The sequence below is a fragment of the Hypanus sabinus genome, chromosome 6, assembly GCF_030144855.1.
Source record: "Hypanus sabinus isolate sHypSab1 chromosome 6, sHypSab1.hap1, whole genome shotgun sequence".
NCBI classification, from domain to species: Eukaryota; Metazoa; Chordata; class Chondrichthyes; order Myliobatiformes; family Dasyatidae; genus Hypanus; species Hypanus sabinus.
This window is the reverse complement of record NC_082711.1, coordinates 168,667,820-169,244,535: the sequence shown is the minus strand read 5'-3', so window position 1 is coordinate 169,244,535 and position 576,716 is coordinate 168,667,820. Positions and strand designations below refer to the sequence as shown.

Sequence of the window (576,716 nt, the reverse complement as noted above, 5' to 3'; positions counted from 1 at the left end):
ATATTAGATAATTAATAATAATAATAATTATTATTTGTATTTTTGTATTTGCACAGTTTGTCTTCTTTGGCACATTGGTTATTTGTCAATCTTGGTTTGTGCGTAGTTCTTCATTGATTTCACTGTACTTCTTTGTATCTACTGTGAATGCCCACAAGAAAATGAATCTCAAGGTATGGTGTCATATACTTTGATAATAAATTTACTTTGAACTGTGGAATTAGTCATTTACTGGAAGTATCAGTAAAAACAGAATGCAGTCCAAAATTTATATTCGTAATTTGAGCCCAATTTTAACAAAATCTGCTAGTGGAAGTGGGAAGGGATTGCATCAAGCATCATTACTAGTTCAATTTATATTTAAAGTCAAAGGACAATTTTTATTCTGAGAGCTAGTGTTAGATAAATAGAAATTTGCTTCAACTACTTAGCTGGAAGGTCAAAGCCAATGAATTCAGCCTCTGCTGCAAACTCTTTTCCACCCCCCCCCCCCAATCCCGTTCTCAACTCCTAAAAACATCTGGAACTGAATTAAACAGTTCACAAGCTCTGTTTCATAATTAAAATTCTCCAGGCATCCTCTATACTCTCCCATGTGCAAATCACATCCTTCCTATAAACACAGTGACCAGAACTGCATACAGCACTCTAGCTGTGGCCCAATTACTGTTTAATGCAGTTCCTGGATATACAAAACAGAAAATACTGGAAATACTCAGTAGGTCATACAGCAATGATAAAGAGAAAATGCCACTAGCACAGAGACAGAGAGAACAAGAAGGAAGATCTAACATAGGCAGAGATCAATAAGAAAAATGGTGGTAAAAGCCACAGAATATCTAAAGGCTTGTCTTGGGGAGACCGACCTATGAAATGCATGTATGACCTGAACTTATCAAAAGAGATAAAAACATACTTCTCTTTCCACATACACTCAGTAGTGGCCACTTTATTCGGTACACCTACTCACTAATACAATATCTAATCACTTAGTCGTGTAGTAGCAACTTATTGCATAAAAGTACGTAGACCTGGTTGAGGTTCAGTTGTTGTTCAGTCTAAACATCAGAATAGTGAAGAAATGTGACTTTGACCAGTTGTCTGCATTAAATTCCATCTGCCATTTTTCAGCACATTTCCCCAGCTGGTCCAGATTACTTTGCAAGCTTTGATAGGCTTCCTTGCTGTCCACTACTGAATCTTGGTGTCATCCCTCAAACATACAAATATTTTAGCACAGATGGCATTGTCAGACAGACAGACATACTTTATTGATCCCAAGGGAAATTGGGTTTCGTTACAGCTGCACCAACCAAGAATAGTGTAGAAATATAGCAATATAAAACCATAAATAATTTAATAATAATGTTAATCATGCCAAGTGGAAATAAGTCCAGGACCAGCCTATTGGCTCAGGGTGTCTGACACTCCGAGGGAGGAGCTGTAAAATTTGATGGCCACAGGCAGGAATGACTTCCTATGACGCTCACTGTTACATCTCGGTGGAATGAGTCTCTGGCTGAATGTACTCCTGCGCCTGACCAGTACATTATGGAGTGGATGTGAGTCTTTGTCCAAGATGGCATGCAACTTAGACAGCATCCACTTTTCAGACACAACCGTCAGAGAGTCCAGTTCCACCCCAATATCACTGGCCTTATGAATGAGTTCGTTGATTCTGTTGGTGTTTGCTACCCTCAGCCTGCTGCCCCAGCACACAACAGCAAACATGACAGCACTGGCCACCACAGCCTCGTAGAACATCTTCAGCATCATCCGGCAGATGTTAAAGGACCTCAGTCTCCTCAGGAAATAGAGACGGCTCTGACCATTCCAGTAGACAGCCTCAGTGTTCTTTGACCAGTCCAGTTTATTGTCAATTCGTATCCCCGGTATTTGTAATCCTCCACCATGTCCACACTGACCCCTGAATATTGTCCTGAATATACAAAGTTTGCTATTGTGCTGCTTATATAAGTAATCACTATCTAGCTCTTATTAGTCACAGAGCAGGTTGGAGAATGACAAATAATGAAATGAATGAACAAAATATCAGATTAAATTGTGGTTTATCCTGGATAAAAGCCAAACTAAAATGAATAATACTTGGAAGAAGATAAGCAGGTGGACTTATTTAGCTTTTAACACCCAAGTAAAATTTAATTTGAATGTTGTGATTAAGGTAGTCCAATTAGTAATTTATTGCTGCAGAAGCAGTGATTGGATGCAGGTATCAAAGCCACTGGAGTTGGGTTGAACTCCTAGAACTGTTCCTCATTAACATTATTTACCTCTGCTCCATCTTGAAGCTTCTCATGAGGCTGGCCATTTTTCTCAAAAAATTTAAAAACTCACATTGATAGTGATGTTTGCAAAACAGATTTACCATATATCCAAGACTTTCATGACCTTAGGGTTGGAAGTCATGCTCTGAAGTCAGACATGGGTGTAGGAAACACAACTTGCACAGAGGAAACTCCCACAAACTGACATGGAATTGCAACCAGATACAACATGGTAGTGTAGCAGTTAGCATAACATTATTGCAGCATCAGTGAACACCAGTTGGATTTCAATTCCCACTGCTGTCTGTAAGGAGTTTGTATATTCTCCCCGTGACCATCTGGGTTTCCTCAAGGTGCTCAGGTTTCCTCTCACATTCCAAAGACAAACAGTCAGGGTTAGTGAGTTGTAGGCATGTTAAGTTGATGCTGGAAGTGTGGTGACACTACAGCCTTCTCAGCCCAACCTTGCTGATTTGATTTGATGCAAATGACACATTTCATTGCATTTTTTGATGTATATGTGACAAATATCTTATTAGATAATCAGATTTGCTCTCGGTGACAAATAGAAAGGAGATCTTCCTTGCTCTCTTTCAGAGACACAACCTGCTTTTCACCTAAGAAGTTAAGTTGATAACTATTTCAAAGATTATTTTACTGATCATAGAAATAAAGTTCTAAAGTTTCAAAATGATCCTATGTGTTGAAAGTAGACCTGGCAAGGGGATGGAAATACAAGCAGAAAGACAGAGGAAATCATTGCAGAGACCAAAGCAAAAGTTAGAAAATAGTCAGAGTGTAATACAGAAAAGTTAAATGCACAGGACACAAAGGTTACTAGACTCTATAAGGTCAATGAATGCAAGGGAACTTTATCTGAATGTCTCTCTGTAGTGTATGAAACAAGGTCAGTGGCAGAGATCAGTACAGAGGGGTATGATTTAGTGGCCTGCACTGAAATGTGGTTTCAGGGTGGAGATGATTGGGAATTAAATATCCAAGGGTATCAGGTAATACAGAAGGATAGGCAGGAAGATAAGGGAGATGGAGTAGCTCTCTTAACTAGGATGAGATCAGGGCGACGCTGAGAGATGATCCAAGGAATAGAATGCTGAGTCCATCTGGATAGAGATTAGGAATAGTAAAGGGGTAAAACTCACTTGTGAGAGTTGTCTATTGGCTGCTAAATAGTAACGTTACATTGGCACAGACAATAAACAAACAAATATCTGATGCATGTAAGAATGGAACAGCAGTTGTCATGGGGACTTGAACTTGTACATGGATTGGGCAATCAAGTTGGATGAAGCACTCTCGAGGAGGATTTCATATAATATATCCTTGATAGCTTTCTTGAACAGCATGTTAGTGAACCTATAAAGGACTTCATCTTGTGCAATTAGACAAGCAAAATACTGCTCTTGTAGTTAGGTACCCTCTTGGAAAAAGTGATCACAGTATGACTGACTTTCTCATTCAAATAGGGGTCGCAATAGTTCAATCTGAAGCCAGTGTATTATGCCTGGTTCGTTCCAGTGTTCACTCTCTGGAAGACAAAATGAATTGTCTTTGCATATGGCTGATCCAATGCAAGATGAGGAACTGCTATGTGCTTGTTCTTGCAGGAACATGGCTCCAGGGCAACATCCCATGCACCAGATATCTTCAAGCCATTCCATTCAGTGACATGTGCTCATATTATTTTGTGACTGTATGTGCTGTATCATAAATATATGTGCTGTGTACAGTGTATGACTGATGTATTGTGTTTTGCACCTGAGCCAAGGAGGAACAGTGTTTCCTTCAGTTGTATACCTGTGTATGGTTGAATGACAATTAATTTTGAACTTGAACTTGAGCCAACATAGATTACAATGGGATGAGGAAGGAGCTTGCTAACATAGACTGGGAAGATAGGCTGTATATTGAGTTGGTTGAGGAACAGTGGAAAATTTTCAGGAATTTTTTCAGTGTTCAGAAAGTATATTCCAGTTAAAAGCAAAGATGAGGTGAGCCAGCTTTGGGTAACTAAGGAAATAAAAGAAAGCAACAAATTAAAATCTCATGCATGCAAAGTTGCAAGTCTAGTGGGGAACATGAACATTGGAAAAATTTAAAAAGTAGCAAAGGGTTAGGGTTAGGCTAAGGGAAGATAGATTCTGAAAGTAAACTAGCATTAAAAAAGATAGTAAAAGATTTTATACATATAAAGCAGAAAAGGGTCATTAAAATGAGCATAGGTCCCCTGGAAAATGAAAAGGGGAGTTGATATTGGATAAGGTGGAATTACTGAGGCTTTGAATAACTATTTTGTGTTGGTCTTCAGAGTGGAGAGCACATCTAACATGTCAGAGACATATTTAGATGTGATGGGAGGAGAGGACCGTGATACAATTGTCACAGAAGAGGAAGAAATGAGCAAACTAGTGGGACTAAAAGCAGACAAGTCCCCTGGCCTTGATAGGAGTGAAAAAATGGCAGAAGTTACAGCAGATTTGTTTGAGATAATTTGCAAAACTTCTCTGGACTCTGGGAAGGTCCCAGCAGCTTGGGGGACAGTGAATGCCATTCCTCTGTTTAAAAAAGGGTGTAGGCAAAAGGCGGATAACTATAGGCCAGTTAACTTAACATCTGTAGTCAGGAAAATGCTTGAAGCTATAATTAAGAAAGAAATAATGAGGCATCTGGAAAGAAGTGTTTCAATCAGGCAGACACAGCATTGTTTCACAAAGGGCAGGTCCTGTTTGACAAACATGCTGAAGAAAATGGGTGGATGTTGTATACTTGGATTTCCAGAAGGTGTTTGATAAGGGTTCTGAATAAAATACTTATCCATAAGGATGCCTGGAGTAGGGTTATATTAGTATGGATAAAGGATTGATAATGAATTGATAACAGAGGGATTGATAACAGAGGGCAGAGAGTTGGGATAAATGTATGTTTCTCTGATTGGCAGTCATGTAGAGTGGAGTGCTGCAGGGGTCAGTGCTGGGCCTGCAACTGATTACGGTATACACTCAGTGGCCACTTTATGAGGTAAACCTGTACATTGCTTGATAAAGCAAGTCAAAGCATAAAATTGTGCAGACATGATCAACAGGTTCAGTTGTTGTTTAGACCAAACATCAGAATGGGGAAGAAATGTGATTTAAGTGACTTTGGGCCTTAAATGAATGTTATTGCCAGACAGGTGGTTTGCGTAGCTCAGAAACTGCTGATCTCTTGGGATTTTCATGCACAAAAATCTTTAGACTTGACAAGAGAATGGTGCAAAAAAATACCAAAGCAAAATAAATCCAGTGCATGGCAGTTCTGTGGGCAAAAATACCTTGTTAATGAGAGAGGTCAGCAGAGAATAACCAGATTGGTTCAAACTGACAGGAAGTCAACAGTAACTCAAGCATGCGTTACAACAGTAGTGTGCAGAAGAGCATCTCTGAATACACAACACTTCAAACCCTGAAGTGGATGGGCTACAGTAACAGAAGACTACGAACATATGCTCAGTGGCCACTTTATTAGATACAGAAGGTACCTCATAAAGTGACCACTGAGTGTATATTAATGATTTGGAAAAGAGGACCGAGTGTATTTAAGTTTACAGTTGCCGCTAAAAAGTTGGTTTGCAGGTGTAATAGGTTATCAAGAAGGCAAATGGAATCTTCATTGCTAGAATGATTGAATGTAAGAGCAGGAAAGTTATGGTGCAACACACTCAAAATGCTGAAGAAACTCAGTAGGTCAGGCAACAACTACGAAAATGGATAAATAATTGGTGGGTGAGAAAGGTAAAGGATTGGAGAAGAAAGCATCTGATAGGATGAGAGTGGACCAAAGGGAAAAGGAAAAAATGAGGGCTTTATCTGTTACCAGGTACTGGTGAGGCTGCACTTGGACTACTGCATGCAAGTCTGGTCTCCAGACTCCAGAATACAGAGCAGTATAACACTGTATTGACACTTTGACCAAAGATGCTGTGCAGACCTTTTAACCTACTCCAAGAGCAATTTAACTGTTCCCTCCCACATAACTCTCCTTTTTTCTTTCATCCATGTGACTATCTAATACTCCCTTAGATGTCTCTAATGCACCTGCCTCTACCACCAACCTGGCAGTGCATTACATGTACCCACCACTCCATGTAAAAAAAACCTATACTTTCCTCCAACCACCTTACAGTTATTCTTCCTTATATTAACCATTTTCACCCTGGGAAAAAGGAACTGTCTGTCCACTCTATCAATGCCTCATCATCTTATACACCTCTGTCTAGTCACCTTTCATGCTTTCTAACTTTTTCTTTCCAGTAGAGTAACTTCCTACTGGAAGTTTTTCTAAGTTCTGATAATTTTATCCTCTCCCCTTTCTCTTTTCCAATTACCCATTCTGACCCCACTTTTACCCCTTCTCTTCTCCTTACTTGCCCATTATCTTCTAGTGTCCCTCTTCCAACCCTTTCTCCCTTTGTCCACTCTCTTCTCCTATCAGATACTTTCCTCTTTGTCCCTTTACCTTTCCCACCTATCACTTCCCAGATTCTCGCTTCATTGCCCCCCCACCACCTCTTTCAGCCACCCACTTTCATCTCATCTGGTTTCACTGATCAACTGTCAGCTTGTACTCCTTCCCTCCACCTTCTCATTCTGGATTATTTTCCTTTCCTTTCCATTTCTAATGAAGGTCTCTGCCAGAAAGATTGATTGTTTATTCCCCTCCATAGTTGCAGCCTGACCTACTGAGTTCCTCCAGCAGTTTGTGTGTTGTTCTTAGTGATCATTGGTGCTTTTTCAGGCACCACTCTTGTAGATGCCCTCGACAGTAAGGAATGTTGTGGCTTTGATGGAGTTGGCCCAATCTACAACCCACTGGAGTCCATACCAGCCTGTAATGCCACCAGTCAGAAAGCTCTCCACTGTACATCGATAGCAATTTGCAAGTCTTTGTTAAAGACTCCACAAACTCCTAATGAAGTGGAGCATCAGTGTATTAGGCCCTGGATAGATCCTCTGAGATGTTGAGGAATTTAAAGCTGCTCACATTTCCACCACAGACACCTCAATGAGGACTGGTGCGCACTCTCCAATCTTCCCCTCTTTGTCCACAATCAATTCCTTGGTCTTGCAGATGTTGGTTGTGAGGTTGTTGTTACGGCACTACTCAAACCAGCTGATCTACCTAACTCATGTACATCTCCTCATCGCCATCTAAAATACTACCAACAACAGTGGGGTCATCCGAAAATTTATAGTTGACATTTGAGCTGTGCTTAGCCATATAGTCATTAGTGTAGAGAAAGAAGAGCTGTGGGAATAAGCACACATCCTTGAAATGCGCCTGTTCTGATTGTTAGTGAGGAAGAAATGTTAATATCGATCCTCACACTGGTGTCCTATTGAGGAATTTGAGGATCCAGTTGCAGAGGCCTAGGTTTAGAATCTTGGTGATTAATACTGATGGGATCATAGTACTGAACATTGATCTGTAATCAATAAATAGCAGCCTGACATATGTTTTGCTGTTGTCTAGGTGCTCCAATTCAGAGTGGAGAGCTGGTGAGATTGCATCCACCATAGAACTGTTGCAGTAGTAGATGAACTGCACGAGTCAAGGTCCTTGCTCAGTCTAGCCATAATCAATGTCTTGAAATACTTCATTACAATAAAGTGAGTACTACTGGCAATAGTTGTTCAGGAAGCTCACCTTGCTCTTTTTGGGTACTAGTATAATTGCTGTCCTTTGAATCAGGTGGGAAGTTCAGACTACAGCAACGGGAGGCTGAAGATGTCCATGAACACTCCAGCCAAGTATACCGTCAGGGTTTAATGTCTTGACTGAGTTCATCTTCTCAAATGATGTTCTGACATTGGCCTCTGAGACAGATCACAGGGACACCAGATACTGTAGGGATTTGCACAGGTATACTGTGATTCCCCTTTCCAAAGAATGTAAAACAGGTGTTGAGTTCATTGGAGAGTGAACCCTAACTACCATTTCCATCTTGATTAAATTTATTATGTCAGCCGGGTTGGAAGAGTAAAAGTTTAAGTATTAACAGTAATAAAATTAAAATATTATTCACAAAATGTGTTATGGTGAACAGAAATGGTTTTCACTGTGTAATATTTCTTTAGAAAAATATTCTTAAATTTTAAAAGTGTCATTCTGCATGTGGTGGATTACCAGATTCAAATATAAACTTCCAGTTGCAGGCAGCAGCATCAGGTTTTAAAAGCAGTTTAATTATTTTAATGCAGAAATAAACACATTAAAGGCACTAGGTAAACTCAAATTGTTGTTTCTGAATCTATCTTTTCAAATATCTAGCAGAGGCTCATATCAGTGAAACTTTGTCCAAGGATTTCAAAGGTGTTCTTTCCCTATTGAGAGTTCTCAAATATATGCAGCTGAAGGGCTAACAATTACCTTCAAATACTTTCATAGCTTGCTACCAAAGTCCCTTTGAAGTGACAATTCTTCCTGCCTGGCAGAGCGGAGGATGTCACAAAAGTCTGTGAAAAAAAGGAACTTGCAGATGAAAGGAACTAAACATTTTTACAACTAAAACAACAGAAGGAAGGATAATAAATGGAAAATATTCAAATTTTTATAATAGAAACAAAGAGTCACTGCAATAGATCTGTGATGCATTGTAACCACGGAATTATTGTTGAAATGTAAATGCAGTCTTTATTTCAAAATCCAGTACAATCTAATGTAGCACTGAAATATTCAATTTCAAAATTAATCCATGTTTGTTCTAAGATCTGTTAGGTTAGTGTTAAATGAACACCTAGCTCAAAACCTTTTAATGTTTTGGCCAGAACTTCAAGTCAAACAATATTTTGTGTATATCAACTAAAATTATATGTTATCAAAAACCATGAGTATTTTAAGATTATCTGATGCAAGACAAATCTCATACATACACAGTTCAAATTGGCCTGTTAGTTAACTGAGAAAATGTATTTAACTATTTATCTACCAGGAAGCCCTTGCTGATTAGATCATTTGAGGCCGTCTCTAATGTACAGTTTGAACATTACAGAGAAAGAAACAAACAACCTGGAATCCATCAACCATGACAATTCATTTATATCACAGAGAATACAATCTTTCCTGATCCTAAATCAGGTCATCTCCCTAATTAAAGTCAGTAGCTGAAGGAGATAAATCATCTTCTTTTTAAAGTGGTGGTTGATTAGTAAGGGTGTCAAAGGTTACAGGGAGAAGGCAGGAGAATGGGGTTGAGAATGATAATAAATCAACCATAATGGAATGGCAGAGCAGACTTGATGGACCGAATATTCAAAATCTACTCCTATGTTTTACGATCTTCAGCCATGGCATTTTATGTAACCTTTTCCTTACCTTCATTCTTCCATTCCCTAGATAGATATAGGATTATTAATCCCAAACAAGAGATTATATTACCAACCATTAATAGGAAATAACACTGGATATCAAAGATTTTGCTTCCTGAATCATTTTGGGTGTATCTTATGGATTTTGGGCTGCTGATCATGAAAATCACCATGAAATTTCCCTATCATGCACCATTTTTTTTTCAAATCGCCTATATCTATTATTTTGATTCACAATTCAAGACAGAATAACTGATGCCAAGATTAAGGAAGGCGTTTTTGTTGGTCCACATATCAAACAGGTCATCAATGTTTAGGCAATTCAAAGAACCTCCAGTGAGACCAGAGAAAAATCACATGGAAGGCAAGCAAGGATGTTGTTGAAAATTTTCTTGGCAACTACAAAACTACGTGCAGTTGGTTGGCAACATGTTTCAAGCATACAAAACCATGAAGTGCAATATGTCACTAAAGATTCATTTTCTGCATTCCCATTTAGACTTCTTCCTTGCCAATCTTGGCACTGTCATTGATGAACATGGTGAAAGGTTTCACCAGGACACTGAGGTCATGGAGAAACTGTATCAGGGTAATCGGAATCCATAAACGTTGGCTGATTATTGTTGGGCACTTAAGCAATAAGTTTAAGACACTGAGTACAAATGAAGATGATCAATAAAACATTCTTAACTTAGTTGGCTATTGAAAAGCATCAGCACCATAATACAATTAAAAGCATTATATTCAATAATAATTAATTTATTGTTTCTCTATGTGATACAAGTAGTCTGAAATTATATTTGGGTTCAGTTTCAAGCGGTCTATCATAAACAAAACAAAAATTCTGAGGAAGCAACATTTCCAAACAAATTTATGTCTAGCATAATTTGCCCAAGAGCCAGGACCACTTGTTCACCTTGAAAGTGCATTCATGTTCATGGAAACATGCTGTAAACTAGATTGGTACAAAATGTCATTAAAATTTGTACACAAGCTATGAAGGGAACCTCAGTATTTTTTCGGAAATGTCTAATCTGGCAGTCTTAGCTCAATGACAATATTAATTTATCCATTTATTTATTATCAATATGCGGGTTGAACACTTTTAGAGTTGCACCAGTCATGATCTTGTGCAAGACCTTGATGTTTAAAAGCTTATTTGAGGTGGTCCAATGACTTTAACTTAATTAAACTAAGCCATTTGAGGCTGTAAACCCAATCATCTATCAGGTGGAAGATACAAGAAAAACTCCAATAGTATCTAATAGGTGCAATGAATTACAGTGGACTAAATTTCACCAGCTGTTATATCCAACACAGCAGGATACAATAATTACTGTATGTAACTGAAGACCATTCTGCTGACTTATTAGAAGAGAGTATCATAGAATAATTTCCTGATTATAAATGCCTTGGTATTTTCAGAACTGAAGTATTCAGCCTCTCTCAGATTAACATTTGTTGAACATGGTGGGCATGTTGGCGCTGGAAGTATGGCAATACTTGTGGGCTGCCCCCATCATACTCTTAGATTGTATTATTTATTAACAGCCACCACTTACTCTTGCCCACAATGCACCAGAATATGTGCATCTCAGATCAGCCTCTACAGCCACCTGAGGATCTACCAAAAGACAACCCCTTATGGGAACATCAAATTTGACTCAAGTGATTGCACTTCTACTTGAACACAAACGATGCATTTCACTGTATGTGTCGATGTACACATGATAATTAACTGAAGCCGAATATGGACACTTAAGTTCTTAGCACTTATATCGTATCCTGAATAAAACTTTGAGGATGTCCATCAGGTAACAGTAAAAGTGCATTGTCATTGCAATAAAAGAAAATCTTCATTTACCATAACATGATATTTGCATATTTTAAGATGCTGCATCTAATTAAAACTTCAAAGCAAAAACACAATATATTTCTCTCCAATATTTTTATAGAAATGACTCTGTAATAATATTCCCAACCTCTCTAATGTCATGGACCAATACCTTTAAGCAAGGGATCAGTGGACTCCAGGTTGGGAACCCCTACTCTATAGACTGTTATGTGTAAACATCACAGGAGAACAGCAATTTCTGAGATACTCAAACCACCCTTCTTGTACCATGGTCAAAGTCCATTTCTTCGCAATTTTAACATTTGGTCTGAACAACAACTGAACCTTTGGACTGAGTCTATATGCTTTTATGCACTGAGTTGCTGCCACACGATTGGCTGGTTAGAAATTTGCATTAACAAGCAGGTGGACAGGTGTGCTTAATAAAGTGACCACCGAGTGTAGATCATTGCATCACATTATTTTAGTTGTATTAGTTTTCTTTTCAGACTCTGAAGATGGGCTCCAACAATAGAGTAGGCCATGATGACCAGATATTCATTTAAATATAATTCTGTTTCACTCCATCACACAGTTGGAGAGAAATGATAACAGATGATTAATCCAAGATTAAAAGGCTATATTCAGGCCCAATAACAGACTGGAATAACAAAGACCCCTGCTCTTCTCTGCATTCTACGCTGAACACTAAACTTGATTTAAGTTCCCCTTACAGAAAGCACTGACGAGGGGAAATAAAATGAGGTAAGTATATAGAGAACCATCTCAGTGATCATTCCTTGGGATCAAAGATCTTGTGCAAGTGGATTAAATTGGGGCATTTGTCAGGGAAAATATATGGACAGATTAGCCTTTTGGGAATAGTACGATTCAAAGTAACCTGGCATGAAAAGAAGAGGAAACACGAGGAAATCTGCAGATGCTGGAAATTCAAACAACAACACACACAAAATGCTGGTAGAACACAGCAGGCTAGGCAGCATCTATAGGGAGAAGTGCTGTCAACGTTTCGGGCCGAGACCCTTCGTCAGGACTAACCGAAAGGAAAGATAGTAAGAGATTTGAATGTAGTGGGGGGAGGGGGAAATGCGAAATGATAGGAGAAGACCGTGGGGGGTGGGATGAAGCTAAGAGCTGGAAAGGTGATTGGCGAAAGTGATACAGAGCTGGAGAAGGGAGAGGATCATGGGACGGGAGGCCTCAGGAGAAAGAAAGGGGGGGGGGAAGCACCAGAGGGAGATGGAGAACAGGCAAACAACTAAATATGTCAGGGATGGGGTAAGAAGGGGAGGAGAGGCATTAACGGAAGTTAGAGAAGTCAATGTTCATGCCATCAGGTTGGAGGCTACCCAGCCGGTATATAAGGTGTTATTCCTCCAACCTGAGTTTGGATTCATTTTAACAATAGAGGAGGGCATGGATAGACATATCAGAATGGGAATGGGACGTGTAATTAAAATGTGTGGCCACTGGGAGATCCTGCTTTTTCTGGCGGACCAAGCGTAGGTGTTCCGCGAAACGGTCTCCTAGTCTGCGTCGGGTCTCACCAATATATAAAAGGCCACACCGGGAGCACTGGACGCAGTATACCACACCAGCCAACTCACAGGTGAAGTGTCGCCTCACCTGGAAGAACTGTCTGGGGCCCTGAATGGTGGTGAGGGAGGAAGTGTAAGGGCAGGTGTAGCACTTGTTCCATTTTACAAGGATAAAAACCAGGAGGGAGATCGGTGGGAAGGGATGGGGGGGACGAGTGGACAAGGGAGTCGCGTAGGGAGCGATCCCTGTGAAAAGCAGAAAGAAGGAAGGGAGGGAAAAATGTGTTTGGTAGTGGGATCCCGTTGGAGGTGGCAGAAGTTATGGAGAATTATATGTTGGACCTGGAGGCTGGTGGGGTGGTAGGTAAGGACAAGGGGAACCCTATCCCAAGTGGGGTGGCAGGTGGATGGGATGAGGGCAGATGTGTGGGAAATGGGAGAGATGCGTTTGAGAGCAGAGTTGACGGTGGACGAAGGGAAACCCCTTTGTTTAAAAAAGAGCAGATGCGGCAGAGACGGAGGAATTGTGAAAAGGGGATAACCTTTTTGCAAGAGACAGGGTGGGAAGAGGAATAGTCCAGGTAGCTGTGAGAGTCTGTAGGTTTATAGTAGATATCAGTAGATAGGCCGTCTCCAGAGATGGAGACTGAAAGATCAAGAAAGGGGAGGGAGGTGTCAGAAATGGACCAGGTAAATTTGAGGACAGGGTGAAAGTTGGAGGCAAAGTTAATGAAGTCAAAGAAGAGAATAAAAAGAAGAGGATTCACACTGTTGCTTCCCACACTTCTGGATTCCAGACCTCAAGAGTGCTGGCAGGGAAAGGGTGTCTTCCCAAAGAAAGAAGATTAAATTGATTGATACTGTATGGAGCACATCTTGTTTCCAAAGTGAATGACATGCTCCATTTAGCTTATTTGGCTAAGATCAGAATGTAGGCTGGTGGCGAGACTTTGCTGGACTTTGGGGTGAGAGCTCCCGAGTTTGAATCCAGCTAGCTCCCTTGCACGCTTTCCATCTGTGCTGGATTGAGCGTTGAGCTGGCAACTTGACCTTGTAAAAAAAACCTGGAGAGGGATAGGCTCTGCCACGTTTCAGATGCCCAAATCACGCCGTACGATGAGCAATCACCAAAAAGATCGGTGCAAAGCTTGTCATGATGGCTCCCCAATGACTCCACCAGGAGTTACGTGCGCGCGCACACGCACACTCACACCCTGTAGGCTGTCAGCTTACAACTCTAACAGGGTGCCACAGTAGAGTAGTGGCTAGCACAGTGCAATTACACCTTGGGGCATCGGAGCTCAGAGTTCATTTCTGATGTCCTCTGTAAAAGGTTTGTACGCCATTCCCATGGGTTTCCTCCAGGTGCTCCAATTTCCTCCCACAATCCAAAGATGTACCAGGTAGTAGGTTAAATTGTCATTGTAAGCTGTCCTGTGATTACTCTAGTGTTAAATAGCTGGGTTGCTGATCAGTGCAGCTTGTTGGGCCTGTTCTGTACTGTATCAATAAATAAATAACTGAATACTGCAAGAAACTGGGACAGAATAGCAGAAAAGCATACTTAGCTGACATTGTGAATGCATTTAACCTGCAGTAAATCAATGCAATGGATTTCAAAAAGCAAAATGCTAACTCTATTCACATCCTCAAATTGCAGTCTTACTCATTCTGTCTTGCTATACTTATATATGAAACAACTTGATTTGAAACTATCCCTAAGTTATATAGTATAGTCGAGATAACGTACTTTATAACGATTGTGTACCTCTAGGTACATGACATGATGAACCTAGAGTTCAGGGTCCCGTCATCAGATCCAATCAATTGGAAGTTGGAAGTTGATGCCCAATGACCAAAGCCCGACATCTGCAAGTCCACTGGAGAAGTTGGAAGACTGATGTCTGCGAGTCCATGAAACCACTGAAGGATGGAAATCCAGATGCAGCCTGTCCTAGGGTTGAGGGAGTGAGGGAGAAGTTGGTTGGATGGAGGGGAGAAGGAAGGAAAGGGACTTGTTCTACAAGCATCTTCCTCCTTACTTTCCAGTACTGAAGAAGGGCCTCAGCCCAGAAAGTCGACTGTTTACTCTTTCCTATAGCTGCTGCCAAACCTGCTGAGTTCCTCCAGCATTTTGTGTGTTGCTTTGGATTTCCAGTATATGCAGACTTCCTTGTGTTTGTTGTGTTGCCTTTGCTGAGCACTATGCCCATGCTATGTTGGAGCCAAAATGTGTGGTGGCATTTGCTGGCTACCCCAGCACATCTTTAAGTTGTGTTAATTGTTAACACAAGCAACACATTTCACAGTATGTTTCAATGTACTTGTAATAAGTAAACTAATCTGAATCTGAGATAGTTCACTAAGTTATCATTCACCATAATGATGTTTTCTTCCAATGCATCTCTATTCCACGTAGATTAGACAGACTGTCTAAAATTTCTTCCAACTAAAGGAATTCTGCAAAAGTAGTCATAATCATTTGTTCTGCTTTTTAAAAAGCTGAATAATATTTAAACTGATAATAAATTTAAAAATTACTACTTTAACAAATATTAATTTCAAAACATTAAGTATCTGTTTAATAACTATAAGGTATAAGGAGAAGGGGCAAAGGCAGGTTACAGTTGCTTTGGGTAGATGGGGCTCATCAGCCATGGTTGGCAGCTGATCTCAGAGAAGAAAATCCCTGAACTCAAACCTCTGCTGCTTTGTGGCTATACCCACTCACAGAGCAGGCTTCGGGAGTAAACCACGAGGAAAAATCCAAAGCTGCAATGTTGAATTTAACGCTGACTGGCAACTCCTGCAACACTGCTGGTGCCAAACTGTATTGGTCTCTGCCAGTACTTTGGATTCATCAGCTGCATGCAGAGGGGGAGCCTGCTGCAATGGGCAACAGATTGCTCTCCATGTCGTACTGCCCTGGCTCGTGTATCAACTGATGAACGTAGACATCCATGGTTGACACCGACCATGGCCTCTGATGAGGTTGCCTTCTGGAAAAACCAGAGAACTCACCTAAGAAAACCACCTTGAAAAATGCACCATGGTTCCATTTATTTGAATAACTTGAGTAATTACCAATGGATTTGCTGCAAGTTAAACATCAATAGCTATATCTATTCAATGGCCTGATTTACTTCGATAAAGGGTTGCATGCCGAACTAATACTTATTTCTATGTTGACTTGCTGACTTGCAAAATAACAGATTTCTTGCAAATTTAATATGTAGCCTGTCTCATTACTGTGTTGATTATTTTCTAATGCCAACTTTCTATCATGAAATTATAGGTGCCATATCTTCCAAACTGTCTTTTTTTGCACGCGCCTTCACTAGATGACAAAGCAATTTTATTTGTTCCCCCCCACCCCATTTTACCTTTACACTAAAACTTACGAACATAGCAAGCCATTAACCATTTTTGAAGCAGGAGAAAATGAAAGTGGAAGATCAGTGGCTTTATTTACAGCCACACCCCCTCTCACACTCTGAGCACACAGCACAATCGGATCCACACAATCCTCTGTGAAATTAGTATGCACATTACTCTTAAGTGCCACCTTTCAAACCTCTCAAATTTAGCAGATGTTTCATGCAAACATTTTGTTGTCAGGTTTCTGTGCGATGTGTAAATAGTTCTTAGTCTTAGTGCTTCCCCCAATGCTTAGAATGAAGATACAAATCTTTTCTGTTTTACAATCCCATGCTGTGGTAAAATACTATATTGGAAACGTAATAAATGCCTGACCACAACGTGTACCATCTAAAAGGCTTAAAATTAAAATGTAGCTCATACACAATCATGTTCCAACAGGGTGTGTAGGGGATTCCACCCCCAACACACAGATTTACTGTGGACAAACTAATTATTCGGAATAAATTGACCGGATAGACTGGCAGAAAAGGTTTGGACAACTGATACCTTTCTATAATCTATAAGGTAACATTTCCCTCTGTTAACATGGCAATTTAACATTCCATTAATGCACAAGAGTTTAGGTAGATGCTGCAAATCCAGAGTGACAAACATTAAATACTGGGGGAACTCAGCAGGTCAGGCATCTGTGGAAGGGAATTAAGAACCAACATTTTGGGCTGATACCCTTCACCAGGACTGAAAAGGAAGGGTGAAGAAGCCAGAAAACGTGGAGGGGGGGGGGAAAGGAGTACGTTGGCAGGTGATAAGTGAAACCAGATGAGAAGGTAGGTTTGGGGGGGGGGGGGGATGGGAGAGGTGATGCCTGCAAGAAAATAAATCTCAGCGTAGCATATGGTGACATATACGTACTTTGATAATATATTGAATTTGAACTTTGACTAAACTGTTAGTGAAATAATCTGTTTGGTGGATGAAGGAAAGAAAGAAATTAAAGAAAAGAGAGAAAGAATCGTAAAAAATTGCAAGATACAGAGCTCTAGGAAATGTTAAGCAGGTCAGACTATGCTAAAGGAAAGAGAAAAACTAAGCCAATATTACAGATGGATGGCCTACAACAAACTTTTCACTTCCAACATGAAACAAAGCTGTTGAGTTCCAGAAGACTATACTATCTCCAGACAGAACATGAGGTGCCATTCTTCAATGGATCTTGTTCTAGCAGTACAGCAAGCTAAAGACAGGTGTGGAGGGAAATGGGATGGAAAATTACAACGGGAATCAACAGGAGATGCATGGTCACCCCTTAAGGCCAAACATGGTGATGCTCTGAAAGCAGTCACTCATTCTACCTTCGGCTTCTCCACTATAGAGGTGATAACATTGCGAGGCACCAAAGGCAGTCAGCTGGATTAGAAGAAGAGAGAGTGGTGAATCTGTGGAATTCTCTGCCACAGGAAACAGTTGAGGCCAGTTCATCGGCTATATTTAAGAGGGTGTTAGATATGGCCCTTGTGGCTAAAGGGATCAGGGGGTATGGAGAGAGAGCAGGTACAGGGTTCTGAGTTGGATGATCAGCCATGAGTAGGGCTGAATGGCCTACTCCTGCACCTATTTTCTGTTTCTATGTTTCTAAATGCAAGTGAATTGCTGCTTCAGCTTTAAGCACTGCTTGATTTCATGCACAGTGGGAAGAGAGTGATCAAAAAGAAAATATGTTGCATCTTGTGCAGTAAAATAGGAAAATAATAGAACGAACAAAAGGTTGGAGATGGAAGCATGCACCAGGGAGATACAAATGGAAATGACCCCTTTGGAATGCTAAGAGGGGAAGACATTTAGTGGTGGAATGTTACTGAATACCCCTAAATATGCTGTATACCAGAGCTAATATTCACAATGAACAAAGACTGAGCACAGCTGGAGGATGAAGGGTCTCAGGCTAAAACATCAACTGTTTAATCCTCTCCATAGATGCTGCCTGACCTGCTGAGTTTCTCCAGCATTGTGTGTGTGTGTTACTCAGAATTTCTAGCACCTGTTGGATCCCTTGTGTTTACAATATCAGAACACCATTAGCTTACAACTCCAAATAAAAAGGGAAACAAAGGTTCATATGAATTGCAAGCTGGAATAAAAACATAGAAACATAGAAAATAGGTGCAGGAGTAGGCCATTCGGCCCTTCGAGCCTGCACCGCCATTCAGTATGATCATGGCTGATCATCCAACTCAGAACTCTGTACCTGCTTTCTCTCCATATCCCCTGATCCCTTTAGCCACAAGGGCCATATCTAACTTCCTCTTAAATATAGCCAGTGAACCAGCCTCAACTGTTTCCTATGGCAGAGAATTCCACAGATTCACCACTCTCTGTGTGAAGAAGATTTTCCTCATCTCAGTCCTAAAAGGCTTCCCCTTTATCCTTAAACTGTGACCCCTCATTCTGGACTTCCCCAACATCGGAAACAATCTTCCTGCATCTAGCCTGTCCAATCCCTTTAGAATTTTTTACATTTCAATAAGATCCCCTCCTCAATCTTCTGAATTCCAGTGAGTATAAGCAGAGTCGATCCAGTCTTTCTTCATATGAAAGTCCTGCCATCCCAGGAATCAAGTTTAGTTTAGCAAGCCAGCTTCACCATCTAAGAAAGTCAAACCAAATCTGATTGCATCTTGAGTCCCATCTACTCACAGAAACCTTTTACTCTTGCTTAAGAAATACTATCTACTCTTGCTACTAATGAATGCATTGTGTTTTGAAGAAGAAACTTCTATTAACAGCCCACTCCACACCTCATCACTACCACTACTTTATCATTTCCTGTCCTACCATATGTACAGACACTCCCATACCTAGCGTCACTTTATGGACCTAGAAATAACCTATGTATACAAGCTAACTTATGTACTTATATTTATCTTTAGCTTACTGTGATTTTTGATCTGCATCAGATCTGGAGTAACAATTATTTTGTTTTCATTTGCACTCATAACATTAAACAATCTTGAAATCTTCTGACGTGGAAAATGTAATTAATTTCACCTGACTTAAATGAGTGACTCTTTACTTTTACATATTTCTTAATGCAGGAGTTCTAAATTTATGATAATTTATTAGATTTTTAAGTTGAAAATAAAGTACTTTAGGAATTATTGAAAACAATGGATCACTTTTTAAATGCTCAGCAACCCACCCAACGCAAGCCAGCAGAAGATAAATGGGAGATTCCGCAGATGCTGGAAATCTTGATGAACACACATCGAATGCTGAAAGAACTCAGCAAGTCAACCCGCATCTATTGAGGAGAATAAACAGTCGTCATTTTGGGCCAAATGTCAACTGTTTATTCCCCTTAGATGCTGCCTGATTTGCTGAGTTCCTCCTGCGTTTTGTGTGTGTGTGTTGCTCAGACCAGCAGAAGGTGATTTTCCATTTGTACTTGATGTACTTTGTGGAAAAATGTCTTCATGAAACAGTGTTTGCAAAATTTGCTTTTGTGGAAGGTGAGGAACTAGAACATTGTGCTCCATTTTAATTATGACCTAATTAGATCCTGACATTGGATAAGCTTAAGTGTTTTATATCATTGCATTGTATATTTTCATAAAAATAAACCCAAAGACTTCCCAAACATTTGTTGTGCATGTTGCCTCGATGGGCTTACAGTTAATAACAGTACCATACCAGTTATCATTTATTATGAATGCAAGGCATCCTTTACAGAATGATCATATTTCCCTGCATTCAAACCAGGCCACATAGTCATCCACTTAGTATTTTCCTGAAATATCCAAATGTAAGAAACAAAAAGAAAATAATAATACACCACTTAAGTACTGACCTATCTTTCATTGGACGTGACAGCAAGATAAACTGAATACTGTCACCTCTGAAAAAGTGATTAATAGATTATCATTTACACCATGAAAAATGAGTTTAAATTCTAGGAAGCATTAACTGCAATTCTTTTCACTGGTTTCCATAAATGTGCAGTAGTTGTAGGATCCCTGGAATCGAGTCTCTTGTATGATTGAATTTTGGCCTTATTCTCATCTTCAATGTAATCTAGAAATTCTTTCTGAATTTTGTCTCACCACCTGTAACATCTACTAATTTAAAAAAATGTTTCAAAAGCAAATATTGGACAATTTAAAATATAAATGTTGCATTAAATTCCTACATAATGCTATTACAAATGTTATCATTTTGATAACTTTTCTGGGTACATTTGACACAAATGCAATTCAGATAATCTAGTTTATCTTTTTTTTCTCAGCAGCAATTATTGATAAATCTGCTTCAAACGTCTTCAGCAAGTGCGTATTTTTAAAAAAAAATGTATGTCACTTGGTTCCATATGGAAAACTACATGAATTGTAACCAATATTTTAGCATTTTGATGGAGAAACAAATTAATTACTCTAACAACATTCAGTCATTTGGGTCTTTGCCATCTCCCAAGAAAGCCACACTATCAGCTCTATACTTTTCTTTTTATTTACTCCATAGCCCCGCAAATTATTCTCCCTCACACCGCTGTCAACTCCCCATTGGTTCTTTTTGCCACTTACCTGCACTAAGCAGTGATTCGCAGAATCCAGTTAAGCTAACAGCGGGGTCTTTAGGAGTAGGGGAGAGAGGAAGGCATCCAGTGGAAGTGGACATAATCGTAAGGAGAATGAGCAAACTCAGGACAAACACGAGAAAATGCTGGAAATCCAAAGCAACACACACAAAATGCTGGAGGAACTCAGCAGCTCAGGCAGCATCTATGGAAAAGAGTAGACAGTCGACATTTCGGGCCAAGACCCTGCTTCAGGACTGATAGGGAAGGGGGAGATACCTGAATTAAAAGGTAGGCAGAGGGAAAGCAGCTAGCTGAGGGGTGATACATGAAGCTGGGAGGACAGAAAAGGTCAAGGGCTGGAGAAGAAAGAATCTGATATGAGAGGAGAGTGGACAATAGGAGAAAGGGGGTAGTAATAGGCAGGTGAGAAGAAGTAAAAGGTCAGAGTGGGAAATAGAGACGGGGGGAGGTACATTTTGTTCACTGGAAGGAGCCATCCAAGTAGCACTGATGAGACTAGGACCCAGGAGTTGTAAGGTTGCAACATCAACTGTTACTCACCACTGTGCTATCCTGACCATGAAATTTAAATAAGCAATTGGATGATAAAAACAGTATTTTCTTTATGTTGACAAATAAAACGGTATTTGTGATGCTGACATCTTGCATCAAGGCATGCTGAACATTATAAAGCATTTTGCTGTCCATCTGTATGGTGACCCAGTTTTGCCAGGCAGTGTCTGGTACACTGACAGCTGCAATAGACAGCTGACCTGGAAATGAAGTGATTGAAACACCCAGATTAGGTAACAGGTTTCTTTGTCAGATATAAATGGAGACACCAAGAATACAGGTTCCTATTTAAATCCTGAAAATATAGCATTGTTATCTTATATAAGAAGCAGGAGAAGGAGTAGGCCATCTGGCCCATCGAGACTGCTCCGCCACTCAATACGCTCACAGTAAGAGATTTAGAAAACATTCAAACTGTTGTAAAAAAAGAAACATTGATGGAAATACTAAAGAGGTCAGGCAGCACCAGTGAAGAGAGAAACAGATTTAACTTTCAGGTCGATGACATTTCAAAACGACTAGGAGAAGTTGCGGGGAGAGAACAGGATCGGGAAGTAACAGGGAGAAAAACAATTCCACTGTCGCATATGCAACCCTCAGGTTCAGCCAGCATACGTTTGTCTTGGGGAAGACAGCCTCTTGCCCGGCCAAACTGATAAATCTCCTTTGTGTGGATGCTGTGTGATGTGTTGCCCAATTATAAATCCATACCGCAAAATATTAGACAGTACAATTAAACGACTGAGTTTTATACTTCTTAATCTGACTATAGTGTTAGTAAATAAAGTAAAAAGAAAAAGGGCCCATTTTAATGAAACAGCCTAATGTGCATGTTGGAGCTCACGGTTCCGTCCATTCATTCCCCATCGACCTCCTCCGAGTGTCGTTGACTCCTGGACCCTCGTTCCAAGCCCACTCCGTCCTGCAGTCCACCAACTCTCTCCACTTGTGTCTTTTCTCTTCATCTCTCACCGACAAAAGACCAAGAGTACCTTCTCTCAGACCCACAAGAAAGAAACAACACACCTCTCATTGGATGGCACACATTCCAAAGCCCCCATTATCTCTAGTCATAACCCAAACACTGCTACTACAGAGAACCCATAACATTAGCAATGAAGCATTACAGACAGGTCATTGAATTAGCAGTGAAACCTTACAGGGCATTACACGTATATACAAGTTTATGGCAAAATATCATCTTAAATAGTAAACTTCCAAAATGAAATGATACAAATATAACCCACCTCACAGGAGCTATTAGTGGATGTAGATCAAATAAAATATGATCCAGCTATGATACGTAGCCATCTATGAACCCCTAAGAGCCAAAGAAGCACAAGCCAATAGAATTTAAGGGTCAACTGAAGGCATAGCCAATCAGGACTGAGGCAAACGGATGGTGGGGCTATATAAAAGCAAGCACTCCCAGAAACACCAACAGCTACACACTGAGGATGTCTCCTTGACTGGTGATGAAACATCTGCAAGCTAATTGCCAAGCTTGGCAAACACCACAAGATCAAGCCTCAACCCGAGCTACTAATATTCACCACCATACCAAATAAAACATATTTTAAGTACTTAGCTAATGTTATATTGAACATAGTCATGAAATAAACAATGGAGTGATTTGTGTATTCCACAGCCTCCTTGATGAAATGTTGACTCTTTGGAATCTCTGTCCCATGACCAAACTGGAAAAGAAACCTTGGGGATGGTATTAGAATCTGAAGAGCATGCACTGAGATTGTACAAGAGCCCAGTGAGTACGTAAACTGCTCACCTACCAACACCATCAGCCACCACTTGCCCCTTCCTGGGTACCCTTCTCAGGATGCGCAAATAGTCTGTAGCAGAAATAAGGAGTCCTTGATGCCATCCAAGAAGAAATCTGTACATGAGTTCACATATTTATGTATGTTATGTTGCTGTACTAGAGTATGGTTGTCCTCTTGGATCTCCTTGCTGTTGAACTAAGCACCTTCCAAACCACAACTTATACCAGCTAGAAGGACAAAGGCAGGAAAAGCACAGAAGTACCTCCAGCTGCAAGCTAGTCTCCAAGCCTTGCATCATCCTGACAAGGAAATATATTGTTGTTCCTTCATCAAAATAGTGGAAAAATCTCCACAACAGCATTGCAAGTATACCTACACCTCAGGGACCGCAGTGACTAAGAAGGCAGCTCACCACTATCTTCTCAAGGCCAAATCGGAGCTGGGCAGTTAGATGTAGGTTCAGTCTATGAAGTCCATATCCCTTCAATGAATATTTAAGAAAAATTTATCAAGGGCACACAGAAGCCAGTGTGCAGCATCCATTCACCTTTAAAAGAAATTGCATGCCTATCCTAAGAATGGCAATGCGAGAAATGAAAACTGGCATTGCCTAAGACGTATCAAGCATAAAAGGAACGTTTAATATAGAATCTGCACAGAAAGCCAGCCTTCAGTTCTGTAAGCAAGTTGCTAACAGATTTGGTAATGAAGTGACCTAAATATAACACATTCTCAAGTGAGCAATTAATAGCTTATTTTATATATGTAAAATAATGCACTAGTATTGTCATTGTCAAGCAAGCTTATCTGAACATTAGAGTGGTTGATGAATTAGTTTTTTTTTGTTTTTAAGAACTATATTATTGCTGTTATGGAACATAGAAGCAAGTCCACCTCCAAAGTTGATTCATTATTTCCCATAAAACATATTTCAGCACGATGCTAACGTTACCATTGAACACTGAGCCAAATGTAATCCATCCCAAAGGAAGGATTAATAGATCACTTCATATGCAACATATAAAATGCGCTTTAAGTACAGTACATATTTAAAACTTTATTTTTAAATCCCATAGGCAAGAAGACACTTTCAAGCCTTAGGCTAACTTACACTCATTCCTTGTGATTCCTTCAATTTACCAGTTGGGGTCCCATCTTAACAAGAGTTGTCTTCTCTCAGGCATTCTGGGCTTCATGGGAGAGCATCCAGGTCACGTGCCCTTTGTGCCCGCTCAACCTAACCTTAAAAGAAAAAAAAACTCAAGCGAACGCCCGCCCTTGCAGCACGCTTGGATACCTGGACGTCCAGGGAGCGTGCACCTCTATTGGGCGGATGGTTCATCAATCAGGTCCAAGGTCAGCCAATAAGAGCTGAGGATGCGGCTTAAGGGCGGGATGGTGGCTGCGCTTCCGACCACCGTGTTAGGATGCGCGCGGTCCGGCAGCCGAGCGGGAGGGGAGGGAGCAATCGGCGGGGGTGGGACTGCCGGCCGCTCGAAGGTTCCGTGTTTAGTTTCACTGCTGTTGCTAGTTTGGGGGGCGGGTGGGTGGGGGGGTTTAAAGGGGGGAAAAGAATCCGCTTCCTTTATGGATGTTGGATTTAAAAACTTTCCTACGTCCACCTCATGTATGAGGTGAAAGTGCTCCGTAATTTTATCCTTTGAGAGGAGTCGGATTAAAGGGGTTTCCCGAGGAAGAGCCGCGAGGAGAGGAGGAGGGGAGGTGGAATTTGCTGGAAAATGGTCTAGAGGAGGAAGCGGCGGGTCGGCACGGAGCGAGGGCAGTGCGGCCGAGGCGGGGCCGGGGCCGGGGAGGGCGCGAGCCGGGCGCGCGCCGCGTCCGTTGGTCATGGCGCTGTGCGGCACCAGCACGGCGGTGGCGGCGGCGGCGGGCCAGCAGCGCCAGAGCGTCGCCAAGCTGATGGCTTATAACGGCGCCGGGGCCGCCCACCACCATCATCACCACCATCACCACCACCATCACAACAACCACCACCACCATCACCACAACAACCAGCAGCAGCAGCCGCCGCCGCCTCCTCAGTCGCATTCCCACCACCATCTACATCCCGGAGCCGCCGGTGGTGTTGCCGGCGGCGCCGGTGGAGGAGGAGGCGGCATCGGTACAGCGGTACACCCGGTCCAGCATCATCACCACCCGGCCTCCGGCGCCGCCGCCGCCTCGTCGTCGTCGTCCTCTTCTTCCTCGTCGGCTGCCGCCGCCGCTGCTGCTGCTGCCGCGGCGGCGGCGGCGGCAGCCGCGATGCTGAACCCGGCTCAAGCGCCGTATTTCCCGTCCCCGGCGCCCGCCGCCGCCGCCGCCACGGTGCAAATTCACGCCGCCGCCGCCGCCGCCAAGGCACATCAGCTGGACATCGAGCCCGACAGACCCATCGGATATGGAGCCTTCGGAGTAGTCTGGTAGGTACGAGGCGAGAGTTGGCATGATCTGTTGCTAAGAGTTTGCACAGCAGGTCGTTTTTGGATATTCCACCAGCGCTGTAAAATTTCGCAGGTGCTCTGTACCAATTCTGTTTTATGTGTTTTGCATCTCCAGCTGGTATTTGTTAACTTTGTATGCTATGCTCTTTTGACACTGAACTTGATAGTTTTAGATAATTTATATTGCATTAGGTGAGTTCGAATGGTGTAATTGGCATGGTAGCGAGGGTCATAGTTTCAAAGTGCTTTGCTGAATATATTGAAAATTTAAACGGACTGGGGTCTAGTTATTTTGACGCTATAACCTATTAAAGTCTAGAGTTCATTGATAAATAAAATGTTGGATTCTTCTATTCGAAGTTTAAAGCTTTGCAAGAGGTCTTGATTTCCAAATAATTTTTTTTTGCTTTTTCTTGTTCAGCTAAAGCAAAAGTGACCCACATTAATATGCTTTAAGTTGCATATTACTGCTGGCTCTTGCTAGTTGCAGAAATCTTTCTACAGTAATGGAAGTTGCAAAAGATACTGGATTAATATTGTTACCTTCTATCTTGAAGCATGTAGCAATGCATAACATTGAGCTACGAGAAATTGATTTCGGAATTTTTTGGTTGTCATACGTTACGCAATATTTTGTGGGCAGTGTGAGACACGATACTTTGTTGGTTTAAATGGACTTTTTAGTGCACTCAATGCAGAGAGCTGTTGGAAGAAATACCTACGCGCGTTTATGTGTTGGAAAGAAAAAAATAATCGACATTTCTGACTGGTTTCAGTTCTTGAATGGAGGTGAAATTACTTGAGGCCTGTGAATTTGTGACTTTCCATAAAGTAAATGATGCATGTTTGTTTTCATTGGTGTATCTCAGCTGGTCACATGAATTCGGTTTCCAAAGAGTTAGCGCTGTTGTAGTAATCTCAGAAAATATTGTGGTTTCATAATCGAGACGGTGTTGCAGGGCGTTAGCAAATTTGAGGTGTGACATTTAGTCTTGAAATACAAAGTAATTGATAACTGAAAAGCAAAGAAACTAGTTTTAAATGAGTAATCCTGAGTCAAGTTGCATATCTGGTGTATATTAGGAATTTCGGATTCCTGCAGACGATGTACTCGTTTTGTTTGTCACTTTATACTTTGAACTTTTTTTATTTTTAAACATAGCAGAGTAATTTTGGTGTAAGAGTAACCACATATTATTGATGGGCAATTATTTGTTTATTAGAAATCTTGTATTTGAGACAGTGGCAATGTTCAGCCAATGAACTGAATTGTTTTTTTTAGCTCAGTCCAGTTTTTAACTTGTAATTGGGTAATCAATGTAAAAGTTTGATTAGCATAACATCATCACTATTGCCCTTTGCCCTTAATCCTTTCAATTTCACTGGTGAAAATATGCAATTGAATAAAGTCTGTTAAATTATAAAATGAGCACTGAAGAGGAATTACAATAAGGGTAGTACTGAGGTTGAAAATTATTTTAAGAATAGCCATTGAATGCTTCACTAATGATACTGAATTGCATTTTTTTTATTTTGAACGATCTGCAGCTATAGTGCTGCAGTTGGAAGTTGTGGCTTTTTTCAATAGGTGAAATTTTGCTCTTGTAAATGCAGTGGATACTGGTTAAATGGTACACATTGGGACCAATACTTGGCCCAATTAGGTGGGTGTCCTAATAACCAAAACTTCATAGAAGTTGTCAAATGTTAAAAGACAAGTGACAGTTTAACAGTAATGTGAAATATGAATTTTTAATGAAATCAGAACAAATTAGTACACTATCAATATCTATAATACCTATATTGGTTCCTAATAGTTATTGATGGAAGATACTGCGTTCTTTGAACCGTATAAGGACAACCAGTGCAATTAGTGTACTTATTGGAGTGACTGGATGCAATGTTATCAGCAATTGCATCCTACAAAATATCATTTTCATTGTAGGATTTAATGTGACTGTAAATACCTTCACGTTCTTCATAGTTGCTAACTAGTGAAATTACAAAATGCTGAAATTACAAACACCAGCATTTTGTGTGTGTGGCTTGAATTTCCAGCATCTGTAGGTTTCCTCGTGTTTGTGTAAACTAGTGAAATTATTTCATTTTCACTTCTGGCCAATTCTGGCATCTGAAAATATGAATGCATGAAACCGAAGTGAGTGCAGTTCAGCCATTCTGAATTGTCTTGCTACTTATTTCTTGGCCACTATCAGTGACAAAAAGTGCTTTTTATACACAAGCAACTGGCATTATTTAAAAACTTTTTGTTCTAAGCATGGTGTAGTCTGTAATGGCCACTCAAGTGCATGTGTCTGACACTAGTTTAAAAACTGTATGCCAATGATACCTGTCCTAATCAAGTAGCCTGGTATCCCAAACTAGTGAAGGGAATTATAACTATTCTCTGGATTTTTGTTCTTTAAGAGTTCTCCCAAATAAGCAGCTGCCCCAATTAATTGATGGCCCAATTAACAGTAATCCACTATTTGCTGAGTTCAAACTCTTTATGATATAATTGCAGCCTTTTTAGTAAAATCAGTGTTGTACTATTTTTCTGTATCTCAATGGATAAAGTTCTCCAATATATCAGCACTTTTATCAGTGATATTTGAAAGCAGCATTTGTGTATTTAATGGAACAGTTTACTTTTTTTAAATCCTTGCATTGTTAACTCTTGCTTTCTTGATATACAAGCTTGTGATCTGGGATGCATGGGGATGGGGTCTGGTCTCCACATTAATTTTGACTGTGGCAAGTTAAAAGCTACAAATTTCAAGCACGGCTAAAATTTTGGTTTAAAAAAAATGCATCTCATGCTACCTTAAATCTGTTTGTACAATTAAACAAAGTTCATGGACTTCCAGCAATTGTGAAGTTCCATTCATTCATGTCTTCAGGGAAGAAATTCAGTGTTACAGTTCTACTTGCAAATTGTTCATTTGAGATGTAGTATAGCACACTGTTACAAAGTTTTTGTAGCCAAGAATTGCATATTCTCATTATTCCTATGAAACAGGTTTTATAACAGCCTGTGTACCTTTTTAGTGATAGACTTGTGACCCCTCAGATCATATAATCAGTGAGAATAATCCTTTGTTATTCCACAGTGGGCATTCAGTCAATCATCTCTTCCCCCCCCTCCCCCCCCCCCCCCCCCCAAGGTTCACTTAGCACTTTCCTGCATAACTGGCAACAAATTCTTGTTGGCAATGTGTTTGTGAATTGAGTGAATTTTGTTTTTTTTCTCAAACGCGCTTGGGTTCAATCTATGAATGTGGCCTGAAACCTTGTAAAATTCAATCAGTCATTGGTATTTAAACCTGATCATTGTTTGCTCTTTGCAAATCTTTTATAGCTGCTTTTCATTTTATTAGCCTCCATTCATAAAAATTCCCTTATTATTTTCCATATTCCAGAAGGGGCAACTTTAGGTTTCAGTATTAGAAGATTTGCCTATGGATTCCATTCCAAGACCTTGACAAATGATATAGACTTGTACTGTGAAGTACTATATTGGTGATTTTAAAATGCGTTAAACTGTCCCCTCCGAGAGTCAATGTATTAAGCAATCATTTACATTGAAGAGAAGTCCATCCAAATTTATTGTTCAGCCTACATCATCAGATTAATGAATTTAGTTGCAGCTCTTGAGATGCAAGATGGCTTTTCGCTTAAACTCCTAGCTTGTGTAAGGGTTTCATTCCTGATCACTCCGTTATAAAACTTTTCTCTGATGCCTTCATTGGTCAGAGTTGACCATAGATGTCATGTTTTAGCTGTCTAGATACTGCAAGCGAGGGCAGTTGCCCATGTAGTAAGCTTCCCCCTCTCCACGCACTGATTGAACCCAAAAGGATGGGAGAAACCAGTACAATTTGACACCAGCAGCTTCGCAGGAGTTGCTAGTCAACTTCGATTCCAGATCCAGATTTTTCTTTTGGAGTTTACTCATGAAGCCTTCCCCATGAGTGGGTTTAGCTGCAGGGCAGCAGAGGTTTGATATCAGTTTTCCTTTTAGATGAACTGCCAACTATGGCTGATGAGCCCTATCTGTTTTAAGGCACCAGTAACTCACCTTTGCTCCTTCTGTCAGTGAAGCTATTCTGCTGGGCTTAATAACTGAGCCATGCCAAGCACTTGGTTGTCAAGGTCTTGGTTGTCAGAAGCTATCTGAGGTGCACGCCATTGTGAGCATTTAATAGATAGTGGGAGTTTGTCCCCATTACCACCCCCTGGCTATTACAACCTTAGAAAAACTTCATTGGTCCTCTAAATGAATAAGATTGACTCTGGGTCTTTCAATCTACCTTGTTATGGCCTTGCACCTTATTGGCTACCTGCACTGCACTTTCTCTAACTGTAACACTTATATAGACAATAGTAGTAGGTGAAGGAGTAGGCCATTCAGCTCTTCTAGCCAGCACCGCCATTCACTGTGATCATGGCTGATCATATGCAATCAGTACCCTGTTCCTGCCCTCTTCCCATATCCCTTGACCCCGCTTTCTATAAGAGCACTAACTCTCTTGATTGCATCCAGAGACTTGGCCTCCACTGCTTTCTGGGGCAGAGCATTCCACATATCCACCACTCTCTGGGTGAAAAAGTTTTTCCGCATCTCTGTTCTAAATGGCCTACCCCTTATTCTTAAACTGTGGCTTCTAGTTCTGGAGTCACCCATCAGTGGGAACATGCTTCCTGCCTCCAGCGTGTCCAATCCCTTAATAATCTTATGTTTCAATCAATAATTTCTCATCCTTCTAAATTCCAGTGTATACAAGCCCAGTCGCTCCAATCTTTCAACATATGATGGTCCTTGATTTTGCATTATTATTTTCAGTGCCCTGTTGTAATGAAATCTGTAAAGATGGCATGCAAAATAGTTCACGGTTCCTTGTGACAGTAGTAAACCAATTTACCAATGGTTCTCCATAAGTTAAAGGTTTCTATAAAAGTCATATCTTTTTAATTCTTTCATTTCATCTGATGTGATATATACCCTGACCATCTATTGGGGAATAACATGAAACGTCTATTATTAACTTGACCAATGCTTTAAAATTGGGAGAATTTGGATGAGGATGAGTTGGGTCAGTTGTAATCCAGAGAGTTCCTGTGATCTTAGATGTAATTGTTGACCACATTTTTCTTTGGAATTTTTCAAGGATGAGTAATTTATAATATGTTAATTCTTAGCTGAAGTGCCCATCTGTATATTTTACAATGCCATTGTTATTTTCTAAGTTATAATTTGTTGCAAATTTCTGTGGAAAACAATCGGCTGCATTTTTCCATTCAGATTTGCTTTGATCTGATCCTTGTGTCTTGAGGGAGTACCAAGAATTATAAACATTTTTTGCATTTCTTGATTAAATGTTTCTAAAAATCTCATCTGTGCAAGCAATATTTATTTCATTCTACACTGTAGATTGTAGCACTTTAACCACAGATGACTGACCTATATTTTCAGGTTTTTTTTATAAGGTTAATTTGCTTTGTGGCTTAACTTTCCATTACAAATTTATGAAGGTTTTAGTTTAAAATAATTTCTTCCCTTCTATGTAATGTCCTAAACTTGGGATCTAAAGTTGTTTCTTTCAAATGATTTTAGGAATTTAAAGTGTTGCAGACTATTGTCAAAAATACTTTCCACTGTCAGCTGTTCACTTTTGCTGGTGTAAATTGCTTACTAAACTATCAGTTAAGTGACTGTTTAGAAGAAAAGTAAACAAACCTTACATTAAGCGTACTTAAGGCAGTAGTGTTATGTTTAATGTTTTGAAGAATTTCAAATTGAATTAAGGGTATAGAGGACATCTTTGTGTATAACAGACAGACATACTTTATTGATCCCGAGGGAAATTGGGTTTCATTACAGCCGCACCAAGAATGGTGAAGAAATATAGCAATATAAAACCATAAATAATTAAATAATAATAAGTTAATCATGCCAAGTGGAATTAAGTCCAGGACCAGCCTATTGGCTCAGGGTGTCTGACACTCTGAGGGAGGAGTTGTAAAGTTTGATGGCCACAGGCAGGAATGACTTCCTATGACGCTCAGTGTTACATCTCAGTGGAATGAGTCTCTGGCTGAATGTAGTCCTGTGCCTAACCAGTACATTATGGAGTGGATGGGAGACATTGTCCCAGGTGGCATGCAACTTGGACAGCATCCCCTTTTCAGACACCACCGTCAGAGAGTCCAGTTCCACTCCCACAACATCACTGGCCTTACGAATGAGTTTGTTGATTCTGTTGGTGTTTGCTACCTTCAGCCTGCTGCCCCAGCACACAACAGCAAACATGATAGCACTGGCCACCACAGCCTGGTAGAACATCCTCAGCATCATCCGGCAGATGTTAAAGGACCTCAGTCTCCTCAGGAAATAGAGATAGCTCTGCCCCTTGTAGACAGCCTCAGTGTTCTCTGACCAGTCCTGTTATTGTCAGTTCATATCCCCAGGTATTTGTAATCCTCCACCATGTCCACACTTACCCCTTGGATGGAAACGGGTCACCGGTACCTTAGCCCTCCTCAGGTCCACCACCAGCTCCTTAGTCTTTTTCACATTAAGCTGCAGATGATTCTGCTCACACCATGTGACAAAGTATAATCAAAATTCTTTCCAATTTTATAATTGACTTTATAGAATAGCTAACATTTTAAAACATTGTACTATTAAATTTTGATGACTGCATACAAGAGTAAATCTGCAGATGCTAGAAATCGAAGTAATACGCACAAATTGCTGGAGGAGCTCTGCAGGCCAGGTAGCATCTATGAAAAAGAATAAATGGTCGAGGTTTTAGACATTTCATCAGGGCTGGAAAAAAAGTTGACTACATGATATTTTTAGTGACTTAAGGACTTGTTCAGAACTTAATTGAACATCTCGGTGCTGCAGAGGGTTGGTTTCAACAGGAGCAAAATGATGCATTTTAGGAGAAGGCTCAGTGATATGGTAGTTGAGGTCATATTCACAATTTTTAAGGTGGAGGAGTGTTGGTTTTGATACATTTGCTTATTAGTCCTTATCACTTTTGATATTTAAAATCTCTAGGACACAGATGAAATATTTCTTTTCCCAGAGGAATCTGGAATTCTGTCTGAGAAAGTACCTCATTAAATCATTTATCACATGTTTTTACATAACAGGGGAATTGAAGATTATTTTGGGGGGGGGGTAGAACTGACTCTGTGGCCAGGTCAGCAATGATCTTACTGAGTGGCAGAGCAGTTTCAATAGGCTGCTCTGATTTTTTGTTTTTAGTGGATTTGGGGATGAGTGTAAAAGATAGTTTTGGAAAACTCCACTTCTCTGGTTTGATATTTGGCTGACTTTGTTTTCCCAGTCTAGAAGGATGTCAATGCCATCATGATTGTGAATTTTCTCAACATTGTGCTAGGGATGAAAAGCTCGTGTGAGATGGAGAAGTTGAGTTTGTTCTCTTCTGGAACAAGTATTTGAAGGGGAGAACTGAAAGCTGTTATCATTTTTAATCAAAATTAATGCTGCCTGTGCCATGTGCCAGTGAGGGTTAGATTAGGATGATTTATTGGATGAGTGGTTAAGGAACTGCTACAGTTTTGGGTTTCTGGATCATTGGGAAAGGTTTGACCTGTACAAAAAGGACTGGTTAAACCTGAACTCGATGGGGACCAATATTTTTGCAGGTAAGTTTGCTAGCTTTTGGGGAAGGTTTAAACTAATTTGGGCGGGGGTGATGGGAACAAGTGATGGGGCAGTTGGAGCAGAAATATAGTGTAGTGAGACTAGGGAAGGATGGACAGAAATTGTAATCAGTGTGATGCATTGAAGTGCAACGAGGCAAAATTGAGAGGGTGATGAATACAGAACTAAAGGTCTTGTATTTGAATACGTGCAGTACATGCAATAAGATGGATCTTGTAGTGCAAGTGGACATTGGCAGCTATGTTGTGGACATCATTGAGTTGTAACTGAAAGAAAAGCATAGTTGGGGGCTTAACATTGTAGTATACACATTGTATTGAAAGGACACACAGGTAGGCAGAGGGGAGGGCTCTAATTTCCCTCTAATTTTTTTTTATAGCTTTGCAGACCATCCTCTAATTTTTTTTTACAGCTTTGCAGACCACCCATTGTCCTGAGCAGGAAGTTTTTTACACAGCCTGAAAGCTGCAAAACTGCACAGCACTTTTGTAATATGCATACTATGAATATTTATAATAAATTTAAAAATCACCTTTTGATGTTATTAATTGGAAGAGTATAATGAAACATTACAACAAAGGAAAATCTTTCATGTTTTGTAGACTTTTCTCTCCTGCCTTAATTACAAACACTCTGTAAACACCATCCAGATTAATATTGCATCTGCATCTTGCTCTTTGTTTGGATGATCTAATGTTCCATTTATTGTCTGTTTCTAGATTACATTTGATTGAATTCGTAAGACTGAATCCATATTTGCAGTGAGCCCTAGAAGCCTGAAGTTCCAATGATGTAAACAAGATTGACAGTCCAAGTTCTTTGTTTCTAAGCACGTAGTTCAATGTATCAGTGAATGTTCTAATTGAACCAGTTTTGACAATTTGTAATCACAGTATTGCTGTGATATTTGAGGCAATACTTTCATCAAAGTTCATAACTGAGTTTTTTAGTCATTTTTTTCCAAATTCCGAATTGGTTGTATTTGCAATAGCAACAGGGTCAAAAGAAGGTGCAACAGCATCTACTGGTATATTTCATTAGGAATTTGAGGATATTTGCTATGTTATCAAAGATGCTCACAACTTTCTGCCGATGTGCTGATTGCATCAACATCTGGTATGGAGGTGGGACTACTGCATAGTATCAAAATAAGCTGTAGAGATTTGAAAACTTAGTCATCTCTGTCATGGGCACTTGCCTCTGTAGTATCCAGCACATCTTCCAGGATGCCTCAAAAAGGTGGCATCCATCATTAAGGACCCTCCTCCCATCACCTAGGTTATGTCGTCTTTTTGTTGATGATATCAGGCAGGAGTTACAGAAGCCTGAAGGCACTCGGTCAACAATTCAGGGACAGCTTCTTCCCAGCTGCCATTGGATTTCTGAAAGGGCATTGAACCCATAAGTGCTACCTCACTACTTTTTATTTCTATTTTTTGCACTACTTATTTCATTTAATTGATGTATACTTAACTGTAATTTTATTGCTGCTGCAAAGATAGATTTCATGACATATGCTGGTGCTATTAAACTTGATTCTGAAAAGCTTGTTGTTCTTTTTACTCATTGTCAGTAAATCTATAATCCAAGTGATTAGATATTAAAAATATATAGAAGAAAATTCCAGCTGTGCAACAGAAAAGGCTGTGAGCACAGAAGCATTTCAGTTACTGTGCATCCATGTACCTGTTTGGCTTCGAGGAAACAGTGGGGTGCTTTTTATATTAAATAAAAATTGAAATCAATCCTTAGAGGTGGCATAGGAGCAGAAGACGTAGAATCCTTGTGAGTAGAGTTAAGAAACTGCAAGGGTAGAAAGACCCTGATGAGAATAGTATACTGGCCTCCAAATAATAGCCAGGATATGGGATACAAATCACAATGGGAGATAGAAGAGAAGTGTTATAGTAGTCGTGGGGGAATTCAATATGCAGGTAGATTAGGGAAAATGAGGTCATAACACTGGTACTCGATCCTCCAGCAGTGGCGGGATCTCCCTGTGGCCCCACACTTCAATTCCACAGACCACTCCCACTCCGACATGATGGTAGAGGAGGCCATGGACACACAAGATGAGGCAACACGCAGGTCAATGGAGCAATACCTTATCTCCCGCCTAGGTAGCCTCCTTCCTGCTGGCATGAACATCCAACTCACTGACCTCTGTTGATATCCCTGCCCCCCACCCTTGCCCCCATCCCTATCTATTAGTTTAGTCTGATTCTTTCTTTCCCCCCCTCACTATAATCTCTCTCCCCAGCCCTACCTTTCTTTCTCTTTTATTTCCCATAATTCTCCACCTTCCCCTTAGCCCATTTCCCTCCAGCCTATCACTTCCCAGCTCTCTACTTTATCCCACCCCCCCCCCCCCCCATCCCCTCCTCGGCCATCCCATGTTACTTCACTCCTGATGAAGGATTTCGGCCTGAAATGTCGTTATTACCTCCTCCCATAGCTGCTGTCTGGCCTGCTGAGTTGTGCCAGCATTTTGTGTTTTTTATTTATTTCCAGCATCTGCAGATTCATTCGTGTTCCAAAATGAGGTTGTTGCTGGTTTCTAAGAGGAAGTTGTAGAATGCCTATGAGATGGCTTTTTAGAGCAGCTTGTGGTTGAGTCCACTAGAAAAAAGGCAATTCTGTATTGGGTTTTGTGTAGTAAAACAAATTTGATCATCATAAGGTAAGGGAGCCCTTTGGAAGCAGTGATCATCTGATAGAGATTACCTTGCACTTTGAGAGGGAGAAGATAAGTCAGATGTATTAGTAATACAGTGGAGTAAAGGGAATTACAGAGGCATGAGAGGGGAGCTGGCCAAAGTAGATTGGAAGCAGACACAATCAGGGCTGATGGCAGAACAACAATAGCTTGAGTTTCTTGGAGCAATTCAGAAGATGCAGGATTCTAAAGGGAGGATAAGCAACTGTGGCTGACAAAGGAAGTCAGAGACAGCACTGTAGGAGGGTGTATATTTAAAAACCCAAAAAATTAATGGGAAATTGGGATTGGGAAGATTTAGATTTTAAAAAAGTAGGCAGCTAAAAGAACCAAGAGAGAAGCTGAAATATGAAGGAAGCTAGACAATGTAAAAGATGCTGAAAGCTTTATTCAAGTATGAGGTGAGAGTGGCTATCAGACCACTCAAATGATGCTGGAGTGGAAGTATTGGGGGGACAAAGAAATGGAGGAGGAACTTTTAAGTATTTTGCATCAGTCTTCACTGTGGATGATGTAGAATGCCAGAAATTCAAGTGTGCCGGGGTAGAAGTGAGTGTTGTTGCTGTTACTAAGGAGAAAATACTTGGAAAGCTAAAAAGGCCGAAGAGAGATGAATCCCCTGGATTAGATGGACTACACCCCTGTGTTCTGAAAGAACTTAAAGTTGTTGAGACATTAATTATTCTTGAAAGATTATTAGTAGATTTTGGAATGGTTCCAGTGGACTAGAAAATGGCAATTGTTATTCCACTGCTTAAGAAGCAAGGCAAGCAGAAGAAAGGAAATTATAGGCCAGTTAGCCTGACTTCAGTGATTGGGAAACTTTTGGAGTCTATTATTGAGGATGAGTTTGCGGGTTACGTGGCCAAAGTTAGTATAGTTTCCTTAAGGAGAAATCTTGTCTGACAAATCTGTTAGAATTCTTTGAGGAAATAATAGGCACGATAGACAAAGGGGAGACATTGGATGTTGTTTACTTGAATTTTCAACAGGCCTTGGACAAGATGCTGTATATGAGGCTGCTTACAAGAAGAGAACCTTGTATTCCTGGTTTTACAGGGAAGATACTAACATGGATAGAAGATTGGCTGACTGGCAGGAGGCAAAGAGTCTGAATGAAAAGGGCCTTTTCTTGGCAGCTGCTTGTGACTAGTGGTGTTGCATAGGGTCGGTATTTAGACCACCTGTCATATTATCTCAAAATTTGGATGAGGAAATTGATGGTTTTGTTGCCAAGTTTGTGGATGATACAAAGATAAGTGGAAGGGCAGGTAGTATTGAGGAAAACAAGGAGTTAGCAGAAGGCTGCAGATGGAATACAGTGTAGGGAAATGTATGGTCGTGTACTTTGGTAGATGGAATAAAGCTGTAGACTATTTTCTAAACGGGGGACGGGGAAATTCAGAAATCAGGTGCAAAGGGACTGGAGTCCTTGTATAGGAATCCCTAAAGTTAATTTGCAGGTTGAGTCAGGAAAGTAAATGCAATGTTAGTATTCATTTTGGGAGGACTAGAATATAAGAGCAAGGATGTAATATGGAGGCTTTACAAGGGTTTGGTCAGACCATACCTAAGAGTATTGTGAGCAATTTTGTCCCTCTAAGAATAGATGTGCTTACATTGGAGCTTGTCCAGAGGAAGTTAACGAGAATGATTCCAGATATGAAAGTGCTAATTTATGAGAAGCATTTGACTTTGGGCCTGTACTTGTTGGAGTTTAGAAGAATGAGAGGGTGCTAATTGAAACCTATCAAATATTGAAAAGATGTAGGGAAGGGGTTTCCTAGAATGGTGAGTCTAGGTCCAGAGGACACATCCTCAGACTAGATGATTGGCTGACTGGCAGGAGGCAAAGAGTCTGAATAAAAAGGACCTTTTCTTGGCGGCTGCTTGTGACTAGTGGTGTTGCATAGGATTGGTTTTTAGACCACTTCTCACATTATCCATTTAGAAAACAGATGAGAAGGAATCTCTTTAGCCCCCATAGAGTAGTGAATCTGGATCTCATTGCTGCAGGTGGCTTTGGAGGCCAAGTCATTGAGTATATTTAAAGCAGAGATTAATAGGTTCTTGATTAGTCAGGGCATCAAAGGTTATGGGGAGAGGACAGGAGAATGGGGTTGTGAGGGATAAATCAGCCATGATGGAATGGTGGAGCAAACTTGATGGGCCAAATGGCCTAATTCTACTTCAGTGTCTTATGATCTTGTCTAATGACAGAGACCTTTATGCAGGAATAAGCATCTGAAGTTGTTAACCAACAAAAGTCATGTGAACATAGCTGTCAGAATTAAATGTAAAAGGAAATATTTGTCGCACTGATGGGAAGAATATGGGTCAAGTGGCCTCTTGTGCTGCAAGAATAACTTATTAGTGTTTTCATTCACTAGGCTAATTGACTGAAAGTATTAGTTAATTTTTTTTGTTAACCTTGATTTTGCTTGTTTTAAACCATTAACTTGCCTCTTAATTTGAACTATATGGTTGTGCTTTAATAAATTTATTGGTCTATCCTGAATGTTGTATCATAATTTTCATGTTGCTTCTCATTTAAAATCTTTTCCTGGTGAAATTGATAAAGCATACAGGCCCATTGCATTAAAATCCTCTCTTGTTGTCTAGTATATACCAACACTTGACTACAGAAGCTACAATTGGATTTTAAAGTGGCATCTATAATATACTAGTGTTCTTAAGAAATGTCTTTATTTTTATTTTTTATGGTTAAACTAAAATGTGGAATCCTATAAATCAAGTATGCTTTCAGCTTACCAATGAAAATAGATTTGGATAGTCTCAAAGTAAAATACAAATTCAAAGTAAATTTTATTATCAAAGTATATATGTCAAACTACAATGAGGTTAATTTTCTTCACGGAATCACAGTAGAACAAAAGTACAATGGAATAAATGAAAAACTACAAAGACTGACATTGTGCAAATCCAAAAAGAAACAAATGATACTAAGTATTGTAAATAAACAAAACTAAGAACAAAGTTGTTGAGTCCTTGAAAGTTAATCCAAAGGTTGCGTTTAATGATCATTTTGGTGTTGGGGTGAGTGAAGATGTTCATGCTGGTTCAGGAGCTGATGGTTGAAGGGTAGAAACTATTCCTGAACCTGGTGGTGTTGGACCTAAGACTTTTGTACTACCTCTCTGATGGTAGCAGTGGGAGGAAAGCATAGGCTGGATGGTGGGAGTGTGTTCAATGCTGAGGAGAGCTTTCCTTGTGATGAACTGGCCTGTATTCACCTCATGTCTGAAGTTTAAAATCCACAGATGCCACCTAAACTAAGTATTATCAGGCTCCTACCATAGCATTTTTTTAAAGTCAGCTATTTCTTGAGTTTGCTATCAGAAGCCTTAGAACCATGGTGCTGAGAATCTTTAGAAATAAATGTGTGTGGTCCATTTCTATGGGTGTGCTTTATGATTGTGCTCATAGTTGTGGGAAGTGTATGAACTTTTGAGTTGGTAGATGGGTACTTATGGAGTTGAGTATGGAATCATGCAGATTAGTTTGAATGGAAGGGTAAGAGGAATTTTTGCAGCTCCATCTACTGTTTTATATGGCTTGATATTTCATTCATAGTTTTGCCCATTCTATTTGTAGTTTTGAGTCTTTATTTTGTAGCGTCATATAGTTAATAGAGATATGCACAAAGCACAATGCAATTCATGTTGCATGAGTTTTATTGAAGGTCTAGCAGGCTCTATTTTTGGAATGCAATATTACAGACAAGGGCAGTAATTCTAGCATGAGTATTTGATTCTTTCTGATTGATGATGCTAGTGAGCAACTTTCTGAATGGCAGTCCTTGGGATGAAAGTATTCCTTCTATACTCTTAGATGGTTCTTAAGAATATGGAAACAAAACAACAAGAAATAGAATCTGTAGTGAGCCATCTTGTCTTTCTAGCCTTTTTTACTATTTATTGAAGTCATTGCTTATCTTGTAACTCCATGACATTTCCTGCTCTTTCCCTGTATTTGATTCTTATGGTATCAAGAAATCTATCAAGTTTTGTTTTGAAGGATCTGTTTATTTTGGGCCTATTTATTTTGTTTATTATTTTTCTCTCTTCCTCTTCCTGCTTTGTTCTCCTTCTTGATTCCCTTTAAGATTCTCATCGCCAGTTCTAAAGTAACACGAGCAAAGCTTCTCTGGTTCTGCTGTGCAGATGTTCTCCCTACTCTATCTTGTTTGCCCTCTTTTTACCTTACTATTTTACAGTACAGTAATTTATTTATATATTGCACTGTACTGCTGCTATAAAGTAACAAACTTTGTATCGTGTTAGTGATAATAAGCACGATTTAGATTATACAAATTTGTCTTGATGCCTCAAATCTAGAACTGTTTTGTACATTATCCCACCAACTACACATTTGCTTTGAACTCCTATTTTTGTATTTGTTAACGCATGGCACTGGCAGTAATTCTGTGATTACTATGTTTTGATTTCCTGCTTTTTAATGTTTTCTAGCCCCTCATCAGCATGCTGGCCCACATCTGTTATTTGTCATTGGTGCAAGTACTAGGGCTATCTTTGGACAAAACTGGTGAATACTCGAGTGAATGCTAATGTGTTGCGGCAGTAGGCTCTATCTCAAATTGATTAAATTTATTGTGCAGTTTGGCAGGATCTTGAATTTGGTTTGTTTTGAAATTAGGGAGAATTTTGATTGATGGGCAATAATTTAAAATAAGTTGTATAGGAATTCTTAAAAGGTTAATTCTCTATCCTGGAATTAATAAAGGCTAGATGTTTTTAAAGGGATGGCACATTTTCAGAATCTGAGTGGATTTTAAATTCTTTTTCCCTCTATATTGTAAACATGAGTACTTTAAAATGAAACTTAAAGTAAAGCAAACTCATTAAACCCAACTATAACTTAACAAATGTGGCTTACCATCTTATATTTTTAAAACAACCTCTGTCTCAAAACTTTGCTCAAGAAACATTGTTGCATCTCTGAATCTGTAACAGGTCAGGCTTGGTACAGAATCTAAGAGCTTGTCTCTTCTTGCTCAGTTTAATCTATTTGCCTCCAACCAGTCCAATCTCCACTACTTGTCCAAATGGAGAGTAACATCCTGGCAGTTTGGTTTTCTTCTTTATAAGAAGTTCCCAAGCATCTGATCTGAGACATGTTGTGAAACATTGTTTTGTGGCATTAGCATGGTATAAGACAAATTACTGTTGATTTACAAAAAGCGCATAAGAGGAATACAGGCAGTCCCCGGGTTACGAACGAGTTCCATTCCTGAGTCCATCTTTAAGTTGGATTTGTACGTAAGTTGGAACAAGTACATCCAGTATTATTTGGCGTCAGTTAGTCAAACGTTAGTCTTAGTATACAGTATATATTTTACCTTTCTATCATATAAAACACTTAAGAAACATATGTATTCCAATAATTAAACCACTGCGTTGCTTAGTAATAATTGTAGCTTTCATCGGGGAAGGGCCTTTCACGTGCTCCATTATTTTCACTTTATCCTTTAAAATTGTTACGATTGTTGACCGATTGTAGCCTAACGCTTTTCCATTGACCGATGGTGTTTCACCTCTTTTCAAATGCTTTATTATTTCCACTTTATTTTCAATTGCTTCCCGTTAGTGGAACAGAAACACTGCTGGTGGCAGGTCCTGAGCTCTGCCAGCTCCTGAGGTCTGCTGGGTCCTAAGGACCACTGCACTGAGACAGGTTAAATGGGACAAGTGGGGGCTGTGCTGGGTTTGGGTATTTGATCCTCCACAATATTCTGCGTGGGAATTTAAACTGGAGGTGACAGTGTTTTTTACAATGTCGAGTTGTGAGCTCGACATCAACCCGGCACAGGAGCAGTCTGTCACTGGATCAAACTCGGGAACCTCCGTTCCGGCGCTGATCTCACTGCGCCACCAGCCGACTGGAACGGTGGGGGGGGGGGGGATCAGGGTGAATCTTGCTAAGAAAAATTTAAGCCAAATACAAAGCTACACACTCAACTCAGTGCAAACGGCAATGACTTAAAATGGTGGACGGCATTCTCTCTCCTTCCTCGGTTCGTAAGTACGAGTTGTCCTTAAGTGGGATGTTCGTAACTCGGGGACTACCTGTAGTGAAATAGTGTTCATGGACTTTCTAGAATTTTAGTAGTGGTGGGGAAGAAGCTGTTCCTAAAACGTTGCGTGTGGATCTTTAGCTCCGGTACAATACTGCTTATTGGTAGTAATGAGAAAACAGCATGCTGCAGATGGTTAAAGTCTTTAATGATGAGAGTTGCCTCTTGAAGATGTCTTTGGTGGAGAGGATTGTGCCCATGATGGAGCTGGCTGAGTCTACAAACCTCTGCAGCCTCTTTCAATCCTACACATTGGAGTCTCCATACCAGGCTGTGATGCAATCAGTCAGAATGCTCTCCACTGTACATCTGTAGAAATGTGCTGGCTTTGTAATTGTGTCAATGCATTGAGCCCAGGATAAGTCTTCTGACATATTGAAGCCCAGGAACTAGAAACAGCACCCTTTCCTCTCTGGACCTCTCCAATAAGGACTGGTGTGTCTGTGGGATTTCTTTTTCAGATACTGAAGTTCTTATAGAAGTTACCAGTTATCTGCAAATCTTCAAGTTGTTCATTCCTTTGTCTTGTTTACAGTGATTTTTGAACTCTAAGGCAAATTTTGGTATAGAAATTCTGGTATTTTTTTTCTAAGTTTTTCAAATGGCAAATGACTCACAAGCATTGAAGTTCTACTTGCGTTTTTCTAAAATGGTGACTGAAAATCTGGATATGTTAAATGTCTAGTTTTTTTAAAATAGCACACTGCATCTTGGAATATTCTGTATGAAACTGGTATGCTTCAATTTTGCTTGACTTGCAAGCTATTTCTCAATTACTCTGTATAACTGTAAAATCTGGAAGAAATGAAAGAATGTTTAAATTTTTCTAAAGTGAAGAATTTTATTAAAATTTTTTGATACCTAGGTATATTAAAATATCTGTGCTCTGTGACCCCTTGGTTCTGGACCTTAACACAGCTGTAGTCTAAACCAAAGACCTGAATTTAGTGAGGTGAGTGACTTCCCTTGATATTAAGACAGTACTTCAAAGTGACCTGTTAAAACTGAAGTCAAAAGGAATCCTACCTTCATAGCTGAAGTCATACTTTACATAAAAGAAGACGGTTGATTTTCAGGAATCAACTATCTCAGGCCTTGGATATCGCTGCAGGAATTCCTTAGGACATTGTTCTTTGCCCAACCATCTTCATCTGCTTCAGAGGCTTTCCATCTTGTCAGAAATGGGAATGTGATCGATAGTGGAAAAACTCCATGCACTAATACGTGAAAGTTGAGAAAGTAATATTTGACATTGACAATCAATAGCCTTACCATTCAGTCCAAACCTGTACATTCACCATTGACCAGAAACTCAACTGGACCACTCACATGGCTACAAAAGCAATTGTGAATATCATCGAGTACTCTCCACTTAACATAGATGAATGTAGCTGCAACAATTAGAGGCACTCTGCTGTCGGTACAAAGTGGCCTGCTTGGCTGGCACACCATCAACCATCCATTAGTAAGGTGCAGTGACTGTGGCATATTCCATCTATAAAATGCACTGCAGTTGTTCATCCAATCTAGTTTAAAAGCACCCTCAAAGTCACAGATTTAGATTAAGGCAGCAATTATACAACCAACTAGAGGGTTTCTTTCATGTACTATTCTGATTTGGGAATATATTTCCAGTTCTTTTGTGTGAGGTTTTAAAATCTGAAACTTTAAATTCAGCAGTATTGTGGAAGTACCTCTAAAGGCACTATAGAAGTTTAAGGCTGCTCCCTGCTGCCACCTCTGCCAGTTGGCAATGCAGCTAAAATATCAGGACTGGTTCTAGGTTGGCAGGTTTGCTTTGAGAGAAGGAGTTAGCAGTGTTTTCTGGTCAGGAAGTTTAAAAGTGCCACACATGTAAAGTCATAGAAGCCTTGACAGACTGGACTCTTTTCCTGGCTGAGCAGGCTAGAACAAGAGATCACAATCTTAGTGAAGCCATTTAACACACTGAAATGAAGTGAAAGAGACTTTTGGAATTCTGTACCCTAAAGAGCAGTGGATGCTTAAGTCATTCAGTATTTTATCCAGAAATTAATTTATCTCTAAAGGAAAAAGGGGAAGATCAGCCATAGACGCCAGTCCTAAACTACAGACGACTAGTTTACAGAGACATAATTAAAGGCACTTCTGTGCCACAGTACTCTTATGAGCAAGTTTAGGAGCCCTGGCCCACTGCCAAATTTTTTTTTGTCCATGCTCCAGCCTCCAGTTCTTGATCCTGGTCACATGCCTGTCATTGTTCCTGGCTGACTGATCAGATGCTTGCCCACCCCACCCTGTGTTTTGTGGTTCTGGCTACCCAGCTGCTCAATCTTCCCAGCACACTAGTTCTGTTAAAGGAAGACATGAAACAGCTACAGTAGATTGGAAAGTAAACTCGCTATGAACTGCTTAAAATTTTGTGAAATACTGCTCAAAAATCTAAGGTGGCAGTCAATTTTTTTTCTTTATTCTCAACATGGACTGGAACTTGTCTATAAATTGGCTGTATGAAACTAATCTTTGCACTGCTTTTCAGGATAGCCGTAGTATTGATTTTCCTTGGCTGGGAAGGTTCGGATCAAAAGATAGCAATTTTAAATATCGGTTGGCTGTTCAGAGCAGAGATAAGAGAGAATTTTTTCACCCAGTGATCCAAACTATATGACCTTGAGATTTGTTTGCTTACTGGTGGCCACAAAGCAAGAAACCTGAAAGAACCCAATTAAAGAAAAAAAGATAAAAGTAAAAACTAGCACCTGATGTTTAAGAGAAAGGGCAAAAAAAAACACATCGTGCAAACAATTGAAGTGAACAACGGACATTCCGAACCAAATTGAGTTCTCGGATCCGAAGCCCAGAATGGGCCCAAAGCTTCATTTATTAGTTCATCATAATAGCGGTTGTGGAACGCAGCAGCTGGGGCAGTCATTGTAGCCTTAGTGTCATGGAGAGAGGAGTTACCATCACAGATAGCAAAATTGGCTCTCACCTTGCATCCTGACATCCTGTCTTTTCAGTCTATCTGGGCCGGCATATAAACTTATCAAGCAATGGAACAGTGAAGGGCTCTGGTGCCCTGGAAAGAGGAGTGAATATTGTGGAGAGCAAGTGAAATTGACTCTCACCTCTTCTGGTCTGGTCTGGCAAATTGTATAAACAGTGGATTCCACTTCACACTAGGACCCAGCTATTGCGAAGAGCTTGGGGCTTAGACCATGCTGCCTAGTTGCTCTGAGCCCCGATTTTGCTGTCCAGCCTGAAGCTCTTCAAGTCGGCTTGGTGCCCAGAGTGATCCAACCTCACACCCAAGCCAGTTGTACAGGCATTGTAACTCCTCTACCCCCAGCCCCAGTGTCTCCTTTCAGTGCCCAGAGCAATCCAACTTTGCATTTGTGCCAGTTGTATAGGCATTAGAATTCCTCAGTCTTGCCTCCTCCTCTCCAAGTGGCTTATTCCATCTGCATTGATGCTGCAACACACCATCCCAGCTCCTCCCCTGAATTTGTCTTGCCACCACTCTCCCCCTCACTGTTTGTGGCAATAATTTAATCTCAGAAAAGGTATTTTAATGACGTTTTTAGTTGAATTTCTTGCCTTCTAACTACTAGTGAGCTGTCACATGCATTCAGTAGCATCTTCTTACCTAGAAGTGGAGGGAGGTTTTGGAATTCTTTATGTAGATGGTTCATGCAGTGAAAGCTCATTTGCCATTACAAACACAAGAAATCAAATGCAACAAGTACGGTGCTGGAGGAACTCATCCGGTCAGGTAGAATAATTGGAAATGAATAAACAGTCATCATTTTGGGCCGAGACCCTTCTGCAGGACTGTGAAAGGAAAGGGGAGGATGCTGGAGTGAGAAGGTAGGGGGAAGGGAAGGAGGACAGCTGAGTGATAGATGAAACCAGGTGGGTGGGAAAGGTAAAGAGCTAGAGAGGAAGGGATCTGATAGAGGAGAGTTTCCCATGGGAGAAAGGAAAGGAGGGGTGGCATTCGGGGAGGTGAGGAGAGTTAAGAGGCCAGAGAGGAATAGAAGAAGGGGGAGGGATTTTTTTTTAAACCAGAAGGAGAAATCAAAGTTCATGCCATCAGGTTGGAGGCTACCCAGATGGAATATGAGCTGTTTCTCCTCCACCCCTGAGTGGCTTCATCATGGCTGGAGGAGGCCATGGACTGGCATGTCAGAATGGCAATACAATAAAAATGGTCTCTGGGATTTTGGTGGATGGAGCTGAGCGATCCCCCAAATTATGATGGGTCTCATCAATATAGAGGAGGCTGCATCAGGAACATTGAATCCAGTAGAAGACCCCCCAACAGATTTGCAGTTGAAATGTTATCTCACCTGGAAGGACTGTTTGGAAGTGAGAAGGGTGAATGGGCAGGTGTCGCACTTTGGTCGCTTGCAGAGGTAAGTGCCAGCTGGGAAATTAGTGGTGAGAAATGAGGGAATCACTGAGAAAATGATCTCTGCAGTAAGGGGAGAATGGGCAGAAGTAAAGATGCGTTTGGTAGTAGGACCCCTTTGGAGATAACGGAAGTTACTAAGAATGATGTGTTGGATGATAAGAGGCTCATGGGGTGGTAGATTACAAGAGGAACTCTGTCCCTGTTAAGGGTGCGGGAAGATGGGGTGAGTGCAGATGTTCAGGAAATGGAGGAGATGGGATGAGGGCAACATCAATGGCGGAGGAAGGGAAACCCTGTTCTTGAAGGAGGACATTTTATCTCCAGAAATTGAGACAAAGATCGGTGTCAGGTATGACTGAATTTAAGGGTAGGGTGGAAGTTGGAGGCAACATTGATACTTACGAACTCAGCAAGGGTGCATGAATCAGCACCAATGCAGAAATCAACATAACAAGAAAGAGTTGGGGAGTATTATGACGGAAGGCTTGGAAAGTGGACTGTTCTATGGAGCCAATGAAAAGGCAGGCATAGTTGGGAACTATGCGGTGCCTCGAGTCTGGAGGAAGTGGGAGGAGTCAAAGGAGAACTTGTTGAGGGTGAGGACCAGTTCTGTCAGGCAGGAAGGTGATGGTGGAGGGAAGCTGGTTGGTTCTTTTGAGGAAGAACTGGAGAGCTTTAATGTCTTAATGTATTATTATATATTTGTGTTGGCGTGTGGCCAAGTGGTTAAGGCGTTCATCTAGTTATCTAAAGGTCGCTAGTTCGAGCCTTGGCTGAGGCTGTGTGTGTGTATTTGAGCAAGGCACTCAACCACACATTGCTGTGCGACTACACCAGTGCCAAGCTGTATGGGTCCTAATGCCCTTCCCTTGGACAACATTGGTGGCGTGGAGAGGGGAGACTTGCAGCTTGGGCAACTGCCGGTATTCCATTTTTTAAAAAAAACCCTTGCCCAGGCTTGCACCCTGGAAACTTTCCATGGTCTATCGAGACTAACGGAGGCCTAGCTACCTATTATTTATCTTTCATTTGCTATGTTTATGATGACTTTTCTGATGTTGAAGGAATCAGAATATGGAATTATTGCAGGAAAACAGCTCTGAAGTAAATTAACATTGACAGAGCAATTAAGCTGATTGGCCCACTCAATTGTTACATTCTTTTGTACTTAATTAAAGTTAAAGTTGGTAATTAAATTCAACTAATCACTTTTGTAATTTTCATAGATGTCTGCTTGACTCAACATTAATCTCATTGTCACAAGATTTATGTTTATACATCACTGCAATGCTGATAATTGTACTCTGTTGTTAGAGAATATTTTGTGTGCAAATTATCTGCTGTGGTCATCAAATTTTAAAAACTTAACTGGTTTAGATACTGTCAGGATTCCTGAGAGTGGTGATGGATGGACTCATGTTTTCCTTGTATAAGATCTGACTGAGATTTAAATTAGAACTGCAGGTGATGATAAACATGTCTTTATTTCTTTCCAAGATAATGGAGGGATTTAATTTGGTGACTTCCTCGTAAGTACCACTAAATATTGTGTGGAATGCATGGATGGTTCTCATCCACTTGTGTTCTAATTGTTTTTGCTGTGAAATTTTAAACACGCTTTTGAGTGCAGTTTCTCCCATAAACTGGATTTAGATCTGAACATTTTGAATATTTATCCGGAATTTAAGTAACTTTCAGTGGAGTTTGAAACTATTGAATCCCAAGAGAACAGACTATTTGCTGTTTATATGCAATACACTATGATGTTTTTTGCACTTTGAGTCTACATGTGAGCCTATGGACTTGAGTTATTTACACATTTGGAATGGGTATTACACTTTAGAAGTATTACTTTTTGAAGCATAACCAATGTGATTTGGACATTTTAAAAATTGTGTTATTAGAACTTTTCAAAGCATGTTGGATATTCTTATCTGCTTATCCTCAGCAGTTACCCTTTAGCAACTGTCTCCAGCTTCAGCCAGCCCTTCCCCTTTGGTCTGCCTCCATCTATTACCCAGAATATTGGAGTGTGGCTAATGTCGTATTATTCAAGAAGGATAGCATAAACAGCCCAGTGAGCTTGGCTTCAGTTGTAGGGAAATTACTGGAGGGAATTCTGAGGGACAAAATCTACTATCACTTGCATTGTTAAGGCCTGATCAGAATAGTCTGCATGGTTTATGCTTGAGAGGCCATGTCAAATGAATTTTTTTGGTTTTTTTTGAAGAGGTAACTAAGGGAATAGATGAAGGTAGGACAGTGGATTTTGTCTATAATGGACTTCAGTAAAGCCTTTGACAAGGCCTTGTATGGCAGGCTGATCTACAAGAGTAGGTTTCATGGAGTCAGGGGCAGCTGAGAAGGTGGATTCAGAATTGGCTCAGTCATGGGAAACTGATGTTTGAAGGTTGATTCTCTGAATAGAGGCCTATGACTAGTAGAGTGCCCCAGGGGTCACTGTTGGAATCTCTGTTCATTATTTACATAACTGATTTGGATGTGGATGTACATAGTACATTGAGCAAACTTGCTGACACTACATTAGGGGGTCGTTGGAGTGAAGCAGGTTACAATGAATGGCAAAGAAATCTTAAATCAGTTAGGGTGGTGGCTGAGGAATGGCAAATGGATTTCAAGATAAGTGTGAGTGTTGCTTTTCAGATTCAGGTTCAGATTTATTTATCACATCTACTGGAAACATACAGTAAAATAGAATCATTTGTGTTAACTGCCAAGATAACTTAAAAGATGTATTGCGGCAACCTACAAACGTCGACACAATTCTGGTGCTGGATAACATGCCCACAACGCTCGGTCGAACAACACACAACACAACAAGCAACAAAACAACAACAGCAAAACAAGTTTCTTTCCCACTTACATATGCAGATGGTTTTCCAACCTCTGTGGACTTGCAAATTACAGGACTCTACCTTCCCCAGCGGATTTAAGATTTAGAGATCCAGGGTTTCAGCTGTTGGGCCTTGATTTCTGGACTTCTGATCAACCCTATGGTATTGACCCCAAGACTAGGATCCCTGAGCTCCAGCCTTCAAACTTTGGATCAGTGATGATGGGTCCCTGATCTCCAGGTCTTGAATTCGTCCCATTTCTAGGGGTTCACTGGCTCTCATGCCTCCTCTTGATTGGACATTTGATCCCAGGAACCACTGACCCCTGGAAGCTCGGTGGGCCACCACCCCTCGTCCTCACTTGCCCTTGTCCACAGCACTTATCAGCCTGCCATCCACAGATGTTCTTTGACACATGCCCATGTTGTTGAATGTAGAGCAGAGACCTAAACTTTGAATGTCCTTCACCACATGTCTGTCACTGGCCTTTGAATGAAGAACGGACCTCTAACTCTTCCATATCCCTGTTGCTAAATGTTCATTTGAACCCAGTCTTCCCTGTGTCCCCAAACCAAATCTACAAACTTAAAATAACTAAATCTCAGCTACAGACTCAGTGGAGACCGGAAGCCTTCTTGTTTTAGTATTTAAACTGGGCTAGGACCTGAACAGAGAATAGCAGAACACTGAGTGTGGTGAAACAGAGGGACCTAGGAGTAGAGCATAGTTTGCTGAAAGTGGCTGCACAAGTAGACAGTGAAGAAAGATATGTTTAAAGCATTCTGCTGCACTGGCAGTTATTTACATATTCTTGAATTGGGAGCACTAGAACAAACTGCTCAATGGTATCTTGGTTCGTGCTGCTCTTCTATGTTTAACTTCAGTACTACAAACTATGTCTATCTAATTTCTTGTCTCTACTAATCACTTAACTATTTGTAATTATTTGTTCCACATTATACCCATCTGATTTATTGGTGACAATCTTTTTTATATTCCTTAGTTTTGGGCATGCAATAAGAATCCCAATAATCCTATAATTTGTTATCTGAATCTTAGCAAGCATAAGACATTTTGTTTAGCAGTAATAATTTTAGGTTAATAGTCCTTTTGTCACCTAATGCACAGCCCCTTTATTTGAAATGACTTGAATTAGAAAAACAGATCTGTCAAAATTGTCCTATGGAATCTGAACATGTTAGTTTTTGCTTTATCAACTTATAACTTAGTTGGCAGAAGTCTTGCTTTTGAGACTGAAACTTGTGGCTCTCAGTCCCACTGAGTGCCATAAATTAGGATAACTGCTGATGTGGTCAGTGGACTAGGCTTTCAAATTAGATGCTATACTGAGACTTTCTGCTTTGAAGCTGCAAGTAACACTTAATGCTAGTAGAAATCTTAGTCTATGACTAAGATTTATCTCTCATTCTGTGGAATCTTGCATTGCAGAAATTGGATGTCATGTTGCTAGCATTACAGCCAGTGCAGTAATCAGCTGCAAAGTGTTTAAAGCTTGTGAAATGTTGTATATAAATACCATGTTATTTTCAGTTGCTAGGATAGGTTAAATCAGTTTATATTTTTAATCATAGCCAACTGATCAGCAAGAATATAGTTCCTATGAGTTTAAAAGCAAATTTGTAATTTCATCTTTATCATATAGCTGAGAAGAAAGGTAAGGTACTGTTGGATTCTGTTAGTATGTCAACAAATTGGGCAACTTTTCAGATGCAAAATTGCAAAGAAAGTCATAGATAAAGATGGCAAGAATAGAAAACCCTGAAAGAGGGTTATTGAAAGATCAGTCAGGAAAAAGAAATTCATTAAGTACATTTAATGTTAGAGAAATGTATACAATATACATCCTGAAATACTTTTTCTTCACAAACATCCATGGAAACAGAGGAGTGCCCCAAAGAATGAATGACAGTTAAATGTTAGAACCCCATAGCTCCCCCCATGTATAAGCAGCAGCAAAGTGACGAACGCCCCTCCCCTACCAGCAAAAAAGCATCTGCACCCTCCTTCGAGCACTCAAGCATGCAGCAAAGCATCAATAAAGACACAGACATGCAGTATCCCAAAGACTACCAGTTCACCCGGTATTCAATTCACCACAGGCTCTCTCTTCCTAATAAGGGAAAAAGAGGTGTCCCCATTTTATTGCAAGAGAGGAGACATAACAAAACAACTCGCCAATTTATGGTGTTAAGTCTGTTGCGTCATTTTTTCCGAGCTCTATGCCCAAAGATCTCGCTGCTTTCAATCTTCCGTGTACTTCCACGACACACCAGGCAGCGGCACCAACCTCAAATCCACCCACCTCTAGAGCCATAAAAATCCAGCATCCTAAAAGTGCTTGTCTTCCAGGCCACGTCCTTGGCATATTGAAAAGCGGTGGTTGTAAGGCCCTGAGAGCAGGTCTGATTTCCGCAAAGAACCAAAGTCAGTGTGTAATTCCAGAACCCCGAAGAGGAAAATGAGATATTAAAGATACCAATAGAGCTGTTTCTGAAGATGTATGCAAGTTGGGAGTTGCCGTTAGGTGCCATCATTCTAAGCTCCGTCCTTTGCCCTTTTTATAACAGTTGTAGGCAACCACAGTTGTAGGAAGAATCCTAAATTATTCTGTACAAGAGGAAGACTGGGTTCCATTTTGGGACCAAAGGGGTAATTTTGTGTGTTGAACCAGAATATGTAGGTGAGGGCCTAAAACTTCTAAGCAAGGAAAAGGACTTGAAGGACAATGAGAACATGGAGAGGATATTCAGTTGTTTGGAAGATGTAGGTATAAAGAAAGTGGAGGTGTTAGATGATTTGGAGCAATAGGGATAGCTAAATTTCCAGAGCTCTGAGATCCATTTCAGAATGCCTTGCAAAACAAGGGAAGAGATTGTGAGGAGCTTGATGGTGATTTTTGCATCTTCATTAACCAGAAGTGAGTTACTAGAAGACTGAAGTAAACTAATGTTCTTTTAAGAAAGGCAGTAGAGATAAAGCCAAGGATGTCAGGCCACTGGGCCAATTGTAAGTTTATTATTGAAGAAAATTCAAAGGGACAGGTGTTAGATTTGTTCATTTGGAAAGAAGAGTCTGGTTAGGGATGGTCAACATGGATTTGAAGGTAAACTGTTTTTCTAATTTGCTTGAGGTGGAGATTGATAATGGCACGGTGGTAGATGTCTGCATGAACTTCAATGTCCCATATTGTAGGCTAGTTTATATGGGATCCAAGGTGAGTGGACTAGCTGGATTTGGCTTTGTGATAGAAGGCAGTGGATATTAGTGGAAGGATAATGTGATTGGAACTTTGAGACTAGTGGTATACGACAGAAATCTGTGTTGGGCCCTTTGTGGCTTGTAATTATATTAATAACTTGGATATAGAAGTAGGCAATATAGAATATTTACAATGACATGCAAGTTAGTGGTCTGTATAGTGAAGATGATTATCTAAGGTGATAATGTTGGGGAGCCTTGTCTCAATTTTTTAAAAATCTATTCATGACTGGATGTGGCATCACTAAAGTATTTTAATGTGAACTATTTAATTTAGAGTTGATTAGCTCTGCAGATAGCATGTTGAATTTTAGTATAATTAGTCCTATGATGTATAGTCCTTTAATTACACCTGCTGTCGCTACTCCGTTACTCAGTCAAATGGTCATTCCCTGACATGGCAGAAAATACCTCTGTTCACAATGACTATAGTCACTTCTACCATGTTATGGATAGATCCATTTGCAAAAACAGGTTGGTCAATTTTGACAGCCATGCCCATCAGGACATGACCACCATAGTCGGGGACAGTGTGACCGAACAATTCTATAGTATTAAGTCTGCTATCCAGTGTACTTCATTCCTCCATGTTGATCACCACTGAACACATTATCAGCTGAGAAAAGGAAGAATTGGAAGTTTTATACTTTATTTTATCTGATGCCATGAGGCCCAGAAAAATATTGATTGACCAAAATTGCTCTTTATTGTACACAAAGGAATGATTTTGTCAGCATTGCTAGGTTATTATTGAACTAGTCTTTAGGACAGCTCTTTAAATAATAGGATTATGTGAAGATTAGCTTTATTCATCACATGTACATTGAAACGTACAGTGTACAACCAACACACTCCAAGAATGTGCTGGGGACAGAGCGCAAGTGACGCGATGCTTCTACCAATACAGCATACCCACAACTTAGTAACTAACCCAGGGGTGGGCAAACTTTTTGACTTGTGGGCCACAAAGGGTTCTAAAATTTGACAGGGGGACCGGACCAGGAGCAGATGGACGGAGTGTTTTGGTAATACACCTCATAAGAGAAAATAAAATATCATGGGATATGTAGAAAACATGTGCTTTAATTTCAATTGAAAATGAACAAATGCATTACAACAAAATATCTGTCTTTGAAGTCCCATGGTATTTAGCTATTTATTGAAATGACTTTTAAAACACTGAAAATTAAATGAATAAAATACAGCTTTTTTTAATAGTAACAGTTATTATTTTAAAGCACTGAAAATTCTGTTATCCTTCAAGATATTATCATCATCACTCTCCTCCTGACTGTCTTTATTTCAAAAATGGTAGGAGATGCAGGTCTTCTTGTCCTGCTCCTTCTTATTCAATTGTCCCCTGTGCCAAAACTCAACAACGACCAGCACAAGGACAGAACAATGACAGCGCGCCAGTATGCGGAGTGCGTTATTTGATCTGGAGCGCATTTTTTATTTTGAGAACGTACGTGCACCTGCGCACTACTCGTGTCCATCACTTAACAGAAATGACATGTAACATGTAAGGCTTATTGAAAAAAATATTTTCAAATGCATTTTTTACATAACACAACGAAGAAACTTATTTTTAATTTCAGTGGGAACAGTGTTGTTGGTCTCCCTTTTTAGCCAGCGCATCAAAGTCTGGATTTAGTTTTGTTGTGGCGATTCTCAGGATGGATCTGAGGTGTTGGTCAGTTAACTTGGATCTGTGGCTGGCTTTGTTGATGTTCATGACGCTGAACGCCTGTTCACACAAATAGGTCGAGCCGAACAAAGTGTAAAGCGCAAATGTGGAGTAATACGCTGCACCTCAACAAAGGTCAATGCATATAGGGTGCGTCATCTATTGGGAAAACGCCAGAATTGCTGGGAAAAAACGTTAACAAGGTTTATTAATATAATTTCATCAAGTTCTGCGGGCCGGATTAAAAAGCTTAACGGGCCGCATATGGCCATGCCTGAACTAACCCATATGTCTTTGGAATGTGAGAGGAAACCAGAGAACCTGGAAGAAATTCACGTGATCACCAGAGAATGTACAGACTCCTTAAAGCAGTGGGAATTGAACCCTGATTGCTGGCGCTGTAAAGCAGTTGAGCTAACTGTTATGCTACCTTGCTGAACTGTGAAGAGGGCTTGCATGTCTGGTACTGAAGATACAAAGTTTGGTTTTAGAAGTTTACTGTGATTTGTGCCTTCCAGTTAACTCAAGTATATTATGTAGGACATGTCTCAAACCAGATAAAGAAAAGCAGATGTTCTTAAAGGACCAGAGTAGCTTTAAATAACAACAATTGTAACAGTAAATATTTTTAATTGTTAAATTTCTTGGTTGTAATAAAGCTCTTTATATTATTAGTCTATATCCAATTGCATTGTAGTTGGTCTAAATGTTTTGGAATATATTTCACATATTTCACTAATCTATGCAAAGTCAGCTTTTCACAATTTAGGTTTGTCTTCAAATTTGGTGATTTGGATTGTCATATTGGATGTTGCATTTTCAATTTGATCAGTTTCACACTTACAAATTAGATAAAATTGAAATGTTAGTGGGTGGGGGAATTACTTGGTTCATTTCCGTTAAGCACATAAGCATTACTCTTGAAATTGCCCTTGTGAGAAATCCTACTTAATTACAAATGGTGTCAGGTTGCCATATGGTTATTCTCTTGATCCTATTTGAAAAGGTTCAACTTTGTATGGATGAAGTTATTCCATATGAATGACACAAGCTAATGTTTATTAAGTGCTTAAAAATGAAAAGAATTTTTTAAGTCAGTGGTATTTTAAGCCAAAAGATAATTGTTCTAAAACATTAAGCAAATTTTAATACGACTGAAATTAATTCGTTTGCAGTGATTGTCAACAAATAATATTGCACACAATACTGAAGCACAAGTCTTTTATTCTAGGGCAAATTATCTGAAATTCTAACCATCTGAAAGTAAGGTCTTGACCTTCAAATGCATTCCTATCAATGTCAGTTGAAACTGCTCTTTTGAATATAGGAAATTTGTTCCATAACTTTTTTATTTGAGTGCAGCATGGAGTACGCTCTTCAAGCCATGCTGCTCAGCAATTTAATCCTAGCCTAATCATGGCACAATTTGCAATGACTGAATAACCAACCAACCAACTGGTACATCTTTGGACTATGGGAGGAAACCAGAGCACCTGACAGAATCCACAAGGTCACGTGGAAAACACACAAACTCCTTATAAGCAGCAGCAGGAATTGAACCTGGGTCACCTGTACTGTAAAGTGTTGTGCTAAACTCTATGCTACCATGCCATTCCAAATTTAGTTAAAATTTTGTTTACCACTGCATGCAAAACAAAACTACTCAGTAACAAATATGTTTTTTAGATATGCAGTGAAACCTATGTTCATCCAAATGCTTTAGACATGTAAAATCCATTGAGCAAATAGTGGCATGCAAAAGTTTGGGCACCCCTGGTCAAAATTTCTGTTACTGTGAATAGCTAAGCGAGTAAAAGATGACCTAATTTCCAAAAGGCATGAAGTTAAAGACACATTTCTTTCATATTTTAAGCTAGATTACTTTTTATTTCCATCTTTTACAGTTTTAAAATAACAAAAAAGGAAAAGGGCCCGAAGCAAAGGTTTGGGCACCCTGCATGGTCAGTACTTAGTAACACCCCCTTTGGCAAGTATCACAGCTTGTAAATGCTTTCTGTAGCCAGCTAAGAGTCTTTCAATTCTTTTCTGGGGGATCTTTGACCATTCTTCCTTGCAAAAGGCTTCTAGGTCTGTGAGATTCTTGTGCCGTCTTGCATGCACTGCTCTTTTGAGGTCTTTCCACAGATTTTCGATGATGTTTAGGTTGGGGGACTGTGAGGGCCATGGCAAAACCTTCAGCTTGTACCTCCTGAAGTGGATTTTGTGGTGTGTTTAGGATCATTATCCTGTTGTAGAAGCCATCCTCTTTTCATCTTCAGCTGTTTTATAGACAGTGTGACATTTGCTTCCAGAATTTGCTGGTATTTAATTGAATTCATTCTTCCCTCTACCAGTGAAATGTTCCCCGTGCCAGCGACTGCAACACAAGCCCAAAGCATGATCGATCCACCCCCGTGCTTAGCAGTTGGAGAGATGTTCTGTTCATGAAATTCTGCACTTTTTTCTCTCCAAACATACCTTTGCTCATTGCGGCCAAAAAGTTCTATTTTAACTTCATCTGTCCACAGGATTTGTTTCCAAAATGCATCAAGCTTGTTTAGATGTTCTTTGCAAACTTCTGATGCTGAATTTTGTGCTGAGGATGTAGGAAAGGTTTTCTTCATGAAGGTCATATTTGTGCAGGTGTCGCTGCACAGTAGAACAATGCAACACCACTCGAGAGTCTGCTAAATCTTCCTGAAGGTCTTTTGCAGTCAAATGGGGGTTTTGATTTGCCTTTCTAGCAATCCTACCAGCAGTTCTCTTGGAAAGTTTTCTTGGTTTTCCAGACCTCAACTTGACCTCTGCCATTTCTTAATTACATTAAAAACTGAGGAAACGGCTACCTGAAAACACTTTGCTATCTTCTTGTAGCCTTCTCCTGCTTTGTGGGCATCATTTATTTTAATTTTCAGAGTGCTAGGCAGCTGTTTAGCTGCTGATTGTTGGGACAAGGTTTGAGGGGCCGGGGTATTTATAAAGCTTTGAAATTTGCATCACCTGGCCTTTGCTAACGATGATGGTGAACAAGCCATAGCCCTAACAACCTAATTAAGGTCTGAGACCTTGGTAAAAGTTATCTTAGAGCTCAAATCTCTTGGCTTGCCCAAACTTTTGTATGGGGCTCCTTTCCTTTTTTACACTCTAACATTGTACAAAACAAAAATAATACACTAATCTTGCTTAAAATGTTGAAAAGAATGTTTCATCTTTAACTTTATGACATTTGGAGATCAGTTCATCTTCTACTCACTTAACTATTCACAGTAACAGAAATTTTGACCGGGGTGCCCAAACTTTTGCATACCGCTTTATATTGTGTGGTATTCTACAGTGAGTATCAAATGAAGCTGAATTATAACCATCTTTGACTAGAAATATCAAATATTCATTTCAGTTTCTGCCTGAAGAACCCCATCATTTTCATATTTCCTTATGATTAATAAGACATTCACAGAGCAATCCTATGTTTTCTCAAGCCAGTCTTCAGCCAATTCTGTTTACTGTCATATTAAAAACAGCCAAACTAAATGCAACACACACAAAATGCTGGTGGAATGCAGCAGGCCAGGCAGCATCTAAGACCATGTCAGAGAGTGGATGTTCTTTGACTGTAGTCTTTCCATAATTTGCATGGCATGCGTCAAGAGTAAGATGAAATGCACTACCCAAATGACCATATTAGACTTCGAACACGTAAGAGGTTTTTCTCTCATTCTCGCCTTCATGTTCTAGTTCTCTCAGTGAATGCTAACATTGCATTTACCATCCATACTCTGACTTGACTTGCATGTTTACCTTGAGGGAATAGTCCACATCATTATTCCTTTTGGCCAAGTTTTTGCCCATTTCCCCCAATCTTAAGTCCTTCTGCAGACACCTTGCTTGCTCAAAGCTACTTGCTCTTCATTTACCTTTGTATCGCCCCCAAACTTGGCCATAAAGCCATCAATTCCTTCATCTGAATCATTATCATTCAATGTGAAAAGAAGCGGTCCCAACACCAACCCCGTGGTATTCTATTAGCCACTGGCGGCCAACCAGTAAAGGCTTCTTCTTTGCCTCAATCTTCTGTCCATGCTGGTATCTTTCCTGTTATACCATGGGCTCTTATCTTGTTAAGCAGCCTCATGTGCAGCACCTTGTCAAGTGCCTTCCACTGACTTTTTTTTGCCGGTTATTTCCTTAAAAGAACTGCAACATATGTGTCAGGCAAGATTTCCCTAAAGGAAAACATGCTGACTTTGGCCTATTTTAACATGTGCCTCCAAGTAGCCTGAAATGTCATTTTTAGTAATAGACTCCAATATCTTTCCAGCCATGGAAGTCAAACTAACTGGCCTGTAATGTCAGTTGCCATTTTTTTAAGTCCTCTAGAACCATTCCAGAGACTAGTGATTCTTGAAAGATCTTTACTTATAGCACCACACTCTCTTCAGCCACCTCTTTCAGAACCCTGGCATGTAGTCCATCTGGTCCAGAAGACTTAACTGCCTTCAGACAGTTCAGCCTCCCAAGCACCTTCTTAGTAATAGCAATGGAACTCACTTCTGCCGCCTGACACTTGCATTTCTGGCATTCTGATAGTGTCTTGCACAGTGAAGACTGATGCAGAATACTTATTAAGTTCGTCTTCCGTTTCTTTGTCCCAATTACTAACTTTCCAGCTGTCTGATATCTACTCTCACCTGTTTTACTCTTTATATATCTGAAGAACAAAAAACTTCTTGTATCCTCTTTTATATTCAGATTCAGATTCAGTTTATTGTCATTTATAAACCACAAATACAATGCATTTAAAAAATGAGACAATGTTCTCCGGAATGATATCACAAAAAAACACAAAACAGACCACACAAGAAAAATCACATAACATTTGGTAATCCCCAATCCAGAGTCCGGAGAGGCTGCTGCATATTGATATCGCGCTACCGTCTTAGCACATTCCCTGGAAAGGAACTACAAATCCATCAGACAAACCTAAAGCTACAAGACCTACACAAAACCACATAGTTATAGTTAACATATAGTTTCAACAGTGCAGGCAATACCATAATTGATAAAAGACTAATGGACAAAGACCACATAATTATAACACATAGTTTCAACAGTGCAAAGCAATACCGTAATCTGATAAAAAGCAGTCCATGGCACTGTTTAAAAGGAAGTCTCAAAGTCCCGACAATCCATCATCTCACGCAGACGGTAGAAGGAAGAAAAACTCTTCCTGCCATGAACCTCCAGCGCCGCAGCTTGCCGATACGGTACTTTGGGAGCTCCGACCACAGCCAACTCCGAGTCCGTCCGAAAACTTCAAGCCTCCGACACCGAGCACCATCTCTGCCGAGCGCTTCAACCCCAGCCTATTTAGCCTATTTTAACATGTGCCTCCAAGTAGCTGAAGAGAGTGTGGTGCTATAAGTAAAGATCTTTCAAGAATCACTAGTCTCTGGAATCGTTCTTGAGGACTTAAAAAAAAATGGCTTCGATTCCTCATTAGAAGAATGAGGGGAGATTTGATAGAGGTATATAAAATTATAATGGTTACAGATAGAGTGAATGCAAGCAGGCTTTTTCCATTGAGGCTAGGGGAGAAAAAAAACCAGAGGACATGGGTAAAGGGTGAAGGGGGAAAAGTTTAGAAGGTACATTGGGGGGGGGGCTTCTTCACACACTGGTGGGAGTGCCGATGGGCCAGAAGGCCTGTTTCTGTGCTTTAATGTTCAAAGGTTCTATATTGTTGACTAGGTTACCTTCACATTTAATATTTTCTTTAAGGCTTTTTTGGTTGCCTTCTGTTGATTTTTAAAAGCTCCCCAATCCTATACCTTCCCACAAATTTTGCTATATTACGTGCCTTCTTGTTTGCTTTGACTTTCCCTGTCAGCCCTTGTTACCTCATCCTCCCTTTAGAATACTTTATCTTTGGGACCTATCTTTACTGCACCTTCTGAATTTCCCCCATTAAAAAAAACTGCTTCTGCTGTTCCGCCATCATCCTTGCCAGTGTCCACTTCCAACCTACTCCCCTCTCATGCCTCTGTAATTCCCTTTGCTCTGCTGTAATACTGATAATACATTTAATTTTTACCTTCTCAAGCTGCAGGGTGAATTCTGTCATGTTGAAATCATTGTCTCCTAAGCTTCCTAATCAAATCTGGATGATAACATAACATCCAATCTAGAAATGCCATTCCCCTAGTGCACTCAACCACGCACTGCTATAAGAAGCCATCTTTTAGGCATTCTTCAGACTCCCTCTCTTGGGATTCAGCACCAACAGGATTTTCCCCACCCTACCTGCATATTGAAATTCCCTATGATTATCACAACATTGCCCTTTTCACAAACCTTTTCTATCACCTATTGCAATATGTAGACCACATCCTGGCTACTGTTCGGAGGCCTGTATATAACCCTAGTCAGGGTCTTTTTACCTTTGTAGTTTCTTAACTCTACTCACAAGAATTCTACATCTTTTGATCTATGTTACCTCTTTCCAGGGATTTGATTTCATTTTTTACCAATAGAGCCATCCCACCCCATCTGCCTGCTTGCTGTCCTTTCAATACAACATGTGTCCATGAATGTTAAGCTCACAATTATGATCTTTCAGCTACAACTTGGATGCCCACAACATGATACTTACCAGTTTCTAATTGTGCTAGAAGATCTTGTACTGTATACTGCATATATTCAAATTTAATGCCTTCAGTTCTGTGTTCATCACCCTTTTTGAATTTTGCTCCCTGTTACGCTTTAAATTATCCCACTGACTGCAATTTTTCCCTATTATTTGCCTGTCCTTCCTCACAGCCTCACTACATACTACATCTAGTTGTACACAAACTGCCTGGTTCCCATTGCCCCTTCCAAACAGTTTAAACCCTCCCCCACAGCTTTAGCAAACATGCTTGCAAGGATATTGGTCCCCCTTGGGTTTAGGTGTAACTTGTCCATTTTATTCAGGTCATGCCCTCCCCAGAAGAGATCCCAATGATCCAGAAATCAAAACCATTGTGTCTTCTCCACCATTCCATCATGATTGAGTTATTAACTCTTCAACTATATTCTCCTGCCTTCTCCCCATAACCTTTTGACACCCTGACTAATCAAGAAGCTAACAACATTCCCTTTAAGTATACCAAGCGACTAGGTGTCCACAACCATCTGTGGCAGTGAATTGCACAGATTCACTACTCTGTGGCTAAAGAAATTACTAATGGGCATCCCTGTATTCTAAGGCTGTGCCCTCTGGTTCTGGACTCCCACAGTACAGGAAACATCCTCTCCACATCCACTCTATGTAGGCCTTTCAATATTCAATAGTTTCAATGAGATCCCCCCCCCCCCCCCCCATATCTTCAGCGAGTACAATTACAGATGGAACCTACTGGTGAGTCCTGTACTTTATTCTTGATGGCAGCAGTAAGAGGAGAGAGTGGCTTGGATGCTGTTATCCTGCGACAGTCACTGTACCCTCTAAGCAGTTTGGGTGCATGATGCACAATAACAGAAATGCTCCCGCGCACTTAGCCTTTGTTGCCAGGCAGCTGGTATTTTTATATAATGTTACAAAAGACCATGCTTTAAAGACAATCCTGCTCAGAGCAATGGTTGGTCTATGAAGCTGTATTTAAAAAGAGAAAAAAATTAATTAGAGGGAATGTTGGTGATAGCGCTTGATCCTTTTGGATATGCTCAATGGTGGGGAGGGCTTTACCTATGATGGACTGGGCTTTTTGTAGGCTTTTCCATACAAGTCCATACCAGGTAGTGATGCAACTAGTCAATATCCACTCCGCTGTGCATCTATAGAAGTTTGTCAAAAATTTTAAATGACGTGCCGAATCTCCACAAACTTCTAAGAAAGTAGAGGTGCTTTTGTGCTTTCTTTGTAATGACACTTAAGCTGCTGGACCATGATAGATCTACTGAAATGATAACACCAAGGAATTGATGACTGCCTCCATCTCTGATTCTCCCATTGAGGACTAGCTCACGGATCTCCTGTTTCCTCCTATAGTCACTTAAACAGCTCCTTGTTCTTACATTGAAAGGTAGCTGTTGTGGCACCATTCAGCCAGATTTTCAATCTCCCTCCTATACGTTGATTTGGACTGTGGAGAATTTGATAGTATGTGATCTGGTTTGGATACAACCACATTGGGTGTTCCACATTGTAGTTACCAAGTTGCATTTGGTCATTTGCTTGGAGTGAAGACCGAAGAGTGTAAAATTAAATTACTGCTTCATTTAGTAGAGCAAGGGCAGGTGTTGCATTTCATGCATTGGAAGGTCCAATAGAAAGAGGTGTATTTGTGGAGCTGGAGAAGTAAACTTGTGCTATGAAGAGAATCTGGTATACTAAAAAGTGAGGGGAGCTGTAGTCGTGCAACTGTCTCATAGTTTAAGGTTCAATTCTGATCTTCAATGAGAATATTGACCTCATTGAATATTGGAATTCCCCCAAGGATTTTAATTTCCTCCAGTATTCCAAAGGTGTACTGATTGTGTTAGTGGTTACTGTGAACTGCCTTTGTGTAGGCGGTGGCAGGGGAATCAGGTGTTAGTGGGCAATTGAGATCAGGTTATCGGGACATTGGGAATGGAGTAGCACTGAGCTGCCAGAGATTTGATGGCTGCTTATTTTAAGGAAATAATATTAGCAATATTAAAAACACAACATCAGTAAGACCAAAGAATTGATTGTGGACTTAAGAATGAGTAAGATGAGGGAATACACACCAGTCCTCATAGAGGGATTAGAAGTGGAAAGAGTGAACAATTTCAAGTTCCTGGGTGTCAACATCTTTGAGGACCTATCCTGGACCCAACATATTGATACAGTTACAAACAAGGCACAACAGTGGCTGCTGTATCTGAACAGTCAATAATTGGTTAACAATTGGTAGCACACAATAACGAACTAAAAGTGAAAACTACAGGATCAATGGACTTGGACTTTTGAAGGGTATCACAAAATCAAACTTCCAAGTGGAAAATATGGCTATTATGGAATTACAATAAATTTTAAAAATTTGCACCCCCTCCACATATACAAGGAAAAGATGGTAGATTTCCATGACATGCACAAAAATGAGAACACAAGTAATATTACCAAATTAATGTAGGCAAGAGGATTAGGTAAATTTTTGACTGAGATTTTCCAGTTTTAAATCATATTAGCTACTTGTCTGTGCCTACCAACATTCTTTTAGTACTTGTCAAATCAGCAGCTACTACACATGCAGACAACTTATTTCAAGGGTCATGACTGTAAAGATCATGATAAATCCCATTCTCTTTTTAAAGTATGTTACACAACCTCAATTTAATGAAAAGTTTACACTTTGTTGATAAAGATAAAATTAATTCAAGTTGAAAGCCATGGTTAAGTCAATCAATGATATTGATTTATTATTGTCCTGTGTACCAAGAAATTGTGAAAATTTTTAGACTATTTTAAATGCTCCCAAAGTAATCTATGAATCTTTATATAGCTTTCACATAGCCCAATTTTCATTATATGAACAGCACAAAATTGTACAGTGGTTTTAATGAAGCCTGAGGTTCAATAGATAGAATCATAAAATCAGAAAATTAGAAGTGTATGGAGCATGATGCCCATCTAAACCAATCTATTTTTTCCCACATTAGGCCCACATACCTCCCTTTTCCTCTCCCAAGTATCCACTCAAATACCTTTTAAATTTTGTAATTGCATCTACCTCCACAATTTCCTCTGGCAGCTCATTCTGAACATTCATCACTTTTTGGAGATTGTTTATTTCTCTCCTTCCAATTTCTCTCAAATTCTGTTGGCTTTTCAAAGTTGTCATTACCCTATACTACATATGCAACCTCCCCTTCCTCCTTAAGTCCATTAGCTCCCTAAACTTACACCAGAGCAGGAATACCCTGCAGTTTCCACTTTAGTGAGAGTTCAGAATCAAATCAAGTCACTTTTTATTGTCATTTCGACCATAACTGCTGGTACAGTACATAGTAAAAACGAGACGTTTTTTCAGGACCGTGATGTTACATGACACAGTACAAAAACTAGACTGAGCTACGTAAAAAAAAAACACAGAAAAAAACTACACTAGACTACAGACCTACCCAGGACTGCATAAAGTGCACAAAACAGTGCAGGCATTACAATAAATAATAAACAGACAATAGAGCAGTAAGGTGTCAGTCCAGGTTCTGGGTATTGAGGAGTCTGATAGCTTGGGGAAAGAAACTGTTACATAGTCTGGCCATGAGAGCCTGACTGCTTCGGTGTCTTTTCCCAGACGGCAAATAAGTCTCTTTCCAGACGAGAGAAGAGTTTGTATGAGGGGTGCGTGGGGTCCTTCATAATGCTGTTTGCTTTGCAGATGCAACGTGTAGTGTAAATGTCCATAATGGCGGGAAGAGAGACCGCAATGATCTTCTCAGCTGAGCTCACTATCCACTGCAGGGCCTTGTGATCCGAGATGGTGCAATTCCCGAACCAGGCAGTGATGCAGCTCAGGATGCTCTCAATACAACCCCTGTAGGATGTGATGAGGATGGGGGGTGGGAGATGGACTCTCCTCAGCCTTCGCAGAAAGTAGAGACACTGCTGGGCTTTCTTTGCTATGGAGCTGGTGTTGAGGGACCAGGTGAGATTCTCCACCAGGTGGACACCAAGACATTTGGTCCTCTTAACGATCTCTACTGAGGAGCCGTTGATGTTTAGCAGGGAGTGGTTACTCCGTGCCCTCCTGGTCAACAACCATCTCTTTTGTTTTGTTCACCTTCAGAGACAGGTTGTTGGCTCTGCACCAGTCCATTAGCCGTTGCACCTCCTCTCTGTAAGCTGACTCATCGTTCTTGCTGATGAAACCCACCATAGTTGTGTCATCGGCAAACTTGATGATGTGGTTCAAACTGTGTGTTGCAGCACAGTCATAGGTCAGCAGAGTGAACAGCAGTGGACTGAGCACACTGCCCTGGGGGGCACCCGTGCTCAGTGTGATGGTGTTGGAGATGCTGCTCCCGATCCAGACTGACTGAGGTCTCCCAGTCAGAAGTCTCGGATGCAGTTGCAGAGGGAGGTGTTCAGACCCAGTAGGCTCAGCTTTCCAATCCGTTTCTGGGGGATGATTGTGTTGAATGCTGAACGGAAGTCTATGAAAAGCATTTGAACATATGTGTCTTTTTTGTCCAGGTGGGTTAGGGCCAGGAGAAGGGTGATGGCAAAGGCATCGTCTGATGAGCGGTTGGGACGGTACGCAAACTGCAGGGGGTCCAGTGAGGGAGGCAGCAGGGTCTTGATGTGCCTCATGACTGAGCCTCTCGAAACACTTCATGATGGTGGATGTGAGTGCAACGGGACAGTAGTCATTTAGGCATGACACTGAAGATTTCTTCGGCGCGGGGACTAATGGTGGCAGCCTTGAAGCAGGTTGGAACGGTGGCGCAGCTCAGGGAGATGTTGAAGATGTCAGTGAGAACATCTGCTAGATGGTCTGCACATTCTCTGAGCACTCTACCAAGAATGTTGTCTGGTCCAGCAGCCTTCCGTGGGTTGATCAGGTTTATTAAAAAGTTAAATTAAATAAATAGTGCAAAAAATGTAGTGAGATAGTATTCATGGGTTCAGTGTCCATTCAGAAATCTGATGGCAGAGGGGGAAAAGCCATTCCTGAATTGTTGAATATGTACCTTCAGGTTCCTGTACTCTATCCTGATGGTAACAATAAGAGAGCATGTCCTGTGTGATGGGGGTCCTTAAAGATGGATGCTGCCTTTCAGAGGCACTGCTCCTTGAAGATGTCCTGGATGCTAAGGAAGCTAGTGTTTATGATGGAGGTAATTTTACAACTCTTTGCAGCTTATTTTGACCCTTTGCTGTCCCCTGCCCTCCACACCAGACAGTGATGTAGCCAGTTAGAATGCTTTCCATGGTACATCTGTAGAAATCTGTCTTTGATGACTTGCCAAATCTCCTCAAACTCCTGAGGAAATATACTTATGTACAGTATACATGATGCTTGCATTTCAAAGTTCAAAATAAATACATCACTGTATAAAACCTTGAGATTAATTTCCTTCTGGTCGTACTCAGTAAATCCGTAGAATAATAACCATAACAGAATCCATGAAAGACTGCACCAACTTAGGCATTCAACCAGTGTGCAAAAGACAACAAACTGCAAATAGAAAAAGAAAGAAATAGTAATAAATAGATATCAAGAACATGAGATGAAGACTCCTTGAATGTGAGTCCATAGGTTGGGGAACATCTCAATGATGGGGCAAGTGAAGTTATCCCTGGTTCAAGAGCCTGATGGTTGAGGATAATTACTGTTTCTGAATCTGGTGGGTGTGAGTCTTGAGGCTCCTGTACTACCACCTTGATGGCAGCAGCCATCAGCTTATGGTTTTATAGTTTGCAGGCAAATGATAAATGATTGACCCCAAAACTACCCTCAAGAATCTTGAAAAGCAACAATACAAAATATTGGAGGAACTCAGCAGGCCAGGCATCATCCATGGAGGTAAATGAGCAGTCACCATCTCAACCTGAGACCATTCGTCAATCTGAAATGTCAACTGTTCATTTCCCTCCATGGACGCTCCCTCACCCATTGAGTTCCTCTACCATTTATTGTGTGTTGCTTAACATTTCCAGCATCTGTAGAATCTGTCTCCAGAATCTGAAAGTCAAAATTCCCATTTCCTCATTAGAAAACTGCTCCCCAACCATAATCAAGATCTGCCCATCAACAACAGTGATATAATTAAGCAATCCTATTGAAGACTGTGGCAAGCCAATGTTGATAATTCCAACATTGTTAAGAAAACTAGCATCTTGTACTGCTTCTGTAACAGAGTAATTCTTATTGATTTTAATGATGAATATGGGTTGCAAGTATTGCTAGCTCAGTATCTGTTTTGAAAATTAAACTCAAAGCTCATTTGCTGTTTTTATTGGGCTTCATGTATTAGTGGATGTCATTGCTTAAGTATCAATAGAACTGATTATTGTCAATGCTATCCAGTGGTAGCTTTTGTTTTTAAGAGTCGATAGTGTCTGATTATTTGAGTTTGTACGTAAAAGTGTACTTTCAAGATCTCGTTTGTATTTAGCATTTATGGGAGCATTTTTTTTAATGTGTAGATGTGCATAAGTTGCTATTTATAACCTTGGTAAGGCGCTATTGTGAAGTTGTTCTTTTTGCCAGGAAAAATAAAAATTGTGTAAAACAGAAAATTCCAAACCTCTTGAGATGCTGAGGAATATATAAGTCCAAATGTGTGTGAAATACCTAGTATACAGATATAACAAGTAATTAGAAAAACAATGTTACAGTTTATTGCTGGAGAATAAAATATAAATGTAGGGAAGTTGTGCTTCATTTATATCGGGCCATGAGATGACATTTGTACTTACAGCCAGGATGTTTTACGAAACTGAAACTGATACCTGGACTATGGAAGTTGTGAAGAAAGATTGGATAACTAGGGCTTACAGAGTTTAGTGGTATGAAAGCAAAGACTATGTTTACTGCTGGTCTTGATAGGGTAGATGAGGTGTTTCGTTTTGTGGACATCCTTGAACTTGGTCACTAAGTTGGTCGCAAAGATACAGGTTTGCCCACCTGGACACAGATAAGGCCAAATTATCCATAGAACATACTTCCACAAGGGCAGAGGAAACAGTCCTTTAAATTTTAATGTACAGTTAGATGGTGAATAGTTTCAGGGATAAGTAGGTAAGAATGTGGAGTTAAGGTTACAGTCCTCAGCCATGAGCTCATGAGAGGGCAGTGAAGTGTCCTTCCATTATGTGTGTGCTTCTCTCTTTGAATTTGTGCACTGTTAAGTTCATGCCATTCATGGCAAAAACAAACTTAAGAGTAGCTGAATTGAGGTCAGAGTGGTCATAGTGTTGCTGAACTGATTAGAGTTTTGTTGTTTCTGTGTTATGAGAACATATTCATAAAATATGGTTAGAAAATGGGAAAATGGAAACACTTAGGGGAAAAGTGTGCTGTACATTTAAGCGTATCTGTCAAACTGAAATGAAATTTTCCTTTTGTATTCCAATCCCTGTCTGCCCCCATGTGGCCTACAAGGCTATTTGAGGTGATTTAAGGGTCAAGGGTATTGCTCAGTCTAGTGTCATAGTCTTGTTTTGAGTTTGCTAAATTTCTTTTGAGTAACATGGTAGGTTTTTTAATCTGAGTTTGAGGACGAGCCTGAAAGCTTATGAAGTAAGTTAGCCACAATGCTGCATCACATTTTGTAGGAAAGTATGAAATAATATTTTGTATATCTGAATAAAATGTTCAGTAAATTATTTTGTGAGGTTTGGGGAAGGAAGACTGTTGGCCAGAACAGCAGAAGGTTCATTTGGCCCTCTGTGGACCAATCAAGCAAATTGTTTTACTTGATTAACATACCCAAAAGTCTGCATATCAGTTTATGTTGCGTCCTTTTGATATGCAGTGGTCATAAATATAAACTTTTGGGGGATAGTTTGGTGCCTCTCAGCTATTTGTGCTTTCTAACATTGGACCTTCTGAAATCCTAGATCTAAATTGACTTTACCTGATGAGTTCCTCTGTATCATTGACTCCTCACATCATAGCCGCAGAAGCATGTTTGTGGAATGTTTTGTTTTGTAAATTAGGAACAAAGTTAAATGTCATTTAATACCGTGTGACTTGCTCAGACATCCTCTAACAAGCAAAATCTATCATTTTCAAACCAAAATGTGTTATGGTGAAAACTAGTTTCTTTTGGAACTGACAGCTAGTTAGAATAGTATTGTTTACCTCAAAGGTAATATTTAATTGATTGTATCTCATACATGCCTGTGTTAATTATTTGGTCATACACGGTACTGCATCTTGTAAAGCCACTCTGGCCTTTGATATCTCTCATTCAACAGAATTAAAAGGCATTTTTGCCTCATTTCTGCAAATCTTTTTTTAAAAAAAGTTAACAGTAAACGTAATGGTTTTTCTCCTAACTTCTGCTCAAACTCTTTCCCACAGCATTCACTTAAATGTACCGCCCTGTAACCAGGCTGACTTGGATAGTTCACATTTTTTACTCAAACAACTAGATTTTGGCAGAAAATTCATTGGTGTGCAATTTTTGCAGCCATTTTGCAATAAATGCAATTGGGGCAATGAAGCTTGCACAGGCTTGGTTAAATGTGGAAATAAAAACTTTTACTCAATAGAAGGCTTCTAATGTAATCACAATCTGGTAATGAACTGACTAGAATTTATACACAAATCTTGCTGTTAAAATTAAGACATTGTACAAAATAACTTGAGTTTATGGCCAAATAAATTAATTATTGTCATTGAAAATTGAACCTTGGATTTTGATTGTGTTAGGTATTTAATCTTATGATCTGTTTAAAAATTTCTTGCTAAACTTATTTCACCTCCAACCTTTATCTTGTATCTTCTAATCTTTTTGGATTTCAAATGAGGAAGTGTTGGCTGCTTTGAGGCGAATTAGGGTGGCTAAATCTTCTCCAGGGCCTGATGAGGTATACCCTTGGACTTGGCGGGATGCTAGTGCACAAATTGAAGGAGCCTTAGCAGAGATATTTAAAACAGGGATAAGAATTTTCTATGCTGAAGTTACCAGAGGATGTAGTGGAGGCAGATACTGTTACTTTGGTTAAAGGTACTTGAATTGGCAGTTGGATACCAGTTCATTTTTTCCCCCTTGGAAAGTGCAAGGAGCATGGATGGATCATTCCTATTTATTTAACAGACAGTACTAAAATTAACGACACCAGGTTTAGAGCAAGGTTGAGTGGTGAGGGGCAGTGTGGATTTTGAGGCTTCACTGAGGGTTAGTAGGTCTTAAACTGCTTTAATGGGCAGCAGATACAGAACCCCACATTTAAGTGCTTGGACACATACTTGAGTTGGTAGAGTGAGTTATTTTGACCTAGAGCCTATTAGTGTAGTGTGTCCAATGCAGGAAGATAGAATTAAGTTAGTAATTTTTTTTCGCTCATTGGGATGAAAGTAACAGGTTTTCTAGTGTAAAATTTTCTCATTGTGAATTACATTAGCTGTTACAGCAACAAAAGCAAACTGTTATCTACACAGTCCTGAAGTATATGTACAGCTTGTGCTTCAATGAATACAGTATACTGATAATTAGCAATTAACCTATATGAATTTAATACTTTAACCATTTATGCATCAGTTACTTTTTTATAGAGCCAAACTGATGTCCCTATAATGCTAAAGCTGCTTTGAATAGTTTTCAAAGCAAATGCTCTAAGCATAAGACATTTAGAAGATGCCATTTGTATGTGCTTAGTAACATTAATATGTAAGTTATTGTGCTCAAGCCAAAGCACTTGTATTTACATTGCTAAAACTGTCTCCTTATCCATGGTAAAGACAGTAATTTTAATAACATAAGCACAGATATCCAATTCTAGAAATTCATTCTACAAGGTAAATCTGGTGAGTTCAGAGGTTCACCAACTGCAACATTAGAAAAACTGCACTATCAACAAATTGTTGTAATATACACTGTGAGTGAGTCTTCTGTAGTGATTTCTACTTTGTAAGTGGTGACTGAATAAAACCTATTGATAAGTAGCTTTCATTTTAGAGATGGACTTTTTTGTGTCCGTTGTTGCACTAGTGCAGTGAAATGACTCAGAAGATTGTAATTCTTTGTCATTAACCTATCAGAATTGTCAATAGGCCTAGGCCTAGAATTCTCCTCTTCAAAAATTGCCACATTGGTCTGTCTTATGAATGAAAATTTCACTCCAATATTCTGCTACACTGGTAGAGTTTGTTCACTCCTATAAGTCAGTTGGTGGTGTATAAGGGGAAGTGGGGGGGGGGGGGGGGGGGAGGTAATTCAGGAGGGAGAGGCTGATGTCACAGCCTGAGTTGAGTGAGTTGATTAAATGCTCGGAAAACACAATTCACGCTCCTCATGAGTCTACCATCCTCCCTTCCGTGCAATACAGTGCTCACCAATTATCAACGGACTCCACTTGATGCAATACAACGCTCACCTCTTATCAACGGACTCCGCTTGATGCAATACAACGCTCACCTCTTATCAACGGACTCCGCTTGATGCAATACAACGCACACCTCTTATCAACGGACTCCGCTTGATGCAATACAACGCTCACCTCTTATCAACGGACCCCGCTTGATGCAATACAACGCTCACCTCTTATCAACAGACTCCGCTTGATGCAATACAACACACACCTCTTATCAATGGACTCCGCTTGATGTAATACAACGCTCACCTCTTATCAACGGACCCCGCTTGATGCAATACAACGCTCACCTCTTATCAACGGACCCCGCTTGATGCAATACAACGCTCACCTCTTATCAACGGACCCCGCTTGATGCAATACAACGCTTACCTCTTATCAACGGACTCCGCTTGATGCAATACAACGCTCACCTCTTATCAACGGACTCCGCTTGATGCAATACAATGCTCACCAATTATCAACAGACATCCTTCCATGCATTACAGTGCTCACCAATTATCAATGGGCTCCCCTCTGCAATACAGTGCTCCCCAATTATCAATGGCTTCCCCCCTGTGCAATACTGCTCTCACCAATTATCAATGACCTTCCCTATCTCGGGTCAAAAAATGAGAATGGACTCAAAACAAATAAACATGTCCTCTTGCATACTGCCGTACTAGTCTGAGAGAGCTCTAATGAGATTGCCTATGGGGAATTTACAAGAATGATGTTTTTTTAAATTACGATTTTCCATGGAACCCCTAGCGACCTTGCACAGAACGCTGGTTGAGAAACCCTGTTCTAGAGTTGGGCTTTCATAACCTGGGCTTGAAACACGGTGCAAAATTTGCATTTTGAATTAAAAGAAGTACAGGGTGGAACATTGCATTAAAAAGCTACTTACCTCATCAAATATTTACCTAATGCAAGATTAATCCAAAATGTTATATTTTAATACAGAGACTTATCTGCTGTCCATCTGCCCATTCAGCCACTGTTGATATTTTCTCCAAGTCTCTTACTGTCCCTCAGTTTGTTATTACTCCAGGTTAGAACACAGAACATTACAGTACAATTCAGGAACAAGTCCTTTAGCCCACAATGTTTCCCTAAGGAAACTAATCTCTTACTGCCACGATGTCCATGTACCTACATTGCATTGCACATGAATGTGCCTATCTAAGAGCTTCTTTAATGCCTTTGTTGTATTTGCTTCTACTACTACTCCTGGTGTGCATTCAGGCAGTGTGTGTGTTTAAGTTGCTCCACGCATCTCCTTTGAACTTGCCCTCTTCATTTTAAATGCACACGCTGTAGTATTACTACATAGGTTTTCTCTGGAGTAGCAAACGCTGAGGGGAGACTTGATAGAAGTTTTAAGATTATGAGAGGTATAGATGGACAGTTGGCTATTCATCTGTGCCTCTCAATCTTAAACTATCAGACTCTTAACATTCCAGAGAAAATAACCCATGTTGTAAAATTAGATTCGCTTTATTTGACATGTTCATTGAAATATACTGTGATTTGTTTGTATACTGTGATTGTGCTGAGCAGCCAGCAAGTGTTGCCATGCTTCCAATGCCAACAAAGCTTGCCCAAATTCATAACCTAACTTGCACATCTTTGGAATGTGGGTGGAAACTGGAGCACCTTGAGGAAATCCACACAGTCACAGGGAGAATATATAAACTCCTTGAAGTTGGTGCTGGCAATTGAAACCTGATCAGTGGGCTAACTTCAGTTGTACAGTTGGGCTGCCCCAGTTGTACTCAATGCCACTCCAGAAAAAGCAACCCAACATGAACTCAATGCCTTGATTAATCGAGATCAGCATGCCGTACCTTTTCAACCTGTGTAGTCCCCTTTAGTGAGCTATGGGCTTGGTCCCCAAGATCCCTCTGTGCAGCAATACTGTTATGGTTCTTGTCATTAATAGCATATTGTCCCTTTCCAAATGGCCAAGTTGCCATTGATCTCATTCATCTCAGTCTTCTAGATGAGTATACCAAGAGGCCTAAAGAGATTTTATCAGACGCCTTGCTAAAATCCATATAGGCAACATCATCAGCTCTATTTTCCATCAATCACCTTTGTCATCTCAAAACTCAACTGAATTAGTGCCATGTTACTTACCATGCACAGTTATGCTAACTGTCCCTAATTAGGCAGTGATTTATGAACATTTGGAAAGCACTATCCCTAAGAATCTCACCTATCGCTTCCCAATTACTGACCATGAGACTCGTTGATCTGTAGTTTCTAGGGTTATCCCATTGCCTTTCTTAAATAATAGAATAACATTGGCTACTCACCAAACCTCTGGGACCTTGCATGTGGTTCAAAAGTCCATGAAGATCTTAGAGAGACTAGTGATGCGATTGTTGGGGTCTTGACTAAGTACCCTGGAGTATATACCATTTGACCATGGGGACTCGTCCATTTTAATGTTCTTTGAGACGCAATACTATCTCTTAAAGCCTTAGCAAATTAGCATTCTCAAAACTCTTCTTAATGTTCACCACATCCTTGATAATTTTTTTAAATGCAATCTTTGAGTTAGTTGATGTCTTTTACCTAGTTCAAGTTTAATTGTCATTCAATCATACACATGAACACAGCCAAATAAAACAGCATTCCTCTGGGACCATGGTGCAAAACACAGAACCAACAGTCAGACATAGCACATATAATTATGATAGTGTAGCGGTGTGCTACACGCAGCGCTGAAATAACGACACGGAGTTGGTGAGCTGCAGTTGCAAAAAGAGGTTTATTCAAACTTCGCGGCCTTGCTTTAAAGCCTTCCTGATCCTGCCCGGGGAGGGCGGGAATACTGTAGAGGGCACGTATTCACAGTCCCGTCCCGTGCGCGGGCTTTTCCCCTTGCTGGTGAAGCAGGCTTGGCGCCCTCTTTGGGACCGGCCTCAGTGCGGGCGTGCGCCACTTTGTGAGCCGGTTCGAGTGCGCTGGGAAGTGGGTCGCCACAATAGCAGAAAAAAAGTCACACAAATAATTTTAATAATATAGCCCAAATCCCTGAGTGTCATAGTTCATGGAGGTTGTCCATGGAGCCACTTATCTGTGAGAACAAGCCTGTAGCAGTTCCTCATATTATGCATTGCAGCTGCAGAGAGCCCAATCCTTGTTTTCTACTGAGTGAACTCTGGAGGCAGAGTCTTTTTACTCAGTGGTTGCAAAAGGCAAGCCTGAGGCATGAATAAGGCCAGGTCCATGCCACAGCTGAGGCCAAGCAGCTTCTCTGCCATGGGTCTCTCCAGCAAACCAGTGTAAGGCAGTCAGCCTGTTGCTGCCTTCCCTGGTAGCTGAAACAATGTGCAACAAGTCTAGCTCTGCCTCTATCCAGCAGTTTGATAGTGGGTAAACCTACCATGCTTGATGTTCTTGATAACCAGCAGTGTCTTGCAATCATGAAAAAGACATAAAGGACGAACAGTCGCCCTTTTGGTTGGAGCCAGCGGGGTTGCTGCGTCTGAGCCGCCCACCATCTTCTGGGAGACATATTTCTAAAAATGGTTATCAAAATGACCAAAACCAAGGACACCAAAACAGCAATTATGTACTAATTTAGACAGGCTCAACTTAATGAACTGGACTGTTTCCATTGCTTTGGTTAGTGTCCCAATTAAATCTGTAAGATGCTTGCTTATCTGTAAGCCAACTTAATGTTCAAAGTTCAAAGTAAAATTTATTATCAGAGTACATACGTGTCACCACATACAACCCTGACATTATTTTTCCTGTGGACATACTCAGGAAATCTATAAGAATAGTAACTGTAAACAGGATCAATGATAGAGCAAGAGCACAGAAAACAAATTGTTGAAATGCAACTATAAATAAATTGCAATAAATAACAAGAGCATGAAATAACAAAGAATACTTAATGCAACTGCACTTCTGAGATGGTAGGTGATAGATCTTTTATGATTGCCTTTTAACAGCGTAACAGGACGATAGAAACCTCAAGGAATATGAGAAGGAGAGAAACAAAGGAAGAACGAAGTTACAAAGCAGTAACTTGATAGAAATGCAGGCAAGCGGCAAATAAGACTAGTATGGAAATGACCAAGGTGATGAACTAAAGGAACAGTATCTAAATCACTGAAGTATTTGCAACAAGATAGTTGAATTAATGATACAAATCGAAATGGGTGTTATTTTAATTCCATTACTGAGCAGGAATGCAGGATGACTAAAAATAAGAGTTGAATGTTAGAGGGTTTTGAACTATTTTAAAAGATGTGTCGGGTTAGTGTTCCTAAGGGATAGCTGTACAGTGGTGAGAAGTGATTTCAGCAAATAGTGAAGTACAGTATTAGAATCATTTGAGGTGGAGTTGAGACTCAAAGAGCAGGAAAATGACGTTAGTGATGGCATAAATTAGGAAATTAAGGACCATGTCACTGGAGGCTGCCATTTGGCTCACCAGATTCATGCCAGCTCCAAAGTGTTGTCCCACTGATTTCATTCTTCCTATGGTTCTGCACTTTATTTTATTGTATGCTATTTACTCCTGTTTTAGATTTGTTTCTCCATTTACAACTTCAAGCAACAGGTATCATTAATCAGACTTGTAGGATGTGGAAGAAAGCTGGAGCACCTGGCAGAATCTCATTACCTCTGGAGAATGCAGCATATTCTGGACAAAATAATGGGAATAAAGTAGAGAAATTTGTGGAATGTATGCTTTCTAGATTGATGTGTTGAGGGGCCAACTGGTGAAAAGACTAATTTAGATGCTTTTCCTGGAAGCCGGCCTATTTTGGCTTGCAGAGACCGCACTAAGCACACATATCCCATTATTTTCCTTTTGCATTCCTGTCATCACTACAGCCAAATTCTGCTGCTATCTTTATCATTTGGGGAGATTTACCATTCACCTAACAACTATCACGTCTTTAGTACGTAGAGAGAAGCCAGAGTGCCTGAGGAAAACCTATTCAGTCACATGGAGAAAGTACAAACTCACTAATTCCGGCACATGGTTGAAACCCAGGTTTCTGGAGCAGAGGTGGCAGTGCTAATTGCTGATCTACCCAGTATTGATTTTTGTAGTGAAAATGATCGATTGAGCTTCTAAGAGGGCCTAGAGGAAAGTGTGGCTTTTAATGGGATAAAACTTCACATTGAAAAACATCTCTAATTACAGTGTGGAGCTGGAGTCTTGAATCAAAGTAAACAGGAGAATTAGCTTAGCTGTGATTTTGGGGAAAGTCGTTGTACAAGGAGAGACAAGCATTTTAAGAAATCAGGCATGCAGGGAAAATATATACCATTTAAGGTACAAAAACCCAATAGGATAAGTGGAGTGCAGAAGCAAACATGATTTTAAAACCAAGGAGACATTATAGCAATAACCCTGAGGTTGCGTATTTTGAAACTAGACAAAGGAAGAAGAAAGGTAATAAATAAGCTGGCAAGAAATATGAGAACCAATCAGAAGAACTTAAAGTATGGGGAGATCAAAGGAAAAGACTGAGGGAAAACATCCCGTTTTACAAGCAAATTGGTTAATTTATAATGGGGAATGAGGCAGGGGAATTAATTTTGTCTGTGAAAGAATTGAGGTTTTGTCTGAAAGAGGAAGTCAAAGAAATTTCGTATTGAGATGCCGGAGAAGTTAAGGTACTAGTTATGGGTTCGTGGACTGTTCAAAACTATGATGGAGGGGAAGAAATCATTCCTGAATTGTTGAGTGTGCTTCATCAGACTTCTGTGCATTCTCTCCAAAGGTAATAGTGTGGAGAGGGCATGTCCTAGGTGGTGAGGTAGTGATGGACGCTGCCTTATTGAGGTCTACCTTTTGAAAGTGTCAGTGGTGGGGAGGATTTTACCTGTGATGGAGCTAGTGGAGACTATAGACCCCTCTGCAGTGTCCAAGCTGTGGTAAAACCAGTTACACTGTAAATTTGCAATTGGACCTAAACAAGCTGACATAGTGGAGAAGACAATGGCAGGTACAATATAACATCAAAAGTTGTGAAATCATCTATTTTGCACGGAATAGAAACGCATTTTTCTAAATGGTGCAGAATTGGGACCAATATCTTCTTGCATATTGGCTTTTAGTGGGTTGCAGCTATAGAAAGTGGAGATAGCAAATTTTATCAGCCTCTTATAAGAGGACTTGAAAACAAGAGTAATGATTTCCTGCACTCTTATATGCAGGTCCTTGGTAAGACAGCACATGGAGTAGTATTATTAATAGTTTCATCTCCTTATCTTAAAAAAATGGACATGCATGCAGAAGGAATGCCATGAAGATTCATTATATTGATCCTAGGAATCGCAGATTTATTGTGAAAGAAGGATTAAATAATCTGTACCTGTATTCTGTGGTCTGAATAGAAGAAATTTTCATTGAAATTTACATAATTCTCAGGGCATGAGGGACTTGAAGCAAATATATTTCCCCTCAGTGAGGAGTTGCAGCAGTGGTAAATCTCAGAATAAGAAATAGTTCACTTAGAACAGATGAGAAACTTATACACTCATTGGTACCCTGGTAGGCTGTAGTCATTCAGTCATACAATCATAGTCTTCATTCAGAACAGGTTGATAGAAAGAAAGTAAGAGTGTGTGCTACGTTTGGATGATCTGCCATGGAGCATGCTCAGTGGACTAATTTGCCTACTCCTGTTCCAAGCTTCTGTTTCTGATTTTCTAATGGCTTTGCATATCCCTTTTACATTGCTTGAGTACAATGCTACTTATTTGATCTGGTATCAAAGTCACCAGCATTCTAGATTTAAGTTTCTCTTATACAAGAGAATACTTTATGAACTTCAGGTGCCTAAGTAGCATTTTATTGGTACAGCTTAATTTGCCAAATAATATTTAGCAGTTGTCTGCCTGAAGGATTTGCCTCTTAAAGAGTTCATAAGCCATGTGGCAAGTCATTCCAGTGTAGATAACAACTGTATTATCAGCAAAAGCTTGGAATTCATTAGGCAGTATAGATAACCAACTTGTCACCACAGTGGAAGAGCTCAATGCATTGAGCCTTTGAAGACCAAGAACAAAGAAAATAAAAGCATTCCTGTGCCTCTACACATTCGAGCAGTTTCTGACATCAACTGCCATATCACTTTTTTACAAAGCATTAAAGCAATTGCAAGTCAAGGTGTATTTATTTTGAATATAAAATCCTGGTTATATTTCATCTACACAAAAAATTGAGTGCAAATTAGTGAAAATTCCTTTTTAATCATTATTTGGATTAATTATAATGCATTTAAGTTCAATTTGAAAATTTAATTTGCCTTTGTAAAATCTTCATTTTCAAAACATGTTTCCATATTGTAGATCAAAATTGCACTGTTCATCTGGATGTAGCCATTCTTATAATGAAAATTATTTCAAATACAATGGAAAGTACCCAATGTAAATGGCTATCTACATTGTAGAGGAGGTAGGCAATGTATATTTAATCGATTGTATCTCAGACCTGAGTTTATTCAAATATACATCTTTTGTATGAAAAAATATTTTGTGGAAGTGCATGTTCTTTAAGACAACCAACATTAACCTGATGACTATTAAATTGATTACATCAAATCAAATGGGGAGAAAAAAATTACTTCAGACATTTGTCTTGGTATCTGAATTGATTCTGTAATTATTTGTTATACATAGTGTTTTGTGGTTTGGTTATAAGAAATGTTAATTAGTAGATTTAATGGAATGTAATGTTTGCAGAGCTGTTCTTATGGAAAGAGCCAAAGTATTACAAAATCTGATTGTTTGAGTTTTAAATTACAATTCATCTAATCCGAAAGTGATCTTACAGATGCGATGTTGTGTTCCAATGTAGTTTGTATTTTTTCTTGTAAGTTTGAAGAGTACTGATCCCTGTCAGATTCTCAATTGCATCCAGATATGTATAAACCCCATTTCCAGAAAAGTTAGGATATTTTCCAAAATACAATAAAAACAAAACTCTGTGATGTTAATTCACGTGAACCTTTATTTAACTGACAAAAGTACAAAGAAAAGATTTTCTATAGTTTTACTGACCAACTTAATTGTATTTTGTAAATATACACTAATTTAGAATTTGATGGCTGCAACACACTCAACAGAAGTTGGGACAGAGTTAAAATGAGATTGAAAAGTGCACAGAATATTTAAGTGTACAATGTCCTGTGTATGTTACTCAAAATGGCCTCTTTGGTTTGTTACAAGTAGGAATGCTTCTTTGTCGGATAAGTGTTTCTCTCGCCGTTGTTTCACTTTAGAATGGCTGATATGGTAATTGTATTCATTTGTTAATCAATGGGGAACGTTATTGTGTCTTGTGATGCTGGGAACTTGGGGGAGGGATTTTCGCGGGTTTTTAGAGGCCGAGGAAGACGCCGAGGAAGGTGGACGTGTGCTGGACTGCTCGTAAGACCACTGGGGTGGTCCCAGGTGCGACGGCCGGATGGGTCAATTGGTTCATTGATTGAACTCCAACGAGTGCACTAAACAGACTGAACTTTGATAAGTTGGTGCCTTTTGTTTTTTCCTAGTGTGTGTGTATATATATATATATATATATTGTATTGCCTACTACTCTTTTAATTTTAGTAAACTCTTTAAAGTGTATTTCATAACGGTATTTGTTGTGGGTTTGATACTGTTGGCGGGCGCGAGGCATAAAACTCGATTCTCACAGCACCTGCGTGTATGGGAGGTGGGTTGGTGAGTGGCTGGATTTCCCTTTTTCCCCTAGACATATACCAGCCTGTTGGGTAAGTGTTACACAAGTAACACTGGCTTGGAAGACTCCTCATTAAGCAGGCTAATTTGGTAGCAGGTGAGGTATCATGACTGGGTATAAAAGTAGTGTCCATCAAAGGCTCAGTCTTTGCAAGCAAGGATGGGTCGTGGCTCACCCCTTTGTGCCAAAATTTGTGAGAGAATTGTTAGTCAGTTCAAAAGGAACATTTCCCAACGCAAGATTGCAGAGAATTTAGGTCTTTCAACATCTACAGTACATAATATTGTGAAAAGATTCAGAGAATTCAGAGACATCTCAGTGCATAAAGGGCAAGGTCGGAAACCACTGTTGAATGCACGTGATCTTCGAGCCCTCAGGCGGCACTGCCTAAGACACTGTCATGCTACTGTGACAATTATAGCCACCTGGGCTCGGGAGTACTTCGGAAAACCATTGTCACTTAACACAGTCCGTCGCTGCATCCAGAAATGCAACTTGAAACTGTATTACGCAAGGAGGAAGCCATACATCAACTCTATGCAGAAACGCCGGGGAGTTCTCTGGGCCCGAGCTCGTCTCAGATGGACCGAAAGACTATGGAACCGTGTGCTGTGGTCAGTCAGATGAGTCCACATTTCAGCTAGTTTTCGGAAAAAACGGGCATCAAGTTCTCCGTGCCAAAAATGAAAACGACCATCCTGATTGTTATTAGCGAAAGGTGCAAAAGCCAGCATCTGTGATGGTATGGGGGTGCATCAGTGCCCACGGCATGGGTGAGATGCATGTATGTGAAGGTACCATTGACTCTGAGGTGTCTATTAGGATTTTAGAGAGACATATGTTGCCATCTCTTCCCGGGACGTCCGTGCTTATTTCAGCAGGACAATGCCAGACCACATTCTACACGGGCTACAACAGCGTGGCTTTGTAGACACAGAGTGCATGTGCTTGACTGGCCTGCTGCCAGTCCAGATCTATCTCCTATTGAAAATGTATGGCGCATCATGAAGAGGAGAATCAGACAACGGAGACCACGGACTGTTGAGCAGCTGAAGTCTTATATCAAGCAAGAATGGACAAAATTTCCAATTGCAAATCTACTACAATTAGTATCCTCAGTTCCAAAACGATTAAACAGTGTTATTAAAAGGAAAGGTGATGTAACACAATGGTAAACATGCCTCTGTCCCAACTTTTGTTGAGTGTGTTGCAGCCATCAAATTCTAAATTAGTGTATATTTACAAAATACAATTAAGTTGGTCAGTAAAACTATAGAAAATCTTTTCTTTGTACTTTTGTCAGTTAAATAAAGGTTCACGTGAATTAACATAGCACAGATTTTTGTTTTTATTGCATTTTGGAAACTATCCCAACTTTTCTGGAAATGGGGTTTTTAAATTGATATTGGAAGTAAGATGTTTTAATGGCCATATGCAATTTAAAATATTAGTTTTGATGGCTTTACAAATGCTATTAATCTTGTATATGTTATAAATATAATCAATGCAAGATTGTTATCACTATTGAGTTTTCAGATGAGATTGTGTTTTGTAAACAAAACAAATTATTGCAACGTTAATGAACTCATGCTGCAGTATTTTGATTAAAGTGGATAATCAGACTGGATGGATACTGGAGTGAACTTAATGCACCAAAAATATAAAACATTTTGTATATGGGAGTTTGAACATTGATAGTTTTAAAAACTGCTCAGTGCCTATTACTATACGTGAAGCCTAATGGGCAAAATGTAAGTCAGCAGTGCCTATATTGGACCATATTATTGCTTCTACATGGCCAGTGCACTGATGATTGTCAAGTTGATTTTATGGATTAGTTGCAATCTTTAATGAAAGTGCTAGAAAGCATGGACCATTTTCAAAATCATATGATATCTAGCTCCTACCACTTAAATTAGCTTTGGAGAGTAAGGTAGCATTATAGGGGATTGTGATTACTAAATATTGCTGCATGAATAATAAATTTGATACTATCAAGATCTACTTGCATATTTTTTTGGATAATTTAGCATTTCACCATGATTCAGTTGACACTTCAGTTCTTACACATTTTTTTGTTGCTACAACTAGCCAGTTCTAAACCTGTACTTAGGGGAGGGAGTGTGGGAAGATGGAAAAATGGTGATTAAGGTAAAATGTATTTGTAGTTTAAAATCATGCTTATTGAACAGCTCCACAATTATGTTCCTTCAATCATTTATATCTCAAAGGAAGATAAAAGTATATTTGAATAACTTTCAGATATTAAAAGTTGCAGTTGTCATAACCATCATTAGTTTTTGCTCCAGATTTCATCACAATTTATTCTCAAGTTGCCATGGTATGATTTTAAATTGTATTTATACCAATAGTTTTGAATACTAGCTGCTGATCTGAAAATGTAACTACTTCAATTTGAATTGTTGCATGAAGGAAATGAGTATACCTGCCTTATTGGGTCTGCTCCTGTGTTCAGTGTTTCAGATATCAATTTATCATCAAACTGATTCAGTCTTCCCCAACTAGAAGCCCTGGATGAACCATAAAATCTGCAATCTCCTGAGGGTCAGATCAGAGGTATTTAAATTTCATGACCAAGAAAGTTACAAGAGGTCCAGGTGCAATTTCCAGAAAGGACATCTCATGGGCAAAGTGGCAATTCTGGACTAAACTTGAATCATCATAGGGTGCTTGACAGTTGTGGCAGGGTTTGAGTGCTATCACCTCTGACAAAGTTAAATCAGGCAATATAGGTGACAGAGCTTTGCTTCCAGATGAGCTCAATGTCTTCTATGCTCACCTTGACTGTCAAAACATGAAGGACCCATCACAAACTCCCACAGCCCCCCCAATGATCCTGTGATTTCAATCTCTGAGGTAGACATGTGATCAGCCTTCAAGAGGGTGAACCAACGAAAACCATCTGGCCCCTCAACCATCAGCTACTGAACCAGAGGGGATAATTTCACTTGCCCCATCGTTGAAATGTTCCTACAACCTATGAACTCACTTTCAAGGACTTGTCACCTCATGTTCTTAAATTGCTTATTTATTTTGTATGTATATTTGCCCTTTGTCTTTTGCATACTGGTTGAACATCCAAGTTGGTGCAGTCTTTCAACTATTCTGTTATGGTTATTCTATTATGAATTTATTGATTATGTCTGCAAGAAAATAAATCTCAGGGTGTATATGGTGATGTGTACTTTGATAATAAATTTCTCTTTGGGCACTCTTCCCCCACCACCTCTTCATCTGTTAATGCTTCTCATCACCTTCCTTACGGATTCTAGCATGGTACCTTTCTGTCTCTATTTAACTCCATCTGTCTTTTTTTAAATCTTGTTTGCTTCCACCTATCATCCACCCAGTCCCTCCCTTTCATACTCCTGGCTTCTTATGTCCATCACCCCTCAACCCCATCTCATGCTCCTATCACCTACTAGCCCTGTCCACACCTTCCCCCTTCCCCCTTTATTCTAGCTCCCTTTCTTTTCTACCTAGTCCTGATGCAGGGTCTTGACCTGAAACACTTGCAATCTTTTCCTCCCACAGATGTTGTTTAATCTGAAAAATCTCTCCAATAGTTTGTTTTTTGCTGCAGGTGGTTAAAAATTTTGATTTTTTTTCATATATCAAAATAAAGACAGAGTCATTTTGTTGTTTTTTAAAAGAAGCCAGGATTTGATAGGACTTCTAATCAAAAGGCATTAAGATTAAAAATCCAAGATGAGACCATACTTTTTAAACAGATAATTCTCGATTGCAGCAAATACAGCCTGAATGGTTTAATATCAGCATTGAGTGCAGTTTAAAAGACAGCTCACTGATACCACCACCTCTTAGCCTTTTCCACAAGTTTTCACAAGTTTTATCAAATACTTTCATCAAAATCTTGGTCACCGTTGGCAACAAGCTTAAATAGACCATCTAGAGCCACAATAAATGAATACTGTCTCACATAAGTTCAAAGCTCAAAGTAAATTTATTTTCGAAGCACATATATATCACTATATATAAACCTGAGAATTTTCTTGCAGGCATACTCAATAAATCTATAGAATAATAATCATAACAGAATCAATGAAAGACCACCCAAATTGGGTGTTAAACCAGAGTGCAGAAGATACCAAACTTTGCAAATACAAAAAGAGAGAAGTAATAATAATAATAATAATGAATAAATAAGCAATAAATATCAAGATCATGAGTCCTTGAAAGTGATGGGGTAAGTGAAGTTAACTCCTTTGGTTCAAAAGGCTGATGGTTGAGGTGTAATAATTGTTCCTGAACCTGGTGATGTTAGTTCTGAGGCTCTTGTACCTTCTTGATAGCAGTAGCGAGAAGAACATGGCCTGGGTCCCTGATGATTGGTGCTGCTTTCCTGCAACAGTGTTTCATGTAGATGTGCTCATTGGTGGCCAGGGCCTTGGCTGAGGCGGACTGGGTTAAATCCACTACCTTTTGTGGGATTTTCCATTAAAGGGCATTAGTCATTAGTGATGCAGCAGTCAATATACTCTCCACTAAACATCTATAGAAATTTGTCAAAATTTTAAAATGTCATGCTGAATCTGCAAACCACTAAGGAAGTAGAGGCCCCTCTGTACTTTCTTCATAATTACACTTGCATTCTGGGCCCAAGACAGGACCTCCAAAATAATGACACTCAGGAATTTAAAGTTGCTGATCCTCCATTGAGGACTGGCTCATGGACCTCTGGCTTCCTCCTCCTGAAGTCAATAATCAGCTCCTTGGTCGAAGTCATCACAATCTTTGATTTGGCCGACAACAGTGGTGTCATCAGTGAATTTGAATATGGCATTGAAGCTATGCTTAGCCACACAATCATAAGCGTAAAGTGAGTAGAGTATAGGGCCTTGTGCACTATGCTGATGGTGATTGTGGAGGAGATGTTGCACTAAGGTATTGAGAAAAAGATTTATTGATTAATTTTGAGAGGATGATGGTGTTGAATGCTGAGCTGTAGTTGATAAAGAGCATCCTGATGCATGCATCTGTTGTCCAGATTTTCCAAGAGCCAGTACTACAAAACAACACTATTGGGAAATGTGGGAATATGTACAACTCAGTTTGGGTTCAGCTCCAAAAATTAAAACAATTCAACAAATTTACATCAGAATTATCATTCATCACCAGGATTGATAGGTATACCAGCCATCACAATGGATCTAGCATCAATGTTGATTCAAATCAATATGTTTGCACTGTTGCCCACATCTGAGAACAAACTGAAATACTTTGAAACTTTGTATTAGGCTTATTGAAACTTTAGGCTGGAAATTATTAACCTTTGGTATTGATCTTCAGATGAAGTTTCCATAAAATACTTTGAAGTTGCAATAAAGCATAAATAGACATTAAGGCAATGAAATTGGAGTAAAAAAATTTATTGTCACATCAGATCAGCTACGTTACCAATCCCACACCTGAGTGCAAAAACTATTTATTCTTCAGAAGTGCATTACACTTTGTACTGAAACCTACTGGATGAGAGATCTCTTATCACTCCAACAAAATGAAAGCAAATTCAATGGGTATTTTCATAGATGCATCTTTTTGTACATAACCTGTGAATCCTATTGCTCTACCACCTAAGTACAGAGAGTTGAGTTGCAGGAACAGTTTGTAGGATGAAGCTTGGTGGGTTGAAGCATTTATGCATGGCAACATGTGAGCAAGAGATTTCGGTACAGTACCTGATTTGAAAAATCATTGACGAACAGAAGTTGACCAGAAAGAGGGTGGTTTCCTTCAACTATAAAATGATAATGTTAGAGTTATGGGTTCAAGATAACTACCTTTGCTTGCACAAAGTATTAGATGCCATAATTTGGATGCAATTTTTGTCCATACAAAGAGATATCATCTCTATCAAAGACAACAAACTGCAAATATAAAAAGAATAAGTAATAAATATTGAGAACATGAGATGACGAGTCCTTGTAGGAATATTTCAATGAAAAGGCAAGTGAAGTTATCCCCAAACACGAGGAAATCTGCAGATGCTGGAAATTCAAACAACACACACAAAATGCTGGTGGAACACAGCAGGCCAGGCAGCATCTACAAGGAGAAGCACTATCGACGTTTCGGGCCAAGACCCTTCACCAGGACTAACTGAAAAGAGAGATACTAAGAGATTTGAAAGTAGTGGGGGAGGGGGAAATGTGAAATGATAGGAGAAGACCAGAGGGGGTGGGATGAAACTAAGAGCTGGAAAGGTGATTGGCGAAAGTGATACAGAGCTGGAGAATGGAAAGGATCATGGGACGGGAGGCCTCAGGAGAAAGGGGGGGGGGGAGCACCAGAGGGAGTTGGAGAACAGGCAGGGTGATGGGCAGAGAGAGAGAAAAAAAACAAACAATTATGTCAGGGATGGGGTAAGAAGGGGAGGAGGGGCATTAACGGAAGTTAGAGAAGTCAATGTTCATGCCATCAGGTTGGAGGCTACCCAGCTACATAAGATGTTGTTCCTCCAACCTGAGTGTGGATTCATCTTGATAGAGGAGGCCATGGATAGACATATCAGAATGGGAATGGGACGTGGAATTAAAATGTGTGGCCACTGGGATATCCTGCTTTCAAGATTCAAAAACTTTATTGTCATTCTAACTGTACATCAGCTCTGCAGGGCAGAATGAGACAGCGTTTCCCAGGAGCAGTGCAATCATAGCATAACAAACGCAACACTAAATAATAAACATAACAAATAGTAAAACACAACAGCCACATGTCAGTTAAAAACAAGTTATAAGTGTCCAAAGCAGAGTCAGGTAGAGTAGCTATTTAGCAGTCTGGCTGCCTGTGGGAGGAAGCTGTTTAGTAGCCTTGTGGTTTTTTTTTTGAGAGTAAGAACTAATTCCGCTAGACGGAGGAGAGTGGTAATAGAGGTGAATTGGTTAGGTCTGGAATCCAAAAAGAAGTGAAGAGCTTTGAGACTGTCCGGGTGGAGGATGGAGGTATATAGGGATTGGACGTCCGTGGTGAAAATAAGGTGGTGGGGGCCAGGGAACTTAAAATCATTGAAAAAATTCAAAGCGTGAGAAGTGTCTGAACATAGGTGGGAAGAGATTGAATGGTGGGGGCAGTGTCAAGGTATGCAGAAATGTGTTTGGTGGGGCAGGAGCAAGCTGAGACAATAGGTCTACCTGGACAGGCAGGTTTGCGGATCTTGGGTAGGAGCTAGAAATGGGAAGTGCGGGGTGTGGAAACTATGAGGTTGGTGGCAGTGGATGGGAGATCCCCAGAGCTGATAAGGTTGGTGATGGTATAGGAGACAATGGCCTGGTGCTCCTTTGTGGGGTCATGATCAAGGGGTAAATAAGAGGAGGTATCAGAGAGTTGTCGCTGTGCCTCGGTCAGGTAGAGGTCAGTACGCCAGACAACAACAGCTTCCCTCTTATCAGCAGGTTTTATAGTGAGGTTGGGATTGGTGCAGAGGGAGCGGAGAGCAGAGCATTCAGAAGGAGTGAGGTTGGAATTGGAACAGGGTGTGGTGAAGTCGAGATGGTTGATGTCCCATTGGCAATTAGCAATAAAGAGATCCAGAGCAGGGCCTCCACGAAGAGGAGGAGGGTTGAAGATGGGAGAAGGGGTCATCGGTGGGGGTAGGAGAGTCCTTGCCAAAGAAATAAGCTCGGAGAAGGAGCCAGCGGAAGAAGAGTTCAGTGTCATAGCGTACGCGGAACTCGCTGAGGTGTGGGCGAAGGGGGATAAAGCTGAGGCCCTTACTGAGGACAGAGCGCTCTGCCTCGGAGAGTTGAAGGTCGGAGGGAATGGTGAAGACCCAGCACGGAAGAGAGATGGGATCAGAGGGGGGGAGGGAAGTTATCTCCTCTGGTTCAATAGCTGATGGTTGAGAAGCCGGATACTTTTTGTGGGTTCACCCTCCTGAAAGCTGATCACCTATCTGCCTCAGAGATTGAAATCACAGAATTTGAGAATCTGGCATTATGCAGAACTAGCCTACAAATGATCCATTTCATTCCCAATGAAGTGTGTTAGCATTGGTATTCAAAGTTTATGAAGTTCACTTTTGATCTGCTTGTCTCTTTCTCAGTCTGGTGCTAACTGGTGCAACCAAATTGTCTTGCAATTTTGGTGTTCCAGAGCTTTCACATTTTCATGTAGTAGTATGGAGTTGATGAGCACCTTTGTAAAAAAAAATGACAACATGCCCCACCCCCACCCCTTCTGGGATGTTGAACCATGGCTTCCATTTTACACATAGCGAGAGTCCACATACCTCTGACACATTAATCATCCAGTTGTAGAAAATAAATGCTTGGAGTATCATGTCCATCTGAAGAGCTGTAATATAATTAAGTCTAAAACAGGGGTTCCCAACCCGGGGTCCACAAACCCCTTATTTAATGGTATTGGTCTATGGCATAAAAAAGGTTGGGAACTTCGGTTCTAAAAGGATGGTACTTCTGATGATGGAGGTCATTTTAATAATGTACTGAGGTATTTTGGAGTGGAGTTTCACCCCTTGTTCTGACTTGGATGCAAAAACTCCCAAGTTTCTGTCATTTACCTTGAGTTATTGGAGTTGGATTCTTTCTGTTCATTGATGGATTGCTTGCCAAGTAGTATTCATCTGTGTTGTTGCAGTCTTCATCTAAGTGACTATGGTAAGATGAGTGCAACCTTAAAGCCAAGTAGGTAGTAAATTTTGTTTGCAATATTGAAGTTGGAGTAAAATAGTACTACTAGGACTAAGCATGGGCGATGGTTTTGTAAGTTATTTTAGTTGAACTAAAAACAACAGTTATTGCTAATATTGTGATGTGATTCATAAATGATCATTTGTATTTTCAGAAAGCCTTTATTGTTATATTTTTCCAACATAGGTCAGTGACGGATCCTAGAGATGGAAAAAGAGTCGCACTCAAAAAGATGCCCAACGTCTTCCAGAATCTAGTTTCCTGCAAGAGGGTCTTCCGTGAGTTGAAGATGCTCTGCTTCTTCAAGCATGATAATGTAAGTAAATTGAAATACAGAATGGGAAAAGAATAAAGACTATCGTGCAAACAATTTACTGATTAAATATAATAAAAGCAGTCAGTAGCAAGAGTCTTGAATGCCCATTCTCCCTTCCTAATAACTTCCTGGTATTTATTTGTTACCTAAGACTGTGTACTGTGAATTCTACAAGTGGCTGAAACACATATACACATAAATGCAGTATGGATGCATTTTGAAGGATGCTGGATAGTGGAAGTGTGTGTGTGAGATATAGATATTAAATAAGTAAATAATTAATACTGAAAGCTTGAGTTGTAAAGTCATTGAAATTGGCTCCATAGGTTGTGTATCTACACAACCTCAGAGTTGTGTACAACTACAACAGAGTTGTGAATGAAGTTAACCACATGGTTCAGGAGCCTGATGGTTGAAGGATTTTAACTGTTCCTGAACCTGGTAGTGAGGGACCTAGGGATCCTGTACCACCTTCCTGATGGCAGCAGGGAGAAGAGAGCATGGCCTGTATTGTGGGGGCTCCTTGATGATGGATGCTGCTTTCTTGTGACAGTGCTCCTTTGTAGATGTGCTCAGTGGGCTTTGCCTGTGATGGACTGGGCTATATCCACTGCTTATTGTTGGCTATTCCATTCTTGGCCTTTGAAGTTTTCATATTAGGCTGTGATATAACCAGTTAGGATACTTTCCACTGTGCATCTATAGAAGTTTGTCATAGTTTTAGATGACATGCAAAACCTGAAAAGACTCCTAAGAAAGTAAAGGTGCTGTTGTATCTTTGTAATGACATTTGTGTGTGTTGGTACCAGAACAGATAATCTGTTATGATAATACCAAGGAATTTATAGTAATGAGGTGCTCAGTGCTATTAAAACAATTGGATTTTTACCATGGACTAATGTCCTAGAGTATTACAGCAAATAGGTCATTTGGCCCATCTAACCCATACCTAGCTGTAATCTGCCTAGTCCCATCTACTTGGACCATAGCCCTCCTATCCATGTGCTTATCCAAACTTCTCAAATGGTGAAAACTAAACCCCATCTACCACTTCTGCTGGCAGCTCATTCCACACTCACACCACCCTTTGAGTTTAGAAGTTCCCCACCTGGTTCCCCTTAAATATTTTTCATCTTTCACTCTGAACCTCTAGTCTCTATCAACCTCAGTAGAAATGGCCTGCTTGCATTTATCCTATCTATACCCTTATAGTTTTGTATGTCTCAGTCAAGTCTCCCCTTATTCTCCTACGCTCCAGGAAATAATGTCCTAACCTTTTCAACCTTTCCGTATAATTCAGATCTTCAGGACCTGGCAACATCCTTGTAAATTTTCTTTGCACTCTTTCAATCTAATTGATATCATTCCTCTAGGTAGGTGACCAGAACTGCACACAGTACTTCAAATTAGGTCTCACCGACATCTTGAGCAAATTCAACATAACATCCCAACTCCTGTACTTAATACATTGTTTTATGAAGGTCAATATGCTAAATGCTCTATGTGACCCTATTTACATGTGATGTCCCTTTCAAGGAATTATGGATCTGTAGAGGGCAAGGCTTTAGCTCATTCGGGCTTTGGCAAGTTAAGTGGATAAGTGGACTTGTTTTTTCCTTGCATTTCTTGAGGAATAGAGAGCATGTCTGTAGGGTTAGTGCTTTGCTGTGGGTGTCGGATGTGGGAGTCCTGGGAATCTTCCTGTCTCCCAGATGGCCACATCTGTGCCAGCTGCACCGAGATGCAGCTCCTGAGAGAGCGAATTAGGGATATGGAGCTGCGTCTTGATGACCTACAGCTTATTAGGGAGAGTGAACAGGAGATAGAGAGTAGATACGAGGAGTTACTCACCCGGACGCTGCAGGAGTTAAACAAGTGGATGATGGTCAGGGAAGGGAAGGGAAGAGCTCAGATAGTAGAGAGCAACCTTATAGTCATCCCCCTCAATCATTATCTCATTTGGATGCTGTTGAGGGCAGAGACCTGACAGAAGGTGACCATGGCGATCGGGTCTCTGGCACTGAGTCTGGTTCTGTGGTGCAAAAGGAGAGAAGAAGATAATGAATGCGGTAGACATAGGGGATTCCATAGTGAGGAAAACAGATAGGAAGTTCTGTCAGCCTGATGGCGATATCCACATGATGTTGCCTCCCAGGTGCCAGGTTATAGGATGTCTCAGATCGGGTGTAGAGTATTCTGAAGGGAGAGGGTGAACAGCCAGAAGTCTTGCTACATACACATGAGTACCAATGACATTGGTAGAAAAGGGTCCTGAGGTCCTGAAGAGAGAATTCAGGTAGTTGGCTAGGAAGCAGCTGAAAAGCAGCACCTCCAGTGTAGTAATCTCAGGATTGCTGCCTGTACCACATGCTAACGAGTGCCAGAATAGCATGATAAGGCATATTAATGTGTGGCTGAGAGAGTGGTGTAGGGGGCAGGGCTTTAGGTTCCTGGATCGTTGGGGCCTCGTCTAGGGGAGGTATGACCTTAACAAAAAGGACAGGTTACACCTGAGCCCAAAGGAGTCCAATATTCTAGCAGGCAGATTTAATAGAGCTGTTAGGGAGGATTTAGACTAATTTGGCAGAGGGATGGGAACCGGAGTGATAGGTGCAAACAGAAATAAATCAAAGATAGCATACAACAGAGATGATAGAAAGAACAGGCAGGAGGTGAACCATAATCACAGCCAGTGGGATGATCTACAGGGCATAGAGGCATGGTGCAGTTAAACAGAAAGCAACAAATATTGGACTGAAGGTGTTATATTTGAATGCACGCAGCATAAGAAATAAAATGGATGATCTTGACATTCAACTACAGATTGGCAAGTATGACGTTGTGTCCATCTCTGAAACTTGGCTAAAGGATGGCTGCCATTGGGAGCTAAATGTCCAAGGGTATGCGGTGTATCAGAAAGATAGGTTAGTAGGTGGTGGGGGGGGGGGGGTTGTGGTCCTATGAATAAGAAATAATATTAAATCATTAGAAAGGGATGACATAGGATCAGAAGGTGTAGAGTTTCTATGGTTCAGTTAAGAAATGGCAAGGGTAAAAGGACCCTAATGGCAGTTGTATACAAGCCTTCAAACAGCAGCTGGGATGTGGATTACAAATTACAGCAGGGGCTATAAAAGGCATATCAGAAGGACAATGTCATGATCATCATTGGGGATTTTAACATGAAAGTGGATTGGGAAAACTAGGCCAGTACTGGACTTTAAAAAAGAGAATTTGTAGAATGTCTAAAGAATGGCTTTTTAGAACAGCTTGTTGTTGAGCCCATTGGGGGATCGGCTGTGCTAGATTGGGTGTTGTGCAATGATCCAGAGGTGATAAGAGACCCGAAGGTAAAGGAACCCGTAGGAACAGTGATCACAATATGATCAAGTTCACTTTGAAATTTGGGAAGGAGAAACTAAATTCCAATGTGTCAGTATTTCAGTGGAATAAAGGAAATTACAATGGCATGAGAGGGGAACTGGCCAAAGTTGACTGGAAAGGGACACTAGCAGGAAGGACAGCAGAGCAGCGATGGCCGGAGTTCCTGCAAAAAAAAGAGGGAAGTGCAAGACAGATATATTCCAAATAAGAAATTTTCAAACAGAAGAGAGATACTGCTGTGGCTGACAAGTGGAGTCAGAGCCAAAGTAAAAGCAAAAGGAACCCAAAACTAGTGGGAGGATTGGGAAGCTTTTAAAACCTTGCAGAAGGAAACTAAGAAGGTCATTAGGAAGGAAAAGATAAATTATGAAAGGAAGCTGGCAACCAATATCAAAGAAGATACTAAAAGATTTTTTTAAGTATATAAAGGGTAAAAGAGTTGAGGGTAGATATAGGACCAATACAAAATGACGCTAGAGATATTGTAATGAGAGACACAGAGATGGCAGAGGAACTGAGTGTGTATTTTGCAACAGTCTTCACAGTGGAAGACATCTGCAGTATACCAGACATTCAAGAGTGTCTGGGAAGTGAGGTAGGTGCAATGAAAAGTATGACTGAGAAGGTTCCCTAGGAAGCTTAATGGTCTGAGGGTGGATAAATCTCCTGGACCTGATGGAATGCACCCTCGGGTTCTGAAGAAAGTAGCTGGAGAGATTGCAGAGGCTTTAACAATCTTTCAAGAATCAATAGGTTCTGGCATTGTACTGGATGACTGGAAAACTTAAATATTACTCCACTATTTAAGGAGGGTGGGAGGCAGCAAAAAGGAAACTATAGACCTGTTAGCCTGATATCTGTGGTTGGGAAGTTGCTGGAATCAATTGTTAGGGATGAGATTACGGAGTACCTGGAGGCACATTACAAGAGCCAAAGCCAGCATGGTTTCCTGAAAGAAAAATCCTGCCTGACTAACCTACTGCAATTTTTTTGAGGAAATTACAAGCAGGGTAGACAAAGGAGTTGCAGTAGATGTGGTGTACTTGAATTTTCAGAAGGCCTTTGACAAAGTGCCACACAAGAGGCTGCTTAGCAAGACAAGAGCCCATGGATTACAGGGAAGTTACTAGCATGGGTGGATCATTGGCTGATCAGCAGAAAACAGTGGGAATAAAGGGATCCTATTCTGGCTGGCTGCCAGTTACCAGTGGAGTTCCACAGGGGTCAGTGTTGGGACTGCTTCTTTTTACGATGTATGTCAATGATTTGGACTATGGGATTAATGGATTTGTGACTAAATTTGGCGATGATACAAAGATAGGTGGAGGAGCAGGTAGTATTGAGGAAACAGAGAACCTGCAGAGAGACTTAGATAATTTAGGGAAATGGGCAAAAAAGTGGCAAATGAAATACAATGTTGGAAAGTGTCATGCACTTTGGTAGAAGAAATAAACGGGCAGACTATTATTTAGATGGGGAGAGAATTTAAAATGCAGAAATGCAAAGGGACTTGGGAGTCCTTGTGCAGGATACCCTAAAGGTTAACCTCCAGGTTGAGTCGGTAGTGCAGAAGGCGAATGCAATGTTGGCATTCATTTCTAGAAGTATAGAATATAAGAGCAGGGATGTGATGTTAAGGCTTTATAAGGCACTCGTGAGGCCACACTTGGAGTATTGTGTGCAGTTTTGGGCTCCTTATTTTAGAAAAGATATACTGACATCATCAGAGAAGATTCACAGGAATGATCCCAGGAATGAAAGGGTTACCGTATGAGGAACATCTGGCAGCTCTTGGGCTTTATTCCCTAGATTTCAGGAGATTGAGAGGGGATCTCACAGAAACATAGAAAGTTGAAAGGCCTGTACAGATTAGATATGGCAAAGTTATTTCCCATGGTAGGAGAGTCTAGGACAAGAGGGCATGACTTCAGGATTGAAGGACATCCATTTAAAACAGAGATGCTGAGAAATTAGTCAGAGGGTGGTAAATCTGTGGAATTTGTTGCCATGAGTAGTTGTGGAGGAGAAGTCATTGGGTGCATTTAAGTTCATGATTAGCCAGGGCATCAAAGGGTATCGGGAGAAGGCAGGGGAGTGGGAATGATAGGAAGAATTGGATCAGCCCACGAATGAATGGCGGAGCAAATTTGATGGGCTGAATGGTCTGCTTCTGCTCCTATATCTAATGGTCTTATGGTATCCTGGATCCCTCTGTTCAAATGCACTGGCAATGCCCTACCATTTATTAAGTCCTACCCTGGTTTGGCATTCCAAAGTGCATTAATGCAAATGCCCTTTTCAAGTAAATAGCCTTTGAGCTGTTTAATTATATTTGAAAATATGTTAGCAGTGCCAGACTAAATGCTGCTGTTGAAATATTGTTAAATTGGGGTGTTGGTCATTTTCTAGTTGGTTATTTTGGTTTTGTCCTTTTGGAAAAATAGATAACCATTGACTTTGAGAATGGATTAGGTGTCAGTTAATACCAATACAGATGTGAATTAAATCAATTTCATACATTAACTCAGTCTGTTACTTTCTCCCCCGATTCACAATTTGCTGTTTCTGCTAGTATTTACATGATCATTTACCTAGTGTGTGATGGATATTTGTTGTCCAGAGCCAGGGGGCTGTTTTTGCCAAGCTCAGCTTTTGAAACAGATTAGGAAAAAGTTAAACTTCTGACCAATATTCTTTGTTTAACTTGATGTAAACATGGGTCAATCTTCAGCTTCTAATGTAACTGGGAAGCAATAATCAGCCTGCAGTTAATAGGATAGCTTTGCAACGAATAGTGCAAACAGCACGAGATTAACTGTTAAATGGGGCATGAATCAAACTCGACCACACTAGCTAAGTTATTTAGTTCAAGGAAGCTTCCAGACCAGATTGATATTATTGCTTAGTACATCAAATAGCTGATTTATTAATAGGTAAGAGGTTTGTGTGTTCGGAGTCAGCTTCACAGCATCAATTGTGGATATCAGTGCCCAGAAACTTGTAGACCACCTATGTGAAAAGGTATCTGAAGGAATATCAATGTGAAGTCACCCAAGTGGCAGAAAAACAGTATAAATGTAAAATAAAAAACAATCTGGCTATTAGGAATGGTTAAGAACATCAAGAAGTGTGACAGAATGACAGGGTGAAATAGAGTAAGTTGGAAATCTTGAGTTTTAAATGTTTTAAGAATTTTCTTGAAATTTAGACATCACTTAAAATGAACTATGTTTAAGTTACTTTGTTAGTTGGAAACATTTCCTCTTTGGTAGGAATGGGCATCCCACCACTTATATAATGGGTATCGACAGCTAAACTTATCATGGAGGATAAACAGGGAAGTGAACTAGTCTTTGAAAGGTAGGTAGCTACAGTATAACCTCCCTTTATTGACGGTACCTATAGCTATCTATATCAGATAGGGCTGAAGATCTTTGTTTAAGTTTAGAAATTTGTGGTCAGCAAACTATGTACCATCGCAAGTGTACGTACAGTTTTTGATTAATTTTTGAATGTTTAAACTCTTTTGATCTACCTACTTTGTGAGCTTGTTTTTTTTGAGGTGATAGTTTCTCATTTTTCTTATAGGACTGGAAAACGAAACTTGAATGTCTTGGTGTAGGATTTGAACTTTTATTTAGAAATAAGAGATTAGCAGTTCATTAGTAGCAGCTGTCAGTGTATCCCACAAACCTACCTGACATATAGTGCAGTAGATGGGGACATAACATTACACAGAACTACTTAATCCATAATCTTATTTATTGCTTTCCAATGCACTGGAGCCTCTACATACATCAAGAAAAAACGTTCTGGTATTAGCAGTGAGTGACAGTAGTTTGCATGCTTGGGTCATTGTGAATGTTAAACAATGCTACTGTAAGTAAGGTCCACGAAGCTAGAATGAAGTAGTCTATTAAGCAGGTATTTTTGAATGTACAAACATTCTTCCTGAATTTTTAATAAAATGACTTTGATTATTTAGGGTACATGTCCATGAAAATGCGTTGCACCAAAATACCAGTAAATTGCCTCAAATGGAAGAAGGGGAGACCTGATGGAAATTTATAGAACTGAGGTGCAGAAAGAGTAAACGGCCAGTATCTTGGGGTTGAAATGATTAATACTAGAAGCCTTGCATTTAAGATGGTTGGGGGGGAAGGCTTGGTGTTCAAAGGCGATGTGTATAGCATGTTTATTTTTTACACATGGTTGGTGCCTGGAATGTGCTGTTGAGTTGATAGTGGAGACAGATTTGATAGCAGTAAATAAAATCGTGGTGGGCTCAAATGCAGAGGTTGCTTTGAAGCCAGCCTCAGGTGTTATTGTCTCTTTTAAATATCTTTTTTATGATTGCAAGACACTTGCTCGACATTAAGTACTTAAAGTACTGTAGGTCTACTCTATCAGCGAGTTGCACATTAACAGAGCAGCTGGACTTATAACCATATAACAATTACAGCACAGAAACAGGCCATCTCGGCCCTTCTAGTCCGTGCCGAACGCTTATTCTCATCTAGTCCCACCTACCTGCACTCAGCCCATAACCCTGCATTCCTTTCCTGTCCATATACCTATCCAATGTTTTTATATATGACAAAATCGAACCTGCCTCTACCATTTCTACTGGAAGCTTGTTCCACTCAGCTACCACTCTCTGAGTAAAGAAGTTACCCCTCGTGTTACCCCTAAACTTCTGCCCTTTAACTCTCAACTCATGACCTCTTGTTTGAATCTCCCTTACTCTCAATGGAAAAAGCCTATCCACGTCAACTCTATCTATCCCCCTCATAATTTTAAATATCTCTATTAAGTCCCCCCTCAACCTTCTACACTCCAAAGAATAAAGACCGAACTTGTTCAACCTTTCCCTGTAACTTAGGTGCTGAAACCCAGGTAACATTCTAGTAAATTTCCTCTGTACTCTCTATTTTGTTGACATCTTTCCTATAATTCAGTAACCAGAACTGTACACAATACTCCAAATCTGGCCTCACCAATGCCTTGTACAATTCAGCTCATCTTTCACCAAGCAAACACTGGAGGTTGGCCCTCAATTCAGCATGGACTTGGTGCGGACTGTGCTGCTGCCTGCTACAGAAAGGGGTTGAAGCCAGTGTACAAAGGCAGCATGCAGTCTAACAATGAGTGATTATCTTGAAGATTTTTCTTGTGATCACAAAACCCTGTTGGACATTGGTAATGTAGAATTCTGCACTGGCTTATTGGTGAGACCAGTGGGGAAGCTGCGTGATCTCTGTAGCACGGACCTGGCCTCATGCTGCAATGTCACCAGTTGCAGCCGCCCAGAAGATGTGGCACCAGAGGAGGTGTTACGCGGCATCCATGCTGAATTGAGGGCCAACCTCCAGTGTTTGCTTGGTGAAAGATGAGCTGAATTGCATTCGTCTGCAAATTGCTGCGGGCTTGTTACTGCTTGCATCATCCATGGACTCAGGGACTTATCCTGTATTTTTTTTAATGTGACTATATGTTTACTGATATCTTGTATGTCTTTTATATGCTTTGTGCAGTGAATGACAGTTGGAATTGCCTATTGCACCTTGGCCCCAGAGTATCATGTGAAGAGAGAAGGGATTAGGTGTTATAGCTTAATTAGTTCTGCACAACAACCTGGACCAAAGGGAATGTTCCTGTGCTATTCAGTTATTTTGATGTATGTTCAAATGCATTTCACCCAGCTTTGATTTACCAAAGTTTATGATAAAATGCTTTCCAGTAATAAAATTTTGTGTACATTGAGGATCACGTGGAAATCTGACAAAGTAGCTGAAGTTTCTTAAATATTGAGAAATGTAGCATTTTCTATTCATTTTGGTAGTCATTTGGCTTCAAGCAATAGCATGCACCTACATTTTTTTAAGTAATATCAAATTAATATAATTTACAATTACAATTAGGTGTAAGGAAAATAATTTCATTAAACTGAAAAGTAAACTTGAATTTTAGTGAAATACATAAACCATCAAATCTCATATCTCAGTGTTATCCAATGTCCACTAGTCTTGTGCATGTATTGGTTGCATAGTGATTTGGTGCTTCTCTGATGTATCTTTGTTCTTAGGGTATTGTTGAGTTCACACCCAGCCATTAATGTTTTTATTTGATTTCCATTTAGAGCACATCAAATAGTTTTATCAAAACTGTTGTGGGATCACTTTAATTTTTGGTAGGATGCAAGTTCCACTAGTATTCATAGAAGCTTCCAGAATAATTTGAAGCAGGTGTATAATTTACTTTGGAAATATCGTCTTGTCTATTTGGAAGTTTGCCACTATTTTTGCCACAATTACAGGAGCAAGTGTTTTGGATATGCAGTAAGTCGTCAATGACTAGCTCTTGTGTTTTGCCGACGTTGAGGGAAAAGGTTAAGTTTTGGTACCAAGCCGCTAGATCCTCTAACTCTTGCCTATGCTTATTTGGAAATTCTGCCCACTACAGTGACGACATCTGCAAACTTGTTTGGAGTTAGAGCAGAATCTGGCCGCATAGTCTGGAGTGTTTTGTCTGATCGCTTAGAGACTATGGAAGCATCAACAGTGGTGAAGTAAAATTATGGGACCAAATCTCTGTTCCCAGATGAGAAATAGGATTCCAAGCAATAAACCTTGCTGTGTACAAGAGGAATAATGGTGACGAGAAAAAAAGCATAGAGTATTCTCTTACTATAATTGATTTGACAGTTTTGGCAGATTTGATCCTTCATAGATTCATAACAGCACTGAAGTGTACTTGTTCTACAACAAAGGTTAAAGGTCATAGTTAAGTTTGTCATGTGTACAAGTGCAGTGATTAACTTGTTGTGGCAGCATTTTATGACTGAATTATATACTTGAATTATTGATACTTACATTTCTCTAATTCAGTATGAAAACTTGAATATTTAAAGAGATTTTTGGCAAACTGACTAAATGCCAAATCCTATCTGACCAGTCTGGAGGTCATTACTCTGCCCAGGGGTTGAACATGTGGATGAAGATTTTACTAAGTATTATGCCATTGTACTCTGATGTATGAACATAAACTAAACTGGTTTTATATTATGTTTCGGTTTTGATAGTGAAGCTTGAAGAGTTCAAGCTGTTTTGACATTAATGAGTATTCTGCCTTATTTCAAGGATTATAAACCATAAACCACTAAATTTGATGCAACTAAAGGTCATTTAAAGCTGTTTTTGGCTTTTAATCAGACCTGTGTAATGTAATATGAACACTAATTCTCTATTCTGTTCTGTTTCAGGTGCTCTCTGCACTTGATATACTCCAACCTCCACACATTGACTACTTTGAAGAAATGTATCCTGCCAGACAAGTGTAATAATAATTCTGTAACTATAAATGTCTTATGGATTCTTTGTAGAAAATCTAGTTAACGTTTTGTTAGATTTTTTTTGAGTCATGATGCGGAGAAAATGCACATCCATTAACCATGATGATGTTGCCACATTTCTATAAACAGCTTTAAAATGATCTGCCATACTGACAAAACAAGCAAGCATCTAATCACATTTGTCAGAAATATGCAATGAAATAGTTAAATTCAGCAGAATAAAACAGTGCTACCCAAACTTTGATCTTTAGAGTAAATTGTAGTGACATGGTAAAAAGCATTTAATAGTGGAGAAAATAAGGTGGATTATGTTCACATATCATCTAGTTTGTCATGGAAGTTACAACGTTATTACATTTTAAACTGTTAAAGCTCCTGAAAGAGCCTGTACTTAAGAGTGATACAGAGATGTTCATTCAGGCCGAAGTCCTACCTGTGCTTTGTGATGACCAAAAATGTATGAAATATGTGTCCATTATTATTAATCTTAACTACTATCTACAATTAAACACTGATATCAATGTTGTTATTTAACGCAAGTTAAAATTGACATAAACTAGGAGAAATTCAGGAAGATTAAGTTAGAATGTGAGTGTCAATGGCAAAAGAAATAACGGGTCTGAAAATACACAACTTTTAATTGGTTAACATTCTTGTCAGTCTTGAATGTCATTCAAAGCTAGATGATTTTTTTTCTCTCTGTAACCAAATAAAATGCATTTAATTGAATTTAGTGAATACTTCAGTAAGCCTGGCAAGGGTCTGTCTCTAATTGGATTATTCAGCAAAGTTGAGAAAATTTCTTCACCTAGAGGGCAGTGAATCTCATGTTCTTCTTTGCCAAGGGTGGCATGTATGGAGAGTATAACTCGCCATTGCTTAAACTAAAGGATACTGAGTTCATGCAGGAAATCTACAGAGGCAAAAATCAGCCATATCTTGTTGAATAACAGCAGGGCAAACAGCCCCTTCTAGTGCCTACTTAAGTGCCTGTCTGAATGTCTCTTAACCACCCCTGGCAGCAAATTCTAGATATCAGCCATTGTTTTATTTTTTTGAAGAAAAAAAAGTCAATTCTTTCCACGTTCTTTTTGCTTAAACCTATCCCCTTTTGTTTTTGATACCCCTACTGTCTATGTGGATGATGAACAGCTCAGCCACTCAGATTCCTTTGTTCCAAAGAAAACTAACCCAATGCAAACTCTCCCTATAACACAAGTCCTCCAAGCCAGACTTTTAAGACTTGAGAATAGGCATCAACTCATTCAAATCTATATACAGTAATTTTCATACAAGCAAGGGTCCCAAAGCCAATCCCTGCACTAATACCACCCATCACAGCACTTCCAATCTGCAAAGTATCCTTCTGCCTCTTTCCTTTGCCAATCACCAAGCCAGTTTGGGATCCAATTAGTCAGCTCTACTTGGATCTAATGTGCCCTGGATCAACCTGCCATGCAGAACTTTTCCACAAATCTTACTCTATCTATGACTTATTAAAGTCCATATCAGCATCATCTACTGCGCTGCCTTTTAATTTTAATTAACTGATTTTTTTTTTAAAAAAGCTAAAATTTTCCATGCACAAAGCTGAGCTGACTATCTCTTACACGCTTACCAGAGTCCCTGCTTCTCATTTTAGGATTTTGTCTCAAAATTTCCTTTGCACAAATGTAAGGCTATTGTTATGTAGTTACTTGCTTATCCTGCTCTTGAGTAAATGCTACTCTCAATTCTTCTGGTGCTCCATGTGTGCCTAAATGAAATACAAACAATCTGTCAGGGTTCTAGCTAACTCCTGCCTTGCTTTTCATAGAAAATTGAGATTGATTTCATCCAGGCCAGGGTATTTATAAACCATTGTACATACGTTATGTCTAATACCTCATCCTTGATGATGTCTTACAGATTATCCATAAACCCTTCATTGAACCAGATGTCTTCTATTTTGAATTTGAGGCATTTAGTGGCAGTCACTTAAAGAACCAAAATGTGCATCAAAAGGGTGTTTTGTGCCCCACGGATGTTTAATTTGAAATCAGCTAGTATCTGATATTTCCAGTGCTGGAAATCCTCTGTTGCAGTTGGGTTTTTATTTTCCTGAAATTCTTCTATTCCTTATCACTCCTTCCACATTTGTGCAAGGTGTTATTATTTCTGTGCTCAATTCATTTCCACTTTCAGTTTCAAGAATAATGCACAAGTGTTCCAATTAACTAAATATTTCTTGTGATATTCCTAAAATTTATTTGATGGAACTAAAGCAAATTCTTATTTTTTGCAGGTAGTAAGTGTGAATTTTCAACTGCAATTCAGATCAGGAATGTATGAAAATATACCCTATTGGCTACCAAGCTTTCAAAATTACTTGCGGACTGAGTCATATGAAAACTTTTTCTACAAATATGGCATTCAAGTACAGTAAATAGTCCAAGATTAAGTTCTACATTATTATAGAAATATTCAAAAGGTAGTTGAGAAATGTCTGAAATGGACAGAACATTTATGTTTTGGAACAGGAGTGTCTTTAGTATTAAGACTGTGCTCATGATGTGCTTTCCCTAGGAAATTCTATATTAAACAGCTACATAGGTTGTATTTGTGATGGCCACAGGGTGCTTGATACTTATTCAAATTTCATATGCCAGTGTAAATAATGTGGTAAAGTTACCTCAGATTTGTTAAATTACTTAAGCAGTTTTAGCAGAATAAAAGCAATATCTTAAAAACAAGTACATTTATAAATTTCTGAAATTCTAGATGAATAATATTTGGAAAAGAAATGTATCAGACCTCTATGATAATAGACTTCTAGTTAAAATTTTCATAACCTTCAAATGTTTCTATTGCTTAACTGCATTTACAGTTAGTTAAATATTGATGAATTGATGGTCTGATGAGGTTACTTAAATGGGCGGAACATGCGGGTCTTGGTATTCCACCAGTTGAATTGATACTGCTGGAAATTATAAATTTGTAAGAGAGTTTCTCAAATGCAATGCCCAGTAGTTAAGTAAATCTTTTAATTGTACTTGCCCTTGAAAACTAGATGTTAAAAGCTTGATAAATTATTAGAAGATAACATTATTTGAATCTATAAATTTGGTGTGATGGAGGAGAGTTGTTCTTAATCCTTGCAAGCTTTTAAATGCATTTTAACTCTAGGTTGGAGGAATCGCTACTTTTGTCTTCCCTCCTTTGTTCTTTCCATATCTTGCATCTGACCTTTTAACAAGAGGCAGCTCTGTGCCTCTAGCAATGTCAGGTACTGTATGTAGTGCAGCACTGCTCCTTGGTTTTATTCCCCAACATAGTAGTGAGGTCATTCAAAAGAAGCTTAATTTGATGTCAAAGCTGATGGCAAGCAAAAACTGCATTTATATTCAAATAGAATTAAAAACGGATCAAATTTTATTTATAAAATTAATGTGATTAAATTAGCTTAAAGGCTGAGGAAGTTATTTTTATAGGAATTATTACAGGATAGTGTAGACAGTTGTCATAGGTTACAGTGGGATATTAACAAGATGCAGAGCATGTTGAGAAGTGGCAGAAAGGGTTCAATCCAAAGAAGTGTGAAATGATAAAGTGAAGTGAAAGGTTGAACTTGAAGGCAGAATACAAGGTTAATGGCAGAATTCTTATCAGTGTAGAGGAACAGAGAGATCTTGGGGTCCACATTCATAGATTCCTCAAAGTTGCTATGCAAGTTGATAAAGGATAATTAAGAAGGAGTATGGTGTGTTAACTTTTAGTCAGTAGGTTGAGTTTAAAGATGGCAAGGTAATGTTACAAACAAGAGAAAATCTGCAGATTCTGGAAATCCAGGCAACACATACGAAATGCTGGAGGAACACAACAGGCCAGGCAGCATCAATGAAAAAGAGTATAGTCAATGTTTTGGGCTGAAACCCTTCGGCAGGACTGGAGAAAAGAAGATGGATGAGTAGATTTAAAAGGTGGGAGGGGGGATAAACACAAGGTGACGTGGTAATGTTACAGCTCTTTTTTTTTAAGTACTCTGGTTAGACCACATTTGGACAATTGTGTTCAGTTCTGGACACCTCATGATAGGAAGAATGTGGAAGCTTGCAAGAGGGTGCAGAGGAGATTTACCAGACTGCTACTGGATTAAGGAGCATGTGTTAAGAGAAAAGATTTAGCGCACTAGGGTTTTTCTGTTTGGAGCGAGGGAAATTGAGAGGTGATTTGTTGGAGGTATACGAGATGATCAGAAGCTTGGAGTACGCATCCAACTCCTTTTCCCAGTGCAAAAATAGTTAATACAAGAGGACAAAATTTTAAGGTGACTGGAAGAAAATGGAGGTGTCAGGGATGTTTTGTTTACACAGTAGTAAGTGCATGGAACATTGCTAGGGGTGGTAGTAAGCAATACATTAAAGAAATTTAAGAGACTATTAGACCTAAATTTTTTCTTTCATCCATGTGTCTATCTACCTATGTAGGAGGAAAGAGTTAGATTGCTCTTGGAGTAGGTAAAAAGGTCAGCACAGCATTGTGGGCCAAAGGGCCAGTACTGTGCTGTACTGTTCTATGTAAGTTCACGATCTTAACCTGCATATCTTGTCATCAGATTATTTCTGCTCCCACTATTCAGTCATAATGCACAATGTTGATATTTGTAACAATTCTGATTTATTTTGCTGTCTTCCATGCTTGCTATCAAAGGCCTCCTTTAAAAATATATTTCTTTCACAATAGCTTTGGTATTTCTATGTTCCCTTTCTTTTGCCTTACCTTGTAAATTTGGCAGTTCTTTACTCTTGGTGTTATCTACATTTTCAGTTACTTATGAAACAAAATTAAGTTACTGATCTAAACAAAGAAATTCTACATATGTCTTGGTTCATAGAACAGTACAACACAGGAACAGGCCCTTTGACCCATGATGTCTGTGACAATACGCTGAATTAAACTGTTTCTTCTGCCTTTATATGATCCATATCCCTCCATTTCCTTTATATTATTGTGTATCTAACAGCCTCTTTAATGACATTGTATCTGCTTTCACTACTCTTGGCAGCCCATTCCAGGCACCTCTTTGGTACAGTCCCTTAAAGATACATTCTCTCGTCTTTAATATAATGTCATCTAGTATTTGACATTTCTGTCCTGTGAAACATTCTTTCTACCCTATTTTTGCCTCTATTTTATAATTTTTAAAATTGTACTCAGGTCTTCCCTCTGCCTCTGACACTACAGGAATTATCCTAAATTTATCTGCTTGTAGCTCGCACCCACTAGTTCAAGTTGCATGCCTTCACATCCTTCCTGTCTGTAATGGAGTGAATTGAGTGGTTCATTCTCTCAATCTCAGAGATTTCACGAAGTTTGCTTTGAATTACTGCGTTTGTTTAAAAAATAAGATTACTACTAAGGTCATACAAAAGGCAGCTCTGACTGTGCAGCTTTTGAAGATTTGAGTAAATGCTTTAGAATAAATATATTTCCTTGTTAACAGTGGCTCATTGCTTGTTTTAAATGAGAACTTTAACAGTAATGGTATTATCTTCATAGAGAGTTACAGCACAAACAAGCCCTTCGACCCAAAAACGATTGAAACTGCCTATTCTCAACAACCTGCACTGGGACCGTAGCCCTCCATATCCCTACTGTCCTGTACCTATCCGGACTTCTCTTAAACGTTGAAAGCAAGCTCACATGGATCACTTGTCCTTGCAGCTCATTTGGCACTCTCACTAAGCTGAGCGAAGAAGTTCCCCTCATGTTCTCCTTAATCTTCTCACCTTTCACCCTTAAGCCATGTCCTCTGGTTGTAGTCCCACCCAACCTCAGTGGAAAAAGCCTACTTGCATTTATCCTATCCATACACCTCATAAATTTGTATATCACTATCAACTCTCTCAATATTCTATGTTCTAAAGAGTACAGTCCTAACCTATTCAAACTTGGGTCCTCCAGACCCAGCAAAATCCTTTTAAAGTTTCTCTGCACAATTTCAACTATGTTTACGTCTTTCCTGTAGGTAGGTGACCAACAGTGCACACAGTACTCCAAATTAGGCCTCACCAGCGTCTTATACAACTTCAACATGACATCTCGTCTTCTGTACTCAATACATTGATTTATGAAGGCTAACATGCCAAAAGATTTTTTTATGGCCCTGTCTACCTGTGACATCACTTTCAATAAATTAGGATCCCATTGTTCTACCAGACTCCCCAGTGCCCTACCCTGGTTGGTCTGACCAAAGTGCAAAATCTCGCACTTGTCTGCATTTATAATGCCATTATTTATTTGCCAGTTCAGTGATGACCAAAAGAGGATTTTGTTGCTCAAACAACCCTCTCAAATGAGAACTATTGGATACCCAAGTACTTGATATTTATATTTGTAAAGTCTAGTTATATAACATAATAATCTGCCTGATCAATTTTAATTTGATATCCAATTATTAAATCAGCAAAACTGGAGTTAATTACTTAATACTTTTGATACTTTTTCTGTTCGTGAAGACTTCCAGTGTTTTTTCCACTGGTTGAGATTCTGAGTTGTGGATCACTTTTCTAGAGCAAAAAAAAGGAAGTATTTGTGATGTGAAATATTCATTGATGTTAGATTTTTAAGCTTTATGCTTATGTTTCTGAAATGCAATTACTCTATTTCCAAAATAATGTAGGAAGAAATTTTCTCTCTTGGTTTGGAGTATTGAAAGCTATTGAAGCTGGAACTAGATGTTTTTGTTAAACTACAGAAGCATTTAGAACAAAAAGAATGGCACCTTATCAGACACCATCTGTTCAAGCTTGGTGAATGAAAATACAGGGATATTGGAAGCGTAGGTAAACAGTGGCTCTATTCCAAACTCCAACCCCTCAAATAGATTATCTCGAGACAGATATGCTGTTCAAATTAATGGCACCTTTGAGCTCACGTTAGTTTTGTTAATATGTAGCGGTTTTGTATTTGAATCAAGAGCAGTGCAGATCTGAATCTGAGGTGTCTTTCAATTCTTACTTAAGTAGTCTTTGTTGTTGAAACAGTTAGTTGAGTCATTAGGGATTACAAATTTCTGGGGTTTGCAGTGTTTAATTCGACATCTAATTGAAATGAGTGACTCCAAAGAAATCTAGATGAATGATATGGAGCCAATTGAAATAGAGCCCAATTTCATATCAGTATAGCCTGGAAGGATTCCTACTTGTTCAAACATGCAACATGCTGCAAATGTACATGAGGGATTACATTTATAGAACAGATGTGAACATGTGAAAGTGGACTGCTATACATAATGCTAGCCTCTTAATCAAATTAATTCAGAATTCTATAGTTGCCTATTTCTATTTATTATGGTTAACAATTTTGTTTGAAAGATGAAAAGTATGCTTATTTCTTAATGAAAAATGGGCTAGGCTAAACATATTAATCCTTCAGAACTATAGTTATGACATTACTGATGCTGCTCTTCAAATCTAATGGTCTGCTTTAACATGCTAGATAATTTGTTTCTTGAATATGTATTTTTTTTATTTAATAGGGTGAAAATCTGCAGCAGACGTGGGTAGCTGCCCATTCACAGTGTAACAGGGTTGACCTGTATGTTTACTTTGACTTATCTCTACAATGTAGCTTACGTATGGAAAATACGACAGTGGTAATCTTAAAGGATCTTTGCTCATCCATATCTTGGATTTATAGTATTTCCAGTCATGTTCTTTTATTTAAACCGGTTTTGTTTAAATTTTAATGTTCAAGACTGATTCTGTCTGAAACTTCTGTTGATATACAGGCAAATCAAATCTATTACATTTTATTAACCCAAGAGATTCTGCTGGATATCCATGGAATTCTGTCTGTGGCCTCCTCTACCGTCCTCCCGATGTGGCCATTTATACATTGGGGAGACCCGCTGCAAACTGGGAGAACGTTTCGCCGAACACTGGCGCTCAGTCCTCCAGCAGTGGCGGGATCTCCCTGTGGCCACACACTTCAATTCCACAGACCACTCCCACTCCGATATGTCTGTCCATGGCCTCCTCTACCATCAAGATGAGGCCACAGGCAGGTTGATGGAGCAACACCTTATCTCCTGCCTAGGTAGCCTCCTACCTGCCGGCATGAACATTCAACTCACAGACCTCCATTGATACCCCTACCCCCCCTTACCCCATCCCTATCTATAATTTTAGTCTGGTTCTCTTTCTCTCTTTTCCCCCCTCACTATAATCTCCCCCCAGCCCTACCTTTCTTTCTCTTTTCCGTAATTCTCCACCTTTCCTCTAGCCCATTTCCCTTCAGCCTATCACTTCCCAGCTCTCTACTTCATCCCTCCCCCCACTTCTTATACCCACCTCGACCATCCCATGTTACTTCACTCCTGATGAAGGGTTTCAGGCCGAAACGTCGTCACTACCTTCTCCCATGGTCTGGCCTGCTGAGTTCTGCCAGCATTTTGTGTTATTATTTATTTCCAGCATCTGCAGATTCACTCATGTTGCCAACACATACAAAATGCTGGAGGCAGGTCATGCAGCCTCTATGAAAATAAAGAAATAGTCAATGTTTGGGCCAAGTCTCTTCATCAGGACTGAAAAGGAGGGGGAAAGATCCAGAATGAAAAGGGGGGGAAGGGGGGTAGGAGGACAAGCTAGAAAATGATAGGTGAAGCCAGGTGGATTGGAAAAATGAAGGGTTGGAAAAGAGGGAATCTAATATAGTGGATCACGGGAGAAAGGGAAGGAGGGTGAGGAGAAGAGACCATAAGAAATAACAGCAGAAATAGGCCATTCATCATGGTTGATCCACTTTCTCAGCCCCACTCTCCTGTCTTCTCCCTATATCCCTCCATGCCCTGACTAATCAACCTCCTACCTTAAACATATCCAATGACTTGGCCTCCAGAGCTACCTGTGGCAACAAATTCCACAGATTCACTACTCTGGCTAAAGAAGTTCCTCCTTCTCTCTGTTCTAAAAGGATTCACCTTTATTCTGAGGCTGTGTACTCTGGTCTTAGATTCCCTCACCAAAGGAAACGTCCTCTGCACATCCACTGTATCAGCGCCTTTCAACATTCAATAGGTTTCAATGCCACCCCTCCTTCTGAATCCCAGTGAGTAGAGGCCCAGAGCCATCAAGCTCCTTGGATGTTCAATCCTGGAATCGTTTCTGTACACTTGCTTTGAATCCTCTCCAACATTAGCATGTCCTTCCTTAGATAAGAGGCCCAAAACTGCTCATAATATTCCCCAAGTGAGGCCTCACCAGTGCTTTATATCCTTGCTTTTATATTCTAGACCTCTGGAAATGAATATTATCATTGCATTTGCCTTCCTCAACACCGACTCAACCTGCAAGTTAACCTCGGAAATTCTGCACGAGGACTCCCAAATCCCTTTGTACCTCTTTTTTTTTGCTATTTTCTCTCCATTTAGAAAATAGTCTACGTTTTTATTTCTTCTACGAAAATGCATGACTGTACACTCCCTATCACTGCCACTTCTTTGCCCATTCACCCAAGTCCTTCTCTCCTACTTCCTCAAAACTACCACCTATCTTTATATCATCTGCAGACTTTCCAACAAAGCCATGAATTCCATTATCCAGATCATTGACATGTAACATCAAAAGAATCAGTCCCAACACAGACATCTGTGGAATACCACTAGTCACCGGCAGCCAGTCAGGAAGGCTCCCTTTATTCCCATTCTTTGCTTCCACCAATCAGCCATTGCTTTATCCATGCTAGAATCTTTCCTGTATTACCGTGGGCTCATAGCTTGTCAAGCAGCCTTATGTGTGGCACCTAGTCAAAGGCCTTCTAAAAACTCAAGTGCACAACTCCTTTGTCTGTCCAGCTTGTTATTTCTTGAAAGAATGCCAACAGATTCATCAGGCAAAATTTTCCCTTGAGAAAACCATGCTGACTATGATCCATTTTATCATGTGCCTCCATACACCCTGAGACCTCATCCTTAACGATCAACTCCAACTTCTTCCCAACTACTGAGGTCAGACTAACTTGCATACAGTTTGTTTTGCCTCTCTCCCTCATGGAAGAGTGGAATGACATTTGCAACTTTCCATTCTTTTGTAACCATGCCAGAATCACTTGATTCTTGAAAAATCATTACTACTGCCTCCACAATCTCTTCAGGCAGTCTCTTTCAGAACCCTGGGGTGTATACCATCTCGTCCAGGTGAATTATCTACCTTCAGATCTTAGTTTCCCAAGAACTTTCTCCCTAGTAATGCAATATCACACACCTCTGTCCCCGACACTCTCGAACTTCTGGCATTTGTTGGTATCTTCCACAGTGAAGACTGATGCAAAATATTATTCAGCTTGTCTGTCATTTCCTTGTCCCCCATTGCTTCCTCTCCAATGTTATTTTCCAGCAGCCTGATATCTACTCTCAGCTCTCTTTTACACTTTTTATATCTGAAGAAACTTTTTGTATGCTCTTTAACATTATTGGCTAGCTTGCCTTCATATTCCATCCTTTGCTTCCTAAAACTTTTTACTTGCCTTCTGTTTTTTTTTTAAAAGCTTCCCAATCCTTAATTTTCCACTAATACTTGCTCTATTATATGCCCTCTCTTTAGGGCCAAGTAGGGAATGAAAGGGGAGGGGAGAAAAAGAAGGAAAAAATACCAACATGAGAAATAGATGTTCATGGAGGCAACCTAGAATGGAATAGGAGGTGTTGCTCCTCCACCTTGAGTGTGGCCTCATTGTGACAGAAGAGGAAGCCTTTTACCGACATATCGTAACAGGAATGGGGATAGGAATTAAAATGGTTGGCCACCGGAAAATTCTGCTTTTGGCAGGTGGAGCAGAGGAGCATTTTAGTTTGTATTAATGCTTGTTGCTAAACATTGTTTCCTATTTTTCCTTTTCATTTGGTCTTTCCATTTGATGTTGCATCCTGAAACCTGCTTTGGCACCAGTTGAAGTGCAATTTTTTTCCACCCCATGCACATTTGATCTCCTTTGTTACTGTTTTAGCTGTTCATCTTTGATTCTGTTAAGCTCAGCAGGTTTGAAAGGATGACTTTCCTGTAGGTAAAATTTTGACTATTTAATTTTAATATCTGAATAAATGGACATACACTGAGATATCCATCAAATCATAAGTTTCAATTAAGAAGAATTTTGATGCAAGTGATTTACATTGAGATTTCTAATGTTTCCAAGCAAAATGTTAATGTATTTTAGTTGTAATGAATGGGATGTTTCTTCAATAGTGTTTGAGAAGTCTCAGTAGTGGGCAATGACTTATAACACATTGATAAATTGAAGTCTAGTTTAACTAATGACAAACTTACTCTTTGCTAATATACACTTGCACATCTGGCATAGGCCTCTGGATAGGAAACAGGAAAAACCTTGTTCAGTTTTATAGTTCTCCCACTTTTAAATTCAAAGCCAATTATACAGTCTCTTCAGTAGCTGGAGCTTGCCAGAAATTGGGAAATCTTGAATTTTTGTATGTTGATTAACAGAATAGGTGATGCATTTACACTTATTAAACTATTTGGGAATTTTTACTGTCTGCACTAGATGTTAGGCAGGATTCAGGCTAAAATAATACAGATTATAAAAAGGGCCAATAGTTTAACCTGTTTGGTTTTCCTGTATGTAATTGACTTAATATTTCCCGAAATATTTGTCAATTCTAGTTAATTTGATTTAAAATTTGCATGTTTAGAGGCAGCAGCATCAAAATGAAAGCAAATGAAGATTGAAATAGCAGATCATAGGTAGAATACTTCATAAGTTGATAAAAAGTCCTGAGGTGATCATTGCAAATGTACAAGTTTCCCTTTTTACAGCCCATATACATTCTCACTTAGTCTGTTGAACAACTAATAGCATGAACCAAAGCGTCTTAATGCTAATGTTGTGTCTTTAAATTCTAGGAACTAATTTGCAGCAATTAGTTTTTTCCTTGACTTTTTATTCCTTTAGCTATGTTGTCACAGAGCTAATGCAAAGCGACCTACACAAGATCATTGTGTCTCCACAACCATTGAGTTCTGATCATGTCAAAGTTTTTCTCTACCAGATTTTGAGAGGTGAGTATGTTTACTGATGAATCCACATTTAGTCCAAACATTAAAGAATATTTTTTATCCAGGTAATAATTTTTGCAGAAATATAGATTTCATTTAATTAGTAATCATCCCTCAGATTGTTTCTAGGCCCTTTGTCATTAAAATATTGATGGAATATATCCTCATTGAATGTTATCTTTGCTCCAAAGGAACCAAATTCTCTTTCTCAAATGTTTTCATTCCTAGAGCCATTTTGAATAATCCGTTCTATATCCTCTAAGACTGTTGCATCCTTAAAATATTGTTCTATAATTAAGTGTATGGAGAGTTGTGGTCTGGACAGTATTACACAGGCTCAGCATCCCTGGTTTTATCCCTGATTCACTTTGTGAATCTCAGGATCCCACGTGTTTTACTAACTATTCTCACAATATATATTAATGCAGTCTATCCTGCCTAGTCTTGCATTTCCTTTGGAACTTTGTCATTTGATCTACATTTTCTCTATTTCTGCCAGTCTGTGTGGCTTCATTTTATCTGTATTGAATTTGTTTGCCACTTGTCTGCCCATCCTCCTAGCCTGTTATCTTACAATACTTGTTTCTGCTAATAGACATTAGATTTTCTGGATCAAGACCAATGGCAATTATGAAGCCTGTGCTTGAACAGAGGTAATAGTGTGCATGTGCATATACATACACATAAAAAACCATGGGTGAAATATGTTCAACAGATTGCCTAGCATGTTATTTTGCTTTTTGAATGAGTATAATATTTATAAATTTCCAGTTTTCTATCCCCTCCACAGGTTGATTCTTAATCACTTGAAGGCTCTTCACATGTCTGTCGATGTTTTTTTCCTGCAGTCTATCTCCTTCCACGAGAATACTCATTCTTTGTTTAGTTAAGAATACATCAAGACCGCCTCCTTCAAGTGATTACCTACATTCACTTACATTGTACAGCAGATTAACCTCAGACTCTTTCTGAACTTGCCTGCTGGCCTAGAATCTGCCCTTATTATCTTGAAAGTCTAAAATGAATTGCATTTGTTCCATATTAAAAGAACACATTCAAAGCTATCGATCTCTAAATTTTTTATACATTGAATTAGCGAAGTTCAGATGTTCCAATCATGTAATCATTTTTAAATGCTTGTTGTAAACACAGGAATTGTAAGTAATTCCTGTAATTCAGGTTTACAATGATAATATAGGGCAAGTATCAATCATTTATCTATTTGCATTTATATTGCATTTCAGTTTGTACAAGTTATTAGAACAGGTTATACAGGCTGTGCTTCCTAGAAATTCATTCTTTGTGATTTTGAGATGGCCTTTAATATTGAATAAGCTTTTATAAAACATTGATATAAACTAGTGAGGCAGAGGGATAGGGACAGCAGGTTGGAGCTCTGACTTGTGTAGAAAATCAAACGGGCAAGTCAAATGAGAAAATCAGACACGTAGGGGATGCATGAGAGGCAGGGAGGCTTCAAATGCATTTACTTAATGTGTAGATGTTTCCGGCATGCAGAAAGGAAGGGATGATGATCAAGGAGAGCATTACAGCACTCCTCAGAGGATATCCTGGAGGGATTGGCCAATGAGGCTATCTGAAAAGAACTGCAGAATAATAAAGGGATACTATCACTTTAATGGCTTTGTAATCTAGGTCACTGAACAGTTAGCAAGAATGGGAAGAACAGATCTGAAGGCAAGTTGCAGGAAGTTTTGAAAGCACTAGGGTTGTAGCAGTGGGGAAGTTTAACTTTTCCAAGATTGACTATGATTGCCATAGTGTTAGGAGCTTAGATGGGCTGGAATTTGTAAATTCAAGCTGTATTTTGAACCAGAGTACAGAGTTCCCTTGTTGGGAGAGCCTTAAGGAGTGAGGATGGGCAATTGATTGAAGAACAGTGACCATAGTTCAGTTGCTCTGGGTTTCCAGCATCTGTAGTCATGGTAAATCAGGTCAGTACTCAAGACAGAGCCTTGAAATGAAGGAAAGTTAATTTCAAAAGTGTATTGACAGGTTTTTGACAGAAGTAGATTGAGAACAGCTGTTAGAATGGTCAATATTTGATGAGCAGGAGGCATTTAAAAGCAAGATTGACAAGAATTTAGAGTCGGCATGCCTGTTTAAGGGTAAGAAGCAAAGATGGTAAGATTAAGGAACTTTGCCGAGTGAAGGATATTGACGGTTTGAATAGATAGTTAAGAGAATTTTGATCTGCTTTCAGTTGAAAATAAGATTGGTGTTTAAAATGAATATAGTGAGACCAGGCCACTCTGTCTGAGCTAACATCATTAAAACTGTTTGTCCATTGTTTGTCACTGGCATTGAATGGGGCATTCTTATGTGCATTCAGTGGTCCCTCTCAACACAATGAGCAAATACTTAAAACAGAAAATGCTGACAACACTTTTACAGGAGAAAGATAATATTTAAAAATAAACGTTTCATGTCAGTGTCCTTTCACCTGAACTTAATTTGTTGTGAACACTTTTAGGGTGTCCAGAGGACATGAGTGTGTATAAATGTAGTTTTTGTATCCAACCACAATATTAGCACCTGGAAATTGCTGTGGTATTTCAACAAAGGGAAAAGGAAGTAGCATATGATGCATTTGTATATATTTGAGCAGACAGATCATAAAGAATAAGAAACTGAAGTATAGGTTAGTTTAAAATGCATGAGTAATTTGACCTTTTCAGAAATATGTACTTAAATCTCTAACTTTTCAATTTGTACATGAAGGAGCAGCAACTGAGTAAAGTTAAATTCCATTATGGAGCTTTCAGATAAAACATTTTCTGATATTTCATTGTGATAGAGATGAAAATTAGCTGTTGTAAATTGCAATTTGTTTCCATCTTTTGGAAATTAAAAGTGCATTCTGTGCAATTTGAGAAGAGCAAACTTTGATCTGAGGACTTAAGATGCTTGAAACAGCATGTTCAGAGCCACCTAAGAAACTGCTAGAATGTGATGCAGTACTATTACAGGCACAACACAGATATCAATGAAGAAATAGTGTACAATCTTACGTACATTCACTTAATTATTTAATGTCAATTTTAGGTCTGAAGTATCTGCATTCAGCTGGTATATTACACCGGGACATTAAACCAGGAAATCTTCTTGTGAACAGCAACTGTGTCCTCAAGGTTGGTTTGCATATTTTTACGCAAATATAATGTAAATTAGTTGTGGGTCATTTTACTGAATCAAGATTTTTGCCCAGCCAGTTCCCTAGATGTACCTCACTGATCTTACTGTCACTTAGCATTCAGAAGCAAGATGTAGATCTGTGGCAGTGCATTGATGAGAGGCATTGAGTCAAAACCATTGATAGATGATGAAGGTGGCCAAGATTTTATTGCTTATGAACGCAAGCACTCATTTTAATAAACAAGGGATCCTTAAAATGAAGTGAAATTTAAAAAAATATTAACAACTTAAAAGAAAATGAACAAATCAAAGTATATTGAAGTAACTACCTTGTAAATATTTGGCCTATAATATTCAATAAAATCAATTGGTTCTTGAATCCTGTGCTATATCTAATATAATGAAGTGTCTATGAAGTTTTCTGTCCTTACTGTTTTTCTAGTTTCCTTCTATTGGTTTTTAAAAGCTTCCTAATCTTCTAGATTTCCATTCATTTTTGCTATATTGTATGCCGTCTTTTGCTTTTATGCTGTTTTTGACTTACCTTATCAGTTACGGTTGCCTCATCCTCCATTTAGAATGCTGTTATGAACCAATTCTTCTTTTGGGAAGTGTTTTTTACTCCCACAAACTTAAGATATTGCTGCTCTATTCTCTTCCCTGCTTGATTATCCTTCCGATCAACTTTGCTCAGCTCCTTGTGTCTGTTGTTACTTTTACTCAACAGTTTTTACATACCATGCTTCCACCACTGTTTTACACACAGCTATTGAACGTGATCTTCTAGTATATGATAAGTGTGAAGATTGCAAGATGAAAATTAAATTTTTGTAATGCAAAATAGTAAACTCGTTTGGAAGGAATGATATATTTAGGATCAAAATCTTCTCAAGCTTCCATTTGGGTATAGGTATCAATTATAACCGACATTTCGATGACAGTGTCTATCATCTTCAGGCATCATCCATTAAGATGGCAGAGTTTGTCATTGCAACGCCAGTTATAGTCGATACCTGACCCGCTGGAAGCCCGAGAAGAGTTCATTTGTCATATACATTGGGAAAGCACTAGATCCTTTTTTTAATTTAGTAGTTAAACAGCTGATTGATTATAAGCATCTTTTTTGCTTTGAACTAGAGTTATGATGCTGCAGCACAAGTTTCAATAAATGTCAACCAAGGCATTAAATCTCATTTTGAACTATGAAGGATAAGTTGTTTTGATGTACACAGCATTGGTCAGACCTTAGCTTGACATTGTGTGCAGTTCTGCTTGTCTGTTTTATTAAGGAGTTGCCCCTTGAGGGTAGGTACTCCAGTGAGCAACAAAAATATTCTAGATTCTTGAAACTTCGGTAGAAGAAAATTGATGAATGATGTGTTTCATTTACTAAGAAAAGAACAGATTGAGATTATCAAAGTGAAAGCCAGTTTGAAAAGTCAACAGTTTTCCAAGTAAGCATTTCATTTTGCTGAACTAATCAAGTGCTTAAGATTTGACATTCAAAGAGTTAAGATCAGGAACTGACAGTAATATACAAAGCCAATTATAAGGAAATATTGGATGTATTTCAGAAAAGGAGAAAGATTGAAGAAAGTAGTCTGTTAGCAAGATTTTCCCTAGTCTGAAAGTTGTTTTTGCATTGATTTAGTCATTTATATTGCTAGCCAGTGGCTGACAGTTTTGAGGTTCTGTAGTTCTATTTCTCTTAACATCAAACTGTTTGGATTTTTGTTCTCTATTCTTCTAACTATGCATGGTTAATTACATTAAGAATGCTTTGATGTAGAAAGCATGTTTTTGTTGTCACTATTTGAATGAAATTATTTACTGTTCAACTAAAGTGATATCACCAAGTCTCCTTGCACTGCACAGTACTATTGTGGTACCTTGGTTTAATAGAAGAAAATCAAATACTGTTGTGTCATCATATTTGTCATTTCTGGCTGGTATTCCAAATGCTTCAGTTTTTCTATCTCATATTTGAAGATCAAAATAACTTGCTTGGTAAAGAATGGGAAACCAAGCCAAATGAGCTAAATTTCATTGTAAGAAAAATTTCCCAATTGTTTTCTTAATCCTAAAGGTGGACACAATTCCCATTCTAATCCAAGCAAATAATTTTGATTTTCAAATCTGTGATGGGGAAGTTTTGCAGTATTTGGAACATCTATCCCAATTTAAGGTTTCTGAAGAATGAACCCAAGCACATGGGTCTCCAAGACAAAGAATCTTAATCCATCCTAGTTTGATGCTGGCTTCTGTGACATCTCAAGTTTGCACTTCAAATGATTTATATTGATCAGGAGCAGGAAGCTTAGAATTTCCATCTGACTAAGTACAAAAAACTGCTTAGCTGTTTCAAGGTCAGATAGTTTAGCACAGTGAGAAACAATCTGGAAGAACTCATCGGTCAGTGCAAGTTTTTGACCTGCAACATCAATAGTTCTTTATCCTCCACAGATGCTGCTCAACTTGAGTTCCTCCAAGAAATTGTTTGTTGCACCAGTTTCCAACATCTGCAATTTCTTGTCTGCTGCTGTTGAATTGTGATCTCTTAGTTGTGCAGTTCTTCAGCTGATCCAGTGAAATGAACCGTTGGCAATTTGTGCCTCCTGAACATTTGCCTGTTCTTCATTGTGAATGAAAGACTTAAGTATTTTGTTCAAGTGTTGATACATTAATTGAATAATTTTCTTATAGCTGTAGACTTTCAACTAGATGTCATTTTTTTAATAATCTAATATAATGGCATTATTGAGTTAATTTTATTGCTTAGCAAATTCCTTGAATCAGAAACATTTCTATTTTATTGTACCACCTAACCTTAAAATGCAAAATCCCTTTAAGTTCAGTTGCTTTCATAAAATGTTCTTTTAAATTTGATAATTGCCATTTTTTATTTTAGTTTTTTTTTAACTTAATATAATGTTATAGCTTTGGCATTTATTGCTAGAATTCTTAAACATTTTGTTTTCTTGCAGATCTGTGACTTTGGCCTTGCCAGAGTAGAAGAACTTGATGAGTCTCGTCATATGACCCAGGAAGTTGTCACTCAGTATTACCGAGCGCCAGAGATCCTGATGGGCAGTCGCCATTACACTAATGCCATTGATATCTGGTCTGTAGGATGCATCTTTGCAGAACTCTTAGGTCGTAGAATCTTATTTCAGGCTCAAAGTCCCATTCAACAGGTAATTCAACTGACTGAAATAAGTTTTTAATATCCTTTTATTTTTTTAAAGGCATGAAATTCCATATGTATTGACTGAGATGTTCCACTATTTTAAAAACCCATTTTAAGACAGTCACAGCAAAATGTGAAATGTCCATGTGTTAGTAATTATAACTAGACAACGGGGTGACCCGTTGGGGCACCCTTTGAGAGAAAGGTAGTGCGGTCTAATATGACCAGAATAATCATTAAATTTTCAAGAATGCTGTTGGTATTGCTTTGCTTTGGAAATTGAAGATGAAAAACTCAGTTTATTAAAGGAGACGCGTAGCAAGGCAAATACACAGACACAGTCCCTTTCCGCTGGTGGGGGTGGGTGGTGTTGACGGGTTATCATGTGATACATTTGGAGATGTTGAGCATTTCCCAGTTTTAACTTTTGAAAAAATTGTTCAGTTTTTCCACGTTTCGTCTCTAGCTCTGACTGCAATCTGCTTTTCAATCATGGACCCATTTCTATCCTGCAGCTCCAGCACCAATTTTTTAAAGTGGTGCCCCCTCAGATTTTTTTTGTTTATCATAGTCTGCTTGAAGCTGAACACAAATATAATTTTAGACTACTTGCATCACATAGGAATTAACTTTCATTGAATATAATGAGTTTAATTGCACAGCGGTGCTGGTGCTGACACCTTGTAATAGTTCAACTAAGCTAAAAATGCTTTGTTGATCATTTTCGTTTGTACTCAGTGTGCCAGTTTTTTTAATCTATCAATAATTAGCCAGCATCAATGGATTCCAGCTGCCCTGATACTGTTTCTACATGATTGAATGTCCCATTGAAACCTTTCACTGTACTCAGATATGAAGCAGTAACACCAAAGTCTCCAAGATGCTGATTATTCTCGATGATGTGGTTGGCGCTCTCCTAAATGGACGTGACCGCTGTCCTTTGATTGCAGCAAGGGTTTTTATGGATGTCTCGAAGCACATCATTGAAATAAGATTTACTTATCTCTTATTTGATGGGTGGTAGTTAGATCTGTCCCAATCCTGCACATGCTGATGGTGAAGGTGATTAGCAGAATCTGACCACTCGAAAATAGAGCTGTCCTGCCCTTTTGCTCCGGTTGGTGAAGCTGCTAAGGCTGGCCATGATGGTAGATTGGCTCTCGGGTGAAAGCAGGACTGTTGATTTTGGCAAATGAGCAATTTTATACGAATATATAACCCTGAACTTTGCCTGCATTCTGTAAGTTAGCGCATTTTAAGTCGATTTAGCCAAAAAAAGTACCACTGTAATGCACCGTTTGCGCTAATTGGAGGTCACAGACAGACAAAGCATGAGACTTTTAGTAGTATATAGATAATTTTATGTAGTACCTTTCATACATTGAGATGAGGGCGCAATGTGCTTTATATATTGTAGATTGCAAAGGTAAATCAATAGTCGTAAAAAGAGACAATAAAATATAAGTAAAAACAATCGTTATATAGGATAAAATGTAATCTAGTGTGCCAAATTATATAAATAGAACCAATATCTGCAGGCATTAGGTAATCCTATAAATAGGTCAAATTTTTAAAAGTTGGTTTTTAGAAGTGTTTTGAAACATTCCATGGGACTAATACAGCTGTAGCAGGTTTCATTAGGTTTATGTGTAAGGAACTGATTATGATTCATTCCAATAGGAATTTTGATCCAAACCTTTACTTGTAAAGAACCTCTTGGTTTAAAACAAAACTCTTTCAAAGATAGATGGGCAAGTGAGAAGAAATGAAAATGCAAATCTAAAATATTTAATTTTCAAAAAAAATAATTGAAAACAGTACAAAGATCTCTTCAGTAAATTTGTAAATCTTGTTCAGCCTCAAGCTTATTCCAGGACTCAGTCTTAACTGTATAGCCCTGTTTGTGGGTCTTGGTAACATCTCTTAATATCATTACAAAAAAACTCATTTTCTATTTTAAATATTTCAATTGACTCAGAATCCCATTGTCTATGAGTATATGGTTTTTCTTCACTTTCCATTTTCCCCCCCATGTCCCAAAGAAATGCAAGTTAGTCAGTTAACTGACCACTAAAGTGTCCCTAGTGTGCTATTAGCTCACTACTTCAGTTTATGATCACAATGCTACATTACATTCATCTGAAAGTACTCGCATATTGATGTACCTACTGCTTTTGTCTAGGAGTGGCTTGGGCAAGTAACCCCAGCACATTTTGTTGAAGGCAGGTGAGATGGAGAAGGGAGTATGTTGGCTGTAGGCTAGGATGCATATTAAGAAGGTTCTATTGTCCTGGATGATGTTAAGGTATTGTCTTGGAGTTGTACTCATCTAGTCAAGCAGGACTATTTCATCTTGCACCTAACTTGTGCCTTGTAGATAATAGGAAGGCTTTGGTTTGTAAGGAGGTGATTTGCTCATTACATACGATAGGCCTATTACCGTAAATTCCGGACTATAAGCGGCTACTTTTTTCACACGCTTTGAACACTGCGGCCTATACTACGGTGCGGCTAATGCATGTTTTTTTTTCATGCCGCCAAAAACATTTTGCCTCGTAACAGTAGACCAATAAAATTGATGAGTAGTTCACAGAGGTCCAATGAAATTGTACGATAAATCAAGCGCACTTTCACAATTAAATTATTGTAAATCAGTCATTTGTACTCACCCTCATCAACATGGAAAACACTCGAAGAAAAGCATATGATGCAGCTTTTAAGTTAAAGGCGATCAATCTGGCGGTTGAAGAAGGAAATCGAGCTGCTGCACATAATCTTGGCATAAATGAATCGATGGTGAGACGGTGGAGACGCCAGCGTGAAGAACTGAGTCAATGCAAAAAGACGACAAAAGCTTTCAGAGGTAATCATAGCAGATGGCCCGAACTTGAAAACTTTCTTGAAGACTGGGTTAACACACAGAGAGCAGGCGGCCGCGGTGTTTCCACCGTGCAGATCAGACTGAAGGCTAAAGCAATCGCCACCAAAATGAAAATCGAAGATTTTAGAGGTGGGCCATCGTGGTGTTTTAGATTTATGAGACGAATAGGCCTGTCCGTCAGGGTACGCACAACACTGTGTCAGCAGCTCCCTCCCGACCACGAGGAACAACTTGCTAACTTCCGCACATTCACTCAAACAAAGATAGCGGAGAATTCCATCGAGCCAGATGATATCATAAATATGGATGAAGTACCTTTGACGTTTGACCTGCCTCTCACTCGGACTGTTAATAAAAAAGGTGACTCGTCCATCACACTGAAAACAAGTGGCCATGAGAGAACGCATTTTACTTGTGTTCTGAGCTGCACAGCATCCGGACTAAAGCTTCCACTGATGGTGATTTTTTAAGCGGCTGACAATGAAAGTTCAGTAAAAGCTGCTATCAAGAGTACAAACTCAATTCCAGCTGTGATTCCTGGGGGCACCACGAAGTATTTGCAGCCACTGGACATCAGCGTGAACCGGGCATTTAAAGTGGCGCTGCGCGTTGAGTGGGAGGCTTGGATGACGAGCGGTGAGAAATCCTTTACCAAAACAGGACGCATGCGAAGAGCATCTTTAACTCAAGTCTGCCAGCGGATCCTAAATGCATGGAGCGGTGTCACAACTTCCACCATCACCAGCGGGTTTCGAAAGGCTGGACTGCTGCGTGATTAAGAGGATCGCATGCGCTCAAGTGAGAGCGACAACGAAGAGACTGAAGTGAGTGACGAGATCCTTAGGTTTTATTCAATTTGGACACTGAAGGACTTTGATGGTTTTAGTGCGCAGGAGGAAGATGAAGAAGGCGATCAATAACTTTTCCTGGTAGGCTGCAATATATATATTTTTTTTACCAGTCGTTAGGAGATATTGGAATGTTGTTCGTGCACTGTTCAGTAAAAAAGTATACGCAACGTAATTTGTGTGTTACCGATACGTATGTATATTTAAAAGTAGCTGTGTTACAGGCACTGTTCGAAAAAAAGCATTTGCAATATATATTTGTTTATGTTACTATACGGATTTAATTAAAAGTTAAAAAATCCTCACGTGTAATATCTTTCTGTGTAAATATCTCATATTACATCGTGGGACACCTGCAGCTTAAAATCCGGTGCGGCTTGTACAAGTATAAAATTGATTTTCTTTCTAAAATTAGAGCGTGCGGCTTTTAATCAGGTGCGCTCTGTAGTCTGGAATCTACGGTATCTTTGTGGATGGTCTAGTTGTACCTAGTGACGTTGCTCAACCTCAATCAAGAATGATGTTGGTAGGAGATTCAGTGATGATAAACATCAAAGATAGTTATCTCTTGGAGATGCTGATTGTCTAGATTTGTGTTGCAAATGTTAGCTTGCCTCAAATAACCTCATACCTGAATGTTGTTCAGATGTAAATTCTTTTCTGATCCAAATCAAATCAAATCAAGCTTAATTATCATTCAAACCATACATAGGTACAGCTGAATGAGACAGCATCCCACAGGGGCCATGGTGCAAAACATTCAAAATAGCAAGCAAACATTCAAAAATAGTACATAATTCTAAACAGGGAGCAAAGAAGCATATTCACTTGGGGGTGGGGGGGGGGGGGGAGGTGGATGTGTATATGATCCAAGATCCTGAGTGACGATGTCCAGCAGTCGATGACATTGAAGTTTTATAGTGAGTGACCTTGCTGCTTCCAGTTGTTATAAAGTACTGATTCCTCAGGTGAGGGAAGATGATAGTCAATGATATATGTCCTACTCTTATTAGTACTCCAAATTGTATGACTTGCGCTTAACAGGATTAAATTCCATCTGCTATTGCTTTGCCCATTTTATCAACTCATCCTGTATCCTCAGGCTATTATCCTCACTATCAATACTAAATTTGGTATCATGTATTTCAAGCCTCCTACATTCTAAATAAATTTTAATTGTTTATGTATAATACAAGTACTAAGGGTTCTTGTGCCTATCTGTGGTGCACCATCATCAAGGTTTTCAATCACTGAAACAACCCTTGGCAGTAGTCTTCTGTCTCATATTGTTAACAAGCCAACTTTGGATCCAGTGTGCCAATTTGCCTTGGATCCTTTGGGCTGCAACCTTTGTACCATTTTCCCATGTGGTCCCACTGAAGTCCACACAAACATCAATACATTTTGTTACTACTTCAAAAAAGAAAACCTAGCAAAGTCGATCTGACTCACCTATGATATAACATCCCACCTGTGGCAAGCAAAGATTTTAAAAATTTCAGCTCTCCAGCAACCTCTTCCTGTGTTTCTTATAGTAGCTTGGAATCCATCTCACTAGGCATGAGGAATATATCCACTTCTGTGCCTGCTAAGACCTAGAGCCTTTTTAATGTTCTAAGGTTTCACCACCCCTTTCCCTGAATTCTCCAACTATAACAGGAATGACACTGTAGTATAACAGTTAGTGTAATTGTGCTATTACAGTGCCAGCAACAGGGGTTCAATTCCTGGCGCTGTCTGTAATGAGTTTGTACATTCTCCCCATGATTACATAGGTTTACTCTGGGTGCTGCGGTTTCCTCCCACATTCTAATGACATACAGGTTAATAGGTTAATTTGTCACATGGATGTAATTGGGTGGCATGGGCTCATTGGTCCAGAAGGGCCTTTTTCTGTGCTATATAGCTAAATAAAATTAGAACAGTCACTTTTCTCCAAGGTCCGTACAGATGCAAAGTGTTCATTTAAGATCTCCAAACACAGAATGCTCCTTGAGTACCCAATGTCCCCAACTCTTTATCTGGTTATCCTTTGCCCTTAAAGAAAATACAAAATATGCAAGTACCCTTCTACACTTTATATTTTCCAAAGGTTTTTCACTGTTTTCAGTTTTCTACATCTGCCATACATTTGCTTTTTATCCAGCCATTGATTCCATGACATCCAATGTTCCTTGGACTTGCTGAACCTGCCTTTCAACATGTTGCTTCTGATATCTCATTATTTCACTTTTAAATGACCCCCACTAGTTGCATGCATTTTGCTACTCCTAATCCATTTTTGCTAGGTCTTGATTTACATTATTTTAATGACACCCTCCTTCAAATATCAGGATACTGTAGCAGTGTGCTACATGCAGCGCTAAAATTACGACACGGAGTCGGTAACTGCAGTCGAAGGAAAAAACTTTATTCGAAATCCTCAGCCTCACTTTTAAGCCTCCCTCAACCTGCCCCCCGTGGCGCAGAGGCTCCAAAGCTCTGTGCTCACAAACCCCCGTAGGCTATCTAATTGTGAGCCGGTTCGGATGTGCCAGGAAATGGGTCGCCACAATACTGTATTAATTTTCCATATTGTGTTTTTTGTAATTACCCTAAAACATTCATGGTCACTGTGTCCAAAATGTTCTCCCACTGACACATGAACCACTTGCCAGGCTACATTCCCTGAGGGCAAGTCTAGTCTTGCCCCTTTTCTATAAGAACTACTGGCTCAAAAACTCATGTATGCACTTTAAAAATTTCCATCCCCTCTAAGCCTTTCAAATGAAGGCACTCCCTGGAATGGGGGGGGGGGGGCAGGGGTGAAGTTGAAATCCTTTACTACTGTAATGTTAATCTCATATCCTAATTTTAGCCTTCTCTTCCTCCCATGTGTCTTGTAGCTCACATGTGGATCTTTTCCAATTCAAGAAAAGCTGTCCTGCTTGTTCAAGTTCTGCCTTCCTAAGAAATAATACTGCTAACCCAGAATTCTAAAGACCTCCACATTCACCCAGATGTACCATGTTGCCTTCAAGTGGTGCTTGCACTCTGAAACATGGCTAAAGGCAGAGCAGAAATATCTGTTCTATTTAGTAAGATATTTTCTTACTGATGCTTGATTTTATTCTGTGTGACATTCTGGAGTTGATGTTCAGGACTCCCAAGGCTACTCTTCCCTACCAGCATTCCACTCTACTGTCACTTCTGGTTTCTCATTCCTACTTTGGGTCAAAGACATTATCCAGAGATTGTGAGGAAGTCTTAAACATTGTTCCACCACCATAACCGAATTATTTGCCAAATCAGCCAATTTTAGTTTTTGCTTAATATTTATTAAGTGCTGCTTGAGGGCAGAATTAAATTTTTTTGTTTTTACACATCCAGTTTTAGAAAAATTAAGGCAGTGATGTATAAAATGACACTGGATTTGTAGGTTGCCTTAATTTTTTGTTGGAAAAAGGGGAAATTAAATTAATTGTAAGTCATTAACATTTATAATATCAAGGCTAACTGAGGATGCAATGGTTTAAATATTTAAATTAGGATTTCTGCAAAAAAAGTCATGTAAGATCTAGATATATCTAAAATTACAGTGTTCATAAAAAGTATTCACCCCCTTGGAAGTTTTCATGTTTTTTACAACATTGAATCGGTGGATTTAATTTGTATTTTTTGACACTGATCTACAGAAAAGACTCATGTCAAAGTGAAAACAAATTGGTCTAAATTTACCACAATTATTAAACACAATAATTGATTGCATAATAACTCATCCCCTTCAAATCAGTATTCAGTAGCTTTGAGTCTGTGTGGATCAGTCTCTGTCAGCTTTATACATTGGTACACTGCAAGTTTTCTCCATTCTTCTTTACAAAATTGCTCAAGCTCTGTCAGATTGCATGGGGATCATGAGTGAACAAACCTTTTCAAGTCCAGCCTCAAATTCTCAAGTCAGGTCTCAACTCTGACTTGGCCACTTCAGAGCACTAACTTTGTTGTTTTTTAAGCCATTCCAATGTAGCTTTGGCTTTATGCTTGGGGTCATTGTCTTGCTGGAAAACAAATATTCTCCCAAGTTCCGGTTCTCTTGCAGACCGCATCAGGTTCTCCTCCAGGATTTCCCTGTATTTTGCTGCATTCATATTACCCTCTACTTTCACAAGCCTTCCAGGGCCTGCTGCATCTCAACAGCATGATGCAGCCACCACCATGCTTCACAGTAAATAGCGTTTAGTCTGATGGCCAAAAAGCTCAATTTTGGTTTCATCAGACCATTGAACCTTTTTCCAATTGACTTCAGAGTCTCCCACATGCCTTCTGGCAAATTCTAGCTGATATTTCATGAGAGTTCTTTTCAAAAGTGGCTTTCTCTTTGTCACTCTCCCATAAAGCACCTGGGCAACAGTTGTTGTATGTGTAGTCTCTCCCATCTCAGTCACCGAAGCTTGTAACTGCTCTAGAGTTTCTAGAGCATAGGTTTCTTGGTGGCCTCCTTCACTAGTCCCTTTCTTGCATGGTCACTCGGGCTTTGAGAACAGCCTGCCCTAGGCAGATTTACAACTGGTCCATATTCTTTTCATTTCTTGATGATTAACTTAACTATACTCTAAAGGATATTCATTGACTTGGAAATTTTCTTGTATCCATCTCCTGACTTGTGCTTTTCAATATCCTTTCCAAAGAGTTACTTGGAATGTTCTTTTGTCTTTATGGTGTAGTTTTTGCAGGATATTGACCCACCAGCAGTTGGACCTTCCAGATACAGGTATACTTTTACTACAATCATTGAAACACCTTGACTGCACACAGACTATTTCCATTTAACTAATCATGTGACTTTTAAAACATTTGGCTGCACCAGTGATGATTTGGTGCATCGGTTTAAAGGGGGTTGAATATTTATGCAATCAATTATTTTGTTTTATGACGTTTTCACTTTGACATGAAAACGTCTTTTCTGTTGATCAGTGTCAAAAAAGCCAAATTAAATCCACTGTGATTCAATGTTGTAAAACAATAAACAAGAAAACCTCTGAGGGGGTTGAATACTTTTTTTATAGGCACAGTATTAATGAAATTTGGTAGTAGTTTAAAGAATGTTTTTACCATTGAATAATGTGCTCGTATAAAATAATATCTGTAACAAGGCAAATATTTATATATATAGTATATATATATATATGTAGTATTTTATGTACCTATCCAATTATTTTGTATTGTACCAGAGTTAAGTATTTGCTGTAACCATCTGGCATGGGTGATTGGACTAAATTTATTTAGGAAAAAAATATACAAAACCATAGTAGATCAATTTGTAATCTGATTTTTTTTCAACAGCTGAAAATAAATCACGCTCCTTGGTTCATCTTCTGGATTTTGTACCATGGATCAAAATACAATTCAGTCCTTTTTCCAAAAGCTCTCCATTCTGTATGTTCTCTTTTTTAATAATGAGAATACGTTTCAGGACCCTGTTTGAAGGAAGTAAACCTTTGATAGCAATAAGATCACTGATATGCAAGAAGTAACGTTCTTGGTTTTGATTGCAAATTCATAAAGCTCATTTAAAATCATTGCGATTTTTAAATAAAAATGCCATGGTTATGGAAGTAATTTGATTTTTCATAGTTTAGATATTGCCTATAACTCTGATTCGGCTTGAGTGCAAATGAATTGGTTTCTGCTCACTCAAAATTTTAAAGTGAATTGCTGCATTAAAAATTCACTTTGTTCTATGGAATTGATGTGTGATTTTTGTCATAACAATGGAAAATTTTCAAATTGTTTGATTAACCTAAACAATGAATTATTTATCTAATGGCAGTTGGACTTAATCACAGATCTGTTGGGAACTCCATCATTAGAAGCCATGCGAACAGCTTGTGAGGGTGCCAAGGCTCACATACTCAGGGGTCCTCATAAACAGGTAAGATTTGGCCATAGATTTTCTAACAAGTATTTGCCTGTAACGGCATTTTCTGCTCAAAAGAGTAATCAAGATGTTTGAGTTGAATATGTAAACAATTTTTTGGTGTTATGCAAAATTATATTTCTGTAAAGGATCATACTTTTGAAACCTGTTGAAATGTCTGTTTATAACTACAATATTACTTTAAAATATCAATTTTCTCCTTTATTCCCACCTGTACATATGAATTCCTAAATCATTAATAGTTCCTGCAGGACCTCATTCAAGAAGTCAAATTATTTGGGAGTGAAGATGCGCCAATAGGTTATTTAACAATTAAGGTAAATGTCCAGTGCAGATTTTGTATTTGTCAGGACCACTATCGAATTATTGCACTCTACAATGGAGTAATAAAATGGAAACAGGAGACTGCAGATATTGGAATTTGGAACAAAAAACAAACTGGAGAAAATCAGTGGGTCAGGCAGGAACTGTGGAGGCAGAGAGATGGTTAACATTTAGGGTCAAGACCCTGCGACCTGAAATATCATCCCTTTGCCTCCACAGATGCTGCCTGACCTGCTGAATTCCTCCAGAAATTTGTTCTTTGCTCATTACACTTTACCTTGCCCATAGATGTTCTATGGGGGTTTCAGCCTAGAAGTTGTGGTAAGTACAAAGTCAAAACAGTACTATTCCCTTTAATCCAGATCAGTGGTATTATTAAAAACAGGAAGCAAAAGGTTTCTTGAGGAAACCTTACTATGGAAACATGTGAATCAGTGAGTATGAATAGTCATTTACTCCATGTTCAATGCAAAAAGCAAAATAAGGAATAAAAACAAGTTGTTTTGAAGAAATGAGCTTCTACATTTGTGTTGTTTTTTGGCACCAGAAACAGTTTGATAGTAATCTAAGCCTAAATACTTTAAAAAGGAATTATGCACTTGAATGAAGAAGTCTTAACTGTTTCTGTTGTGTTTAATGGCTATCTGGTGAATAAATTTATGCATTTTATTGCCAAGTTTCTCGATGACCTATTTTAGCTCAGCTTCTAAAACAACAGGAAATCTGGGGCAGCAATTTTCTAACTTTTGTATTTAGCTGTGCGTACTTGGATTCTAAAAAATTGCTGTCCAGTTTACCTAAGCCAGATCATTATCTTTATTGCAAAATCTAGACCATTGCAGCAAAGTTTGCCTTTGTTCAATAATATACATACTTGCACAGTGTCACTGAAACGAAATCTATTTGAAATTTTCTAGGAGCTAAAAAGCAAGCAAATTTCAGATGATATAAATATACAAAAATACAATAGGCTTCAAGGCATTAGTCAGACCATACTTGGAGTATTGTAGTAGTTTTGGGCCCTAATCTAAGAAAAGATGCACTGACATTGGTGAGGTTCCAGAGAATGTTCACAAGAGTCATCCAGGGAATGAAAGGATTAATTGATAAGTGTTTAATGGCTCTGGGCCATTACTCATTGGAGTTCAGAAGAATGGGAGTAGGGGGAATCTCATTAAAACCTATTGAATGTTGAAAGACCTAGACAGTGGACAACATGTCACTCTATGGCCTCCTTTACTGTCACGATGAGGCCACACTCGGGCTGGGGGAGCAACACCTTGTATTCCGTCTGAGTAGCCTCCAACCCGATGGCATAAACATTGATTTCTCAAACTTTCAGTAAAGCTGCCCCCTCACCATTTTCCATTCCCATTTCCCTCTCACCTTATCATCTTTCTTACCTATCACCTCCCTCTGGCTCTCCTCCCCTTTTTCTTTCTTCCATGACTTTCTGTCCTCTCCTATCAGATACCCCCTTCTCCAACCCTGTATCTATTTCACCAATCAACTTTACAGCTCTTTACTTCACCCTTCCTGCCCCCTCCTAGTTTTATCTATCACCTTTTGTTCCCCCACCCCCAACCTCTTACTCTGACTCCTCATCTTTTTTTCTGCAGTCTGATGAAGGGTATTGGCCCAAAATGTTAACTACTCTTTTCCAAAGATACTGCCTGACCTGCTGAGTTGCTCCAGCATTTTGAGCGTGTTGGCTGAATTTCCAGCACCTGCAGATTTTCTCTTGTTTGTGAGTGGATGTGGAGAAAATGTTTCCTATAGTGGGGGGAGTGTAGGACCAGAGGTCACAGCCTTGGAATGCAAGGACACCCCTGCTTTAGAACCGATGAGAAACCTCTTTAACAGGTAGTGAATATGCAGAATTCATTGCCACAGACAGCTATGGAGGCTAAGTCACTGGGTAAATTTAAAGTGGAAGTTTATAGATTTTTGATTAGTTAGGCAACAAAGGTTACAGGGAGAAAGCAGGAGAATGTGGTTGAGAGGGATTATAAATAATCCATACTGGAATGGTGCAGCTGACTCGATTGGTCAGTTGGCCTAATTCTGCTCCTATGCCTTATGCTCTTAAATCAACTTTGCTAATAAACTTGAATTAAGGACATTATTCATTCTGAAGGGAATTTCAGTTGTTTTTCAAATGACTGGTGAATGCTTTGTTTGATTTTATTAATTCATGTCTTGCAACAATTGTCAATTATCTGCCATTTTCTGAAAAGTTTTCAGGGCAACAAATTAGAGAATTAAGCATGGGAAGTTGTATTTAATGTGGATCATGTTTATTTGAATATTGTTCTTTGGAAAGACTTTAAATGCATCTTTTAAGACCATTGTTTCTTTGTTTTATCTCCTTAAAATTGGTTAATCATTTCCTTAACCTTCTCAAAAACCTTTATTGATCATGACTAGAAAGAGAGCAATGATCAAATGAAGCCCATAGTTGCCTAATATTTTGCAGCTCCCAATTTATCATGTTTCATAGTGCCATTGAAGGTCACTAGACTGACTTTTATGTATTTGTATATGTCATCGTGCTTTAGAAAAGCACTCCATATTCTAGACATTGTAATGGATATTGGGATATCTAAAAATAGACGAAAGCAGTATATAAATGAATGAGCAAGTTGGACATGTCTCCATTAGTTTATTATGTATAATGATGTATTAAAATGTGCAGGGTTGTTTCTCAAAAGTGGTATAACAAAAAAACACTAATACAGGATTCTCCAGAGGGAAGATGAGAGACTGCAAATGCTAGAATGTGGGATAATAGCAAGTTGCTGGAGGAACGCAATGAGTTAGGCAGTCTGTGGAGGGAAATGGATTTCCTTCCATCGATGCTGCCTGATTTGCTGGGTTCGTTCAGCAGCTCTTGTGTGCTTTTCTGGATCTCCAAAGAACACTGGAGATATCATCATTTACATTTGAAGTGTTATAGGCAGTACTCTTTCCAAAGTGTATTTGGACTTTATATATGCCTTCTCTGCAAAGGTTTAAAATATCTGCATAGCTATTTGCTAATCTGAAGCTTGGTGAAACATTGTTCCTGAAGGGACATAGAAAATCATTGATTTTTGGCTGCTGTGTTCTGTACCTTTAAGTGCCTGAGCAACTTTAAAGTTACTACATATAGAGATATTTTTATTCAGCTACTTAACAAATTAATTCTGCCCGCCAGCACATTTCTCAGCACTTGGTTGCATATTTATTGTGAGGCATACTATTGTCTGCACGTAAGGACAATTGCAAAGAGGTGGTATGAATTGTTTTTTTACAAATTCATCTCAACTAATTTCAAAGTTACCAATTTCATTGAACGTCAAAGATTTTATTACAAGTGCTTCAAAAATGACGTAACTGCTTTCTAAAATTTATCAAGTGGCTCAAGAAATTGGCATTTAATCAGTAAAGAATTAAATTTAATATTCATTAGTGTCCATTTTTATTTTGGGTTTTAATTGTAGTAGCTATGAGAAATAAAGTGAAGCTTGTAACTTTTAGCCTCATTTAAGAAATGACTTCATTTAGAGCTTCTGATGACAACATTATGATTGTTATGACTTAATGTTTGAAACTTGCCCCTCCTGTCAAAGGCTTGTGACTTTTTCAATAGTTTTAATGAATAGGACCAAATGAAAATAATAAAGAAACAAAGTTGTAGGAAAATATAAGAAAATGAACTTAAATATTTTGCTTAATTGACTGTTGCACCTTCACATCGGTAGTTTTCATGGATTCATCAACTGTTCAGGAATCTGATGGTGGGGGAAGAAGCTGTTCATAAAACATTGAGTATGGGTCTTCAAGCGCCTATATCTCTTCTCTGATGGTAGTTATATGAAGAGGATATGTCCCGTATGATAAGAGTCTCTAATGATGGATGCTGTGTCCTTGAGGCACCATCTCTTTATGTCCTTGATGATGGGGAGAGTTGTGCCCATGGTGGAACTTGCTGAGTCAACAACCCTGTGTATCCTCTTGTGAAATTGTGCATTGAAGCTTCGTACTAGACTATGATACACTTTCCACTGTACACCTTTAGAAATTTGTTGATCTTTAACACACCAAATGGGGTGACATACTTTTTTTTTGTGATTGCATTAATGTGTTGAGCCCAGGATAGATTATCCGAGATGTTGATGCCCAAGAACTTGGAACTGCTCATCCTTTACACTGCTGACCCCTCAATCAGGACTGTTGTCTGCTCTCTTAACTTCCCTTTCCTGAAGTTCCAACAATCCCTTGGTTTTATTGACGTTGAGTATGAGGTCGTTGTTGCGACACCACTCAATTAGCCAATTAATTCACTCCTGTATGTCTCCTCATCATCTTTTGCCAACAATTGAGCTATACCTAGCCACAGTTATGAATGTTAAGAGAGAAGAGCAGTGGTGCTGAGATAGTGGTATCCTTGAGGTGCACCTTGAGGTGATTGACAGTAAGGAGGAAATGTTTTTATTGATCCACACTAACTGTGGTCTCAAACTAGATTTGTATGTAGTGGGAACCAGATTGGCAGGGTAGCATGAGTGGCTGTGGGGAAAGTAGATGTTAAAGATTACAAGCAAAGGTTGAGCTTGGCGGGACTAATGTTCTGAGTTGGGCCAATTTCAATTCGAGGAATATTGTACATAACACAGATGAACTTAGATAATGGATCAGCATGGAATTATAGTTTTGTAGCCATTAGTGACACCTGGTTGCAGGAGGAGCAGTACCGGCAGTTTATTTTAGACGATAGAGGGCAGGGGTGGTATTACTCAATGAAAATCTCATAGCCGGACATGCTAGAGGGCTCATCTACCACGGCAATTTGGATGGAGTTGAAGAATGAGAAAGTGATAACCACATTATTGGGATTATATTATAGAGCGATAGCAAACAGTTGCAGGAAATAGGCTGTGATAATAAATGATTTTAATTTTCTACATATTGAATGCTATACTGGTAAAGGGCTGTGTAGGATAGAGTTTGTTAAGTGTGTTCAAGAATGTTTCCTTAATTAATATGCAGAAGTCCCAACAAGAGTGTGATACTTCAAGAGCTGGATGAACTCAGCAGGTCAGGCAGCATCCGTTGAAATGAACGGTCAACATTTCGGGCCAAGACCCTGCGTCAGGACTGAAGAAGGAGGGGGGATAGGGGCCCTATAAAGAAGGTGGGGGGAGGGTGGAAGGTGCCAGGTGAAAAACCAATCAGAGAAAAGATGAAGGGGTGGGGGAGGAGATAGGCAGGAGAGGTGAAGACGGAATGGAAGGGGAAAGCCCTATGGGTAATAGAAAGCAGAATCATGAGAGAGGTGATAGGTAGCTAGAAGAGGAGGCAGAGAGAAAGTGGGATGGTGGAAGGCAGCGGGAGGGACAAAGGATAAGAGGCTGATCCAGGAGGTTGAGTCACTCGGCATGCAGGTTGAAGTAGTTGGATTCAATGTTGGCTTGACTAGAGAAGCCAGAGAGTGGAGTAGGCAGGCTTCACACATTCAGCACCCAATGCATAAAATAATTATATATCTGATGTGCCAGCAAGCAAATGCAATTGTCTGTTTCATTTCTGTTAGATTCTGCAAATATAGGAACATAGAAAGAAGAATGGAACAAATTTTTGAAGTTATACAATTGAATGTTTATTCCTCAGATTGAGAACAACGTTGCAGCTTTGTACTTTCCGTGTACCTCAATTTGAATACCTCGGGTGGAACATTAGCTGATCAGCAGAAAACAGTGGGAATAAAGGGATCCTATTCTGGCTGACTGCCAGTTATCAGTGGAGCTCCACAGGGGTCGGTGTTGGGACTGCTGTTTTTTACGATGTATGTCAGTGATTTGGACTATGGGATTAATGGACTTGTGACTAAAATAGCCGATGATACAAAGATAGGTGGAAGAGCGAGTAGTGTTGAGGAAACAGAGAGCCTGCAGAGAGACTTTGATAGTTTAGAGGAATGGGCAAAGAAGTGACAAATGAAATACAATGTTGTAAAGTGTATAGTCATGCACTTTGTTGGAAGAAATAAATGGGCAGACTATTATTTAGATGGGGAGAGAATTCAAATGCAGAGATGCAAAGGGACTTAGGAGTCTTTGTGCAGGATACCCTAAAGTTAACTTTTGGGCTGAGTCGGTGGTGAAGAAGGCAAATGCAATGTTGGCATTCATTTCTAGAGGTATAGAATGTGAGAGCACGGATGTGATGTTGAGGCTTTATAAGGCACTCATGAGACCACATTTGGAGTATTGTGTGTATGAGAAACATCTGGCAGCTCTTAGGTTGTATTCCCTGGAGTTCAGGAAAATGAGAGGGGATCTCATAGAAACATAGCATGTTAAAAGGCCTGTACAGATTTGATATGGCAAAGTTATTTCCCATGGTAGGGAACTCTAGGACAAGAGGGCACGTCTTTAGGATTGAAGGACATCCATTTAGAACAGAGATGCGGAGAAATTACTTTAGTCAGAGGGTGGTAAATCTGTGAAATTTGTTGCCACAAGTGGCTGTGGATGACAAGTCATTGGGTGCATTTAAGGCAGAGATAGATAGGTTTTTGATTAGCCAGGACATCAAAGGGTATGGGGAGAAGGCAGGGGAGTGGGGATGACTGGAAGAATTGGATCAGCCCATGATTGAATGGTGGAGCAGGCTCGATGAGCAGAATGACCTACTTATGCTCCTACATCTTATGGTCTTATGAATATTTGTAGTTAAGTGATGTCAACACCCAAGTCCCATTACTTAGCTCCACTAAAATGCAGGATGCAAGTTTAATAAGGTTGCTGTGCTCTGAAGTATGATGGTGTTTCTGAGTTGAATTTGGAAACATGCTCTCAGGAAAATATTTAAGTATCTATGAATTTTAATATTTAACACGTAATTAAAACTACTTAATATGGTACATTTCTGAGAAATTTGGATACATTCATGGATGGGAGGCATCAAGAGGATTATGGTCTGGTTGCAGATTGATGGGACTAGGCAGAATAATAATTTGGCATGGACTAGATGGGCTAAAGTGCCTGTTTCTGTGCTGCAGTGTTCTATGACTATGATACTAAATACTTCAATAACGTAAATGTACTGCGATGTTGTAATATTTTTGAACTGTAGCAAACACATAACATTCTGATCCAGAAATAGCTTTCCTTACATTGTATTGAGTTAGGTGGTGTGTAATCTACTGTTACATAGCCATTGAGTTTAAAAGTTGTTCAGTGTCCTGGTACGATTTTATCTATTTACAGCAGAATCCTCATCTTTGTTTTGGCTGTATTTCCACCTAAGCTGGCAAACTTTTGTTCACCAGATCAAGTTCTAGTTTGTTTTTCTCCAGTCTTAGTGCTTCAGTCTTAATGACCTCTGAAACTGATAAGTACTGGCTAATGCCATTTACTCATTATCCAAAGATTATCATGGGCTTTTAATGGCATGTCAAAAAAATTAGCTATATTTATGCAGGTAGGTTTCAGTAAGTAACACTGGAAAATCTTAGTTGTGCTGAATCACTTATCCTATTTTTTTATGGGGCTATCCTTTTATAAGAAATAGCAGATTTTGTGTTAAAACTCATTTGGTAATTTTTTAACAATACATCTCCACTCAGTGTAATTTTCCAGCATTATCTTGCAAACTATTTTAACATTTAGTTCTGAACTTTAATTGGTGTTGTCATACTCTACTGCTGGTTGGGCTCACCATGAAGTTTCAGGACTTCATTTAACTTAACTATTTGAACTTATCCAGGAATAATTTGATTTTCCAGATTACAAACTGATAAAAGTGTTTTATTATATTTCACACTGTGGCTGATATGATATCGATGGTTAGAAAAATCTTGGTGAGGTAATTTTGGACATGTAGTTACGGAAAGCCATTCTTGGATTCTTAAAAATCAGTGCTGTTAGACATTCTTTATGGTCAGGGGTTCGTAACCCGAATCCATGAACCCTTTGCTTAATGATACTGGTTCATGGCATTAAAAAAATTGGGAACACTTATTTGCAGTGAGTACTCAGGATGTGCATGGCACAACTGGCAGATGTGCTTACAGACATTTTTAAGCTCTCCCTCTCCCAGTGTAGAGTGCTCCCCTGCTTCAAAACATCTACCATTGTCCCTGTACCTAAAAAAAAACCAAGGTAACATGTCTGAACGACTGGCATCCTGTTGAACTCTCCTCAATAATAAGCAAATGCTTTGAGAGGCTGGTCAAGGACTACATCTGCAGCGTGATGCCACCCACACTGGACCCCCTACAATTCGCCTACCGACACATCTGATCAACAGACAATGCAATAGCCACAGCTCTACACACTGTCTTTACACATCTGGAGAAGAGGGATGCTAATGTGAGAATGCTGTTCTTGGACTACAGTTCAGCATTCAGCATCGTAATTCCCTCCAGGCTCAACAACAAGCTCAGAGACCTCGGCCTTCACCTTGCCTTGCGTAGCTGGATCCTGGACTTCCTGTCAGATTGCCGGCAGGTGGTAAGAATGAGATCCCTCACCTCTGCCCTTCTGCCCCTCAGCACAGGAGCCCCTCAGGGCTAGGTACTAAGCCCCTTCCTTCACTCTTTGTATACCCATGACTGTGTTCCCACCCACAGCTCCAATCTGCTAACTAAATTTACTGATGACACTACACTGATTGGCCTAATCTCAAATAATAATGAGGCAATCTACAGAGAGGAAGTCATCACCCTGACACAGTGGAGCCAAGAAAACAACCTCTTTTTCAACGTCGCAAAAACAAAGGAACCGGTTGTGGACTACAGGAGGAATGGAGACAGGCTAACCCCTATTGACATCAATGGATCTGCGTGAACAGCTTTAAGTTCCTTGGCATAAACATCACCAAGGATCTCACAACCGGCTGTGTGGTGAAAAAGGCACAGTAGTGCCTCTTTCACCTCAGATAGCTGAAATGTGGTGTGGCCCACCCGACCCGATTCTAAGAACTTTTTATAGGGGCATCACAGCCTGGTGTGGGAACTGTTCTTCCCTCAATCGCGGGGCTCTGCAGAGAATGGTGCGGACAGCCCAGCGCATCTCTAGATGTGAACTTCCCACTATTCAGAACATTTACAAAGACAGGTGTGTAGAAGGGGCCAGATGGATCATTGGAGACCCCAACCACAAACTGTTCCAGCTGCTACCATCCGGGAAATGATACCGCAGCATAAAAGCCAGGACCAACAGGCTCCAGGACAGTTTCTTCCACCAGGCCGTCAGACTGATTAATTCATGCTGGCGCAACTGTGTTTTTATGTTATATTGACTATCCTGTTGTACATTATATTTATTATAAATTACTATGATTGCACATTGCACATTTAGACGGAGACGTAACGTAAAGATCTTTACTCAAGTGTTTGAAAGATGTAAGCAATAAAGTCAATTCCTTTCAATTCAGTGTGACATTTTATTATTTTATTGTTATTTAGTACGCAGTAAGCAGGAAATTTTATTTAAATAATTTAAAATTATGAAATGTTAAGCCTGTGGAGCAATTTTGTAGAAAATCAAGGTGGACTTGGCAAATGAAAGGGATTGAAATTGCACATCCTGGCCTTCAGAAATGAATTGACAAGGTTCACTCCCAAGAATTAGTAACAAAATTAAAGTCTAATGCTGAAGTGCTAGTTTAGATTGAAAATTACATTATTTAATTTGTAGAATTGGTACTTTACTCATTATTGGTTTGAAAGTAGATTGCACCATTGTTGATTGTTTTAACTGTAAAACTGTAGATAGTGTTCTCTGTAAGACAGTGTAAATTTTCTATATTTGCTGCTAACCTTGAATAAAAGTTGTGACATAAATTACACTGTATTTAATGTTTTGGCTGCAAAGTGTAGAGTGGTTTCACTTTTCTGCAGTGCATTGGCCATTTTTATGAAGGTCATCATGTAACCTCTGCACAAGTCTATTATATTTTAGTAAAATTAGTACTTCCAGGTCAGTGATTTAATTTTGATGCTCTTTGGAGAATCTGCTTTTGTGCCAACAATATTGATGTGCACATAATGGGGCAGTTCTCCTCCTTGGTGCCAGACCTTAAGCTAGTGATGGTAGTGTTGCGCTGTGTCAGTGAACTCCATATAAAGTGCTTCCTATGGGGCAGTAAACTTCCTAACTCTGAAGCTGGCAAATCTTTGCAGAGCCTAGCAGTTTCAGCTGCTTTATGGAAATCAAATGAAAGAAATGTTTACCAAGAAAACTGACTTTATATGTATGTAACTATTTTTAAATGTGTACGTGTTTTTAATTTTAAATTTTGTTTTTAGAGTTCCCAATTGTCTTTGAATGCTTGAGTAGCAAACTATATTTACAAACATTAAATTTCAGAGATTGCTTTGATAGCCAGTAGAGCTGGAAGTAGTGCCTCACTGGTTGTAAGACCCTTCTGAGAGTGCTGCCATCTCATACTAGGGTAGATCACACCCTTTGTAAGGCCAGTTGGAAGAAGCAAAATGGTCTTAAAAACTGGCAGCCATTGATGTTCTCAGATCAGTCTCAACATACCACCGCTGTTATATGAGAATAATAGTTAGGATTTATTTACAAGGAATATTCAGGTATTAGCATATATAGACAAAACTTGCTGGAGAGTATTTATTTAGTTTTTGGTAGTTTCAAATGTTCATTTGTAATCATGGGAGAAGAAAAGATGAAAACAAGATTCTAGAAGATGCTGGAAATCCAGAGTACATACAGAAAATGCTGGAGGAACTCAGCAAATCAAGCAGCCTCTATGGAAATGAATGAACAGTTAATGTTTTACCAGTCCTGATTTAAGATGTTTGTTTTGTAGTGATAGTCCATTATGTACAACACTTCTGTTAATTTTTAAATTTTACTGCGATTAACTATAGAGAAATGCTTGTGCATATCTGATAGTCTGGCATTGTCAAGTATAAGGTTACATTCTTCATTGTACTGGATAGAAGCAAGCTGTGTGATTATATATTGCTTTTGAGATTTCAATTTTGTCTCAGCTATGCAAAATCATGTTTGATTTAGTAATGAGTGTTCTTGCAGCCACTATCTAAATTCATCGAAGCCTTAGAGCATCACTAATATAAAAGGAAGAACAGCACAACTTCAAATCAATATTGTACAAGGTCTGGAAGCTACAAATTAGGTTTTGGATTTCTTTTGATCTTTAAAATCTTTACCCAGCAGTGATGGGAAATGTATGTATATGAGGAAAAAAGATGATCTAATGTGTTGAATCTGTAATATCTTGAGGCACACTTGATAAGTCTAAAGCAATGCATTAAACAGTTGTGTAGTGTCAGCCTAATGTTTCAATAGAAATACTAAAGTTGCAGCAAAGAATGAGAATATGAACAAGGAGATAGCATCTTAAATTTCAGATGAACTGGATGTTTGTTTCTGAAATATCTATCTTGCTTATGATTTTCTAATAAAATATAGAAAATGCATGAACTAATTAGAACAGAACTACTCTGAATCATAAGCTTGTTAACAACTTGCTACAAAGAGACGTAACTACTCGTAACTCAGTACCACACACACCCAGCCCCTGTAATGGTTTGAGCCTTATCTGCATTTGCATTCAAAGTCACTGCAAGTGATTGCCTCAGTGTATTCAATATTCAAAAGTAATCTGGCATTTCCTTTTTCATTTGAAAATCCAATGTCATGTGGAATAAGGTTATTTTAGATATATAATCAAATTTCGTAAGATCACGATGCATCTTGAACCACGACATCACAAGACACTGATTATAGAATGGGATTGTGATTATGTTGCATCTCTATAATGCACAGGAGATTCTGCAGATGTTGAAAATCCAAATTGAAAATGCACAAAATACCAGAGAAATTCAGTAGGTCAGGTGGCATCTATGGAGAGGAATAAAGAACCCACATTTTGGGCCACGAGCCTTCATCTCTAAAATTTCATTATTTAACAATTGCACAGATCTTAATTCTTGAAGTTGGAATTTAAGTTTGTTCAATAAATCCATCTTAATTGCTTGTACCTTAAATTGGACCTTGTAGATTCAGCTGTAGTCTAGGCTTTCACTGTTCATGGGGAGGAACTTTTAAAACTAAGAACCTTTCTGCATATTTTAATGATGCGTGAGTGTTTAAAGATGCTTTATTTCTGTTTAAGAAATTTATTATAAAAGATACAGGTTCTCAACCGTTTGTAATCCAAAAGTGAATTTGGCATGATTTACCCAAAACTAACAAGATCAGAGGACTTGGTTATATTCTCAGGTCTTTGTAGTTGATTGCATGTATTGTTTTCCAAGCCCCTGGCAGCAGCAAATCTGTATTCATTTTAAATTTGCTTTTATTTGTATTTGTAGTGCAATCAGCAGTCCCGGACTCAGCAAATTTTGCTATTAAACACTGAATGAAAGGAGACACAAGGTTGCAATTACTGGAGCCTAGAGCAAAAAAAAACTGTTGGAGGAGAGGAGCTGAGCAGGTTGAGCAGCAACTATGGAGCAAAGATGGTCAACATTTTGGATCTTGGGACTGTTAGCAGGATAGTGTAGAGTGGAAATGGCTTGTATATATGGGTGAAAGTAAAGGGTGTGTGGGGACTGGTAGGTGCTGAATAGAACCGGATGAGACGGGAGATGATAGGCAAATAATACTGGAAAGAGGAGGGGTGGAGTTGGGAGATGGCCAGTGGGATCATTGAGATGAACTTTTCGCAATTCCTTTGCCTCCACCGCATCTGCTCTCAGGATGAGACTTTTCATTCCAGGACACAGGAGATGTCTTTCTTTTTTAAAGAAAGGGGCTTCCCTTCCTCCACCATCAACTGCTCTTAAACACATCTCTCCCATTTCAAGCACATCTGCTCTCACTCCTTCCTCCCGCCACCCCACTAGGGATAGGATTCCCCTTGTCCTCACCTACCACCCTACCAGCCTCCGGGTCCAACATATAATTCTCCATAACTTCCACCACCTCCAACGGGATCCCACCACCAAGCATATCTTCCCCCCCTCCCAGCTTTCCGCAGGGACCACTCCCTACACGACTCCCTTGTCCATTTGTTCCCCCCCCCCCCCAATCCCTTCCCACTAATCTCTCTCCCGGTACTTATCCTTGTAAGCGGAACAAGTGCTATACCTGCCCTTACACTTCCTCCCTCACCACCATTCAGGGCCCCAAACAGTCCTTCCAGGTGAGGCAACACTTCACCTGTGAGTTGACTGGTGTGGAATACTGCGTCCAGTGCTCCCGGTGCAGCCTTCTATATATTGGTGAGACCTAACGCAGACTGGGAGACCGTTTCGCTGAACACCTACGCTCGGTCCGCCAGAGAAAGCAGGATCTCCCAGTGGCCACACATTTTAATTCCACGTCCCATTCCCATTCTGATAGATGGCTTCCTCTACTGTCAAGATGAAGCCTCACTCAGGTTGGAGGAAAAACACCTCATGTCATCAGGTAGCCTCCAACCTGATGGCATGATCATTGATTTCTCTAACTTCTGTTAATGCCCCTCCTCCCCTTCTTACCCTATCCCTTATTTATTTATTATTCCAACCCCCCCCCCCCCCGGCTTTTTTTCTCTCTCTGTCCCTCTCACAATCACTCCTTGCCTGCTCTCCAACTTCCTGTGGTGCTCCCCTCCCCCTTTCTTTCTCCCTAAGCTTCCCATCCCTTGATCCTCTCCCTTCTCCAGCTCTGTATCCCTTTTGCCAATCAACTTACCAGCTCTCAGCTTCACCCCACCCCCTCCCGTCTTCTCCTATTATTTCGGATCTCCCTCTCCCACTTTCAAATTTCTTACCATCTCTTCTTTCAGTTAGTCCTGACGAAGGGTCTTGGCCCGAAACGTCGACTGTACTTCTTCCAATAGATGCTGCATTCCACCAGTATTTTCTGTGCATTGCTTGAATTTCCAGCATCTGCAGATCTCGTATTTGTGTTATTTGTGGTGATGTTAATTTGTTTTGCACCTTGGTCTGGAGAAATATTGTTTGGTGGTATATACGTGTATATGGTTGAATGACAATGAACTTGAATTTGATTGTGAAGAGATAAATTTCCATTCGCAGCTTTTATTGCTAGCTTTTTCCAATTGTTAATAAAACTTGTGAAAGATCTGAGCACTTAATTGATTGTAGGGTAGAGTAACCAGTGAATACTTATTTGTCACATGTACATCGAACCATACAGAGAAATGTGTCTTTTGCTTCAATGACCAACACAGTCTGAGGATATGCTGGGGGCAGCCCACGAGTGTCATCGTGCTTCCGGATCCAGTGTAGCATGCCCAGAACCTGTAGATCTTTGAAATGTGGGAGGACCCCAGAGGAAACCCTTGCAGTCATGGAAGAATGTGTAAACTCCTTACAGACAGTGGCAGAATTGACCCTGTGAAGGGTTGCACTGACCTCTACACTACCATGTAGAGCTGCTGCCTCAAAGCTTGAATGACTCCAATTTTATCTTGACCCTGTGGGGTTTGATAATGCCTGTGGGGCATTGGCCCTGTGGGGTTTGGATGTTTTCCTATGTTCTTTATATGGCTTTCCTCCAGGAGTTCAATGTTTCCTATCATCCAAAAGACAGGCAAATCGGTAGGTTAATTTTTGTTCCTGGTGCATCAGGCAGCCTTTGATAAAATGAGGAGAATAAAACAACTTTAGTGTAGGATTGGTATAAGTGAGTGCTTGACAATGCAGAAACATGGTGAGACAAAGGGTCTGTCTGTTTCCTTACTGTGTGACTGCATAATTCTGGGACTTTGTATAGATAATTAATGTTTTGATACAAATTACAAAACATTTTATGGACTATATTTTGCAAGTCATCTTTTTCTCTGAGAAACTTGTCATTTCAGAATTCCTGCATTGCACATCTTCTAATATCACTTCATTATACCATTCTGTTTATTAAGACTCTAAAAAACGGCAGTATCCTTGCTTGTGGAAATGAAAATAACAACTGCCCTCATATGACCTTTGACAAACCCAATCTTTTGTCAACCAGTTATCATACATTTTGAACATAGAGGGAAATGATACTTTTGTATAGCTTATTATTCTGCAGAGGTGATTTTAGAATATGGTGGTGAGGCTTTCAAATATTTTGGCATATATATTAACTCAGACTGCTGAAGGAACAAGTTTGATACTCTGGCCTTTTACTGTTTGGTTCCTACACAACCAATAATTTGCTGATTTAAACATTTGTAAGATTGAAGATTTTATCTTCCATCTTATTAGTAAGGTGATTTATTCTGGTTATGTGAATGCTATTTAAGCTAATTTTAGTTTTAGATTTAAAATTACTAATTTGCATTTTCTGCAACAAAACTACTAATGCTGTTAAAAACGTATGTATTCTATAAAAAATTAAAATACTGGTGTTGTACAAATCACACCCAACATTTTTTGACAAGAGTTCTTATATATGTGTCTAAGTTACGATGTGCTGACATAAGGAAATCCCTCTTTATGTAAATTCTCTCATATGTTTTTAAAACATTTTTCTAGATAGTAACGTTTTGTGGCATTTGTTAACAACTGGATACAGTATCTATTCTATTAATTTAATTATAGGTAGTGTTAGGGTGAATATTCAATGAAATAAAAGAATTATAGCAAGTATGCAGAGCAATACAATATGGATAGCTTAGAAAATAAATACTTCTGACTTGTGGAGAAGCTGGCTTACACACAGTTCTCAGGAACAAACCTTGGGTAAGCAGGGAACTGCCTTGTACTTGTCATGTTTGACATAACAGGTTGACAATGCTGTAGCGTTGTACATGAGTCGGAACTAATACAGTTTTATAGTACTGTAGTATTGGTATTGTTCTAATATGTTGAGTATTTCATTTAAATGCATAATTTGTTACACATTTAAATGGTAGTTTGTCTTTTTCATACCTTTTTTTAATTGGCTACTTGGGCCAGCTGCTTAATTGGGTCAAAATGTACTGCTCCAATGTGCCCTAATTAACCAGAACCAGTATCTGCTGTACAGTATTACCAAGTACAATATTCCTTACATAGTCTTCCAGCAATCTGCTAGGTACTTACAAAAGCCTTTGCTTGTAATAATACTACTACATGAGTTGAAATGTCTTTTTATCCTATTTTCTCCCCCCCCCCCACCCCGTGCCAAATTGTCCATTGATCTAATTCCTAAAATCCTGTTCAATCTCATGCTTTCGCTTCAGTTTTATTACACTTCACTATATCGCCATGTCTTCTTCACGCCTTCAGGCAAGTCAATAATGTTTGATCTGCAGCATCATTCTCAGCCACTGAAGGAAGTGTAGTGCACTTTGGCCAATCCAAAATATGCTGTTCACTGCTTTTGCTTAAACAGTTATGGAATAATATCCTTATATGTATTAACAGCATTAAAAGTTATGTGCCAGCACTTTTCCTACTACCTACACTAAACCTATTTAAGCTTGTCATATAGTTTGAAGCCCTCATTTGGTTGGGGTCGACTGTGGATGTTGCACCCCAGCTGTCTGTTTGTCAGTTGATACGCAAGCCAGGACTGTATGATATAGATAACAAGATGTTACCCATGCAGCAGGTTCTCCCTCTCCATGCAGTTGATGAATCCAAAGAAACAGCAGAAACTAATAAAGGCTTGGCACCAACAGTGTTGCAGGAGTTGCCAATTAGTGTTGAACTCAAAGTAGGACTGCCTTGGTGATGCCAGCTGTGAATTTTTCCTTTGAGTTTACTCCCAAAGCCTTCCCCATGTGTAGGTATAGCCACAGGGCAGCGGAAGTTTGAGATCAGAGTTTTTATTCTAGATGAGTTGCCAAACACGGCTGATGAGCCCCATCTACCCGGATGTTATATAGTAATTGTTATATACACTCAGTGGCCACATTATTAAGACAAGAGTGGAGCTCGGTTGGTCTTCTGCTGCTGTAGCCCATCTAGTTCAAACTTCAACATGTGCATTCAGAAATATTTTTCTGCACACCAACGTTAACCACTGCATGGTTATTTGAGTTACTGATGCCTTCCTGTCAGCTTGAGTCTGGCCATTCTGCTCTGACCTCTCTCATTAACAAGGCATTTTCACCCACAAAATCGCCACTGACTGGATGCATTTAGTTTTTCACATTATTCTCTATGCACTAGACTTGAGACTGTTGTGTGTGTGTGATCTCCTGGGATTCTGTTTCTGAGAAACTCAAACCCTTCCTTCTGGCACCAATGATCATTCTACGGTTAAAGTCACCTTCAATCACATTTCTTTGCCATTCTGATGTTTGGTCTGAACAACAACTGAACCTCTTGACAATATCTACGTGCTTTTATGTGTTCAGTTGTTGCTACATGATTGGTTGACTAGATATTTACATTAACAGGGGGGTATATCTAATTGGCATCTGAGTTTATCTCATTACAATGCCTCCTGGTAAGGGTGGTTTCAGTATTATGAGTTAACATAGGAATATTTAATTGATATATAAAAGCAAGTATGTCTATACATTTATAATTTTAGTGAAATCACGTGCATTTTTCAATTCAGTTATTCCCAGTCCATTTATAGTGCCTGGTATTAGCTGTGTTGTTGCTGGTTATAGTTTTTTTTTAACACTTGAACATAAATACATTTATTCCCCAATACAAGCTCTGATTTAATTCACAATTTTATATCCACTCACTGCATAAATGTTGCATACAAAGGGAAATCATTTGACACAAGTCAAGTCTATGTAGAGTAAGACAAGGTAATTTAAGACCGTAGGACATAGGAGCAGAATTAGGACATTCAGCACACAGAGTCTGCTGCGCCATTCCATCATGGCTGATCCTGGATCCCACTCAACTCCATACACCTGCCTTTCTGTTCTAAAAGGTCGCCCCTCAATTTTGAGGCTGTTCTCTCTAGTTCTGGATACCCCCAGCGTAGGAAACATCATCTCGACATCCACCCATCTAGTTCTTTCAACATTTGGTCGGTTTCAATGAGGTTCCCCCCCCCCCGCCCCCTTGCATCCAACTTAATTCCAAAGCCTAAAGCTGCCAAGCGCTCCTCATATATTAACCCCTTCATTCCTGGTGTCATCCCCATACGCCTCCTCTGGACTCTCTCCAATGATGATATATCCTAAGATGTGAGAAACTAATGAAAATACTCTGTGGGGCCTGACTAGGGCCTTATAAAGGCTCAGTATTACCTCCTTGCTTTTATATTCTATTCCCCTTGAAATAAATGCCAATATTGTATTTGCTGCCTTTACCACAGACCTGTAAATTAACCTTCTGGGAGTTTAATTGGAACAGGAGGCTGTTGCCAAACAGTTTCTACCAAGCGTCAGTCATGTGCACATGTGTGGCCATTAGGCGCTACATTGTGCTTGGAGCAAAAGGTTTTTAAATAGCGTCGTTTGTGTGTTTCTATTCTAAAGCTGCCAAGCACTCCTCATATGTTGGTGAGAAATGAGCAATAAGACAATAACCACTGCCATTTCAGGCATTCAGGCTTGGAGATGCCAGAAACAGCTGGTAGAGAAAATGAAACTATTTCAAAACATCAACAAGTTAGGGATTATTAAAAAAAATTTGAAGGCATTGACAATCATCTTGAATGTTACAATGAAAATGAAGATTTGGAGGATAAAATTTAGAAAAGCATTTTATGAAAGCAGTCCATTATCTGCTCTAGGTATTGGCAGTGATTTTATTCATTTACAGTCAAACAAAAGAACACTGCAGCATACATGTGCTGGATGAATTCCTCTGCTGAAAACCATTAGGAACATATGCAGAGTTTTATTGTACTGTTGTGTTCTAATTTGTTCTGTATTTCATTTAATACATAACCTGTTGCTCAGTTTTTTCGTATACCTTTAACTGATTCCATGAAACTTCAGCTAATTAGGTCAGCCGCTTTATTGTGCCAAATTGTCCTGTTCTCAATGTGTCCAATCATCCACAATCCTCTGTATTTTTAAAAAGTAACAACTTTGTGGGGATATGTTTGACATAGAAACTGCAGTGGTTCTGGAAAAAAGATTGCCAGTTCACTTGAGTTGGGTAATGTCTTGGCCTGTGGTTTCCACATTGGTTTATGTCCCACCCAATTCCCAATCTAATTACTTGAACTGGTTTTGGAAAAAAATACTGTTGTATTAGAAATGTAATAGTTAGCTTGTTTTGTGCAACTCCTTCAATTTATTGGAAAAATTATATTTAAGAAGAATTATATTTGCAATTTGTATAAAAACTGGAGTGTTCAATATACTTCTAAATAAAACATATTTAGATTTTCACTTTATGTACTGAAATCATTAAATTCTCTGGCTTTGTAGATAAATGTGGACTAATAAGTTCTCTTTTACGATAAGAGCCATTAGTGTTGTTCGTTTGCTGTTGGTGGGAGATAAAATACTCATAAGAGTGGGGAACTTTTAAGGTTGATAAGCCATTTGTTGTTCCAGTGGCAGTTGGCAATCTGTATTTATGACATGTGTTATATGGAGTTAACCTATTTGACTGTGAGAGCCCTCAAACAGTTTAAGATGAAGGATGTCTGGTTAACCAAGATTTTAAAGCTACCTTCCAGAGATCTTTTACATTTTGTGCTACAGTACTTGAGTTAAATAAGGCTTGCAAAAGGGGAGAGAACATTTTCATGTAAATTCAAAACTTGAAATTTAAGAGTTTTGTTTAACATTTATCCTGTGGCTTTAGTCCTTGTTACTGTTATATTAAAATACAGTATGTGAAAAGGCATGAGCAAAGTACCAAAGGGATCAAGAAAGAAAAGTAACGCACAAGATACTATTTGCATCTAAATCTCACACTCGGGGTAATAGAATTGAGTCAATTTACAAAGCTGAAGTTTAAGCAACACCAGTATTTTCTGATGTAGTTCCATTTCTCAAAAACAAAAGCCTAGGATTGGCTTTTTGCTCATTGCATAGTGTATTAAATCATATTGGTTCTAATTTCTGGTGTAATATGTTAGCTGATCTCATTTGTGCTGCGTCATTTGATGCTACATTTGGTTTCAGTGACCCTGAGTAGAGAAGAGAAAATTGAAGCGAGCTTCTGAAACCCAATCTCTATCCACTGATTGTGGGTGATATCTGAGATGTTAAGTAAGGAAAAGGAGTTTTCCAGTCCTAATGAAGGGTCTCAGCCCAAATCATCAACTGTTTACTCATTGTTGTAGATGTTGTCTTAGCTGCTCAGTTCTTCCAGCATTTTGTGTATATTATCGAGTAAGGAAAAGATTGTTTTTTGGCTTTCATAATCCACAGTAAAAACTCAGTATAGACTCAGATGAATATCCATCACCTAGGATCCCCACCATCCAGACCATGCTCTCTCCTCACTACTGCCATCAGGAAGAAGGTATGGAAGGTTTAGGAACAGTTGTTAGCATTCAACCATTAGCCTCTTGAACCAGAGGAGATAACTTCATTCTCCCCAACACAACTGTTCCCTCAACCTATGGACTCATTTTCAATGACTCTTTATCTCATTTTCTTGATATTTATTGTTTAATTATATTTTTTTCTCTCTGTATTTATACGTTAGTTGTTAGTCCATCTTGTATGTGTTTTATTCATTGCTTATATTGTGTTCCTTTGTATTTACTGTGAATACCTGAAAAGAAGAATCTCGGGGACTTGGGGGTAAAGGTACGGTGACATATATGTAATTAGATAATAAATTAACTTTGAACTTTCAATGATTATCTAAATGCTGGCCAGTTCCTGTCCCTCAGCTAAATGGTCAGAGTAAACCATTTTTAGAGACAAAAGAGAGGTCCAGATTATACAGATCCAAGTATTTAGAATATGATTCAATTAATAAAGTGCTCTTTTTAGTTATTTTAGAAATTTCTGAACTGTTTCTAATAAAACAGCATGTTTATACTGTTTCATTTAAGTAAAGAGAAAGAAGAGCAATTAAACAAAGGGGAACTAGAAGAAATGATTTGTTTGTACCTGCAAAACTTGATAACTATTTATGTACAAATTTGTATTCTTTGGAAGTTCTCTAGAAAATTGTAGTATTCAACCAAGAAATTATTAATTGTGGCATCCTGACAAAGTACCAAAGAACTGTGCTGATCTACTGGCTGAAGTGTTTACTGAGCTTTAACCTCTCACTTTGGCAGTGTGAGGTACCCATCTGCTTCAATTATACCAGTGCCTAAGTAGAATGTGGTTAACTGCCTCAATGACTATCGTGCAGTAGCACTTACATCCACAGTGATGAAGTGTTTTGAGAGGTTGGTGATGAAATATATCAACTCCTGTCTGAGAAGTGACTTGGATCTACTCTAATTTGCCTACCAGCATAACAAGTACATAGCATATGCTATCTCATTGGCTCTTCACTCAATCCTGTAGCTTTAGGACAGCAAAGGTACAAATATCAGAATGCTTTTTATTGAATGCAACTCGGCATTCAATACTATCATCCCCTTTAAACTAATCAATAAATGTCAAGACATTGGCATCAGTACCTTGTACGATTAGGTCCTTGATTTCCACACTTGCAGAGGGCAACAACACCTTCTCCACAATCTCCATCAGCACAGGTGCACCAGAAGGCTGTGTGTGCTTAGCCCCCTGCTCTACTTGCTTTACACTCATGTCTGTGTGGCTAAGCATAGCACCAATGCCATATTCAAGTTTGCTGACGACGCCATTGTTGTAGGCCGAATGAAATGTGGGGACAAATCACACATAAGAGGGAAATCAAAAATCTGGCTGAGTGGTGCCACAACAACTTGTCACTCATGTCAGCAAGATTAAGGAGCTGATTATTGACGTCAGGAGGAGGAAGCCAGAGGACCAGGAGCCAGTCCTCATGGGAGGATCAGAGGTAGAGAGGGTCAGCAACTTTAAATTCCTCAGTGTTGTCATTTAGGAATACCTGTCCTGGATCTAGCATTTATGTGCACTTATGAAGAAGGCATGGTGGTACCTCTACTTTAGGAGTTTACAAAGATTCGGAGAGACATTTAAAACTTTGACGTGGTTTTATTGATGTGTGGTGGAGGGTATATTGACTGGCTGCATCACAACCTGGTATAGGAACACCAATACCCTTGAATGGAAAATCCCCCAAAAAGTGGATATGGCCTCATCTATCATGGATAATGTTCTCCTCACTGTTGAGCATATCTACATGTTGTTACAGGAAAGTAGCTTCCATCATCAGAGACCCCCACTACCCATGTCATACCCTCTTCTCACAGTTGCCATCAGGAATAAGGTACAGGAACCTCAGGACTCACACCAGCAGGTTCAGGAATAGTTAATACCAGTCAACTATCAGGCTCTTGAACCAGTGGGACAACCTCACTCAACTTCATGTGCCCCATCACTGAAATGTTCCCACAATCTATGGACTAATTTCAAGGACTCTTCATCGCACATTCTCGATATTTATTGCTTATTTATTATTCTTTCCTTTTGTATTTGCGCATTTTGTTGTCTTTTCCACACTGGTTGAATAACCAGTTGGTGCAGTCTTTCATTGATTTTGTTAAAGTTATTATTCTGTTATGGATTTGAGGATGCCCACAAGGAATTGAATCTCAGGCTTTTATGATCATGTATGTGTACTTTGATAATAAATTTACTTCGAACTTTGAACACATACATTCCACTGAACTGACATTTTGGAGCCCTTGGCTAATCGTTCTGAGACGTGACATCACATTTTTCTCTAAACCTTGTGATGCAATCTTTCTCAAAGCCAGATTCTTGAACATATCCTGTCCGTTTTGGGTAATACCTCCCTTGGAAGCAGAGCACAATGTACTGATGTGTGGTAGGCTTTACTGTACAATACCACTGACCAAGTCCTAAATATTCCTAAGAATGGAAAATTTTGGCTGTACTTGGATTTGATTAGTCTTTGGAACATGAGGGGAAATGAGAGGTTGATAACATTTTCTTTCAGCCAGATGGATGGTAATCCCTTCAGTAGTGCGGAATACACTGCTGGGAATAGTGATAAAGGCAAATCCCCATCACATTTACAAAGTAGATGGGAACTAGAAATGTGGTGACCTATAAAGCTACTGTATATACCTAGAGCTTAAAAAGGGAAGGGATTGGATAGCTTCTGTTTGAAAGATACATACAGACAAATGGACTGAATGATCTCCTGATATGAAGGTGCTGTACATGGAAAGAAAATGCCATCCCACTGAAGCTACCCCACACTGTAAATGTGTATAACAAGCCACAACTAACTGAGCAGATCAAAGGTTTAGAACATATTCAGTGCCCAGTGAGAGAGAGAAAGAGGAGCTCATTTTCCATTAAGGGCAAAGCACATAAATATCTTGTAGACAAGCAGGTTCAGTGCTGTGTATATTCACCCCGTCCTTTATCAATGCCTTTTCATTGTTCACAGAGCTCATTTTGAACGGTGGGTTACTTCCCAGTTGCCTGAATGTATGAATCCTTGATTACCCCTGATAACTTAGCAGACAATATAACTTGCTTGTGCTTTTTTTTAAAAACTTAAGCATTCACTCCATTGGCACTAAAAATACAATTACTATCCATAAAATTCTAAGGGTTCCTAGATGGTACCACCTGAGCCTGTAATCTGCACCACCCAACAGTTACAAATGCAATCAGCACGTAGGAACATCACCACCAATGCTTTCTCCTTGGACATCTTCCTGACTTGGAAAAATATTATCATTCCTTTCGGCCACTGGAAATCCCAAAATCCTTGTGTTTCACCACACTACACGCAACGATTCATGTACTATTTCCCCAGAACCCTCTCAAAGTGAGGAAGAAATAAATTGCATTCCTCAACCTTAGTCACATTCTAGGAGCAAAATATGGGATCATTAATGCACAATGTCATTTTGTTATCTGTCACGTGTCTAGTAACTGATATCTTAACAGATACAGGAAAAAAATTGCTAAATGTAATCTGTAAACAGCCAGTAGATAAACCTTATTTAAATTCTCATTTTGTTTGGAATTTTAAAATCACCCCATATATGTACTTACAGTAGCATTAAGATCAAACAGTTTGATTGTAAATGGATAAAAGCTATGAATGTACAGTTGTAGTTATGGTTCAACAATCCGTGTTTGCTATCAATACATCTTGCAGCTGTCGGGTACTTCAAGCATGTACAAGGGCAATATCTAAAATTTTCTGTTGATTTCCCACTCCCCCACTGAGATAGCTGTTTTACCACCTTTTCTAATTGAGTCAATAAAGTGATAACTTCATGTATATATAAACTATTCTTGCAGTAGAAGGCCTTCATTTTCTTTGCAAACACGAGGAAATCTGCAGATGCTGGAAATTCAAACAACACACACAGAATGCTGGTGGAACACAGCAGGCCAGGCAGCATCTATAGGAGAAGTACTGTTGACGTTTCGGGCCGAGACCCTTTGTCAGTACTTCTCTTATAGATGCTGCCTGGCCTGCTGTGTTCCACCAGCATTTTGTGTGTGTTGTTCCTTTATTTTCTTCGTTTATTTTTTGCATGAGGTGTACCTGTTTCTATCAAATTATATTAATTTAACAACCTCACTGATCCTAAATAAAAATGTTTTCAAGAATATGGCTTGTTATTTACTCAATTACTTAAATTGTACTTAAAGTAAAAAAAAGTGGTATATTGAATTCTTCCATAGTCCTGTGCATGTTCTGATCTTTACGGTTAGTAAAATCTATTTAAAATTAAATGAAAATAGTGCTTTTTACTTTCTGGTGTACCTTCTAGTGAGAATTCTAATGTCATTGGCCTTTTGGTTTGTATTGCTGTTGGTCAGCATTAGAGGTCCCTTTGAATTGAGTTCTGATAGAAGCTGAGATAGAGCTAGGAAGTATCTCTGTGTAGGATTGCTGGATTCCTGAGATGGTGACAAGCATCATTGGCTTGCAGTTGACCAGAGAATTGGGGCAAAAATGCAACGGCTCATACTATTCTAAGTGAAGCAGTTTTCATGATTGGGAAATGTATGCATTATAAGTATCTTTAGGGAACATTTTGTGTGATGTTATATTGGGCAAGAAACTAGAAATGCTTAAGTCTACTGTTTTCTCTGCATCCAATCAGCCCAGCAGCCAGGGAATGACTTGGTACCAAGTGAAAGGGGGGGGTGGGAAGATATAGAAGTATTATGCTGATTAGGAGAACCATACTGGAATGAATATATTTGATAATTTACTATATTTCAGAATTCATTGAATGGTTATTGTAGGTAATTATTGAGCCAATGGATCTCTGCAACTCTTTGTAGAGCAATCCAATACATTTCCTTCCTACTTTTTACAATGCTGAGTCCCCAGAGAAAAAAAATCTACTTTATGTAAGTTTTCTTTGCAGCTGTTCCCTTGTCAGCCTTTAATCTCTGGATCTTTTATAAATCACTGTCCCTTGACCTTGAGCTACCTGCAAATGGAAATAGTTTCTCTCTATTCACACTGTCTCAATCAATCATCTTGGGCAATTTTCATACCTGCTTTAGCACTGTGGTGGTACATGTTCCTAAATTGTAACTGGCTTTGAGAATAATCTAATAATTGACAGATTTTTTTTAAAGCCCAGAGTACATCCAGCCGCTAATGTAAGGGGGATAAATAGCAAATAGGGGATACGTTCAGGAATTTGCAGGATGCATTGTTGCCTAAAATGTGCTATGTTGAAAGTACAGGTTGTCCCCGAGTTACGAACCGAGGAAGTAGAATGCCATTTTAAGTCAATGATGTTGGTATTGTGTTGAGTGTTTAACTTTGTATTTGGCTTGAGTTGTTCTTAGTAAGATTCACCCTGACCCCGCCACACCCCCCCCCCCCCCCCCCCCCCCGGTTCCAGTCGGCAGGTGGTGCAGTGAGATCAGCGCTGGGCTGGAGAACGGAGGTTTCCGAGTTCGATCCAGTGACAGATCGCTGGGTTGATGTCAATCCAGTGACTCCCGTACCATCTGTGCCGGGTTGATGTCGAGCTCACAGCTCAACATCGTAAAAAACACTGCCACCTCCAGTTTAAATTCCCATGCAGAATATTGTGGAGGATCAAATACCCAAACCCAGCACAGCCCCCACTTGTCCCATTTAGCCTGTCTCAGTGAGGAGGTCCTTAGGGCTCAGCAGACCTCGGGAGCCGGTGGAGCTCGGGACCCATCGCCTGCAGTGTTTCTGTTCCATTGATGGGAAGCAATCACAATTGAAAATAAAGTGGAAATAATAAAGCGTTTGTAAAGAAGTGAAATACCACTGGTCATTAGGCTACAATCGATCAACGATCGGAACAATTTTAAAGGATAACGGATAATGTGAGAATAATGGAGCATGTGAAAGCTACGATTATTACTAAGCAACACAGTGGTTTAATTATTGGAATACATATGTTTCTTAAGTGTTTTATATACATAGAAAGGGAAAATATATTCTATATACTAAAACAAACGTTTGACTAACTGACGCTAAATAATACCAGATGTACTTGTTCCGACTTACATACAAATCCAACTCAAAGACGGACTCAGGAACGGAACTCGTGCGTAACCCAGGGACTGCCTGTAGTATTGTAGGTTAGTTGAAAAAATAGAGATGCTTTACCTTTTCAAAGTACATTTATTATCAAAGTATGCATGCATTATACAACGTTGAGATTCATCTCCTGACAGGCAGCCATGAAGCAAAAAAACCCAAAAGTACACAGTTTAAAAAAAACTGTTGAACACCCAGTATGCAGAGAAATGAAAAAACGAATCACGCAAACAATAAATGCAAGCAATGGTGCTCTGAACTGAAGTGCACAGACTCTTAGTTCAGCACAGAGCAGTGAGATGAAATGAACTGACCCGTTCCTCACCCTTGGGCGTCGACGCCCTAACATTTTCAATCTGGCCAGGTGCCTAAATCATCGTCCAAACATCGGGTTCAGTCATTTCAACCCATTACTATTTCTGCAGCAAACTAACATTGTTAGACAAGCAGATTCAGGATCAGTAAGAAGCTAAGGTCAGATATATCAGTGTTACAGTGGCACAAAGAGAAGAGCTGGCCTAAGTTAATTGGAAGGAGACACTAGCAAGGATGACAACAGAATAACAATGGCTGGAACTTCCTGGGGGCAATTCAGAAAGCACAGGATAGATAATCCCAAAAATGAAATAGTATTCTAAAGGGAGGATGATACAACCAGGGCTGACAAGTGAAATAGAGGTAGTAATGGGGGACAAAGAAATGGTAGGTAAACTTAAATATTTTGCGTCAGTCATCACTGTAGAAGACACTATCAGAATGCCAGAACTGTGAGAGTGTCAGGGCAGAAGTAAGTGTCATTACTGTTACTAAGGAGAAGGTGCTTGGGAAGCTGAAAAGTCTGAAGGTAGATGAGGACTACACCCCATGGTTCTGAGAGGGGTAGCTGAAGAGATAGTGGAGGCATTAATAATGATCTTTCAAGAATCACTAGGTGTGGAATTGTTCTGGAGGACTGGAAAGTTGCTAATGTCACTCCACTCTTAAAGAAGGGAAGGAGGAAGAAGAAAGGAAATTACAGGTCTGTTAGCCTGACTTCAGTAGTTGGGAAGGTGTTGGAGTCCATTATTAAGGATGAGGTTTCAGGGTACTTGGAAGCTCATGACGCAGTAGGCCAAAGTCAGCATGGTTTCCATAAGGGGAAATCTAATCTGACAAATCTCTTGAAATCCTTTGAGAAAATAGCAGACAGGTTAAACGAAGGACAGTCAGTGGATGTTGTTCACCTAGATTTTTAGAAGGCCTTTGCACACGTAAGACTGCTTAACAAGATACGGTATTACAGAAAAGATTCTAGCATGAATAGTAGATTGGCTGCTTGACAGGAGGGAAAGCGTGGGAATAAAGGAGGCCTTTTCTGGCTGACAGCCAGTAACTAGTGGTGTTCCACAGTGGGTAGTGTAGGGGTAGGGACTGCTTTTTTTCATGTTATATGTTCATGATTTGGATGACAGGATTGACAGCTTTGTGGCTAAATTTGAAGACAATACAAAGATAAGTGAAGGTCCAAGTAGTGTTGAAGAAGCAAGGAGTCTGCAGAAAGACTTAGATAAGCTGGCAGAATCAGCAAAGAAGTGGCAGGTGGAATATAGTGTAATGAAGTGTAGGGTCATGCACTTTGGTAGAAGGAAGAAAGACATACAGTATACTGTTTTCTAAGTGAGGAGAACATTCAGAAATCAGAGGTGTAAAGGGATTTTGGAATCCTAGTACAGGATTCCCTGAAGGTTAGTTTGCAGGTTAGGTCAGTGTAAGGAAGGCAAATACAATGTTAACATTCAGCCGTCTTGAAATGAATGCAAGAGTAAGAATGTAATGCTGAGGCTTTATAAATCACTGGTCAAACTGCACTTGGAATATTGTGAGCAATTTTGGGTTCTTTTCAAAGAAAAGATGGAGCGGAGGTTCATGAGAATGATTCTGCGAATGTAAGGATTAATGTATGAGGGGCGTTTAGTGGCTCTGGGCCTGTATTTGCTGGAGTTTAGGAGAATGGTGGGGCGGAAAGTTTCATTGAAATGTATCGAATATTGAAAGGTCGAGATAGACTGGACGTGAAGAGGATGTTTCCTCTAGTGGGGAGTCTAGGACCATAGGGCACTGCCTCAGAATAAATGGACATCTATTAGAGTGGGGATGAGGAAAAATTTCTTTAGCCAGAGGGTAGGGAATCTATGGTATTCATCGCCACAGTCAGCTTCAGATGTCAAGTCATTGGGTATATCTGAAGCAGAGGTTGATAGGTTCTTGATTAGTCATGGTGTCAAAGGTTACGAGGAGAATAGTGTTGGGGGATAATAAATAAGCCATGATGAAATGGCGAAGCAAACTCAATGGGCTGAGTGGCCTGAATCTGTTCCTTATGAGGAATGTGCTTTATGAGGATTACTGTTTTTGATTGCCTCATTCCTAGTCAGCCACTAATTACTCCATATTAGAATGAGCAAGAAAGTCACAATTGCCTATATCAGTTTGCACTAGTGTACGCTTATAGCTACATATATTACTTGTGCATTTATAAAATCACTTTGTGGAATAATTAACCTAATATTGACAGGTAGAGCAATCTAGTTGTGCTTTTGAAGCTGGGCAAATTCTACTTGTGACTGCTTATTTGCAAGTTTATTTTAAATTTACACTGTTGTCATCAAATGTAACGAAAGCATGGTATTTGTAAATGTCACATACTGAATAATAACTTTAAATTAGATAGTCTTGCCTTTAAATAGTTTAGTTTAAACAATGGCAAGACATGAATTTAAATTTTTGTGATTTTATCAAATTAAATAGAAAAGTATTAAATGCTGGAAATATTCAAATATTCAACAAGAAACAATTAAAACCCTAAGGTTAATGACATTTCATCAGTTTTAATGAGAGGCTGTTGACCTATAGCACTGGCCCTGTTTCTATTTCTAGTTACCATTTAACCTGATGAGTATTTCCAGTTTATGACGTATTTCATACTTCAGACATCTAAAGCATTTTGCCCTTGTAGATTTTACAAATCATTCTCTGCAGTTAAGTGTGAATAAACATGCTGCTTTTCTGTTTCACAATTTCAGATTGGTTTGAGATGAAGAAGTTTGTTTGTTTGACTTTGGTATGAAACCAAGAACTGGCTAAACTCCAGAAGTTCCCAGTGCTTAAATCTGATCTAGTTGGCTTCTGAAATCAGATTGAATTGTAAATTTGACTTTGACTTGTTTCTTTTATCAGAAATTAAGGTTCAGTGTTCCAGCCAACATGAGGGAAACACTTCAGATTAGTGAACTTTCATAGTAAACCATACCCTAATTAATTATGCACTTTAATCCCAAAAGTAAAAATTGATTTAGATAGAGTTTGCCATTTACAAAACTGCATAAGTTATTCTGAGAATCATTGAAATAGTGTTTAACACAGAAGCCTAAATTGAAAATGCCTTGTTAAAGTTACTGTTCCTGTAATTTGTTTTTATCACAACTTGTCTGTTTTGTTTACTCAAACATTAGAAGTGACGTCTCACATCCTGTTGCAAATCACTGAAGTCTTCAAAGCCTTTCTTCCCTCTCTTCACAGCCATCACTTCCTGTCCTTTATACGCTATCCAGCCAGGCTACCCATGAAGCTGTCCACCTCCTCTGCAGGATGTTAGTCTTTGATCCTGTAAGTATGCGCACTTATTTTCCAGTATGAGAATCGCTTCTCCATTACCTTGCACCACTGGTAATGCTAACAGGAAAACATCCAAAATAAATGTTGAATAGTGCTCAAGTTACTGAGCATTGGAATTGTTCCGAAAATGTATGCAATCTTTAATTGAAATGGATAAGAATAAGTTAGAAAATTCAAGTAGATGTGGTATCATTTTCATGCTATTTCAGTAATTTTGTTATAATATATCAATTAATGTTTGATACTATTTAAACCTATAGTAAAGTTGTTTGATAAGGACATCATGGATGAACTAAAAAGTTCTATAGATTTAACCTGAAAATTTATCATTTGATTTGTTTTGAAGAGTAGAATAATGTCAAATAATGGGGAAAAAGTAGCTTTTTTGTTGTTAAAAGTTTCTGTTCCTTTTACACTGCAGTCAAAAAGAATCTCTGCAAAGGATGCCCTGGCACATCCATATTTGGATGAAGGACGGCTTAGATACCACACTTGTATGTGCAAGTGCTGTTATACCACCTCTACGGGGCGTGTTTACACCAATGATTTTGAGCCCATCACCAATCCCAAATTTGATGACAGCTTCGAAAAAAATTTGACATCTGTTCGGCAGGTTAAAGGTTAGTACAGTTTTGAATACGGTTCCCTGTAGTTGCAACATTTTGTACCAAGACTATGAATGAATTTTTTCATAATTTTATGTGTAAAAGATACGAATAACAAGTTATGCATCTTTATTACCTTATATAGCTGCTGGCATTCATTTACCACCTACAGTCACCCAATGCAAATGCAGGATCCTATTTTGCTGCCATAGAATTGTCCCAGTATCCAGCAACAACGCATCAGTCCACATGGACACTGAAGTAGCACTGACCAAAAACTCACAGGAAAGCTAAGGGTTTTTAAAACTTCCAGAACACACAGTATATTCTATTAAAAAAAAATCAGGAAAGCAGAAAAAAACATCTGAAATCACAGTTAATTACAAAAACAGTTTAAGAGACATAAAAACCTGTACACACTCTCTCTGCATCACCCCCCGCACCCTCAGTGCAATCCCCATCAAAATCATTAGCAAAAAATGCAAGAACCAGTTCCCTGGAGTAAGTAGTGAGGAATTTTGGCAAGATTGAGTTCCACAGCTGTACTCCAACTATTGCCAAGTAAGTTCAGTACCACTCTGAACACTACAAATGCCGACGTCCTTAACTTGGTTGCATTTAAACTCATGGCATTTGCCAGCAAAACCTGAACCAAAGCATCATGTTTGGGAGTAGAAATTGGCTATTTCTACTTCAATCCCAAGAATTCTTAACCATGAATGCTAATTGTCAGGTTGTTAGAAGATTAGTGAAGCAAAGGTATGTCTGGTATTGAAATTGTAAAGCAACAGAGGGATCTGGATGGTCAAGCAGCATACAGGTACTTTTTTGCCTAATGTACAGATTATGATTAGAGAAGTCACATTATAACTTTTTAAAAGATAAGGTCATAAACATTCTTCAGATATTGGAAATCCAGAGTAACACACAATACTGGAGGAACTCAGCAGGCCAGGCAGCATCTATGAAGAGGAATAAACAGTCGTTGTTTCTATGAAGAGGAATAAACAGTCGTTGTTTCAAACCAAGATCTTTATCAGGACTGGAATGGAAGGGAGGAGAAGCCAGGTTAAGAAGCCGGTGAAGTGAGGTTCTTCTGGCTTAGGTTAGAGTAAAGCTGAGCAAAAAAGATCCATCTGGAGTGGTGGCAGGTCTTGAACTTGCAGTTTGAAAAGTTGGTGGAAGTAGAATTGCTGCTTATAAAGTGGATGAATTCCCATAATGTGAAAGAAAAGACTTAAAGCAAAGAGCTAGAAAAAGTGATTAATGGGATAGATCAAATCAAGCCAGCTAAGAATTGTCACCTGTGTTCCCTCCCACCAGCACATACATGAGCTTTGAGCAGAGAATGGATCTCTCTGATTTTCTGCATCCAAGAGTTGAGAGTGATGCATAACAAGGCCACAGTTACAGGTAGGCCTCAGACAGTGTACTTTTGAGGACACATGTCTAGAATTCCCTGACAGGCTTTCACAGAATGCAAAACTATGGCTCGAACTATGTCTCCTCTTAAAACCCTTATTTATTCTGTTACGTACCCCGTAATTGGGTCACTTACCAGCAAAGATAGAGAGGTCCGTTGAAGTCTGATGGTACTATTCTTAACGGTATTTATTGATAAAAATACACAAAAATAATATCAATGCAAACATACATATAATATACATCATCAATACTAAATCTAAAAGCGCGGGTATAATAATAATCAATAAGAAATAGCTCTATCGTTGTCCAGGGGATAATGTATTGTCTGATGGAAATATAAAAGTCACTTTAGTTCATTCAAGCTGCAGCTTTTGGTTGGAGAGAGAGACGGATTAAAACTTGCCCATTCCTTTTATGATGTCAATCCTTCGAGAGTCGTTGGGGCTGATTTCTCCTTTAGCTAAGCCACCTTCCGTGGTAGGGCCTCAATCCCGGGGCAACGGGAAAGGACACACGTGGGCCCTCCACTGGCTATCGCTATTAAACGCCGTCACGGAACTTCTAGCGTTTCTCCTGGTGCGTCTGAGGGGCTGTTCCCCAGACCCTCTTTTATCCTGACCCACAGGGTCTCAGATGTCAATCAGGGTGGAATGATGCCATCCCCCCAACCAGCCCACATTGCCTGAGGGCTTCCATGGAGTACAGTATTCAATACACAATTCCGTCTCCAAGAGACAATGGCCGTTTCCCATGGCTTTGTATCGCTGGGGCCAGGACATTCCAAACGTCTCTCTCTCATTTCCTGGGTCTCCTGCCCTGACTTAATAGCGATCTTGCAATTCTCAAAAAGGAGGGGGGGGGCACAGGCGTAACAATTCTTTTTGTCTAGTGTTTACATGGCTCCAGCATTTAGAGAACTAAAAATTATTAAAGTTAATATGAATTAGAAGTGTTTTCATCAGTAACAGTAGACAACAGAAACATTAAACTGAAGCCCCGTTCTGTGGGCTGAAATATCAGTCCTATCCAGGTTTAATATAGGTGCAGAGAGGCTAATTCTTCAGGATAATGGGAAATTACACCCGGGATACATGGATCACTGCATTGGAGTGAAGTGACAGATCCAATGGCACCCGTCACAAAGTCGTAGATAGGCTGTGGACAGCGTAAATTTTGGATTTGCTTGCATGGCAATGGTCAAATCTTTCAGACATTCTGGCCCTATTGAGAATTGATTCTCGTATATTGGGGCCCCGGTAATTTCAGTGGGGATTGCAGTGCTGTTGAGAAGGAGGGCAAAAGATTTTACATCCCTTTTTATCCAACTTCCACCTAAAGTGTGTTTGTTTTTGATGTACAAGTGCCTAGACATAATAATTGTGAACCATAATTGTTAAAGGAAATGATTCACTATAGTGGTGTAAATGCAGGAAAATGGGATTACTATGAAGAGTTATTTTGGTTGGTGTGAACGAGCTGGGCTAAAAGAGTCTTGATGTACTCTCAAACATGAAGGCAGACATTTGAACATTGGGAAGAACAAAATCATTCCTTTTGATCACCAGAATTCTGCTTCTTTGCTAACTCTTTATTTCCCTTAAACCACTTATGAAGTTCAAATCAATCATTACAAATTTTTATCATCTCAGACTTTCAAATTGACCATCCAAAACATCATCAAAATTGTTTTTCTACATCTGCAACACTTCCCATTTCTTTCCCAAGTTTAGTTTTTCCATCCCCAATATTATTTAATTTTAAGCACTTCTGAAATGCTTCATTGTCTTTGCCTGCCTCTCATTCCTACATGCACATGCTCCATATTTTTACTACCAATATTGTACCACCTATTCATATCTAATTTTGTAGGTCTGGTTCAGAGCTCTACTAACACACAAGTTTAAAATAATCGTTTTCATCAAATCACTGGCTTTGCAGTAGCCTCTATATCTTCATCATTCTTCATTTGAAAGCTTCTTGAACTCTTTGACTCTGGCATGTTTCTCCTATTTTAGTATTGGTGGTAGTCATTATCTATCACCTCAGTGCTGAAAAAGATTCTCCTCATTTATCTACATCTCTGTTTCCTTTAAAAAAAATCTTTGGAACCAAGCTGTCATTGTGTTTAATTTCTTCTTTAGTGGCTGCACATGTTCATTTACCATTTTCTCCACATTTAATAAAACATTGGACATTCTTTATATTAAGACACTTCATACGTGAATGAATGACTGAGAAGATCACGTTCATAATCCTTTATCCTCATACTAAAATTCCACTGTTAATCAAGATTTAAGATTGCAGGATTTTGCGAGATGTATTGACCATTCTTTCACATCCTCAACTGGTTTCCTCCTGGCCAGCAGAAGTTCCACAAGTGGGAAATTGTAAAAAAAACTGGTAAATCAATTTGACAATGACTGGAAGGCAGGAAGTTGTATTGTTATAATTAAATACCATTCATTTCCTATTCTACAGAGCTCATTCATCAATTCATTTTGGAACAGCAGAAAGGAAATCGGGTTCCATTATGTATCAATCCACAGTCTGCTGCATTTAAAAGCTTTATCAGGTATTTTATTGTAGACACTTTGTCCAAGTATTTTTGAATTTGCAGTGCTTAAAGTGTTCCAGACTTTTGTGTAGAAAAGTTGTGGAAGGGCAGTAACTTCTGAACAAATTAAGAACGGTATTAAATTCTATTTAATTTTCAGATACTTTTTAAAAAATCTTTTCTGCATAATGTATTTATTTAAATACCACAACACGTGAAATTAAATGATTAAAAGATCATTGGCTTTTAGAAAGTAACATTTTAGAAAGAACATTATAATTTTCTATAGACATCTTCGAATAGATTTGTCAGACAAACCCAAAACTATATATGTCACTCCTGATGATAAAAGTTATGGAGACTTCTGTTGGAAAATCTGTTGTTTAATTTACTTTTTTTAGGATGCTAAATTATTCTATATAGAAGATGATTTTTAATTTTCTGTCATAAAATTATGAATGTGAAAATAGAATAGGAAATGCATTTTAAATATAATTCAGTCCATTTCAGCCATTAAAGTTCTAGCTATGTATCTAGGCATATTTCTTTATGGGAGAAAATATTAATTCTAATGCTGATAAATGGTTTTATGTATAATTCTCTGATACCTTTCCTATGTTCAATAGTTATACCAAAGGATGGCATTATATTCGAGCTCTAGCTCTTTTCCTATCCCATATACATCACTCTGCAAACATGAAGCCAGTTGCACGGCTACAAATTTCTACCTGAGGTCAGCACCATCCAGGGATTGAATTTGGCTATTTTTGACCAGTTTTGAAACACAGAAAACCTACAGCACAATACAAGCCCTTCGGCCCACAATGCTGTGCCGAACATGTCCTTACCTTAGTAATCACCTAGGGTTACCCATAGCCCTCTATTTTTCTAAACTCCATGTACCTGTCCAGAAGTCTCTTAAAAGACCCTATTGTATCCGCCATACTGCTGTTTATATTATTCCATATGAGAAGCAAATAAACTTGGAGTTCTTGATTTTGCTAGGAAATTATATATTTTGAAATGTACTTCTGACATTAAGTACTTAGAAGGTTAACGCCCAATATTGTAGTAGATTTGAAGTATTTGTTTTACAAAGTGCAGAATATATTGAAATGATTACCTAAACCATAAAATTAACATATAGTAAGGGCATTTATTTATAATGATACATATGTGCTTTCTTCTGAAATGACATGATTCATAAGGCCTAAAGACAAGTTTCAGCAAAATTGTTGATGTTTCAATTATATTTTGATAACTTTTGTAGTTTTTAACCAGAATGTTACACCCACAATCCTTTATACTCTACAAATATTTTATTATGTAAGATAACAGCAATACACCCAAAGTGTGATCACTGACAAATGCTTGTTAATTATTTAGAATTTTTGTTATTTGAAAGAGATTTGATATTTTGGATTTTTAAAAAATTGATTTTCCCACTTTTTTTTCCTTTAACAGCTCCACAGTAGCTCAGCCCTCTGAGATGCCCCCATCTCCACTGGTATGGGAGTAAGTGGAAGAAACTACTGATGACAAATATTTTAGGTTCTCACTGGAGTCTAAAACTTGCAGTACCATTTATGTCGGGACAAGTGTGTAATTTTACTTATAAAATTTTTTTAAAAATAAATAAACCACTGATAATTGTAAAGAATATACTTTTAGGAATATGCTGGACTTGTATTTTTTAGGGATAAAATTGGTGGTTGTGCTTTGAAATAAAGCAGCTTTAGCAGGAGCTGCACAGTTTGTATGTATTTATGGAACCTTGTGCAGTCTTCGCTTTTTGGCTCGGGGGGAGTGGGGGGTGGTTAAATAAAAGCTGCACTAATTGAACTAGTTGTCTTGACATTGAAGTGGGATGAGGAGCAGGCATGTACAGGATCTCTTAAGGAATCAACGCTGTCCCATCTATTCCTGAAGACACTTTTTACCAAGGCTGGCTGCGAATGCAAAGTCTATGCTGACCTATCATGAAGTCACGTCAGTTGATCAATTCTATAACTTCTCTTCAGAGCTGGCAGTGGTTTGCTGTTGTTGTAATACATTGTGATTAGAAAGATGGAGTGAGTGTGGGTTTATCACTAGCAGAAGTAACTTATGTTCCCCAATCCCTTAATTATATTTAACCAATTTTTAGAAACATTTTGTTTTATTTCTGCAGTTAAACCTTGAGCATGCATCATCCCACATCACTTGTGTATATAAATCCAGTGTTGGGTAGATTTTAAAAGTCTTGACAATACTGTATAGAGGAATTAGCTTGCACATTTTAGGTCTGTGAAATATTCTGTAAAAGTTATTTTCTGCACTGGACAGTGTAACAGGAAAAGCAGCAGCACATAGGCGATTATGTTAATTGTGTCGTGTCTTTAGGCAGAATTGTGGGAGTGTTGATCTGAAACGTCACAGTAGTGCAGAGTTTAAATATCCTTTCTGACAAATCCTTACCTACTGGAACACTGAAATATCCTGTGTATATGTATATATGAACAGAAATTGAAGGCTCTACCTCCAGGAGTGTACAACTTGGTTTGTTTACCTCCACGTTTTTTTAAAAACAATTCAGCGTGGGGATTTAAAACTTGAATGTCCCTTCCAGCTTTTATATTTAAGAAAAAAAAGTTTTTCACACATACGAAGGAACCTTTATGGATTGTCTTAAATACGCAATTGTGTTCAAAGCTGAGAATATGACCCCAGGATCGGTCATGAATACTTGACTGTTAAATAACTGTAGTTCATATCTGTATTTAGCATTGGACTCTTGCTGCGAGTGACCCAGAGCAAAGGTGTACACAGATTTCAAAATAGGTCCCTAATGTTTTATTTCTTTTGAACTTTTAACTTAAATTGCTTGCTGTGGCAGAATCTGTGCTGGAAATTGCATCTATTTACAATTAGGAACAATGAGGGGATTTTATGAATTATATAAAAAAAGGTATTAAAGCCCCCAAAGCTTTAACAATAAACTAAGGCTTATATTGAATTCTGTTTTCAGTAAACAGGGGCAAAAAAAAATACTGAGAGCCTGCTGAGAAACCGGTTTCAAGACTTCTCCTGAAGTTCATCATCCTATGTGACACACTTGCCGGTCACTTTGTACAATGTAGATTTGAAGTACAGTGGTGGAAATTCATTAAATGTGATATTGAAAACAAAAATCTGTGGTATTAGTCAGTTTGTGCTACTGTATATTTAAACACAAGTCCTCAGTTATAATATCCCTTTATGATTGTAATATGCCATTAATTCTCACACATGCATCTTTGAGTAAAAATTTCCCTTCAGTTTGGTTGCTTTTTGTATTGAAGTGCTTAAACTTTTTTTTGTAGTTTTATTCAAATACACAGGTCTTTAATGTGTCCTTTCTGTAAACATATTTTAAAACCACTTCTGCACCTTTAGAGGGGAAAACGCTAACAAACAAAGATGCTGAATTTTCTTCCTCAAATTGAGGAGGATTTTGTTTTGGATTACAACCATTTAATCATAAAAATCAACATATGGATAACTCCATAACAGACACAAGCTACCTATTCACTGACTAAAATGTTTTCATTATGTTTGTTTTTGTATAGAATACTGTATTTAGGATTGATCCATTACCAAAGACTTGTCTTGAACCTCTACTTGAATATCTACTAATAGTGAAATAAAAGATTTTTACAAAGAAATTAAATGACCTTGATGTTAAGCCATAAGTGAAGTAGTTTGCATTTGCTAAAAACTGAAAAGACTGGAAATGGCAGTCTTTTCAGGCAGCATCTCAGAAGCAAGAAACAGCATCAACAATTTGAATCATTGACCTCTCATTAGATCTTGCAAAATGTAGTTCACTTTGCTTCAAATTGAAGTTCCACTAAATGCAGAAATTGATGTGCGTCTGCAATAGTGTAAACTATTGTTTTTATACTTATTGCTTTCAGTATTTTAAATGGTTAATAATAGATACTGAAATGTTCAAAGTTACCATGGGCAACTTGCTGACTGCATCCAGAAGCATTTTAACCATCACTGGAATTGAAATTCCACAATTAGTGAGTACACTGGTGCTGCAGCAGTTATAATACTAGATTAGTTGCTAAAAATCTGGACTGATATTCTAGAGAAGTTAAAATCCTACCATGGCAGATGTAGAATTACTAAACAATGTTCAGTAACTTGGGTATCAAACAGCCGGATTGTTGTGAAAACCCCACCTGGTTCCCTGTGTAGCTCCCATTTCCCTAGTAATGTAATTGATACTTAAATGCTGAAGTTTGTGGCTTGGTAAAGCAGTTAATGACACCCTAGTCGATCCATTAAAGTAGAGAATAATATTAGGAGTATACCAGGTCGAGCATGGTCAAGACGATCTTATCACCTTCCACCCTCCCTCAGCTGATGATAACATTTGGAAGATAATTTGAAGTTAGCATAGACATGTAATTTTGTGTGGGTGGGAGTCTTCAATGTTCATCACCAAGACTGGTTTGATAGCACCAACACTGGCATGGTTTTATGAAATATCCATTTCCTTATTACTGATACAATATTGTTCCCTATAGTGTGCCTCTGTCTGATTTATTATTTCTATAATTTAATAACTCAAGTTGGGGACAGAGTAGTAATTTGGTGTTTAAATTACTGGAATAATGACCCAGACTTGTGCTTTCAAATTAAACCGTGGCAACTTGGACATTTAAATTCACAAAATAAATCTGCAATAGAAACGCTGGCCATAAACCAGTAAAATCATTTGGTTTATGATCTTTGGGGCAGAGTCTCGATGCCAAGTCTGAACCCAGTCAGTTTCACTCGCATGGTGGGTTTCGATTGAGCTGGGTATACATTCTGATGGGACAATGAAGTTTGGATTTAATCAGAATGTGCTGTACCAGCCTAACTTGGTAACATATCCCATCAGTACAATGCTTACTATCTCCCCTCTAAAGATAATACTATTTAATTATTTTTTAAAACTGATTAATACCAGGCTTGATTGCTGTGGCAGAGGTAACTGCAGAAAAATCAGAACTTACATCCAGGTCAAGTTGGATCACGTTATAAACACAATCTGCAGATGCTGGAATCTTGAGCCACACACACACAATGCTGGAGGAACTCAGGAAGTCAGGCAGCGTCAATAGAAAGGAATATAGAAGACCCTTACTTAGAAGCTGCCTGACTTGCTGAGCTCCTCCAACATTTTGTGTACGTTGAAACACTTTGCAGTCAGGTTTTAATTGCAGCCCAAATATACTTCAATTTTTGTACAGAAAATCTGCTATCCATCTATGAAATCTCAAACCACGGTGGTTAACTTTGAACTGCTTTCTGAAAAGGCCAGGTAAGCCATTTTTGGGCATTTGGGGATAGGAAGTAAATGTTGGTCTTGCTTCTGGCACCCACCTCCTAAGGATTAAGTTTTTTTAAAGAAATTGGCTACATTATTTGCAAACTTAATTTCTATTTGTTGGTAATGAAGTAGAAAAATAATAGTTTACCTCCTGGTGTTTGTTAATATTATACTTGATCTATAGTTCTATATTCATATAATCAATCTCTGTTGGGATCCAGTTCACTTGAACTACTTTCATTCTTGATCATTTTCTCCAATTAACATAATTCATATATTTAGAACCTAATGATGATCTTACAGTCAGTTTGGAAACCCTGATCCTATTTATAGAATCCAACTACATTTTGTTTCAAAAGAAGAGTGAATGCTCTGCCACAAAGCTTTCCTAAAAGTTTCCTGTCTTTTAAAACGGAGGAACATTTCCTTTTTCTCTAACCATCACTGACTGATATTTTGCATGCTCATGAGAATATGCAAACCAAGAATAGTTTAATATATTTCTGCAGTTTGTTTTTTTATCAGCAGGAAATTGTTTGGATGAGTTGAGAATGTGCCATTAAAAGGAAACAAATTAACATTTGTTGACCCTAATTAGCACTAGGTACAGTGTAAAGTAATATATTACCCTTCCTGCCCTCTTAGTGTTTTGTAATTCCCTGAGCAAATCCTCAAGTTATTGCCACTGAAATAAATTTGAAGAAAAAAATCCTAATTATTTAGCTCTGGTTTGAAAGATCAATTATTCCAGCAAAGAGCTGACATGCAAATAGTGAACAATCATTCTAAAAAAAAAACTTGGATGAACTCAGTGGGCCAAGTAGTATCTGTGGAAGCAAAGGGAAGGTTATCTTTTTTGCTTGGGACCTTCTATGCTGCCTGATCTACCGAATCCTCAAGAATTTTTTTGCTTCTGATTCTTACATCTGCAGTCTCTTGTACCTCCACCCTGAATAATCACTTGTGAACATGCTAACACTCAAAAAGAACTACCTTGGATAATGAAAGTTATTTATGTAATTTATTACACCATGGATGGTCCCAGGCCAAGCTGTGAAAGGAGGAGAGTAGGGCATGGGGCGAGCAGTCCTGTTAAAGAAATACCAACAAAAGCTCCAAAGACCTAATCCCTGGAAGAAGAAGGATTTTTGAAGATGGGCTATACCTGGGAGCAACTTGAAAAACTGGCCCAGGAAGGAGGACACTTGACGAGCTGCTGTCAGTAGGGGTGCTGGTTTAAACTAAAAGTAATTAAAGAAATTTGTAGTTAACAGTAAAATACTAATGACTACATCTGTTTGTAACCAATAACTCCATTTAAGGCATATTGCCAATGGAGCCAAATGGATCAGAAGATGCCTAGCTTTGTTCTGGAGTCTCAGCTGACTTCCCTGGTATAAGATGATGCAGCTAATGAAATTTATCAATGAAACAGGCAATGGAGAATTAGAATTGCTGTATGATTTTCCTAACTTCAAGCCTTTTGAGTTGTTCCGAACATTTTATTTACATTCAGTCCATCTGCAGATCATAGACCTGGATGATGATTAAGAATCTGAGAAGTTATCTGATTTGGAATGCCCTTTATCTTACCAGTTAGGCAGAATGTAGATGAAAACTGATTTATGGAGATTAGGGCCATTTAAATTGCAAACCAGTGTTTCAGCAAAATTATTTGAAACATTATTTCAAATGTTAACTTGGAAGTGTGCTGTCATGGCATTTGAATTCATTCTGTATTTAACCTCAAAATTCTGTACTATAACTAGAACCTTACACTGTGTGCCGTTGTAATAATGATGGATAAATGAATGCAGTTAAGTGTATCTTGGGTTTTCCTAAGACATAACCTTTGGCATGCACTTAAACCTTATTCTGCCATCCCATACTTGTACCTGCTCCTCCCTCACATGCACAACCTCATCAACATTTAATGGTGTTGATTACTAACCTATAAGATGTATTTAAATGTTTTTTTCAATGGAGGCTGGGTATTCAATGTGAAGAAATGTCCTGGGATTTAAGGGGGCAGTGAAGTACTTGACAATATCAATATGGAGAGAATGTTTCTTGTGGGAAAATTTTTAACCTATGGGCACTGTTTAAAAATGAAGAGTTGTCCAAGATTATAATTTCCATAGATTGATTGTCTTTGGGCCTCTCTTCATCAAAGCATTAGAAGCAGAGTTTTTAAATATTTTTAAGGCAGAGGTGGGTACTTGTTAAGCAAGGAGCGAATAGTCACTTTGGGTATTGGGAATGTGGAGTTGAAGTTACAACTACATAGAGTTCTGGTCACCTGGATGCTGCCTAGTTTAGAGGGCATGTGCTATCACAAGAGGCTGGATAAACTTGGGTTGTTTTCTCTGGTGCATCAGAGGCTGAGGGGAGATTTGGTAGAGGTTTACAAGATTATGAAAGGCATAGATAGTGGACAGAGAGTATCTTATTTCCCAGGGTTGAAATATCTAATACCAGAGGGTAGAGGGCATTGAGTGTAAGATGGGATAGAATCAAGGGGATGTGATGGGTAAGCTTCTTACTCAGTGGTGGATGCCTGGACTGCGCTGCCTGGTCTGGTGGTAGAGGCAAATACATTAGAGGCTTTTAAGAGATGTTTGGATAGGCACTTGGATGTAAGGAAGATGGAGGGATATGGACATGGTGTAGATAAGAGTGATTAGTGTTTGAGTGTTTTTATTTGCTTTTCAGCTGTTTCAGACCAACGTGGACCGAATGTCCTGTTCTGACGCTGTACTCTTCAATGTTCTATGTTGTACGTATATCAGCCACAATCTCATTTAGTTGCAGAAGAGAGGACGAGTTGCCTACTGTTAACTTGTAAATGTGTCATGGGTAATCCATTCAAATTACAGTTGATCTATGCCTCCGCTTATAGACATTAGGTGCAGAAGTAGACCATTCAGCCCTTCGAGCCTGCACTGCCATTCTGAGATCATGGCTGATCATCTACTATCAATACCTGGTTCCTGCCTTGTCCCCATATCCCTTGATTCCCCTATCCATAAGATACCTATCTAGCTCCTTCTTGAAAGCATCCAGAGAATTAGCCTCCACTGCCTTCCGAGGCAGTGCATTCCAGACCCCCACAACTCTCTGGAAAAAGAAGTTTTTCCTTAACTCTGTCCTAAATGACCTACCCCTTATTCTCAAACCATGCCCTCTGGTACTGGACTCTCTCAGCATCTGGAACATATTTCCTGCCTCTATCTTGACCAATCCCTTAATAATCTTATATGTTGCAATCAGATCCCCTCTCAATCTCCTTAATTGCAGCATGTACAAGCCCAGTCTCTCTAACCTCTCTGCATAAGACAGTCTGGACATCCCAGTTTATCTATCTTCAGCCCATATCTTTGAAGAACCGTTGTCCAAGGTCTTGCCCCAGAATAGTATTTGGAAGAATATAATTCCAAAATCTTGTTACCTTTATCTAAAAGTATATTTTATATAAAACTGTATTGTAAACTACCTGTGTACCTTATCTGGCAGCAGTTCTATTATACTTCTCTTAACATGTTATGTTAAAGATTTGACATTATAAACTGAAGAAAATACAAACCAAGTTTAACCAACCCTTTTCATTCTTAGTAAATTTTATCCTGAAGTCAGGTGGGTAAAGAATCAAACTTATGACTTGAAAGCTATTTTTATTTTCGCTTTGAAGGAAACAAACTCAGAAATTAAAATGTATAGCCCTTGATTCTATTAATATCTAAAGATTAAGCTGACTTTAATATACCCAGTGACAGGGCATCCACAATCCTCGGGCTTGAGAATTTCAAAGATTTACTTCTGAATAATGAAATGTCAACTTGCTTCTATTCAAAGTGGCTGATCCTTTGTCTTGAGGTTATGATTCTTGATCCAGACTTACCAACTTTACTAAATAATTTTTCAGCAACTATCTTGCAAGCCCTTCTCAGCTTCTTGTAAATTTTAATGAAATCACCCTTCATCTAGAGTAAGTATAGCACTCATAAGAAAATCCTTTTTAAATTACACAGCCTCACAGCATAGAATGAAGCCATTTGGCCAATCCCACTGAAGAATTTGTCATCTTTCCTCATAGCATTGTAGATTTTGTTTCAAGTACCAAACCAATTCTGATTTTAAAAAATCTTTGCATTGTCTCACCGGTTCTTTTGCTAAATGCATTAATTCTATCTCTAGTTTTAGAGACCATAGACCCGATTATCTTATTTATGCCCTGTTATCTTTGAAAACGTTTGTAAGTAAACCTCTGGTCTTTTCAAAATTATATTATTTTTCTTTCCAAAATTCATCTCTACACTTTGTGTTCTGCATTCTGCCAGATGTCCATTTCACAAGTCTGCTCCCGAATTTGTCCTCAGATAACCAAGACTCAACTGAAATCTACATAAACGAATGCCGGTTATGATTTTTTTGTGTTGTTCTGTGCTGAGTACAACTGAAAATGTTAAAGCTAATTGAACCCCTGGCTGTTTTGAGTGCTCAGCTTGCATATAGTGCTGACTGAACTATTAGCTAATGCTTGGATTGGGTTATTTTTGCATTCGCGCTCTAAGTTTATCATTATTTAATGGATCATTTAGAAACCAAAAGAATTTTTGTGACTTTAGAACATTCCCAAGTAGAATTTATGGCACAAAAAAAAAGCATTCACCCAATGTTTTCAATTGTTAAGAGGTTACTTTGAATATTTCCACTTAATAGGTACGTGTACCATTAAGAACAAGCACAATTAGATGCTCAAAAATGGTGCGGTTTTCATATGTAAAAGGTTTATTTTTGATGGCCCGTTGGACCTTATGTTCTTGGATCAGATAGTCTTTGGGTGAGAGGAAATAAAGGCTCCCGAATTCTACTGTAAATATACGATTTGTTATTCACACCTCTGCTTTTTCTGTAACCTCATTTGTGTTTTATAATTGTACTCACCTGAAATCTGCTCTGCGATCCTCGTTCTTAATACGCAGCACTTTTATTTAGACAAACAGTAATGGCTTTGTGCACAGAATATTCCCGGAAAGAGCAAGTGAGATAAGCAACCAGCTATTGTGCGTGTCAAGTTCCTGCTCTCCTAATGGAGACAGGATCAGAGTCTGATTAAACTCCCACGGGGGACGGAACGTCCTCTGTTTTAGCGTTCTACACAGCACTATTCATTCAAATCCTAAAGTAGTATATCATTTAAATTCCCTACATTGAATTTCCAAATTGATGTTCCCGTGTTACTGTGAGGGAAGAAAGCGGAGAACTTTAGTACGTTCTCCATTAACCAACTAAATCGTGTTAATGGTGCCTCAAATCTGCTGACTCGGCCTTAAACCGGTTTATGTAATTTACGAAGGGATTAGAGAAACTCTTGTCTTTATCGTGAGTAGACATAATAACGAAGCCATTCAGCCCATTGAGTCTACCCCAACGTGGAGTTATTTAGTCAGACTCTTTCCCTTATTCAAAACTCGCAAAGAACCTCTCCTTCGATGTTTAATTTCCTGGAACACAACCCCTCTTCTCCCCGCTCCCGTATCAGTATGCCCAATGCATCTATTTACCCCATCTAATCCTAGATGTAGTCCTTTGTCACATTTCCACCTCCATTGCCCCAAGGGACAACAGCTCAGCTTCTGCATTTTTGGTCTCCCTCATCGCTGGAACCACAAGGGAGGTCCAAATGAAACGGAGACAGTTAGCTTTAGGGCAATGAAGGCTGAGATTTGATGGCGGTATTCCGTGTCGCCATGTGGGCAAGTATCTCGCCAAAACATGAAGTGGCTCTGCTGTGCATTCCTTGAATGCTGCACAAGTGAAGTCGAAGCCAAACTATGTTTAACGAATCAAATGCCGATGAGCTACACTTACTACCACAGAACGAAAGGAATCTGTCAAAACCCAAGATGCGAGCAATCTTGTCACAACGCAGATACCAGCTTGATCAGGTAACGGAATATCAATGGTATATCTTATCTAATTCTAGTGAAAAATGATGACATACCTTGTGACCTAATCAACTGCTGTTGAAATCAATGTCCTTTCCCACATTAATTTGTATATCTTTGCTGTGATTACATCCCGAAAGCAAAATACTTAACATTATTTAAATAATTGGTTGAAATCTGGGTTAACGTACAATGAAGGGCCTCGATCCGAAACGTCCACTATTTATTTTTTACCATACATGCTGCCTGACCTGCCGAGTTCCTCCTGCATTTTGTATGTGTGTGTCTGGATTTCCCGCATCCGCAGAGCTTTTTGTGCTTAACACAGAATGGTCGCATGATGGATCAAATAGAAATCAATCAAGTTGTTAAAGCCAATCTGATGAAATAGAAATAAGCAAATGACTGAGAATTTATGTGGAGCAGCGATGTGCGTATTGAGAGAGATGGGATTGGTGGCAGTGCTCGTATCAGTGGATCCTATTTTTATATATGTTAATCCGGGTTTTATGTCAAGTTGAAGAGACCCATTTCGAATCACTGCTCGAGTCGGTTTGTTGAACCCCCTCCCCCCCCCCCCCCCCCCCCGATGGCCTCCAGTGGAAATGTTCAGCTCTGCGTTTCAAAGAAGAAACGAGTGAGACAAAAAAAACCGAGTTTCTTCCGACTTTCTGAACTTGATCCTTGAGACAGGAGTTTCGAAGCGAGTTGAAAAGAAATTTACTGGGTTGTTTGTGTTTGAACCACAGTTGGTTTTCGGCAGGAACGTGCAAACTAGCTTCCTTTCCCCGACATGGCGAAATTCAGTGCCATCTTGCTGACCACAGAAATTATCCTCTTCCTGCACCTCACGACACTAGATATAATAGGGAAGTTCACTGATACTGGGTGAAGAGTTTGATTAACCACTTGCTCATACATTTTACTTCCTCCAAAAAGAATATCGGAAATAATCAGTTATTAATTAGACAGAAATCAGGGATATTAATATTAATTTATAATGTTCAGACAGCATCTATGAGAAACGGTATTGATATTCCGGGTTCGGAAACGTTTTGCATGAAAGCGGGTCGTTTTTAAAATTTGATTCATAAAACTGATCATATTTCATAAATGTCAAAGTTAACTAGCAGTTCAACTGGTTGTGAAACGATTATCTTAATGTCTTGGATCCGTTTAATGATCTATGTTACAGCTTTCAGGAAATAAAAGGAATGGGCGGGCAAATGATTCATTCAATATGCCAAATGAGCTGGAGCAATATTGATACTGGAACACATCATACACCCCCATAGCTCATTAATCAACAGGGTCCACATAAATCCGGAAGCGCCTTTATTAATAGTGAAGCCCCGTTAAGCTCGCAGAACAGGCTAGGTTCGATTTTCACACTTGTAGATTATTAGTCCTTCGATATGATAGGACAAAACGCTGACTTGCCGAGTTCCTCCAGCATGTGCGTGTTACTGAATAAAATGTTTGTCTCTCAAGCTGGTTCTTTTTAATGCGCTGTTTTTGTTTAATAAACCGTACTGGTGTCCCGTTACAAGGCCGGCTGATTTCTTTAAACAGCCATATACTCTGCGCTATAGCTTGGTTTGCACCTGTAATTGCAGGTTTGGATCATAAGGATGAAGGAGCACTTCATTATGTCTGGAGACAGGCTGCTTGCGAGAGAGGAGCTAGCGCTGTCAAAACGGCTAATGAGGCTTGTTAGCACAGGCTTTGGGAGACAAGGCACCAGCACTGCTCCGTGTATTATGAGTGCCCTCTGCTGGAAGACTTGAAATAAGTTTTGGACAACACACAGAAAACAGAACCGGAATCAGATTCGGGTTTATTATCACCGGCATGTGACGTGAAATTTGATAACTTACCAGCAGCAGTTCAATGCAATACATAATATAGAAGAGAAAAATAATAATAAATAAGTAAATCGATTACATTATGAATAGATTAAAAACATCCAAAAAAACAGAAATACTGTATATTTAAAAAGTGAGGTAGTGTTCAATGTCCATTTAGGAAGAAGGAAAGAAGCTGTTCCCGAATTGCTGCGTGTGTGCCTTCAGGCTTCTGTACCTCCTACCTGATGGTAACAGTGAGAAAAGGGCATGCCCTGGGTGCTGGAGGTCCTTAATAATGGACACTGCCTTTCTGAGACACTGCTGTCTGAAGATGACCTGGGTGCTTTGTAGGCTAGTACCCAACATGGAGCTGACTAGGTTTACAACCCTCTGCAGCTTCTTTCGGTCCTGTGCAGAAGCCCCTCCATACCGGACAGTGATGCAGCCTGTCAGAATGCTCTCCATGGTACAACTATAGAAGTTTCTGAATGCATTTGTTGACATACCCAATCTCTTCAAACTCCTAATTAAGTATAACGGCTGTCTTGCCTTCTTTATAACTACATCAATAATGTTGGGACCAGGTTAGATCCTCAGAGATCTTGACACTGAGGAACTTGAAGCTGCTCACTCTCTCCACTTATGTTCCCTCTATGAGGATTGGTATGTGTTCCTTCGTCTTACCCTTCCTGAAGTCCACAATCAGCTCTTTCGTCTTACTGACATTCAGTGCCAGGTTGTTTGCTGAGGCACCACTCAACTAGTTGACATATCTCACTCCTGTATGCCCTCTCGTCACCACCTGAGATTCTACCAACAATGGTTGTGGCATCAGCAAATTTGTAGATGGTATTTGAGCTATGCCTAGCCACACAGTCATGTGTATACAGAGAGTAGAACAGTGGGCTAAGCACACACCCCAGAGGTGTGCCAGTGTTGATTGTCAGCAAGGAGGAGATGCTATCACCAATCTGCACAGATTGTGGTCTTCCAATTAGGAAGTCAAGGATCCAATTGCAGAGGGAGGTTCAGAGGCCCAGGTTCTGCAATTTCTCAATCAGAATTGTGGGAATGATGGTATTAAATGCTGAGTTATAAATGATGAAAAGCATCCTGACATAGGTGTTTGTGTTGTCCAGGTGCTCTAAAGCCATGTGGAGAGCCATTGAGATTGCATCTGCCGTCGACCTGTTGTGGCGATGGCCAGATTGCAGTGGGTCCCTGTCTTTGCTGAGGCAGGAGTTCAGTCTAGTCATGACCAACCTCTCAAAGCATTTCATCACTGTCGATGTGAGTGCTACCAGGCGATAGTCATAAAGGAAGCTCACTTTATTCTTCTTAGGCACTGGTATAATTGTTGCTATTTTGAAGCAAGTGGGGCCTTCTGCCCATGGCAGTGAGTTGAATATGTCCTTGAAACATTGAAGGAACTCGGCAGGTCAGACAGCATCAATAAATATTACCCCCCCCCCCCCCCCCATAGGTGTTGCCTGACCTGCTAAGGCCCTCCAGAATTCGGTGTGTGTTGCTCAAGACTTCCAGTATCTGCAGAACCTCTTGGTCTATGTATGATCTGCCAGACAATCTGGTAAACTGCCCAGATATTCACAACAAGTAGGGCAATTCCAGCAGGTTGATTACCATTCTACTCTCAATGAATAAGCAATGGAAACTGTCAGCAACAGTGGTACCACAAAGAGACTCCTTCCTACCACGTTACAGAACACAGAATATTACAACACAGTACAGGCCCTTACGTCAACCTTTAAACCTACTCCACGATCAATCTAACCCTCCGTTTTTGTTTTATCCACATGCCTATCCAAGAATTTCTTAAATAAGCCTGATGTATCTGCCTCTACCACCACTCCTAGTAGGGCGTTCCAATCACTCAGCTCTCTGTGTGCAGGGACCTACCTCTGACATCCCCCATATACTTCAATCACCTTAAAGGAATGCCCTGAGAAAAAGTCTTGGACTATTCCACTCAAATGCCTCTTGTCATCTTATACAACTCCGTCAACCATTACCTACCAACTGACAGCTAGTTTGGGTTTCATCAAACTTTCTCTAAACAATGAACCGAGGGGCTAATCTCCAGAATTGAGGTGAGAGTGACTAATATTTTACTGAGTGTGACAACAGGTAGCCCTGGTCTCTAGTGGAAAAGATCTTTCTGGTTGGAGTCATACCTCACACAAGGATCATTGTTATGGTTGGCAAGGGTCAATCAACCCAGACCCAACGTATCACAGTAGGAGTTGCTCAGGAACATACCCCAGGACCAACCATCTTCCCCTCCTTCATTTGTAGCTTTTAGTCATACAGTCAGCAGTGGGACATTGAAAATATTCACTTCTGCAATTCCTCAGTGAATGAACCAGCCCGTAACAGTATGTAGTGAGACTGGACGACTTCCAGGACTGGGCCAAGTTAAATGCACACCACTAAGGATCCATGTTAAACATCTTCAGCAAGAGAGTGCCTAACCACCTACATTTGACATTAAATGTCATTGCTTCAGCTGCATATCCCACTGTCAACACCATTGACCAGAAATTCAAATGGCCACTCCCTGAACCCCAAAATCTTTCCACCATCTACAAGGCAGGAGCATGCTGGAATACAAGTGACTCACTTCCTGAACCCCAAAGCCTTTCCGCCATCTTACAAGGCCCAAGTCAGGAGCATGATGGAATACAAGTGACTCACTTCCTGAACCCCAAAGCCTTTCCGCCATCTTACAAGTCAGGAGCATGATGGAATAACCTCTGTCTGCACGAGTAAGCGCAGTTTGCTCAGCTCATCAGTTCAGCATCATTCAAGACCAAGCAAATGACTTGATTTGCACGCGGTGGCTACAGTGCGCACCATCTGCAAAATGTTGTGTGGTTACTCGCCCGGTGACCTTCCAAAACCACAAGGTCTACCAACAAGAAACAAAAGGTTGGTAGGTACCTGACCCTGCATGGCCCTCCCTCCAATGCTGTTACTTGCCCGATCACCTCCCAACCTCACAATGGCTACCAACAAGGTTGGCAAGTACATGACCTTGCATGGTCCCCTCTAATGTTGCACACTAACCCACCAGGAATACTGCTGTGCTTCAAGAAGGTGGGTAACTTAGAGATTGGAGGTAAATGCTGGCTTTGCCAGTGATGTAGAATGTTTGTAGAACATTAAACTATAACATTACCTTCGTTTTCTCCTTTTGCCATTTCCCAACTGGTTGGCCCACTGATTTTCCTGCACCATACTGCATTCTTCCTTACCATCAATCTCTTAAATACGTAATATATTCAAATAAATATCATTAAAACAGTAGTCACAATAGCCTCAACATATGTCTATATATGAACAAGAATTGTTGTAGTAAGGCCTCAGATAGTCTACCATTTGTTATCCACATTCTTACACTCAAAAATTGATAGTGCAATGAGAAAAGTAGCCCAGATTCAATGTTTTTGTTCTAGGCACACTCACCCAACTCAAAGGCAAAGACGCTTCTTCAGTGAATTGAAGCAAGTTTTGCTTGTCTTGCAGGGAGTGAACACTGGAGGGCAGCACCAACATATCTATACAGAATAATCAATTAGAAGATTCTTACATATAATCAGAACCTGTGAAATTTGTTGCCATGAACAGCCGTGGATGACAAGTCATTGGGTGCATTTAAGGCAGAGATAGATAGGTTCTTGATTAGTCAGGGCATCAAAGGGTATGGGAGAAGGCAGGGGAGTGGGGATGACTGGAAGAATTGGATCAGCCCATGATTGAATGGCGGAACAGGCTTAATGGGCCGAATGGCCTACTTCTGCTCCTATATCTTATGGTCTTATAGATCAGGTTTAATTTCACTGGAATATGTTGTGAGCAGTACATTGCAATACATAATAATAAAAACTGATTTACAATAAATAAATATAGGGTGTGTGTGTGTTAAATTGAATAAGTAGTGCAAAAATAATAGTGAGGTAGTGTTTATGGGTTCAATGTCCATTCAGACATCTGATGACAGAGGGTAAGAAACTTTTCCTGATTTGTTGAGTGTGTGCCTTCAGGCTCCTGTACCTCCCCTCTGATGGTAGCATTGAGAAGAGGGCATGTCCTGGCTGACGGGAATACTTAATGATGGATGCCACCTTTCTGAGGCATCACTCATTGAAGATGACCTGGATGCTGGGGAGGATAATGCCCATGATGGAGCTGAGTGAGTTTACATCTTTCTGCAGCAGATTTCAATCCTGTGTAGTGCCCCCCCCACCCCATACCAGACTAATAAACTAGATAACTAATCCAATTGCCTGTATTTAGGACTACCTGCTAATTAAATTATACATTGCTCTTGAGTTGTGTCTGTAATCAACTGTACTTTGTAGCTTTAGATATTAAAACCAAGCGCTCAACTATATATATTTAATTGTCCTTAAAATGATTAGTTATGGAACCAGATACTGGAGTTTTATAAACTAAAGAGATCAGAGTTGAGAACTTGTGTACAGTGTGCATCATTAACATTCCTTAAGTTGTAAGGGTGATTCATCCAGTCTCTTCAATAGGAAACCTTAAGCGTACCTCTGAGTCTTTACTGACAACATTGCATTGGCCATTGAGCCCTGGGCAGAATTCAGCACGCATCCATGCTCATGGAAATTAGTTGATTGCACAACAAACAAATGCAATTTAATCAGAGCCTGTTTTCTAAAGGTTTTTATGCCTAGTGCTCACAGTACTCCAGATGTAGTCCGACCATTGCTTTATAAAGTCTATTACATCTTGCTTTTGTATTCTAGTTGTGGTAAACTATGTGTACCTGTCTGGACATGCCCCTCTGCTGACTGCTTCTATGGCTCCTCCCACAGACCCCTGTATAAAGGCTATTGGAGGCACTGCTCCTCCCTCAGTCTCCGAGATGCCATGTTCCCTTTTGTTGCTAATAAAAGCCTATCGTTCCCCTCCCGTCTCCGAGAGTTATTGATGGTGCATCACTAGTCCTCTAAAGTTAAATGCTAACATGGCATCTGCCTTCCTTAACCTTTAGGGAATCCTACATCATTATCATTATGTGCCGTGCTGTATGCCTTATGACCATGATTGTTCGGGGCAAATTTTTCTACAGAAATGGTTTGCCATTGCTCTCTTCTGGGCAGTGTCTTTAGAAGATGGGTAACCCCAGCCATCATCAATATTCTTCAGGGATACCTAGTGTCAGTAGTCACTGTTACATACCCCGTAACTAGGTCACTTACCAGCAAAGATAGAGAGGTCCGTTGAAGTCTGATGGTACTATTTTTAAAAGTCTTTATTTATAAAGGGGCACAAAAATAAGATTAATACAAACATTCAGATAATATACGTCGTCACTACTCAATCTAAAAGCGCGGGTCTAATAACAACCATCAATAAGAAACAGCTCGATTGTTTGTCTAGGGGATAATATATTGTCCGATGGAAATATAAAAGTCACTCAGTTCCTGCAGACTTCAGCCTTTGGGGACCGCTAGGTTTTCACTTGTTGGAGAGAGAGATTTGTGAGAAAAGAAACTTGCCCGGGTCTTTTATGAAGCAAATCCATTGAATCGGGGAAAGTTGGTTCCCCGTTGTTAGTTCAAGAACTAACCGGCTCCCAAGCAAGGGGAACCAAACGCACATGGCTTCCTTCAAATGGCTTCCCGCTACTACGGGATCGTTAGCGTTTCTTCTGGTGCGTTTGAAGGGGTTGTTCCCCCAGACCCTCTTTTATACCTCCTCACGGGGTCTCAGATGTCAATCAGGTTGGGATGATGCAATCTCTCTCTCAACCAGCCCACTTTGCCCGAGGGCTTGCACGTAGCATAGTCCCCAATCCACAAACGTTATCTCCAGGAGACAATGGTCAATGTCGCGTTAATTTGCATCACCGGGGAACGAGGCATCCGGCACGTCTCTCTCCCATTTCCTGGGTCTACTGACTCCCCCCCCAACTAGTGCTCTTGCGATTCTCACAAAGGAGGGGGCTGCGGACATAACATCACATAACAAAGACTTGTGATATGTACCAGCTGCTCATACTGTTAGGGTGTATTTTGGGGTTATGGTATATAGCAAATATTAATTTCAATAGCAGCCAGTCTTCAGACCTGAGTGTGGATTGTAGATTGAATCTAAAGTGCAGCTCTGAACAATGATATAACAATGAACAATAAATGAACAATGATACATTTTGGATAAATTTAAGACTTTTATTGGAACAAATTACTGGAGTACAACTCCCACATAGTCCAGTATTATTTTTATTAGGAGACATTGAAGGGACAATACTGAAACTTAAATTGAACAAGTATCACAAAAAATTTATAAAAATTGCATTGGCAGTAGCCAAAAAAGTTATCGCAGTTAGTTGGAAATCTGATTTATATTTAACTATGGATCGTTGGAATAATGAAATACATAGTTGTATTCCATTTGAAAAAATTACGTATAATTTAAGAAATGAATATGATATATTTTTGAAAATTTGGCTCCCATACTTACAAAAGATAGGATTAAATACATAGGTCCTTTGAAGATAAAATTATAGTAATTGGGGAAAGTAAAAAATAAAAATAAAAATTATTTTGAACTCCATGGAGCATGTGGGGATCCTCCGATATCCTGGCAATCTTTTTTCTTCTCTTTAGATAAGGGTTAAGGGGGGGGGAGGGTTAAGGGGAGGGGGGAGGGTTAGTATTATCTTTCTTACTATTTTACTATTACATTTATTCTTTGTAATTTCTAAAATTTAATAAATAAATTTAAAAAAATAGAATGTAGGTGTGAATATATGTTACCTTTGATCTTTAGCATATAAAAATGTCATGTAATATTAGGTCAGGCAGGCCTCTCCTTCCAAAAACGTCTCAAGTGTGATGCCCACGGTTTGTTTTGCTGAATAACGTCTATGTCCGCTAGCATCTTTGCCTCTCCAGTGACTTTGTTCAGTCAAAAACCATGGGAGCAGGTGGTGGTCATATTGTTGTGACTGTGAACAAAAGCCTCTGGAGAGGCACTGACGCTAGTGGATTACAGAAGCATTTATTCAGCAAAGGCGAGGGGGTTAATCAGGTGCTACACCTTTCCCAAGGGTGACCTGCAGGCTCGCGAAGGAAAGGAGCGCCTTACACCTCCTTTGGTAGAGCCACCCAAATCCGAGACTCCCAGATCCCTTTGCACTTCAGATTTTTGTATTCGATTCTGAGACTGGTTCTACCTGCAGTGGGTGCTGCAAGCGTGGAAGAAAGTAGGTAAAGGACAGAAAGGTGTGGAAAAATCACAGCGATGTTCTGTTTGAATAGAACACAGAACTGTACAGCATCAGGAACAGGCACCGCACCCCACAACATCTCTGCCAGTTTAAACTACAAATCTGCCTGCACATGATCTGCATCTCTGCGTTGCCTCCCGGTTCGTTCACCTGTCGACATACCTCTTAATCACTCTCTTATCAAAGAATGGCTCTCTGAAGAGAGGTCGAGCTCAGAAAGAGCAGTCTATACAGATTATAGACGGGGGGGGGGCGGGGGTAAGGTTTGCAGTCTTGGGATAGAGAAATGAGCGCAGAGACGGCAGAAGAAAGGGACAACGTCAGATCAGGGCTCAGATGGGGTTAGGGCAATTCGGAGTGATCAATGCTGAACTTGACAGTGAAGCCCAGATATCCGGCAATGGGGGGCCTTGTGAGTGGAAGGACAGACAGATCCCGACGTGCGGCGAAGATCTGGTGAAACGTTCCCTGAGGACGAGGGTAACAACATGTATTGATCCGGTATTAGTTGGTCCGTCCGCAGTGAGGGAGCTGCCGGCTCCGCCTCCGCCTCCGCCTCCGCCTCCGCTCCGCTGCCAATCGCCACCCAGCCGCGGTCCCACCCCCGACCACGCCATGGCTTCCCCCGGGCGGCTGCTCGAGTGCATCTTCTGCTTCTACTTCGTCACTCACATCCCCATCACCCTGGCCATCGACCTGCAGGCCCTGTTACCCCGCTGGATGTTCCCGGCTGCGGTGAGTCTCTGACACCGGCCTTCGGGCACGTCCCCTGCTCCAAGTACCGCTCGCTCCGGGATCGGGTCCCCTCATTCCTCGGACCGCTTTCCCTAAGCCGGCTTTCATCGGAAAGGTTTATTCCAGTTTCCATGACAGGATTCTTGGACCGGTTTCAATGGAGGAGAGGTTTTCATTGGACAGATTTCAGTGGGAGTGTTTTCATTGGACCAGTATCTTTGGGTGGGTTTTCATTGGACAGATTTCAATGGGAGTGTTTTCATTGGACCAGTATCTTTGGGTGGGTTTTCATTGGACAGATTTCAATGGGAGGGTTTTCATTGGACCAGAGTCTGTGGGAGGGATTTCATTGGACAGATTTCAGTGGGAGTGTTTTCATTGGACCAGTATCTTTGGGTGGGTTTTCATTGGACAGATTTCAATGGGAGGGTTTTCATTGGACCAGTATCTTTGGGAGGGTTTTCATTGGACAGATTTCAGTGGCAAGATTTTCATTGGACCGGTGTCTGTGGGAGGGTTTTCATTGGACCAGTATCTTTGGGAGGGTTTTCATTGGACAGATTTCAGTGGCAAGGTTTTCATTGGACCGGTGTCTGTGGGAGGGTTTTTATTGGACCAGTATCTTTGGGAGGGTTTTCATTGGACCGGTGTCTGTGGGAGGGTTTTTATTGGACCAGTGTCTGTGGGAGGGTTTTCATTGGACCAGAGTCTGTGGGAGGGATTTCATTGGACCAGTGTCTGTGGGAGGAATTTCATTGGACCAGAGTCAGTGGGAGGGTTTTCATTGGACCAGAGTCAGTGGGAGGGTTTTCATTGGACCGGAGTCAGTCGGAGGGTTTTCATTGGACCGGAGTCAGTGGGAAGGTTTTCATTGTCAGGTCGAGTCAAGTCACTTTTATTGTCATTCGCCCATAACTGCTGGTACAGTACACAGTAAAAACGAGATATTGTTCTTCAGGACCATGGTGTTTCATGACACAGTACAAAAACTAGGCTAAACTACGTGTCTGTGGGAGGGATTTCATTGGACCGGTTCAGTACACACAATGTGCTGGAAGAGCTCAGCAGGGGGATGGGAGTAAACAGTTGATGTTTTGGGCCGAGATCCTTCACCGGTTTCTTTGGAAGGGTTCTTGTTGGGCATACACACAAAATGTTGGAGAAATTCAGTTGGCCAGGCAGCATCTATGGAAAGATATGATCAGATGACATTTCCAGAAAATGTCCCCTATCCAAGATCCACAGACCTAACTGCCTCAGTAGGCCCATTGTTTCTATTGCTCCTGTCCCACTGAAATGTCAGGATGCATCGATTCCAGTTTGTCCCGTTTGGTTCACCTACATCCATGACACTTCAAAGACTCTCCGTTCCCTGGGCCTAACCTCCTTATTTTTACCTTGAACATCCAGGTCCCTGTACAATTGCAACCCCTATCAAAATGGCCTTAAAGGCCTCTGATCTTTTCTTGACACCAGACCTAATCAGTTCCCTCAACTCCGCACTCCTCTGTCTGGTAGAAATGGTCCTCAACCTTAACAACTTCTCTTTTGCCCCTCCCAGCTTCTAACAGAAGAGTCCTGATGAAGTCTGAGACATCATCTGTTGATTTCCCTCTATACATGTTGCTTGAACTACTGAGTTCCTCCAGTATTTTGTGTGGCTAGTATTAGTTGAATCTGTTGTATCAGAGTTTTCATTAGATTTGTTTCTGAGAGCCAGCTGCCTTTGGACTGGCTCTCGAGTTCATGGACCCCAACCCCCCGGTCTTTGGAGCCTGCTGTCCTGAGTATCAAACCATAAGACATAGGAGCAGATTAGGTGATTCCACCCAATTGTGTTTATTCCACCTTTCCATCACGGCTGGTTTATTATCTCTCTCAACCCTCATGTCTATGTTTTCACCCTGTGATGTTTGTTGCCCTTACTAATCAAGAACTTGTCAACCTCTGCTTTAAATATACCCAATCACTTGGCCTCCACAGCCGTCTGTGGCAATGAATTCCACAGATCTCCATCCAGGCTCTATTTTCCTGTCCCCCCCACCCCCCCACACCCATGGTCTCCAAGGAAGCCCCAAAGTGCACATTGAACAGTAAGGAAACCCAACTCAAAGCCAGGTAACTTCATTACCAACATTTTACAGTGGGTAAATAATTCACCCTGGTGGAATTCTGATGGCCTAGTGATACTATCATTAAAGTCCGGTGAATAAACAAACTGATTAGCGTATGGGAATCTGGAAGTATGACGCTGTTGTCCCATCTGCTTGTAATGTATTCATGTTCCGCTGGCCTGTAGCAGTAATGATTGTTGAACTTTGGTTTGTTTACGCTAAATATTGACCCAGTCACACTTTGGAAAAACTTTTTGAGGCTGAAGAAACTTCTACAAATTTGGAATTTTTTGAAAAAACATTACATTTCTTTCCTCAGTTGCAAGACTTAATAAAGTGGTATGCAACTCAGTTCAGAGACCCAATGATAATGGATCCGCCGACATGGTTCAATACATTCATTCTTTGTGAAGCTTTGCTACAGTTGCCTTTCTTTCCTGTTGCAGCTTACGCTTTCTACAAAGGTCAGTACAGTATATACTTCTGTTTGTGCAATTCTCTTGAATTTTCATAGCCTACAGACTCACTTTCAAGGACTCTACGAATTCATGTTCTCAGTATTATTTATTTACAGTACATATATCATTTTAATTTGCACAGTTTGTCTCCTTTTGAACATTGGTTGTTTATTGCTCTTTGTTTATGTATAAATTTTCATAAATGTGATTATATTTCTGTACTTTTCTCATGAATACCTACAAGAAAATGAATCTGAAAGTAAAGTGACATGTATGACCTTTGATAATAAATTTACTTTGTAACTCATAAACAGGATATCGGTTAGAATAATATCAATTTAGATTATCATCATAAACAGCCACAATTTTTGCAGTAGTAAGATTGTTTTATTTTATATCAACTGAAAACATTGAACAATAAACCACTTTGGGTACCTTTATAGTTTGGGTACTATTGTAATATGTTTCTTTGTCTTTTGTTATTATATTCCCAGTGCATTTCCCTAGTTATAGAAAGAAACAATTAGAAAGAAAACCATTCATCTCTCTGTTCATTTCTTTAATATTTAATTTGTTGATTTTTTAAAATTTCCAAATTAATTGTACTTGGCTTGTCTTTGTTATTAACTATGGTAAAAACTCTGCATTAAATAAAAACTTCTTAAACACTTCCTTTGCTTTGCTAGCACTAATGAATTCTATGCTTATCTTACTCAGTCAAGCTTCGCTGTTTGCTGATTCAGAAGTTTTCATTATTTTGAGCACATTTATTTCCTGTTTGCTTGATTTTAACTCTCTCGTCATAATTAATTTCTCTCATTCTCAGAATCCTATATATGTGATTTCATTGCACTTCTCCACTGTAGTGTTTCTAAAGCCCCCATTTGAATGTAATGTCCAAAATTGGACACATTTCATCAGTGAAAATCTCTTTAAAGTCAGAGTCAGAATCAGGGTTAATATCACCAGTATATGTCATGAAATTTGTTTTCTCTACAGCAGCAGTACACAATTATAGGAAGAAACATGAATTACAGTAAGATTGTGTGTGTGTGTGTATAAAATTAAGTAAGTAGTGCAAAAGTAGAAATTTAGAAAGTAATGAGTTAGTGTTCATGGGTTCAATGTCCGTTCAGAAATCGGATGGCGGAGGGGGAAGCTGTTCCTGAATCGCTGAGTGTGTGCCTTCAGGCTTCTGTACCTCCTTCCCAATGGTAACGATGTGAAGAGGGCAGGACCTCATTGTCCTCATTGTAGGGGTTAACAATCTTCTATGCTTTTAATCCTGGGGCTACACATGATAGAGGAAACTTCAGTTTACAATCACACCAGCATTCTTTTGTTCAGTTAAAATGGGAGAGACATATGTTCTTCTTCCACTCTGCAATGCTGTTATTCAGCGAGAGAATTTCATTAAACCTACATCTTCAATGCTTGTTTCTGATGGGTTGCAATGACATGTGGAATTTGTATTTGGTACAACCTTACAACATACACATTCCGGGGACTTTGAATTAGCTTTGCATTCAACAAATGTGTCAACCATTTTGAATAAATGGTTTACTTGAATATAGCACAATCTCCAATATCGTGGTGTAATTGAAATTCAGATATTTTGTTCCAAGCAGTTCAAAGTTTTTTTTTAATCAGAGTGCATATACGTCACCATATACCACCCTGAGATTCATTTTTTTCTGCAGGCATGCTCATCAAATCTATAGGATAGTAACTGTAACAGGATCAATGAAAGCTCAACCAGAGGACAAATTGTGCCAATGCAATTATAAATAAATAATGAGAATATGAAATAACTAGATAACGAGTCCTTGAAGTGGGATCATTGGTTATGGGAACATCTCAATGGATAGGCAAGTGAGTGAAGTTATCCCCTCTGATCCAAGAGCCTGATGGTTGAGGTGTAGCGATTGCTCCTGAACCTGATGGTGTGCGTCCTGAGGCTCTTGAGGCGAGGAGTTCCCCAGCTCGTCTCTGATGCTGCACAGTTTCGTGACGTTGACACATCACCACAGAATTTAAATTTTACTGTCCTTATCTCTAAAAACTTTGAACACTTCTCCTTGATTTTCTCCTGACCACCTGACAACTGTCGTCGATGAAGTATCTCAATCCCTCACTGCGCAAGAACGTGAGGAAATAGGAACAAGGGAAGGTCACTGGTCCATCACAGGCAAAGCCCTCCCCACTATTGAGGTCATTTACACGGAGCACTGCCGCATGAAAGCAGCATTCATCAACAAAGACCCCTTCCATCAAGGCCTTACCTTCTTCTTACTACTACCATCAGGCAGGAGGTACAGAAGCCTTAGGTCCTACAGCACCAGGTTCATAAATAGTTATTACCCTACAACCATCAGGCTGCTGATCCAGCATGGGTAACTTCATCGGGCACTACTCTGAAATGATTTTACGACCTACAGACTCACTTTCAAGGACTCTTTACGTGTCGTGTCCCCAGTGTCTTTTATTTGCAATTTGCCTTCTTTTGCATGTTGATTGTTTATCAGTCGTCGTCTGTTTGTGCATCTTTTTTTCTGTAAATTCTATTGCCTTTCGTTTTTCCTGTAAATGCCTGCAAGAAAATGAATCTCAAGGTAGTGTATGGTGACATAACAGAAAAATGAAGGGCGATGTAAGGGGGCAGAGTTAGATAGATCTTATAGTAGGTTAAAAGGTCGGCACAACATCATGGGCCAAAGGGCCTGTACTGAGCTGTAATGCTCTATATACACACTGGTAATAAATTTACTTTGAACTTTGAACCCTTCCCCCGCTGCCCCCATTAATCCCCACCCACCCCACTATTCAATATGATCTATGCTAACCTCAACCCCTTATTTGTGCGAGTTCCCTGTAGCCCTCAATTCCTTTCAGATATTTAGCTCTACCTTAAATATAATGAACTGGCCTCCACCACCCTCTGTGCAATGAAACCTCCTCGTACTTCGTTTTTAAGTAACAAGCCCCTTACCATGCAGCTTACCCTAGCCCGTGACTGTCCCAATACTGAAAACATTTCAACATCTATCCCGTCAGGTTACCTGCGATCGCCAGTCGGGGCTCAATTTCCATCCGCTGCCTGTAAGGAGTTTGTAAATTCTCCCCATGATCGGGAGGATTTCCCCTGGTTTCCACCTGCATTTCAAAGACGTACGGGTTAGGGATAATAAGTTCTGACCATGCTACGTTGGTGTTGTATTGTGTGCAGTTTTGGTCTCCAAATTTGAGGAAGGACATTCTTGCTATTGAGGGAGTGCAGCGTAGGTTCACAAGGTCAATTCCCGGAATGGCGGGACTGTCAAATGTTGAAAGATTGGAGCGACTGGGCTTGTATACACTGGAATTTAGAAGGGTGAGAGGGGATCTGATTGAAACATATAAGATTATTAAGGGATTGGACACGCTGGAGGCAGGAAGCATGTTCCCGCTGATGGGTGAGTCCAGAACTAGAAGCCACAGTTTAAGAATAAGGGGTAGGCCATTTAGAACAGAGATGCGGAAAAATTTTTTTACCCAGAGAGTGGTGGATATGTGGAATGCTCTGCCTCAGAAGGCAATGGAGGCCAAGTCTCTGGATGCATTCAAGAGAGAGTTAGATAGAGCTCTTATAGATAGCGGGGTCAAGGGATATGGGGAGAGGGCAGGAACGGGGTACTGATTGTGTATGATCAGCCATGATCACAGTGAATGGCGGTGCTGGCTAGAAGGGCCGAATGGCCTACTCCTGCACCTACTGTCTAATGTCTATTGTTGGAAGCATGGCGTGAGCTGCCTCCAGCACAACCGTTTGACTGTAAAGATCGTTGAACCAAATGAACACATTTCACTGTATGTGTGACGAATAAAGCTAATCTCTTTACTAAGTTTCATGAGATCGCTCCTTATTCTTCTAAGCTCAAGGAACACAGTCCAAAACTGGCCAGCCCCTCTTAATAACTGCGAATAGCTCAGTTGGTAACACTAGAGCCTCTTAACCTCAGGGTCGCGGTTTTGAGCCGCGTGTTGGGCGAAGGATCTCTGGGGCCGCATGGTAATGTCGTAGCTAGCGTAACACTATTACAACACCAGCAGCGCAGGTTCATTTCCCACCGCCGTCTGTACGGAGTTTGTACATTCTGTCTCTAGTCACGTGGGTTTCCGCCGGGCACTCTGGTTTCCTCCCACGTTCCAAAGACGTACAGGTTAGTGGGTTAATTGGTTACACGTGTGCAATTGCCCGATGTGCGCTCATTGGGCTGGAAGGACCTGTTACTGTTCTGTATCTCTAAACAAATTAAAATGAATGCATTGATAGGACAGTTAGAGGAAACTTTAGGCCAGTTAGCCTAACCTCAGTGGTTGGGGAAGAGTTGGAGTCTATTATTAAGGATTAGGTTTCGGGGTACTTGGAGATTAATGATAAAATAAGTCAATGGTTTCTGTAAAGGGAAATCTTGCCTGACAAATCTGTTAGAATTTTTCAAGGAAGTAACCAGCAGGGTGGACAAAGGAGAGGCAGTGGATGTCATTTACTTGGGTTTTCAGAAGGCATTTGGTAAGGTGAGGCTGTTTAACGAGGTAAAATCCTATGGTGTTACAGGAAAGATACTGGCATGGATAGAGGAGTGGCTGACGGGCAGGAGGCAGCGAGTGGGAATAAAGGGGGCCTTTTCTGGTTGGCTGCCAGTGAGTAGTGGTGTTCCTCAGGGGACATATTGGGACCACTACTTTTCACAGCGTTTGTCCGTGATTTAGATAGTGGAATTGATGGCAATGTGGCAAATTTTGCAAATGATATGAAGATAGGTGGAGGGTTAGGTAGTTCTGAGGAAGCAATACAATTGCAGCATGACTTAGACAAATTGGAAGAATGGGTGAAAACAGTGTTGGGAAATGTATGGTAATATATTTTGGTAAAAGGAACAAGTGTGCACTATTATCTTAATGGGAAGAAGATTCAAAGTGCAAATGGACTTAGGAGACATCATGCAAGACTCCCAGAGGGTTAATTTACAGGTTGAGCCTGTGGTGAAGAAGGCAAATGCAATGTTGACATTTCTTTCAAGGGGAATAGAATATAAAAACAATGAGATAATGCTGAGGTTTTACAAGGTACTTTATCGGACTGGGAGTATCGTCAACAGTTTTGGGCCCCTTATCTCCGAAAGGATGTGTTGTCAGTGTGAGAGTCCAGAGGAGGTTAACGAGGATGATTCTGGGGAAAGAAGGGGTTAACATATGAGGAGTGTTTGGCAGCTTTGGGCCTGTACTCACCGGAATTTAGAAGAATGTGTGGGAATCTCATTGAAGCCTACTATAATGTATAGTAGTAGAATTAGGCCATTTGGCCCATCAAGTCTGCTCTGCCATTTCATCGTGGCTGATCCAATTTTCCTCTTAGCTCCAATCTGCTGCCTTCTCCCTGTATCCCTTCATGCCCTGACCAATCGAGGATCTATCAGACTCTGCTTTATAAAGACTTGGCCACCACAGAAGCCTATGACAAAGAATTCCACAGATTCACCACGCTCTAGCTAAAGAAATTCCTCCTCACCTCTGTTCTAAAAGAACACCCCTCTATTCTGAGGCAGTGTCCTCAAGTCTTAGACTCCCCAACCATAGGAAGCATCCTCCCCACATCCACTATATCAGGGCCTTTCACCATTCAATTGGTTTCAATTAGATTACCCCTCATTCTTCAGAATTCTAGTATATTATATCAAATTCTGTGAAAATGACCTGTATTCTTAAGGAACTGCACTATATATTTAATAATCTTGTAATTATTTCTGCAAAATATTGTTAATGTTAAATTGTCTTTTATTCCATGATAACTTTAAAATCAACCATCCTCTCTTTCTTGATTATATTTTGAACACCTCAGCAGTACATGCTCAAACGTTTCTTGGCGGTTGCAGTACTCTCACCTCCCATTATTGTGTTTTTCACCGATGTACCGTTTAACCCTCTGTTTACTCATCGTCTCCTCCGACAAGGTTTTGATGTACTTGTGCGCCATTCATTTATTTCTTCACGGTTTTGGCAATGGTCGGCATGGTTTTCCTGAGACCACTCCTGTTCCGCCCAGGCTTGGCGGGTTTGTCCTCAGAGGCTTCAGGATCAGCACCTGTGCAGAAATTCCAGCGTGAGGGCCGCCTACCCGGCAGCAAGTGGGAGGTTTTAGCGCAGTCTGTCGGTGGCTTTCCGTTCACTTCCAGGCGGCAGGGCATACAGCTGCAAATTGTTAGCTGATAATTGATTGGTTAAATAGTCAACTGGCAGCAGCCAATAAAAAGAAGTTAGGGTCATGCGGAGTGGCAATTGTTGGAGTGGTCACTGTTAGAGTGGGGGAAGCTAAGGTTTTTGAGGTTCAGCAGTATTACGAACCCCTTAACTGGTTCACTTACCAGCAAAGATAGAGAGGTCTGTTGAAGTCTGATGGCACTATTTTTAACGGTATTTATTGATAAAGAGACACAAAAATAAGATCAATGCAAACATACAGGTAATATACAGCATCAATACTAAATCTAAAAGCGCGGGTATAATAATAATCAATAAGAAATAGCTCTATCATTGTCTAGGGGATAATGTATTGTCCGATGGAAATATAAAAGTCACTGTTAGTTCGTTCAAGCTGCAGCGTTTTGGGTTTGAGGGAAAGTCGGGTTAAACTTGCCCAGTTCTTTTATGATGCCAATCCTTCGAGTCGTGGGGAGTTGGTTTCCCCGTTGTTAGCTAAAAGCTGTTTTTCCGTGGTAAAAGCCACCGGTTCCGGGGCAAATGGAACCAAACGCACGTGGCCTCCTCCCACTGGCTTCCGCTATTACGGGATTGCTAGCGTTTCTTCTGGTGCATCTGAGGGGCTGTTCTCTCTTTTATCCTGACTCACAGGGTCTCAGATGTCAATCAGGTTGAGATGATGCAATCCCTCCCTCAACCAGCCCACTTTGCCTGAGGGCTTCCACGTCGCACAGGATTGCAATACCCAAGTTCGTCTTCAAGAGACAATGGCCGTGTCCCGTAGCTTTATATCGCCGGGGAGAACAAGACATTCTGCACATCTCTCTCTCATTTCCTGGGTCTCCTGACCCAAATCAATAGTGATCTTGCGATTCTCACAAAGGAGGGGGCTACCCTGCACCCTTCGGCCCCTCGGAGCTGTGGTACATTCATAACAGCAGGAAGAAGTAATTCCTGGTAATTCATTCTTTATCATTCTTTCATATTGCACAGTTAAAATTCAAAAGGTTCAAAGTACATTTATTATCAAAGTATGTATGCAGTGTACAACCCTGAGATTCATCTTCCCACAGAGCATGCCTTATGAGAATAGGTTGAGTGAACTCGGCCTTTTCTCCTTGGAGCAACAGAGGATGAGAGGTGACCTGATAGAGGTGTACAAGATGATGAGAGGCATCGATCATGTGGATAGTCAGAGGCTTTTTCCCAGGGCTGAAATGGTTGCCAGAAGAGGACACAGGTTTAAGGTGCTGGGGAGTAGGTACAGAGGAGATGTCAGGGGTAAGTGTTTTACGCAGAGAGTGGTGAGTGCGTGGAATGGGCTGCCGGCAACGGTGGTGGAGGCGGATACAATAGGGTCTTTTAAGAGACTTTTGGATAGGTACATGGAGCTTAGTAAAATAGAGGGCTATAGGTAAGCCTAGTAATTTCTAAGATAGGGACATGTTCGGCACAACTGTGTGGGCCGAAGGGCCTGTATTGTGCTGTAGGTTTTCTACGTTTCTATCAAACACTCAAAATGTCAAACAAAAATATCAAACACTCAAAAGTTCAAAAAAAGAGAACAAATTGCGCCATCGGCAGTTAGAAGCTAGGTCAAAACAATATTGTTGGCCAATGAGTTTGTACTGTGCTGTACTGTCCTGTTCCAGAGCCTACCATGCCTTTATTCTGCCATGCCGAATGACACCTTGTACAATAGGATGGGCCTTTGACCTGACTACCTCTCTCATCTGTAACTGTAACACGTCGTTCTGCATTCTGGTATTGCTTTTCTCTTTGTACTCCCTCAACGCACTGATGTAATGAAACGGTCCGTAGGCTTGGCGTGAAAAGCAAAGTTGTTCACAATCCTAAACTGATTTAGCAAACCCTCTGTTGTAATGAGCAAACAAAATGATTCACTCAGAAGCAAATCTCTGCAGATGGGTTGGAGGTACCCATTTTTACTTACAGTATTTAGAGACATGGCATAGAGCAGACCGTTGAGCTGCAATGCCCAGCAACCCATCTATTTGACCTCAGCCTAATCACAGGACGATTTACAATGGCTAGTCACAAACAGGACGAAGTCTGCAGATGCTGGAAATCCAAAGCAACTCACACAACACTGGAGCAACTCAGCAGGCCAGGCCGTGTCTCAGGCCCCTCCTCAGGACTGAGACGGAAGGGGGAAGGTCCAGAACAAAAAGGTGAGGGGAGGGGAAAGGGGCTAGTTGGAAGGTGATAGACAAAACCAGGTGGGAGGGAAAGGTCAAGGGCTAGAGAGGAAGGAACCTGATAGCACAGGAGAGTGGACAATAGGAGAAGTGGAAGGAGGAGGGGAATCAGGGAGGTGAGAAGGAAAAGGTCAGAGAGAGTGATAGAGGAAAGGGGGTGGGGGGGGAATTTGTTTTACTGAAAGTAGAAATCTATATTCATGCGTCAGGCTGGTGTCTACCCAGATGGAATATAAGATAAAAACACAAAATGCTGGCAGAACTCAGCAGGCCAGACAGCATCTATGGGAGGAGGTAGTGACGACGTTTCGGGCCGAAACCCTTCATCAGGAAACGTCGTCACTACCTCCTCCCATAGATGCTGTCTGGCCTGCTGAGTTCTGCCAGCAATTTGTGTTTTTATTTATTTCCAGCATCTGCAGATTCACTCGTGTTGCCTTGGAATATAAGATGTTGTTCCTCAATCCCAAGGGTGGCCTCATCATGGAGCTTGTGGAGGCTATGGACTGACATGTCGGATCAGGAATGGGATTAGGAATTTAAATGTTTGGCCAGCGGGAAATCCTGCTTAAGGCGGAGGCGCTTGACGCAGCGGTCCTCCAACTTACGACGGGTCTCACCAATGTAGAGGAGGCCGCATCGGGAGCACCGGACACAAAAGACGACCCCAGCAGATTGGCAGGTGAAGTGTTGCCTCGCCTGGAAGGACCGGTTGGGGCCTTGAATGGAGGTGAGGGAGGAGGTGTAGGGGCAGAGTGTAGTATTTAGGCCTCTTGCAAGGATAAGTACCTGGAGGGATGAACGGACAAGGGAATTGCAGAGGGACAGATCCCTGTGGAAAGTGGAGGCGGGGGGCGGTAAAGATATGCTTGGTGGTAAAATTGCATTGGAGATGGCAGACGTTGCAGAGTCTGAAGGGGTGGTAGGTAAGGGCAAGAAGAGCTCTATCACTATTGAGGTGGCAGGAAGATGGGGTGAGTGTGGATGTATGGGAAATGGAGGCGATGTGGCTGAGGACAGCGGCAATAGTTGAGGGAGGGAAACTCTATTCTTTAAAGAAGGAGGACACCTCTGTGTCCTGGAATAGAAAGCCACATCCTGGGAACTGATGCAGCGGGGGCAAAGAAACTGAGGTAAAAAACAGCATTTCTACAGGAGATAGGGTGGGAAGAGGTATAGTCAAGGTACCTCTGGGAATCAGTAGGTTTACAAAAGATGTCAGTTGACACTTTGTCTCCACAATGTTGAAAGGACCTAGATAGGGGGGATGTGGAGAGGATGTTTCCTATGGTGGGGGTGTCCAGAACTAGAGAGCACAGCCTCAAAATTGAGGGGCGACCTTTTAGAACAGGAATCTTTTTAGCCAAAGAGTGGTGAATTTGTGAAATGCTTTGTCACAGACTGCGTTGGAGGCCAAGTCCATGCCTATATTTAAAGCGGAAGTGGATTGATCCCTGACTGGTCAGGGCATCAGGAGATATGGCGAGAGGACAGGTGTACAGGGTTAGTGGGATCTGGGATCAGCCATGATGAAATGATGGAGACGATTTGACAGAATGGATGAACGGTCTAATTCCGTTCCTATGACTTATGCTCTTATAGACAAGCCTCTCATCCCAAGTACTTGTAAGTCATTCCAGATCCAGATCTAGGATAACTATACCCTTTCGTTTTGGGAATCGTTATGATGATGGCCTGAGTTGGGAATCCTGTGATTTTTTTATTGATTACTGTACTGTAAGTAATTGGTAAAGAAAATACGACAGACACCAACTCTTAATGGAAAGGATGAAAGCAGAGGCTTTTCTGAAGGAACTGCTGATCAGAGCCGGGCTTCAGATATCTGGCTATCTCCTTGTCTGAAGCTGATAGCTCAGAGGTGACTAGGAGGGAGGGGTAGAGAAGATACATAGGACTGAGCCACTAATCTTGAGCTTTATATCTGGTACATTAATTTGCTTGTCGGTTTGTTTGTTTATTTATTTAGTGATGTAGTGCAGAACAGGCCCTTCCAGTCCAACAAGCCTCACTGCCCAGCAACCTATCTGTTTAGCACAGGACAATTTACAATGACTAATTAACCCACTAATCCTAACTGTTTGTCTTTGGAATGTGGACAGAAACTGGAGCACTCCAGTGGAGCAAGCCACATAGTTCACAGGGTACAAGCTCCTTACAGACAGCTCCAGAATTGAACGCCCCAAGGCGTAATAGTGCTACACTAACCATACATTACCGTGGCGTTCGTTATAACAGTTGAACCATTTGACAGATCTGTGGCAGGAAATCGAAAGGTTCTTAAGATATTGTGTTTAAACCTTAAGAAAAAAGTCATCACAACTGTTACCTTTAACCCTCTATGTGTATGTTTTACATTTAACAGTATAATACTTTGTAATCTGAAGCAAACTCTAATCACAGGGAACTGAGGGTACAGTTTATTCTTGATCACTGGGTATTGCTCTTGATAAGTTTATCGGCTTTCAGCCTCAGTGGTATATCTTTCATGCCATTTACAAATATTTTGGGAAGAAGGTAGCTCTGCTGTGCAAAATATGGGAACTGTTAAAGACAGAAATATTGTCATTCCCTTTGCTTTTTCCTCATACTGTGAATGTTACTGTAAGGAATACAGATGGGGTATTTAATTTGGAGAATCAGCACAGTAACAGGCTTTTCAGATCTAATCAGCCCACGCCCATGTGATCAAATAACCTACTAACTTGTACATCCCTAGAAACCCACGTAGTCATGGGGAGATCGTCCAAACTCTTTAGAGACAGTGGCGGAATTGAACCCGAGTCGCTGGTGCTGTAATAGTGTTACACTGACTTCTACGCTGCTGTGCCACGCAATATTGGTTTTACCAGTCATACCAAACTTAATAAAATAATTCCCTGTTTAAAAGTTGGTGAGTTGAAGTCCCATTCCAAAGCCTGAGTTTGAATATGACTGACAGTCCAGTGCAGTACTGAGGGAGTGCTGCACTGCCAGAGGTATCGTTCATTTATTAAACTATGGCCTTATCACTGTCCTGGTTGTTACATTTGCCCAGAGCAAGAACAACAACGGAGCAGTAGGATTTAACATTTGTACTGAGCCATGTTAGCCACTGTGCACCCTGGGTAATTTGCAGAGCGGGAGCTACACACCAAGCTTGCCGAGACAGAAAATATGCACACTGGAAAGCCCATCACCAAAAGAGAGAGTGCCTCCCACGCGATCACATGATCCCACAGGCTCACATGATCAATCTGCACGCTTGCCATATCCTCCCAATCAATCCAATGCGGTTCACTTCTGCCTTAATGTTTCCTGTGGCTTTCTTTCAAAGAAAGTCAGGGCAATTAATCTCAGTCTTCTCACCAATATTCATCTCTAGCAACCTTTGCAAAAAGAAAGATAATTCCATGGCTGTTTGTGTGGACTTGCTGTGCACAAATCTGCTGCTGTGATCCCTACATAACATTATAAACATTTCAGTATCTCTGAAGTACACTGAAATCTCAAGTGGTCATGAGAGGTGAGATAGATGCACCTGTTATAAGGGATGGCTTGGTGTAATTTCCTTTAGCGCTGCACTTTCTTACAGTTAGCTCTGAAGTGTATATAAAGTAAATTTACATGTTCTCCAGTTTCCTCCCACAGTGCAAAGACATACTGGCTGGTAGGTTAATTGGTCATTGTAAATGATCTCGTAATTAGGTTAGGGTAAAATTGGGGTATTGCTGGGTGGCGCATCTCAGAAGGGCCTAGTCCACACTGTATCTCAGTAAATAAATAAATCGGAAATAAATTCAGCGTGTGTGTCATCGTGGGCATACAAATACATCACAAACTCTATGGCAGCCTCAAACATTAAACCCTATCATCTTAAAAAATCAAAGTTCAAAGTGAATTTGTTATTAAAGTACATACATATCATGATATACTACTCCGAGATTCATTTTGAGAACATTCACAGTAGGTGCAGTGAAATACAATAGAATCAACGAAAAAGTACACACAAAGACAGACTAACAACCAATGTGCAAAAGAAGACCAAAATGTGGAAATGTAAAAGAAACAAAAAATGAATAAGTAATCAACAGTATTGAGAATTTAAAAAATCTTGGTTGAAGGACAACTGAGATGTAATAAATAATATTGAGAACTAATAAGTAACCTCAATTAAAGGACAACTGATGCAGAACCTCTTCATTATAGTGTGATTTTTCTTTTATCATTTGAAGTTGATGTCTAGAATAACTTTTAAGTACACACCACAGAGAGACAGAATTTATAAAATAATGCTTTCTATATTCTCTTTATTTACAGGAAGTTGTCCGTGGATAAGAACACCAGCCATTGTGTACTCCACACATGTGGCTACAACAGTCATTTCAATCCTTGGTCATATTCTGTTTAACGATTTCTCAAAATCAATGTTTCCAGGACCAAATACTCTGTCAGAGCGTTTATCGCTCTTAGCTATATATAGTCCCTATTTACTAATCCCGGTTATGATTCTGCTAACTATGCTTTACAGCCAACGGTATAATTCCTTCAATGGAAAGAAGAGGCAATAACAGTTTCCACTACCATTCAGAGAATCATTTTCCATTTTCCCAGTGAAATTTGGGCCATCACTACTTTATAATTTTACTTAATTACAACACAAAGTCTTCGAGCAATTTTACAATAGAATTATATGTTAGAGTGGATTAGGATATTCATAAAAAGAAACTTCTTTTGTGAGATAGCACTTTCAGGTAAAGTTATCAGCCTAAGGGTCACAACAGTAGGCTTGTAAATAAGGTGCAGATGTATGGGAAGTCTAAAATAAAAGTAGGAAATCCTAGAGATGCCCTGCAACCCAGACAACATCTGTGAAAAGAGAAACAGTTAATGTTTCAGAGTTCAGAGTAAGTGTATTATCAAAGTATATATATATATATATATATATATATATATATATGAAAGAACACACCAACAGAGCGGACAACCAATTTGCAAAAGGCAACGAACAGTGCTAATATGAAAAGAAAAAAAAAATGAAATAAGAACGTGATAAAGACTCCTTGAAAATGAGTCTATAGGTTGTGGGAACAGTTCAGTGATGGGGTGAGTGAAGTTATCCCCTCTAGTTCAAGAGCCTGATGATTGAAGGACAATACCTCTTCCTGAACCTGGTGGTGTGCCTTCTGAGGCTCCTGTAACTTCTCCCTGATGGCAGCAATTTGGACTCCCTTCATCAGAACTGGGAAAGAGAGAAATCAAAACGGTGATTCTAAGATACAAGAAAGAGGGCTGGAAGGGATGGACAGGACAACAAAAATAACTGATAAAGTGAAGTCAGATCAAAAAGGGGAGGTACAGGCTGATGATACTTTTTGCCTGGGTTTCTGTCACTGGTGGGACAGTAATATCTGCACGGCAGATCATGCTGTAACAACTGATAGAGAAAATCAAACTATTTCTGCTGTATTTTATACATTTGTGATATTGACTGAGTTTTTCTTTCTTTACTAATGTGACCTGAAGATGTTGGGCAGATCTACAGCCTCATATTCACAACACATACCACAAGGGCTAATCACCTAGATACCCCTTCAACCATTTGACGGTGTCTACCCCAGATATCTCCTTTGTCCGGGCCCTCTTGTCTGTCACAGTCGCATGGTGATTACCACATTGTTTTTACAGTGCCAGCACCAGCACTCACGAATTGAGGTTCAATTCCCACTGCCATCGGTAAGCAGTTTCTACCTTCTCCTTCTGGCCAGGGTCCTTCCACATTCCAGAGCTGCACAGTTACGGTTAGCAAGCTGTAGGTTTGCTATGCTGGTGCCGCAAGTGCGGCAACACTTGTGGGCTTACTCCAACAGGATCTTAGCTGAATTGATGCAAACAGTGCATTTCACTGTATGTCTTAATATACATGTGTGGTGAACTATGTGCCTGTCTGGACACTCCCCCTGCTGACTGCTCCTGTGGCTCCTCCCACAGGCCCCTGTATAAAGGCGATCTGCGGCCTGACGCTCGGCCTCAGTCTCCAAGACATTGCATGATGGACACTCACTCCTGGTTCCTTCTTCCAGTCAATAAAAGCCGATATCTCGCCTTACGTCTCAGTGTGAGTTATTGATGGTGCATCAACATGTGACAAATGAAGCTAATCATTATCGTTAATCTGTTGTCTTCTTTGCAGCATTCTTTAATCTCATTTTTCCAGTTGTGTCAAAGATCCTTCCTTGAAAGTGCAACTGTTTCTCTTCCCACAGGTGATGAGTCTTTCCAGACTTCTCTGTTTATAAAATAACGAGAGCAGTGTTCTGCTTTGCACTCTTTTTCCGTAACGACCTTCAGCAATGTAAGAAAATAGTCTTGCCTACAATGGGGTCAAACGCAAAGCCAGTGGACTTTTGCCCAATCCAGTTTCTTTTCCGTTCCCCTCCTGAACCACCACCAACCACTCAATCCCTTCCTCTTGCCCTTTTATTTCCAAGCAGGGAATAACGTACAAAGTTTGACCCTCATCAGCTGAGCAAGTGGTCTATCAATGGCAATCGGCCTCGGGGTCCACATCCACAGACAAATTAATGGCAACATCAGTTCAAAGGTATCAGGCTGAAGAAAGTAATAATCTATGATCTTCTAATTTCAAGTTCAGTTAATTGTCATTCAGCCATGCACACGTATACCGCCAAACGAAACAGCATTCCTCCAGACCAAGGTGCACAACACAGTACATGTAACTCACAAACAATATCACCACAAATTAATTAATAAATAATAACGTGTATATACAACTTAACAAGAAAAGTGTAACGCTGCTGGCACTTCACGTATGATGAGACCTGGGTGTTGACAGGGTGTTCAGGAGTCTTACAGCTTGGGAAGAAGCTGTTTCGTACCCTAACAGTTCTTGCCCTAATGCTATGGCAACTCCTCCCTGGTGGTAGGGAATCAAAGAGACAGCTGGCTGGATGGGAAGGAATCATTGTCAATGCTAAGGGCCCTGTTTATGCAGCATTCCTGGTAAATATCTCTAACAGGTGGAAGACAGAACCTGATGATCCTCCCTGTGGTCCTCACAATCCTTTGCATTGGCTTGCAGTCAGACAGCGATGTAGGTGGTCCTGTAAAACTTCATTAAATGAGTCAGCAGAAGCCTCACTCATCTCATTCTTCTCAGGAAGTGGAGCCGCTGCTGTGTTTTCTTGATCAATATTTATCAATGAGCTAATAGTCCACAGTCCCACTTTGGAAAGTCGGAACAACTATCCAAATGTCTAAATCCTATAGATCAAACGGAACATAGTAACACGTTCAGCAACGTTGATTTAAGGGATGTTTTCCCAAATGTTCATGTCAGGGACGCTGGTCAGACCATTTCTGTAAGTCTACGGGTCTTTGTAGCTATCCTCAATTCCTGTGCCAAGTATCGCAGAATTGTAAGTTCATTCTTGTAAAGGGAGGCATTCAAACTCTGACCTAAATTGCTCTTTAGAATGTTGACTGTTCACCTATAACATCTGATTTCCTGCATGGATTCTCTTTTCCGTTTGATTTTAATTGCATGCAGTTATGTTAAGATCAAAATGTTACTGTAACAAGACAATAGAACAATGAGTATTCTTTATTTATGTATGCTTTCACTCAGTGGCCATTTTATTAGATACACCTTTATACCTACTCGTTCATGCAAATATCTAATCAGCCAATCATATGGCAGCTGCCAGATGCATAAAAGCATGCAAACGTGGTCAAGAGGTTCAGTTGTTGTTCAGACCAACCATCAGAATCGGAAGAAATGTGATCTAAATGACTTTGACCGTGGAATGGTTGATGGGGCCACACATGGTGGTTTGAGTATCTCAAAAACTGCTGATCTCCTGCAATTTTCTCACACAACAGTTCCTAGAGTTTACAGAGAATGGCACAAAAAACAAAAACTCCAGTTCTGCAGGCAAAATCGCCTTGTTAATGAGAGGTCAGAGGAGAATGACCAGACGGGTCAAGCTCACATGAAGGTGACAGTAACTAAAATAACTGCACATTACAACATGGGCATGTAGAAGAGCACCTCTGAATGCACAACATGTCAAACATAGAAGTGGATGAGCTACAGCAGCAGAAGACCATGAATGTACTTTTAGTGGCCACTGAATGTATACACAAACTAAGTAGCTTGTTGAATAAAAAACACAAACATGAGAAAAGACCAGTTAGTCCTGATGAAAGGTCTCGGCCCGAAACGTCAACTGTACTTCTTCTTATGGATGCTGCCTGGCCTGCTGCGTTCCACCAGCGTTTTGTGTGTGTAGCTTGTTGAATAAGTTTATTTTGCATTGTTACAAATCATTTTGGTAGATGCACTTTCAGTAAACTGTGTTTTCCTTTCCTTTTATTAATTGAGAAAATATTTTGTATTTAATTCTAGAATGATGCTTTTTTTCACTGTTGTGACAAGTTCCTATGTAATAATGTTCATTAAACCAATAAATGATAAAATAAATGTAAAATCTGATTGCAAAATTTAAACTGCTTGAGGAACCCGACAGGTCAGGGAGCATCTGCGGAGGCACAGGAAAGGTTGATGTTTTGGGTTTAGACCCTGCATCAGGACAGAGAATGTTGAGGGGAAATAGCCAGTGTCAGGCACTGAGAGGGAGAGCTGAAGCAAGGTAGGACCAGGGGGATTAGGGAGGGTGACAAGCAGATGGATTCAGGTGTGTGAGAGGGGAAAGGGATAGAGTGTGAGACAGTGGCCAATGGATGATAGGTGGAGACAATATGAGGAGAGGGAAAACAGGGTACGAACAGCTTTGTGGACCAAAGGGCCTGTATTGAGCTGTATGTTTTTATGTAACATTGACCTTTTCAGTTCCAAGCATCCGATTTCATGTTCCTTCCTCCTACCCAAGTTGTTGACTCCAGCTTTTATCAAATACCTCCCCACCTCCAGCTTTCCTTACCCAGTTTCCTTCACCTCACCCATTTCCACCTGCCTATCTGTATAACATGTCTCTTATCCCTTCCACAACTGGTTCCATCTGCCCATCATCTCCCACTTAGCAGATTGCAGCATCTGCCTCTGTCCACTTCCTTCCCTCCCCCATCTGTCACTCCCTCCCCCTTATCTAATACCACCTACCACCCTCACCATTTCTTTTGCCTTATCTGTGTTGACATATCACTACCAGCCACTCTCCTACTCCCCCCTCCCCATCCCTGTACTGTCTCCATCTCCATTCCTCTGCCTCCTCTTCTCATCAACCAACCCCTCCTCACAGCTCTTTTTTCTGGCTACCTCCTCTCCAGTTTCATTTGGGATGAAGAGTCCCATCCCTCTGCTTTCATAGATGCTGCCTGACCTGTTGAGTTCCTTCATGTTTTTTTTAAGCTCCAGCTTTCGACTTCTTCAGTATCTTGTGTCTCTAATTGCACACTTTAGGTTGTTAGGTTAAGGAAATACACTTTTATTTAGGAATTTTAAAAAAATCATTTCACATATAAAGCCAAAATAATTGTTATTTCCAGCAGATTAAGTAACCAAGATCATATGATTAAAAGATACTCCTGTTATTTATTTATGGGAAGGAAGCAACACAGTCAATGATCGCCTTTATATTATACCCTTAATTACTGTGAAATGGATCTGTTTTTGAAATTTTGCATTTGTTATAATGATGCTATAGTGTTACTTTGGGAATTATACAGCTGTTTTTGATCTAGCAAATATTAGGGTGGGTTACTCTATGGTCAAGAATCCTGGGGTGTAATCAAAATAAGAATAATGGAATAGAAGGCTACTTTGGGAAGTGGAAACATACTGAAGCACTTGGAAGAGAATTGTTTCAACTCCCAGTTCAAATAGATCAGACTGAAGGAAAATTTATCACACAACTGGAACCTGGCATTTTCCTGCTTCGGTTTCTTATATTCATACATCTAAAAATGTATGAATATAAGAAACTGAAGTAGGAAGATGGAGGTTGAGCAAGCAAGCTGCAAAATGTAGGTCTATTCCGTGAAATCCTAAAAGCCCCAACAAGGCACTGTTCCTTAGGCTCATGTTGAAACAGTGGAAAAGGCAACAGCTAGAAAGGTCGGAGTGAGTGGAGAATTAATGTGGCAGGAAACTGAAAGCTCAGGGTCATCCCAGCTGAATTAACAGAATTGCTCTGCAACACAATCACCCAGTGTGTTTGGTTTCTCCAGTACACAGTAACCACATTGTGAATGCCAAATGCAGTACAAAAAGAAAGTGAACTGCTCCTCCTTCTGCATGGGGCAGCACGGCAGTGTAGCTGTTAGCACAACACTTTACAGCACCAGCTGTAAGATCAGGGTTTAATTCCTTCCACTGTCTGTAAAGAGCTTGTATTTTCTCTCCCTGACCACGAGGGTTTTCTCCAAATGCTCCAGTTTCTGCCCACAATTCGGTTAGGATTAGTGAGTTGTGGCCATGCTCTGTGGTGCCATGAGCGTGCTGTCACTTACGAGCTGCCCAACACAATCCTTGCTGATTAGATTTGATGCAAATAACATATTTTACTGTTTCAATGTACACATGACAAATACAGCTAACCTTTACCTCTGGGTCCTGGACAGTTAGACTGCAGTCAGATGTGGGCCAATCTGGGCAAAGACAACAGAATTCCTTTCCCGAAGACGATCAGAGAAGCAGATGTTACTTTATAAATGAAAACGGGTAATGCTATGGATATTAATGCTGCAGGTTTTAAAAGAAATCCAGATTCAAGGTCACATTACTAATTTGAACAGGAAGTTGTCGGTTCAAGTTGATGTGTGTGTTGTTTTCTCTTTCCGTGTTTACAGTAACGAGATGCAGAACAAGCCATTATTTTGATTGGTATCCACTGCAAATACGCTCTTTAGTAATGCTTACTGCATCAAAGTCAGAAACAGTTTTGATGGGTAAACCACAGACTGAAACATTATACATTATTTATTAATAGTCGTAAAGAACAGCTAATAAATAAGATCATACACATTGCAAGAATGATTTATTAGCTATAACATAAAATATACAAAGTATTTACATAATACTAGCTTGCCGAAATTGTATCTGATAAAGTGTATTTCAACATTGCAGTAAAAATTGCTGATACAGTCCAAATGACTACATATAAATCTGCATTATAGAAATATATGCTTTATATTCACTGAAATAGCAATTCAAAAATGCACTGTGAGTAAAGTCACTGTGTTGATGGAATGGCATAATGGAATAATCACTGAAATCTCTGCATTGTTGTGACAAATATACTTCTCACTTTAGAGTCTCTCCTTGTGTCATTTCTGAAGAATAAATTGGTCAATGAACTCATTCTGTTCAGCTTCTACCTTTGACAGGGCATCATATTCAATCCGATATCTACAAAAAAAAACATGTCCTCTGTTACACATTTTACCCAGAAGATAAAAGTAACAATAGTTTATGTGTAACACACTTGCTTATAGATTGTTCAGGGGAAAAAACATGTCACAATGTCTATTTGAAAGTTGATTCCACACATGTAAAATGGTCTTGCACAGAACAATGCTCATGACAGCTTGAGGAAATAAAGTAAAAAAACCTGACAATATGGACGATTTTCCCTAAAGTCTCTTATCCAGTATACTTATAGATGATTGGAGCATCGTTAAATATTACTACAATCTTAAACATGCATGATATTTCTTGCTGAATTGTATAGCCAGCATCCAGAATGACCCTAGAAACTGGCCAACTTGTTTCATTCAATCACAAATAAACAGTAATGAAATCATGGAACAAGTTGCTTCTCAAAAATAAAAAGGAACCAAGAGAATTGCTCAATTAAGCTACCTTGTAATATTTGTCCTGAAGTGGTTTTCATTCAACTAAACTCCACAATCACATGCATTACTACTGCACCCCTTATTATTTACAGTGAAATTTAATGTTCCTATGCTAAAATTCCTCTATTAGGAACCTCTTCCTATTTCTACATTTATGTTAAATGCTGCAGCCTTTCAAGAACTTTCTCTTCTTCCTCTTAACTAATAACTTTTTATCTACCAACTAGAACTCTGGTTCACAAATTCTCTTTTTTTTTCCAAAATATATGCTTTACTGAAACAGCAATTTCAAAATGCTGATGGAATCGCATTGCAGTTTTAGAAAAGCATTTTCATTGAAGTAGTTGATCACCCATCCTATTGCCTGTGTCATTTTGTAATTAACATTCCTGTAAATCACTTTTAAAGGCACTATATAGAGTATTTGGGTGGCAGGGTGGAGATACATCTCTACCAAAGGAGGTGTAAGGTGTATTTCCCTCCATTAATCTGCAGGTCACCCTTGGATACGATGTACCAACTACTTAACTCCTTGATCAGGGTCATGTAAAGTCATGGAAACATGTGGTGGATGAGCAGCTGGTGTACATCTTGGCTTCGCGACCACTGACGCCAGGCAGACAAATTGCTGGAGTCACCTGTCTTGTAAAGACACTGTCTGAAGGCAGCAATGGCAAACCACATCTGTAGAAAAATTTGCCCAGAGCATGCCCACGGAAAGACCATAGTCGCCCACGTTATATGACATGGCACATAACGAACAAACAACATAGACTGAAACACCAATTGAAGAAAATAACTTTATTTTCACTGAAAATAACTAGTATCTTATTTTTTCAGATTTATAAAGAGTAAAAGAGAGGTAAGAATGGATATCAGACTACTGGAAAATGACACTGGAGAGATTGTAATGGGGTACAAAGAAATGGTGGACAAGCTTAATAAGTATTTTGTGTCAGTCTTCACTGTGGAAGACACTAGTAGAATGCCAGAAACTCAAAAGTGTCAGAGGACAAAAGTGAGTGTAGTTGCTATTACTAAGGAGAAGGTTCTTGGGAAGCTGAAAGCTGAAGAGATAGTGGAGGCATTTAGTAATGATCGTTCAAGAATCACTAGATTCTGGAATAGTTCCAGAGGACTGGAAAATTGTAAATGTCACTCCACTCTTTCAGAAGGGAGGGTTGGAAAGATGTTGGACTCTATTATTAAAGGTGTGATTTCAGGGTACTTGGAGGCACTTGATAAAATAGGCCAAAGTCAGCACAGTTTCCTTAAAGGAAATCTGCTGAAATTCTTTTGAGGAACTAGCAGGTAGGATAAAGGAGAGTCAGTGGATGTTGCTTACTTGGATTTTCAGAAGGCCTTTGACAAAGTGCCACACATGAGGCTACTTAACACGGTAAGAGCCCATGGTGCTACAGGAAAGATACTAGCATAGAAAGAAAATAGGCTATCTGTCACGAGACAGAGTGGGAATAAAGGGAGCCTAACCTGGTTGGCTGCAGTGATTAGCAGTGTTCCATGGGCATCGGTGTTGGGACAGCTTCTTATCACATTATACATCAATGACGACTTTGTGGCCATACTTGCAGATGATCAAAGATAGGTGGAGGGGAAGGTAGTGTTGAGGAAGCAGGGAGTGTGCAGAAGGATTTAGATTGTGAGAATGGGCAAATAAGTGGCTGATGGAACTTAATGTGGGGTAGGGTATGGTCATGCACTTTGGTATAAGGAATAAAGGTATAGACTATTTTCTAAACAGGGAAAAAAAAATAAATCATCAGAGGTGCAAAGGGACTTGGGAGTCCTTGTGCAGGAAACTGTGAGCAGTTTTGGGATCTTTACCCAACAGGTGTGCTACTTATTTAAATGGATTCAGAGGAGGTTCCTGAAAATGATTCCAGGAATGAAAGGGTTAACATATGAAGAGCATTTGATGGCTCTGCACCTGTACTCACTTGAATTTAGAAGAATGAAAGGGGATCTCATTGAAACTTATTGAATATTGAAAGGCCAAGATAGAGTGGATGTGAAGAAGGTGTTTCCTATAGCGGGGGAGTCTACTACCAGAGGGCTCAGCCTCAGAATAGAGATAAGGAGGAATTGTTTTAACCAAAGGGTAGTGAATCTGTGGGATTCATTGCCACAGGCCACTGTGGAGACCAACTCATTGACTATATTTAAGGTGGAGGTTGACAGGTTCCTGATTAGTCAGGGCATCAAAGGTTATGGGGAAAGGCAGGAGAAAGGGGTGAGAGGGAGAATACATCAGCTATGGTGGATGGTGGAGCAAATTCGATGGACCAAATGGCCTAATTCAATTCCGATGTCTTATGGTCAAAAAGTTGGGGTCTAGTTTGCCTCTTTAAAAGAGGATTATAAAAACTGGGATTCTTACCCATTCTCTTTTCCTCATTTGCCTATCGCCTCCCTCTGCCCATCAAAGTTCCCTTTCTCCCACAGTCCACTCTCTTCTATCAGATTCCTCCTTCTTCAGTCCTTTACATTTTCCACCTATCACCTCCCAGCTTCTCACTTCATCTCCCCCGCCCCATCCACCTTCCCCCCACTCCCACCCCTCACCTGGTCTCACCTATCACCTTCTAGTTTGTACTCCTTCCCCTCCTCCACCACTTTATTCTGGTCTCCACCTCCTTCCTTTCCAGTCCTGACGAAGGGTCTCAGCCCAAAACGTCGGCTCTTTATTCCTTTCTCTAGATGCTGGCTGAACTGCCAAGTTCCTCTAGAATTTTGTGTCCATTATGAAAACTGGAATCGTTAACATCAAAATGACAATCAGCTCTAAATTCAAAAAGCCAAGAGAATCAACGCAGTTCACTACAACCCTTCACAGCCAGTCAGACTGAAGGAAATAAGAAACAAAAGCTCTGTGGAAGTTACAACCCGACCTGCTTTTGGCACTTTTCAGCAAATGACTTGTCTGAGCAACTGAAAGTGTGTCTCTGAACTCTACAGATATCATTAAAACAGATTGCTTTAAAAAAAATGACTGGTTCAGGAATACAGAATGCTCCTGTGGTCTGTAGCTCATCTTTCATGCTGTTTCTGATTGAGTTATGACACAATGAAGGCTTTTAGTTTAATTCCTTATTTCCTTAGATGACAGCACAATGACAAAATGAAAGATTAATCATAATTATTGCTGGTATGTGATCTGAGTACAAATCGCAGAAAGATATTTACATTTAACTCTTGGCAGTGTGGAGGATCAGAGGGATCTTGGGTTCGAGTCCATAGGACACTCAAAGCAGCTGCGCAGGTTGACTCTGTAGTTAAGAAAGCATACAGTGCATTGGCCTTCATCAATCGTGGAAATGAATTTAGGAGCCGAGAGGTAATGCTGCAGCTATACAGGACCCTGGTCAGACCCTACTTGGCGAGTACTGTGCTCAGTTCTGGTCGCTTCACTATAGGAAGGATGTGGAAACCATAGAAAGGGTGCAGAGGGGATTTACAAGGATGTTGCCTGGACTGGGGAGCATGCCTTATGAGAATAGGTTGAGTGAATTCTGTCTTTTTTCCTTGGAGCGACGTAGGATGACAGGTGTATAAGATGATGAGAGGCATTAATCATGTAGATAGTCAGAGGCTTTTTCCCAGGGCTGAAATGGCTAGCATGAGAGGGCACAGTTTTAAGGTGCTTGGAAGTAGGTACTGAGGAGATGTCAGGGGTGAGTTTCTTACGCAGAGAGTGGTGAGTGTGTGGAAAGGGCTGCTGGCGATGGTGGTAGAGGTGGATAAGGTATTTTAAGAGACTCCTGGACAGGTACATGGAACTCAGAAAAAGAGAGGGCTATGGGTAACCCTAGGTAATTTCTAAGGTAAGGACATGTTTGGCACAGCTTTGTGGGTTGAAGGGCCTGTAATGTGCTGTAGTTTTTCTATGTTTTTAACAGCATCAGGGCAATGACTAGATGTAAGACACTGCAATATCAGTCAATTCTTTTTTAGTAAAATGTAAAATGTTAACAAACCTTTCAAGTTGCATTTTCTTTTCAGCTATTAGAGCTTGGAGTTGCTGCTGTTGTGCTTCCCTTTGCTTAGCAACTGATTTCAGAAGGTTTCTGGCCCCTATGGCCTGTTGACAGCAACAAAGTTAATCAACCACTAATTTTTACAAACATACAAATTAAGAACATAAGTTGATGCAGGACACCCCACTCCCTAAGCCTTCCCTCACTATCTACGATCATGGTTGATCAGCAGCACCACCTTCTCAACTACCCAAGATAACTTGCTTATCATCTGTCTACCTCAGGATCATAGAATTAAATCCCCTCTCATGCTTGTAAACTACAGTAATTCTTAGCTGGTCCACAATTTTCTCGCGGCAACTCACCTATTCCGGGTATCAGCCTAGGCAATCTCCTTTGAATTGCCTATAATGCATTCACATCCTTTCTTAAATGAGATTTATGTTATACATTGTACTCAACATGGCTTCACCTATGCCCTGTATAAGTGAAATATAGAGTCCCTATTTTCATATTCACTTTCTGTAGAGTGGAGCAACATCATTGATCGATTTCCTAATTACTTGCTGTGTCTGCAACCTAGCCTTTTGTGAATCATTCACATCCAGATCCCTCTGGCCCTCAAACCTGCAATTTCATTATTTAGATAAAATCCCTTTGTATTTCACTTGACAAAATTTTGATTTCACCTTTTCCCTACATTTTACTTGAATTGTCAGAGTTCTTGCCCAAGCATCTACATCCCAATGCAGCCTCCTTATGTCCTTATCACAACTTTCCCATCCTTCAGTCATTGGCAAATCCTCTTCCTCACCACTTCACAATAAGCAATGTTTTTATTCTCCAGCCAATGTGGCTGGCTCAACCTAGAAGTGTATGGATTGACATGATCTTACTTATTAAGAACTATACACCTTGATGTAACAGTTACAACTTCTATCAAAGAGAAAACTACTCTGCAATCCACAAAGCACCACTTATTGCAAACTCCATCAGACTCTATTTGCTGAATGCATCAAACGCAAGCTCGCACATTGTAATGCTGGATTTAATTACCATATGATGACTTCCCTGCTGGCAGACCATTTTTAGTTTCATAAGGAAGAAACTTTAACAAGCTGACTTAGTAAAAGAATTAATAATGCCATATTTTTTCTTCCCATTGTCAAAAACATACAAATAAAATTACTTAGGAACATTACCTTCATCTTTTCGTTCTCAGCTTCCTTTGCAAGTTGATCAACAATCTCAATTAACCCACCGACAATCTTTTGGAACTGGGCTATTTCTGAAAAAAATTAAAAGATTTGATGCAAAATTACACATCATAAGTTGCATGCACTTTCCAGTTACGTTGCAGTCTACTTGCCCATGCTGGAATTGTTTCCACTAATCAGTTCTATTTCCAGACCACAGTACAAAACTTCCCTTAACAAAATCATCAAAAAGAATTTCACGACACTGTAATAAACATAATCCATCACCTCATTGTTTTCAGCTTGGTTGCAGTCTTTTACGTGACTGACCACAAATCTTCCTGGAATGCATCTGGATATCACATTTGACTGGTTTCGTCATTATACATCCAATTATAGCCAAAGAAGGACAAATTTATATCTATTTGTGCCCATATATTACTTTTGCTGATTCTGAAGAATGGACAACATGCTACAGCCCACTGGCAGCTTGCCAGAGTCCAATGACTTTTAAAAGATCATTTCTAATGCCACCACAATCTCTAACACTACTTCTTTCAGAACCCTGGGGTGTAGTTCCTCTGGTCCAGGTGACTTATGTACCTTTAGGTCTTTCAGCTTTTTGAGCACCCTCTCTCTTGTAACAGTAACTGCACTCACTTCTCTTCCTTCACACACTACAACATCAGGCATACTGCTGGTGTCTTCCCTGTGATTATGGTCCACTAATAATTTATCGTGATTTGGTTTTATATGTAGTGTTTTAATCAAATTCTTAAATTGGAATCAAAGACGGTAATAATCTAATCTGAGACGACCATCTAATAATACCATGCTATAATCCAAATTCTTGTGTACTTTAAAATCCACAAGAAACTTACATAAAATGTCGTATAATTTTATGCAATTCATTATGCAGCCTTTTCATCAGTACTTCAAAATTAAGAGGCTAAGTGATTGGGATTTAAAAAAAATTGTACTGTTAATGATACCTTGGTACTGAATCCTTGATGTTAAGTTACAGCAGGAGAAAAATAATTACCATTTCTTAAGAGTGACATCTCAAAAAAATTTTAATTCGGTTTCTGAAAGATCTTGGAGCCTCTCTTCCTGATTAATGTAGGCTTGCAATTTATTTTCAAACCACAGACAAAAAGTTAATTTTTCACCTTATAGAGATATGTAGAGAGATCCTTTTAGGGACAAGTCTAACACCTGCTGAGAAGTTATAAAGGTTTACGTTGTGGTTGTCTAGACGCCACCCCATATGATCAAACCACATCCTTCCTATATTGTACTACTGTTATTGAAGCAAGTGAAGTACAAAGGATGTGGTTGATTCTCAATCTGAGTTTGTGCAGTTAATCTCAAAAGTTAACTTTTAAATACTGAAAACCCAAATTTCATTAGGAATTCATACAATGTTTACTTCTAATACAGTGAAAATATTTGTGGAGCAAGTAGCATTTTTACTGAACCTGAATTATTACTGATTTTGGAAGTCACAAAGGTTTTAGAGATATACATTTCTAAATCTATCAGATCCCCTGCACTCCTTTTATTAAAAATCTGCTGTTTACAGTGAGTTTAAATGGAATGATCATAATCCACAGTGTTATTCCCAAATTTCTTTTTTTCATTATTTCAATTACAATCGTGAACTCTGTCTCCTCTTGCTCAATTGATTTAATTCACAATAGTATTTTAGAAGGTGTAAAAATAAGTCTCTCCAAACCTAGTCAAATTCCATTTTGTATGGAACTTTGTCACCTTGATTGATCATTAAAATAGCAGAAGGCTGCATTTGAAAGTTTGTCAAGGTGAGGCAGTCAGCGCTGGGTAAACTTTATAAATGAGCACCACGGTAGTGTCAAGGTAAGTGCAATGCTATTACAGCTCGAGGCATTGGAGTACCATTCCAGCCCCTCTGGAAGCAAGTTTGTACATTCCTTCCCATCTGCGGGATTTCCTTCGATGCTCTGGTTTCCTCCCAGTCCTCAGACGTACCGGTTGTAGGTTAATTGTAAAAAATTGTCCTTGATTAGGCTACGGTTAGTTAGGTTGCTGGGAGGCGTGGCTCGGTGGGCCAGAAGGGCCTGTTCCACACTGTATCTCTAAGTAAAAAGAAAAATAAATAGTGGGAAGCAGCCGATTAACTTCCTTGGAGAGGGTGGATCAGAGGAAAAGGTGTAAAAGTGTCATTAACCCTACTATTCTACAATTTACAGAAGCTCAAACTCACTGAAAATGTCACCTACATGTTATTCCATACAGCAGTCCAAACACTTCAATAACTTTCTCCAAGTCTCAGTTAACAATGTTTTAAAACTTCTTAACCGCAGACATTTCTTCAAAACCCCTATGTTGTGGATGAAAGGGTAGAATATATGAGCTTAGTCCCAAAGTGAACCTTTTTTCGTAATTAATGACTATTTAGGAACTCTAGATTCTTCTGCGATTAGCTTATTTCAACTTCTTCACTATAACCAACAGCTATGTACTCAGCCACATGGGCCTCTAATTATCACACCTCTTGCAACCTTTCATAAAACCTACCTGTATGACCAGGCTTTTATTAACCCATATTACCTCATCCTTGGCTCAGCGCCATACTTTACCTGTGCATGACTCTGAGAAATATGACAAGATTACCACAGTAAAAATTCCATCATACATACTACGTAATTGAAATAGCAAAAGATAAGAGGAGGCTCACAGAAAGGAGCTGGAGCTGGCGAGCCAGGCAGCATCCATGAAGGGAAATGGTTAGTCAGCTCTTCATCGGGACTATTGTGAGATGCTGCCTGGCTTGCTGAGTTCTTCCAGCACCTTTGTGTGTTGCTCCATATTTTCAGCATCTCCAGTCTAGTGAGTCTCCAAAAGATAATAAGGTAGTATTTCTCGATGAGAATTCTCTGAGAATCTTCATAGTGCTGCTTTTTGAGGAGGGTATCTCTCTCTCTGCTACAATCCTCATACAACACTGAAGTTAGCCAAAGGAGTGAGGAGTCCGTATTTCTGATCTAAAGGACTTCTACAGATGGATGTAACTCTGTTCTGACAGTGAATGATGAAATTGGCTACACTTTCTCTCAAGTATGAACCAAGAGAAAATTAAATTAGGCTTCATTTACTGGCATTCTGATCTTTGGCATTTTCTATCCCAGGCCTTACAAGCTACTTTTAAACTGTATTCAAGACTAAAATAAGAGATTTTGGGATAAGCCAGGAAAGCATAAAAATTCAGCACACAAAAATAGAAACTAAGCATAGTAACCTAGTCTGGTTTCAACTCCAAAAAGCTACAGCGTTCTTTCTGTACTCTGCTAAAAGAATTTCCTCCAGTTGCATGCTTTTTTATTGTCAAAAGCATCTCATGTTGTTCAACAACACACACAAAATGCTGGTGGAACACAGCAGGCCAGGCAGCGTCTATAGGGAGAAACGTCGACAGCGCTTCTCCTTACAGATGCTGCCTGGCCTGCTGTGTTCCACCAGCATTTTGTGTGTGTTGTTGTTTGAATTTCCAGCATCTGCAGATTTCCTTTTGTTTGCTCATGTTGTTCAAGGTCAGATGTACCTCGCCATCTACTATTCAAGCAGTTGCAGTCCAGGCATCTGAACCAACATCCCCAACAGCAGGGCAAGCCAAGCCTACCTCATTGATTCCATCATGGCTATTGGATTTATTGAGTAATGCCCACAAGAAAACACATTTCAGTACTGTATATGGTGACGTATATGTACTTCGATAATAAACTTTGAAGTGCTGTGCTACCAGAGGCACCTCCTTCAGAATGAGGTATTGAACTGATGTGTCTTATCCAAGTAATGCCACCTTGTTGTGGAGAGGTTTGTGAGTTCCTGAGAGCAATACCGTCTGGAGTTTAGCCACCTGGCACTTGGCTCCTTGTAGAATCACCCACAGCATCAGCGAGGAGGTTCCAGACAAAACTCAATCCAACCAAGACTTCAATGGCAGAGCTGGTGGAAGACAACGTCACATCACAACAGCAGTGAAGGGTCCCCAGTCGTCTTGTATTCTTTTCTTTTTTTTTTCTTTTTTTACATGGGATGGTGGAGAGGGGATAAGAAGTGGGGGAAGGGATGAAGTAGAGAGCTGGGAAGTGATAGGCTGGAGGGAAATGGGCTAGGGGGAAGGTGGAGAATAAAAGAGAAAGAAATGTAGGGCTGGGGGGAGATTATAGTGAGGGGGGAAGAAGAGAGAGAAAGAGAACCAGACCAAAACAATAGATAGGGATGGGGGTAAGGGGGCAGGGGCATCGGAGTCTCGGAGTGGGAGTGATCCGTGGAACCGAAGCGTGTGGCCACAGGGAGATCCCGCCACTGCTGGAGGACTGAGCGCCGGTGTTCGGCGAAACGGTCTCCGAGTCTGCGGCGGGTCTCCCCAATGTATAAATGGCCATTTATACACTTCCACACACTTCAACTCCACAGACCATCCCCACTCTGACATGTCTGTCCATTGCCTCCTCTAGCGTCAAGATGAGGCCACACGCAGGTCGATGGAGCAATACCTTATCTCCCGTCTAGGTAGCCTCCTACCTGCTGGCATGAACATCCAACTCACAGACCTCTGTTGATACCCCTGCCCGCCCACCCCCATCCCTATCTACCACCTCAGTCTGGCTCTCTTTCTCTCTCCCCTTTCCCCCCCTCACTACAATCTCCCTTGTATTCTATGCCACTGGACCCTGACCCCGATCTGTCAAGGTGGCTGCCCATACATCAGCCTCCCCATGTTTAACAAAGTCACACACAGCCGTTCTCCATTAAGTGAATCCACACTACCAAACAGGATCCTGGATCAGCCTCTCCAGCCATCTGCGGACCAACCTTAGAACATCATACCCGATTAGAATGATCGCACTATTACTAAGCTCCATTGGGGTATAAAGGATGGAGCCCACAAGAAGCCAGAGTCTGGAGGAAAATAAAACATGCTGCAGGAGGAACTCAACGGATCTGTACTGGGAATTGACCAATCGACCTTTCATCTGGACTGGCAGACCTGAAATGACAGTTACTCATATTCCTCTACAGATGCTGCCTGACATCCTAGTTCCCCCAGCACCTCAGTTACCGACAGGGCACAAGAGATCCTACATAAGTAGTTACAAGAATGACAAGATAGTCAATACCAATATTTATCTTTCAACCAAAGAGTGCTGATAAGGCCCCTACAGAGCTACTCCCTCCTTCCTCACTGATCCAACAACACCTTTGGGATAACAATAGGTGCAGGAGTGGGCCATTCAGCCCTTCAAGCCAGCACCGCCATTCAATGTGATCACGGCTGATAATCCACACTCAGTAACCCGTTCCTGCCTTCTCCACTATCCTGATTCTACTATCTTTAAGATAGGAACTATCCTGAGGTAGTTCCACAAAGTTGTACACCTCTCCCCTTTAAAGCGGTCACCCGTCTTCCATATGGTGACCAGTGATGGCCCGCTCTTCCCCAGTACCTACTTTCCACAAAGTCCCGGCACTCTTCCTTCAGCTCTACCGTGCTTTGGGCCACCTCCGGGTCCAGGACCCTCAGTTTGTTAAGCTCGTCAAAGTGCAGCCCAGCCTCGCCCAGCGCTTCCATCGCCCCCCGGTGTGTAACCGTGCCACCAGCCTCCGGCGACCGCTGCCACGGCGACGACGGACCTCGATCCGGGTGACGTCACCCGCCGCGCATGCGCAACCCCGTCCATTGTGTTCGCGTCACGGCAGGCACGTTCTCTGCTCCAACACTTTACTCCCAGAGTGCTTTCCAACAGCTCGTTATAAAACATTATTTTAGTTAAATAAAATCCTTTTCATTGCACATTATTTCCTCACGGAGGGTAATTTTTTTCTCAGGAAATCCCCCCCTCCCGGTAAGGTAAATAACTGGACGCCCCTGAGGGGAATTGCACGCATGCGCGACTTGGCGGCAAAGGGCGGGAGGAGGCGCGGCACGCAGGCGCAGTGACGGCGGCTGGAAAGGTCGTTCCGGTGCGGTGGCCCATGACCATGGCGGCGCCGTCGGAGGGGGCCGGAGCTCCCAGCGGGAGGTGAAGGAGTTGGTGAGTGGGGCAGCGCCGACCGCAGGCTCGGTCCCGCTCCAGGTATGGGGGGGCTTGGACCTGTTGGGGATGATTCAGCAAGGTGGATGGGCTGATTAGTGCAAGTTTTCGAAGCAAATACTTGAGGGGTGGAACGCTTCACTCACGCATGTTGCTTCGCAGGCAGGCTAACCTTCCTGTGGCGGCTTTAACATCTCTCCCAGGGTCTTATATTCAGGTTCTGACATGTGCTTCACATTTTGTGTACAGTGAAATCCCAGAAACGACGGTTTGCCAATCGCCAGTTGATGTTTTTTTTCCACTTTGGGCTTAGGGATAAGTAGTAGATCTTCACACTCTTCAAAATATTAACTTCTACCTGTGAATAAAGACTAGTTCTCAGATGAAGAGAAACTTGCTTTAATTGCTCAGGGCAGCACCAGTGTCACTTTTGTGCTCGAGTTCACATTGTGCCTTTAAACAACACACAGATGCTGGAGGGGCTCAGCAAATCTGGCAGCATCTATGGAGGGAAATTAATAGTCGATGTTTATCCTGATGTTGCTTGAGATTTCCAGCCCTGCAGAATTCCTTCTGCACTAAAAACAGCTTTTTGACTTTGCAGGAGAACAACAGGCTGAGCTGTAGCTGATGCTTAAAGCAAATGATTTATTGAGTATCTGAAGCAATAGTACAGATGCATTTAAGGGGAGACTGGATATATAGAATGGAAAAGTGTGTGATGAGTTATGTTGATGGATTTGAATGTAGAATAGACTACAGGGTGACCATAGATTGGTTGGATTGAATGGACAATTACTGGATGTCTAATGTATTTTCAATCCATTGCAGCCAGAAATTACTCTAGAACAGTTGAAAGGGATTAATGTATTATTTTCAAGTGGACATTACTTATTAAATGCAGGATGAACCTGAATACCTCAAAGTTGGATGAATCAACAGGCCAATACTGTATTACATTCTCCAAGAAAGGACCTAATTATTGTACAGTTAGAGATAGACTTGGCTAACTGATAGACTATAAGGAGGAATGGTTCTGAACTCATAGACCTTGGATTGCAAGTGTTTCTGCTTCATCACTAACAAAAAAAATCTTGATTTTTTAAAATATTATTGGCTCTGCAGGATGTCTTTAATCTCCAAGGTTGTTGAAATTTAACTACTGTTTTGCATCGACTAACTAGCAGAGATCATAGAGTTGAGATAAATTTGTTATTTTAGTTTTGGCCATCAGAAGCTAGTGGGAATGCCATAAAGGTCAGTAATTGGGCCCTTGGCTCCCAGTGGAGCATAAACCATTGATGAACTTGCCTCGCCATCGTCCTCCGAAGTCAAGTGGTATGTTTTGACGTCATCAATGCTTCTGCAATCCATTGCATCCACTGTACAGGGGATTGGCCAATACAGTTTCTCCAGAGCCCTGTTGGCCGACCTGGCCTGTTTCCACTTCTCATGACAGGGATGTAGGGTTGGACTTTGAGAGGCAAAGATCAGTACAGGGGTTTCAATCTGTATTAAAGACTTGGATGCATGGTACACTTAGCTGATGGAGCTGTAGCCTCACAGCACCAGAGATGCACAGTCAATCCAAATCTCGGGTGCCATATATTCTTCATGCGAAGATTTTCTTCTGGACTTCCTCTTATATCCCAACAAAGTGTGGATTGATATGTTAACTGGACATCTTAAATTTCCCCTGATATTAGGTGAGTAGTAGAACCTGATGTGGGTGTTAATGAGAACAAAAACGTAATGTCTAATTATAAATGGATGATGGGTGGTCAGCACGGACTTGGTGGTCCAAAAGGCCTGCTTCCTTCTGTATGACTTAATGAAGAGACTAAGTATACTGCAGGCGTGTTTTCTGATTTTAAAAAGTTATGTAGTGAAAATAAATTGTTAGCAAGTTTTGATGATCATGGCCAGAGACAAGGATCTGATTGATTATCACAGTTACACCAAGTAATTGGGAAGGCTGGTGGAATGTTGGACTTTATTGTAAGGATATAAAATGTGTAATGGTTAAGTTTTAATATAACTGTACAAGGCAGTGGTGGGACCACACCTGGAGAGCTATGTATTGCTTTGGTCTCTTTTGATGTATAGCCATTTAAAAAAAAAATCTCACTATGGTTATTCCTGGGATCAAGTTTAAAACATGAAGAGAGGTTGAGCAGATTGGGACTATAGTCATTTGAACTTATGAAAGTGACATCTAATTAAGGCACGCAAGATTCTGAGAAGGTTTGACGGAGTGGGCATTAAGTTGTTTCCCCTGGTGGGGTTGTCTCCAACTGGATGGCATTGATTCAGACAGGGAGTTACTTACTCACTTAAGGAGATGAGCAATTTCTTGGACTATTTGGAGTGGAGATTCTCAGACACTTGAACTACAGTGCACCTGACCAGTAGAGGGAAAGTGCTTTTGAAAAAGGGTTAAGATCAACCATTAACTTGAATATTGCTGCAAGCTTGAGGAGCAGATTGCTTCTTACTTTAGGTATAGGATGACCAAACTCTAAACTCTACTGTTAGAATTGTCATCTACCAAATGAGAGATTAAACTGGGCTCTACTAATCTCTAATACAAAAGTTCCATTGTTACTGATTTGACTCATCTACACCCATCCCATTTCAATCATTCCTTATTATATGGGTAACATAATACTGTTTCTTCTGTGAGGTATTTAGTAATTTTAGTGCAGCTGGCACAAACTTTTGGCAGATAGTATTTGAAGTGGTGATATTTGCATGCAAGTTGTCAAGTTTTGGGTTGATGTTTGGGAAATCTAACATGTCTATCAAAATGAAAATTCTGAAGGTTTGCCAAGTGTTACAAAATGGACAATTCATTTTATGGGTGGATTAATGTTTAAAGGCCTGAGGGGATAATGTTTTGCTGAATGCGTAAGCTAAGAATGTAAAGTATCTGATTCAATGTGATTCAGATCCAGTGTGATCCTTTAGTATGATGTTTGGATTATCTTGTTTTCAAAATCATTTATTGTCACTGATAATACGACATGAAATGTTTTGCAACACAGTACAGTGCAAAGACAAATCTATAAATTACAAAGTTCAAAAAGTTTGCTCTCTTTTTGTCCTCAAGATTCATTCCAAGTATCAATAAATTCAACTTGTATGGTGTTAATGTGCCAGGATGCTTCACAGGTTTGTAGTCAGACAGAAAGTAACATACAATGTGTGGGTGATGCAGGAAGAAAGACCAAAAGTTTGGACAAAGATGAAGGTTTTAGGAATTAGAAGGCTGGGAGAGTATACTTTAGGAATATGACTGTACTTGCAGTAAAATCTCTCAAAATGACAAATGTCATGACACATGCCAGTTAGAATAAACCTGATTCTGATTCTAATGTTTTAGTTCAAAGGAGGAGCGTACATGAAGCAAAGTTAGGAGATAAGGGAAAGATGCATACATGGAGGGCATTGGCGATGGGACATAAAGGCAACATTCAAAGTCCATTGTGCATTTTTGCAATTTTGTTAGATTGAGTCATTGTGTGTTTTCTATTGCTTGAGGGGTTCTGTGTAGAGCTATTCATTGCACTGAGCACATAGCAAAAATCTGATCTAAACTAGGAGGCTTTTGAAAAATTCTTTTAACCCACTGATCTCTACCACCAGTGAACTGATTTTTTTCTTAAATGGTGACATAAATGTACTTTGATAATAAATTCTTTGAATTCAAAGGACTTGCTGGGATGCCAGACCAACTTGTTACTGAGAGCAAAGATCAGTGAATATGACATTGCTCTTCCTGTTTGCCTCTCTAGAAAGTGCTTTGTTCTTTAAATTAGCCACCATCTATCTCGGTCAGGAAGATGATAATGTCAAAACATCCAAGTTCTTACGATGGTATTCAGAAATGTGTGCCAGCTCTGTAGCTGAGGGTGGGACTGTGGACAAGTGTGCACCTGGAGTGCAGTGGAAGTGGTGCCATGTGTGAGGTCAGGGTCAGGAACATGAAACTGGGTGGGAGAGACAGAAACAAGGAAGGAAGCAATGGTTATAATAGGATTCGAAGGTACTCAAGCCAGCGGCAGTATTCCATGATAACCTTGGATAACTTGCCAAGAACTTTTCTAGTATTTAAAACAAATGCCTATCATCCATATAACAACTGCCTCAGCTTTTTGGTACAGATGTATACCATTTCATCAGTTTTGCCCTCTTTGAAGCATCTGGTTTTCAACTGGACTTGCCATATCTTCAGAGATGGGTGACCCTTCAGATTTCTATACTGTATCGAAATGACAACTTAACGATGGGACGCTCCCACTGCTACGTAGGAATCAGACCTTTTCTTAAAATGTGGCCAATCCCATGACTGGCTGAGACATTGGATTTCCAACATGGGCTGTGTCTCAGTATATTTAAAGCAGAGGTTGACGGGTACTTAGCAGGAACGTCAAAGGTTACGAGGTAAAAGGTAGAAGAACGGGGTTAGAAGGAAAATAAATCAGCAATGATTGAATAGCAGAGCAGACTCTCCCATATAACCCCCTATTTTTTCCTTCATCCATGTGCCTATCTAAGAGTGTCTTAAATGTCCCTAATATATCTGCCTATACCACCACTCCTGGCAAGGAGATCCATGCACACACCACCCACTGAGTGCTGGAAATGATGATGAGGCCTCCATTGACCATAGATGTTGCACAAGCCTGAACAGTGCGATATGGAGAGCAAGCTGTTGCCCATATAGCAAGCTCCCCATCTCCATGCTTCTAATGAACCCAAAGGAATGGTCTGCTTTGAGGTCCAAGTCCTTAGGAACTTCAGCTCTGGATTTTTACCTCTGGGTTTACTTCCAAACCTCCATGAGCAGGTATCGCCGCAAGGCAGCGGAGGTTTGAGATCAGAGTTTTCCTTCTTGTAAAAGAACTGCCAACCATGGCTGATGAGTCCTTTCTGCCTGAAGTGACTGGTTTTAAGGTGCCAGTAACCCACTGTTGCTCTTTCTCCTGCCAGTCAAAATGGTTCAGCTGGGCTTGGTCATCAGAGGATATTTGAGCTGCATGCCATTGGGAGCATTTAATAGGTAGTAGAAGCTTATCCCTTCTACCACCCCCAGTTATAACACCATTGGGGAACCAGCTGGAAAAATGGCAGATGGAATTTAATGCAGACAGTTTGAGGTGTTGCACTTTGATAGGACCAACCAGGATGGGTCTTGCATAGTGAATGGTAGGGCACTGAGCAGTGCTGTAGAACATGGGGATCTGGGAATACAGGTCCATAATTCATTGAAAGTGGCATCTCAGGGAGATAGAGTCATAAAGAAAGTTCTTTGGTACATTGACCTTCATAAATCAAAGTATTGAGTACAGAAGATGGGATGTAATGTTGAAGATGTACAAGCTGTTGGTGAAGCCTAATTTGGAATGTTGTGTGCAGTTTTGGTCATGTACCTACAGGAAAGGTATAAATAAGGTTGAAAGAGTACAGAGAAAATTTGCAAGGATGTTGCCTGGACTAGAGGACCCGAGTTATAAAAAAGATTGAATAGGTTAGGATTTTATTCCTTGGAACATAGAAGGTTATAAGTAGATGTGATAGAGATATACACAATTCAGGAATATGGATGGGGTTTTTTCCACTGGTGTAGGGTGGGATTACAACTAGAGGTCATGGGTTAAGGATGAAAGATGAAAACTTTAAGGGAAACACCAGGGGAAACTTATTTGCTCAGAGGGTCATAAGAGTGGAATGAGCTGCCAACACAAGTAGTGCATGTGAGCTTGATTTCAATGCTTAAGAGAAGTTTGGGTAGGTACGTGGATGGTAGGGGTATGGAGGACTATGGTCCCAGTACAGGTTAATGGGAGTAGGCAGTTTAAATAGTTTGGCATGGACTAGATAGGCCAAAGGGCCTGTTCTTTTGCTGTACTTTTCTTACTCTACAGCATTCACCCCCACCCCCCCCCCATACTTTCCTCCAATCATCAGGACTGTAAAGGAAGGAAGAAGAAGCCAGAATAAGAAGGGGGGGGGGGGAGCGGAGTACAAGCTGGAAGGATGTAGATGAAGCTATGTAGGAGTTATGGAGGGTGAAAGTAAGAAGCTGTGAGGTGATGCCTGGGAAATGAAGGGACCTAATATAGAAGACAGGACAATGATAAAAAGGGAAGGAGAAGGGGCACCAAGTGGAGGTCATAGGCAAGTGAGGCGAAGAGGTGAGGGGGCAGAGTATGGAATTGAAGTGGGAAGGGAAGGGGTAAAAACGACCAGAATTTGGAGAATTTGACGTTTGTGCCATGAGGTTGGAAGCTACCCAGACAGTATGATGTGTTGCTCCTCCAACCTGAGAATGACCTCATTGTGGCAGTAGAGGAGGCCATGATCCAGGCAAATTGTGTCATTATAGCAATTTTCAAATGTGGATTTATTTTTGATTTCTAATTATGCTTTGTGAACATACCCTGAATTCTTGTGATGTTTTTTCTAAGGGTTCTAAGATGGTGGATTCTTGTACCTAGATATATTATTTATAACAAGTGTAATGGCCTCTTTATGTTTCACTGCTAAGGTAATGGTTTCTCTATAGCAGCAATGTTTGGGTAATTACTAGAGGTAATGGGGCTTTGGAATGTATGCTGTCCAATGAGAGGGATGTTGTTCTTTCTTGTGGGTCTGGGAGCAGGAATTTCACGGTCTTTTGCTGGGGAGAGATGAGGCGAGAAGACGCGGGTGCAGAGAGATGGTAGACCGCCGGACAGAGTGAACTTGGAGTGAGGGTCAGCTACACTCAGAAAATGTCAGGGAACAAATGAACTGAACCATGAGCTCCAATGCTGCACATTAGACTGTTTCAAGAGAATGAGCCCTTCATTTGTTTCTTTACTAACCATATAGTCAAATTAAGAATTATAAAGCTCAATCATTTAATCATATATTATGTACTGCTTGTTATTTCGTAGTACTGATTTGTAATGGGGACACATCACGCAGCATCCACCTAAACACGATTTCTTAAGTTTGGCCTGGCTGAGGGCTGTCTTCCCATAGATTAAGCTGCTAGCCGAACAGGGAGTTACACAAGAAAAACACAGCAAAACCTGGAGCTCCAATTTCAATAATGAAGAAAGAGCCTAGCTTAGGAAATCTGATAGACCTGGCACACAGCAACGTTCAGGGAATGAATAGATAGCACCTTGTCTTGGTCACAAGTGGATTTGAGCTTTAAGTACTGGCATTGTGCTGTGAAGAAAGAGTGAGTGGTCTGAGCTTGTGCTCTCTGACATTTAGAAGGATGCAAGGTTACTGCATTGATGCATGTGATTCTGGAAGGATTCTACAATGATAAATACTTAAAGATGTTTTGTGTAGAATTAGAGGACAATTTCTCAAAATAAGGAGTGTCTCCTTGAGAGATGATAAATTTCTTGTTGGGTTGTGAATCTTTAGAATTCTTCAAAACCCACCAGTCTGAGTACAATTGAAGACAGGGATAGATTCTTAGACCATAGTGGAGTCACTACCAAGGATCCAATAACAAAATTAAGTTGAAGCCAAAGATCAGAATGACAGAACAACTTGGGGATCTCTGGCTTGTGTCTGACCCTATCACTTGGGTGCTTTGGGGTTATTTTAAAAGTGCATAATATAGTCTTGCAAGCACATTTACAAAACTCATTTCCATTAATCTGGTCCTCTTGAAGATATATTGGTAACTTAGATGTTCTGCGATACTACATTTTCAAATGGGTGCAAAACGTTGTTTATCATCTTTTAATGATCACTGCTAAAATTTTCCTTATTTTCAGTGGTGCGAAGGTTATGAACACCAGTGAATGTGACTGGATCTTGACTCATTTTTGTCCGGCTTGCACACACCAACCACGGAGGGACAGATTAAGCCAACTGTGTGCAGAGTCACCATTTATCTTCAGAGAGATATGTCTGGAGATACCTGCTTAACATCACCTTGTCCTTCCTCTGGAGCCAAACCCAAGGCCATCAGCTTTAAAGGAGGAAGCATGGGAAACAAGTACATAAGGTTAAATGTTGGAGGCTCGCTGTACTATACCACTGTTCAGATTTTAACCAGGCACGACACCATGCTGAAGGCAATGTTTAGTGGAAGAATGGAAGTACTGACTGACAAAGAAGGTAAATCCATTTTTATGGGTTGTTTTAGAAGGCTTTTAACTATTTGTATTTGTCCAGCACCCTTCACATTTTTGGGGAATCTCAAAGTGCCTCAGTCAATTAAAATACTTTTGATGTGTTATCAAAGGGAAACCAGTCTGTGTAGAAATTTCCCACAGAGATTGGTCATCACCATGGAGTGACCCAAAAGCGTGATTGTAGCAGAGGAGAGTTTCGTAACGTATTAAACTGTGTGGGAGGAGTACAAAGCCTTTTAATCCTTTTTTCCCCTAAGATGGTCAATTCTTGGAGGAAAATTGTGTCTTCCCTAGTGCATGAAATGATGCAAACAAAAATTATTGGAAAATAATGCAGGAGGTGGTTTTAAAAACTTTGTGATTTTTAAATGGAAGTTTAGTGCAGTTTTTTGCAGTTACTGATTCCTCCAGTGTATTAATGTACTGATTTATTCTTAGAACAGTCCAATATGTTAGTGTGGTAATGACCATTTACACAGGATAGACTTGAGTTAAAAACAGTTATGTCTCTGCAAGCAGCCAAGTGTTACACCTAACCCTACACCACCTCCCTCATCTCCATTCAGAGCCTCATAGTCCTTCAAGGTGAGGTAACACATCACCTGCTGGGGTCGTCCATTGTGTCCGGTGTCCCCTATGCAGCTTCTATATTGGTGAGACCCTTCACAAATTGGGGGACCACTTCGTTGAGCCCTCTGCTCTCTCTGTGGAACTTCCCAGTTGCCAAACATTATAATTACGATTCCTGTTCCAGCATGTTGGTCCATGGCCACCTCTGCTGCCAAAATGAGGCTACCCTCATGGTGGATAAGCAACACTTTATTTTCTGTTGGGTAGCCTCCGACCTGATGTCAATTTCTCCTTCCAATAAACAAATTCATCTCTCTCCCCCCCCCCCCCCCCCCCCCCCGGGCCCAATTCCCCAGCTGACCTTTTTACTATTTCTCACCTGGGGTACACCACGCCCCCCCTTCCTCTTTCTCCTATGGTCCACTCTCCTCTCCTATCAGTTTCTTTTTTATCCAACCTTTGATCTTTCCCACCCACCTGGCTATCACCTTCAGGCTAGTCTCTTTTCCTAACCCCCACTCCCCCCAGCCACCTTGTTATTCTGGCATCTTCCTCTGCTCAGTCTTGAAGAAGGATCTTGGCCTGAAACATCAATCGTTTATTCTTTTCGATAGATGCTACCTGACTTGCTGAGTTTTTCCAACGTTTTATGTGTGTAACTGTGTCTTATTTTTGCATGGATTGGGAGGTTTAAAGAACAATCATGGGATTATTTGGCACTTAGAGTGAGAAAATAGTTAAAGTCATTAAATCATCATACAAAGCTTCTAGACCCATAGATTCTACAATTATGCAAACTTATTACAGTGATCAGTCATTGTTTGCAGTCTGTGGAATCCGGTGCACAAATACATAATGATACATATTATACAGATTGCTGTGGTTGTAGGAATGATAAGGTTCCTCACCATGGAAACTGGAAAGTAGATACACCATATCACATTTAGTTGCAGTTTTGGGGTTAAAGCTTTGGAGGAAGGGAAGGTTTTAAAATATCCAGAGGTGAGGTCCTAAGGAAGTTGTTGTCCTGTTCTGGGCCTTAGTCTGACCATTTTTCATCCACTTAATCATAAAGTTGTATGAAAAAGGAGCCAATCCATTAGTTTTCACGTCACAGCAGTGAAATGCCATCTCATTGGTCTAGTGGTGTGCACTTATCTTAACTCAAATTAATTTAAGAAACCTGTCAGTTTAATTCTTCGCTCTTCAGGAACATTATCCCAAAATCTGTCCCATCAAACATTACCTCTGCTCATGTTGTCTGCTTCCATCTTGCAACCATGCTTACTTGATAAACAGTTGCCCCTCAGTATTCACTGCCTGGTTTATTTATTTTTATTTTCGAAATAAAGCATGATAACAGGCCCTTCCTTGTTGTTTAAATCCTTTGATGGATAGATCTATATCCATTCAGACTTTACCAAATAAGTCGGCCACTTATATCAATTCTTTTTTGACTGACTCTGGAATTTTTGATATTTGGAGATTTCTACATCCTAAGGACAAAGAGATTTAATTTTTCTCACGTTTGTCATTCTTACTCGAGAATTGACTACTTTTTCATTGACTCTCATCTTATTCCATCTGTAATTGGCTGTAATTATGACATTATAGCCATCTCTGATCATGCTCCGCTGAAACTTTCCATTAAATTAATGGACACAACTCCTAGTATTAAGTATTGGCGATTTGATTCTACCTTACTGCAAGATCTGGATTTTATCAAATTTATGAAGGAACAGATTGATTTCTTCTTCTCAACTAACTCCACGAATGAAATTTCCTGTGGAACACTTTGGGATACTTTTAAAGCTTATATATGTGGACAGATTATCTCCTATTCTGTTGGTTTGAAAAAACGTATTAAGAATGAAACACTTTTATTGATTGAAAAGATTACAGAAATTAATAAGAAATATTCCATCGCTCCTAGTAAGGAGCTTTATAAACAAAGAGTTGAACTTCAAAAGGAACACAGTTTATTACTCACGTCTTCGATTGAAAATCAATTAATGAAAACCAGAAGTAAATTTTACATACATAGTGATAAATCGGGTAAATTGTTAGCTAACCAACTGAAGAATGCTTTGGTTAAACATCAGATTATTAAGATCCGTAAACAGAATGGTGAATTGACAGTTAATCATGATGAGATAAACAAATCTTTTCAAGATTTTTATACTTCTTTGTATCACTCTGAATTTCCTCATAACCTTTATACCATGCATGATTTTTTAGGGAAACTGAATTTTCCAAAACTATCATCTGAAGAACATTTAATATTAGAAACACCTATTATGGATGCAGAAATCAAAGGTGTTATTTCCACAATGAATTCCGGAAAAGTACCAGGTCCAGATGGGTATACAGTGGAATTTTTCAAGTTTTTCTCCTCTACTGTTTCTCCTTGGTTGTGTAGGGTTTTTGAAGAAGCAATTAGATTGGGTAAATTACCACAATCTTTTTATAGAGCTTCCATGTCTTTAATATTGAAAAAAGATAAAGACCCTACTGACTGTGCATCCTATAGACCGATATCCCTGTTGAATGTAGATTCCAAGATCTTTTCCAAGTTACTGGCATCCAGGCTGGAGAAGGTATTACCTCAAATTATCTTGGAGGATCAAACTGGTTTTATTAAAACCCGCTACTCTTTTTTCAATGTTTGGAGATTAATGAATATTGTTTATACACCTTCACGTAACACCTCAGAATGTGTCATTTCATTAGATGCAGAGAAAGCATTTGATAGAGTTGAATGGCCATATTTATTTACTGTGCTGGAGAAGTTTAATTTTAATCCAACATTTATATCCTGGATTAAATTGATATATCATACTCCAGTAGCCTCGGTTTTTACTAACAATCAAAGATGTCCCTTTCTCCGTTTATTTCGGGGTACCAGGCAAGGCTGTCCTCTTAGTCCATTATTATTTGATATTGCCCTAGAACCTTTGGCAATTGCTATTAGAGAATCACCTAACATTTTTGGCATTACTCGCGGGATGGATATACATAAAGTATCACTATATGCAGATGACTTGTTACTATACATTTTTGATCCTGAGAAATCTATTCCTGCAGTTATGTCATTGTTGGCTCAATTTAGCAATTTTTCTGGGTATAAATTGAATCTTAGTAAGATTGAATTGTTTCCCCTAAATAGGCAGGTTCCAATATATGGAAATTTATCTTTTAAATTAGTTAATGATTATTTTATATATTTAGCGGTTAAAATCACAAAAAAAACAAGTATTTATTTAAGGTTAATTTTTTACCCTTAATTGATCAGATTAAATGTTTGTTGACTAAATGGTCACCATTGTCTTTATCATTGATAGGTCAGATTAGTACTATTAAGATGATTATTTTACCTAAGTTTTTATATATTTTTCAAACGGTACCAATTTTTTTTCCGAAATCCTTTTTTGACAATGTTGATTCCAAAATTACTTCATATATATGGCAGAATAAAAACCCTAGGTTAGGTGAAAGATATTTACAGGTCAAAAAAGGAAGGTGGATTGGCAGTGCCAAATTTTAGATTTTATTACTGGACAATTAATATTCGATATTTTAAATGTTGGTTAAGGGATTTGGATTTATCTCCTAGCCCTCATTAGGTAAATTTGGAAGTTAAATCTGTACAAGGTTCTTCATTGGGTTCTATCTCAGGGACTTCTCTTCTTTTTGCGTTTTCTAAATTACATAAACGAATTGACAATCCGATAGTCAAACACACTCTACGTACATGGTTTCAATTTCGGAAACTTTTCGGGTTAAATCAATTTGTTTTAGCAATTCCTATCGTATCCAATTTCTTTTTTCATCCCTCTGTTATAGACAAAGCTTATTTAGCTTGGAAGACTAAAGGTACACTATGATTTTCTGATTTTTTTTTGGATAATTGTTTCATGTCTTTTGAACAATTATCTAATAAATATAATTTGCCCAGATCTCATTTTTTTTAGATATTTACAGATTAGGAACTTTTAAAATACTGTACTTCCTACCTTTCCAAATCTAGACTCGATGGGTATTTTGGAGAAATTGTTAGAACTAAATCCTTTTCAGAAAGATGTAATATCAAATGTTTATAATATAATTATGAAAATATGTCCAGAGGCCTTTTATAAGATTAAGAATGATTGGGAAAGAGAACTTAACTTTACTATCCCTTTTGAGAATTGGGATAAAATTCTTCAATTAGTTAATTCATCCTCTATATGTTCTAAACATTCATTGATACATTTTAAAGTTGTGCACAGGGCTCATATGTCCAAGAATAAATTAGCTCGTTTTTATTCTCACATAAATCCTATATGTGATAGGTGCCATTCTGAGATAGCTTCGCTAACTCGTATGTTTTGGTCATGTCTGTCCTTGGAAAAATATTGGAAAGACATTTTTGATACTATTTCCACAGTATTGAATATTGATTTACAACCTCATCCTATTACCAATGGTAATAGGTAATTACCAATTGGTTTACCAATGATGAAGCCAATTCATTTATCTCCCTCTGCTTATCAGATGATTGCATTCCTAATATTAATGGCTAAAAGATCTATTTTGTTGAATTGGAAAGAAATTAATCCCCCACCACATTTCATTGGTTTTCTCAAACTATGTCATGTTTGAATTTGGAAAAGATTAGACGTGTCATATATGACCCTCCTATTAAATTTGAAAAGACCTGGAGGCCATTCATTCATTATTTTCACATGATGTAATTTGACCTGGTTCCAATCCTATTTTTTTTCCACCTTTGGTTCTGATTTTATATAGGTAGAGAGGATCGGAGTTGATGACACTGTTGATTTTTTGTTTTTTCTTAGATACTATAAACAGCCCATGTGTTTATTCTCTTTTTTTCTTTTTTTTATATATAATTAGTGGTTATTTTGTTAGATTAGTTCTTGTTCTTTTTTGGAGTATATTTTTTTTCTTTTTCTTTTTCTGTTTTTTTCATATTGATATACCCAGTTTTTTTTGTCCTGTTTATATTATATATTTGTGTCATGTATGATTTGGGAAGATGTAACTATAGGGTACTTATTGTTTATGTATACTTTTATGCTCATTTTAATTTTTTAATCGCAATAATTGTGTATCAAGTTTATCATGTTGAAATTAATAAAAAGATTGAAAAAGAGTGATAACAGGCCCTTCCAGCCCAACAAGCTCCCACCACCCAATTACACCCTTGTGACCTATTAACTTGTTAACCCATTTGTCTTTGGATTATGGGAGGAAACCGGAGCACCAGGAGAAAATCCACGTGGTCATAGGGGAATGTGCAAATTCTGTGCAGAAGGTGGCAGAATTGAACCCAAGTCACCAGCACGGTAATAATAGCTGCAAGCTATACACCGACAATTAACTTAGCGTACTCAAAATGCTGGAGGAACTCAGCAGGTCAGGAGACATCAATGTAGAGGAATAGAGAGTCAGATGATGTAGCGGTTAAGAAATTTGCCTGCTATCACAACAGGTTAACAGTAGATGTCATTTCATTGGCTCTTCACTCAACCCTGGAATAGCTGGACAGCCAAGTTGCAAACATCAGGATGCTCTTCATTGACTACAGCTTGCCATTCAATACTATCATCCCCTCAAATCTAATCAATAAGCTTTCAATACCTTGGCCTCATTACCTCCTTGTACAACTGAATCCTTGATTCCTTACTTGAAGACGCCAGTCAGTTCAAATTGGTAGGGACATTCCTCCTGTCTGCATTAGCAAAGTGCCATAAGGCTGTGTACTTGGCAATCTGCTGACTCGCTTTATACTAATGACTGAGACTAAGTACAGCTCCGATGCCATATTTTAAGTTTGACACCACTGTTGGCTGAATCAAAGGTGGTGACGAGTCAACATATAGGAGAGAAATTGAAAATCTGGCTGGTGCCACAACAACAGCCTCTCAATGTTAGCAAAACTGAGGAGCTGATTGTTGATGTCAGGAGGAAACTGGAGGTCGATGAGTCAGTCCTCATCAAGGGGATCAGAAGTAGAGAGGGTCAGCAACTTTATATTCCTCGTTTATTATTTCAGAGGATCTGTCCTGGGTCCAGCACAAATGGCCATTACAAAGAAAGTACGTCAGCACCTCCACGTAAGAATTTGTGAAGATTCAGCACATCATCTACAACTTTGACACACTTCTGTAGATGTGTGGTGGAGAGTATACTGACTGGTTGTGTCACGGTCTGTTATGGACTCAGCAAGGCCCTTGAATGGAAAAAAAATCAATGGATACAGCCCAGTCAATCCAGCTACACTGAGTGTTATCATAGGAAAGCAGCATCCATCTTCAGGGTCTCCCACCATCCAGACCATACTCTCTTCTCACTACTGCCATCAGAAATAAGGTACAGGAGCTTCAGGACCTGTACCGCCATGTTCAAAAACAGTTATCACCCCTCAACAATCAGGTTCTTGAGCCAGAGGAGGTAACTTCACTCGCCTCTCTGACCTATTCCCACAACCTATAGAATCAATTTCAAGGATTCATCTCATTAACTTTGTTTATTTATTGTCTTTCTGTATATGCATAATTTCTTGTCTTTTGCATATTGTTGGCCTTTTGAGTGCAGTTTTTCATTGATTCTATTGTGTTTCTTGTACTTGCTGTGAATGCCTGCAAGAAAATGAATCTCTAGAGTTTTATATGGTGACATTATATGTGCTTTGATAAATTTGCTTTGATATTCTAAAAGTTTACACGAAGTGCAATGATGAGAAGCATAAATTGACTGGATAGGCAGTGACTTTTTCCAGGATGAATATGGTTACTACCCGGGGCCATAATTTTAAAGTGATCGGAGGAAAGTATGGGGGGGGATATCAGTTGGCTGCCATGAGGAAAGATACTCAAAAGTAGGGGATATCAGAGGTAAATTTGTTAGTGGTGAGTGCATGGATGGTGGTAGAGGCAGATGCATTAGGGACATTAAAGAGACTCTTACATAGGTACATGGGCAATAGGAAAATGGAGGGGTATGTAGGGGGAAAGGGTTAGATTGATCTTGGAATAAGTTTAAAAGGTCAGCACCACATCAAGGGCAAAGTACATGGGCTGTACTTTGCTGTAGTGTTTTATGAAGTGCAGATAAGGGGTATAAAGAAATATTGGAAAATCTTATCACCAAGCGAGCAATTGTGTGAAACCTAGCAGGCTGTACATAATGGATTTTAATAGTTTGAGTAGCTTTTTGTCAACAGTGATAAGTTTGCATTTAAATAATACAGTTGTTGGAGCCTTGCTTTCATGTGTATAAAAGAAAATTGGGACTTAAATTATTCTTGAATAGTACTCCTTTAATTTGCAATATTTTTTCTTTTTTAATATGTAAATATATTTAAAACATCTTTTTCCACACAGGTTGGATTCTTATTGACCGTTGTGGGAAACATTTTGGCACCGTCTTGAACTACCTGAGGGATGACTCAATTATCCTTCCAAAGAGCAGGCGGGAAATAAAGGAACTATTAGCAGAGGCCAAATATTACCTTATTCAAGGCCTAGTGGATGTCTGTCAGACAGCTTTACAGGTAATTTAAAAAATACTTGGTTTTAACTTTTAAATGCTAAATATAATTTGTCTTTTTTTGTGAAGATGTAAAATATTTTATGTCCTGATAGTAAACATCTTGTGAAACTTCAACTCTAAAGTCTGTTTAAGCACCAAATGCCAGATGAAAGCAATATTACGATGTTGTATACAATGAAGCTTCCAATGCTTTCATAATGACAGACCACACCCTTAACTTCACTGTAGTATGACTGCTATATCAATGAGCATTTTTGTTTGCTGTGTATTTGTCATATTCAAACCTCAAATACAATGACTAATGATGGGAATTGTTGAACATGGTTCTGCCTCTTTTTGCATAAGATTTTGAGCTAATGAAGAGTGAATGAAGGATTTCATTTGAAGTTGCAGGCAACTTGAGGTCCAAGCAAAATAATATTAAGCCATTGTGAAATCCATTTGCCTTGTTATAAGTTACTGCATTGATTTTTTTTTTGCAAAATTAAACTACGTCCATTTCAGAGGATAGCGACAACATGTGAGGTAAACATTTTTTTAACACATTGAGTTCCTGGAAGATAGTCCATGGTGGGCCAAAAGGTCCTGTTTGTGTGTGTGCGGGTTTTTTTTACTTAAAATATCAGGCAAGCTGATGCCAGACTTCTTCAATGGCAGATAGGAAATTTTAAATTTGGTTTCATTAAGTAAACTTAGGCTTTCAAGCAGCATTAGGGGAAGGAATCTGTCGCCATTTTCTCACATCTGGTCAGTATGTGGCTCTTGATTCTTATCCAGCTTCTGAAGCAGTTTAATGAACCATTCAAACTAAGGGCAGTTAGGAAATGGGAATAAATGTTGTCCTTGAATGATGCCCACATCCTGTGACTGGATTTCTTGGAATAAAGCCCATTGCAGGACATAACTGTTGTAAAAGGTAAGAGAAAGAAGGCAAATCAAGCAGTGTCTGTAATTGTATTTTACTATGACCTTACAAACGTGTAGATGGTCACTGAGACTGAGTACCTATGAGATTAAATGTTCTATAAATTCTCCTTTTTAAACATAGAAAAACATCCTATTTACTGGAATCTCAATCACTTTTTTTTTACTGTTATGAAACCAAAGAGTTGAAGTCCAAGCAACACACAAAATGCTGGAGGACTTCAGCAGGCCAGGCAGCAACTATGGGAAAGAGACAGTCAATGTTTTGGCCCATTGTCCTTGATCAAGACTGGAGAGGTCGGAATAAGAAGGTGGAGGGAGAGGAGGAGGAGGAAACAAGGTGATAGGTGAAACTGGGGGGCGGGAGTGGTGAAGTAAGGAGCTGGGAAGTTGATTGGTGAAAGATACAGGGCTGGAGAAGGGATAATCGAATAGGAGAGGACAGAAGGCCATGAAAGAGAAAAGGGGGAGGAGCACCAGCGGGAAGTGATGGGCAGGCAAGGAGTTAAGGTGAGAGCGGAAAAAGGGGATTGGGAGGGGGGGGGGGGGCACATTACCAGAAGTTCAAGAAATCGATGTTCATGCCATCAGGTTAGAGGCTACTCAGAATATAAGGTGTTGCTCCTCCAACTTGAGCGTGGTCTCATCGCGACAGGAAAGGAGGCCATGGACTCACATGATAGCATGAGAAGTGGAATTAAAATGGGTCACCACTTGGAGATCCTGCTTTTAATTCCACTTTCCATTCTCATTCCGACATGATGACATGAACATCAATTTATTGAACTTCTGGTAATGTGGCCTTCCCCCTGACCATTGTCCATTCTCATTTCCCCCTCTCACCTTATCTCCTTACCTGCCCATCACCTCCCTCTGGTGTTCTTCCTTTGTTCCATGGCCTTCTGTCCTCTCCTATCAGATTTCCCCCTTTTCCAGCCCTCTATCTCTTTCACCAACTTCCCAACTCCTTACTTCACCACTCCCACCCCACCCCAGTTTCACCTATCACCTTGTGTTTCTTGCTCCCTTCCCTCCACCTTTTACTCTGACCTCTTTTTTTTTACCTCCAGTCCGGATGAAAGGTCTCGGCCCAAAATGTCGACTGTGCTCTTTTCCATAGATGCTGCCTGGCCTGAAGAGTTCCTACAACATTGTGTGTGTTTTGCTTGGATTTCCAGCATCTGCAGATTTTCTCCTGAGTTGAAGTCCTGCAGCTGGCAAACTCCTCTCTCAGCAAGGCACTGAATGTTGCACCTCACGTGACCCAGGATTAAAACACAATTCTCTTGTCTTGGGCAGTGGGAATATTTTCCACATTTGCTGTACTTGGCTAAAGTCAGATTTTTGATCACCATAGCAACCACATACCATTGTCCTTATGAACAAAAGTTTGATGACTTTCTTCAATTCTGAAATAACGATTTGATCTTCTTTCAGGAAAAGAATGAATGCTGTGAAGTTGCTTGCATGATCCCCATGATTACCTCTCTCAAGGAGGAAGAAAGACTTATTGAAAGTTGCGCTAAGGTCACAAGACTTGTCCTTTTTTAATATTGGAAGATTATATTTTGTCATATTTGATTAGTAATAACTAACTACCTGTGTTCTTTATTAACAGCCTGTTGTGAAGCTGCTACATAACAGGAGCAACAACAAGTATTCCTACACTAGGTATGATCTAGAATGCTTCAGATTGTGCTCTCACTTTAAACACAAAATGGTCCTGTTGTGCTATTGTCTTTATTTTTATTTAAGTGATGCAACATAGTAACAGGCCTTTTCCAATCCAATAAATCCATGACGGTCAATTAACTAAGTAAAACATATGTCTTTGGAATGTGGGAGGAAACCCACACTGTCATTCTGAAAACATACAAACTCCTTTTAGGCAGCAGCAGAATTGAACCTACATCACTGGCACTGTAATTCCATTATGCTAACTGCTCTGCTACACTACCGTGCCGCCCAAGAAAAATTAGCTTGTCATGTGCATGGGAATATACAGTGAAATGTGTTGTTTTGTTTCAATGACGAACACAGTCTAAGGATTGTGCTGGGGCAGCCTGCAAGTGTTGTCATGCTTCTGGTGCCATCATAGGATGCCCACAACTCACTAATCGTGCATCTTTGGAATGTGGAAGGAAACCAGAGCACCCAGAGGGAAACCTATGTGGTCCCGGGGAGAATGTACAAACTGCTTACGAACAGTGGTGGGTATTAAACCCGCATCACAGGCACTGTAAAGTATTACACTAGCTGCTATGCTACCATGCTACTCCCAGTTGGGATTCTAAATTTTTTTTACTTTGAAATGCATCTAGCACTTGAATGCCAATACAGCTTTCAGGAAATAGTTGGAAAATGGTGGAAAAGCAAAATGATGTAAGGTTTAGTTCACTTTTTAAGATGTCTCTATAAAGCTTTTACAGTGTAAAACATGGAAATGAGATCAGGTGGCCTTTAAAGGCTGTTAACCATTTGCTTTTCAAGCAACACAGCTTCTTGCACTGGCTCCCAGTGTGCTATTTACCAACCGCTGTAGGTGTATAGTTGTCAATCAGAATCACGTTTAATATCACTGCTGTGGAATTTATTTTGCAGCAGCAGTACAGTGCCACTTATAAAATGTGCTATAAATTACAATAAGAAATGATTTTAGAAGTTAATATGTAGAGCAGAAAACGGGCAAGATAGTGAGGTAATGTTCATGGGTTCATTGTCAGTTCAGAAATCTGAGGGCAAATGGGAAGAAGCTGTTCCTAAAACTCCTCATCTTTTGGGCAGTTCTGTTCCAAAACAGTTAAATATTTTTAAACTACTTTTTCCCACCCTCACATCATTTACTTCCTGTCCTTTCCCCACCCCCACAGTTCTTAATAAATTTTCCCATGTCACTTTTAAAGAATAAAAAAATTAAACACATTCAGTTAACTGGGTGATTGCCATTTAATTGGGATGATTACATCTATTGTCAGGGTGCAGGCTATGCAGATGGAGGAAAAACTGTTGAATGGTAAATTTGCTTGCATAAGAAGGATCTGACCTGTGCAAATACACTGAAATCATTTGGATGTAATGCTGTATTTTATTTCTAGTAACTTTTATTTAAATCATGGGTCTGATTTGATCTTGCAATCTCATTATGCATCTGCTACTCTTACACGGATGTAAACATCAATTTAAGAAAAAAGTCAATAACTGACTATTTGAAAGTTACAGGAGCATACACTACTGCTAAAATAAAAGAACAATACCATAATCATACCTCCTCCTCTTTGACAAATACAAGGTTAGACCAAAAAATACTTTTAAATTTAGTAGAAGGATATTTAGACAGTGATATTCAGGCCCTGATAATTTGTATCATTGTTTAAAGTTTGAATTTTATTGTTGCAGATGCTCCTGTCTCATAATTAAATACTCAATCAGAATGTCAAGATCTGTTTGGATCAATGGCTTGAGATATATGCAAGCTGATTCAGATATTGATTTTGAACTTAGTTTTGTGGCCCAAGAGGTTCTGTGATACAGATTTTCCCAAACCACCAAAGTAAATCTTACTTGGGTGATTAAGTTTCAAACTACCATAATGCCCTAAAAGTTCATAATCATTTTTGTTTCCAAATTATGCATGTAGTCAGTTTTGTACATTTTGTTCATTCTTGTTTTTATTCAAACTAAAATTTAAATCAAACTAAAATTTAAACTTTGAATGATACTTCATTTTCCAAGTTAGAACTAAAAAAATAGATTTGCTTCAGCTATTATAACTTGATGAAATACTCACCAAGCATCAAACCAAGTTTTCATGATCTTACCCACAAGGTGGTAAAAGGTTTCAAACAACTGCATTGCTGTTGTGCATTATCACCAATTATTTAAATTGGGTTTTGTTTATTCAGCAACTCTGATGACAATTTGTTAAAGAACGTTGAACTATTCGACAAACTGTCCCTGAGATTTAATGGAAGAGTGCTTTTCATGAAGGATGTCTTAGGAGATGAGATTTGCTGCTGGTCATTTTATGGACAGGGTCGCAAGCTTGCTGAGGTTTGCTGCACCTCCATTGTGTATGCAACAGAAAAGAAACAGACCAAGGTATGTGAGGAAAATAATCACAGTCAATAAGCCTTTTAATAACATGAAAGTTGATATTTTCTGTCTGCTGTATTTTGAAATTTTGCTTATAAATATCTAAATATGGTGCATTGATTTGATGAATCCTGTCTTGAAGGATCAGTAGCCAAAGTGCTACTAAGTTGAAATTGCATTGTGACATGGTCTTTTATCCGGGAAGGGAAAGCAGAGTTAACAGCTTTGCACGTTATCGAGACTATTCCAGAGTTCTCCAAGCCAGTGACATTATAACATTTGGATGCAGGATTTCAATAGTCCTTGTTTAAATAATATTCTTTTGGTGCTGGTAGATGGTTGTAGAAAAATTTACAGGAACAAACTGTTGCAAAACATTTAATGGCTTGTGCCATCTGACACTCAAGTTCATCTCCAAGTCAAGTAGCTAAGTCTGCTGAGTTTTCAGACAGATTAAGTGGTATGTTTTGCCGTCGTATTTGTATGTGAAAGAAAATTTAAATTGATGTACAAAATTCTCCACCTGGAAGTTTGCAACTTTAACTTCAGTTTTCCTTGTGCAGGTTGAATTTCCTGAAGCAAGAATTTATGAAGAGACATTGAATGTCTTGCTTTATGAAACACCACGTGTACCTGATAACTTGCTGTTAGAGGCTACTAGTCGGACATCTGCTCAAGGGTCACACAGTGAAGATGAAGAGGCGTTGGAAGTTAGAGATCGTGTGCGTAGAATACATGTGAAAAGGTACAGCTCATATGATGACAGACCCCTTGGACACCAGCCTGCCTATAGAGACTAAAACTAACCAGATTCCTGGGTATGGCAATAATTATAATTTTAACAAAAACAAGTACTAATGGTTACCACTGTGCAGATCATGGATTATGAAGATAGCTGACTGATGGCAGAAGGGAAACCTGAATGCTTTTAAGTTTAATTTGATATGTTTGTTCTGTTACTTTGATTTTTCTCCTTCTGGAAGAAATTGTCTTAAGTGGAACTGAAATACATCCTAAAACTTGTGCATAATTTTCCTTTATTGTAGATGATTTTTTTATTGATGTTTGGCATATCCTGGAAACCTGAAATCCAGATTGTTGTAACTTATTACAACACCTGACTAGCTTGTGACAATAGGGATTCAATAGTAATGCCATTGAGTTGTCAATCTGTCATGCCCATGAACGTTTGAGAGAGAAGTCAATTACCACCAAACCCCCCAGCTGGCAGCAGCACATTTGCAGCAGACTATGGAGGCCTTTAATAAAGTGCCCCACCTCTTTTTTTTCATTGTTACTTTAATTTGGATTCTGCCCTTGTATCACAGGGAAATCCAAATGTGTGCCTGAGCAGACATAAAAATGTCTGCCCATTTTTATACTTGGCTTGCTTCCTTGTTCTGAAATCATCAGCATCTTATTACATGTACTTTCAAGGCTAACGAGGAAGTACTCATTTATACCAATTGACCATTGGAGTATTTCAGTCAAAAGTTGTTGTATGCAAAAAAGATTTTTTTTGGGAGGTGAAGTTGAGGGAATAAGAAAAATAATTCCCATTTCTTACAGCTCCTCGCCCAAAGTATTATTTCAAGTTGCTAATTGCAAATTAATTTTTCTCACACCTAATGTTGGTTTGGTTAACAACATTTGGGATTTAAGTACGTTAGAATTTTGGATAGTTCTGAAACATTCCACTTGCTACAAACCTCACAGAATTGTGGCAGCTTGTGTTTGTGCTGAAGTATTTCATGTATATTTAATCCGGTTTGTTCAGTTTTCTTGTTAATATATTGTATGGGATGATCCCTATTTTCTCCTTTCAATATAATGGTAGCACAGCTGTGCAGGTGAAAATTTATTTTGACTGGACCAGAATGTTAAATTTCTGTTTTTGTATTTATGTACTTACTGTTCTTCTGGACTGGGATGCTTAAAGCTATTTTGTTCCATATAGTACAAAATAGTGATGTGTCTAACATTTGCCTGAAGTAAAATTGCAGTTTGTTTACTAATGTAGTTTTTCGTGAAGTTGTATTTAAATAACGTGTAAGTGGCTCTGGCTTTCAACCAGAGAAGTTTGTGTTTGACAACTGCCAGTAAACATTGTAGAATATTGCCATGCACCAGAACTGTCCTCAGGTCAGAGATAAAAAAACTGGCAGAATTTATTCTTATTCAACTCTCTGCCCTATCTTCCCACTCTATCACATCATCTGCTGTAATATCGGACAGCTCTGACCAACTGAGGAGGGGGAGGGGGATAAAATAAACTTTTAGAACTGAGTCAATGTGCCAAAAATGGAGCCTCTTTTTTTCAGATGATCCAGATTTCTTCACCTTTTCCTTTCAGTGGTGGTCTCAGGTGCAGTTCTTCACATCAGTAGGATATGTTCTCACATTCCTACTTATTTAATCACAAGCTACTTGCCTCAGAGCCAATAATAATTAAAACTCACTGAATTCACTTTGCAGTAACATTTTCCAGGTGTCTATATTTCTAAGGTCGCCTTGCCCTAAGAGCTGGACTGTCTCCATACTGAACAGATACCTCATAACTGCAGCAATATTTCCACATAAAAATATTGTGTGTGATCTCAGACTTCCCGGTGGTATCCGTAAACCATGGTTCAGTAAAAAGGGTATTCTCAAAATATGATTTTTGTGGCAATATACCTCCCTGATAATATATCACCCAAAGCTTTGTTAGCAGACTGACAACCTGAGCTAAGGTGGTAGTTTTAAGTTTTACAAAATAACTGCTGTCGACTTTGATTTTAAGAGGTTGTCAACATGTTAAACAAGCAGCAGCCTGATGTTAAGCCAGGAACAGATTAAAATAAAATAAAAATACATAGGCTGTGTACTAAGTCAAGCAAGCCCGTTTGTTATAGCAATACCTATTCATTGGATGCTGGAAAAAACAATTAAAGGCTTTATTACAGAGATTAAGACAAAAAATAAGTGTAAACAACCGTCTCAAGTGAATTAAAATTAGTTGCCGATAGTGAGCATTTAAACATCCTAGTTTTCCCACTAAATTTGGTGACTAAGGAAACACGTTCTCTTGAGCTGTTTTTTTCCACTGGCAAACATCTTCCACCAAGGCACTCTTCTATCATACTTTTGAGCCGTTTGTATTCTGGCAATTTTTCAGTGAAGTTCTTACCCGAGTCCTTGTCAACCACAACTGCAGCACTATAGGCCCTCTCAAAAGTAGCACCTGAAAATCATCATATTCTGTCCAAGTCTGTGAATTGTTGATTTTTTTTTAAATCACATGGACCCTTTTGAGGGACTTTGATAGATAACTTTAAAATCTTGCATGGTAGCATAGCAGTTAATGCATCACTTTACAGCATCAGCAATCACCGATCAGGGTTCTATTCCCATCGCTGTTTATAAGGAGCTTGTATGTTCTCCCAGTGACAGAGTTGGCTTGCTCCTGGTGCTCCTGTTTCCTCTCATGTTCCAAAGACATGGTTAGGGTTAGTGATTTGGGGGAGTGCTGTGTTGGTGCCAGAAGTCCAGTGACACTTGGCAAACTATCTGGGAAAATCCTTGCTAAATTGATGCATTTCACTAATTCTAATGGTCAGGCATAGTTTTAAAACGTGGTGTGTTAGCAAGTGGAAAAGGTCTTATCAATAAATAGGTCTTAGTAAAGTAAAACTACATTTTAGAGGGTATACATTGGATCTTAATAAGAGTTTTAGTAAAATTTGATTGGGTAACAGATGTACAATCCTTAATCCATTCATTGGGTTTAATATCACTTTAGAAAGTGTACAATTCTGATCCTTGTTAAGGTAAGCTAGTCATCAGCAAAATCCAAGACAGCAATAAAATCACTCATGTCACAATAAAACCTCATCCACCATTAACCACTGAGTATAATATATCCACAATAATATATAAAATGGAGGAACGTGTGTCACCCCCGCTTCACCACTCTTGGGTTATCAGTAAATGTCAGTAAAAAAAACACACTCGGTGGCCACTTGATTATGTACAGGAGTGGAACCTAGTGTGGTTTTCTGCTGCTGTGGCCCATCCAACAAGGTTCAATATGTTGAATTCAGAGATACTCTTCTACACACCATTATTGTAACTCCTGATTAATAGATTTGTTGCCTTCCTGTCAGTTTGAACTAGCAGTCTGGCCATTCTCTCTTCTGACCTCTTTCATTAATGACATTTTCATGCATGGAATTGCCTGTCACTAGATACTTTTCCCTCACCACCCCCCACACCATTCTCTGTAACCCCTAGAGACAGTTGAGGGTGAAAGTCCCAAAAGATCAGTTTCTGAGATACTCAAACCACCCAGTCTGGCACCAACAATCATTCCACAGTCAGAGACACTTGGAGCACATTTATTCTTCATTCCGATATTTGGTCTGAATGACAGCTAAACTTCTTGACCATGTCTGCATTATTTTATTCATTGAATTGCTGCTACATGATTGGTTGATTAGATATTTATTAATGAGAAAGTGTACCTAATAAAATGGTTGTTAGGCTGCATAGGGCCCAAACTCCTGGGTAGGATCATCAGAAACTATTGCCTCATCTTTCTAATTCCTCTTATCCCCCTTCACAAGATTCATTAAATAATGCAATGTTTTGATTATATCTAGAGGTGACTGCCAAAATTCCTTCTGCTGGACATTGTGATTGATTACCTTAGCCAATAGTTTTGCTGGAATCCTGATGAACACACTTAATGAATCTGTAGTAATTGGCCTCTAATTATCAATAGTCTTTGACTTGATGGGACATCTGACTTCGGAATGAGGAATATGCTGTTGTTTTAACAATTGATGGAAACCAGCTGCAGGTTACAAGAAATACATCTGAACTAAAATCATGACATCCATCCTAACATCACTCAAGGTCAAACAGTCAGACCAGCAGCTGTATTTTTTTTAACCCAATTGCAATTCAAATATCTTGCACTGATATTCTTTGAAAGAAGTTAATTATTAAAAACAAGAACATAAGAAAATAGGGACAGGTGTAGGCCATCAGGCTCCAAGTCTGCCCTCCTGTTCAGTGCAATCAAGGTAGATTTGTGCTAGCTTCAACTCCTGTTCTACCCCAGTTCCCCATAACCCTCATCTTTTCAAATATGTTTTCTATATCTACCTTAAATTTTATCTATAGATATACCCTTGGGATCAGATAATTTCGACAATTTTCTATACATCTCACTTTTGAATGCCCAAATCCTATTCTGTAGCAATGTCCTCTTGTTCATGAATCATACACAAGTGGAAACATCTCTACATCAACCCTGTCAAGATCCCTTATTTCTAAGCTCCAAAAAATACTTGATAGAACAACCCTCTCATCTGACAAATTTAGCCTTTGGACTGCCTCCAATACATGCATATCCTTTTTAATCACAGACAAGGACATAAACAAATCACACTGGTTGTTTTCCAAACTTTTATATGTCCTTTTGGGATTGAACAAGTTTTGAATTGCTGGGCCCACTATTCCTGCAGCCACTTCCTTTAAACGCTTGGGTGTGGATTGTAACACCCTAGCAATTAGTCTTTTAGGTCCATGGATTGCTCCATATCATGTGTGACTGGGCATTTTACAGGTCCCTTGTATTATTAGAAATTAGCCTTTCTGTTGTCTTGGGGAATATTTGCAGAATCCTCCATGGCAAAGACTGCCACTAAATTAACAGATCGGAAATATTTCTTTCCTGTTATTAATATACCAGCCTCTAGAGGTCTCACCTCTGCTTTAACTGCCCTCTTCCATAGAAACTAATATCACATGCAAGTTTTATCTCGGAATCAGTTTTTTTTCCCTTGTGAGCTTTTTCACTCTTGTTGTTAGATCAAAAAGCCTCTGGCCTACTATCAGTCTTTGCCTCCTTCTTGGCCCCATCTTTCACTTTAATATTAAGCTTGACCCTTTATGCTAACCAAAGATTGTGCCTCTTTCTCACCATGTCCCCCTTTCTAATTTGGATAAATTTCTGTTGAATGTTATGGACTAGCTATTTGAATACTGACTTAATCCCCAGTCTACCTTTGATAACTGTCATCTTCATACCATTATAATTGTCCTCATTTAAAACAATGATATTTACCCTCTAAGCTGCATCTGTCATATTGATTTAGATTCAGGTTTATTTATCACATGTGCATTGAAACCTACAGTGAAATGCATCATTTGTGTTACAACCAACACACCCCAGGATCTGCTGTGGGGGGGGGGGGGGGAAGAACCCATAAGTGTTATCACCCATTCTGGTGCCAACATAGCATCCCTGCAATGCTCACCAGAACAATTCAAGTGTCAACAATAACAGACAACAAACAAGACAACAGTAAAATTAAACACCTTTCCCACCTTCCTACCCACTCACACACATGGGCAGGCTGCCTCCAGACCTCACAATGTCCTCAAAGACCTTTCAGTCCTTCCTCATTATTCATTAGCAACTCTGAAATAGCCTGTTCTTGCACAGGTTCTGTCATACACTGTTATAAGAAGGACTCCATCATGCACTCTACAAGCCTAATATGATATCTGCCATTTTGGTTTGTCCAATCAATATACAGGTTAAAATTCCTTCAAACAAGTCCTAGAAATTTCCCCATTAATACTTCCACCTGTTTCGTCTTTCCCTGACTATTTGTGATTTTGATTTAAACTGGTCTACCGCCTCCATCAATGACTCAATAGTGCTCTGATACCTTCCTTGATTAACAATATTACCTGCACCTCTTTCCCTTTAGGTCCATTCTTTTGCAACATGGTTTTAGCTGGAACGTTGAGCATCAATTCATCTTGCATCTGTGTCTCTAAGATCGCTATAAGGTCACACTTGTATATTGCTATGTGCTGTTAACTCATCTATTTTATTACAAATGCTACACACATTAAATGAAGTCAGTTAAGATTTGATTTTCCTCATAGTTTTACTAATCCTGGATTTACTCTGTGCTACATACTTTTTTTTTACAATTTCTGCCCCAGCCTGTTAGTTTCCCTTTCATTATTCCATGCCACCACTTTGATTTCCTCTTGGCCTTTATTAAGCATCCCATTCATGGAGTCCTCTACCCTCCTATTTTGTTTAATGTCCTTTCCGTAACCCTATTTTTATATTTATTTTATAATAAATGAGATAAATCCGCCCAGATCTTCAACATGGAATCAACCTCTGGTTCACTGATGTGGGAAGTTGAATGACCCAGATTTTCTTATGTGGCCCAAGGTACACAATACTCTATGTCAAATCTGAAATATTTTAATAAACTACACCAATATTACCATTCAGTGTAAATCGTAAACCATGAGCAAAAAGTAAAATATTTTTGTTTAAATGTTTGAACTAAATTATTATGTTCCTACAATTTGTGTGTAATGAGTGGTGACGTTTAAACTGTGCTTAGTGTATGTGTTTTCATATCCCCCGTTATTCATTGGCCAATTTGTAACCCACATACTGCAGTAATAAAGATTTGGCTCACAACTGTGGATTCTCTTAGTGGAACTAACCTTTAAAATGGTTGGTTAACTAAGAAACTGGAATACTCACTTGTAAAACCACTCTGTAAATAAATTTGCTCGTTACACTGTGATGGATTTTTTTTCCACGATGTTGCTGTGTCGCACACATTTCAAACTAACTGAAATAGCACTACCTGAGGAATGACTTATAAAAGTATATCCTGTGCAGAAGTGTTGCTCCTTTTTAAATGTTGTTAAGCAAAAATGTTTACCAACCTTAATAAAATTTGTGATGATTGCTGTTACACAAGCTGTTTTTACCACAGTGTCATGGTTTATAATGTATGTATTGTATGTTTCAGCAACTTTCAACAGTACAGTCATTGCCTTGAAGATCAGGTGGAATTAAAAACAGCAAAAATCATCTATCTTAGGAAGGGTGTGTAAAAACATATACACTTAGTAGCCACTTTTTGAGGTACAGGAGTGAAACCCGGTGTGATCTGCTGCTGCTGTACCTAATCCATTTCAAGGTCTGACATGTTGTTCATTCAGATATGCTGTTCTGCACAACACCATTGTAATGTGTTGTTATTTGAGTCACTGATGCCTTCTTGTCATTCTGAATCAGTCTGGCCATTCTCCACTGATCTTTCTCATTAACAAGTCTTTCGCCCACAGAACTTCCTCTCACGGGATGTTTTTTTTTGTTTTCCCAACATGATAATCCCTGGAGATCAGCAGTTTCTGTGATACTCAAACCACCCCATCTGGCACCAACAAACATTCCATGGTCAAAGGCACTTTTCTTCCCCTTTCTAATGTTTGTTCTGAACAAAAACTGAACTTCTTGACCATGACTACATGCTTTTATACATTGAGTTCCTGCCATATGATAGGCTGATTAGATATTTATATTAATGAGCAGGTGTACTTAATAGAGCGGCCACTGAGTGTATATACATAATATTTATTTAAATAAATGACAGGTATTGTTACATAATGGCACCTGATGAGCATTTCATTCCTACTAATGGCAAAATGCTCCAACTTAGTATCAACACTACATATTAATCTCACCTTTGTGCCAGAATAGTAAATACTTTTTTTAAAATTCTTAGTATGCTTTATAGCCTTCATGAAAGGAGTTTAATGTTAGAGGATTGTATTGTGAAATTACAAACACTAGAAATTAAGTTTAAGCCATTAAACCTCATTTCATTAAGGATATACCACAATGCACAACCCCTGTAAGAAAATATCTAGGTAACACTGAATGTGTTCTGATTATCACAAATGAAATTTGCCATGTGTAAATTGGTTTATTATTGTAACATGTGCAAAGGTGGTGAATTTTTTTTTTGTTTAGCATGCAACGCAGACAGATCATTTCATTGCATCAGTACATTGGGGTAATAGAGGGGAAAAAGCAATAACAATGCAGAATAAAGCGTTACAGAGGAAGTGCATTGCAGGCAAGCAATTAGGTGTAAGGCTTGTGTGAAGGATTAAAGAATAATATACAGTGCTTTGCAAAGGTTTTAGGCACATACATATAGCTAGGGTACCAAAGATTTTTGCATAGTGCTGTAGTAACTTTTTGTATTGCACTTTACTGCTGCCACAAAGAAAAACAAATTTCATGACATTTATGTGAGTAATGATCAATCTTATTCTGATATGGGTCTTTATTGTGGACTGAGAGTGGGAAGGGAGCAGGGAGAGGGAAATCATGGTTGGGAAAAGTGGAGCGGGAAGCACCAGAGAGACATTCTGTAATGATCAATACACCAATTCTTTAGAATCAAATGACTTTGCCTGGTATCTTAGACTGGGTGTATCTGCACCTGCAGCACCCCCTGCCCCCTCTGTCACCTGATACATGCCCCACCCGCAGCACTCCACCCTCACTGTTCCCAATATCCTTTGCTCCTACATTTACAGACTTGCTCTTTGCTCCACATTGACAAATACCATACTGTGCAAAAAGGTTTTAGGCACCCTAGCTATAGGTGCCTAATTTGCACAGTATTGAATAGTCTGCATTGTTATTAAAATGTGACCAATTTGCTTGTGGTTATCCTGCACGATTGTTTGAAAAATTCTACAAAGTGGCCAGGGGAATCATGACATTAATGCCAATCAACCATCAGTTTTACTGTGGTTGACAATGAAATCTGCCCACTCTTCAACCTACACAATGAAACCTGATTCAACCTACACCTACCAGCCTCCTTCCCGCACCCTCTCCCCCACATGGTTTCATCTGCCCCTCATCCCCTCCCTGTCTGGTTCCATCTATCACTTACTAGATGCTGCAAACGAAAAACAAACTGCTGGAGTAACCCAGTGGTGAGAGATTGAGAAGTGCTCATTAGACGTGGAAGTAACGTATACCGAGCTCACACCACAAGGTGAGGCGAGTTCAACTAATGAACAAATAGATGTGAGGATCACTGAGGAACTCAAGAGACTTTGGAAATTAAAATAAAGCTAAAGATTTATTACAGAAATTAACTAGAAAAACTAACAACAGCTCAGGCAAATTGCACCAATTCTTTACAAACTGAAAACACTCCTGATGCACAGAAGAACTCAGTCTGAGTTTCACCCGACAAGGAACCACAATGACCCAACAAAGAGGGGTTGGCATATCCCCTGAAATACACCATGGAGCATGTAGGGTTTCTGGATATTGATGTTACTGTGCTAATTACATTATCCCAAATCGAATACATGTGATAAAAACAAACTTTAACTATCCCCATGACTTTAAATGAGACACCTGGAAAACAGTGAAAAATCAGAGCTAGTGAAAAGACAAGCATTTAGACATAAAAGATTAAGCAATCCAAGGACAAAGCAAATGCACAAGGTGACACTGAGAAAATACAGTCCGCATGCTTATTGACAAAAAACAACTCTTTAAAATGGCCCTTGGTTGTGACATTAGATTTAAGGCAAAACTGTTGAATTTGCCAATATAAGAAGTGCAGCCTCTGGCTGAAGGAGTGTATATACTACCACCAAAATAATGAGAGTTACTCTTAATGATAATTGCAACAACAGTGAAATATCTAAGATGTGACTTTAAGTAACTCATCCAAATACCTTTTGAAGATGATAAGAAATATATGTTTTGATCATTTATTCCAAATGCTGATTAAATGTAGGAGTAATTTATTTAACTCTTACATCCATCCCACAACCTGAGGGAGTAAAAATCTTTGCATTATGACTGCATTGCAATAAACAGACATGTGAACTTAACAGTCTAATGGCTTGTCCTGGCTTTCATGCTGCGGTACTGTTTGCCAGACAGAAGCAGCTGAAACAATTTGCAGTTGGGGTGACTGGTGTCCCCTAAGATCTTCCAGAGCTTCTTTCTGCATCTGCTACTATAAATGTCCTCAGTGGAAGGAAGTTCACATCCACAGATGCACTGGGCTGTCCATACCACTCTCTGCAGCATCCAGCGATCAAGATTGGTGGAGTTCCCGTACCAGGCGGTGATACAGCCATCGGTATGCTCTCAATTGTGCTCTTGTAGAAGGCGTTAAGGATTTGGGGGTCCAATTCAATGTACTTCAACAAGCAAGAAATTGGGATTAGGGGATTGGTGTCTCTTTAGGAAGATGTAGATTCAATGGTAGTTTTCATATGTAAGGAGAAAGGCAAAACAATTGCAGAGTTAGGGAGGATATCAAAGTTCAAAGTAAATTTATTATCCAAGTGTATATATATAGATAACTATCACTATATATAACCCTGAGATTAATTTTTCTTGTAGGTATCCTCAATAATCAATAATAGAATCAATGAAAGGCCACACCAAAAGGGTGAACAACCAGTGTACAAAGGACAACAAACCCTCCAAATACAAAAAAAAAGGAATAACAATAATAATAAATAAATAAACAAGCAAGAACATGAGATGAAGAGACCTTGAAAATAAGTCCATAGGTTTTGGGAACATTTCAATAATGGGGCAATTGAAGTTATCCCCTCTGGTTCTGAAGCCTGATGGTTGAGTGGTAATAACTTTCTGACCCTGGTGGTGTGAGTCCTGGTTCCTGTGCCTTCTTCCTGGTGCGTATTGATGAATCAATGAACAAGCCTTCACCAGCTCAATGAGTTTGAATCACAAATCAATTCTATGATTATACCATGGATGCTGGTTAATTATCCATTGGCCTTTGAGCTCAAATGCTTCATCAATAAAGCAGAATGTGCTCTGGCTTTCATTTAATAAATTTGCAAATCAACAGTTTCAGTTCAAAGTCAAAGTAAATTTATTATCTAAGTGTAAATATGTCACCATATACTACCTGAGATTAATTTTCTTGCAGGCATTTACAGGAAAATAAAGAAATACAATATGATTTATGAAAATTATAAATAAACAAAGACTGACAAACGACTAATATGATTTTTTTTAATGATACAGCAAACAAGATCTGTTGAGTCCTTGAAAGTGAGCCTGTAGGTTGTGGGATCAGTTAAGGAGAGCGAAATTCAAAAAGAAACAGAATGTTGGACCTTCTCCGGAGGTGAGGTTGTATCCTTTGATTTCCATCCATTGGATTATGGAGAACAGTCTGACTATTATTATGATGTTCACCACCCTGCTCCTCTCCGTAGATGCTGTCTGAACTGCTGAGTTCCTCCAGCATTTTGTGCGTGTTACTCATCTCAAAGCATAACTTTCTGTGCAGTCTGCTGTTTAATTGACCTTCAGAATGCCAAAATGTTCTGTCCAACCCGGCCGCTTCCAACAGTCGCTGCCAGGCTCAGGTGATGAATGAAGTACCAACGGGGAATATGTAGTGATTTGAGTTTGACTTTGTTTTGCATAAAGACGTACTACGTCAAACACTGCCCTTTGAGGAGCGCTGCTCCTTTACATTAGAATCTGTCTTCCGTTGACGACTACTTATGCACCAAAATAGAGAAGTATTTGAACGAATTGGGACTCTACAATTACTGTTCCTTATTCGGAAAAGCACGGAATTCATATCTCTCCCTTTATAGGCAATTACTACTGCAGCCCGCAATGCTATTGCCAGGTCTTTTTTAACTGTACGCGTGAGCAGTACAAATGATTCATAAAGATGTGACACTTCACCTGGTTTCTTCTCGACACGTTGCGCTGACACCGACCGCGTCATTTCGACAGAAAACAATAATAGAAAATTTCTTGCTTGCTTTTCCTAAACGGCGAGGCTATTTGACGTTGGTTTCTTTTATACCTATTTTTGCACTATATCCGAAAATAGAATGTGTTAAAGACAGATCAGTCAGCCGCTGGGTCACACTGATGAATTATGAACAGTTACGATTCTCGATGGTAATTCACAACTAACACGACGTGGCCGCTTCTTGTTTATGTTATATACGCCGGCGATGTATATGATTTAGAGACTTGGTTACATGCTAAAATCAGAGAGAAGAGAAATTACAAGAGAGAAGCATTCTAGGAATCCGGAATAAAATCGAGAAATGTTGCCGATACTGAAGCAAAGTGTTGTGTGAGGATGCTGAATGGAATCGAAAATCGCTAGATATTATCTTTAGTGATGGACGGTAATCTTATAAACTGACAATTTGCCAAGTGCCCCAACGTTGAAAATGAAGCACAATCGCACGAGGAAGGATTCTGAAAGCTGAATAAATTCAAACGCAGCTGGCTCTGGAGAGCCATTTAAGCACAGATTTAGCACTTTCTAATTCAAAACAACAGCAGGCCACACGGGTACCTATTCCGAATTAACAATCTCATTACCAACCATTCTTTACCTCTCTCTACCCACTGGCATTTTTGTTCGTTCGAGACTTCCAGCAATTTCTTTTTTTCCCCCACTTTAGTTTTTCAGACCTCTACTTCTTCGGACATTAACCCAACTCCCTGAATGGAAACAGAGTGACACACCCAGAAAGCTGGAGAAACTCAGCAGCTTCATCAAGACTCTGATGAAGCCACAAGAAAATGAAAGAGGAGCTATATCCATGTTTATAGTTTAATAAACTGAAGTCCGGATAAATTTCTCGGCCCGAAACGAGGACCGTGCATTCCTCTCCGTATGCTGCCTGACTTTATGAGCTCCTCCAGCAATTCGTGTGTGTTGCTCAGGATGCCCAACATCTTCAGAGACACTCGTGTTTATAATTTAAATTTTAATTGTTCCCACATTTAATCTCGGTCTTTATATATATCAGAAGGCTACATGTTTCCTGATCCAAAACACAGGTATCAGAATTACCACGGAATTAATGAAGAATCCTACCGCGCCATCCCCAGGCTAACAAATAATTGGCTATTGTATGGCGCCATAATGATTAAGTTACCAGATTAGTATCCAGAGATTGAAAAACATGTATTCAAATCTCATCAGTGCAAATTGGGAATTTAGATTTAAATAGCTAAACAAATTAGGGTTTGTTTGGAAGGATGTAAAAAGATTTTAAAAAAACAAGTGAAGTGAATAGGCAGATGAAAATATAATGTGAAAAATATGTGGTCATGCAGTTCGATGAAGAAATATGTTTCTAATCGGCAAGAGTTTGTAATAAGGCTGGATTCAGAGGGACCTAAGTGTTCTTGTTCATGAATCATTGAAAATGAAGCAGGCAGGAACAAGAATGATGGTGTTTGAGTACAAGGGTGTTTAAGTACAAATGGTACTGATTTACAGAATTTATAAAGGACCTAAATCCTAAATAAGACACCACCTGGAAATAATGACCTGGGTTCAATTCCACTGCAGTCTGTAACAAGTTTGTAATATTCTGGAATACATCTATCCTACACCTTCCTCATATTTCCCAGAAACTCAAACTATTGCTGCTCGTCGATCATCCCTGGCAGCATCTCCTTCCAACTTGCTTTGGCCAGCTCCTCTCTCATACCACTGAAATTTCCTTTTTCCCGCTGAAATACTATTACATTAGACTTTACTTTCTCCCTCTTCTCCCTGTGACCACATGGGTTTCCTCAAACATTCCAAAAATGTACAGGTTTGTAGGTTAATTGATCACATGGGCGGGATAGGCTCGTTGGGCTGGGAGGGCCTGTTATCATGCTGTATCTCTAAACAAACAGGTATCCATAGATCTGGTCTCCCTAACTTATATACTTGTTACAGGTGGAGTACAATGAAGATTCACCAGGTTGCTCAGGATCAGATCTGTGGACTTACGATGTCAAGTCAAGTCACTTTTATTGTCATTTCAACCATAACTGCTGGTACAGTACACAGTAAAAACGAGACAACGTTTTTCAGGACCATGGTGTTACATGGCACAGTACAAAAACTAGACTGAACTATGTAAAAAAGCAACACAGAGAAAGCTACACTAGACTACAGACCTACACTGGACTGCGTAAAATGCACAAAAACATTGCAGGCATTACAATAAATAATAAACAGGACATTAGGGCAAGCTGTCAGTCCAGGCTCTGGGTATTGAGGAGTCTGATAGCTTGGGGTGAAGCTGTTACATAGTCTGGTCTTGAGAGCCCCAATGCTTTGGAGCCTTTTCCCAGACGGCAGGAGGGAGAAGAGATTGTATGAGGGGTGTATGGAGTCCTTCATAATGCTGTTTCCTTTGCGGATGCAGCAGGTAGTGTAAATGTCTGTGATGGCGGGAAGGGAGACCCTGATGATCATCTCAGCTGACCTCACTGTCCACTGCAGGGTCTTGTGATCTGAGTCCGAACCAGGCAGTGATGCAGCTGCTCAGGATGCTCTCAATACAAGCCCTGTAGAATGTGATGAGGATGAAACATGTTGCTTTGTGACAGCAATACAGTGCAAAGACATAAAGATCTATAAATTAGAAAAACAAATAGAGCCACAAAAGGAACGATGGGGCAGTGTTCAGAGTTTATTGACCATTCAGAAATCTGATGCCAGAGGGGAAGAAGTAAGTCATGTTTACACTTGTATTTAAATCTTCTTGTACTCAAAGGCCATTTTTCTTGTTTCTTGCAATACCTACATGTTAATTTTCAAAGATTCATGAACTTCAAATTCCAGAGATCGTGGTGGGGGTGTGGGGTCTGTGTAGTGCTGAGACGTAAAGCAGACTGTGCCTGATTTTTGTTTTAAGACTTCAGAAGAGCGTGAGGTGATTTCTTACAGGACTTGACGGATGGTAACTCTGTCACAGATGGTCCCAAGCTGGGCTGCCCCTGCAAAAGGAGGAGGGTTGTGGATGGGGCTAGCAACTCCTTCCGGTTAAAAAAAAACCATGCTACAGAAATGCCAACGGAAACTCCAAAGACCTCATCCCTGGAAGAGCAAAGATCTTTACCTAGAAGACGGATGAAGTCGTGTGGTGAAAGCGGAAGCCATGAGGCTGATCAACCTTCTACTGGCCCGGGACAGAGGACTGTTGAGCTGCTGTCAGCAAGTAATGCCCCTATAGAGGTGATGGGCTTAAGTTGACAGATGTTGGAAATGATGGTTCTGCTGCCAGTCTTGGCCATTTAGCTTAATGCCAGTCATGGTGAATAGTTCTTAGTTATTATTAAAGAATTTTAGCAGAGTGCTTTGAAAATCTGTCAGGCAAAGTCATGGCTTTGTGAAAAAGAAATCATATTTGGGCAATTAATCAGAGTTGCTTGACTTCTCTAAAGATTGCCATCTTGTCAGGGTGAAGAGTGATGCTGCCTGGATTTTAGCTCCTGGTAGGGTCACTCATGGCGGTAAGATCAGTGGGGAGATTCCAGACAAAGAGCGATCCAAGCAAGACCTCAATAGTGGAGCCAGCAGAAGATGGTGACACCTCACAATGGCAGTGAAGGTGGAAGCAGTCTGCAGCAATGAAGGGTCCCCATTCGTATTGCATTCCATGCTACTGGATCCTGACCCTGACCTGTCAAGAACTGTGTGGTAGCTACCCATGCTTCAGCCTCCCCACATTAAACAAAGTCATGCATAGACATTCTCGTTTAAGGGAATCCAGCCTATCATTCCAGAGACAACCCCTCAGAAGAACATTATACTCAACTTGAGTGGTTGTACCACCTTTAGAGTTCCTTGAAGAAGTAATACAATATATGCTGTGATAGAGGGGAACAAGTGGACATGCCATTTTGGGTTTCCAGAAAGCATTTGATTGCATGCAGCATCAAAAGTTATTATGAAATATAATTCATTGAGATAGAAGGAGAACTGGTAGGTTAACAGGAAACAGAAATAGGCATAGATAACATACACAAAATGCTGGAGGAACTCAACAGGTCAGGCAGCCTCTGTGGAAAAGAGTACACAGTAGACATATCAGGATGAGGCACTTCTTCAGGATTGAGAAGGTGGGGGTAGATGCCAGAATAAAAAGGTGGGGGAAGCAAAAAAGGCTAGCTGGAAGGCAATAGGTGAAGCCAGGTGGGAGGAAAATGTCTAGGGCTGGAGAAGAAAAATTCTGAAAGGAGAGAAGAGTGGACCATAGGAGAAAGGGAAGGAGGAGGGGACCCAGTGGGAAGTTAGAGCAGGTGAGAAGAAGTGAAAGGTTGGAGTGGAGAAATAGAGGGGGGCATAAGTAGGCCACTTTCTGATTGGAAAGATGTAATACATTGTGTTCAATGTTTAGGACCCAATTTTTTTTTACAATTAATGTAAATAATTTTGATGAAGGCACCAGATGCATGGTTGCCAATAGCAGTACAGAGAGCACAAGAAGGCTATGAAGGTTAAGTGAGTGGGCAATGGTGTTAAAATGTGGGGGAATGTCAAGTTATTCATCTTGGCAGGAAAACTAGAAAATCATATGATGTAAACCAAGTGAGGGTGCAGGGTTCTGAGATGCAGAGGGATCTGGTTACCCTAGATAACAATTTGAAGAGAGCTAGTATGCACTTATTGCAAGTAATCAGAATGGAAAGATTGTGTATTGTTAAGAGAATTGAGTATAAAAATAGGGAGGTTATGCTTTTCTTATATAGAGTATTGGTGAGATCACATATGGTGTATTGCATTGATAACCTTATTTAATCACTGGAGGAAACTTACCCTTCAGACCACCCCTTGTCTAGTTCTTTGACTCTATTATTGATGCCATCTCTTTGAAACTGTTACACCGATTTTAATATATTCAGACAAGGTTTACTGGACTAGTATGTGGAATGTATAGGTAGTCTTGGGGGGAATACGCATACTCGCTGGAGTTTAGAAGAATGAGGAGGAATCTCATTGAAACCCATCAAATATTAAAAGTCCAAGATGGAGTGGATGTGGAAAGGATGTTTCCTATAGTGGGGGAGTCTAGGAGCAGAGGGCACAGCCTCAGCATAGGGCATTTTTAGAACAGAGATTAAGAGGAGTTTCTTTAGCCAGAGGGTGGTGGACCTGTGGAATTCATTGCCACAGACGGCCGTGGAGGACAAGTCATTGGGTATATTGAAAGAGAAGGTTGATAGGTTTTTAAATAGTAAGGGCATCAAAGATTATGGCGAGAAAGCAGGAGAATGGATAATAAACTAGCCATGATGGAGTAGACTCAATAGACTGAATGGCCTAATTCTGCTCCTATGTTTTATGGTCTTATGGAATTATTCAACTGTCCATAGCCATTGGAATTTAAACGTGTGAAAGGGGATTTGCTTGATGTGATTTCTCTTGCAGATTAATCTCTGCTTAAAACAAGGGAGTTACCAGTTTAAGATAGATATGTGGTTACCTTTTTTTTCTCTCACTGTGCATTACATATTTGAAGCAATCTTTCTCAAAGGTTGGAGGAGGCATTTTTTAAGGAAGAGGTAAATACAGTAGGTTATAAGCAAATGGATGGGAAGTTATATAGTGGATAGAACTTAATGAATGCTGAGCAGGCTTGAAGGGCTGAGTGGTCTACTCCTACACCTAACTTAAGTCTAAGCATGTGGGGAATAATGTTAAAATAATGTTTTGGTGTCTTTCAGGACTAAGGTGAGAAGAATTTTTTTTATTCACCCAAAGGCAATAAACCTTTGGGTAGGTATATTCAGCCAGTTTATTTCAACCCACACCCATTACACAAAATACTTATGTTACACCCGATGGAAAGTCACCACTCTTATTAAAACAACACACAAGTACCTGTACTTCAGTTGCTAAATGCCAGCAACAATAGTAAACATATTTTACTTAGTCATAGATTTGTAACATAGGAAATAAAGGCAGAGCATTAAAAACAGTGGAGCACTTTGTCACAGCAGCCTCTCCAAGTCCAAAAAATGGTGCAAATGTTTGTCTTGCATGTTTTCCTATGATCACCAAGACCATTTTGAAGATTAATAATACAAAATACTGCAAATTTGATTTAATGTTATTTTGTGACTGTATGTGCTGGATCATAACCTTGTGTGCTGTGTGTGACTATATGCACTGCATTCTGCAGCTTGGCCCCAGAGAAATTATGTTTCATTTAGCTGTATACATGTATATGGTTGATTAACTATAAATTTGAACTTGAAATGATATATAGTGGCCATGTTGACCATTACCTCTGGCTGTTATTTCATTTGGATTTGTAACCATTTTAGTTGAAACATGGAATAAGGACACATTTATTGAAAATAGAGACACTAACATGTTCCTATTGTGCTGTTTAATGTCGATGGGACTCTTCATAAAAAGATTTGCACTATCGCAAGAAAATTAATTCAGTGGTGAGAAGCATTTGAAGACACTTGCATAAATAACGATTTGCATTTGTGTAACAGATTCATGGAGATGTCATCAATAATAGAGTAGGAGGACAATGAAAGAGGTTGGCCAAAAAGGTGGGGTTCCATTAAGTCAAAGAGAGCTTGGAAGGAGTAGGAGGGAAGGGAGTGGTTAGAATTGCCAAAGGGGACTGAAGAAAGGCAAAATGGATAAAGGGTGTGAGTGGGTAGAATGGAATAGAGCCAAATGGTTTAGAAGGGAAAAAACTTGACTCTCCACAGCACCACTGAGAAGATTCCAATATATAAGGTTTAGTAACCTTTGAAGAACTGATGAGATGCAGCCAATGTTGTGATGTTGTCTCCAGAGTGTATGAACAAAGGTCCAATAAAAAGCAGCATTTCTTCAATCAGATCTTTGTTTAACAGGTGGTGATTGAAGAACAGAGAGTCATGAAAGATCTGAACACTTGAGAAGGAAATGATATAACATGTTCCAACGTGCGCACCCCCTGGGTAAGTGGTACATGCAAAAGATTCTGGAGATGCTGGAAATACAGAGCAATGCATACAAAATGCTGGAGAAACTCAGCAGGTCAGTCCAACTTTGTCCATAATGTCGACTGTTTATTCCTCTCCACAGATGCTGCATGACCTGCTGAGCTTGTCCAACATTTTGGGTTGTGTTAACTGAGTAATTGGTTGCATTCTTTGCAATTCATCACATGAGATGTGGATCCCTCATTCTTCTTGAGAAGGTGGTGGTATACCAAAGCAACTCATGTAAAGAAAGCGCTGCTGGGTAGACGAATTGCAAGACTATGGGCAAATCTGCCACCAAATCTTTGCTACTCCTGTTCGCAGTCTTATTCATCTATTTAGAAACATAGAAAACCTACAGCACAATACAGGTCCTTTGGCCCACAATGCTGTGCCGAACATGTACTTACTTTAGAAATGACCTAGGGTTACACATAGCCCTCTATTTTTCTAAGCTCTATGTACCTATCCAGGAGTCTCTTAAAATACCCTATTGTATCCGCCTCCACCACCGTTGCCGGCAGCCCATTCCATGCATTCACCACTCACTGCATTTAAAACTTACCCGACATCTCTTCTGTACCTACTTCCAAGCATCTTAAAACTGTGCCCTCTCGTGTTAGCCATTTCATCCCTGGGAAAAAGCCTCTGACTATCCACATGATCAATGCCTCTCATCATCTTGTACACCTCTATCAGGTCACCTCTCATCCTCTGTCGCTCCAAGGGAAAAGGTCGAATTCACTCAACCTATTCTCATAAGGCATGCTCCCCATTCCAGGCAACTTAGTTATTTAGTTATGTATCATTATTTTTATTTGTTAATATTTTGTATTTGTACAGTTTGTCTTCTTTTGCACGTTGATTTTTAGTCTTTGTGTGCAGTTTTTCCTTGATTCTGTTGCATTTCTTTGTTCTACTACAAATGCTGCAAGAAAATGAATCTCAGGGTAGTATTTGGTGACATACACATTTGATAATATATTTACTTTACTTTAACTTTCAAGCAAAGTTGTGGGAGAACTAAGAAGTGATACTCACAGAAAACCTGGCTTCTGATCTGCTCTTGGTATCACTGCATTTAAATCGCCTGTGCAATTGAGTTGAGATGGTGCATTTGGGAATGGCTGTGAATGGAAAGACCTTCTCAGGGGTGAGAAAGTCATTATGACATGCATGTGGTGAATCTTTTCAGTCCTGAGTACAGTATTTTAAAAAAATCTAGTTAGGCTGCATCAGTACAGTTCTGGTGGCCCGGTTGTACGAAGGTTGTTGTGAGCCTTTGGAGAGACTGCAGAAGAGGTTTATCAAGATACTGCCGGGATCAGAGGACAAATGCTATAACAGGAGTTTGGACAAACTTGGTTGTTTACTTTAGAGCAAAGGAGGCTGAGGGAATATCTGACAGAGGTTTATAAGATTATGAGAGACATAGACAGATAATATATTTTGCCATGGTTGAAATGACTAACACCAGAAGGTATGCATTTAAGGTAAGAGAGGGTAATTTTAAATGAGGTGTGAAGGGGAGGTTTTTTTTAAGACAGAGAGTGGTGGGTGCCTAGGGTGGTGGTAGATAGAGACAGATACACAGGGGATTTTTAAGAGAGGTTTAGATGGGCACATGAAGGAAATGGAAGGATATAGACATTGTGCAGGCAGACGGGAATGGTTTAGTTGGCCGTTTGATTACTAACACTGAAGAGGGGCCTGTTCCTGTGCTGTACAACACAGAGGATGGTGAAAGAACTCAGCGGATAAGGCAGCGTCTATTATTGTAAGGACTCAATCCAGGTGAAGGGTCTCGACCCGAAACGTCGACTCTCCTTCCCCTTCCCCCGAGATTCTGCCTGAGCCACCGAGTGCGCTTCTCCAGACCCCAGGTCCTGCATTCTCTTGTGTCGCCGCTATGCGACCTTTATTTGTTTGACATCGTACTTAACCCATGTCAGCCGGTCACCAATTACCTCCAAATTATGCCGCTTTTTTTTTAAACAACAGTTCGTGTTTTGACGTAACCGGAGTCTTTGTGATAACACCCGCCAAAATAAAGATGCAGGTGTCAATGCGCAGCCACTGAGATACTGTACCTGGAGGTGATCACTTCAGGACTGCTCGCTTCAGTGAAAACTGAACTCAGTGTGACTCTGCTCCGGCGTCTCGGCAATTTCACGGTCTCAGATTCCGCTCGCCTGAGTACTGGATAGATTGAAAATACGGACAAGTCGTCATGTTTTGGGTAGGAAACCAGTGAATTTATACGTGTAAATCACCGCCCAGTTATGACACTCATGGAAGTTAATTACGGCGTGGGATTCTTCCACGCATTTTATTTCTTCAGGCTAATTCTTTATTTTCGACCTAGCGCCTGGCAGGAATACGGGACAGTCTAAAAAAATATGGCCTCAGTTATGTCCGCTAATGAACGATACCGCTTGTCGTTTGTTCCCGCGATTTTCTCGTGTTTGCAAACTGTTTTGTATCGGTCGGGTTAGACTTGGCGTTGGAAAGCTGACCGTGTCATGACCTCGGCGTGGTCTTCTCCCTACTTATCCAGACCTTTTCCCTCTTCGTCAACTCGGACCAACACAAAAGCTCACTGTTTGGTCCCCTTCGGCTGTAAGATCACAGACCGTAAGGCACTGGAGCAGAAACCATCCATTGTGGCTCATCTATTATCCCTCTCAACCCCATTCTCCCCGTAACCTTTGACACCCCGACTAATCAAGAACCCATTAACCTCCACTTAATAAATATCCAATACTTGGCCTCCACAGACGTCTGTGGCAATGAATTCCACAGATTCGCCACCCACTGACTAAAGAAATTCCTCCTCATCTCTGTCCGTAAGGGACGCCTTTCTATTCTGAGGCTATATGCCCTCTGGTTCGGGACTCACCCACTATAGGAAACATCCTCTCCATGTCTACTCTGTCTAGGCCTTCTAATATTCTAGGTTTCAGTGAGACCCACCTCACCCCTCTTCTAAACTAGAGCGAGCAGAGGCCAAGAGTCATGAAACGCTCCTCATACGGTAACCCTTACATTCCCGGGGGCATTCTCCTGAGCCTCCTCTAGATTCTCTCCCTCTTTCCGGTTATTTATAGGGTCTAGCCCACTGGCGAATTTCTCTCTGTTTTGATTCACCATCTGGTAATGATCGCTCTTTCCAGTACCAATTCCAAATACAATCCGCAAGCGATTTTTTTTTTGGTTTGAGGGAGAACGCAAATTGTGGGAACTCAGCGGGTCAGACAGCATCTCTGGTGGGAAATGAACAGTCGATGTTTCGGGTCCAGACGCTACATCATAACCGACCTCCTCTCTCCGCGGAGGACAATGGTTTCCATTCATGAACCTCCCTCATCTGGTTGTCCCACACCTCGATGATTTTCTACGTCTATACCGGGGGATTTCTGCCGTTGTTGACTGTCCTAGTATTACCTCCCTAGATACAAGAGACCCGGCAGATGCTGGAAATCCAGAGCAACACACAAAAAACGCTGGAGGAACTCTGCAGGTCAAGCAGCATCTATAGAAACGAACAAAAGTTTTCATGTCTATTAATATAAACACTAGATGTGTTTTGCTTCTCATTCCCTTTCTCCCATGGTCCACTCTCCTCTCCTATCAGATTCATTCTTCTCCAGCTCTTTACCACCTATCACCTCCCAGCTTCTCACTTCATTCCCGCTCCCCCACCCTCCTTCTCCTTCACCTAGTCTCACCTGTCACCAGTCCTAATGAAGAGTCTCCACCCAAAACATCGACTGTTTATTCATTTCTATAGTTGCTGCCTGACCTACTGGGCTCCTCCAGCATTTTGCGTGTTATACCTCCCTAGAGTTATTTTATAATAACACAGACAATTCAGCCTATGCCAGCTCAATCCCATTTCCCCACTTACATTCCTTTACCAGATCCATCTGTCTGATACAACATGAGCACGGAAGAGGCCCTTCCTTTCGCTCCTTCGAGCCAATGAGCCGGTAGGTTTCATTGTAAATGTTATCAATTAACCGGTAGGTCCTTTGTGGGAGGAAACCAGAGCACCCACACTGTCGTGAGGAGAACGTACAAACTCCTTGCAGTTGAACCCGGGTCGCCTCCACTGTAAATCATTGCTTTTACCACTACGGCAGGGAAACAGCCCCAGTTTTTCCAGTCCGACCAAGGCTTGCCTGCATTCACCCCATATCCCTCTAAAAGATTCCCATCCACGATCCCATCCAAATAGTTCTTGAATGTTGAGACCGCGCCCACATTCGTCTGGCAGCTCGTTACTCCTTGTGGAATAAACAAACTTAAACTCTCAAGTCCCCTTTCTCCTCTAGGTTTAGACTCCCAGATGCTGGGAGAAGACAGTGACAATGCACCTTAATCACCCTTACGATTAAAAAAAACCCTATAAGGTCTCCCCTCAGCCTCCTTTGCTGCAGTCTCAGCCTATCTAGTCCTGAGAATTCCTTGTCAGTCCTCTTTGTGCACGGGGCTCGCTGTTATCTGCAGCCCGGAGGCGAGGAATCTCCCGGATTCCATGCCCTCAGGTGTCCGTGCACGCGCGCGCGGCCTCGCCTTTCCCCGTGACGTCGGCCGCGGCCGCGACCGCGCACCAGGCGGCGCCGAGCTGGGGGAGAGCGGAGTCTGGCTGCGCGGGTCCCGCCTCTCCTCTCCTCTCAGCGTCTCTCTCTCTCTCGCCCGTTTGGTTTCAGCTTATGTTCTCGGTCGCCGCCGAGATGTCGACCTCCGGGACGGCTGAGGGCTCGGAGGAAGAGGCGAAGCAGAAGCTGCTGTGGAACGTCAAGCGAGAGGTGAGTGGGTACATGAAGCCGACACGTTTGTTACAGATCTCGGGGTAGTTCTCTTGCCGCTCCAACACCTTGTAGCTTCCCAGTATCTTGCATTGCAGGTGGTGTCAGTGGGTCTTACGGTTGTTACAGTTCTTTCTAAAAAGACACTGTCATCTATTACACCGGATTGTTTAGATAGCCGCGATAAGTGTCCATGAACCAGCTCTAACATTATAATATGGTGTGAATCATTTTGGTACCGAGTGCTCTGTCCTGGCTGGTAATTTTTAACCATTTGCCGACTGTCTCTAGCTGGAGATGACTATTCCTGCGCAGTGGAATAGTCTTTCCTAGCCTGATGCCTTTCTCTCTCTCTCTCTCTCTCTCTCTCTGTCTGTGTATCTCTCAGCAGGACTGCGCCGTGTCAAAGGTTTCGGATTCTGAAAGGAATGTCACCGACTCTTTCTCCGACAGGTTTCTGTCAGGGAGGAGCTGGAAGGGAGTGGCGATGCAACATGATAAAAATTAGGGTTAGGGTGATGGAGGAGGTATACTCAGCAAAGTATTACTCACCCGTCCTGCATCCCGCGCACGACCTACTCCACCGCTCGAATGAAGAATTTACCCCCTACCAAAACAAATCCCAGGTCCATTTAACCCGCAGGTATCATTTATGATGTAGCTGTAGATGCTACAATCACATCACGCTGTGAGCAATTTAACTCAGTCACATGGCTTTTATTTTTTAAAGAGTATTTCCATAACAAGTGAAATTTGCGCTTTAAATCCTGGGTGTGTTCTCTCTCTCTCACACACACACACCCACACCCCTTGTATTCAGGGTCCTAATTAGGGACTGCATATCACCATTAAAGCGGAATGGAGTCAGATAATTTCATGAGCAACTTCAGCCGAATATTTAATAAGAGGGGAAACCAAGAACCTTAACGGGACTGTGTGGTCCCCGAACCCCAATTTGTGCCCGGCGATGGACTGGAGGACGAGTGAATGAGCGAACATGAGTCATTCAATTACGTAGTTCAGTCCGGTGACGATCCAGAAGGCTGAAAGCTTGGGTTTATGAATGAATATGTACGATCGGAGGTTGCCTCGAGGATTTCCTTCTGGCGTTGGTTACAAGCAGGATCATAACTGTGTTTATTGCGCTTTATTGCCAATACTGTGACAGCTGGTGTCAATTCTAATGATTTTAAGAATTTAAAATTTGTTACTTTGCGTCCTGTTTGTTCATTTATGATTTAATTATGTTTAATCTGTTCATTTTTAATTCTGTACCTACCGTACTTGCAGATTGTCCCCTCAAGCATATAGTTTAAAAAAAATAAACATGAAATGTTTAATCTCAAATATAATTTGATGGCAGCCAGGATAGGAAAGACTGGATGGTGAATACCATATGCACGTACTCTGCAAAAGGACGTGAGAGCAGAATTAGGCTATTCAGCCCATCGAGTCTGTTCTGCTAATTTTTTTATCCCTCTCAACTGTCTTTTCCACTTGCCATCCATTTTAAATATACCCAATGACTTGGCCTCCACAGCTATCTGTAGCAATGAATTCCACAGATTCACCAGCTTCTGGCTAAAGAAATCCCTCCTCGTCTCTGTTCTGAAAGGATGGCCTTCTGTTCCAAGGTCCCTTAGGTCCTGGACTCCCCCCACTATGGGAAGCAAACTCTCCACATCCACTCTACTTGGACCTTTCAGTATTCAAAAGGTTTCCATAAGACCCTCGCCCACTCAGTGGACTAAACTCTGGGTCACCTGGCTGTTCAAGCCTGTCCTGTCATTCAATTTGCTGGTGGCTCATCTGCACAAAGCCTCATCTGTTCAGTTCTGTCTCATCTGTGAGATGAGGCTAGTTTGGGGCACCGGTAAACTTCAGATGAAGTTAGAACTAATTAGAAAACCACTGTGGCATTTTCATTACCAAAGATTTGATACTACCAACTCCAATTCCTCTTTATAATTTGAATTCATATATAGAATGCAAACAATTATTTAAAAGGGAAACGGTGAAGCTGTTTTGTTAGTTGAAGTGAGTTGTCATTGTTGCTGTAGTTGCAACAGACATTATTAGAACATAGAAACGTAGAAAACCTACAGCACAATACAGGCCCTTCGGCCCACAATGCTGTGCCGAACATGTACTTACTTTAGAAATTACCTGGGGTTAGCCATAACCCTCTATTTTTCCAAATTCTATGTACCTATCCAGGAGCCTCTTAAAAGACCCTATTGTATCCACCTCCACCACCTATTCCACACACTCACCATTCTGTGTAAAAAAAAACACAAAAAAAACAACTTACCCTCGACAACTTACCCCTGACATCTCCTCTGTACCTACTTCTAAGCACCTTAAAATTGTGCCCTCTTATGTTAGCCATTTCAGCCCTGGGACAAAGCCTCTGTCTGTCTACATGATCAATGCCTCTCATTATCTATACACTTCTATCAGGTCACCTCTCATCCTCCATTGCTCCAAGGAAGCATGCCTTACAAGAACCTATTCTGGTAAGGCATACTTCTCAATCCAGACAGTATCATTGTAAATCTCTCCTGCCCCCTTTCTATTGTTTCCACATCCTTCCTGCAGTGAGGTGACCAAAACTAGCACAGTACTCCAAATGTGGTCTGACCAGGGTCCTTTTGGCTGTAACATTACCTCTTGGCTCTTGACCTCAATCCCTTGGTTGATGAAGGCCAACGTTCCGTATGCCTTCTTAACCACAGAGTCAACCTACGCTGCAGCTTTGAGCGTCCTATGGACTTGGATGCCAAGATCCCTCTGATCCTCCACACTGCCAAGAGTCTTACCATTATTACTATAATCTGATATATTTAACCTACCAAAATGAACCACCTCACACTTATCTGGGTTGAACTCCATCTGCCACTTCTCAGCCCAGTTTTGCATCCTATTAATATCCTGCTGTAACCTCTGACAGTCCTCCACACTATCCACAACACTCCCAACCTTTGTGTCATCAGCAAACTTACTAACCCATCCCTCCACTTCCTCATCCAGGTCACTTATAAAAATCATGGTCTCAGAACAGATCTCTGAGGCACTCCACTGCTCACTGACCTCCGTGTAGAATATGACCCGTCTACAACCACTCTTTGCCTTCTGTGGGCAAGCCAATTCTGGATCCACAAAGCAAGGTCCCCTTGGATCCCATGCCTCCTTACTTTCTCAATAAGCCCTCTATGGGGTATCTTATCAAAAGCCTTGCTGAAATCCATATACACTACATCTACAAGGGGTGATTGATAAGTTTGTGGCCTAATGTAGATGGAGTCAATTTTAGAAAACCTAGCACATTTATTTTTCAACATAGTCCCCTCCTACATTTACACACTTAGTCCAACAGTCGTGGAGCATACGGATCTTGGACCTCCAGAAAGTGTCCACAGATGGGTGATTGATAAGTTCATGGCCTAAGGTGGAAGGAGATGAGTTATACAGCTCTTATTACATACATATGTGGGTCAACTCTTTGAATTATTATGCAGAAGGTTTGAAGTTAATAACTCATCCCCTTCTACCTTAGGCCACAAACTTATTAATCACCCCTGATGAGTTATTAACTCGTATTACTCTACCTTCATCAATGTGTTTAGTCACGTACTCAAAAAGTTCAATCTGGCTCATAAGGCATAACTTGCCTTTGACAAAACCGTGCTGACTATTCCTAATCATATTATGCCTTTCCAAATGTTCATAAATCCTGCCTCTTGGGATCTTCTCCATCAACTTACCAATCACTGAAGTAAGACTCACTGGTCTATAATTTCCTGGGCTATCTCTACTCCCTTTCTTGAATAAGGGAACAACATCTGCAACCCTCCAATCCTCTGGAACCTCTCCTGTCCCCATTGATGATCCAAAGATCATTGCCAGAGGATCAGCAATCTCCTCCCCATAGTAGCCTGGGGTATATCTCGTCCAGTTCCAGAGGCTTATGTAATGTGATGCTTTTCAAAAGCTCAAGTACATCCTCTTTCTTAATACGTATATGCTCAAGCTTTTCAATCCGCTGTAAGTCATCCCTACAATCACCAAGGTCGTTTTCCTTTTCTGATGCAAAGTATTCATTATGCAAAGATCTCCACCAGTTCCATACACACTTTCCCACTGTCTCACTTGATTGGTCCTATTCTCTCATGTCTTATCCTCCTGCTCTTCACTTATTGTAGAATGCTTTGGGGTTTTCCTTAATCCTACTTGCCAAGGCGTTCTCATGGCCCCTTCTGGCTCTCTTAATTTCATTCTTAAACTCCTTCCTGCTATTTAACATTTATAATTTAAATGTTAAATGAAGTTGGGTGTTTAAAATTATTAGTGGGATGATGGAATAGAACTACCTCAGCTTGTATATTAATGTAGTCCCTATGGTGTAGTAAACCATCTCATTGAGCTCCAGTGACATGTAGTCAAACACAATTTGGCATCAAGCTGCATAATTGTAGAAGAGTAAAAGAAAGGGCAAAAAAGAGATTGTGAAAGAATTTTAGAACTCTAGTACTAATTAGAATGCTAGTTAAACTTCTAGATCTTAATAGTTATTCTGTAAGAAGCACAGATTTTCAGAAAAATATTTGGCATAGTCTTGGTGAAATTCACTAGCATAAATTTATGGTTTATTTTGTGCATTTTGTTTGTAAAGGAGGTTGTAATTTTTGTTACTCTGGTATTTAAAGTTTAGCACTTGACTCTATTTTTAGAATGGCATTGAACCTTCAAGGAGTAGATAGTTGGTCAGGGCAAGCAGGGATACAGGGAGAAGGCAGGAGATTGGGGCTGAGAGGAAAATTCGATAAGTCATGAATTGGAGGAACAGAGTTGATGGGTCAAATGACCTAATTCTGCTCCTATATCTTATGGTCTTATTGAGTGATAACTGTTGCTTAATAAATTGTAAGATGCCTATACAAAAGGTGTTGAATTGACTATGTTCTGGATGTTTACATCTGAGTAGTCCCACATTACAGAAGCTGTAGTTCAGGATATTATATTTCTTACCACCACTGACTTTGCAAAACAGCATTTCTCGATGCTGCTTAATAAATAAATAAATGCTTCACCACAAGGCTCTGCACTTTTTTTGTTCAATAGTACATGTTCTTGCAGCTGATTCAAACACTGTGATTGCAGTTTCCATTCACTTGGTTCCTGCTGGGAACTCATTGTGACACAACAGTGATTCAATAGCAGTTTGTTCCCTCTTCAACAAAAGTAATTTACTGGATTATCCACCCTGCCCTCTGCACTGGAGACGATGTTGCTATGATATTTTGGTTAAATTTGCTAGCTGTCTTGACATCAGTAGATCCAGTTTTGTTCTGATTGATCTTCTTGCTGTCATCCTTCTGTCCTTTGTAATAATTCTCCAATACGAGTTCTCCAAAATTAACGGCAGAGGTCTTAAAACTATCCTCCAGACCAGCGATGCAGTATTTTATGCAGATAATTTCTTTGCACAGTTCCACTTTGCTCATTTGACTCAGCAATCTCATAATGTTTACGATGGCAAAGTTTACCCAAATAAGTACAGTAAACAAAATAAAGAAGGATTACTAGTCTTTGGATGATTAAATTGCAAGTCATTATGCCTGACTGTGAATAGCTGTTTAGTGGTTGGTCCTCAAAGATGCTGAAACCTCAATCATCCAAAATCCAGCTAGTTTGCGGTTGAAAGAACCTTTCTGTGAGATCTGCACAAGTGCTCTCACAGAAGTTGCAGACTTCTTTTCAGACTTATTAACGTCTGCAGTTTGCTGATTCCCAACTTGTGATGGAAGCTCCACTTGCTCCCACCCAATAAAATAATATATGCTCTCTTTTCCTTCCTTTCTGTACAGATACTCCCCTTCATTCCTGCAACTTCCCCTGGAAAAGGCAGCTATTTTTCAAGCTTGCTTATCTCAGTGGTTCTAAGTCTAGAGTAGTTAGTGTGTTTTGATTTTTTTTAGTTTAGTTTGATCTTTATTTGAAGACTGTCTAACTAAGCTACCTCAATATTACTGAAGCCCGTAATTGTACCAATAACAGGCTTCAGTAACATTGAGGTAATTTACCTTCAGAGAGGAGCAGCTTGTTGGGAACGGCTACTGTAGAAGACAATGAGTCAGAGTTACTTTATTGCCAGTATGTTAAACATACCAGAATTGATTGTGGTTGGGTGCCAAACATGAAAGTGCACAGGGCACTACCATAACAGACAGCACAATAGCAACCAACAATTTACAAGACAATAGTGCAAACAGTCATGAGCAATCAACAATGAGCAGAGCAGTCATGTGTAAACGTCAATAATCAACTTAAATAATTGTGAACATCTGAACGGACTCGATCATTATCAACAGAACAAGAAGAGCATGAAACACCACTTGACAGATGTTGTGCAGGGACCTGAGAGAGTTTTGTTGAGAGGCTGGAGGGCTACAGGAAAGAAGCTTGGGAAATGCTTTGTAGTTTCAGTGATGATGTGTTGTCCTGGTGGTGATGGACTTGTTCTAATTGGGCTTTGAGAGGGCAGTTGAAATACTATGTGAATAGTTTTGGTCCCCCTACCCAAGGAAGGATACTTTGAAGTTAGTTTTGCTTGGTTGATCTTTGGATTGAGAGGGTTATCAACTGATTACCAAATCATAAACACATGAGATTTTACAGATGCTAGAAATCAAGAGTAGCTCACACAGAATTCTGGAGGAACTAAGCAAGTCAGGCAGCATCTCTGGATGGGAATAGGCAGTCAACATTTTTGGGCTGAGACCCTTCACAATTGAATAATTATTGAGAAAGGTCCATCTATATTCATTGGCCTTTCAAAGAATGAGAGATGATTTGGTTGAGGAGTCCTTTCTGAAAGTGATTGACTGGTGGGGGGAGGGGGAGGGGTTTGCTGAGCAGTTGTTTCATCTAGATCAGGAGTTCCCAAACTTTTTTATGCCACGGACTCTACCATTAACCAAAAGGGTCAGTGGACTCCAGGTTGAGAACCGCTGTTCTAGAATCTAAAACTAAGGGTTAAAATCTCAAGATAAAGAGTTGGCCTGTTGGACTGATGAAAATAATTTTCTTTACTTGCAAGTTTTTTTTTCATCTTTAAAACATCCCAAGCCATAATGTTGAATCTGTATAAGGTGTTGGTGAGTACTAATTTGGAGCATTGTGTCCGGTTCTGATTATCTACCTAGAGGAATTACATCAATGAGATTGAAAGAGTGCAGAGACAATTTACAAAAACATTGCCAGGTCTGAGTTATAGGGAAAGGTTGAATAGTTCAGGATTTTATTCCCTAAAGCATAGGAGAATGAGGTATACAGAATCATGAGGGGCATAGATAGGGTAATTGCAAGTAGGTATTTTTCTCACTGAGGCTGGTTGAGACTACAAATAGAGGTAATGGGTTAAGGGTGACAGATGAAATGTTTAAGGGGAAGATGGGGGGTTAAACACCGTCACTCAGAGGGTGGTGTGACTGTGAAGTGAGCTGCCAGCAGAAGTGGTGGATGTGGGTTGGATTTCAAAGGTTAAGAGAAATTTGGATAGATATGTGGTTGGGAGGGGCATGGAGGGTAATGGCACGAGCGAGTCTAAGGGACTGGGCAGATTAATAGTTTGGCATGGACTAAACATGCTAAAGGGCCTGTTTCTGCGCTGTAAACTCTACGACTCTATAATTGAATGTAGGTAATTTTGAGGCTAATAGCCCTTTGGACACAAGGGACTCACAGAATGGGGGTGGGGGGTATTGGAGAGGAATGTGGCCTTGAGCTGTAGGGTCAGTTATGCTCATTATGAACAGCAGAGAAACTTGTGTGGCTTACCCTTTATTTCTTGTTGTATAAGGTCAACTTTTAGCACCCTCCCCGCTGCAGGAAAGGAGAGGATCATCTTTTATTTATTTTTAGTAGGTTTAATGCTGCTTAATCCAATCAGCTTTGTGATAACATCACTCTAAAGGAGGAGGTTCCAACGCAGCTTCTATGGACCCCTTGCTTAATGGTATTGGTCCATGCCATTTCAAAGGTTGAGAACCTCTGCTCTGAAGGATGATTTTGATGAGCTTTGTTAATGAAAGGATGAAAATGTTCTCACTGCTAATAAACATTTTACATAAAACATCTTGGGAAATCTCACCATAGCTTCTCATGGGTCCGCAGAACCTGGATGTAATTTACCTTGTCATGGAATGAGCTACAAGAGTAGATTGGAAATCCGGGGTGGTTATCTTTGCGGTGAAGCAGATTCAGAAATTTGACGGGGGTGGTTTTTGATGGGAATAGAGAATCACAGTGCTGCAGCAGGTAGAGTTCATGCCGTACCATCCCAGTGTCAGGGTTCAATGTTATTTTAGAGTTGCAGCATGTTAACAGGCCCTTCCAGCCCAATGAGCCCATGCTGGCCAATTGAAACCAACTGATCAGTCAACCTACTAACCCATGTGTTTTTGATACGTGGGAGGAAATTGGAGCAGCCACAGGGAGCACATTTTTTAAAAAAAAGAACTCCTTACAGACAGTGGTGATGATTGAACCCCGGTCACGATGCTGAAAAGCAATGTAATACCTCCCTACTATTTTGATTCTGTTGTCTGCGCAGAAGGTGCGTGTTCTCTGCAAGAGATCCCGGTAGATCAGGAGTTCCCAACCTGGGGACTGTCGTGGTTTCTCATGCCCCACAAACGAACAGGAGATGCAGAAGATTCTTCAAGAAGTATTAAACTTTAATTTGCAAATCAAAGCTGAGACAGTCAGTGAGCTAGTCGCTGATTGCCCACCGATCCTTGCGCATAGTATTTTTTATAGCAATCTCCTGGTTTAGTTGTATTAGCATATCCAATCGGTCTATAGTTGCGTATCACAAGTACATCCGCCACTATTGTTTCAACCCATTGACTTAATCATGTTCTAATCTACATCTCTTAGCTACCTCTCATTAACACACCATTGTCTTCTACATTCAATTAGATACATGCATATCAAATAGCAAACTCAGACTACATAGTTTTGGTTATACAGCAAACAATGCAACTTTTATACTCCAATAGGACCTGGACCCCTTGCTTAATGGTATTGGTCCATGGCATAGAAAAAGTTGGGAACCCCTGGTCTGGGTGCTACTGTTTTCCCTTATTTCACAAATGGATATGAGTTGATTTGGTTAATTGTTCACATTGTCTGTAGTGTGCAGGTGAGTGGTTGAATCCGGGGCAAATTAAAAAAAAAGTTTGATTTGTTACCATTAAAACATAGTGAATGTGCCATTTGCATTAACAACAGACAGTTTGAGGGTGTGTGTGTGGGGAGGCAGCCCACAGGTGTTGTCACACTTTTGGCACCAACTTGCCATCATAAACTCATACTTCTTTTGAAATGTGGGAGGAAACCGTAGCACCCGGAGGAAACCCACGCGATCACGGGGAGAAAGTACATGGTGGGAATTGAGCTTCTGATTGCTAGTACTGTAAAGTGTTACACTAACTGCAATGCTTCTGTGAATAAAGAAAACCAGCATGGTGCAGGGTCAGTGAATGGAATGGCTCGTTTCCTTGCTGTACAACTGGAAGTTCTTCTAAGTAGATCTTGTTGGATGAGTTGAAATTGTGATTTAAGGTGGAGATCACAATACATGGAGACTATGAGGAAATTTTATTAAGCAGGCTATGGTATGAAATTTGCCATTCTAGGGTGGTGGTAATTGTCATTCAGAGTCTTCAAATAAAAGTTGTATCGGTACTTGAGAAATAGTTGAGCTATTGTGAAGGGTGGTGCGGTGGAGATGCGTCTCTACCAAAGGAGGTGTAAGGTGCTCCTTCCCTCCGCTAGCCTGCAGGTCACTCTTGGGCAAGGTGTAGCACTTGCTTAGCCCTCTGATCAGGGTCATGTGAGGCCATGGGAGCAGGTGGTGGATAGTCGCCTGAGCAACTAGTATATATCACAAGTCCTGGTTATGTGACCACTGACGCCAGGCAGACAATCTCTGAGCGTGTGATAATGGCTGGGGTCACCTGACTTGTAAAGACACTCTTCAGAAGAAGGCAGTGGGAAACCAATTCTCTGGAAAAATAACAATCATGTTTTACAGCTCATGTTCTCATAAATAAATATTTATTTGTTTATTTTTGTATTTGCAGTTTTACACATTCATTGTCTGCGTATGTATCTTTTCATCAATTCTGTTGTATTTCTTCTGTGAATGCCTGCAAGAAAATAAATCTCAGGGTAGTATATAGTGCCATATGCGTACTGAACTTTGAACTTCTGGATTTCCATCACCCCATTAATGGAAACTGTTCCTCTTTCTTCAATTTGTAGCCTTGTGCAAAAGCCTCAGTGTATATTGTTGTTTCTGATGTAATGGTTATATACCTGGTTGCATAAAGATTTGCAGTGCTTATGGAATTTAGAAACAGAGGCAGAGCCAAGAGCACGTCTCTGTTACTCCACCTCTTCTGTTTCTTCTCCCCCTCAACGTCACCCAGTTTCTCTTAAACCCACCCTGTCTGCTTTAACTACTCTGACAGTAAATTCCACTTTCTAACCATTTGCAAGGAAAGAAATTTGTCCTGGGCGACACGAGGCCACTCTTAAGTTGGAGGAGCAACACTTTGTGTTCCACCTAGGTAGCCTCCAACCTGATGGCATGAAAATCGATTTCACCAACTTCTGGTAATTTTTTCCCCACTCCCCCTTCCCTCCTCTTCAATTCCTCACTCTAGCCCCCCTCTTCTCCTCACCTGCCTATCAACTCGTCCTGGTGCCCCACCTCCTTCTCTGTCTCCCAGTGTCCACCTTCCCCTCCAATCAGATTCCATCTTCTCCATCCCCTTGCCTTTTCCACCTATCACCTCCCAACTTCTTACTTCATTCCCCCCCCCACTTCACAGCCCATCCACCTGGCTTTACCTATCACCTATCTTGTACTCCTTCCCCTCCCTCAACCACCTTATTCTGATTTATTCCCTCTTCCTTTCCAGTCTGAGGAGTCACTGCTCAAAATGCTGACCATTTATTTATTTATTATGGATTGTGAAAGTCAAAGTAATGAGGAAGAAGAGAATCCTAGAATCCAAGGATGCAACACCTGATCATCTCATCATCCCAACCATGTAGGAAATGAGAATAATCACATTACCCCTTCCTTGTTTCCATATCAACCATCATTATCCTTACCTACCTATGAAATCATTCTTGCATTTCTGATGTATTCACTAATTGTAGAAAATAATTAGACAGCTTTGTAACGGCACTTAGTGGCCACTTTATACACCTCCTCGTTAACGCAAATATCTAATCAGCCCATCATGTGGCAGGAACTCGATGCATAAAAGCATGCAAATATGGTCAAGAGGTTCAGTTGTTGCTCAGACCAAACGTCAGAACGGGGAGGAGATGTGATCTAAGTGACTTTGACAGTGGAATGATTGTTGGTGCCGGATGGGGCGGCTTGAGCATCTCAGAAACTGCTGATCTCCTGGGGTTTTTTACCATCAACAGTCTCTAGAGCAATGGTTGGGGACCACTGGAGTTTACAGAGAATGGTGTGTGTGGGGGGTGGGGGGCGGGTGGAATACATCCAGTGAATGGCAGATCTGAGGATGAAAATGCTTTGCTAATGAGAGAGGTTAGAGGAGGATGGTCAGACTGGTTCAAGCTGAGAATAACTCAAATAACCACGCGTTACAACAGTGGCATACAGAAGAGTATTTCTGAATGCACAACATGTCGAACCTTGAAGTGGTGGACTACAGAAAACCAAACTGGATTGAAAGGTGTACCTAATAAAGTGGCTACTGAGTGTATATTTTTAATCTGTTGCATGTCTATGTGCCTTCATTTCTAGACTTGGCTTTTGAAGTTGTCTTCATTATGTTCTTTACATCCTGTCATATGTTTTGTCACATTAATGCATAAACTGCATTTTCTCTCTAAGTGTCAATGAATATGCTTTTCATCCTCTCTACTATCTTACCCTGACATGCACAATACCTTTTTTGAATTGAGGTTTTATCTGGTTTATCGTTACCTTTTGACTCCCTTATTCAGAGCTAGTAATAAGAAGTCCCAGAGGCAGTGAAAGTGTCAATTTCTGAGGAGATTTGAACAATAGCAAATCATTCACCCTAATGGCTTAATAGAAATATGACTGTGAAAGCTAATTGCCTCCATTGCAGTTGAGGTAAAAATGGTAGCTTCCACCAAGTCTTTTTTTAAATGCTTTAATTCATTCAGAGAATGTGGGTGCTGCTAGCAACACCAGCATTTAATGCTTGTGTCAGTTTCCTTTGAGCGGAATGAATTAAAGAGGGAATTTTAAGAATTCACATTGGTGCATATGCAAACTGGGATAAAGATCAGCAGCCCTCCTCATTCCTCACCCCCACTTCTTGCGCGAGGGCTGAGCTTTGGCACCTTCTCTTTCCCCTCTTGTGTTATCTGGCCCTTTGCCCCCTCACCCCCTCAGCTTTGAGGATATTGGGTGAGTTTCCTGCTCCACTTCAACTGTTTCCTGATGAAGTGAACACAGCCTCTGGACTCACAAACACAGAACGCAGAACGTTAGAGCATAGCACAGGGACAGACATTTCAGCCTACAATGTTGTGCTGAACCCGCTTAAAAGTATATATTTAAAAGAAACACAAGAACTAATGCTTCCTATCTACACAATGTCCATATTCTTCCACCTTCCTCATATTCATGTGCCTATCTCAACATCTATTAAAAGCCTCATATGTTTGCCTTTACTACCATACCAGGCAGCAAATTTGAGGCATCTACCATGCTGAGTAAAAAAACTTGTCCCTCATATCCCCTTTTGAACCTACCCCCTCGCGCCTTTAATGCATGCCCTCTGCAGTATTATTTATTTATTACTTTTTTTGTCCTTTTACGGTTTGCCTTTTGCACATTGTCTGTGCTGGTGGTGCAGTGGTACCCGCACACCCGAACTTTGGCACAAGAAGTCCTGGGTTTGAATCCAGCTGGCTCCTTGCACCTTTTGCAGGGTTGAGCGTCGAGCCAGCAACTCAGCCTTGTAAGACAGACAAACACTAAAGAAATGGCAAGGTTGCTGCCCGATGTGCCAATCAAGGCGCGGAAAGGAACTTTTACACATTGGTTGTTCTTCTGCATAGTTTTTCATTGATTCTCTGTTCTACCATAAATGCTTGCATGAAAGTAAATCTCAAGGTAGAATATGGTGACATATACGCACATTATTTGATAATTACACTTTGAATGTCTGTGCGAGTCTTTTGGTTGGAGGGTCATTGGTATAACCCCTTTTTGCTCTTGGGGGGGGTGAGGGGACCTTTTAGCGAGGGGAGGGTTGTTGCTGGAGCTAGGGAGGCAGATTCTTGGTTCCAATCCTATTCTTGGTGTCACTCATCTTGCTGCCTTTCCTTTTTCTGGCAAGAACCTCAACATCCCTTCCTGCCAAGTTTTGAGGGCAACCTGTTTATTTCATGGTTAAATATAACTGAATTCCACATTTATTTAATTAGCTGCCAGGGACTGATTTTAAACGTTAGTAGATGAAAGAGAAATGCTGACTAATTCTTCAAAGGGTGAGAGACTGGAAAAACTGATGTCACTAAAAGATAATATACAGATGCAGGAAACAATTAGGAAGACAGGCGGTATATGGCTTTCATAATAGCTGACTGCATATGCAAGAAGATATGAGACATGAGCAACAATGCTTTTCTCCAATTATATCTGGCTTATAAGAATAGTATCTGGAGAGATGTGTACAATCCTTATTTGAAAAATAATACATTTGCTATCATTGGAGTATCGGCAAGATTCTCCTCAGGGTCCTCAAATGGAAGGTCCTGTTACATGAGAGATTGAGTCAGCTAGCTCCCTATTCTTGCCCATTGACCTTAATTAACCACTGTTCTTATTACACTTGACAGGATGGGTTTGGGAATGATTTCCCTCAGACTGAGGGACCTGGAACTAAGGTTCACAGTTTCATAATAAGGGTACAACTGAAATAAAGTGAGATTTCTTCACCTGGCAGATGTGAATCTTTGGAATTGTCCACTGTGCTGTGTAGAGGTTCGGTAATTGACTGTATTCCAAAACAGATCTCTGGATTTTAATCTAAGAGATGAGATGACAAGGCAGGAGAATGGCTTTGGGATAAAGGATCAGTTATGCTGTTGTATGGTAGAGTTACTCCAGGGCATTATGACTTGCTCATTGTGCAAACTCAGGCTACATTATTAGGTACTTCTCATCCACTTTAAGGTTCATCATGTTGAGCATTCAGAGATGCTGTTCTACATTCCACTGTTGTAATGCACAGTTATGAAGGAGAAGCTAAAGTATCAGTATTACAGAGGAGTAAAGGGAATCACAGAGGCATGCGAGAGGAGCAGGCAGAATTGATTAGAAAAGAACACTGGCAGGGATGATGGCAGAGCAGCAATGGCTAGAATTTTTGGAAACAATTTGGAAGGCACAGGATATATATATCCCAAAGAGGAAGTATTTTAAAAGGAAAACTGTAGTTAGCGAGAAGTCAAAGCCAACATAAAAGGCAAAGAAAAGGTAAAAATTAGTGGCGTTAGAGGACTGGGAAGCTTTAAAAAACCAACAGAAGGCAACTAAAAAAGTCATTAAGATGATAGAATATGAAAGTAAGCTAGCCAATAATATTAAAAGGATACCAAAAGTTTCTTCAGATACATAAAGTGTAAAAGAGAGGTGAGAGTGGATAACAGACCACTGGAAAACTATCTTGGAGAGTTAGCAATGGGGAACAATGAAATAGTGGAGTTTGCATCAGTCTTCACTGTGGAAGATGCTAGCAGTGTCATGAAGTGTGTGAAAATGCCATAATTAGAAGGTTCTTGGGAAACTGAAAGGTCTGAAGGTAGATAAGTCACCTGGACCAGATGATGTACATCCCAGAGCTCTGAAAGAGGTGGCTGATGAGCTCGTGGAGGTATGAGTAATGATCACTAGATTCTGGAATGGTTCTGGAAGACTGAAAAATTGGAAATGCCACTCCACTCTTCAAGAAGGGGGTGAGGCAAAAGAGAGGAAATGATAGGCCAGTTAGTCTGATCTCGGTGGTTGGAGGATGTTGGATCGATTATTAACGATGAGGTCTCGAGGTACTTAGAGACTCATGATAAAATAGTCCATAGTCAGCATGGTTTCCTCAAGGGGAAAACCTTGCCTGACGTATCTGTTGGAATTCCTTGAAGAAATACAGTAATAAGCAGGATAGACAAAGGAGAATTAGTTGATGTTGTGTACTTGGATTTTCAGAAGGCCTTTGACAAGGTGTCACACATGAGGCTGCTTAACAAGATACAAGCCCATGGTATTACAGAAAAGATTCTTGCATGGACAAAGCAGTGGCTGATTGGCAGGAGGCAAAGAGTGGGAATAGAGGGAGCCTTTGCTGACTGCCTGCCAGTGACTGCTGGTGTTCCACCAGGATCTGTAATGAGACCAATTCTGTCAAAGATTTGGATGATGGAATTGATGGCATTGTTACAGCGTTTACAGACAATATGAAGATGGGTAGAGGGGCAGGTTATTTTGAGGAAGTAGAGAGTCTACAGAAGGACTCAGACGGATTACAAGAATGAGCAAAGAAATGGCAGGTGGAAATTATTGTTGGGAAGCGTATGGTCATGCACGGTTGTCTTTTCTAAATGGAGAGAGAAAACAAAAACTGAGGTGCAGAGTGACTTGGGACTCATTGTGCAGGATTCCCTAAAGGTCAATTTGCAGATTATGGCTGTGGTGAGGAAGGAATTCATTTGTTAGCATTCATTTAAGGGGTCTGGAATATTAAAAAAAAAGGTTGAAACTTTATAAAGCACTAGTAAGGCCTCATTTGGAGCATGGGGGAATGGATGTGCTAAAACTGGAGAGGGTTCAAAGGAGGTTCATGAAAATGATTCCAGGATTGAATGACTTGTCATATGGAGAATGTTTGATGGCTCAGGGCTTGTGTTCACTAGAATTCAGAGGTATGAGGGTTGACCTCATTGAAACCTATCGAATGGTGAAAGGCCTTGATAGAGTGGATGTGGAGATGATGTTTCTTATGGTGACAGAGTTTAAGACCAGAGGACACAGCTTCACAATAGAGAGGCGTCCATTTGAATGAAGATGAGGAGTAATTTCTTTAGCCGGGGAGTGGACAATCTGTGGAATTAGTTGCCACAGGCAGCTGTAGAGATCAAGTTTTTATGCATATTGAAAGGCAGAGGTTGATAGATTCTTGATTGGTCAGGGCATGAAGGGATATGGAGAGAAGGCAGGAGATTGGGGCTGAGAGGAAGATTAGATCAGCCATGATGGAATGGTGGAGTAGACTTGATGGGCCAGGTGGCCGTTTGCTCCTGTATCTTATGGTTATGAGTTACTGTCACCTTCCTGCTAACTTGAACCAGTCTGGCCATTCCCCTCTGAGCTTGTCGTGGTTTCTCGTGCCCCACAAACGACCAGGAGACACAGAAGATTCTTCAAGAAGGGTTAAACTTTAATTTGTAAATCAAAGCTGAGACAGTCATTGAGCTAGTCGCTGATTGCCCACCAATCCTTGCATTTTTTATAGCAATCTCCTGGTTTAGTTGCATTAGCATATCCAATCGGTCTGCAGTTGCGTATCACAAGTACATCCGCCACTATTGTTTCTACCCATTGACTTAATCATGTTCTAATCTACATCTCTTAGCTACCTCTCATTAACACACCATTGTCTTCTACATTCTTAAGATTTCATTCTCCTACTAAATTGGATACATGCATAGCAAATAGCAAGTTCAAAGCTGACTACATAGTTTTGGTTACATGGCAAACAATGCAACTTTTATACTCCAATAAGCTCTCTCTCATTTTTACCCACAGAAGTACCACGCCCAGGATGATTTTTTTTGTGTTGTCTTTTTGCACCATTCTCTGTAAACTCCAGAGACTATTGTAAATGAAAATCCCGGGAGATCACTAGATTCTGAGATGCTCAAACCATTCTGTTTGGCACCAACAATAATTCCACAGTCAGTCACTTGGATCACATTTCTTACCCACTCTGAACAGCAACTGAACTTCTTGACCATGTCTACATTAGTTTATGCATTGAATTGCTGCCACATGATTAGATAATTAGATATTTGCATTAATGAGCAGGTGTATCTAATAAAGTGGCCGATGAGTATCGTCTGGCCCATGATTAACTCCATTAGCCTTATCCTGAATTGTGATCATCCAAAGACTTATTTGTAGTTGTGCTAATTAGATGTCTGACATGAAAGTTTTGCTTTTGCTTCTTTGAAAACTATAAACTGAGGAAAATTGGATGCTCTTGTAATGTAAATTAACTTATTTGATTCAAATTATGCACCATTTTATCTGATTCTAATTCAATCAGGGTTCAGCTGCCTACATCCAAACAGATCATAAGATGTCATTGTATGCATAACAATGAGGATAGACACTTGTGTTACACAGCAGTATAAATAATCTCATAGATAATAATCCTTTCAATTATTGTATTTATTTACAAGGTCTCAGTAAACGCAAATGACCATATACTCTCCAGTCTTGTATCCAAGTCAAAACTCGTTGTCACTGACTGTACTTATATATAACCAAACAAAATAACATTCTCCTGACCACAGTGCGTACGTATATCGCCCATAACATGTATACAATAAAATATTATCACAAATAAGTTAGTAAAATATAATTCAAAATGCACATAAAGAGCTCAGCACAGGTGAAAAAGTACAAATTGCTCACTGTCCAAGTGACGAGACCTCGATGGTGGCAGGGTATACGTTAGTCTCACAGCCTGAGGGAAGAAGCTGTTACCCAGTCTGACAGACCTAGTCCTGATGCTCCTATACCTCCTTCCCGATGGTAGTGAGTCAAAGAGATTATAGGATTGATAGTAGAGATCCTCAACAGTGCTTTGGCTTTTTGTATACAAGTTTAAGCTCCAATATACAACGCTCCTGGTAAATGTCACAAGTGTTGGGGGGGGGGGGCAGAGGGAGACCCCAGTGATCATCAGCAATTTTTTTTTACTATCCTTTGTAGAATGAATAGAATTAGAACTGTTTATAATTAATTTTCATAAACAAGACTGGCTTTCAATAGGAATGAAGTTGTGTTTTATTGCCAGTTTAAGTGTATATAAGATTCATTGCACTGGTGAGGCTGCACTTGGAATACTGTGCACAGTCTTGGTCACTCTGTTAATGGGAACGATGTGGCTAATCTGGAAGGAGTGCAGAAAAGATTCAAGGATGTTGCAAGGAGTAGAGGACCTAAGTTATAGGAAGTTGCTATTCAGGCTGGGTGTGTCTTTATTTCTTGGAACATGGAAAGAAATCAAACTTCTAGAAATGTTTAAAATAATGAAGGTGCATGCTGAGTCTTTTCCACAGAGTGGGGGAGTCCAAAACTAGGGAGCATATGTTATGTTTTTTAACTTCAAAACATTAAACTAATTCAAGGGAAAACAAGAGAGCTAAGAGGTGCGAGTCTTCATTCATATTTACTTTAAGCGAGGATTACGTGGTAGCTTCGTGATGTTCATATTTTTACATATAACCCATAATGAAATGTGCTAACACCCAAAAATGCTTAATCAAACAATATATTTACAAGGTTACTCAAATATTACTGAAATATTAAATACCCAACAGCATAGATTTAAGGTGAGAGGGGAAAGATTTAAATAGGATCTGAGAGTCAACATTTTCACACAGGGTGGTGAGTATATGGAACGGGATGTTAGAGGAAGTGGTTGAGGCAGGTTCAATGGTACCATTTAAGAATTTGCTGGATAGTTACGTGAAGGGGTGGCACTCGTAGGGATGTGAGCTGAGTGCAGGAATTGGGTCTGGCTCGGTGGTCAATATGGTCAGCATGGACTCATCGGGCTATGTTGCCGATTCTGTTCATTCCTTCGTTATGTCCCGTGTCATATGATGTGGGTGAGCATGGTCTTTCCATCACCATAAATGTTCTTGGCAATTTTTCTACAAATATCGTTTGCCATCGTCTTCTGGACAGTGTCTTTACAAGACGGGTAACCCCAGCCATTATCAACACTCTTCAGAGACTGTTTGGGAACAGTCACATTACCAGGACTTGTGATATGCACCAGCTGCTTATATGACCATCCACCACCCATGGCTTCGCCCTGAGCTGGGGGGTGCTAAGTAGGTGCTACACCTTGCCCAAGGGTGACCTGAAGGCTAGTGAGGGAGGCTTATCTCCACCCCACCACTCTATTGTACCTAGTAAAAGTTGTCTGTTGGACTAGTAAATTTAGATTGGTTAAACATTTGAAAGTGTTGCAATCTTGGAATAAAAGAAGGTCCTTTAGGCTCAAGCCTGTTTTACAGTTGAAAGTAAGTTTATGATCAAAGTACGTACATGCCACCATATACTACCCTGAGATTCATTTTCTTGAAGACATTCACAGGAAATACAAAGAAATGCAATAGGAACAATGGAAAACTACACATAGAGACTGACAACCAATGTTTAAAAGAAGACAAACTGTGCAAATATTTATAAATAAATAATACGGAAGATACAGGTTGTAGAGTTCCTTGGAGGTGAGTCTATAGGTTATGGAATCAGTTCAGTATTTAGGTGAGTGAAGGGAGTAAATGGCTGAGCTGCATAAATAGGGAGGTGGCATATTCAGCCTTCAGTCAATGTACAGTTGGGTGAGCTCATCTGAAATGGGGATTGGGGTGAGGGAGTTGGAATCGGTACATGATTCATCACCATTATTGAATGGCTCTTGTAAGAAGCAAGAGTAGGCTGCAGGTGAGGATGATGCCAGAATTAACTGTGATTTGTGCTTTGTGCTAAAGTAGCTGGCAATCAGCTATAGGCAAATTGCCGAGAGCACATTTTTTACTGAGTCGGAACGTAAGTTTTTAAGCTTCAATGTGGGATGTGATCAGATCATCCAACTGACAATTCAATAGGGTATGGAGGAGTTACTACTTTTCATTGTTATCAGTATATTTTGAGGCAAGTGTGGAAGAGTCTGCTGTACTTCTTGAACATGCGTGGTCAATTAGCCAGCATTTCTCTCAACTAAAATCGCCAAATTCTGTTAAACTGGCCATTTATCTTAAACACAAGAAAGTCCGCAGATGCTGGACCCGAAGAAGGGTCTTGGGCCGAAGTATCAACAGTTTATTCATTTCTATAGGTGCTGTCCAACCTGTTGAGTTCCTCCAGCATTTTGTGTGTGTTGCATTGGCCATTTATCTTGCTGTAGTTGGAAGTCCGCATGCTTTTCTTTGCAAAGCGCTTTACTTCTGCCGTTAATGAACGATCCGTTGTAGAGTGGCACATCTTTTAAGTTTATTTTTTGTTTCATCCTGCGACTGACTACTACTTCAAGGTTAACATTGGTCCTATAGCTCAGCAGTAGTTTATTTCACAATTTAAACAGAGGCTAAAAGTTAGTATTGCTACAATATAAAGAGTAACCTGTAACGGACTCCAGGACAGACTGGTTAATCCTGTCTTGCATGTGCAAAGGATGTAAATTAGCTTGATACTTTAAAGTATATTGTACATTTACCTTGCCAGCAGCAGGAGTCCTATTAAATTGTTATTATTCTGTTGCTCATGTAGTAATTAAGATTGATCCCAGTTGAAGGTGATTGCATTAAGTGCCAGTTTTAATGTTATTAAGCAAATCCAATGTGGCTTGGGGTAATCTGAGGGTAATGTGCTGTTGGTGAAACCTTGGATATAATGTTGAGTTTCAGATGGTTATTTGTATTTCCAAGTCATGTTTGCAAAATATATTTTTACCCTCCTTAATTCCTGGCTTCATTGGTGTTTCTATCTTAGACTAATAAAATTGGTATTGACCTCTTCGGACTATAATTAAACTATTACAAGAATGTCCTTTGTGATTGAAAAAGAAAAGGGCCAGATTGAAAAGGACAGGAAGTCAGGGGTGCTTTAAATTACTGCTCCATGAGTTTTACTCGGCTCTGCTTTGAACTGTGGCTGTGGCCTGCGGCTATCACAGTGAGAACTCACTTTTGTGAACTTCAGTTCTGAATGCCATTTGCTTACTTTTACTGTTTGCATGGATTTTTCTTTCTTTTTTTTCTCTGTGCATTGTGTGTTTGAGGGTCTTTTGTTTTAATGGGTTCTATTGGGTTTCTTTGTTTTGTACCTGCTGGTAAGGAGACAAATCTCAATGTTGTATAAAATATGCATATTGATAATAAATGTACTTTGACTCTGTCTTTCCCTTTTCTGTTCTTTACAATAATATGAATCTTATCTTTCCCACCCATCTGGTTTCACCTATTGTCTTCTTGCAATCCTTCCTCCTCTTCCCCCCCCCCCAACTTTTTATTCTGGTGCCTTTCCTCTTCCTTTCCAGTCCTGAAGAAGGGTCTTGGCCTGAAATGTGATTCATTTCCATGGGTGCTGTCTGACCTGGTAACTCCTCCGTGTGGGTGTGCGTGTTCTGCAGAATTTCTTGTGTTACTTATAAAGTTAAGAGGAGAGAATTTGTCACAAAGAGAGACATCGGGATTAAGTGGCAGAATTTGTTCAAAGTGATGGGTTTATACTGGTTGCCTTGAGAGGTGAGATTTGGGGAAAGATTGGAAAGTTGACAGCTGAAGCTGCACCTGCCAGGTATTGGAGGAACAAAGTCACACACGATGCTGGAGGAACTCAGCAGGTCGAGCAGCACCTATTGAATTGAACTGAATTTCAGTTTATTGTCATTTAGAAACCACAAATGCAATGCAGTTTAAAAAATGAGACAACGTTCCTCCAGAATGATATCACAAAAGCACATGACAAAACAGACTACACCAGAAAATCTACATAACGTTTGGCAATTCCCAATCCAGAGTCCGGAGAGGCTGCTGCGTATTAATACCGCGCTACCATCTTAGCATCCCCGGAAAGGAGCTCCAAAACAAGACTACCCAGATACACCAAGTCAAGAGACCAACTCTGCCACCCAACAAACCAAAAACTAAAGCTACAAGACCTACACAAAACCACATAGTTACAGTTAACATATAGTTACAACAGTGCAGACAATACAATAATTGATTAAAAAAAACAGACCATGGGCACAGTAAAAATAGTCCAATGATGTTAGAAGACTGTAAGTTCGAAAGCACAGTTTCCACAAGTTCTCAGGGTCCCGATAGACTTATCATCCACACCGGCGGCAGAAGGGAATACCCCCGCTATGGACTTCCAAGGCGCCTCCGGACTCAGTCGAAGTTTCAGGCTGAGGCCTTGATCAGGACGAAAACGTCTCGGCCTAAAATGTCAACTGTTTATTCATTTCCATAGATGCTGCCTGACCTGCTGAGTTCCTCCGGCATTTTGAGTATCGAAATATCCCCTTTTTATCTCAAACTAGCAGAGTTATCATCATCATATGTGCTCTGTCACATGATGTGGGTGATCATGGTCTTTCCATGACCATGATTGTTCATGGCAAAGTTTTCTACTGAAGTGGTTTGCCATTGCCGCCTTCTGGGCAGTGTCTTTAAAAGAAGGGTGACCCCAGCCATTATCAATACTCTTCAGCGACTGTCTGCCTGGTGTCAATAGTTGCATAACCAGGACTTGTGATATACATCAACTGCTCATACAACCATCCACCATGTGGTCCCATGGCTTCACGTGAACTTGATTAGGGGGCTAAGTAGGTGCTACACCCTTGCCCAGGGGTGTCCTGCAGACTAGCAGAAGGAAGGAGCACCTTGCATCTCCTTTGCTAGAGATGTATCTCCACCTCACCGCCCAGCACAGTAGACAATTTAATATTAGATCATTGTGTACAAATGGTTGAGGTGATTTTGTTGCACGAAACGCAGAGGTGCACCTTAGAATTGCATGGCAGAAATCAGTGTAACAGAGGGTGGGTCCATTCTCTTCCTCCTTCCCTGCCATCTGCCTCCCCCACCTTTGCAAATGGGGGGGGGGATGGTCCCTGAACCCTAAAACATGATCTGGGTTGTCTTCCCACAGATGCTGTTTGACTGGCTGAGCTCTTCCAGCATTTTCTGGCTTTAGTTTCTGGTTCCAGCATGGTGCCACTTTATCCGTTTCCCGCGCGACAGTACTTCTTACTTGAGCCATAAGTTCACAACTTCCATCAGGAAATTCTGCTAATCTTGAACACTAGGAAGCTGCCTTTTGTACATTTGAAAGTGGTTTGTATCAGGATGGGAATGTGTCTCCTGCTCCTGCCACTGTTGGAATCAGTGATGTAATAAAGCGTCCAAATATATCCTTTTCTTTTCCCTTCAGGGAGATGAGTAAGGCACCACCTGATCTGGGAAACCAGGGATGTCAGATTAATTTAAATAAATTGCTCTAAACGAACACTTTTACGTAACAGTTTAGTGAGAAATAACGTCAACACAGTCTCTGTTGTTCTGCTTAGATTAATTATTCAAATCATCAATAGTGGGGGAGGGTTTATCAATATTTTTATAGCAATAGATATCAAGAAGTGGTTTAAATAAACTAATCAAAATAGATGTACTTGCCTCAGATAAAAATTGATCTGATAATCAATTATCTTGCCGAATGCCAGCAGTTTGATTTAACAAATCCTTTTTTGTTTTTGTTTTGGCATGTGTAAAGTAACAAGAAACTTAACCTGGTTATTTCTGTCAGGTCAGTTATAGAAACATATTGACTGCGATCTGAAAACCAGAGTAATACATGCAAAATGCTGGAGGAACTATGTTGACTCTATTCCTCTCTTATAGATGCTGCCTGACCTGTGAGTTCCTTCAGCATTTTGAGTGTGTTACTTTAGATTTCCAGCATCTGCAGAAACTCTTGTGTTTATGTATCTGAAAACCAGGGTCTTTTCCCTAACAACCCGGCTAGCATTTCTCTCTGAAATGATATTAGTGGGCATCTACACATCCTTGAGTAAAGGGGCCTATCTTTGTACAAAGTGGCTGCGATGTTTTATTTGTGATGTGGTGCCCAAGTTTTTCTTTTATGTTCCAGGAACATCCTTCCTAATCTTTGACTTGTGCGCATTTGGCTCACTTTCTAAATGATGTCATTACGAAGCTTCCAAAGAGCAAGTGGCAATAAGCACTATATATGGGAGTTTGTGACATCCCGGAGAGAGGGAATTAATAGGTGCTGTAGATTGACATTGAGCAATCATCACAACTGATGTGTCTTCTGTAGGACTGATATCTGGCATTTTTAATTTAATCATATAGCTTGTAGTTGAAGATCACCTTTTATGCTTACTTTCGAGACGATGTAGACAATACTGTTATTCTAAAGTTACAGTAAAAAGTCATGATCGGCCATTGACCACTTTATTATTTGTATAGAGTGGGATTCCCAATCTCTTTATGCCATGGACCCCTACCACTAACTGAGGGCATCCCTTCATTTATAGATACACTGTGGAACAGACCCATCTGGCCCAATGAATCACACCACCCAGTGACCCACCTGTTTAGCCTGAAGCCCAACCACAGGACAATTTACAAAGGCCAACGAATCTGCTAACCAGTATGTCTTCGGATTGTGGGAGGAAACCAGAGCGCCTGGAGGAAACATGTGGCCACGGGGAGAACGTACAGAGTGCTTACAGGTGGCGCTGGAATTGAACTGCGGACCCTGGTGCTCATGTTGTGCCACAGAGCCTGTTTCTATACTGCATGACTGCTTTCATAAATATCAAAATGCAGTTTCATTCTCAGTCTTGCCTGAGAGAAAGGATATAAATCCTGTTGAATGTGTTTGTAGGCTTTGACCAGTGTGACATACCTTCTGGGGTTTTTGAACTATTATGGAGGCTTTTATTATTATTTTCTTCCATTCCTGAGGAACTCGGACAGTATCTAATATTCTATGGGCACAATCTGCATCAGCACAGGTGCACCACGAGGCTGTGTGTGACTAGTCCCCTGCTCTACTCACTTTACTCTTATGACTGTGTGGCAAACACAGCTCCAGTGCCCTATTCAAGTTTGCTAATGGCACCAGTCATTGGCCAAATCAAAGGTGGTGAAGAATCAGCATATAGAAGTGATATTGAAAGTCTGGCTGAATGGTGCCACAACGACGACCTCTCACTCACTGTCAGCAAGACCAAGGAGCTGATTTTTGACATCAGGAGATGGAAACCAGAAGTCCATGAGCCAGTCCTCATCAGAAGATCAGAGGTGGAGAGGGTCAGCAACTTTAAATTCCTGGGTGTTATTATTTTGGAGGACCTGTCCTCGACCCAGCACGCAAGTGCAATTATGAAGAAAACACAGCAGTGCCTCTACTTCCTTAGGAGTTCATGGAGATTCGGCATGACATCTAAAACTCTGGCAAACTTCAATAAATGTTTAGTGGAGAGTATATTGACTGGTTGCATCACAGACTGGTATGGAAACACCAATGTCCTTGCATGGAAAAGCCCACAAAAAGTGGATTCAGCACAGTCCATCACGGGTAAAAACCTCCCCGCCGTTGAGCGCATCTACATGAGACACTGTCGCAGGAAAGCGGCATCCCGAATCAGGGACCCTCACCGCCCAGGACATGCTCTTTTCTCGGCTGCTACCAGCAGGAAGAAGATGCAGGAGCCTCAGGACTCTCACTACTAAGTTCAGGAACAGTTACTGCCCCCCATCCAGCAGGCTCTTGAACCAAAGGAGATAACTTCCCTCCACTCCCCTCATCATTGAAATGTTCCCACAGCCAATAGACTCACTTTCAAGGACTCTCCATCTCATGTTATCAATATTTTATTGCTTTATTATTATTATTTTTTTCTTCTTTCATTGAATCTGTTATGGTAGAGATTTGTTGAGTACAGCCACAAGTAAATGAGTATCAGGTATATGTATGGTGACATATATACTTTTACTAAGAACTTTATTTCAAGTTATTTGCCAAAAAGCCTTACAAATTGGAGTGAATAAGTAAAATCTGGGGAGGAACTTCAGGAAAAGAATTGGAGACAGTTCGTTGATATTTTGCTTCAAAATATCCTTAACAATATGAAGTTCTAACTTACGTAAGATATTACTTGAGTTTTAGTTGCTTTTCTCAGCTTAAGGCATCTAAAATGCTTTTCAGTTAGTTTAATATTTTTAAAAATACAAAATGCTGGCAGAACTCAGCAGGCCAGACAGCATCTATGGGAGGAGGTAGTGACGACGTTTCAGCTACTGTCGTCACCACCTCCTCCCATAGATGCTGTCTGGCCTGCTGAGTTCTGCCAGGATTTTGTGTTTTTATTTCCAGCATCTGCAGATTCACTCATGTCAGCTTAATATTTTTGGTGTTTTGGGAATCCTGGTTAGTGGGAGTGATGTCAGTGGAAAGGGGGATGAAATGGGGAAAAAAAGAGGAGTGATGGTTCTCAAAGGAGTGTGAAAAAAACAATTGAATTGCAGAACTGTAGGAAATGCCCACAGGTCAAACATGAGCTAATGGAGAAATAGGATGTAACTATCACAGATGGATGACCTGATGCACCAACAATAACTCACTCTGAGACGTAAGGCGAGATATCGGCTTTTATTGACTGGAAGAAGGAACCAGCAGTGAGTGACCACCATACTACATCCTGGAGACTGAGAGGCCGGGCTCAGGCCTTGATCGCCTTTATACAGGGGTCTGTGGGAGGAGCCACAGGAGCAGTCAGCAGAGGGCATGTCCAGACAGGCACACATAGTTCACCACATGACCCAAGATAAAACTGTCCGTTTCTGTAACAGAGGAAAACATGTCACCTGAAGTTATAGAAGTTCATTGTATCAGGAAGGCTGCAGTGTGCTGAGATGGAAAATGAGATTCCCTTCCCTATACTTGCAATAAAGGGGGTGGGATGGTGGGATGAATTAAAGTGTGAAGCTTGGAATCAGTTAGTGGTACTGTGAAGCCAGGTGGCCATGAATAACACACTGGAGAGATCGGGAGCAAATGTGCAAGCCGTTTATTTGCTTGTAAGTTATCTACCCAGAATGCCCTCTCATATTATGTTCAGTACATAACACACAGGGAAGCTTGACAGCAACCCTTCAGGGTCAGAATATACATGAATACATAACCCTTAACATCATGTTCTGCAAACTGGTTACCTAGATCGAGTTTGGGCTCTTGAAAGTTGAGGAGACCAGACGGTATACACTGGATTGGTAGATAAAGCTAATATTTATCTTTGTATCTTTGTTTGTCTCATGCACATTGAAGCATCCTAGCTGTCTTGATTTGACACAAATGGCACATTTCAGTGAAATGCGTCATTTGCATCAAATTAAATCAGCTAGGATTATGCTGGCAGCTTCTGATGCCAACATGGCATGCCCACAACTTACTAACCCTAACTTGTACTACGTTGGAATGTGGGTGGAAGCCAGAGTATCTGGAGGAAACCACGTGGTCATGGGGAGAACTTGGTCATGCCCGACAGTAGCGGGAACTGAACCCCGATGAGCAAGGGCATGTAAAGTGATTGCGCTAACCTTTACGCTACTGTGCCACATAAGCAAATCACTGCTTCACCTAGAAGGACATGTGGAAGTTGCAGCAAGGCAAGGGTTAACATAATAACCGGGCAAGGATAGGGTGCAGACAGCCCGGGCGCGAAAGGTCTTTAAAGAGTATAGCTTTCCTTTGCACCAACAGGGAAATGGAGCCATTTAATATACAGGTAAGAATAGAATGAAAGGATTGAAGGAACACGCACCAACTAAGGGACAATTACTTTGCTAACTTCAAAGTATCATCGGTTGTTAACTTGTAGTTTCTATTGATTCGAACAACCTTTATTATGATTGGTGATTGATTTTTGCAAGTCAGGAATTTGAACATGCACAGTTTACCAAATGGTTAATATCCATAACAGCTAGTCAATTCTGTGTTTTTTAAAAAAAAATGGCATTGCTCTGTCAGAATATGGTGACATGGATCACGCTGTTTTCCCCAAGCACAAGTAAATAAAGTGTGATGTTTTTTTTTGTTTCTGCTCCATTCTCTGTAAACGCTACACTTGGGATTCCCGACCATTTTTTTTAATGCCATTAACCATTAACTGTGGTGTCGGTGGACTCCAGGTTGGGAACTCCTACACCAGAGACTGTTGTGTGTGAAACTCCCAGAAGATCAGCTTGTGAAGTACTGAAACCACCCTGTTTGGCACCAACAATCATTCCACGGTCAGAGTCACTTAGATCACATTTCTTCCCCATTCTGATGTTTACTTCAAACAAAACTGAACCTCCTGACCGTGTCTGCATGCTTTTGTGCATTGAGTTGCAGCCACGTGATTGGCTGATTTAGATATTTGCATTAAAGAGCAGGTGCATAGATGTGCCTAATAAAGTGGCTACTGAGTGTATATACCTCAAACTTCTGTGTTCCAGGGAATGAAGTTCCAGTCTGCACAATCTTTCCCTGCACCCCTGAGTTCCTGGTATCCAGAAAGGTATACTAGTCATGGGTTAGCATTCATTTCAAGAGGACTAGACTATAAAAGCAAGGATGTAATGTTGAAGCATGATAAAGCACTGTTAAGGCCTCACTTAGAGTATTGTGAGCAGTTTTTGGTCCTTATCTTAGGAAGGATATGCTGAACCTGGAGAGAGTTCAAAGGAGGTTCACAAAATTGATTAAACAGATTGTCATACAAACAGTGTTTGGTGGCTGTGGGCCTGTATTCCCTAGAATGCCAAAGAATGAGGGGTGACCTCATTGAAACTTATAGAATGGTGAAAGGCCTTGATAGTGGATGTGAGAGGATGTTTCCTATGGTGGAGGAGTCTAAAACCAGAGGACACAGCCTCAGGACAGAGGGGTGTCCTTTTAGAATGGAGGTGAACGGGAATTTCTTTAGACAGAGAGTGGTGAATCTGTGGAATTCGTTGCCATAGGCAGCTGTAGAAGCTGAGTTTTTATGTATGTTTAAGGCAGAGGTTGAGAGATTCTTGATTGGCCAGGGCATGAAGGGATAAGGGAGAAGGCAGGAGACTGGGGTCGAGAGGAAAATTGGATCAACCATGATGAAATGGTGGAGCAGACTCGATGGACCACGTGGTCTAATTCTGCTCCTATATCTTACGGTAACTTGATTTTACAGAATTTTGTTACATTAATGTGGATATGATTGCAACACCCTGTTTGATTAAATAACAGGGAACTCCATGTTCCCTATTGCTATTGTAAGGTACTTCTTTATTACAGTGTATTGGGGAATAAAGCCACATTTTATACTTCCCCACCCCATGGCAAAACTATTGGGGATCATTAGTAATCAGAATCCCTGGAGAAACAAGTGTTAATTCATTGGTTCCCAAACTGGGGTCCATGGACCCATTGGTTAATGGTAGGGGTCCATGATAAAAAGAAGTTGGGAGCCCCCATGTTAGATGTTTAGGAAGAAATTGGTTTACTTTGCTTTTGCCAGGGCCACTTATGTAGTGTTGAAAAGCTCCAATTCCCTCGAGTGAAAACCTTGTGCATTAGTGCTACAAACTATGTGGAAAGCTTTTGAAATAATTCTAAAGCATCTTTGTATTGGGTGGGAAAGAAGGTGCTATTATTGTTATTGGGCTAATAATCTAGAATTGTACTGCAGTGATTTGCTAATAGGCTTTCAGTTTGTGGGAATATAACCTGTCAAAAATAGCAAATGACAGATTGTCATAACATGTTTCATTGTTTTTTTAATGACCTGCTGTCCTAACGATATTGGACCCCTGCCCCATAGGCGCGCAGCTAGCTGAGCTGCTGCCTCCCACCTCCAGTGACATTTGTCCAGTCCTGACCTCTGCTCTGAACGCAGTTCACTCATTCTCTGAATAACTGTGCCGGTTTCTTTAGGGTGATCCTGTTCCCTCCCACTTACAAAGGTGCACTGATCGGTGGGTTAATTGGCTATTGTAAGTTGCCCCTAGTTGTAGGTGAGTGGTAGAATCTGGGGTGGGGAGTGGAGTTATTCCCCAACTGGTCTGGTGATATTTTTTTTCCATCTTTTATTTTTTTCCATCTGTTTCACAGATGCATACGACTGCTTGTTTTATTATAATAGTATCAGTAATATTATTCTGTCTTACATAATAGTGCACCTCACACTTTATGTCAATCTGCAGGCCATGCCACTCCGGGATGTATGTTAGTATTATTTTCTGACTGTAAGAGCTATATCATAGCTATATGTGCTGTGTTTTGATCCTTTGTCGTCAGAGGAACAATGTTTTGTTTAGCTGTATACATATGAATGGTTGAATGACAATTAAACTTGATGGAATGGTTGTAGGAAAATTTATTTTATTTTATTGAGATACAGCACGGAATAGGCCCTGAGTCACACCGCCCAACAGTCCCCGACTTTGTCCCAGCCTAATCACGGTCCAATTTACAATGACCTACCAAAGGTACGTCTTTGGATTTTGGGAGGAAACCCGTGCGACCACGGGACAAATGTACAAGCTTGTTACAGGCAGCAGCGGGAATTGAACTCTGTTTCCTGTACTGTAAAATGCTGTGCTGTCTACTATGCTACCATGCCGCCCCCAAATTAGTGGGGAATGAGGCTGCTCTATGAGCTGGCGTGGCCTTGATGGGATGAAATGGCATCCTTATGAGGCAACATGAAAAGGCCACATAAGAGACCTTTTAGTAATCATCTGTTGGTATCATTCCAAGAAAAACAGAGCATGTGAATGCTTGTATTTAAGAAGGGTGGACACCACCACCTTAGGGTGCTGGGTTCCGAGTGACGCCAATATCCCTAGAAACCCTAGAAAGTTTTTCCCTGGATATCTCATGCATGTTGACATAAACCTCCGGTAAACCTTGTATCCTTATGCCTTTAGCAGTTGTTTGCTGATCCCAGTGGGTGACACTAATGTTGCTATTAGTATTCTCTGACTTTTACTTAGAGGGTGGTATATTGTCCCAGTGTGCATAGGTTTTAGTAGAGAAAGGCCAGTGACCACAGTTAATTATTAGTTTGACTTTAATTACAGAATCATTGAGCATCTTTTTTTTCTGCAAATATAATTCAGTGAAACCTCGTGGCCTGATCCATAGTCTGTGATAATGCACTTGGAATAATTACGTTCAAGGCTTGCATCACAACAAATCAAACAGGGCTCCGATTGTAAAAGATCTTAGAAACCTATTGATGAAGAGTATCCCTGCACCTGCTTGTTAATATCCAAAGCTAATATTGGCATTTCCTTATTATTTTATTGCTGTTTAATTCTGCATTGCCTTGTATTTGCCAGCAATTTAATGTCTGCTTCAAACTTTTGATACTGTCAGCAACTGTGTAGGAGCATAGGAAAATGAGAGACTTCATAGAGGTGTATGAAATTATAAGGGTTAAATACAAGCAGGCTTTTTCCACTGAGGTTGGGTGAAGGCTAGACAGAGATCATGGATTATGTGTGAAAGGTGAAATGTTTAAGCCAGGGGTTCCCAACCTTTGCTTTTAAATGCTATGGATCCCTACTGTTAACCGAGGGATCTGTGGGCCGCAGGTTGGGAACCCCTGGTTTAAGGGGAGCTTAAGGGGAAGTTTCACTCAGAGGGTGGTGAGAGCTGAATTGGTTGATGTGGGATCAAATTCAGCATTTAAGAGAAATTTGGACAGGTATGTATATGAGGGGTAGGGAGGCCTAAGATCTGGGTGCAAGGTCAATGGGACAAGACAGAGTGATAGGCCGACACAGACTAGATGGGCCAAGGGGCCTACTTCTGTACTGTTGTGTTCTATGACTGTTAATAACCATATAACAATTACAGCACGGTAACAGGCCATCTCTGCCCTTCTAGTCCATGCTGAACGCTTACACTCACCTAGTCACACTGGCCCGCACTCAGCCCATAACCCTCCATTCCTTTCCTGTCCATATACCTATTCAATTTTACTTTAAATGACAATACCAAACCTGCCTCTACCACTTCTACAGAAAGCTCGCTCCACACAGCTACCACTCTCTGAGTAAAGAAATTACCCCTCGTGTTACCCTTAAACTTTTGCCCCTTAACTCTCAACTCATGTCCTCTGGTTTGAATCTCCCCTACTCTCAATGGAAAAAGCCTATCCACATCAACTCGATCTATCCCCCTCATAATTTTAAATACCTCTGTCAAGTCCCCCCTCAACCTTCTACACTCCAAAGAATAAAGACCAAACTTGTTCTACCTTTCCCTGTAACTTAGGTGCTGAAACCCAGGTCACATTCTAGTAAATCTTCTCTGTACTCTCTCTATTTTGTTGACATCTTTCCTATAATTTGGTGACCAGAACTGAATACTCCAAATTCGGCCTTACCAATGCCTTGTACAATTTTAACATTACATCCCAACTCCTATACTCAATGCTCTGATTTATAAAGGCCAGCATACCAAAAGCTTTCTGCACCACCCTATCCACATGAGATTCCACCTTCAAGGAACTATGCTTCATTATTCCTAGATCACTCTGTTCTACTGCATTCTTCAATGCATTTTTCAAATGAAAGGGCACCAATTTAAACCAGCCCCACTTCACCTCACATTGTGCACACTTGCAATTTATCTGGAAGTTCGAATTCATTTGTACAGTATGGTGATAAAAGGAATTCATTAGAACTCTTACCAGGTTGTTCAATTGCTGTTGGTTATGCCATGAGGTTACAACATGTCATAATCTTCATTGCTGCCTTCCCTGACAACTCATTGAGCCTGCTCATCCATTCATTAAGTTCATGGCCCAACTGATTTTTGGCTTCCTTTTTTGTCAGACTTCCTCATAACACCTGGTTTCCCCTGTGCTTTTAAAAAACAACTGTCTTTGCCTTGAATGTACCAAATAGCTTGGAATGTACAACATCTTAGGGTCGAGAATTCTAAGATTCACAATCCTCTGAGAGAAATTCCCCTTGCTGTTTTTCATAGAACGTAGAATATTACAACACCATGCAGACCCTTTGGCCCACAATATTGTGCCAATCTTTTAACCTGTTCTAAGATCAATCAGATCTTTCCCTCCTATATAGCTCTCCTTATTCTATTATTCATGTACCTATTTAAGAATTTCTTAATATCTCTAACATATCTGCCTCTAACACCACCAGGGTAGGGCATTCCATGCAACTATCAATTCATGTATTTTTTTTTAAATTTACCTTTGACTCCACCCCCTCATGCCTTCCTTCAATCACTTAAAAAAATATGACACCCTGGTATAGCCATTTCCACCCTGGGGAAAAAGTCTCTGGCTGTCAAACACCTCTGTCAAATTACCTCTCATCCTCTTTCACTTCAAAGAGAAAAGCTGTAGTTCGCTCAGCCTATCCTCTCTCTTCAGGCTCCCTAATCCAGGCAGCATCCTGATAAATCTCCTCTGCACCCTTTCTAAAGCTTGTGAAGTTGTCTCTCTGGCAGGTGGTATTTGGCTTGTCTGATGTGATGGTATCACTACACCTCCTGAAACTCTGTCTGTTCATTTGCCTTGTGCCATGAGGATTTGTTTCCTCTTTCTGTTTGCACTCTGCTCCCCGAGGGACCCAAAAGCACCTGTGCATCTAAGGACTTAGCTTTCTCGTACCTATGTTCTGCAGTCACCTGTCTACTGCTATAACCTGAAGCAATTTTTTCTCCTGCTTAATGTCACGATCTGGCACTGGAACAATGCAGAGTATTGGAAAAATCTGCAGAGTGTTGTAAACTCAGCCAGCTCCATCATGGGCACGAGTCCATGAGAATATCTTGAAAGGACGATGCCTCAAACAGGTGGCATCCATTATGAAGGGCCCCCACCACCCAGAATATGCCCTCTTCTCATTACTACCATCAGAGAATATAGGTACAGGAGCCTGATGGTGCACACTCCGATGTTTTTTGGAACAGCTTCTTCCTCTCTGCCATCAAATTTCTGAATGGTTCATGAACACTACCTCATTATTTTTGCACTATTTATCTTTTATATATTTCTTTATATGTAACATATATTGTATATTGCAGTGTTCCTCTGCTGCAGATCAACAAATTTCATGATAATAAACCTATTCTGATTCAGAAATCTGAAGCCACCTTTGGCTTCTGTCATTGTCTGCTTGCCATATTCCTGCCCCTATTGCTCTCCACAGTAGTGCAGACCTCATTTCTGAAAGCTCTCTACTCATCCAGTTAATTGTCTGCAGCATTTTTCCCCTCCTTCCCAACCCTGCTACATTGTAGTAGTCATCCATGTCTTCACCTCAGTAGTTCTGTTGCATTTGCTCCAAGTCTGTTTCTCCCACAGATATCCACTCCTTTGGGATTTTGCGTGCACGTGGGTAGTTCCACTTGCTCATTTTCTTCAGTTACCAAGTGGACCAGATGATAACATCAAGTGGATGGCCAGACCTTTTCCCAGGATAGAAATGGTTAATAATAGGGAGCATAGTTTTAATGTGTTACGTACCCCGTAACTGGGTCACTTATCAGCAAACATAGACAGGTCCATTGAAGTCTGATGGTACTATTTTTAAACAGTATTTATTGATAAGAATACACAAAAATAATATCAATGCAAACATACAGATAATATACGTCGTCAATACTAAATTTAAAAGCGCGGATATAATAATAATCAATAAGAAATAGCTCTATTGTTGTCTAGGGGATAATGTATTGTCCGATGGAAATATAAAAGTCACTCAAGTTCATTCAAGCTGCAGCTTTTTGGTTGTAGAGAAAGACGGAGGTTTAACGCCCATTCCTTTTATGATGTCAATCCTTCGAGAGTCGTTGGGGGCTGATTTCCCCTTTGTGGTTAGCTAAAGCCGTGCTTCCGTGGTAAAGACCCACCGATTCCGAGGCAAATGGAAAAGGACGCACGTGGGCTTTCCACCGGCTGTCTCTATTATGCTGTTACAGGAGTTCTAGCATTTCTTCTGGTGCGTCTGAAGGGGCTGTTCCCCAGACCCTCTTTTATCCTGACTCACAGGGTCTCAGATGTCAATCAGGTTGGGATGATGCAATCCCTCCACCAACCCCCCTCGGTTCATTGCCTGGGGGCTTCGATGAATCGTACAGTATCCAATACACAATTCCGTCTCCAAGAGACAATAGCCGTTATCAATGGTTCCGCCTTTCGGTGGCCAGGACATATTCCAAACTCTTTGTGGATTCTGCATGTCTTTCTCTCATTTCCTGGGTCTTCTGAACTGACTTAATAGTGATCTTGCGATTCTCAAAAAGGAGGGGGCCACAGACGTAACGAATGCGATTGGAGAAAAGTATTGTAGGAGAGGGAGGGGAAACGTCAGAGGTAAGTTTGTTTACATAGATAGTGCTGGGTACATGGGGGTGGTGGTAATTGCACTTACATTTGGGTCATTTAAGATACTCTCAGGCAGTTGGATTATTTAAAAATGGTGGGCCATATACGAGGGAAGGGCTAGATTGATCTTAGAGTAGGTATTAAGGTTGACACAACATCACGGGCTGAAGATGTTGCCTGTATTGTACTGTTATGTTCTATGTTGTATGATGTATCTCTGCCCAAGCACATTAATAACAAAATTCTTTCTTTATTCCTCTCAGAATCTCCCTACGCCGCTTTCCTGTTCGCTGTCTGCTTTACCCATTTCATTCTGCCTTGCATTCCCCTCAATCTTTTGATATTGAGACACATTTTCCTCTGAGTTCACTGTTCATGTCTTGTTCTCTGAAACTCGTCATACCTTTTACTATCACCTGCCTCAAGACAGTAAAAGGAATTAATGAGAATGGTTGCTATGTTGTTCAAATGCTGTTGGTTAACTGAGACCTAGTACAGGTTGAGCACCCCTAATCTGAAGTCCGCAAACCTCCGAAGTCCAAAAGTTTCTTGAGTGCTAAGCTGATGTCACAAATGGAAAATTCCACAAGGCGCTGGGAAGATTCCCAGGTGATGCACAGGCTCCAGTGCACCACAGACAGTTCGGAGAAGTCACCCTACACATATGTAATGAAAGATAGAAAAATGCTGCATAAAGGAAAAAAGGAAGCTCTAGAGCATGTATTGAAAGAATAGATTTGTCAGCATCGGAGTGAATCGGAATCAGATTGAATATCACCGGCATATGTCATGAAATTTGATAACTTGTGCCACTTAACAGTAGACTGATCATGAAGCAAGCAAAAATCCATCATGGCGAACTGAAAATTGATAAGCTGGTTGCAGAAATTTATGAAAAGGCACAGCACTAAATTTTATGACTGTCAACCTTGACAAAAGGCCAATATTTCCCACAGAGATCGCCACTACCACCCTCAGACCAGATTTGGTCTTGAGATGACTACAGTCTGAAGGCTGTAGTAATATCGGCTCACGGTGCCCTGGGAAGATGCAGTCTGCGAAGCGTATGGGTGGAAACACAGAAGATACGCTGAGCTGGCCGCATGTGCTAAGCAGTGTGGATGGAAGGTGCAGAGTTTCCCAGTAGAGGTTGTTTGCAGAGAATTTGTGGGTATTTCTGTGGTCAGATTGCTGAAGGGTTTGGGAGTCCAAGGCCAGGGCCAATGGCAAGCTGTTAAAGAACTCTTGGAGGTAGCCAAGCGAAGCAGCCACTGGTTATGGATGAAGAGGAGTGACAGCAGCTGGGCCCTAAATGACCCATGGGTGGCCAGATGTGAACCTGGGTGCACCTGGGACACCGGGTCGCACTGTTGAGCCCTCTGGAAATGTAGTGGGCTTGAAACATCTAAGAAGGAGGGTGCCCACCTGATGACCCCTGGGAAGCATCTGCCACCCACCAAGCCCCACCTCAAGATCTCTATGGTGCTACCCGAGTTAGGATCTGCTTATCAAAGGGATTGAGGCATCTCTTCCTATGAACTTGAACAAATTAAAGATTTGTGGTGATGGTGTCTGCTGAACGTGAAGCAGCAGAGAAACTCATTGATGAGTTTGCCAAGATCGATGCTAGTGACAATCTAACACACTGAATGGCTACATCGGTACATATGTGTGATGAACAAGTGGAAGATGAACACCGTTTACAAGTAGGACACGAAATTCAGAGTTGGGAATGATGGCGATGCCCAACAGCCTCTGACCGTCCAGCTGGGTGGCTAAGGTAGTGATAGCTATTAAAAATGTTATATAAAACTATCTTTATGGTATATGTGTAAGCTATATATGTAATGTAAATGGATTTTAGTCCTATCCCCAAGGTATCTCATTATATAGATGCAAATAGTCCAAACACTGAAAGACTTTCAGCCACAAGTATTTCGGATAAGGGGTATTGAACCTATAAACCATGAATTTACAACTTCCCATAATCTCCATTGCTCCCCTGCCCAAAAACTTCATAAGACACTATAACTAATATTCTCAATCTTATATATTACTTTTTTTTTTGTATTTGCACAGTTTGTCTTCTACACATTGGTTGTTTGTGTGTAGCTTTTCATCGTATCTATTGTATTTCTTTGCATCTACTGTGAATGCCTACAAGAAAATGAATCTCGGGGTTGCGCATGGTGCCATCTACGTTCTTTGATAAATTTACTTTGAACTTTGAGAATTAGAAGCAAGACTAATGTCTCAACCATTCAGTAAGATCATGGCCCAATTGATTTGTGATCAAGAAATGCTGACTTCTGCTCTGCTGGCTAATAGAAGGGAACGCTCCTCTTCTCTCTTTGCTAATATTCAACCTGAAGATATTTTCAGCACTGAGTCATGCAGGAATCTGGATTTAGAGAACAAGGAGTTATATCTATCAGTAATTCACCCCTTCTGTCTGGGTTCCTACAACATTGACACAAAGCCGAGAAGGGCGATATTCCATGTGAAATAAGTAGGTAAATCAGAAAATGTCACAAATGCTGGAAAGGTATTGAAAGATTTGGCTGAGCCTTATTCTTTGTATTTATTTTTCCAGAGTTTTATTAAAATTTTACTTTACATGAAAGCTGAGTTTAACTTAAAGATGCTAAGTTGTAGAGGAGCTTTCGTTGTCAAGAACTGTCTGCCACAATGATTATTGGATTGAAATTGTACAGTGTGGCAGGAAGCACAAAGACTTAAATTCCCATTGACACTTTTGTTATCATGCATTGTAGGATTTCAACCCAGTGTTTACATCAAGCAAGGTATTTCAGATTATTTTACCAACTGGAGAAACCCTTAATACCATCGACCATGATCTGAGGAAAAAAAAGATTATTTCTAATCATCTGTCAGAGATGGGGTTTCTCATTTCTGACAGTCTTTGCTTTCTCAACAGTTGTGTTGCTAATAATTAGAAGGAAATTTATATTGTATATTATTTACAGCACAGTGTGTTTATTTAGAAATATAGCGTGGAATAGGCACTTTCAGCTAACGAACCATGCTGCCCAGCAAACTATCTATTTAACCCTAGTCTAATCACGAGACAATTTGCAAACTTATTAACTGGCAAATCTTTGGACTGTGGGAGGAAATCAGAGCACTTGGAGGAAACCCACATGGTCATGTGGAACGTACAAATTCCTTACAGACGATGTCAGAATGGAACTCTGAACTTCAACACCCTGAGCTGTAATAGATACACGCTAACCGCTGTGTTGCCCTTCTTCACCCTTCAGCCATGTACAATTGAAGCAGGACTTCCTCTCCCTTTCCAACTAAAGCTTGTGTATTGTCAGAGCAGCTTGTTCCCTCCACCGTCAGATTTCTGAAAACTTCCTTAGTACAAACACGAGAAGTCCTGATGAAGGGTCTCGGCCTGAAACATTGACTGTTTATTCTTTTCCATAGCCTGGCCTGCTGAGTTCCTCCAGCATTTTGTGTGTATTCCTTGGACTTCCAGCATCTGCTGCTTTTTGTAATAAGGAAGTCCATTCTCCTCTCCTATCAGATTCTCTCTACTCCCACCCATGACCTTTCCCACCACCTGGAATCACCCATCATCTTCCAGCTAGCCCCTCTCCCCTCTCCCACCTTTTAATTCAGGCATCTTCACCCCTCCTTTTCCGTCCTGATGAAGGGTCTCGGCTCAAAACCCGAGATTGAAAGATTGGAGCGACTGGGCTTGTATACACTGGAATTTAGAAGGATGAGAGGAGATCTGATTGGAACATATAAGATTATTAAGGGATTGGACACACTAGAGCCAGGAAACATGTTGGGGGAGTCCAGAACCAGAGGCCACAGTTTAAGAATAAGGGGTAGGCCATTTAGAACAGAGTTGAGGAAAAACTTTTTCACCCAGAGAGTTGTGGATCTATGGAATGCTCTGCCTTAGAAGGCAGTGGAAGCCAATTCTCTGGATGCTTTCAAGAAAAAGTTAGAGTTCTTAAAGATAGCGGAGTCAAGGGATATGGGGAGAAGGCAGAAACAGGTTACTGATTGTGGATGATCAGCCATGATCACATTGAATGGCGGTGCTGGCTCAAAGAGCCGAATGGCCTACTCCTGCACCTACTGTCTATTATTGTCTATTGAAATGTCAGCTGTTAACTCTTTTCTATAGATGCTGCCAGGCTTGCTGTTCCTCCAGCATGTCTGTGTGACAATTCCTCAGTACATTTTTTTATTCCCATTTCCTTGTGCACTATTTGTTTAATTTATTTTTTAATATATACATATTATAATGTATAGTTTTTATTATGTACTGCTGCTACAAAACAACAAATTATTTGACACATACTAGTGATATTAAATCTGATTCTAACTTGGGTTCTACCAGTCTTAATGGCAGTGTGTTCCAGATCATAACTGCTCTGAAATTCATGTGCATCACAGTATTTTTTTGACACTATGTTCAATGTAAAGCAGTGTGAGGTCAGTTATTAATGTGACTTATTCAATACTCCTACAACCATTTTAAACTATTTGGCCTTGATGTGTATTTAAAAGGAGTTTTTGGTTCTGTCGGGTTGCCCAGATGCTTTTTAAAAAAACTAAGCCATTTGTTTCTCCCCAAGCTTTCGGACAAATGAGCATTCTTGCAGAGAATATGTCCAGAGATCCTGCCAGAACATGACTGATAGCTGCAGTTATGTGGGTGTTTTTAGCTGTGAAATGCACTCTGCAACCTACAGCCTCACTAACTATACATGCAGTTATTTTTAAATATGTGTGGATTGTACTCAAATCTACGTTCTACAGACATTAGGTAACTTCCATGTATTTTAAAATTGCATAGTCAATTTTCAGATGGTTTTGCATGCCCTGAACATGTTTTGATATATAGTTTGAGCGACAAGAAATTTAAAGAGCAGATTCTATCTTGCGCTGTTGGCTAAGTGGTTTTGCCATTTCAGTCTAATACTGCAATTTTCTTAAAATTTGAGCCTGTATGAAAGTAATATATTTGTCATATATTTATTGTTTATCATGGGGTTAATCCTCGCCATTTCTTTGGCATACCACAGAGTAATGCTAAATGTGTTCCATTTCTATTCCCTTCAACAACAAGCCATAATTTCAGTCATCCTCCATTCATTTAGAAATCACTTTGTTCAGAAAAAGTATATTGCTACATATTAAAATAGCAAAGAGATCTCAAACCTCAGACACTTGGGACCAGCCTTAGAGCAGTCTGAATAACTAACTCCAATTTAGGCAACCACAACAGAACATCCACTGGACAAAATTATTTAAGGAAATTGTGAGCAATAGGGGAAAAAAATGAGCATTAATTTCTGAATATCCTTCAATATCTTATAATGTACATATTCTAATGTACATTACAGTTGATGGAACGTTGGCAGCACAGTGGCACAGTTAATAGAGCTGCTATGTCATGACCCCAGGGATCGGGTTCAAACATGACTGTGGGCATCATATGAGTTGTAGCAAATGGAGGCGAGACAACCATCCCCACTGTACCCTGAGCTAACAGAAAAGAAACTATTCATTTGATTAATATTTTTACACAATGGCCAATTTATTAGCTACAGGAGTGGAACCCAGTGTGGTCTTTTGCTGCTGTAGCCCGTTGACTGCAAGGTTCGATGTATTGTGCATTCAGAGATGCTCTTCTGGACACCACCGGTGTAACACGTGGTTATTTGCTTTACTGTTATCAGTCTTGCCATTCTCCTCTGAACCCTCTCATGGGCAAGGGATCTTTGCCTACAGAATGCTGCTCACTGGATTTTTTTTTTGCACCATTCTCTGTAAACTCTAGAGATTGTTGTGCATGAAATCCCAGATCAGTAGTTTGTGGTCAAACCACGCCCTCTGACAGCGTGATCAATCACATTTCTTCCCCATTCTGATGTTCATTCTGAACCTCTTGACCATGCCTGCATGCTTTAATGCATTGAGTTGCTGCCACAAGATTGGCTGATTAATTATTTATGTCAATGATCACAGGTGTTACCTAATAAAGTGGCCACTGAGTGTATATAACACAATAAACTTGTTCTTGGAAAAACTATCCCAGGATTTATAATGGACATATTTTATTTCCATTACAGGTGAAGCAAATTATGGAAGAAGCTGTTACCAGGAAGTTTGTTCATGAAGACAGCAGCCACATCATTGGCTTATGTAGTAAGTGGCATCAAAGCCAGCTCGTCTGGCACTAAATGTATAGGTTAAAGTAAATAATCGGATTAGGTGCATTATGGTTGCAAGCGCATGTTTGCATTTGAATGTATACATTTTGTGTATGATTTTTAATTTGATGAACTCAAGGAGTATTCTGGATGGCTCGCAATCAGCACGAGGTCTTTCATTGCTGAGGCGGCGGGAGGAATAAAACAATCTCGTGTGCTTTCAGGGCTTTTTGTCGGGCTGCAGTTATAGATATCTATTAGGCTCTCGGCGCGGGCCAATAAAAAGAAGCAATGCGTAAGCGTGGCGGCCATTGTGTGAGCGTTCAGACTTGGGCGAGAACGTGCTTGAGCAAGCAAGTGGATTTTCTAGTGATTATTTTTCCCCCTCTATTAGTACATTGCCAGTGCACCGAGAATGCACATGGAGATTTTCTTTGTGTGAAATGCGGGAACTTTGGGAGACCTCCAGTCTCCCTGATAACTACATCGGCTCAGTGCGTCAAGCTGCAGCTCCAGTTGGATGACCTTCGGCTCATCCAGGAAAACGAGGAGGTGGCAGATGGGAGTTGCAGGGAGGTAGTTACCCCTAAGTTGCAGGAGGCAGGTACCTGGGTGTCGAAAGGGACTAGACAGCCAGTGCAGACTATCCCTGCAGCTGTACCCCTCAATAAAAAGTAAAGTGCTTTGGATACTGTTTGGTGGGGGGGTGGGGGGGGAGGGTGGATACAACCAACTGGGGGAAGCTGCAGCAACCTGAGTTTCTAGTACTGAGTCTGGCTCTGTGGCTCAGAAGGGAAGAAGTGAGAAGCTGAGTGCAGTAGTGAAAGGGGATTCCACAATTCCATGATTAATTAACCTTTGAATTAGATGAGCAGACAGCAGATTCAGTGGCTGTGAAAGAGGCAGCCAGATGGTATGTTGCCTCCCAGGTGCCAGGGTCAGGGATGTCTTGAATCGGGTCCACTGCTTTCTAAAGGGAGAGTGTGAACAACCAGAAGTTGTGGTACATAGTAGCACCAATGGCATGGGTAGAAAAAGACAGGAAGTCTGATTTTTAGGGGGCTAGGTAGAAAGCTGGAAAGCAGGATCTCCAGGGTAGTAATCTTTGGATTGAACTGTACAAAAAGGATGGGTTACATCTGCACCCGAGGGAGACCGAAATCCTTGTAATCAGGTTTGCTGGAGCTGTTGGGGAGGGATTTGGCAGAGAATGGGAATCAGAATGATAGGGCAGAGGATGGGATAGTTGATATGCCTCTATATGTCGCGTGTAGTGAGACTGCGAGGAAGGACAGGCAGATGTCAGGGCAAAATTGCAGTAAGTGGGATGAGTTAGTGTAACATGGGGCCAAGATCAAAAAGGGCAATGTGTACAGGACTGAATGTGGTTTTATTTGAATGCGTACAGTATACTGAATAAAGTAGATGATCTTGCGGCACAGTTAGAGATTGGCTGGTTTGACGTGGGCATCACTGAGTCATACCTGAAAGAAAATCATAGTTGTGAGCTCAACACTGAATGACACACATTGTAACAAAAGGACAGGCAGGTTGTAGGTGACATGGGATTGAAAGATGTAGAATCCTTGTGGGTAGAGTTAAGAAACTGCAAGGGTACAAGCTCCCTGATGGGAGTTATATACAGGTCTCCGAACAGTAGCCGGGATGTGGGCTACAGATTACAAAGGGAGATAGAAAAGGCACGTAAAAGGGCAGTGCTGCGATAGTCATGGAGGATTTCAATATGCTGGTAGATTGAGAAAGTCAGGTTGGCGCTAGATCGGAAGGGAGGGAATTTGTATGATGCCTATGAGATGCTGTTTTTGAGCAGCTGGTGGTTGAGACTAGGGGGTGGCAGTTCTGGATTGGGTGTTATGTAAGGATCGAGACTTGATTAGGGAACTTAACGTAAAGGAACCCATAGGGGCCAGTGCTCATAATTTGATAGGTTCACCCTGCAGTTTGAGAAGGGGAAGCTAAATCTGCATGATTCTATATCACAGAGGAGGAAAGGAAAGTCCAGAGGCATGAGGAAGGAACTGGCCAAAGTTGATCGGAAGGGACAAGTAACAGGGATGACAGCAGAACAGCAATGGCTAGTATTTCTGGGGGAAATTTGGAAGGCACAAAAAGATGCATCCCAAAGATGAAGTATCCTAAAGGGAGGAGGAGGCAACGATGGCTGACAAGGGAAGTCAAAGACAGCATCAAAGCAAAAGAGAGGTCATAAAATATCTAAAAATTAGTAGGAAGATAGAGGATTGGGAAGCTTTTAAAAGCCAACAGGAGGCAGCCAAAAGCCATAAAGCCAGAAGAGATTAAGTATAAAGGCAACCTAGCTAATAATATAAAAGAGGATACAAAAGGTTTTTTTCAGATGTGCAACCTGTAAAAGAGAGTAGATACCAGACCACTGAAATATGACACTTTGGATGAAGGAATTGATGGTTTGTGGCCATGTTTGCGGACAATTCAAAGATAAGTGGAAGGAAATGTAGTTTTGAGGAAGCAAGGTGTCTGCAGAATGATGTGGACAGATTGGAAGAATGGGCAAAGAAGTGGCAGATGGAATACAATGTAGCGAAGTGTATGGTCATGCAATTTGATAGAAGGAATAAAAGCATAGACTGTTCTCTAATTGGGGAGAAAATCCAAAAATCAGAGGTACAAGAGGACTTGGGAGTCCTTGTACAGGATTTGTGAAAGGTTAACTTGTTGGTTGAGTCAAGTGGTAAGGAAAGCAAATGCAATGTTAGTATTCATTTTGAAAGAACTAGAACATAAAAGCAAACAAGTAATGCTGAGACTTTATAAGGCACTGGTCAGACTACATTTGGAGTATTGTGAGCAGTTTTGGGCCCCTTATCTAAGTAAACATGTGCTTACATTGGTGATGATTCAAAGGAGGTTCACAAAAATGATTTCGGGATTGAAAGGTTTAGCATATGAGGAGCGCTTGGCTTTGGACCTGTATTTGCTGGCGTACAGAAGAGAGGAGGAGGGGGAAAGGATCTCATTGAAACCTACCGAATGTTGAAAGGCCTAGTTAGAGTAGATGTGGAGAAGATGTTTCTTATAGTGGGGGGGGGGGGGGAGTCTAGAACTGGAAGGCACAGCCTCGGAATAGGGCATCCATTTAGAACAGGGATGAGGAGGAAATTCTTTAACCAGAGGGTGATGAATCTGTGGAATTCATTGTCACAGACAGCTGTGGAGGCAAAATCATTGATTGTATTTAAAGCAGAGGTTGATAAGGTTCTTGATTAATAAGGATGTCAAAGGTTACGGGAGAAGACTTGATGGGCCAAATAGCCTAATACTGCTCCTATATCTTATGGTCTTAAATCCTTTGAATCAGATCTTTATTCCTCTGCAGTACATGGGAATATTTTTAACTTGAATAGGAACTTGGCTCTGTGGAGGAAAAGTCCATAGAATGGATGTTGAACATGTGTCATTGGGAAGGTTAACAGAATAATGAATCATTTGCTGGGCTGATGAACCTCCACTCATTCCCATGTGACTAACTAGTCAGCCAGGATGGAGTTGCTCGTCTTTAGATAGTATTCTGTCACTTCTGTGTGGCTAGCTGCTGTGAGTGTCGCAGTGTCTCCTTCGAAAGCATCCGTAAGTGTTTAGCTTATGGAGGATAATTGTATTTTCCTCTTCCCTGTGGTGCCCAGGACTGCAATCTTGTCCTCACCAGAGAATCATCACATGGGAAAGATGCTGTTCTGTCCATGCTCAGCTTGATGGTGCTGGAGCATCATACGGTGTGGACTGGGTTTCCTCTGAGAGTTCAATGCTATCAAGGAAGAGAACTTGTGAATCGAATTGTTGAGGGTTCACTTATTAACTTTGTTGCTATTGCCTGTTCAGTGAGGTCAAAATCTAATAAAGTTCAGTGATACTATTTCTGCATGTCCTGCACAGTAGCTTCATGGTTAGCACAACGCTTTACAGTACCAGCGACCCGGGTTCATTTCCCACTGCTGTCGGTAAGGTACAAAGGTTCCTTTATTACCAAAGTATACAACTTTTTAAACGTTTCACTTCTCCAGGTAGCCATGTAACCAAGAAAGAAGAAAGGCAGCACAATCATCAAACCCCCCCACCACCCGCCAAAGCCCACGTCCCCACAAAAAAAAATTGAACAGAAAAGGAACAGGCCACCAACCTCAACCCCCCCACCCCCGCTCAAAAACCAAGCAAAACAGATCAGGCATGTCAACCCCCAAATCCCACTCCCCCACACAAAAAACAAATGAAAACAGAAGAGGCACGTTGACCCCAAACCTTCCTCCTGCACAAAAAAAACAAGCAAAACGGGTCAGGCTCATCGGGCATAATGAGTTTGTATGTTCTGTCTCTATGATTGTGTGGGTTTCCTCCCACAGTCCAAAGACATACCAGTTGGGAGGTTAATAGATCATTTGTAAATTGTCCCGTGATTAGGCTGGGGTTAAATCGGGGGATTGTTGGACAGCGTGGCTCAAAGGGCCAGAAAACCCAGTTCTGCACTGTAGCTCAGTAAATTAAAAAAAATATAATTTATCTTTTCTACTCTACTCCCCATACCTGCAGCCTTGAGATACAGTATATCACAATCTAAGTCTGATAAAACATAGGCTTCTGAACAGCCTACACAAGAAAACTGTAGTGCTGAGGCATATGTCTCTAAACACATTCTTGGGCTATTACAGAGAGTGATGCACACTGCAGTAATAATAAAACCATCTAAAATCCTCTGGCTTTCCTCGAGTTACTTTCATCTAAAACATAGCCAATAGTTGTCTTCTTGATTCTAGTCCTGACATCACTGTAAACGTAGATATTTGTGAATAAAATTAGGCAAAAGAATTGCAGCTGCTGAATTTGGCCTTGTCCCTTGCAGTTCACATGCTAAGCTAAAAATCATCTTTTTGTCGTGCCTCGTTGCGAGCACTTGGCGCTTGTTTCCCTATCATGTTTCCCGGCACATTTCTGATTGGCAATGGACTTGAGGGTGCCAAGCTTTACTGGCCGTAATCAGCCGCATGGTGGCTTGGCGGTTAGCCTAACGCTTCGTAGCATCAGTGACCTGAGTTCAATTCCCACCACAGTCTGTAAGGAGTTTGTACATTCTCCTCGTGACTGTGCGGGTTTCCTGTAAGGAGTTTTATGTTCTCTCTGTGTGACTGCATTAGCTTCCTCTGGATGCTCTGGGTTCTTCTCACTTTCCAAAGATGTAGGGTCTAGAAGGTTAATGGGTCACACGGGTATAACTGTGCAGTTTTGTCTCATTGGTCAGTTACTGTGCTGTATCTCTAACCATCTTAATCTCTGATTCTGAAGACTCAGGCTGCAACATTTCTGTCTGGCAGTGTACCCTCTCCAAGCTAACTGGCACTCAGCAGGGCAGTGGCAAAGTGGGTGATGGTTATGATTTGTATGATAAATAGAAACTTTAAAGAAATTGCAGAACAATACTGGAAGACACACAAAATGCCGGTGGAACACAGCAGGCCAGGCAGCATCTATAAGGAGAAGCACTATCGATGTGTCGGGCCGAGACCCTTCGTCAGGACAGTGCTTCTCCTTATAGATGCTGACCGGCCTGCTGTGTTCCACCAGCATTTTGTGTGTATAACCATATAACAATCACAGTGTGTTGTTTGAATTTACAGCGTCTGCAGATTTCCGCGTGTTTGCTGGTTGCTTCTAGAAATAGTTTGGCTGTGGAAAGTGGGTATTAAATTTCTAAGTGTGTCAACTTGTAAAGTTTTGAACTTAACCCCATGGAAGCATGTGTTTCATAGTGAGCGAGTCTGATTCTGTCTACAAGTCTGCTTATGCGACGAAGAGAAAGTTGTCTGCCTTCACAATTCGCTTGATATGCAATAAAACTTGAGCAGTTGCCAAGAGCTCCTCAGGGCTGCCTCCTGTCACAAGTACAATTGCGATGTATCTGTGCAGATGCCCCTGATGCACTTGGAGCTAATTGAAGGAAATCGCTGTACCATGGCCAACTGTTCCTCTCCATAAACGTTAAAGGAATTGATTTGTAGACGGAGAAGTGATTTGTTGTCTTTCAGAAAAACCACTACAAAGCGGCTTATTCATCTAGAAAACAAGGGCATGGGAACAATATAGGACTCTAGCTGGAGCCCATCTGGAGTGCTCTATGCCACTCTGGGGGCTGGAGAGAGGATACACGTCCTTAAAGGGAACGTATTTCTATTTGGAACAACTCTCCAAGATGTCTTACTGTGGAATTTATATCGGAAACTTTTGATGAGGCTTCTTCCTCAGAATGCAGAATGAAAGGGAGAGAAAAGTATCTTAAAATTAGACCAGGATGATGGAAATTGCAAATTACCCCATAAGTTTTGCAATGATCAGTTTACTTTCTGGAATTTTTTTTTGTGTGTGTGTTAAACATAGACAGATGGAACTGGTGGCAGAACACAGAACAGTTCAGCTCAGTACAAGATGTTGTGCTGACCTTTTAACCCACTCCAAGATCAATCTAACCCTTCCCCTCTCCCATAGCCTTCCATTTTTCTACTGTTCACTTGCCAATCTAAAAGTCTTAAATACCCCTAATGTATCTGCCTCTACCATTATCCCTAACAGGGCATTCCACACACCCACCACTCTCCATTTAAAAAAAAAATAATTTTTACCTCTGACTACCCCTTCCCCATTCGTTCTATGCCTGTTATCATCTTATTACACAAGTATGAAGTCACCTTTCATCCTCTTTTGCTCCAAAGAGAAAAGCCTGCAAATTCTCCTCTGCATCCTCCAAAGCTTCCACATCCTTCCAATAATGAGGTGACCAGCGCTAATCATGACACTCCAAATGTGGTCTAACTGGAGTTTCACTGAGCTGCAACATCACCTTGCAATTTAATCTGATTGGTTTGCGGAGACGATCTGACAATTACTAATAGGAAGTGTCGTCCTGGGGTGTAGTCGCAAACGTGCTCATAATGCTTGTATGACACCTCTCTGCTACTTTTACTGGATATCAGTATCTAATGGTAAGTACTGGATTTTGTATTCACAAACATGAGATTCTGCTGATGTTGGACATCCAGAGCAACACATACAAAACTCTGGAGGAATTCAGTAAGTGAGGCAGCATCTATCGTCGTCGTCTGAACCCTTAATGCCTAAGTGGCACATGGGGCCTCATGCAACATCTATGGAGGGGAATAAATACTCATTGTTTTGGTCCGAGACCTGAAATCATCTGAGAAAAGGTCATGGCCTGAGAATGGCGGGATTAAACCAGAAACCATGCAGTGAGCAGCAGTTCTGTGGGTGAAAGCACCTTGTTAATGAGAAAGGTCAGAGGAGACTGGGCAGACTGGTTCAAACTGACAGGAATGCGACAGTGATTGGAATAACCACATGTCGTAACAGTGGTGTGCAGAAGAGCCTCTATGAATACACAGCACATTGAACCTTGAAGTGGATGGGCTACTGCAGCAGAAGACCATACTGGGTTCCATTCCTGTACCTAATAAAGTAATCATGGAGTGTATATTAGTGTGGAAAACTAACTATGCCTATGATCAATGGATCATTTTGCAAGACGCCTAGGTCAGTAGTGAGATTTATATAATTTTTTCCTTCTTTTTCTTCACTATCAGTAGCTTCAGAAGATGAGCAAAGTGGGTCAGGTTGGAAATTATATATACTTGCAATTGCTTATGTTTTCCATGTGATGCAGCTGATGAAGCTGAGCTGAAAGACGCAGCAAGTGGGTTAAGCATTACTCAAAAGGATTTGTGAAAAGCACAAGGAAGCTCACTGCATACAAATGTACAATTGACTTCACAGTGGCAGGGACTTTGACAAGAGTGATTATTGTTCTTCCTCTCTCATTGTTGCCTGACCTGATGACGTTACCAGAATTTTCCTTTCCTTTTGATTTTTTGGTTGATTTTTCTCATGACATTAGAAAAAGCAGTTGCCATCAAGCCCTGCATTGCCGTTTAATAAGGGAGAAATAAGATTAATTGGACATTGGTCTTGATAGCTATTTTCCCTGTTTGGTGACTGGCATGGTGACAAAGCAGTTAGCGCAGAACTTTTCAGCAGTGACTGCGAGGTTGGGGTTCAGCTCCCACTGTAAGGAGTCAAGTGGGCTTCCTCTGTGTTCTCCAGTTTCCACCCACTTTCCAAAAAATGTTTGAGGTGGTGTGAGTTGTGGGGATGCTATGTTGGCTCTGGAGGTGTATTTGACGCAAAATGGCGCATTTCACTGTATGCTTCAACGGGCTTGTGAAAAACAATGAGTTTTTTTTTTGTCTCTCCCTATAAATGCTCAATTTCTCTGTAATCTCAATGTCTTATCAATCTCCAGCTTGAGTATATTCAGTGTCTCTGCCTCTTCATCTGAAATGAGCGATCCCCTGTTTTGAAACTCGTTGACAGACCCAAATGAGGAGGCATCACCTCAGTGTCCACCATGTCAGTCCTGGTCAGAATCTTAAATTTCAGTAAGATGTTTCATTCATCTAATCTCCAAAAATTATACAGTAGGTCTGTCTAAAATCCAATGTGTATAGGCTCATTCTCTCTTTGCACAATAACTCTTCATCACAGCAACCACCCTAATGAGCCTTCTTGGTATTGCCTCTGATGCAAGTATACCCATACTTGTACAGAGCCCAACCCTGCTCACAGCGTCCCAGCTATGGTCTCCAGAACTTGCATCGTACCTACTTTGCTTTTAGACCTAATTTGCTTGCGATAAAGGTTAACATTCCTAATTATGTACCTAATACTAATCTTTTTTTCATTGCATGCACTCAGACAGCTAAATTGCTTTGTACCACAACATATTTTAGTCTCATTAAATTTAAATAGTCTGCATTTTCATTTTTCCTCCTGAAGTAGATGTCTTTGTGCTTCTCTTTCAAGCAGCTCGTTCTTTCCCTCTTCCCAGTAGATTCGTGCCAGTGGTTTTAAGCCCATAAATGTGATCAGCCCAAATGCCGGTTGAACTCTCCTCTGATGTTTTCGCTAATAATTCTACTCTCACTGCAGTTCCTTGCAGGTTGCTATATTTTTTACACATCATTAACCTCTCGCTTCACCTAAACTGTTTTGTTAGTTAGTTGTTTCTCTCTATTTGCTCCCAATATCCCCTAGAGACCCCTATTATTCCCTAAGTCCCCAGCATTGAGGACAACTTCAAAAGTCAATGCCTCAAAAAAGTAAGGTCCATCATTAAGGACTCCTAGCACCCAGGGTGTTCTCTCTTCTTATTACTACCATAAGGGAGGAACAACTTCTACCCCTTCACCATCAGATTTCTGAATGTACAATGAGCAAAACCCTTGGACGCTACCTCACTATCTTTGTTCTCTTTTTTGCTCTACTTATTTAATTAATTTAATTTAATTAATATGTATCTCAATTAAACATAGTATTTTTTATGTATTGTACTGTATTGCTGCTGCAAAAGAACAATTTTCAAAACAGTGATTATTAAACCTGATTCTGATGCTGAGACATCTGCCCACCTATTTAACCCCAAATGAGCCCTATTCTTTTGATGTACTGATGTGGTACCCTGGATATCAATGTCCATGGAGTTGGTAACTGTATCATCGCAAATACATTATGGTGAAGAAGACTGGTCCGTTTCCCTGCAGTATTGGGTTTAATTCAATATATGCATCAGAGGAACAAAAATCACATGCTGTTAATATTATACTCTTACCCTTTTAAATCAAAGCCAGTCATCTGTCAAGATTTGGGAAGTGTGTATTTCTATTGTAAGTTTCATAAAGTGGAAATGGCCAGAATTAATACCTAAAGCAGATCTGTTAATGAGTGAGCACAGCTGCTGAGGTGATGGGTATATTTTGGATTTGCAAACAGCCGCCTCCTCATATTTTATAAAGATCTCCTTTTAAAACCCATCACAGGTTGGAGCAAAATATACTGATAGCAAGCAAAGAATTTTACACCAGCTTAAGGTCAACTGAGTAAAACCGTGCTCAACCTTTTCACCAGCTGCCCAACTGTTATCAAAGGGATTCCTGAAAAAAATGAGATTTAGGTAGGAAAAAGTAGAAATTAAAACTGCAGATGCTGATGATCTGAAATTAAACCAGAAAATGTTGGAAATACTCAGCAGGTCAGGTATTAACTGTGGTGGTGGGGAGGGAATAGGAGGAGGGAGAATAAGCTTTTGGATTCCATAAAACCTTTTAAAATCAAGGTTTGGCAAAAAGATTGGACTTACTAATTTCCAGGAAATTAAGCATAATGATCGAAGAAGACAGGTGGCTCTGCTTCTATTTGCAAAGACATCACCTGACCTGCAGACTCCTTCCAATACAACTTGGTTGTATTTTAGGGTCAGTGGAGCACAGTGAGGAGAAAGGTGAATTGTATCAGTGAGGTTGCATAAAGAGTGGCATCATGATGGTACAATGAGTCAATTTCAAGGAATGATATTAGTGTGAGGACAAATGTCTTGAAGCCAATTTACTTAGGCATGTAGATCTGGAGAAGTTTGGGATTGGTTTGACTGCTTGGTTTGTGTCTAAGTTGGTAAAGCACAAGATGAAGGCCATTCTAATTTGTGGCTAGGTGGGACAGCAGAGAACTCAGACCAAGGGCTGATAAAGGCAAGGACTGAGATTTTAACTGGAAGGGAGAAACAGCACAATCAAGTGATGGAGCTGGAAGAAAAGAGTTTTAGTGACAAAATGCATGTTTGGTTCAAGCAGTATATTAGCAGAATCACTATTGGCTACAAGGTGATTGCCATGTAGGTGCTCAGAAAGTTGATTTACTTTGGTTGAACGACATGGAAAATTTCATTCCTTTTGCTCTTGAATATCAAATCTTTAGATGAAGGGTTCAGCAATGACTAAAAGAAATAATGAAACGTAATTTTTTTTTCCACTCTGGATCTTTTAAATGTCATTCCTTGTACATATCATCAATATCATATGTTATCGCGCTGTTACCTTTTGGAGAATTGATTGAGAGATTGTGCATTTGCACTCTACGTTATGGGTGTGTCGGTTTTCAGCACCATGGATAGTTCAGTGCGAGCCATTTCTTGCAGTTAATTTGTAGTCTCCAGTCTTGTGTTTCTCCTGATTCCCTCTCGGGGCGAAGTCTCAGTGGAAGCTGCTTCATTGCTACTTTGCTTAAATGTTAGACCTTTGTATCTGAACCCACGTAGCGTGTTGGAAAGTTGTTCATCATGCAGGGCATGAAGGCTGAGCATACTCTGTTCTCGCCATTCGCTTCTGTTCTACTCATCAATTATTTCATTTATAATTGTCCATATTTCGTTTGGATCTTGCTTTGTTTTCTTCTAACACGTGTGTCCAATTATTTCAACTTTTATTAAAATCTCATCAGTACACTTAAGATGGTCATCTGATGTTACTGTTAATTTGTTTAATACATCATATGCACTGAAAGAAACATTAAAAGCTACCTCGTGCACATTTCATAATGCACAGGATCAACCATTTGAGTCTTTACAAAGCAATGTAGCTAACAATTAATCTTTTGTTATAACTCATTGTCCAGAATTAGCTCCTGGGCTGTGGTATTCTGTGCTGAGTCCTTGGCAAGGATATCCATGGCTTGTTCCCAAATTCCATTTCCTCCATTTTCTGTGCAAAATCTCCCAGTTGTTCTTTGTCTATAAAATTAATGCTTAACCAAAGCACTTCAGCTCTGTTGCCTGTGGTCACCATTACAAATGCTGACCTGCTTGTGTATGCACTACAGTAATTTGAATAAATGAAAACACAAGTGGTGCTGAAAATCCAGAGTAACACACACAAATCTCAGCATGTCAGGCAGCATCAATGGAGAGGAATAAAGAGTTGACATATTGGGCCTAGAACCTTCAACACATCCTGATGAAAGGTCTCAGCTCAAAACATTGACTCTTTATACTTCTCTTGAATTATTAAAATAATCCTAGAGAATGAACTATAGAATAAAATTATCATTAACTTCTATTGTATATTTTTATGCACTCTACCCAGTCCTACTGAGAATCAATATTAAGGCTCTTGTGTCATTACTGGGTCATAAGGTCAGAAGTCAGTGATTAAACACCTAAATTATGCTTAATTACCTGATCAATATTCTGGTGGGAGTAGAGCTGCTCCCGTTCACCTTGGGGGGTTCCAGGAACAGTGGGCAAGGTGTATGGCTGAGACTGGCGTTCAGCCACAGCTGCTAGAAAGTGTTGTGTTTTGCTGATGTCAAAAAATTAGGTTGAAATGTTGAATCACTCCCTCCCTACACTTTTGACAGACATTGTCTTGCCAGAGAGAGGAAAAAAAGCAAAAAGTATCCAAGGCAGAGATGGATGAATTTAAAACAAAAATTTCCTTAACTTGGCTGTTCACAGCAGCATTTCCAAATACCAAAATGAAAAGTAATTAAGGGTATTATAGACAACATGAGTGAATCTGCAGTTGCTGAAAATAAATAAAAACACCAAATGCTGGCAGAACTCAGCAGGCCAGACAGCATCTATGGGAAGATGTAGTGACGACGTTTCGGGCCGAAACCCTTCATCAGGAAACGTCGTCACTACCTCCTCCCATAGATGCTGTCTGGCCTGCTGAGTTCTGCCAGCATTTTGTGTTCTTATTAAGGGTGTTATAGAATTTGATTTGGAGAAGATGATGTAATGGGTTGGGGGGACTGAGGCCTGGAGGTCAGAGGCCTGATGATGATCCTGGGGTTGGAGGTCCAAGGTTAATAGGGTGTCATGACCTCATGGGGACAGGAAGGTGTTTGTTTTGTCTGACTTGTATGTTGGCTGTGTGTTTTGCTGAATGTAGTGGACAAAATACGTAGGCATCTGAAGTGTGGCGACACCTGTGGCATGCCCCAGCACATCCTCACTGTGCTAGTTATTAACACAAATGATGCACTTCATATGTTCCAATGTACGTTTGACTAATAAATCTAATCTTGAAGATAAAGCAGGTTTTAGGGGCCACCTTAAATGAGGTTTGTAGGAAGAGGTTCATGTGTAGGGCCTCAGCAGTTAAAGGGTAGCCAAAGTTCGAAGTAAGTTTTTTTTTTAATCAAAGAATGTATATGTCATCATATACAATCCTGAGATTCATTTTCTTGCAGGCACTCATTGTAACTAGAAAGAAACACATTGGAATCATTTTTTAAAAATGCACACGACAGACGGACAAACAACCAATGTGGGATTCAGGAACAGCTTCTTCCTCTCTGCCATATGATTCCTAAATGGACATTGAACCCGTGAACTACCTCACCATTTTAAAAAAAAGTATTAATTGGGTTTTGCACTACTTTAATCTATTTAATATACATATATACTTAATGCAATTGATGGATTTATTTTCATTATTATCACGTATTGCATTGTATGGCTGCCGCTAAGTTAACAAATTTCACGGCATATGCCAGTGATAATAAACCTGATTCTGAAAAACAACACTGTGCAAATGCAAAGAGAGTAGAAGTAATAATAATAATAATAATAAGCAATATGTATCAAGAACATAACTTGTAGAATCTTTAAAAGTGAGTCCATAGGTTGTGGCAGCAGTTCAGTGTTGTGGTAAGTGAAGTTATCCACACTGGTTCAAGAGCCTGATGGTTAAGGTGTATCCGCTGATGTGGAAGCAATGGAAAATCAGGAAAGCACAATAACCTGGATTTTGAAAAGTAATCTCCAGTTTGTTTTATAGAGCTAGGAGAGGATACAGAGGTAGAAAAGGCATGGATTCTCCAAGGATTAAAAAAAATTAGAATTCAGTTGCTGGTCTAGAAATGAGGGGTTAATAGCTGAACAGGACCTGGTGCAGGATAACATGCCAGATGAGCTCAAGTTACAAAGGATGAAAACTGAGTTCTGGCCACTAAATGCACTGGTTTAGTTGTTTTTTTTTCAGCCTTCTGTCCATGCATAAAGTAGGTATTGCAGATTGGCTGGCCAGAGAATACTGACAATTTTAAATTTTCAATAATAAGCTTTGTTTTGAGGATCTTGTGGCATTGCAGATAGAGGGGAAATCTGTCACGGAGTTTGGCTCTGCAGGTTTGCAATGCCTTATGATTATTTTCTATTTAGGCATTGCCAATGAATACTTAAAACCAGATAAAAGGAGAAAGGTGTGGTCCCGATTGTTTTTAATCCACAGCCCTATTAGTCTGTCCATAATGGAAACTGCAGTCATTATATGGAATAAGAGATTTGTTTTATCCAGAACTGACTGATGTATGTTGACAATAATGCATTAGTATTTCAGACTTGTTTTTAAGTTTATTCTGATCTCAGAACCAAGGCTGGCACAGGAGTGTAATGGTTAGCATAATGCTTTACAGTACCAGCAACATGGGCTCAATTCTTCCCGCTGCCTGTAAGGAGTTTGCACGTTCTCTCCGTAACCGCGTGGGTTTCCTACCACAGTCCAAAGTCGTAGGTTAATTGGTCATTGTAAATTGTCCGGTGATTAGGCTAGAGTGTTAAATCGAGGATTGCTGAGCAGCAGGGCTCAAAGGCCAGAAGGGTCTATTCTGTGCTTTATCTCAATAAATAAAATACTAGTTTATGATGCCTTTCATAATGGGCTTGCGGTTTTCCCAATTATAGAAAATGAAAACAGTACTGTAGCGTTTAGTGCAACAATATTACAGCTTGTGGTGTTGGAGATGGAAGTTGAATTCCAACACTGTCTGTAAGAAGTTTGTATGCCCTTCCTGTGAGTGGGTTTCTTCCGGGAGCTCCATTTTCTTCCCACCGTCCAAAGACCTGGTTAGTTAGTAGGATAATTGGCCATTGTAAATTGTTCTGTGATTAGACTAGTGAGAAATAGCTGGGTTTCTTGGCGGCGCGCCTCATTGTGCCGAAAGGGCCTGTCCGTGGTGCGTCTCTAAATAGGACAATAATTTTGGCAATTAGGAATTTCACATTCATTGGATAGACTGGACTACTGGAGTCTTGCTTTCTTGATTAATTTCACAAGAATTGTCATACCACCTGTGACATTGTATCTGCAGTAGGAAAATTATACTTGAATTCTTTTTGCTGTTTTGACCCATTATAAATCTGTCGTGCCCTAATGCTGTGCATTCTTTTCACAGCATCTATTATTAATACAGTTGCTATTTTAACACCACAGTGAAACCATGCTAATTATTTTGTATTGTTTGGTGAAAAGGAAACTACTCACAGGGATTGGTGTAGACCGTATAATATATAATGCTTTTATTCTGAATCATGGCTTGAAAAGGTGAGGCTCTCTGCACAGAGCAATCTTTTTTTATACACGACCTTAATCCCCCTTTTGATCTCCCATTCCATTATGTGTAGCCCGAGCATCATGAATCTGTATAGTCCATTAACTTGTTGCTGAAGTGGTCTGAATAAACATCACCTCTGTCCTGCCTGATGGAGGATCTGAGCCCAAGATATTTTGGATTAGGTAATTACTTTCAATTGTCAATTATACCCTATCTGTATTTGGCAGAAGCAGCCTTGCTCACTTTTAGCCTGCAGTCTTTCATTTGTTTCCCTCCACAAACATAAGTCTCTAGATCAAATCTATTTAGAGATGTCTGCTTCATACAGTAAAGTATTTATGCTTGTATGTGTACATCTGGCTTAGTGTGCTAGTTCTGGATATAGAATTGATATTGTAATTATTAATAAAGTAGTAGGTATTTCAGTAAAATTTCATTTTGTTGAGGTGAGAATGATCAGTTCTGTGTATCTACTCTAGCTTCCGTTATCCACTTGATCATATGAAAATGAAAATAGGATATCTTGATGTCCTTTTCAGAAATTGGTTGATGGGTACTTGTTACCTGCCAATTGCCTGTTACACTGATGGGGTTTAGGGCACCCATCACACTCAGATGTAGAAGAATTCTTCATTACTGTTTCTGCAACAATTTTGGTTTGCTGTTAGGATGGTTGGCCCTCAGCTGAACCCCCAAATATGGAAGACTGATGGACCACTTTTAGTCTGGCCTCTATCCTTTGACCTGTTTGGCATGGGTGACCCTACCAAGAGTCAAAGCAAGGCCCTGACTGACTCCAGCCAAGCATAGCTCTCCAGGTCATTGAGGCACGCATGCCCCCAAACCATGGCAAGGTTGTGGTCCTCTTGGAGGGATGGATACTTGTTGGTCAGGATTAATTCCTCCAATCTTTGGGATCTCTTGCGATAGCAAATAGGGGGTCACCTTAACATGGGGAAAAAGTGAGCAGATATTTCTGAGTACAGCACTCCTACTGTAGTGCATTGAATTTACTCAAGTCTCTGGAGTTTGGCAGGAACCTACAATCATTTGTTTATGATAAGAGTGTGGTCTTGGAGCCCATACATAACGACAAGTGTTAGGATTAGAAAGATGGTTAATCCACAGCTCTATTAGTCTCTCCATAATGGAAACTGCAGTCATTACACAGAATCAGAGATTAGAATTATCCAAAACTCACTGATGCATGTTGACAATGATTCATTAGTATTTCTGACTTGCTATTAGATCTGTTGGTTGATATCAAATAGCGAGGCAAAGTTACTTCTGAGAAGTCCCTCCCTGTGCCAGTTTGGCGCATCAACCTTGCTGTTTCTTTAGTGTTTGTTTTCAAGCAGCCGAGTTGCTAGCTCAATGCTCAACCCAGTACGCGTGGAACTTTTGCAAGGAACCAGCCGGATTCAAACCCAGGACCTCTCACTCCAAAATCGGGTCTGAATGCCACTACACCACCAGCACAGACACTTCTCACTTCTGAGAATCGTATGTTAAAGATTAGGTAACCAAGGTGTTGTGATAATCTTCTCATCCCTCCTGTAGGTTCTGGGGTGCTTGAAATTCATGGACTCTGCCGCAGCTCTGGTGCCTTGACAGAGTGGGTGGGTGGGTGCATGGTTTGAGAGCTTCTGTGCACCTTCCACTACTTGCCCAGACACTGGTTTGCTTCAATTGAAAGAGCTTGGTGGTCAGTACTGTCCTAAATGCACCTTCTCCACATTGAGCAGTTAAAGGTGAGAGATTCCCATGTAGAAAAAGAGGTGAACAATTTCACATCATTCCATGTATCTGCTCAATCAATCAACTAGTCAAATTCACCTTAATGCCTCTACATCCAACTCACAACTTGCACTCCCACCCACTTTTGTTTGATTTAATGATCTGAATCATAAAATATAATATTCATTGGAATCTAGAATGATACTGATGATCTCCTATACATATTTATTCATTTATTTTATTAAGATGCAGTGCAGAATAGGCTCTTCCAGCCCTTCGATCCATGCCGCTCAGCAACCCCCAATTTAACCCTAGCCTAATCTTGGGACAATTTACAATGACCAGTTAGCTTACCAACTGGTACGTTTTTGGACTGTGGAAGGAAACCAGAGTACCTGGAGGAAAAGTTTGTGGTTACAGGGAGAACTCCTTATAGAGAACGGCAGGACTTGAACCCAGGTCGTTGGTACTGTAAAGCATTGTGCTAACCACTATGTGACCCTGATGCCCATGGTAACAATGAAAACGTTGAAGATGATTAGATGATGCCAAGCTTAGGTTTTAGTATGTAGATATTAAGAGGAAAGAGAACAAAGGAAAGTTGCAATAGTTTAGGAACTGGGAACACACTGAGGACAAGGGCCAACTACATAACATTGGAATTGGGAGACCACTTCATCAAGCACCACTGCTCCATTTGCCAAATATAGAACTTCCCAGTGGTCAAAATTTTAATTCTGATTCCCATTACGTGTCAGTCCGTGGCCTCCTTTTGGTCCACGATGAGGCCATCCTCAGAGTAGGGGAGCAACGCCACCATTTATTCTATCTAGGTACCTCCAACCTGATGGCATGAATATTGATTTCTCTTTCCAGTCTTCTATTCCCCTCTCTGACCTCTTAGCTTTTCTCACCTGCTCATCACCTCTCCCTGGCTTCTATCCTCCTTCACTTTCTCCTCTCCTATCAGATTCCTTCCTCTCCAGCCCTTTACCTTTCTCACCCACCTGGCTTCACCTACCAGCTATCCTCCTTCCCCAGCCACACCTTTTTATTCTGACATCTTTGCCCCTTCCTTTCCAGTCCTAAGGAAGGGTCTCAGCCCAAAACGTTGACTGTTTATCCATTTCCAAAGATGCTGTCTGATCTGCTGAGTTCCTCCAGTGCTTTGTGTGTATAACATTGGATAGTGCTGATCGGTGATAGACACTTTAATCTTGTGAGCTTTGCGAGGAGGCTTGGCTGTTCTTTACTGTTCATCATCTTGTTTGTTGTATTTGAGCAGGTAGATCACTCCAAGATGGGGCAAGGCAATTCAGGAGGAACAAGGGAACAAAGAATCCATGAATCGTAGACAAAAATAAAGGATGGGTTGAAGATAAGTTTAGTGAGCTAGGGATTTTCTGTTTGGGGTGAAGGAGGATGAGAGGTGACTTGATAGAGGTGTACCAAGAGGCATTGATTGGGTGGAGAGCACCAGACATTTTCCGAGGGTGCAAGTAACTAGTGTTAGGAGGCATGAATTGAAGGGAAAGTATAGGGAGGAAGTCAGAGATGTGTTTCTTTACACACAGTGATGAGTGCATGGAACATCCTGCAAGGGTAGGTGTTAGACGCAGATACATTGGGGACATTTAAGAGACTCTGAGGCACACGGATGAAAGAAAACTGGAGGGCTATGCAGGTTGGAAGGGTTGGATTGATCACAGAGTAGGTTAAAAGGTTAGCATAAAGGTTAGCCGAAGGGTCTCAGAATCAGTGCTGTACTATTCTATGTTCTATGTATTCAGGTATAACATAACTGGCACAGGTTGTGAATTGTATTATTTTATGGCAGCAGTTCATTGCAGTGCATAAAATACTATAAACCATAATAATAAATAAATGTGTACGTATGTATTGATATACCAGCATCCTTCGTGAATTGTGTCTTCCACAACCTTAGAGCAATATTGCAAAGAAAGTGAAGTGATGGCCAACTTGAGTTGCCTGAAGCAAAATCATTGTTTAAGATTACATTTGTGGGGCTGTTTATGGAATGGTGGTCAAGTCACTATCATTTAGGTCTTCAAAATAGCTGTAATATCCCACACCCATGACAGGAAACTTGTTTAACTATTTCAATAAAGCTTCCTCCTATATGGACCAGAAGTCCACGTTATTCACTTCAAGTGTCTACACAGATTTAAAACAAAATTAACGTGCAATGGAATGGGTTTATTATGTTTACTGAGATGCAATGAAACGCTATTGTATGTAGATAGACCATTCCTAACACCAGGTATGTTGAGGTACTACAAAGAAAACCATGCAGAATGTAATTGGTATTATCAGCGATCAACTGGACTCTGAAAATTCACATTCATTCCTCAATCATACATCATTTTTGTGTCCCTGTCACCACACTGATCTGAAATTTGAACCAAGTACATGTTTGTACCGAAATTGACTAGTTAGATACAGATATTGACCAATTGGTAACCTTCTGGATGTTCAAATTTCTTATCTGTATAATCGCCAATCACAATGATGTTACAGGTATTAATAGCCAATAGAGTTGATTCATTTAACAGTCAATAATACTTCAGAATTAAAATGACTGACCAATAGTAAGTGTCACTCCAGAATCCTTCATTTGTATTTTATCTTGTGTCCATACTCCAAATGGCTTTAGCCCCTTGCTGTGCAAAGGGAAGATCTGCTCTTCAAAGACCTCTCTAGTTTGGGTTGACTGAACACTATCTGTAAACTATCCTTGCCTGGACATTAGCTTAACACTTGGGTCTTCTTGCAACTTGCACAGTAGCAGCTACAGAGAAAGTGCAGTGCAGGTAAACAAATTAAATAAAAGACCTTGCCCCCCCCCTTCCCTTTCCAACTATTTCTTGCCTCCACTGTGAACAGCAGGTCCAATGATACCGCAGTCTCTACTAGCATCAACACTCCCTCTGCTTTGAGCTGAGCTTGGGAGAAATAAGTCTTTTGGCTCTGATGCAGTGTCTCGATCCAGTTTTTTTTAACACCGAGTAGTGGATGTGTGGAACTTGGGTTGGTGGCAGAGGCAGATACATTAGGAACAGTTAAGTGGCTCTTAGTCACATGAATGATAGTAAAATAGAGGGCCATGCAGGATGGATGGTCTAGATCAGGCATGGGCAAACTACGGCCCGCGGGCCATATGCCCGCAGAACTTGATGAAATTATATTAATAAATCTTGTTAACGTTTTTTCCCAGCAATTCTGGCGTTTTCCCAATAGATGACGCACTCTATATACATTGACCTTTGTTGAGGTGCAGCGTATTACTCCACATTTGCGCTTTACTCTTTGTTCGGCTCGACCTATTTATGTGAACAGGCATTCAGCGTCATGAACATCAACAAAGCCAGCCACAGATCCAAGTTAACTGACCAACATCTCAGATCCATCCTGAGAATCGCCACAACAAAACTAAATCCAGACTTTGATGCGCTGGCTAAAAAGGGAGACCAACAACACTGTTCCCACTGAAATTAAAAATAAGTTTCTTCGTTGTGTTATGTAAAAAATGCATTTGAAAATATTTTTTTCAATAAGCCTTACATGTTACATGTCATTTCTGTTAAGTGATGGACATGAGTAGTGTGCAGGTGCACGTACGTTCTCAAAAAAAAAATGCGCTCCAGATCAAATAATGCGCTCCGCATACTGGCGCGCTGTCATTGTTCTGTATTTGTGCTGGTCGTTGTTGAGTTTTGGCACAGGGGACAATTGAATAAGAAGGAGCAGGACAAGTAGACCTGCATCTCCTACCGTTTTTGAAATAAAGACAGTCAGGAGGAGAGTGATGATGATAATATCTTGAAGGATAACAGAATTTTCAGTGCTTTAAAATAATAACTGTTACTATTAAAAAAAGCTGTATTTTATTCATTTAATTTTCAGTGTTTTAAAAGTCATTTCAATAAATAGCTAAATACCATGGGACTTCAAAGACAGATATTTTGTTGTAATGCATTTGTTCATTTTCAATTGAAATTAAAGCACATGTTTTCTATATATCCCATGATATTTTATTTTCTCTTATGAGGTGTATTACCAAAACACTCTGTCCATCTGCTCCTGGTCCGGCCCCCCTGTCAAATTTTAGAACCCTTTGTGGCCCACAAGTCAAAAAGTTTGCCCACCCCTGGTCTAGATTAATCTTAGAGCTGGTTAAAAGTTCAGCAAAAGATTATGGGCAGTTGGGTCTGCACTGTGCTGTACCATTGTAACGTGGAAGCAGGTTCACGGGTTTAGTGAGTGAGACGGAAAACACTGACTGTAATTAGGCAGATTAATCTGAGTTTTAAAACTCAACCAAACATGTAAGTTCCCCCAACTTACATAAACTTACAGAACTAAATCTTCAATTAACAGATACTTGGCTAAAAGAGCAGATAGAGCATATACCTTCCCCAGCGTGACTTAAACAATAGGGAGAGGGAACCTCCCACAAGTGTTACTCTTTATACCCCGAGTGTTTGAAACTGGACGCTAGGTGCCACGATGCACAAGTCAACCAATGGCAAGGGTGGCTGCAGGTTTTAATTACACCCATCACAATCGACATGGTGGAGGTGGATTTCGCCTGGCAAGTAAGCCATACCTCAAATATTCTACGTTCTATTCTAAAATGGCCATGACTTCTCCCCCAGCGTTGCTGCTTGAGCCACTGAATTCTTCTGGTATTGATTGTTTCTGTGACCCCTTGGTAGTTTTGGAAAATGAGCAGTGCAGATCTGATGAAACTGATAGAAATGGAGCAGTCAGAGGGTGAGAAGTCATTGTGTGGGAGACTTGCGTGCTTGAAGTGAAATTGGCTGTCATCTAGCTAGTGTGGTTAATTTGGACTCTGAAAAGAACTGGTAAGGTAAATGCTGGAGACTCTAGAACTGGAATTCACATTCTCACTGTATTTTCATCTGAAGAATGATGTAGAAGAAAATGTTGCAGTTTGCATTGACTAACTTGATTTAGCATTTCAGGTTGACTTTGTACATTAAGTCAGCATGATAACCAGACAATTAATTGTCCTTGGGTCCCACTCAAAATCTGACCCCCCACCCACCCCCACCAACTCTCACAATCCAAGTATCTTTTGACATCATATTAAAAACGCTGGCTTTATTTCCTTAGTTTAAATCTGTGCACTTCATAGCAATACATATAGGATGCTTCGAGAGGTCACTGAGAAATGCAATGAACTGCTACATGATTAACAGTGTCTTCAGTAACCTGACACCTCATTGAGCACAGAAATGATCAAGTCAGCACATCCACTATATTTTCTAACCTTTATGTATTCTACAATTGGGTTTGATCACATCTAATTGTGAATAGTGTTATAATGTACTGTGTGGGTGAGAACATTTAACTGGTAGCGTTCTTATGGGATAATAAGATTTGCAGACAATTTGTTATATTTATGGCTTTCATTTGAAGCAGCTTACCCTCGTCATCATCAGACCTGTGGACTAATTGGTATTGCTTAGCATTTAAGCTCAGTGGCCACTTTATTCTTTAAGTACTTCCTGTACTTAGTGCTTGGTCACTGAGTGCGCGTTTGTGGTCTTTTGCCTCTGTAGCCCATCCACTTCAAGTTCAATGTGTTGTGCATTCAGAGATGCTCTTCTGCACACCACTGTTGTAACACGTGGTTATTTGAGTTACTGTCGCCTTCTTGTCAGCTTGAACCATTTCTGCCATTCTCCTCTGACCTCTCTCAGTAACAAGACATTTTTTGCCCACAAAACTCCTGTTTACTGGATTATCTTTTGCTTTTTGCACCCTTCTCTGTAAAATCTAGAGACTGTTGTTTGTGAAAAATCCCAAGAGATCAGCAGTTTCTGAGATACTCAACCCACCCTGCCTGGCACCAACAATCACTCCACAGTCAAAGTCACTTAGATCACGTTTCTTCCCCATTCTGATGTTTGGCCTGAACAACTGAACTTCTTGACCATGTCTGCGTGCTTTTATGCATCGAGTTGCTGCCACATGATTGGCTGATTAGATGTTTGCGTTAGTGAGCAGGTGTATCTAATAAAGTGGCCATTGAGTGTAGTACAATTAACCAATTGAGATCAGATAATTACAGGTTCTTTGACAGTAACTGTCACTTTTTCTTAATGTAGTTTATTTCAAAGCAACCTACCACTGTAAATATCTTTGCCATAATGAGATATACGGAAGCAAATTTTCTCCTGAGCATTCAAGTATATGTGCACATATCATATACACATATGGACATATGCATGCAGGCATATGGAGGTTCATGCAGGTATGTGCTTTTTTTTCTTGAGTTCAAAGTTCAAAGTAAATTTTATTATTAGACTACATGTATGTCTCCACATACAACCCTGAGGTTCTGTTTTTACTGCGGGCATACTCAGCAAATCTATAGAATAGTGACTATAATGGGATCAATGAAAGAGCAAGAGCATAGAAATCAAACTGGGCAAATGCAAATATAAATAAATAGCAATAAATAACAAGAGCATGGAATAACATGATAAAGAGTCCTTAAAGTAAGATCATTGGTTGTGGGAACATCTCAATTGATGAGTGTAATTATCCTCTTTTTGCTCAAGAGCCTGGTGGTTGAGGGGTAGTAACTGTTCTTGAACCTGGTGGCACGAGTCCTGAGGCTCCTGTACCTTCTACCTGATGGCAACAGCAAGAAACGAACATGGCCTGGGCGGTGAAAATCTTTGATGGATGCAGTCCTCCTATGACGGTGCCTCATGTAGATGTGCTCAGTGGTTGGGAGGGCTTTACCCATGATGTCCTGGGCAGAACCCACCGCCCCTTTTCGGATTTTCCACTCAAAGGCACTGGTGTTCCCGTACCAGGCCGTGATGCAGTCAGTCACCAGACATCCATAGACGTTTTTGTCAAGGTTTTTGATGTCATGCCGAATCTCCGCAGACATCTGAGGAAGTAGAGGCGCTGTCGTGCTTTCTTCGCAATTATATTTCTGTGATGGGTCCAGGACAGATCCTTTGAGATAGTGACACCCAGGAATTTAAAGTCACTAACTTTCTCCACCTCTGATCCTCCGATGATTACTGGGTCATGGACTTCTGTCTTCGCTCTCCTGAAGTCTACAATCAGTTCCTTGGTCCCACTGACATTGAGTGAGGGGTTGTTGATATGACACCACGTAGCCAAATTCTCAATCTCCCTCCCACCTATCGATTCATCGCCACCTTTGATAAGGGCCACAAGAGAGAGGTCTTTAGAAAACTTGAATATAGTATTGGAGCTGTACTTAACCACATCATCATAGGTGTACAGCGAGAAGAGCGGGAGCCAAGCACATGGTGCACCCATGCTGATGGAGACTGAAGGAGATGTCCTTACCAATTCGAACTGATTGGAGTCTACAAGTGACAAAATCCATTTTGTATTGAGGCTCAGGATATGGAGCTTACTGATCATCTTTGAGGGTCACCGGCACTAAATGCCAAGCTATAATTGATAAAGAGCATCCTGATGTATGTATTCCTGCTGTCCAGGTGTTCCAGGGTTGTATGAAGAGCTAGTGAGATAACATCTGCAATGGACCTGTTGTTCCAGTAGGCAAACTGGAACAAACTCAAACCGTCACTGAGGCAGGAGCCGACATGTTCCAACACCAGCCTCTCAAAGTACCCCATCACCACCGATGAAAGTGCCAGTGGGCGGCAGTCACCGAGGCAAGCCGCCACACTCTTCCAGGTTCTGGCATGACTGAAGCCTGCTTGCAGGTGGGCACAATGCACTGCCGAAGTGAGAGGCCAAAGATAACCGTGAATACACCAGCCAGTTGGTCAGCACGGGACCCCAGTACTCGGTCCGGTCCAGATGCTTCTCTTGAATGGAATTAGATTTGTTACCTATTGATAATGTTATTGTCATGTCTTTAGGACTCAGGAGTCTCCGAACTCGCACCGCCACATTCAAGAACGGTTTCTACCCCTCAGCCATCAGGCTCTTGAGTAAAAGAGGATAACCACAATCACTTGCCCCACTATTGAAATGTTCCTGCAACTAATGATCTCACTTTAAGGACTTTTTACCTCATAATCTCATGCCCTTGTTATTTATTGCTATTTATTTGTATTTGCATTTGCACAGTTTGTCTTCTGACTCTGATTGTTCATTGATCCTGTTATAGTTACTATTCTATAGATTTGCTGAGTTATGCCCACAAGAAAATGAATCTTAAGGTTGTATATGGTAATATGTATGTTCTTTTGCAATGAAATTTACTTAGACTGTGAACTTCAATTGCTTGCCCTATTAAAACAATAGTCCTGAACTTTGCCCCTGCTTGATGCCTTCCTCCCCAACTTTGCCCAAAAGTTTTTACATAATGTCCAGCCCTTGTACTTGCATTAGAAACATAGAAAACCTACAGCACAATACAGGCCCTTTGGCCCACAAAGTTGTGCCGAACATGTCCTTACCTCAGAAATTACTAGGCTTACCTATAGCCCTCTATTTTACTAAGCTCCATGTACCTATCTAAAAGTCTCTTAAAAGATCCTATTGTATTTGCTTCCACCACTGTTGCCGGCAGCCCATTCCATGCACCTGCCACTCTCTGAGTAAAAAAACTTACCCCTGACATCTCCTCTGTACCTACTCCCCAGCACCTTAAACCTGTGTCCTCTTGTGGCAACCATTTCAGCCCTGGGAAAAAGCCACTGACTATCCACACGATCAATGCCTCTCATCATCTTGTACACCTCTATCAGGTCACCTCTCATCCTCCTTCACTCCAAAGAGAAAAGGCCGAGTTCACTCAAACTATTCACATAAGGCATGATCCCCAATCCAGGCAACATCCTTGTAAATCTCCTCTGCACCCTTTCCATAGTTTCCACATCCTTCCTGTAGTGAGGCGACCAGAACTGAGCACAGTACTCCCAAGTGGGGTCTGACCAGGGTCCTACATAACTGCAACATTATCTCTCAGCTCCTAAATTCAATTCCACGATTGATGAAGCCCAATACATCGTACTCCTTCTTAACCACAGAGTCAACGTGCGCAGCTGCTTTGAGCCCCCTATGGACTCGGACCCCAAGATCCCTCTGATCGCCCACACTGCCAAGAGTCTTGCCATTGTGCTTGCTCAAAGCAATAAGGATTGAAAGCCTTGCCGCCTCCTAGCCTAAGGTATGGAGACTGCTAAATTGCCACAACTGTAACACCAGCTTGAGATCAGAATCTCAGCTTGATCAGCACTTAAACTTGCCAGTTGTAATCTACAAAATTAAGCGTCATATAATGCAATAAGTGACTAGCAAATGACAAATTGCATTGGTGTGATTGTTTTTTGTTAAGCAATAAAATGCCCAGGGCACATTACTGGAGACTTAAATTTAATACTTAAGATAATAGTTTGCCAGGAATAATCATGGTCATTGACTATAATCAGCCACGTCATACAACACAGCACATGATGATGATGATGAAGATAAAAGATGAGATGTTAGAACAGATTCCCAAAGCTTAGTCAAAACTGGTAATGTTTAAGGTTCACCTTGAAGAGATAAAGTGGTTAAAGGGTGCCTCAAAAAGGTGGCATCCACCATTGGGGACCGTCATCAGCCAGGACATGCTTTTTTCTCTTTGCTACCATCAAGGCAAAGGTAAATGTCCCGAAGGCACACACTCAACAATTCAGGAGCAGCTTTTCCCCTTCTGCCATCTGATTTCTGAGTGGACATTGATCCCATGAACACTAACCTCACTGCTTTTTTTCCACCAAACTATAGGAAAATTGCAGATGCTGGAAATCTAAGCAACACAACACACAAAAATGCTGGACGATCTCAGCAGGCCAGGCAGCGTCTATGGAAAAGGGCACAGTCAGCATTTCAGGCCAAGCAAGACTGAGGGGTCTCAGCCTGAAACGTCAACTGTACTCTTTTCCATAGACGCTGCCTGGCCTGCTGAGTTCCTCCAGCATTTTGTGCGTGTTGCTCGGACTTCCAGCATCTGCAGATTTTCTCTTGTTTGTGATTGGACTACTAGACTGTGAAGTCTCTTCCAGGGATGCCCACCCTGAAGAAGTTTAAATCTTCCCTTTGGGAGTTCAGTGAAACCCTCTCTCACTGCTCCCCCTCTGTGCTCTATGCTGACCAGTCCTGCTGAAGGGTCTCAGCCTGAAACATTGACTGTACTCTTTTCCATAGAAAAGACGCTGCCTGGCGTCTCTATATTTTATATCTGGATTTTATACCTTTGTCAAGTTCAGCGTATTGTTGTATGCACAAGTATGGTGAGTTACAGTGCAATTAAAGAAAACTGGTTGCAGCAGAATCACAGACAAGTAGGTATATACAATGCATCCTGGCAGATGATAAATCTCAAGATTGTATTTGGCATACTAAGATAAATAAATGCACTTTGAATTTTGATGACCTTAATTTAATGGAGAATGTAAAATGGAAGTCCACCCAAAACCTTTTACTAAGTGTTTATTAAATAGGCAAAAATGAGTGTTTCAATGGCAGGTCAAAGTAAATTTGTTATCAAGGTCATAAATTTATTATATGTTACTAGAACCTACCTTGAGATTCATTTTCTTGCAGGTATTTGCAAAAAAAATCAGAATTCAATAGAACTTATGGGGAAAAACGCTAAATAGCAATTGGCAAACAATCAATGTGCAAAAGAAGACAAATTGTAAAAACAAAAATGATACCGAGAACATGAGTTGAAAGTGAGTGGAATCACCTTAGTGTTAAGGTGAGTGAAGTTATCTATGCTTGTTCAGGAGCCTGAGTTTTGAAGATTAGTAACTGTTCCTGAACCTGGAGGTGTATGGGACTTGAGGTTCCTATACCTCCTTCCAGATGGCAGCAGTGAATAGAGTGCATGGCCTTGATAATGGATGCTGCTTTCTTGTGGCAGCACACCTTGTGAATGTGCTCAATGGTGGGGAGGGCTTTGCCTTTGATGGACCGGGCTGTATCCACTACTTTCTGTAGTTTATAACTTCCAGCAATGTTCTAAGCATTTCCTGAAGGTTCAGCAAAATCTAAAACTATTTACCAAGTTTTATGGTCAAGAAGGTGTAGAATTAGAATGGAAAACAGTTTTATAGAAATAACAGCAAGATTGTCTCAGTTTAGGTTGCTTCATAGGGACTAAATTACAAAAGCACACAGAAGTATTTGACAAGTGCATCTGTTCAAAGGCTCATTAGATAACTGTTAATGGCAGGTTTTCTAATTGATCATTTATGGTTTCCATGGTGACAAACTCAACTTCTACAGTGGCTGGTTGTCAAGATAGCATTTGTGTCTTAATAATGAAAAACGTACAGGTATCGCACACTTAGCATCTGACACGCAGTGATTAGCGCCGTGACAATAATCCTTAACTTCAGTTTCTCCAACCCAAGAGTCCATTAATGTCCTCGTACCCATGAATCTTGAACAGCTCTGGCAAGCTCGCACCCACTGACTACAGATCATCTCAGACCCTTTGCTGTGCTGCCTGATGCAGTGTTAGTGATGAATGAAATCTAGGTAAGGCTGATTAGCAGATGGCAAAAGCTTGGCAGCCCCGTAGCCCAAGACAGATAAGAGCCTGTTATGCCATTCAGATTAAGGCTGATCTGTACCTTGATACCATCGTCTATTTTGGTTCCATGAACCCCTTTTTTTTTGCCTCTCAACTTATTGGTCTTGGTTTCATTCACAGCCTCTTGTGAGGACTGGCAGATTGTGGGGTAGACGGGGGAGAGTGAGAGTGCTTCCTTCACTGAGTGTAGTGAAAACTTGCACGCTTCTTAATATCACCATGATGCACCATCAATAACTCTCAGAGACGTGAGGCGAGATATAGGCTTTTATTGGCTGGAAGAAATAACAAGTAGCAATTGACCACCATACTACATCCTGGAGACTGAGGCCGGGGCTGTGTTTCCAATCGCCCTTATACCGGGGTCCATGGGAGGAACCACGGTCAGTGGGACGAGCCACAGGAGCAGTCGGGGGGGGGGGGCGTGTCCAGACAGGTATATGTAGTTCACCACACACCCTGAATATGAATTAAGGTTTCTGTCACTTTGTTCTCAATTCTCCCAAACAGGCTGTACAGAGAAAATGCTGGAGGAACTCAGCAGGCCAGCCAGCATCTATGGAGAACAGTAAACAGTATTGCAGACCGAGACCCTTATCCAGACCTGATGAAGGGTCTCGGCCTGAAATGTCGACTGCTTACTAAGATGCTGCCTGGCCTGCTGAGTCCCTCCAGCATTTCTGTGTATTACTTTGATCTTCAGCATCTGCAGATTTTCTCTTGTGTGTGTCTCCCAGCCAGGCAGTAGTTTCTCCTTATCAAACCCGTTACTTCCTTTCAACACTGCTGAACGCTTAAATTAGCATTGCATTTAATTCTAAACGCAGATGTAAAGATGTGCCTTATTCCTCGCGTACAGCGAAATAAGTTGTGTTGCGTCTACAGCTGACACTGTCTGAGGATTGTGCTGGGGACAGCGCACGTGTCAGGAAGCTTTCAGCACCAGCATAACAAGCCAACACCAACCATGCATCTTCGAAACTTGGGAGGAAACCAGAGCACTCGGAGGAACTCCATGTGGTCATGGGGAAAACTACAAACTCCTTACAGAGAGCAGCGGGAATTAAAACTCCAATCAGTGACTGTTGGCACAGCAAAGTGATTGTGCTAAAGTGTAAGACTATGCTACAGGCAGAACATCCATTTAATAGGAATACTGTAAAAGTAAAATTAAATAGATGCTGGGAATTGGGTGTTGGGGGTGCAGGATGGTGGGAGGGAGCGAATGGGAATATTGAAATAGTAACTCTCTTCCTCCCTTTTGTGCTGTCTAATCTGATTATTTACAGTGTTTACTTCACAACATTACTTGGCAGGATACAAACATGAAATGTGCCTCGGGGAGGAATGTCTTTTATACCGCAACAGCAGGCAGATTTAGCAACGTTCACTGAAGGGGAATGCAGTGTAAACAGGATGCAGAGGTGTGAATTGTTTCTTTGCCAGAAGCATCAAAGTCATGTTTTTAGTGTCAGAGCAGCCTTGAGCCTTACATTTCCAAGACCTGTACCTCTTTGACTCTTGTCTCTTCAACATGCCTGATATTGATTCTTTGCCATCAGTTGCCATACTTTTAAGCTGCCAAAGCCCTAAACTCTGAGACCCTCATCCTCGCCTCCACAAGAACAGCAGTGAAACCTTTGTAAGGGCAAATGGAGTAAATGCTTCAGATTGAAGCTGCTTCATCAGAACTAGGCCAGTTTTGATCAAAGATGTTTGACCTGAAACATTATCTTTGTCTTTCTAAGATGCTGTTGGATCTGCCAAGTTCCTGTTTCAATTCAGATTTCCAGCATCTGCTTAACTTTTGAATTTTTTTCCAGAATTTTGAAAGGCTTTTTTCGATGAAGTGATCCAATGCATCCTTGTACTTTGATATTGCCATTTTACTGTTGCTACAGGTCCTCCCCAGGTTCTGATCACCCAATTTAACGAGCTGATGGATCGAGCCGAGCAGAGCTGTGAACACTGAGTAGACTCACTCGCTCAAAGTTGGCGACGCTGCCTGTGTTCCCTTGCTCCCCAGCTGTGGTTGTCTCTGAGAATCTCTCCTGCAGTTTTTTTGTGCCTTTCCCACTAAAGAAAAAGTGGGGTTATGAACATTTCTTGGGAATGAAACGCTGTTGTAATCCGGGGGTTGCCAGTATATAAATGTAATTAAAAAAGAAACTCAAATCAAACAGGATCTTTGAAAATCTGTGGACATTTTAGAGGTTGTGGGGACAATATTAGACCATAAGACATAGGAGCAGAATTAGGCCTTTTGGCCCATCGAGTCTGCTCCGCCATTCAATCTTGGTAGATCCTTTACTCCCCTCCTCAACCCCATTCCCTGGCCTTCTCCCCGTGACCTTTGATGTCGTGTCCAATCAAGAACCTATCAATCTCTGCCACGACCAGACCCCCACAGCTGCCTGAGGTAACAAATTCCACAAATTAAGCACCCTCTGGATAAAGAAATTTCTCCACATCTCTTTTTTAAATGGAAGCCGCTTTATCCCAAGACTGTGCCCTCTTGTCCCAGACTCCTCCACCATGGGAAACACCCTTTCCACCTTTTAACATTCCACAGGTTTCAGTGATATCTTGCCCTAATCCTTTTAAATTCCAACGAGTAAGGAGCCGGAGCCATCAAACATTCCTTGTATGATAACCCTTTCATTCCTGGAATCCCATTACCAGTGAGCATTACTACGTTTATCTTTGGAATGGAGTAAGTCATTGCATGTGGTCCAAACCTAAATAGCAAGCATCGGTAGAGAGGCATGGCGCCATAGCAGCCAGTGTAATGCTTTGCAACGGCAGTAACAGGGGTTCAATTCCTGCCTCTGTCTGTCAGGAGTCTGTGAGTTTTCCCAGTGACTACGTGGCATTCATCCAGTTTCCTCCCACATTCTTAAAAAAAAGTGCAGGTTAGTAAATTGTGGGCAGGCTCTGTTGGCACTGGAAGCATGGTGTCTCTTGCAGGCTGCCCCCCAACACATTCACGGATGTGTTGGTTGTTGATGCAAAAGGCACATTTCACTGTATGTTTCAATGCGCACGCGACAAATAAAGCTAATCTCCGTCTAATCTCAATTTTCAGCTAATTCTGAGAAAGGCTGTCTCAGCTGTGAAACCTGTCCCTTGTGTCCTAGCAGCTTGGGTCAACTGATTCGCAGTGCTCTCACATTCACTTTTTCTTCTTTCATTTTTAGAAACGGGGCGTTATGCTTTGAGGTTAAAAGGGCTCAGTAATGAAGGTGGGTTACATGCTCCTGATGTGTGTTCCCTTGGGTTGAGCTAGTTGCCGAATAGGCTGAACCTGTTTAAGATGGTCGAGTTTGGGTGAGATTCATCTGAAGGTCTCTCAGAAGAAATTTCAAAATACATTATCTTCCTGAAATTACTCAGTTTGAAAAAATACTCTTTGCTGGACTTCAGCTAATGAGCATGAGGGTTGGGACTAACTTTATGACACTTAAGCTGCCACAGGCATAGTAACTTCTTTCTGGACTACTTTACACCGTGTTCCTATAGAATTTAAAAAGCTTGGGATATTTGGTGTCTGTTTATTATTATCTTGTAGCAGATGGCCTTGTATATTGATAAGATTTAAATTAGCAGCAACCTTTATATCATGATAAACCAACCTATTGTCGTATCTCATTTTATCGCCACTTTTATAGGATTTAACCGGAGTTCAGTCAGGCCTCAGTCTCTTTGTGACTTTTGGTCTGTATTGAAGAAAGGATCTTTATCCTCTGAGATATGCCATTTGCAACAAATACCGTCCATTCTGTGAGGAGGCACCAAGGGAATCAAGTTATTTTTATAGATTTTGTTATCACCTTCTGAGTATAAGATAACCACAACATCTTTTTCCTTTGTCTTTGATCTCTCAGTTCCTCTTTCTTGTTCATTCCCTGCTCTTGCAACACTTAATAAAATTGCTTTTCAATAGGTTTCATGCCTAATTATTGACTTCCGAAGAACCTTGACTCGCAAAAGCATCAGGATCTAACACCCACAATGGGAAACTGGCTTTGAGCCCGTCAGGTTTGCTGTTAGTTGACATCCTTTGCAACTTCATGTCCCAAAGGACTTCACAACCAATGAAATATTTATTTGAAATGTACTAACTGCTGTAACTTGGGGCAAATGCCAGCCAATTTATGTTGTTAGAGTTCACATTAGGCAGTGGAATAAATGACTACTTAGTCTTTGTTTTAGATCTTAGTTGAAGGAAAATTTGGTTGGGAGATTGCTGAAAGTCCTGGCTCTTCAAATGATGTAATGGACTCTTTTACATCTTCCTTGGGAAAGCCAACAGGGACATCTCATCTGTACAGCACTGTTTCTCCTCAGCATTGCATCTAACATTGCCCCTTTGGGAGTGAGGCTTAAATGAATAAGCTTCCAATTCAGAAGGAACAGGGCTACCTATAAAATTGCACCCGATGCTGTTGACGCACTTTGAAGGTGTGGGCCAGATGGTTCCCTCGTAGTAGCAGAGTGCAAGAGAGTGGTAAAATAGAACCACTTAGCAGAGGTTTGGTCAAAAGCTGTTCACAATTTTCAAGCCATTAACTACAATCAAGTTTTTAGTACCCAGTATTGAAAAGCAAAGTCTCCCTTTGGGCCTTACTAAGTGCTATATTATGGTTGCTGAAAAATTGACGTCTGTTTTCATAATGTATCATGGTGTGAACAGTAGCATTAATCTCAGTTATTAAACATTGCGAGGGTTTACAAAATTATAATGGAATGAAGCCCATTAAAACTTACAATAAGCAAAAGCAATCAGATGGCAGGAACAGTGATTATGGTCGAAAAGAACAGGTTCATATTTGCACTCCACGCAAATCATTTTATATCCACTAGGAAGTGAAGTGAAGCTTGGATCAGATCTCTCTTGAAAACAGAAAAAAGTTCAAAGTAAATTTATTATCAAAGTACATATATGTCACCATATACAACCCTGAGATTCACTTTCTTGTGGGCATACTCAATAAATCTATATAGCAATGACTACAATAGAATCGATGAAAGAACATCCAACGTGGACGGTCAACCAGAGTGCGAAGGGCAACAAACTGTGCAAATACAAAAAGAAAACAGAAATAATAGTAATTAAGCAATGAATATAGAGAACATGAGATGAAGAGTCATTGAAATTGAGACCATTGGTTGTGTGGGCATATCAATGATGGTACGAGTGAGGCTGAGTGAAGTTATTCCCTTTGGTTCAAGAGCCTGATGGTTGAAGGGTGGTAACTAAGGGTAGAAGGCTGAGAAGTGATCACATTGAGGCCTTGGGTATTATTAAGAAAAAGAGACCTACATTTATATAGCATCTTTTTCACAATGTCAATAAAATAGTTATACACTTAGCTCTATACTTGTTAGCACCTGCTTGTTTATGCAAATACCCAATCAGCCAATCATATACGCTTGTATATACGGTCAAGAGGTTCAGTTGAAACATTAGAATGGGGAAGAAATGTGATCTAAGTGACAATAAACCATGGAATGATTGTTGGTGCCAGACGGGGTGGTTTGAGTGTCTCAGAAACTGCTGATCTCCTGGGATTTTCACACAAAACAGTCTCTAGAGTTTACAGAGGATGGTGTGAAAGACAATAAAAGAACATCATCTATGGGTGAAAACATCTTGTTATTGAGAGAGGGCAGAGGAGAATGACCAGACTGGTTCAAGCTGACAAAAAGGCGACTAACTCAAATAACTGTTACAATAGTGGTGTGCAGAAGAGCACCTCTGAACACAGAACATGTTGAACTTTGAGGTGGTTGGGCTACAGCAGCAGAAAACCTTGAACGTACACTCAATGGCACTTTATTAGGCACAGGACGCTCTGACTCAACTGGCCACTGAGATTGTACATACTTTGATAGTAAATTTAATTTGAACTTTGGATGCTTTGGTGGTTTAAGTGTTGCATTTGTTGAGAATGTTGCCAATTCAGACAGCAGTTAGTGCTGTGTGTTCGACTTCTATCTTGGAATTGGCAAGCAACCCAGTTACAGCAAGGTCAGACCCATGCCCAGCTCAACTACTGCTTCATGCATTAATTACAGCTTCTTGTGTTATGATAGTCTGGATGTTGGCAGGAGAGCACAAGAGTGAAGCTAGGACCAGAGGCAACCTGTCCAGGACAATTTTTCCATCATGAAAGAATGATAAGGCCATAAGACATTGGAGCAGAAATAGGCCATTCGGCCCATTGAGTCTATCTGCCATTCCAGCATGTCTGATCTATCATCCCTTTTAATCCCATTCACCTGCCTTCTCCCCATAGCCTCTGACACCCCTACTAATCAAGAGCCTATCAACCTTCACTTTAAATAAGCCCAATGATAAGAGATCCATGTGCTGACTAGAAAAATGAGAAGTGCTGACCTCAGCACAGTTAGCGTTGTGGAAGAAGTGGCGTCTACAGCACTTAAATAGTTTGAAAAGCTCTTGAACCTCCGTGGCATGGAAGGCAGTAGTCCAAGTAATGCATTTTTTAAAAAAAAGAGTGCATATGGTTAGGTACTTAATGCTAGATTGGTCACGGTGGGCCAAATGGCCTTCTTAAATGCTGTTTTAGTCTGTGACTCTATGGTAGAAGTTCTTGACCTTTTTTTGTATGACATGGACCTCTTTGGCAGTCTGAAGCCAATGGACTCCTTTGGCTGTCCCATGAAGGTGATGAACCCCTTCTCAAAATAATGTATTTAAGAAACCAATTATATTAAAATACAATTATCAAAATATTAAAATGCTAATTTTTGATATGGTAATGTGTTTCTTTATTAATGTATTAAATAACAAGACTATGCATTTAAAATATATGCAAGTTAAAATTAAATTTTATTTTTTTAAAGACTTATCAGTGCGAAGGCTGTTGTTTTGTTTGAATAAGAATATTAAACTGTGGGATAGTCTTTGAGAAAGTGACACTGCCAGATCACGGACATCCAATCGTGGTACTGCCAGATAGTTCACATGAGCGCCTACAGAAAAGAAGACTGCAATCATGTTCAATCTAGCGGTGGGTCTAACACCTACCATAATTTCAAAGTACTGATGAGTGTGCCATAAACGGTATTTTGAGATATTTGTAGCAATTGTAAAGTGATATGAAAATATCTGTGATTTCTATTGATGACAAAGTCACAGGGACTGCTAATACTACTGTGGTTTGTTGCCTGCATTCATCATCGAAGGAAATGCTAAATTTCAGTTGGAGGTTAGTGAAAATAAAGATGTAATTTCTCTTTTACCGACCAAGTTCACGGACACTCTGGGATCACCCTACGACTTCCACAGACCCCCTAATACCTTAGAACCAGCACATCCATTCAAAATATGTAATACATATTCTATTTTTGTGATGCTTGGTGCATGATCATCTATGCCATGGAGATTCAAGGGTTCCTTTCTAAAACCTGGCAAAGTGAAAGTTTGATCGCAAGTTCATAACCTCATTCTCTACCTCAGAGGAGTGGAGTAAATGCTGGGGAACTTTGGAAATGTTCTGTAATCATGACCACCTTTCATAAAAGAGCTGAATCCGATTGTAACTATAGAGGGATCTCCCTGCTCTCTGCCACAGGGAAAATCACCACCAGGGTCCTGTTTAGTTGCCACCACCCAGCAGCCGAAGAGGTGCTTCTCTTATCACTGTGACGGGCCCAGGGGTTGAGGTTCAAAGGCCTATGCCCCTGGATCAGCTTGCCTGAAGGTCGGAAGCCCAGTGGCCTAATGTCTATGAATCTGGGGCCGAGGACTGGAGGTTGGAGGCCCAGCAGTGGACTGTACTGGGGTGAAGGTCTGTCTGTGAGTGTGATTGGGGGTGGGGTGGTACAGGGGAGAAAGGGGTTTGCTTTGTTTTTGTTGCTTGTGCTGTTCTGCTCAATGTTGTGAGCATGTTATGTTGGCATTGGAATGTTTGGCAACACATGTGAGCTGTGTCCAGCACATCCTATAGATTGTATTGGTTGTGAACATAAAGTATGTATGTGGGACTAGGCAGAAAAATGGTTTGGCACAGCCAAGAAGGGCCGAAAGGGCCTGTTTCTGTGCTGTAATGTTCTGTGGTTCTATGTGTTGCCGTATACTACCCTGAGATTTACTTTCTCAGTAGAACAAAGAAATACAATAGAATCAATGGGAAAACCACTCACGGATACATAAGGACAAACAGCCAATGCACAAAAGAAGGCAAATGGTGCAAGTACAAAAAAAATACTGATAAGGAACTGAGATTGTGAGTTGTGGAGTCCTTGAAAGTGAGTCTGTATGTTGTGGAGTCAGTTCAGTGTTGGGGTGAGTGATGTTATCCACACTGATGCAGATGTGTGGTTTTTGGAAGTATACCATCATCAAGTTTGCTGTGACACATAAGAAAATGGTTCTTGCACTTAACTCACCAAACGAGTGTCATCCTCCAGTCTGCTCAGTGCACAGCGCTGCCCTGCAGTGATGAAAACCTATAAATATCTGGAGCTGCATCGCGGCAGAGAAAGGTATCATTGATGTTGACCATTGCCCTCAATGAAGAGCATGGCCTTGCGTTGATAGAAGATAAAAGGGTATTCAACAATTAGGATAACCAACCCTAAGCAAGGCTTGTGGTCTATCTGGCAACGATGGTCCCTGTCTTCCTGTACACTCCTGAGGCTTGTGTTACCTACAGCAAACGCTGGAACAATACTACCATCAACCACCATCAAAGTCCACGTAAAATCTTCCAAACCCGGAGAGAACTTCATTTGTATTAATTCTGCTGCATTAAACATCCCTTTTACATTTCAAAGTTCAAAGTAAATTTATTATCAAAGTACAAGTTTGTCACCATATACAATCCTGAGATTCATTTTCTTGAGGGCATACTCAGTAAATCCAAAGAATAATAACAGAATCAGCGAAAGACTGCACCAACTTGTGCAAATACCAAAAAGAAAAAATAAATAAGTAAGCAATGGATATCGGAAACATGAGGTGAAGAGTCCTTGAAAGTGAGTCCATAGGTTGTAGGAACATTTCAATAATGGGACGAGTGAAGTTAACCCCTCTGGTTCAAGAGCCTGATGGTTGAGGGGCAATGACTATTCCTGAACCTGGTGGTGTGAGTCCTGCGGCTCCTGTACCACCTTTTAAAGGCATTGCCCAGGCTCAGGTGATGTGCCTAACATTTGGTTATCTTTTAATATTGGAATGAAGCACAGATAGAATGTTGAGCAGTTAGGCAGAGGATGTCTGGCAATGTTTTGATATGACTCAGTCTTTAAGTTTATTCCACGTTTTAAGGAGGTTTGACGTTAAGGAAAGCTGCCTGAGGAAATATTCAACAGTGCGATTGGAGGGTCTGACTTGCAGCAAAAGATAATGGTTGTTGACATGGAAATGTCTTGCAAATCAACACTGCATGTTCTATTGCATTATTCCCTGGTGTCTGCCTGCTATCCAAGTCAATTGACCTTAATCCATCCTGAAATTAACCAGTTTTCTGATTTCAGCAGTGCTTTTCTGACGCATCTATAAAATGTGGAAACAAAAACTGCACTTCTTTTGTAATGCAACTAATTTATTGTCAAATCACTATAATACTTGACATAAAGAGCAGTGGATATGGCCCAGTCCATCACAGGAAAAGCCCTCCCCACCACAGAGCACATCTACAAAGAGTGCTGCCGCAGGAAGCAGCATCTGTCGTCAAGCACCCACATCATCCAGACCACATTCTCACTGCTATGAGTGTACCAATGGATCTTGGGTCAACATGAATCCATTAGCAGAAAAGCATCAAAGGATTTTGGGGAAAATTTAGTTAAACGGCTGTAAGTTTATTTGCAAGAGCGCTGTCACAAGAAAGCAGCATCCATTATCAAGGACCTGTACCATCCAGGCCATGCTCACTTCTTGCTGCTGCCATCGGGAAAGAGGTACAGGAGCCCTGGGTCCCACACCACCAGGTTTAGGAACAGTTATTACCCTTCAACCATCAGGTGCCTGAACCAGGCGTGGATATCTTCACTCATCTCAACACTGAACTAAAACCCAAGGACTCGCTTTCAAGGACTCTCCTGCTCATGATCTCAGTATTAATTAATTAATTAATCAATTAATTATTGATTATTTATCTGTCTATTATTATTATTATATTTGTCTTTTGTACATTGGTTGTTTGTCAGTCTTTGTGTGCAGCTCTTCAATCTGTTATATTTCTTTTCTACTGTGAATGCCTACAAGAAAATGAATCTCAGGGTAGAATATAGTTTATATATATGCATATATAAATCTACTTTTGACTTTTTGATTTTATGACTCTTGGCATCAAAATTTGCACTAATCCCAGGTTCGCATTCCATTGTTTCTAAAGTTGGGTCTATAACACTGGATAATAATGATTTTGCTTCCTGAATACTGTGTGGATTTTGGGCTGGTGATCATGAAAATCACCACAAAATTTCCCTATCATGCACTAATTCTTCTATACGATCACCTATATATGTTATTTCAATTCCTAATTCAAGTCTGAATAACTGATGCCAAGATTAAGGAAGGCATTTTTGTTGCTCCCATGACAGGCAATTTGAAGAGCTTCTCGTGGGGCCAGAGAAAATTGCGTGGAAGGTATCCTAGGATGTTGAAAATGTTCTTGGCAATCGCAGACCACCAAGCTATGTGCAGCTGATTGACAACATGCTTCAAGCATATAAAACCATGAAGTGCAACATGTCATTAAAGATTCATTTTCTTCATTTCTGTTTAAACGACTTCCCTGCCAGTATTGGCACTGTCAATGAAGAGCATGGTGAAAGGTTTCACCAGGACATTGAGCTCATGGAGAAACAGTATCAGGGAGTTGGAATCCAACAATGCTGGATGGTTATTGTTGGACTGTGCAAGAAGCTTCAGACACCGAGTACAATAGAAAGTCATCAACAAAATATTTTTAGCTTAGTTAAACTATTGCAAAACATCAGCACCGTTATGCAAATAAGCGCATTATATTCAATAAAAGTTAATTTCTTGCTTCTCTGTAATACAAGTAGTCTTAAATTATATTTGTATTCAGCTTCAAGTGATCTATCATAAACAACAAAAAAATCTGAGAAAACAGCACTTTTGGGGGAAAAAGATGTGTTGTCCAGTATATTTTGCAAGTTCACTGGTATGCACCAGCATACATTGTCTCTCCCATTTGTTTCCATTTAAGTTTTACTCTGGACAAGCACTTGGAATGGAAGATATGTTGTTTTTTAATTTCCTTTGTGTTGAGAGTTGTGGGTTTGATTAATATGTGGATAGCTGTTTAAATGCCTTGCATTAATATTGTAAAAATTGTCTGTAATGTGCAGTATATTCAGAATCAGAATCAGGCTTACTATCACCGACGTGTCATGAAATTTGTTAACTTAGCAGCAGTAGTTCAATGCAATATATAATATAGAAGAAGAAAAGAAAATAATAAATAAGCAAATCAATTACAGTATGTGTATATTGAATGGATTAAAATTATGCAAAAACAGAAAGTATATATATTTAAAAAGTGAGGTAGTGTCCAAGGGTTCAATGTCCATTTAGGAATCAGATGGCAGAGGGGAAGAAGCTGTTCCTGAATCGCTGAGTGTGTGCCTTCAGGCTCCTGTACCTCCTACCTGATGGTAACCATGAGAAAAGGGCATGCCCTGGGTGCTGGAGGTCCTTAATAATGGACGCTGTCTTTCTGAGACACCGCTCCCTGAAGATGTCCTGGGTGCTTTGTAGGCTAGTACCCAGGCTGGAGCTGACTAGATTCACAATCCTCTGCACCTTCTTTCAGCCCTGTGCAGAAGCACCTCCCCCCCCCCCCCCCCCCCATCAATACCAGACAGTGATGCAGCCTGTCAGAATGTTCTCCACGGTACATCTGTAGAAGTTTTTGAGTGGTTTTGTTGGCATACCAAATCTCTTCAAACTCCTTATGAATTATAGCCGCTGTCTTGCCTTCTTTATGGCTGCATCGATATGTTGGGACCAGGTTAGATCCTCAGAGACCTTGACACTGAGAAACTTGAAACTGCTCACTCTCTCCACTTCTGATCCCTCTGAGGATTGGTATGTGTTCCTTTGTCTTGCCCCTTCTGAAGTCCACAGTTTGCTCTCTCACCTTACTGACGTTGAGTGCAAGGTTGTTGCTGCGGCATCACTCCACTGGTTGGTATATCTGACTCCACTATGCTCTCTTGTCTCCATTTGAGATTCTACCAACAATGATTGTATCATCAGCAAGCATTTGAGCTATGCCTAGCCACACAGTCATGGGTATAGAGAGACATTTATGGGTGTACTGGTATTTCACAAAGGAAGTATGCATTGCTGACATATTGCTAGAGTAGACTTGTGGTAGGTCTGAATTTCTAATCAATTCTGCCTCCCAGTTTGTATCCACTAGGCTGGTTAAAGATGATTAATACTGACCTTGGAGAAAGGATTTAGGATTTCCTGTTAAAACATTTACCAATAGTGAAAGGATTATCTGTGACCAGGTTCAGAAATTGCCAAGTATACTTCCTGTGACCTTTTGACCTGTTAACTCCAGGCCGACTTCTGTAAGTCGCATCATGTTTCCTGCACTGTTGTGTGTTCTAGCTTACGCTGGCTCCTGGCCCAGACATATCTGTCACAACCAGGGGTTGTTTTTAAAAACAAATGGAAACGGGTGTCCGTCGAATCTTATTCAGTATCGTTAAAAGTGTAGTTAGGCATTCATCCGGGTAATGTTAGAATACTTGTCTGTGCCTTTATGTGGAGATGATGATGTAATTATGCACGCACGGGATGGCGGGGAGACCATTTTGCTTTCTGCTGCTGAACCTGGTAGGGCGTTGGAATCAAGTTCCCCCAGAGGTAATGGACTGCGTGAGGAAAGATTTTCATGAGTAAAGAACTCGACGCTGGATAGTGTGGCTTGCTAAGTTCCTCACCAGCCAAGTAGAATTGCCACTATCGTATTAGTACCGTATTAGTTTTGTGCAATTTTCTTTGTATTTTTATACTGCATACACAATTGGTCGAGACACAAGTGTGTGGATCGAAGATTAAACGGAAATTGTAACGGCGGGACCTGATTGTAAAGTCATTTGTTTTTGTTTTAAGACCCTCTTCTGGCACTTAAACATCTAGAACAGAATTAAACCCAAAAAAGTAATTGTTGTCCTGAGTGTGTACTTTTCCCCAGGCTACAGCACAAAGATACTTTTTTGTCATTTAGTATGTGGATTGTATTTTCTCAGTGTCACCTCGTGGTATGTGTTGGTCCTTAGATTGTTTACTTTTTATGTCTTTGAGCTGGCTTTGGTTTTCCACTTAGACTAAAAAACATAGGAGCAGAATTAGGCCATTCGGCCCATTGAGTCTGCTTGGCATTCAATCATGACTGATTTATTATCCCTTTCAGACCCGTTCTCCGACCTTCTCGCTGTAACCTTTGATTCCCTTACTAATCAAGAACGTATCAACCTCCGCTTTAAATATACCCAATGCCTTGGCCACCGCAGCAGAATGGTAATGAATTCCACAGATTCACCACTCTCTGGTTAAAGAGATTCCTCTTCATCCCTGTTGCAAAGGGACATCCTTGTATTCTGAGGCTGTGCCCTCTGGTCCTAGACTCTCCCACTGTAGGAAACAACCTGTGTTTATAATCCTCATTATAATCTGTTTGTGCATGCTTGCATTCCTTACTTCTGACCCAGGAAGGGCAAAGCCTACAGAAAAACGTGGAGAGTTGTTGAAACTTGTGCTGCTTGTTTATTTGACCTATAGTCAGCTCTTTGTGTGCAGGTCATACATATATATCATTTATTTGCATTCACTCCATTGATTTCCCCTTTATTAAAAAGAATGTGAATGATTTGATTGATGACTGTAAATTACGGGTGTAACCTATGTACAAGTTTCCTAAATACTTTTAATCTTTTCAAAGGAACTTGTAGCTTTAGTAGTTGTACTACCTTTCCATTTTGAAGACTCCTGACTCAATTCAGGAGAGTCGACTCTCAACCCAGTGTGGATGGAAAACGTTCAAGGAGCTGGTCGGATTCGAACCTGGGACCACTCGCCTCGAAATCTGGTGCAGATGCCACTCGCCGCCGGCCGGCAATTGTCTGAATTTAGCTTGGTCATATTCTGAATCTTTTATACATTAGCAACTTAACAGGAATTTAATCTGTAGTGGAATACTGCATTATTCTCCAGCAAGATGTTTGCTGATGGATGTCTCGTTGTTAAATTTGAGTACTTTGTGAATTCCTGCAAAGCTGCTTTGACAGTTCGTGCTGATCTTTCAGCCATTCTGAGATGCCAGACTGATACGGTGAATAAGAGCATGAATATTATTTTGATTTGTAAAGGGCTCATGAGATTGGGTGAAACTGAGGAACAATAAGCAAAGAAGTGGCGGGGGGAGTTTAATCTGGACAAGTATGAGGTGTACTTTGGGAGGTCAAATGTAAGAGGAATATCTGGATATTTCAGAGTATTGATGTACAGAGGGTTCTTGGGTGCAAATCCACATCTGCCTGAAAGTGGTAACACAAGTGTCTAGGGTCAAAAAGAAGGTATATGGCATGTCTTTATTTGGGGTGCTAAATATAAAGGTTGGCAAGTCGTTGCACCTACTTCAAAAACAATGGTTAGGTGACATTTGGGGTATTGGTGTGCTCTCTGGTCATCCCTTTGCACAGGAATGATATAGAGGCTTTGGAGAAGATGCAGAAAAGATTCACCAGGATGTTGCCTAGATTAGAGAGTTTGGGCTTTAGGGATAGGATGGATAAACTTGGATTGTTTTCTCTGGACCATTGGAGTCTGAGGGTGCGATAAGAAAGTATGTAAGTATTATTAGATGCGTGGATAGGGTAGTTGGCATTTTCCCCATGGGGGGGGGGGATGTCAAAAGACATACTTTAAGGTGAAAATTTTTAAAGGAGATTTACAAAGCAAGATTATTTTTATAACCAGAGACTGGTAGATACCTGGAACATACTGCTGGGGGGGAAACGGGGTAAGCTGATGCCGGGTCCGAGAGTGAGGAATGGCCCAAGGTTTGGATGATTTAAGTGCCTTTTTTTTCCAATCTTTTTATTAATTTAAAAAAAACATAACAAAATAGTATATTACATATGTTATGAATACATTAGATTTAAAATTGAATTGATAACAAGATAACAATATCTTATTAACTATCAGCGAAAAAGGATCATACAATATCAATCTAATCTATATTGATTATACATGAAAAGAGTAAAAATAATCATCAAAAGAAAAAGAAAAAAATGTAAAATATAAGAAAAAATGTATATTTAAGAAATAATAAAAAAAGCTAAACCTAAACTAACATGGGCAACAATAATAGTTTATAAGTATATGATAATGTCAAAAAACTCCGGAACTCCATACCTGAACAAGAATAATAAGAGTAAAGGTCTGGAAGAAGTCAAATTAATTCATATGAAAGTGTCGAATGAACGGTCCCCAAGTTTCTTCAAATTTAATTGATGAATCAAAAATAGTACTTCTAATTTTTTCTAAACTTAAGCAAGAAATAGTTTGAGAAAACCATTGAAATGTGGTAGGAGGATTTACTTCTTTCCAATTTTGTAGTATAGATCTCCTGGCCATTAATGTTACAAAGGAAATCATTCGTCTAATTGGAGGAGAGAATCGACTATCATCTTCATTTGGAATACCAAAAATTGCAGTGATAAAATGAGGTTGTAAATCAATATTCCAAATTGAGGAAATGGTAGCAAATATGTCCTTCCAATAATTATGTAAAGTAGGACATGACCAAAACATGTGGGTCAATGAAGCCACATTTAAATGACATCTGTCACATTGAGGATTAATATGAGAATAAAACCGAGCAAGCTTATCTTTAGACATATGAGCTCTATGTACAACCTTAAATTGTATTAAAGCATGTTTAGCACATATAGAAGACGAATTAACCATTTGTAAAAATTTTTCCCATTTTTCCGTTGAAATATTGTATTGAAGTTCTTTTTCCCATTCCTGTTTAATTCTACCTGATATCTCTGGTTGTATCTTCATAATCATATTATAAATAAGAGCCACTAATCTCTTCTGACAGGGATTTAAAGTAAAAATCATATCTGAAAAATCTATCAAAGTTGAATTAGGGAAGGATGGTAAAACTTTATATAAAAAGTTTCTAATTTGTAAGTAAAAAAATTAGATTTAGGTAATTTAAATTTGTTAGAAAGTTGATCAAAAGACATCAAACTACCTTCAGAAAAAAGATCGCGAAAACATATTATACCTTTCCTTTTCCATATACTAAAAGCTTGATCTGTTAAAGAGGGTTTAAAGAAAAAATTAAGTAAGATAGGGCTATCAAGAACAAAGCTTTTTAGAGTAAAAAATTTACGAAATTGAAACCAAATTCGTAATGTATGTTTGACAATAGGGTTAGATATCTGTTTATTAAATTTAGCTAAGTCAACAGGGAGAGAAGAGCCAAGAACAGAAAATAAAGAATATCCTTGTGTAGCATTACATTCTAAATTTACCCACTGTGGGCACAATGGTAAATCTAAATCTAATTTCCAGTATAATAAATTCCGAATATTATTCGCCCAATAGTAAAATCTAAAATTGGGTAAAGCTAAACCACCATCTTTTTTAGATTTCTGTAACTGTCTTTTACTTAATCTGGGGTTTTTATTTTGCCACACAAATGAGGAAATTTTTGAATCAATGCTATCAAAAAAAGACTTAGGAATAAAAATTGATAAAGCTTGAAATAAATATAAAAATTTCGGTAAAATCATCATTTTAACAGCATTGATCCAACCAACCAATGATAAGGATAAAGGAGACCATCTAGTAGTAAGTTGTTGAATTTGATGAAGCATAGGTAAAAAATTCAATCTGAATAAATCTTTATATTTCTTGGTAATTTTTATACCTAAATAAATAAAATTATCAGTAACAATTTTAAATGGTATCCTGTCATTCAGTAAAGTTTGTGCATTTAAAGGGAAAAATTCACTCTTGTCCAAATTTAATTTGTAACCAGAAAAACTACCAAATTGAGCCAACAAGGATAGAATAGCGGGAATAGAATTATCAGGATCAGAAATATATAACAACAAGTCATCAGCATAGAGCGATAACTTGTATAATTTCTCATTACGAGTAATACCAGAAATATTAGGGGATTCACGAATAGCAATGGCTAAAGGTTCTAATGCAATATTAAATAATAAAGGACTTAAGGGACAACCTTGTCTCGTACCACGAGATAATTGAAAAAAAGAGGATCTATAATTATTCGTAAGAACAGAAGCAACAGGTTTATAATATATTAATTTAATCCATGATATAAAATTAGAACTAAAATTAAAATTCTTCAAGGCATTAAATAAGTATGTCCATTCAACTCTATCAAAAGCTTTTTCAGCATCTAATGAAATAACATATTCTGGGGTTGTGGGTGAGGAAGTGTAAATTATATTAATTAATTTTCTAACATTAAAAAAGGAGTATCGGTTCCTAATGAAACCAGTTTGATCTCCTGAAATAATCTGTGATAGTACCTTTTCTAACCTAATAGTTAAAATTTTTGTAAGAATCTTAGAGTCTACATTTAATAACGATATAGGGCGATAAGATGCACATAAAGTAGGATCTTTATCTTTTTTAAGAATTAAAGAGATAGTAGCTTCATAAAAGGACTGGGGTAGTCTCTTCTTAATAAATGCATCATTAAAGATTTCACATAACCAAGGGGAAAGCAAAGAAGAAAAAGTTTTAAAAAATTCTATAATATAACCATCAGGGCCAGGAGCTTTCCCTGAATTCCCTGAAATAGCCTCTCCTACTTCGGCCATAGAAATAGGAGCATCAAACAAACTTCGATCTTCATCTGTCAATTTGGGAATATTCAAATTGTTAAAAAAATTATCCATCATAGACAGATCACCATCAAATTCTGATTGATATAAAGATTTATAAAAATCTTGGAAGGTATTATTCATTTCTTTATGATCCGTAGTCAGACTACCATCTTGTTTACAAATTTTAATAATTTGTCACTTAGTCGAAATAGCTTTTAATTGATTAGCTAACAATTTACCAGTTCGATCACTATGGATATAAAATTGAGCCCTGGTCCTAATCAATTGATTCTCAATTGAAGAATTTAACAGTAAGCTATGTTCCATTTGCAGTTCAACTCTCTTCTTATAAAGTTCCTTGGTAGGAGTAACGGAATAAATCTTATCAATTTCTTTAATTTTATCCACCAATAAAGCTATATCTAAATATCTTTGTTTCCTTTTACCAGCAGAATATGAGATAATTTGTCCACGAATAAAAGCCTTAAAAGAGTCCCAAAGTATTCCTCCGTCAATCTCTTCAGTATAGTTTGTTGAAAAAAATAAGTCAATTTGCTGTTTTATGAAGGTAATAAATTCTGGATCTTGAAACAGAGTAGCGTTGAGTCTCCAAGATCTAGTATTAATGAAAGAGTCCGAAACCTTGATAGATAACTTCAAAGGTGCATGATCCGAAATAGCAATAGAATCATATTTACAGTCAATAACATCTGCTAATAGACGATGATCAATAAGAAAATAATCAATTCTAGAATAACTATGATATACATGTGAAAAAAACGAAAATTCTTTATCTTTAGGGTTCAAAAACCACCATATTTCAGTAATTCCCGAATCGACCATAAAAGAGTTAATAAGTAAAACTGATCTATTCGGAAGAGTTCAAATAGGCTTAGATCTATCCATCAGAGGATTCAAACAGCAATTGAAATCTCCACCTATTATCAACATATATTCATTTAGATTAGGAAGGGTAGTAAATAAACGTTTAAAAAATTCAGGGCAGTCAAAATTTGGAGCGTAAATATTAACTAAAGCCACTTTTCGGTTAAAAAGTGAACCAGTAATCAACAAAAATCTGCCCTGTGGATCAGATATAATTTCATGATGTATAAACGAGATTGAGGGGTCTATAAAAATAGACACACCCCTAATTTTAGCAGTACAATTCGAATAAAATTGTTGACCCTTCCAGAACCTAAAAAAGCGTTGATTATCCTCCCTCCTAATATGGGTCTCCTGTACAAAGATAATATTAGCATTTAGTCTATGGAATACTTTAAATATTTTTTTACATTTAATCGGATGATTTAAACCATTAGTATTCCAAGAAATAAAATTAATAGACTTATCCATCATGCTAATATTAATTGTATATACCATGAAAGGTTGAAAAAAACACATAACCCATAATTCAGGAAGAAGGAAAAATGGTACAGGAACAACCGGAGAACATGACACTTCAACAATATTAATAATTTAAAGTCGGCCCATAAACTAAAAGCAAAAAACTAAAAAGCAAAAGCGTGAAAAAAGATCCCTCCCCCTCCCCCCACCCCTCGAAAAAAAGCCAAGCGGCAGGCGCATAAACTAACACTAATATTAACCCCATTTCAAGATGGCAGCTCCATGAAAAGATTAAAAGAAAACTATATAACACCCAGATTTAAATATAGGGTTGTAAAGAGAAAATGTGTATCAATCAGAATGAAAAAAAATAATATAATAAAACAAACGATCATTAATAAAAAAAGGTATAAACATTAAAATTTGAAAGTGTAATATACCTTTAAAAAAGATTCCATGTTCAAATACAAGAAAAATGACGTTTCAAAAGCAAAGGCTTATGGGAAGAAGAAACGACATTTTGTAAAAGCCATATTACAAAATATAAATGTAAGTTCAACGATCTATTAAAAAAAAATTAATAGAAAAAAAAGTTATCAAAATAGGATTAAAAAAAAGATTTAATAGACACTACAATATATAATTTAAAAAAAGGACCAAAAAAATCCAAAATATTCATCCCATTTCCAAGTGCAGGCATACAGATAAATGTTTACAGAAAGTAAAGTCTTATGGGAAGAAGAAATGACATCTTAAAAGAAGTAAATCCTTATTACAAAATATAAACGTGTATATCCGAAACAGAAAAAAGAATAATAAAAAAAAGAGATATTATAAAAAGTTAAAAGAGCATCTATAAACGATGGTAATAGTAAAAAAAAAGAAACCAGACCCGTAGATCAGGATAAGAAGTTATAACCCAGCTTCATAGGTTAAAACTTAAAATGAAATGACATCTTCTCTCCAAAAAATTTTCAGCATAACACATAGTTCAACTTCCACTAGAAGATCAATATTCTTCAACGAATTTCTTCGCTTTTTCCGGAGTATTAAAAAATTGCTGACTGTTGTCGTTCAATGTAATTCTAAGATTCGCTGGAAACTTTAAAGCTTGTTTAAGTCCAATCGAATGAATCTCTGCTCTGCCATCACTGGTTTAAAAGCGATTCTCGCTCTCATTACTTCGAATGAATAATCCTCAACAATTCGAAATGTGTTGCTGTTGTGAGAAATCATACCTTTTTTACGAGCTAATCGAATTAAAAGCTCTTTCTCCCGAAGATAATGAAGGCGAACAATCACAGCTCGTGGTTTGCCACTCGCAGCTGAAAACCTCACAACTCTGTGAGTTCGGTCGATAACAGGTTTAGTATGCAAACCTTCAGCACCGAAAAGTTCCCACAATAATTTAGAGAAAAATTCAGTTAAATCACCGGACTCAACTTTTTCGGGGAACCCGATAATTCGCAAATTCTGTCTGCGAGATCGGTTTTCGAGATCAGTAATTTTAAACTTATACTGATCTAATGTTTTAACAGTCGAGTGTACCTTCTTCTCCAGCGCTTCAATTGTACGTACTTTCTCGCAAATTAATTTTTCAAGAGTCGTGATCTTATCTTCATGCCGCTGAATTTCTGATGCCTGCGATTGAAGCTTAGTATCAAGCGATCTAACAAATCCTTCGAGTTCAGATATTTTCGTGGTAAGCTTATTTTCCAAACTTGCCAGTTTACTTTCCAATTTACTTTCTAGCCTGCTTTCCAGAGTTGCAAGTTTAGCGTCCAGAAGATGAGAAATAGCGTCGATGGATAGAGGATCCTTAGACAGTTTCTTGCTTGTAGCCATTTTAAGTTTGACAAGATTAAATCAAATATTGTTTTAGAAAAAAAGAGTTAATCAAAGGTATCGACTCATATGGTTAGGTTCGAAAAGATTTGATTAAAGGGTGATTATAGTTGAAAAAGTAAAGAGCGCCTAAAAGGCAGGTGCTTACATCGCCATCTTGAAACTCCATCCCGGATGATTTAAGTGCCAGGCCAGGTTGAAAAGGTTAGGGTGTCTGGGCCAGAGGTGAAGGGTTGGCCAATTCAGCTTGCTGCTCGGTGAGGTTTACTCGACTCTGTGCTGAACTGAGGCCGTGGCCTGCAACTAACGGGCTCTTGAATCGGCTGCAGTGATGACCAGCTTCGTGACTGTGGATGCACTTTCGTGAACTTCAGTACTGAATGTTATTTGCTGATTTTTATTGTTCGCAGGATTTGTTTTTTCTTGCACTGTGTTTGACGGTCTTTTTAAAAAATGGCTTCTATTGGGTTTCTTTGTTCTGTGGCTACCTACAAGGAGACGAACCTCAAAGTTGTATATAGTATACTTTGATAATATTTTGAACTTTGAACTTTTTGTACTATAACAATGTTGAAGAGGCATTTAGACAGGCATGTAATCAAGCGTAGAGTGAAGGGATATAGAAGGTGTTCAAGCAGAAGAGATTAGTTGAAATTGGCATCATGTTTGCCATAGACATCATGGACCTGTTCCCGTGCTGTGTTGTTCAATGTTGATTATACCTGACACCAGTTTGTGTTCACCATGTCTTAAAGAAATTCAGTAGTAACCTGCGTTACAGTACAAGACCTAACCATTGATTTTTGAATGAGTGTGATTGAAAAAAGCTACCCATCTCCTCATTACTTATATTTACCTGTTGGTAAGGTCTCATTCATCACTTCCAGCTCTACAAAGCTGTTTTCTGTTGGTTTGGCTCTGCAGTATTGAGTATGTAGCTGTCTACAGTGTCTTCAAATTCTAATGATGAAGGGTCTTGGCCAGAAACATCGACTGTTTATTCCCATACATGGATGCTGAATGTGCTCTTTAGCACATTCTGTGTGTATTGGTCTAGATTTCCAGCATCTGCAGTCCAGATGAAGGGTCTGGGGCCGAAACGTCAACTGTACTCTTCTGTAGATGCTGCATGCTTGTCTGAGTTTCTCCAGTGTTTTGTGTGTGTGGATCTGCGGTACCTCTTGTGTCTTCAAATTCTAAGCCTGGGCAACGTATAAAATCCCTGGCAATTGCCTTCATGCTTATGTTACCATAGTGAACCTTTGTTACGTACCCCGTAACTGGGTGTCAGACCAGCAAAGATAGAAGTATCCGTTGGAGTCTGGTGGTACCAATCTAAAGGTGGTTTATTAGTAAACTACACAATACAATATCAAAAATGCAAATATACATATAAAACAAGTTAGCAGTAATAAACCTAAAAGTGTAGGAATAATAATAATCAATAATAAACAAGCTCTATCGATGTCTAGGGGTAAATTAATTGTCATAGAAAAGTATAAAGTTCAGTTCATAAATGCTGAAGTAGTTATGGTTGTGTTGAAATTGTTGGAGAGAGAGAGAGAGAGAGTGAGCGAGAGGTAACAGCTACAGCAGCCAAACCTTCCTTTGCTTTCTTAATCTGTCGTATCGTTGTGGTCATTCAGTTATGACCCCTCTGGTCTTCAGCTAGACCATTCTTCTGTGGTGGACTCGTCACTCTGGCATGAGTGGACACACACAAGTCCCCACCAGCCCTGCTGTAACACTGTGAGCTTTACTGACCGATCTCCTGGTTCGGTCTTCGAAGCCCCCACCTTTCTGTGGGTTCCCAACACTCAGTCAGTGTCCACTGGTGTGTCTGAAGGGTATCTCTTCAGACCTGTCTTTTATCCCCACTCACGGGGTCTCAGCTATCCATCAACTCTGAACGACCGTGTCCATCAAATCAGGCCACTCCTGCTATCTCCTGAGGAATGTTAATGAGCAAAGTAAAATCCTTGTAGAGGAAGATAAATAATCCAGGAAGAGTCAAAATACAGTAAACCAACAGTCTCTCTCCCCCTCTTATCTGTAGCAAATGTTCGTGCCTCGGCTTTATCTCTCTCTCTCTCATGAACAGCATAGCAACAGCAATAGTTTGTAGTTCTCAGGAGGGAGGGGTTGGAAATGGTTAACTCTGCACCCCATTGTCCATCAGGTCTGTCCATCATTCATAACACCCCCATCCTTCTGCAAATTTTCACCGGCGTGAAAATTAACTAATAAAGCATATTACTGAATTACAGAGTTTAACAAAATACAGAAGTGGTCTTAACTACAAGAATAATACAGATATACTTTCAAATTAATGTCTGGATAAACAATCAGCAATTACTCCCCTTTGCATTTTGTATTTTAGTATCGAATTCCTGTAACAACAGACTCCATCTTAATAACCTCCTGTTTTTATTTTTCATGTTAGCCAAAAATACCAAGGGATTGTGTTCTTAGCTTGGGTGTATATTACAAAGCGTGAACCAATACATGTGTGATTATACTGTGGTACATTACAGAAGTTTGTGCAAATACTATTCTCTATTTTACTTTTAAACTTAACATTCAATCTTCCATGATGTTGTCTTTCTTATTCACATGCTTTGTTCAAAAATAAAATCAAATTCCCGCAAAACCAGATCCTGTTATTCAAAGTGGCATTTGGTCAACCCTTGCCTCTCTTCCACTTAACTCTCACGTGGTTAGCTTGCTCACCAGCTTGGAACAGGCCTTCACAGATTCCTTTCCCATGAGCTAGCTTATCACCAATGTTTTCCAAACTAAGCCCATTTGCTGAATTTCCACACCACTTATTAATTTTAAGCAGGTCATTAATTTCATCTTCAGGATCTTTAATTCTGTTAGTTTCTGGTTTAACATCTGCTTTAACATCTGGTTTAACAACCTCTTGGTCAAAAAACACTTAAGTTCTGTCTCTCCAAATCACATCCATGAACAACATCACCAAGTTGTTTATCCTTAAATTCCAAAATAAACTGTAATTGACTCACAGGCACTTTGCTAACAAGCCATTGTTTAGTTAACGGTCCCTTCACTTTTGTCAACAGTTCTGACACCAATCTCGACTTTAAATTTTCTTTATTCAAAAGTTTAGGAACAATACTTTTCCCTTTCCCTTCAATAATATTCATCTTACCAGCTTTCATCTCCTCACTAACTTATAACACAAGTGACTGAGAATTGTCACTTTCTCCTGGTGTCACGGTTAACCCTTTCTTCACTGAACCACATCTATCTGACCCAAAAGGATTGCATTCCTTTTCAACTAAATCAGATACCTCAGACTTCTCCTGAGCTTCAACACTAGGTTCAGTATCCTGTGACTCCACATCCTTCACATCCTGAACACAAGCAAACGGGACATCTGCCTCTCCTAGGCTTTCAATACCAGTTCCCTTTTCAAATTCTAAGTTCCCCTGATCCTCCCAGTTACTCTCTGGGCAACTCCCCTTCGGAGTGAACTCAACCTTGCGGGTTAAAACAACCTCGTCTGCTAACCCAGCAGACTCCCTCAAGGTAGCGGCATCCTTTTCATCTAGGACTGCCCTTATATCATCGGGAACACACTTAACTTCTTCAACTGAAAACAGCTCTGTCAAGCCAGACAGATAATCCATGTCCAACCCTGGACCTTCTAACTGCCTCATCTGTTTCTCATCTTTACTCTGTGCCTGGGCTTGATCTCTCTCTCTCTCATGAGCAGCATAACAACAGCAATAGTTCATAGTTCTCAGGAGGGGGGTTGGAAATGGTTAACTCTGCACCCCATTGTCCATCAGGTCTGTCCATCACTCATAACATCTTCTAAATTTTGTGTTGACAATTCTTCCCATTGAATACAACATTGTTTTATTGTGTACAGGCTGGGGTCTTCATCTTCATTTTTTCCTGAGTCAATCCAATGTTTTTATATTTCCTTCTATGTTCATTTGAGAGCATTAACTTGTGTGTCTTCTCCACCATCTCCTTTGCCATAAATCCAACAATAGCTATTGCCAATTTCAGCATGAGGATCATGCATTCAAACCTGTCTTTATTTTTATACAGTAATCCTGATCATACCACTGCAATTGTATTTTGCTTTGAACTTCTGTGATAGTTCTTGTATTGCGATAAGAGAATACCCACAATCTCGATGCAGTACTGTTAACTTGGGACCAAGAATAAAGGTCAAGATAAGACATATGAGCAAAATTAGGCTCATATCATTAGGCTCATATAATCATATAATTAGGCTCATCGCGTCTGCTCCATCATTCCATCATGGCTGATTTATTATTCCTCTCAACTCCATTCTCCTGCCTTCTGCCCGTAACCTTTGAGGCCTTTACTAATTAAGAACATATCAACCTCTGCTTTAAATATACCTAATGACTTGACCTCCTCAATCGTCTATGGCAAAGAATTCCACAGATTCACTACATCCTGGCTGAAGAAATTCCTTCTCATCTCTGTTCTAAATGGACATCCCTTTATTCTGAGGCCATGTCCTTTGGTCTTAAACTACCCCACAATAGGAAGCATCTTCTCCATATCCACTCTAACTAGGCCTTTCAATATTCAGTACAAATTTCTCCATTTGAAAAGTATATAAACTTGAGAAGCATCAACAGACATTTTCCCCAGAGCAGAATGCCGAATACCAGAAGGCATCTCTTCAAGACGAGATCAAAAAGAAACCTAGAATGTAGAAGATTACAGCACAGCGCAAGCCCTTCAATCCATGCAGTTGTGTCAAACTTCTAACCTATTCTAAGATCAATCTAACCTTTTCTTCCTACATAGCTCTCCATTTTTCTACCATCCATGTACATCTCTAAGAGTCTCTTAAATATCCCCAATGTATATGCTTCTACCAACAACCCTGGCAGTGTATTCCTTGCACCCACCACTCCAGTTTAAAAAAAACACCTACCTATGACATCCCCTATACTTTCCTCTTAACACCTTAAAGGTAGACCCCAAAAAGCTTTATAGTCCAAATATAATTCTTAATGTGTCTTCATTTGAATATAGTTGCTCTTGCTCTTTAACAATTTAGGTAATGAGAATCCTATTGATTTCTCTTTAACTACCATGAGTTTTATAACTCATTACAATTTGGTGACCATAATTCCAAGTATCATTTGCAAGTTTCAACATATTTGATGTATTAAAGCATTTAATATCGAATATTTGCAAATGCCACTGTATGATGAAGTAAATGCCAAGGAAGGTATTTTTGATTTTTTTTTTCTTCGTGATGAAAAATAAAGCAACATGATTTCACTGTGGTAAAGTTCATAAGATTGTTTTGGACATCATGCCCAGTTCCTGCTGTTTTTAAAGTTCAACTTGAATTTATATGTCACCATATACTACCCTGAGATTCATTTTCATGCAAGCTTTCAGAGTAGAACAAAGAATTACAATAGAAGCAATGAAAAAAAGTTCCACACAAAGGCTGACAAAAACTAATGTGCAAAAGAAGACAAACTGTGCAAATACAGAATGAAAAGAAATAATTAGTAAATAAATAATTGAACATGAGTCCATAGGTTGTGGGGTCAGTTCAGCGTTGTGGTGAGTGTAGTTATCCATGCCTGATGGTTGAAGGGTATTACTGTTCCTGACCCTGGTGGTGTGGGACCCAAGGCTCCTGTACCCGCTCTCCAATAGCATGACCTGGATGGTGAAGATCCTCCGATGAATGACCTTCTCTTGTGACACACCTCTGCAAGTAGGTTTGAAGCTGTTTCAGTTTAACTAAATTTTCCTCAAAATGCTCTGATGCTTTTTTGCTAATGGATTCTTGCTGACCCAAGAGCCATTGGTACATTTCTAGCCTTGCCCTGTGAATGCCAGCAGACATTTGCACTCAGGAAACATCTGCACTCAGGAAACCAAAGCACTAACGAGAGATAGTCTGCGGATGCTGGAAATCCGAGGCAACGCACACAAAATGCTGGAGGAATCCAGCGGGCCAGGGAGCATCTATGGAAATGAATAAACAGTTGATGTTTTGGGCCAAGACCCTTCTTCAAGAATGGAAAGGCAGGCAGAAGATGGCAGAATAAAAAGGTGAGGGGAAGGGGAAGCAGGATAGCTGAAATGTGATAGGTTAAGCCGGTAGGTAGGAAAGATAAAGGGCTGGAGGGGGTGGAGAGAAGAGTGGACCATAAGAGAAGGGTAAGATTAAGGGGACACAGAAGGAAGTGATAGACAGGTGAGAAGAGGTAAGATGCTAGAGTGGGGAATAAAAGAGGGGAAGGGGAGAGAATTTTTTTTGTATTGGAAGGAGAAATAGATATTCATGCCATCAGGTTGGAGGTTAACCAGACAGAATATAAGGTGTTGCTTCTCCACCCTGACAGTGGTTTCATCATGGCACAAGAGGAGACTATGAACCCACATGTTGGAATGGGAATGAAAATGTTTGGCCACTGGGAAGATCCACTTTTGGCGGATGGAGCAGAAGCGCTCAACAAAGCAGTCCTGCAATTGACGACGAGTCTCACCAATGGGGAGCACTGGACACAATGGATGGCCCCAACTGATTCGCCTCACCTGGAAGGACCGGTTGGAGCCCTGAGTAGAGGTGAGGGAGGAGGTGTATGGGCAGGTGTAGTAGCACCTTGGCCAGCTGCAGCACTCATAATAAAACACTAATTTTCACATCTCTAAGCCCAGTAGACAGAAGGCAATGCAATGAGAGAACAAGAGAGACAAGAATGGCTCCTGGAGAACCCTTGACCTATAAGCTTCATTATTGCATAATTAAAGGTTAGTGGTGACCTTAAAACCAACCACAGATCCTGACAGACCCATCCTTCTTGGCTACTGGGACAACTGTCATTGCCCATGAGCACTCAACCTTGGAAAGAATTCCTTTTGCCTGCATGCAGTCTAGCTTACCTGCTGCTTTATTACAGATGGTATAAGGAACTGGATGGGCTGTGTAAAACTTGGGTGTGGTGTTTTCATGTAACACTATTTAACTCTTGACATGTTTGAGTTTTCCAGTGCCACACTTGAACATTGCTGTGGCATTTATCCAGTACCTTTCTTAATTTGCTTTCAGTTGACTCTATTGCAGGGGATGTGGCATGCAAATGGTGGATGGGTCACCAATCAAGTTGTAGTTATCTCAGCCAATTATGGCCCCACAATGCTGGCCCTTCTGTTTTTAACAGATACAAGCCCAATGTGGCTTGTTGGTTGTTGTACCTCACTTTTATGAATGTCATTGCCACAGGAGTTACCTTTTTTCCAGTACAAATTGGATATCTGCAAACTTCAGTTCAGTATCTTTGAATACTGAACTGAACTCAGTTTGTGGAATGACTGAAACAGCTGAGCCAGTGTCCAGTTCCATTTGAATTAATTTGCCATTCACTTCTGGTGTAAACTCGTCTATTGTTAGTTTTCACATTGTAAATCTCAAGGCTCCTTATTGCTATATCACTCTCATCATTACCAGATTTTTTTTTATCGACAACACATGGATTAGAGCTCCTTAGTTAAAGCTGCAGTGGAAGCGAAGCGTAACTTTTTTTGTGTGTGAATTCTTCTAAGCACATTTCTTCAGCATGATTTTATTTGCTCTTTCAAAAGTGTCCTTGATCTTGAAACACAAAAGTCACTGTTTGATATTTGCTTGCGTGCCATGACTGGAAATGGTGACAGCTCAAGTGTATCAAATCAGAGCACAATATTATTCAGACTGAGTTGCCATGTACAGGATGCAGAAGGAGCACATGAATAGGAAGTCATGCAGCTTTTTAATTATTCTTTCCCAGTATGAAGCTTTTAAATGTCAAAAAAATATATAGGGGCAAGCTGGAAGTACTTTCCCAGTGGATCCTGACCACTGCCTACTTGGTGACTGGAAGATATATTAAAGATGAAGCTGTATTATTAATTGGACAGTGCATTTTAACTTGCAAAGAATTTCCTGTGGCTCACAGTGCTGGCGGTTTATTTAATTTACCAGCTGGGATGGTCGAAAGAGCCCATGCCAGATTTAGCCATTTGTTCATGATAGCGGGTAGCCCTGGTGATTCATTTAATAGAGTAGAGCATTACAACACAGAAGCAGGCCCTTCAGTCCATCTAGTCCATGCCATGCTATTATTTTGCCTCGACCCATTGATCTGATCCCAAACCATAGCCCACCATATTGCAGTTTTACTGATGGTTTTTATTATTTCTAATTCCCTCAGGAAGATTTGGCAAACTTGGCACTGTAACATTAGCAATGCAAACTGCTGGAGCTAACTTTAGTGGTTTATATTTCCATAATTTAAGATACAATTTTGCTAAGAGACTTTTAAAGAGGTAAAGTTCAAAATGAATTTATTGAAGTATGTATATGTCACCACATACTACCCTGAGATTCACAGTAGAACAAAGTACAATAGAATCAACACAAGCGAAGACTGACAAACAACCAATTTGCAAAAAGACAAACCGTGCAAATACAAAAATAAATAAATAATACCGAGAACATGCATTGTAGAGTGCTTGAAAGTGAGTCTGTGGATTGTGGAATCAGTATGAAATATTTATTGAGAATTTATCTAAACATAAAAATTTTAATTTTGCTAATAACATGAAATCCTAAAGCAATGTTATTACTATAAAATAAATTTTTTGCCCATTTCAGTTCCTCATCTCAGAACTGAATTGAAACTTGTACCTTGTCAGTGGCTAGAATTTCACAGCAGGTCGATGCGAATCAGAGGCTCATTGTGTGTTTACAATCGAGAGGTTTTTGATGAGATGAGCTGTTCTGGGATTGACTCTTGACACATCCAACGAGTAACACTGGAGCACACACATTTCACAAGTGTAACCACAACTGTGGCTCTCTGTTGAAGGGTTGAAGAGCAGACTGAACTTCTATCAGCCTGTTGTTTGTCCAGAACAAACCACCTCACGGTTCATGGATAGCTCTATCGAATGGCATAAACCAGAGAAGCTCTGCAATTCGCCCTTGCTAGTTAGCTATTTACTAAAATAATTCAGGAACTTTTGTTTCTCAACACTAATCCACTACTCCCATTTGTTAATCTTGTTAAAGAGATTTTAGTACAACTTCTATTTTTTTTCTATCAACTTGAACTTGCTGACTTTTTACCTCACTGACCCGTGTAACTTGCTCTTTTCTCTGAGGATTTTATTTATGTAGTACAGACGAATATCATTTTGCTGTCATCAGATTTGTATGCCATTTTTGCCAACGGATTTATTCCAAATCTTTTTGTACCCACAGTCATGCCAGGAATGCAAGGTGAATCAGACCAGAGGTTATTGTGAAAATTAATTCATATTTCATGGATAATGACTATATATTGCAGATAGACTAGTGGGGAGCTCTTGTTAAATAATGAACTGAAGTTAGAAACATAGAAAACCTACAGCACAATACAGTCTCTTTGGCCCACAAACTTGTGCCAAACATGTCCCTACCTTAGAAATTACTAGGCTTACCCATAGCCCTCTATTTTACTAAGCTCCATGTACCTATCTAAAAGTCTCTTAAGACCCTATCGTATCTGCCTCCACCACCATTGCCAGCAGTCCATTCCATGCACTCATCACTCTCTGAGTAAAAAAACTTACCCCTGACATCTCCTCTGTACCTACTCCCCAGCACCTTAAACCTGTGTCCTCTTGTGGCAACCATTTCAGCCCTGGGAAAAAGCCTCTAACTATCCACACGATCAATGCCTTTCACCATCTTATACACCTCTATCAGGTCACCTTGCATCCTCCTTTGCTCCAAGGAGAAAAGGCAAAGTTCACTCAACCTATCCTCATAAGGCATGCTCCCCAATCCAGGCAACATCCTTGTAAATCTCCTCTGCACCCTTTCTATGGCTTCCACATCCTTCTTGTAGAGAGGTGACCAGAACTGGGCACAGTACTCCAAGTGGGGTCTGACCAGGGTCCTATATAGCTGCAACATTACCTCTCTGTTGTCTGAGATACCAAAGTGTTGGGATGGACTGTAGTTTTATGATGGACTCTTGATCATGGCTTTGTTTTTGCTGGAGCAAGTTGGGGGTGGGGGTTGATGTTTTTGATGCTGCTTGTGTATTGTGGGCAGTTGGGGCTTTGGGACTCTGATATTTCTGTCATTCGTTCTTTTGTTTTATTTCTGTTTCATTGATGTCTGTGAAGAGTAATAATTTCAGGTTGTATGTATATTGTATACATCCTTTGATATTGAATTAAACCATTGAATGCACTATTATGGATGCTATTTACATCCTCAGGATTACTTTTATTCTGTCTGTCAAGTAACTAATGCATTTGCTATCATTTGTAAAGCTAGTTCATTGCCTACAGTCATTGGGTATGAAGGTTGATAGGTGCTTGATTATTGAGGGTTTTGAAGGTTGCAAGTAGAAGGCAGGAAAAGGGGGTTGAGAAGGATAATAAATCAGACAAGATCAAATGGTGGAACAGACTTGATGGGCCAAATAGCCCAATTATGGTCCTATGTTATATGATCTTCAAGTTATATTATGAGATCAGGAATTAGACTCTGCATGTCTCAACAAGAAGATTTTTAAAGATGACTAATCTTGATACGAGGGTGTAATTGACTAGGTGTTGAACACACTTCAAAAAAGGAGTGTCTGACAGGAAGGATGGCTTGATCTGACAGAAGCGCCAAGTTATCTTCAATGGAAGTAAAATCCAGATACTGTCAATTTATTTACCTCTTTCTCTTCCTATTGCTACTGCAGCCAGGCCATGTATCATCCCTAAATTGTCCAGACAATGCTCAAGCTATTTCTTTACAAGGTTGAAGCACCTGGTGAAAATATGCCGCTAACTATCACCTCTCTGAAAAGAGCTATTCTGCCCTTGCTCAATAATTTTCCCCATGTTCTCAAACTACATAGGTAACTCTTATCCTGGTGTAACTGTAGTTGAAGGTGGTTATGTCCCGTTATGTCCCCCCTCACAGTCCTCAGCAGCCCTGTGTCCGCCGTGGAGAACTTCAGGTTCCTGGGAACCACCATCTCTCAGGATCTGAAGTGGGAGCAGAACATCAGCTCCATCCTGAAGAAGGCCCAGCAGCGGATGTACTTCCTGCGGCTCTTGAGGAAATATGGTCTGCCTCAGGGATTGCTGCTGCAGTTCTACACTGCAGTCATTGAGTCTGTCCTGTGCACCTCCATCACTGTGCGGTTTGGAGCCGCCACCAAGCAGGATAGAACCAGACTACAGCGCACAGTGAGGACTGCCGAGCGCATCATTGGAGCCTCCCTGCCCTCTATTGTGGACCTGTACTCTTCCAGGTTGAAGAAGAGGGCGGGGAACATCATAAAGAATTCCTTCCATCCTGCGCACGGACTGTTTAAACTGCTTCCGTCTGGTAGGCGCTTCAGATCCCTCCAGACTAATAGGCACTGGAGAAGTTTTTTCCCTACTGCGGTCACTTTGCTGAACAGTTAACTGTCGGTTAACTGTCGGCTAACTATTACTTGGATTGCACTACCTGTATGTATAATCTATATTTTCATTTATATTTATCATCTGTTATGAGCAGAGAGACAACATCTGCCGGAAGTAAATTCCTTGTATGTGCACAGGTACTTGGCGATTAAAGTCTGATTCTGATTTTATTATTCACCAATGTGTTACAGTATGCAAGGAGTCGGTGTAAAATGGCAGTACTTGGCGTTCTAACAAAATTCCTTTGACTTCTAACAAGTGCTTCTAATTACTAAATGAAATGTACAAATGATATAAAATGTCCACCCTGATGACAAAAGCTAATTGCTTAACAGCAAGATACTGAACAATCGACAATATCTGTGAACCCACAAGTAAGCAATGTGATCTAGTAATTAGAAATAAAGCAACAATCCAAATCAGGAAGGGCGCAACACTCCCTGTTCCTGATCAATTGAACAGCACAGTCAAATACTAAAGAATAATAAGGCCATCAACAGGATTCGAAATGCAGGAGTAAAATTGTGCCCTTCAAGAGGGATCACTACCCAAACTTCGAAATAAGCCAATTAGATAGCATCAAACCAAATCTAGAATCTGTACAAACTCAAAATTTTGACTTTGTTTTTACAGATTTATAACCAGAGTTCACACTTCAATCATTTCCAGTGGTCTATTTCCCCAATTATACTGTCATTTTCTTCCCAAGTAACTTCAGGGTGTTTCTCAAACACGGGTGTAAGTGAAGGGAAGTGGCTGCGGTTGTTTGGGAGGATCATCGGGGGCTACGGAAGGATAGTGGTGCCAGCCAGCTGTTTCAGCTGCCTTGATGGAACCTGTTATCCAACACCCTCAGGAAGGTAGGGTCTTCCAATGAAGGAACTGTTCTGTTGTTATCCCTTGTATGGACAAAGACAGATTCACCCTTGCTGTGTTGCTCGTCAAGCCTCTTTGTTGCGAGGTCAAGGCGGGAGAGAATGGAGGCTGGCAGGACTGGCCAAAGCTCTCCTTGGCATGGATGCTGCTAAGGCAGGAGGTAATGAGACTAGAGCGCCTATTTTTTTTTTTAGAAATCTACTTCGGAAGACGTTCACAGGTAAGGGTTTATGCGCACTTCCTAGACAGATGTCTCCTACCACGACCCACCCAAGTGCTAACCTCTGTGCAAGGGAAGTGTTTGGAGGCCCATTATGTTGCTTGAGCACCTTGTGTACCTGTGTGATGCACCTTCCTAGCAGGAACAGGATTTTAGCCTTTGGGTTGAGTGATGGTATCTTGTTGGCGAGGGTCTTGAGGTGAGGGTGGTGAGTCGCTGCTTCTGGAGTGGGGATTTCCTTCCTGTTATCCGAATGTTTGTCACCCCCAATGAGTTTGGGGAGAGGTAAATGAGTCTTTTCATCTACAGGTTCGACAATGAAGCCTCTTGATCTTCTCCCAACCATCTGCAACATACCTGCGCATGTTTTAAGTATGTAAGCTGAGGCACCATCGGTTATGTCGAAGATGCTGAAAAAAGATGATTTAGCTGGAGACTTGTTGCCCCAATCATCCAAGACAACATACATCCTCATCCTCTCCTCACAGTGGCCTTCTGGGTTAACACTGGCAAGGCAAGTCCTTGAACGTGACTTACAGGCAGAGTATTCCCCACAAACGTGGCAACTCAAGAGGAAGGGGTTCATCTCTCTCCCCACCTTGCTGTAAGGAGGTACTTGTGTTGCTCATCACAGACCAGGGAGGTCGGCCAGCATGAAGAGTTGCGATGTTTTTGTCGCTGTCGCATTAAGAGCACTGGATGACTGCATTTCAGTCTCTTACCTGGTAGCTGGTTGAAGAACAACAGTGGAAAGGTATGGAGTGTTCTTTAAGCATAGTCTTTGCTCCTTGAGAGGTTTCTTCCTGAAGCCTCTACACTTCTCGATAGGTTTCCAATGTAAAGGGCACTGTTTGTTAGGATCTTCTGATAATTTAGAATCATCCTTTTGGACGGTGTTGTCCACCTCAGTTTTGTGCACCATGACAGGACCTCCAATAGGTTTCTCTAACTTCAGTGGTGCTGAGCTAGAGGTGGTCAAGATAAAGCTGAGGTTGGTCCTCATTTTGGCTTCATCCTGGATGAAACTAGTAGGTTGGGAAGCTCACTCCTTTTTCCAGTTTGTATCTAGTTCTCTCTGACATCCACTTCTTTAGAATTAAGTATTAAACATTACAACCCTAGGAAAAATATCCCAAAGGTCTACTTTATGCCTCCATAATCTTATAAAGCTCTATCAGATCTTCCTTTAGCTTCCGTCACCCCAGAGAAGACCTCCAAGAGGACCACAACCTTGTTGAGGTTTGGAGACCTGGAGAGCTTGGCTGGCTGGAGTCAGGGGAGAATGCTTTGGCTTTTGCCAGTCACCCATGCCAAACAAGTCAATGGGTAGAGGCCAGACTAAGAGTGGTCCATTGGTCTTCCAGGTTTGGGGGTTCAGCTCAGGGCTAATGGCCCCGACTGGTCAAACAAATCTGTTTTGGCAACGAAGAATCCTGTTTACGTCTGAGTGGAGCAGTATTCCTGAGTGTCCACCCGGGACTTGCTTGAAGGAAGCCATGAACGCCACCAGAGATGAAGGACCTTCAATGCTACCTTAAAAACCAGTGGTGTAACAGGCAAAAGATGACCCCAGAGAAAAAAACGGCCTATGTTAGTCCATCTTCTCCAAACCAGTCAGCATCCTGGAAAGCTGCTACTTCATCCTCAACATCCTTCCTGTAATGAGGTGGCCATTAATGAATGCAGTATTCCTGATGCAATCTATTTTATTAAGCTGCTTCATCACTTCCCAAGCACGGTGGAGAAGAACTGTATTGTGTACAGTTCTGGTCACCGAATTATAGGAAATACATCAACAAAGTAGAGAGAGTACAGAGGAGATTTGCTAGAATGTTACCTGGGTTTCAGTACCCAAGTTACAGTGAAAGTTTGAACTAGTTAGATCCTTATTCTTTGGAGTGTAGAAGATTGAGGGGGGACTTGATACAGGTATTTAAAATTATGAGGGGGATAGATAGAGTTGACATGGATAGGCTTTTTCCATTGAGAGTAAGGGAGATTCAAACAAGAAGTCATGATTTGAGAGTTGGGGGCAAAAGTTTAGGGGTAACACGAGGGGGAACTTCTTTACTCAGAGAGTGGTAGCTGTGTGGAACGAGCTTCCGGTAGAAGTGGTAGAGGCAGGTTCGATTTTGTCATTTAAAAAAAATTGGATATGTATATGGATAGGAAAGGAATGGAGGGTTATGGGCTGAGTGCAGGTGGGTGGGACTAGGTGAGAGTGAGCATTCAGCATAGACTAGAAGGGCTGAGATGGCCTGTTTCCATGCTGTAATTGTTATATGGACGCCAAATTCCTGAGAATGAAAAATCTTGGTTCTTTAGGAGATGACTGGTAGTGGAAATACATCTTGTTATTTGCCATTTGGATATCTGTGACAATTTACAGGATTTTCAGACTAAACAATTGCATCCAGTATTAGAAAAAGATGGTGTTTGGCGCAAGGTGTCATTTATGTAAATGTGGATGATGTATGAAATTGGCAAAAGAATTTTCAAAAGGGCACCTTGCCTGAAATTAACTTCCTATGTAGCAATTACTAGAGGTTAATTGGAGAGGAAACATGGCACATCTGTCTAGCATCAGCTATCAGGCTGTATCAGCCCAAACTGTTAGAGGCTGTTAATGTGAAGTGTCTTCTGCGCAATCTCTCTCTTGCCTTTTGGCTGCCAGTTTCATGGCAATCTCTCTCATCTCTCACCCATGCTGACTCGAGTATCACTGCACTTGCCAGCTGGACAGAATGTGCTCGTTGTGCACCCGTCCAAGCTGTGGTTACACTCGCTGGTCTCCTTGAATGACCTGGAGGACAACTTTATACTGATGCTGGCTCTTTACAAAACTTATCCAACTAATTCCATCCTGTGTATCCACAGTACTGTGCAAAAGTATACATATGTATAGCAAGGGTGGCTAAGACTTTTGCACAGTACTGCAGTTGTTGGCATGGAACGGAGAGAGTGTTTGTAAATCTGGTGGGAGCAAACGGTGTTAGGAATGATGAAGGTCGAGTGCCGCAGGAGGGGTGTGGGAAGGAGTGCCGGGGCCAGGGAATGTTGTGGCTGCAGACACACCCAGCCCCGAGACACCAAGCAAGCTCATTTGATTCAAAACAACTGGCTTACTGATCATTACAGAATGTCTCTCTGATGCTTCCGACTTGCTCCCCTCTCCCTTCCCCTTTTCCCAACCACGATTCTCCTCTCCCTACCCCCTTCCTACTCTCAGTCCACAATAGAGACCCCTATCAGAATCAGGTTTATCATCTCTCATGTATGTCGTGAAATTTTTTTTTGTGTGGCAGCAATACAGTACAATTCATAAAATTACTACAGTACTGTGCAAAAGTCTTAGGCACCCTAGTTATATATGCTTAAGACACTTGCAGAGTACTGTATGGATCTGTTCCTTTTCTGTATTTGTCCAATCTCATCTTTGGAGTTTTTCTTGAATTTGCTTCCCTCATCCTTACAGTAGTACAATATAGTCGTATTAACACAAGTTTGAAAGTAAATTTATCATCAAAGTATGCATATGAGAATTATTTTCTTGCAAGCAAGTACATTGAACAAAGTAATGTAATATTTGTTGAGTCTATAAATTAAGACCGACAAACGGCCAATGTTCAAAAGGAGACAAATTGTGCAAATAAATAGTACTGTGACCATAGAGTCCTAGAAAGGTACAGCACAGAAACAAGCCCTTTGATCCATCTAGTCCATGCTGAACCGTTTAAACTGCTTACTCCCATTGACCTGCACCAGGACCCTAGCCCTCCATACCCCTACCATTTGTGTACTGATCCAAACTTCTCTTACCTGTTGAAATCAAGCTCACATGCATCACTTGTGCTGGCAGCTCATTCCACACGCTCAATACCCTATTGTTATAGAGTCCTTGAAGGTGAGTCAATAGGTTCTGGAGTCAGTTCAGAGTTGAGGTGAGTGAAGTTATCCACACTGTTTCAGGAGCCTGATGATTGAAGGGTAAAATATATTTCTAAAAAATCTCTTGCTGTCTCTTTTGTTGATCACTCTGAATTAGCGTTCTCTGAACATTGACCTTCTTGCCAGGGAAAATACTTCTCCCTATTTATTCCGGTAAAACACTTGTAAATGTGTCTATTAAATCTCCACTTGCCCTCTAACCTCAAAGGTGAGCACTCTCCTCATCTCCATTTTCTGTACACAATTGGTACTATTTGAGTAAACCACCTGATTGAAACAGGAAAGACGGCCACTGAACAGAGTTAACAACTCTATTTAAATGTTGTTCAGTATGCTAGCAGTGAAGGTTTGCAATAAATCTCAGCGTTGTGTATGGTGGCATATATGTACTTTGATAATCAATTTACTTTAAAACTTGTATTAATTATGATTAGATTATACCAATAATGTGTTATTGAGGCAAATATTTGGAAACCACTAATGCAATCAAAGATTTTGAATGGTGCAAGGTGTTACAGTGGATACATTTCAAGTCTAAGGACTTTATAATAATGTGATTGATTATTCAGTGTTTATTGCCAGGCAACATCTCTGTTTTGTATATTTAATATCTTTCCATCAGGTGTAATCGTTATTGGAAAAGTTAATTGACTAACTTTTTCTTCCTCTGACCCCTCCCTCCCCGTCCCCTAATCTCATGGATATTGCTTTCTGATAACTTTGCCCACTGTCGTGTGCACTTGCTCCTTGCCATAGTTGCTTGACCTGTTTCCCTCTTCAATATTAGTAAGTATGTCTAAAGTTACAGGGAGAAGGCAAGAGAATGGATCTGGGGGAGGGGAAAATAAATTAACCATGATTGAATAGCAGAGCAGACTCAATGGGACAAACAGCCTAATTCTACTCCTGTGACTTACTGCCTTATTCTAAGGTTATGCTTTCAATTTTCTGTCAAGCTAAAACTTTAAGAGTGTAAAGTTAAATCTATGACAGGCACTGTTACAATAAAACCTAAGCCAATCCTTATGCTTCATATTCTCCACTTCCCTGTATCCATGTTAATATCAAGCACTGTCTTTTCAAGGCCAGACCCAAATAGGTTTAAATTCCTTTTACTTCACCTTAACTCAAACATAAGTAGGCTTCTTGGTTCCTTACACCTCTGTTATTCATTAACGTTATGGCTTATTCCCTAACTTAAAGTTATTCTCCAGCACGAAAGAGGTGTCAGGGTTAGATAGGAACATAAAGAAAGCTTTGCCACTTTGACCTTCATAAATCAGAGTACTGAGTACAGGAGCTGGGATGTTGCATTGAAGTCACATAAGATGTTGGTAAGGCCAAATCTGGAGTATTGTGTGTAGCTCTAGTCACCCACCTTCAGGAAAGATGCACAGTGACGGAGACACAACATAAAGATATTTACTCCCTCATGTTGTGAGATGGATGTAAGAAATAAAACACTAATTCTAAAAGTTATCAACAAGATTGAAAGAGTACAGAGAAAATTCAGAAGGATTTTGTTGGAATTTGAGAACTGAAGTTATAGAGAAAGGTTGATTAGGTTACGACTTTAGTGTAGGAGAATGAGAGATTTTATAGAGGTATACAAATTTGAGTGGTATAGATAGGCTCAATGCAAGTAGGTTTCGCCCCTCCCTTCTAAAACTAGAGGTCATAGGTTTAGAGTGAAAGGTAAAATATTTAGGGGGAACTTCTTCACTCGGGATGGCGCCAGTGAAAGTGGCTGATGACGGTTCAATTCCAACGTTTAAGAGAAGATTGGATAAGCACGTGAATGTGAGGGTTACAGAGGGCTGGAACTAGAGAGGGTAGCAGTTCATCACTGACCAAATGGACAGAATGGGCTGTTTCTGTGCTGTGGTGCTCTGAGTATCCAAAAATCTATCTGAATGTTGAGTGCATTCAACATTTGCATCTTTTTATATAATTATTAATTAAAAACAAAGCAGCTAACCTCTGTCCTATCTTGAGCATGAGGGAAAATGCTGGAATTCATAAGGTAACAGAACACCTCAGGAAAAAATAAATACAACTGGAACTAACATGGATTTATTAATGGAAAGTCGCATTGGCCAATGAGCTGGAGCTCCCTGAGGACATTACTAGTTGAATGGTTGAGGGGGAGCAAATAGGTGTGACGTATACAGTGGTTAGACCTTTGGAAGATGCTCAGTAGGGTTCCACACACAATCTAACAAGGTTAGAGCACTTCAAATTTCGAGTAATGTACCGATATGGATTAAGAAATGGTTATCGAGAAAGCAGAACCTACTGCTGTCTGTGACTTTGTACGTTCTCCCATGACTGCGTGGGTTTCCTCCCACAGTCAAAAGATGTACTGATTGGTAGGATAATTGGTAAATTGTTCTGTGGTTAGTCTAGGGTTATCTCGGCGGTTGCTGGGCGACATAGTCCTATTCCAAATCACTACATCAAAAAATAAATAAAGGAATAGGAACAAGTGCTGTCTTGGGGTAGAAGGCTGTGTCTAGTGGGGTACTCCAGGCAATGGTATTTGGGCCACAGACTTTCACAGTTGAAATCAATAACTGAGCTGAGGGGATCAAATGAGACTCTTCCATCTTTGTTTGTGATACGAGAGGTGGGATTGGGGAATAGTGAGGGGGAAGTTAAAAAGTGTACAAGGGAATACAGAGGGCTGGGTAAGTGGGTGAAAACATGGCAAGTGGGATGTGGTGTGGAGTTGACCCCTTTGCTGTAGTCATCTGAGAGACTGGTTAGTATTGATGTTCAAGGAGACTTGGGAGACAGGTTGCTGAGGGTCAGCATTCAGATGCAGAAGTAATGTTGTGCTTGACGGAGAGAGAATTTAAATATAGGAGGAAGGAAGTCTCATTAACATTCTATAAGATCATGATGGTATTACAACAGAAGTCTGTGTCTGCTTTTGATGTCTGTATGAAAAGAGATGTACTTGTCACAGAGGGATTACAGTAGGAGTATGCTTGACTGACTCCAAGAACATAGGCTTCCCATTTGAGGGAAGATTGAGTAGACTGGGAATGTATTTGTTAGCGTTTGAAAGAACGAGATGTCATCCAAGTTTAATGGCTTATCAGACTGGATCTGAGGGGAGTGTTTCCTCTGACTGTAGGGTCTGCGACCAGAGAGTGGGCTGTGAGAGACTGTCAAGAACTTTATTGTGGTAGACTTTTGGGATCCTGAACCCCAGAAGATTGTGGAGTCTCACTCAGGTTGATTTTTCAGCATTAATTGAGGTTGAGGAATATGCTAGGAAGTATCACTGAGTTAGAAGATGACTCAGTTGGATTGAACAGAGACGGTGGGGAGCAGGTAATCGCCTTCTGATTCTCTACGGAAAGGAATAAACAGTTGGGGCTTCCAGCATTTCCCGAACACAAGTTAGGATAGAGGTTAGCTGCTTTTTAATATATAGGAAGACGTAAAGGTTCAGAATACCCTGCCACATTGTTGAATACACTCAAAACTGAGATTAATACATCTCTTGGGTACTCTGGCAACCTGACAGAAAAATGTCCAACTGTTTATTCCTCTTCAAAGATGCTGCCTGACTTGTTGAGTTCTTTCAACGTTGTGTGTGTGTGTGTGTGTGTGTGTGTGCGCGCGACCGACCGACCGACCTCTGGATTTCCAGCACCTGTGTGTGTATCTCCTGATTCTAATTCCTGTGTTTATGACCTCTTATTCTGAGAGTATGCCACAATACTTCAAAAAAAACTTGTCAAGATCAACCCTATGAATTGTTTCTTTAGTTCAATGATATTATCTTTCATTCTTCAAAATTTCTTATTTTGTAGTTTCCTCTTGCAGCTGTAGATTATAGAAACATAGAAAATAGGTGCAGGAGTACGCCATTCGGCCCTTTGAGCCTGCACTGCCATTCAGTATGATCATGGCTGATCATCCAACTCAGAACCCTGTACCTGCTTTCTCTCCATACCCCCTGATCCCTTTAGCCACAAGGGCCATATCTAACTTCCTCTTAAATATAGCCAATGAACCGGCCTCAAATGTTTCCTGTGGCAGAGAATTCCACAGATTCACCACTCTCTGTGTGAAGAAGTTTTTCCTCATCTCGGTCCTAAAAGGCTTCCCCTTTATCCTAAAACTGTGATCCCTCGTTCTGGACTTCCCCAACATCGGAAACAATCTTCCTGCATCTAGCCTGTCCAATCCCTTTAGAATTTTATACGTTTCAATAAGATCCCCCCTCAATCTTCTAAATTCCAGTGAGTATAAGCCTAGTCGATCCAGTCTTTCTTCATATGAAAGTCCTGCCATCCCAGGAATCAATCCAGTGAACCTTCTCTGTACTCCCTCTATGGCAAGAATGTCTTTCCTCAGATTACGGGACCAAAACTGCATACAATATTCTAGGTGCGGTCTCACCAAGGCCTTGTACAACTGCAGTCGAACCTCCCTGCTCCTGTACTCAAATCCTTTTGCTATGAATGCCAACATACCATTTGCCTTTTTCACCGCCTGCTGTACCTGCATGCCCACCTTCAATGACTGGTGTACAATGACACCCAGGTCTCGTTGCATCTCCCCTTTTCCTAATCAGCCACTGTTCAGATAATAATCTGTTTTCCTGTTCTTGCAACCAAAGTGGATAACCTCACATTTATCCACATTAAATCGCATCTGCCATGAATTTGCCCACTCACCTAACCTATCCAAGTCACCCTGCATCCTCTTAGCATCCTCCTCACAGCGAACACCACCGCCCAGCTTCGTGTCATCTGCAAACTTGGAGATGCTGCATTTATTTCCCTTGTCTAAATCATTAATATATATTGTAAACAACTGGGGTCCCAGCACTGAGCCTTGCGGTACCCCACTAGTCACTGCCTGCCATTCTGAAAAGGTCCCGTTTACTCCCACTCTTCGCTTCCTATCTGCCAACCAATTCTCTATTCACATTAATACCATACCCCCAATACCATGTGCTTTAAGTTTGCACACTAATCTCCTGTGTGGGACCTTGTAAAAAGCCTTTTGGTAATCTAAATATACCACATCCACTGGCTCTCCCCTATCCATTCTACTAGTTACATCTTCAAAAAATTCTATAAGATTCGTCAGACATGATTTTCCTTTTACAAATCCATGCTGACTTTGTCCGATGATTTCACCTCTTTCCAAATGTGCTGTTATCACATCTTTGATAACCGACTCTAGCATTTTCCCCACCACTGATGTCAGACTAACCGGTCTATAATTCCCAGGTTTCTCTCTCCCTCCTTTTTTAAAAAGTGGGGTTACGTTAGCCACCCTCCAATCCTCAGGAACTAATCCAGAATCTAAGGAGTTTTGAAAAATTATCACTAATGCATCCACTATTTCTTGGGCTACTTCCTTAAGCACTCTGGGATGCAGACCATCTGGTCCTGGGGATTTATCTGCCTTTAATCCCTTCAATTTACCTAACACCACTTCCCTACTAACATGTACTTCCCTCAGTTCCTCCATCTCACTAGACCCTCGGTCCCTTACTATTTCCGGAAAATTATTTATGTCCTCCTTAGTGAAGACAGAACCAAAGTAGTTATTCAATTGGTCTGCCATGTCTTTGTTCCCTATGATCAATTCACCTGTTTCTGACTGTAAAGGACCTACATTTGTCTTGACCAATCTTTTTCTTTTCATGTATCTATAAAAACTTTTACAGTCAGTTTTTATGTTCCCTGCCAGCTTTCTCTCAATCTTTCCCTTTCCTAATTAAGCCCTTTGTCCTCCTCTATTGGTCTCTGAATTTCTCCCAGTCCTCAGGTGTGCTGCTTTTTTGTTTGCTAATTTATATGTTTCTTCTTTGGACTTGATGCTATCCCTAATTTCCCTTGTCAGCCACGGGTGCACTACCTTCCCTGGTTTATTCTTTTGCCAAACTGGGATGAACACTTGTTGTAGTTCATCCATGCGATCTTTAAATGCTTGCCATTGCATATCCACCGTCAACCCTTTAAGTATCATTTGCCAGTCTATCTTAGCTAATTCATGTCTCATACCTTCAATGTTACCCTTCTTTAAGTTCAGAACCTTTGTTTCTGAATTAACTATGGCACTCTCCATCTTAATGAGGAATTCCACCATATTATGGTCACTCTTACCCAAGGGACCTCGCACGACAAGATTGCTAACTAACCCTTCCTCATTGCTCAATACCCAATCTAGAATGGCCTGCTCTCTAGTTGGTTCCTCGACATGTTGGTTCGGAAAACCATCCCGCATACATTCCAAGAAATCCTCTTCCTCAGCACCCTTACCAATTTGGTTCACCCAATCTATATGTAGATTGAAGTCACCCATTATAACTACTGTTCCTTTATTGCACGCATTTCTAATTTCTTGTTTAATACCATCCCCAACCTCACTACTACTGTTAGGTGGCCTGTACACAACTCCCACCAGCGTTTTCTGCCCCTTAGTGTTATGCAGCTCTACCCGTATCGATTCCACATCCTCCAGGCTAATGTCCTTCCTTTTTATTGTGTTAATCTCCTCTCTAACCAGCAATGCAACCCACCTCCTTTTCTTTCCTGTCTATCCCTCCTGAATATTGAATATCCCTGGATGTTGAGCACCCATCCTTGGTCACCCTGGAGCCATGTCTCTGTGATCCCAACTATATCATATTCATTAATAACTATCTGCATATTCAATTCATCCACCTTGTTACGAATGCTCCTCGCATTGACACATAAGGCCTTCAGGCTTGTTTTTACAACACTCTTAGCCCTTATACAATTATGTTGAAAAGTGGCTCTTTTTGCTTTTTGCCCTGGATTTGCCTGCCTGCCACTTTTACTTTTCACCTTACTACTTTTTGCTTCTACCCTCATTTTACACCCCTCTGTCTCTCTGCACTTGTTCCCATCCCCCTGCCACATTAGTTTAAAGCCTCCTGAACAGCAGTAGCAAACGCTCCCCCTAGGACAGGGGTCGGCAACCCGCGGCTCCGGAGCCACATGCGACTCTTTCATCTCTGTGCTGCGGCTCCCCGTGGTTTGTTAGTTTTTGAAATGTAATTCGAAATTTGAAGATTATGGTGATCTTGTACAATCTAAAAACTTTGTGGAGACCCCATTTCCTGACACATCCGAACTGGCTCACAATTAGCCACCGTTCCGGCTAAGGGAGATAGCCTACGGGGGTTTGTGAGTACGTGTCTTTTGGAGCATCCGCGCCCACGGGGACGGGTTGAGGGAGGCTTTAAAGCAAGGCTGTTTAGTTCGAATAAAACTACCTTTGACTGCAGTGTCTTTATTTTAGCGCTGCGTGTAGCACACCGCTACAACCTGTTTTTTATCGCTATTAATATACATCACCACTGCTAATGCCTGACACCCGCCAGTGCGCGCTTTCTTTTAATTCTTCGATCCAAGGTATGCTAACTATGGTGTAACCTTCAACCCAATGTCTTTTTTTCGGAGTTCAAAATGTTTTTGTTGCATGCAGAAATGTAATTTCGTTTTCTCTGCAGGAGTTCATCAATTTCATAAATGCAACACATTATAGTTTGTTTATACATAGCATAAAGGCAAAAAAAACCGTTGTATGCAGTGTTATTTCATTTTAAATGTCAAACGGGTTTTGTGGCTCCCAGTGTTTTCTTTTCTGTGGGAAATGGGTCCATATTGGCTCTTTCAGTGGTAAACATTGCTGACCCCTGCCCTAGGACTTTGGTTCTAGTCCAGCCCAGGTGCAGACTGTCCTGTTTACACCGGTCCCACCTCCCTCAGAACTGATTCCAATGCCCCAGAAATTTGAATCCCTCCCCCTTGCACCATTTTTCAAGCCATGTATTCAACTGAAATATCCTCCTATTTCTACTCTGACTAGCACGTGGCACTGGTAGTAATCCAGAGATTATTACCTTTGTGGTCCTACTTTTTAGTTTAACTCCTAACTCCCTAAATTCACCTTGTAGGACCTCATCCCATTTTTTACCTATATCGTTGGTACCTATGTGCACCACGACCACAGGCTGTTCACCCTCCCATTCCAGAACATCCTGCAGCCGCTCAGAGACATAGTTGACCCTTGCACCAGGGAGGCAACATACCATCCTGGAGTCTCGTTTGCGGCCACAGAAAGGCCTATCTATTCCCCTTATAATCAAATCCCCTATCACTATAGCTCTCCCACTCCTTTTCCTTCCCTCCTGTGCCGCAGAGCCACCCATGGTGCAATGAACTCGGCTGCTGCTGCCTTCCCCTGATGAGACATCTCCCCCAACAGTATCCAAAACAGTACATCTGTTTAGGAGGGAGATGACTTCAGGGGACTCCTGCACTACCTGCCTACTGCTATGCTGTCTAGTGGCCACCCCTTCCCTTTCTGCCTGTGTAGCCTTTACCTGCGGTGTGGCCAACTCACTGAACGTGCTATTCACGACTTTCTCAGCATCGTGAATAGCACGTTCATGAATGATACTTTATTGGGTATTAAGTACAGATCAACTTCACATAATATTCTTACTGTAAGTGTACAACTTCCTTAAAAATATTCCACTTCAATGTTGCTTACAGTTCTTGGGGTGAAGTAGTCCATTTGGTTCTTATTAGTATTCAATTGTGAAATGTTTTATGCCAGCATTCACTAGAAATTGGCACACTTCCAAACCATATGCAAAGTAGGATCTTTACAATTGACAAACAAATTTCTGTTAACAAGTGCTACTAATTTTGGCCTAGAATAGCACTAACTTTGATATCTTAGTGTTAAAAATAACCATGAATCTGATTACTTAAGGGCATGTTCCTTAAATCACAATGTGTTGGCTTTTTTTGGCTGTGAGCAGTCTTCCTAAAACCACCCTAATTTTACCTGTTCTTTAACCTATAGTTTGGCTCATAGTTTCCTCAAGGTCAAAAGTCAAAGTTTAGATCTGGCCTCTTCCAATACATTGTGCAAGGGCACTTGGGAGTCCTTGTGCGGGATACCCCGAAGGTTAACGTGCAGGTTGATCCAGTAGGAAGGAGGGCAAATGTAATGTTAGCATTCTTTTCAAGAGGACTAGAATACAAAAGCAAGAGTGTAATGCTGGGGCTTTATAAAGCATTGGTCAGTCTGCACTTGGAGCATTGTGAGCAATTTTGGGCTCCTTGTCTAAGAAAAGATATGCTGGCATTGGCAAGGGTCCAGAGGAGATTCACAGGAATGATTCTGGGAATGAGTGGGTTAACTTACAATGAGCATTTCTTGGACCTGGGACTATACTTGCTGGAGTTTAGAAGAATGAGAGGGGATCTTATTGAAAGCGATTGACTACTGAAGACTAGATAGAGTGGATATAGAGAGAATGTTTTCAATAGTTGGACCAGTGGGTGCAACCTCAGAATAGAAGGACAAACCTTTAGAACAGAGATGAGGGATTCCTTTAGACGGAGGGTGGTGAATTTATGGAGCTCATTGCTTATATTGAAAGTAGAGGTTGATAGGTTCTCGATTAGCCAGCGCATCAAAGGTTATGGGGAGAAGGCGGGAAAATGAGGTTTGAGGAGGATAATAAATCAGGTATGATGGAATGACAGAGCAGACCCAATAGCCCAATTATGCTCTTGTGTCCTATGGTCATATTTATCTGCTTTAATTCCTTTCTCTCCTTTATTTTCATCTTAACCAGCATCTATCACTGGGAGTTCTGATCCATTAATTGTATCAGTTATAGGTGCTGGTTAACGTACTGATAGTTTAATTGGCTATCACAAATTACCCCTGGTGTGCGGATGAACAATAGAATCTAGGAGTGAGAGAAGTTTGATTGGAATGTGGGTAAAAGATGGGATTAGTGTTGAGAGTGGTTGATGGTTAGTATAGACTCTGTGGTCCAAAGATGTTGCGTTCATCCTAAATATACGTTGAATACACAGGGAGTACACTAAATTTTACAGGGCATTTTGTATTCTCTTCTTGAAGTCTTCATTTCAGTTTCAAAAGCTGCTAATATTCTATGTTCAAAGATTTACCTTGGTGTAACATATACTCTTCAAGACTTGGGTAAATCTTTGGTCATACCTTTTTAGCCATGATGCTGAGATATATCTTAGGATGTGCTGGGACACTTAACCGGTGATATAACCTGGAGTCATGGGCTGTTTCAGGTCTTTCAACATCAGATACTTTCAGCCAGGGTTGATCAGACTCTGCCGTGTGTCGCAGCAGAATTGGTCCATGGGTCACACCTCTTGATCCGGAGCTACCTGGAGGCTTGCTCAGAGCCCACTACGATGGTCCTGATGGCTCTTTTCTTTGCAGCCCCTGTAAGGGCAAGGAGAGAGTAGGTTATGCACAGTGAGCAGCCAAGAAAACCTCTACACCCACCTCTGTAGGCTCGTAGAGTATTTGGCTTTCTTGCACTCAAATGCCTCCCAAGGAACTGAATATTAAGAGATGAAGCAAAGTGTTTTAAAATTATTGAGCATTGATGGTCTGTATAAAATTGAACTTTTAAAGCAATAAGAGATCAAAAGTTTCATTGGTTAAAAGGAAATGCAGGAAACGTATCTTTGAACAAGGTGACATTAATATAAAGAGGCCATTTCGATATGATATTAGCTACTGTATTCAAACCATTTACACATTTCTATTTGATAATGTGGCTGCAAAGTTGAGTTTGTTCTCATTTGCACAAATACTGGTGCAAGGAAAATTTTATCTGCAGCAACGTCGCAGGCACATGACATCAGACGTGCAACATTCACAGGAAAAAAGCATAAATTAAACAAATTGTATATACAAGAGAAAACACAATTACAACAAGAAAGTCGATTGTAATATGAAGTGGTCATAGCGTGGCTATACTGAGGTAGTGATTAGGGTTATGCGGGTTGGTTCAACAATAAATGTTTGAAGGGTTGAACCGCGTGGCATGGAATTTCAGGCTTCTGTCCCTCCTGCCTAATGAGCACAATTAAGATGAACATTCATTTATTGTCTTCATCAAGAGTTTCAGCAGATGCTGGAAATCCAGAGAACACAAGATGGTGGAGGAACTCAGGCACAGGAATAAACAGTCGACATTGGGGGGTTGAGACCCTCCTCTTCATCTTTGTTGTTTCAATTGAACAGAATCATGATAACCCACACCCAGTGATTGGATTCAATAGCCTGAGCATATCCGGTGAAGTTAAATTGTAAACAAGCTTTATTTCCTGGGACTGGTTCTGCGGACTCATGTGTACTTATTTTATTGTGCTGTCCGTGAGTGCATAACTCCAGATTAATCCCTAACACTTTGCAATTTACAAATGTATAAATCCTGCCCCAAATATCTGAAGAAGTCCATCATTCACTTAGTTATTTGTTTGCACATTCAAACTGTGGAAAATTGTACACAACAAATCTATGAATAGAAGAAAATTTACCATCAATTATAATGGTCATTCACAGAATTGTCTTTCCAAATGACTGTGGTGTAATAAAAAATCTGGGGAAAAGTATTCTTTAATTGACATTAATCAATGGTCTTGAAATTTTCTATGATAGACCGGCTATCCCGTTTAACAAAAGCCTCCTGACCAAGACTTACTGAGAGTGATACCACACGTCTTGTATCACACTTGCTCATCAGTTCAAAAGTGTTCAAATAAAACTAGTTGGGACTTAGAACTGAGATTTTTGGAAAATTTACCAGTAAAAGAGTGGGAATTGAAATACTGAAGGCCTGTACTTTTTTCCCCCCAATTGTTTTCACAATGGAATTTGTGTTTATAATTGGATTGGGCATAGTGGTACAGTCAGGAGAGCTGCTTCCTCATGGATCCAGAAACCTGACCTTCCTCAGGAGGCTAAAGACATTCAGCATGTTCCAACCAATTTTTATCGAAGCACCATAGAAAGCATTCTGTCTGGATACATCATGGCAACTATTCTGCCTGTGAATGCAAGAAACTGCAGAGAGATGTGGACATCAGCCTCCCCTCATGGACTCTGCCTTAGTAAAGCAGCCAACGTAATCAAAGAGACCCAATCACCCTGGATATTATCTTCTGTCCTCTTCCATCAGGCAGAAGATACAAAAGCCTGAAAATGTACCACCAGGCCCAAGGACAGCTTCTACCCCACTCTTACCAGACTCCTTGTATCATAAGATGGAGTCTTGGCCTCTAAATCTATCTCGTTATGATCTTGCACTTTGTTTACCTGCACTGCATTTGTTTTGGTTTTATACTTTATTCTGCATTATTATTGTTTTGCCTTTAGCTCAATGCAATGTATAATGATTTTATCTGCATACAAGCTTTTCACTGTATCTTGGTACATGTGTCAATACTAAACCAATACCAAAGCTGTGTATGAACACAAAGTAAACACATACACATACAAACAAGCTGGATGAACTCAGCAGGTCGGGCAGCAACCGTTGAAAGGAGCAGTCAACGTTTTGGGCCGAGACCCTTTGTCAGATCATAAGACATAGGAACAGAATTAGGCTATTCAGCCCTTCCGGTCTGCTCTGCCATTCGATCATGGCTGCTTTATTTTCCCTCCCATCTTCCTATCTTCTTCCCATAACCTTTGACACCCTTACTAATCAAGAATTGTGCAATAACATTTATCCCTGCCTGAACATGATTCGGATTTCAAATGATTCCCCTGAGATAAACCACTATTTAATACCAGTTCTAAGTGTTTTAAAGCCAATGGGGTAAAACAAGATGAAAGAAAAAGTAATGGGAATCAAACATTTCTGGCTTTACAAAGGCAAAATAATTAAGGACCCGTTATTGTTTAGCTTAATCCCAGTTAGACACATTGATATTACCTCCTTCAAGACACTTGGGTGTCTGTGATCCGTTCTCATGACATTTTCTCAGCCATCTGTTTGATAGCCCATGGTTGACTGCCAAAAGTTAATTCAATAGCAAGCAGGGTTCTTTCAAATTCATTCTCTTAAGTCAGTATATTGAGGTCTGTAACTGATGCTCTGTAAAAGGTTTAGTTAGAATTAACAGAAACTGCTGTTTACAAGGATGCAAAGATCATAAATTTCAAAGTACGTTTATTATCAAAGTGTGTATACATTATGCGACCTTGAGCTTTGTATCCTTACAGGTAGCCACAAAACAAAGAAACCCCTAAGAAAACATTTTTTTTAAAAAAACGTTAAACACCCAATGAGCAGAGGGAAAAAAAATCTCAAAATCACGAGAGCAATAAACGCAAGTAAGTAGCGTTCGGAACTGAAGTCCGCAAGGGGGGCTTGTCCACAGCCTCAGTTCAGGGCGGAGCCAAGTAAATGTCACAGAGCAGCAAGCTGAACCGACTTGACCCTTGCCTTGGACACTGACATCCTCACTTTCAATCTGGCCCAGCATTTCAATCTTCGTCCCAACATCAGGTTCCGTCACATCAAAACGCTCTGGTGCCAGGACCACACACCTCCTCGATTCAGCCTAAGCCCAACCTTTTCAATTCGGCCTGGAGCTTAAATCATCATCCAGACATTAGATTTAGTTGCTTTGATGTGCACCGGGGCCTGGACCCTGGACCCCTTCACCTCAATTCAGCCTGTACCTGACCTTTCCAATTTGGTCTAGTGCCTAAGTCATCATCCAAACATTGGCTTCAATCATAGGAGCAGAAGGCACTCCCCTCGTTCCATCATGGCTGATTTATTATCCCCCTCAACCCCATTCTCCTGCCTTCTCACCATAACCTTTGGTGCCCTTACTAACCAAGAACCTATCAAGCTCCGCATTAAATATACTCAATGACTTGGTCTCTACAGCCGCCTTTGGCAATGAATTCCACAGATTCACCTTCTGGCTGAAGAATTTATCTCCCCTTGACCTCATCTGCGCCTTCTTGGATGGGACTGCATCTACTGATGACTGCAACATGCTGGAGCTAGCATAAACTCATCAATGGGCTGAATGGCCTAATTCTGCTCCTGTGTCTTATGGTCCAAATGGTCATGGCTGGTCTGCCCCAGGTCCCTTCTACACCTATTCCTCTTGACCCTGAATTTTGCAATTTTCCAAAATATTATCTATCTTTTTTGTTTATTTTTAAAGTACTGCCAGTAATCTAGTAAATAACTTGAAAGGAGAATGGATAAATGCAGTACCTCATTTTTCATCTGACCTTGTACTAATTCACATCTAGTGAGGCGGGGAATCTGTATTAAAATGAAATTCCTGTTGCACAAGGAAATCGAAGCTAAGATTTAAAACTGCCGATGGCAAAAGTTGGTTGTTAACACAAACAATGCATTTCACTGTATGTTCCGATATATGTGTGACAAACACATCTGAAATAATGTTACGGGACGGAGATATAAGTGGAGATGTGAGAATATTAGAGTCTATTCTGGAGGATTTGACAGGTGGCGTTGGTGGTAGTTACAAGGTCTTTTTTGTGAGGGACCCTTCATCAATCGCCGCTTTCCTGCCACAATTCAAAGACATGTTGGTTAGTAGGTTAACTGGTCACTGTAAATTGTCCTGTGGTTAGGCTAGGGTTAAACAGGTGTGTCGCTGGGCTGAGCGGCTTGTCGGGCCGGAAGAACCTGTTCAGCACTGTATCTCTAAATAAAAGCTTTATATAAAAAAAATCAGCCACTGAAGTCAGGGAGAGAATTGGGTGTCCCTCAATTCATTGAGATTGGGCTCCAGACAATAGGGAGGTGGGTCTTGTGAATAACTTGGGGTGGAACCCTAAGAGCTGTTACTGCACCAGCAACCTGGGTTCAGTTCCCAGCACTGTTTGTAAGGAGCTTCTTGCGAACTGCCCATGAGCACATTAGTTTCCTCTGGGTGCTCTGGTTTCCTCCCACATTCCAAAGATGTACAGGCTAGTAGTTAATTAGTCATATGGGGGTAATTGGGCAACATGGGCTAGAAGAGCCTGTTACTCAGCTGTATCTCTGTTACTAGTTATTGGTTTATTATGTGAGAGGCGAAGGATATAGTTCTAGACCAGGAGTTCCCAACCATTTTTATGCCATGGACCAAAACCACTAAGTAAGGGTCTATGGACTTCAGGTTGCAAACCTCTGTTCTAGAGGGAGCTGCAGGTTTGGATCAGGTAGTGTGTGACTGGCTCTTTCTTTTCTTGTTATGTGTATTATTTTATTTTGTTGCATTCAAAACCCTATTTGTCCAACATTCTTTTGATGTACCAAATCTGTGTGTTCCTTGGTAACCACAGGAGTTTGAAAATGGTTTGAAAACTGATTTTGTTGTCACTGGAAATGCATGTGGTGGATGCGCCTCCTGACCCCGTTTACAGACCCTAAGCCCCACTCTCAAAACAATCACACTCTTGCTGCCTTTCATTTTACTTTAGCGTATACCAAGGAGGAATCACATTTAACTTTTTCCTTACAGGTCGTTGTACGTTCATGCCCATTATTCAAGTGGAAATGTAATTTCTCAATAAATTTTGGGTTTGATGTTAGACTACCACTACAGAAGTGGAGAGAGTGAGTAATTTGAAGTTCTAGGGTGTCAATATCTTTGAGGATCTAACCTGGACCTAATATACCAATGCAGATACAAAGCAAGCACAACAGTGGCTATATTTCATTAGGAGTTTGAGGAGATCTGGTATGCCACCTAAAACCCTTGCATTCTAACTGGCTGCATCGTTGTCTGGTATGGGGGTGGTGGGGGGGGGGAAGGTTACTGCAGAAGATCAAAGAAAGCTGCAGAGAGTTGTAAAATTAGTCAGCTCCATCATGAGCACCAGCTTCCGTGTGTCTAGGACATCTCGAAGGAGCGATACCCCAAAAGGTGGCATCCATCATTAAGGACCCCCATCACCCATGATGTGCCCTCCTCTCATTGCTACTATCAGTGAGGAAGTACTGAAGACACATACTCAAATGATTCAGGAGCAGCTTCTTCCCCAGTTGCCATCCAATTCCTGAATGGACGTTGACTTTATCAAGCAGTTAATAGGGTAAAGAAAATAAAATAAAAGGGCCCATTACAGTTTAAACCAGTCCAATATGCACATAACTGTTAGAGCTCATACTGGAGTATTCGGGGGTGTATCACACACTGGCCTTCCAGTCTGCGTAAGAACACCCGCCACAGTCCGAACTTCCTTTGAAGTCCACCTCAAACTGGTATTCTCTCAGGAGTATTGGCTCTTCCTCTTTAGAACCACTCATTTGCACAAAGCACATCTTACAGTGGGGACTGTCCTTCCAACAACATTCTGTGGCATCTTCCCTTCTGTCCCATTCCACTGATCCTGTCAAAGGACCCCAAACTGGACTACTGTTCATTGTAAACTCTCTCCACCCTGCTATCTCTAGAACTTTCTCCCAGTTCCACCATCCTAACTGGATGACGCAACATTCCTAAGTTGAGCAACATCTCTAGCCGAAACCAAAACATTCAACATTAGGACATACTGCTTTTGCAGAAAACTGCTAAAATGAAATACTTACAGCATAGCAGTAGAAATCTTAACAAGGGTGTAACACTATTATGTACTGCATTTTATTACTGCCGCAAATTTAACAAACTTCACAACATAGGCCGATGGTATTAAACCCAATTCTGATGCTACTTATGTCCAGGTTGAGTTATGGAGTAAAGCACAGAATTATGATTCTAGCTCTCATCCTGTCCATAAATGTGTTTTTTTTTCGCTGTAGATGATGATCAATTCACCAACCCTGTCCTTGGCTTTCTGCTGGTATCATCACTTTAGCTTCTATCGTCGGAGAACAGTTGTCGGAGACTGCAGTGATCGGCAAAAAAAAACACTTTCTCCCTGCTGAGATTAAATGCACAGCCTTTTGCTGATGTTTAGCTTCTCAAACTCGAGCAGTTATCATTCACTTAGTCTGAAATGGTTTGTTTTCCATCAGGATAATAAGTGTTTCCACACTGCAAGTGAGAAGGCTGCTTGTAGAATTCAAAATAAAATGGAGGTATCGATTTGCTTTACCTCATGTTCTTTTTCTCAGGGTTGAGCCAAATTTAACAGCAAGAAACAATTGTAACCGAAGTATCCTGTCTGCACGAGGCCACAATCAAGGCAACATTGGCTTTATTGTATGTGATGTACACATGGCGATCTTATCAAATTGTAGATATCCATATAAAGGGTGGCACGGTAGCATAGTGGTCAGCACAATGCTTTACAGTACAGGCGACCCCGGTTCAATTCCCGTCGCTGTCTGTAAGGAGTTTGTACGTTCTCCCCGTGACCGCGTGGATTTCCTCCGGGTACTCCAGTTTCCTCCCACAGTCCAAAGTTGTACCAGTTGGTAGGTTAATTGATCATTGTAAATTGTCCTGAGATTAGGCTGGGGTTGTATTGGGGGATTTGGGAGGGGGGGGGGCTCAAAGGACTGGAAGGGCATATTCTGCGCATTATCGCTTTCTTTTCCAATATTTTTATCATTTCATATACACATACAGAATTCATAAGGATACTTATTATAAATCAAAATAAAATAGCACAAAATGCACTGTATATTATCTCAAAAAACAAATAAAATTCAACAGCACCATTTATTTAGTCAATAGCTGCCTTCTGTGAAAGTAAGCAAACGCAGGGTCCTTTTTAATAATTTTAAAACTCCAATCGTGGGCTTTAACCACTCTTTTAGTTTATCTAGAGTCCACCCCCCCCCCCCACCCCAGTTGGAACCCAAAATCTATTTTTATGCATTTTCTTGATGAGGGTATTGCTGGCAAGAGTAACATTTATTTCTCGATCCAGGGGCCTAGTTTTATTGAATTGAATTGAATGATCTTTATTGTCATTATACACAGGTACAATGAAACTCTTGTTTGGCTTCCTCTCAGGCAATCAAACAAAGCGGTAGATAAAAACAAGACAGTAATAGAAAAACGGTATTAAACAGATAAGTAGCAGAAAATAAGTTACAGCAGCACCAGAATGTCACAGTAATGCACAAAGTGCCGTTGGTGCAAGTACTTGAGTCCCTGTGTGTGCTCACAGTTTCAGTCATTGTTCTGTGGGAGTGGTGTGATGGAGGCCACAGCTCTGGGGTAGAAGCTGTTCCTCAGTCTATTTGTTCTGGTTTTTAGTGTCCTGAACCTTTTGCTGGACGGAAGCAGGTCAAACAGGGAGTGGCGGAGGTGTGTGGTGTCTCTGGTTATGCTGATTGCTTTCCTCCTGAGTCTGCTGGAGAAGATGGTGTCCAGTCCTGGGAGCTCCATCCTGACAATTAAGGTGATTGGAGGAAAGTATCGGGGGAGAGGGATGTCAGAGGCAGTTTTTTTTTTACACAGAGTGATGGGCACATAGAACGTGCTGCCAGGGATGGTGGTAAAGGGTACTTAAGAACCTCTTGGAGAGGCACATGCAAGATAGAAAAATGGAAGGCAATGTGGGAGGGAAGAGTAGATTGAATTCAGTCATTTCAATATTGCGGTTTTTCATTGATTCTGTTATGGTTATTATTCTATGCATTAATTGAGTATGCCTGCAAGAAAATAAATCTCAGGGTTGTATATGGTGACATACGTGTACTTTGATAATAAATTTACTTTGGCTTTTTGTGAATATATATTTGGACACTCAGGCCCCTGCAGTTTAATCTCTGATCTAGCCTTTTGCCCATTTGCAAACTGTGCATTGTATTTATTAAGCAATGTCTGTTCCGTTGCCTGTTGGACTAATGAGGATTAGACAGAACCTCATTCTCAGACAATCTGAAATGCTTGGAGGGTCAGCAAGATTTCTATGTTCCACTGCAGCTAATAGTGAAAACATGGGTGCAAAGTGCACCAGCATTTGACAACTGGTTTGTGTACAGTTCTCCAGGAGCCAATTAGTTCCGTTCCCACTTTGAACCATGTAGAAAATTCTGCACTTAATTAATGGTCATAAGAGATTTGAATGTCAGAATTGGATTAAAACTACAGTTGTGCATGAAAAGGCAAGCTGGAGAAGAATCAAACGAACATGCTGCAAATCAGCATTACAGGCAATTTGTGGATCTGTAAGTGGTTTACATCTCTGCCATGGATGGGCCCAAGCCTGGATGTGAAATGGGGAAGCTTCAGCATGGGGCTAGAACCACATCCTGTAAAAACCCGGAGCTACAGAAGCTCCAAAGACCTCATCTCTGGGAGAGGAAGGATCTTAAGATAAGCTACACCTGGGGACAGCTTGAAAGACTGGCCCAGGACAAAGGACTCTAACAAGCTGCTGTTGACTGCCTACGCCCCAGCAGAGGTGACGGACAGTTTACCTCTGCTCGGATGCATAATGGGCTATTTTGAGCACTGTGCAGTTGCACGAATGCTTCCAAAATCTCTATACCCTGCTGTATAAAGTTGTGTTCCCACTTAATTCTCTTAGTATTCTATTGCTAAGTGACTGCATTGAAAATCATACTTGGGGATATTTAAGAAACTCTTAAATAGGCACATGAATGATAGAAAAATGGCAGGCTATGTGCGAGGGAAGGGTTAGGTCGATCTCAGAGAGGGTGAAAAGGTCGGCACAACACAAAAGCATGAAATGCAGACATGGAGAGGGAGGGAATAAATAAGACAAGCAGAATATCCCTCTCTGTGATAATGGATTAGATGATTTCGCCCATGGCTTAGCACCCTGACTCTCGCACTACACCCTCGTCCTATCGATTTCCCCCGCTGCAACTTCAGCTTATTTTCTCTTTGCTGGCTCTGAATGAAGGATCCTTGACTTGAAATGGTAACTTCATTTTTTGTATCAATGTATGATGCCTGATCTGCTGAGTGTTTCCCACATCGTGTTTGTTTCATATTTCCAGCAACTAGAGGGTTTTGATTTTTGTACGGATTTTTATCTTGGAATTAAATACAATCAGTCTATGAATTGAAGCTGAGCTTGTGTATTTACACTCTGTGGCCACTTTATTAGCTCATACCTCCTGTACCTAATAAAGTGGCCACTGAGTGTGTGTGTGTGGTCTGCTGCTGTAGCCCACCCACTTCAAGGTTCAACGTGATGTGTGTTCAGGGATGTTGTTCTGCACACCACTGTTGTAATATGGAACGATTGTTGGTGGTTTGAGTGTCTTGATTTTCACACACGGTGGTCTCTAGTGTTTACAGGGAATGGTGTGGGGAGAAAGTAAAAATCCAGTGAGTGTCAATTCTGTGGGAAAAGTGCCTTGTTAATGAGAGAGGTCAGAGGAGAATGGCCAGACTGGTTCAAGCCAACAGGAAAATGACAGTAGCTCAAATAACCAGGCGTAACAACAGTGGTGTGCACATCTCAACTCACAACAAGTCAAACCTTAAAGTGATGGACTATAGTAGCAGAAAGCCATAAACATGCACTCAGTGGCCGTTGTATTATGTACAGGAGGTACCCAATAAAGTGGCCACAGTGTATAGTACTGTACTGCAAAGGGGTTGAAGTTTTAACTGCCCTGGGAAATACCTAGCACAGAGGTCGGCAACCTGCGGCTCCAGAGCCACATGCGGCTCTTTGATCTCTGTGATGCGGCTCCCCGTGGTTTGTTAGCTTTTGAAATGTAATTCGAAATTTGAAGATTATGGTGATCTTGTACAATCTGAAAACTTTGCGGAGACACCGTTTCCTGGCACATCCGAACCGGCTCACAATTAGCCACCGTTCAGGCTAAGGGAGATAGCCTAAGGGGGTTTGTGAGTACGTGTCTTTTGGAGCATCCGCGCCCACGGGGGGTGGGTTGAGGGAGGCTTTAAAGCAAGGCTGTTTAGTTCGAATAAAGTTACCTTTGACTGCAGTCTTTATTTTAGCGCTGCGTGTAGCGCTACACCGCTACAACGTGTTTTTTTATCGCTATTAATATACATCACAACTGCCAATGCCTGACACCCGCCAGTGCGCGCTTTCTTTTAATTCTTCGATCCAAGGTAGGCTAACTATGGAGTAACCTTCAACCCAACGTCTTTTTTTTCGGAGTTCAAAATGTTTTTGTTGCATGCAGAAATGTAATTTCGTTTTCTCTGCAGGAGTTCATCAATTTCATAAATGCAACACATTATAGTTTGTTTATACATAGCATAAAGGCAAAAAAAACCCGTTGTATGCAGTGTTATTTCATTTTGTGGCTCCCAGTGTTTTCTTTTCTGTGGGAAATGGGTCCATATTGGCTCTTTCAGTGGTAAACGTTGCCGACCCCTGCAAGTAGCACAGTTGGACAGACTATGGCTCGGGAGGAGTCATGTCCCTGGATATACTGCACAGCTGAGATTGACTGTATGCATGCTAAGGTGATTTTACTTTTGTAAATCTGAAATTTAACTGCATCTGATCAGTTTTCTGATTTCAGTGCATGCTTTGAATATGGTAATAAACGAGGCCAGAGGGCTTTGAATAATATATTACTCCAATTATTTACTGTAGTCTCTAATGGCCGCAGTATTTTTATTTTTATTAGACAAACATTAAAAATAATGCCCAAGTGTTATTTTGGCTTTTGAATTTTTTCCTTGCCTGGTGAATGAATAATTATTTGGAGTAATTACTGTCAGGGTTTTTAAGTTAGCTAGGCTGCATGGTAGAAATAATCATAAGGCTGTTTTGCCAAGGATGGTTATAAATTAGCCAGAGAAAACACTGCTACAAATTCCAAACTGTCATAGGCATGGATCGACTGAGTCAGTAAAACAGGGCATTAATTAGGCTAGGTGCTAATAAATGGTTACTTTGGCAACAAGCAAACCAGAACATCAGAGAGAGCTGCTGCTGATCATGATGCAGCTCCATCATGGGTACCGGCCTTCCCAGCAACTAGGACATTTTCGAGGAATGATGCCTCAAAAAGCGGGGCATCCATCATTAAGGACCTCCATCACCCAGGACTTGCCTCCTTCTCATTACTACCAACATGGAGGAGGTACATAAGCTTGAAGATGCACGCACAATGATTCGGGAACAGCTTCTTCCCCTCTACCATCCGATTTCTGAATGGACATTGAACCCATGAACACTACATCACTGCTTATTTTTTCTCTCTTTTTACACTACTTATTTAATTTAACTTTTTAAATATACTGTCTATTTACTTACAGTAATTTATAGTTTCATTATGTATTGCAATGCACTGCAGCCAAATAACAACAAATTTCATGACATATGATATTAAACCTGATTTTGATAGTGATACCTGAAAATATTTTGGATTGTTTCCAATGTTTCTTGTTCACTTTTTGTCCATGAATCAATGTTGAAGGTGAAAGGAAGGATTAGTGCAGTGGGGGGGAGTAAGTAGAAAGGACCATTTTTGCCTATTATTTACTGTTATAATAGGGATCAGTAAGTTTGGTGTTTTGCTATATACACTGTGATTTCTGTCCATTATCTCAGTGCAATTATTTACTTTAATGATACTTCATGCATAATGCTTCAGCATTACACTCTTACATTAATGAATAATCCATATTAGTCACTCAATGTCAGTACTTTAGATTAAGAGTAAAACACGCAAATTGCTCAGGTAACCCAACAGGTCCGGCAGCATCAATGGGAAGGAATAGAGTCAAAAACCTTCATTAGTCCTGATGGAAGGGTCTTGGGCCTGAAACATCAACTTTTTAATTCTTTCCATAAACGCTGCCCGACCTGCTGAGTTCCTCCAGAATTTATGTGTGTTACTCTGGATTTCCAGCATCTGTAGAATCCCTTGTGCTTATATCTGGGACTTGGCTTTTAGCTCTCCCTCTCCCAGTGTAGAGTGCCCCCCCCCCCACTTCAGAAAATTCACCATTGTTCCTGTACCTAAAAAGACCGAGGTAACATGTCTGAACGACTGGCATCCTGTCGCACTCACCTCAATAATAAGCAAATACTCTGAGAGGCTGGTCAAGGATTACATCTGCAGCTTGCTACCACCCACACTGGACCCCCGACAATTCACCTACTGACACAACCAATCAACTGATTACATAATAGCCACAGCTCTACACACCCTACACATCTGGAGAAGAAGGATGCTTATGTGAGAATGCTGTTCCTGGACTACAGTTCAGCATTCAACACCATAGTTCCATCCAGGCTCAGCAAGAAGCTCAGAGACCTCGGCCTTCACCCTGCCTTGTGCAGCTGGATCCTGGACTTCCTGTCAGATCACCGGTGCGTGTAAGAATGGGCTCCCTCACCTCTGTCCCTCCGACCCTCAACACAGGTTCCCCTCTGATGCACCATCAATAACTCTCAGAGACGTGAGGCGAGATATAGGCTTTTATTGGCTGGAAGAAAGGACAAGCAGCAACTGACCACCACACAACATCCTGGAGACTGAGGCCTGGGCTGTGTCTCCAATAGCCTTTATACCGGGGTCTGTGGGAGGAGCCACAGGAGCAGTCAGCGGGGGGCATGTCCAGACAGGTATATGTAGTTCACCACACCCTCAGAGCTCTGTCCTAAGCTCCCTCCTTTACTCTCTGTACACCCATGACTGTGTCGATACCCTCAGCTCCAGTCTGCTAATTAAATTTACTGACAGTACTACATTGATTGGCCTAATCTTAAATAATAATGAGGCAGCCTACAGAGAAGAAGTCATCACCCTGACACAGTGGTGTCAAGCAAACAACCTCTCCCTCAACATTGCAAAAACAAAGGAGCTTGTTGTGAACTATAGAAGGAATGGAGACAGGTTAACCCCTATTGACATCAATAGATCTAGTGTTGAGAGGGTGAACAGCTTTTAAGTTCCTCAGCATGCACATCACTGAGGATCTCACGTGATCTGTACATACAGACTGTGTGGTGAAAAAGGCACAACAACGCCTCTTTCACTTGAGACGGTCAAAGAAGTTCGGCATGAGTCCCCAGTTCCTAAGAACTTTCTACAGGGGCAAGATTGAAAGCATCCTGACTGGCTGCATCTCTGCCTGGTATGGGAACTGTACTTCCCTCAATTGCAGGACTCTACAGAGTGGTACGGACAGTCCAGCGCATCTGTAGATGTGAACTTCCCACTATTCAAGATATTTACAAAGACAGGTGTGTAAAAAGGGCCCGAAGGATCATTGGGGACCCGAGTCACCCCAACCACAAACTGTTCCAGCTGCTACCATCCGGGAAACGGTACCGCAGCATAAAAGCCAGGACCAACAGGCTCCGGGACAGCTTCCTCCACCAGGCAATCAGACTGATTAATTCATGCTGACACAACTGTATTTCTATGTTATTATTGCTGTACATACTATTTATTATAAATTACTATAAATTGTGCATTTAGACATTTTACTCTTCATGTAAATGAAGGATGTAAGTAATAAAGTCAATTCAACTCAAAATCCTTCACGACTCCTTTGTTTGAGAAAATCCGTCCCCCAAGTCTACCTGTGTTTTATTAATGAATATCTTTCATCTTAAGTTACTTCAAAACTTCATTCTTTGGGGAAAGGTTTGAGGGAAGTTTATGGTCTAGAGGTTATTATTTTCTATGTCAGCAGATAAACTTACAGCATGTTTATATGCATTCTTTACTGTATTAATCATGCATCAGATCAAATAATGAGAATCCTTTTCATGCTGTTTGGCTTTGTGAATATTCCTCCTGTGTCTATTCCCCTGCGCAAAACAAAGGTAACGTGCCTCGTACTGTCATACACTCAGTGTCCACTTTATTAGGTGCAGGGGTAGAACCTGGTGAGGTCTTCTGCTGTAGCCCATCCACTTCAAGGTTCAACATGTTGTGCATTCAGAGACACTCTTCTGCACATCACTGCTGTAACGTGTGGTTGTTTGAGTTGCCATCGCCTTCCTGTCAGCTTGAACCACTCTGGCCATTCTCCTCTGACCCCTCTCATTAACAAGGTGTTTTCACCCACAGAGCTGTCTCTCACTGGATGTTTTTAGTTTTCAATACTATTCTCTGTGAACTCTAGAGACGGTTGTGTGTGAAAATCCCAGAAGATCAGTAGTCTTCATGAAACTTAAACCACCCTGTGTGCCACCAAGAATGGTCAAAGTCGTTTGGATCACATTTCTTCCCCATTTTGGTTGGTCTGAACAACAACTGAACCTCTTGACCGGGTCCGCATGCTTTTACGCATTGAGTTGCTGACACACGATTTGTCTGGTTCAAAATTTGCATTAATGAGCGTAATAAAGTAATAAAGTACGTAATAAAGTGGCCACTGAGTGTGCGTAATTCAGTGGATTTTCACTAATTGTATTAAGTAGCAGTTTCTGCATTTTGCTAGAAGCTTCTCTGTATTCAGTGTAATGCCACTGAACCTGATTTCGTAGGTTAATTCTTATCAATGGAATGTCCTTTATCCATCTACCTCATATAAGCCGACAGCTACTTTATTCTTGCCTTTGTCTTTTGTTCATTTAATAAAACAGTGGCACAACATCTCAGACCAATGGGCCTGTGTTGTGATATAATGCTCTGGAGCTTCACACAAAGTCCTGGGGGATACCAACAGGTTAGGCAGCATCTAGGAAGGATAATGGACAAATCCAGATGAAGAGTCTTGACCCAAAACTTTGTCCATCTCCCTCCATAGATGCTGCCTGTCCTGCTGAGTATCCCCAATGTTTTGCTATAACTAATTGCAGTAGTCAGGGCAAGAGAGATCAAATCAAACATTGTTGTTCCAAAACCTTGATGGGAACACTTCAACCTCAGCATACCCATCCAAGGCTCACATCTTGAGTTCTGATGAAGGGTCGTGGCTCGAAACATCAACTGTTTATTCCTCTCCGTAGATGCTGCCTGACCTGCTGATCTCCAGCATTTTGTGTGTGTTGGTCTTGACTTGGGCTTGTTTCTCCAGTTCCATACAGTCGCTGGGTCAAAACTCTGAGACTTCAGTTGGCACTGTGGGAATGACTTGACCGTGAAAACAGCAGGGGAGCAAAGGACAGCTCACCGTTTCTATCTCTGGCATTTATGTTTGGGCAATGTATGCTCAGCTACCCAAAGACACCCACGATGCCATGAGAGAACAGGTTGGGCGAACAACTCAACCCGAGCATAAAAGAATGTTTCTGCTTATTTACAGTGTTCTGTTTTGCATCTACAACACTCAGGTGTGGAGAAGACCTTAGGGGCAGTAAAGTTTAACTGCGCTAGCCTCTCATGATTTGGTGAACTTTGGTGTTTCAATCCAATCCTGTGATTATTGTGGTATGCTTGAGTGATTGTAGAACAATGAGTAATTTAATAAGAAATCCCAATTAACAGTTTCTTTATCACCAATAAGGTGTACAGGGCCCTTTAGAAGGTGATGTAAATGGAATTAGACTGAACACCATTTTGATTTTTTGTTTACTTTAGAAGCGATATTCTAAAGTTCACTTTAGAATGATATTGATTTGAATTTAAATCCAACTTGTTCTTTTCACACAAGACTTTCAATTCAGTGCAGCAGATTAAGGAGTTTGAGGAGATTTGGTTTGTCACCTAAAACACTCAAAAACTTCTACAAATGTACCACGGAGAGCATCCTGACAGGCTGCATCACCGTCTGGTATGGCGGGGGTGGGGGGTGGTGTTGGGGAGCTTTTTCACAGGATTGATAGAAGCTATGCAAGGTTCTTAGGTAAGTCAGCTCCATCATGAATACCAGCCCTGTAGTATTCTGAGGAGAGGTGCCTCAGAAAGATCCATCATTAAGGACCCACACCACTCAGGATATGCCCTCTTCTCATTGTTACCATCAGGAGGGAGGTACAGAAGCCTGAAGTTGCATACTCAGCGATTCAGGAACAGCTTCTTTCCGCTGCCATCCGATTTCTAAATGAACATTGAACCCATGAACGCTACATCACTGCTTATTATTTGTTTTTGCACCATTTTTAATTTAACTATTAAGTACACATAAATATTCTTTAATTCATATTTTTCTCTATTTGTTTATCATGTACTGCAATGTCCTGCTGTTGCTGCTAAGTTAATAAATTTCATGACATATGCTGGTGATATTAAACCTGATTTCTCATTCTACATCTTTTATGTTTGTTGATCCCAACAAATTTTAGCCTCCTGTGAAAAGAGCTTAGTTATTTGGAGTGAGAATCTGATGTATATAACTAAGTAACAACCAATTAAAAGTAAACCTAGATTGCTCCTCCAGGAAGAAAGAAGCAATTATTAGGTTAGACTTTGAAAGGATCTATAGGTTGAATATGAGTTGGTGGGTAAAAGCAACCCCATGAATGTAATAGATTTAGCATCTAACAGTGCTAAGATTTCAAATAAGTAGATTATCAAGTGGACCAGGAGGTGGAGAAACTGTAAAATGGATGAGTAAGGAAGTGGATCCACTGATGATCATTGAGCAGCAGATGAAAACAAGGTCGAGGAGGCTTGGGGACTGAAGATGGTGACCCTGCGGGACAGAGACGAACAACGTGGAGGGGATCATTGGGCGTTAGATGGAGATGGTGTTGTGTACTTTCCCTGGCTATGGTCTCTACTGAGATATCTCTGCTGACATACCCCTGCACCCAGGGTTGTGGGTACAGATCGATACATTAGGGGCATTTAAGAAGCTTAGATAGATGCATGGGTTATTTAAAAAAAAATGTTGGTAGGCACACCGATGAAAGAAAAATGGAGGGTTATGTAGGAGGAACGGGTTTGATTGATCCCAGAGTAGGTTAAAAGGCTGGCACAACACTAGGCTGAAGGGTCTGTATTATGCTGTAATGCTTTATGTTCTATGAAGGGAAAAGTCAAACAGATGAGGTTTGTCAATGTTCTTTATGATCAAATGCAATGGGCTAATTGAAGAGAAATAGATAAATAGTTCGGAGGGGGTCGTGATATCTGGAAAGGAGTTTTTCCTCTGTGGACAAAGTAAAGTTGGTGCCTGAAAGTTTGACTGTTGCTCTGGCCACTGAAGAACGTCTCCGAAGAGCTACATAAGTTATAGTGTTGCTGTCTAAAATGATTAAGACCATTCTCATTCTTGCAGCATGCCTACATAGCAGCCTAACCCTATTGGAATGTGGGAGGAAACCAGAGCACCCAGAGGAAATGTTCTTTTCTGGCTCCTATCTGATCATAAGTTGAATGATGTTATGCAGAGTCTGTTTTCTTGTCTAACTAGATTATTAATGTCTTCTAGTTACTGACACCCCTTCTGAGATTTTGTGCAAAGCGGTCTTTGATACATTGCATTAATGGATTAACATGTAGGTAATAAATCAGACCTTTTATTTTCAGAGTTCATAAAAGATTTATACAAATTAAACATTTAATAGATTAGGAGTGCAGATCTTTTATACAATGGATGTTTTTCATCTTATTTTTCCATTTAACTTCTGGGCTTGAGTTATTGGTACCCAAGTGAGAAATTGAAGGTTAAAAAGGGTGTTGATGGAGGTTCAGTTCACGTTCGATGTCACAGTTTCTCCATTTCAGAGGTCCAAAAGATTTAAAGAGAGGAGTGAGAGTTGGAGGGGGACCTGAGTTCAGTTTTTTTTTTCATCCAGAACTTTGTTGCAATATGAAACACACCTCTGAGAAGGTGGTAGAGATGAGCAAGGCTACAGAACTTGAGAAGTATCTGAGTGAGCTTTTATCTGGAAGGCAAAGGACCAGCAATATATAGGATTAGTATAGATCAGAGATTCATGACCTTTTTTTTAAATCCAATAAACCAACACCTTTAAGCAGGAGGAGTCTGTGGACCCCAGGCTGGCAACCCCTGGTATAGATAGATATTTAGTGGTTGACATGCATACGGTGGACGTGTACTGTAGGCCAAGTATCAAGTACCTATCTAGACTAATGCCAGTCTGGAAATGAACTGAACTTGGAGCTGCCATTATTCAGGAAATAATTTGCAATACGTGTTGCACGTCCAGGAGGCTGTAAATTCTTCAATAGATCACCAAAGTACTTTCTTTAACCTTCAGGTAAATCTCCACGCCTTTTTGATTAGTTAGACACAGGAAAAAAAAGACATGGAGAGTCTGATGAAGAGGTAGCACATTGGGAATAACAATGGCCCTGATATTCAAAAGAGCAAGAAACAAATTATTGTGAACATTGAAGATGAATTCTGAAATATCTCGTATTGCTACACGTCTCTCTAGTTTTCCTTGATTTAGGGGCCATTGACTGAAAAGCAAGATTCCGATAAAGTTGCAATAACTGAAAAGGACTCTTGAAAAATTAAATGCATTGCTTTTAAATTGTCAAAATGCATCAGTCAGATGGGTTTAAGTAGCTGTTAAGCCAAGTTTTTGTCTCAGCAGATACATTTTTTACAGGAATGTTCAAAGACCAAGCCAAAACAAGACCTCTGTTGAATTTGTGTTTTATCCATTTGCTGGTAATAATTACTTCAATTTAGACTGCAAATCCATAAAATGTAGGAGCAGAACTAGGCAATTCGGCCCTTTGAGTCTGCTCTGCTATTTGATCTTGGCTGATTTATTAACTCTTTCAACCTCATTCTTCTGCCTGCTTCTCGTAACTTTTGACTCTAAATGAAGCTCTAGTAAACAAAACTAAATACAATATTTTCAGGTCTTGGGGGGTTTTTAATGAGACTGTGACACCTGATTTTAATTTTGATTACATCAAAGAGCCTTTGGATCAGGTGCCGCGTTGAGCGGTTTCCATTTGAACCTGAGGCTGGAGGCGATAAAGAGGCCAGATTAACGTGTCCCCTCTGATGCTGCATTGTTTTCATGTCAGCACTAAGGCTGTACTGTAAATCTGAGTTTACACTAGGGCTTCAGCTTTATTTCATTGCTCGTTCCTTTTATCGAGTTTTATGTCTCCACTGACTACCCTGGGGCACCATTGCAAACTCCAGCTTGATATCACATTAGTCTGGTGAATAAATCCTTCGTGGTGCAAGTGCCTGGTCGTGCTCCCAGAAAGGCTTTGATTGCTGCTTCGTGGCCTCTCTGAGTGTCAGATTAGCCATTTAAATTTGGGTATTTTTAGACGTATTCATTCTGGAATCAAAGACAATAAAAATATCAGAATTGAAAGCAAGGTGCTGGTCACGCAGCCACCTGGAATGAAAGTGAGCTCACTCGCTCACTTCCCCCGTTATAAATAAAGTAAATCAAATGTTCCCTTGATGCAGGTTCAGGGAGTAGACATTCTAGCTGGGAATTCTGGAGAAGTCTCTACTGTCCTATTGAAATCCACAAGGAATTTACAAGCTGACCCTCGGCAAGCATTTCCCTGGTGCAGAAGGCTGAATATCAGGCTACAGTATCATGCAAAATCTTAGGTACATATATATATCCAGACGTATCCAGTCTGGCCATTGGCTGTACTTATCTGGCAAGAGGCTGGCTGTGGCTCATACAAGTGAGCAGAAAGTCTTTCAAAGGTGGGAAGTGAACTGTGGTCCAAAATCAGACACTACGTCTTGAAGGAAGCCGCGGAACATAAACACATGTTTATATATACACTCACTCACTCACTCCCTCTCTCCTCTCTCTTAGGTCCCTAAGACTTTTGCACAGTACTCCAGTAATTTTATATATTGCACTGTACTGGTGCCACAACAAAGAAAAACACAAATTTCAGGACATACACTGATGATAAACCTATTCTGATATGGGTTTCTATTGTGGCCTGAGAGCGGGAAAGGGGCAGGGAGAGGGGAATCATGGTTGGGAAAAGGGGAAGGGAGAGGGGAAGGGAGAGGGGAGGGAGCAGGAAGCACCAGAGAGACATTCGGTAATGATAAATAAACTAGTTGTTTTGGAAATGAATCGCCTTGCCTGGTGTCCCAGGGCTGGGTGAAGGGGAAGGGAGAGGGGAGGGAGCAGGAAGCACCAGAGAGACATTCGGTAATGATCAATAAACTAGTTGTTTTGGAAACGAATCGCCTTGCCTGGTGTCCCAGGGCTGGGTGTGTCTGCACTTGCGCCACCCCCCTGCCCCGACGCTTCTTCTCTGCCTCCTGTCCCACACCCCTCCCGCAACCCTCACCATTCCCAACATCCTTTGTTCCTGCCAGATTTACAAACTCCCTCTCTGCTCCACGTTGACAGATATATAGGTGCCTAAGACTTTTGCACAGTACTGTATATTCAGGATTTCAAGCCTCTTTACTAGTTTATTGATTAAAGGTGAAAGAATGTTACCCAGTGTTTCTGGCAGAGATGAAACCAGCTGTCAGCTGCAGTGAGTGTGGTGAGAACCAGTGGAAGGACAGTAATAGGGCAGGGGACAGGCAAGATTTAAATGGCAAAAAGGATAATACATCAAGTCAGCGTTCCTTCTAAGGTGATGGTCTCTCCTGTCTTTAGTCCATTATGATGCTGGTGTTTAGAACAGCAATGAAGGTCCTCCATCTCTGATGCTCACAGCTTCCTTCATCGTGACAGCTCCCTCTCGGTTTTCACTACTGGCAGTCATGCAAATCCCGGAGACTCAGGGATATCTTCACTCTCAGACGCAGAAGATTCTTCGTTGCTGCCTCCCTAACAGTTTTGTTTTGCCAGTCAGGGTTGTTGGCCCTGAGTTGGAGGACCAGTGGACCACTCTTAGTCTGGCATGGGTGACCCTACCAGGAACCAAAGTATAAACCCTGATTTCAGCCAGCTTAGCTCTCCGGGTCATTGAGGCATGCAAGCCTCCAAACCACAAGAGGCTGTGGTCCTCTTGAAGGACCACAGTGATGGATAAAGGGATAAAAGATGATTTTATGGGGATAATCATTACAGTGTCTGAAGTTTCTGACCTGAAATGAAGCTGGAAGAAGCACAAGATGCTGCTTCTGAAGTCTACGTTGACCTTCCTTGGAGCATGAGGCTGAGGAGTCATTGTGGGAGAGGGCTGGAGAATTAAATTGGTTAGTGACCAAAAGCTTAGACTGTTTGTAATCCTTTCCTGTTTCTCTCTACACTGAAATATGATGTACCAAATCTGCTGGCTTCCTGCTCCTCCCTTGCATTTATGTTCTGATCCTTCACCACCCCTTCTCCTTCAATTTATTCTGCGCCTGTACTATAACACAAGTCCACAAGGCCACAGACGTACAGTAGGAGCAGAATGAGGCCATTCAGCCCATCGAGTCTGCTCCGTCATTCAATCATGGCTGATTTATTATCCCTCCCAACCCCATTCTTCAGCCTTTTTCCCAGAACCTTTAACACCCTTATTAATCAAGAACCAATCAACCTTTGCTTTAAATATGCCCAATAATTTGATCTCCACAGCTGTATGTAGCAATGAATTCCACAGATTTTCCACTGTCTGGCAAAAGAAATCCATCCTCATCTCTGTTCTAAAGGAACATCCCTCTAATCCTAGACTCTACGACTATTGGAAACATCCTTTGCACATCCAGTCTATCTCACCCTTTTAGTATTTGGTAGGTTTCAGTTAGATCTCCCTTCATTCTTCTTAACTCCAGTGAGTACAGGTCCAAAGCCATCAAACACTTCTCGTACACATGTTTATTCCTGGTATCAGTCTTATAAGCCTCCTCTGGACCCGCTTCAATGGCAGCATATCCCTTCTTAGATAATTTACTCAATCACCAGATGATCTTGTTTACAACTTTATCCCCATGTTCACACTGGTTTTACTCTCTCAGAGACATCCATCTCCTTCATTCTCCCTGCAGCATTGCCAACATCTCCTTGCCAGTTCTGATGAAAGATCTTTTGACTGGAAATGTTACTTGTTTTGCAGCAGATGTGGTACACTGTATTTGAAAGTAGGGAGAAACAGAAGGGAGTTGCAAGCAGTTCAAGTTTCTGGTCACCTACAGAGTTTAATTGCCCATCCCACTCCTACAAGAACTCCTCTGTTCTCAGCCCACTGCTCCACAGATGAGTATTTCCAGTATTTGTGTTTTTTTTTGAATTTTAGATTTGCAGTATCTATATTTTTAATTTTTCAAGGATCAAAGTTCAAGGTAAATTTTATTATCAGAGTACATGTATGTCACCATATACAATTCTGAGATTCATTTTCCTGCGAGTATGCTCTGCAAATCAATACGTAGAATACTAACTGTAACAGGATAAATAAAAGACAACAAGAGACGACAAACTGAGCAAATGCAAATATAAATAAATAGCAATAACCAACAAGAGCATGAGATGATGAGTTAAAGTGAGATCACTGGTGTGGAAAAATCACAGTGGATGGGCAAGTGAGTGTAATTATCCTCTTTTGTTCAAGAGTCTGATTATTTGAGGAGTAAAACTATTCTGGTGCAAATCCTGAGGCGCTTGTACCTTCTACCTGATGGCAGCAGTGTGGAAAGTGCATATCCTGGGTGGTGGAAACCTCTGATGGTTCGTGCTTTCTTTTGATAGTGTTCCATGTAGGTGTGCTCAGTGGTAGGGAGGGCCTTACCATGATGTCCTTGGCCAAATCCACTACCTTCTTTGAAGGGCTTTCCATTCAACAGCATTAGTGTTTTCATATACAGTGGCATGCAAAAGTTTGGGCACCCCTGGTCAAAATTTCTGTTACTGTGAGTAGTGAAGTGAGTAGAAGATGAACTGATTTCCAAAAGTCATAAAGTTAAAGATGAAACATTCTTTTCAATATATTAAGCAAGATTCGTGTATTATTTTTGTTTTGTACAATTTTAGAGTGAAAAAAATGAAAGGAGCGCCATGCAGAAGTTTGGGCAAGCCAAGAGATTTGAGCTCTCAGATAACTTTTACCAAGGTCTCTGACCTTAATTAGCTTGTTAGGACTATGGCTTATTCACAGTCATTGTTAGGAAAAGCCAGGTGATGCAAATTTCAAAGCTTTTTAAATACTATGTCTCCTCAAACCTTGTCCCAACAATCAGCAGCCATGGGCTCCTCTAAGCAGCTGCCTAGCACTCTGAAAATTAAAATAAATGATGCCCACAAAGTAGGAGAAGGCTATCAGAAGATAGCAAAGCATTTTCAGGTAGCCCTTTCCTCAGTTCATAATGTAATTAAGAAATGGCAGTTAACAAGAACGGTGGAAGTCAAATTAAAGTCTGGAAAACCAAGAAAACTTTCTGAGAGAACTGCTTGTAGGATTGCTAGAAAGGCAAATCAAAACCCCTGTTTGACTGCAAAAGACCTTCAGGAAGATTTAGCAGGCTCTGTAGCGGTGGTGCACTGTTCTACTGTGCAGTGACACCTGCACAAATATGACCTTCATGGAAGAGTCATCAGAAGAAAACCTTTCCTGCATCCTCACCACAAAATTCAGTGTCAGAAGTTTGCAAAGGAACATCTAAACAAGCCTGATGCATTTTGGAAACAAGTCCTGAAGAATGATGAAGTTAAAATAGAACTTTTTGGGTTCTATTCTAAAAAAGGGTGCAGAATTTCATGAAAAGAATGCCTCTCCAGCTGTTAAGCATGGGGGTGGATTGATCATGCTTTGGGCTTGTGTTGCAGCCAATGGCACAGGGAACATTTCACTGGTAGATGGAAGAATGAATTCAATTAAATACCAACAAATTCTGGAAGCAAACATCACACCGTCTGTAATTTAAAAAAAAGCTGAAGATGAAAAGAGGATGGCTGCTGCAACAGGATAATGATCCTAAACACATCTCAAAATCCACAATGGACTACCTCAAGAGGTGCTAGCTAAAGGTTTTGCCATGGCCCCCACAGTCCCCCAACCAAAACATCATCGAAAATCTGTGGACGGACATCAAAAGAGCAGTGCATGCAAGACAGCCCAAGAATGTCACAGACCCAGAAGCCTTTTGCAAGGAAGAATGGGTGAAAATACCCCAAACAAGAATTAAAAGACTCTTAGCTGGCTACAAAAAGCATTTACAAGCTGTGAGACTTGCCACAGTGGGTGTTACTACGTATTGACCATGCAGGGTGCCCAAACTTAAGCTTCGGGCCTTTTTCCTGTTTTGTTATTTTGAAACAGTAAAAGATGGAAATTAAAAAGTAATCTTGCTTAAGATATTAAAGAAATGTGTCATCTTTAACTTCATGCCTTTTGGAAATCAGGTCATCTTTTACTCGCTTAGCTATTCACAGTAACAGAAATTTTGACCAGGGTGCCCAAACTTTTGCATGCCACTGTATATGGTATTATATGTTAATATTAGAAGACCATAAGATATAGGAGCAGAAATAGGCCATTTGGCCCATCGAGTCTTCTCCACCATTCAATCATGGCTGATCCAATTCTTCTGGTCATGCCCATTCCCCTGCCTTCACCCCATACCCTTTGATGCCCTGGCTATTCAAGAGAACCTATCTATCTCTAAATACACCCAATGATTTGGCCCCACAGCTGCTCATGGCCACAAATTCCACAGATTTATCACCACTGACTAAAGTAATTTCTCTGCATCTCAGTTCTAAATGGACATCCTTCAATTCTGAAGTCTTGTCCTAGAATCCCCTACCATGAGAAGTAAATATTATTTAGCACATATTGCCTCTTATTTCCAAATTTAACGTGTTTTATTGTCAGTCATGCTACTTCAGCAAAGGTTTTGCTAATGAAAACGCCTGTCATGAACAAAATTAGCCTGCCCTTCCTGCTAGTATCATACAAGGAACTACTCATTCCTCTGCCAGTAAACATTCACATTAACTGTATGCCAAAGTGTGAACTGTGTGGATAACTTCACTCACCCCAACACTGAAATGATTCCACAACCAATGGACACACTTTCAAGGACTCTACAACTCATGTTTCCAGAGTTATTTATTTACACATTATCATTTACTTATCTGCACAGTTTGTTCGTTTTACTCATTGGTTATTTGTTGGCCTTTGTATGTAGGTAGTTTTTCTTCGATTCTATAGTATTTCTTTGTGTTTTGCTGTGAATGCCTGCAAGAAAATGAATCTCAGGCTAGCAGATGGTGACATAATAAAGTTACTTTGATCTATTGCATTTATTCCACCTTGTAGTTATCTATGATTGGTTCTGTAACCTAAACTTACTTTCAAATGTGGCTTGAAGGGGAGCAAGTAAATGAATCAGTATTTGCCTGGTATATCGAAGCAGTGTATCAACGCCGGTTTAAAAACTGATACAAGCCAAGGTCTGAATCCAGCAAAACAGTGTGAAATTGTGCCTAAGTACAGTTGCTCGAAAAGCTAATGAAACCCATGTATCAGTAACAACAGCGTTCGGAGCTGAAGAGTAATGACACCAATGAGAGAAGGCAACCTGGCAGCAGAGCAATAAAGATTGCCTCAACGCCTACAATGAGGCAGGGCAAATGAAACTGTTCATCAACATAAGGAGGGAAAGTCAGGGGAACCAAGCAGAACTGAGTGCCCGATCTGTAGCCAGCAGCTAAGCAATTTGATATTACAGCTAATGTGCAGCATTATTAATGTGAAATACCACTATCCAAACATTACAGTGAAATTAAGAAAATAACTGTATAAATATACATAAAGCATTAGTGTCCTTTATTACTTTGTTAGTGTCCTCCATCTAGGGCATGCCCTCTTCTCATTACAGGGAGGAGGTACAGGAACCTGAAGGCACATGCTTAATGTTTTAGGAACAACTTCTTCCCCTCCGCCACCAGATTTCTGAACTGACAATGAGCTCAGGATTACTACTTCACTGCTTTTGCTCTCTTTTTGCACCATTTGTTTAACTTTATGTATTGCAATGTACTGCTGCTGCAGGAAAAAAATAAACAAATTTCATGACATATCTGAGTGATGATAAACCTGCCTCTGATATGGGTCTCTGTTGTGGACAGAGAGTGTGAAGGGGAGCAGGGAGAGGAGTATCATGGTTGGGAAAAGGGGGAAGGGAGCAGGAAGCACCAGAGAGATATTCTGTAATGAGCAATAAACCAATTGTTTGGAAGCAAATGACTTTGGTGTCCCAGGGCTGGGTATGTCTCCGTCCATGCCCAGCACTCCTCCTCTGGCCACCTGTCCTACACCCCTCCCTTGGTTCTTCAGCCTCACAATTTCCAACATCCTTTGCCCTGCCAGATTTACAAACTTGCTCTCCGCTCTTCATTGGCAGCAGAGGCAGTGCCAAAATCTTCGGCACTCTAGCTTATATATATGTGCCTCAAACTTTTGCACAGTATTTTACATATTTGTGATTGTAATTTGTAGTATATTTTATGTATTGAACTGTACTGCTACTGCAAAACAAATTTCATGGCATACGAGGGGTGATTGATAAGTTAGTGGCCTAAGGTAGAAGGAGATGAGTTGTACAGCTCTCTTTATTTGCAGTTCAACTCTTTGAGAGATTATTCAGGAAGTTTGAAGTTCATCTCCTTCTAGCTTAGGCCATGAATTTATCAATCACCCCTGCTGTGGACACTTTCTGGAGGTCCAAGGTCTGTATGCTCCACGACCGCTGGACTAAGTGTGTAAATGTAGGAGGGGACTATGTTGAAAAGTAAATGTGCTAGGTTTTCTAAAGTTGACTCCTTCTACCTTAGGCCACAAACTTATTAATCACCCCTCGTATGTTAGTGATAATGAACACGATCCTGATTCTGATTCTTTCTTGCTCACTTCCCGCCGTTCACTCAGAGGAGAAAATGCTGGAATGTGAGAAATAGGAGGTGAAAGCCATTTCAGTCAATAAACCTGTTTCATCATTCAGTAAGATTATGGTCACCGCCCTACCTCAATTCTGTAGTCTTGTACTGATACCCCTGCATTGTCTTGAACATAACTGCCAAATGAACATCCACAGCACTTCGAGGTAGTTTTAAAGATTCAGAGCCCGGGGAGGATTGTGTACAGTTTTGTCTGACCCGTTATAAGCAAGACATCATTAAGCTGGGAAGAATGAAAAGAAGATTTACAGGAATGTTGCCAGGTCTTGGGGACTTGTGATATAGTGAGAGTGTATGCAGGCTAAGACTTCATCCCTGGAGGGTAGGAGACTGAGGGACATAGGATGAATGAGCACAGTCTTTCTTCCAGGGAAAGGGGATGGAAAAACTAGAGAACATACACTCAGTGGCCACTTAATTAGACTCAGGAATGGAACCCAGTGTCTTTTGCTGCTGTAGACCATCCAATTCAAAGTTCAATGCGTTGTGCTTTCAGAGATACTCTTCTGCACACCACTGTTGTAATGTGTGGTTATTTAAGTTATTGCTGCCTTCCTGTCAGCTTGAACCAGTCTGGCCATTCTCCTCTGACCTTTCTCATTAACAAGGCACCTTTGCCACTCAGTGGATGTTTTATATATATTTTTTTGCATCATTCTCTTTAAACTGGAGCAGGGGTTCGCAGCCTCTCTTTTTGGCCATTAAGCAAGGGGTCTGTGGACCCCAGGTCGGGAAACCCTGCTCTGGAGACTGTTGTGCGTGAAAATCCCCAGGAGATCAGCAGTTTCTGAGATACTCAAACCACCCCATCTGGCACCAACAATCATTATACAGTCAAAGTCACTTAGATCACATTTCTTCCCATTTGAATGTTTAGCCTGCATGTCAACTGAACCATGTCAGCATGCTTTTATGCTTTGAGTTGCTGCCACATGATTGGCTGATTAGATATTTGCATTAATGAGCAGGTGTACAGGTGTACCTAATGAAGTGGCCACTGAGTGTAGATTTAAGGTGTGAGGGATAGATTTAAAAGGGGACCTGAGGACCAACTTCATTCAAGAGTTGTTGCATTAATGGAATAAGCTTCCGGAGGATGTGGCTCAGGCAGGTACAATAGCAAAATTTAAATGATGGCATGTTACGTTCAAGTGCGTAAGACGTTGGTGAGGCCTAATTTGGAGTGTTGTGTGCTGTTCTGGTCACCTACCTATAGGAACGATGTAAATAAGGTTGGAAGAGTACAGAGAAAATTTATAAGGATGTTGCTGGGTCTGGAAGATCTTGAGTTATAAAGAACAATTGAATAAGTCGGGAATTTACTACTTGGAATGTAGGAGATTGAAAGAGATGTGATGGAAGTATTCCAAATTATGAGGGGTATAGGTAGGGTAAATCCAAGCAGGCTTTTTCCACTGAGGTTAGGTGGGACTGACTACAACTAAGGGTCATGGGTTAAGTGTGAAAAGTGAAAGTTTAAGGGGGAACATGAGGGAGAACTTCTTCACTCAGAGGATTATGAGAGTGTGGAACAAGCTGCCAGCGTAAGTGTCACGTGTCAGCTCAATTACATCGTTTAAGAGATGCTTGGATAGGTACATAGATGGTTCTCGTGCCAGTTGATGGGTGTAGGCAGTTTAAGTGGTTCAGCATGGACTAGGGCCTGTTTCTGTGCTGTGCTTTTCAATGACTCTATGACATGCATGGGTACGCGGAAGGGAAAGGTTTAAAGGTATGGGCCAAATGTGGTCAGATGTGATGAGCTTAGCTGGGCATCTTGTTTGGCATAGATGAGATGGGCCAAAGGCTTTTTTCTTTCCTTGCTGTGTCACACTGACTTTGTTATGAAATTTCTTCTGGTCTCAGTCCAAAATGGCCTCTTCTTTATTCTGAAGTTCAGTCCATTTAGTTTCTGAACTTTGCAGCTCATGGACTCAATGTCCCTATACCTACTTTGTAATCACACTGACATTTCTGCATCGCCTTCTGAAGGCTATAGATCAGCCTAATTTAGAAGAGAGATTGGACAGCCTTCCTGCCTCAGTTAGATCAGAGAACACAGTGGGTGACGTAGTGCAATGATTGTTTGTGGATTAGAAATGAAGTCTGGATCCAGAAATGATCTAGACTTCATTTCTGGATCCAAAGTCTGGATCCAAGGGCCATCAAGACAGCAAAGAAATTAAATTATTTCAAACAAGAGAAAGTCTGCAGATGCCGGAAATCCAAGCAATGTACACAAAATGCTGGAGGAACTCAGCAGGCCGGGCAGCATCTATGGGGGAGTAAAAGTACAGTCGATGTTTTGGGCTGAGACCCTTTGGTGAATTTGGAATAAGATAGCAGGGTTGATGATCATTGGAAGTCCTATGTGAAGAAGCAATCAGATTCATCTGCTTACTTCTGAGGAAGTAACCTGTTGTCCTTGCTCCGGCCTACTTGACACAATAGGCTGCGGCTTTACGACGTGTTATGTCAGTTGCTACATTTTTAAGGGCAATTGAGAATGGGCAACAAATCCCAGCCATGCCACCACTCACGTCTCATAAATGGAGAAGAATTCCCTTCAGAATTATACCTGTTGCATCCCATAGGAAATACGAAGGGCCTGATTTACTCTTCCTCCAACCCTTGCATCCCATTCACTCACCCACCTGCTCATTAAGCAACAGGGACTTTGACTCTTGGTGATGCATTACTAAGCTTTGAATCATTTTCCGCATGCTACTTTTCAACTTTGATCGGCCTTGAGAAGAGTATGTAGCTTGGCAAATTTGATTTATCTTTCTTCAGCTAGTCTGAGATCAGCAAAAGGGAAAATGTATATCTTGTTTACTGGGATGCTCTTATAAATTATTAAGGTGCACGCAAATGTGTTTTGTATCATGGACTGAAAATAAGCATGTTCTTGAATTTCAATAAATCTTAATCAAGATTGCCACAGGGAGTGTTTTTGAAATATTCTGTGTTAATGAGCCACTCTCAAATGCTGTGTAGCTGTGAAGCATGATTGATGTCAGTGCACCATCTCTTGGGAAAAGCTGAGAAATTAATGTTGAAATCCACATCCTTCACCAGTAAGTCCTGTGATGGTTGTAGCCCACAGATAGTCAGATGTACTCAATCTACAAATCTATTAAATGAGTGAAAAATCTATTTGGGATCATTGTTGATTCCAAACGCAAATACAAAACAGCCTCGCGCAAACCTGCTGAGATCTTATTTTTCTTTCCCCCGAAAAGCAAAAATCTGTGGACATGGGGAACTTGAAACAAAGACCATAGTCAGTAGGCTGGTTCCGTTGGGCTTGGAGGGAAAAACAAAATATGTTTTGGATTAATTGACTTCTGGCAACAAATACCGAAAATGTAATAAGTTTTTAGGGTGGCACAGTAGCATAGGTGTTAGCCTAACATTATTACAGTGCCTGCAACCCAAGTTCACCTCCAAGAGGACTGCAGCCTTGTTGTAGGGTTTGGAGGCTTGTGTGCCTCAATGACCCAGAGAGCTACTGTTCGCTGGCTGGATTCAGGGCTCTATGCTTTGACTCTTGGTAGGGTTACCCATGCCGAACAGGTCAAGAGGTAGAGGCCAAACTCAGATGGTCCACTGGTCCTCCAGGTTCGGAGGTTCAGCTCAGGGCTTATAACCCTGACTGGTAAAACAAAACTGTTATGGAAACAGCAATGGAGAATCCTTCTGCATCCGAGTGTGACGGTATTCCTGAGTCTCCACCCGGGACCTGCATAACCGACAGTAGTGAAAACCGAGAGGAAGCTACTGACATGATGAAGGAAGCCCTGAACGCCCCCAGAGATGGAGGACCTTCATTGCTGCCCTAAGTGCCTGCAGTAGAACCCAGGTTCAATTCCCACCTCTGTCTGTAAGGTGTTTGTACAGTCTCCCTGTGACCATGTGGGTTTCCTCTGGGGGCCCTAGTTTCCTCCCACATTCCAAAGACATGGGTTAGTAGGTTAATTGGTCACATGGGCACAATCAAGCAACACGGTCTCGAAGGGCCAGAGGGCCTGTCACTGTACTGCATCTCTAAATAAATAAAAATGAAGTAAGTGCAAGCACCCATTTTCATTAATCCTATGTGAATCTGGAGGACCTGTTTCTTTGCTGTACTTTTCTATGATTATCGGATCGATGGGAGTGGGTGGTTTAAATGGGCCAGCACCGACCAGATGGGCTGAAGGGCCTGTTTCTGTACTGTACTACCTCATGACTCTACAACCCACTTATTTGGGATGGGGCGGGGGGGGGGGGAGGAACAAAACCTGTTTTGGATTAATTGATTTCTAACAGCAAATGCCAGAGTTGGAACAAGTCTGGAGCAGCACGGTAATGTACGTAACCAGTTAGCGCAACGTGACTACAGCTAGGGGTGTTGGAGTTCAGTTCCGGCTGTCTCTGTAAGAAAGTTTGTGTGTTCTTCCCATGAGCATGTGGGTTTCTTCTAGCTCTCCTGTTCACCTCCCACTGTCCAAAGATCGGTAGTTTAACGGTCATTGTAAATTGTCCCGTGATTAGACTAGGGTTAAATAGGTGGGGTGCTGGGCGGTGATGCTCATTGGGCTGGGAGGGCCTGTTCCACGCTGTATCTCTTAAATAGTAATAAAAAAAAAATTATTATTATTCTCCCTCGATCTCAGCAACTCACTTCCAGATTATGCCACTCATTTACTCACTAGGGACAGTTTGCAGTTGACCTTCTGATTCACACCTCTCCAGAACGTAAGACAAATCAGAAGCACCTGTAGAAGACCTGTGTGGTCCCAGAGATCTTGAAAACTCCACACAGCCAGCACTGGATGTCAGGATTGAACCTGGGCGTCTGGCACTGGGAGGCTGCAGCACTAACCATGCCACTCTGATGTCTGGTAGAGATGTAGGGGTCAGTGAATGAACTCTGTGGTCAAACCCAATGTTAAGTTAAGTTTATTGTTAGTTACGTGTATATAATTTATATAAGAATGAGACAATGTTTCTCCAAACCAGGGTGTAAAGCGGAATAGTACACATTACACACAATAACTTATGAAGCTAAGAATAAAATCCACAGATAAATTCTGCATAAATATCGAACTAAAATGCACAAGTTAAATGTTATAAAGTACAGAACAGATTAACCAGTGACACCAGGGACTTCAGAAGCCTAATGGCCTGAGGGAAGAAACTGTTTCCCATCCTGACTGTACTTGTCTTTATGCATCGGAGTCTCCTGCCTGATGGTAGAAAGTCAAAGAGGATGCTGGATGGGTGGGTGGGATCCTGAATACTAGGGGCCCTGCGCATGCAGCACTCATGATAAAACTTAATTGCTTCTCTCTTTTGCCTGATCACGTACTTGTGTCGTCACTGATTAATTGGAATCTGAAAACTTTGCACTTGTTCCTCAGCCATACTTTTATTTACTCATGCACAAAGAGAACAGCGTGGCCCTTGGCACCAAACTGTTCTAAAGTTTGGAAAAAAAATTTATACGGAAGTTCACGGGTTGGATATAGAGTACTGTATAAAAGTCTTGGGCACCCAAAAGGCTTTTGCACAGTATTGTAGATAATTGACCAATTGGTAACCTGTAGCTGTGCAAATTCCTTAGTTGCATAATCATCAATCATACTGCGATAATACAGGTATTAATAGCCAATGAAATGTATGTGTTAAAGTCCACTAATACTTCAGAATTAGTAAAATAATTTGTATTACTAATTAGTATAGTAAGTGTCATGCTAGAATCCTTCACCTGCATCTTAAATGGTTCTGGCCTCCGGCTATGCAAAGGGAAACTGTGATCTTCAAAGATGTCTGTTGACTGGGCTGACAACACACCATCTGTAAACTATCCTTGCCTGGGCATCACCTTGCCTGGCTGCATCTTCCACATCTGCCCTTTTAAGTAATTGCAGGTTGTCACTTAGCTTGAACTTCCAATTTTTGTTTATTTGCATAGACAATTTTTAATGCTACAGCCATGATTTTAAATTGGCAGGTTTGTACAGTTAAGGAAATATATTTATTGTCCACCGCTATTTGATCTGAGGTCATTAGAAATTCACTGCATGGCTCAAGTCTGGAGTTCTGTTCAGGTGAGTAAGGTTCAGGGATCTATTCTCGGTCTCCTCTTTCAAAAGACAACAGATGAATGGACCATTTTCCAAAACCACAGCACCTACTTCCACATCAACATTGGAGATATGCAGACACCGCCACCATCACAAGTCTGAAATCACTTTTTGGTCTGAGTTGTTGGGACTCATCCAAAGTTCAGCTGTGATAAGAGCCTCTGTCTTCAGTCTCTGGTGTCTAACCAATGATCCACCCTTCCTCTTGGCACCTGGCTGAAACTCACCCAGGAGAAGGATAAGGGTGACTCAATACAACATGAAAAGATGAACAGATCGAGTGGACAGCCAGAGACTTTTACCCAGGCAGGAAATGGCTAACACAAGGAGGCATAATTTTGAGGTGACTGGAGGAAAGTATTGTGAGGGATGTCAGAGGTCCTTTTTTTTTACACAGAGGGTGGTGAGTGTGTGGAACTCTGCCAGAGGTGCTGGTAGAGAGAGCTATATTATGGGCATTTAAGAAACTCTTAGATAGGCACGTGGATGATAGAAAAATGTAGGGCTTTGAAGGAGGGAATGATTAGATTAATCTTAGACTAGGTTAAAAGGCCAGCACAATGTTGTGGGCCGAACGGCCGCACTGCTGTATGTTCAAATTGCTGTATTAGAGCTTATGGATTTGAGCTTTAGGAAATGCATTTGTGCCACCTCTTGTGTTTGCCTTTAAATGTCATCCCTGCCTCAACTCTTCTACTGCTGAAATGCTGAAACCTCAACTCTTTTATCCTCTGATACATTCCTGGCCAGCCTTTCTCATTCTCCCTTCTGTGCTCTTGAGGATATCCGAGCATGTTGTCTGTATACTGTCTTCCCATTAAGACTCATTTCCATGATGTTTACAATGGTTGGAATTTAACATCTGGGTCTGGTTTTCAAATCCTTCCTTGGCTACTCTTCTCCATCTCTCTAATCTTTGACTGTTTTTTTTCAGCCTGCTGCAGGTTCCTGTACTACTTGCCCCTTGATCATCCCTGAATAATGTCATTCCACTACTAACGCAGGAGACTCCGCAGATGCTGGGAATCCAGAGCAACACACACAAAATGCTGGAGGAACTCAGCAAGTCGGGCACGTTCTGTGTAGAGGAATATGCGGTCAACGCTTCAGGCCATCGGTCTCGATGAAGGGTCTTGGCCTGAAACGTTGACTGCTTATTCCTCTTCATAAATCAGAGGTTCCCAACCTGGGGTCCTTGGACCACTTGCTTAATTGTATTGGTCAATGGCATAAAACAGGATAGGAGCTCCTGCCATAGACACTGCCTAATGAGCTGAGTTCCTCCAGTATGTTGTATGTGTTACTCCACCACTAATGTCTGTTCCTCCAGTTGCCAAGGCTCTCAGCTCTGGAATTCCCTTGATAGTCCTTTCTAACTTATCATCTTATTTCATTACCACAAGATGCTCCTTCCTTTATAACTCCTCGCATTGCTCAGTATCAGATGTTTGATGATCATCCCAGGAAGCTCTTGGGATCATTTTTAAGACATTATAAAACTAAGTTGTTGGTTAATTGGATCCAGGAACTCCTTTGAATCTTGCTTGAAATGTATTTAGAAATCCAATTGGCCGTTTCTAACCATCTGTCATCCAGCTAATTAGGCCAATTTTTAATCCCTTGCTTAATATTAAATAAGATGTTCATGAGTCCTGAGGAAGGCTCTTGGCCGAAGCATCTGCTGCTTATTCATTTCCACAGATGCTGCCTTACCTGTTGAGTTTCTCCAGCATTTCGTGTGCATGTTACTCTAGATGTTCAGCATCTAGAGTCTCTTGTGTTTATTGGATGATTAACAGACCACTTTGCAACTCATTAGTTTTCTTGCCAAATTAACAGTAATAATTAAATATCCAAGCACCAAGAATGAGCCTAACATTTATACCAGGATGTAAAATGGGAGACTTAGATCTAAACCTCCCAGGTCTAATTATTTTGGGCCACCAAAGATTTTAGTGCAGTTTTTGCACACACAGATATTTGCTGCCAGATGTTGAGCTCTCCATTTATCTCAACATGATTTCTTAAATCTTCATTTATTGTTTCTTTTAGATGTATTGATACAGCAGAGTGCATAGAATCCCTCAGTGTACTAAATGCTCCCTGACTCTGATCCATGTAGACAAATTCTTGTCTATGGAAACTGCTGCCTGTTATAAATGAACTGTCAGTCTATGCGATTGTTATAGTACATAAAACACTAATCCACATAGCAACATGCTCCATATCACACCATAGGACAAGTAAACCCAAGTGAACAAAAAGTCAACAAACAACCGACGGAGGCTGTTAACGTTTTAGCTGTAATCTTTTTATTACATTCCCCAATCACCTTAAAATTACGTCCTCTTGTATTAGCCATGCATGCTTCCTTTCCCTTCATAAATGCTGCCTGACCCGCTAAGTCCCTCTAGGTTCCAGCACTTGCTGTGTCTGTTGTGTCTCTCTGTAATGGCTCTCCCTGATGGTACACTCTGTCAAAAGCTGCTTTGATATCGAGGCTACTGAGGGCCCTTCCCTGCTCCATTCCTTTGTCTATGATGTTGAGATCTGGAACTGGTGGAGTCCATATTTTTCTGCCTCTCCGCCTCTCTCGTGGAGTAGGCTCCTCCGGCCCTTTAAGCTGCACTGGCCAGCAACCCCCAATTTACCCTAACCTAATAACTGGACAACTTACAGTGACCAATTAACACACTAACCGGTACATCTTTGTGGGAGGAAACCAGAACTCCAGGACATGGGTTCAAGGTGAGGGTGCAGAAATTTCATATGAACCGAAGGGGCACAGTTTTGACCTTGATAGGGAATGAGTTGACAACGAAAATGCTTGAATTAGATACAGAACATAAACCATATTTAAAGACACTTGCAGAGCGTCAGATAGGAAAGGTTTCAGGGGATATGGATCAAACAATGGCAAATGGGACAAGATTAGATTGCGGTCTTGGTTAGCATAGACCAGCTGGGCTGAATGGCCTGTTTCTTTGCAGTATCACTCTATAACACCTGGAGGAAACTGGAGCACCCAGAGGAAACCTGTACAGTCACAGGGAGAATGTACAAACTCCCTACAGACAGCAGCAGGATTAGATGCTACCTGACTGTGCAGTTGATGGGTCATTTCATCTCTTAGCTAATGGCTGAGAAGGACTGATGGGAAGTAGTTAGCCAGATGGACAAAACGACTGAATGAGGAAGAAATGTGATCTAAGTGACTTTGACTGTGGAATGAACGTTGGTGGTTTGAGTTTCTCAGAAAATGCAGATCTCCAGGGATTTTCACGCACAGCAGTCTCTAGAGTTTACAAAGAATGGTGTGAAAAACAAACAAAGCATCCAGTGAGCGGCTGTTCTGTGCGTGAAGGTGGCTTGTTAATGAGAGAGCTCAGAGGAGAATGGTCAGGCTGGCTCAAGTTGACAAAAAAGTGACAGTATCGCAAATAACCACACATTACATCAGTGACATGCAGAAGAGCATCTCAGAATGCTGAACAGGTCAAACCTTGTCATGGATGGACTACAGCAGCAGAAGACCATGAACGTACACTCAGCGACCACTTTATTAGGTACAGGAGGTACCTAATAAAGTGGTTAATGAGTGCAGGAGGCAATTCAATACATCAATTCTGTACTAGCTCTCAGAAAAATCCAACCAGTTCCATATTTGCATGTAATCCATTCCCTTCTCCCACTCCCCTTCCCATCTACTTCTCCCATGCAACTACACTATAGCAATTTATCATAACACATTATTCTACCAGCCAGTGTGTCCTTGGAACATGAGAGGAAAGCCCATAGTCCCAGGGAGAACATGCAAACTCAAAACAGACTGGATTCAACATGCTACATCACTGCTGTGTTATTTTAAAATTGAGGCTGCATTTATTTATTTAGTCATTGAGATATCGAGCGGAGCAGGGCCTCTCGGCCCATTGAGCCATGCAGCCAACAGCCCCCAATTTAACCCTAAGGTAACTGCAGGACAATTTGCAGCAACCAATTAACCTACCAAGCAGTACACCTTTGGACTCTGGGAAGAAACCAGAGCACCCAGAGGAAACCCACTCATTCTCTGGTGGACACATACAGACTCCTTACAGATGTTGTCAGAATTGAACTCCCAACCCCTACACCCTGAGCTGTAACAGCGTCACACTAACCACTATGCTACCATGTTACCCATGTGCATGGGTATGGGTTAGCCACGTACCCATCTACTCTTAATGCAGTAAATGCCAAGATGACATTTATATGAAGAACGGGGTGGGGGGGGGGATCTCTTCAGTGATCTAGTTAATATTTAATCATCAACTAGTATTAAAATAGTGGTATTAGTGCGATCATTCCAGCCGATGTTCTCCCAAGGGGTTGTCTATTGGTGGGTCCTCAGGTGTCTGTAGAGGCCAGTCCAGGATCCACATACCCTGATGCAGTGTGGGCAAGAGTAAGCGGTGGCTGTGATTAATGGTTGGGTCTTTTGGTTGTTCCATCTCTTCTTTCATAGTTGCTGCTTGTTCTCGGCGGCTCAGCAGAGGTCGTTCCCGTGTAGCGCAGCTCCCGCTTGAATAGATTTCCTCCTGGCATATCTATTGACCACAATGTCTTCTCAGTTTTTAGATGTAATGTTGACTTTCTTAAGGCTGATGTTTGAAACATTTCATTTGGTGGTACCTGCTGTAGGTGGTCCACGGTTCAGCTCCATTCAGTAATGTAGGAAGGACAGCTGTTCTGGAGACCAAAAGTTTTGTTTGGATCTGTAGGTTGTGGTCTGCAAATACTTTTCCTTGATCTTCTGTAGTCTCCTCTAACACTACTCTGCCAAAGTTTGATTGCTATATCAGGAGTTCATGGACCCCTTGGTTAATAGTAAGGATCTATGCCATAAAAAAGGTTGGGAACCCCTGCTTTATGAAGTCATTCTTATGTTACTATTTGCAAGATCTGGCTATATACAAACTGGCTGCTGTCTTTCAAACTTCAGAGCAGTGAAGATATTTCCAATGGTGTTCAAAACCTATAGAACATCCTGAGGTTTTGTAGTACAAGTACCAATCTTTTAATCACTCAATTTTGGCTTTGAGGAGCAGTTGATGATGAGCCTCAAACAAGAGAAGATCTGCAGATGCTGGAAATCCAAGCAACACACACAAACTGCTGACCTGCTGAGTTCCTCCAGCATATTGTGCGTGTTGCTGTGATGATAAGCCCGTTGGATTTGATACTTTGCATCCTGAGCTAAATGTAAATGTGAAAAGTCACGAAAATCGATGACTTTATTTCACGTATGTTACCGGTGCCAGATTTTTTGTGCGGTTGGTGCCTCATACTTGGAGGAAGGCTTTTCAAAAATAGACGTACAGCAAGTGTTTCTGGATGTAAAAAGGGTGTTTCTATGGAGTGATAAAGTCTTATGATTAAAATATTGTCAACTTGTGAGCACTGAAAACCTTTGGCAAAATATGAAAATGTTCCAGCTTGTTAATATGCTGTTGCCTAGCAACTATTCCATTCATTAGCAGAGCCTTTCAATGAACAAAAACTGGGTCTTGCTGCTCATTGCTCTCTCAGCATTGATCTGTTGCATTTACCAGTTGCAACCCCAACTGGACAAGGTTCAATGTGCTGGCTTAAGATCGTCTGACTTTAGAGCTACTTAGCAATTCCAATTTCTCTGCTTTCCCCCAGTGGTTTCTTCCTGCAGGAACCACACGCGCCCCACTACTACCACAGACAGAACAATCTGATATTATTAATATCTGACTTCTAATGTCTCCCTATTCTCTTAGCAACGCTTGACCAACTGATTATTTTCTAAAGTAACACACAAATGCTGGAGGAGCTCCTCGGCTCAGGCTGCATCTACGGAAGAGAAGAGAGATCAGTGGGGAGGGACGAATGGACAAGGGAACCACAGAGAGAGCAATTCCTGCAGAAAGCAGAGAGTTGGTGGGGGTGGGGGGGGGAGAAGATAAAGGTGTGTTTGGGGGTAGGATCCTGTTGAAGATAGCTGACCTCTAATCCTTCAGAACTGCCAGTTTGACGTGGAATGTGGAAACATTTTTTTTCTTGAGTTTTCATGTCAATTTTCAGGAATACTTGTTCCAAGAACCCACTTGCTTGAGATTCCATCTCTCACTGGTTGTGCACAGGAGTCAGAGTAAAGATGCATTTTCTCACCTCCTTTGGTTTTCAGTCCTAGAAGACAAACACCTCAACCCACTTGGTGTTGCATAGAAAAATTGGAAACCAATTTAAGAGGCAGTTTGGCAGACGTCTGGGAACAGCTTGGTGCCTCCCCTACATCTGGCTACCAAGAATCTAATCTGAAGGAGGAGAATCTAATTTGGTTTTGAATTAGAGTTAAACTTCAAAGTTGCAGTTTCTATTTCAGCCCACCTGTTTTACCCTACCCTAGTCACATGACAATTTACAATGACCAATTAACTACTAACTTTGGAACGTGGGAGGAAACCAAAGCACCTGAAGGAAACACTCATGGGAAGGACATACAAGCTTCCTACAGATGGCATCAGGATTGAACTCTGAACTTTGACACCCCGATCTGTAATAGCATCGTGGTGGCACCCCAAATTAAAAGTTACAATAAAAAAGTCATCCTAGCAAACTGCGTTCTTGACCTCGCTCATGATTCTGCCTTCTACTACACAGTGCTTTCACCTTACATTCCTTCTTCACCTTTCCGGCCTATCCCCTCTCTGCTTCCCCTCCCCCACCCCTTGATCTTTCCTCTGATTGATTTTTAACCTGACACCCACCAGCCTCCTCCTTCCCACCCTCCCCCCACCTTCTTTATAGGGCCCCCGCCCCCTCCCTCTTCAGTCCTGACGAAGGGCCTTGGCCCGAAACGTTGACTGCTCGTCTCCACGGATGCTGCCCGGCCTGCTGAGTTCCTCCAGCTTGTTTCTATGTGTTCTTGACTATTTGATATTCGTGAACTATCCAAATCATTCAGGAATGTATCAGGCTTGTAAATAACTATGAAGGAAAATTCAACTGTTGTCATCATACTGCACAAGGCCCAACATAATATTTGTCATTAATATCTGCTTTAAGATCCTTAAGTGCTGCTGATATCCTGTCTGGCTTCATTTTCTCAAAAAACCATCACTCTATAGCAGACAGAAGAAAACTGAGTTTGACACCAACCCATTAAAGGAGTTTTATTCTCATTGCATTTTCTGAAATTTAATTTCCTCTGTGCTATTTTTGGCACTGTTTGCATTTAATTTATAGCTCTGCCATTTAAAATTCTGTCTTTTAACTCGATTACTAAGGTAGTGCAGGTGGGTAGAAATTTAGTGCAAATGTGCTAACCAATGGTCTAAAAATAGCGTTGATAAGGAAATTAAATTTTCCATTGCATGGCTGCTTCATTTAACATGTTGCAAAAGAGCTGTTAGTCATGAGGCTGTAAGCCAATTCATGAGCTGAGTTATGCTGATTGATTACTGATGATGAAAGTTTTTCCATTTTCCTTGATAATACAGCCTATGAGAAACATGCTGTGATCTCAGCTTGAGTAACAAAGGTGTCCAAGTACCTTCATTGCTTCAGGGCATTTCAAAGCAGCAAGATACATGGTTATGATTGTTAACCAATGATCCCTACTGGAACATCCCTCTGATCTACATGAATGCCCAATAAGAACTGAATCACCATCGATTGCCTCTGTGTTTTAAATGGCATATAAAGATTGAATACTTTTGATGTAAATCAAATCACATTTCTCCCCTAATATCAATCAGCGCTTTCAGCTACCACAACATGTATTTGAGTAGCACCTGTAACAGAGGAAAATGTCCAAGGTGCTTTTAATGGGAGATCCCAACCTGGGGTCCACGGATCCCTCGGTTAATGGTAGAGGTCCAGGGCATAAAAAAGAGGTTGGGAACCCCTGCTTTATAGAAACTATAGGGCAAAATTTGAGACTGGCCCACAGAAAGACTAGAAGCCTAGTCAGGATGAGGTTTCAAAGGACACATTAAAGTTGATGGAGAGGGAATTTCAAGGTGGAGATGTACTTGCAGCAGTGATGATACAATAGTAAATAACTGGAGAAGTTCAAAGTAAATTTATTATCAACGTACATGTAGATTACCATATACTACCTTGAGATTAATTTTCTTGTAGGTACTTGCAGGAAATATAAAGAAATACAATAGAATTTACAAAAAAAACTGTACATAGTTAGAGATGCTGTGTGCCACCTTTGTGGTACCACTTACATCTTGGTCCCTGGACAGATCCTCTTGATATATTAACAATAAGGAATTTAAAGCTACAGACTTTCTCCACCTCTGATCCCCTGTTAAGGACTGGCTCATGGACCTCAGTTTCCTCATCCTCTTGTAATCAATGTGGTTTTACTGATGTTGAGTATGAGGTTGTTATTGTGGCACCACTCAACTAGATTTTCAATCTCCTTGCTATGTGCCAATTTGTCACCACTCTTGATCAAACCAACAACAGTGCAGTTGTCAGCAAACTTAAATATGGCAATGGAGCTGCACTTAGCCTCGCAGTCACAAGTATAAAATGAGTAGAGTAGGGGGCTAAGCACACAGTCTTGTGGTGCACCTGTGCTGATGGTGATCGTGAAGGAAATGTTGTTGCCAATCTGAACTGACTGGGATCTGCAAGTGAGGAAATGGAGGATCCAGTGGCATAGGGAGGTATCAAGGCCCAGGTCTTGGAGCTTCGTGATTAGTGCTGAGGGACGAAAGTGCTGAACGTTGAGCTGTAGTCAATGAAAAGCATCCTGACGTATGCCTCTTCATTGTCCAGGGGTTTCAAAGGTGAGTGAAGAGCTAGTGTTGTCAAGTTGGAGGATTATTCAAAAGGCTTGTTATAGTGGGTGGGGATTGTCCATGGAGGATTGAAAACGGAATTACTGATCCAGTGGAAAGAACAGAAAGGAAATTGAATATGATGTATAACTTGGCACTGATCTGCTGTAATGAAACAGAAAATGTTGAAAACTCAACATGTTAAGAAGCACAAACAAGAAAAGATCAGCAGATGCTGGAAATCCAAAGCAACACACAAAATGCTGGAGGAACTCCGCAGGGCTTGCAGCATCTATGGAAAGTTTCAGGCCAAGACCCTTCTTCAGGAATGGAAAGGAAGGGGAGAAGTTAGAATAAAAAGGTGGGAGGAGGAGTGGAAGAAGTACAAGGTGGTAGGTGAAACCAGGGGAGGGGTGAAGTAACAAGCTGGGAAGTTGATTAGTGAAAGAGATAAAGGGCTAGAGAAGGGGGAATCTGATAGGAGAGGACAGAGGACCATGGAAGAAAGGGAAGGGGAAGAGTACAAGAGGGAGGTAATGGGCAGGTAAGGAGATGGGGTGAGAGAGGGAAACATGAATGGGGAGTGGTGAAGGAGATGCGGGGAGGGACAAATACTGGAAGTTTAAGAAATTGATGTTCATGCCAACAAGTTAGAGGCATGTTCCCAGATGGAATATAAGATGTTGCTCCTCCAGCCTGAATGTGGTCTCGTCGTGGCAGTAGAGGAGGTGATGGACTGGCATGTCAGAATGGGAAGGGGAATAGAAATGGGTGGCTACAAGGAGGTCCTGTTTTTTCTGGCAGACAGAGCGTAGGTGCTCGGCGAAGCAGCATCTATGGAAAGAGAAGCAGAGTTTTCATATGTCACAAATCATTGACCTTTCTTCCAAACCTTTCCTAAGGAATGCCATTAATCTGAAATTCTCTACCCACAGCCGCTGCCTGACCTGAGTATTTCCTGCCATTTGGCTTTTTTTCCCCAGATTTGCAGTATCGGAATACTTTGTGTGCAGGTTTGCTGTGAGTACTGGGGTTGGCCATGTTCATCCCTACTGTCAGAAATGCTGAGGATTCCCAGTCTGATCGTCTCTGATAAATATTGTGACTATTAATCAAGAGCTGACAAACATTGCTGTACCACAGTGCTGCTAGCAATCTTTGCAGTGAATAAATTAGAAATTTTAGTGGCTGGGTTCTGACCAAGTAATAATCCAGAATATGGTTCATAAATCGGTGCTGCCTTTTAAAAGAATAGCCTTGTCACTACAAAATTATGAATCAGCATTTCCATTGTTCTGGTGCCATTGTCGTGTACTTTTCAGCTAAGTCTTCTAATATAAAGTAACAAGCTACCATACAACAAATTCAGAATGAATAACATTAGTTATTTTACCTTGCAAGTAAAGTTCTGTTTCCCAGCCAAGTATCATCTGGAAAAATAGCTTCGATCTTGTATCTCAAACAAGGCATTTTATACTTTTTACAGAGAACAGTAATTAGTTTGGTCCATTCCATAATATTCCTCCATTATCTTCATCCTTATTTCATTCTCACATTTGTTCTTTAGAAGCTCTATCCTGTTTACCTCTGTTGTCAAAACATCCCTCTCCCAGCCGTAAAGCAAATCTGCTGTCATTTATAAAAAACAGATAGCTTCTTATCATAGCAAGCAAAGTACCTTGGGATTTCATAGGCAAGAGAAACTCTACAAATGCTGGAAGTCCCAGCAACAAACACATAAAATGCTGGAGGAACTTAGCAGGCAAGAAGGATCTATGGAAGAGATTCTTTTTCATAGATGCTGTCTGGTCTGCTGAGCCCCTCCAACATTTTGTGCTTGTTGGGATGTCATAGGTTCCATTTTGTTGCATTTTACAAAAGTTTCAAATTCATAAAGACTTCAGTGTTGCAGAATGTAGATAGGGCATTCCCTGTTGGTGGAACCAACGGCCTCTCAAAATGTACGAGGAGGCATAGAAATTCTATTTATTGTCAAGGAAAAGTCAGAATTTTCTTTAAAAAGGCTGTTATTTGACTTGCATGAGTTATTACGCCTCCCTGACACCTGCGATGTGGCATTGAGGTGCTATACACTCAGTGGCCACTTTATTAGGTACACTTATACACCTCATTAATGCAAATATTTAATCAGCCCATCATGCGTCAGCAACTCAATGCATAGAAGCTTGCAGGCACGGTCAAGAGGTTCAGTCGTTGCCCAGACCAAGCATCAAAATGGGGAGGAAAGATGATCTAAGTGACTTTGCCCATGGATTGTTGGTGCCACAGAGGGAGGCTTGAGTATCTCAAACTGCTGATCTCCTGGGGTTTTCATGCACAACAGTCTCTAGAGTTAACAGAGAATGGTGTGGAAAGCAAAAAAAAAATCCCTTGAGCGGCAGTTCTGTAGGTGAAAACCCTTGTTAGTGAACGGGGTCAGAGGGGAATGGCCAGATTGGTTCAATCTGACAGGAGGGTGACAGTAACTCAAGTAACCACACATTACAATAGCTTATTTAGGTACAGGAATGACAGGAAATGACCCGTGTAGCTTAGTTCTGTGGACTTGGTTCATGCAGCGAGGCTATACAGCATAGTGATTTGTTAGCCATGAGAGATTCAGATTAATTTATCACATGTAGATTGAAACATGGAGTGAAATGTGTTGTTTGCATTAATAACCACACCCAAGGAATAGCTGGGGGCAGCCCACAAGTTTGGCCACACATTCAAAAGTGTCAAAGTCCGATATACAGTATACCACCTGTATTTTGTCCTCACAGAAGTCCACAAAACAAATAAACCCCATAGAATGATGAACCATCTAAGCCCTGAAGCCCCTTTGGACACACAGCATCAACCCCCCCCCCCACCCTCCCCTGTGCCAGCAAAAGCACTGACGTCCCCCCCCCCCGCCCCATAACGGCACCAGCAGAGCCACCAGAGAGCCCAGTGATCCAGAGTTCATCAAATCACAGGTCACCAACTTTACAAGAGAAAATCTGCAGAAGCTGGAAATCTGAACAACACACACACACACACACACACACACACACACACACACAACGCTGGAGGAACTCAGCAGGCCAGGCAGCATCTCTGGAAAAGAGTACAGTCGATGTTTCAGGCCGAGACCCTTTAGTCTCGGCCTGAAACGTTGACTGTACTCTTTGGTATCTCAAGACAGGCTCTATCTCCCTGTCAAGAGAGAGGGAATTAGCTCTGACGACAAAGAGAGCAAATTGTAACATTAGAACAGCAATCTTCTTCAAAGCTTCTCCAAGCCCCCTGTCTCGAGGATCGACAGGCTCTCCATTCAAAAGTGAATTCTCCATTCTCTCTCCATCCACATTGCAGTGCCTACTCTTGTGTATTGAATATTTGAATAATCTTGTAAATATGTTGTTGATTAAGCATTCCTTGTTGTTTAAATAATTCATTGTGATTACACTTACTAAGTACATGAATTGCATAGGTCATGTGACGCATGCAAGCCTCGCTTAAAGTAAAGAACACACTAAGACTCGCATCTCTCGGCTCTTTTGTTTTCCTTTGAATTAGTTTAAAGTTTTGGAGTGACAAAACAAAGCCCCCACAATGCTCAGTAGAACAATAAAAACAGCAAAACAATCCCCCCCACCCCCCCCGTTGGCCCACTCACACACACAGACTGGCCCCTGACTCCAGGACAGACCACCTCCAGAGGTCATACCTTTAGGGTGTAAGGTGAAAGATTTAAGGATAATCTGAGGGGAAACTACTTCACTCAGAGGTTAGTGCGAATGTAGAACAAGGTGCTGGCAAAAGTGGTAGATGTGGGTTGAATTGTACCATTTAAGAGAAGTTTGGATAGGTACATGGATGGGAAGGGTTTGGTGCAGATAGGTGGGACGAGGTAGCAGATTAAGTTGGCATGGACTAGATGGGCTGATGGGCCTTTTCTGTGCTGTAATACACTGTCTCTATTCTTTTAGAAATGGGAACCAGTTATTGTGGTGCAAACACGAGGAAATCTGCAGATGCTGGAAATTCAAACACACACAAAATGCTGGTAGAACACAGCAGGCCAGGCAGCATCTATAAGGAGAAGCGCTGTCGACGGTGGTAAGAGATGATGTGTAGGGACAGGTGTAGCACTTACGCTTTCCCTCTCTACCTCTCTCTGCTTTTCGCAGGGATCACTCCCTCTGCGACTGCCTGGTCCACATGTCCCTCCCCACAGATCTTCCACCTGGCACTTATCCCTGCAAGCATAAGTGCTGCACCTGACCCTACACCTCATCTCTTACCACCATTCAGGGCCCCAAACAGTCCTTCCAGGTGAGGCAACACTTCACTTGTGAGTCTGTTGGGGTAATCTATTGCATCCGGTGCTCCCCGTGTGGCCTCCTCTACATCGGCGAGACCCGACGCAGATTGGGGGACCGCTTCGTCGAGCACCTACGCCTGCCACAACAGACAGGACCTCCCGGTTGCCACCCACTTCAACTCTCCTTCACATTCCCATTCAGATATGTCCATACATGGCCTCCTCTACTGCCATGATGAGGCCAAACTTCGGTTGGAGGAACAACACCTCATATACCGTCTGGGTAGCCTCCAGCCCCTTGTAATGAACACTGAATTCTCCAACTTCTGGTAATTCCTTCCCTCTCCCTTCTCCCATCCCACCTTCACTCTGTCTCCTCTTCCAGCTACCTATCACCTCTCATACCTCTGCTTTCTTCTACTACCCATAGCGCTTTCCCCTTAGATTCCTTCTTCACCTCTCCTGCCTATCCCCTCCCTGCTTCCCCTCCCCCACCCCTTGATCTTTCCTCTGATTGGTTTTCCACCCTTCCCCCCACCTTCTTTATAGGGTCCCTGCACCCTCCTCCTTTAGTCCTGATGAAGGGTCTCGACTCGAAACGTTGACTGCTTCTTTCAATGGATGCTGCCCGACCTGCTGAGTTCATCCAGCTTTTTTGTATGAATACTGAGTGGTGGTTTGATCATTTATAAAGAGCAGGCCCTTCCCATTTTACATCACCCCATGTTTTAAGCTCTTGTAATGTTGATACTAAACCTCAATTCGGCACTTATAGTTAAGTGCTGTTATGAAGAAAGTACGACAACGTCTCTATTAGGAGTTTGCAAAGATTCAGCATGACATTTAAAACTTTGACAATCTTTTATAGATGTGTGGTGGAGAATATATTGATTGGCTGCATCACAGCCTGGTATAGGAACACCAATACCCTTGAACAAAAGAACTCGATATGACCCAAACCATCATGGGTAAAGCCCTCCTCACCATTGAGCACATCTACACAGAGCGATGCCTCAGGGAAAGCAGAGTCCATCATCAGGGACCCCTGCCATGCAGGTCATGCTCTCTTCTCACTGCTGCCATCAGGAAGAAGGTACAGGAGCCTCAGGACTCACATCACCAGGTTCAGGAATAGTTATTACCTCTCAACCATCAGGCTTCAGAACCAAAGGGGATAATTTCTCTCAAGTTCACCTGCCCTATCATTGAAATGTTCCCACAATCTATGGACTCACTTTCAAGGACTCTTCATCTCATTGTCTCAATATTAATTGCTTATTGAATTATTATTTTATTATTTCTTTCTTTTTGAATTGGCAGTTTGTTGCCTTTTGCACACAGATTGAATGTCCAAGATGGTGTGGTCTTTCATTGCTTCTGTTCTGGTTGTTATTGTGTGCATTCATTGAGTATGACCACAAGAAAATAAATCGCAGGTTTGTATATGGTGACGTATATGTACTTTGATAATAAACTTTGATCCAACATGCATGTTCACGTCATGTGGGCCAATCTAAGGTCAGCTCCTGTGCATTCTACTCTCTTAGACTTGAAGTGACTGCCTATTTTTGGAACCACATACAGTTTCTGCAAGGAGAACGGTGTGTTCTCTAAAGGAGTTGGGTAAAATAGGAAAGGAAATGTATTTTCTATCAAGTATCATTTGCTGTCAGTTCCTTTGTTAATCACAAGAGCTATTTTTATATCCATGCTGATGTTACTTGGTTTTGGACCTACCACAGGGGAGCTACTGAAAATAAAATGATGTAGAAAATGGGGAAAAAAAAACAAGTTAAAAATCTCAAAAAAAAACATCACCCTGAGCAGTTGATTGAGGATGTCTTGTCTGCATTTCAGAACATGAAATCTTTTAACACAGGGTCACTATGACACACCAGTGCCTATGTTGTCGTGAGAGTGAAGTCTAAGACAGTTGGAAAGCCGTGTCTGTTGCACAGTCTTAAACTGTTGTGGACTATTGGGAACAGAGTTCAGATGTGCCAAAGTCAAGCCCTGCTCAGCTGACCTCACATAGTCCTTTGCAACTATCTGGAAAATGCACGACCAATACACCTTGGGTGCATTCCTGCCCACTGTTCATAGTCTCTACTTGGGACACTGCACCAAGAAGGCACCTTCCACCGTTAAAGATCCCCACCTTCTGGGACACGCCATCTTCTCACCACTACCATGGGGAAGAAAGTACAGAAGCCTGAAGTGCCACACCATAAGGTTCAGGAACAGCAATTTTCCTTCAGCTTATCAGTTCTTGAACCAACGTGCACAACCCTAATCTCTACTTCAGTACAGCAACACTATTACCATTCCTGCTGTGTCGTGTCAGTCCATGGACTCCTCTTGTGCCAAGATGAGGCTTCCCTCAGAGTGGAGGAGCAACATCTTGTATTCCATCTGTGTACCTGATGGCATGAGTATCGATTTCTACTGATAAACAAATTCCCCGACCCCCTGTATTCCCCACTCTGACCTTTAACTTCTCACCTGCCTACTTCTCCTCCTCCATCCCTTTCTCCTATTGTCCATTCTCCTCTCCTATCAGGCTTTTCCTGCTCCAGCTCTTGAATTTTCCCTCCCTCCTGGCTTCACCTATCATCTTCCAGCTAGCCTCTTCCCCCCCCCCCTCCCCACCCCCACCCCCCACCACCTCTTTATTCTGGCATTCTCAGTCCTGAAGAAGGTCCTGGTCGGAAACGTCAACTGTTGATTAATTCCCATCGATGCTGCCTGTCCTGCTGAGTTCCTCCAGCGTTTTGTGTGTTGCTGTGGCAACACTCTGACCACTTTATCACTTTGCACTACAATGGTCTTTGTTTTAATTGTTCTTTCTTGTAAATGTGTGTATAATTTATGTCGAATTTGTTTTTTGTTGTTCTTGTGAATGTTGCTTATCTTATGCAATTTGCTTGTGACGCTGCTGCAAGTGAAGTTTTCGTTATGCCTGTAATAATGGATATGACAATAAATTTAACTGCGACATTTGTCTAAATTCATAACGCTGTTCCACAGACTAGACGAGCAATGGCCTGACCTGGTCTTTCAGAAATGACTTAGTGACCGTAACGATGTGCTGGACTCCTCTTGTATGTTGTATTGCTGATGGGGTCAGTACAAAAGTCAAAGACCGAAGTCAGCGAATTCGGAGGCTGAGGTCTGATGGTTGAGCCCCTTGGTTGGTGGGTGGGGGGGGGGGGTGTTAAGCAGTTCAGAGGTCTGATGTTTGCAACTCTGGGCTAGGGGCTGGAGGTTTAGGTCCTGTGGTTGGAGGCCTGTCTGTGAGTGTGGGTGGGTGGGAGGAAAGAAAGCAGCTTGTTTTCATTTCAACTCAATTCCAATTTAATTGTCATTCAACCTGTGGTGAACTATGTGCCTGTCGGGACACGCCCCTGCTGACTGCTCCTGTGGCTCCTCCCACAGGCCCCTGTATAAAGGAGACCTGCGGCCTGAAGATCGGCCTCAGTCTCCAGGACCTTGTATGATAGACACTCACTCCTGGTTCCTTCTTCCAGTCAATAAAAGCCGATATCTCGCCTACGTCTCAGAGTGAGTTATTGATGGTGCATCAATTTTATTGACTGGAAGTTTTAAAACATGGAACCCGTTTTGCGTCCGGACCGGTTGGATTTGGACCCTCAAGACCCTGACGCGGCTCTCGCTTTTGAACACTGGCTTGCATGCTTCCAATCGTACTTGGCGGAGCTTCGTGCGACTGAACCCGCCGTTATGCACAGAATCCTACTCTCGAGGGTCTCCTCCAAAGTTTACTCCTTTATCCGGGACCTGCCGACCTACGAAGGGGCACTGGACGCCCTCAAACGACAGTACCTGCGGCCGGTGAACACCGTCTACGCAAGACATCGCTTAGCTACCCGGCAACAGCGGCCTGGCGAATCGTGCGCTGAGTTTCTCCGAGCACTACAGACACTCGTCCGAGCTTGTGGCTGCAAGACGCTGACGGCAGAACAGCATGCGGAGCTGCTGGTGCGAGACGCCTTTGTGACGGGACTGAGGTCAGTGTACATGCGCCAGCGGCTGCTGGAGAACTCGGATCTTACCTTAAGCTCGGCGATAGAGAAGGCCAACGCTCTAGAAGCTGCGCGGCATAACGCCGACGCTGTCCAGTCGCGCGATTCCCCGCCGGTTTCGTGGACGCCTCAGACCCCGCCACCGCCGGCTCCCGGGAGCGAATTCGCCAACGCCGCCGCCAGTCGCCATTCCACGAGCTCCCCGACCCAGACCACGGCTGTGGCCCGTAAGCAACTCGTGCCTTGTTATTTCTGTGGCCAAAAGAAACATCCTCGACAACGCTGTCCAGCGCGGGAAGCGACCTGCTCCAGCTGCGGAAAGCGGGGCCACTTCGCCAAGGTCTGTAAGTCTCAACCTCGAGCGGAGTGCGGCGCTGCGGGTGAAACGTGGGGGCCGCCATCTTGCATGCCGGGATGTGGGCGGCCATCTTTGTCGACGTCAGCATGCCCCGCCCCCGATCCTCGGATGCTGACCGGGTACCCCGGATGTGAGCGGCCATCTTTGTCGGCGTCAGCATGCCCCGCCCCCGACCCTCCGATGCTGACCGGGTACCCCGACGGCGATCCAACTCTGGCCACTGTGACTCTCGACCAAAGCGCCCCACACCAGCTTGCAAGGTCCATGATGGACATCCAGGTGGAGGGGCATTGGACTGGATGCCTGTTTGACACGGGCAGCACTGGGAGTTTTATTCACCCGGACACAGTGCAACGCTGCGGACTTGCGACGCGGCCGGTCAGTCGGAGGTTCCATTTGGCCTCTGGGTCGCAGTCCGCAGACATCCGGGCGGGTTGTGTAGCGACTTTGGTGGTGCAAGGCACAGTATATCGGGACTTTGAACTGCTGGTCATGCCTAATCTGTGTGCACCTGTGCTATTGGGGCTGGACTTCCAGAGCCATCTCGAAAGTGTGACTATGGTATACGACGGGCCCCTCCCACCACTCACTGTCAAGAATCCTCAGTTTTGTGGGACTTCTTCACATACCCCGCTACTGACCACACACACACACGGACACACACATCCCATCCAGAACCAGGCCAACAGCTGCGCTACCGACACTTGCAGCCTCTCCACTCTCAAGATCCCTCCCCCACCGCTGTTCGCCAACCTGACCCCCGACTGTAAACCTGTGGCAACCAAAAGCAGGAGGTACAGCGCGGGGGACCGGGCCTTCATTCGGTCGGAGGTGCAGCGGCTGCTCAGGGAGGGGATCATTGAGCCGAGCACAAGCCCTTGGAGGGCCCAGGTGGTTGTTGTTCGGACTGGGCAGAAAAATAGGATGGTGGTGGACTATAGTCAAACCATCAATAGGTTTACGCAGCTTGACGCATACCCCCTACCCCGCATCGCGGATATGGTCAACCAGATTGCTCAGTATAAGGTGTACTCGACAATAGATCTGAAATCCGCTTATCACCAGCTCCCCATCTGCCCAGAGGACCGCCCCTACACCGCCTTCGAGGCGGGCGGCCGGCTCTATCACTTCCTGCGCGTCCCTTTCGGTGTCACGAATGGTGTCTCTGTCTTCCAGAGGGAAATGGACCGGATGGTGGACCAGTACCAACTGCAGGCCACATTTCCCTATCTGGATAACATCACCATCTGTGGTCATGACAGGCCAGATCACGACGCCAACCTCCAACGGTTTCTCCAAGTGGCCGCAGCTCTGAACCTTACTTATAACAGGGACAAGTGTGTTTTTGGTACCACCCGCCTTGCTATACTTGGGTATGTCGTGGAAAACGGGGTTATTGGGCCTGATCCCGAACGTATGCGCCCCCTGTTAGAGCTCCCTCTTCCCACCACTCTCAAGGCCCTCAGACGGTGCCTGGGGTTTTTTTTCCTATTACGCCCAATGGGTCCCCCATTACGCAGACAAGGCTCGCCCCCTGGTCAAGTCTACCTCGTTTCCCCTCTCTGCTGAGGCCTGCGCGGCCTTCAACTGCATTAAAGCGGACATTGCCAAAGCTACGATGCATGCAGTGGACGAGACCGCTCCCTTCCAAGTGGAGTGTGATGCCTCCGATTTCGCTCTGGCTGCTACCCTTAATCAGGAAGGCAGACCAGTAGCATTCTTTTCTCGCACCCTCCAAGGCTCTGAAATTCGGCACTCCGCGGTGGAGAAAGAAGCCCAGGCCATAGTGGAGGCTGTTAGGCACTGGAGGCACTATCTTGCTGGCAAAAGATTCACTGTGCTGACCGACCAGCGCTCGGTTGCGTTCCTGTTCAGCAACCAACAGCGGGGCAAGATCAAAAATGATAAGATTTTGCGGTGGAGGATAGAACTCTCCACCTACACCTATGATATCCTGTACCGGCCTGGCAGACTCAATGAGCCCCCTGATGCCCTATCCCGGGGAACATGTGCTAGCACACAGCTCGACCAGCTGTACGCCCTTCATGCACAACTTTGCCATCCGGGGGTCACCCGATTTTACCATTTTGTGAAAGCTCGGAACCTGCCGTACTCCCTGGAGGACATCAGGACGATGACCAGGGACTGCCAAATTTGTGCCGAGTGCAAACCGCACTTCTACTGTCCTGACACGGCACAACTTGTCAAGGCCACCCGCCCTTTTGAACGCCTGAGTGTTGACTTTAAGGGCCCCCTTCCCTCCACTGACCGCAATGTCTATTTTCTCAGTGTTATTGACGAGTTCTCACGGTTCCCCTTTGCCATCCCCTGCCCCGACACCACTGCCACGTCTGTCATAAAAGCCCTGCGCCAGCTCTTCACTCTGTTCGGGTATCCCTGCTATATCCACAGTGATAGAGGGTCCTCCTTTATGAGTGAAGAGCTGCGCCAGTACTTGCTAGCTAGGGGCATTGCTACCAGTCGGACCACGAGTTATAATCCCCGGGGTAATGGCCAGGTAGAGCGGGAGAATGCCACAGTGTGGAAGGCCACACTTTTAGCCCTCAAGTCCAAAGGGTTGCCGGTCTCTCGATGGCAGGAGGTCCTCCCTGAGGCACTGCACTCTATCCGCTCTCTGTTATGTACGTCCACCAATGCCACCCCTCACGAACGCCTATTCTCTTTTCCCAGAAAGTCTGTCACTGGGACCACCCTACCAGTTTGGCTGACGTCCCCGGGGCCAGTGCTGCTCCGGAAACATGTGAGGAGCAATAAATACTCCCCGCTGGTGGAGAGGGTTCACCTTCTCCATGCGAACCCCCAGTATGCTTACGTGGTCTTACCTGATGGGCGGGAGGACACGGTCTCCATCCGCGACCTGGCACCCGCAGGTGCAGCAGACCACTACCCTGAAGGCTCTCCGGTAACTGTGAACCCTGCACCAGAGGTGACACCGTACTCACCAGGCCCTACACAGACTCCTCACGACACTTGTATACCGGGCGTTTCGTACGCATTTATACCAGGCGCCTCGCACATGCATGAGGGATCACCGGCGCCTAGTGGGCAAGAACACGTGCAACCCCCGTCCCCTGTGCAATCGCCAATGTTGCCGGCACCTATGCGGTCACAGCCGGTGCTACGTAGCTCGCAGCGACAGATTCGACCGCCTGATCGGCTTGACTTGTAAGAACCTTCGCTACATGAGGACTTTTTCAAACGAAGGGGGGGTGAATGTGGTGAACTATGTGCCTGTCGGGACACGCCCCTGCTGACTGCTCCTGTGGCTCCTCCCACAGGCCCCTGTATAAAGGAGACCTGCGGCCTGAAGATCGGCCTCAGTCTCCAGGACCTTGTATGATAGACACTCACTCCTGGTTCCTTCTTCCAGTCAATAAAAGCCGATATCTCGCCTACGTCTCAGAGTGAGTTATTGATGGTGCATCACAACCATACATGAATACAACCGAACGAGACAGTGTTACTATGGGGGGGGGGGGGGGGTTGTCATGACACCGTGGTTTGATACCCAGTGCTAGCACATATGGATCAACAAGCCTATATAGAATTATCAGAAGAGTACAACAATGTAGAATATGCATGTATAGAGGCCAGATACCCCCTCCCAGCCCATCAATATCATCTGTCAACCGGCTCTGACGGTCACTAGGCGATACCATGGCTTTGAGGCCCAGTCCTCCTGTGCAAGCACCTACAGAATATTAGAAAAAAAGCAAACATGCGTGTATTGGTGTATATAATCCAGGCCCAACAGTCCATTTGAAATCTTCAGTCAACCATAACTGCGCAAGGCCATCCCCGGTAGAGTGTGCAAGCTCTCCCTCTGGCTGCTGAGAAGCAAGTGAGCCCACAGCTTGAGGCCCAACTGCACTGAGTGCAGCCAAACAGATCTGCAGTCGGCCACAGCAGAGCTCGTCTCCTGCCAAGGGAAGCCCCGGGAGGGCACAGCACTGAGCCTGTTCTGGACGCTGTGCCACTCCGCCCCCACAATGGCTTCGTCCTCTGACTTCAGGCAGCTACAAACAGGAAGTACTCTGGCTTCAGGCCTAGTCCTTGCTACGACAGAGACCAGGCAGCTACCCCCTGCCTCCCACCCCTGCTCTCATCCAATAAATCAAATAATCGAACTTGTGAAGTACCAGTTTAACAGTGCCCAAGGGGGTCTTGTAATCACAAGAAAGGCGACCATGATGGCTACTTGCTATTAGACTGTAAACCTCCGTTGACTCAGCTCATTGTGCAGCTCCTTCATTATCTCCACCAGCGAACAACTCACTCACTGTGTAGACTCGCAGTCCTTTACACTTCCAATGTATAGCAGCATTTTGCGACCATTAGAAGTACGTTTAAGTAGAACAGTAGCACCTTTTGTTGACCTCGTAGAAGCCATCCATAGAGGTTGACGCCATCTTGCTGGAAGCCCAGAAAGCTGTTTTCGTTTTGTTCTGTTGCTGGTGTCGCTTGTGTTGTTCACCTGAACGCTGTGGGCTTGTTATGTTGGCACCAGGATGCACGGCAACACCTGTGGGTTGCTTCCAAAGCATCCTTGGGTTGTGTTGAACGTTTAAATGGATCTGAATTCAAAGAGTGTAGTCTCAGAATATGCCTGATGTCTCCAGACAGAACGCTCACACTTTGGTCCATGAGCGTGAGGAGTAGCAGAAAGGTAGCTGAGCATCTTTCTCTTTCCACCATTACCGTCAAGCCTGGAGATCCACTGTAGTTAAAAGAGGAGTGTAGCAGGGATGTTAGGAGCAGCACTGGGTTTTACCATTGAGGTGTAAGCTTAGCCAAGCTTCAGTACAGGAATAGATGGTCCATCTTCACAGTGTCTTGATTCAAGAAGGTTCAAGATATTGTCAAGGATGCCTGCCTTCTGGGAGGAGACACGGGAGCCCTGGACATCCAGACTCAAGTCCAGCTTCTTCCCCACTGCTATCAGACTCCTGAACTAGTGGCCTCTTCCGCTTTCCCTTCCTGGTGCTGCTGCAATGTTCTCAGCCTCTGAAATCTACCTCTCCTAGTTATTCCATTACTGTCTCTTCAGCATTCCACAATCCTGGACATGCTCCCCTCTTACTGCTGCCACTGGGATGGAGGTACACGAGCCTTAGGTCCCACGCTACTGGGTTCAGGAACAGTTATTACCCTTCAACCATCCAGCTTTTGAACCGGGCATGGATAACTTCACTCCCCTCAACACAGAACTGAACACAACCGAAGGACTCACCTTCACAGACTCTACAACTCAGGTTCTCAATATTATTTATTACTTAATTTTTTGGAATTTGCATAGTTTGTCTTCTTTTGTACATTGGTCATTTGTCAGTCTCTGTGCGTAATTTTTAATTGATTTTATCGTATTTCATGGTTCTACTGTGAATGAAAGAAAATGAATCTCAGGGCTGTATATGTTCTTTGATAATAAATTTACTTTGAAGTTTGATCATTTCTTTTTGCACTGTTTCGGATTGCATTACTGTCTTTGCATTGTTCCGTTGCTTTGCTCATGTTGATGTAGTTATAGTAGTATTTGTTATTGGCATGAAGGCTGTTTACACTCTGAGCTTCTCTTGATTGAGGGAGCATATTGCACCTAGGTGGATTTGACAATAAACTTAACTAAACTATTCAGCAAATAAAACAGCATGCAACAGACAGTGAGGCAATCTTCCAACTAATGGATTGGGTCAAATCTCTACAGTCCTACTAAATTGTGGTGGGCATTTAAGAACATAGCACAGCGCAGAACAGGCCCCTTGGCCCACTACATTGTGCTGACCTTTTAATCTACTCTACAACCAATCTAACCCTTCCCTTGCACAATGCTGTCCATTTTTTTTATCATCCATATATCTTAAGTGTCCCTAATGTGTCTGTCTCTACCAGCACCCCTGGAAGTGCATTCCATGCACCCACCACTCTCTGTAAAGAAGAAGCAACTACCTCTGAAATCTCCCCTGCACTTTCCTCCATTACCTTAAGACTATGCCCCCTTGTATTAGCCAATTCTGGGGAAAAAATATCTGGTTGTCCACACAATCTAGGTCCTATACAGCTCTATCAAGTCTCCCCTCATCCTCTTTTGCTCCAAGGAGAAAAGCCCCAGCTCGTTCAACCTTCCTTCATAAGACATGTTCTCCAATCCAAGCAGCATCCTGGTAAATTTCCTCTGCACCCTCTCTGAGGCTTCCACAAACTTCCCATGATGAGGTGACCAGATCTGAATACAATACTAGTGTGGAATATTGTTGGCAATACAACCAAGAGCATTCCCATCATCTGCAATAGTGAGCCCAACACTAAAGGCAAGGCACATTAACAACCACGTTCAGCCAGAAGTTCCAGAAACCCTGGCTTCTGACAGAGAACCTCACCATCCCAGAAACCCATCTCCAGCCAACTTGATTTGCTCCGTGGTATGAAGAAATAGCTGTGATCGCTGCATGCTGTAGAAATTATGGGACCAGACTACATTTTAGCTGTAGATTTAACAACTAGCTTCCCCCCTAGCCAAGATGTTTCAGGACATTTAGAAAACTTACATCTATCGATTAATGTGAAAAATTGCCTGGGTGTTACTTGTTTAACAAAAAAGCTGGCCAAATCCAATCAGGCTAATTTACCAGATCTGATGAGGAGCCTTTGATCTGAAATGTCAACATTTGCTCTCAATACAAATCTTAATAGACCTGCTTAATGATTGCAGGGCTCTGTTTTTATTCTGTCCAAGTGCCTATCAGTCTACTCCCTGCCATCAGCAAAGTGGTGGAAGTAGCCGTCAACAGCGCTATCGATCACGGGCACCAGTCTCCCCACCATCGAGGGCATCTTTAAAAGGTGATGCCTCAAAAAAGGAGGCATCCATCATTAAGGACCCTCATCACCCAGGACATGTCCCTCTCATTACTACAATCAGAGTGGAGGCAGGGGAGCCTGAAGGCACACACTCAATTTTTTAGGAATAGCTTCTTCCCCTCTGCCATCATATTTCTGAATGTACAATGAATCCATAGATATTACCTCATCATTTTGGCTATTTTTGCACTACTCATTTAGTTTTTTAAATACATTTTTGCTGTAATTTGTTATAAATATTTTATATAGTGCACTGCTGCAGAACAAATTTCACAAAGATATGAGTGATAATAATTTGATTCTGAGTGACTTCTCTTGATATTAAAGTAGCATTGGATTGAATGTGCCATCATCGTTCCCCAGTTAAGAAAGAAAACAGAAACATAGAAAGCCTACAGCACAATACAGGCCCTTCAGCCCACAATGCTGTGCTGACCACATACTTACTTTAGAAATTACCTGGGGTTAAGCATAGCCCTTTATTTTCCTAAGCTCCATGTGCCTATCCAGCAGCCTCTGAAAAAACCCTATTGTATCTGCCTCCACCACCGTTGCCAGCAGCCCATTCCACGCACTCACCACTCTCTGTGTAAAAAAAACAACAACAACAACAACAACTTACCCCTGAAATCTCCTCTGTACCTACTTCAAAGCACCTTAAAACTGTGCCCTCTCGTGGCAACCATTTCAGCTCTGGGAAACAACCTCTGACTGTCCACACGATCAATGTCTCTCATCATCTTATACAGCTCTATCAGTTCACTTCTCATCCTACGTCGCTTCAAGGAGAAAAGGCCAAGTTCACTCAGCCTATTCTCATAAGGCGTACTCCCCAATCCGGGCAACATCCTTGTAAATTCCCTCTGCACCCTTTCTATAGTTTTCACATCCTTCCCGTAGTGAGGTGACCAGAACTGAGCACAGTACTCCAAGTGGAGTCTGACCACGGTCCTACATAGCTGTAACATTACCTCTTGGCTCTTGAACTCAGTCCCATGGTTGATGAAGGCCAATATACCGTATGCCTTCTTATCCACACAGTCACACTGTGCAGCAGCGTTGAGCATCCTATGGACTCAGACCCCAAGATCCCTCTGATCCTCCACACTGCCAAGAGTCTTACCATTAATACTATATTCTGCCATCGTATTTGACCTACCAAAATGAACCATTTCACACTTATCTGGTTATCTGGGTTAAACTCCATCTGCCACTTCTCAGCCCAGTTTTGCATTCTATCAATGTCCCGCCGTAACCTCTGACAGCCCTCCACACTATCCACAACATTTCCAACCTTTGTGTCATCAGCAAATTTACTAACCCATCCCTCCACTTCCTCATCCAGGTCATTTATAAAAATCATGAAGAGAAAGGGTTCCAGAACAGTTCCCTGAGGCACTCCACTGGTTACCAACCTCCAAGCAGAATATGACCCGTCTACAACCACTCTTTGCCTTCTGTGGGCAAGCCCGTTCTGGATCCACAAAGCAATGTCCACTTGGATCCCAATCCTCCTTACTTTCTCAATAAGCCTTGCATGGGGTACCTTATCAAATACCTTGCTGAAATCCATATACCCTACATCTACTGCTCTTCCTTCATCAATGTGTTTAGTTACATCCTCAAAAATTTCGATGAGGGTCATAAGACATGACTTGCCCTTGACAAAGCCATGCTGACTATTCGTAATCATATTATGTCTCTCCAAATGTTCATAAATCAGCTTAACAACTACTGAAGTAAGACTCACCGTTCTATAATTTCCTGAGCTATACCTTTCTTGAATAAAGGAACAACATCTGCAACCCTGCAATCCTCCAGAACCCCTCCAGTCCTCATTGATGATGTAAAGGTCATTGCTAGAGGCTCAGAAATCTCCTCCCTCGCTTCCCACAGTAGCCTAGGGTATATCTCGTCCAGTCCCGGTGACTTATCCAACACATCCTTTTTCTTAATGTCTATATGCTCAAGCTTTTCATTCTGCTGTGATTCATTCCTACAATCACCAAGGTCCTTTTCCGTAGTGAGTACTGAAGCAAAGTATTCATTAAGTACGTCTGCTACCTCCTTCAGTTCCATACACACTTTTTCAAAGTCATTCTTGATTGGTCCTAATCTCTCATGTCTTATCCTCTTGCTCTTCATATACTTGTAGAATGCCTTGGGGTTTTCCTTAATCCTGTTTGCCAAAGCCTTCTCATAGCCCCTTCTGGCTCTCCTAATTTCATTCTTAAGCTGCTTCCTGCGAGCCTTATAATTTTCTAGATCTTTATTATTGCTGAGTTTTTTGAAACTTTCATAAGCCTTTCTTTTCTTCTTGACTAGATTTTCAACTGCCTTTGTACACCACAGTTCTTGTACCATATCATCCTTTCCCTGTCTCAGTGGAATGTACCTGTGCAGGACTCCACAGAAATATCCCTTGAACATTTGCCACATTTCTGCTGTACATTTCCCTGAGAACATCTGTTCCCAATTTATGCTTCCAAGCTCCTGCCTGATAGTCTAATATTTCTCCTTATTCCAATTAAATGCTTTCCTTACTTGTCTGTTCCTATCTCTCTCCAACGCTATGGTAAAGGAGATAGAATTATGATCACTATCTCCAAAATGCTCTCTCACTGAGAGACCTGACACCTGACCAGATTCATTTCCCAATACCAGATCAAGTACAGCCTCTTCTCTTGTAGGCTTATCTACATATTGTGTCAGGAAACCTTCTTGAACACACCTAATAAACTCCACCCCATCTAAACCCCTCACTCTAGGGAGATGCCAATCAATATTGTGGAAATTAAAGTCCTCCATCATGACAACCCTGCTATTACTGTACCATTCCAGAATCTGTCTCCCTATCTACTCCTCATTGTCCCTGTTACTATTGGGTGGTCTATAAAAAACACCCAGTAGAGTTATTGATCCCTTCCTGGTTCTAACTTGCACCCACAGAGACTCAGTAGACAACCCCTCCATGAAGTTCTCCTGTTCTGCAGCCATGACACTATCTCTGATCAGTAGTGCCATGCCCCCACCTCTTCTGCATCCCTCCCTTTCCTTTGTGAAACATCTAAAGCCTGGCACTCTAAGTAGCCTTTCCTGCCCCTGAGCCACCCAAGTCTCTGTAATGGCCATAACATCATAGCTCCAAATACTGATCCACACTCTAAGCTCATACGGTTTGTTAATGATGCTGCTTGCATTAAAATAGATGCATCTCAAACCATCAGTCTGAGCACATTCCTTCTCTATCACCTGCCTACCCTCCCTTTCGCACTGTCTCCAAGCTTTCTCTATTTGTGAGCCAACTGCCTCTTCCTCCATCTCTGAAAAAATTCCAGAGGTTGGATTTGTAGCTTGGACACTAGGGTGGATGGTGGTCAATCACCTCAGCCCAGAGCATTGCAGTAGAAGTTCATCAGGACAGTGCCCTAAATCCCTCCATCTTCGATCGATCTTCCTTTCATCATGATGTCAGAAGTAAAAGTGTTTGCACAATGTTCCATCTTCAACAAATAAAATTATCCTTCCCAGCATGCAGCAAGATCTAGGGAATGTTCTGGTATGGGCTGAGGTGACAGATAACATCTATGTCTCAAAAATACCAAGCGTTGACCATCTCCAACAAGATAAATCTGACCAAATATCTTACACATTCAATAGCCTAGTCACCCTCCATTAATATCCTAGGGGTCACCATTGACTAGAAACCCAATTTGGCTAGACTTCTGGATATTCAAAGTCCTTTCAAATGCCTGCAAGGCATGAGTCAATATTGTAATGGAATACTCTCCATTGGCTGAGATGATGGCAGCTCCAGCTACTGAAATTCACCATCAGTGTATAAGGCAGGCCAACTGACTGACATCCTTCAATCTCCCAAAACATTCATTCCCTCCATTGCTGGTTCATAGTGGCTGCAGTGTGTACCAGGTCCAAAATGCACTGCAGTTGCCTACCTGGTCTACTTGAACAGCACCAGTCAAACCCAGAACTGGCATCAAGGTTAGTAAGTGTGTGGGAACATCACTGTCTCTAAGTTCCCCTCCAAGTTGCACACCATTTTGAATAGGAAATATATCTCTGACTTTTCATCGTCACTATATTTAATTCCTGGCACTCCCAATATAACTATAGAGTAGGAAACCCTCCACTAGAGAGATTGCGGTGGTTTTAAAAGGTGGATCAACACTAACTCCTTAAAGGCAGTTATCGATGGGCATTAAAAGCAGTAATGCGCAGATTGCCTCAAGACTCAGGGGAGAAGATTTAGGATGGAGATGAGGAGAAACTGTTTTTCCCAGAGAGTGGTGAATCTGTGGAATTCTCTGCCCAGGGAAGCAGTTGAGGCTTCTTCACTAAATATATTTAAGATACAGATAGATAGGTTTTTACATAGTAAGGGAATTAAGGGTTATGGGGAAAAGGCAGGTAGATGGAGCTGAGTTTACGGACAGATCAGCCATGATCTTATTGAATGGTGGGGCAGGCTTGATGGGCTGGATGGCCTATTCCAGGTCCTATTTCTTATGTTCTTATGTTCTACATTGGACAGTCTTTGGACATACCATCTGAACTCTGAGGAATTACAGGATGGGCATGACACAGACTCTACAGTGGCCTCTAGGGACTCGTATGAATGATCGTGATGAAACTATAAGATTGACAGTTAGGTCACAGCTTGCTCCATAGGTACAGAGGAGATGTCAAAGGTAAGGTTTTTAATGCAGAGAGTGGTGAGTGTGTGCCGATGATGGTGGTGAAGGCGGATACGATAGAGTCTTTTAAGAGACTCCTGGATAGGTACATGGAGCTTAGAAAAATAGAGGGTTATGGGTAACCCTAGGTAATTTCTAAAGTAAGTACATGTTTGGCACAGCATTGTGGGCCGAAGGGCCTGTAAGTTGTGCTGTAAGTTTTCTATCTTTCTATCCTGAAAAATTCATTAAACAAAAACATACACAAGATAACTTACAGTAACCACTGTGATGGTATTAGGTTTGCTGACTGCAAAGTTATAAACACAAACGAAGACTTTTATCCCAATCCGTTATAGATAGCTATGGGTACTTTCACTAAAGAGAGGTTATACTGCAGCCACCTACTCTTCAAAGGCTAGATCACTTCCCTTCTTCTCCGCAGCGAGTTTAGCTGCCAATGACTATTCTTTTAATGGTAGGTTCCCCCCTCCCTACCAAGGAGGAGGTACTTACAGCTAATAAGTAGTTTAAACACAGATAATTTCTTTTTGTTGATAAACGTTTAAATCCAGACAGTTATTAAAACATATTTAAAACTCACAGAGGATTTCTATCTTGTAAAACATTTTCAAATTACAATTTCTAAAACACAAAGGATTTCTGAAATACAAGTACAATTTCGATGAGCTAAAAAGACATTGCCCATGAGCTGCAGACAACCAGTCATCTATCACAGGAACTGAAGGCAGAGGAATGAATTCTAGTTCACCCCATGTTTTTGAAATCCTTCTGAGTGTTCCTGTACCATTTCAAAAAACTCTATCCTGTTCTCTATATTTATACTTTTTGCCACTTGGGTGACTTCATATATGATATTCTTTCATATACCTTTTCACACTGGTGACCTAAAAGCTCTGTGGACAGATATCCTAAATTCCCACAATTAATGCTGTGAATGCTGACTTTCTGAGCACACAAACCTTCTAACTATTGACATATCAGCTATTTGATGTGCTACATGATAGTGTCAATCTGGTCTGCAAGTTTCCCTGAACTAACTCACTTAGCTAGTGTTGTCTGGTTCGATGCAAGCCATTTAACATATCCCCATTGTCTTATATCTTAAGGAGTCAGCCCCGTCACTGTGAGCCTGTACCCAAAAGGCAATACTGTTTACAAAGCTGCAGTTTTAACTTCAGACTGATTATTGCTTGCCATCTATATTATGAACTGAAGATTGGCTCCTGTTTATGATGAGAAGCTGAACAAAGAATATTGGTTGGCAGTTTAACTTACTCAAAGCCAATTCTTTGATCTCTAGATGTTTTAGCTGCTGTGTTGGAAAGCCAAGCATGGTGGAAAGGTCCCTCACACCACATGCAAATACATTAAAATCACAAGGATGGACACATACACTCCCTCCGTATTCCCCTCATCCAATTCCCATTTTCCTTCCCCTCTGTCTCGTTTCCTTTAGCTTTCTGCCAATTTGAAAATGCAAACAGAGAGAAATCCAGAGGATGAATGCATAATTTTTCCACTATTAACAAAATGTTTTTTTCTTTCATTAAAGAGAAACAAAAGAGTAAAGCAGAGAAAGGATCCACAGCTGTAGGCCTGTTAGCCCTTTATTTGCACAATGCCGCCCACTTTATATTGGATTATTCTCACAAAAAGATTGCATCCTAGACTATGTGACAGCTGGAAAATATAGCACAGAAGCATTAAAAATCCCTTGTTACACTGTAATAAAATTACTCCTCTTGTGTATTTTAGTTTTATTGAAAGATATGTTGAATAAAGCTACAAAGACTTTCTAACAAAATTGGATTTTGTGTGCCTGACTAATGAACACTCGCTATTGCTTGCAGAGATCCAGCCACCTAGATCCAATTTTTCAAAAGCCGTAATCCTTCTGTTTGTACATAGTCCTTTATTTCTTTTACCTCATTTTATTGTCTTGGTACATAAGTGAAAGTTAGGCCCCAGTTCACAGATTTGTGTAGAGTTCTGGTCAGCACATTATCGGAAGGATGTAATAGCTTGTAAGCGAGGAAGAGATTTACAAGCATATTGCCAGGGGTTTCAAGCTATTTTGTGATCAGTTCTAGTTGGAAGGAGGGGAAAGCTTTAGAAAGGGTTTATTTTATTTAATGACACAGCGCGGAGTAGACTCTGCTACATAATTAGCCCTAATCCAATCACAGGACAATTTACAATGACCAATTAACCAACCCAATAGGTCTTTGTTCTGTGAGAAGGAACTGGAACACTCGGGGAAACCCCACACATTCCATGGGGAGGACATACAAGATGGCGCCAAATTCCTGTCTTCCTTTAGTCCTCTGATAACAAAGCCAAATACAAAATGGAGATCAAGGGTTCCCAACCCTTTTCTTATGCCACGGACCCCGACCTTTAACTAAAGGGTCCATGGATCCCAGGCTGGGAACCCCTGCTGTAGATGATCTATCCACGTCCATCAGAGATTCTTTGGAGTGAAGGAGGATGAGAGGTGACTAGTTCACCGAGGACATGCCCTCTTCTCATTGTTACTATTGAGGAGGAGGGACAGGAACCTGAAGACACACACTCAGTGTTTTAGGCATAGCTTCTTCCCCTCCATAGTCAAATTTATGAATCAACAATAAACCTACCCATGACACTAACTCACTTTTATCCTTCTCTTTTTTTGCAGTACTTATTTAACTTAATTACATATTATAATTTATATTATATGATGTGTGTGTGTCTGTATATATCATCACAGAAGAACTAGAGAGTGGTTGTAGCTAGATGGTTGTCTCTCTGACAAGGCCTGTGACTAGTGGTGTGCAACAGGGATCGGTGCTGGGTCCATTGTTGTTTGTCACCTATATCAATCATCTGGATGACACTGTGGTAAATGGGATTGGCAAATTTGTGCATGACACCAAGACGGAGGGTGGTGTAGTGGACCGTGAGAAAGACAATCAAAACTTGCAGCGGGACCTAGGCCAGCTGGAAAATGGGCTGAAAATTGGCAAACAGCGAAAAATAACTACAGCTTTGATGGTACAGGTATATACTACAGCTTTGATGGTACAGGTATATACTACAGCTTTGATGGTACAGGTTGGAACACTCTAATCCAACACCCTTGGGACCTGCCTGGTGCTGAACAACAGAAATTGCCTGTGATCATCTTGCTCTTAACAGGAAAATTGTTCTTTTTAAGTACAGGCAGTGCTCAGGTCGAGTAAGACTGCCTGTAATTCAATACTTCTTTAAGGCAGGAACATTATAGGCAGAGGTAGAAAAAAGTTGTACTGGTAGTTTAATTAGCTGCAGATTAGCACAGATTCTAGTTAATTTTGTGTTGGCACGTGGCCTAGTGGGCAAGGCATCAGACTAGTAACCTGAAGGTCCTTTAGCAAGGCACTTAACAACACATTGCTCTGCGATGTTACCAGTGCCAAGCTGCACTTGGACAACATCAGTGGCGTGGAGAGGGGAAGGCCTGCAGCTTGGGCAACGGTCTCCCATACAACCCTGCCCAGGCCTGAGCCCTGGAAACTCCAGGCGCAGATCCATGGTCTCTCGAGACTGACAGATGCCACCACCACCAGTTAATTTTAGATCTTAAGATAAATACTATAAATTTAAATAATCTCCTCCATCAGATTTCTGAATGAACAATGAATCCATAAATACTACCTCACTTTTTTCATCCTTTTTGCACCGCTTATTTAATTTTTATATATACTTACTGTAATTTATAGTTTTTTATTATTATGTATTGCACTGTAGTTCTGCTGCAAAACAGCAAATTTCACGACATATGCCAGTGATTTTAAACCTGATTCTCAAAAAGCAGGAAGGCTGTAAAGGCAATTGAGAGCTCGCTGCCTCGCCACTATTCAATTCTCCTGAAAAGGCATTTGTCTTTGCAACATCACCTGGATTCATACAATACTAATTACAATAATAGGATCTGTGAACTGAACAGCATGGCAATAACTAGTCTAAATGAGAGTTCATTTAGTCTTGTAAATTGATCCTTTAATAATAAAAATGTGATTATATCAATGCCTTCCATCTTAGGTGACAGCATAGAACATTGAAGTACAGAAGCTTTGGCCCATGATATTGCACCAAACTTCTAACTTACTCTAAAGTCAATCTAGCCCTCCCTTCCTTACATAGTTTCCATTTCTCTGTCATCCAAGTGCCTATGTAAGAGTTTCTTAATGTCCCTAATGTATCTGCCTCTACCACCATCCCTAACAGGCCCATCCATGCACCCACCACTCTCCCTTTAAAAAATAAAATTACCTCTGACATACCCTCATATCTTGCACAATCTCCTTAAAATTAAGGGTTTTTTTATTGAGATACAGCACAGAATAGACCTCTCTGCCCCTTCAAACCAGCCACTCAACCCAGCAATCCCTGGATTTAATCTGAGTTTAATCATGAAACAATTTACAATGATCAATTAACCTACCAGCCAGTATGTCTTTGGACTGTGGGAGGAAACCTACACGGTCACAGGGAGAACATAAAACTCCTCACAGGCAGCAGCAGGAATTGAACCCCCGGCTACCTGTACTGTGAAGTGTTGTGCTAACCACTACACTACTGTGCCACCTCATGGTATGGCCTCTTGGTTAGCTACTCCCTCCCTGGGAAAACCTCTCTGGAAAATCTTAATCTATGCCCCTTATCATCTTGTACACCTCTATCAGGTCACCTCATCCTCCTTCACCCCAAAGAATCGCTGATGGATGTGGAGAGGTCATCTACAGCATCTCCATTTTGTTTTTGGCTTTGTCAGGAGTAAACTAAATGAAGACAGGAATTCCGCTAGAGCCTTTCACATCTTATCAGAGTATCCCAAGCATCACACGCACAAAATACCAGAGAAACCAAATAGATTCGATATGCAAAGAGACCTAATGTTAGGCTAGTGGTCCAATGACATAACTATCATCCCCTTAACAATTTGATTTTGTTTCAAGTAGGCTGTTAATTTAAGAGAAATGAAACGTTTAAGATGGGGTTAAAGATGTCATCTGTGTGAGGAATTATTTTACCTGTTATCAGAATTTATGTTGAACCATTTTTAGAATACTTATTTTCTAAGTACAGTTACATGTAATTAATGAATTTTCTAAATAACTTTAAAATATTAGAATATTTTAGCTATTAAATCTGATTCTGAGAATAAAAAAGATCCTGATGATGTCTACAAAATATATTTTTTGTACTATGCAGTGACAATTTAAAATAAGTTTAATGAATTTTAAAGAGAATAGTCTAGAATTGAAAGACTATGCATTATATTAGACTTGAACTCAATGTATTTCAAAATACTATAGTCCTGCTGAAGTACTTTCAAAGTGCATTTGTTGCAATATAACTAAACTGATAAAACAGTACCAAACAGAAAAATGAACATTCTTAATAACCTGATTCAGTAATGTGTCCATTTCTAATCCATTGCTGAAATACAGACAGTGCATGCTTAATATTTAGAAAGTTGAGCATGGGTCTGAAGTATCTAATACAAAATTAGGAGATATGATTGAGCTTTCTGAAACACTTAGTGATGCTGTTTTTCACATGCATTGCTGTTTTGTCCAGTAATCACCATAAAGACAGAATTGAAGAGATGCAATCATTTCATTCCTTAGAACAACCTTAATGCATCTTAATCCAATTATTCTGGACTCACTGCTTTCTGTCAGTAGCACTCTCACACCTCCAAATGTAGAGCATAAAAATCTATGCTGGCAGTTCAAGGAGTTTATTTCAAAAGTTCTGAATTTGCTGTAAGTTATTCAGGGACGATGTGCAAGACCTGGTAAGTAAATGCAAATCTTATTTTTCAAGTCATGATGATTTGGAAGAAGGATTAAAAGCCATTTTCCTTTCACCGAAATCTAAACTCTGACCGAACTTTCTTACTATCAGTCAGGTACGTCTGGAAGTGGATTTTTTTTTTCCAACACTGTTTATGTTATATTTCAGTATTGAGTTTAAATTGTAAGGCAAATGTGGAAAATCGTGGAATTTGTTTTTGGGTGCTGCACGACTGCAGTTTATAGAAAATACTTGGCAAAGGAGGAGCCATGAATGAGTTGTGAATCATCTTGGAAGCTTGATTTGAGAAAACATTCCAATGCTATTAATGCTTCATATTGCTTGTGTGTTCTGAAATGCAGACATGTACATTTTGTGTGTGTAGCGTGTAGGTAGCGAGCAAACAGGTCACAAACAAAATAAGCACAACTTCCAATTAATAAACCACAAGAGATTCTAAAGATGCTTGAAATCCAGAGTAACAGAATGCCAGAGGAACTCAGCAGGTCAGGCAGCGCCTATGGAGAGAAATGAACAGTCGATGTTTCAGGCAAAGACCCTTCATCAGGCCTGGAAAGGGGAAGAATAGTAAGGTGGGAGGAGGGGGAGGAGTATAAGCTGGCAAGTTTTAAGTGAAACTAACTGAGGGGGGAAATGCCTGCCTTTCTGCATTCCCCGTTCTCTCTTACCCTTTCTCTTCTCCTCACCCTTTGTGACCCTCCTCCTCTTTTCCTTTCTCTTCTGCTGTCAGATTCCTTCATTCTTCAGCCCTTTACCCCTTCCACTTATCAATTCCCAGCTCCTTCATCCTCCCTCCCCCACCCAGCTACCTTCCCCCTCACCTAGAATCTTAGCCCAAAGTATCGACCATCTATTCCCCTCCATAGATGCTGCCTGAGCTGTTGAGTTCCTCCACCATTTTGTGTGTGTTGCACCTTCCGATTTCCTCAAGGAAGTGCCTCCTTAATGTGACAATTGGAACAATTGCAGAAGCCTAACAAACTCTCTCTCTTCTCCTTGCAGCCGTTGTTGAGGCCTGCCTGCTCTACATGCTGAAGCGCCGTGCCGCCGGCTTTCTGCGGAGCGACAAAGTGGCGGCACTCTTCACAAAAGTTGGGAAAACCTACCCTGTAGCCGGAGAGCTGTGCGCCAAGGTTCAGGAACTACAGCATCTGGCGGATAACAAGTAAGTGGGACTCTCTGACTGGCTTTATCTGTCACATGAATGTCAAAATGTACAATTAATGTGTAGTCTGAGGATGTACTGGGGTCAGCTTGCAAGTGTTAGCATGCTTCCAGCACCAACATTAGCATGCCTGTAACTTACTAGCCCATATGTCTTTGGAATATGGGAGGAAAGCAGACCACCTGGAGGAAAACCACACGGTCATGGGAGAAGGTCCAACAAACAACCTGCTGGAAGAACTCAGTATCAGGGGGAGGAAAGGAATTGTTGTCTTTTCAGGTTGTAACTCTGCATCAGAACAGAGGTTGGAGAGGTGAGGAGGCCAGCACAAAGAGGAGAAGGTGGCAAATGAGATCGAGGTGACTGGTGGACTGAAGGGTACGAAGTTGCCCCAGGTGGCATTGGGAGACAGAGGCGTGTGAATGAGAGGTGAAGGAAGACAAGCAGAGGGAAGAAAAATTGAGGGGCAGGGTGGGGGAAGAGCGAGGAAGGTGAAGGTTGGAGACAGATGCTGGAGAGCAGTAACCAGGAACACAAAGAGCTGGAGTCTGATTAATAAATACCGATCCCCATTCCTGTTGCAACATGTCAGTCCATGGGCCTCTCTTGTGCCAAGATCAGGGTGGAACCTTATGTTCCGTCTGGGTACCCTCCAACCTGATGGTATGAATATTGATTTCTCCTTCTGGTGAACAAATTTCAACCCCTCCCCCACCTCTATTTCCCACAGACCTTTTACTTCTTCTCACCTGCCTTTTCACTCCCTTGGGTCCCCTCCTCCTTCCCTTTCTCTCATGATCCACTCTCCTCTCCTATCAGATTCCTTCTTTTCCAGCCCTTTGCCTTTTCCACTTAATCGTCTCCCAGCTTCTTATTTCATTCACCTTCCCCCATCCGCCTGGCTTCATCTATCACCTTCCAGCTTGTCCTCTGTCTACCACCCCCCCCCCCCACCCTCCACAATCTTTTTATTCTGGAGTCTCTCCTCTTCCTTTCCAGTCCCGATGAAGAGTCTCGACTTTGTTTATTTTCCTATCTGCTGCCTGACCTGCTGAGTTCCTCCAGAATTTTGTGTGTGTTATTCTGGACTTCCAGCATTGAAGGATGCTGAAAAGGGCCCGAAGGATCACTGGGGACCTGAGTCACCCCAACCACAAACTGGTCCATCTGCTGTCATCCGGAAACAAGACTGCAGCTTTAAAGCCAGGACCAACAGGCTCCAGGACAGCTTCTTCCACCAGGCCATCAGACTGGTTAATTCACACTGACACAACTGTATTTCCAAGCTATATTGTCTGTCCTGTTGTATATCTTACTTAACATAGTGTTTATTACAAATTACTATAACCTGCACATTGAACATTCAGATGGAGAAGTAATGTAAAGATTATTACTCCTCATGTGAGGAGGATGTAAGAAATAAAGTCAATTCAATTCAATCTACATAATCTCTTGTGTATATCTAATCAAATGTATTATTTGAATGTTTAATTTCTCAGCTTTGTGTAATAGATCTTTCTCATGGTATTCTTTCTCATTTTTAATTTCTGCTGTAATTAAGCACAAGATGGGTAATTCAACCCTTTAGCATTTACCATTCCTCCTGTGTTTGAGACGGTAACTCAAGTGTCTATCGTTACCTCCCCACCACCGGAAACAGCTCTGCCGAATTTCAAAGTGCATTTATCATCAAAGTATGTATACTATATACTGTACAACCTCGAGATCCGTTGTCTTACAGGCAGCCGCAAAACAAATAGAACCCATTTAAATAAAAACCCACACAGTAAAGACCATCAAACACCCAATGTGAGAAAAAAAGAACAAATCACGCAAACAATAAAAAGGAAACAAGTGACCTTCGGAGCATGAACCACAGACTCCATGAAAGTGAGTCCACAGCCGTTGGTTGCAGGCCACAGCCACAGAGTCAGCTCAGCACAGAGGCAAGAGTAAACCTCTTGGAGCAATGAGCTGAACACCGGCCTATCCCTCACCCCTGGCACCGATACCCTGATCTTTTCAATCTGGCCGGGTGTTTAAATCTGCCAAACATCGGCTCGTTCCTCACTCTTGGTCCTAGACTCTGCCGCCTCGATCCAGTCCCGCGTCTGCTCCAGCAATGGCCAATCCTCGCCTCACTTCTTGCTCTCAGCCCGGGCCCAGCTGCTTTGATGCAGCCCCATGTCCAGCTCATTCCTCGTTCTCGGGCCTGGGCCTCAATCTGACTCATACCCCCCCCACCCCACCCGTGCCACCATGACCATACTACATCACCAGGGCTCCAGTTCACTGGATCTGACCTTAGCTTTGCCCACAGTCAATCTACATGCAGCCCATAATTCAATTTCCCCAATTGTCTTCTGTATTAAGAGATTATAAATCTATATTAAGAAATTATGAATCTAGTTTTGTGTGATCAGTCATATAATCCAATCTTTGGAGCTCAACTCTACTCTGGAATCTGTTCTTTGCCCCTTCCAGGACCAATAAATCCTTTTTGTGATATGGTATCCAGACATATAAATTACTCCAGACTGTTCCGGTTCAGCTCAGCCATTATACAAGTGTTGCAAACCTGAAATCCCATTAGAGTCCCAAGGCCAATGTGCCATCAGGCTTTTTGATATTTCTCTACCTCGGGCCCTCCTGCATAAACGGGATAATGTTGTAACTGTTTTTCACAAGTAATGAATAAATTATAACATGTTCTAACCAGGATACTGATTTCCTTTTTGAGCTTTAAAATCTCATGCATTTGTGTACATATGGCAGGAAAAATGCCTCCAACGGACAAGAATCGCTGAAGAGACAGGGATCGGTATCCAAGACTCCAACCTTGACACCTCAAGCTATCAAGCATATCTGGGTGCGCACAGCCTTATTTGAGAAGGTTCTGGATAAAATCGTTCAGTACATTGTTGATAACTCCAGGTAGGATTCCAATATGAAGATATTAAGGGTGACACGGTAGCGTAGTTGTTAGAACAACGCTGTTACAGCGCCAGTGACTCGGGTTCAATTCCCACCACTGTCTGTAAGGAGTTTGTACGTTCTCCCCATGACAGCATGAGTTTCCTCCAGGTGCTCTGGTTTCCTCCCACAGTCCAATAACATACGGGTTAGTGGGTTGATTAATTACGTGGGTGTTGCTGGGCAGTGTGATTCATTGGGTTGGAAAGGTCTGTTACCAAGCCTTATCTCTAACCAAATATCCATCAAAACATTTATTATATGAGCTTCCTTTAGCAGCTCTTTTAAATGTCATTTATGCAAGTGGACCTGGTGCAAGATAGTTGGCCCCTTAGGCTACGTCCACACTACACCAGATAAATCCATAACCAAAGCCTTTTCTCTTCGTTTTTATTCTTCGTCCACACTAAAATGGCGTTTTTGTCCCCCGAATCCAGAGATTTTCAGAAACATTCTCCAGGGTGTGTAATTTTGAAAACGCTGCTTGGGCAGATCAGTGTGGACGGGGTAACCGGAGAAATCTGTAAATGCTGTCATGACTTGCCGGAACAGATTATGACAATTTCATTGTTTTCTTGAACACAACCTAACTATTTCAGAACAGACAGCAACAAGACTGAAGCCAGAAGAGTTAGAAATGTACTCACTAAATACTTTGACCCATAACCCACTGAATAAATAAATATACTCACTTTGCCCTGATTTCTGTCCTTGCTTGTATGAAGGTGGCTTACCTATTTATACAAGTACTTCTCTTACAATAGACGTGTAACAGCCTAATGTAACATTGTATGGAAATACAAGATAACACTGATGCAGACATGTTTTATACATTTAGCAAGGGGCTTTATTAATGCAACAGAGTTCGTCAGTATTTCAATGTTCGTCATCAACCTGGTCATACTGTCCGTGAACTCCCTGGCAGTTGCCTCCATACACTCCAGTATTTGTGTTTTTTTTTACTTTTAAGTCTTCCTGCACGAAAGCCAACAGCTGTCCGTCGTTTAAGTTTTTCTGGTCTGGAACTGAACAAACACGCACCGTCTTTCACAGAGAGATTCGACACCAAACATGTTGATTGTTTTCGGTAGATGTGTCCTGCGCATGCGCAGTAGGAGGAAATTCGCTGAAATCTCCGTTTCAATGTGGACAGAGATATTTTTTAAAGCGCCTAGTGTGGACACCTATCGTTTTTATGCAAAACCGGCGATTTCAAAATTATCCGGTCTAGTGTGGACATGGCTTTAAACAATATCAATTTTGCCACCTTTTTTACCTGACTGAAGGTAATGTAAGCTTCAGCACCTATTGACCAACTGCACAAGCAGTCTTGAGATAAGGGCATCTGTCTTACATCGATCAATTGATGTTCACTTCAGGCAGCTCTTCACAAGCAGGTGCAGTCCTGTTCCAGTATATTAAATTGTTATATAGATCCTACAGTCAGGTAGTGTCAAAGTTGGCTTACAACTATGAGTTTGAAACTTTTGCATCTAAATGGGGAGACACAATTTTATTTTAAAATGGATGTTTTAAACAGAATGAAAACGTACCGTACATCGAACCATCAGAAGAGGTGGAAACATCCAATACCTAACTCAAGATTTAAAATTGTTCAAAGTCACGTCCTGTATACAAGTGTAAAGGATAACAAAATGATTGTAATACTGGGTCCAATGTGTCACACAAAATAACAAAATAATAATTTTAAAAAGACATAATAAATATTAAAGCATAAGTCAGCTTGTATGCATAGATAGATTGTACATCTATAAAGTGACACTAGGCACAAGAGTGTCTGTATATAAGGTGAACAGCAGAAAATGATAAAGTAATTGTGTGGGTGGTGTGGAGGTTTTGATCAGTCTTGCTGCTTGGGGAAAGTAACTGTTTTTGAGTCTGGTGGGCCTGGCGTGGACGCTACGTAGCCTCCTCCCTGCTGGGAGTGGGACAAACAGTCCATGAGCAGGGTGGGTGGGATTCTTCAAGGGTGGCATGCTGGGGTGGCGTTATCATAACACTATTACAGTGCCAGCAACCCAGATTCAATTCCCACTGCTGTCTGTGCGGAGTTGTACGTTCTCCCCCTGACCGTGTGGGTTTCCTCCTGGTGCTCCAGTTTCCTCCCACAGTCCAAAGACGTACAGGTGGGTTAGAGGGTTAATGAGTGTAATTGGGTGGCATGGGCTCATTGGGTTGGAAGGGCCTGTTCCCGAGCTGCATCTCTAAATAAAATAAAAATAAAATTGATGTTCTGGCTCCTTTCTGTATATACTAGGTCCTTGATGGCAGATAGGCTGGTGCCAGTGATGTATTGGGGATGCACTGGTTGTGGTCATGATTAATTAAGATTTCAATTTAATCCAATTTAAACCAACACCAAACAGTTGTCTAACAGTGGTGCTGTTACAAGACTTAAGCAAGATTGTCCACATTGACATTTTTTAAAAATCCCTCTCCCTTTTTCAAGTCTACTCTGTGGGAGTGAATTAGGATTGAACTAGAGGCCTCTAGCTTAGGCCTATCACTGTAATGTGCAGAGTCCACACAGCCACACACTGTGTTTAAGGTTTATAATTCAAAAATGCAAATTCCAGGTGGAATTGTCTCTGTTCCCTTCTGGATCCAACTGAGTGATGGCTGTATAGTTCAACAAGTTGGGGTAGGGTTACCCTGGATCAGCACAGGTTCATTGGCCATCCATACAGCAAGACAAATGCCCATGACCCGCACTGTAAATACACAACATACTGCATTGGTTAAACCACTCTGTCCATGCCTGGAACGGGGGCAGGGCCCATCGACAATGTGCGTGACGCATTGGCGCATGATTTGGGCCCCTTTGTTGTAAATGGAACATTTAAGACAACCCTGTGCAGGAGCCATGCTTGCTTGCAGGTGACCCACTGGAGATCGTCAGACAATCGGGCTTGCCCGAAAGTGGAGACAAGAGGGGCCTGGCTCTGTCCAGTGCTGGTCACCATTCATCCCCATCTCAAAGTTCTGTTCCTGCCTGTCTTTCCCCTGAACAATTTGCCACCACCATTTGTTTAATCAACTTCACTTCCACCCTCTGGACTGACCAGGTAAAGAGCCATAACCTATAATCACAACCTCGTTTGCCCATGTACTGGCATGAGGCACCTGTCACATGCTCTAGGTCTACCTCTCGTACCGTAACCAAGACCTTATCTCTTGGAAATGATCCTGCTGACAAACGTCATATCTATGTGAGGCGATGTTGCTCTGTAAAACTCTGATTAGACCACTCTTAGAATATTGTGCTCAGTTCTGGTTGCCTCATTATAGGAAGGATGAGGAAGCTTTAGAGAGGGTTCAGAGGAGATCTACCAGGATGCTGCCTGGATAAGAGAGCATGTCGTATGAGGATAGGTTGAGCAAGCTAGGGCTTTTCTCTATGATGTGAAGGTTCAAATGGTTCCTTTTATTATCAGAGAATGTATACAGTGTACAACCTGAAATACTTGTCTTCGCAGACATCCATGAAAAATTGAAGAACCCCACAAGAATAAACGACAGAAGCATGTTAGAACCCTAAGCTCCTCTCTCCCCCTCCCTCACGGAAGTAACAGCAAGCATCAATGCAAGAACCTCCCCCCTCCTCTCCAGCCCGCTTCAGCAAAAAGCATCAGCACCTACCACCCACCAAGTGACAGCAAAGCACCCAAAGAGAGACCGTGATCCGCGGTCAACGAAAACTGTGGTTTACCCGATAGTCTGACATGCCACAGTGTGTGTGTGTGTGTGTGTCTCTCTCTCTCTCTCTCTCTCTCTCTCTCTCTCTCTCTCTCTCTCTCTCTCTGTCTCCCCCTCTCCCTCTCCCCCTCTCCCCCTCTCCCTCTCCCCCTCTCCCCCTCTCTCCCTCTCTCCCTCTCTCCCTCTCTCCCTCTCTCCCTCTCTCCCTCTCTCCCTCTCTCCCTCTCTCCCTCTCCCCCTCTCCCCCTCTCCCCCTCTCCCCCTCTCCCCCTCTCCTCTCTCTCTCTCATGCACTAACAAGGCACAGAGAGATATCATCCATTTTTACAGTGGAAGGGGAGGCTGACCATTGCTGTTACGATATTACAGTCGGCCACGTCGCTTTTCCATACATCCACTGCAGCGAAATCCTGATGTTCCACCTCCCGCGACACCTCAGTTGACAACACAAGCCTGAAATCAGTCGTCCTCAGGGCTGCACCCTGGAGACTCTATCTCCCAACCCATGTCGAAAACGGTCGGCTGACAAGTTCCAGGGACTGGAGCTCATCTGCTGTAAAACAAAAACACAGTTTGAGTGCCATTGCAGATCAGGACTTCTGTAGAACCCCACCCACCTTGAAAAGGAAAACAAAAATGCCATTAAGGAGAGGGGTTAAGCTGTTTTTCGCAGATTAGTTCAAAGAGGCAGCCACTTGTCACCATCTTAAATGGACAATATCTTGGTAGGGGAGGGAGAGGCAGCGATATTGGTCTTGATATCTTCAGGGAGGTATAAAGAGTCTGAGAGGTGATGTGATAGAGGTGTAGATGTTGATAAGAGACATAAATTGAATGGATAGCCAAGAGACTTTCTTCCCAGGGCAGAAATGGCCAGTATGAGGGGGTATAATATGAAGGTTTTGGTTTGACCCCTTAGCCCTCAGGTGGAGCATAGGGCCATTGATGACCTCCGATCTTCATCATCCTCTGAAGTCAATGGTATGGTTGGAGTTCATTAATGTTTCTGTGACCTGTTGTCTCCACTGTCCAGGGGATTGGCCTGTACAACTCCACCAGAGCCTTGTTAGCCAGCCTCACCTGTGTCCACCACTCATGATGGGGACATAGGGTTGGACATTGAGAGGCATGATTTGAAGGTGATTGGAAGAAAGTATGGGGGGGAGGGATGTTGGTGGTAGTAGAAGTGGATACATTTTAGAGATTTAAGGGTTTTCTTAGGTAGGCACATGGATGAAAGAAAAATTGAGTGATATATAGGAGGGAAGATTAGATTGATTTTAGAGTAGGTATAAAGGCCAACACAACATTGCGATCCAAAGGGCTGTATTGTGTTGTAATGTTCTATGTTCTAAATACAGTTGTGTTGTTTTGTGTCTTCTAGTAAATATTATGAGAAGCAAGCTCTAATAGCAGATCCAGTCTGTGGACCCATACTAGCGTCTCTGCTTGGTAAGGTTCTGAATTCATCTTTTAATTCCTCATAGATGAAGTAGCCTAGTTTCTTTTATTCATGACAATAAAATCAAGGAGTTTATGTACAGTCTAAAAGTTCTTTCCAGCTGCTTCCTCCTCGTGGAGTAAGAGTGTCACATGAATGATGTGCAGCCCTACAAGAATGGACAATATTTTGGTAGGGAGAGGCAGTGGTATAGATCTTCAGGCAAAAGTAAGGCAAGGAAATTATTCTCAATGTTCTTATTTGGAATTCAAGGTCAAGTTCAAGTTTATTGTCATTAAGAATAGTTTGGATAGGTACATAGATGGTAGGGGTATGCAGGGCTATAGTCCCAGTGCTGATCAATAGGATTAGGCAGTTTCGATGGTTTGGCATGGACTAGATGGGCCAAAGGTCCTGTTTCTGTACTTTTCTATGACTCTAACCATAGAGAAAAATACTTGTAAACTAAACATCGTTCCTCTGGGGTCAAGGTGAAAAGCACAAGCCATATAGTCACACACAGCACATATAGTTACAATCCAGCACATTCTGTCACAAAATAATATTAACACAGGTCCCTGTGTGGGTGAAGATTGACAGGTTGGCATAAAGTGCGGAGGTGCATACTTATGTCAGACAGTATAATGTGACTGGCATTGTTATAATAAAACAAGCCATAGTATAAATATGTGAAACAAAATCAATAAACAGTGGAAAGTGACCAGCACAGATGAGAGTGAGTCCATGATTTGAGATAACTTGTGTCCACATCAAGCCATGCCAGTGTATTGGAACCTGGATAACTGATAAGTAACAGATGAAGATTCACTGTTTCAAATTAACATTTTAGAGTAAGTGTGAGCTTTAAGTTCCAGTAATCACGTAACTCTCAGATGGATTATATTACCAATGGAGAGTTTCAACTTTTTTCAAAGGTGAGGAAAACCCTGCTAGTGGGAGTGAATCGTGAAAGTAGTTTTGACAAGAAGATCAGCTTAGGGGTGACACCATGTCACAAAGTTCTGCGTACTTACAGGGTAGATATCACAGAGTTTCAGAATTCAGTGCACATCAAGGGCTGAACACGAAGTCTAATTAGCATTGAGTGCTAAGATTGATGACTACTTTCTTAAATTAGTGAACCCTTATTACTTGCAATATATTTGCGTTCTTTTTTGATCCTTAATCTATCTAAAGTTTCAGCATCATATTGGATTTGTCAGTATAATGGCAGCAGGAGGCAAATCTAGAGTTTCTCTAATGACGTTATTTAAAGTGACTTACCTGTGTGGATCTCCTGCCTATTAGTATGACTGATGATGATGGGAATTAGCTTCTCAGCACAAAGCCTAAATCAGGGTTTCCTTTTAATAACTGAGCCTTCTCAACAGAGAATGTCACAACTTCACAACATATTTGTTACTTGTACTGTGGGAGAAAATATGACCAGAACTTGTGCATCGAGCAAGACCTCCTTAGAGTGTAGCATAGCAGTTAGCATTACGCTTTATAGTGCCAGCAAATGGAAGATTGGGAATCAATTCCTGTCACTGCCTGTAAAGAGTGTGTATGTTCTTCACATAACCACGTGGGTTTCCTCTGGGTGCTCTGGTTTCCTCCCACTTTCCAGAAGATGTATGGGTTAGAGTTAGTAAGTGGTGGTTATGCTATATTGGCGTTGGAAGTGTGCCAATACATGAACGCATGCTGCCCAGGCATCCTTGGACTGTGTTGCTTGTTGACACAAACGCCACATTTCGCTGTATGTTTTCATGTGACAAATAAAGCTAATCCTTAATCTTTAATCCAGTTCCAGCTGGACTGGCAAATGCAGGAATGTATAAGATTTGACAGAGATTGTGATTTTGCAAATGGAAATAGCAAATTTTATCACTCGTGGCTAAATCGAATATTTTTACCACTTATCATTTCATTTCCATTTTGCTTTATAAAGAAATAATTTATGTTTTTTTGTTGCAGTTGGGCCTTGTGCACTAGAATATACAAAACTTAAAACTGCTGACCATTACTGGACTGACCCATCGGCTGACGAATTGGTCCAAAGGCACCGTATTCATGGTGCACATGGACACCAGGATTCCCCGTCTAAACGGCCGGCTCTCGGTGTAAGAGTCAACTTAGTATAAAATCTGTTTAATACATGTATTTTAATAAATCTAATAAATGTTATAATTCCTACAGTGAAGGAGAATGGGGGGGGGTGTTATCAACGGATACAAAATTATGAGGGGTATAGATGAAATAAATAGAAGCAGGCTTTTCCCACTTGATTGAGACCACAATGAGAGGTCGTGGGTTAAGGGTGGAAGCTGAAATGTTGATGGGAAGCTTGAGAGAGTACCTCTTCACTCAGAACTGAATGAGTGCCAATGGATGTGTTGGATGCAAGTTTGATTTTAACATTTAGAGGTATTTGGGTAGATACGTGGATGGTAGGGGTATGGAGGGTTGTGGTCCCGGTGCAGGTCGATGGGACTCGGCAGACAGACTAAGTGGCCTGTTTCTGTGCTGTAGAGTTCTAAGACTCTTGGGAAGGAAAACCACTTCGCAAGTTATTCAAGGAAAAGAGTGCGTTTTTGCATCTTCTGTGTTGCTACATGCTGATTAGGTTGTTGTGCTCAATCACCATGCACGAAAGGATTCTGAGCTTGTTCTTGCACAGATAAACAACATTCCTAATGGGATGGTGAAGGCAAGCCTAGAGGTCACGGGTGAAAGGTAAAATGTTTAAGGAGAACTTCTTCATTCAAAGGGCGATGCGAGTGTGAAACGAAGTGGAAGTGGTAGATGTGAGATTGATTTCAACATTTAGAGAAATTAGGACAGGCACATGGATGGGAGGGCTATGGTCCCAGTGCGGGGAGATACTTTGTCATATACCAAGTCAACAAGAGTTCAAGGTTACTTAATAGACTTGTGGGTTCATTTGAGATTTATAGGCAGTTTGTAGTTTCCATTTCAGATGCTTAAAGCCAAGAACATGGAACCAGTTGAAAAAATAGCCAGGGAGAAGAGGGTTAATGAGAATGGATTGAGTGGGTCACTTAGCTTTCACATACGGTATTAGAACTAGAATTAGAAGATCCTTCTTATAAATGTGCTGTGCAGCTAAAACATTGACACATTCAGTATCTGGTATCATGTTAGCTCATCATGATCAGGACCAGCACCTTGCCTGTATGATTGGGAGAATCGTTGTGATCTATACAATCATGGAAGGGCAGCACGGTAGCGTAACACCAACATAGCGCGGGCTGTAAGGTTACTGTCGCTCTCTACGAGGGGTTTGTTCTCCCCGGGACTGCAAGGCTTCCTCTGGGAGCTCTGGTCTCCTCCCACAGCCCAAAGACGTATGAGTTACGGGTAGTTAAAGGCATGGTTTGTTGACGCTGGAAGCATGGCAACATTTGAGGCTGCCCCTCCCCCACCCCGGCACATCCGGGATGCATGTTGGTCATTGACGCAAACAATTCACTTCACCGGATTTTTCCAATATATATGTGATAGATAAAGCTAATCTCAATAGTTGGATATTGGGTAAGGATTGGGCTTCGTTGAGGCTGTCCTTATATTTTTTGAGAAACCCGTGCTGATACTTCAGGTGAGGTCTCGTGGGGGACTAATCCCCGTGGGGTTGAAGTATTAGGAATCAGGGTTGTGAATGCACAGAGGATCTCTTGTTCGATCATGCCGATGAATTTGTATTTTCTAGATAAGGAAGCGTCACTCAAGTGGAAGCATGTCAGAAGATAAATTTGCTGCTTCGGCGAGGGAATACGTGGAGTCGTTACATCAGAATTCCAGAACACATCTTCTGTATGGGAAAAACAATGTTCTTGTCCAGCCAGTAAGTAGTGTTCAGAAAGCAAAGTATAAAGCCCTCAGCAGTTGTGTATAACCGAAGTCAGCACTAAAGGCTACAGTGGCGCCCAGTGTATTGGAAAAGGTTGAAAGGGCTGTATGATAGCTACTGGCTAATATTGTAACCCTTTACTTTCTGCAGTGTTACTTACACCAGCTACGGCCCTACAATCACTGCAGTCACATCCTTTGACAAACTGTTTTGAACACAGAACATTACAGCACAGTATAGGCTCTTATAACCTACTCTAAGATGAATCTAATCCTTCCTCCTACATAGCCCTCCATTTTTCTTTCACCCATGTGCCTATCTATGAGACTCTTAAATGCCCCTAATGTATCTGCCTTTACCACCATCCCTTGTCAGGGTGATCCATGCACCCACCACTTTCTGTGTAAACAAGCCTACCCCTGACATCCTTTATGCTTTCTTCTAATCACCTTTATTATGCTGAGATACATCCTAGCGTGTTCTGGGACGCATCTCCAGTGATGTAACCTGGGGTCAGAATTATTTAAAACAAAATGAAAAGGAAGATAATTCCAGTTTCATCCTCAAAGACTGACATTACAAGGATGGAAAAGGTCTTTTTTTGTTGTCGTTTGCACGATTTGTTTTGCACTCGGTGAGATGGGGTTAATGTTTTTCTGCGAATGAGTTCCATGGTTTTCTTTGTTTCGTAGCTATCTGTGGGGAAGACAAACCTCAGGGTTGTATACTGTATACATAAGACATAGGAGCAGAATTAGGCCATTTGGCCCATTGAATCTGCTTCGCCTTTTTATCATGGCTGATTCAATTTTCCTCTCAGCCCCACTCTCCTGTCTTCTCCTCGTGTCATGCCCTGACCAATTAAGAATCTATCAACCTCTGCCTTAAATATACATACAGACTTGCTTGGCCCTCACAGCTGCCTGTGGCAAAGAATTCCACAGATTCACCATTCTGGCTACAGGAACTCCTGCTCATTTCTTTTCTAAAAGGACGCCCCACTATTCTGAGACTGTGTCCTCTGGTCTTAGACTCTGTCACTGTAGGAAACATCCTCAAGGCCTTTCACTGTTAGACAGTTTTCAGTTAGGTCACACCTCATTCTTCTGAATTCCAGTGAATACAGGCCCAGAGCCATCAAACACTCTTCATATGACAAGCTGTTCGAGCCTGGAATCATTTTTGTGAACCTCCTTCGAACTCTCTCCAGTTTCAGCACATCCTTTCTAAGATAAGGAGCCCAAAACTGCTCACAATACTTCAAGTGAGACCTCACCAGTGCTTTATAAATTCTCAACGTTACATCCTTGCTTTTATATTCTACTCCTCTTGAAATGAATGCTCACATCGCATTTGCCTTCCTCAATGCAGACTCAACCTGCAAATTAACCTTTAGAGAATCCTGCGAAAGGACTCATAAGTCAAGGTGATAGACAGGACTTCAGCAGAGTCTCAGTAACACACACAGATTGTAGGAGGAACGTCCGCAGAATGTCTTGCATTTAGCAGTGTGTCAGTATAGTTTTTGTAATCAAGTCTGAGGGGTAAACGTTTACCCACAAATTGCTGTCACTGCAGAAGTGCCTGAGTATGCAACAGTAAGGGCTCTCGCCTGTAATTATTTCCCCTCAACTCTGAGCTTTCCGTCAGCTCTGTTGTCCTCTGTGTAGTGTGAAGCTAAAGTTGTACTTAAACCAGATCTGCCAGGGAAGGACATTAGTAAATCAATTCTGAGGAAAAATGAATAAACCCAAAACATGAATTCAATTTCTCTCCTGATCTGCTTTCTGCTTTGTTCAATGTTTTCTGCTTGTTTTTTTTTTATGACTGTGCTGGCTGGTGTGTTTTGATGGCTCTGGGCCTGCGTTCATTGGAGTTTAGAAGAATGAAAGGTAGCTTTCATTGAAACCTACCGAATATTGTGGATAGAGAGGATGTAGAGAAGATGTTTCCAATAGTGGGAGGGTCTAGGACCAGAGGACACAGCCTCTGAATAGAAGGATGTCCCTTTAGAACAGAGATGAGGAATTTCTTTAGCAAGAGGGCAGTGAATCTGTATAATTTATTGCCACAGATAGTTGATAAGTTATTGGGTATATTTAAGGAAGAGGTTGATACCCTTTGATAGTCAGGGTATCAAAGGTTATGGGAGAAGGCAGGAGAATAAGATTGAGAGGGATAATAAATCAGCCATGATAGAATAGTTTGCAGACTCGATGGGCCAAATGGCCTATTACTGCTCCAATGTCCTACAGTCTTGTGCCTTTGCTTCTGGTACTAGACTATAAACTTACCAGATTTACCGAGTTCAGTTTCATAGTTAGCCATGATGATTCAAAACTGTTAGATTAGCACCAGAGCAACTTGGTCATTAGATGAGCAATCATAAATTAGCAGGTGGAAGAAATATATGTAAGTACATTAAACGGTGCCTCCTCACAAATTCATATCTCTGACCATAGTGATTAGATATCAAATTAGCGAACCATGTACGAGGGAACTGCTCACTCTAAATCCATAGCGTGTTTGCTCTGCAAAGTATTCCAAAGCCCTTTTGAGAAGAAATTAAATGATGTTGTCAGTTAATACATTTGTGAGAGAATCTAAATCTATATGGATCTAAAAATATTCTAAATATATCGTTTCTGTCATTTGTGAATATCGAAAGATCTGACAGTCTAATCAACTCAAAATTGCTTTGGAATGCAGCCAGACATATTTCAAAAATATCAAAACTCAGTCAAATAATCTTTGTCACAATTGATAACATGAATCAGAAGGAACAAGAAGTTTAACGTTAAGAGCAATTGAGTACTGTATTGAATAATCATTCAGTCCTGCATGAGGCATCTTGTGCAAATCTCATGTGAAGTTATGCTGTTCTACCTTCAAGTCCTCCCCACCATATCAGACCATGGCCCAAAGATCTCCTCTTACCTAAATGTACTGAAGCAAGGGGAATTTTCTTGCTTTTAAACAATACCTGTCCAAGATTCACTGAACTGTCTTACAGGGATTGAAGCATAATCAGGTAATGCATGAAAAGTGCAGACAGTATGAATATTTGAGGGATGTGGCACACTTGTCATAATGCCTAAATAAATAACATTATTAAAATAGATTGAGATTTAGTTATCAGTCAGATGCCACTGTCTTCAGAGTAGTCGATTACATCTTCGGCAGTCATTTGAAGCAGCACATGTGGTTTCAGATTAAAGCAGTCAGAATCAGGTTTGTTATCTTTTACGTATGTTGTGAAATTTGTTATTTTGTGGCCGCAGTACAATGCAAGACACAAAAAAAGTTAAAACAAATAAATAAATAACGCGAATATGTTCACGGAGCGTTCAGAAATCTGACGGTGGAGAGGAAGACACTGTTACTAAAACATTACCATCACTGTGCGGTTTGGAGCCGCCACCAAGCAGGATAGAACCAGACTACAGCGCACAGTGAGGACTGCCGAGCGCATCATTGGAGCCTCCCTGCCCTCTATTGTGGACCTGTACTCTTCCAGGTTGAAGAAGAGGGCAGGGAACATCATAAAGGACTCCTCCCATCCTGCGCACGGACTGTTTGAACTGCTTCCGTCTGGTAGGCGCTTCAGATCCCTCCAGACTAAGACTAATAGGCACTGGAGAAGTTTTTTCCCTATTGCGGTCACTTTGCTGAACAGTTAACTGTCGGTTAGCTGTCGGCTAACTATTACTTGGATTGCACTACCTGTATGTATAATCTATATTTATATTTATATTTATCATTATTATTGTTATGAGCAGAGATGCAACATCTGCCGGAAGTAAATTCCTTGTATGTGCACAGGTACTTGGCGATTAAAGTCTGATTCTGATTCTGATTGAATGTGGGTTTTCAGATTCCTGTCCCACCTTCCCGATGATGGTAATGAAAAGATACCTGATAGTAAGGGGTTTTAATAATGGACGCCACCTCTTGAGGGACCTCCATTTTGAAGATGTCCTTGATCAGTGGCAGCATGCAAAATGTGTTATAGCAATCCCTTAGTACTGCTCTGTGATGACAGCCTATTTTCTTTTCTCTGGATTCAGATCCATAGCTTTGGGAGAAGTAAATCTATTTCAGCAGCTGGTAAAATGATGTTATTAAACAATATGTGCTCTGTAATGACTGTGATACTGGACTGTCAACCCCTGTTACCAAAGAGCTGTTATCCATGTTGGAACCTGCACATTTCAAGTTAGTAAAGGCAAAAGAGGACGCTTGCGCCCCAATCCAGTCCTTTCCTGCTTCTTTCTTGTCTGTCCTGATTTTGCTCCCTCTGGTGGCCAGGGTGGTTACTGACAATATAAGAGAAATGTCTCTTAAAAGTCATTTGTCAATACACAAGTGATTGTTACTCCGGATGCGATCATTAAAAAACACAATAAGCATAAAGTACAAAATTTTTAAAAAACATAATAAATACAAATTAGCTAAAATACATAAACGATGTAAATAAAGTGCTGCTAGGTATAGGAGTATCTCTACGTAAGGCGACTCTTGACGGGAAATGGTAATGTAGTGGTTCTGGGCATTTTGGAAGGGTGGGTTAGTAGATATCGGCATTGATCAGCCCGATGGCACGGGAAAGTAACTGTTTTTGAATCTGCATGCTGTGTGGTCTCTTCCCTGAGTGGGGAAAACAGTCCCTGCGCAGGGTGAGCGGGATCCTTCATGATATTGCTGGCCTTTTTGCAGCTCCTTTCAGTATATATGGCCCTGATGGCGGGTGGGCTGGTTCTGAGAGCAGCAAGCGAGCAGTTGTCCCAATGGTATCTGCGGGGTGGGGGGGGTGGCAAAGTGTGTTGTCTAAAAGTCTCGTTCAGCAGAGTTTATTTCAGTGCATCTTCTATGCTCAGTAATGCACTGAGACTTGTCAGCTAACAACAATATGGAGGTTTTGTTTTAACCAGAGGACTTTTGTTTATGATGAACACAGCAAAGTTGAGTTGGAGATGTCAGGGGTAGGTTTTTTACACGGAGAGTGGTAAGTGAATGAAACGCACTGTTTGGGGCAGTGGTAAAGGCAGATACAACGGGGACAGTCAGGAGCCTCTTGAAAGGATGTAAGAAAAATGGTGGGGGGGGAGTGGAGCTATGAGCTGTGTAGGGATTAAATTTCACAACTTGTGCTAGTGATATTAAATCTGATTCTGATTCTCAGTGGGTTTACATAGGTTAGCACAATGCCCATGGGCCAAAGGACCTGTATGGCCAGTACTGTTCTATATTCTAAGTGGCCAGTTAAGATCAGAGTAAACACAAAGAACACTGCAGATGCTGGGGTCAAAGCAACAACACGCTGGAGTGTGGTGAACTACATATACCTGTCTGGACACGTGCCCCCCCCCCCCCCCACTGACTGCTCCTGTGGCTCCTCCCACAGACACCAGTATAAAGGCGATTGGAGACACAGCCCCAGCCTCAGTCTCCAGGATGTAGTGTGGTGGTCAATAGCTGCTTGTTCTTTCTTCCAGCCAGTAAAAGCCTATATCTCACCTCACGTCTCCAAGAGTTATTGATGGTGTATCATGGAGGAACTCAGCAGGTCGGGCAGCATCCGTGGAAACGAGCAGTCAACGTTTCGGTCCGAGACCCTTCGTCAGGACTGAAAATAAGAGTACCCCACTTTCTCAATGAGGAATAAATAGTACTTACATATGGGAAAGTGAGGTCTTTGTCTTCAAAATAGCACCTGACATTTACCTTAAATCTCTCACAAAGTAACGTACGTCAAGGTACTTCGCAGCACTGGATGTCTGAACTGAAAGAGTGGTAAGCTATCCAAGGCTGGTGGGCTGGCAAATCTTCAAGTTGGCTGAGGCAATGCAAGGATTTTGAAAAAATAATTAAGACGAGGGTTCTTAAGCATGAACATTGTTCTCATATATAAACAAATAGTTGGAAGCTCTGCCCTCGAGTCTCCAATATAGACCTCTGCCACCATATAGCAGATGGAACTAATACTATTATTGTGTCTCAAATCTCTGCTTACTTCAACAGAAGGAGGACGTGGAGACAGTTCCAGGATATCTGTCCCTTCACCAGTCTGCAGACCATTTAACCCTGAAGTGGACCCCAAACCAGCTCATGAATGGAACTCTAGGAGATTCTGAGCTTGAAAAGAGGTTAGTTGAGTCTGTTGTAATAATCAATACTGCTCTGTGCTCAGATACCTTTGTGCACCGAAAGCATTCGGCCACTGATCGTTTAAAAATTCATAAGTTTTGATCTGGATTTCCTTTGTTTGTGGGTGTCTGTTCACATTATTTCCAGAAGTTTTTGGGTCTTATTTCAGGATTGCAGCATCTGTAGTTCTGCCTTGTTCTGTATGTGAAATATTAAAGATTAGCTTTATTGGTCACACGTGCATCAAGACATATTGTGAAATGCATCTTTTGCATCAACGGCCAACGTGGTCCGAGGATGTGCTAGCAGCAGCCCCCAAGTGTCGCCGTGCTTCCAGTGCCAACATAGCAATCCCACAACGTATTACCTGTATGTCTTTGGAATGAATTAGGGTACCTGTACATGGGAGGAAACCCACGCGGTCTCAGGGAGAACGTGCCAACTCCTTACAAGCAGTGGTAGAAATTGAACCCCAATCACTTGCGCTGTAAAACCACGTGAACATCCAGCGTGAGAGGCAGAACCACCTACAGTGCATCTCGGATTGAAGAGTCCCTTTAAGGATTCCCTTTCTTCGGCTCTGGGTTTGAAGGAAAACTCAAAGATGAAAGATTCAGTGGGTGAACTGTACAGGAATTTCTTGGGGTGCATCTTTGCTGCAAAATTGCACAATAACAGAACATGCTGAAAATACTCAACAGACCAGGCAGCATCTATAGAGAGTGGAACAGTTAATATTTCAGATCTGGAACTGTTTGTTAGTACTAGGAAACTATCCAGTGTAGCTGAAAGAGTTGAAAGTGCACTTCATTTTCCACAGGTGCCACATGACTTGTTTTCCAGAATTCCAGCAACTACTGTAATATTTTTGATTTCATGCACAATTAGCTTGTTGATTGAGTGGAATTGACTACTTAATTATAGCCACATTCTGAATCGAGTATTAAAAGTTTTCAAAGTTGCAAAGGAAGTTTTCTATTCATAAAAAACTTTGCTTCTGTGGTTTATTTCCAGTGTCTATTGGGATTATGCCTTAACTGTGCCGTTACATCAGATAGTCTGCATTCACTGCCATCAACAGCGTAAGTGATTTTCCCTCTTGTCCTATCTTTAGCGATTTACTGAAGCACATCCCTGTTAATGCTGTGGTTATGCAAAAGGATTGACTGCACTGTTTATGTGATCTAACCAGTTTCCTTAAAGCTGTTGTAGCTGGAGGGGGAGGGGTTGGTGGGGGTAGTGGGAATAAGCTGCCACTAGCCATTAAGTGCTCCCAATGGCGTGAACCTCAAATAGCCTCTCTCAACCAAGTCCAGCTTCTGGCCTTCATGTAGAGCTTAGCTACTAAGCTTGGTGGAACTCTTTCTACTGACAGGAGAAGGGACACGGGTGCCTTAAGACCAGCCGTTTCAGGCAGAGGGGGCTTGTCAGCCGTAGTTGGAAGCTCACCTCGGAGAAAGAAAACTCTGACCCCAACCCTCCACTGCCTTGTGGCTATACCCACTCATGGGGAAGGCTTTGAGAGTAAGCCCTGAGGAAAATTCCGGAGCTGGAGTCCCTAAGGCAGCCCTGCATTGTTCAATGCTGACTCCTGCGACACTGCTGGTTCCAAACTCTACCAGTGTCTGCTGTCCTTTGGACTCATCAGCAGCGGGGTGGAGGGGTGCTGCTGCAAGGGCAACAGCTTGCTCTCCATACTGCACTGCCCTGGCTTGCACATCACATAAACGGCTAGGACACAGCATCCGTGGTCAACCTCGACCGGTAGAGAGCCTCAAGGATCCAACCAGACAGTTTGGGGTTTTTTTAGTTTAAAAATTAATATACTTTCTCAAGCATCCATTTGGCACACTGAGTTAATGCTGAGTTTCAGAGCTATTACCGCCACTTAGTTGCCCAGTAACCTGCTCTTTCAGGCCTGCCGACTTCCTCCGCCCCTGCTTCTACTACCACTCATCTGCACAATAATTTACAATAGAACATGAAGCTGCCAACGAAGCTTCTTTGTGATGTGGGAGGAAACCGGGTTCCCAGCCTTTTTTATGCCATGGACCCTGACCACTAACTGAAGGCTCCATGGGCCACTGACCCAGAGGAAAGCCACACAGTCACAGGAGAATGTGTAAAGTCCGTAGACTTTGGGCGAAAGGTCAGGATAGAAGCAGCAGACTCCCACAGCTACAGGACAGGAGCGCTATCTGCTTGCAGCACTATGTTACATTGAGTGGACCAGAAGGGATTTTGCCCGAGGCTGCTGATGTTGTACACCGGTGTAACTAGGAAGCAGGTTCACAAGTTTGGTGAGTGAGACAGGAAACACTGATTACGAATAAGCTTATTAATCACTTACTTACAAACAGTAAATGAATTGACTAAACATCTAAGTACAAACTGCAGAACTAAATATTCAACAAACAGAGACTTGGCTAAGAGAGCACGTCCTGAGCAAACTTTCCGGTCGTGACCACAGTGTGAAGAGGAGCCCCTGGAGACAAAAGGAAAGAGACCAAGCCTGCTACATGTGCTATTCTTACACCCCAGAGGGGTAACCGGACACCGGACACCAGTGCTGTGGCACACAGTGCAACCAATGGGAAAGAGTTGCTGCGGAGTTCCAACGGCCCAGTCGATGACCGGGAAGTCAACAAGCCCTCACATAACAACTATGCATCCCATGATTCCTCAGCTTTAGTGAAGCTAAATTTCCAGCCATTTTGCAGCTTTAAGGAATTTCCACTGGGCTTCTTGTAATAGACTATTCCTGGGAATATGTCAGGATGCAAAGACATTGTGACTGCAGGTGACTTGCACATTGCTTAGACTGGGAAGCACCAACTATCATGTAAAGTGAACCCAGGAAATTACTTGTTATGCTGTTGTAAAACTGCGGCCATTTCCCTTAAAGATGAGGGAACCTTAACACAGGAAGAACTTCACAATCAGAATCAGGTTTAATATCACTGGCACATGTCGTGAAATTTGTTGTTTTGTGGTAGCAGTATATTTCAGTGCATAATAATAAAATATAAATTAAAATGAGAAATATTTATACATGTTTCAATTAAATGTAGAAAGAGAGCAAAAAAATAGTGGGTAATGTTCTTGGGTTCAATGTCCATTCAGAAATCTGATGGCAGAGGTTAAGAAGCTGTTTCTTGAAATGTTGAGTGTGTGTCTTCAGGCTCCTGTACTACCTCCTTGATGGTAGCAATGAGAAGAGGGCATGTCTTAGTGTTGGGGGTCCTTAATGCTGGATTTGAGGCATCATCTTTTGAAAGTGTCCTGGACGCTGGGGAGGCTAGTGCCCATGATGGAGCTGGCTGAGTTTACGACTTTCTCGGGATATTGTTGTGTTGCACTTCAGCCAGAATAACCCTTTCAACCCCTATGCCTTCTCTGCTGTTCAGTAACATCAAGGCTTTGCCACCTTCCTGCTTTAATTCCATAAACCTTGATTCCTTCAATGCCTTTAAAAAGATCAACAATATTTCATATTATGTACACGGAGATAAGGTTTAAAAGGACTATTCTTTCTTCTTTCATTGTTAGTCATGGCTGTGCTCATTCATGGCTTGCCCCCAAGTCGAAAAGACTGGGTTCAAGTACTACTTGGGAGAATTAAATACATAAGTCTCAGAGAGACTGCTGGTAATGCGGACTTTGAGAAGATGCATTCAACCAAAGCACTGTCTGCTCTCTCGGCTGGAGATAAAATAACCCATGGCAATTTTTTCAAATAAGAGCAGGGAAATTATTTCCAATGCTTATCGCCATGCTGCTGATACCAACATGGCCCATATTCCCAGCTCACTAATCCTAAACCTAATTGTACATCTTTGGTATAGAACCATAGAACTATAGAACATTGCAGCACAGAAATAGGCCTTTTGGCCCTTCTTGGCTGTGCTGAACCATTTTTCTGCCTCATCCCACTGACCTGCACCTGGTTCATATCCCTTCATACACCTCTCATCCATGTACCTGACCAAGTTTTTCCTAAATGTTAAAAGTATGTGGGAGGAAAACACAGTATCTGAAGGAAGCTTTCAGGATTACAGGGAGAATGCACAAACTCCTTACAGTGGCAAGTACTAAACACCAATCAGTGACTGCTGCCACTGTAAAGCTTTGTGCTCACTGTATGCAACATCGGCCGTCCCAGATACCCTGGACATTAGCATATTGCTGACAGGTGTATGCAAATTGACTGTCGCATTTCTAGTATATACGTAGAAATGCATATACTTAAGGTATTGGCCCTGACTCAAAAATTGTGAAGGGGTGTCAAAGAATACAATCTGATTTAGGGGCAAAGGAATGGCAGATGCAGTTTAATCTGGGGAAGTGGGAGGTGTTATACTTTGGGAGGACAAATGTAAGAGGAAAGCATACAGCAAATGTAGCACCCTTGGGAGAATTGATGTTGTGATGGGATGTTTGGTGGGGGGGGGGGGGGGGTCCACGTCTATCAGTTCCTAAAGGTGGTACACAATTAGATAGGGTGGTATAGAGAGAGAGAGAGAGAGAGAGTGTGTGTGTGTGTGTGTGAGATGCTAGCCTCTGTCAGTTGAGATATTGAATATAGGAGTCACAATGACATGTAGCAGCTGTATAAAACTTCAGGCCACATTTGTGGCCCCATTACAGGAAGGATATAGAGACTTTGGAGAGAGAGTAGAAGAGGTTCACGGGGATGATGTCTGACCCCTAAGGACAAGCCTGGGTTGTTTTCTTCTGGAGTGTTGGAGGGTTAGGGAAGAAGTGACAGAGTTTTATAAAACTATGAGAGTAATAGATAAGGAGAGGCTTCTTCCCAGGTAAGTATGTTAAATACTAGAGTGCATAGTCATAAAGGCAAGCTTTTCTTAAACAGTAGTAGGGGCATTGAGTACTCTGTCGGGGTGGTGCTGAAAGCAGACATGATTTTAATGTTTAAGAAGCATTTAGACAAACACGCGAGCAAACATGGAATGGATGGATATGGACGTGGGCAGGCAGAGATGTTTAGTTTAATTTGGTATCACGGGCAGCAGAAATATTGTGGGCTGAAGGGTCTGTAACTGTGTTGTACTTTTCTATGTTCAATGATTGTAAAGCTCTTTTTGGATGTTTTAAAAGGAACTTAAAATGTGATGTATAAATGAGAAGTCTGTTCTCTGCTGTCTCATGTCAGGGACAGTTGGTTAGTACTTGATGCTGATTTGACGGGTAATATGTTTTCCCTCTCCATCAGCTGACAGCGGTGGGACATTGGTGTTGGTGAGTCAGGATGGAATCCAGAGACCTCCACTCCACTTCCCCCAGGGTGGCCACCTACTGGCCTTCCTCTCCTGCCTTGAAAATGGGTTGTTACCACGAGGACAGCTCGATCCACCACTTTGGTCACAGCGAGGAAAGGTGGGTTGATACCTCCAGCCATTTTTTGAACTCCTGCTACTTATGGAGATACTAAAATGAAAGTAGTTTCTTTGTCAGCCTTCTCTGCCCCCTCACTTGCACCTCTATTCTCAAACATAATCTGGTAACCAGATCTGTAACCAAAGTTTGATACAGGCTCCTTCTAACATCAATCCTTTTTCAGCTCCTTCCCGCACAGCAGGGGCCCCCAATCTTTTTTATGTCACGGACCTCTGTCATTAACCGAGGGATCCATGGACCCAGGTTGGGAACCCTTGCCCTAGAAATACTGTAAATCCAAATACTTGTTACTTTCATGATAAGCACAAGAGATTCTGCAGGGGCTGGAATTCCAGAGCAATCCACACAAAATGCTGGTGGAACTCAGCAAAGGTCAGACAGCATCTGTGGAGAGGAATAAAGAGTCACTGTTCTGGGCCAAGGCCCTTCATCAGCTTTTGGTCATGGCTTGCAACAACAATTTGCTCGTTTAATAACCTTAGTGACTCTGCTGCAACTTTCAGTGATTTGTCCTCTCAGATCCCTTTGCTCTTCCATAGCACCTGGACTCAAAAATGTTGAAGTCATGCGTGACCTCTCTGTTCTTAATTTTTTTTAAAAACTACCTCACGTGTATCTGTGTTGAACTTCATTTACAGATTACTTACAAGCTTATTAATGACCCATTGTTACTGACAGCAGTTCTCCTTGGTATTGACTCCCCATCTTCATCCCATCAAATTTAGTGTTATCTGCAAAAACTTAGAAAGTGTTTTTAATCTTGAATTATGAAGGTACGTTAAAAAGAGCAGTGACCTGAACAATGATCCTTACGGTACGTCGTCTCCTAACTCCTTCCTCTGGGCTCCAGGTTGGCCATAGTCACACTGGGATTTAACTTTATGCTTGAGAAGATCTTTAATCAATCACAAGATTAACAAAATTTCAGTTCAACGCACACAAAATGCTAGAAGAACTTAGCAGATCAGGCGGCATCTATGGAGGGGAATAAACAGTTGACGTTCCAGGACTGGAAAGGAAAGGGAAGAAGCGTTCATTCAGCATTTACTTTTTAAAGTTTAGTTTGTAACACAGCGGTTTCTCCCAAATTCCAGGGTAAAGTGTTTCCAAAGCTGCGGAAAAGGAACAGCAGAGCCAAATTTATGGACCAAGAAGACCAGACGGTGGATGAAGTAGCTACTGATTATGTGTTCAGAATAATATATCCGGGACAGAAGAATGACTATGGTGAGTTTATCTACACTGGGAATACTGCTGATTCCCAGTGAACTCCTGGTGTTTAATATCACTGTGCTTTTTCTGGAATAGCAGTATGTTTTGGTTTTTGCATATGTCGACTTTGCCTTATTACCTTACCTGGAGTTACTGGACCAAAGGAGCATGGTACCTCTCTGTCTGCCTGACCATCTGCTACCAAACCTGTTTGGTTTGAAAGAAGATGAGGGCCTGTGGAAATCTCCTAGGAACGGCTGCTTTAGTGCATGCATCTGCCAACATTAGATCACCAACACCCAGCGTAAACTTCTAAGCATTAAGTCACTGATCACCCACTGACATATTGAATCGCCCACTACACCCACGGTGTTATGTTTCTGGCATTTTGCACCTGGTTTACCAGCTGGCTGACAATTTGCTCGACAATATGGCTTAGGAAGCAGGGCATGAAGAGAGATTCTGCAGATGCTGGAAATCCAGAGCAACGCACAAGATGCTGGAGGGACTCACAGGTCAGGCACCATCTATAGAGGGGAATCTCTGTGTTCTAGGATCCACTGAAAGCTAGCAATTTTAAGAGTGCATAAAGTTAGCTGGTTTTGTGCCCAGTTTTGCGCCAGCAAAGATGGTAACAGTTATGTATTTGTGTTTATCTTCACCTGTGCCTGCTTTGTGTACCATTGTGTTTACGATTATAGAACATAGAAGGTTACAGCACAGACCCTTTGGCCCACATTTTAACCTACTCTAAGATCAATCTAACCCTTCCCTCATACATAGTCCTCATTTTTGCTATCATCCATGTGCCTATCTAAAAGTTCCTTAAATACCCCTAATGTATCTGTGTTCACTACCACCCCGGCAGGGCATTCTACACATCCACCACTCTCTGTGTAAAGAAAATTACCTCTGATATCCCCCCTAAACTATCCTCCAATCACCTTAAAATTATGCTCCCTCGTATTAGCCATTTCCGCCCTGGGAAAAGAAGTCTCTGGCTGTTGCCTTGATCAATGCCTCTTATTATCATGTACACCTCTATCAAGTCAACCCTCATCCTCCCTCACTCCAAAGAGTTCCAGCTCACTCAACCTATCCTCATAAAGCATGCTCTCCAATCTTCTCTGCACCTTCTCCAAAGCCTCCACATCTTTCTGCTAATGAAGCAACCAGAACTAATCGCAATATTCCAAGTTTGGTTCAGCTGAGGTTTTATAGAGCTGCAGCATTACCTTGTGGCCCTTGAACTCAATCCCCTGACGAATAAAATAGTAACAGCAAAGATGAAATTATTTGGTATATCTGTCCATTCTAACACTCAAAACAAGCCCATTTCCCTTCCTGGCCTTACAATTTTTTTCTTCATATATTTATCAACTTAGCTCTTGAAGGTAACAATAGAATCCACCTCCAGTATATCTGCAGACATTGTATTCCAAATCCCAATCAGTTACTATATTTTCCATGTCGCTCTTAATTCTCTTCCTTTTTTATACATATGCCCATGATCTCTGATCTTTGACCTTTCCATCAAAGGGAATACTCTGTCCAAAACAATCATTATTTTATATACCTCTATCAAATCTAACCTCAGGCCTCTCTGAAAGGAAGTCCTATCCCTCTAATCTAGTAGCTATAGTCCCCCATCTTTTCTGGTTCCTCTCTAACACTCTCACATCCCGTTTCATCATGAACTAGAATTGAATGCAGTACTCCAGCTGAGGCCAGATCAGTGTTTAATAAAGACCATAAGACATAGGAGCAGAATTAGGCCATTTTGCTCATCAAGTCTGCTCCTCCGTTTGATCATGACTGATCCATTTCCCTCTCAAACACATTCTCCTGCCTTCTCTCTCTAACCTTTCTCTCCATGACTTATCAAGAATTTATCAACCTATGTTTTAAATACATTCAATGACTTGGCCTCCACAGCTGCCTGTGGCTGCGAGTTCCACAGATTCACCACCCTCTGGTGAAAGAAATTCCTCCTCACCTCCATTCTAAATGGACGTCCTCTATTCTGAGATTGTGCCGTCTGACTCCACTATAGGAAACATCTTCTCCACATCCATTATGGCCTTTCAACATTCAATAGGTTTCCATGAGATCCAACTTCATTCTTCTGAACTCCAGTGAGTCCAGGTCCAAGGCCATCAAGCACTCCCCATACGATAAGCTTTTCAATCCCGGAATCAGTTTCATGAACCTCCTTTGAAACTTCTCCAATGTCAGCACATCCTTCCTTAGATAAGGGGCCGAAAGCTGCTCACCAATGCCTTATAAATCCCCAGCATTGTTTTTATACTCTAGTCCAATTTTATTCCTTCCGCCAAAGCACATTGTCATATGTTTCCTGACTCTGTATTCCATCTGCCACTTCTTTGCCCATTCTCTTCATCTGATTCTCCTTCTGCAACCTTCCTGATTCCTCAACTCTACCTGCCCCTCCACCTCTCTTCATATCGTCCGCAAAACCAAGCCACAAAGCCATCAATTCTGTCATTCCAAGCATTGACACACAATGTAATAAGTATCCATCCCAACAACGACTCCTGCGAATGCCACTGGTGTCCAGCAGCCTACCAGAAAAGGTTCCCTTTATTCCCCCTCTTTGCCGCCAGCCAATCAGCCAATGCTTTGTCCATCTTTGCTATCTTAGTCTGCCTTGTCCCTTTGGATTTGTGCACACATCTGCACTGCTTTATATCCCAGTTTCCTTATTCTGTAAACACAGGAGATTCTGTTGATATTGGAAATCCAGAGCCACACACACTGATATTTCTTGCCACCTCATTATCCTTGCAACCAAAATGCATTAAAATTTCATCTTCCCATTGCACTGGCCTGTCCAAAGCTTGCTGCAATCCAACAGTGATCTCCTCGCAGCTCACAATCCTAGGACTTTGAGAGAAAAACAGAAAGAAATCATGAGGGCACTGACCATAATTATTCAGTGATGCCAGAGGAATGGCAACGAACATTAGTCCTTTGTGCAAAGATGGGAATAAGGATCTTTACAGGAACTAAGACCGGTCTTTTTAACCTCAATAGTGGGAAGCTTTTAGAGGTATTAAGACATGATTAACGGTTGCTGGTGGAAAATGGATGAATTAAGACCAGTTTTTGGTCATCCACAAATTTACAAATTGTGGCTTGAACCACAAGTATACATTAATAAAATGCTTGAGTCCTAATACCTAATATCAATCCATGGTGAACCCCACTACTCACTTTCCACTAGAGTGGCTTTCTTATAGACCCAACTTTGTACACAAGCTATCAAATCCCACTTATGCCACGTGCTTCAATTTTATTGCTAAGTCTTTCATGTGGCACCTTATCAAAAGCTCTCTGGAAGTCCATGAATACCACATCAAAGCATAACCCTCACTGCCTCTGTCCATTACTTACTTATTGCCCGTTATGCCTGCTGGCATGTAGGCAGCAGTGAGGATCCTCCCATCTCTGTCTGTCCTTGGCCACCCAGATGTGGAGGGATTCTTCATTGCTGTTTCCATAACGGTTTTGTTTTACCAGTCAGGACCCCCAAACCTGGAGTACCGGTGGACCACTCTTAGTCTGGCCTCTACCCTTTGAATTGTTTGACGTGAGTGACCCAACCAAGAGCCAAAGCATAAAGCCGTGACTTTGGGTCACTGAGGCATGCAAGCCTCCAAACCACGAGAAGCTTGTGGTCCTCCTGGAGGCTCTGTCCATCGCCTTGTCAAAACATTTCTGTCAGATTTGTTATGTACAAGATGGGTTTAACAAATCCAAACTGGTTGGTCTTAATTAGTCCATTTTCACCAGGTGACTATTAATCAGTCTAGGATCAATGCCTCTGAAGGCTTTCCCACTACTGAGGTTAAACAGACTGGCCTTAGTTGCTGTACAGATCCTTATTCCCATTTTTTTTTTGCACAGGAGAGTAATATCCATCACAAACACAAAGTACACTGCAGATGCTGTGGTCAAAGCAACACGTAGAACAGGCTGGAGGAACTCAGCAGGTCGGGCAGCATCTGTGGAAACGAGCAGTCAACGTTTCGGGCCGAGACCCTGACAAAGTCCTGACGAAGGGTCTCAGCCTGAAACGTTGACTGCTCATTTCCACAGATGCTGCCCGACCTGCTGAGTTCCTCCAGCTTGTTGTACGAGTAATATCCATCCCTTGCCATTCCTCTGACAACTTTGAATGATTATGATCTGTGTCCCCATGATTTCTTCATGTTTCCCCCCTCAGAATCCTAGGATGCACCCCTTTCTGTCCTGGTGGGTTACCCTGGTTAAATATTAATGATTATTTGTCACATGTACATCAAAATACCTAAACATCTACAGTAAAATGTGTCGTTTATGTCAAGTCAAGTCAGCAAGGGTTGTGCTGGGCAATCCACGCATGTCACCACACTTCCCGTGTCAATGTAACATGCCCATTACACACTACCCCTAATCCGTACATCCTACCCCTAAACCGGAGAACCTGGAAGAACCCCATGTGGTCACGGAGAGAACGTGCAAACCCCTTACAGACAGTGGCAGGATTGCTGACGGTGTAATAACAGCACACTACCATATTGCCCTTATTTTTTCTTATACGTCCATGCCATCAAGCAGAAGTTTCATTGTTATTATTTCTATGTGTCTGTCTGCCTGCCTGCCTGTCAGTCTTGTTGGTCTTTTTGTCTGTTTTCCTTCCTTCTGTGCTTACCTGTGTGTCCCTTACACCTGGGAGGAGATTGGTCAAAGTTGCCACTCAGGTTGCAGACTGAGTGAAAAAGAGCATGAATGATCTTGGGAGAGGAAGACGAGATGGATGCGTCTGCCCCGCAGGCTGCTGTCTGGGTGCAATGCCTCTGATCTGTTCACCACACTTGAGATGATAGTGCCCCTTCCCTGTAGGTGCGTGTGCTCTCACAGCATCCCGTTACCTCACAAACAAGAGAAAATCTGGGGATGCTGGAAATCCAAGCAACACACACAAAATGCTGGAGGAACTCAGCAGGCTAGGCAGCACCTGTGGGGAAAAAAGTACAGTCGAAGTTTTGGGCCGAAACCTTTCGGCAGTCCTGAGTTTCTCCAGAATTTTGTGTGTGATCCCATTACCTGCCAGCTGTGGAAACAGGTTTTCTCATGAACACCTGTGATGATGTGGTTTAGATAGAACAGTGTAGATGTCACACAGAACAGCCCACTTGTAGGGTGGCGTGGTGGTTAAGGAAAACAGTAGATATTGAGTAAGGAAGGAGGAATAAAAAGTGGACACACCCATTGAAGCTTCATTACTGTCACTGAAGGTGAGTGAAGTAAAGCATTCGGTGTTCTGGCAGACACACTGGGCACTAACCGTACTAGTGTGGTCTAGTAACCTTTTGTATTACATTTTCACAAACAGGCTCCCATGATATTTGCACTTCAGACCCCTGCTGACTGGCTCCCTCTTTCCGATCTCATTCCCCACATGAGCCTCCGAGTCCTCGCTGCAAACTGATTAAACCTGACAGTGGGTTTTGCCTGGTAGCGTTCCAAGTCTGAATTATATTTGTTTGATTAGAGATACGCGGGACAGCCCCTCCCAGCCCAGTGAGCTGTGCAACCCAGCAACCCACTGATTCAACCCTAGCCTAATCACAGGGCAACTTGCACTGACCAATGAACCTGCTAGTGCCAAGAAGAAACACGCGTGGTCACGGAGAGAATGTGCAAATTCCTTACAGCCGGCACCAGAATTGAACCCCGACACTCCGAGCTGTGCCCGCGTCGTGCTGGCCGCCACGCTACCATAGCAACCCAGCAGGGCCAGTCTGTCACCTGGGCTCCTGTTTACCGACTTACCTCCCCTCCTCTCCACCAGCAGCCAGATCAGGAAATAACTGACCCCTGGATAGATAGGGACAGGTTGATAAAAAGTTAATTTTGGAACATAGAACATTACAATACAGTTCAGCGCAATGTTGTTCTGAGCTCTTAACCTACACTAAGATCAATCTAACCCTCATAACACTCCATTTTTCTAACATCCATGTGCCTATCTAAGAGTTTCTAAAATGCCCATAATGTTTTTGGCTCTTCCACCGCCATTAGCAGAATGTTCCACACACTCATCACTCTCTGTGTAAAGCAATTACCTCTGACAGTTCCCCACCACTAATTTTCCTCTGATCGCCTTAAAATTATACCCCCGGGGAAAATGAGCCTCTGATTGTCTTATACACCTCTATCAAGTTGCCTCTCATTCTCCTTTGCTCCAAAGAGAAAATAACTAGCTTGCCCCACCTACGTTTTGGTTTGCATTTCCCTTGTCACCAGATGAAACAGCAAACCTCATATTTGCTAGGTATTTCTCTAGAATGGGAAATGGAAATTGCATTGACCTCAAGGAGAGCACCTGTACAGCCTTTCCTGTATTCAGAGTGAATGATCTTTATTTTCATGGACTGAGCCACATAGCCATGTTCCCCTTGTCTTGTGTTGTGAGTCTTGGCGAAGATGCAATGCAGGCTATTCAGCTGTGGGCGATATCACAGCAAACTGGATACTTTGCACAGATGCCCACTTCCAGGAGGGATTTCCAAGTGTGTGTATTTGGGAATGGGAGTTTTACAGTATTTTAACTTATTGTGTACAGTTGTTGAAGCCAATTGCCACACCTTGGTTGAGGTCAGCGTCAACGTGTTTCATTAAAAGTGGAAACGATGATGTGACTGAGTGGGATTACCTATGTTATTTTTGCCCGTGGGTATGCTGTACAGTAAGATGAATTCCTTCCAATATTTTTTCCGGAGCTTAGAGTTGGGTTTTCTAACTGCTGTGCAAAAATGCACAGCTTAGAGCAAGTTAACACAGAAACGGTGCCGGTTTCGGTGGATTGCAGCACAATTTCTGGCCTGTTGTTAATTGCCAATAAGTGTCACTGGCAAGAGGGCAGTGTGTAAGTGATCTGTGCAGTGAAGGCATGCTCCTCATTAGCCCTTTCAATCTTTTCTTTAAGCAGTAACTATTAACTACCACCACTTAGCCGCCAGCCGCTCCATCTCGGTGGAAGATGATGAAGACGACGAGGATAGGCTGCATGAAATGATTTCTATGATCTGCTCACGGAACCTCACAGCTCCTAAAATGATGAAAGGTTTTTATGCAGCTTGGCCTAATCACACTTGAAGTGAAATGCAAGATATGCAGAGCACCACTCAAAGTTTTCATCCCAAGATTCAACAGTGTTGGCACTACTTTATCAAACTGGTTAAAAACCTGAAAATTCTTTTGATCCATTTGAACCTTTGGTACGCTGATTTCTCTCCCCCCACCCCCCCCCCCCCCACTCTGAGGTTCTCTTTAAGCTCCCTGCAGACTGATAGATATTGACTGAGCAGGCTTAGCCATTGACTAGGAGGGGCACAAAACCCTGGTTCCAGCTCTGAGCACCAGCTGTGATGCTGTTGACCCCTCAGAGATCTTTGGTCTTGTGGCTGAAGCATTGAGGAAGGACCCTGTCACAGTCAGCTGCCCACTGTAGGAGATCTGCATAAGTAGGCAGTAGCAACAGCATCGAATGCACGTGTTCACACAGTGCTCTATCGTAATCAAAAGCTCTAGAGCTCAAATTATCCGCGGGTGCTTAAACAGGCAAAAATTAGTGCTGAGCTACAAAAGGGCTGGTGACTAGAGCTTGGCCAAAGTGGGGATGGAAAGCACCAGATAGGATTCTGATGTCCCCTGAAATCTGATGCCCTTCCTGGAGGCCCACAAAATGGTTGACCTTCAGAATCTATTATTGTTCGCCATGAGAGAGAGAGGAAAAAAATCAGAGTTACTCTTTTCACATAAAGCTTACTAAAGCTTTGCACTGTGGCTTTTAGAAAACAAATTTGACAATAAATCAAAAGCGGTTCAGACATATTCCATGGCAGGCAGCTTGAAGGTAGTCAAGTTGAAGGTATTGCAATCTGCAGAGGTAATTATCATTTCCTGTTCATGCCACTTGGAGCAATCAGTAAATCCGCTTCTACTCTCTAATATAAATAGACACTTAGAACACTTTAAGGCATAATACTAATGAATATAATTGTAACAGGTATTTCCCTTTCTGGTTCCTTTGCAAATTTCACATAAAAAACTTAGAGCGAAGGTTGCCATTTTTTAAAAAGAAAATCATGAACCCGTCTGAAGTAACATAGTAATTACGGGACAGATGAATTATACAAATTAATTTATCTTGTTATCACTCACCAGTAGTGCGATTTCAGATTAGTTTCTGGAGGGTGTTGGGCATGATGCTTTGTGCGGTGGGAACAGGGGCTGGGCAACTGGTGTACAAAAGTCTGCAAACCTTAAAGAGAACTGATCGTTACCTCTTAGGTACACTGCTCACAGTCTGAAGGTAATGACAGCACTGTTGTTTCCCATTTGCTCGCCGTTGCTTTTAATTTTTTGCAACATGCTTGAACTGTGCATGTGGCCACACAAAAAATAATCCTCTGAGTAACCAAGATGCTGTTCACTGTAATTCTTCACCGGGTAATTTTTTTCCTTCAATTGGTTTCTCAATTTCTCGGACAACCTTTCATCAGGTTTCATATTTTCTTTAGGTTCTGTGAGGTTCTGATTTCACCAGGTTCTTGGCGCACTTTTCCGCAGATTAAAAAAGTAAAGCCAAAGAATAACATTTCTTTAAATTTCGTGCATAAATACACACTGAAATTTATTTTTGTAACTGAAACCATTGAGAAGCTGCAGTAAATGATACGTCGGCCAACTGCTTCCTGAAGAATTAAGGTGAAGAGCATTTGTTTTTAAGTTATTTGTTTATATTTAACCTGTGCACTCAGTGCAGTGAGTCTGCCTGCTTTGTTTTGCCCAGACCTAAGTGTAGTTTTGTCGCAGTCATGGCTGACATTACATTGACACCTTTTCTCCTTTTTCTACCTGTCTCAAACTTTATTTATGTTTAATTTCTCCTGTATTGTTAGATTTTGTTGCCTGGCTGCATGTGGAATCTTACAGTCGTGTGCTTTCTTTTGTATTGGAGTGAGGGGTAAGGGGAGTTTGGTGGAGAGGGTGGGGTTGGGTGGGGGGTTGTGGTTGCGGTGGCAATGCAGGTAACAGGAGTGGTCCCAAGTCTTTTATAGAGTTCAGATGGCATCCTAGTCAGTGCCTGACTGAAGCATGGTTTATAACTGCCTTCTGAACTGAGATAAGCTATCTCCTTGTAATCACTCCCAGCTGTTTACTTTTAATTTTCTACTGAAGTGTGAGATGGTTTCAATTAACTGTCTAGTCCATATCTTTTTGCTAACTGCTCTCACTATTGCTGATGCATGGAAAAAAATTCTGTGGAAGAATTCATGCACGTCACATTGCTGTAATAAGTTTGACCATATTGGAGTCAATTACCAGAAATTCTAATGCACATCATAAGGGGAAGATGCCTCAGGATTGTAACAAAAGTCTTCAATTTTACCCCATATCAATGATGAAATTTGCTGCTTGGAATTAGTTTCACTAACGCATGTTTTATGCACAACGTCAAAAGCTTTAAAAATGCAGCAAAACATGTCATTGCTACAATTTTATTTAACCTTTTTCTTTTTGGCCTTAGCATCGTAAGTAATTGCATCTGTAAAGTGCCTGCAGAAATGTGATTAGTACAGGCTCCTGTTGCATTTACATTGTGCAATTTTATGAAGTGAAAATAGAATCTACAAACGTCATTTGTGCTTTAGAGTAATTCAGTTCATCCCTACAGAGTGACAATTAGGCATTTCTCTTATTTCCATGGTTTTGTTCGTCATCTGATTTACAAAAGCAGTTACTTTTACTATTTGCTTTTCCTTCCTTCTCTACTTGGCTATGTTACCAAGCTCACAGATTAATTTGGTCCAAGTGGCATTTTAGTAATAAGAAATAGGAGCAGAATTATTCATCAGCCTACCTTGTCTGCCCCACCATTCCATTATACTTGATTTATTATCCCTCTCAACTCCATTCTCCCCGTAACCTTTGACGCCCTTACTCATCATGAACGTATCTGCCTCTGTGGGCAGCACAGTAGCATAGTGGTTAGCACTTTACAGTACACGCAACTCAGGTTCAGTTCCCACCACTGCCTATTAAGATGTTCTCCCCGTGACCACGTGGGTTTCCTCTGGGTGCTTCAGTTTCCTCCCGCAGTCCACAGACGTACCAGTTTGTAGGTTAATTGGTCATTGTAAGTTGTCCTGTGATTAGGCTCAGATTGAATCGGGAGGCTGCTGGGCGGCGTGGCTCAAAATGCCGCACTGTATCTCAATAAAAAAAAAAGAAAATAAGTATACCCGGTGACTTGGCCTCTACAATCATCTGTGGCAATGAATTCCACAGATTCACCAGCCCCTGGCTAAAGAAATCCCTCCTCATCTCTGTTCTAAAAGATTGTCCCTCTATTCTGTGGCTATGTCCTCTAGGCTTAGACTGCCCCACTATAGGTAACATCCTCTCCATGTCCAGTCTACGTCGGCCTTTCAATATGTGATAGTGACCCAAGAGTGTTCCACATTCAACAATAGAATCTAAATTTCTTAACCAACATCTGCAGATGACATACTCCTAGCCGAGCTGACGGTTTTTATTAGTGTTTTAAACGTATTACCCCCATGAACTGAACAGCTTTCTGAATTAGTCACCCTGCTGGGGTCAAACATTAGCCAGACTGAAGAGTGATGGCCAATATTATGCCCTGAAGAACATTACATTTAAATCCTTGGGTATAAGATTCCAGGGTGATTTAATTAACTGAATTTAAACTTTCCAAAGTAAAATTCTGCTGTATGTTTCTGGGTCAGAAAGGCAGAGCTCTGGATTCGTTACTGTATAATATCACCAGGACTTAGAATCTTGGCTAATGTTTCTCCCTTTCATCATTTCGGTTTGGTCTGAAGGTACTAATGTTAATTAGCACTTCAATTAATATCCCAAAGTTGATACATAATACTCGGTGCCAACCAAGAATTAATTTAGGGATCTTTATAAAGCAATCATTATAACGATGTAAGATGAACCATAATTTACAGGAGGTGTTTATTACTTCCCAATTAAATAACTTTTCTCTTTATTTTGGATTCCCAAATGCATTTTTACACTTAAATGTGTGTTGCATATCACACCTTCAATATTCTGATAGATGAAACAGGAGGATCACTTTACCATTCCATCTAATTATAACCTTTATATTTTATGAGTAATATAAGATTTGGGTCGCGGGGTGGAGATACGTCTCTACCAAAGGATGTGTAAGTTAAGCCTTCCCTCTGCTAACCTGCAGGTCACTCTTGGTCAAGGTGTAGCACCTGCTTAGCCCCCCCCCCCCCCCCACACCCCTCCAACCACAGCCACACGAAACCATGGGAGCAGGTGGTGGGTGGTCATATGAGCAGCTGGTGCACATCACAAGTCCTGGTTATATGACCACTGATGCGAGGCAGACAATCTCTGAAGAGTATTGACAATGGTTGGGGTCACCCGTCAAACCACTTCTAAGAAGAATTTACCAAGAGCAATCATAGTCATGGGACCACAATTGCAACTGGTTACAGGGTATTAGCTTCTAATGCACATTTGAAATCTGGCACTTCATACTTTATTCTCTTATCTGCGTTGGAATTTTCTCAACTCCCACTACTGCACTGGTTCTTCTCTGGTGTGAGATTTATCCAAATGTTTATGATGTTTGTCACTGAATATTGGAAGTAGGTCAGCCATTGCAGTTAGAACAGCAAAGTCTGAAGCTGTTCTTGCTTGATATTGATGCCAGTCCCACCAGAAGCTTCTAACAGTAGAAGACTGCACACTAACTGGACCATAGACCCAACCCGATTTTGATCTAGGCACCATCATTATCTCAAGTTCAAGTTTATGGTCATTCAACCATATCCATGTATACAACCAAATGAAACAATGTTTCTCCAGGCCAAGATGTACAACACAGTATGTATAGCTCACACATAACATATAAAGCAATATTACCACACATAAAATTAACAAATAATAAAATATATTCTAAAAGATTGAATTTAACATAAGGTGCATTTGTAGCACAAGTTAAAAAGTGAACAGTATAATGCTACTGGCACATCCCACCCTAACGGTCCTTGTCCTAATGTTACTGTACCTCCTGCCTGATGGTAGGTGGTCAAAATGATTGTGCAATGGATGGGAGGGATCCTTGACAGTGCTGAGGGCCCTGTGTATCTGTTGTAGATCTCGAATGTTACTATCTTAGGCAATGGGATTTTCACTCTAACATAGGTTGTGGCTTCAGCAAGAATGGAAGAGAGGGTAGCAAAATGCCCTTGATCGGTTGGTATCTGGCAGTCACTAGATTGGGATCATAAAAAGGAACAAAAGCCCTGACTTACTCTACCTCCTTCAACTCAAGTCCATGGATCTGAGACTGCAGTAAAATGATTGCCCTAGTGATGTCCAACTGACCCACCTTATGTCCCTTAGGGTCTCTATGTATCCCAGCCTGACAACCACAAAGTGGGTCACCTTTGAGATTCAATCCCAGCTAGGGAAAAATCTGGCATTATCCACCCTCATTTGACATTGGATGTATAGAAGTGAGTTTCACTGTCATGTGAAGACCATGTGGGATTTAGAGGGGTAAATCTAACCAGATCTAACTGCCTTAATAGTAATACCAACACTTTAATACTTCAATGTAACGCCCAGGCCTGAAGTTCTATTTAGCAAGAGAAAGTCATCTGTGGCATAATCTGATTTCCTGCCTACCCTTGCCAGGTTGGGTTCTAATAGCAAAAGGTACAGTTGTTATATATAATAGGAAAATAAAGGTACTTTTAAAATTACAAGCTTTGTTCTGCCATACTCCTGAATTTTAAAGCAACTTGGTTCAATTCAATTAAACAATTTTATCTTTTAAGTTATTATTTAAAATGAGGTCATGAAAAATTTTGAACCCAATAAGATTTCATCTGAAATGGTCCAGACCAAGCAGCCAGCAAAACGATGCATTGTATTCAGGGCAGGAATGCTTCTAAGTGGCACGCCAAATTTTCTCTTTCTTCTCCCCCTAGATCCTAGTGAATTGTTGGAAATGCATGGATGCAGCTCAACCCAGTTTCCTTGGCAACTTGGAGGCCCGTGTAGCCAAGGCTCCTCCTGTTTCTCCTGCTCCACCAACGGTTCTCCCTATGATGTCCCCGTCTGCTGCTCCTGCAGGAACGACAGGTGAGGAGAACAGGACAACCTTACCTGCATGAAAGAACAGTGTGCCCATTATACAAAGTTATAATGGCAGTTACCTTTGGGTTGAATGGTATAAAGTCATGGAGCGCATTGGCACATCTAGTCCTTGCTGGCCTGATTTCTGCTTAGTCCCATCTGGCAGCTCTGGGACCTTTGCCCTCCATTCTTTTTCCATCCTTGTACCTATCCAAACCTCTCTTAGCTGTTACAATTGGACCCACACCTACCACTTCCGCTGGCAGCTTGTTCCACTCACCGCATGTAGAAGTTCACTCTCAGATTCCCTTTAAATCTTTCACCTTTCACCCTAAACCTATGACCTCTTCTAGTTTCTCCCAATCTGAAGAGAAAAAAACTGAATGCACCCCCACCCTATCTTTACCCCTCATAACGTAGTTCTATATAAAGCATTAAAGTCAAGTGCATCAGCAATGATGTACCACAGGGGTTCCCAACCTGGGGTCCATGGACCCCTCAATTAATGGTAAAGTCCATGGCATAAAAAAGGTTGGGAAACCCTGGTGTACAAGATGATAAGCAGCATAGATCAATGGACAGCCAGAGGCTATTTTTTTTCCCCAGGGGAGAAATGGCTAATATGAGGGGGCATAATTTGAAGGTGATTGGAAGAAAGTATAAGGGGATGTCAGAGGTAAAATTTTTACACAGAGAGTGCTGGGCGCATGGAATGCACTGCCAGGGGTGGTGGTAGAAGCAGGTACATTAGGGACGTTTAGGAGGCTCTTAAATGGACACACAGATGATAGGAAAATGGAGGGATATGTGGGAGGGAAGGGTTAGATTGATCTTAGAGTAGGTTAAAAGGTTGGCAGAACATCATAGGCTGAAGGGCCTATACCATGCTGTTGAGTCATCCCAAGAGGTTTTACAACCAGTTTTTGAACTGCAGCCTCCAGTACTTATAGTAATACTCTAATAGGTAGCAGTGGCCAATTTATGTATTTTGAAATATGAGTATTTTAAGCAGTTTGAGGAGTTGGTTGGTAGAGCAATGTAAGCCAAGATCTTAGGAGAAATTCCATGTCATCCTAAGTCTTTTAAGTCCATGATCTTTTAAGTCCACAGTGTTTGATATCCTGATATGTTGACCTGAGTTCTCAAGATGTTACGAAGAATTTGTTAACTGTGATGGGCTCTACTCGGCCAACAGATGAAGGGAACTCCATTGTGCTTTGGTTTACTTTGAAAGCAAGATGCGGTTAGGTTTGGGAGTTTTACCATTGGCTCTTGATGCCTAAGTTTCTGTTCTGCAATTCGTCTCCTTGAAAATACATAAGCACAGAAGAGACCTCAGGAAATGGCTAATACAATGGACATAATTTTAAGGTGATTGGAGGAAAGTATGGGAGTAAAATTTTTACACAAATTACTGAGTGTATGGAACCCACCAATCTCCATCTTAGATTTTTAAAGCTAAGTTCTGCTTCCCTTAAAGCTCTGACCCGTTGTGGAACAGATCTAAGGTATTAGTAACTCTTTGATCTTCCTCCTAAATGTTTGTTCCTCATAGCTGGCTCTAAGCAGGGTCCTGACAGAGGCTTTTAAAATTAAAAGAGGCATAGTTATGGTAGATGGTCGAAAGGTTTTCCCCGTGGTAGAAAAGTCAATCACTAGAGGGCGTGCTTTTAAGGTTAGAGGGGCAAAGATTGAAGGTGATGTGAAGGGCAAGTTTTTAAGAGAGGTACCTGGAACAGATTGCCAGGTGTAATATGTGAGATGAGGCATTTTGGTGGAGTTTAAATAAACACATGAACATAAAGGGAATTGGAGAACATTTAGTTTAAATTAGCATTAAGATCATGACAACATCCTGGGCTGAATGGCCTATCCCATTCTGTGTTCTATGTTAAATAGTTCTATGTTCTAAGTTAAACAGCGACTATTAGTAAGAATTTAAGCAGAACGGCTCCTGTCCATTTCATATGCAATATTGATAAGTTTATAGATTTGCGCAGATTGGAAACAGGATCTTTATCCCAGTTCCATTCTGATGATGATGCCTCTCTACACTAATTGCATTTACCTTCATCTGACCCATGGAGACAGGCCCTTTTCCTCATTATGTCCATGCCAACTAACCAAGCTAGTCTCACTTGCCTGTGTTTAGTCCACATCTCTCTGAAGCAGGATTTCCCAACCTGGGGTCCATGGATCCATGGTTAATCGTAGGGGATCATGGCATAAAAAAAGGTTGGGAACCCCCTTCTCTAAACCTTTCATATCCTTGTCTCTGGCCAAATTTTTCTTAAAGGTTGTAATTATACCCATACGCACACCACCCTCAGTTTGAAAAGTATGCCCCTTGCATTGCCTTTTATTCATCTATTTATCTGGGTAATGATGGAGTATGGGAGCATAGGAGATGCCTGTAAAGTTGCCATTTACACTCCTTTTAGCCCTAAGATGTAGGAGCAGGATTAGGTCATTCAGACTATCGAGTCTGTTGTACCATTCCACCATGGCTGATTTATCATCCCTCTTAACCCTATTCTCCTGCCTTCTCCCTGGAACATTTGACACCCTGACTAATCAAGAACTTGAATCAATCTCAGCTTTAATTATACCCAATGGTTTGCCCTCCACAGCTGTCAGTGGCAACGGATTCCACAGATTCACCGCCCTCTAGCTTAAGAAATTCCTCATCAAATCTGTTCTAAATAGATGTTCCTCTCTTCTGAGGCTGTAACCTCTGGACCTGGACTCCTCCACAATCGGAAACATCCTCTCCAAATCCACTCTGTCCAGACCTTTCAAAATTCAATAGGCTTCAAAGCATCCTCCCCCTCCCATTCTATAAAATCTAGCGAATACAGACCCAGGGCCATCAAACTTGCCTCATAAATTAACCCTTTCATTCCTGGAATCATTCTCATGAACCTCATCCGGACCCTCTCCAATGCCACCACATCTTTTCTTAGATAAGTGGCTCAAAACCTATTCCAAGTACGGTCTGACCAATGCCATATAAAGCCTTAGCATTACATCCTTTGCATTCATTCCAAGGATCATTCTCGTAAACCTCCTCTGGACCCTCTCCAATGCCGACAGTAATGGAATTGTTGCCTGCTGGCTCTGGCTTACTCTCCCTCCTTATCCCAGCAATGTCAAAGAACACGTTAGACCATTATTGATGCTTTCTCATTTTGCTCGCTCAAAGCAGATCAGGAATTAAGACAAGGTGTTGACTGACAAGATAGACTGACAAAGTTGGCTTCAGCATAGCGATCAAATTTAACAAATTTGCCAATTTGAAATGGTGATTGTCAATATTCGAGTTAAGCATAAAGGAGAGGCTGATGACCCCAGATACAAGTGTGAAATGAATTAAACAAGCCATTAATTTTGAGGTTAGTCAGGAAGTGTTACACCATTGTTATTGTTTCTTTTATTCTGTCAGAGCCACGAGATGTGCAAATAATTAATTATTAATCCACCTCTTTTATAACATTGAATCTCTCTCTATCCAGATGGGTTTGCTTTTATTTAGCTCCAGAGTTTGATACAGTAGTTTAATTAATTGCCTGCCTTGCAGGAGCGTATGACAAGCTCACACTCTGACGCAAAACGAATTCACGACAAATCAAGCCTCTGGTAATGGCTTGACAAGGTGCTTATGTAAGCAGCAATTGGGACAAATTTCTGCTTCTATTTTTTCTCTGCCCTCTGCTTGCTTTCCACCTGAAACATCAGAACATTACACAAAAAAAAGGGAGGAGGACTACTTCACTCGACCCATGAAGCCTGCCTCACCATTCAGTATAATAAGATATGTAACTTTATGTTTCTGCACTGTACTGCTGCTTAAGAACAAATTTCATATCATACGTCAGTGATAAGTCTGAATCTGATCTGACACAGATTCTATCTATTTTCTGCCTTTTCCCCCACAGTCCTCAATTCCCTGATCTTCCAGAAGCCACTTTACAGGAATGTGCCCTCCATGACCCTCAGATAGAGAGGATTCCAGAGATTCATCACCCTCTGCAAGAAAGAGTTCATATGCACCTCAATTTTAAGAGTTCGCCCCCTCACTTTATAACCACATACGCTCTTTCAAGAATCACGCACTATCCCAAGATTGTTATAAGATTCTCTCTCAATCCCACTGTTCTTGAACCACTGTCTTATACAATAAAGACGAGGTAGATTGAGAGATTAAGAGTTCATCTTTATCATAGATGAGATCATAAGAGCTGCACTCAGTGATGTATCTCTAAATTAAATAAAGGTAACACTGAGGCAGTGCAAAAGCGAACACACTTAACACTTACAGAGAAAGTGCAGAGTGGGTAGACAAATAAAGTGCATTTTCTCTTCCCTTTGTAATTGTCTTCCCTTTTGTGCCACCTTGATGTTGTTATCTTTATTTTATTTTGACATATAGTACAGAGTAAAACCCCTTGCCCCAACAACCCCGATTTAACCCTAACCCAATCACAATGACCAATTAACTTGGGTAGTTAGGACGGCTCAGCACACCATTGGGACTCAACTACCGGACCTGGAGACAATCTCCTACTCTCAATGCCTACTCTCAATGATGTTGGTAACATCAATAATGACCCACCCCATCTGAGATGAGGTCTGTTCAATCTTTTGCATCTGGTAGGAGATTCAGAAACATCTTAGCCAAAACAGTAAGACTGAAAAGCAGCTTCCTCCTGAGGGATGTTGTACAGCTTGAATAATGCCTCTCTCCAGCTTGCCAATGGGCTTTAGGTGGTTATGGACTATCAAAGTCACTTGTTGCATGCAAAATATGGGAATTTAAAAAAAAATTAAGCTGTACCGCATGCGTTGTAGATATCTGTTTTGCATGGACTAGAGTAATATCACATTGTCTTGAGCAATGACAAAAAAATTCTATTTCATTCTTCTAACAACACACACAAAATGCTGGTGGAACACAGCAGGCCAGGCAGCATCTATAGGGAGAAGCACTGTCGACGTTTCGGGCCGAGACCCTTCGTCAGGACTTCTCTCTATAGATGCTGCCTGGCCTGCTGTGTTCCACCAGCATTTTGTGTGTGTTGTGTTGTTTGAATTTCCAGCATCTGTAGATTTCCTCGTGTTTGCTCCTTAGATTCATTCTACTGATTTATTATGTATGGAATGATCTTTCTGGATGCCACGCAAACAAGTGACGACAGACAAATTACCAACTTGCCAGGCTTTTACCCACTCAATCTAGATTCAGTTACAGAGTCCTAACATCTTTGTGACAGTTACCCTTCCATCTATTGTGTCATTGGAAAGAATGGTTACTTTACATTCTGCCCTTCCTCCAGATCAGTGATATAAATTGTAAATAATTGCGAGGCAAGAACTGATGCCTTGGATACTCCACTGGTTATGTCCTCCCAGCCTGAAGATGACACATTTATTCTAACTCTCCGTCTTCTGTGTGAGGACCATTGGAGAAAGGAATGTGTTAGGGACGGGAAAAGTTCTAAAAAATAAGTAGAGAGAGAGTGCAAGAGATGGAGGTCTCAAGGAGCACGTTGTAGAACAGCTGCCCAACAGCTCCAGCCAGCCAGGTTCAGTCCTGACCTCCTATGTTGCCTGTGTGGAGTTTGCATGTTCCTCCAGCCGCATGGGTTTCCTCCTGTGTCCCAAAGGAGTGAGGGTTGACAGGTTAATTGGCCACTGTAAGAAACTCCTAGGGTGTGGCTGAGGTGAAAATAAAGTGATATTAGTGTAAACTTGGTATTGAGCGTGGGCTGAAGAACATTTTTCCGTGTTCAAAGGGTCAGTGAGATTGGAAGTATTTACTCAGTGACCACTATACTAGGCACCCCCTATAGTGACCACTGGGTATATGTGGTCTTCTACTGTTGTAGCCTATCCATCTCAAAGTTCAATGTGTTGTGCATTCAGAGACACTCTTCTGCACACCACTGTTGTAATGCGTGGTTATTTGAGTTACTGTTGCCTTCCTGTCATCTTGAACCAGTCTGGCCATTCTCCTCTGACCTCTCTCTCATTAACACACCGTTTTCACCTACAGAGCTGCTGCTCGCTAGATGTTCTTTGTTTGTCTCACCATTCTCTGTAAACTCTATAGACTGATGTGTGTGGAAGTCCCAGGAGATTTCTGCAGTTTGTGAGATACTCAAGCCACCCCATCTGGCACCAACAATCGTTCCATGATCAAAGTCACTTAGCTCACCTTTCTTCCCCATTCTGATGTTTGGTCTGAACAACAACTGAATCTTTGGACCATCATGTCTCCATATTTTTATATATTGAGTTGCAGCCACATGATTGGCTGATTAGATATGTGCATTAAAGAGCATATGTACTGGTGTACCTAATAAAGTGGCCATTGAGTGCATTGCCACATAAATTTGTATGGTGCATGGAGGAAACTTAAGATAGAGGAAAATTATTCTTGGAACCTTAAATTAGAAAGTGATGAATCATCAATCATAGATTGTTTCATTCGACAGGAAAATTATCATCTGGGAAATGTTTGATCTTGAAAATCACCATGCCTTCTGTTACAGGACTCCACTAAAGATGCTTTGTGAGAACATGAAGAGACAGATAGTTTCAAGGGCGTTCTATGGATGTGAGTACTCTACAGGAGCTGAGGGAGTGACCCAGTGGAGATCATGGTTCATATTGTTGTGATGAATTAGGGACAGAGTTTGTTAATATCAACAGTTGCTTGAGCATCACCTGACTGTCAAACACTATTATTAATATTAGACCTACTAGCAATGAGTAATAATGTGTGACTTAGTGAAAATGTCAGATGTTAAAACTTGAAGCAGTGGAGTTTATCGATCTAATTCAGCCCTCGTCTTATTTTCATTGGGTGTATTTAAAATGAACAATTATAGCCTCCCAACAGTGAACAGTAGTTGTATTCGCACCAGGCTTCAAGGCAAATGGTCCCGAATTCGAGTTCGGCCCACTCCTTGCACGCTTTCCATCTGTGCTGGGTTAAGCAACTTGGCCTCACAAAAACAGACTAAATGCTAAAGAAGCGGTAAGATTGCCAGCTGATCTGCCACAAGGCACGAAAAGGGATGACAACAAATTTAAAATGAAGGCTGATAGATTCTAGATTGGTAAGAGTGCCAAAGGTTGCAGGGAGACTGGAGTTTGAAAAGAATAATAAATCAGCCATGATGGAATAGTGGAGCAGGCACGATGGGCTGAATGGCCTAATTCTGCTCCTACGTCTTATGGCCTTATGCTTCCAACCCCTTGCTTTGGTTTGGCAGTTCAGCTGATGGAACTGTGCTCAGGTGGTACCTTTTCACTGTTTTCTGTGGGTGTCTGTCCTTTCACTCTGGAAAATCTGAAAGGTCTGAAAGACTTTGTGTCTCTGTACCCAGGGCTGGCCTACTGCCGTCACCTCTCAACAGTCCGCACACATCTGTCAGCACTTGTGAACCACACCATTGTCCCGCCCAACAAGCCATGTGAAGCCTCGGGCGGACTGACAGCAGAAGTCTGGAATAAGTATGAAAAGGATCGAAAGGTAGGCTGGAACTTGGGTGGCTGTTTATCGTTCAAACTTCGTGCAAAGCGGAGATTTCACCAAGCAAGTTGTGCTGTCTTTACGACAGTTATTTAGTTTATAATATTTTCGCTTAGTAATTCATTCAATAGTATTTTCTAGTTAGAATTAGGAGTGTTTAAAGTATATTCATTGCATGTAAAATATATCGGCATGCGATGACGTCACATCCGGTTTCGCCGCGTCTTGTGGGAAAACACCGGTTTGAAACAAGCGCGAGGGTGGGGGCTTTCCACGAGGCTCACCTGAGCACAAGCAGTTTTGCAGGCATGAGAAATCACAGTGAGAGCAACGCTGTAAGTTAATAGATAATCGATATATTGAACTAAGATGTTAATGCTGATCCTGTTAGAGGTAACGACGGTAGATAATGTTTATGCTTTCGTTAGTTAAAGAGTCGCGGATAGTTTGCATGGAAGTGTATTTAAAGTAGTCAATGGAGCAGGTAAACTCTCCCTGTATACTGCACCTTAGTGTAATGTAGTTATAGTCACCTTTGCAAGTATTTACACTTGAAATGTGATATTAAGGAAGGAACAAATACTGTATCAATCTTGTATTGTTTTATCAACAGTTTTCACCATATGTTAATGTGAAGAGTGAACAGTAAATGGTTAATCTTACTGCGATCTGGTTTGCATTGGCTGTGGTTTATCCGGACGTTAAATTCGGCGTTTCGTTACACCCGAAGGAGAACGTTACACAAGTAATGAGACTAAGAAGTCAAACCACAGATCCTGCTCCTCATTCATTGCCAGGGATCCTTGCCACATCAAACTGCATTGATAGGATAGACGGGGCTGCTGGAGGAATTCCATAGATCAGGCAGGACCTGCAGAGGGAAAAGGATGATCACTGTTCAGATCCTTCATCTGGACAGATAGATCCAGATGAAAGGAGATGACCCAAGTGGTCTCGACAGTCCATTCCCCTCCACAGATGCTGCCTGACCTATTGAGTTCCTCCAACAGCTTGTTCTTTGCTCCAGATTCCAGCATCTCAGTCTCTGTCTCCATGATGGAACAGAATCATAGACTTGTCACAACACAGAATCCTACTCAGCTCCTCAAGTATTTACCCAACAAAACAAGTCAATCATTTTTCTTGCTCTTTCCTGGTAGTCATGTAATTTTCCTCGAATGCCCACGTAATTTCCTCTGAACCCCTAAATAACGGTTTGTCTCTCAGGAATTTGCTGTGGTGTGTTTGTCAGGGCATACAACAAAAAAACATTATAAACTCTTCCTCCCTCCTCCCCCCTCCATGGATGAACAACACACGCTACCTTTGTCTATATCCCCTCCTTGCCCTGCATCTACTATTCTCACCTCCATGTACCAATTGCTATCAACCCAATCTTCACTTCCCCTAGCCCCCTCCTTCCACCAGCTCCCCAGTCATCATAGACTCACCTTCACTACTGAGCAGGTGAGAAAAGCTCTGGGGAAACTAAGACAAGAGACCGGATGGGTTGACCCCCAAGGTTCTGAGGGAGTGTGCTGAACAGCTGTGTGGAATTCTCCAGTGCATTTTCAATCTGAATCACAGCCTGGAAAGGGTCCCGACTGTCTGAAAAACATCATGTGTGGTCCCAGTATCCAAGCAGAGACAACTGAAAGTCTTGAATGACTGCCATCCACTGGCCCTGACCTCACACATCATGAAGTCCCAAGACAGGCTGATCCGGGCTCACCTCCGACCCCTGGTCTGATCAGCCCTCAGTCCTCTGCAGTTTGCCTACCAGGACCACACTGGAGTCGATGATGCTGTCATCTACCTGCTGAGCAGAGCCCACTCCCATCTGGATAAGCAGGGCAGCACTGTGACCATCATGTTTTGTTGGTTTCTCAAGTGTCTTCAATACCATGCAGCCCTCATTGCTGGGGGGACAGCTCCATTCAGTGCTCCATTCACTTACATTGTATGCTGGATAATGGACTACCTGACTGACAGACCACAGCTTGTGCAGCTTCAGAGCCGTGTGTCAGACATGGGTATAAGGTGCACGGGGGCCCCACAGGAGACTGTGTTGGCTCCCTTCCTGTTTACCCTGTATACCTCAGACTTCAGAAACAAAACTGAGTCATGTCATCTGCAGAAATTCTCTGATGACTCACCAATAATTGGCTGTATAAAGGAATAACAGAATGATGAGTACAGGGCCTGGTGGAGGACTTTGTCAAATGGTACAAGCTGAATCATCTGCAGCTCAGCATCAGTAAGACAAACGAGATGGTGATGGACTTTAGGAAGACTAAGCCTGGACTGCTCCCTGTTACCGTTGATGGTGAGGACGTGGATGAGGTGAGGACCTACAAGTACCTGGGGGTGCACCTGGATGACAGATTTGAGTGGATCACCATCACAAGCAGTGAACAAGAAGGGCCAGAGTCACCTCTACTTCTTAGGAGACCGAGGTCCTTTGAAGTATGCAGGCCTCTCCTTCACATGTTCTACCAGTCTGTTGTTGCCAGTACAGTCTTCTATGTGGTGGTGTGCTGAGGCATTGGTATCAACACGGGAGATGCCAACAGGCTCAATAAACTGATTGGAGAAACTGGCTCTGTTATAGGAGTCAAACGGGACATACTGTAGGTTGCGGTAGAACAAAGGACTCTACAGAAAACCTTAGCAATTCTGGACGATGTTTCTCACCCTCTGCATGCCACCTTGGCTGAACAGATGTTACAGGCCTCTGGATTGGTCATAATTTCAAGATCATTTGCGAAAATGTCATTAAAATTCTACTGAAGATGCATAGGTGTTAATAAATACTTGTTCCTCCTTAATTTTTAGAATTACAAAAAGTTGGAGCTGCTGCGAATGGTTTACTATGGAGGGGTGCAACATGAAATAAGGAAAGACGTCTGGCCTTTTCTTCTGGGCCACTACAAGTTTGGGATGAGCAAACAGGATATGGACCAGGTATGTGACTGACTTCTTCAAGGGACCTTTTAACTGTGAAAATGTAGCCAACCAGCTTTCAGTGGTTTAACAAGATTGTGAATTTAATCCACCCACTTCTAAAAGCGTTCCTATTTCAGGAATATCGTAAACTGGAGATCCTTATATTTTGTCTCTGAATAGGCAATGAGTGCTCCTTTAACTCTGTAACAGCGAAGTTAGGCCATCCGGCCTATTAAGGCTGTTTCACTATTTGATCATGGCTGATTTATCATCCCTCTCAACCCAAGAGTCATAGAGTTTGTGATTACTAGAGCAGATATAAGGGCACGTATTCTTCATCAAGAGATGTACTTCCTCTGCCCAATGGCTATACACCAATTGCAAGCTACAAATCTGGACTGGCTGAACGCAGACACAATAAAACTTAGTTCAATCCCTTATAGGACCTATTGGCCACCCATCCACCATCTTTAAACATTCCTTTCCAGGATTTGATAGTTTTATCTTCTAAACCTACCATTTGAACAGGTGTTCCCAACCTATTTTATGCTGTGGACCCCTTCCATTAACCTAGGGGTCCGTGGACCCCAGGTTGGGAACCCCTGATTTAGAAGGACAAGGGCAAGATATGCATGGGAGTGCTGCCACCTCCAAGTGCATATATTATCTATCTTCTATTACTGTGTCTTGACTTAGGTATTGGTGTTCATTCATTGGCACCAACTCAAACTCTTGAAGCCCTCTCCCCCCCCCCCCCCCCCACAGTAACAACACAATGGAAGCACCTTTCCCACATGAATTTCAGTGCTTTAAAGGAAGTGATCAGTTCATGGAGGACCGTACCTTGTAATCAATGGCCACATCTCACAACTGAGAGAATGAATAGATCAGAAAGCCCCTCTTAAAACTTTGCAGGCATGGATCAGTTGGGCTGAAGGGCCTGTGCAGGTGGGTGTGGAGGGGGGAATGATGTAAGAAGCTAGGAGGTGATAGGTTGAAGTGGCAAAGGTCTGAAAAAGGTAGGAGTCTGACAGGAGAAGGCAGTAGATGATGGAATAAAGGGAGGAAGGTGAGGAACGAGAGGGAGGTGATGGGTAGTTTGTGAGAATGGGGGAAGGGAAAGGACAAGCACTGTTCACCAATGGTGGGGGGGGGGGCGCGCAAAAGCAGGAATGGTTACCATAAGATAGAGAAATCGATGTTGATGCCACCAAGATGGAATATGAGATGTTCCTCCTCCAGCCTGTGTGTGGCTACAAGTTGGCAGGAAATAAGATGAACCCAGGTGAGATAAGTGTAATCATCTGATAAATGAAATAATTGTGTTTCCTACTCCGTATTTTAATGGACGGGATTGGTGCTTATCAGTTTGAAGGGTTTGTGCAACTTGTGTGATCCCTGATGGTAGTGATGCTGTTGGTACATCTGTGTTACCAGTGCCGAAGTGCCTAAGTTATAAACCACCTCTTGCCCTCTGTTCTTTCCTCACAGGTGGATGAAAATATTGCTGCCAAGTACAGGAGTGTAATGGCAGAGTGGAAAGCGTGTGAAATGGTTGTCAAGCAGAGAGATAAGGAAACCCACTCAGCCATCTTGGCAAAGCTGTCATCGGGCAGCAGCATCGACAGCCACGTGCAGCACCTGATTCACCGAGATTCAACCATCAGCAACGACGTAAAGTATCTCCTCTGGACTTTAACATTGCTATTATTTTAAACCTGTCATTTACAGTTCAAACAAAACATCAACCCTGAGTTTGGGGTGGCACGGTAGCAGAGCAGGAGGTGTATGGGACAGGTGGCAGAGGAGTGCCAGGGGCAGGGGGTGGCATGGGTACAGACACACCCAGCACTGAGACACCAGACAAGGTTATTTGATTACACACAATTGATTAATTAATCATTACAGAATGTCTCTCTGGTGCTTCCCTTTTCCTTCTCCATTTCTCAACCATGATTCCCCTCTCCCTGCCCCCTTCCCACTCTCAGTTTCCAACAGAGACCCATATCAGAATCAGGTTTATCATCACTCACATATGTCATGAAATTTTTTTTGCGCGTGCCAGCAGTACAGTGCAATGCACAAAATTCCTACAGTACTGTGCAAGAGTGTTAGGCACCCTGGCTGTATATACGTGCCTATGATTTTTGCACAGTTCTGTACAGGATAGGGCTAGTGAGTTGTGCGGATGTCATGTTGGCATCGAAAGTGTGGTGACACTTGTGGGCTGCCCTGGCACAATGTTCAGACACAGAGCAACGCATTTCACGGTATGTTTCAATGTACATGAGACAAATATTTTATCCCTTCCTCGTCCTACAGACAGAGCCTGAGCTGATGTGTATCTCCAGCACTTTCTGCATTTATAGAACATAGAACATTATTCGGTCTTCGGTCTACAATGTTGTACCGGCCTTATAATCTACTCCATCTTTCTATCATCCATGTGCCTATCTAAAAATTTCTTAAATGTCCCTAAAATATCTGCCTCCACCACCACCCCTGGCAACGCATACCACACACCCACCACTCTCTGTGTGTAAAAAAAATCTTACCTCTGACCCTCCTCTGTACTTTCCTCCAAACACCTTAACATTTATTTCTGATTTTCTGCGTTTGCGTTTTTGCCTGATCTTCACGGTCAATCACTGCTGCTGTGGTGTCACACGCAGACCAGCCAAGTTCCTTTCCGAGCGTGAGTGAGCCTTTATTCCAGTCTGGTGGCTTGGATCTTTTTCCTGTTCGTCCATAGATTCTTGGCATCAAAGTCCCTAATGCTTGCCACTGACCTTCGGTGTTAGTACAAGCGTTATGTTTTCCAGATTTGCTGGTGCAGGCTCTCTACACAATCCAAAACTGCACTTACACAATGTAATGCCTCAGTGTGGGTGGGCCAAAATGAGCTTGGCGCAGACTGCACTGTCAGACCTGTTGAGGCCACCCAAGTGTTCAAAGACAGTTTTGAAATTCTTAGAACTAAATTACCAAAGTCAGTCATAGAGTACTACAACAGAGAAATAGGCCCTTCAGCCCATCCTGTCCATGCCAGACTATTATCCTGTCTAGACCCATCAACCAGCACCTGGGCCATAACCCCTCCATATCTGTCCCATCCATACATTTATCCAAACTTCTCTTAAGCATTAAAATCAAACCCACATCCACCATTTCCACTGGTAACTCATTCCACACTCTCACCACCCTCTGAGTGAAGAAGTTTCCTCTCAGGTTTCCCTTAAATATTTCACCTTTAACCTCTAGTTGTCTCATCCAACCTCGGTAGAAAAAGCCTACCTGCATTTACCTTATCTATACCCCTCATAATCTGGTATACCTATATCAAATCTTTTTCTCTATCTAGTTACTAAATATTAAAAGAAAATCAAGCCCTCAAAGCAATTTAATAGAACTTATTGATAAACTGAACTTGTCCTGCTACCCTCCATTGTAATAGGCTCATTGCTGGTAACAGGTTCAGTGAGTAGCTTTGCCTTGAGGTTTTGCATCAGGTCTGAATTCCTGAACATTATGAGGCGTCCAGTATTGTAGCACAATTTGAGAAAGCGCCAGTGTCGAGCGGCCAGCAATTTTGGGACTTGCGCGTCTATCCTGAAAACTTGAGCTCGGTAGAATGCTGTGAAGAAGTGGCTGCAGTTTGCTGAGGAACTGTTGCAATTTTTCAGCCCATTCTTTTCCATTGAATCGGCTTTCACATATTTGTGTATGGTTCTGGTCACCGAATTATAGGAAAGATATCAATAAATTAGAGAGAGTGCAGAGACGATTTACTAGGATGTTACCTGGGTTTCAGCACTTAAGTTACAGAGAAAGGTTGAACAAGTTAGGTCTTTATTTATAAAAGGTTGAGGGGGGACTTGATAGAGGAATTTAAAATTATGAGGGGGATAGATAGAGTTGACGTGGATAGGCTTTTTCCATTGAGAGTAAGGGAGATTCAAACAAGAAATGAGTTGAGAGTTAGGGGGCAGAAGTTTAAGGGAAACACGAGGGGGTATTTCTTTACTCAGAGAGTGATAGCTGTGTGAAATGAGCTTCCTGTAGAAGTAGTAGAGGCCAGTTCAGTTGTGTCATTTAAGGTAAAATTAAGGACAGGAAAAGAGTGGAGGGTTATGGGCTGAATGCAGGTAGGTGGGACTAGGTGAGATTAAGAGTTCGGCACGGACTAGGAGGGCCGAGATGGCCTGTTTCCGTGCTGTGATTGTTATATGGTTATTTGCTGTGGCAGGACTTGCATGTATGGCCTCCACATTGTAATAAAAGCAAAAAATGCTGGAGATAGTCAGCTGGATAGGAGGCAACATCATTATCCTTTTGGGAAAATGCATGAACTGTTGAGTAGTTTTGTTTATTATTGATGTCATTAAATCAGAATCAGATTGGAAAAACTGGAAAAGGTACCAAAATATTCATGAGATGTTCCTAGAACTGGAGGGTTGAAGGTGAAAGGAGAGGCTGCATAAACAGGGTCTTTATTCTCGAGAGCATGAAGATCTGGGGGGTGGCCTTATGGAGTTTTATAGAGATGGACATGGGTGGGGTGGATAACCACTGTCTTTTCCTGGGACTGGAATGCATAGATTTGGGGTTGGGTGGGGGGCACTTGAAAAGGATGTGAGGTGCATGTTTCTCCCCCACACAAGTTCAAGTTTAATTGTCATTCAACCGTATATGAGTACCCATGAATATAGCCAAATAAAACAGCATTACTCCAGGGCTGAGGTGTAAAACATACAGGTGTCCACCGCTTTACGCCACTTTGCATTTACCAAAGACCTACATTAGTAATCTGTTTTCGCCTTACAAAGCGGATATTTGCTTTTATGAAAAATTTTCCCATATAAATTAATGGTTCTTCACTTCACGCCATTTCGGCTTAAGAAAGGTTTCACAGGAATGCTCTACCTGGGGACACACACCCGTAGTACCAACTGTCACACAAAGCACAAGGCACAGATAGGATAACAAGCACATAGACAATATCAGTAAAATATATCACACAAAAAAATATAGTCCAAGTCCCTGAGTCCATGAATGGTGACATCCCACCCTGCAAAAACTCATTTCAGGGAGGTAGCACCATCAATTTGCAGGAGACTCCCGGGAGAGGTGGGATGTCTTTTTTTTCTTTCTCTCTCTCCCCCTCTCTCCCCTTCTCTCCCCCTCTCTCCCCTTCTCTCCCCCTCTCTCCCTCTCCCCCTCTCTCCCCTTCTCCCCCCTCTCTCTCTCCCCCCCTTTCTCTCTCTCTCTCTCTCCTTCCCCCCCTCTCCCCCCTCTCCATCTCCCTCCCTCTCCCTCCCTCTCTCTCTCTCTCTCTCAAAAAAATCGATTCCCGGGATATTGTATATAATTTGCGGGCGTCAAGGAGCCACTCTCAATATGTGGGAGACTCCCGGAACTTCCGGGAGAGGTGGGATGTCTGTGAATGTTGCAGCAGTCTACGGTCAAATACAATGCTGCTTGTCTTCTGCATAGCAAACACTGGGGGAGGGAGCACCGACTGCTGCTTGGACACCATGCCATACCATGTCCAGTGGGGAGCACCAACTCTGACACCTCTCTCCTGGGCAGCTGTAAGCAGGCGACACCGTGGCTAGGGGCCTCTACGACCAAGGCCACGCAGCTCCCCTGCTGTCCGCCAGGAGGTGGTGATGGGTATACATGGAATGAGCTGGTAGAGTTGGGTACAATTATGACATTTAAAAGGCCTTTGGACAAGTACATGAATATGAAAGGTTTAGATGTACATGGGTTAAACATGTGCAACTAAGACTAGCGTGGTTAGGGCACTTCATTGACATGGCTATAATGGGTCGAGTGGCCTGTTTCCCATCTTATATGGCTCTATGTTCTGTCGTTTCCAGCAATTTTACTCCCAGATTTCCAGCAGCTGCACTTTTTCTGGTTTTTATCTGTGGAGTGGGGAGTACAGGGACAGGGAGAAGAAAACACATGTAAACCCATTTGATTGGTAACAGGGTTTTTTTTATTTTGAAGAAAGTACCACAGTAATTGCACTTAAAACCAATTTTATTAGTCATGAAGCAATTTAGAAGCTGTGAAAGGATGCTCAGCAAATGTGACTCTTTATACACTCAGTGCCCACTTTATTAGGCACATCTGTACAACTTGTTAATGCAATTATCTAATCAGCCAATCATGTGGCAGCAACTCAATGCGTAGAGCATGCAGGCATGGTCAAGTGGTTCAGTTGTTGTTTAGAACAGGCTGTTTGGCACTTTCGTGATCCTCCCTGAATACGTGAGTGACATCTGCCATAATCTCCTGCTCCATGATGTCCCCTTTCTAATGAGTTCAACGGTGTTCTCCCAGGAACGTGGGACAAAGAGGCATGGGAGTTGCTTTAGAGATTGAAATGGTTCTGCGCAATGTGATTGGCAATGAAGGATTGAAACTGACCCGGTACAATTCTTTAGTCAGGTGTCTGCCTCATGCACATGTGTACCAAGCTGAGGCACTGGGAATAGTGAATGGCCTACCATGTAACACTGTTGAGATCAGGTTTACTTGTTACCACAGAACAAGTTTTCTTTTTCTAACAAAACGGTAATACTGGCAATCAAAATATATCATTAGTTGAAAACCAAGGCCCTTCAAAACGAAAATGCTTCATCATCTACACAAAGCTCTCCTCGGTAATTTCTAGCTGGAATAACAATCTGATTTTTTTAAAGCACTTTTTTTCTTATAAATACTGTGATATATTATGCTTAAGGACTTTCCATTAGGTCAAATTCAATATTATAGTCATTTAACTGAATACACATATACAGCTAAATGAAACAAAGTTCTTCAGTGAGCAAGTTGCAAATCAGATTAATATTAACAGATTTTAAAGAAGTATTCTGGGTAGGTATGAAAGTTTCTTCTCTGCAATGTTGCTATAAGCTCTTGGTTCGTTTTACAATGCCACTTCCTTTAATATCTTATTTAGGTCTTCATTTCTGTTGATGAAGGAGACCAGGGAGAAAAAGCCTTTAAGATGGTGGATGGTGCAACAACAATAGTGAACGTTGACACTCCGGCTGTAGCAGTTGAAGAGAGACCATCCATTGAGTTTGACTCTCCTGACTCTGGGCTGCCTTCTTCAAGAAATTATTCTGTCGCCTCGGGGCATTCCCGGATCCTCTCAAGTACTGATGATCAAAGTTTGTGCATGGAGGAGGGTACGCTGGAGGACGAAGATAAAACCGAACTGGGCGAGGTTGCAGAACAAGCTCACGATAGTGAGTCTGGTTCTGGAAGGACGAGTGTTCTCCAACAGGCTGGAGCCCAGGATTCATTGTCTGAAGAACAGCTATGTACCCAGTTAGATCTGATAATGTCTGAAAAGGACAGCTCAGCTTTACCGACTATGACATATACGGTCAGTGGGCCCTAATTCTAAGAGGAAACAAACAAGACGTTCTGCATCATTCTTTTCCCTGTAGAATTACATCCAACAACAGGGAATAAGATTCCTCCTTTTTTGTGGTTTTAACTTCCATTTCAGTGAACTGAGCAGAAACCATTAACGATCTGGTTAATTTTATTGAGCCCAACATAAAAACACATCTGCTCACTCTCTACTCATTCTCCCGCTTTTGAGCTTTCAGAGTGAATGTTGAGATGGCTTCATCTCTGTAAGCGAGCATTATTCCATGGTGTACTTTTCTTTACTCTGAACTTATCCATCGCTTTCTCATGATCATGTCCATCTTGCACTGTTTCTTGAGGTGACAGCATGCTCCATTCTGGCTGGACTTACTTCACCATCTCTCTATTCATCCATCTCAAGCTTTGTTTTGTTGTGCCATCCTTAACAACTCATTGTTCTTTTATTCCTACACTTTATTGCTATCGTCTCTTTCCCATGCTATATTGTGGAATCATTGCTTGCATTGATTTGCAACATCATCTTTTATCCATCCCTTCTCTAAGTCATTGAATTTCTTTTCTACCATCTTCAAGATCCTTGGCATCTCATCTTCAAAGTAATCATGTCATAAATCTCTTTCTTATTTATGGCTTATCACTGTATTGGTCATAGATTTAACGTTCATTTTTAAGACTGAAGTGCAAATTGCCCATATCTTTTTTCTAGAACTCTTCTAGTATTTTTACTATTGGACTTCCCTGCATCCACAGTAGCGTGTCTGTACTGAAATGGGCACAACAGGAAGTGATTCAGGCTCATGAGTTAGGAATGTACCTTTTGAACTGATTCTATTCAGTTTAATTGTTCACTGTGCCATGTTTTATCAATTTCTATTCTTGGTTTGAGATGAATGGTGCACTTATCCCAGTTAGTTCCAAGTTTGTACAACAATGTTACCTCAAAGCAACCCAAATGGGCCTCCGTCGGTCAGGGCCGAGCGTGGATATTTCATACTAGCTGTCTAGGTGCCTGGGCAGTATGATTTGGAGAGCAAGTTGCTGCCCATGTAGCAAGCTCCCTCTCTCCACGCATCGAGTGAACCCAAAGGAATGGCAAAGACCAATTCTGGTCTCTGGTCAACCAGCAGCTTTGCAGGAGTTGCCAGTCAGCATTGAACTCAGTGCCTTAGGGACTTTAGCTCTAGATTTCTCCCTCGGGGTTCACTCCCAGAACCTTCCCCATGAGAGGGTATAGCCGCAAGGCAGCAGATGTTTGAGATCAGAGTTTTCCTTCTCCTAGATGAGCTGCCAACCACGGTTGATGAGCCCCACATGCCCGAAGTGACTGGTTTAAAGGCACCAGTATCCCGCCTTTGCCCCTTCTCCCGTCAGTAGAAACGGTTCGACTAAGCCGCACATGAAGCCCAGGAGCTGGACTTGGTTGCATTTGCGGTCCATGCCGTTTGGAACATTTAATAAGTAGTTGGAGCTTATCCAACTTAAGAAACCAAAAACAACCCTACAAAACGTGAAACTGGAATTAGAATTGCAAGCGATAAGAATAATGTATTGGAATTCTATGTTTGAATTGATTTGCATTATATTATCATTGAACACAGTTTGAATATTCCATATCTCATAGACAGAACTGATGGATGCTGTCTCACTAAATTGGCACCGGATTGATAAGGATGTACAACGTTGTGATAGAAATTACTGGTATTTTACTACAGTGAACCTTGAAAGACTAAAAAGTATCATGTGCAGGTATGGACCTGAATTTGTTTCTCTGCCAGCTATTGGATATACGTCTGATGCATTGCTGGAGTTCGACCATGCTAACTGCGTGCTTCTCTTTGTCATGCAGCTACGTGTGGGAACACCTGGACGTAGGCTATGTTCAGGGAATGTGTGACCTCTTGGCACCGTTAATGGTTATCCTTGACAATGGTAAGCAACACACTTAACTGATAACAGACAAGAGAAAATCTGCAGGCGCTGGAAATCCAAACAACGCACACAAACTGCTGGAGGAACTCAGCAGGCCAGGCAGCATCGATGGAAAAGAGTACAGTTGAGACCCTTCAGCAGGACTTGTCCCAAAACATCGACTGTACTCTTTTCCATCGATGCTGCCTGGCCTGCTGAGTTCCTCCAGCATTTTGTGTGTGTAACTAATAACGAGGCAGCTTGAATATTGGAAAAGAATTATTTTTTCACCCACCAATTGGTAGGTTTCTGAAACCCTCATTCTAAAAGGCTGGTGTACATATAAACTGACATGACATCTCTGGGAGGTATCAGTGTGAGAACAGCTTCTTCTTCTCTTGTTGTCAGATTTCTGAATGGACATTGAACCCCTGAACACTACCTCACTAATTCTTTGTTTCTCTTTTTGCACTACTTATTTAACTTCACTTTTTAAATACTTATCGCTCTGTGAATGTGGACGTCCATGTGTCTGTCAGGAGGATGGCCCCCAAGGACAACCTGCTAGGAGAATACCTCTGACAGCAGGCAGGGAATATGGAAGTAGAAGTGGGTGAAGCAGGACCAGAGGCAATGGCGGGACAAGCCACTGCACATGTACCATCACCAGATATCAGAGGTGGCTGCCATAAGAAAGTCCTGCCAATGGCTGAGGGACAGCAGAGAGGTGCTGCTCATGGTTGCACAAGAACAGACGTTGAACACAAGAGCATTAGAAGCAGGGGTCTATCACACCAGACAAAACTCAAGATTCAGACTGTGCGAGGAAGCTTCTAGAACCATCTAGCACGTAGTAGCAGGGTGCAAGATGCAGGCAGGGACGCCATACACTGAACGACACGACCAAGTTGCAGGAATTGTGTATAGAAACATCTGTGCTGAATATGGATTGGGCGCTACCCAAGAAGGTAGTGGAGAATGATAGGACTAAGATCCTGTGGAATTTCCAAATACAGACTGATAAGCCGATACTGGCCAACCAATCAGATATAGTGATACTGGACAAGGAGCAGAAGAAAGCAATAGTAACAGATGTGGCAATCCCAAATGACAGTAGCATCAGCAGAAAGAATATAAGCTGGAGAAGTACCAGGGCTTGATAGAGCAGATAGAGAGGATGTGGAAGGTTAAAACCAGAGTAATCCCGGTGGTGACAGGAGCATTTGGGGCTGTGACACCTGGGCAGGAAGAATGGCTCCAACAAATCCCAGGAACAGCAACTGAGATCTTGCTCTAGGTGAGCGCACTACTAGGAACAACAAGGATACTGCAGCAAACCCTGGTAGAGGACCCAAGAGTGAGGGAAAAATGTAGGGGTGTGAAAAAAATGTATAAATATTTATTATAATTTACAATGTTTATTATTACGTATTGCATTGTACTGATGCCACATAACAACAAATCTTACTACATATGCCAGTGATACTAAAGCTGATTCTGACCTTATGTAATGTAACCTACAGACCCAGAGAAGTGGGATGAGCCTAGATAGTACTTTATTAGGCAGGCTGGATACAAGGGGCACAAAGACTGCCGTAAATATCGGGGCTTTTGTGAGATTCTAGGAGCCATGATTATTCATCCAGTTTTAAAGACTATAAGACATTGGAGCAGAATTAGACCATTTGGCCCATTGAGTCTGCTCCCCCATTCAATCATGGCTGATCCTTTTTTCTATCTCCTCCTCAACCCCAGTTCTCGGTCTTCTCCCCATAACCTTTGATGCCATGTCCAATCAAGAACCTATCAATCTTTGCCTTAAATACACCCGATTGCTGTCTCTGGCAATGAATTCCACAAATTCACCACCCTTTGGCTAAAGAAATTTCTCCACACCTCTGTTTTGGCAGGGTGTCCATCTCTCCTGAGGCTGTGCCCTATTGTCCTGGACTCTCCCACCATGGGAAACGTCCTGTCCACATCTCCTCTGTCTTGGCTTTTCAATGTACAAAAGATTTCAATGAGGTTCCCCCCCTTATCCTTCTGAATTCCAGCAAGTACAGACCCAGAGCCATCAAACGTTCCTCATATCCATGTGAACCTCCTCCGGACCCTCGCCAATGCCAGCACATCTTTTCTAAGATGAGGGTCCCAAAACTATTCATAATACTGAAGGTGAGACCTCATCAGTGCCGTATAAAGCCTCAGCATCACATCCCTGCTCTTGTATTCTAGACCTCTTGAAATGAATGCTAACATGGCATTTGCCTTCCTCACCACCGACTCAACCTGTGAGTTAACCTTTAGGGTGTTCTGCACAAGGACTCCCAAGTCTCTCTGCATCTCAGATTCATGAATTTTCTCTCCTTTTAGAAAATAGACTGCACATTTATTTCTATTACCAAAGTGCATGACCATGTATTTTCCAACATTGTATTTCATTTGCCATTTTCTTGCTCATTCTCCTCATCTGTCTAAGTCCTTCTGCATCCTACCTGTTTCCTCAACACTACCTGCCCCTCCACCAATCTTCATATCATCTGCAAACTTGGCAACAAAGCCATCTATTCCATCATCTAAATCATTTATATACATCATAAAAAAGAAGCAGTCCCAACATTGACCCTGCAGAACACCAGTAGTCACTGGCAGCCAACCAGAAATGGATCCTTTTATACCCACTCGCTGCCTGCTATCGATCAGCCAATGCTCTAATCATGTTAGTAACTTTCCTGTAATACCATGGGCTCTTAACTTGGTAAGCAGCCTCATGTGTGGCACCCTGTTAAAGGCCTTCTGAAAGTCCAAATATACAACATCTACTATATCCCCTTTATCGATCCTACTTGTAATCTCCTTAAGGAATTCCAACAGGTTTGTCAGGCAGAACTTTCCCAGAAGGAAAACATGCTGACTTTGTACTATCTTGTCCTGTGTCACCAAGTACTCCATCACCTCATCCTTTACAATTGACTCTTAACATCTTCCCAACCACTGAGGTCAGGCTAACTGGTCTATAATTTCTTTACTGCTGCCTTCCTCCTTTCTTAAAGAGTGGAGTAACATTTGCAATTTTCTAGTCCTCTGGCACCATGCCAGAGTCCAATGATTTTTGAAAGCTCATTTCTAATGCCACCACAATCTCTAACGCTACCTCTTTCAGAACCCTAGGGTGCAGTTCTTCTGGTCCAGGTGACTTATTTACCTTTAGGTCTTTCAGCTTTTTGAGCACCTTCTCTCATAACAGTAACTGCACCCACTTCTCTTCCTTCACACGCTACAACATCAGGCATACTGCTAGTGTCTTCCACAGTGAAGACTGACACAAAACACTCATTTAGTTCATCAGCCATCTCCTTGTCCCCTGTTGTTATTTCTCCAGACTCATTTTCTAGAGGTATTATATCCACTCTCATTTCTCTTTTATGTTTAACATACTTGGAAAAACTTTTCCTGTCCACTTTGGTATTATTTGCTAGCTTGCTTTCATATTTCATCTTTTTCTTTCTAATTATTTTTAAGTTGCTCTCTGTAGGTTTTAAAAAACTTCCCTTGTCGGCCATGGTAGTACTATTTTACTATTTGCATATTTCTTCATTTTTGGAATACACATGTCCTGCACCTTCCTCATTTTCCCAGAAACGTACGCCATTGCTGGTCTGCTGACACCCCTGCCAGCAGCTCCTTCCAATTTACTTTGGCCATCTCCTCTCTCATACCACTGTAATTTCCCTTACTCCACTGAAATACCGCTACATCAGACTTTACTTTCTCCCTATCAAATTTCAAGTTGAATGCAATCATATTGTGATCACTGGTTCCTAAGGATTCTTTTACCTTAAGCTCCCTAATCCCGGTTCATTACATAACACTTAATCCAGTATAGCTGATCCCCTAGTAGGCTCAACAACAAACTGCTCTAAAAAGCTATCTCTCAGGCATTCAACAAACTCACTCTCTTGAGATCCATTACCAACCTGATTTTCCCAATCAACCTGCATGTTGAAATTTCCCATGACTACCATAACATTTCCCTTTTGACTCACCTTTTCTATTTCCTGTTGTAATCTGTGGTCCACCTCCCAGCCAGTCTTGGGAGGCCTGTATACAACTGCCATCAATGTCCTTTCACCCTTGCAGTTTCTTAACTCAACCCACAAGGATTCAACATCTTCTGATCCTATGTCACATCTTTCTACTGATTTGATGCCATTCCACTCCCTCTGCCTATCTTCCTATCCCTCCAATATAATGTGTAACCTTGGATATTCAGTTCCCAACTACAATCATCCTTCAGCCACAATTCAGTGATGGCCACAACATCATTCCTGGCAATCTGTAATATTGCAACAAGATCATCCACCTTATTTTTTATACTCTGCGCATTGAGATACAACACCTTGAGTACCGTATTCGCTATCCTTTCTGATTCTGCATCCCTAATATTTTGATACGCAACCTGTTGGCTGCAACTAAGTCCCATCATCTGTCTGCTCTTCCTGACAATCAGACTGCATGCTATCTTTACTTCTTTACCCTCCTTCCTTTCCTGAGTCCCATCACTCCAGTTGCCACCCCCTGCCAAGTTAGTTTAAACCCTCTACAACAATCCTGCCTGTGAGGATATTGGTCCCCCTTGGGTTCAAGTGTAACCTGTCACTTTTGAACAGGTCATACATCCCTCAGAAGAGATCTCAATTATTCAAGAACCTGAAGCCCTGCCTCCTGCACCAGCTTCTCAGCCACACATTTATCTGCCAAATCATCCTGTTTCTGCCCTCACTGGTGCGTGGCACAGGCAGCAATCCAGAAATTAATACCCTGGAGGTCCTGCTTCTCAGCTTTCTACCTAGCTCTCTAAATTCTCTTTTCAGGACCTCATTGCTTTTCCTTCATATGTCATTGGTACCAATATGTACCAAGACATCCGGCTGCACCCCCTCCCTCTCCAAAATGTTGTGGACGTGATCTGAGACATCCCTGACCTGGCACCTGGGAGGGAACATACCATCCAGGTATATTGTTCATGTCCACAGAATCTCCTGTCTGTTCCCCTCACTATTGAGTCCCCTATCACTACCGCTCAACAAATGTTGAAAGGCATGGACAAAATGGATGTGTCAAAGTTGTTTCCCATGGTGGGGGAGTCTAGTACGAGAGGACATGACTTGAGGATTGCAGAGCGCCCGTTCAGAACAGAGATGCGGAAAAAAAATTTTAGCCAGAGGGTGGAACGAGCGGTAGAACCGGTTCTGAGGCCGCCAAGAGCTGTGCTTCGCAAATGTCTTATTGCAGATTTGTGCCTCGTTTTCTCTTCAGAGCCCCTGGCTTACAGTTGCTTCACTCAGCTCATGAAGAGGATGAATCAGAACTTCCCGAATGGAGGTGCCATGGACACTCACTTTGCCAACATGAGATCCTTAATACAGGTAATGGGATATGGGAATAAGAATGCAGGGCAAGAGTTCGCTTTCTCACTTCCCCACCTATTAGATGATTTGATTGAGAACAAACAGTGAGCTTTATAAATGAGTTACCTGCTTACCTTATGCTTTATCCAGTTTGTGAAACAAACCAGGAAGTTCCCAGGTTTGGACTGCTGCTTTCTGTTAAACTAATATTTATCAATATCACTATACCACAGAGAACGTGTCCCTCGACTCACAGTGCTGTGCTGAACTAATAAAATTAGTAATGAAATACCCATTAAACGAATCCCTTCTGTCCATTCACAAACAAGAGAAAATCTGCAGACACTGGAAATCCAAAGCAACACACACAAAATGCTGGAGGATCTCAGCAGACCAGGCAGCATCAATGGAAAAGAGCATAGTCGATGTTTCGGGCCGAGGCCCTTCATCAGGAAGGACCCCGGTCCAAAACGTCAACTGAATTCTTTTCCTTAGATGCTGCCTGGCCTGCTGAGTTCCTCCAGTATTTTGTGTGAGTCTCTTCTGTCCATGTCCTTCCATTTTGTGCACAGACTCATACCTGTTTAAGGGCCTTTTGAACACCCCTATTGTATTCAGCTCCACCACTGCCCAGACAGCACATTCTAGGAACCCACTACTGTCTGTGTAAAAAGTAACTTGCCCAGCACACCTCCTGTGAACTTACTTCCTCTTACCTTAAATGCACGCCCTCTGGTATCCCAGGAAAAAGATACTGGCGTCTACTCTACCTATGCCACTATAACCTCCATCATATCTCCCCCTAGCCTCTCCTTTCCAAAGAAATCAACCCACATTTTTCCAGACTCTCCTATAGCAAATACACTGAGTGGTGACCTTACTAGGTATTCCTGGCCACCTACTCGTTAACGTAGATATCTAATCAGCCAATCACGTAACCCGAATCTTAACGAAAAATACAGACAGACATACTTTATTGATCCCCAGGGAAATTGGGTTTCGTTACAGCCGCACCAACCAAGAATAGTGAAGAAATATAGCAATATAAAACCATAAATAATTACATAATAATAAGTTTAATCATGCCAAGTGGAATTAAGTCCAGGACCAGCCTATTGGCTCAGGGTGTCTGACACTCCGAGGGAGGAGTTGTAAAGTTTGATGGCCACAGGTGGGAATGACTTCCTATGACGCTCAGTGTTACATCTCGGTGGAATGAGTCTCTGGCTGAATGTACTCCTGTGCCTGACCAGTACATTATGGAGTGGATGGGAGTCATTGTCCAAGATGGCATGCAACTTGGACAGTATCTTCTTTTCAGACACCACCGTCAGGGAGTCCAGTTCCACCCCCACAACATCACTGGCCTTACGAATGAGTTTGTTCATTCTGTTGATGTCTATTACCCTCAGCCTGCTGCCCCAGCACACAACAGCAAACATGATAGCATTGGCCACCACAGACTCGTAGAACATCCTCAGCATCGTCCAGCGGATGTTAAAGGACGATACAGAAATACAAAAACAGTTATGCCACAGTTACTGAAAATTCACTGAATTACACACACTTGGTGGCTACTTTGATAGGTACACCTGCTCATTAATGCAAATATCTAATCAGCCAATCATGTGACAGCAACACAACTCAAAGCATAAAAGCATGCAGACATGGTCAAGAGGTTCAGTTGTTGTTCAGACCAAACATCAGAACAGGGGAAGAAAAATGATCTGAGTGACTTTGCCTGTGGAATGATTATTGGTGCTAGATGGGGTGTTTTGAGTATCTTAGGAACTGCTGATCTCCTGGGATTTTCGCGCACAACAGTCTCTAGAGTTTACAGAGAATGGTGCGAGAAACATTCAGTGGTTACGTGGGAGAAATGAGAGGTCAGGGGAGAATGGCCAGACTGGTTCAGGCCAACAGGAAGGCGACAGTAACTCAAGTAAGCATGTGTTACAACACTGATGTGTAGAAGAGCATCTGCGACGCACAATGGCCCAAACCGTGAAGTGAATGAGCCAAGCAGCAGAAAACCAGGTTCCACACCTGTACCTAATAAAGTGGCCACCAGTTGTATGTCAGGATTTGATGAGCAGGTGTCTCTTTTCTCTGGAGAACCGAGGACAAGGGTGCCTTATAGAGCTGAAAGGTTACAGAGAAAAATGTTTCAAATTTGTGGTGAAGAGCATAACACAAGGCCATCAACATATCACTATGTTACAGGCTTATAAACGTAGCAGTCATTAGTGCAAGGCTCTGTGTCGTTTGTTCAGTAACAAAGCTTTGCCATTTATTTTCTTGCTAATTCTTGCTTCGGTATCTCCTTCAGATTTTGGACTCTGAGCTTTTCGAGTTGATGCACCAGAATGGAGACTACACACACTTCTACTTCTGCTATCGTTGGTTCCTCCTGGACTTCAAACGAGGCAAGTTGATGAGTTCCCAGTTAGCAAAGAGTGGTTCAACAAACACATTCCAGCTCTTTGGCCCTCTGCTTTTAGGCAGCACTTCCACCAGCCAATGGATTGAAGCAGTTTATGTAGAAACCGCTTCACTTCTGCCTTGGACAATTATTGGGTGTTGGGGAAGTACCTCATCGTTGCTGGTGCAGTTGATGGATGAAATGATGAATTAAGTTCCCATCTGCTCTCTAAAATGAATGTGTGGTGTAGTGGTTAGCACGGCGCTTCACAATATCGGCGACTGGGCTTCAATTCCCACCGCAACCTGTAAGGATTTTGTAGGCTCTCTCCGTGACTGTGTGGTTTCCTCTGGGTGCTCCAGCTTCCTGCCACAGTCGAAAGACGTACCGATTGGTAGGTTAGTTGGTCATTGTAAATGGTCCCATGATCAGGCTAGGGTTAAATCGGGGGATTGCGGGGCGGCACCGCTCGAAGGGCCGGAAGGGCCTACTCCACACTGTATCTCAATAAATAAAATAAATTAACTTGTACTCCTCAGTTTCAGGGGCCTGTCCAATGTCATGAGACATTCCTTTCCATGCCTGCTTTTTTTTAAACATAGTACCTTTGCAATATGTTGTTGAGGGAACTCCAAGGTTCATTATCGAAGTACATACACATCACCCTACACCACCTTGAGATTCATCTTCTTGCTGGCATTTGCAGTAGAACAAAGGAATACAATAGAATCAATGAAAAACAGCACACTGGCGAGCAAACTGAAGACTAACTGTGCAAATAAGAATATATAAATAAGTAGACAAATAATACTGAGAACATGATTTTATTTAGAGACACAGTACAGAATAAGCCCTACTGGCCTTTGGAGCTGCGTCGTCACAGTAACTCCCAACAACCCTGATTTAACCCTAATCACAGCACGACTTGCAATGACCAATTAACCTACCTGCTACATCTTTTGACTGTGGGCAGGATCCAGAGGAAACCCACACATATTCCATGGAGAGGTCGTACAGAGACTTTTTACAGGGGATGCCAGAATTGAACTCCAAGCTCTGAAGCCCTGAGCTGTAATAGTGTCTCGCTTGTTGTCGAGTCCTAGAAAGTGAAATCCATAGATTCCGTTCAGAGTTGACCTTTGACTTTTGTCCAGGATTTGGAATTGATGATGATGTCTAAGTCAAGAACATTTTCAGCTGAGAGAGAAATGAGGATCTGATAGTAATGGCAGTATGAGCAATGTTGCTCGTTGTACTGGTTCCTCAACAGACTGATGAGACCTTGTTATTGGACTGGGATCTCAGGACAAATGCTGGCAGCTCCACCTGGAAAAGTCTAGCATTTTCCCAAATACGTCTCATCTCTGTGCATTCCTGCAGTAAAATGGAACTCCCAAGCTTGCAGACGGCCCTACACCGGCAATTCCATGACTACTGTCTGATTCCAAATCCAAGTGTTATGCTGAGGAATTTGCTCACACAAATTAAACACTCCACAAGACTTTATGGGTGAATAAAGGCTTTTGGGCAGAGCTGAAGACAGGGAAAGAGGATTAGAATGAACACATCACCAGCAAAAGAGGACATGTAAAGTCAGAGTCGTGGTGGTGAGAACACAGAAGGAGACCACTTGGTCCATGCCAGTGTCTGCTCTCCACAAGAACAAAGCTGTAGTTCCATCCCTTCAGGAGACTGGAATTGAGAGGGATAATAATTCAGCCAGGATGGAGTGGCAGAGCAGACTTGATGGGCCGAATGGCCTAATTCTGCTCCTGTGTCTTATGATCTTATAGTCTTATCAATGACATTGAAACATTTTCTTTATCATGTATTAATCCAATTTCCTTGTGAAAGTCACAGTGAATCCTGCGTCCACCACAGCTCAGACAGTGCATTCCAGACTCGGCCCTCACACTCCAACAAAAAGTTCTTCACGTCAATCTTAATTTTCTTCCCTTTTTTAAAAAATATCTATGACCCCTGATCCTCAACACGTCCTCCAAAGGTAGCAGCCTCCTACCATCTATGCTTGATGACTCTGGGGCTATACTTGCTGGAGTTTGAAAGAATGGCGCAGGGAGGGGGAGTAGATCTCATTGAAACATAGCAAATCTCGAATGGCCGAGATGGGGTGAATGTGGAGAGGATGTGGGGGAGTCTAGGACCAGAGGGAACAGCATCAGAATACAAAGACATCCCTTTAGAAAAGAAAGGAGGAGCAATTTCTTCAGCAGGAGTTTGTGAATCTGTGGAATTCATTACCACAGACAGCTTAGGTTAGGGTTAAGCAGGTTTGTCGGGGGTTGCTGGGGTGGCATGGTTCGAAGGGCCTACATCGCACTGTATCACTAAATAAATATTCTGTTCAAGATTCAGAGTCCACAACCAGTTGAACATGGGATCGAGTGCGGCTCCTGAACTATAATCATTTTTATACCCTCCAGGGTAACTATTTGCATCCAAGGTAATGGAAGTATTGCAACTTAAGGAGGGGGAGACAGCAGCCAGGGCTCCCTCCCTGAACCAGAATCACATGGTGTTTGCTGCAGAAGGTGCATGTGTCAAGTCTGGTGAGACTGGGATTGACAGTATTCTGTATCAGACACGAAGAATGCCAGAGGAACTGCATATCCATTACCTGCCATACACCTGTGCAAATCCAGCATCCTAACAATTGTTTTTCCAGTGATTCCATCCGTTTCTGTGTATTCATTACCAATTAAACAAATAATTTATTAACATCTTCGAGGCAGGTAATTACTCCTGAAAATGACTGTAATTATTTTTTGCCACAGAACTCTTATATGAAGATGTCTTTGCAGTGTGGGAGGTCATCTGGGCAGCAAAGTACATCTCTTCAGAGCATTTTGTCCTCTTCATTGCCTTAGCACTGGTGGAGGTTTACCGTGAGATCATTCGTGATAACAACATGGATTTCACAGACATCATAAAGTTTTTCAATGGTGAGTTCATCCCTTCTTCCAGTGCGAATGAAACATTTGATACTTCCCCTCGTTCCTGCTCTTCTTCTGTACAACTCTTGAGCGGTCAGCTAGTGACTTCGGTGTCCTGGGTGGGGTACATAGAAAAATACAACACAGCACAGGCCCTATGATCTGCAGTGTTGTGTTGACCTGATAGATGTGTTTAAGGTGATGAGAGGCACTGATCGTGTGGATAGTCAGAGGCTTTTTCCCGGGGCTGAAATGGCTAACACGAGGGGGCACAGTTTTAAAGTAGGAAGTAGGTACAGATGGGATGTCAGGGGTGAGTTTTTCACACAGAGAGTGGTGGGTGCATGGAATGCACTGCTACGGACAGTGGTAGAGGCGGGTACAATAGGGTCTTTTAAGAGACTCTTAGATAGGTACATGGAGCTTAGGAAAATAGAGGGCTGTGCGGTAGAGAAATTCTAGGCAGTTTCTAGAGTAGGTACATGGTCGGCACAACATCGTGGGCTGAAGGGCCTGTAATGTGCATATGTTCTATGACCTTTTAACCTACTCTAAGATCAATCTAACCTTCCATCCTCCATTTATCTCATCCATGCGCCTATTTAAGAATCTGTTAAATATCCCTAACATATTTGTCTCTACCATCACTCCCGACAAAATGTTGCACACACTCACTATTCTCAGCCCAGCTCTGCATCCCACCAATGTCGTGTTGTAGCTCTATAAAACTCTGGTTAGACCACACTTGAAATAATGTGTTCTCCTCATTATAGCAAGGACCTGAAGGCTCGAGAGAGGGTGCAGAGGAGAGTTACCAGGATGCTGCCTGAACTAGAAACCATGTCTTATGAGGATAGGTTGAGTGAGCTCGGGCTTTTCTCTTTGGAGTGAAGGAGGATGAGGGGTGACATGATGGAGGTGTACAAAAAGAGGCAGAGATAGAGTGGGCAACCAGAGACTTTTTACCAGGGTGGATATGACTAATACCAGGGAGTATAACTTCAAGGTGCTTGGAGGGAAATATAGAGGGATGTCAGAGGTAAGTTTTTTACACAGAGTGGAGAGTGTGTGGAACATGCTGCCAGGGGTGGTGGGTAGAGGCAGATACAGTAGGCGCAGTCTCTGCACACTAGCTGTGTGGTGAAAAAGGCACCTCTTTCACCTCAGACGGTTGAGGAAGTTTGGTATGGGCGCCCAAATCCTAAGAACTTTCTACAGGGGCACCATAGAGAGCATCCTGACTGGCTGCATCACTGTCTGGTATGGGAACTGTACTTCCCTTAATCGCAAGACTCTGCAGAGAGGGGTGCAGACAGTCCAGTGCACCTGTAGTTATGAGCTTCCCATGATTCAGAACATTTACAAAGACAGGTGTGTAAAAAGGGCCCGTAGGATCATTGGGAACCCGAGTCACCCCAACCACAATCTATTCCAGCTGCTCCCATCTGGGAAACGGTACCGCAGCATAAAAGCCAGGACCAACAGGCTCCAGGACAGCTTTTTTCACCAGGCCGTTAGACTGATGAACTCACGCTGATTTGAGTATATTTCTGTGTTACATTGACTGTTCTATTTATTATAAATTACTATGATTGCACATGGCACGTTTAGATGGAGACGTAACCAAGATTTTTACTCCTCATGTATGTGAAGGATGTAAGAAATAAAGTCAATTCAATTCAATTAAGAAACCCTTACATAGTTAAAAGTAAGTAAATGTCACCCTGAGATTCATTTTCTTGCGGGCATTCATAGTAGATACAAAGCAATACAATGGAATCAATGGAAAACTATACACAAGCAAAGAGAGACAAGATAATAGGCACATAGATGATAGTACTGGAGGACTATATGGGTGTAAAGGGTTACAATGATCTTAGAGTAGGTTAAGAGGTCAGCACAACATTGTGGGTCAAAGGGCCTCTACTGTGCTACAGTGTTCGGTGTTCTATATTTCAATGAAAATAAACCTGATTCTGATTCCGATTCTGGATGATGGCAGCGGATTTAAGAGCAGGCTTAAAGCGGATGGATTAAATACCTAGAGGTATGTGAATAGCAAAAAAAATAGAGCTTCTTTAGGTATGTGAATAGCAAAAAAACAGAGCTTCTTTAGGTATGTGAATAGCAAAAAAAATAGTTAAGACCAAAATTGGGCCATTGAAGACAGAAACGGGTGAATTTATTATGGGGAACAAGGAAATGACAGATGAGTTGAACAGGTACTTTGGATCTGTCTTCACTAGGGAAGACACAAACAATCTCCCAGATGTAATAGTGGCCAAAGGAACTAGGGTAAAGGATGAACTGAAGGAAACTTATATTAGGCAAGAAACGGTGTTGGATAGACTGTTGAGTCTGAAGGCTGATAAGTCCCCGGGACCTGATGGTCTGTATCCCAGGGTACTTAAAGAGGTGGCTCTAGAAATCGTGGACGCATTGGTAATCATTTTCCAATGTTCTATAGATTCAGGAACAGTTCCTGCTGATTGGAGGGTGGCTAATGTTGTCCCACTTTTCAAGAAAGGAGGGAGAGAGAAAACGGAATTATAGACCGGTTAGCCTGACGTCAGTGGTGGGAAAGATGTTGGAATCAATTATAAAAGAGGAAATTACAACACATTTGGATAGCAGTAGAAGGATCAGTCCGAGTCAGCTTGGATTTATGAAGGGAAAATCATGCTTGACTAATCTTCTGGAGTTTTTTGAGGATGTAACTATGAAAATGGACAAGGGAGATCGAGTGGATGTAGTGTACCTGGACTTCCAGAAAGCTTTTGATAAAGTCCCACATAGGAGATTAGTGGGCAAAATTAGGGCACATGGTATTGGGGGCAGAGTACTGACATGGATTGAAAATTGGCTGGCTGACAGGAAACGAAGAGTAGCGATTAACGGGTCTCTTTCGGAATGGCAGACTGTGACCAGTGGGGTACTGCAAGGTTCGGTGCTGGGACCGAATATACATTAATGATTTAGATGAAGGGATTAAAAGTAACATTAGCAAATTTGCTGATGACACAAAGCTGGGTGGCAGTGTGAAATGTCAGGAGGATGTTATGAGAATGCAGGGTGACTTAGACAGGTTTGGTGTATGGACAAATGTATGGCAGATGCAGTTTAATGTGGATAAATGTGAGGTTATTCACTTTGGTGGCAAGAACAGGAAGGCAGATTACTATCTAAATGGAGTCAAGTTAGGAAAGGGGGAAGTATAACGAGATCTAGGTGTTCTTGTACATCAGTCAATGAAAGCAAGCATGCAGGTACAGCAGGCAGTGAAGAAAGCTAATGGCATGCTGGCTTTTATAAGAAGAGGAATTGAGTATAGGAGTAAAGAGGTCCTTCTGCAGCTGTACAGGGCCCTGGTGAGACCCCACCTGGAGTATTGTGTGCAGTTTTGGTCTCCAAATTTGAGGAAGGACATTCTTGCTATTGAGGGAGTGCAGTGTAGGTTCACAAGGTTAATTCCCGGAATGGCGGGACTGTCATATGTTGAAAGATTGGAACGACTGGGCTTGTATACGCTGAAATTTAGAAGGATGAGAGGGGATCTGATTGAAACATATAAGATTATTAAGGGATTGGACACACTGGAGGCAGGAAGCGTGTTCCCGCTGATGGGTGAGTCCAGAACTAGATGCCACAGTTTAAGAATAAGGGGTAGGCCATTTAGAACAGAGATGCAGAAAAACTTTTTCACCCAGAGAGTGGTGGATATGTGGAATGCTCTGCCCCAGAAGGCAGTGGAGGCCAAGTCTCTGGATGCATTCAAGAGAGAGTTAGATAGAGCTCTTATAGATAGTGGGGTCAAGGGATATGGGGAGAGGGCAGGAATGGGGTACTGATTGTGTATGATCGGCCATGATCACAGTGAATGGCGGTGCTGGCTAGAAGGGCCGAATGGCCTACTCCTGCGCCTACTGTCTATTGTCTATAGGAGAAAAATAAGTTTCACCATTGAGCTTTTTTTTAATCTCAGAGATGGCGGAGCGACATGACACCCAGCAGATTCTGCGGATTGCACGTGAGCTGGTCTACAAGGTGCAGACTCTAATAGAGAACAAGTGACAGAACTGAGGGAGCAAGGAAGGCCTGACCCTCCTTCCAGGCTGGAGCGGGGACCTCCCCTCCTCCCTCTGGCTGCTCTGGCGCCCGTTCCCCTGCAACTCGAAGCATGACAGTTCAAGAGGATGCGGTGGTCACACCTTCCGAGCCCTCGAGATGCTCAGCAGCAAGCAGAGCCTGCAAGGTGTTATCGTGGAGGCCGGGAATTAGCCAAGGGAATGGCGCTAATTGTTTTCCCCCAACAAGGTTCACCAATCATCAGTCACATTTTAGTGATGCTTTAGCAGTTTATAAAAACACTTTTTTTCCTTCAACTTTCCTTCATTGTCTCTGCTGCCTTAGTTGTGAGATCTTACTTGTAGTCGTACTTTTAATTTATTTATTTTTTAAATCAGTGAGTGCCTAAATATTAAATGTGTGGCAAAAAATATACTCAGTCCCCATCCACATTATAATCCTGTACCCTCAGACAAACAGATGGGTATGAGCTAGAAATGAGGTTTTCACAACCAATTTTCATTTGTGAACTCATAGTAATTTTTAACTCCAGACTGACTGAACAGATTTGGAAGGACCACTGTACATTTAATACTTTTCAATGCAGATCGATCTGATCTTACAGATTATTTTAGCATGTTTACACTGAGAGTTACAGATATTTTAAATATATTGAAGAATGTTGCCAATAACTAGATGTTCTATGGTTCTGTATGTTTCTGTAATATTACTTTCTAGTATTGAACTTTCCCAAAGTATTGGGAAATTGTTTTCACCTACAGTATTTGCCAATTCTAAAGCAGGGCATTTAGTAGTTCTATCAAGATTTACTTTGCGTGAGGTAAAGTTTTGATGTATGCTGTTAGTTAAGTTGGTTGGGTTGTGGTAACATCCTCCACATTCCCGCCCCTCCCCCCCATCTTTCTCCCTGCATAGACAGGCACACGGACTATCATTGCAAATCCAAATCTCTTTTTTTTAGAAAAAAGCCCCATCAGCGGTGTCTTGAGGGGAGATCAGTAGCTGTGCTTCATAACCTGGGGAGAATGAGGTCAGAGACTCTTAATTTTTCTTTTCCTCAAGCTGAAATGCCTCACCTCTGAAATAAGCCCCTTCCAAAGGCTTAAGCAGTTAAAGAGGCAAAAAGCCCTGTAAACCAAAGCCAACGGATCTCTGATTTGTCATCCCTTGCTTGCCTGGTCATATTAAATTCTTTAGTACTAGAATAGATGGATCTTGGATCAACTATTGTACATCAGAAGTGTGCATTGTTGACTTCTATTTCTACCCCATTTTGTCATTTTCTTTGTAAATTTTCTACCAAACTCCTCATTGCAGAAGGTATTGACTGCCTCTTGAGGAATGGCACTGCAAACACTTGAACAATGAAGCTTCTGTAACAAAGATACCTTAAAATTTGTTACTTGCTCTTTTCTGGTTCTGCGGCAAGAGGCATCTACAAACAATGGAGGCACTGTACACATGTTCAAGGTTTTAAGAAACTACTTTATTAGATTTATATAAAGAATAAAATACAGAAAGAAGAAAAATGGTTATAAGTAGTAAAAGAGACAAAAGAATACTTCTCAACTAATCACAAAGCCACTCCACATGTTATACTGCTGGATGTAATTGCTAGTGCCCAGCAGCGTCTCCAATCCCTCCTCCTGGATGTCCTCGTCTCCATCTCCAGTTCTTATCACTAGTCGCGACGCAGCCTAGGAGAAGATTGCAACTTGCACAAAGAAATTACCCCTTTTAATAGCTTTCAAGACCCTTTACATTAACACTTCCCCAGACAAATCTGTTCTTCAACATTACCTATTCTCAAGCCTGTAGGCTGATACATTGCTGTATCTCAAAATGTTGCTGAGGACTGGTTCCCTTCTGCTTTCTCAAAGCATTCTCACACTCCCGACGAACACCGTATTGTCTTACAAACTTTCATGGTCAAACTTACAAACATTTTAGCATAAGGTAAGGAGGAATCAAATTGAACTCTTTCCTTATAACATCCCACTTGTTCACGCGAGTTCCCAGGGTGACAGATTGTTCAACAATGGGGTGGCAGGGACTATGGTAGTCCATCATTCCAGGTGGGGAGCAGGATGGTCAGTTGCTCCCCTTTTCCTAAATCAAGGATGTTGAGGTCAGACACTGTGATCAAATCCCCGCCATACTGAACCATTAATTTCTGAACAGAGATGGGGAGGAATTCTTTTAGCCGGAGAGTGGTGAATTTGTGGAATTCATTGCCACAGACGGCTGTGGAGGCCAAGTCATTTGGTATATTTAGAGCAGAAGTTGATAGGCATCAAGAGTTATGGGGAGAAGGCAGGAGAATGTGATTGAGAGAGAAAATAAATCAGCCATGATAGAATAGTAGAATAGACTCAAAGGGCCAAATGGCCACATTCTGCTCCTTTGTCTTATGCTCTTAATATGTGGCAGGGATGGAAACTCTTTCAGCATCTGTACTATGATCCTATCATCCCATACTGACCCACTTTGGCAGAAGTAAATAGAAGTTCCACCTCCTGGCACCTTCTTCACCTGCAGATTCCTTGTTGTCTTTATCTTCTCCAGGAGACATGAATGCAGTTGATCTGGGGGTCTTTTTAGAATATATTGCAAATCATTTTGATCTGCACTTCAACATGTTTACACTGAACTCAAACTTTGTCCTTTCCCAATTGGCCAGTAGTCATACTTGGGGGTTCTCTTTGAACATTTCAGAGACTATATTAAACTACAGAGTATAAAAGAATCTCTGCAAATTTAACAATAAACAAGGCCTTTATTCTTTTGATTCAGTGTTACTGATCACACTGAGTTAATACATAACCAGTTTTAATAAGTTACAGTTCCACTTGACCTGAGTGTCATATTAATACTGTTAGACTTTGTGATTTCCCTGCCAATCGGTTCCATGTGTTGAGTTTTTATTTTAATGGACAAAGATCCTATTCTATAAACACCCATGCTATTGCTTAGAACATGGCCCTCCTTGGAGAAATCATGACTACAAAATACTTGGGGGAAAGAATTCAAAGTCTGCCCAGATATAACAAAGTGAGTGATGTTTGGTTGTAACTTGCCAAGAATTTAACGTGATAAAACCACAATCGTACAAGTCGTTTATCTATAAGGGCTTCAGAATTATGTGCTGCTCTTCCCATTTCTTATGTTTTGGTCAACCTATATTTTATTTAAAGATACAGCATGGTAACAGTCCCTCCCAACAAGCCCACGCCACCCATGTGACCAATTGACCTACTGACTGGTATGCCTTTGGACTGTGGAAGGAAACCGGAGCACCCGGAGGAAACCCACACCATCACGTGGTGAACGCGCAAATTCCTCACAGTGGCGGGAATTGAACCCGGGTCGCTGATGCTGTAATAATGTCACGCTGCCTCACCGCCGCAAAGTGAAATTTTTACCACCGTCATTTAGGCCAGCTTATATTTACTCTCTGACCCACACCATTGAAAAACCTCAAGTGTTCAATGAGTTGTGAGGGTGATTAGTATTTCACTGTAAGTAATGGACTTCTTCCAAGCAGTCAATATTATATAATTTTACAGAATTTGCATACATTTTATCAAATTCTGTTGAAATAGTCCTTTTTGTATGCTGGATGTGACTGCACCTAAAGTTATAAAACACTGTTTCTAATTGCATCCATAATTTAAATGTAGCTTTTTTAAAAATATAGTCTCTGAACTACGGCACCTGCCTACTGCTTCACAGACAAAGAAACCTGGCTAAGTTTACAGACCACTGGGATCTTTAGGAAGTTCTTTCAGTGCACTTCATGCCACAGATGTTGCTGAGCTTGCTAAGTGACCTGGTTTAAAGTCACAGTGCTGGGACAGGACCAGGATTAAAAAGTACTTAAAGCGATGGTTAGATTATTAGTTGGCATGTAAATCAAATAGAAGAATGGAAAAAGGCCTGAAGTTACTGGGTTAGGCTAGTTCTGTGACAATGAGTGCATAATCCTGGGTTACTTTCCTCTTCTGCAGCAAGTGGCCTCTTTATTCTTACCTCTTGTATCTAATAAAGTGGCCACTGAGTGTATGTTCATGGTCTTCTGCTGCTGTAGCCCATCCACTTCAAGGTTTGATGTGTTATGGATTCAGAGATGCTTTTCTGCACACCACTGTTGTAATGCGTGGTTATTTGAGTTACTGTCACCTTTCTGTCAGCTTGAACTAGTCTGGCCATTCTCCTCTGACCTCCCTCATTAACAAGGCAGTTTCGCCCACAGAAATTCTACTCACTGGAATTTTTTTTTGTTTGTTTTTCACACCACTCTCTGTAAACTTTAAGAGTCTGTTATGCGTGCAAATCCCAGGAGTCCAGCAGCTTCTGAGATACTCAAACCACCCCATCTGGCACCAACAATCATTCCATAGTCAAAGTCACTTAGATCACATGTCTTCCCCATTCTGACATTTGGTCTGTTACAGCGGAACCTCTTGAGCATGTCTGCATGCTTTTATGCATTGAGCTGCTACCATGATTGGCTAATTAGTTATTTGCATTAATGAGCAGGTGTATCAAACGAAGTGGCGACACTAGCTTCCTGCTTTTCAAACACCCTTCAGAAATGTTTTACAAACATGATATAACACCTCCTGATTCTGGAGAAATGTTAGAATGCTGTACATTTGGTCTAGTGACATCAGATGACTTTTAGAGAATTTTGCTAGATTCAGAGTAATACTGTGTGGGTAAATGGAGTTAGGATACATGTTGGCCATGACCTCATTGAATAACGTAGCAGCCAAGAAGGTTGGATGGCCTGCTTCTACTCTAAGTGTAACTTAATGTCTCATATATAAACGTGTAGTCAATGCTACGGATTCAGTGGGACAGAGGGCCTGTTTGTGTCACTAAAAGTGCACCCACGGTGTTGCTAAAAAAAAAGTTAAGTAATTGGGAAGCACCTTTTTTCTCTGTATTCAGAATAAAATCATGGGATTCCAGCACACTAAAGCATGCAATGTCCAAAATCCTTATTTTCTGGGTGGATTGCTTTGCAGCGACTTAAATTTTTACTCCTTTCATAAGGAGCCCATGTTTCTTTGAACGACACTGCAATCTGAAAACGTAAACTTAAATATCCGACGCTCCATTGTTTATGAGATGTATACATGCTTAGCTTCTGTTTGAAACCTCATTGAGGCAATGATTGTTATAGTGTTCAACTTTGCAATATTCTTCTGTAAGTATTGTACAGAATTTTAGATTATAAAGCATCAGTGCTGTCTGCCTAGGTTTGTGTGGGTGTTTTACTGCAGGCAACTGACTGTTCCAGATTTATAAACCATTTCTTTCATCTTGTGATAGTCAACTAGTTGAGGTTTAACTTTGTGCCACTGCCTTTACATTTCAATTTGACAGGGCTTATCTGATGCGCATGTCCAGATATCATCCTGCATGGCTGCCTGGTCAGGACCAAAGAAGTTACTTCTGTTAAATTCTACATGGAGAAACAAAATTACATGAAGTAATCTCTTCAGACAATAAACACTGACATCTTATTGCCCTGGTACTAAGGGGGCGGGTGAGGGGTATTTGGAGGAATTAATTGCCTCATTTACTGCATGATTGTGAATCGTTTTCATGGGGAAGTACTCATCAGGTAGGCAACACGGTGAGATTGAGCCAAATACTCAAAAGTGCCAAAGATTTCTTTACCCTATAGTTGATGCATGGAGTAATTTGCTGGAGGGATTATTAGCTGAATGATTGTTTCTTCTGAAGAAGCAATGGGCAGGTGTTTGAAGGAGATGATGATGCAGGACACTGGAAAGAGGAGCATTAATGTGGTTCCCAATCCATATGACTGTGTTCCCCTTCAAATTCTTTATCACCTGAAGAGAATCTCCATTTCGTCTCATGCCACCTGACGCAGTTCCCCGTCGAACCCTGAGCCCTGTCATGCAATTTCCCAACACACTCCATGCCACCTAAAAGGTTCGTCCAGTTCCTTGAGCCACCTGACAAGTGGACTGTGCCACGTGACGTAGACGGCCAACAGCAGAACTGTGGTGCATCTGTGCCAGACAACTGTGTCACGTTTATGCTACAGCTTATTTTTCTGATGATAAAAGTCTGTGATTTTTTAAATTGGATCTTTCAGCCACTTGCAGTGTTTTTTAAAATGAAGCTTTATTGACTGAGAGCATTAAGTGTGGATTGGGAATGGAACTCTTCCTTTCAAACTATGTCCTAAAGAACCCTAGTATTTTCAACATATTGCAACGAGGTTCAATTAAAAGGAAAACAAAATCTGCAATGCAGAACAAATATGGGAGAAAAATTAGTTACCATTTGTGGCCACTGTTCACATTTTTTTTTCCAAAGGAAGTAATTTCTTCCAAAGTTCCCTTTTAACTTGATTCAAAACAGATTTCTGTTTGAGAGACTGCATTATTACTGAACAAAGCCCAGATAGGCTTGTACCAAATGACTTGGCTTTTCACTTTGATGGAAGCATTTGACATTAGAAGTGTTGTGTTATAGGAAATAATAAGTACAAATGCTGGAAATACTCAGGTCGGGCAGCATCTGTGAAGAGTGAAACATTTCAAAAATTAGGGCGCCACTGTAGCATAGCGGTTAGCGCGACACTCTTATAGCTCGGGGTGTTCGGAGTTCAGAGTTCAATCCTTGCGCCGTCTGTAAGGAGTTTGTACGTTCTCCCCGTGACCTCGTGGGTTTCCTCCCACAGCCCAAAGACGTACTGATTGGTAGGTTAATTGATCATTATAATTTGTCCTGTGATTAGGCTAGGGTTAATTAAGTGGGTTGCTGGGTAGCATGGCTTGTTGGGTGGGAAACACCTGTTCCGCACTGTCTCTAAAAGAAGCTCAGCTTTGTTTTCTCACTGGAACTGGTAAAGTTCTAATGAAGAGTTATTGACCTGAAATGTTAACTCTGCTGGGCATTTCAGACATTTTCTGTTGTTTTTATTTCTGATTTTTAATGTCAGTATTTTGATTTTGGTTTGTATTGGGGTTTCTGTGCTGTTTCCCCACACTGTGCAGTTTGTAAGTGATCATGTCCTTAATCTGAACCTGACCACAATGTGAATGGATCAAACAGCACTGAAGCTTGCACTGCCTTTGGAATGCCGTTGGGCTGTTAACTGTTCAACGCATTGATTCGATGTATGCAACTCTTGTTACCTGGTACCTTTGTTATGTTGTATATGTAAGACCGCACCTTAAACTCAATGTGATGCTCCTTTTTATTTTTCTAATTTCCTTTCTCTCTCTCTGTTGAAACGATGTACCTTGAATGTAGTGTTGCATCAATAAATTATTGTCTCTGCATTGGTTTTGTCATCTGCTGCGCAGCCGGATCCGACCAAAGAGGGGGCAGAGTGTGCCCTAACATGAAGGCACTTTGGAACCAATCAGTGATAAACACAAGAGATTGCAAAACGCTGGAGGAGCTCAGCAGATCAGACAGTTTCTATGGCGAGGAATAAGTGTGTTTGCATGCCTCACTGACCCGGAGAACTATGTTGGCTGCAGTCAGGGCCTTGTACTCTGGCTCTTAGGATTACCCATACTGAACAGGTCAGAGGGGTTGAGACCAGACTAAGAGTGGCCCATTGGTCCTCCAGGTTCAGGGGTTCAGCTCAGGGCTAACAACTCTTGACTGGTCAGAAAGCAGTTGTTACAGAAACAGCAATGAAGAGTCCTTTACAGACAGATGGAGGATCTTCATTGCTGCCCTAAATGCTTGCAGTTAGGGCAACAGTAGGCAAGCCTGGCATACTCTGCTTTCCACTGGAGGGTTAGTCTATATTCTGTGGCTGGATGATACTGTGAGTCGTGAATGGACACCCCTGTGACAGAGGTTCCATTATAGAGCCAATAAGGATAAGACAAAGTTAGCTTGTAATGCCCAGTTCATTGTGCAAGCAGTCACAGTTGGGTGAGATAAAACCAAAAACGCTGGAAAATTCTCTGCAGGTCAAGAGAATAAGGTGGCATCATGTTTATGATTTTTTATATTAGAACAAAAATAATAGGGGATAAATGTACTCAAAGTTATATCAACCTATTGGTGGTGAATATATTTGGTATTACAAACCAAGAGTTATAGATGCTACAGCTCATCAACAGACCTTTCAGCCCATCTAGTCCATGCTGAATGGTTATTCTGCCTAGTCCCATCAACCTACACCTGGACCATAGCCCTCCATACTCACCTATGTACTTATCCAAACTTCTCTTAAATGTTAAAATTGAACACGTATCCACCACTTTCACAGCAGCTAGTTCCCCACTTGCAACTCTTTCTGAGTAAAGAAGATTCCCTTAAACATTTGACCTCTCACCCTTAACCTAAAACCTCAAGTTTCAGTCTCACCAATCTCAGTTAGAAGCCTGCTTGTATTTACCCTATCTATGCCCCTCAGAATATTGGACACCTCTATCAAATCATGCCTCCATCTCCTACCCTCTAGGGAATAAAGTCCTAATCTAGTCAACCTTTCTCAGGCCCCAGTAATTCCTTGTAATTTTTCTCTGTAACCTTTCAATCTTATTGATACCTTTCTTGTAGGTAGGTGACCAGAACTGTACACAATTCTCCAAATGTGGCCTCACGAACATCTTATGCAACTCCAACATAACATCACAACTCCTGTACTCAATCGCTTGATTTATAAGGGCCAATGCATCAAAAGCTCTCTTTAAGACCCTCTCTAGCTGGTGATTCTGCAGATGCTGGAAACCTTGAGCAACACACACAAAATGCTGGAGGAACTCAGAAACTTAGGCAGATTCTAAGGAGGGGAATAAATCTGATGAAGTCTTCCTGAAATGTCGTGTGTTTATTCTCCTCCATGGGTGTGCCTGACTTACTGAGTTTCTCCAACATTTTATGTGTTTTTTGGCATTATTGTAGTTTACCAGAAGATGGCGCCTCAGTAAAGGAAAAGCTTGGATATACAGTCCAGTACTGTCCTAAAGTTTTAGGCACATATAGAGCTGGGTTGCCTAAGGCTTTTGCACTGTACTGCTGCCATAAAAAATTAAACAAACTTCATAACATATGGAATTAAAATGAGTGGCCACTCCCGGTGCGGCCTTCTATATATTGGTGAGACCCGACACAGACTGGGAGACCGTTTCGGGCTGAACACCTACGCTCTATCTGCCAGAGAAAGCAGGATCTCCCAGTGGCCACACGTTTTAATTCCACGTCCCATTGCCATTCTGATATGTCTAACCATGCCCTCCTCTACTGTCAAGATGAAGCCACACTCAGGTTGGAGGAACAACATCTTATATTACGTCTCTGTAGCCCCTACCTTGTGGCATGAACATTGATTTCTCTAACTTCCATTAATGCCCCCCTCCCCCCTTATAACCCCATCCCTTATTTATCTATCTAGCTATCTATCTATTGATTGTTTTCCTTTTTTTCCCTTCTTTTCTCTCTCTCTCTTTTCTCCCTCTGTCCCTCTCACAATCATTCCTTGCCTGTTCTCCATCTCCCTCTGGTGCTCCCCTCCCCCTTTCTTTCTCCCCAGGCCTCCCGTTCCATGATCCTCTCCCTTCTCCAGCTGTGTCACTTTTGCCAATCAACTTTCCAGCTCTTAGCTTCATCCCTCCCCCTCCTGTCTTCTCCTATCATTTCAGATCTCCCTCTCTCCCTCCCACTTTCAAATCTCTTACTATCTCTTCTTTCAATTAGTCCTGACGCAGGGTCTCGGCCTGAAACGTCGACTACTTCTTCCTATAGATGCTGCCTGGCCTGCTGCATTCCATCAGCATTTTGTGTGTGTTCCTTACAAGACCTCAATGTTACATCCTTGTTATATTCTAATTCTCTCAAAATGAACCCTAACATTGTATTTGCTTTCCTTACTACTGACTCAAAGTGCAAGTTAACCTTTAGGGAATTCTGCACCAGGATGCTCAAACCCCTTTGTGCCTCTAATTTTGAATTCACTCTCTGTTAAGAAAATACTCTATGCCTTTATTCCTTCCACCAGAATGCATGACCTCGACCCTCTAGACTGTATTCCATCTGCCACCCCTGTGCTCATGCTCCTAATCTGTCCAAGTCTGTCTGCAGACTCCGTTTCCTCAACACAACCTGCCCCTCCCTCTACCTTTGATCCGCAAACCTGGCCACAAAGCCATCAATTCCATCTTCCAAATCATGAACACATAGCATGAAAAATAGTGGACCCAACACTGACCCACTACTAGTTACCAGAAGTCAACCAGAAGACCCTTCCCTTTATTACTGTGCTTTCCCTCCTGCAAATCTTTTTCCCACCCCAGTATCTTTCCTATAATACCATAGGCTCTTGTTTAGCAGCCTTATGTGAGGCATCTTAATACCTCCTGCTGCCCAGGGTGACAGACCTTCCCAGTGGGTTCTAGAAAACAGAAGAAGTTGTTGGATGTGGTGATATTGACCTGAGGAGGTTCAAAAATCAGTAATGAGATATTAAATTTGCAGTTAATGTCCAGTTTGTTAACCGTTACAAGAACAAAAAACAAAGAAGTCGTCGCCTCCTACTCCAACTATAAAGAAAACAACTTTCCAGTGATAACAACTAACCTATAAAATATCCAGATTCAAGAGGAGTGGCACTTGCTGGAGAAGACCAAGAAGCTTCCAGAAAATAACACTCCAATGACTAGAAAATTTGCTGAACAGATACTACACAAAGATAGGTGATTATAGAAAAATTATAAGCAAACGTAGGGAAGTTACACTACAAGAAAAATACTAGAAAGATAACAATTTAGCACCCCAATCCATCAATGGGTAAAAACCAGTTTGAACGTAAATAAATTAATAAAATCCTTTCAACAGTCAATTGTATCAGAGCCCAATGGGATTATTATTATGTACAGTGCGAACGTATTAAGCCACCCCTGTGATTGTTGTTCAGTTCAGTACACCAATTATATTGCTCGCAAGTACACCTCTGGTATTTTATGTACACCACTCTGATTGTTAGAGAATGTGTCACTAGCTATTTGTGTGTACATCTCCAGAATCACTGATGAATACATCACGGGTATTGTCACTGGAACGGTTCCCGAGGATTACTGATGTTGTTGGTATGAGATACACAGACTGGAGTCGATGAGTTTGCATTGCTCTGATCTCGTGGCTCCGGGGAGAGTTGGTGTTTATTTAGTGTCACAAATCCGCTCAGAGCTACATAATTGAGAAAACGGCTCACGACAAAGCAGGATAAGTCATTGGGCCATTCAGTCAGCTCTGAATTCTCTCCCCCTTAAGAAAATACTCTATGCCTTTATTCCTTCTAGCAAAGTGCATGACTATCCATTTCCCTCTCAATCCCATTCTCCTGCCTCAACCTTTCATGCCCTGGCTAATCAAGAATTTATCAATCTCCTCTTTAAATCACCCAATGGCCTGGACTCCACAGCTGCCTCTCGCAATGAATTCCACAGATTCACCACCCTCTAGCTGAAGATATTGCTCCTCATCTCTGTTCTAAAGTGTTCTCCCACAATTCTGAGGCTCTGCCCTCTGGTCCTAGAACCCCCACTATAGGAAACAACATCTCCACATCCACTCTCTGTAGTCCTTTCAATAATCGGTAGGTTTTAATGAGTTTCCACACCTCCCCCCTCCCCCCCCCCGCCCACTAATCTTCTAAACTCCAGTGAGCCGCCTCATGCATTAACCCATTCATTCCCAGATAGTTCTTGTGGACCTCCTCTGTAATGAAAAAGGAAGCAAAGCTGGCTCTGAAACCAGCAACCATTAAAAAAGAGAAGGAAAACTCATCTGCAGACTGTATATTCTGGCGGGCATCAGAGCATCCCAGTTTGGTTCAGAGATCTATCAAACATGCCTGATGCCAGCCCTCAGTATACGACCAAAATTAAGTGGTGGTATCTAAGATTGAACATGCTCAGCCCATTTGGACCCCAAGGAATGTCATCCTTGTCTGCAGTATCCAACCTTTCCTCTTTTCAATTAAAGTTCAAAGTAAATGTATTATCAAAGCACATATATGTTGACATATGCTATCTTGATATTTTTCTTGCAGGCACTTATAAAAAATACAATAGAATTTTATGAAAAACTATACATTAACAAAGTCTGATAAGCATCAATATGCAAAAGAATGCAAACTGTGAAAGAAAAAACAATATTGAGAACATTAATTGTCTGCTACATAACTGGCAGGATCATCAGCTTTATTCTTAAAAGTTAAAGCCAGTTTCAAGTGTCTTAGAAAATAATAAGACTCTCCTAGAAGGTATAGAGCATGTAAATATTTTACCTGATGTTACCTTGGAAAAGGTAGATGTAGGATTACGTCTGTCTTACTGAAGCCAAACAAGTGGAAAAGAAAGATTTCAGCTCATTCTCATGAACTGATGCACAGGACTTACGGAGTGAATGCACCGCATGTGCTATTGATCCTGAAAGGTGTTCAGCAGAGTAACAGTGGAGCAGGCTTCGGAATATTTTGTACTCGGCCTTCCTACTGAACGTTGAACACTACAGCACTGTGCAGACCCTCACACAATGTTGTGCCATTCTTTTAACCCGTTAAGGGATCAATCAACTCTTCTGCATAGCCCTCAACTTTTCTTTCATCCATGTGCCCAGTGTAAGAGTCTCTTAAATGTTAAATGTCCCCAATTTAACCACCACCCCTAGCAGCACCGTCCACACACCCACCAGGTTTTTGTGCAGAAAAAACTTAATTCTGACAACTCCTTTATGCTTTCCTCCAATCACCTCAAAGTATTGCCACCTCGTATTAGTCACTTATGCCCTGGGAGAAAGTTTACAATAACAAATTCTATTTAAATATAGGCTTGTGTATGTATGTACAATATATTTTTAAAACCTGCTAATTTGCAAGAATATCATTAAACCAAAAGTATGGACCATATAAGGTAATTCTGGTGAGAAAGAAGATCAGAACTTTGTTTAAGGAGGTAAGTTTTAAGGAATATCTTGCAAAAAGAGAGGTAGGTGTGTCATTGATAGAGAGAATTCCAGAGGTTAGATCCTGAAGGCTTGGCTACTGGTGACAGAGGGTTTAAAATGAGAGGAGCACAGATGCTACAGGGGGTTTGAGGAGGATTACAGAGGTGGGAAATGAGGAGACAAAGAAAACGTTTGAAAACAGGACTGAGAGCTTAATAAAAAGTCAAAGCATTTGATTAGCGGAAGCCAGTGCAGAAGCGGCAAGAACAGGTTTGATGAGGCTAGGTGCAGCTTAGGATACAGGCAGAAGTGTTTTGGATGGAAATTTACAAAGGGCAGAATGATGTTGGCCAGCAATGACTGCATCTGGAAATAACAGAGACACAGGTGAAAGTGAATTTTGCATGGTATGATTTAAAGTAAATGTTCATGCACCGTTACACTGTGTCCGACTCCATGGGTAAATTTTCTCCCTGGCTGTGGGCATGCTATGTTGGCACCAAAATTGTGGTGACCATGTTGGAGGTTGACACAAACAGCACATTGCACTACATGCTTTGATGTGCGTGTGACAAATAAAGCTAATCTTTATCTTTCACTTTTGGCATTTGTGCATCATAATTAGCTACCAGCTGGGGAATTGTCTCTTGGTCTGCAAATGCTCTAAGATGCCATGGAAGTGAAGGTGACTCTCTCCCCAGACAATCTGAATACCTTAGTAACAGAGTGAGTGAATTTCATTCATCTTCTCTTGGTTCATTGGATATTTTTCCTGGAGTTTTTTTAGATGGAATAGGCAGCCTGAAACTTTTTCAATGGTGGAACTGGCTAATACCAGGCAGCATAACTTTAAGGTGCTTGGAGAAAAGTATAGGGGAGAGATCAAAGGAAGGTTTTTGTTTACCAGAGAGTGGTAAATGCATTGATCTCACTGCCAGGGATGGTGATAGAGATGGGTACATGGATTAAAGAAAAATGGAGGGTTATGTGAAAAGAGAAGGTTAGATTATCTTGGAGTGGGTTAAAGGGTCGGCACAACATCTTGGGCCGAAAGGGCCTGTGCCGCGCTGTACTGTTCTATGTTCTTTTTTCTAAGTTGTTGGGTTGTGGTGATACTCTCTGTGTGTTTTCTTGCAAACCCACCGAAGTTGAGCAGGTTTCAGTATGTCAGTACACAGATCTGAGAGTGCTCTGAGCTCAGGAGATGCAGGGTGACGTTGCAGCTGCTGGTTACACCTCACTTGGAATATTGCGTACAGTTGGATGTGGAAGCTGTGGAGAGGGCGCAGAGCAGATCTACCAGGATGCGTCCCGAATGAGAGAGTGCTAGAGGAAAGACTGAGCGAGCCGAGGCAGATGAGAGGAGACTTGATAGAGGTGCATAAGATGAGAAGAGGGACAAAGTGGACAGTCAGCACCTTTTCCCCAGGGTGGCAATGGCTAATATGAGCGGACGTACTTTTAAGTTAAATGGAGGAAAATACAGGGAGATGTCAGAGGTAGGTTTTTTTTTAACAAGAAAGTGGTGAGTGCCCTGCCAGGGGTAGTGATGGAGGCTACTACTGGGGACATTTGAGAGACTCTTAGATAGGTACATGGATGAAAGAAGAATGGTGGGCGGATGTGGGAGGGAAGGGTTAGATTTATCTTGGTGTAGGTTAAAAGGTTGGCACAACATCGTGAGCTGGAGGGTTTCTATATGATTCTATACTCCATGTCTGGTAATCAAGGAGGGAAAGCAATTTAGTCTAGTGACTAAGGCAAAACTTTTTTCAAGAAGGACTTGCTAGACAAGGGTACCTGGAAACACGCGCCACAATATATGAAGCACGGGAGGCTGCAGACACTGGAATCTGGAGCAACAAAAAATGTGCAGGAGGAAGTCGGCAGGTTGAGTAGCATTTGTCGAGGGAAGTGGAACTGTCGGCACTTTGGGTCAAAACCTGGCCCGGGATTATGATGTACACACACGTTTGATGAAATTTCAGGGTGATTTGCAGTTAGATCCATAAAGGACCGGGTGTTTATGTCCTTTACAGATAAGGACTATTTAACAATAAAACCAGTCACCAATCCCACTTAGCCACAGCCCAAACAAGTGTTGATTCAGCCATTAATCATTATTTGACAGTTCAATTATGTATTCATCAGGATTTTGTTTCCAAACACATGCATAGCTAAGACGATCTTTCCTCCATCTGTTAAACTACAAGCGAGGGAGAGGGGGAGAGCACCAGACTCCGGAGGTGGTTCAGGCCATGGGTCCTCCTACCTACACAATCACTCACTGAGATCATGGCCAGTCCTAGCCTCAGCCCCATTTTCTGCACTAATCTCATATCTCAGTATCCTCTTCATCTCTATTGATAACTGATTGAGCCATCATCGATGCCCAGGGTTACGAATTCGAAAGATCCAGCACCCTCTGAGTGAAGAAACTCATCGTCAATAGGACTGCCCTTTTAACCTGCTCTGCCAATCAAAATTCAGCTCATCTCTGCCCCTCCACCTCCCTTCCAATCAGCAAATTGCCCCTCTGTCCTCAGTCTCACCTGGAATGCACAGTTACTTTGTTCGTTACACGCCGTGTTGCATGATGTGGCCGATCACGGTCTTTCCATGAACATGATTGCTCTTGGCAAATTTTTCTACAGAAGCGGTTTGCCATTGCCTTCTTCTGGGCAGTGTCTTTACAAGACGGGTGACCCCAGCCATTATCAGTACTCTTCGGAGTTTGCCTGCCTGGTTTCAGTGGTCACATAACCAGGACTTGTGATCTGCACCAGCTTCTCGTACAACCATCCACCACCCGCTCCTGTGGCTTCACCTGACCCTGATCAGGGGTCTAAGCAGGTGCCACACCTTGCCCAAGGGTGACCTGCAGGCTCGCGGAGGGAAGGAGCACCTTACACCTCCTTTGGTGGAGTCGTATCCCTGTCCCACCACTCAAAAGTACATTAAAACTGTCAAATCCGCCATCAACCTATTTGAATATGCCGATGACTCCACGTTCTTCTCAACAGATGATGTTGGCCACACTCTTTTTCAATTCACTGGGGCCCCAGTTTCTGAGCTCTCTTAAGACCCACCCAAGACCTAACTCCCACCTTCCCTTTAAACTCACGGGTCCAGGTATCAATACCCACGTTCTACTCTGTGAGGCCCCAGTTCTCATTCGCTGTTTAAGATCACCTGCACCCCATTTCCCTCACACTCTCTTTAAACTGTAGATAACCCCATTTCCTGTGCCCGCTTTTAACTTACCAGGTTCTTTAGAAAACTTTATTACATTGTCTACCATCTTTAAAAAAAAAGGTAATTAAAGCCGTGTTGGAATATTAATATTGAAAGGCAAAATTCTAAAAGATTCTCCACATAAAGACTTATCACTCACAAATGATGAAGCAGAAGGGATTCCGCAGATGCTGGAAATCCAGAGTAACACACACAAAATGTTGGAGGAACTCAGCAGGCCAGACAGAGGATTGAACAGTCGACACTTCAGGCTGAGACCCTTCATCAGGACTTGCTGAGGAAGGGTCTCGGCCCAACACATTGACTGTTCATTCCTCTCCATTGACGCGCACGACCTGCTGAGCTCCTCCTGCATTTTGTGTGGGTTACCGCTAAATGAATAACTTCTTAACCCCGGTGGGCGTCCCACGTCCGGCAGGGGGAAACATCTGGCCTGTCAGTCTTCCCAGAGCTTTGAGGCGGGTCACGTGCCCACCCGTTGGTGTCTTTGACATTTTCATCTGCACGGGCAAGTGAAGGTTGGACGAGGGCTGCCAGGCAGTCAGTTGCCAGTGCCCCTAACCTGTCAGTCTCCTCACCACCCTCACTGCAAATCCAAAGGTTGAATCAGCAAATCATCTCAATATCTCCATACATTACTTACACGTGGAATCCATTCCACCGTTTAATAACCATAACAGAGTCTAGTTGCTCACTATAAGAAGAGACATTTTAGATGTTTTGCAGATTAATTGATTTGTCACAAGGAGGCCCTTTGGCCCATCATATTCATGTTAACTCCTAGTAAACCAATCCTATCAGTTCCCATTCTTATTTACTGCCTTTTGTCTGCAGGTGTTTGGGGCATCAATGAAGGTCCTCCATCTCTGGGGGGTGTTCAGGGCTTCCTTCATCATATCAGTAGCTTCCTCTCAGTTTCACCACTGTCAGTCATGTAAGTCCCAGGTGGAGACTCAGGAATACCGTCGCTCTCGGATGTAGAAGGATTCTTCATTACTGCTTCCGTAACAATTTTGCTTTACTAGTCAGGGTTGTTAGCCCTGAGCTAAATCCCCAAACCTGGAGGACCAGTGGACCTCACCTGGTCTGGCCTCTACCCTTTGACCTGTTTGGCATGGGTGACCCTACCAAGAGCCAAAGCACAAGGCCCTGATTGCTCTCCGGGTCTTTGAGGCACTCGAGCCTCCAGATCCCACGACAAGGTTGTGGAAGAGCTGCCATTCTGCACTGAGGGAGCATCCGCACATCAGCCACTACTGTCCGGCTTGGAGCATCGTCCTCTCACAAGGTATGAAAACCACAGGGAACTGTCAGGACAGCAGGGAAGTCGACCATCACTGCAGGACAGGTATGTGTCCCGCCCGGACAAAGGAGCAGGCAGGAAAGATCATTGTCGACACTACCCACCAGACAAACTGCCTTTTCCAAAAGCTCCCTTCTGGAAAGCACGGTAGGACTACTAACACAAAAAAACCTCACGCCATCTTAAAAATTCCTTCCCCTCGGCACTTAGCTCCCCCTCTATTAGCTCAGTTACTGCACTGAACTGTAAACACTTTAAACCACTTTATATAAAGCTGTTTACATTGCAAATACACGCTGGTATTTATGTATTTATACACATTATATTCCAGATCTGTAACCTCTAATTTTATTTTTTATATGATTCATTGTAATTGTTGAATGTTGTTTTTTGTTGTGTGTCACGCCCTGACTAACACACTACAGGAAATCCCTAATACATGTAAATACATATGGTAAACAAAGTTAATCCTTGATCCTTAATTCCCTTTGTACTTCTCTGAAGCCCCTCAATTTACCCTCTTGCTCACGCCCATGACTTCCTTTTTTGGTTCTTTTGCTACTTATTAAAGCCATCAGATCTAGGAGCAGAACTCAGCCATTCAGCCCATCGAGTCTGCTCTGCCGTCCCTATCCCTCTCAACCCCATTCTCCTGCCTTCCCCTCTCGAGGGGGGGGGGTCATTTGGCAGATAACCTACCTGCCTTTGGGGTGAGAAGGGAAGCTGGAGCGCCCGGCAGGGACCCACGTAGTTATAGGGAGAATGTGCAAACCCCAAAGCCAGTGTGAAAAATCCGGGCCACCGGAACTTTGAAGAAACCACTCTAAATGTTGTACTGCAAACTGTGCGTAGTGGCGGGGGAAGCACAAATGGAGATGGAGCAGTAAGCTTCAAAGTTAAGAGAAATAAACAGCAAGGTAAAGAGGCAAACAACCGTGTTGATGGATCTTGTAATCGACCCCAGGCTACGAGATATACTGACAGAGGTAAACAGGTGTCCTATCACTGACATACAGCACTGTGCAAAGTCTGAGGCACTATATATACAGAGCTAGTGTGCCCACGACTTTTGCACAGTGCTGTGTTTGCCAACGTGGAGCGGCGAGTGAGTTTGTAAATCTAGAGGGATAGTGGGACTGGCGAGGGGGGGACTGCCACGGGAGGGGTGTGGGACAGGTGGCTGAGAAGGTGTGCTGGGGGCAGGGGGGGTTGGTGTGGGTCAGACTCATCCAGCCCTAACACACCAGGCAAGGTCATTCGATTCCAAACAACTGGTTTATTGATCATTACAAAATTGCTCTTTGATGGGTCCTGCTCCCTCCCCCTCTCCCTTCTCCTTTCCCCAACCGTGATCCCCCTCTCCCTGTCCCTTTCCCACTCTCAGTCCACAATAGTCACCCATATCATCATCACTCACAGATGCTATGATTTTTTTTCTTGCGGCAGCAAATTACTACATAAAATTACTGCAGTGCTGTGCAAAAGTCTTAAGCACCTTAGCTAGACTTTTGGACAGTACTGGATGTGATGAAATGTGTTGTTCTGTGGCAGCAGTAAGGCGTAAAGGATATTCTAAATTACAAAACAAATGTAAATATTGCAAAAGAGAAAGAGTAAGGTCATGTTCACGGGCAAAGGGTTAGAGTGGATAAAGTCTTTTACTGATGGTTTGTGCATCAACACAGACAGGCATGGGTTTAAGATGAGAAAGAAGGGGTTTAAAAGAGATTTGAGGGGATAATTTTTAACACACAGAGTGGTTGAAGTCTGAACTGCATTTTCAGAAGAGCTGATACAGGATGTGGCAGATACAATCACTACACTTACGACAGGCACTTGAATAGACACACATAGGAAGATATGCACCTAATACAGGTCAACTAGGCTGCGTGATCAGCAGGGTTGTGATGGGCAGAATGGCCTGTTCCTGTGTTTTTCTGCTCTGTAATTCTCTGTAATTCAGAACATACTGGAGTGGGAGGAGTGAGACAAATCTTCCGATCCCCTAACACCAACGAGACAAGTGAGCGATTAATATTGATGGTTTTGGGGGATTCATGTTGGACTAAACAATAAAAAGCTCCCATGCACTTGTTTGATAAAACTTGCATAATATCTGGCCGGAATTTTCAGCCATCCTGGGGCAGGATGAATGCCTGAACATTCTGGTACTTGGAAATGAAGCTGAGTGTGTTAATGGAAATGATCCATGGAAAAGATTAATAATATCGAGGCCTTTCAACATTTGGTAGATTCCAATTAGATCCCTCCCCTCATTCTTCTGAACTCCAGCAAGTACAGGCACAAAGCCATCAAGCGCTCCTAATACATTAACCCCTTCATTCCTGGGATCAATCTCATAAATCTCCTTTAGACTCTCTCCAGTGTCGGCACATACTTTCCCAGTTACGGGACCCAAAACTGCTCACAGTACTCCCAACGCATTCTGACCAATGCCTTGTAAAGTGTCAGCATTACATCACTGCTTTTATATTCTAGTCCTCTTGAAATGAATGCCGACGTTGCATTAGCCTTCCTTGCTGCTGGCTCAGGCTGCAAGTTAACCTTTGGGTAATGCTTCATGAGGACTCCCAATGCCCCTTTGCACCTCTGATTTCTGAATTCACTCCCCGTTTAGAAAATAATCTTTGCCTTTATTCCTTCTGCCGCAGTGCATGACCATACACTGAGTGTGGTGAATCTGTGGAATTCATTGCCTCAAACAGCTGTGGAGGCCAAGTCATTGGGCAGGTAGGTACTTGATTAGTAAGGTGTCAAAAGTTATGGGGAGAAGGCAGGAGAAGGGGTTCAGAGGAAAAATAAATAAATCGACCATGATCAAATGACAGAGAAGATTTGATGGGCCGAATGGCCCGGCATATAAGATTATTAAGGGATTGGACATGCTGGAGGCAGGAAGCATGTTCCCGCTGATGGATGAGTCCAGAACTAGAGGCCACAGTTTAAGAATAAGGGGTAGGCCATTTAGAACAGAGATGCGGAAAAACTTTTTCACCCAGAGTGTGGTGAATATGTAGAATGCTCTGCCCCAGAAGGCAGTGGAGGCCAAGTCTCTGGATGCATTCAAGAGAGAGTTAGATAGAGCTCTTATAGATAGCGGGGTCAAGGGATATGGGGAGAGGGCAGGAACGGGATACTGATTGTGTATGATCAGCCATGATCACAGTGAATGGCGGTGCTGGCTAGAAGGGCCGAATGGCCTACTCCTGCACCTACTGTCTATTCTACTCCCATGACTTTCCTATGGAATCCTTAGTGTAAGCTAGTGCTTCTACTGAGAAGCGAAGGACCCTTCATTCCGTGTGCGGCCTCCGGGGGGCGCTGTTGTAAGAAACTCCAGGCTGCCAGCTTCGTATACAAGGGGTCCCATTCAGCAGATGGCACTGCTGCTTGCTCCCAACAGCAAAATAGGAATTAAATGCGGGAAACCTCAAACACGGAGCAAAACTCAATTCCTATTTCAAAGCCTGACATTTGGACATTATAAAAATAGGAGAAGGAATCAGCCGTGTGATCCCGGGCGACTGAAGGCGGCCTCTGGCACGCTGGCCATCAGTCAGGACGTTGACTATAGGGATAGGGATATTAAGTTGCCACTGAACAGGACAGTCATGAGGCCACTTTCGAAGGTAGGAAAGATGCCACTAAACTGGGAAGAGTGCCGAGGAGATTTCCGAGGATGTTGCCGAGATTCAAGTGTTACGAATGAAGGGAGCAAAGTCGCCCCCCCCCCCCCAACTTTTTGAGAATCGCATGATCGCTACTATTTCAGGTCTGAGACCCAGGAAATGAGAGAGATACACATCATGTCAGTAATCACAGAGAGAGAGACGCAGGATCACAGCAAAGGCAGTTGTTATAGACAACGCAGAATACACAACAAGGTGGAATGTCTCCTATTGACAAAGAGAGAGATTACTGCTATTGTCTCTTGGAGAAGGAATAGTGTATTGAGTACTGTACTATTCATTGAAACCCCTCAGGGGCAGCCAGAGTGGTCTGGTTGAGGGATTGCATCATCCCAACCTGATTGACATCTGAGACCCCGTGAGTGAGGATATAAGAGGGGTCTGGGGAACACCCCTCAGTCACATCAGGAGAAACGTACGAGACCGGTGGGGACTTGTGTGTGTGTCCATCCTTGCCTGGGTGGCGAGTCCCCCACAGAACGGTCTAGCTAAAGGACGGATACGGATCAAGATCGTAACAAGGAAAGTCGGCAAGTTTTTCTCTCTTTCTCTCTCTCTCCAACAATCGCAACACAGCGATCAACAACGGCTGCAGCCTGTATGAACTGAACAGAACTTTAGATTTCCATCAGACAATTCATTATCCCCTAGACAACGATAGAGTTTATTTCTTATTGATTATTATTATACCTGCACTTTTAGGTTTAGTATTGACGATGTATATTATCTGTATATTTGCATTGATATTATTTTTGTGTATTTTTACTAATAAATACTGTTAAAAATAGTATCATCAGACTTCAACGGATACTCCTATCTTTGCTGGTAAGACATCCAGTTACGGGGTTCGCAACACAAGGAACTGAGTTATGGAGAGACATTGTGCAGGAAGGGACTTCTTTACATTGGTGTGTAGGAGAATGAGGGGTGAACTTGTAAAGGAGCATAAAATCATGAGGGGTGCAGACAGGGCGAATGAGCAGAGTCTTTTACTAGGGTCAGTACGTTTGTGGTACTGGGAGGCCGTGAACAACAGACACACGAGAGACAGGGAAGAGAAAAACAAACATGCACCTGCCTAACTTGTTTGTATGTAAGTCATCTACCCAGAATGCCCTCTCACATTACGTTCAGTATGTAACACGCAGGGAAGCTTGACAGCAACCCGCCAGGGTTAAAGTACACGTGAATACATAACAGCTGAGGAGTCAAGAACCAGAGGGCACAGGTTCAAGGTCAGAGGGAAGAGATTTCATTGGCAACGAAGAAGCAGCTTTTGCATCCAGAGAGTGGCCAGTGTATGGAATGAGCTGTCACAGATGCTGGTACATCGACGACACGGGGAGAACGGGAGCGTAGCCGTTAATGTAACACCGTCACAGTGCCAGCAACCCGGGTTCAATTCCACCACTCCACGTGAGGAGTTTGTACGTTCTCCCTGAGACCGCGTGGGTTTCCTCTGGGTGCTCTGGTTTCCTCCCACAGTCCAAAGACACACTGGTTGGTAGATTAATTGGTCACGCAGTGTAATAGGGAAGCATGGGGTCGTGAGGCCAGGAGGGCCCGTTACTGTGCTGAATCACTAAAAGAAACATAAGCAAACATTGAAAAGGCATTTAGACAGGTGCATGGATAAGAAAGGATCAGAGGGTTGAAGGCTCATTTATTATCAAAGTACACAACTCTGAAATTCTCCTTCTCCAGATAGACACGAAACCGAGGAAGAAAGGAACAGCAGCACGATCATCAACCGCCTAATTCCCCTCCCACTGCACACAAAAAAACCCCAGAAAGTTTGGGTGAAACACACGAAATATATAAAAAGCTATAGGGCTGAGAAAAAAAGTCTATAGTCCAAATCCATGTTCAAAACACAGAAAACCTGAGAAACATTCTCCAGGCACGGTGGCAGCACAGCGATCCCCCCAGCAATCAGAGGCAGTCTCCCCTCTCCATAGCAGCGTGATCCCCCCAGCAAGCAGAGGCAGTCTCCCCTCTCCATAGCAGAGTGATCCCCCCAGCAATCAGAGGCAGTCTCCCCTCTCCAGAGCAGAGTGATCCCACCAGTGATCAAAAGGCAGTCTCCCCTCTCCAGAGCAGAGTGATCCACCCAGCAAGCAGAGGCAGTCTCCCCTCTCTGATAGCAGAGCGATCCCACCAGTGATCAAAAGGCAGTCTCCCCTCTCCAGAGCAGAGTGATCCCCCCAGCAAGCAGAGGCAGTCTCCCCTCTCCAGAGCAGAGTGATCCCCCCAGCAAGCAGAGGCAGTCTCCCCTCTCCAGAGCAGAGTGATCCCACCAGTGATCAAAAGGCAGTCTCCCCTCTCCAGAGCAGAGTGATCCCCCCAGCAAGCAGAGGCAGTCTCCCCTCTCCAGAGCAGAGTGATCCCCCCAGCAAGCAGAGGCAGTCTCCCCTCTCCAGAGCAGAGTGATCCCCCCAGCAAGCAGAGGCAGTCTCCCCTCTCCAGAGCAGAGTGATCCCACCAGTGATCAAAAGGCAGACAGTTGGCATTCACCTTCCACATTCACCTTGATGTTTCAATCTCCCTCATTGCTTTAATCGGCACAATAAAGTTAAACATTGACTTGGACCCTGTCCTACAGCCTTCCTGCCCCAAGGTTAACGCACGCTGCCTCTGTCTCCCAGAATCCTCTAGGATACTGCAGAGTGCTGAAGCACCCAAACGATCGCCAAACAGCAAATCACCAACTCCAACAGTTCTAGAATCACAACAAAGATGAAAAACAAACATACAAGAGATAAAAGAAATGAAATATATGGCTTCATAGTCTATCCAGGTGATGTCGACCATGAGAGTGTTACACACAGGCACCATCCCTGTGTGAAAGGATATGGGGGAAATACATGCAAACTGAATAAATAAGTTCAGGTTTGAATCTTGGTGAGCATGGACCAGTTGGGCCAAATGGCCTCATTCTGTATTGTAAGACTATACAACGCTCTGCCATCCACTGCAGGAGTGGGTCTTGTTTTTCTGCCAGATCTCGCCTCTGCCCATGTGACGAAAAACATTGGCCTCAACGTCAAACCTGCTTAACGATGAGACTTCCCACAGAGAATGTCAAAGACTCTTGGAGAAGAAATTCCTTGGCTCAGGCTGACCTTTCCCCCTGGGAATCTGCTCCAGAGTCCACCCTTGCCCAGCAGGTGAAATACCTCCACAATATCTGCTCTGTCATACCTCATGGAATCTTACTTTCCAACGAGTTCGTCTCTCGTTCTTTCAGACCTTACAAAGTCAGGTTCAGAATGCTTGCCGTGTAATTCCTTTATTTCCCAACTGCAATTCGGATATTTTGAATTCCAGGAAGGTAAGAATCAGGAGCCGGAGACAGTCATATGGTGAAACAGGCAGACAGTGGCTTGGAGTTACCTTTGGTTCAGATATGATGTATTTGGCGTGAACCGGAGTGAAAAGCAATAGCAAGCCAATGAAGGGGGACTGTGTGGTGTATTATTGCAATGAACAAAAAGATAAACACAGCATCGAGATGTAACCTAGCAGCTAGATTAATGGTCTACAAGACCAACTAAAGCAATATATTGATCTGAGTTGGAATGTTAGATTGCCTCACTTTTCAGTTCCTTGGTATCAGATCTGCTTTGGCAATGCTTCAGCGGAGTCAGAAGCCGCGGCCGTTTAGAATATTCATTAGGTGTGGGCTACCAAAGAGGAAGTGTAATGGGAAGTGTGACATCACCAGGAAGTGTATGCTGTCAGTATTGATCTGTCCAGAACCTGCAGTGGGTCAGTTAAAGGTCAATGTAGGGCTCGGCCAGGGCAGTCCCGCACTGTGCAACCAGCAGTTCAGGCACCAATTACACTCCGTGACTTAACTTTTGCCACAGTGCCCCAAGCAGATCCAGCGTTGAGGTTTCCTTTACGGATCAATTCTGCGTCTCCGCGTTGCCACCTGAAATCAGAAACGAGACGGTGGGTGGATGCTGATCCTCATACCCTGTTGGACAGGCCTAGATGGCATGAACATGGATCCAACGCTGGGGAGTCCAGGACCAGCCGAAGTCACTCTAGAACAGGGTTGAAGAGGAACGCTTCTAGTGGTGGATCAGTGCAATTCAGATGGCTGTGGAGCCCAAGTCATTGGGTAAATTTAAAGCGTAAGTCGATAGATTCTTGATTAGTAAGGACTTCGAGGGTTATGGGAAGAGAGCAAGAGAAAAAAGGTTGAGAGGGAAAATAAATCAGCCAAGATCAAATAGTAGAACAGACTTGATGGGCTGAATGGCCTAATTTATGTCTTACAGAATTACAGACCAAGCATGAAAGGGCGAATGGCCTACACCAATAGTTGTTTCTTAGGTCGGTGATATTTCTAACTAATTTATAACTTAAAAATAAGGTTTTTTTCCCAATTATTTAAACTCGAGCACTTTAAAAGATTTCCTACACAGCAGATATTTAAAATAGCCTTTAAGAAGAGCCGCGTGGAGGAGCCGCAACCAGAGAGGTCGTTGCTGCTCTACCCCAGGAGGTGGCAGCAGTGCGCCTTCTGGCTCCACTGGACACACAAATTGTGGCCGTGGGGCAAGCGAGAGTGACCCCGGACTCCGGGCTGGACCACACTCCATCATTACACTGTATTTACAGCCAGCCTTCTGACTCCGACTCGTTCCCAGAGCACCACATGCAAAAAAAAATCTTCCGCCAGGCAGCCTTTTATTTTAACATAATCTATTTAATAAATATATATGTTTATTAAATAGACTGAGTTAAAATAAGTGGTGCAAAAACAGGTAAAAAAGTAGTGAGGTATTGTTCATAGGTTCAGTGCCCGTTTGGGAATCGGATGACAGAGGGGAAGAAGCTGTTCCAGAACCGCTGAGTGTGTGTCTTCAGGCTTCTGTACCTCCTACCTGATGGCAACAGTGAGAAGAGGCCAGGTGGGAGGTGATAGGCAGGTGAGGAGAAGAGGTAGGAGGAGAGCCAAAATGGGGACTGGAAGAAGAGAGAAATTACCGGAAGTTAGAGAAATAACTTTGTCCTCCGTGTTCATTTGGCCATCTTGGAAGAAATAAGCCAATCTGGAGTCGGCCGGCTTCTTTCCGCCGAGTTTGCCAACTTTTCCGAGGCTGGCCGTACGGAGGATGCCTCCAGGCTAGAGCCAGGTTTCCTGCTCAGTAGCATTTCCAGGAATGCATGCGTCAGCCATTGGATTCGCTCCACGCCCACGGTTGAGAAATTGAATCCAGCCGCATCATACCGCAGTACTGGTCCGTTCCGGCACGACAGCTGGAGAGAGAATGGCTGGGATAATAACACTTCTCCACTGCTGCTGAGACTCTCACCCCGTCCCAGAACTTTGACCTCGGCACATCTGCACAGTGGAACAGCTGGTAGAGCCGCTGCATCACCCACCCAGTGGCCCAAGTTCAACCCCGAGCTCCGGGGCGGTCCACGTTGATTCTCTAACGCTCACTTTCGCGTGTCTCTTTTTCCTCCCTGTCAGCGCCCGCAGGGAGATGAATCTCAAGGTAACATAAATTTTTGCACTTTGAGCATCCCACAACAATGCAGGCTGGTGTTAACTGGCCACTATAAATTGTTCCCTGGTGGGGAGGGGGTGTTGACTGTGGGACGATTCAGACGTGGGGTAGAGTGTATGGAGATCGTCCGCGAGCCACAGAAAAGGCTGAATGGTTCTAAGGAAACATGAGGTAAGAGGCAATAGTCTGCCCGAAGTTCAAAGGTCAAAGTTCACATTAATTATCTAAGTACAAATATGTCCACGGGGGAATAAAGAGAAATGCTGCTGAGGAGATTGGAGTGTGTGGTCGGAGTATTACCAGGCACATCAGCTGCCCCTCCCATGGAGTGAACATACTCCCAGTCACATTAAACCATTAATCATGTTCATTCACTCTGCCACAGTTACTAAGGCCAACGCCTCACGCTGGGATGCAGTTAATGTTTGGGCGCCAGGTTATAAACAAGCACAGTGGTCAGGGCAGCATGCTCCAGCCTCGGTTTACTCCATGCACTCCCTGCTTTGCCCTGAGATGGTGCTTGGTGCATCCCCCTTCGAGCCGGGGTTTTACATGGTGGCTGGGAGGCTCACAGCAGGTGTTTACACTCCCTGAGGCCAGCCGCTGCTCCTTTACAGGGACCCCACCCTTGCTCTGTATCACGTTGCGGATTCTCTATTTCCTTTCATTAGCCACGAGACAGCTCAAAACTCACAGTGGGCTGATGAAAAGCTCCTTGGGCGTGTGGTTGACACTAGGAGAGGCACGATAGCATAGTGGTTAATGTAACACTTTAAAACACCAACGACCCAGGTTCAATTCCCACCATTGAATTTTTATAGAAACACCCTCCTCTGACTGAAGAAAGTATTCTTCATCTCTGTTTTAAGGGAACTTCCCTTGATTTTGTTCTCTCCTCTCTGCAGGCCTTTCAGTATCAAATTTCCGATTTCAATGAGGTCCCCTGTCATCCCTGCATTCCATCGATACAGGCCTAGAGATATCGACACACTTCATACATGAAGCCTTTCTGTCCTGAACCTCCTCTGGACCCTCTCCAAGGCCAGCACATCTTTCCTTAGGTACGGGGCCAAAAATTACTCACAGCATTCCCAATACAGTCTGACCAACACCACATAAATTACATCATTGCTTCTCTCGGCATTGCATTTGACTTCCTTTCCACTGGCTACCGGAGAGTTAACATTAAGGGAGTCTTGAACTAGGCCTCCCAAGTCCCTCTGCACCTCCAATTCCTGAATTTTCTCCCCATTTAGAAAACAGCCTGTGCCTTTATTCATCCGAATGATGTTCATAACCTCGCGCTTCCCTCTGATGCATTCCATCTGCCACTTCTTTGCCAACTCTTCCATCTCTCCTCCGCAGACACCCTGCCTTTGAAACGCTATCTGTATTTCTGGCAGTTGCAGACAATAACAGCAGGTACCCACACATGGTGTAGTGGCTAGTCCAACATGATTGTAGTGCCAGTGAACCAGGTTCAGTTCCTGCCGCTGTCTATAAGGAGTTTGTATGTTCTCCCCTTGACTGCATGAGTTTCCTTTGAGTGCTCCAGTTTCCCCCACCTGCCAACGATATACGGCTTTGTAGGTTCATTGGTCAAGTGGGTGTAATCGGATGGTGTGGGCTCACTGGTCAGGTGAGGCCTGTTACTGTGCTGTAAATCTAATCAATGAAATAAAGGATTCACAACCAAGCTGACCGATCCGCACTGGACTTTGAGTCAAGTGGTGCCAGGTTGAAATCCGGTCAGCTCCTTGCACGCTTTCCATCCGTCGAGCATGCAACTTGGCCTCAAAAAAAAAGACAGACAACAACGTTAGAGAAACGGCTAGGTTGCCACCCAGTGCGACACGAGGCGCGGAGAGGAACAGCAATACACGACCAAGAGAACTGTTGGCTGTAAATCACAACGCTGCAGATGCTGGAAATTTGAAACAAAAACAGAAAAAAGACTTTTAAGTCTTCAATTTTGTTTCTGATTCCATAGATGCTCCATGACACACTTTTCTGATCAGAAAATAAACATACTTTAACTTATAGTAATTGTTTATGTATTGCAGTGTGCTGCTGCCACAAAACAACACATTTCGCAGCATTGGTCAGTGAGAACACCCTTAACACCCAGAAGACCACAGAGATCATTGTGGACTTCAGGCATGCTGAGAGCCACACTCATGTCCCCACCTGCATCAATGGAGCTGTAGTGGAACGTGTATCAAGCTTCACCTTCCTTGGTGAGCACATTTCCAAGGATCTCACCTGGTTCCTGATCTCCTCCATCCTGATCAAAAAGGCGCAACGGCACCTTTATTTCCTGCGGAGCATCAAGAAAGCTCACCTCCGTCCCAGGATACTGACGGACTTTTACCGCTGTACCATTGAAAGCATACTCACCAACTGCATCTCAGTGTGGTATGGCAATTGTCCCGTATTGGACCGCAAAGCACTCCAGCGGGTGGTGAAAACTGCCCAGCAGATTATTGGCACCCAATTGCCCACCATTGAGAACATCTACCATAAACGCTGCCTGGGCAGGGCAAAAAGCATTATCAAGGATGCATCTCACCCTAACCATGGACCTTTTACTCTCCTCCCATCCGGTAGGTGCTACAGGAGCCTCCGCTCCCGCACCAGCAGGCACAGGAAGAGCTTCTTCCCTGAGGCTGTCACCCTGCTGAACCTCACATCACAACGCTAAGCAGTATTGCACCCATATTGTACTGTCTCAGTACTTCTATATTTGTGTGCTGTAGCACTTACTTTTTATTCACAGTTATTTTGTAAATAGCACTATTCTTTGCATTTCTGGTTAGATGCTAACTGCATGTCATTGGCTTTGTATCTGTGCTCGGTACAATGACAATAAAGTCAAATCTAATCCAATCTAATCTAATTAATCTGATTCTGTTTTGCCCTTTCCCGACCTCCAGTCTCACACTCATCCCACTCCCAAGTTCAATTGGTATGGGTATGTGACCCATCATCCAGGCGACCCAAGCTAGGGGTCAGCTACAACAGGCTCACCCCAAGGTGACCTGACTCAGCAGGTGAGACTGGGCCTGAACCCTCCACCCCCCCCCCCCCCCCGTCACCATCTGTGAACTTTATAAAAGGCTTTTAAAAAAAGCAGAGATATTTAAAATGATTAAAATAGCTTTGAGCAATTAAAATGTAAAAGGTAGTAGTTTAAATAAAATTAAGCACTGTTTAATAAAGTCATTAGAATGAACTCTTCTCGGGCTTCCAGCTGGGTACAGGTATCAATTATAACTGACGTTTCGATGACAAACAGGGACGATGTCCGGACTAGACATGCCCAGGCATCATCCCTGATGAAGATGGCACAGTTCTGAGGTTGTGCCTGCTGGTCTTAGACTCCCCCATTCGAGGCAACATCCTCTCCACATCCACTCTATCTTGGCATTTCAGCATTCGATGGGTTTCAAAGAAATTCCTCCCTCCCATTCTACTAAATTCTAATGAGTATGTAAAAATCTTTACACTATGTCTCTGACTAAATGTGCAATCATAGTAATTTATTACAAATAGAACAGTCAATGTAACATATGTTACGTACCCCGTAACTGGGTCACTTACCAGCAAAGATAGAGAGGTCCATTGAAGTCTGATGGTACTATTTTTAACAGTATTTATTGATAAAAATACACAAAAATAATATCAATGTAAACATACAGATAATATACGTCGTCACTACTAAGTCTAAAAGCACGGGTATAATAATAATCAATAAGAAATAGCTCTGTCGTTGTCTAGGGGATAATGTATTGTCCGATGGAAATATAAAAGTCACTCAACATGCAGGCTGCAGCCTTTGGTTGGAGTCAAGAGAGAGAGTTTAAAACTTGCCCATTCCTTTTATGATGTCAATCCTTTGAGAGTCGTTGGGGCTGATTTCTCCTTTGTGGTTAGCTAAAGCCGTTCTTCCGTGGTAAGGCCCACCAATTCCGAGGCAAATGGAAAAGGACGCACGTGGGCTTTCCACCGGCTGTCGCTATTACGGGATTTCTAGCGTTTCTTCTGGTGTGTCTGAAGGGGCTGTTCCCCCAGACCCTCTTTTATCCTTACTCACAGGGTCTCAGATGTCAATCAGGTTGGGATGATGCAATCCCTCCACCAGCCCCCTTTGATCATTCCCTGAGGGCTTCCATGAAGTCCAGTACTCAATACACAATTCCATCTCCAAGAGACAATGGCCGTTTCCCGTGGCTTTGTATCGCTGAGGGCCGGGACATTCCAAACCCCTTTGTGGATTCTGCATGTCTTTCTCTCATTTCCTGGGTCTCCTGACCTGAATTAATAGCGATCTTGCGATTTTCAAAAAGAAGGGGGCAACTCTGTACCCCTCGGCCCCTCAGAGTTGGGACACAGGCGTAACACATAGAGATACACTCAAATCAATGTGAGTTAATCAGCCTGAAGGCCTGGTGGAAGAAGCTGTCCCGGAGCCTGTTGGTCCTGGCTTTGATGCAGTGGTACCGTTTCCCAGATGGGAGCAGCTGGAACAGTTTGTGGTTGGGGTGATTCGGGTCCCCAATGATCCTTTGGGTCTTTTCTCGCACCTGTCCTTGTAAATGTCCTGAATCATGGGAAGTTCACAACTACAGATGCGCTGGGCTGTCCACACAAACTCTCCTCAGAGTCCTGTGATTGAGGGAAATACAGTTCCCATACCAGGCCGTGATGCAGCCAGTCAGGATGCTCCCAATTACTGTATGCTCCTGTAGAAAGTTCTTAGGATTTGGGGGCCTATACCAAACTTCCTCAACTGTCTGAGGTGAAAGAGGTACTGTTGTTCCTTTTTCACCACACAGCTGGTGTGTACAGACCACATAAGGTCCTCGGTGATGTGGATGCCAAGGAACTTAAAGCTGTTTACCCTCTCAACCCCAGATCCATTGATGTCAATAGGGGTTAATCCACCTCCATTCCTTCTGTAATCCACAATCAGCTCCTTTGTTTTTACAACATTGAGGGAGAGGTTGTTTCCTTGCCACCACTGTGTCAGAGGGATGACTTCTTCCCTGTAGGCCACCTATTTATTGTTTGAGATGTAGTGTCGTCGGCAAATTTAATTGCCCTGTGCCATGCAGCAGTGAGGGTAAGAGGAGGTTGATCTGGTGGATGAGGAACTAGTGCAGGGCTTTTGGATCATTGAGATCTCTTCTGGCGAAGAAGTGACATGTACCAAAGGGACAGGTTACACCTGAACCTGATGGAGACCAACGTCCTCTTGGACAGGTTTGCTAGAACTGTTGGGGAGGGTTTAAACTAATTTGGCAGGGGGGTGGGAACCAGAGTGATGGGGCTGAGGATGGGGCAATTGGTTAACAAGTAGATTCAAGTGTAGGGAGACTGTCAGGGAAGACAGGCAGATGATAGGACAAAATTGCAGCCAGTGGAATGAGTTGAAGTTAACATGGGGACAAAATCGAAGAGGGTGATGAATAGAGGACCGAAAGTGTTATATTTGAATGCCCACAGTGTATAGAATAAAGTAGATGATCTTGTAGAGATCGGCATGTATGACATTGTGGGTGGCTGAAAGAAGATCACAGTTGGAGCTTAATATCCAAGGATACACATTGTATTGAAAGGATAGGCAGAAGGGGAGATGTGTCCTCAAAATCCTTAAAGGAGATGTAGGATTGAAACATGTAGAATTGTTGTGGGTTGAGTTAAGGCACTGCAAGGGTAAAAAGACACTGATGTGCATTATATACAGTCTTCTAAACATAGCCAGGGAGCAATGGGAGATAGGAAATGTATGCCATGTTACAATAGTCATGGGGGATTTCAAAGTGCAAATAGATTGGGAAAATTAGGTTAATGCTGATTTTAGATCCCAAGAGAGAGAATTTGTTGAATACCCACGAGATAGCTTTTTAGAGCAATTTATAGTTGGGCCCACTAGGGGAAAGGTTATTCCATATTGGGTGTTGTGTAATAAACCAGATTTGATTAGGGACTTTTGGAAGGAATCCTTAGGAGACAGTCATCATAATATGATAGAATTCACCCTGCAGTTTGAGGAGGAGTAGCTAAAGTCAGATATATCAGTATTACAGTGGAGCAAAGGGAATTACAGAGGCATGAGAGAGGAGCAGGCCAAAGTTGATTGCAAGGGGACACTAGCAGGGATGATGGCAGTGCACCAATGGCTGGATTTTCTGGGAACTATGTGGAAAGTGCGGGATAGGTACATCATAAAGAAGAAGTAGTACTTAATGGCAGGGTGACACAACTGTAGATAATAAGAGAAGTCAAAGCCAACATAAAAGCAGAAGAAAGGGCATATAATAGAGCAAAAATTAGTGGGAAGTTAGAGAATTGAGAAGCTTTTGAAAACCAACAGAAGGCTACTAAAATGCCAAGGAATAATAAGAAATATAAAGGTAAGCTAGCAATAATATAAAAGAGCTTTTTCAGAGATATAAAGAGTAAAAGATAGGAGAATAGGTATTGGACTGCTGGAAAATTATGCCGGAGAGGTAATAATGGGGGACAAGGAAATGGCAGGTGAACTGAATAAGTATTTTGCATCAGTCTTCACTGTTGAAGACACTAGCAGTATGCTGGAAGTTTGAGAGTATCAGGAGCCAGAAGCGAGTGCAGCTGCTATAACTAGGGAGAAGGTGCTCGGGAAGCTGAAAGGACTGAAGATAGATAAGTCACCTGGACCAGATGGACTACACCTGATGATTCTGAAAGAGGTAAAGAAGAGATTGTGGAGGCATTAGTAATGATCTTTCAGGAATACGCTGTAGTTAGCATGGTCCCTTAAGGGAAAATCTTGTCTGACAAATCAGCTGGAATTATTTGAGCAAAAAGCAAGCAGGGTAGACTAATGAGAATTGGGGGATGTTGTGTACTTGGATTTTCAGAAGGCCTTTGACAAGAAGTGGTCATGGAATACTGTGTTGAGAAGCATGTGGTCATGCACTTTGGTAGAAAGAATAAAAGTGAATACTGTTTTCTAAGTGGGGTGAGAATTCAAAAATCCATGGGGCAGAGGGACTAGGGAGTCCTCACACAGGATCCCCTAAAGTTTAACTTTCAGGTTGAGATGGTGGTAAGGAAGGTAAATGCAATGTTAGCATTTATTTTGAGAGGACTAGAATATAAAAACAAGGATGTAATGCCCTGTAAAGCCTGGCAAGGCCTCACCTGGAGTATTCTGAGCAGTTTTTAGTCCCTTATCTAAAAAACGATGTGCTGACATTGGAGAGGGCTCAAGGGAGGCTCATGAAAATCATTTTGGATTTGAAAGGCTTACCGTATGAGGAGCGTCTGAAGGCTCTGGAACTGTACTTGTTAGAATTTAGTAGAATGGGGGGGGGGGGAATCTCTTTGAAACCTATCGAATGTTGAAATGTCTAAATAGAGTGGATGTGGAGAGGATGTTTGTCTAGGACCGGGGGCACAACCTCAGAACAGAGCGATGCCCATTTGGAATGGAAATGAGGAATTTCTTTAGCCTGAGGGTGGAGGTTCTGTGGAATTCTGTGCCACAGGCCGCCATTGAGGCCAGGTCATTGAGTGTATTCAAGGCAGAGGTTAATAGATTCTTGATAAGTCAGGGTGAGCAAGGTTACTGGGAGAAGGCAGAAGAATGGGGTTGAGAGGAATTGGATCAGCCATGATGAAATCATGTAGAAGACTCAATGGGCCAAATGGCCTAATTCTGCTCCAAATAGTAATAGTGAATTACAGTAAGTATATATATAAATAAATAGTTAAATTAAATAAGTAGTGAAAAAAATCAAAATTAAGAAGTAGTGAGGTAGTGTTCATGGGTTCAATGTCCATTCAGAAATAGGATGGCAGAGGGGGGAATGGCATCATGAATGCAATGGAGAGAATGGAAAAAAAAGCTTGAGCGGATGATACAAAAAATCCATTCTTGTCCCTCTTTTCTCTTCAAAATGAAAACCATTTTTCTTGTGTTGTGGGGCTTGGGGAGGACACTAAGCTTACTTGACTTTAATTTAGGTGCTTTTTTTTTGCTAAATTCTCTTCCTTTGTAGCATATTGTTATTGTATGCTTAATTTTGCACTGTTTTAATGTTCCTCATTGGGATTTGGGGTTTTTAATTTGTAAAATGTTTTGAAAAACTAATAAAAAAAAATTTAAATGTAAACCAGGAATTAATTTTGTACAGGATTTTTAAATGTTAAATAGTTTTATTTTACAGCTGCATTTTCACTTATGAACCATAAATGTACACAAATCGCTAAGAAATGAAAGAGGGAGCACAGGGAATCTTTGTAACGCAGGCAGTGGTGAGAATGTCAAACTCACTGTCACAGGAGCTAACCACAGTGAGTACAAGTGCAGTTAAGGTAAACTTAAATAGGCACAGATCGGTATTGGAATTGATTTATTATTGTCACGTGTACTGAGATACACTGAAAAGCTTGTCTTGCCCATTGTGTATACAGATCAGTACACACAGTGCATTGAGGTAAAACGAGGTTAAAAAGAAATAGCAGAATGCAGAATAAAGCACAACAGCTGCTGAGACGGTGGAGCGCAGGTACAAATAAGGTACAGGTTCAGAACAGGTATATTGTGAGGCAAACCGTCCCTGGGTGTCCATACCTCCTAGGATCTATCCTGTACCCAACGTATCGATGCAGTGCAACAGCAGCTGTGTTTCATTAGCAATTTGAGGAAATTTGGTTTATCACCTAAAATACAGATTTCTACAGATGTACCGTGGAGAGCATTCTAACTGGCTGCATCACTGTCTGGTATTGGGGGCTACTGCACAGGATTGGAATACGCTGCGGAGAATTGTAAACTTCTTTGGCTCCTTCATGGGCACTAGCCTCCGTAGTATCCAGGACATCTTCAAGGAGCGGTCCCTCAAAAAGGCAGTGTCCATCATTAAGGACCCCCATCACTCAGGTCGTGCCTCGTTCTCATTGCTACCTTCAGAAAGGAGGTACAGAAGCCTGAAGGCACACACTCAATGATTCAGGAACAGCTTCCCCCCTCTGCCATCCTATTTCTGAATGGACATTGAACCCATGAACACTACCTCACTACTTCTTAATTTTGATTTTTTTCACTACTTATTTAATTTAACTATTTATTTATATATATACTTACTGTAATTCACTATTACGTATTGCATTGTATTGCTGAGACGAAGACAGCAGATTTCACATAGCAAAGCTGCATACATCAGGATGCTCTTTATTAATTTCAGCTCAGCACTCAAAACTAATTAGTAAACTCCAAGAACTGAGCTTCAATACCCGCTTGTGCAATTGGATCCTGATTTCCTCACTTGTAGACCCCAGTCAGTTTGGATTGGCAAGAACGTCTCCTCCACAATCTCCATCAGCATAGGTGCACCACGGTGCTCTGTGCTTAACCCCCTGCTCTACTCCCTTTACACTTACAACCATGCTGCTAAGTGAATCTTCTACACCGTCTTCAAGTTCACTGACAACACCACTGTTGGGGGCTGTGGTGATGGATCAGCATACAGGAGGAAGATTGAAAATCTAGTTGAGTGGTGCCATAACAACAAGCTCTCATTCAATGTCAGCAAGACCAAGGAATTGATTGTAGACCAGGAGAAGGAAACCAGAGGTCCATGAGCCAGTCCTCGTTGAAAGATCAGATGTGGAGAGGGTCAGTAACTTTAAATTCCTGGGTGTCACTATCTCAGAGGATCTGTCATATAAATGTAACTGCAAAGAAAGCACGACAGCACCTCTACTTCCTTAGGAGTCTGCAGAGATTCGGCATGACATCAAAAACTTCGACAGGCTGCTATGGACGTGTAGTGGAGGGTTTATTGACTGGCTGCATCATGGAAACACTAATGCCTTTAAACAGAAGGTCCTACAAAAGGTAGTAGGATTCAGCCCTGCACATCATGGGTAAAGCCCTCCCAACCATTGAGTACGTCTACATGAAACATTGCCGTAGAAGAGAAGCATCTGTCATCAGAGATCCCCACCGCCCAGGCTGTGCTCTTTTCCTGCTGCCACCATCCAGCAGAAGGTACAAGAGCCTCAGGACTCACACCACCAGGTTCAAGAACAGCTTCTACCTCTCAACCATCAGGCTCTTGAGTAGAAAGGGATAACTACACTCATCCATTGAGATGTTCCTACAACCAATGATCTCACTTTAAGCATTCCTTATCTTTCTATTTTATGGTCTTGCTATTGCTATTTATTTGTATTTGCATTTGCACTGTTTGTTGTCTTCTGTGCTCTACCTGATCTTTCACTGATCCTGTTATAGTTACTATTCTATAGGATATGTCGGCAGGAAAAAGAATCTCAGGGCTGTATGTGGTGACATATATGTACTCTGATAATAACATCTGCTGTGAACTTTGACATATGCCAATGATAGTAACCCTGATTCTGATTGATTATACTATGGGACAATTTAATAGTCTGATTTCAGCAGGGGAGAAGCTGCCCTTGAGCCTGGTGTTAAGTGTTCCCGGGCTTTTGCACCTTCTGCCCAATGGAAGAGGAAGAAGGGAGAATGTCCGGGGCAGGAGGGTGCTGGATGATGCTGGCTGCTTTACTGAGGCGGTGGGAAGTGTAGAGGTAGTCCATGGTGAAGAGGCTGGTTTCTGTGAAGTGCTGAGCGGGGTCCACAACTTGCTGCAGTCTCTTGTAGTCACGTGCAGAATCATCGGGTGGGGTCTTTGACCATGCCAGCTACTCGGGCAGCAAGTATAGAGAGAGGAATAAATGGATTAACACCACTAGTGTTAGTAAAGGCAGGATGGCAGGAGGCTGAACTCACCCGCGTGGATGGTAGGGCGGAACGGACTGGCTCCGTGCACAATATTGAATACATAAAATTTCCTTTAAAAAAACACTATGCTGTGTTAGAACGCTTTAAATTTGATTTCTTTCTCACAATCCAGATGGTTCTATGAAATTTGTGCTGTTACCCTGCGTAAGATTAAAAGGATGGCTTCCTGTTATTGGATGATGGGCAGACTTCACAGCCACAGTTTAAAATGTTTAGCTTGATACCATCGCAATGCTGGCAGTTTGTACCGGCTGCTCAGAGTGTGGGAATGCTGATGGGTTTCCTGTAGGCTGCTGGGGGAGACCTAGCAGGTCAACCAGCATTTTCCTAAATACATTTTCACCGTGGCCACACTCTGCCTCTGAGTGAAGAGGACAGACGGAGCTCATTAGCAGAGCAGGAGGACGTTTCAGTCCTGATAAAGCTCTGTCGCTTGAAATAAATAAGGGGCAGGTAAGTATACCTAACCTAGTTACACAACTTCAAAGTACATTTATTACCAAAGTATGTATACTATAAACAAGCTTGAGATTCATGTCTTTATAGGCAGCCTCTAAACAAAAGAAACCCAGTAGAAACCATTAAAAAGATTGTCAAACACCCAATGTGCAAAAAAAATAATTGTGCAAATAAAAATCAACAAATAACATTGAGAACTGAAGTTCACGAAAGTGCATCCACAGACACGAAGCCGGTCATCTCTGCAGCCGATCCAGGAGCCTGTTAGCGGCAGGCCACGGCTTCAGTTCAGAGCAGAGACGAGTAAACCTGACTGAGCAGCACGCTGAACACCAGCCTGACCCTCGCCTCTGGCCCTGATACCCTGACCTTTTCAATCTGGCCCGGTGCTTAAATCAGTCTAACCTTGGGTCATTCCTCGTTCTCAGACCCAGGCCTCGTCGCTTTGATATGCTCTCGTGCCCACCGCCTCAATTCAACCCATATCCAACCTTTCCAATTCAGCCTGGCACTTAAAATTTTTAAAGCTTGAGCCTTTCCTCGTTCTTGGTCCTGGCCCGGGCTCCACTGACCTGCCTCAGTTCTGTTGCATCGAATTGCCTCCAAGTCCACTCCAGTAATGGCTAAGCATTGGCCCATTCCCCGTTCTCGGGCCCGGTAATTGGTTTACTTCACTCAAGGCAAATTTAGAAGCACCATGACCGTGCTGGCAATCAAAGAAACCCCAGACTGGTGATACTGTAAAATCAGAACACAGCAAGGAGGTGAAAAATCATTAAAAACACTCTAGATGCTGGAAATTAAATGAGAGAACGTTAGAAATCTCAACAAGCCAGGCTGCATCTGTGGGAAGAGAAACAGAACTCAGGTTTGGGGAAGGAGACAAAAGAAGCTGCAGGGGAAGTGGAGGAGGGGACGTTCCTGTTAAAGTAAAACCAAAGTAACCATGGAGATAAGATGCCAATAAGGCTATCTGGTCAATGGGGTATGAAAGGAGAGTGGAGTCGAGAGAGATAATAAATCAGCCATGATGAGCTGAATGGCCTAATTCTATAGTCTGAGATCTGTAGTCTTATCGAGCATATAGTCTTAGGTCTATAGTTTAATAGGGCATAGAACATAGGACAGTAGGTCATAGGAACAGGCGCTTCAGCCCACAAAGTTATGCCAAACCAATTAAATTAGTAATCAAATAGTCAACTAAACTAATCCCTTCTACCTACATAATGTCCATATCCTTCCATTTTCCTCACATTCATGGGCCCATCTAAATATCTCTTAAAAGCCCCTAATATATCTGCCTCTACCACACACCAGGCAGTGCATTCCAGATACCCACCACACTGTGTAAAAAAACTTGCCCCTCACATCTCCTTTGAAATTACCCCATCTCACCTTAAATGCATGCCCTCTGGTATTAGACACTTCAAATCTAGGAAACAGATACTGCCTCTCATAATCTTATAAACACCTATCAGATCTCCCCTCAGTTTCTGCCGCTTCAGTGAAGACAACCAACGTTTGTCCAACCTCTAGTTTTGCCCATGCCCTCTAATCCAGGCTGCATCCTGGTAAAACTTCCATACCCTCTCCAAACCCTTGATGTATGGCCAATGAGTGAATGGGAACAGTTAGCCAGTGAGAACGTGGTTGAAAGAGCACTGACAGGGAAAGAAGGAGCATGAAATGCAGATCAGGCAAATATGTTTGATGTGAAGAAGGAAATCAAGTTAACTGAGGTTGTAGAATTCATAATTGTGCATTCCTCTGTTCCTGCTGTCCTTCAGATGGTAAAAGTTTGTGAAGCGAAACCAAAGGAGTGATTATCTGAGGTAGTTTACTTCCCATTGGTGAAGACTCAGTTTTGTGCCTACAGAACGTGACCTAATGGGGGTTCTGGTACTGAACCACGCTTGCTGACAGATAATAAAGTCACTCACCAAGAGGACATTCCACGGCCTGGCCATGCTCACTGCTTCGCCCAAGTAAAATTCAGCATGGAGGAGCGTTCAGAATCGCAAGCAGACTTATTTTTTACTGTCTTATGTCATGAAATTGGTTGTTTTGTGGCAGCAGTACAGCACAAGACGTGAAAGATGACCATACGTCACAAGGAAAATCAAGAGTGAAAGAGGGATAGTGAGGTAGTATTCATGGACCATCCAGAAATCTGAAGGCAGAGGGGAAGGTGCTGATTCTAAACCATTGAGCCTCCTGTACCTCCTCCCTGATGGTAGTAATGAGGGCATGTCCTGGATAGTGAGGATCCTGTCTTCTTGAAGATGTCCTCAATGGTGGGGAAACTCGTGTCCATGATGGGAGTTGACAGAGTCTACAGCCCTCTTCAGCCTGGAGCCCCCATACCAGGCTGTGATGCATCTAGTCAGAACGCTCTCACTTCCATGGGTTCTGCAGTGACCATTCCACATTTCCCAAACTCCAAATGAAGTATAGCCTCGGGCATACCCTCTTCGTGATTGCATCGATATGTTGGGCCCAGGATTGATCCTCAGATATGTCGATGCCCAGGAACTTGAAGCTGCTCACCCTTTCCAAAGCCGATCCCTCAATGAGAACTGGCTCACCACTGAGAGAGAATTGTCATTGCTAATCGGGAGGTATTCTCCTCCACATTTGGCTGGGAGCAATGAGATTGTTGCATGATCTTGAATCAATGTTGAGGACTCCAATGGCCCCTCCCCTCCACTGCATTGTTCCCTCTGATGGATCTGTCCAACCAATAGGACAGGCTCTACATAGAGAATGGAATTTTGGCATTTGGCCTGTGTAGGAAAGATGTGATTCTGATTAGGCTGGGCAGACGTGGGTTTTGAATTAATCTGTGGGACAGCTCTTCCCGTTGAGAGTCCTATCCCCAGAAGCTGTGCAGAAGTTTGCCACTACTGAGTTAGTGCAGGGCAGAGTAAGCTCTCCGTAAATTTATGAATGAGGTCATTGAGTTTTCCAAGATTAAATCACAGGGAAAACCAAAGGTATGCAAAAGAAATCAGAATTTAGCTTCATTAATCAAATGGCTGCTGGGATGTGGCTGGTTCCGAACGGGACAGAGGAAGGGGAATTGTTTCTATTAGTGGTTGACTCAAAGACTTGGAGATACAAAAGTTCAAAAAAAGTTCAACATAAATTATTGGCAAAGTGTGTACTGTCAAAGTATGTATTACCATATCCTACCCTGAGACTAGTTCTCCTGCAGGCATTCACAGAACAAAAAAAATACAATACAATCGATGAAAAAATACACACAAAGACTGACGAACTGATATGTAAAAGACAAATCATGCAAATACAAGAAATCAAATAATAAATTTTTAAAATGAATGAATAAATAAATACAGAGTACAAGTTTTCTGTCATCGTCAGACGCAACAGACAAACAACACATAGCTGTAGAGTGCTTGGCAGTGAGTCCATTGGGTGTGGAGACAGTTGAGAGAAGTCATCCATGTTATCAGATACAGATTTAATAAAAGATCATACATGTGCAGGAAATTGCACGTGGTTGTCAGGAGGCCAGCAGGGTGATTCAGTAGTGTAGTAGCTAGTGTAACGCCATACAGCACCTCGACTTCTCACCACTGTCTGTGCGGGGTTTGCACATTCTCCTTGTGACTGCGCTGGTTTCCTCTGGATGCTTCAGTTTCCTCCCACGTTCCAAACACATACAGGCTGGTAAGGGTTAGTAAGCTGCTGGACACATGGCAACACTTGTGGGCCGACCCCAGCACACATTCGGACTGCGATGGCCATTGATGTGTGCACCGCGTTCCGCTGCGTGCTGCGATGTACACGTGATAAATGAAACTACTATTTAGTTAGCTGCCCGTAAGGAGGGGGAAAGCAGAATTGATCAGCACCTTCAAAGGGGAATTGGGTGGCCACTTGAGAAAGGATCGTTTGCAGGGCTTCAGGGACAGAGGAGCTCCACCAGTGTAGTCACAGTTCTTTCCCGAGACCACATTTTGGTAAGTCAGATTATTAGGCTATATTCCTACTCCAAGGGATATGGGGAGAGGGCAGAAACGAGGTACTGATCGTGGATGATCAGCCATGATCACAGTAAATGGTGGTGCTGGCTTGAAGGGCTGAATGGCCTACTCCTGCACCTATTGTCTATCGTCTACTACCTGCATACAGACAGAGCCTAAAGAGCAAGGCTCCAGAGATAGCAGGAGGCTGAGGAACAGTTACAGGATTGCCCCGAGTCAGTGGTTTGGGCCGTGTTCAACAACTCATATCTGAAGACCTGTACGGCCACTCCAGGGTCATTACAGACTTTATTAAAACAGCTGTGGATGAGTGTGCGCTCACAAAATCATTCAGGGTTTTTCACAGTTTACAGTTACCGTTCTATAGATTTGCTAAGTATGCCCGCAGAAAAAGAATATCAGGGTTGCACATGGTTACATGTATGTAATCCGATAATAAATTTTACTTTGAACTTTGAACAGTTGACTAAATAGGATCCTTCCAGGCTATAGAAATATAAATTTCTATGAATAGTCACCAACCATGCCTGTTTGATGTGTGCCCCACTGTAACATCAGATTCTAAGTATTTCAAAAAGGACATTTAGTTGATAAAAGTCATCTTTAAATTGACAGTGCCTTTTCGCAGCTTCTGAAACATCTCAACGCACTTCAGAAGGACTCGTTTTTTTAAAGTTCAGTGGCACACTCGTGGAAATACAGACTCACTCACAGAACTAGACAGACTATGCGCTGCCAGAAAGAAATTCAGTTCAAAATATTTTGCTTTAAATAGAAGAGCCTTTTTAAAAATGTTCCACGCCATTCTTTTCTATTCATTTCTAAAGATGGTTGGCGGCATTCAAAGAAATAAACCCCACCGTCAAGTGTTTTGTGCAATTCTTGGCCTCCAGGCAACCAAACAGAGCAAAAGCCTTGATGTTGTGACTGCAATCGGCCAGCAGTTACTCAGAACTGCAGCCACCATTTCCATCATGAGCTCCTCTATATTTGACAGATGAGCTGCCCGGCTATTTGTAATGGCTCATTGCATGAAATATTTGTGATATAACACTCCCCTGCACCTCGTTTCCTCCCCACTTGCTCTCCAAAGGCATTTGCTCACAGGAAGAGCCTTCAGCCACGTCATTATTCTGAACACCCAGTGGCCTCCTGTACCTTAGCGAGTGAACGTTAGCGGTCTTCAGAGACACTTCAGAGATGCTCTTTTGCACAGCACTGTTGTAACGTGTGTCTATTTGAGTGTCTGTCGCCTTCCTGTCAGCTTGAACCAGTCCGGCCTCTCATTAACAAGGTGTTTTCACCCCCAGAACTGCCACTCACTGGATTTGTTTTTGTTTTTCCACACCATTCTCTGTAAACTCTGGAGACTGTTGTGCATGAAAGTCCCAGGAGATCAGCAGTTCCTGAGATGCTCATACACCTTAAGGCTGAATTATACTTCTGCGTCAAATGGATGCCGTAGGTATGGTGTGGCAACGTAACCTACGCTGTACCCTACGCCATAGCCCGAGGTGCACCTCTCCAAAAACGTAACTGCGCGTCGTGGCAACGCAGACCGCAACAACTGTGATTGGTCCGCTTGGTAGCATCACATTTCCTCCTGTCTATAGGCATACTGTGCGTACACTGATACAAAATAAATGGTCGGAGACGATGAACCAAATCGTCAAATCTACCTGCCGACAGTCTAAAATGTTTGAAATGCATTTCTTTGTCCATGTCTCTCAGTGGCCGGACAAGCACTGAAAATTCACCCTCCTTCTGCCTCAGTCTGTTCAATGGTCGAACACACCATCTCCTCCGAAGTCTTCTCTCTTTTCTGCATTGAAGTAATTTCAATAAAAGTAACCCTTGTTCAACAATTAGTAGCTCCAACTCCAACATGAAAAGAAGATGCTGTCCAAGTTGCATGCCATTTTGAACAACGACTCCCATCCACTCCATAATGTCCATAATCCACTCCAGGTTAGGCACAGGAGTACATTCAGCCAGAGACTCATTCCACCGAGATGTAACACTGAGCATCATAGGAAGTCATTCCTACCTGTGGCCATCAAACTTTACAACTCCTCCCTCAGAATGTCAGACACCCTGAGCCAATAGGCTGGTCCTGGACTTATTTCCACTGGGCATGATTAACTTATTATTATTTAATTATTTATGGTTTTATATTGCTATATTTCTTCACTATTCTTGGTTGGTGCGGCTGTAACGAAACCCAGTTTCCTTCGGGATCAATAAAGTATGTTTGTCTGTCTGTTCAACATTTATTAGCTCCAATTCCAACATGATGTGCTCAGTCGCCATTGTTTGAAGTACACGAAGAAACTCTACACAGTGGCATAGAAGCCCCATCGGCAACTAGCGTTTTGGCGGTGAATTGCAGAGTGACACAGACACACCAACGTACAGGTATAAATGCTCACAGGCCACTCACGAAGGCTGCGGTGTAGGCTATTAAGCAGAGGTATAAATCAGCCTTTAGATGACATTTCTTCCCACCTTCTGATGTTTGGCCCGAACAACAACTGAGTCTCTTGACCAGGTCTGCGTGCTTTTATATATTATTGCCACGTGATTGGCTGATTAGATATTTGCATTAACCAGCAGGTGTACAGGTGTACCTAATAAAGTGGCCACCGGACGTTCACTTGAGCATTAATGGGGATGCATCGGGGTCATTATCAAGGCCAGGATTTGAGCGTTTGAAGCAGATTTCATTATTAAGAGCACCACATCAACCTGTTGGGTTCGATGCACAAATCCCTGTTGTACTGTTTGGAGACGATCAAAAGAATTTTCTCAACCATTACCACCAGCAACACCAATCAGCTTGCCACTAATCACAATGCTTTAACCGTGGCTATACTTTGAAAAATACCCAACTTTTGTGAAATATTCCTCATGTGTCAAAGATGCTATATAAATGCAAAAGATCTTCGTCCTTTCTTGCACCAGTATGCACTTACCAGCAATATACCCTCAAGATTAAAAGAGTTAAGGTAAGTTTTATTTGTCACATGTATATTGTACCATTGAATCGTGCACTAAATGCATCGTTTGCACCAATGAGCAGGACAGTCGGAGGATATGACTGTATCGTATGGTGTGGACAATCATGCTCTATGACCATGATTGTTCTTGGCAGATTCTACAGAGGAGGTTTGTCATTTCCTTCTTCTGGCCAGTGTCTTTTTAAGATGGATGACCCCAGCCATTATCAGTACACTTCAGAGATTGTCTGCCTGGCTTCAATGGTTGAAAATCCAGGATTTGTGATATGCACCGGCTGCTCATACAACTATCCATCACTGGCTCCTGTGGCTTCACGTGACCCTGATTGAGGGGCTATGCAGGTGTTACACCTTGCCCAGGGATGACTTGTAGGCTGGCAGAGGAAAGGAGCGCCTTACATCTCGGTTTGGTAGAGATGTATCTCCATCCCGCCACCCAGAAACCGGAGCAAACCCTCACAGTCACAGGGAGAATGTACAGACACCTTACAAACAGCAATCAAACCCTGGTTGGTGGCACTGTAAAGCGTTATGCTAACTGCTACACCATTGTGCTACTCCCTAAATCACCACTAACTAAACTGAATATTCCTGGACTGTTCCAAGAACTCTCATTGGCCATCACAAGTAAATTACAACACATCTAAGATCAAATTGGGGAGCCTGGAAGAGAGTTGCAGAATAGGCACTAAAAGGTTTTTTGGGTAAATATGTAAGTCAACGATTCAAAGTAAATTTATTACCAAAGTATGCAGGCAGTTTACAACCCTGAGATTTGTCTTCTCACAGGCAGCCATGAAACAAAGAAACACTCACGGAAGCCGTTCAAAGAAAATATCAAACAGCCAACACGCAAAAAAGCAAAATGTACAAATGGCAAAAAACGAGTGAATAACACACAGAACATTGAACATCAAACCACAGGGTCCTTGAAACAGTTGAGGACTGTTCAGTTCAGTTTAGCGTTGTATCTTTCAATGACCGCAGGCCACAGAGCTCGTCCGCCCCAATCAAAATCACACAAAATAGCAATAAAAAAGGGAGTTACCAGAAACAAAAAAACACATATAACATGAACTGGAGTCCTCTAAAAAGTTGAATTTATAAGAAATTTTACAATAAAGGGCATTGAAGGAAGATGGCCACTTACCCTGTACCCCAAGCTGACAGAAATTCAGTCAGCTGCCAGAGTGAACATTGCTGATAAGCACAGTCACACATGTGAGAGGGATACAGTATGTGAATTGCCAATTAATATATTCACCAAATAATAGAAAATTGTTGGAGGCAACTCAAAATTGGTTCTCAGTTTTTATTTTGAAGGGAAAAGAGGGACATCAGTGGATTTTTAGTATCAAGTGCTTTTTTTTTTGCATTTTCTCCATTGCTTTCATATACTTCCCATGATATGATGTCATAGAGTCGTACAGCATGCAAACAGGTTGATGTCAGCCAATTTGTCCATCAAAGCTACTCTAATTTGCCCCCTCACCCCTCTTGGGGGCAGCTCAGTAGCATAATGGTTAGCACAGCACTTTACAGTACCAGAGACTCGGTTTCAATTCCCATTCACCACTGCCTGTAGAGGTTGCTGGGTGATGCAACTCGAGTGTTGGAAGGGCCTATTCCATGCTGTGTGACAATAAAACAAAGATGATGGCTCTGCCAACAAGCTATTAACAGGAGCTCAGATGTTAAGGGGGCCAGGGAGGGTTAGTGTAGGGAAGTAGCAAACAGGCAGTAGATCAACCACAATTAGTCAGCTCCATCATGGGCACTAGGCCCTGTAGTATCCAAGACATCTTCAAGGAGTGGTGCCTTTGAAAGGCAGCATCCATCATTAAGGATCCCCAGTGCCCAGGACGTGCCCTCTTCACATTGTTACCATCAGATAGGAGGTACCTGAAGGCACACACTCAGCAATTCAGGAACAGCTTCTTCCCCTCGGCCATCCGATTCCTAAATGAACATTGAACCCATGAACACTACCTCACTACTGTTTTTGCACTACTTATTTTAACTGAACTATTTAATAGACACACATATATACAAACTTAATGTGTTTTTCTCTATATTTATTTATCATGCATTTAATTGTAAAGTTAACAAATTTCACAGCATACGAATCCGACTCTTGACAATCTGTGACTGAGAAGTTAAAAAGTCCACTGTTGTTTCTCTTACATGCTTAATAATTCTTTATGGTGTAGAGCTAAAAAAGAGACATGCGTTTGTACAGGTGATACAGAAAACTGTGTCAGATCAGGTAATCCAGTTTAGTATCTACCCCAAAATGTTAGGCTCTTTCTCCATCCCAAAGGCATTTAAGTTGGAATATTCTGGAATAGCTTAAAGCCAGCATGGACTGCTCACCACACATTGCTAATGCCGCTGAATTAATGGGAGAATGGGAAAAGAAAATGCCAAACTGCTGTAGTAGGGGGACAATTTATGGAATACTTACCCTGAGGTTCACACTATTGTCTATTTAAAAGTGTTGAGGCTGATCACCAATAGCCTGTCCAAGTCTAACCACACCGATGTCATGGCCAAAAAAGCTCACCAACACCTCAACTTCTTCAGAAGTCGAAAGAAATCAGGCACGTCCCCAGTAACACTTACCGATTTTTATCAATGCTGCCACAAAAAGAGTTCTATCTGGAAGTATTCAGATTTAGTAGGGTGGCAGGGTAGTGATAGGTCTCTACCAAAGCAGGTGTAAGGGGCTCCTTCCCTCTGCTATCCAACAGGTCAGCCTTGGGCAAGGGGTAGCACCTGCTTAGCCCCCCAGTCAGCGTCATGTGAAACCAAGGGAGCTTCATAGTGGATGGTTGTTTGAGCAGCCGGTGCATATCACAAGTCCTGGTTAATGAACTTCTGATGCCAGGCAGACAATCTCTGAAGAGTATTGATAACGGCTGGGGTCACACATCTTGTAAAGACACTGCCCAGGAGGCGGCCACTTCTGTAGAAAAATCATAGTCATGGAAAGACCATGATCGCCCCCCTCCTTCATCATATGACACAGCACATACCGAACGAACAATGGGCTTAGCATCACACATGTCATTTTAACCCTACATTGTCTGTAAGAAACTGCAAAGAGTTGCGGACACAGCTCAGCACATCATGGAAATCAGCCACCTCTCTATGAATTGTCAATACTCCTCGCTGCCTCAGTGAAGCAGCCAGCATAATTGAAGACTCCACCCGCCCCAAACTTCCTCTCTTCTCCCATTGGGGAGCAGATCCAAAAGTTGAAAACACGTACCACCACCAGGCTCAAGGACATCTTCTATGCTGCTGTTATCAGATTTGATTGGACCTCTTGTACGATAAGACGGATTCTTGACCTCACAATATACCTCATTATGATCTTGCACTTTAACAATGTACACTGTTAGGACAGATCACTGTGCATTGAGGTAGAACAAGGTAAAGTAATAAGAATTATAGAATGAAGTGTAAAAGTTCAGGTAAACAGTAAAGTGCAAGATCATAATGAGGTAGATTGTGAGGTCAAGAATCCGTCTTATCACTCTGTATACACTGCATCTCGCTCAGTACATGGAACAATAAGCCAATACCAACAGCATAGCACAGAGCCAAGCAAGGAAAACTCACCTGTGAAATATGACTAGCATTTTGACAAAAAAAAGCAAAAGCCTACTGGGAAAAAGGTGCCACCATCAAACGCTGCACCAACAATAACTGACAACCATTCCGAATCTATGTTCTGCTTTCAGAATGACACTTCTGGCTTCCAAACAAAAAAAATCAGGAGTTAGCCATTTGGCCCTGACATTCAGCATGATGACAGCTGATTTGCCACAGGGTTCAACTCCTTTTCTGTACCAGTTCCACACAAGTCAAGTTAAGTAAAAGTCACTTTTATTGTCATTTCGTCCATTACTGCTGGTACAGTACATAGTAAAAATGAGACATTTTTTCCAGGACCATGGTGTTACATGAAACAGTACAAAAACTAGACTGAACTACGTAAAAAAACACAGAAAAAAAACTACCCTAGACTACAGACCTACCAGGACTGCATTAAGTGCACAAAACAGTGCAGGCATTACAATAAATAATAAACAGGACAATAGGGCAGTAAGGTGTCAGTCCAGGCTCTGGGTATTGAGGAGTCTGATAGCTTGGGGGGAAGAAACTGTTACATAGTCTGGTCGTGAGAGCCCGAATGCTTCGGTGCCTTTACCCAGACGGCAGGAGGGAGAAAAGTTTGTATGAAGGGTGTGTGGGGTCCTTCATAATGCTGTTTGCTTTGCGGATGCAGCGTGGAGTGTAAATGTCCGTAATGGCGGGAAAAGAGACCCCGATGATCTTCTCAGCTGACCTCACTATCCGCTGCAGGGTCTTGTGATCCGACATGGTGCAATTTCCGAACCAGGCAGTGATGCAGCTGCTCAGGATGCTCTCAATACAACCCCTGTAGAATGTGATGAGGATTGGGGGGGGGGGGGGTGGGAGATGGACTCTCCTCAGCCTTCGCAGAAAGTAGAGACACTGCTGGGCTTTCTTTGCTATGGAGCTGGTGTTGAGGGACCAGGTGAGATTCTCCGCCAGGTGAACACCAAGAAATTTGGTATACTTAACTATCTCTACCGAGGAGCCATCGATGTTCAGCGGGAAGTTGTTGCTCCCTCAACTACCCAAAAATTAACTTCCTCCACTTTAAAAATATCCTGTAATCTAGCAAATGCAACCCTCCTGGGTAGAGAAGCTCAAAGATCCACCAACCATCTGTGGGAAGAAATTCCTATGCTCCTCACCACTGTGCATGTCTTCCTCTGGAGACCCCTCACTTAAACTCCTCTCATTCTCTTTGAACCCTTTCTCACCTATCCTACTATTATCTCATATGGTTCAGTGTCAAATTTCATTTCCTAATGTTCTTTTGAAACTCTGGCAGCATCCAAGTGTAGCGATTAGCGTGATGGTTTACAACAATCAGGGTTCGCTTCCGGCTGCTGTCTGTGAGGAGTTTGAAAGTTCTCCACATAATTGCATGGGTTTGCTCCGGTTTCCTGCCGCATTCCAAAGACAGGCTGTATGAGACATTGTTCGTCAGTCGTGTTGGCGCTCGAGGCATGGCAACACTTGTGGGCTGTCCCTCACAAGCATGGGGGGGGGGCTGCCCCCTCCCACATTCCAAAGATGTACCGCACGAGACTGGGTTAGTGAGTTGTGGGCATCCTACGTTGGCACTGGAAACATGGCGACACCTGCGGGCAGCCCCCCCCCAGCACGTCTTTGGGCTGGGTTGATCTTTGACGCAAAACGACACATTTCTCTGTACGCTTCGATGTGTCTGACAAATAAAACTCATCTTTAACATGAGAAATTCTGCAGATGCTGGAAATCCAAAGCAACTCACACAAAATGCTGGAGGAACTCAGCAGGCCAGGGAACATCTATGGAAATGAATAAACAGTTGACATTTCGGGCCAAGACCCTTCTATCTTTAAACACCAAAGAATATGTAATTGTTTTCTAACTTGCTCAGCATGTAAACGTACTCACATCTGTGAGCTCCCTTATAATGTTGCTAGACATAATGCCAGATACCCTTCTGCATCCATTCACCTCACTTTTTCATTAACCCTTTAGCAAGGAGCCGGTAGTCTTATCATCAGAGTTCATGGAAGCTTTTGTTGCCCACTGGTACTAATCCCATTTACCTGCATTAGACCATAAGGCCATGATATAGGAGCAGAAGTAGGCCATTTGGCCCATTGAGTCTGCTCAGCCATTCAATCATGGGCTGACCCAATTCTTCCAGTCATCCCCACTCACCTGCCTTCACCCCATACCCTTTGATGCCCCGGCTAATCAAGAACCTATCCATCTCTGCCTTATACTCCCAATGACTTGGCCTCCACAGCCACTCATGGCAACAAATTCCACAGATTTACCACCCTCTGACTAAAGTAATTTCTCCGCATCTCAGTTCTAAATGGACATCCTTCAGTCCTGAAGTCGTGCCCTCTTGTCCTAGAATCCCCTACCATGGGAAATAACTTCGCCATACCGAACATGTTCCAGCCTTTTAACATTCAGAATGTTTCCATGAGATCCCCCCTCATTCTCCTGAACTCCAGGGAATACAGCCCAAGAGCTGCCAACATTCCTTATTCCTAACACTCTCATTCCTGGAATCATTCTTGCGAATCTTCTCTGAACCCTTTCCAATGTCAGTATTTCCTTCCTAAATTTCACACATCATTCCATCCTTGACTATGAGAGATGGTACAGATATTTTGGTAAGTGTTATAGAAAACCCATCGTTAAACTGGAAAGAGTTCAGCAAAGATCCAGAACAACGTTGCAAGGATTCAAGCTCCTGAGTCACAGGGAGCGGTTGAGCAAGCTAGGATTTTATTCCTTGGGAAATAGGAGACCGAGGCATGATCTTACAAAGCTGTATCAAACACGAGGGACCAAGATAGAGCAAAAGGAAACCGAAATAAAGGGCAAAGGTTTAAAAAGGACCTGAGAGGCAACTTTATTTTATTTATTTAGAGATACAATGTGGAACGGGTCCTTCTGGCCCATCGAGCCACACTACCCAGAAACCCACCTGTTTGACACTAGCCTAATGGCAGGACACCTCCAACAGGACCACAACCTTGTCATTGGGTTCGGAGGCTTGCATGCCTCAAGGACCCGGAGAGTTATGTCGGATGGAGTCAGGGCTTTATGGTAGGTTCACCCATGTCCAGCAGATCAGAGGCCAGACTAAGAATAATCCACCGGTCCTCCAGGTTCGGGGGGGGGGGGGGGGTGGGTGTTCAGCTCAGGGCCAACAACCCTGACTGGTAAAACAAAATTGTTACGGAAACAGCAATGGAGAATCCTTCTGCATCTGAGTGTGACGGTATTCCTGAGTCTCCACCCGGGACTTGAGTGTCTGACAGTAGTGAAAACCGGGTGGAAGCTACTGACACGATGAAGGAAGCCCTGAACACCCCCAGAGAAGGAGGGCCTTCATTGCTGCCCTAACACCAGCAGTGTAATGGGCAGTAAGTAGGTAATCACAGGGCAATATACAATGGCCCATTAACCTACCAACCAGTACAACTTTGGACTATTTTAGGAAACATACATTCACAGGGAGGACATACAAACTCCTTTCAGATGGCATCGGAATTGAAATCTGAGCTGTAATCATGTCGCGCTAACCACTACGTTACCGTGGTGGCCCTAACTTCTACATGCAGACAGTGGTGGTGAAGTGGAACAAGCTACCAGAGAAGGTAGTTGAGGCAGGTACAGAACAACATTTAAAAGACATTTG

The 576,716-nt window shown here is 41.4% G+C and overlaps 5 protein-coding genes and 1 long non-coding RNA gene across 12 annotated transcripts; 5 read left to right on the top strand and 1 right to left on the bottom strand.

The window, feature by feature from the left end:
• Positions 1–24,896: 24,896 nt before the first annotated feature.
• On the top strand, positions 24,897–166,762 carry nlk2 (nemo-like kinase, type 2). 5 transcript variants are annotated; one of them, XM_059973467.1, is made up of 13 exons: positions 24,897–25,764; positions 89,166–89,295; positions 99,941–99,996; positions 111,983–112,089; positions 115,153–115,238; positions 118,227–118,436; positions 127,481–127,573; positions 127,968–128,069; positions 158,470–158,556; positions 158,987–159,185; positions 163,074–163,167; positions 164,614–164,664; positions 166,157–166,762. In XM_059973467.1, exons 1-13 carry the CDS (start codon positions 25,193–25,195, stop codon positions 166,191–166,193), a joined length of 1,824 nt encoding a protein of 607 aa, XP_059829450.1. In that variant the 5' UTR covers positions 24,897–25,192; the 3' UTR covers positions 166,194–166,762. The 5 variants fall into 5 exon arrangements, 4 of the variants coding, with proteins under 4 accessions (XP_059829450.1, XP_059829451.1, XP_059829453.1 ...); XR_009512843.1 differs by having other exon boundaries at positions 24,898–25,764; positions 164,614–164,747; XM_059973468.1 differs by lacking the exon at positions 166,157–166,762 and having other exon boundaries at positions 24,898–25,764; positions 164,614–165,335.
• On the top strand, positions 26,212–38,718 carry LOC132396089 (uncharacterized). Its single transcript, XR_009512856.1, has 2 exons — positions 26,212–26,574; positions 34,204–38,718. It is a non-coding gene; the product is annotated as an uncharacterized LOC132396089 (long non-coding RNA).
• Positions 166,763–183,067: 16,305 nt separating the features above from the next.
• Positions 183,068–201,441, top strand: tmem97 (transmembrane protein 97). The gene is made up of 3 exons (XM_059973472.1): positions 183,068–184,308; positions 186,742–186,886; positions 199,657–201,441. The coding sequence occupies exons 1-3, from the start codon at positions 183,910–183,912 to the stop codon at positions 199,905–199,907; spliced, it is 795 nt and encodes a 264-aa protein (XP_059829455.1). The 5' UTR covers positions 183,068–183,909; the 3' UTR covers positions 199,908–201,441.
• A 4,896-nt stretch (positions 201,442–206,337) lies between these two features.
• Positions 206,338–218,070, bottom strand: ift20 (intraflagellar transport 20 homolog (Chlamydomonas)). Of its 2 annotated transcripts, XM_059973484.1 has the most exons (5): positions 217,856–218,070; positions 212,369–212,454; positions 211,167–211,270; positions 210,376–210,458; positions 206,338–206,725 (listed from the first exon to the last, which is right to left on the bottom strand). In XM_059973484.1, exons 1-4 carry the CDS (start codon positions 217,974–217,976, stop codon positions 210,401–210,403), a joined length of 369 nt encoding a protein of 122 aa, XP_059829467.1. In that variant the 5' UTR covers positions 217,977–218,070; the 3' UTR covers positions 206,338–206,725; positions 210,376–210,400. The 2 variants fall into 2 exon arrangements, with proteins under 2 accessions (XP_059829467.1, XP_059829466.1); XM_059973483.1 differs by lacking the exon at positions 210,376–210,458 and having other exon boundaries at positions 217,856–218,068.
• A 243-nt stretch (positions 218,071–218,313) lies between these two features.
• LOC132396081 (BTB/POZ domain-containing adapter for CUL3-mediated RhoA degradation protein 2) lies at positions 218,314–242,018 on the top strand. Of its 2 annotated transcripts, none has more exons than XM_059973466.1 (7): positions 218,314–218,439; positions 226,227–226,572; positions 234,548–234,717; positions 237,078–237,167; positions 237,259–237,311; positions 239,543–239,738; positions 240,296–242,018. In XM_059973466.1, exons 2-7 carry the CDS (start codon positions 226,359–226,361, stop codon positions 240,530–240,532), a joined length of 960 nt encoding a protein of 319 aa, XP_059829449.1. In that variant the 5' UTR covers positions 218,314–218,439; positions 226,227–226,358; the 3' UTR covers positions 240,533–242,018. The 2 variants fall into 2 exon arrangements, with proteins under 2 accessions (XP_059829449.1, XP_059829448.1); XM_059973465.1 differs by having other exon boundaries at positions 218,329–218,481.
• A 22,051-nt stretch (positions 242,019–264,069) lies between these two features.
• Positions 264,070–531,677, top strand: sgsm2 (small G protein signaling modulator 2). The gene is made up of 23 exons (XM_059973464.1): positions 264,070–264,212; positions 305,656–305,731; positions 451,501–451,663; positions 454,439–454,597; positions 459,738–459,805; positions 461,775–461,920; positions 463,528–463,662; positions 469,690–469,814; positions 470,830–470,897; positions 475,049–475,212; positions 476,328–476,460; positions 489,522–489,675; positions 496,221–496,285; positions 497,061–497,206; positions 500,042–500,170; positions 501,644–501,826; positions 507,126–507,557; positions 509,190–509,314; positions 509,415–509,497; positions 514,796–514,905; positions 517,217–517,313; positions 520,105–520,272; positions 524,246–531,677. The coding sequence occupies exons 1-23, from the start codon at positions 264,117–264,119 to the stop codon at positions 524,332–524,334; spliced, it is 3,114 nt and encodes a 1,037-aa protein (XP_059829447.1). The 5' UTR covers positions 264,070–264,116; the 3' UTR covers positions 524,335–531,677.
• The last annotated feature ends 45,039 nt before the right edge of the window (positions 531,678–576,716 follow it).

What these genes read in the sequence shown, in the direction of transcription:
- nlk2 (XM_059973467.1), top strand. Translation starts at nt 25,193, where the DNA reads ATGGCGCTGTGCGGCACCAGCACGGCGGTGGCGGCGGCGGCGGGCCAG. An exon ending in TCAGGGGTCCTCATAAACAG is followed by an intron (nt 128,070 to 158,469) that starts GTAAGATTTGGC and finishes CTCTCTTCACAG; the next exon opens with CCATCACTTCCTGTCCTTTA. An exon ending in ATCTGTTCGGCAGGTTAAAG is followed by an intron (nt 159,186 to 163,073) that starts GTTAGTACAGTT and finishes CCTATTCTACAG; the next exon opens with AGCTCATTCATCAATTCATT.
- tmem97 (XM_059973472.1), top strand. Translation starts at nt 183,910, where the DNA reads ATGGGGTTAGGGCAATTCGGAGTGATCAATGCTGAACTTGACAGTGAA. An exon ending in GCTGGATGTTCCCGGCTGCG is followed by an intron (nt 184,309 to 186,741) that starts GTGAGTCTCTGA and finishes TTCTTTCCTCAG; the next exon opens with TTGCAAGACTTAATAAAGTG. An exon ending in AGCTTACGCTTTCTACAAAG is followed by an intron (nt 186,887 to 199,656) that starts GTCAGTACAGTA and finishes CTTTATTTACAG; the next exon opens with GAAGTTGTCCGTGGATAAGA.
- ift20 (XM_059973483.1), bottom strand. Translation starts at nt 217,976, where the DNA reads ATGGAAGCGCTGGGCGAGGCTGGGCTGCACTTTGACGAGCTTAACAAA. An exon ending in GTGCCGGGACTTTGTGGAAA is followed by an intron (nt 212,455 to 217,855) that starts GTAGGTACTGGG and finishes AATTTTTTTCAG; the next exon opens with AAATAGCCCAGTTCCAAAAG. An exon ending in CTGAGAACGAAAAGATGAAG is followed by an intron (nt 211,271 to 212,368) that starts GTAATGTTCCTA and finishes TGCTGTCAACAG; the next exon opens with GCCATAGGGGCCAGAAACCT.
- LOC132396081 (XM_059973466.1), top strand. Translation starts at nt 226,359, where the DNA reads ATGTCTGGAGATACCTGCTTAACATCACCTTGTCCTTCCTCTGGAGCC. An exon ending in TCTGTCAGACAGCTTTACAG is followed by an intron (nt 234,718 to 237,077) that starts GTAATTTAAAAA and finishes ATCTTCTTTCAG; the next exon opens with GAAAAGAATGAATGCTGTGA. An exon ending in TTATTGAAAGTTGCGCTAAG is followed by an intron (nt 237,168 to 237,258) that starts GTCACAAGACTT and finishes CTTTATTAACAG; the next exon opens with CCTGTTGTGAAGCTGCTACA.
- sgsm2 (XM_059973464.1), top strand. Translation starts at nt 264,117, where the DNA reads ATGTTCTCGGTCGCCGCCGAGATGTCGACCTCCGGGACGGCTGAGGGC. An exon ending in TGTGGAACGTCAAGCGAGAG is followed by an intron (nt 264,213 to 305,655) that starts GTGAGTGGGTAC and finishes TTTCCATTACAG; the next exon opens with GTGAAGCAAATTATGGAAGA. An exon ending in CATTCACTGCCATCAACAGC is followed by an intron (nt 470,898 to 475,048) that starts GTAAGTGATTTT and finishes CCTCTCCATCAG; the next exon opens with CTGACAGCGGTGGGACATTG.